Source organism: Psittacula echo, assembly GCF_963264785.1.
Source record: "Psittacula echo genome assembly, chromosome: 23".
NCBI lineage: Eukaryota > Metazoa > Chordata > Aves > Psittaciformes > Psittacidae > Psittacula > Psittacula echo.
In genome coordinates, this window is record NC_137748.1 from 604071 (window position 1) to 1155282 (window position 551212).

General features: G+C 53.7%; 28 protein-coding genes across 72 annotated transcripts; 18 read left to right on the top strand and 10 right to left on the bottom strand.

Moving 5' to 3' along the window:
* Positions 1-3616: 3616 nt before the first annotated feature.
* On the bottom strand, positions 3617-13377 carry LIMD2 (LIM domain containing 2). 4 transcript variants are annotated; one of them, XR_013958376.1, is made up of 7 exons: positions 10123-10240; positions 8587-8720; positions 7081-7217; positions 5552-5596; positions 4813-4952; positions 3782-4405; positions 3617-3653 (listed from the first exon to the last, which is right to left on the bottom strand). XR_013958376.1 is itself a non-coding variant. In XM_080633248.1 (6 exons), the coding sequence occupies exons 3-6, from the start codon at positions 7120-7122 to the stop codon at positions 4246-4248; spliced, it is 387 nt and encodes a 128-aa protein (XP_080489374.1). In that variant the 5' UTR covers positions 7123-7217; positions 8587-8720; positions 13250-13377; the 3' UTR covers positions 3729-4245. The 4 variants fall into 4 exon arrangements, 3 of the variants coding, with proteins under 3 accessions (XP_080489374.1, XP_080489375.1, XP_080489373.1); XM_080633248.1 differs by lacking the exons at positions 3617-3653; positions 10123-10240 and adding an exon at positions 13250-13377 and having other exon boundaries at positions 3729-4405; XM_080633249.1 differs by lacking the exons at positions 3617-3653; positions 10123-10240 and adding an exon at positions 13250-13341 and having other exon boundaries at positions 3729-4405; positions 8587-8715.
* Positions 13378-15121: 1744 nt separating this feature from the next.
* Positions 15122-30344, top strand: LOC308229293 (E3 ubiquitin-protein ligase RNF113A-like). Of its 6 annotated transcripts, none has more exons than XR_013958373.1 (12): positions 15122-15393; positions 15528-15604; positions 15688-15792; positions 17055-17162; positions 17389-17498; positions 17698-17804; positions 18301-18390; positions 19084-19177; positions 19683-19789; positions 19948-20022; positions 22773-22943; positions 28823-28954. XR_013958373.1 is itself a non-coding variant. In XM_080633245.1 (11 exons), exons 1-11 carry the CDS (start codon positions 15294-15296, stop codon positions 22862-22864), a joined length of 1065 nt encoding a protein of 354 aa, XP_080489371.1. In that variant the 5' UTR covers positions 15122-15293; the 3' UTR covers positions 22865-23554. The 6 variants fall into 6 exon arrangements, 3 of the variants coding, with proteins under 3 accessions (XP_080489371.1, XP_080489372.1, XP_080489370.1); XR_013958374.1 differs by lacking the exon at positions 28823-28954 and adding an exon at positions 27979-28801; XR_013958375.1 differs by lacking the exons at positions 22773-22943; positions 28823-28954 and adding exons at positions 20313-20383; positions 30175-30344 and having other exon boundaries at positions 15131-15393; positions 19948-20216.
* Positions 21167-35511, bottom strand: STRADA (STE20 related adaptor alpha). 8 transcript variants are annotated; one of them, XM_080633232.1, is made up of 14 exons: positions 35440-35511; positions 32818-33156; positions 32610-32671; positions 31350-31407; positions 30355-30383; positions 26390-26492; positions 25959-26080; positions 25727-25835; positions 25516-25639; positions 24509-24680; positions 23957-24061; positions 23571-23812; positions 22878-22920; positions 21167-22491 (listed from the first exon to the last, which is right to left on the bottom strand). In XM_080633232.1, exons 1-14 carry the CDS (start codon positions 35474-35476, stop codon positions 22339-22341), a joined length of 1698 nt encoding a protein of 565 aa, XP_080489358.1. In that variant the 5' UTR covers positions 35477-35511; the 3' UTR covers positions 21167-22338. The 8 variants fall into 8 exon arrangements, with proteins under 8 accessions (XP_080489358.1, XP_080489357.1, XP_080489360.1 ...); XM_080633231.1 differs by having other exon boundaries at positions 32586-32671; XM_080633234.1 differs by lacking the exon at positions 35440-35511 and having other exon boundaries at positions 32189-32671; positions 32818-32840.
* On the bottom strand, positions 35242-44452 carry CCDC47 (coiled-coil domain containing 47). Of its 4 annotated transcripts, none has more exons than XM_080633241.1 (13): positions 44314-44452; positions 42408-42673; positions 42171-42278; positions 41832-42006; positions 41422-41543; positions 40745-40810; positions 40205-40306; positions 39277-39387; positions 38562-38647; positions 37269-37327; positions 36198-36307; positions 35855-36022; positions 35242-35571 (listed from the first exon to the last, which is right to left on the bottom strand). In XM_080633241.1, exons 2-13 carry the CDS (start codon positions 42666-42668, stop codon positions 35491-35493), a joined length of 1449 nt encoding a protein of 482 aa, XP_080489367.1. In that variant the 5' UTR covers positions 42669-42673; positions 44314-44452; the 3' UTR covers positions 35242-35490. The 4 variants fall into 4 exon arrangements, with proteins under 4 accessions (XP_080489367.1, XP_080489368.1, XP_080489366.1 ...); XM_080633242.1 differs by lacking the exon at positions 44314-44452 and adding an exon at positions 43955-44253; XM_080633240.1 differs by lacking the exon at positions 44314-44452 and adding an exon at positions 42772-43922.
* Positions 44317-61359, top strand: DDX42 (DEAD-box helicase 42). Its single transcript, XM_080633227.1, has 18 exons — positions 44317-44741; positions 46291-46527; positions 47313-47463; positions 47993-48054; positions 49077-49113; positions 50501-50650; positions 50889-50993; positions 51546-51665; positions 52155-52331; positions 52996-53124; positions 53591-53690; positions 54021-54068; positions 54611-54708; positions 55974-56250; positions 56911-57137; positions 57725-57835; positions 58606-58707; positions 59360-61359. Exons 1-18 carry the CDS (start codon positions 44449-44451, stop codon positions 60059-60061), a joined length of 3126 nt encoding a protein of 1041 aa, XP_080489353.1. The 5' UTR covers positions 44317-44448; the 3' UTR covers positions 60062-61359.
* Positions 61360-63719: 2360 nt separating this feature from the next.
* On the bottom strand, positions 63720-69546 carry LOC308229297 (parathyroid hormone/parathyroid hormone-related peptide receptor-like; the record flags this gene model as incomplete). Its single annotated transcript, XM_080633252.1, has 12 exons — positions 63720-64082; positions 64371-64412; positions 64505-64831; positions 65116-65182; positions 65485-65545; positions 65703-65856; positions 66178-66364; positions 66652-66746; positions 66906-67030; positions 67144-67254; positions 67587-67692; positions 69463-69546. 12 exons carry the CDS (start codon positions 69544-69546, stop codon positions 63720-63722), a joined length of 1722 nt encoding a protein of 573 aa, XP_080489378.1.
* A 2477-nt stretch (positions 69547-72023) lies between these two features.
* On the top strand, positions 72024-76043 carry LOC308229278 (myosin light chain, embryonic; the record flags this gene model as incomplete). Its single annotated transcript, XM_080633217.1, has 6 exons — positions 72024-72122; positions 72676-72703; positions 74104-74253; positions 74776-74949; positions 75340-75417; positions 76015-76043. The coding sequence occupies 6 exons, from the start codon at positions 72024-72026 to the stop codon at positions 76041-76043; spliced, it is 558 nt and encodes a 185-aa protein (XP_080489343.1).
* Positions 76044-79729: 3686 nt separating this feature from the next.
* CDC27 (cell division cycle 27) lies at positions 79730-108242 on the top strand (the record flags this gene model as incomplete). Of its 7 annotated transcripts, none has more annotated exons than XM_080633414.1 (19): positions 79730-80040; positions 86000-86075; positions 88513-88660; positions 89720-89845; positions 90351-90448; positions 90956-91110; positions 91221-91435; positions 92087-92201; positions 95211-95344; positions 95502-95601; positions 96267-96474; positions 97267-97439; positions 98215-98367; positions 99291-99499; positions 100066-100183; positions 101123-101251; positions 102139-102213; positions 103967-104147; positions 105730-108242. In XM_080633414.1, the coding sequence occupies exons 1-19, from the start codon at positions 80014-80016 to the stop codon at positions 105810-105812; spliced, it is 2523 nt and encodes an 840-aa protein (XP_080489540.1). In that variant the 5' UTR covers positions 79730-80013. The 7 variants fall into 7 exon arrangements, with proteins under 7 accessions (XP_080489540.1, XP_080489541.1, XP_080489542.1 ...); XM_080633415.1 differs by having other exon boundaries at positions 97270-97439; XM_080633416.1 differs by having other exon boundaries at positions 95229-95344.
* A 3584-nt stretch (positions 108243-111826) lies between these two features.
* On the top strand, positions 111827-197771 carry KANSL1 (KAT8 regulatory NSL complex subunit 1). Of its 2 annotated transcripts, none has more exons than XM_080633665.1 (15): positions 111827-112064; positions 129315-130701; positions 173163-173304; positions 177742-177846; positions 182205-182320; positions 183741-183936; positions 186248-186413; positions 190993-191178; positions 191552-191713; positions 192045-192196; positions 193434-193552; positions 194522-194579; positions 195153-195265; positions 197040-197286; positions 197494-197771. In XM_080633665.1, the coding sequence occupies exons 2-15, from the start codon at positions 129398-129400 to the stop codon at positions 197755-197757; spliced, it is 3330 nt and encodes a 1109-aa protein (XP_080489791.1). In that variant the 5' UTR covers positions 111827-112064; positions 129315-129397; the 3' UTR covers positions 197758-197771. The 2 variants fall into 2 exon arrangements, with proteins under 2 accessions (XP_080489791.1, XP_080489790.1); XM_080633664.1 differs by lacking the exon at positions 111827-112064 and adding an exon at positions 119017-119539.
* Positions 197772-200112: 2341 nt separating this feature from the next.
* On the bottom strand, positions 200113-248814 carry MAPT (microtubule associated protein tau). 4 transcript variants are annotated; one of them, XM_080633210.1, is made up of 17 exons: positions 248767-248814; positions 245957-246055; positions 227069-227157; positions 225726-225812; positions 224295-224381; positions 222735-222804; positions 219089-219951; positions 215909-215964; positions 214596-214775; positions 213535-213668; positions 212891-212937; positions 212182-212453; positions 209078-209164; positions 208839-208931; positions 205291-205372; positions 204629-204741; positions 200113-202538 (listed from the first exon to the last, which is right to left on the bottom strand). In XM_080633210.1, the coding sequence occupies exons 3-17, from the start codon at positions 227139-227141 to the stop codon at positions 202323-202325; spliced, it is 2460 nt and encodes an 819-aa protein (XP_080489336.1). In that variant the 5' UTR covers positions 227142-227157; positions 245957-246055; positions 248767-248814; the 3' UTR covers positions 200113-202322. The 4 variants fall into 4 exon arrangements, with proteins under 4 accessions (XP_080489336.1, XP_080489337.1, XP_080489338.1 ...); XM_080633212.1 differs by lacking the exons at positions 208839-208931; positions 209078-209164; positions 219089-219951; positions 245957-246055; positions 248767-248814 and adding exons at positions 202936-203083; positions 244042-244119; positions 245115-245154 and having other exon boundaries at positions 202411-202538; positions 212188-212453; positions 212891-212941; positions 213539-213668; positions 222739-222804; XM_080633211.1 differs by lacking the exons at positions 208839-208931; positions 209078-209164; positions 219089-219951; positions 245957-246055; positions 248767-248814 and adding exons at positions 244042-244119; positions 245115-245154 and having other exon boundaries at positions 212188-212453; positions 212891-212941; positions 213539-213668; positions 222739-222804.
* A 719-nt stretch (positions 248815-249533) lies between these two features.
* SLC25A39 (solute carrier family 25 member 39) lies at positions 249534-255156 on the top strand. Of its 3 annotated transcripts, none has more exons than XM_080633214.1 (12): positions 249534-249856; positions 251165-251270; positions 251339-251398; positions 251896-251940; positions 252724-252833; positions 252925-252992; positions 253089-253213; positions 253358-253531; positions 253821-253930; positions 254064-254145; positions 254230-254310; positions 254416-255156. In XM_080633214.1, the coding sequence occupies exons 1-12, from the start codon at positions 249644-249646 to the stop codon at positions 254532-254534; spliced, it is 1293 nt and encodes a 430-aa protein (XP_080489340.1). In that variant the 5' UTR covers positions 249534-249643; the 3' UTR covers positions 254535-255156. The 3 variants fall into 3 exon arrangements, with proteins under 3 accessions (XP_080489340.1, XP_080489341.1, XP_080489342.1); XM_080633216.1 differs by lacking the exon at positions 249534-249856 and adding an exon at positions 249916-250498; XM_080633215.1 differs by lacking the exon at positions 251896-251940.
* Positions 255157-255412: 256 nt separating this feature from the next.
* On the bottom strand, positions 255413-261105 carry RUNDC3A (RUN domain containing 3A). Of its 2 annotated transcripts, XM_080633569.1 has the most exons (11): positions 260922-261105; positions 258703-258818; positions 258486-258619; positions 258024-258109; positions 257765-257854; positions 257589-257669; positions 257327-257492; positions 257011-257168; positions 256541-256678; positions 256249-256355; positions 255413-256053 (listed from the first exon to the last, which is right to left on the bottom strand). In XM_080633569.1, the coding sequence occupies exons 1-11, from the start codon at positions 261026-261028 to the stop codon at positions 255911-255913; spliced, it is 1326 nt and encodes a 441-aa protein (XP_080489695.1). In that variant the 5' UTR covers positions 261029-261105; the 3' UTR covers positions 255413-255910. The 2 variants fall into 2 exon arrangements, with proteins under 2 accessions (XP_080489695.1, XP_080489696.1); XM_080633570.1 differs by lacking the exon at positions 260922-261105 and having other exon boundaries at positions 258024-258191.
* A 1690-nt stretch (positions 261106-262795) lies between these two features.
* On the top strand, positions 262796-276294 carry SLC4A1 (solute carrier family 4 member 1 (Diego blood group)). Of its 3 annotated transcripts, none has more exons than XM_080633327.1 (22): positions 262796-262861; positions 266124-266215; positions 266325-266421; positions 267257-267320; positions 267430-267530; positions 268612-268685; positions 268871-269048; positions 269125-269260; positions 269454-269622; positions 269797-269872; positions 270363-270547; positions 271263-271473; positions 271562-271765; positions 271926-272074; positions 272406-272600; positions 273133-273300; positions 273493-273582; positions 273683-273849; positions 273959-274212; positions 274299-274468; positions 274606-274779; positions 275231-276294. In XM_080633327.1, the coding sequence occupies exons 2-22, from the start codon at positions 266198-266200 to the stop codon at positions 275309-275311; spliced, it is 2961 nt and encodes a 986-aa protein (XP_080489453.1). In that variant the 5' UTR covers positions 262796-262861; positions 266124-266197; the 3' UTR covers positions 275312-276294. The 3 variants fall into 3 exon arrangements, with proteins under 3 accessions (XP_080489453.1, XP_080489454.1, XP_080489455.1); XM_080633328.1 differs by having other exon boundaries at positions 269454-269592; XM_080633329.1 differs by lacking the exons at positions 267257-267320; positions 267430-267530.
* A 3068-nt stretch (positions 276295-279362) lies between these two features.
* UBTF (upstream binding transcription factor) lies at positions 279363-293420 on the top strand. 6 transcript variants are annotated; one of them, XM_080633698.1, is made up of 22 exons: positions 279363-279470; positions 282481-282576; positions 284685-284860; positions 285078-285161; positions 285608-285763; positions 286136-286200; positions 286711-286831; positions 287225-287335; positions 287602-287735; positions 288121-288262; positions 288556-288597; positions 289034-289147; positions 289247-289402; positions 289644-289799; positions 290003-290113; positions 290192-290280; positions 290712-290901; positions 291261-291308; positions 291490-291558; positions 291894-292040; positions 292335-292454; positions 292804-293420. In XM_080633698.1, the coding sequence occupies exons 2-22, from the start codon at positions 282519-282521 to the stop codon at positions 292915-292917; spliced, it is 2403 nt and encodes an 800-aa protein (XP_080489824.1). In that variant the 5' UTR covers positions 279363-279470; positions 282481-282518; the 3' UTR covers positions 292918-293420. The 6 variants fall into 6 exon arrangements, with proteins under 6 accessions (XP_080489824.1, XP_080489823.1, XP_080489822.1 ...); XM_080633697.1 differs by lacking the exon at positions 279363-279470 and adding an exon at positions 279756-279883; XM_080633696.1 differs by lacking the exon at positions 279363-279470 and adding an exon at positions 279897-280034.
* A 2547-nt stretch (positions 293421-295967) lies between these two features.
* Positions 295968-301257, top strand: ATXN7L3 (ataxin 7 like 3). Of its 4 annotated transcripts, XM_080633341.1 has the most exons (13): positions 295968-296108; positions 297028-297141; positions 297228-297360; positions 299022-299193; positions 299307-299404; positions 299540-299562; positions 299647-299692; positions 299803-299834; positions 299934-300002; positions 300151-300194; positions 300312-300383; positions 300609-300745; positions 300888-301257. In XM_080633341.1, the coding sequence occupies exons 2-13, from the start codon at positions 297091-297093 to the stop codon at positions 301034-301036; spliced, it is 1026 nt and encodes a 341-aa protein (XP_080489467.1). In that variant the 5' UTR covers positions 295968-296108; positions 297028-297090; the 3' UTR covers positions 301037-301257. The 4 variants fall into 4 exon arrangements, with proteins under 4 accessions (XP_080489467.1, XP_080489465.1, XP_080489466.1 ...); XM_080633339.1 differs by having other exon boundaries at positions 300151-300383; XM_080633340.1 differs by lacking the exon at positions 295968-296108 and adding an exon at positions 296358-296400 and having other exon boundaries at positions 300151-300383.
* A 1311-nt stretch (positions 301258-302568) lies between these two features.
* Positions 302569-304799, bottom strand: ASB16 (ankyrin repeat and SOCS box containing 16; the record flags this gene model as incomplete). The annotated part of the gene is made up of 5 exons (XM_080633382.1): positions 302569-302754; positions 302831-302944; positions 303014-303506; positions 303935-304202; positions 304514-304799. The coding sequence occupies 5 exons, from the start codon at positions 304797-304799 to the stop codon at positions 302569-302571; spliced, it is 1347 nt and encodes a 448-aa protein (XP_080489508.1).
* Positions 304800-305127: 328 nt separating this feature from the next.
* Positions 305128-308303, bottom strand: HROB (homologous recombination factor with OB-fold). 4 transcript variants are annotated; one of them, XM_080633394.1, is made up of 9 exons: positions 308266-308303; positions 307996-308046; positions 306894-307532; positions 306725-306808; positions 306271-306411; positions 306065-306173; positions 305901-305986; positions 305665-305787; positions 305128-305580 (listed from the first exon to the last, which is right to left on the bottom strand). In XM_080633394.1, exons 1-9 carry the CDS (start codon positions 308266-308268, stop codon positions 305200-305202), a joined length of 1617 nt encoding a protein of 538 aa, XP_080489520.1. In that variant the 5' UTR covers positions 308269-308303; the 3' UTR covers positions 305128-305199. The 4 variants fall into 4 exon arrangements, with proteins under 4 accessions (XP_080489520.1, XP_080489519.1, XP_080489518.1 ...); XM_080633393.1 differs by having other exon boundaries at positions 305128-305313; positions 305436-305580; positions 307996-308290; XM_080633392.1 differs by having other exon boundaries at positions 306089-306173; positions 307996-308290.
* A 5629-nt stretch (positions 308304-313932) lies between these two features.
* HDAC5 (histone deacetylase 5) lies at positions 313933-334064 on the top strand (the record flags this gene model as incomplete). The annotated part of the gene is made up of 27 exons (XM_080633253.1): positions 313933-314014; positions 314481-314570; positions 316590-316655; positions 321336-321514; positions 322403-322523; positions 322699-322813; positions 322921-323048; positions 323129-323260; positions 323750-323862; positions 325038-325157; positions 325659-325845; positions 325927-326117; positions 326282-326494; positions 326733-326883; positions 327481-327614; positions 327694-327814; positions 327897-327946; positions 328015-328122; positions 331215-331270; positions 331344-331431; positions 331502-331621; positions 331722-331819; positions 332163-332281; positions 332364-332497; positions 332747-332831; positions 332937-333072; positions 333933-334064. The coding sequence occupies 27 exons, from the start codon at positions 313933-313935 to the stop codon at positions 333970-333972; spliced, it is 3177 nt and encodes a 1058-aa protein (XP_080489379.1). The 3' UTR covers positions 333973-334064.
* Positions 334065-335090: 1026 nt separating this feature from the next.
* On the bottom strand, positions 335091-338331 carry G6PC3 (glucose-6-phosphatase catalytic subunit 3; the record flags this gene model as incomplete). The annotated part of the gene is made up of 8 exons (XM_080633254.1): positions 338309-338331; positions 337909-338128; positions 337720-337826; positions 337473-337551; positions 337279-337397; positions 335949-336084; positions 335808-335907; positions 335091-335453 (listed from the first exon to the last, which is right to left on the bottom strand). The coding sequence occupies exons 2-8, from the start codon at positions 338124-338126 to the stop codon at positions 335091-335093; spliced, it is 1122 nt and encodes a 373-aa protein (XP_080489380.1). The 5' UTR covers positions 338127-338128; positions 338309-338331.
* A 313-nt stretch (positions 338332-338644) lies between these two features.
* Positions 338645-343720, top strand: LSM12 (LSM12 homolog). The gene is made up of 5 exons (XM_080633523.1): positions 338645-338805; positions 340530-340663; positions 341733-341842; positions 341964-342090; positions 342437-343720. The coding sequence occupies exons 1-5, from the start codon at positions 338685-338687 to the stop codon at positions 342527-342529; spliced, it is 585 nt and encodes a 194-aa protein (XP_080489649.1). The 5' UTR covers positions 338645-338684; the 3' UTR covers positions 342530-343720.
* A 96-nt stretch (positions 343721-343816) lies between these two features.
* TMEM101 (transmembrane protein 101) lies at positions 343817-345697 on the top strand (the record flags this gene model as incomplete). The annotated part of the gene is made up of 4 exons (XM_080633539.1): positions 343817-343953; positions 344448-344628; positions 344705-344851; positions 345370-345697. 4 exons carry the CDS (start codon positions 343817-343819, stop codon positions 345676-345678), a joined length of 774 nt encoding a protein of 257 aa, XP_080489665.1. The 3' UTR covers positions 345679-345697.
* A 1889-nt stretch (positions 345698-347586) lies between these two features.
* On the top strand, positions 347587-347778 carry LOC308229502 (peptide YY-like; the record flags this gene model as incomplete). Its single annotated transcript, XM_080633555.1, has 1 exon — positions 347587-347778. One exon carries the CDS (start codon positions 347587-347589, stop codon positions 347776-347778), a length of 192 nt encoding a protein of 63 aa, XP_080489681.1.
* A 1460-nt stretch (positions 347779-349238) lies between these two features.
* On the top strand, positions 349239-350815 carry LOC308229569 (pancreatic polypeptide-like; the record flags this gene model as incomplete). The annotated part of the gene is made up of 2 exons (XM_080633629.1): positions 349239-349417; positions 350752-350815. 2 exons carry the CDS (start codon positions 349239-349241, stop codon positions 350813-350815), a joined length of 243 nt encoding a protein of 80 aa, XP_080489755.1.
* Positions 350816-351409: 594 nt separating this feature from the next.
* On the top strand, positions 351410-357785 carry MPP2 (MAGUK p55 scaffold protein 2; the record flags this gene model as incomplete). The annotated part of the gene is made up of 12 exons (XM_080633615.1): positions 351410-351440; positions 352523-352641; positions 353496-353648; positions 353744-353890; positions 354337-354564; positions 355545-355676; positions 356001-356106; positions 356328-356396; positions 356483-356644; positions 357112-357314; positions 357395-357523; positions 357609-357785. The coding sequence occupies 12 exons, from the start codon at positions 351410-351412 to the stop codon at positions 357783-357785; spliced, it is 1656 nt and encodes a 551-aa protein (XP_080489741.1).
* Positions 357786-360090: 2305 nt separating this feature from the next.
* Positions 360091-366458, top strand: LOC308229300 (all-trans-retinol 13,14-reductase-like; the record flags this gene model as incomplete). Its single annotated transcript, XM_080633255.1, has 11 exons — positions 360091-360241; positions 361242-361424; positions 361879-362108; positions 362554-362749; positions 364017-364214; positions 364288-364416; positions 364499-364637; positions 365284-365393; positions 365506-365672; positions 366060-366219; positions 366313-366458. 11 exons carry the CDS (start codon positions 360091-360093, stop codon positions 366456-366458), a joined length of 1809 nt encoding a protein of 602 aa, XP_080489381.1.
* Positions 366459-381974: 15516 nt separating this feature from the next.
* Positions 381975-395641, top strand: COL1A1 (collagen type I alpha 1 chain; the record flags this gene model as incomplete). Its single annotated transcript, XM_080633256.1, has 51 exons — positions 381975-382041; positions 382092-382286; positions 382415-382449; positions 382540-382575; positions 382661-382753; positions 382836-382904; positions 383872-383916; positions 384214-384267; positions 384453-384506; positions 384616-384669; positions 384816-384869; positions 384977-385030; positions 385138-385182; positions 385407-385460; positions 385561-385605; positions 385765-385818; positions 386133-386231; positions 386318-386362; positions 386440-386538; positions 386755-386808; positions 386894-387001; positions 387238-387291; positions 387436-387534; positions 387669-387722; positions 387809-387907; positions 388118-388171; positions 388436-388489; positions 388572-388625; positions 388751-388804; positions 389059-389103; positions 389204-389302; positions 389434-389541; positions 389847-389954; positions 390054-390107; positions 390208-390261; positions 390360-390467; positions 390555-390608; positions 390999-391052; positions 391204-391365; positions 391502-391609; positions 391720-391827; positions 392002-392055; positions 392151-392258; positions 392502-392555; positions 392662-392769; positions 392874-392927; positions 393049-393156; positions 393237-393519; positions 394104-394294; positions 394374-394616; positions 394714-395641. The coding sequence occupies 51 exons, from the start codon at positions 381975-381977 to the stop codon at positions 394858-394860; spliced, it is 4347 nt and encodes a 1448-aa protein (XP_080489382.1). The 3' UTR covers positions 394861-395641.
* Positions 395642-397889: 2248 nt separating this feature from the next.
* Positions 397890-400550, bottom strand: SGCA (sarcoglycan alpha; the record flags this gene model as incomplete). The annotated part of the gene is made up of 8 exons (XM_080633257.1): positions 397890-398073; positions 398537-398563; positions 398676-398881; positions 398956-399118; positions 399201-399399; positions 399477-399549; positions 399626-399768; positions 400400-400550. The coding sequence occupies 8 exons, from the start codon at positions 400548-400550 to the stop codon at positions 397890-397892; spliced, it is 1146 nt and encodes a 381-aa protein (XP_080489383.1).
* A 4078-nt stretch (positions 400551-404628) lies between these two features.
* Positions 404629-414354, top strand: PPP1R9B (protein phosphatase 1 regulatory subunit 9B). Its single transcript, XM_080633218.1, has 10 exons — positions 404629-406003; positions 408937-409069; positions 409192-409312; positions 409441-409545; positions 409955-410090; positions 410221-410373; positions 410505-410558; positions 411263-411492; positions 412076-412172; positions 413315-414354. The coding sequence occupies exons 1-10, from the start codon at positions 404747-404749 to the stop codon at positions 413366-413368; spliced, it is 2340 nt and encodes a 779-aa protein (XP_080489344.1). The 5' UTR covers positions 404629-404746; the 3' UTR covers positions 413369-414354.
* The last annotated feature ends 136858 nt before the right edge of the window (positions 414355-551212 follow it).

The window sequence follows — 551212 nt, forward strand, 5'->3', positions numbered from 1 at the left end:
TGACAGCTCTAGAGATGTACTAGTGTACTACTAGTTCTGACAGCTCTAGAGATGTGCTAGTGTACTACTAGTTCTGGCAGCTCTAGAGATGTGCTAGTGTACTACTAGTTCTGACAGCTCTAGAGATGTGCTAGTGTACTACTAGTTCTGACAGCTCTAGAGATGTGCTAGTGTACTACTAGTTCTGACAGCTCCAGAGATGTACTAGTGTACTACTAGTTCTGACAGCTCTAGAGATGTACTAGTGTACTACTAGTTCTGACAGCTCTAGAGATGTACTAGTGTACTACTAGTTCTGACAGCTCTAGAGATGTACTAGTGTACTACTAGTTCTGACAGCTCTAGAGATGTGCTAGTGTACTACTAGTTCTGACAGCTCTAGAGATGTACTAGTGTACTACTAGTTCTGACAGCTCTAGAGATGTACTAGTGTACTACTAGTTCTGACAGCTCCAGAGATGTACTAGTGTACTACTAGTTCTGACAGCTCTAGAGATGTTCTAGTGTACTACTAGTTCTGACAGCTCTAGAGATGTACTAGTGTACTACTAGTTCTGACAGCTCTAGAGATGTTCTAGTGTACTACTAGTTCTGACAGCTCTAGAGATGTACTAGTGTACTACTAGTTCTGACAGCTCCAGAGATGTACTAGTGTACTACTAGTTCTGACAGCTCTAGAGATGTTCTAGTGTACTACTAGTTCTGGCAGCTCTAGAGATGTTCTAGTGTACTACTAGTTCTGACAGCTCCAGAGATGTACTAGTGTACTACTAGTTCTGACAGCTCTAGAGATGTGCTAGTGTACTACTAGTTCTGACAGCTCTAGAGATGTTCTAGTGTACTACTAGTTCTAGCAGCTCTAGAGATGTGCTAGTGTACTACTAGTTCTGACAGCTCTAGAGATGTTCTAGTGTACTACTAGTTCTAGCAGCTCTAGAGATGTGCTAGTGTACTACTAGTTCTGACAGCTCTAGAGATGTTCTAGTGTACTACTAGTTCTAGCAGCTCTAGAGATGTGCTAGTGTACTACTAGTTCTGACAGCTCTAGAGATGTTCTAGTGTACTACTAGTTCTGACAGCTCTAGAGATGTTCTAGTGTACTACTAGTTCTGACAGCTCTAGAGATGTACTAGTGTACTACTAGTTCTGACAGCTCTAGAGATGTTCTAGTGTACTACTAGTTCTGACAGCTCTAGAGATGTGCTAGTGTACTACTAGTTCTGACAGCTCTAGAGATGTGCTAGTGTACTACTAGTTCTGACAGCTCTAGAGATGTGCTAGTGTACTACTAGTTCTGGCAGCTCTAGAGATGTGCTAGTGTACTACTAGTTCTGACAGCTCTAGAGATGTACTAGTGTACTACTAGTTCTGACAGCTCTAGAGATGTGCTAGTGTACTACTAGTTCTGACAGCTCTAGAGATGTGCTAGTGTACTACTAGTTCTGACAGCTCTAGAGATGTGCTAGTGTACTACTAGTTCTGGCAGCTCTAGAGATGTGCTAGTGTACTACTAGTTCTGACAGCTCTAGAGATGTTCTAGTGTACTACTAGTTCTGACAGCTCTAGAGATGTTCTAGTGTACTACTAGTTCTGACAGCTCCAGAGATGTTCTAGTGTACTACTAGTTCTGACAGCTCTAGAGATGTTCTAGTGTACTACTAGTTCTAGCAGCTCTAGAGATGTTCTAGTGTACTACTAGTTCTGACAGCTCTAGAGATGTTCTAGTGTACTACTAGTTCTGACAGCTCTAGAGATGTGCTAGTGTACTACTAGTTCTGACAGCTCTAGAGATGTACTAGTGTACTACTAGTTCTGACAGCTCTAGAGATGTGCTAGTGTACTACTAGTTCTAGCAGCTCTAGAGATGTTCTAGTGTACTACTAGTTCTGACAGCTCTAGAGATGTTCTAGTGTACTACTAGTTCTGACAGCTCTAGAGATGTGCTAGTGTACTACTAGTTCTGACAGCTCTAGAGATGTACTAGTGTACTACTAGTTCTGACAGCTCTAGAGATGTACTAGTGTACTACTAGTTCTGACAGCTCTAGATATGTTCTAGTGTACTACTAGTTCTGACAGCTCTAGAGATGTTCTAGTGTACTACTAGTTCTGACAGCTCTAGAGATGTGCTAGTGTACTACTAGTTCTGACAGCTCTAGAGATGTGCTAGTGTACTACTAGTTCTGACAGCTCCAGAGATGTTCTGGTGTACTACTAGTTCTGACAGCTCTAGAGATGTGCTAGTGTACTACTAGTTCTGACAGCTCTAGAGATGTTCTAGTGTACTACTAGTTCTGGCAGCTCTAGAGATGTTCTAGTGTACTACTAGTTCTGACAGCTCTAGAGATGTACTAGTGTACTACTAGTTCTGACAGCTCTAGAGATGTACTAGTGTACTACTAGCACTAATAGTAGTAGAGAGCGCTACTGTCTTTAGACGAAGTTCCAAATTCTGGGGAGGAAAGGGGAGAATTGGACCGTTGTTCTTCTTGCTTAAAGAAGGTTTTTCTCCCTACCCCAAAGTGCTCTGGTGTAGTTCAACCCGCTCTGGACCTGGTGACCCCACTCTGCAGGCAAGAGCAGCAGGCAGCCGAGGCGAGGGATGGGGAAGTGAGGCTAGCAAGGAACAGGAAGTGAAACACAGGGGCTTGCTTTCATTTTCTAAGCCAGCCTTCAGCAGGAAGAGGCCACAACGTGCCCAGCACCACAGAGCAGCGGGTCCTGGCTCAGCACAGCAGTGATGCCGTGATGGGCAGGAAGCAGCTTCTGTCACGGTGTCAGCTGCACCTTGATGTGAGGAGCCTGCAGCAGCACCTGCACCACGGGGACAGTGCAAGCCCTTGGTGAGGCTGGAGCTCAGGGAGCCCTGCCAGGGTCTCTGTTTGCAGTCCCTGCTGAGCTCACAGTCCTGGCCTTTTGAAGGAGAAGTAATTTATCCACCATCAGGGACATGGGGCTCCTGGGGTCACCCAACACGTCTCTGAGGTCAGTGCCCACCCAGAGCCCCAGGGGACTTGTGACCTGGGTTAAGAGTGTCTCTGTGTACCCTCTGCTCCTCCTGGGCTGCTCTGGACCATCCGTAGCCATCTGGTTCCCTCTTTGCTCCTGTTTTTGTGGCTGGTTCTGAATTCTCTCCTTCAGTGAGAGCTGACGTTGTCGGCTGGTGAAGGAAAAGGGGCTCTTGCTGTGATGCCAGAGGCTGCGTGGGCTCTGAAGAGCCGGGTTCTTGTAGCATATGAAAGACGCGGGGTTCCTTGAATGCCTGCTCCCCCAAGCAAGGCTTACACATCATGTGTGGAGGAAGGAGGTACAGACAGACCTGTTGGAGGGGGTCCAGAGCGATGGGCTTCATCCAGACCACAGCTCATCTTGCACCAGTCAGCCCAGAGGGAATGGAGGCAGCGTCTGCTTGCAGAGGCTGGGCCCATTGGTACTGATATGGGGAGAGAGCCACAAAGTGTGTGCAGGGCAAAGGGGTGGGTCTAATTCATGGGACGGAGAATTCCCTTTGGGAGGGGTCTGGGCTCCATGTGGAAGCTGCTGTGCAGGTTGAAATCCAGGCTTCAGGCCCCAAAGGACCGCTCTGCCTCCATCCTCGCACTGCACCCACAATACCTGTTGATGCTGCATGGACAGAGGCTCTTTCCACAGTCCCTGGGTGGTAAGAGGCAGCCCTCAGCACTATTCCCACCTCCCCAGCCCCTCGGGAACACAGGACAAGGCAGGGAAGGCTCAGAAACCTTGTATTACAAAAATAAGAGAGCGCCTGGCGCAGGACCTACCAAAGGCAGATAGAAAAGGACAGACACTGAGAAAGAGTCGCAGGGCAACATCCTTAAGGCTGAACATTCCCAGCTGAACTGAGCTGATGTAAACCAAGGACCCTCCTTAGCCAGAGCCCCAGGAAGGCAGGATTGGTGTGGCAGGAGCTGGGAGCTCCGCTCCGACTCAGAGGATGGGTGAAGCCCCCTCCAAGATCATGTCTTTATCCATGGTGGCAGACCTGAAATGCATGTACAGGGCTGAGCATCCGGTCCGGTCTCAGGAACTGGGGCTTGGAGGCTGTCCTCTGGTCACCTCTGCCCTTATGGCCCATAGGAACCCTCTATACATCCTCCAGAGAGGGCTGGGCTGCCTCCCACCCTCGCCCCCTGCAGCCCTTGGGTCCCCTTTGCTTTACATCAGCTCAGTTAGCGCCCGGCTCAGCACCATTCCGGTGCTCCAGGGAAGGCTGAGCCGGCCCCGCTCACGCCGACTTGGTCCCACTCTCCACCTCCTTGTGCACCCACAGCTCCTTGTGCTGCTTGCGCCCGAAGCCCTCGTCGTAGTTGCCTTTGCTCTTGAAGAGCTGCTGGAAGTGGGGCTTGCAGTAGAATTCCCCGTGGAGCGCCGCGTAGCTGCCCAGGCTGGGGAAGGAGAACAGGGTTAGCTGGGATCCAGGGAGACCTGAGAGCAGCTCCCAGTGCCTAAAGGGGCTGCAAAAACCCTGGAGAGAGGGGCTTTGGACAAGGGATGCAGGACTTGGAGCAAGCTGCTCTAGTGGAAGGTGTCCCTGCCTGTCAGGAGGCTGGAACTGGATGAGCTTTAAGGTCCCTTCCAACACAAACCATCCTGTGATCCTATGATCCAGCTGAGACTTGGGACCAGTCGAGCACATAAAAGCCCTGGTTTTTGCTGTGATGAATGCGCTGGGGGTCACATGAATGTGATGGGTGGACGGTTCAGAAAGGCCTCCCTTGTCCATGGGTACCACATTGCCATCCATCCCCGCCTCCAACAGCAAGCACCATGGCCGCATCCCGCTGAGGCTCACCTGAGCTTGGTGTGGCAGTGCTTGCAGCAGAAGCAGGCGTTGTGGAAGACAAACTTATCGGCCACGAGGCGCTCCATGGGGTACACGGTTTTCTGGCAGGCAGTGCACATCTCCTTCACTTGTGCCTTCAGGCTGAAGGACTGCGCGAGGGGAGAGAGGATGAGGAAGGAATTTGGGGTATCCGGTGCCTGGCTTCCCCCACAGCCTCTCCCTTGATATCCACACTGCCATTGGGTGAGGTATTGGGCTGGGGCAGCCTGGAGAAGAGAAGGCTCCTGAAGGGGAGACCTGAGAGCAGCTCCAGTGCCTAAAGGGGCTGCAGGAAACCTGGAGAGGGGCTTGGGACAAGGGCCTGTAGGGACAGGCCAAGGGGAATGGCTTGAACCTGCCAGAGGGGAGACTGAGCTGAGCTCTTAGGCAGAAGCTCTTCCCTGTGAGGGTGCTGAGGCGCTGGCACAGGGTGCCCAGAGAAGCTGTGGCTGCCCCATCCCTGGCAGTGTTCAAGGCCAGGTTGGACACAGGGGCTTGGAGCAAGCTGCTCCAGTGGAAGGGGTCCCTGCCTGTGGCAGGGGGTTGGAACTGGATGATCCTAAGGTCCCTTCCAACACAAACCATTCCATCGTTCTATCTGAGGCATCCCCATCTCCCCTCACCCTCCCTGTGCTGCACCACTGCCGAATGATAGGATGGGGTTTGGTCCTTCCCTCCTTGCCGGGAAGGACGCGGTAATCGCAGGTACCTTGGAGCGCTGCACGGTGCTGCCTCCGGAGCTGTTCTTTGCCTCCTGCCAAGGGAAGGAGAAGAGAAATCAGGATGAAAGCCTGGCGCTGAGCTGTGCTGGAGGAGGAGCAGCAGGGGATGGCAACGGGCAGGACCTCTGCCTGGCTGTCACTGCATGGTGGCCGTCTCTGAACTCAGCTGCCAAGGCCGTGCCCTCCTCATGCCCAGCTGGGCTGCCCTCGCTGGTGCTGGTTCCCCTCGGCAGCTGTGTTGTTTCTGGGCCCCGTTATCAGCCCATCCCTGCAGGAAAAGCCTCTGGAGTCCCTGCAGGCTCTTGCATCCATCTGTGTCCATGGCGGATGCAGGAGGGATGGGGGGCACGGACGGAGGAGCAGTAGGGCAGAGCTCCAAGTGCTGAGGTGCCCTCAGGGCCTCAGTGCACGCTCTCCTGTCTGCAGCAGCTCATCCCAAATCACCTCCTGCTCCTGCCCTTCGCTTTCCCCACACTCCTGCACCCTCCCAAGCTGTTTGCACGCTCACTGGGTCCCTACCAGCCATCTGCATGCATTGAAGCTGCCTTTGCGCTGCTGGAGATGCTCCCTTCTTTCAAACAGGAGCAAAGAGACAAACCCACTCCTAGCGAGGACCAGCCAGGAACCACTCTACCACATTGTGGCTCTGCGCTGTCTGTTCCCGAGGCGATCCCAGAGCATCACCCCACTGCCTCCTGCTCCTTCCTCTTGCTCTCCTTGGCCCCAGGCTGATTTTGCCTCCTGCTTTGTCCTTCCCCATTGTTTCTCCTCTGTATTTTCGGGAATAGCTGGTGAGGAGGCGCAGGAAGCTCTCACTTCACTGCGCTGCCTCCTCAGCCGCTTCCCAGCTGCTCTCATTGACTGAGGTCAGGGACACTGATTTCCCTCTCATTCCCTCAAGGAAGAAGGAGCCAAAGTCAACAATAGGGACACGGGCAGTGGGCAGGCTCAGGCCGTGTAAAACCGGTTGCATCCCTTGGCACTGGGAAAGCAACCGCAGGTGCTCTCCTGGGGTTAGGGCTTCACGCGCTGCTTCCAGAGCTAAGGAAAGCGCTGCCTCTTTGGAGCTGGATACATCCGTTCCCAAGGCTCCAGCCATCCACTGCTGCTCATCACTTCTCGGCAGCCTTCTGGCTCCGAGCAGGCAGCGCTATCTGCTTCATATCTGATCCATCCTCCCTCGGGGAAAGGGCCGTATCCTGTCCCAGCAGGACATGCTCTGGAGCCTTTTTGTTTTTCCATCTCCAAGCGCGAGCAGCTCCCGCTTGTGCTCGCGGAAAGCCATGGAAACACAAACAAACAGAGAGCGATGAGAGCCGGGTGAGCAGCTCCGTGTGGAGCCGTGCTCGGCAAACAGCACCTTCTGCTGGAACGTTGCTGGCCCCAGTCCTGGCGGGTGAGAAGCGAAGCAGCGCCCGTGCCTTGGGTCACCCTAAACCGTCTGGAATAGAGCTTCTATCCACAGCCCTCCCAGGGGCAAACCCGGGGGGAAAGGCCCATCCAAACCCCTACGTACATGAGCTGGGGGGGAGCTGGGGGGTCCCGTGGCCTGGAACATGGTTCCTTGCCCTCCTCTGTCTGTTCAATCCTGAGCTTGGTGTCCGTGGGGCGATGTTCCCTGCGGAGATGGCCGAGACAAGCCTCTTGCAACACCTGGAAAGGAAATGTCAAGAGGAGCAGGGCTGGTTTCATCACCCCCAGGGCCGGTGTGCAGTGGTGATGTGCTCGGTGCTTCCTCCATGGGCTCTTGGGTTGCTGGAGGGAGCCAGGAGTTTGAGGCACACGAGGCTGGGTGTGGGCAGGAGGTGCAGGTCTGGAACACAGCTCACAGCAAGCTGGAAGGTGATGTGGGCACCGGGCTCAGTAGCTCTGAGTCATAGAATGGTTTGGGATGGAAGGGACCTTCAAAGCTCATCCAGTCCTGCAATGAGCAGGGACACCTTTAACTGGGTCAGAGCCATGTGCAGCCCAGCCTTGGATGTCTCCACCACCTCTCTGGGCACCCTGTGCCGCTACCACCCTCACTGTGAAACGTTTCTTCCTCACACCCAGCCTGAACCTCCCTCGTTCAGTTTAAAACCATCACCGTCCTCTAGTCCCATACGAAGATACCGGGCAGGAGGGGGGTGATGGAAACACGAGCAGGAGGGGATGTGATGGCTTCTGCTCACATGTGGGAGGTGATTGGTTCTGGAGCAGCATTAACACAGCACAGGAAAGAGAAAAGGAAAACAAAACCCCAAGCAGCATCGCAAATAACCCCTTTTGGTGATAACTGCTTGAAAAGGCACCTCAGGGGTTTTCCCCCATTGCCCTCGCCTTCAAAACACCCAGAAGAGATGAGGCTTGGGGAGCCTTGGTTTGCACGCGCAGGAGCTGTGGGGCAGAGCGAACGATGCTGAGGGAGGAGCAGAGCAAAGGGAAGGTGAAGGCACGATGAGGACCGTGCTGGGGGCTGCACAACCCTCGTGCCATCCCCCAGCCCCCCCGAGAGCACAGCTCCTGCCTCCCCAAAGCAACCTCCCGTCACCGTCACCCTGCGGTCGCGTTGTTGTTTCCTGTGTGCTGCAGGGGGAGGCAGGCACAGGCAGCGGGCGCTGGGGCCCAGGGAGCAGAACCCCCATCCCATGGCCCTCGTGTCTCCATGCTCTCTCTGGTCCCCACAGCCCAACGCAGACCCCAAGGGGAGCTTGGTGCCCCCCCTCACACTGATGTGCATGCAGAACCCTCCCCCTTAGCCCCTGCCTTTGCCACAAGCACTTCTCCACCCCCAGCTTCCCTCCCTCTTCCCTTGCACCTCATCTCCCTCCCCTGTCCCAGCCCCTCAGTTTCCCCATCTCTCCATCAGCCCGTCCCCATCCGCTCACACAGGCTCCTTCCACCTCTTCATTCCTTTGCTCCTCTTGGCCCAAACCCTGTTGGGTTCCGTGCCGTCCCGCTCATCCGACCCCATGGCTTGACGTTCTCCACCCAGCCCCATCCTCCAGGTCTCCTTCCCCTTAACTCCCCGCTGTGCACGTACCCGCTGTGCTCTCCCAGCCTTCGTTTCGAGCTTCGAGAGGTCCCCTCCGTGTAGCTGCTTGTGAGTAGTTGCTAAATGTCCTTCCTGCCGCAGGGCACGAGGAAGGAGCAGAAATCTCAAGGGGGAAGGCTGTGCTGAAGCGATAAAGGGAAACAACAAGTTAGAAACCGCACGAGGAGGCTCTCATTGCTCTCCCAAGGAGGCGTTAGGGTGCCCGGGGTGGGATTTGAGCCCAAGGCAGTCACCATAAGGAGAGGAACCCCAGTGGCACAGCTCTGCTTAAGGACATGGTGCCACGTTGGTGGCACGAAGCCTTCACAAGTGCTAGGGCAGCCCCCAGGGCTGCAGAGAGCATCTGGGGCAAAGCAGGAAAGCCAGGTTCAGGTCTCCACAGTGGAGGCTGGCACCACAACTGCTACATCCGCCTTCTCCAAGGCTCTATTCCCTAAGGCTCTTGGCCACCTACACAGCCTGGGAAGCGCAGGACTGAGTGGCCTCTCCTGGTCCATTCCAGGGATATGGCTCAGGATGAGGCGAGATCCCCTTTGTTCTTCCTGCCCCTCCTGGGAGCATCTGGTGGCTTGTGCGGACCAAAATACCCCTTTCTCCAAAGGGAACTGGGCTTGGTCCAGTGGAAGGAGGTCGGAACGAGATGATCTTTAGATGGTCCCTTCCAACCCATTCTGTCTGTGATGATTCTGTGAGTCAGGACTTAGGGCTTGGAGCTTGCTGTGGGAGAGCAGCCACAGCTCCCCATTAGCACCCACTGGGGGGCAGTGGAAGGCGATGCTCATCCCAGGAGCTGCCGAGTCGCAGAGCTCCAGCCCCATGGCCCCTCAGAAAGCTGATGGGCTCCCGGCACAGGAAAGCAGCGCGGCTGCAGAGGGAGAGAGGCCCCTCGCTGCCATCTGGTTCCCATTAGCAGCCCTGTGAAGTGTGTGTTTACTGCCGGGATCACTGCACCACTGCAAGAGGCTTTCCCAAAGGCAAAGCGCAGTGGGGGCGGGATCTGGGCCCCTTCCTCCTCCCTCCTGGGAGCACGGAGAGGCTTCGAGCTGTGGGTTAAGCTGTGGGGACCCAGGGCAGGTCACAGTATCACAGTATCACAGTATGTTAGAGATTGGAAGGGACCTCAAAAGATCATCTAGTCCAATCCCCCTGCCAGAGCAGGAACACCTAGATAAGGTTACAACACCTAGATAAGGTTACAACACCTAGATAAGGTCCCTGTTGGGTTGACACAGGGGAAGAGCAGCTGGGCCGCTTCTGTGGACACCACTGCCCTGTTCATCAGGTTGCTGGAGAGCATCCCCAGCGGACAGAGATACCTTCCACCAGCCCGCTCCATCAGTCCTCTTTACATCCATGTCCTGTGCCTGTTGAAAGGCTGCCAATGGGCAGGAAATCTTCAGGAATAACTGTTCCTGAAGGAGTGGGGAAGAATAGGGATGCCTTTGGCAGGGCAACAATGGAAGTCCCACACAAGCAAAGAGGGAGCCTGGGGGAAGCCCCTTCTCACCCGCTCTGTTCTCCCACCTTCATCCCTGCCTTCTCTTGTCCCTCCTGAGGCAAACAAGCACGATAGGCAAATAGTTCATGCTCCTTCCCTTCTCTTTTCAGGTTTTCCATCTGGAAGCATCACCTTCTGGTTTCTAGCATCAATGTACTTCCATTGACCATGATACCGGCATTATGGTCCTGGTTCTTCTCCCACCATAATATTTGCCTCTCAGGGGGATTCCTACAGAGGAATCATTCGGTATCAGTCTCTTTCAGCAGGAGAAGCCAATTCCTTTGCATCTGTTCTTATAAGGTTCCTACAGCACCGCCTCGGTGGCCCATTGCACGGAGGTGAACTGGCCTGAATGCACCACACTGAAGGAGATCTCAGACCTTTGTGTTACGGTCTGAATAGCACATAACACATCTGAACACATCTGGCCTGATGTGCTCCTCCTTTATGACCTCTGCCAGAGCTCTTCACTCCTCTTCCTTCTTCAGTGCCCTCCCGTTGCTGAGCTCCCTCCAGGCTCCAGCAGCTCCCCATGTTCCTGCCCAACTCTTCTTCACCCTTTTCCCCCACCTTCCAAAGGGATTGGTACCAACTTCAGGCCATAAATCGCCACATGGGGAGGGATCCAAGTGTCCTCCTTCCGTTTTGCTGCCTCTTTCCTGTCTCCACCTGAAACAATCATCTCCATCAAGTGCTTGTCTTGAATCCAGATTCATGAGGCCCTCTTGTTTCAGAGGTCAGTTACCACACACAAGGAGCCAGCTTGGCATGATCCATGTTAAAGACTTCTGTTCTGCTTCCCAACACCATGCCTTTGATTACTCTTTCAAGTCCCATTCCAGAAGCTCACCTTTAATTGCACTCCAGTTAATGGACCTGTAATTGCCTACAAATCCCTCTTTTCCCAAGCGTAACCTGTCCATGTTCCGTTGGCTCATCTCCTCTCTTGGAATATCACCAGGCTTTGGGCTGGCGCTTCCCATGTGGATTAGCTCTGAGAGCTTCTGCTGCTTCACCATCAGCAGCCACAGCAGGAGCGATTCCTGTCCCGGGCACCCCAAAACACAGCACAACCACATCCCACGGTCCCTGCCTCTGTACCAGGGTGAAGCTGCTGGGTCCAAGTGTCCCCCAAAGCCACCAAAATCACGTTCTAGGTTAAATCTCTCAAGGGATCCCTCTTGTTGAGCTGCTCTGCCTGGTTTTCACATCCATCCTCCCTTTTAGGACCCATGATGCCCAGAATGGGATCTGGTGCTCTGTAAGGCCGTGGGATCTCAGTGGAGCAGTGGGAAACACAAGCCCTGGAGAAGCAACTGGAGGTTGCAGGGGCTCCTTGTGTCCAATACCTTGAGCTGGCCATTGGAGAGGGTTATGGGCGCACCAGGAGCAAGGGATGCGCATAAAGTGTGCTTCATCTTCACTTCAATCACCCCTTCGCCCAGATTCCACGTTTTCCACGCCAGAGCTCCTGCTGACAGCGGGGTGAGCTCTGCAACACCCCCACATGGCATTCCCCCATTGAGGAATGGCGCAAAGGGAAAGCAAAAGGCAGGCACCTCTGGGGGAACATCGCTGCCTGACAATGGACAACATCCCTCCCGAAGCTGAGGATGGGCCAAAGGAACAGGAGTAACTCCGACACCGTGTAGGAGCAGGGGGTAGGTTCATGGGACTGAAGGAAGCCAGAAGAGGAACTCCCTTCCCTAATGAGAAGCCTCGTGGGATCTTTGTTGACCAGAAAAGGTCAGGAACCTGGGTTTGAGCTGTATGAAGATGCACCCGGTCACTTGGCAAAGCTCCTTCTGACAGACCCTAACTGGGAACCGGCTTCCTGCAGGGCTCCCATTCAGACCGGAGCTGTTTCAGCCTAGGCTTGATGGGTTGCGCTGCAATGATGTTGTCATCTACGTGAACAATGCTGCAGATGTGCTCCTCCTGGCCTTAACTGCACATCTGGGGCGCCAGATGTCTTCGCTGTGCATCCCTCACACGATGCCTTGGGTGGACAAAGCCCAGTTGCCAGGGGATGATCCAGGCTGCTGAATGCGCACATTCTGGCAGAACTGATGCTCCCCCCGTGACCAAACCCAACAGAGAGGACCTGCAAGGTGGCTGAGCTGGTTTCGGGTGATCCAAAGGGATCACACAGATCAGAGTGGCTCAGAACAGGGTAGTGACAGCACCAGGATGGGACTTTGGGCTTGACTCCCAACTGTGCTGCTGCTGGCACGGAGCACTGATGAGCACGGAGCTGCTCTCCTTTGTGAGCCCTGGCTCTTAAGGGTTGTCAGGGCTCAGGGTGTTCGTGTTGTTATTAAACCTCACAGTCATGCAACAGCATCCCCAAGGGAAGCAGTGAAAGCCCTGGACCTGTCTCTGGCAAGATTTAAAGCCAGGGTGAGGCAGTGGGAGACTCAGCACTGAGAATGAGCAGGCAGGAACGAACGGGGATAAGGAAGTCAGGATCTAACAGGTTTTCTTCCGTCTCTGCTCTTTCTGATCAGCCTAATAACATGGACGTGTGCAGCCCCCCTCCAGCACGTACTGCAGCACACAACAAAGGGGTTTACAGCCCACAGGGGGGGCATGAGCCCCAAAACACCGCACCCCCGATGCCCGCAGCAGCAGATCCAGCAACCTCAAGGCCTCCTCTTGCTCTTGCCACCCCGATACCCTGCATGCGGACCTCTCACCCCCAGCTCACACAGGGCACGGGGTGCTCACCCCCCGTCAGCAGCATCACTCCTAGAGCTCAGACAGCATCTCCTTGCCCCCGCCTGACCCCAGCGAGGCCACCCAGGGCCCAGAACAGCCCCCTTTGTGTGTGTGTGCCCCCCCCCACCCCCGATCCCCTTCCCTCGATCACCTCTGCCGAGCCCCCTTTCCCAAGCCGAGAAGTTCCCGGTGCATCAGGGTGGGATGTGCAGGGGGTGAGCCCCCATCTGCTGGGTGGCTCCTGGCGGGGGGTGCCGCTGCCCAGGGCTCTCCTCCTGCCTCCTCTCCATCCCTTTCCCCCCGCTCTCTCTCGCTTTCCCCCCCCCCAGAGCAGAGCCGGGGGTGACGATCCCCTCGCTCCGCACCCCTCGGGGACCATCATTGTCTCCCGCCGCCTCCCAGCCCCGTTGTTCTCCGCGGGCGCAGCCTCACCGTAAGCGTGCGCTGCTCCCGGCGCTGCGGGAGGGCTTCGCCCCGGTCCGGGGTGGCTCTGTCGGGCTCCGGCTCTGTCCTGGTGGGGCCCGGTGTCCCCGCTGCCTTCCCCGCGCCTTGCAGAGGCCGGGTTACGGGAGCAGGAGCCGTTTCCTGCGGGCTTCCCCGGCTCCTCGCCACCCCTTTTATCGCGGGGCTGCCGCCGTGATTGGCTCTCGGCGTCGAACCGGCTTCCAGCCGCCCGCTCCTTTGTGTGAAGCCAACCTCTAACCCCAAACGTTCCCCAGCCCCTCTCGGCCCCGATCCCTGTCCCCGGACCCCCGCAGCCGTCCCGACCACCGAGCCCAAGAACCCATCCTCCGTGGAAGGGACCGTGTGTGCAGTTACCCCCCGGCTCTTGCCCAGCCTCCCCCCATGTCCTGTGTGTGCAGATGGGCTTTGCTCAACGCTTGGGACAGGGCCTTGTGCTCTCTCTGCGTGGCACTAACCCCCTTGTGTGAGGATTCCAGCAGCAGCCCGGAGGATCCAGCCTCCAAACTCACCCTCCCCAGCCCCAGGAGACTGCAGGGGAAGGCTGTTATCAGGCAGCAGCAGGAAAGCGGGATCCCCATTCCCGCAGGGGGAAAACCAGAGGGTTTGGGAAGCTGGATTTACTCCATGGGGACCACTCCATCAAGTGGTCCATAGATCTGCCAGGGCTGGTTCTCATGGGATGAGCAAAATCCCTGCTTGGATGGTAAAGGAGGCTCCTGGGGTTTGGGTCGCTGTGGCTGAGGTTTGGAGGGCTGGGATCACCCCAGGAATAGGGCACGATGTGAGGAATGGATAGGTTCAAACCTGAGGGGAGCTCAGAGGCTGTTTGGTACCAGCGAAGGGAGCAGCGTGGCCATGGGCAGCAGGATGGCAGAGGGACACGGGCTCTGAGGACTTCATCTTAACCTCCCAAACTCCTCCAGTGGGAGAGGAATGGAGGTAGAATGTGCAATGGAGAGATGGGAAGAGCTTTGATGGTGATGATGCAAGAAGAAACGGTCTTGTCTGGGCTCTTCTGCACATCGTGGCACCGCTGGGAAGAGCCAGACGACACTGGAGATGGCCCCAGGGGCAGAAGAATTACAGACAAATTCCTTGTGTGTGGAATTTGCCTGTAAGTCCCTGTGCAAAGCTACAAGTAAGGAATTTATGGCAGTGTTTACTGGACAAGGAGGTGGCGCGGGTAGGATTTATCACCTCTATCACTCCGCATTGCCCAAATAGCATCTGTGATGAAAAGGCTCTCTGCCACCCAGAGCAAATACAAGAGGAATTTGACTCGATAAAATTAGCTGTTGCCAAGCAGATCCATGCCTAGCGATGGGGATGGTCACACGTAGCACACAGCCGGAGACCAGAAGGGCTGCATAAGCCAGTGGCCATCTGGGCACAGGGAAGAGCATCCAAGGCATCACCACGGTGCCCTGAAATGAGGGCAGGGAAGAGGGAAGAGGGAAGAGGGAAGCTGCAGCAAGGCTCCGGGGAGACCTCGGAGCAGCTCCAGTGCCTAAAGGGGCTGCAGGAAACCTGGAGAGGGGCTTGGGACAAGGGCCTGTAGGGACAGGACAAGGGGAATGGCTTGAACCTGCCAGAGGGGAGACTGAGATGAGCTCTTAGGCAGAAGCTCTTCCCTGTGAGGGTGCTGAGGCGCTGGCCCAGGGTGCCCAGAGAAGCTGTGGCTGCCCCATCCCTGGCAGTGTTCAAGGCCAGGTTGGACACAGGGGCTTGGAGCAAGCTGCTCTAGTGGAAGGTGTCCCTGCCCGTGGCAGGGGTTGGAGCTGGAGGAGCTTCAAGGTCCCAGCAGGAGCGTGGCTGGAGCTCATCCCAGCACCCGCTTTGGGATGCAGGATGGGCGCGTTCAGAGCTGGGGCTCCCGTTGCCACGGCGACGCGGGAGACCCCCGGAGAAGGCGGAGGGGGAACGGGGATGGAGCCGCGGCTGCGGGAGCCCAGTCCTCCCCTCCCGCAGGGGGCGCTGTGGCGGGGTCCCGCGAAGCGGTCGGCGGCGCAAGATGGCGGACGAGGCGGTTGATTGCAGCTTCGTGTTCAAGAAGCGGGGCCTGGCGGCGGGCAGGGGCCGGCGCAAGCGGCCCAGCAGCGACCAGGAGCGGGGTGAGCGCGGCGGAGGGAGGGAGGAACCCCGGGAGGCGAAGCAGGGCCCGGTGCCACCGCAGAGTGCCGGTGTCCGGGGGGTGAAGGGCTCCTCCGAGGCCCGGGGGCAGCTCTAAGGCCGGCTCTGCCCGCAGAGAGCAGCGGCGAGGAGGGCAGCACGGTGGTGCGGAAGGAGCGGCGGCGGGAGCTCCCCAACCCCATGATCCAGAAGGTGAGGCGGCCGCGGCAGGGCTCCCGCCGGCCACAGCCGTGGGGCTGCCTGCCCTTCAGCCCCGCTGTCTTCTCGCCCCTCAGACCAGGAGGTGCACGAAGGAGAGGCCGGGGTATGCGCTGAGCAGCAGCGATGAGGAGGATGCCGCTAAGGAGATTGGAGTCACGTATAAATCCACCAGATCCGCGGTAAGAACGGGAGGAGTGGGATATCGCGCACTTGAATTGGGCTCTGCCAGTGTGGGAGCAGCCGCTCCTATAGATGCGCCTCCTTGTCCCTGCCCTCTTAGTAGAAGGTGTTGGGTTTACTCTCCCGTTGCCCCCTGCATCCTCAGGAGGCCATGGAAGTTGGCCTTCCTCTCTTAGAGATGGGAATTAAAGCCCCAAGGGGCCACTGGACACGGCACAGGAGGGGGAGCTCTTGAATCAGGTTTGCCTTAGTGCTGGGTTTATGGTTTCAGGTTTAGGCCATCTTCCTTCACAAAGGATTCAGGGTGACTTGGAGGGTGCACCCACCTTTATCCTTGTGAGCAGTGATGGGGTAAGAGCTACAGAGAGGTCGTTTCCTCGGGATCGATGGCTCTGGGTGTGCTGTTAACACCTGGAGTGCAGTCAGCTGTGCAGGGCTGGGCACAGCTCAAAGTGCTGTTCCCGCTGGATTTTCCTCCTGATCCAGTGAGGTTTTGCCCGTTAGCGTGAGCCTGCACAGGAGGTAAGCAGGATCAAAAGCAGGTACCCACACACATTCCCCTTCACACCTGTCTAAAGTGGCAATAATGCCTAACTGTCCCCAGTGAAAGGTGCAGGGTCAGACCAAGGTCTCCTTGTCACGTTAGAGGTGAATATGAACCAAACCTCGTGCTTTGACTGCTGCCAAGGGGGGCAATGTGTTCTTAGCCCTCCTTCCCATAGGGAATGAGGAGGTAGCAGCTTTTGGCCTCAGAAGCTTTTGGCACTGCGGATTTGGTTTTAGTTGAGGCTGGTTGTAACCGTGCTTCTGTTCCTGAACATAAAACCTGGGCTGGGTGTCTGTTTGCTCCATTAAAGAGGAATCTAAACCCGATTGAAACTGTATTAAAGCTGAGTGCAAGCCACCCACAGCTGGGTTAAAAGGTCCCACCACATCCTGTGTGTAGGTGGGGGGAGTCTCATGATGGAAGTGTTGGATATCAGAGGCCTGAGCCTCTGGCTGAGGGTGAAGGAATAAAGGACAAGTGTTTCCTGCCTCTGCAGGCTCAAACCTGGGAGCAGTGGGGAATTAGCACCTCAAGCACAAGGCTGGATCCAGCCCATGGGGGATTCTGTCTCTAAGGGACTGTAGAAACTGGTGAGAAGCGAGACAGGCCATGTGCAGTACTTGCGCTGGGACCAACCCTGCAGGCAGCCAAAGAGCTCTCTGCCTTGTACAGGTTTTCTCTTCACTCTTGTCACAAGTTCTTCTTGCTTTGCAGAAACCCGTTGGCCCAGAAGACATGGGAGCCACAGCAGTGTATGAGCTGGACACGGAGAAGGAGAAGGATGCTCAGGCCATCTTTGAGCGCAGCCAGAAAATCCAGGAGGTGGGTGAGCCCTTCCTCTGTGAAGAGCTGGTGCTCGGCAGCAGGAGTGCCTGTGCTTTACTCATCCCTCAGTTCCTCTCTGGAAATACGAGGAGCCAAGAGTGCAAAGAATTTGGCATTAAGGATGGCAGGGCTGGGAAGGGAGACCTGGTGTCAGAGCGGTGACAGCTAATCCATGTTATGAAGCTTTCCTGGTCTTTAATCACCTTTCTTTTTGCTTGCGTAGGAGCTGAGAGGAAAGGAAGATGATAAAATTTACCGTGGTATTAACAACTACCAGAAGTATGTGAAGCCCAAGGACACATCCATGGGAAATGCCTCTTCAGGAATGGTCAGGTAGGTCGGGATGAGCCTCAGAGGACTGGGACCACAGAGGAGCTCAGGCACCATCCCCAAAAGCACCTCTCTGGGGCCTGAACTTCACTGTTGCTGCCAGCTTCTCTCTAACAAGTTTGGTGTCTGGTTCTGACCAGGCCCCAGGGGCCTTCCCCACTGCAGCTGCAGAGCCGGCCTGAGCCTTCTCCCACCCTTTCAGAAAAGGACCCATCCGAGCTCCGGAGCACTTGAGGGCCACGGTGCGATGGGACTATCAGCCCGACATCTGCAAGGACTACAAAGAGACTGGCTTCTGTGGCTTCGGAGGTGAGCAGGAGCTGCTCCAGGCCTGCGAAGGCATGCATTCCAGCTTGGGCTCCATGTTTGTGTACTTGTTGATGTCCAGGCAGCTGTTTGCAGAGCTGGTGGCTGATGCCGTTGCAGAGTTGGTTTATGTGATGTTCTGGTCAGTTGTGGCCCTTCTGAAAGCTGCTGGCCTCTAATCAGGGGGTATACAAGTCCTGGGGGGGACCCCTGGGATGTGCCACATTCCCACAGGAATTCTGGGCACTGAGGCCACATGAGGGAATGGATTTCCTGTTCCTTCCACCACTTCCCATATGTGTCAATGCTGGAAGTGTCCCTGTGGCACTTCCACAACCCTGAAAGCGATCCTGCACCTGCTTCAAGAGCACAGACAAGCAGGAAGCAACCAAGTTTCCCCTTCTGCTGGGCAGAGCTCAGGCTGCTCCTGCAGGAGGTGTCCTGATACCACTGCCCTGCACAGCCTGGCTGCTCATTCCTCTTTCTTTGTGCTCCTCAGACAGCTGCAAGTTCCTCCATGACCGCTCGGACTACAAGCACGGATGGCAGATTGAGCGGGAGCTGGATGAGGGTCGTTATGGAGTCAATGGTAAGGCACCACCTCCCTGCTCACCTCATGGAGGAGGAGGTTCCCAGGTCCTGCCTTTCACGTGCCTTGGGGATACTGGATCACTAAGATCTAAGGCAGAAGCTCTTCCCTGTGAGGGTGCTGAGGCGCTGGCCCAGGGTGCCCAGAGAAGCTGTGGCTGCCCCATCCCTGGCAGTGTTCAAGGCCAGGTTGGACACAGGGGCTTGGAGCAAGCTGCTCCAGTGGAAGGTGTCCCTGGTTGACTTGATGATCTTAAAGGCCCTTTTCCAACCTGATTGATTCTGTGATTCACTCAGTGTCCAGAGCTGTGGCCCAGGGCTCATCACCCCCTGTGCAGGGGTGGAGGAAAGGGTGAAAGGGTGTTCTCTGCTCAGTTGGTGACAGCTGCTTTGGAAGAAAATCTTAAGTTCAGAAGGAGGGGGCTGGAGGATATTGCTCTTTATAGCAGTGAGTGGGTGAGGGAGAAAGAATTTGCTCCTGGGAGATGAGCAACAAGCAAGCTGGCTCATTAGACCCAATTATATCTCAGTCCCACGTGTGTTACTGACATCAGCAGCACCCAGATGCCAGAGCTCTGTTGTTTCCAGCACTGATTTAATCCCACCTGCTGCACTCCCTGGAGTTAATATTTCATGCCCCACGCATGGGCTGGTCTGGCTCTTGCTCCGATCTGCTTAACCCTGTCTTCTGCAGATGAGGAGAACTATGAGGTGAGCAGCGATGAGGAGGATATGCCTTTCAAATGCTTCATCTGCAGAAGTTCCTTCAAGAACCCCGTGGTCACCAAGTAAGTGGTGGGTTTGGCACGAGGAGCGGTGTGTCTGCCAGGCCGTTTGTCAGTCACTGTCCAGGGGAATACAAACAGTGCCACAGGCTGGTGGGTGGGACCTGCTGCTTGTCTGCCAGGGCTTTCTGTGCATGGGGAGATCCTCTGGTATCCAGGAAGCCTGCAACTGGAGCAGCTCCTTGGCAGGGACCTCAGGCTTTGTTGTGCAGGCACCAGATACTTCCATCTTTCTGCTTTTGTTTTCCTGCCTTCGTTCCTCGTGGGCACAACGGCACCCCGCATTGTGCGAGCAGAGGAACACCAGCATGGGGAGGCTGAGAGCTTGGCAGGATGAGGAGCAGGCTGCGCTGCCAGCCCTCTCCCGTGCTGCTGGGAACAGTGCTGCAGAGGGAGCTCTGCACGCAGCTGGCTTTGCATTCCCTGGCCTGTGGGGTCAACGGTATCTAACTCCTGGGCACAGTGATTGTCTCTGGTCACTGGCAGTGGTTTCTGTGTCTCCTCCCAGGTGTAGGCACTATTTCTGTGAGGGCTGTGCCCTCCAACACTACCGCAAATCCCAGCGCTGCTACGTGTGTGACAAGCAAACCAACGGCGTCTTCAATCCAGCAAAAGGTAACGGGCACCCACGGGGGAGAGTGGGAGCTTCCAGGGGGGCAGCCAGAGCAGCCCCAGCTCCCGATGGATCATTCTGGTGTTGGGCCAGAGCTCCCAGGCCTGTGCTGGGACAGGCCCTGCACCTGAGTCTCATCCTGCCCATTCCTGTTTTCCAGAGCTCATGGCAAAACTGGAAAAACACAAAGCAGAGGAGGAAGAGGAGGACGAAGAGCAGCAGCATTCAGAGCATGGTGAGGATCCTCAATAGCAGAGCCCCCTGTTTTGTATCTACCTGAATAAAGCTTTCATGGGACACAAAAACCAGCTCACAGCACTTGCCTTGGGGCCAGCAGCAGCCAGTGCTTGTGTATCAAGCAGCAGGTAGCTACTTAGAGTGACCTCACATCCCCACTGTGCTGGTCCATGAAGGCATGAGAAGGACCAGGTAAGGTCATGGTTTGAGTACCACTGCCTGTCTGCCCAGGGGTAGGAGGTGGTGAAGCAGCCTCCAGTCACTTCCTAACTTCCCTTTTTGACCCAGGTGCTGCTGGTTCACTCCTAACTTTGCCCTGATCCTGCTTGCTTCCTGCTGCTGTGTAAGCATCAGACTCTGTAAGCTTTGAGCATGGAGCAAGCTGAACACACGGAAAGGGATGAGAAATAGCAGCTTGTTCATCCTTCACCCTAAAAATGCAAACCTAGGGGAGAGTGGAGGGGTGCAGTTATTTGTGATTGACCACAGGCTGAGAAAATGGGGCTGGTTCAGCCTGGAGAAGGCACCAGAGCAGCTCCAGTGCCTAAAGGGGCTGCAGGAAACCTGGAGAGGGGCTTGGGACAAGGGCCTGTAGGGACAGGCCAAGGGGAATGGCTTGAACCTGCCAGAGGGGAGACTGAGCTGAGCTCTTAGGCAGAAGCTCTTCCCTGTGAGGGTGCTGAGGCGCTGGCACAGGGTGCCCAGAGAAGCTGTGGCTGCCCCATCCCTGGCAGTGTTCAAGGCCAGGTTGGACACAGGGGCTTGGAGCAAGCTGCTCCAGTGGAAGGTGTCCCTGCCCCTGGCAGGGGTTGGAGCTGGATGAGCTTTAAGGTCCCTTCCAACCCAAATGTGGTTTCAGCCAGTCAGCCACGCCGTTTCTACTCCCCAAACCAGGCTGGGATTCTGTGATTTACTCCAGCTCAGTGTTTTCCTTTCAATCTTTTATACCCACCTCTTGGTTCCTAAGAGAACTCAGGAGAGGCTTTGAACTCCAATGGGCAACACAGCTCTTCAGTCACAAGCCCTTATGAGCCACGAAAGCAACTGGAACTCACTGGGCTGAGCTGTATGAAACGAAGGACACGAGAAGAGCCTGTGCCATCCTTTGTGATCCCCTCCATCACCTTCCAGAGCCAGCAGGCTTAAAAAACAACTTCAGAAACAGTTTATTCGTTTTGGCAAAAAACTATAGTAACAAACTTCACCTGCGTTCAAGTACGGGTTCTAAACACAATGAGGACCTGCGGCCAGCACCACTGCTCCACCTCCAGCACCCATGGAGCAAAGGGCAAACTGAAACCTGTCACTACACATCCAAACACCAACCCCATGGGCAGGGGAGCGCTGCTGCAGGAGGGCAGTCACACAGCCATGAATCAAGGGGAGCCAAGCTTTTCCCTGTTGGTCAGTCAGGGAGGGCAGAACAGCAGTGGTAATGGGAGGCTGAACTCTGTACATGTTCTAAGAGGAGTCGTGCAGGAAAATCAGCTTCGTTTTCCTGTGTGCCAGGGGCAGGCACTGGGAACAAGCTGGTGTGAGGGGCTGGTGCTGTGAAACCAGCCCAGCTAAGGGGAGGCTCAACTGGATGTGCTGGGGGTTAAGAAAGCTGGTTTGTTGGAAAGGGGTACACTTGGGCTGGTGACCCAGGCAGCCCTGGGAGGAGAGGCTGGAACAACCCCATCTGGCACTCAGGAGGGCTTGGGATCAAGTAAGAGGAGCCTCAAAAGCTCACTCCAGAGCTGGAAAAGAAAGCAGTGCCGCAGAGAACACCCAGTGCAGTGGTGGTGCCTGGAATGGAATTGGGTCTCTGCCATCTCAAAGCAGGACCCAGATTTAAGATCATCCTCCCTTTTTTAACTCGCATTGTCAAAACTTACCCTGTGACAACTCTGAGGAGCTCAAAGAGAATGCCTCAAACCAAGAGCTGCCCACCTCCCCCTCACTCTAAGGCACCCTTCAAGGAGGAAGAATCAAAGAGGGGAGGGACGTGAAGCCTTCAACTGGGATACACAAGGAAGCCAGTGATTTTCAGGAACACAAACCAAGACCATAACTACACAGACTCACTCAACCCACTCAAGTGATCTACCAGTGTAGACCTGGGCACAGCACCCTCTGGAGGACTCCACAGTTCCCTTGGGGCTGATCCTTTCCAGCTTGGGTCTGTCCGTTTGTACGTAAACAGGCAGCTGCAGTTCCTTCCCAAGGACCTGTAAACTCCTCTATGTGTAACATTCATCACCTTTTACGAGCACAACCAATAAATTACAATGTCCAGGAAGCTCCTCCGGAACCAGGCACAGTCCCTGTTTCTCTAGAATTCCCAGTCGTCCACATCCAGCTGCTCCAGGTTGGATACCAGCCCAAAAATGCCACTGGGATCCTGCGGCCTCGTTCCTTCCAAGTTGATGATTGGGGTGACGGGGCGCAGAAGTTCAGGGAGTGCTTCAGAAGCGCGGCGCTTGATCTGCACAGAGGAGAGAACTGAGGTACTGAGCTGCCTCCCCACACACCCTAGCACCAACACGGGTATAAGCAGAAGCAAGGCCCAGGTCACCTCAGTCTGGTCTCATTAAGGACCAGGTTAGGACTGTCCTGACCCTGTGGGTGCCAAACTGTTCTGGTGTACAGGACAGGCAGGTTTCCATCCTTTGTTCAGGGAGCAGCCCATGCACCTCCCAGGAGAACGGGAGGATCAAACTGCACTACAATGAGTCACCAAACTAACTGAATCCTTTCAGATCACAGGAAATTCAGCAACTCGACTTCCCCCCCACCCCCTCCGCTTCAGTGACAGCAAAACAACTACAGAAAAGCCACTGTTCTATATCTGCCGTTAAAGGAGTTCCTTACCTGCTTGAAGAAGGGGTGGTTCAGCAGAGTGCCAGCGCTCGGCCTGTGGAAGGCAGTGAGGATCAAGTAAGTAACAAGTGTCAGTGTTTAAAGTTAAGGAGTGGGAGAAGAGAGCAGGGTCCTTCCTGCCTCTCCCATTTGTCAGCTATAGGAGGTTTCCCTTTTGAAACCAGGAGCACTGTTTGTGTTCACGTTTTATGCCAGCACCTGCCCAAGTCACTGACGTGCACACCCCAACCTTTGGTCAAGTTTCTGAGCAGGGAGGTGTGCTGGAGAGCTTTGTCATGGAGGAAGGCAACTTCATACCCATTACAGAGGAAAATACAGTTGTTGATCACCTCCCCTTGTCATCTCTGCTGGCTGAACAGCAGACATTGGCAGTGATGGAAACTGGCTAAACAGAGCCTCCCAGGGACCAGAAATTCAAGTTGTTCAGTTTATTTTCCTGCCATGCAGCACTGCTCTAACCCTCAAAGGTTGCAAAGTAGTTCTTCAGGTTCTCTTATAGAATCTTGAATCATGAGCACTGAAAGTGCTCGAAGTATTAACACTGCTCTTGTTTTACATGCTTGGACTGCTCCTCTCAATGTATGGAGCACATCCTCACGCCACTCCAACCACCTCAAACCACCTCTGCTGGCTCTCGTGGTTTAAGCAGCCCTGGAATAGTGCAGGTCTGTGAAGCTGCTTTACCTGAAGTCAGGATTCCGCTGGAGGCACTGCTCCACAAAGTTATGGAAGCAGGTGGAGAAGGTCCGAAGGTAAGGGTGCAGGGTTGGCTCCCCATTGGCTGCTCTCACGTTGCTGACAGCCATGTTCTCACCCATCCCATAATTTGCACTCGAACGGGAGGTCTTCATGGTCAGCTCATCAGCAGGAATTGTGGTGGTGTCGAGCAAGCAGGGAACAGTTCCATTCAGCTTCTCCAAGAGCATCTGGAATAGATGGGACAGAAGCAACATCATATGCAGTAGGATCTCCCATTCAGACAACACCCTTGTGTCTTCACATCCCAGTGCAGCAAAGCAGTTCCATGTGCCAGGAAGAAGGATGAGAAAGGAGCAGCTTTTAAACCTTACCTGAGTAGAAGGCATGTCTTTGAATGGTACGTGGCCGTTCGCCAGCTCACAGGCTGTTATCCCTATGCTGTAGATGTCAGATTTTGCATCGTACCCCTGGAGATTCTAGATGGAAAGGAAAAGAAAACTCAGCCTTGTGGACTTACATGTGATTGCACTGTGATTCCCATGGATAATGGGATTCCCACAGCTAATGGGAATAATCTGTAGAGGCACCTACAGGAAAACTCTTTGGTCAAACCCACTTGCCCTGTGCCCACCCCAAATCTGTTTCCTGCAGCCTCTCCCTTCTCCTTGCATTTGCACACCTTCCTCTGGAGGGAAAGGAAAGACAATGTTCTAACACGGATTTGTCAGCAACTGTCCCCCTTTTGACAGGAATACAGGTTTCCCCATGCTGGGGGTCACTGGTTTTAAGGTAAAAAGGGGGAGCTCATCACAAGTAAAAGGAGCTTTTGTCATATCCCCCCCTCCAAACATGCCACAAGCACTCAGGAAATCATTCAGGAATACCATGTACCACTAAAAAATAGTATTTTCTTTTCAACACACCTGCTGCAAGACTTCAGGGCTGAGCCAAGGCAAGACTTTGATGCTGTATTTGGGGAAGTCATGAACAACTTTGAGTCGCTGCCCATGGTTGATCATACTGAGATTACTGCGCAGGCCGGAGAGGTAAACCTTCCCATCCACAGAGATCAGGATATGGCTAGCTTTGACACTCCTGGAAAAGAGTAAAAGCAGTCAGCTCCTCTGGCTTCAGGAGTGGTGTTCCTTACAGGAATATCGTCCTTCCTTTCGAGGAAGGCTTAGTGCAGAAGGGCACGGCAGAGGATGTAAGATAGGCGTAGGTAAGCTGGATTTCTTTTACGGTACATAATAGAAGTAGTAAGCAGTAAAAACCTACAACTTTCAGCATCTGAAGTGTACAAAGTGTAAGAGGAGAACTATGCCAAGACAGTGATTTAGAAAGAGACTGTTTTAGTACTAAACAGAAACTCAACCTAGGTGAGCACCTAGGGAAAGGCTAAAAGCTTATTTCAGTGCATAGTACTTGGACTCCCTGAATGCTGCTCTAAACCACTTCTACAACCATTAACATGACTTTGTTCGCTCACCCTGCAGGACCCCAAAGAATGTTTCTGTGGCAAGGAGAAATGCAGGACTAAGGGTCACAGACCCAGGACCTTCCACAGTAACAGGGAAAATCCCTCCTACCACTGACAGTCTCAATTTGGAGACTATCAATAGTACCCAAACAGAGCCTTAACAAGTCAACCTGTCAACATGAGCTGCAGGGTGATTTTAGATACTCAGTTTATCATATAACAACCTTATCTTTGGGATAAGTTTGCTCTACAGTGACACTTTCATGCAGTTCAGTAAGATCCATGAAGTAATTTCCCACATCACTGACTTGTTCCAACAGCAAAGTAATACAGACTTGGTAATGCATCATCCCACATTTCTTAACTATTCACTCTGCTCTAACAATGAGCAGTGGTGCTTCTGAGAACTTCCAACAGAAGGAGAATGGATCCCCCCCTATTTTTAAATACCTATGTACATAGCCCATATGGTGGATGTAGTCAAGTGCTTTCAGTACGCCTTGGAGGATATATGCAATGGCCAGTTCACTCATCCCATCCATAAAATGGGTACAGATCAGATCTTTTGCAGAACCTAAAAAGAAACAAAACGCCTCTTCAACGGTCAGAAAAAAGCCCCAAGGATATGATGCACAAACAAAGGTAGTCCCTCTTCACCTACCATAGGCCATGAAAGATGTCACCACCCACAGCTCGTTGTCAGCTATGAAAGTTGCTTTGTATGGCACAATGTTGGGGTGGTTGAAGAGCTTGGAAACATGAAGTTCCCCCTATAATAAAGATATTTTAACTCCATTTAGTAAATGCAGAAGTAAATACAGCATTGACAAGCACTGCTCTTGCTGTCTGTTCTCTCCCAAACTTGCATTATGGTATTCGTGGATTCACGTTACCTGCAAGAATGTGACCATTTCATTTGTGCAGGCCTCCAAGTTCACTCTTCTGACTGTGACATACTCCCCTGTGGGTTTATACTTGGCCAGGTTCACAACCATCAAGTCTTCAAAGCCTCTGCCTGAAAGAGAAGGCATTAAAGCTTCAGCAATACTTCTGGAGAACTCCTCCAGTCCTTGACCCTTAAATAATCTTTACACTCATTTACTGAAACTATTTTTTGCCTTGTGAAAAGGAGTAATCATTCCAAAAGACACTACCTTCCTTGGCACGTATCCCAGCAAGGGAAATTGTCCTAACCTGTAATATTACCCTGTCTTTCAAGTTCAGATCTGAGGTGTAATGAAATGATGAGGCTACAGCTCCACCAAGGACAAGGACAGGTTTCAGGAGTTCTGATCCTCCAGCCCATGAATAGTAGCAGTATTACCTATGATAGTGAGCAACTCATAACAGCTGCTGTCTGGCTGGAAGTTGCTCATGGTGTCCCTTTTAGGGGAAGGAGCTATCGACTCGGAGCTCGCCTCATTTGTCTGGGGAAAGAAACAAAGTCAGGTCAAGAGAAGTGAAGATCACACAACGGAAAAGTCATCTGCTCCTTAGATTACCACACACCTCAAAAGAGTAAGACAGGACTGAATACAGAAGGAAATGTAACAGCTGTTCAAATCACTGTAAGCAGTTACTTATCCACTGCAATCCAGGAGATGCCTCATTTCAGAAGATCCAGACAGCTGTGTTTTAAAACAGGTCACCATACAATTTCTTTAGGAACATTTGGATAAAGCCAATTATCATTCCCCAAGACAGCTTACAGTAACCACCTGTCTGCCACCAATTACAAGTTTCTGTGCCACCCTCCTGCTGCCTGAGCAAAGGCCAAAGGAAAGCTTGTCTACAGCACTGCTCTGCACTGTGGCAGATGATTCCTGGCTGCAGGAACAGGCTTCTGCTGTCCAGCTGCTCACCGGTGGTAAGAGTAGAACAGTAGAAGGGATGAAGCAACTTAGCTCAAGAGATGAAGATCACAGATAAAGAAAGAAGCACCAAATCAAAGAAAAACCAGGTTAACTGCAAAGCATTAGTGCTTACAGGAGAAAAGAACAAAAGGAAAAGACCCCACACCACATGGGGAAGCAGCCTCCAAGCTGTCACCTTTCCCACTACAGCTGACATCAAGCTCCCTCCTTTATATGCATATAAATCTTTCCAAGCAGGATTCTGCAGAGGACAAACCTCAATGTTCTTGCAAGTTCCAGTATCACTTCTAACTCCCTCGAATTCCCAAAGTCACAGGAAGAGCATCCTAATGGAGATCCAAATTTATTCAGTGCCTAAGATCAGATTTAGTTCTCTCCAATTTCCAGCACATTAACTCCTCCTGACATTTGCAACTCCAGCTCATTTTTTCCACCTCAGTCTTCTTTAACTGCAGATGCCCTTTATCAGACCTTTTGTCATGGTACATGAAGCAGAAAAGGCTTGTGCATTTCCCTACAGTGACAGCCAATGCTCTTTTTTCCATCACTGAAAGATGAAAACAACACAGCTGAGAGACAAGGAACTTGCTGTTCTACACTTGGTTGAGGGTAAATGGAGTGTGATGAGCACAGACATCAATTTGCCATGCACTATCTTTGTGTCCCCAAGTATACTTTGGGAGTAAAGTAACAAATCACACCTCCCAAGTTCCACCCTTTCAACTGACCTTGAACAGCAACATTTTACCCCTTTCTGCCTACCTTTAAAACGGGTATGTTTCAGTTAAGGGATTTGTGAACAGTGCTATTGTGTCATTTCAGCTCACACAACTCCAGCACAGCAACTCAGTCCTGTTCCAGGGTAGTTAACCCCAGAGACCTCAGCAGTCCCAAGTCCTTTATCCTAGCTCTAATACTACACAAATGCTGTTCCTTGGCTGACAATAGGCAGCAGCAACTTTCCATTCAGGATCTCAAATGTGTGTTAAAGCAGCCTGTCAATTCTGATCTCAATTGTAGCATTCATTACTTCTTCCAGCAATTCCTGTCAACAGCAAGACTGCCAGGAGAGACACACAGGCAGATGGAAACCTCTGAAGCAGAAAGGCACCACCAAGGAAATGAAAGCAGGAGGCTTTGCTAAGCAGTGTTATGGAGCAGTGACAGCTGGTGAAACACGGAGCGGTATATAAGTGGCTTCCTTTAGTAAAGTCCACTCTAGATAGAGCATAAGCCAACAAAACAGATGCAAAATAACTTAAATTTAATATTATTAATGGTGCAATTTCAGCAGTAATGGAAAAATACCATAAACTTCCTTTTTAAGTGCCTTCCAGTACATCAGAGGTCATCACTCACCTCTCTTCATGCTAGCAGTGACCAAGAACTGAGAGTTAATGCAAAAGGAGCTCTACCAGCAATTTATCAACATCATTCAAGAGTTTAAAAACACACAAAATAAGTTAAACTGAAACGTCATTTATGAAATACTGCAACAAAGCTCTTCAGTGGTTTCACACAGGACAACTTTTGGTGTATGGTCACAAGCAAAAGCAGCTGCAAAATGAAGTCACGTATGAGTAGCTTTATGGCATGACCTTCATTAAGGGCTTTCCAGCTTGTTGATCTGATTTTAATTTGAGATAGATTGAAGGAAATTAATCTTTGAAAGACATCTCCTATTCTAAATGCCATAAGACAATCAATTAGGTGATGCTAGCAAGGATCTGCATTTGCCAAATGCCCTTCATCTGAGTTAGGAACAGAGAACGTTGGTTTTGTTCTGCTGCCTTCCTCCTTCCTCTCCATCTCCCTCATTCCCTCACTTCCAGCATAAAACTTTCTCCCACCCCTCTTCCCAAATGCTTTACCTTTTTCTCTAGGCCTGCTGGAAAAAATCAGCTTTTATTTAAAGTCAAATGAGAGTCAGCAATACCACTGCAAAAGTGTCCAAACCCCGAGTGAGTACCTGAACAAAAGCAGAACAGATGCTAATCAAACTTCGCTTCCAGCCCAACATATGTGTAATGCTCAGCAATTTGATACAAGATGTGAATTTACTTGACTTTACACAAAACATTCCATATCCATCTTGCATTTTCTGCTTTGTTTGTGCCAGCAAATGACAGCCAGTGGCACAAAGATCAATTATAAACAGCTTGAACTGACAGAATCAAATCCTACTTAATTTGTGTTTGCAATTAGCTTAAACTAGAGCAACACCTGCACACAGAAGTGTTTCAATATAGTGTGGGGAGGTGGGAAATCATTTAGACAAATCCATTCAATCAGAAGTTGTGTTATTCCATGAGCATTGCTCATTATGAACTAGACTGTGTGTGATCAGGGCCTGCGGAACACAAAGCATCCAGATGAAGTTTCCACCTGCCTTTTTGATCAAACGTTCCATGTTTGCCGGTGATTTTAGTTTTTAAGAGGCAAAACTCTCTCTGTGTGCACGGAACTGGCTCTGAAGATGAGCAGGTAACAGGAGGTAGAGTCACCTCAAACTTGCATGATGTTTGGTTTTGATGTCAGAGCCTGTTGTGGCTGCTCTGCAGGGAACAGAAAGGAAATTGGGATCAGTGTGTTCAGAAGGGAACACTGGGTTTGAATGACCAACCAACTTCCTTGGGCCTAGTTTTCAGAATCATAAAATCATGGAACTATACAATGGTTTGGGTTGGAGGGGATACCTTCCACTAGAGGAGGTTGCTCCAAGCCCCATCCAACCTGCCCTTGAACATGGCCAGGGATGGGGCAGCCACAGCTTCTCTGGGCACCCTGGGCCAGCGCCTCAGCACCCTCACAGGGAAGAGCTTCTGCCTAACAGCTCATCTCAGTCTCCCCTCTGGCAGGTTCAAGCCATTCCCCTTGGCCTGTCCCTACAGGCCCTTGTCCAAAGCCTCTCTCCAGGTTTCCTGGAGCCCCCTTAGGCACTGGAGCTGCTCTAAGGACTCTCCTTTAAGAAGCCTTCTCTTCTCCAGGCTGAACCAGCCCAGCTCTCTCAGCCTGGCTCCAGAGCAGAGCTGCTCCAGCCCTCACAGCATCTCTGTGGCTTCCTCTGGATTTACTCCAACATAGAAGTCTCATAAATTAACCTCTTCCTTTTATTCTAAAACAGATACGCTTTTCTGAAGAATCAGATATAAATAACCTCAGGGGGGTGAGGGGAGGGGGAACGGTGACACCAATACAAATCCAAGTGATTAAAGTTTTGACCTGTCACATACAGTTGGAAAACCACACACCAAAATCTCCACTCCAGGGTGAAACCTGTTTCCACACTTGTAGAACTAAATATAGAGATGAGATATTTAACTAAGAGAAAAAGAAAAGAACAAAACTCAAACTTCCACAAGGAATAATCTCCATGCAATGAACCACAGCACCACAACCTGCAAAAGTCACTTACTTTTCTCCGAGAGTCACCCGGAGGCTGCTCTGGAGTAAAGAAATCAATTGTTCACCATGTGTTCAACAGATACCCATTCAAAATATAGTTGGAAAAGTGAGTAAATAACCCTGCATGCTACTTGTTGATATCAAATATATTGGGGGGGGGGTGGTGTTTGAGGGGTGGTGGTGTTGGTCAGAGACATTTAATTCACACATAAGTCTGCAGCACTGAGAATCATACAATCATAGACTCAACTAGGTTGGAAAAGACCTTTAAGAATCAAATTATACTACACGTATGGGAATTAAAGTTATTCCAATACTGCTACTGTTCATATACCCAACATAAATGTGAATCTTTTTATTATACCTCTAAACACATTCAAAAATTACATATCTGCTTTCTTAAATACAGAAGAACTATCCAAAGTTTATTTAAAGTAGTGCAAATTCTTCCACTCCACCTGGAAGCTCAAGATCGAGACACCCTTCCTATGCTCTGACCTCCTTCCATGGCACCAATTCTGCAGCCTAGTGGGCAGTTTGGTTCCTTATGCACAAAGCAGAACAGGAACCTACCAACCACCTCTTCTATGGGCACACTGGGGAGTTGTCATAGAATCATAGAATAGTTGGGGTTGGAAAGGACCTTAAGAGCATCCGATTCCAACTCCCTGCCATGTCATCAGTTTCAAAATCAATTTTTACTCTGAAAATGATAATTAACCTTCCCAATCCCTGAATCTATCTTTTGCATAGGGAAAGGTTGTATTGGTTATGCTAAGAAACACAGAATGCAGGGTCTGAAAACAGTGCTGCCACCCCCGAAAAGCTGGATTTTGGACACTTCCATATTAACTTTACGTGCTTCCCCTGCTTGAATAAGCAGATCTGGTGCTACAAGGAGAGTTATTCATTATTCTACTGTTAAGATACATATTTACAATGAAATTAACAGACCTTGCAGCCAAAATACTTCTAACAATGTCATTTAATGAGAGGAAAACTTACCTCCAAACAGTTCAAACTCTCTTAAGCCCTCAACAATGAACTTTTCAGACACCCACCGCTGAAAGAAGAAAAGCCAAAGCAGTTCATCAGTTAATCCACAGAGAAACCAGTTTCTTTTCCACCTCCCCAACAAAAGAAAAGAGAATCATAACAATTCAAGGATTCTACTGTGGTCTCAAACCAACCAGCTGCAACATCAGAGTTCCAGCCTTATTTTAGTTAAGTGTATTCTCTTCTTGTCCCACTGCAATGGCATGCACCCAACAACTAACAACTACGGCTCTTCCTGACCAACATGCACTTGCAACAACAGGTAACATCATTTATAATGCTCAAACAAGAACCTTTATACATGCACACACAGCAAAAATAAGAAGCATGCTGCAACTCGCTTGTATAGCCAAATAGAAGCTGGTTGGTTTAAACAGATGTAAGAAATGCTTCAACTATTTACAAGGAGGTGATGTCTTAGAGAACTGAAGGGGTTTTTGGCTATATATCTATTGACCGAATGCAAAATTAGAAGAGAAATATGTTAGAGTTGTTTTTCTCCAGAATTCATGCTTTATTTGGCAGCAAGCATTAGGTCATGCAGAGGAATCTCTATTCACCTCTGTGATTCAAAGAGGAATAGACACACAAACATAACACACCAAAGGTACAATTTTAGGCTTGCACAGTGCTGATCATGTAGCATTAAATAAGCAAGTGCAAACACTGCCATGTTAGAGGTTGTCTAGCTGGTAACATAACTGAAGAAATATAGCTCATGCTGTTTAGTGCGAGGGAAGCCAGCCCTAGAAAGCACCACCAAGTCTTTAGGTGACAACGACCCAAACCTTGTTTCTAACACCGTCAGTTAACAGCATTTTCTCACATGAAACTTCCTCGCTTAAAAACGCAGAATTAAACGAAGCTGTTGTGTGTAGTTACGGGTTAAGTTCAGGGTGAAAAACACAAGCTGTCGGTGGGGGTCACAGCGAGGCGGTAACTTCTTAAAGCAAGGCAGGAAACAACCAGCACCACCGCACTTTCTCTTCATTACAGCGCCCGTTAAACCCCCTCGCACTGCATCCAGAGGAAATACACGTGTGGACGCACATGGGTTTAACCAGCCCCCCGCACGTTTTAACGCCGGTTTCAGGTGCTTTCCAGGAGGGCAGCTCCTCCGCACAAGCGCAAGGCTCTCCCGACACGCCGGCGCCAGAGGGAAGCTGGAAGAGGTTCAACACTCACCCTAATCCGTTCGGGTTTACTTACAAGAAAAGACATGGAATCCGCGTTACCGTTACCACACGCAGCTCGGGAAAGGACGGGCAAACCTGCGGGCACAAAGCGGGTCACCCCGGAGCGCAGCGCTCACCCACCCGCTTCCCGGCAGCCCCACAGAGCCGAGCGAGGCCCACCGCAGCGCGGACAAGGCCGGTAAGCACGGCCCGGGGCCCACAGCGGCCTCCCCACACCTCACCCGCGCCTCGAGCTGCGGCCGCCGCTCCACCGGCAGGGAGACGCCGAGCGTGTGACGCCAGCACGCCGCCGCGTGACGCGGCGCGAGCGTGACGTCGCCTCGCCGAGCCGGCGGGAAGAGGCCGGCGCCATGTTGGCTCCTTCAGGGGACGGCGGAGGCTGGGGTGACGGTGATGCGGCTGCAGCACCTTTAGCACAGGCGGTAAATCTTCCATGGCTGCCCATCCTGTGGTGTTTAATGGCTTCATTGGTGATGTTAATGAGGGGATCGAGGGCATCCACAGTAAATTTGGCTGGAGAGTTGATCTGCAGAGGGATCCAGACAGGCTGGACCGATGGCCTGTGGCAGTGATGTCAGATTCAACAAGGCAAAGGACCTGCACTCAGGCCACAACAACCCCCTGCAACGTTCGAGGCTTCGGGAGAGAATGGCTGGAAACTGCTCATGGAAAAGACCTGGGGGTACAGCCAAGAAGCCACCAGGATCCTGGCCTGTACCAGCACCAGTGTGGCAGCAGGACCAGGGCAGGGATTGTGCCCCTGCACTGGGCACTGGGGAGGCTGCACCTCGAATCCTGTGTTCAGCTCTGGGCCCCTCACTGCAAGAGAGACATCGAGGGGCTGGAGAGGGGCCAGAGAAGGGCAACGGGGCTGGTGCAGGGCCTGGAGCACAGTGTGATGGGGAAGGGCTGAGGGACCTGGGGGGTTCAGTCTGGAGAAGAGAAGGCTCAGGGGGGACCTGATCGCTCCCTGCAAGTGCCTGAGAGGAGGATGGAGCCAGGAGGGGCTGGGCTCTGCTCCCAAGGAACAAGGGATGGGACAAGAGGAACCGGCCTCAAGCTGCACCAGGGCAGGTTTAAATGGAGCTGAGGAACAATTCCTGCCCCAGAGGGTGCTCAGGCATTGGAACAGGCTGCCCAGGGCAGGGCTGCAGGCACCGTCCCTGCAAGGGTTCACACCCCGTGGAGACGAGGCCTCAGTGCCATGGGTTAGGGGTGGCCTTGGCAGTGCTGGGCAATGGTTGGACTGGATGTTAGTAAAAGGTCTTTTCCAACCTGGTGGATTCCATGATGTGGCCTCATGGGCTTCGTGCCCTTCCCCAGCACCCACACCACCCACACAGGGAGCAGCTCCCAGGTGGACCCAACCACCAGGCCTTGCGATCCTATGGGATGGAAGGAGCGCAGAGTCCAGCCAAGCAGAGCAGGCAGGGGGAGTGTTTCAGTTCTCTTTTTACTCTTCATTAGATTGTTCATTTGAATGTTCATAGTACAAAATTAGCTGCCACAGCCCACAGACATATGGGACTTCAGGAAAGCTGTCCACTTAGCACAAACCAGCATTACCTTTCCAAGACCGCTGTGGAACAATGCCATAGTCATCTTTAAAGCTAAATAGTGCTAAAATTTCACATCATCTACGTTAGTTTTAGCTTTAAATAATTTTACCAACCATTATAAAATTAATGTATTTGCATGTATCAGGTTACAGACATTTGCATTTAAATCAGTGTGAAGTAGCCCATGCTGGAAGTTTAAGCAGTTGCTGTTTCAACAGCAGCTCATTCTTATTGCCTCTGAACCAAATTTGCACACAGTATTCAACAAGAAAATGCAAGATCCTGTTTTCCCCACAAAACTGTTAAAAGTCTGTTACAAGCAACAATAAAATGCCTTCTAGACAGGAAGCATTTATAAAATGCAGGGCTCTCTCAGCAAAGTGCTTGCACTGGGGCATTCACACTCCCCATTTAGCTTCAAAACCTGAAGTGATCATTGAAGCGGATTCATGTACCCCCCAAAACATTTTTACTTGCTTGGGGAAATTGGCAGTTGCAGTTACTCACTGAATCTAGCTCTGGCTGAAGGGAACTAGGCAGCAGCTGCTGAAATCAGGCGGTTTTGAGGCAAACTTGTACAGTTAAAAATGCTCAAGGAAAATTTTGCTGAAGCTGCTAATTCACCACATGCTCCTGAAGAAACACCACGCTGACATTACACACTTCACATTGTACTTGTGGCCTTCAAAACCACAAGTAGGAAACTTCACATAGCCCCTTCCCTCCTCTCTAACCCATCTGGTTTACACATCATGCCCACAGGTGACCTAATACTGTTTCAGTCCCTTGGTTGTAAAAAAACAAAGAAAACAAAAAGCACTTCTATTCTACTGGGCTGAAATCCCTGAAGAATCCATACTGTGTATGGAAGGCTCTAAGTTTTGTGCCTTTACAAGCTTGATGCAAATAAATGCACAGTAAATGTTTCTTGTGCAGTTTTCCTCCCCTAAAGTTCCCCCCCTTACCTCCCAATAACTAAACCCGAAGTTTAAAACCAAAGCATGAGTATGTTACCAGCACATGTGGATAGGTAAAACCAGAGGACTTTACAGCCTTCTGATTTTAAAGAACAAATGACAAAGAGCATTCAAGACTACTGCAATTTTTTTTCTTAGACAAGTAGCAAATGTACCACCTGGAGTAAAACTGCCAAGACAAAGATCTCTACGTACACCTGCATGTTGCTGGAATACTTAAATAAGTAACACCAATGCAAGGAACATTTCTCTTAATGGCTATTAGTGTTCAAAGTGTAGGATTATGGAGTTAAGTAGATCTTTGTACCCTGTGGATTCCAATTCTGCAGGTGGCACTGAGACATTGCTCCCAATGGAGTCACATCGCTTTCACTTTGATTTGCTTCATTTTCATCTGCTTCTTCTCAAGCTTCTTCTGCTCACGCCGCAAAGCTGCTTCCTGCAGGTAAGGACAAAGAGAAGTGAATGAAGAGCAGCCATCCAAGAGCAGGCTGATCACTTCAGGAGAGCTGAACAGCACATGGGTTCACATCTCTAACCACGTGAGCTGGCTCCTCACCAGGAGCCTTTGCATGTTTCAGAAAGCACCAGCACATACCCTGGGAGTTCTCTGCCTTCCCACAAAGATCCAACAGGATCAGAGGTGGGTGTTGCTGCTGTACCTACAGGCAGCCCAGGATACAAGCTACAGGCTGACGTAACAACCTGAAAATCCACCTCACCTCCAGCCTCCGCTGCTTTTCGGGATCCTCTTCGTTCATGATTCTCTCCTTCTCTGCCCGTTTCTTCTCCTCTCGGCGGGACTGAGCAGCCTCCTGCCTTTGCACATGAGTCAGCTTAAGGAAGTTCTCTTCCACACGAGCCCTGTTCTTGTCAGCTTTTTGTTTACCCTTTTGACAGAGAGAAGGAAATGCAGTTCATATGGATTTCCCCATAAGCAGGATGCAGGATCTCTGGTAGTCACATTAGAGATAGAAAGCTCCCCATATTAAAGATTAGGGATCCAATGGTAATAGTGGCAATTTCATACAATATTCAGAAGACTGGAAAATAGATACCACTTACTTCTCTGTTCAGACGGAACTTCTTCGCTTTGTCAATAGAGTAGATAACCATGCTCATCAGAGGCAGCAAAGATTCCATGTCCTTTGGGGAAGTGTTGCCTGAACCAGGCACTGAAATAAAAGCGTTTCTTGTTAATTCAGAGAGATTGAAAGGATTTTTCTACTTGTTGTAATGCTCTTTCCTTATTGCTCACACCATTCAAAAAGATGTTCTTATACTACTCTTTAGGAAGGATAACAAGGCTCAGTGCTGGGTTCTGCGCTTAGGTCACAACAACCCCATGTAATACTACAGGCCTGGGGAATAGTGGCTGGGTTAATGGTTGGACTCCATCATAAAGGTCTCTTCCAACCTAAACAATTCTATGAAATAACAAAGAGTTTATTTTTAGACATCAAACTTAGATTCCTCACACAGTGACAGGCACGTTTACCCCACACAATCCTCCTTAGTCTTATTAGCATAGAATGCAAAATAAGAATTGAATTCAGACTCTGACATGAGCTTTGCCTTTGAGAACAGACTCCCACCAGGCTGGCTTTATTTCAAACTAGGGGCAATCAAGTAGCTCTGTGCAAGTTCAAACTGCAAGGTCCATGGCTTAAGAGCAATGATGACCTGATGCAACCACCACGGTATTAGGAACAATTTCTTCCCCAAAGGGTGGTAAGGCTTTGAAACAGGCTGCCCAGGGCAGTGCTGGAGTCACGGTCCCTGGAAGCATTCCCAAACCATGCAGATGAGGCCCTCAGTGCCATGAGTTAGTGGTGGCCTTGGCAGGGCTGGGGAACAGCTGGACTTGATGAGCTTAAAGGTCTTTTCTAACCTGGTTGATTCTAAGATCAATAATAGCAAGATTCAGTATCCTGTTATGACAATGTGCTGCTCGCTCCCAGTGTTATCATGGCCTTCTGTTTACTGGCTAATCAGTCAGTGATCCCGTTACATGCACTGAAGTCACAGGTCATATATGTTGTCTTCCATAGATGCCACAATCGAGCATATGACTTGCACAGATAAAGTGCAGCACCCTCCAGGTGCACATACACACTTGTACACCAGTTCTCTTACCATTAAATGTAAACAGAAGAGTCTTCTTGGTTTCAGGCAGTTTTGTAAGCTGCCCCTCCCTGGTAGGAAAGAAAAAAGTGGCAGAAATGAGTGAAGAAAATTAGGGGCATACAAAATAACCTGACACTGATAGGGAAAACCTTGACAGGAACCAAGGGAAACTTGCAAACTACTTGTTGGAGCAAGTCCAGAGGAGGCCACGAGGATGATCAGGGGCTGGAGCACCTCCCATATGAAGACAGCTGAGAACTTAAGGGCTGTTCAGCCTGGAGAAGAGAAGCTGCATGGAGACCTCAGAGCAGCTTCCAGTGTCTGAAGGGGGCTACAAGGATGCTGGAGGGGGACTCTTTATCAGGAATTGTAGTGATAGGACAAGGTGTGATGGGTTCAAACTGAAACAGGGGAAGTTCAGGGTAGATATAAGGCAGAAGTTCTTCCCTGTGAGGGTGGTGAGGCACTGGCACAGGTTGCCAAAAGAAATGGTAAATGCCAGCCCTGGCAGCGTTCAAGGCCAGGCTGGACAGAGCCTTGGGCAACATGGTCTACGGTGAGGCATCCCTGCCCATTGCATGGGGGTTGGAACTGGATGGTCTTAAGGTCCTTTTTAATTGTTCTATGATTCTATGAAATAAACAGGATTAAAAGCCTGTTGTAACCCAAATTTAAGTTGCAAACTTTAAGTGTTTTACTCAAAAGCAGTGAGAAGGCATTAACAAACAGCACCATCCAACCCAATGGTCAGAGCCCTACAAAGGTCTGTGTATTTTTAATGACATGCAATTTTGTATATGCTGCTCTGTTAATTTATATTCCTACAGACCTTCTAATAAATACCCGTTAGGGAAAAAAACCCATGTTGGGTTTTTTACACTGCAGACTTTGCTTACACCTAGTTCTCAATGCATTCAAATAGCATCTGAGGTAACATCTCAAGTTCTCCTCCTGCAGTGTTATTTCTTGGCCCCTAAACTATAACAGGCTGTGTATCTTTAGTGGGGTTACTCAGTCATTTTCCATGTGTACACTGGAGCTGCCAAGTGTTAGCTGGAATTTGTAGCTGCCTAAACTACAGCAGAACCAGCACATAAAAATCAGTATTAAGGCAATACAGCACCTTTATCTTCTAAACTAATGCAGCATTTGGAAGCATTGGGAGTGCTGTTTATTCACCTGTTTCACCTCTGCTCCCAATTTCTCTTTGTGTGCATTCCAGCAGGCTTCACAGTGCAAACAAGTCTGTCAGCCTCTATTTTGCTCAGTGCTACAGTAGCTACTGGGAGGAGAGATACGTACTCTTGCATAAGTTTTGGACCAGAGAACTGGTCCGAGAATTGGACGGACTCGATCTTGTCAGCATAGTGTGTGAGGAAATGTATCATCTGAAAGAGAAAGTGGGGTTAATTCCTCCCAACACCAATCCATCTGCCGCCTCCCCGCTCCATGTGGGTTTACCGAAGTGTCTATATAGCACTCAGAAAACTGCTGTGCTCAGCTTGCCACTATGACACTGAAATGTAAACTGTCATTTATTTATTTATAGCTTTTGCTACAATGGGCCCCAATGCGTGGAATTAATGTGAGCAAGTCAAATATTGGATATCTAACTCCTATTTGGGTTTTTCCAGTTCATTTGGTCATCAGGTCAGCTTTGAGGACCTGCAAACACACCATCAACACCCTCCTTCGAACAGGCTGTTGGAGCTGAGTTCCAGGCTTTGAAAAGCAGATTTAAGTCTGCAGTTCAGATTAGGCTAACAGTTGCTATGTAAAAGGGATAAAGACGTGACAATTACATCCCTCTTCCAGCCCTCAAGCTTCCTTAGGGTCTTGGTTTCTCTAGATCCCATGGGGGGAATTTGGATCTTTACAGGAGATTCTATAAAGATTAGAACTTTTTTGCATAGGCTTCCGAGGAAGGTTTGTACTAATTCAAGGGGTTGGAACTGGACGATCTTTAAGGTCCCTTCCAACCCAAACCATTCTGTGACTCTAATTCACTCAAGCTTACCTTGGCATCCATTATTCCCTCTGTGACCTCCCCCATCTCCGACAAGATGGCCAGTGAATCTGGAAGCCCGTATCTTGCACCAGACTTGGGTTTGTCACTGCAGAACTCGCTCTATTTCAAAGAAAACAAGGGCGAAGAAATAAACACAAGCTTGTATGTATCTTATCAGACTGATCTGTTCCAGCACAGTGGGGCAGTTTAGTGCACAAAGAATACGCTAACTCTGTCCCTCAGTCCTACTGGGGACATTTCAAACACGCAGCATCAATACTCTTTAAGTTAGTATTTCTCTTCAACAGTCACTACTTTAAAGAAAAAGATAAAACAATTTAATACTCAAAGCAAGACATTTTACTCGTGACATTTTGCTTTTTGCTTACCTTGTTTGATAACAAAACAAAACCCACTGGCATCCTACCAACCACACTTTACTGCTGTCCCTGAGTTACGAAGGAAGAGATTATTAGCAAACCACTGCTTGTTATCACTGGATTCATTGCAAGCTTCAGGGCTTGGACATATGGAAAGTTTTAATTTCAGATCACATAAAAGCAGATGACTCAGACCCAAACTTTCCACATCACATATCACCAATTAAGTCTGCTTTTCAAGCTTTGAAAAGCCATTTGTGCAAATTAAATGAAGTGACACTTGTGTAGATCCTGACAATATACTTCAGACTCCTCCTAAACAAGCACCAGAAGGGAGGTTTAAGCTGCTTTCAGTTGACTCTTTTCTTGCAGTTCTGACAGGATCTGGTGAGCACAGATATCTGGTGGCATTATTTTCACCCATTACATGAAAACATCTCTTCCCCACACACTAGATCCAACAGTTTTCAACTGTTTCCAAGAAAACACTTGACAACTTAGAGGTTCTTATATCCGATTATTTACCACGTGCATATTCCCAACAAGAACATACATACCAGGTCCTGCATTTCCTTCTGAAGTCGCACCAGCGCTTTTCTTGTCCCAACAGCAAACACATAAGTGTCCATATCTTCATCATTCATGGTTACTTTTATTTGCTGTGGGACAGAATGTGATTAGCCCTGAGCAGATTTATACCACTCACTCTGCCTTCAGGCTACTGCTCAAATGGAGACCTACATCTTCTGTGACTTCAGTGTCTGACACTTTGATTCATGACAGCAACGACTAAGTGAGGCTGATTTAAAGCTTCTCAGTATGTCTTACAATAAACTAGCTTTTTAATTATACTGAGTGCTCAAGTTTAGTGTTGTGGTATAATGCTACGGTGTAATGACAGTGACTAGAACAGCAGAGTTAAGACTCATTTGATGAATGATTCTTTTGGATTATTTCAACAGTTACCGAACTGGAAGATACGGAATTACCACAGAAAGATACCCAGCAGTTCACTTGTATGTCCCAGGAACAATCCAAAGCAGCAGCTCAGAGCCACAGGAATGCAATGCGTCACAGGTAAAGGTTTGAGCACGTACCACTTGGTCAGAAGCTGGCCTCATCATGCGTGCAAGAACGTTCAGGAGGTCTTGTCTCTTGAGGAACTGAAAGCACAAGTTGTAAACACAGAAGAAGATAGCTGAGTATACCTTGAGCGCAGCACTTCACTGGTAGAGAGCAGTGGGGCCTATCGAAAAATAGGACAGTTACAAATAGATGCTTTTCAGAGAATAATTTAGCTTTGAAGGGCTGTTTGGAAGTCAGTTCTCCTGCTCAGCAGGCCAATTCATGTATCAGACATGTTTCTCAGGGCCTTGCTCCCTCAAGTTAGGAGCTGAACCAGCATGTGGGGCTGTTTCATCCCAGATGGAGGACTTTGTCTTTGTTGTATCTCCTCAGAACTGCTGTTGGGTCATTCCTCCAACACACTCAAGTCTTTCTAAATGGCAGCTTCCCTCTGTTTTATGCTATAGTTCTGGTTTCTATACTCCTGTAAGAACTCACTCTTACCTGCTTTAGTGGGCAGAATACAGGCCTGTACAGCTCTTTAGTCTGACCAGTTCCCCCTTCATGTGTGCTCATTCAGAACCCTGTGTCTGAATGTGAGCCAAAGAGTCGAGTTGGGACTCCTCGTTGCTCACATTGGAATAGAAAAGCCTCTAGAGCCTGAAAACTGGTGACAGATAAACAGTACCACAAAGTCCCTTAGCCCTACCTTTAACTGGATAAGCATTCCTTCACAGCACACCCTTCCAGAGCACCACAAGTTATAGATGTGTTCATTTTCCTGATTTAGTTTCCCAGTGCTTGTAGCTTCTTTATTAGTGCCATCATCCCCTGAAGAAAACAGTGTAAGAGAACTGTAGTCTAAAAATCATATATTTCAACAGCAAAGCTCCTCAGCAAGCTCAGAGCTCAGTTGCTGCTGCATTATCACCATGGTGTTCCAGAATATACTACACCACCAGAACGCATTTCAGCACTGGAAGCGTGGCAGAGAGCTGTCATTAGTGCCAGCACACATCTGCACAGGAAAAGATGCTCTTCTCTGCAGCCTACATGCCCACCTAACCCCAGCTTTATTCACATAAACTAAAACCAGATCCTAGTCATTATGGAACTCACCAACAAGAGCAAAGTTACTTTCTAGCAGCTCCCTGTGAGTATTGAACCATGCATGAGCCAGACGGTTGTTTTTGTTCTTCCCAATGATGTAATTCATGATGTAGGCCAGAAGACCTGTTACCATCAGGATCTCCATGTAGTAACTCTCCCAGCTGTTCTGAAGGTGAGCAGGAACCTATAGTACACGAATGAAGATCACTTTTAAATAGTGAATACGCAGATTCCTTATACACACTCTCTCATGTGCCCATTTGTGCACCAGTGACATTACTGGCATACTGCCTTAGCACAGTAAGTGATACAACATCAAACAGAAAGTGGATCAACACTTATACCTACGTTAACTATTGTTATTGGGTCTTTATTTTTGCTATGGGATGCATCTGGTTTCTCTTCATAGCCTTCAAACTCCTCATCATCATATGGTTCGCTCTCGGTATCACCATCCTAATGGGCAAAATCACAACCAGCATGAAAATCCAAAGCCCAGTGAGTGAAACCCAAAAAGATAAGGTGAGAAAGAAAGGTGCAGAGATACCTTTAGGAAACATGTAGAAGGAGGAGATGAGGCATTACCTGTGCATCTGCATCATCAAAGTCTTCCTGATTCTCATCCTGACCTTCCAGCTCCACAGTGGCTTCTTCTTCATCATCTTCTGTAGTGATGATCCTCTGAGGAGACTCTGTGACTGCATCTTCATTAACATCTTCAAATTCAGCAAAGTCATTGTCATCATATTCCATTATGTCATCTCCATCCTCAAACTCATTGTATTTTGCCACAGAAAAACTCCACGGGATGAACAGGAGAGCAATAAAAATACAGAAATTCTTCATTTTCACTGGAAAATAAAGTAAAAAGAAATAAATCCTTTTTGCTAAATTGCTAAATTCCTAAATTGCTAAAAAGCAATAAATCCTTATTAATTCTACATCACACCTCCAGTAATGCTCAACTTCCCATCCATGACCATGCATCCCAGCATGACTTCTATTTAGAGACTGAGACCTTTTGTTTTCAGCTGTACCAAAAAACAGGAGGAAGAGGATGGATATTGCACTAGTCCCAAAAAAACACAGTAGAAACTGGGGCTCCCCAGAGCAGATCTGCCAGAAACCTGCAGAGTTTCTCAGCTCATCTTAGTTTTGCCCTCAGCTTTCTGGTTTTTCTGCTTGATCTCAAACCAGTCCTGGTCTCCTACTCAGACTGTGGGGACCGTCACCAAGGTCTAAACCAGAGCCTTAAAATCAAATAACCATGGAATAGTTTGTGTTGGAAGGGACCTTAAAGCTCATGCAGCTCCAACCCCTGCCACGGGCAGGGACCCCTTCCACTGGAGCAGCTTGCTCCAAGCCCCTGTGTCCAACCTGGCCTTGAACACGGCCAGGGATGGGGCAGCCACAGCTTCTCTGGGCACCCTGTGCCAGCGCCTCAGCACCCTCACAGGGAAGAGCTTCTGCCTAAGAGCTCAGCTCAGTCTCCCCTCTGGCAGGTTCAAGCCATTCCCCTTGGCCTGTCCCTACAGGCCCTTGTCCCAAGCCCCTCTCCAGGTTTCCTGCAGCCCCTTTAGGCACTGGAGCTGCTCTCAGGTCTCCCCTTCAGGAGCCTTCTCTTGTCCAGGCTGCCCCAGCCCAGCTCTCTCAGCCTGGCTCCAGAGCAGAGGGGCTGCTGAGGATCGGCTGTGTCAGAGCTGGCAGCAAGACTCATTTCACTCCCTCCCGCAACCAGGTCCGAGTGGGAACATGACTGTTAATGAGTTCGTTCTCTTAAAAAGCCCTTGAAATAGAAACGATTTGTTTCTAAGTCGGAGGAGCAGGGAACCCCCGCTCCACATGACAACGACACTTAAAATAAACGCCTTTGCTGAAGACTTCTAGCAAAAACCTGAGCAGAACACATCGACCAAGCTGGAAAACACCATGATAAATCACCGTAACAAACCGCCATAAGCAGGGGTTGGCACGTTGGCTGGGTAAGCCCCAATTTTACATGAATTTAAGCAGGAAAATCCCTATTCCCATACTTCAGAACTTGCACTTGGAGGTTAAAGCCCCCAGGACAACGGAGCCACCGGCTCAGGTGTTTCACAGGAGGGATTTCGAGCCCATCTGCACGCACCCACCTCCGGAAGACCCCACACCTCCATAAAGCCTTGTGCAAAAGAAGCTTCCACGACAGTCAGCACCGTGACACCCCGAACCCGCTCCCCAAGCACCACACGACAGCCCCCGGCCACCGGCCGGTCCGAAGCGGGACCCCCGTCGCTACCGCCGTGCCGAGGTTTCCGGTTCCCTCCAGGGACACAAGCCAAGGTAAGCGAGGCCGGAGTTCGCACCCCGGCGCCCCCAGGCCCCGCTCCCGCGCCTTCCGCCCCAGCAGGCACCGCACGACCGGAACCCTCATGGCCGAGCGCGGCCGGTAGCGAGGAGCGAGCGGCGGAGGCTGCCCCGGCCGCCCCATCCCCGCCGGGACCCGCGTTACCTGAGTCATGCGGCGCCGCCGCCGCTCGGGCCCGTCCCTCGCCTTACGCTCAGTACCCGCAAGCGGCGCAGCCTGCGCGCTTTGCGTAGCGCGAAGCATGCGCGCTGCGCTCCCTGCGCGCACGGCCGTGTGCGGATGCACACGTGTGGACAGCGCCGGGAACACCCTCAGCCCCGCAGCGGCGGCACAACCTGTTCCGCAGCACCCCCTGCGCGGCTCCGGGACTACTCCGCGGCGCGGCTCCGGGCGCTCCCGGTTCCTCCGCCCACCTCCCGCGGCTTCCTCCGCTGCCACCGCGCATGTTCCGTGGCGTGCGCGCTGACCTCAGCGCGCCACGCACGTACCGACGTTGTAACGTCGCGTCTCCCTCCCCCCCTTCTTCCCCCCGCCCCGGTAACCGGGGAAGCGGCGGCTGCGGTGCCCGAGGGGTGAGTGAGGGGCGCGGGGCCGGGTCGGGTCGGGTCGGGGGGTGCGGCCGCTTCTTCCTCGCCGGACACCGCCCCTTCCCATCCAGCTGGTGGGAGCGGGCGGGACTGCGGCCTAGTGCGGGCTCGGCCTGGCCCTCACAAAGGGCCCGCCCCCGTGCTGGGGCCCCGCGGGCGGGAAGGGCTGTGAGGGCCCGCGGTGTGAGGAGGGAGCTCCGTGGTGAGGGCGAGTTGCGGCCCCCGGGTCCCCAGCCCCTCCCCTGCTGTGTTCGGGGACGCGGGGGGGGTCCCTTCTCGGAGCAGCCGGGGCACCCTGCTGCGTGCCCGCGGAGCCAGGGGGTCTGGAGGAAGGGTTTGTGCCTTGAGCGGCGCTCGGCAGAGCCGGTGGTGCCTCCTTGTCCCGTAGGAGCCCGCTCCTGGGGCAAACAGAGCAAACTTTGTTGCTTGGCAGCTGTGTGACAGCGTGAAAGAATCGTTCTGTCTATTTTCTGGGGTAACGGCAGGACAAAAGTCGATAACAGTGAGGAAGAGTGCTTAAAAACAGATATCGGACCTTAAAAGCTTGTCTGATATGTTGCCAGCACCTCTTATCCGGTTGTTGTACGTTTTGATCTCTTACCTGCCACATCTGCAGGTGTGGGAGCTGTGAGGTGCAAGTGGGAGAGCAGGGCACCAGCACAAGCTGCTGCTGTGAGGAATTGAGCAGCAGCTTCCCCCAGAGCCTTCTGGTGAGCTCCAGTTTGGACTTGAGGTTCACTGAGCAAGTCCCAAGCTGGTGACTGCTCTGCACAGGGAGCAGGAGCAGTGTTTCTTCTCAGTTGCTTTGAAGTTGTTTCTCTTGCTGGTGGAGTCTGGTAGAATGTGAGAATCTGTTTAATAAGACTCATAGCCTTTGGCCCATCTAATTATAATGCACTCGAAAGCTTTGGGTGTCATAATCTCTTTGGCTGACTTGAAGGGATGACTGACTTGACCATGCAGGTGAGATAAATTACTTGCAACGGGAAGGGTACACCTTAGTCTATCAGTTCAGCCTTCTCTTCATCCAACTTGGAACATACGTGTGGCTAAAGGTGCTTTCTTGAGGAGAAGAAGCCGACTTTGGCAGAAGCATGCCTTGTCTCAGAGCAGAGGGCTACTGTTGGGTTGCGGTACTGTGGTGTTTATGAAGCCATGAAACACTTGAGGACGGGACTGTAAGGACATGCAGAGTATGTACTGAGCTGCCTTTTCATCTCTTGTCCCTCCTGATGTTCAAAGTTCTGGCCTTGGGTTGGTTTGGTTTAGGTTGCAAAACAGAGAAGATAGGCAACATCTTAAATATGCTGAAGTAATCGCTGAGGGACAGAATCTGTTTTGGAAGACAATTGTGGATACATCTATACCTACAAGGAGAGAACAAAGCTGAATGCTTTTTGGGAAAGAGATCAAACTCATCATTCATGTTTCCACAAGTGTCTGTCATGCCTGAAGTAATCCAAGAAAAATGGTGACAATTAGATCTAGAACTGCCTAAAGCGGAGCGTTAATTTGTCTTTTCTGGTTCTAACAGATACACTGGGGACATCATGAATTGGAACAAAGGTGGACCTGGAACTAAGAGAGGCTTTGGGTTTGGTGGCTTTGCCATAACACCTGGGAAGAAGGAGGAGCCGAAGCTCTCGCAGCAGTCTCACAGTGCTTTTGGAACAGCCGGTTCTTCTGCTGCATTTGCAAAATCAGGACCTCCTCAGCTGCCTTCTTTCTACAAAATTGGGTCAAAGCGAGCAAATTTTGATGAAGAGAATGCGTAAGTTCCGTTATTGCTGTGTTTATGCAGCTCGAGGTTGTGGTGTTTGGAAGTTTCCAAAGTCAGAGAATGTCTCTGGGACATTCATGAGGTTTATGGTGTTTTTAGAACACTGGTAGCTTTACAACAGCTGTGTCAAGAAAAGTGGAGCTGGTTGCCTGCAGGAGCCTAATCCCTGCTCTGCAGCAGACTTTTGGCATCACCCTGGGCCAATGACTTACCCTTTACATCATCTGTAAAATGAGAATAATAACACATCCTTGCCTCTAAATAGAATTAAAAGACTGCAGCAGCCCACAGAGAGCTGTGAGTGTGTTCTCTAAGAACATACTTCAGCTCAATCTTATTCACACTCTGGTATGTTCAGAATTGGAGCCTAGAGGGATAAATTTGGGTGTGTTTTGTACAGAGAAACATTCAGCTCCACAAGTCTTTACTGACCCTTCTGTTAGCTGCATAAAGTGTTGAATAGGAGGGAGATCAGAAAAACCTCCTGTGTTCACCAGCCTGGGAGAGCCACTCCAGAAGATAACTTTCATCATATTTCATTGCCCTGCCACCACTTTTAGCCTCCAACACGAATGATTGTAAATCTCAACATGTTTTCCTGTGTACCTACTGGCTGGTATGATCCATCTCTGTGTAGGAAACTTGACTTGAAAACTGTGAGAGGCACCACAGTGCTGTAGACCATGGAATCATAGACTAGTTTGGGTTTGGACCTTCAGAGGTCACCTGCTTTAACTCACCATGTGCTGACTGGGCCATTGTTTGTTTCTTTTCAGGTACTTTGAGGATGAAGAGGAAGATTCCAGCAATGTCGATTTGCCATACATTCCTGCAGAGAATTCCCCCACTCGCCAGCAGTTTCATTCCAAATCAGCAGATTCTGACAGCGATGATGATCCTCTGGAGGCATTCATGGCTGAAGTGGAGGCAAGACCTGGCTCCTGAAATGTTTATTCATTTATGTGGCCCTACTTCTCCCCAGTCAGGAGCAGCAAATGTCTCTCCTGCCTTTGGCAGCTGTGTTCAGGATGTCAATTACCTTTTGGTGCCATGTGAATTAGAGCATGTCCAAACAATACAGCAAAGAGCTTCGTGTGTCTCTGACTATGAAATGAAGGTTTCGTGCATTTTTCACTGCCTGAATTGAAGGGGTTTGTATTTCTCAGGAGCTGTTTCTAAGCCACAGTTCTGTTATTAGCTGGATTCGAGGACAGTGTTTTCAGGAGGAATGCAGAGAATGTATTTTTTCAACAGTAATGCCATGAAGTTACAAGTATAGAGATTTCAAAGGTATTAGTAGGAGGATTTATTTAGCATGACAGGCTATGGAACAAGAGAAAGTTGAGTCCAAAAAGTGTTGTCTCTGGCATGATGGTCTAGTTATATAGGAACATTTTTCCCTTGCAAGTTTCATCATCTTGTCTTTTTAACATGTTGTCATTTTATGGCCTGTTAGGATCAAGCTGCTCGAGACATGAAGAGACTCGAAGATAAAGACAAGGAAAAAAAGAATGCTAAGTAAGTTCTCTTTTATACTTCCCATGCCTGCCTGTGTCTTGTGTGGTGCTAAGAGAATTCCAATGCATTTTGTTGATGAGGATTGTTTTGTAGCCAGTATAATGTACACCAAGTAACCAGCATTAACCAGTGCATGATATCCCCCATTGGTAAAGTTCTGAACAGTAAAAATTGACTACCAGGAGAGAAGAATCCATAGTGGCATCCTACAGCAAAATGTAACAACACTGAGAGTTCTCTCACGTGAGAAGCTTTTCTAGGCCACCCAAAGTGGGGCAGCACGTTGTACAGCCTTCCAGAGCAGCCTGAAATAGGTTTTTATTCTTTCCATATCCTTGCAGTGATCAGCATGGTTTAGTTTAAATTTGCATGTCTGTGAACAAAATAACTCCGTGCTGCTGTACCTTTAGTACTGGAGATTCTCGTAAACTAGGTTTGAAGACATTCCCTGTAAAACAGAGGTACTGGGTAGCATATGGCAATTGGGAATAACTTAATTTGGACTTCAAAAGCAGTTTACGTTTTGGGAGCTTATTTTTGGCCAAGGAAAGTAATGATGCTGTTGATTCTTGATAGAAATGTCAGATACATTGGTAGAACTTGCATTGCATGGGGTTGATCGGATTATACATGGTCCTGAAACAGAACACCGGATCCAAATGACCACCTGGGGAAGTTCTGAACTGGATTGGCACTTCCTGGCTGATATTCCTCTTCAGTTATGGGACTTCCGTAGCATCAAGAGCTTAGACCAGGATGATCTTTGATGTGGCTTCTACTGGGAAGATGGAGTCCTAATCTTTCAGTCTCATTAATAGAAGTAAAAGAAGTCTTTGCAGGGTTGCTGTTCTGGTTGGCACCAAATATGCAAACTCCATGGGTTGGGATTATAAATGTTACTGAGTTGTTAGTGTTGTGTCTTCCACAAAGGATGGAGCTCAGCACTTAGCACATGAAAGTATGGAGCTGAGTCTGTGGAACACTTGCAGGGAAGTTTTTTTTTTCTCCGCTTGTTTTTCCAGGGGTATTCGAGATGACATTGAAGAAGAAGATGACCAAGTGAGTTCCTATGCAGTCTTTCTATCTTCTTCTTTGTTGCTTTGTTTTCTTTTTCCCTTCCCTCCCCAAATCTAGAACTACTAGGTACAAACACAACTCCAGTGTCATGTGCAGTGTCTGGACAATTCAGCAGGAAGCTGTAGTGCTTGCCCTGCTGTCTCTACCCTTCCAGGTGTTTCACTAAAAAAAGAAGAATATTAGGAGCTGATTTCATTCTTTTTTTTACTCTGTTTAAGAAGATTTTTTCCAGTCAATTTGAACTTCAACTTCCTGTACAGGTTTTTCAGTGTCTTGTCAAATTTGAGATTAGAATCCACTAACCTGGAGCACCAGTGAGAGGCTGTTAAACTGTGGAGACTATTTGCAGTGAAATTTCATGTCTGTTAAGGGCAAGGATCAAGTTTTTTGCTCTTTATTCAGTTTATTTTCCAGTTCTGGTTGAGGATTAAGAACATCACTGTAACAGAAGTAAACAAAGAGGAAAGACCTACTAAGTTGTAATGAACAGCTATTGTGTTACTTGCAGTAACACAGTGTGGAAGGGTTATCTGGCCTCTGGCCCTTTGCTTCCAATTTGGTGAGTGCTGAAGTTTGAGCAAGGGTGACTTACACCTGGAGGCTGTTGTTCAGGTATGTTGTATCTGTGGGACTGAGTGCTAATTGGCCATGCAAATTAAAACCCCCGAAGAGTATATCCATAGACCAGTAATTGATCCTTGCTGTAAAGATCTGATCTTTAATATTTGCTTGGCAGTCAAGTGAGTTATGTTTTCTCATTTTCTGAGAATGTCTTGGTGTGCCAGTGAGATTCAGTGTTTGTGAGCTGTCAGGATGGCGTGGGACAGTGGCGACAGTGACTTCTAACTTGGGCTGGTGTTGAAGGACTCTTGCCCATTTGCTGTTGACTCTCTCAATGCAAAATAGATACACTTTCATTTTTTAAAGTCTAATTAGGGGAAGCGGAGAAACTGTCTTTGGCATAGGAAAAAGAAGTGAATGTCATATGCTTAGTAACGTTGTGTTCTCTGTTTTAAAACCTGCGTGTTTGTACTATGTTCATGTGGAAAAAAGAATAGATTCTTCTGTTGTTAAAGTGTAACAAGTCTTTGTAGAAGGAGCTGTTAAGCAGACACATAAGAGAAGTTTGGTTTTTCAAAGCATTTTGTGGTCTGACACTGTAGTTATTTTCTTCATTGGTGATATTGTCCTTCTGGACATACTGTCCTTCTGGTATTTATGAGAAGAATCAGTTCTAGTAAACGTGGGTTTGTTTCCTCAATGGTGGGTGTGAAAGCAAACAGCCATTTAGTGTATACATCACTTAAACAAAGGTAGTAGTATTTCTGCATCCTATTGTATGTGATTTTACTGATCTGTTTTGCTGCAGGAAGCTTATTTTCGCTATATGGCTGAAAACCCCACTGCTGGTGTGGTCCAAGAAGAGGAAGAGGATAACCTGGAGTATGATAGTGATGGGAATCCAATTGCACCGTCCAAAAAAATCATTGACCCTCTTCCACCTATTGACCACTCAGAGGTAGGAGGGAAGTTTACTCCATTCTAGAAAGCAGGAGCTCAGAAGCAGATTGAAATATGCTTCCATCCTTCTCATAGTTCAGTGTCATGCCTCAGGTTACACTAAAGATCCTTGAAATGGCTTCAATGTTTTTGAAGACAGTTAAGAACTTTTGAGGGAAAGGATGCTTCCTCACCAAAACTAAGTGGAAAGAGGGAGAGTTTTGGGTCCTGGACTAACTGCCTAATTACTCTTGCAGATTGAATATCCACCATTTGAGAAGAATTTCTATGATGAGCATGAGGAGATCACAAGTCTCACGCCACAGCAAGTGATAGAGCTACGTCATAAGCTAAATCTCCGGGTATGCTGGTCACAAAACTGTCCTCCTGGGACCTTTTAACTCCTTGTTTTGGGCTGTCTTAATAGTTCTAATGAAGATTTTCCCAGGAAACTCGAGCCTCCCGGCCAACTTTGGTGGCTTTGATTTAAGGGAGCTTGATTTTCCTTAGCAGCTCTTGACAGTCTTCTCTGGATTTGTCAGAGTGGGTACTGCAGTTTGCCAGTTGCATGGTTACACTTGGACTAAAGAACTCCAAAGTTAGGAATGGAAACTGGGAATATTATGTGCCATTTGTAGCACATTGGTGTGGCGACTTTCTATGAAGGGAATTATCTGGGGAAGAACACTAGTTATACAAGGAGGTAGAAAGGATGTTAGTGACTTGTGTGGAATGACAATTTATCTCCATTTCTATACCTGAAAGTCCTATCTACACACATGGGGAATTTGGACCTACGTGAACTTACCTCTGTTCAAAAAGTAAAAAGTCATTTTAAGAGGCAGAGACACCTTTGTTCCTCATATTTTGTTTCTCTTGCTGTTCATGAACAATGATGTGTTTCTGTTCCTAAGGTCTCCGGTGCTGCTCCTCCGAGGCCTGGCAGTAGTTTTGCTCATTTTGGGTTTGATGAGCAGCTTATGCATCAAATTAGGAAATCTGAGTATACCCAGCCCACTCCTATACAATGTCAGGTGAGTGTTGTTGCTTCTCTAACATCTAAAGAGAACTAATAACAGGGCGCAAAGGTCCCGTGGTCCGTATGAGGATGTATGCAATTCTAGTTTCCTCTATAAAACTGTCACAAAGAATGATTTGTATTTTACTAGGGGTGAACTGAAGATTTCAGGACTACAGAAAGAATAGGCTCCGAGAGTTTGGTTTTAGCAGTGTTACATCTGTGCAAGCTGTGTTTGTGTACGTGTAAATGTATCCTTGGGATGTTGTACTGGGCCCAAACACTGATTTCATACAGGACCCTAACGGTGATAACATAATTGCTTCCAGCCCTTAAGCAGTCTAATTCAGATATAAACTTGGCAATGAAACTGTAAGCATTGATGGATGTTGCTATGACTCCTCTGCAGTGTGTTTTCCTCTTGTTATTTGAGTTTTCATGTGATACGTACACAAGAATATGCTATGGTTGGCATAATATGGGTTTAGAATCTCGTTATTTTTAGGGTGTTCCAGTTGCACTAAGTGGCAGAGATATGATTGGGATAGCTAAAACTGGAAGTGGAAAAACAGCAGCCTTCATCTGGCCAATGCTGATTCATATCATGGATCAAAAGGAGCTTGAGCCGGGGGATGGTCCCATTGCAGTCATTGTCTGCCCGACCAGAGAGCTTTGCCAACAGGTAGGTGTGTAGGAAAGTATATATGTGCCATACAGCCTAAGTATGAAGAATACTGTGGATTCGTTGCCACAAATTGTGTGTGTAAAAGGATAGAGCCTGCAAGTTAAGTTACAACTGGATCTAGAATCACAGAATGGTTTGTGTTGGAAGGGACCTTAGGATCATCCAGTTCCAACCCCTGCCACGGGCAGGGACCCCTTCCACTGGAGCAGCTTGCTCCAAGACCCTGTGTCCAACCTGGCCTTGAACACGGCCAGGGATGGGGCAGCCACAGCTTCTCTGGGCACCCTGGGCCAGCGCCTCAGCACCCTCACAGGGAAGAGCTTCTGCCTGAGAGCTCATCTCAGTCTCCCCTCTGGCAGGTTAAAGCCATTCCCCTTGGGCTATCCCTACAGGCTCTTGTCCAAAGCCACTCTCTGGGTTTCTTGTAGGCCCCCTTTAGGTACTGGGAGAGTGTTTTAAAGTCTCCCAATGGATGCCTAAATACGTTTCTCAAATTACTGGAAATTATTATTCAGCCCTGAGGATTTCTGAATAATTTCATTAAGTTATAATAAGTTATTAGGCTGCAAAGTGGATTTCAGGAGCTGGGCTGTATTTCCAGGGTAGGTTTTCTCAGATCCGTCTAACATGAGCTGTGATGTACTTTGTTTAAAATCCTCAGATCCACTCGGAATGTAAGCGCTTTGGTAAGGCGTATAATCTGCGCTCTGTAGCTGTGTATGGAGGAGGAAGCATGTGGGAGCAAGCCAAAGCCCTCCAGGAGGGGGCAGAGATAGTTGTCTGCACACCAGTAAGTACCTGTGTACACACAGGACCATTTTTTGTTGCTTAACTGAAGCTAAGATTGGTTTTTTTAATACCGTTGGTGATACAGAATTCATTCTCTGATCACTGAAATTTAGGTTCTTCACAGGCTATCAGATGTTGAGAGCAAGATCTGCTTGAATCAGTGTCAGTTGTGCATGATACCAGCTTCTGCTTCCTGAGCCTTAAATTCATGAAGAAAATACCCAGAATGTAATGAAATAGAGTGCCATCTTCCTGAATCAGTTTAAAGCCTGTGAAGGGCTGAAACACTGAATCAGAACGGGTGCGGATGCTGAACCAGGGATTTGAATGAGCGCAGTTGTCATCTGGCTTTACTTATTGCAAAAACTAGTTGTGAACTTGGACAAAACTGAGCAACTAATGGCTGAAGGAAAGGAAAGAGTTTGTTAAATATGCTTTAAAAACTTGTTTATTTTGTTTTTTCATAGGGTCGTCTGATTGATCATGTGAAAAAGAAAGCTACAAACCTTCAAAGAGTCACTTACCTTGTGTTTGATGAAGCTGACAGAATGTTTGATATGGGGTTTGGTATGTAATGAACAAAGGTCCCTGTTTTGGGAAACAGCAATGTCCAGTTCCCACCTTTGTAGGACTGTTTGTAACTCCTGTAGCTCCATATATCTGTAAATACATTAAGCAAATGCTTTATAGATAAAACTCATATTTAAAGGTCTAATATCTCTTGCTATTAAGAGATCAGCAAAGTCCTGTTGAACTTCAAAACCCTTGATTTTTATCGTAGAGTTGCTGAATAACTTTTGGGCTCTTCAAGTTGCATGAATGAAGTTGCATTTTGAGTTATTCTACTCATTAATGTGCACAAAATGTTGACCAGAGGGTTTTTCCTCTCCTTTCCAGAATATCAGGTCAGATCCATCGCAAACCATGTCCGTCCTGACAGACAGAGTAAGTAGAAGTATGTCTCAAAGTAAACTCCTGAGAGTCAAAGGAGGCTGGTGGCTGCCAGTTAGGACTGGAACAGAGCTGGGATTTCCTGTGCTAGACACAGCCACACAATGAGACTGTCTCAAAAGTCCACTGGTGTTATTCTCTGTGTGGGCTGTTGGGAGGGAGCACTTGTGAAGTGTGGGCACTGAACCACATGGTCCATCAGTCTGTAATCCCTCCACACACTTTACTCAGAGAAAAGGTGATCAGCTGAATGAATGTTCATATGCTTTGAGAGCCCGTGTTCTAAGCTGCTGTGAAAGCAAGTTCACAGCAGTGCCACATATTACTAACATCTTACTTCTGGTGCCATGAAATGTGTTTCCACTTTGAGGGATTCTAATAGTGGATAATTTTCATTAGAACTGGTAAAACAGACTGACAGCTTCAGATCCCTGACATCTGGTACGATCCTGCAGGTCCTCATTGACAGGATCTGTGCCCATAGTTCTGAAAGGAAGTTGTTTTTTCAAGGAGTTCAAATACTCTTTCTCTTTCAGCCCTCTTGTTCAGTGCCACTTTCCGTAAGAAGATTGAGAAATTGGCCCGGGATATTCTGATCGACCCCATCCGAGTTGTGCAGGGAGACATTGGAGAGGTAATTCCATGATACTTCTGAATCAACCAGAGAAATGAAGCCTTCTGCTCCTATTGTCTGAAACTGAAGTTAAACTGCAGTAGTCATTCTTAAGAGTAACTGCTTTGTGCTTAACGAATAATAGTAAAGATATGTGTTTGGTATTGACCTTTCTGACTCTTGTAGTGATGAGAGGTTTCATCAAGGAGTGAAACAACATTAATGCAGGGATTGATTTTATCGGGCTGGATCAATGGGCGTATCCTTTCCTTTTGTCTCAAAAGTATAAATCAAGCAATTGCAGCTTTTGCAGTGAAGGCTTTGGATCTCAGACTGTAATGTCTTTCAGTTGGTACACATGAGAATGTTGATTCTAGGCTTGCTTGACAGTAGCAGCTGATCTATTAGCAGGAGAGGGATTTGGTAGTAAGTTGATGAAGTAGCAGATGTATACTTGCTGTGAAGAAACTTTGCTTCTGATATATGAAAACTACTGAGAAACTTCACAAGGTGACCTTCAGAACACTTTTAACCATCTCTCTGCATTTTACTTTTTCTCAATCAGGAATGTTGACGTGTCCCTTCATTACCAACAAATTAATACTTACATGAAGGCTCTTCCTTCTGTGAAGCTGTTTTTCCTGCATTTTGCTTAAGAAAAGCAGCAGCTTTCCCAGCTCAATCACAGGGTTTCTATTCCCTGATCTAAATTATTACTCTGAGAGCATCATTCTTGAAATAATTCATATTTAAATGTGTAAAGATGAAATCTTTTAGAGAAACTTGGAGATGGTGCTATGAGCTCCACTGCACTTGTTACTTGAAGTAAGAGTGTATAGGGAGTCTGGTTATACTCTTCCTGATCCCAGGGCAAGTCATAGCTCACAGGAGTACTTTCTCTGATGGCCACATGAGTAACTCTTACTGATGAGCATCCTTTGCATCTCAGACCTGCTCTTGCTTAGTCTATTTCAGATGTTAATAGCATCTGTCTCAAGAGCATCTGAATTGCAAGTACCCACCTTTAGATCAGTAGGGTGCTAAACTACATCATGTCAAAGACCACACTTTGCCTCTCTCAGGCTTAACCTCTGCCTTATCTGAACTGTGAAAAAGAAGTGGTCAGAAGTTAGACAAGAGCTAAAATCTCTTCTGAAGAATTTTGTTCCCCTGTTTCTCCACTATTTATTCTCACACGTAGTTGAAATTCCTTGTTCCATTCTGCATTTGTTCGCCACACTGTCCTTCCTGTCCTGCATTACATCTTGTCTGATTTCCTCCCTTAGGCAAATGAAGATGTTACTCAAATTGTGGAGATTTTCCCCTCTGGCCCGAGCAAGTGGAACTGGCTGACTCGACGCCTCGTGGAGTTCACCTCTTCTGGCAGTGTTCTGCTGTTTGTCACCAAGAAAGCAAATGCAGAAGAGTTGGCCAATAACCTCAAGCAGGAGGATCATAATCTGGGGCTGCTTCATGGTGACATGGACCAGAGTGAGAGGAATAAAGTCATTTCAGAATTTAAGAAGAAGGGGATCCCGATACTGGTAGCTACTGATGTGGCAGGTAGGTGATGTTCTATGAAACAGTAGCTCCTACAAGTTGTGGATATGGGCAGCAAGGCCAACACATGTCAGTGAAAGCAACAAGGTTGGCTTCTGCACATGCTGGGCACTGTGTTCTTGATGGTTTTCAGGTGCACACAGTGTTAGCAGGGGGGGTTATTTTTAAAGTCTTCTGATGATGTTTCTGTTACAATCTGACAGTTTGTAATATATAGAAAGAAAAAAAAGCTGTTTCTTAAGGAAGTGGTTGCTCTTTGTTAACCAGCTGACACATTATGCATGCTTAAATGAAGAGGAGATGAACACGCTTGAAGCCTTCTCTCGAAGAGCTTTAGCTCCCAGATGCTTAGCTGACCAAGAGTGAATTTCAGTGTTCTTTAATAAATCCCTCTCTTTTCAGTGGAAAAATAGTCATATAAAGAGGTCTTTTCCATCCCTAACCCTGTGGACCTGGGGAATCAGTGTAACGTTTACTGCTGTTAGAGGAGATATTGCTACACTTAGGAGTTTTAGCCTGTGAAGAGTGTCTTACGTGAGGTGTGTTCCTGTGCAAGCCCTTTTGTATGCTGAAGCAGAACGAAGTGATATGCTGGTATGAATGGGATTGCTTTGAGTTAATTTGGGATCATCACACTTCCCGCTGTGTTGCTTTTTATTACAGCTCGTGGGTTAGATATTCCTTCCATTAAGACTGTCATCAACTACGACGTGGCTCGAGACATAGATACTCACACCCATCGGATCGGTCGTACCGGCAGAGCGGGCGAAAAGGGAGTTGCCTACACTCTTCTGACTCCCAAAGACAGTAACTTCGCTGGTGATCTTGTCAGGAACCTGGAAGGGGCTAATCAGCATGTTTCCAAAGAACTGCTGGATCTAGCAATGCAGGTATGAACAAGCAAGGCTTCTTGAGTAGAGCAAGGTTCCCTTCGTGATTAGCACATAATCAGGAGCTCAGAGACTTGTTTCTGTCTCCATCATGTGTTAGCAGTGACCTTTTGGTGGTAAGTAGGCTTTCTAGTGTTTTTAATGGCCTTTGAAAGACTCCATGAAGACATGAAGGTTTTGGAATGCAGTATGTAATCTATTCTGGGGTCTGGCACTGCCTGTGAAATTAGGAGCTGTGATGTGGCTGATGCCAGCAGAGCACTCCAGCCCCAGTATCTCATTACAGTTGGATTTTCAATATGGATTTATGGCAGGCACCTGGGCAATGCAGCTTAGTTGAAAGCTAAACTAGAACATAATTATGGGGACATTCGCTCTGTGAAATGGTTGTTGCTTGATCATTGTACCTGCTTGGCAGGGCTGCCTGGCAGGCTCACTATATATAGGTGTGACAGAAGCAATTGTGCTTGTGCCACTGTCAGCTCTCAGAGTTCTTGTCTTCTGGTGCCTTGTGGAGCTGCAAGACAGCAAAGGCATTTATGAAGCTTCTTATTCCTTGTGTTGAGATTTGTCCTTCTCTTGTACAGAATCCATGGTTCCGAAAATCACGTTTCAAAGGAGGAAAAGGCAAGAAGCTGAATATTGGTGGCGGTGGCTTAGGGTACCGTGAACGTCCTGGTCTGGGATCAGAAAACTCTGTAAGTAGAGACACTGAAGAAGTTGGTTGCAGATTCTTGGAACTTTTACACTTAGTATTGACTAGTCTTTAATGTAAAAAATCTTAGTACTGGAGTATAGCCTCTGCTTTCAAAGGTTTTCATAGCTCAGAGTCTTCCAGAGTTAGTATCGGAAACATCCCAAGGGAAACTGTCCCTGTGGTGTTACCCTCTTTTCAAGAGCTGCCATCTTTAGGGATAGAGCAATCCGGAAGGTTTGGAGATCCTTCCCAAAATAGACTGCCAGTGCAAAATAAATGCTAATAAATTACTTAAAAAACCATTTCCAGGCAGATTCTTGGCAGCAAAAGATCTTGCAGCATTGGGAACCTGTACCTAATGTATGTCTGTGGTAGGAAACCATCTTATTACCAATGTGTGTGGGGACAGAGTTTAACTGTAGACGTTGAAAATACATCATGTCCTACATCTCACCACAAGTCACAGCTTCTATGACTTCTTTTCCACCTTGTCTTGGCTATGAGCTCTCTGAAAATCTTTATTTGGTTGCATTTTGCTTTTGCTTGTACTGCAAGGAGCTGGGAAGTGAGGTTATATTGTTGTGTGGAGACCTTAGAGCAGCCGTTCATTGTCCTCCAGGTCATGGGGCAAACAGCTGAGCTGCTCCGTGCTCCCCAGAAGTTTGTCATCCATTTACTGAGTGCAGAGCCACCGTAGGTTCAGAGCATGATTGACCTGGAAGTGTGTGTTTTGGATAAACCTCTCCAGTTGCCCTTTGTCTTTATGCGTAGGACCGTGGAAACAACAACAGCGTGATGAGTAACTACGAGGCATACAAGCCATCCACTGGGGCAATGGGAGACAGGCTTACGGCAATGAAAGCAGCTTTTCAGGTTGGTTCCAGTACTTGTACTCCAAGTTCAAACTGAAGAGGATAGGACATAACATGGAAAAACTTTACTAATGATTTGAGACAACTACATTATTTGTCCCCTGTAAATGCAGAAACCCTGTTGATTTCAGGGCAGTGGAGTTTGGCAGTTGTAGCTGTGGCCACGTCTCCTCTGCTTGGAGCACGTGCTCAGCATTGCAGTCCAAAGTGGCAGAATGAGTCTGCAGGTTGGGCTGAACACATCTGCACAAAGTTCATTTGCCAGACTTTGTTTTCAGCGGCCTCTTTGCTGTCTTTCCCTTCTGGATTCTCCTAGGCTTGAGCCTGTTTAGGTTGCTTAGCAGCAATAGTGTAATTGCAATCAAAAGAAATGGGGAACAGAGAAACTTTTTCTCATCAGTGTAAAAATGAACCCCACAACATAGGAGTCCCCTTGTTTTTATGGTTTGGTAGCAGATGCCTGTTACTAATTCTGTGTTTTAAACACAGCAGGAGTGTAATCACTCCAAGACTGACTTTTTATAGGAACTCTTTCCTAGGGGTTCCCCAGAATTCAGGATGGGCTTGTGTGTGCATGACGACCGTGTGGTTTGTGCTGCAGTACCAAGGCAAACATGCTCTCTTGTTTCTTTCTCCGTGTCTCTTTCTCTCAGTCCCAGTACAAGAGCCACTTTGTTGCTGCAAGCTTAAACAATCAAAAGACTGGTAGCTCTGCTGCTGGGGCAAGTGGCTGGACCAGCGCCGGGAGCTTGAACTCGGTACCGACGAGTTCAGCCCAGCAAAACACTGCAAACCCTGAGAGCCCACTTGCAGCCACCGCAGCAGCAAAGGGTGTGCCAGGCTTCACCAGCACGGGGAGTTTGAGTACCGTTCCCACCTTCCCAAGTGTCGGAGGACAGGGCTTCAACAGCACAAGTGCCAGCACCAACAGTCGAGAGGGCGGCGGCGGCGGCGCCGGTGTTGCCGCCGCTGGTGGTGGTGGTGGCGGCGTGGTCAGGGAACGATACAACGACAGCCGGCCCGGTCGGCACAACGAGGCCCCGCGCCGTGGCGACGGAGGTGGTCGCTACAACGACGTGCAGCGCCACGGGGATGGAGGTGGTCGCCACAGTGACGTTTACCGCCACGGAGAGAGCCGCCACGGCGACAACCATCGCCACGGGGAGAGCCGGCACTTCACTGATGCGGGCGGTGGGAACCGCAATAACGGTGACAGCAGGAACAGCAGCGAAGGGAGGAGCAACGAGAGCAGGAATGGTGACAACAGGAAGGAGGCCACCAACCGAGACAACAAAACAGATGGGTTTGCTGTCCCAGAGCCCCCAAAGCGGAAGAAGAGCCGGTGGGACAGTTAAAAGCTGGTGTTGCCCCAGCCTGGGGTCTCTGCAGGTGGTGTTGCCTTTTGCCAGAGGATTTGGGGGGGTTTGGTAAGTGGTGGTTGAGCTGCTGGGGGAGGAGAAGGAAACCATACAAACTACACTCCCCATGCAAGTCTGGGCCGGTACATCTGCGAACAGCTTCTCTCTAATGATGTGCACACACAATGCTTTAGTCCGAGAGAAATCATTTTGATAAAGCTCCCTGGGTTCTGCTTTTAAACATTCAGTGCTCAAGTGACTCTGCTGGATTTAAACAGATCTTGCCAAGAAAGAAGCTGTTTCACGGCCTTGGGACATTAAGAAACTGTTGTCCATACCACTATAAAGTAGTCTTTTTCTTAACCAGCATTCACACTTAAAAAGTAACAGCTAGAGATGCTCAGGACCCACCTGGTAAACAGTGCTCTCTCAGCAGTGTGTTCAGTGCGGTGAGTTCTTCCCCAGACTCTTGTTTTCACGTATTATTCCCACACAATTTGGCCTCCAGGTTGCCCCTTACATCCCATCACGTAAGGATCCATCAATCTGCGTTGCTGAAGGTGGGATGAAGCTGATTTTTTTTCCTTGTGTGTTGGTTTTTTAAGAAGCTGTTCAAAGGCTCCTTCTGCAGCCCAGCACACCCCAAGTTCACCTCTCGTGCAGGCTGGACTCCCTGGCTTGGCTGTGGTCAGTACATCAATCCCGACCCCATTGCCCAGGTCTTTCGTTCTTCTAAAGAACCTCTTCTCTCCTGCTACCCTTCACGTTGATGGAAGCCTGCATAGCAAACTTGGCTCTCTGCTGTGCCTCTGCACCCTCTGTTATGAGAGGGTTGAGTGCTTTCTTCAAATTAAAGACAAAAAAGGGAATCCAATACAGCCACACTACTCCAAGGCTGGTGCCCCCCATGCAGTACAGCTCAATGAAGAGGCTTCCCTCAGTGATTCAGGGACCTGCTACTCTCAGAAGCCTTTAGGGAGAACCCGAAAAGCAGTTGATGAAGTGGAACAGCTCGGCTCTCACCCCATATTGGACACATGTAGTTAAAACTGTAAAATCCTGCTTGACAGTTTTTAACTCATTGTGTGTATTATCCCTTTTTTAACTCTTTTGTTGGCACCATAAAGGTAAGGCAGGAGATCTTCTGTTGGAACACGGCAGCGCCCACCCCTGTCTTGTTTCTGCTGAAAGAAGGGTCAGAATCTGTCAGGTTTTGGTGACATTGTGATGTTTTCTTTATCAGCTGTGCATTTACTTTCTGCTTGCTCTAGTAAATGTTTTATTACTGGTTCAAAGCTATTGAGCACCTGCTTTTTATTCTCCTCTGGCTGTAACGGTGTTTGGGTGGTGTCTGCATCTCCATTCACCCTGTCCCTTTCTTTCACCAGAATTGATGGATTGTGGTTGATAAAAGAATTCCTATGGGGTTTTTGCTGTATCTTTGACCCCAAACTTTTGCCAGCCCTATTTTAGCTTCAAAGCCTCCTGGGGGAAGAGATTTTTCCCCTTCATTTTACAAATGGGAAGGGCATGGTGCTCATCCCAGCCTTCCTTGGGGCTATGAGAGAACTTGGCAGCAGTTCTGTGATGTGACCTGCATGTGTACTGCTTCGTTTGGGCCTCCACACTAGCTCTAACCTGTTGTGGTTGTTTGAAACAGCTTCCACTTGAGTTCTCTCATTATGGTCTAGGCAGAAACCTCATTGCACTGGTTTGAGCCCTGCGTATTTAGTATTAAGACAAATGTGTTCCAGGGCAGATGTGGCAGGGGTTTAGATGCTGCTGCATCCATGCAGCCCCAGACTGGTTTGGGTTGGAAGGGACCTTCCAATGAGAGAACTTGTGCCTAAGAGCTCATCTCAATCTCCCCTCTGGCAGGTTAAAGCCATTCGCCTTGTCCTGTCCCTACAGACCCTGGTCCAAAGCCCCTCTCCATGTTTCTAGGCCATTCCCCTTTCTTTCTCACACTTGAGGTTTGTCGCTCTGCACAATTAAAGATCTGTTTCAAAACAAGATAGAAACAGCTCCATAGTTTAAAGCTTCCATCTGCTCCTGCCTTCCTGGATGGCTGCCCCTGGGAACAGGCCCTGGACATGGCATGTCCTTGGGTTTCTCCCTTCCTTTTTAACACGTCCCTCTGCTCTTCAATAGGATTATTGAAATTCCTCACCCCTTTCTCAGCTACCGGAGGCCTCCTGAGACTTGGGTGAGTAAATACTGATCACTGACCAAGAGCTATAAATGTCAGTTCTCAGGTCCCTGTCAGATACATCAGAGGGCTGATTCTGTCTCCACGGAACAAGGTAGCAGTGTGAGCAGCACGCCTGGAGGGAGAACCTTGCTTCTAAACGGACAAGAGCTGGGCAGACTGCAGGAAGCTCAGGCTGGGTTTCTGCTTCTGTGGCTGTGCGTCAGCCACCCCCTTTTGTCCCCTAGAGCAGGGCAAACGCTGCCACCAGCCAGCCCTGCCTCTGCCACACTGTAGGTGGTGTGGATGTGCCCGACTGGGCCCTGGAGCCCTTCCCTTCCTGGCTGCCTGTGTCCCTGCAGGGTTTGCCAATCCTGGGGTTCCCAAAAAATCCCAAAAATCCCTTTGCCTCGTAGCTTTCCACTGTGTGACTGCACAGAAGGATGCACACGTTCACTGTATCGCGAAGTTGCTGCCTTGAGGGACTGTCTCTCATTAGAGCAGGTAGGGAAGGAAACCCCGTGCTGCCAGCAACACACTTTAATGTTAACGGGTACACACGTGTCCATTTCCAACCATGGGGAAATCCTCCCCTCCCCTGTGATCCAGTGGAATTACCTGGGCTGGGCAGTGCAAGCCCCACTGGAATGTCTTTGCCCATCAGGTGAGGAGCTCTTCCAGCAGCACAGTGCAGCAGAGAGGGAGCCAGGGTCTGGCTGCTGCCACTGTGGATGTGCTTCCAGCCCTTGGCACCCTCTGCTGCCTTCCAGCAACCACCGAGTCCCTGATGGAGTTCAGGGACGGGAACAAGCCACACAGACCATGTCTTTGTTCACTTTCAATACCAGAGGACCGAGCCTCTCACATGCAGTAGCCCGTGTGTTCATGGATGATGGTGCTGGAAAGCTAAGGGGGGACCCAGCATTGCACTGCGCCCATCCCAGCCCATGCAGCTTGGCCTGGTGCCTGAGCCCATTGATCCCAGTGGATGCTGGGATCCACTGCAGCATCCTCATGCTCCCTGTTCCTGCTCTACCAGGGCTGCAAGCTGCACAAGGATGCAGTTAAGGGCAGGATGAGCTGCAGAACAGCTCTGCACAGCACCAGGCTGTACGATGTAGGTGCTACACTGCGGAGTCACGCTATGGGCTTGTTGAATCAGCTTTATACACACTGGAGCTGAAGTCACCTGGACCATTGAGGTGTTTCCTGGGGATGATTCAAGGCTTTGCATGCACAGACATCACGTACATCAATCACTGGTGTGTGGAAGGAAAGGTTTGGAACGGGCTGCTCCTTTATGGGCCAGGTAGGTAGAAAGAGCACATGGTCCCTTTGCACACTGCCTGTGAGGGAAGGGAACTGGATCGTTCCCTATCTCAGCTCTCCATGCAAGCATAAAAGTGTGAGGATCAGCATCTTCCCAGTCACAGCTGGATGCCCAGATGGGAAACCCCCCCATTCGCTTCACAGCATCGTCTCCAGCTCCTTGTTGAGGTTGGGGTGACCCCGATCCAGGTCTGTTGGATCCCCTGTGCTTTCCCCACCAGGTCTCTGGCTCATCTCCTGGGTCACACAGGGCACAAAGTTATCTGAGGCAAAGGAGCTGGGGATACAGCCCGGGAGGCTGGCCCGGGCCGGCAGCAGCAGCCCCCGCTGCTGGGTGCTCCCTGCTCCTCGCCCCACCAGGCTGGTGCTGAAGCTGGTGGCGGGGTGGGAGCTCAGCCCCCCATAGCAGTAGCTCCCCACCGCGCTGGTGGCACGAGCCTTCTGCTTGAAGTCCAGCGCCAGGCTCCTCCGAAAACGGGCTTTCTTGATCTCTGCCTGCACCTGAGGAGAGACCAGAGGTGCCTGCTGGTGTCCAGTCCTGTCCCCAGGGATCTCCCCCCTTCCAAATCCCAGCCTGGTTCAGGTTGGAAGGGACCTTAACGCTCCTCCAGCTCCAACCCCTGCCACAGGCAGGGACACCTTCCACTGGAGCAGCTTGCTCCATTAGGGAGCCGAAGATCCAATCCTACTGAGAGGGATGGATCCAAGTATTTTCCCAGCCTGGGGGTTCTGGGTTGACTTCCCCAGCCCCAAAGAGGCTGCGCCAAGGAGCTCACGCTTCCAACTCACCTCCCCATTGCAAAAGCAGTAGATAAAAGCCACAAAGAAACCCTGCCAAGAGAGACAGAGGTGAAGTTCGAGCTGGGCCACCCCACGTGTGCCTCCCTGCTGCTGGGATGAGCATTGCTGGGTGTTTGCAATACCTGAGAGGAGTTAAAGAGCATCTCGTAATGCATCTGGATCTGCCACAGGACCCCGGAGACTTCCGTGTAGGGCATGGCCATGAACACCACGTAATGGACTCCGAAAAGCGGCATCAGCACCAGCGTGGACTTGAGCAGCTTCCTGAGAGGAGAAAGGCTCCGAGCATCAGCTGGAGAGGCAGCGGCGGAGCCACAGCAGGGCCGGGGCAGGGTCTGCGGTTCCAGCGCTTGCCTGTACTGCTGCCGGGGGTCCAGCTTCCCCGCGTGCGTGCCCCAGAGCTTGGAGGCCAGAACCCGGACGATGTTGAGGAAGAGGAAGAAGTTCACCTGCCAACAACCCCCCGCTGCGGTTCTGTTGCCCACAGCGAGCGTGGGCCTGCCCCAGAGCCCCCCGGCATGAGGAGGGGCAGCCGGGGGTGAGCTGCAGGCAGGGACATGGAGGTGATGCTGCGGTCAGGGTGCGGAGGGACCAGTGTCCCTGCATCCCTCTGCATCGCCGCGGGCTGGAGGGGCTGCAGGCACAACCTCAGGGACCGCAAGCGAACAGCCCTGGGTCTCTGTCCAGCCCCTTTCCCAAAAGGGATTGGGGGATTCAGCCATGGGATTCTTACCACAATGGCGGCCAAGATGGGGACCTGATAAATCCACTTCATGTTTCCTGCGCTGAGATCCCAGCACCTGGACAAGACCCACAAAGAAACACCCTGGAGGAACCTGGGCAGGAACATCGCCAGCTGATGGCTCTCTTTACCCCGTAACCACCATCCCCGTCCTCCCTTCACTCCCTTTGTGTAAGTCTTGGCCCAACAGCAGCCACGCTACAACCATTCACAACCGCTGTCACTGTGGATCCCTGGCAGTTGGACGGACAAGCCTCAGTGTGTGCTCACTCCTCTTGCTCTTCATGCTCACTTCATTCTGCTGGTGTTTGCCACCAGCCTTTCCCTCCCCAAAGGGCTGTTGGAGGTGGGCCCACGTACTGTGTATCAGCCAGGGAGGCCCTGACGCTGGCCCAGATGGACACGAACACAGCAGGGAGACCTGGAGGGACAGGGACCATGGTGAGGAGCAGCGATGAAGCATCACCTTTGCAGACCAACGCAGGTCCGGTCTGCATCCCACTGCCCTGCCTTGGGTGTCCTGTGCCACTCTGATGCCACAGCTCCCAGCTGCTCTCAGCACTGGGGTCCATGCTTACCCCAGCCGATGATGATGAGGACCCACAGGTAGCTCTTGTTGGAGAGGAAGGCCATGAAGATCAGGCTATGCAGGTAGAGCCCTTCCACCAGGATCCAGTAGTGGTTGGTGGCCAGAAAATAGAGGAAGAGGGTCACCACCACCTTGCAGCCCACCTGTGGACACACAGTCAGGGAAGTGCCCCTATCAGCCTGTGCCCTGAAAGCAAAACCTGACCCGCAAACCCCAGGCTGTGCCCCATCTCCCCTGGGATACTGCAGCATTCCAGCACCGTGGCTCTACATCTCCCATAGGAAAGGTGCTTCCCATACCAGGCCACACTGAAGTCCTTTGCCTGCTGCGGCACCAGGGTGGGCAGAGCTGCTGGTTGCCCTTCATCCCTCCCCTGCGCAGCGCAGCTGGGAGCATCCCAACCACATCCCCTTGCACCAGGGCTCTTCCATCCCCTTTCCCCCTGATCCTGCCTCCACACTTGCCAGGTGGCTCCGATGTCCCGGCGAAGGAGCCATTTCTGCCCTGAAGTCCTCCTCCCGCATCTTCTCCACGTCCGTGGCCAGGGTGCCCGAGTAGAGCACCGTGTCCTTCACGAAGATGCTCACGGCGCGGCAGATGAAGGAGGTGAAGAGGTGGACGTGGATGTAGTTGCGTGTGCAGTGCAGGCGCCTATGGAGAAAGGATATAGCACGAGCCCAGCCTCAGCTGCCCAATGAGCTCATTGCACGTGGGACACGGTGAGCTCCAAGGTGTCAGCCCTCCCATGGGCACAGAAAACAGGCCTGGAGGCAAATGGGGCACCCACAGCCTCAAGAGCAGGGTGGAACTGGTCATACGGGGGGTGGTTTGGGCTGGGGTTTGGGGCCGGTTCCTGTTCCCATCAGAGCATCGTGTGTGCAGGTGATGGGGAGAGGAGGGTTCTCTCTCATGGGGATAAGGTTTTGGCTTCTCCTTACTTGAAGTACGAGAGGATGCAGACAGCAACAAGGAGGGAGGCCAGGGAGATGGAGTAGCCGATGGTGTACATCAGGTGCAGGCGCTCAAACACCTCCTGGAACCATAGAACCGTGGAATGGTTTGGGGTGGAAGGGACCCTAAAGCTCATCCGGTTCCATGGGCAGGGACACCTCACACTAGAGCAGCTTGCTCCGAGCCCCATCCAACCTGGCCTTGAACACTCTCAAGCCCTGTTCCCAGGGAGCGAAGTCACCTTCTCACGGCTCCGGCTCTCGGAGGAAAAGAGCAGAGCGCACTCGGTGTAGTTGGCCCAGGTCTTGTTGATGCTGAGAGCCATGGCCCAGGTCCCCGAGGAGCTGCAGTACCTGTAGGCATGACCTGCGAAGGGCAATGGGCGCTGTGGCCGCTGAAGGACCCGAGGGAAGCACAGGCACATCCCTGCTGCTGGGGGGTCACCGAGGGTCTCTCCCTGCTCAGGTCCAAGCTCTTACCTTGGTGGTTGAAGTCGTAGATGTAGTCAGGGCAGGGCACCGACACCTCCTGGCTGGGGGAGCCCTTTGGCCAGCAGATGATCCCATCCCACTCTGGAAGGCAGCTGGTGTCTGGTCAAAGAGCAAGGAGACAGCTCCCATCTCCGAACAGGGACACAGCTTCCTCCAGCTCCCCCAAGGAAAACGCGCTGCCAGCATCACCCCGGCCTGCAGGGCTTGGAGCAAGCTGCTCCAGTGGAAGGGGTCCCTGGCCACGGCAAGGGTTGGAGCTGGAGGAGCTTTAAGGTCCCTTCAACCCAAACCAGGCTGGGATTCTATGAGCAGCACCCAGGGTACCAGGATCTCCACAAGCCCTCAAGCTCCATCCTCTCCCATCAGAGGGAACGGCATCCCCCATGGTGCATGCTGGGGCTGGCTGACCCACGCGCAGGGATGGACACTACCTTGGATCATCTCCAGTTGGGCTTTTATGTGCCTCTGACATCTCTCCTTAGCTTCCACCAGGAGGTAGATCTGCTCCTCTTTTGTGAGGACATCATCGGGGTCCACCTGCCAGGACAAGGCTGATGTGATGGATGACACCTCCAGCAGCCTCGCAAGGGGCTCCAGGGATGCTACAGGAACCTCCTGACAAGGGGCTCATGCTTTGCTGATCTTTGCTGCTCTCAGCCACTGACTCAGAGCTTCGAGCAGGTCCGTGCTTGGGGTAAGAAATGAGGCGAAGACAGGCAGGGAAGCCAGGACACATGGGACATGAATGTGCTGGCAGGCAAAGCTGATGGATGCTCTCCCAACCCTCCCATGTTTGTGTGGCTTTGAGTAGGCTCGAACACGATGATGGGGAAGAGAAAAGCCTCCTGCTCTCGTTCTTCCCTCTTGCAAGGCTGAGGCTGACCATGAGCCCCCTTCACCCTGTCCATGGTCCCTTGAGAAACACATGGACATGGGTGGTGTGTTGGGCTTCTTGCCCACCCCACCGGTGGGGCTGGATGTGCCCATTGCCCACACAGGGCTGCAGCTTTGGAAGCACAGAGGAGTCGGGATGAGGGGCTTCACACTGGCTCCTGGACTGCCCATGGCCAAATCCTGCCCCAGAGAGGAGACCCTGAGCTCCCATCCATGCTCTTCAAGGCAGTGTCTGTTGCTGGTGGGGGGCACAGAGCAGGACTGGGGGTCCTGGGACCCATCAGCAGGAGCTGACTATAAATCACCCCCCCCTTCCGTTCCCCCAATGCCTTTGAGGCAGGGAACCCAGCCCTGGATGCATCCAAGCAATGGGAAAACCACTCCGTTTGGTGTCCCCATGGCTGTGGAAGCAGGAGCACAGATGCTCTCCCTCCCCTCCTGCCCAGCAGCTCTGTGGGGCGGGATGCACACTCAGCAGGGTTTCAAGCCAGGAGAGGACCAGAGGAGCCCATAGGACCATGCAGACTTACCAGAGCCCAGGCAGAGCTGAGCAGACAGCAGCAGAGAAGAGCTGTGATACCTCCCTTAGGAACGGACGTCTCCATGGTCCCACCGTGTCACTGGGATGCACCTCAGGGATGCTGAGCTGGAGAAGCGCTGCCAGCCCCAGGCTGTGGGGCAGCAGGACAGAGCATCTTCTGGGGCACCCCTGGGGTCCTGGCAGTGCTATAGGGATCTATCTGCCCACAGGCTCACCAGGTGAACGGGGTTCTCCCCCCATCATCCTTGCTGCTACTCACTCTCCATCTCCCGCCCGCTTTAAGCAGCTCCTGGAGCGTGTGCAAACAATTCCCACTCGGATGGGGACGGCAGAGGTTTATTGGCTCAGCCCTAGGTGCTAAAATCCTCTCCATTCAAGGCAGATTCCTCCTTTCAGAAACTCCTCTCGCTGCCTGGCGCTCATTTCTCAGCTGTCACAGCATCCCCTCGCTGTGCCCGTGCTGCTCAGTCCCCTCCTGCCCCACATTGGTCCCAAGGAGCTGGAGGACAGTGGGGAAAACCCCAGTGATGCGGCTGGAGGCAGGGGGGCAGCGGGTGCAAGCACGTGAGCATCACCTCGGCACTGATGCTCCTGAGGTGGGATGTCTTTCAGGCAGATGCCAGCTTAACCCTTTTCCTTCTCTAGGGATTGGGGTGTGCTTTGGGGATCAGACCCGCTCCCCCCCAGGACAAGCACCCTCCTGCCTTTGTGTGTTTGCTTTGCAGAAGGATCTCACTGTGCAACAGCTTTCAGCCTCCATGGATGAGGATCAATGGGTACCGCAGGCAGGAGCAGGCAGACGGGCAGTCCTGACAGCAGAGCTCCCACCCCGATGGGTGTCTCACACAGCCCATGAATGGGATGAGCCAAACCAGCAGGTCCTTGGGCGCCAGCTCAGAGCTGGTCTCGTTGCAGCTGACAACATCCCCATCAGAGCGGTCCCTTGGCACCTGCATCCCCTTGGGAACACCCCAGGGCTGTCCCTGGCCTTTCAGGATCATTCTGATGCCACCCTTCCGGGTGCCTTTTGGGATCATTTAGGGGCACGAGGATGCTCAGGGGCTGGAGCAGCTCCCGTATGGAGCCAGGCTGAGAACATTGGGGCTGCTCAGCCTGGAGAAGAGAAGCTGCGTGGAGACCTCAGAGCAGCTTCCAGTATCTGAAGGGGGCTACAAGGATGCTGGAGAGGGACTCTTCATCAGGGACTGGAGCGATAGGACAAGGGGTGATGAGCTCCTGTGGCAAGGGAAGGTGTTATCAGCTGGATGAGAAAGCAAAGCAAACCCCAATGACAGCGCTCAGGAGGTGCTGTGCTCCCTCTGGTTAAGTTAGACAGGAGAACAAGCCTGTTGGTGGCCTTCCCTGCCACAGCAGTAAATAAAGGAGGGATTAGGGGCATCCTCGGCAGCTGCCTCTCTCCTCATCCCAGTTTAGCCGTTACCATGGACCACTGGTGGATGCTGACACCAGCCCTGCATCACTCTGCTCATGAAGATGCTGCACGAAGGGCAAGAGATGGGAGAAGCACCTGAATTGCAGGATTAATGTGTTCTAAAGGCTCTTCTGGGTACTGATTCCTGACCCTGAAGCTGCAGGGAGCAGGGCTGGGGGTAAAGTGAGGTTGTTCTGGACTCGCGATGGATGGATGCTGGCTGAGGGGGAGGCAGCAGCACTCAGAGGCAATTTGATTCCCAGAACCTGACCCGGGATCCGGGTTTGCCGTTAGCAAAACGTTGGGGTTTTTCTTGCTAAATGACTTGCTTTATTATAGAGCGCTCTGGAAAGCAATCACTGCAAATGACTCCCATCCAGCCCCGAACCCACGCGAGCAACCCTCAGGTGATGGCAGACAGCAGTTTGCTGCTGCTCCCTCCTCCTGAAGGACCCCCATGACCCGGCTCGTGATGGCTCAAGCAGTTCCCTTCACTCCCAGCCCTGCAGCAGCTCCAAAAGAGCAGGATTAGACCCAGCCGGTCGTGCCAAGCCTGAGCTGCTGCGATACAACATGACCTGAACCAGCCTGACTCAACCACCTGAAAATGCAAATCTAAATGCATTTTTCTATATCCATCTATAAACTATATTTAAATACATACATATATGAAGTGTGTGTGTATATATACCCGTACGGAATGGCTCAAGCTCCAGCCAGCACCAAGACCTCGCAGCTCTCGCACCAGGACGGGCAGCATCTCGCAGGATCCTGGTCCACCCAGTGGCTTGTGACGGACCCTGCAGCCCAATTTAAGCCAACGCTGGCAGGAGCAACGAGGCTGCGGGTTTAGATGTCTTGGTGTAACCCTCAAGCCCCATTTTGGGGGATGCTGAACCTCAATGACCTCTTCTGCAGATCTTCAAGCAGTTGGGAGAGGAGGGTGAGAGCAGGAGCATCTCTCACTGGAGCCTGCACAGTGCCTGCAGAGGGGCTGAAAGGAGATGCTACGGCCCGTGCTGCCCTGCAGGTTTTGGGGGTGCATGGGATAACACAGCTACAGGTTGGGCAGAGAAGTGATCCAGAGCATCCCTGAGGAGAAGAACTTGGGCTGTTGGTTGATGAGAAACTGAATGTGAGCTGTCAGCGTGCACCTGAGCCCAGAAACCCTCCGTGTGCTGGGCTGCATCAAAAGGAGCGGGAGCAGCAGGTTTGGACCTGGATGATCCCAAGGTCCTTTCCAACCCAAAACCATTCCATGATTCTATGGTTCTATGATGCTGTGATGAGCAGCGCAGCGCTGTGAAAGGTCCTGAGCTGATGAATTAAATGCCTGGCTTTACCCTTCGTTTGCATTACCCTCCTTAGCTATCCTATGGAGGTGAGCACAGCTTCTCACCCGCACCTATTCCAAGGCACAAGCTCATCCCTGGGGAGCAATGGGGACAAACCAGCCCCTGAGCACGAGGCCAGCGGATCATGCAGAGAGGACTGAGCCCCTTTGCAGCAGCCCTTCATAAACCCGGGTGTCACAAAGGGCTCTGCAGCGCTTGCCCTTGAGGCCTGCCTAAAACCAGGCGTGCTTTTCCCATGGGTATCATGGCAGCTCCATCGGCCCCGCGTCGCTGCTTCCCTGCCAGGCTCCCGGGGCGGCTCGAGTTTAGGCTTTCAGTGCTCATTTAGCGAGCAGCCCCCGTGCAGCCCACCCGGTGCAGGTGCTGGAGGGGGCCATGTCCCCCCTGTTGTGGCTGGGGGGGTGTCTGGTGGCTTGGCTGTGCCGGGAGCTGATGACAATGGGCAATTGTCAAGTTGGGGCCCCTCTCGTTTGAGTTTTCTTCCTTTTATAGTAAGTAGCAGTTGCTCCAGCAGCTGGCCTGCCCCTGCGGGGTGAGCACGGGGCTTGTATATAAGGGAAGGAGCAGCCTTTGCCTTTCATCCTCGGTTCAGTGGCTTTGCTGGGCAGCAGGACCCATCCCTGCCCCTTTACACAGCCCCAGCACGATGCCAATCAAGAAACCTGACCCGAGGAAGGAAGCGGCCAAAGCAGCTCCGGCCCCGGAGCCCCCCCGAGAACCTGCCTTTGATCCCAAGAGCGTGAAGGTGAGTGAGGGATGGAGGCGTCACCGTCTCCCTTCGTGCCTGTCGTCTGCAGGCATGGGCGATGCGATGCGCCAGGCTGAGAGCCAGGGCTGGGAGGGGAGGATGAGCACATTGCATTGGAGCAGCGGGCTGGGAGGGCTGTGTTGATGCAGAGGGCTGGGAGGGATGCTCTCCTGGCTGTGGGGATGTTTCCGTCTTCCCCCCTGTGTCACGGTCCCAGCAGCCACCCACTGCCTCCATCCTGAAGTATTTGGCTGCCTGTGTTGTCTCCTCCACCTGAGAGCATCTTTTAGCCAAGTCACCACAATGGGAGCTTGGTTTTTCCATGATTCCCCAGGATTTAGCCACATATTTAAGCCAGAGGTGTGGCAGGGGCGTTATTTAGAGCAGGCTCAGCATGGAGGGTGTTCAATCACTTGAACTAAGGATCAAGCCTGAAAATAGCATCGTTTCCACCTGACTGTGGAGAGGTTCAAATGCAGGGGAGAGCCCCTCCGCTACCGCTGTCCGTAACATAACGCTGATGCCTGGCTCTGTTCGCTTTTCCCGACAGATCGAGTTCACTGCAGAGCAGATTGAAGGTAAGTGCAGACTTCACCTTTTCCCAGGGATGCCATTAGGAATGGGGAGTCCTTTTTCCAGGTAGTTTTTCACAGCAGACATAAGAGCCAAGGCCCCACGCGTCAAACCCCCAGCATCAGGATGGAAAGGAAATGGGGAAGGGCACTGGTAGGAAGAGGAGGCAGGACATGGAGACGGGAGCAATGCTGGGAGCCAGCACAGGGATTTAGCTAGGGCTGTTGGGAGCAATAAATGGACCCTGGCTCCTTGCTCTGCATGGGGGTGCCCCAGTTGCAGGGGATAATCCCTGCTTCAGGCAGGGAAAAGGTATTTTTCCATTCATGGTGAGAGATGGAGCCTGGTTCAAAGTCGGATTCGTGTGGGAGGAGCAGCCTCTGGCGATGCAGATGAGCTGGGATTGGGATTCCTCATCTCTTCATGCCTCTGTACTGAGTAGGGGAGGGACAAGATGTGAGGGCAGATCCTGGGGTGGATACTGGGAGGAGGAGGCACGGGATCCTGCAGGCTTGGCCCTGAACCAGCCTTTGAAAGGAGAACAGGGCCAGTGGAAACGTGAGCAAGTTAAAAGGTGAAGATGTTTGGATTCAACCTGCAACGATGTCCCCCAGTGTGTGATGTGCTCCCATGGCTCCAGGCAGTCAAGAGGGGACTGAGCACCCTCAAAGTGGTGCCTCTTGACCAGGGCCTCACAGTGGGTGATGTCCCTCCCTCTATATGCCATATGGAGGGATCCCATCTGCAGAGATGGAGCCATTGTGAGGACAAGCAGGATAACAGCAGCACCCTGAGGTGCCGGGGGGGGGACCATGGACAGGATTACAGGGACACGGACACGGGGACACGGTCCATGGGATGGTGAGGCTCAGCAGAAGATATAAAGATGCCAAGTAGAAAAGGAGCAAATCCAAGGCAAGGAGCAATCCCTGGGCCAGCATTCCCACCAAACACAAGGGGATGCCTACCTGACCGTGATGTCTCCATCACTCCATGGAGACTGTCATTACCTCATCCCACCCAACAGCAGGAGAAGCAATGGCTCTGTTTTGAGTGAACTATTGCTGGATGCTAAGAAGATGGGCCAGAACCTGGAATTCATTAGTGCCATGGACAAGAAACCCACAGCTCTGAGTGCTATGGGAACAAGCTTGGGAATGAATCTCCTGCATCCTTCCCGTGGTCTGCAAGGCTGGGGTGGACATGGTCTCCCCTGCCCAAACACAGCCAGCACTATGAGTGTCTGCCTGACTGGGGGTGCCAGCAGAGCCATGGGGTGTCATGGGGACCATGGGGGTGCAGCAGGAGGGCACCCAGCATGCATGTGTCCGTCTTTTCCTTGCTCCAGTGGAGCAGGGAATGGGCCCAGCATGGAAAAGGACATCTGGGCTCTTCTCATGCACAGAGTTCAAAGAAGCCTTCAGCCTGTTTGACCGGACGCCCGCCGGGGCCATGCAGATCTCCTATGCACAGTGTGGGGATGTTCTACGGGCGCTCGGCCACAACCCCACCAATGCAGAGGTCCTGAAGGTGCTGGGCAAGCCCAAAGCAGAAGGTGAGAGCAAAGTGGGGCAGTGGGGACATGGTGGGACAAGTAATCCCTGTGCTTCCTGGCAGTAAGTGAAGGAGTATGTCCCCTTTAGGAAGAACCCAGTGAGATGGAGGAAATGATGGAGAGAGGCTTCATTCCTTCACTATCCTTCCCTGTATTACGGGTGGCAGAAGGGGTAGTCTTAAGGGAGTAGACATAAGGGAGTGGTCCTCACCCAGGGATGGTGGCAATGGGTGCTTCGCAGGCCACATCCTGAGCTGGTGCCAACTTGACTGGTTCCAGTGCAGCTGCATGGCCTTGGTGACAGAGGACCTCCCTGCTGCTATCAGTGGTCTGTGTGCGGTCCCCAGATGTTAATACTTTATTCCTCATAGGGATCTTCCAATCTCAGGAACCAACAGTCCCATCACCTTGTAGTGCTTCTCTCCAGCACTCAGATACAAGACCAGGAAGGTTAAGTCCTCAGAGGCTGATTTCAGCCTAAGGAGGTTTCGTCTCTGACCCCATCTCCTCCTCCCCTTCCAGAAATGAACACGAAGCTGCTGGACTTTGAGACCTTCCTGCCCATCCTGCAGCACTTCACCCGCACCAAGGAGCAGGGCACCTTCGAGGACTTTGTGGAAGGGCTGCGGGTCTTTGACAAGGAGGGCAATGGCATGGTGATGGGCGCCGAGCTGCGCCATGTGCTGGTCACACTGGGTACGGGCTGGCTCCGGGCTGGGGAGCAGGACACAGGCCACCCCTGATGGCTTCGGTTAGTTGGGTGGCTTCATGCATCAGAGAGACCCTTTTGACTCTGCTACTCATAGGCTTTCACTAATGGCTCCTGATTATGTGGCCTTTTCCACCTTACCACTTCATGCATGATCCAGGTGAGATGGAGAGGCCGTAACATCCTCAGTTATCAGACAACCACCGCAGTTTGGTCCTCTCTCCACAGTCTCCCAGCAGCATTCCCCAACCTGTGGTGACACACAGCTCCTTTTAAATGCCTTTTTCCTTCCTCTGGTGATTTTGGCTCTCTGGGAAAAGGACAGGAAGGTCCTGGGGGGCTGAGAACCCTTCCCTCACCTCTCCATCATCCTCCAGGAGAGAAGATGACAGAAAGCGAGGTGGAGCAGCTCATGGCAGGGCAAGAAGATGCCAATGGCTGTATTAACTATGAAGGTAGGAGCAAGAGATTCCCATCGAGACCATTTCAGACACGGCTGTCTTGGCTCAGGGTGCAAAACGGGTCCTCTGGGAGGACATTGGTGATCCCTGAGAGGGAGGTATGGACCATCTTCCAAAGCTTCCCCAAGGAGAGCTGTGAGATGTGTCAGCTGGGCTGGGAACAAGGTGGCCGTGTCAGTGATTTCCAGCTGAAGAAGGCACGTTCCCAAGGGTTTATCCCCAGTTTTCCACTGGTTTGTTGTGAGCTACCAAACAAAGCCAGCACCTTTCACAGCAGAGGCGAGTCAGGAACATTTGGGAATGGCTTCAAGAGGGTGAAAATCTGGCATAGGCGATGGTTAAATCTGGGAACCCCTAAAACTGGGGAGCATTGAGGAAAAGGGGGAACCTATTTCCCTTGGTCTAAGCAAACTGAGGATATTGGCTCTGGCTCATCCCCAAGAGGGGTTTGGGAAGGTGGGAACAGAAGGTGAAATCTCAGCCCTGGCATTGCTCATCCCCTTTGTCCCTGGGGTGCCCCAGGCTCTGCCTGCCCCCTCACAGCTCACATCCTTTGACCTCCCATGCTCTCATTCCTCCTTTTCTCCCCAGCTTTCGTCAAGCACATCATGTCTGGCTGAAAGAAGAAACTTCAGGTGAGTTCATGGAGTCTGAAACTGGAACAATCCCAGCTCTGAAAGCACCAGAAGTTGTGTTCATGGTAACAAACCTCATGTGTAACTTGTGCCGTCTATCAAGGACAGCATCAACCCTGTGGCTGTCCTTCATGGCCTGGTTAATTGTGTTGATACCAAAGAGGTTGCTGTGCTTTATGGTCCTATGTTTTCTAAGCCACCAGGAGGTGGGCATCAGTGGGAAGCAGTATTGAAAAACCTGCGGCAGTGAATGAGTTGATGCTAAGGAAACACTGAAACAAGGGGATTTCTGACCTCAGAGGGATCAACATTCCCATTCCCATTAGAAAGAAGATGGGAAATGTGCCACTGACGCTTGTTAAGCTTTTTGTGTTCCTCAAAGTCTTGCCTCAGGAAAACAAAGGAACAGGGTGAACAATCCCTCTGAAATCTATGCAGTTTAAAGGAAATCCAGGTCACTAAGAGCTAGTCCCAGCCTCCCCTCCAGATACTGCTAAATATACAAATTAAACACTTAAACCCCTCTGTTTTCCTCTCTACAAACCTCTTTAGACATCAGAAGGTTAAAGCGGGGACAGAGAACTCTGAACTTTGAATGTTCAGCATCCTTTTCATCTTGGTTTGAATCCATTTCTCTCCAGTTCCTGTTCACCAGCTCCGCAACACAGGTGCTTGGGTGGCAAATGCTGCTGGAAAGATTAACTCTGCACAAGCCCATTTGCATGTAACTGGTGTGGAATTACAGCTACATTCACTCTCATCTCAAAGATTCCCTGTGCTAAGCCCCTTCCTGCTCTTGTCCCCCAGCTCTCAGCAATGTTGGAACCCACCCGAGCACCACAAGCAGCGAGATTCCTCCATCCGTGTCCCTTCCACCCTGGATGTCACACATCTGCAGATGTGCCACCATGAAGAGCTGGCCTCCATGAGCGTGTGCCTAAGCCTCGGTGTACAATGAGACCTCTGCAGCTTGGGTTTAACCCTTAAGTTATTCTGCTCAGACTTTCTTTCTGTGACATTTGGCTCATTAAATTCCATCCTTCTTCCCTTACGTGGTGTCTCTGCTTTGGTTTTACTGCTCATTGAAGTGGTAGACGGAAGAGACTTCTCGGTCTCCACCAGCTCCCTGAGACAGCAGGATGCTTCCACAGAGAGGGGAAAAGGGCAGGTTTACGACCATTAGATGTGAGGAAACAGTGAGGGTCTTTGCCTATCCGCACGTGGGACCGGGAGCTGGGCTGCAATCTGGCCACATCTTGCTGATGGAGCAAAAGAGAGCAAGAGGGACAAGTTGCACCCAACTGTTCTTCTCCCCTGTTCTTGGGATGCTCTTCACCTCCCCTCTGCCCTAAACCCAGCCCTTTTCCAACCCTTTAGCCCATCTACCCTACAACATGCTGCTCCAAGAGCATCCCCTCCAGGTCCAAAGGAGCAAAGGTGGAGTAAAGGGGGACCTGCTTAGCCCTGCCACTGTCCCGGACACAGGAGAGACCAGCAGGGACCTCTCCTTCATCAACATAAGGCCTGTCCCAGGCAGAAAAGGCCCCTTAGAAACAAAACCACCCAAAACCACCAGGGAAAACATGCAAAGCATTCCTTTTTGTATATCATCATCAGGCCCCAAAGCCTAGTTTTGAAGATTGGTTTCCAGGAAGCTGAGTCCTGATGAACCAGCGAGGGGGAAGGAAAACGGGGAAGCAACAGGTCCCTGTGGTGTGGGCAGTGTCCTGCCTCGGATGGAGCCCAGCCAGGACAGGGCCCCAGGATGGTTCCTCTCCAAGCAGACAGGCAGGAGCTGGATGGAGCTCTGGTGACTCTGTCTCTGTTCCTACCTGCAAAGAACCCATCAGAGCATCCTTCCAAGTGGTGAATAATTCATGGCAGGTAACTGAGATGCACACCTGGGAGCAGAAAACATCTTACTTTGATTTGGTTCTTATCCCAATGTCCTGGTTCCATGACTTTGATCAGAAACTGAAGGTGTTTTGCTCTGATGGAGCTGACTTCAGCTGCCACCTGTGTGTTTCTGTGCAATGATTGAGTAACAGCTGATTTCTATTCCCACTGTGATTCAAACGCTCACCAAAAGCAACACAAGCTGTTTAGAGATGCCAAGATTAGAATTTAGCCCCTGTCTGTGATTATTTCTGCAGCTTCCATTAGGGAGAATCTGGGTATCTCGCTTCTTTAATGTATTATTTCTGCTTCAACCTGGCAAAGGATCACCATGAAGGGTGAGAAAGGACATTGCTTTGTCTTTGAGCCTCCAGCTCCCGTGCAGGCAGAAGTGTTATTCACCCTGTAAATGAAAACCAAAGAGACAGAGTAAAAGAGAGCAGTGGCAAATGACAGAGAGCACTAGGGAAAATGGTGAGAGCTGTGAAATCCACCGTCCGAAGCACCCTTGGGGCAGCAGCCAGCCACGCTGGACTCTGGGGACCTGTTCTGTCTCTTTAGGGTAAAGCACAGCTGCTTTGCACTGAAGCAGGTTGGAATGATGCACTTGAACAGGCCCAGGATACACCTCTATACAGCTATATACCTCTGTACTCCATGCCCTATCTCCTGCTCTGGAAAAGCCAAGGATCCCAAGGAGCAAGTGGTTTTAGCCCCACAGACACCAGGGAGTGACTGACCCCATGAACAGGCCTGCACTGCAGGACTGGAGGAGTCTTATGTCCCAAGATAAGAGCCAGCACTGTGTCCTTTTATAGTTTGGATGCTTTGCTTGAAGTCCAGGAGGCTCTGAGGAGGGGTTAAAGGACCCCCCACTCTAAGGAGAGCCCATGGCTCTATCTCCTCAGGCTGCGATAAGACAGAGCCTCATACCAAAGATGGTCTGGGTGGCAGGAGGGTTAGCGCAGCGCCCTGTGAAATGGAAGAGACAAATGGAGCCAGCTTTCAGCCTGAGCAGATAGCAGCAGCGCGCAGCAGGGCAGCAAGATCAGAATGAGGATGAGGAACATGGTTTGTGCTCCTTGAAAGGCTCCCTGGGACCCCCAGACGCACGTAGACACATGCCTCCGTCATGACCATCAGAGTGTGAGCCTTCCCTTTAGGGAGGGCAGACATTTTCACTGTAGCGTGATGTTTGCACCCTTTGTGCTCAGTAGAATGAGTTGGGTCAATCTGATGGCAAACCAGATATCCATCCCAGGAGGAAAGCACTGCTCCATGGCCCTGTTTATTATGTGTTTCAGGCTTTGGCTTTCCACGCCAGCCTGCTCACACCCTGAAAGCAAACACCTGCAGACATAATAGAGCAATAACCAACTTGTAAATACCCTATCGGGAAACATGGAGAAGGACGTGTAAAAAGAGCACGGGAGCAGGCAAAGCAAGCCTCCCGCTCCACACCAACTGTCCAACATAAGCACCTCTCACCCATCTTCTCCCCTTACACGAAGATGCAGCCTCCAGCTCCCACGTGTGCTCTGCACCACATCAGGATGCAGCCCAGCACACGGGTGGCAACGTGCATTTAATAAACTGAACTTTACTTGTGCCATCTTGATCCCATCCTTTTGGGAACGGAACAGAGCTCCGAGACAGACGGGGCCCCTCGAACCCCTGGCTGTGCCCACGGCGCGGAGCTCGGCTATTTCCGTCCCCGCTCGGGCGGCTCCGGCAGCCGAAGCGCTTCCGCCTGGCTGACGGAGGGTTGGGGAGCTTTCCCAGCTGTTTTCCGTCGGCGTTCGGCTCTCTCCGCCTAAAGCTTCGGGTATTTCCGGCAGACGGTTCGGCTGTTTCCGCCGCTAGCTTCGGGCGGACTCGGCGCTTGGCCGGCCTCGTTCCTTCCCTCCCCGCCGCCTGCCCCGGTAACGGTCGCTGGGAGTTTAAATGAGCAGGGGCCGGGCCGCGCCGCGCCGCTGCCGGGACACGCACTGAGGCGGGGCCGGGGCTGCCCCGCTCCGGGCTCGGCGAGGAGGAGGCGGAGGAGGCCGGGGAGAGCAGGATGACGGTGCTGCAGGAACCCGTCCAGGTACCGACCCCTGGGCGGCTCGGGCTCGCCGCCGCGCTCAGGCCCCAGGGCCCGGCCCGGCCTGGCCTGGCAGGAGGGTGCTGGCCTTGCCGCGCCGCCCGCTCCCCGGGGAAGGCCTCCTCTCCGCCGGGCCCTCTCCTGGCGCTGGAGGCCCTGCTCCGCTTGGGCCGCTCCTGGGGCTGGGGGGCCTGCGGGCCCCGGGCCCCCCTCTCCGCCGGTGGGAGCGGGCCAGAGCCGCGGGGCGCTCTCCGCTGCCAGCCCCGGCTCCTCCGCCCCGCTGGCCGGGCTGCAGGAGGGCTGCAAGGCTTCCTTGCTCCTCCGTGCGCCCCCTCCCCATCCCCTGCGCCTCTGGGACGAGCAGCCCTCGCCCTTTCGCCCCTGCCGGGCCCCCGCCCGGGGCAGCTGGCCTCACCCCCGGGGCTGCCGGTGTCTCACGGCCTCCAGATAAAGGCCCTTTCGGCTCCCCCGATGGATCCCCTGGGAGACCTGTTGATACCTCTCTCCATCTCGCTTACCTTTCTGCGTTTGCTGCTGTTTCGTTTCTAAATGCTGGCAGCACTCTCGGCTCCGGACGTGTGATGCAGATGAAGGACGTTCCTTCTTCCCAAGGAGTTCGTTCCTTCACATGGATGGGAGACCTGGAAGAGAAAATGACATAGATTTTGATTTTCCTTCATATTTTAGTGTCACTGCAGTGACCCTGATGGGCTTCCTGCTCTTGTTCTCAGTCTTCCCATTTAAAAAGCATGATTCATTGAAATAAGAGTTGCTGCTTCTTTCCATCTTGTCTGTACACCCATTATTCTGCCTATTCTGTAATCTCCATTAATCAGTCTTCTTTTTGTGTGCACATTCTTGTTATTTGATTGGGTTTTAGCCTTTTAACAGGGTGGGTTTGTTTCTAGTTATGGTAGGAACATGTTGCTGTAAGTGTCTTGGTAGTACATGACTGTGTTCTGTAATGAACATCGTGACAATTCGTGCTTTTGGCTCTCCTCTCTCCTTTTAATGAAAGGGTAGGGGGGGAAGGAAGACTTCTCCCGTGGAAGACCACCCTGCTGACCTGGTCCTTTCCATGCATGGTGATGGTGCTCTTGTAGACCAGGGGTTTGTGTCCTTGATGCCAGTGTTCTGCTCATCCACTTGGAGAGCAAGGGTCAGTGTGGAGCTGGAAATGCCACCTGGTCCCTCTTTGCACTGGTCACACTTATGCCGTTGCTGTTACCCTTGGAGCTGGGCTGGCTGTTCTGTACCAGTTGGGTATTCTAGGAAAACATGGGGTTACAATAGAGAAGGAAGCAAGAATGCATTGCAGAGTGAATGCCCGGAAACAATATTTAGTGTTTCCAGCACTGTGCTAATTAGACAAACCAAGTGGAAAATATTTGCCATTCTGGGAGTTCCCTGGTAGAAATGTGCAGTCTTGTGCTCATTTTTCTGATAGTTGAAGACCTCTCTAATGTCATTCTCCATTCTTAAGCTCTCATCAGCTTGGCTGTTTCCATGAGGTTTTGCTATGTTGAATATATCTATTTAGATTCTGCCTGCTTTCAAATACCAAACACTTCCTTTATCAGTGATTCTGCTGCTCTTAGCTTTGCTGCTACTCCTTGCTTACAGCAACACTGGGAAGTTTAGGATTTGTTCCTTTTTGTGGCCTTGGTCATATCTTTGCTTTTAACGGTAAAGAAACCTCCAGTGCACCATCCAGTACAAGGTCAGGGTCTGAGTCCTGCCTGGCTCTGCTGTGGTTCCTGTAGTCCATAGTGCCATGGCTACGAGCAGCATTGTAGATGCTGGACAGCTTTACTGCAGCACCTTTTCCACCCAGCTCATGCTTGTTTTCTCACTGGTGTAACGTGTCCAGTGAGTGGTCTCCGTTTCGCTGTGCACATCTGGGTGCAGTTGATTGCATTTCTGAATCCCCATTTTAGCTGGAATCCACAAATTTAGCTCTGTTTTCCTGATATTTTTTTTTAAAAGTGCTCTGATTGGACAATTTGACACTACTTCTCATTTTTGTCATTGCAGAGATTTTTTCCTGTCTATTTGTCTGTTCTCTCTCAGCCTTTCAGATGTCTGCAGGGCTTAGCATTCCAGGAACAAACTGTCGTCTTTACAGTTGTGATAGGTAAAACATGATAAATAATTCCATCTCTCTGTGTGTTTTGCCTTGTGTTACATAAAATTAGTGTCCCAAAAGGCATCCTCTTCCCTAATTTGATTTTTACTAACTTCTTTTAATCCTTTAAGATGAACAAAAGTGCCACCAAGAAGAGTTTATGCAGACAGCAGACCTCTACTGTTCATCCTGATGTGGTCAGTTTAAAACTCTTCAGCTCAAAAGTAAAGCCTTGTATCCCATGTACTAAGAAGCAGACTGGATGCTTTCCAAGTGTTTCTGAAAAACAGCTTGGAAACAAAATGAATGCTTTCCTTGGGATTTAGCTATTCAAGGTGATCATCTGCTGTGACCCGCTTGAATGGTGCTTGAGCTCCAAGGCTGCTGTGATGGCTGAAACCACCCAGTACCACTCTCTGCTTGCTTGATGCATACCTGGTAAATGCAGCACAGCTTATCACAGAAAAGCCTCCTTCTCTCTGCCCACCCTGGAGAAGTCTTAAATTGTGATAGAAGCTGCTTAGCATGCCAAGAGGCTATAAAGCTTTTAAAATCACTTCCAAAGCTATAGGACTGTCAGAAGAGAACACCTATCTTTCAAGAGCTCTTTGGCTTATATATGAAGTGACATTTGGACAATGCACAGGATTTTCTAGGTGGAAGGTAGACCTGTCTGAATCTGCTTTTCTTTTCTTGCTCTCCTCTCTGAGGAGTCTTTGCTGCAGAGCTGTGGTTGGAATGGTAGTTTTGGAATTCCCTGTTCACTTTGCATTTTCAACTGAATGCATCTTTAATATGAGTGACTAAGGCCTGGAGGTTCATCTGGTCTGAAAGCATGCTTAAATAAAACTGTGAAACTCTTCAGGCTTCCTCCTGTCCATATTTGTAGCCCCAAGAACAAAAAGCACGACTGAAGTATCTCAAGTTCTTTGCATGTTCTTGAGGAGGCAACTGCTTTGGGATTCTGCTGACAGGTTCCATGTAAAACTTGATAACTGCCATAGGGAGGAAACTAAGGCTGCGTTTGGATTGTGTTTGTGCTTGTACTGTGGTGTCCTGCTCTGAAATCTTTTAGATTAAATAGTTTTTATTTCATAAGTGCTCTTAAAGTTCTTTGCTCCAGACCACTCTTCTGTGTAGTTTAGCAGTTATGTGCCACTAATGCTGTGTAGATGCATTGAACTCCTCCTAGAACAAACTAAATTACTAAAGAGATTGATTTTAAGATGCACAAGAAATCTTCTTTTTCAGTAGTCTGAGACACAGTCATACCTTAGACATCTGTTCTCATAGAAAATGGTTACTGTGTAGGTATGTGATTCCTTGCCACCTTCTTTTTCTCTTCTTGCTATTCTAGGAGAGTGTGTGCAAGCATCCTGCCTTCAGCATTCATCTGCTGAAGGCACGAATCTGACTTACACCTTTTGGGTTGCAAAATGACAGTTACTACAGGGATACTACCAGCTGACATCTTGCTTCCACTGGGACTCTGCTCAGCAACAATTGTTAGTTGAGCCAGTATGTAGTGTAACTTTTATAATGTGGCTGCAAAATCACTTGTGTCCTCTCTTAGCCTTTGGCAAGATAGTTTCTGGCAACTTGCTCCTGTTTGAGAAGTCAAATGACACTGATTTCACCACCGCCACCACCCCCATGTCTTTGTTTTGTAAGCATGCAGAGTTACAGCCCTGTAAAGACAGGACTTTTAACCTGAAGATGGCACAACTTGGATAGATTCAGCTAAATGTCACTCGTGACCTGGTAAAGGGAGAGCTGCTGCTGAGAGCAAGAGGAAGAAAAGGAGACTTTAGGCTGCTCTAAGTTGGGTACGGTGTGAAAGATTTTAACACTGTCCTTCTGTCTCATGCTTTCTGTGCCGTGCTGACCAGAACAACGTACAGCCTTGGAGCTTTTCAAGGTAAAAGGGAGTAATCACTTCAGGCAGACTCTGGCTGAAGTTATCTGAAGTGTGGAATACTGCCACAGAGAAAGAATAAGGGGTTTGCATTGTAATAATCAAAGTAAGAGAATTCACTTTCAAATACCTTCACACAAGCTTGAAAGTACCTGTTGACTTTTAAAGGATATTGTTGGGACCTACTGATAGAAGCAAAATAGTATCTCTGAGATTTTGTGTATGATATTCTGTATAGTAATTGAAGCCTCTGGGGTGTAGCGTTCATGAGGACTGTGTAGGCTTCCCGTGAAGAGAACTCGCACATTTTTCACACCCTGTGTTTGTCAAGTATGTGTTGGAAGTAGCAGCATATGGTACATGTAACTCTGTGATGTTTGAGTTTTTTCAGATGAAATTGGCATTTGCTTTTCCTACTGGGAATAGCATTGCAGGATGCTATTTCTTTAGCTCTGGAAGATCTGTTTTCGTTCTGGAGTGTCTGATAGGTATCAGTAGCTAATTCTGTTTTTCTTCAGTTCTGATGAATATTGAAGTTCTAAACCAAAGTGCCTTGAATTCCTGAGTTCAGATCTTGCTTGGATTGATAATAACAAAACTGCTGCAAAATGGCTGTTTGCTCCTTATAGAAAACAGCTTTGGAACCGGAGCAAGACTGATGGATAGGGAGGAACCACAGTCCTGGTACCAACCTGCTCACCTCAGAACACAAACATCTGCATATGATGCAGCATCCACACTGCTACTTGTAATGGACATATACTTGTAGTATAATCTTTACAGACTTGTAATGTATTCTTTCCAGATAACATAAGGCTTCTAATCTGATCTGAACTAAATGGGCAGAGTATCTGTTGTGCACCCTGCATGTCCCAGCCCTTCTGCTGGACAGCTCTTGCTCGTAGCTCAGGAATGGTGACAGCACTGCAATTGTGACAGCAACTTTAGTGGTATACACAGTTTGTACTCCTGTGTGTATGTTTGGTTTGCCTTTCACTGGAGTAGTGCCATGTTTTGAGTCTGCACAAATACTGACAGGTCAAGACTCTCCAGCTTGGTGTTCATGAACAAAGGTGATGGTACCCTTACTCAGGTAGCTGGTTCTGACCAAGGATGGATATAGGAGCAAAATGCAGAAGCAGGTTTGCCTTGACGTATGTCTGCATATATCGGTTTGTCCATCTCATTTGCATTGCATTCTCTGTGATCCTAATTAGTGGCAGGAGGGAGGTGGCTGATGAGCAAAGAGCACACAAAAAGCAGTGGATCATGTTGATTCTTAAGGGAACGCTGATATCCCTCCAAGGACAACGCTGCATACCTAAATACTTAATCAACAGGCTTGTATTGACAGCCTCAGACACTGGCGTGATTTCAGTCCTGTTGAGTTTTGGTTTAGCATGTCTCGAGAGGAGGTGGTTTACATGGATTTATGCATACCGCCAGTAAAATGGGCTGGGCATCCAGCTCTGTCCCACCCCTCTGCCCTTCCTAAGAGCAGAATAGAATAGTCCAGCAACCAGCTGGGGGGTGGATTTTGTTCTTTCCTTTAGTTTGTGGCCTTGTTTGGTGGGAGTTTGCAGTAATCCATGCTGGTACGCACTTGTAGCAACTGGAAGCTCTCACTGTTATTTCAGTGCATGCTGGCTGAGGTTTATAGACAGTTGCATGTAGTAACTAGTGAGCAACACTCTTAGATTAGTTCATGATTTCAGTGCTAAGATGGGTGTTTTGATTTTTGTCTTTTTAAGTCTCCTTACCAATAGCTGGAAAAACTAGAGCTTGGTCTGCAGGTTTATCCTTTTCTATTCCTATGCCTCAAAGTTCAGTTTTCAACTTTGCCTTTTTTACCAAGAAGGGCTAATGAGTTTTTGCATTTTTAAAGCTTCTCTCTAAACCTAGATTCTTTTCTTGTCTTGCAGGCTGCTATATGGCAAGCACTTAACCACTACGCTTACCGAGATGCCGTGTTCCTGGCAGAAAGATTATATGCAGAAGGTATGTACTGTGCAAATATAAAGCTTTCTCTCAGTTTTGATTTTGGGGTTGTTGAGCCTCTGCTCCTACTTTGTTTTACTCCTGTTGTTGTGATAATGAAGTTTAACTTGCTGCTTGGGGAAGGCAGAAGAATGCGTCGCAGTTAGGTTGGAAAATGAGATAATGGGAGAGCAGCAATGTTATTTTACAGTAGTATCTCTTTAAGAAAACACTGGAGTTGTGTGTCTGAGCACAGTGTTTACAGTGATCTGTTGTATGGTATCAAATGGGAGAGAGGGGTTTTAATAGGTTTTCCAGGCTGAACAGCCCCAGTTTTCTCAGGCTGTGTTCAAAGGGAGGTGCTTCAGTCCCTGTTCATCCTCATGGCCTCCTCTGGACTTGCTCCAACAGCTCCGTGTCCTTATGTTGAGGACTTCAGAACTGCACACAGTGCTGCAAGTGGGGTCTCACCAGAGCAGAGTAGAGGGGCAGGAGTTGCCTCCTTCAACACTGCTGGGAATGCAGCCCAGCACACAGATGGTTTCTGGGCTACCCGTGAAATCTGGGGTCTTCCATCTGGTGCTTAAATGACAAATGTTGTGTTGAATATTAAGGCACCTTATGATCTAGGTGTGCATAAAGGAAATGGTGCTTTAAGGATGATGTATTCTCTCCTCAATGCAGCACACTGTGAAATGCAGGGAAATGCTGGATTGAAGGTAATTGCAGCAGCCAAGAGAAAAATGAATGACTTGATCCTGACGTTATCTTTGCAGAATAATGCTCTGCAAGAGTACTTCAGAGTGCTTTTTCCGGTGACCAGCAGTGCTGTGAGAGAACAGCATGCATGCTGGCGCTTGGTTCAAGCAATTAACTGCTAACAAAACATCTGGCTCCTGCTTAAAATAAGTAGTTATACCACAGAGTAGAAGCTGCTGAACTTGAATACAGTGACTCCATATTGGCAGTAGAGATTTTACCTTGAGATTAACTTTCAAGTCCACGGGCAATTACTGCCCTTTTGGGGATGGCTGTGGCTTGGTATTTTCCCAGAACTTGGAAGTGTTGTTAAATTAATGGATAAAGGAATTGATTTAACTTTAATTTTCAAAACTCTCTTCTGGTGGTTTTAGGATAAGGCAAATAAAATGTCTTCTCTCTAGATCTTCAGTTTCCACTGTTCCTGTCTGTGTGATGACACAAACTAGTCCCTTTTCAGTGTAGCAAAAGGTTGGAGCAGGTTGCCCAAAGAGGTTTTTGTATGATGTTCGTACTGATTTTCTGAAGAGCTCCATGTAGGTAGATGAACAAACATCAGAACTGTTTCTTTAAATGCTGAATTCCATTTAATGGTAGCCTCTTCTGAAAAGTAGAAAGTAATGTTGGTTTCTGAGTTGTTTGGAGGTTTAAGTTGCTTGCCTTTATAGAAAGCCTTTCTTTGAGTTACAATACATCATTACACAAGTGATTTGACTGGAACATTTTGGGGGAGTACAAAGAATAGGGTAGGGACACCAGGGCTGTACATAATCCATGAGCGTACCTGGGTATCTCTTGTACTTAAAGCAGAAAACAGAGTTAAAATGGAGTGAAACAGATATTTCACATAATCATAGCTTAATGTTTGACTTGCACTGAGCATGGTAATGTTCTCCATTGCCTCACAAAAACACCTTTGGCATTTAAAGTTTCAGCTGAGATTTTCCCAGCAAGGTTTTAAAGGGGTTACCTCCCTGTCCTTTGTGTAATCATAAATAAAATCAGTGAGTCTGACCTCAGTCTTAAATCTGGATGCCAAGACAAGCTCTTTGAATAGAATGTTCTCAGTGTGGTACATAATTCATCTCTGCAATGGAAGAAGTCTTGAAGCAGACATCAAATCTAAATACTTCCAGTTTCTGCCATGCGGAAATGTTTGTGTCTTGATTACTCTTGTTTTCTGTTTAGATGGAGATGACTTTTGCTAAAGCTTTACTGCTTCCTTCAGAATGTAGAAACTTGGACTCAAGTTGGGAAGAGGATTTGTAGGAAAGCTTGTCTGTATTGCTGCATCTTAACATAAAATAAATAAAGCATCAAATGGTAACATTAAGCCATGTTCCTAATGAAATAATATAGGCAGCAAAAAGTAGCTGTTCTGCTAGGAGTAGCTGCTTTGCTTGGTTTGCTGTTACTTTAACAGCAAACTGGCTGATGGCTTAGTTGGATTGGGTAGCCAGAAGGATCAAAGTTCTCTTACTCACACGGGTACTTTTATAGTTGGTCTGACCATACAAGAAAATGGTATATGGAAGTTTGTTACATGGCCACAAATAAAGGAATGCACTTTGTGCAGTAATGAATGCTCTCAGTACTCTGTTTCTTGTGTCTTGTTCCTAGCTGGCTTTTACTCCCTGCCCCCAAACTCCTTGTATCAAAAGGGGAAACAACTAACTGATAATTTGGATTATGTTTTCAGTACATTCAGAAGAAGCACTATTTTTACTGGCAACGTGTTACTACCGCTCAGGAAAGGCCTATAAAGCATACAGGCTCCTAAAGGGACACAGCTGTACTACTCCGCAGTGTAAATACCTGCTTGCAAAATGTTGTGTTGACCTCAGCAAGTAAGTAAATCCTTCATGTTCTGTCCAGGATTACAAAAGCATTTGTTTGTTGTCTGAGTTTCTCTTTGAAAGCTGTCATATTGCATAAACTAGTAATACATTGGTCTTCCAGCTCTGAAGGCTATAAGTTCAGTTCATTTTGCTTTCAGACGTGAACCTAATGAACATTAGCCCATATTGCAGAAATCTCTAAAAGGTATTGAGTAACTAACAAAGGAGTTGTCAAGCTGTGTAGGGGGAGAAAGCATTGATTGCTGAGATGTCTCAAGGAGACCACTCTGGGAAGTGTTTGGTTTGGTTTTGTGTTTCTCCAATACTTTGCTTAGTAAGTGTTTCCAGTTGAATTTAATGGCTAGGCCACTTCCCTCAGGGAGTAAGCTTGTTCCTCTTCCCCTATTACTGTTAATGGGTAGGTAAGGGAGCAGATGGCAGACAGACATCCGGTTTTAAAAACGCACAACAAACCCATCTTGAAACCCTCTCCAAGAATGCTGTATTCAACATCAAAATTAACCTTGACAGGATCAGTGGCAAGGTATCTTGCTGCTTCTCTGCAGTCATCTTTAGAGTAGTGAAGATGTCTTGACTTGTGTTTCTTTTGACACTTTCAATGTTGTTGGAGCCTTACAGATTGTATTTGTTAGTTGGGAAACAAAGCCAAACTAAGCCTCGTCTTGGTACTAGGTAAAGTACCTTCAGAAATGGAGTGTCCAGAAGACTTTCTGGCCTTCTGTTTCGTATTCTACCTAAGATGAGTTGCTTCTGGAAAAGTCATGTTGTATTATGAGTCTGGTTTTGGAGTATTGTTTGGATTTTGGTGTTTGCTTTGGTTTCTTCTGTCCCAGTGGAGATGTTCAGCTTCAGAGTACTGCACACCTCTGTGTTGCTAGAAGAATTCGCCAGTTCTTAAAATCACTTTGCAGGAACTAGTTTCTGTGTGGTATGAAACTTGTGAACGCTGACAGTGGGTTCCTGTTTTTGTTTGCAGCAGGCTGAAAACACTGGACTTCCAATCCTGTGAGCCTTGTAACCCCTCTAAACCTCTTGTTTTTTGCAAAGGCTTGCAGAAGGAGAGCAGATCTTATCTGGTGGAGTGTTGAATAAACAGAAAAGCCATGATGACATTGTGATGGAGTTTGGTGACTCTGCATGCTTTACGCTGTCCTTACTGGGACATGTCTATTGGTAATGTTGCTTTTCTATTGTGTCTAATAAAGCTTGGGGAGAGGGGGCATTATTTGACCAAGCCCAGTTTTAGTCAGATACATTTTTTAGTATACCTGTTCTCCAGTTCACAAGAAGCCAGATACTTAGGTACGCAGTTTAACCCCAGATTTATATGTAAAAGCATCATCCATAGATACCTAAAATGGCTGGAAGGCAAGCAATGGGCTTGCTGTTAGTAAACAAGACAAAAAGCCATTGCAAAGAGCAGCATCTTCCTAAAATGAAAGCTCTCAAGCTCTACTAGTGCTTCTGTAACTTTTTGAGGACTCTAAGTAGCTTTCATCTGTGTCTGAATATGTCAAATAACTTCAAAAGAAGTCGGTATTGCTCTGTGGTTTGAAGCAGTGAGGAATGTTGCTGTGACTCTCAACGTGCTTTTGTTTTTCAACCGCTCTTCTAGAAAGCTATTTTGAACAAAAGTGCTGTTTCAGTTTCCCTATAAACTGTTACATTCTTTTTGCAGCAAGACAGACCGGCTTGCCAAAGGATCAGAATGTTACCAAAAGAGCCTTAGTTTAAATCCTTTCCTCTGGTCCCCTTTTGAGTCGCTATGTGAAATAGGTAAGTCAGCAGAACTGCATTCCCAGTGAAGATGTTCGCTGTGTTTCTGGTTATGTCAAGCTTTCCAATTTATAGTGGCAAGTTTTATCATACTCCGTTTACTCGTTGAATTAGCAAGAAAAATGCCAGCAGAATTCTCTGGGAGTGGTTTTGAGAGCAGCGATGCATTTAAAACACTTCGCCAGTGCTTAGAGCTTTTTGTCTTGGTTTCTTCCATTCTCGGTACTTTGGATTTAACAATACCACGTTTCCAGCCTATAGTTAATAGACCCTTAGAAACTGTGCTTCTGAGAATAAATAGCAAGTCTATTTTCTAATCAGACTGATTGTCCAGGGTTTTGTAGTGGAAGAACACTCCTGGTTTAGTGTAAGGGGTTTTAAACAATGAAGTAAGAACACACCCCTTCCTTCTAAAATCCTTTGTCCCCTGTCCTCCTTGTTTCAGATTGAATATTTGGGGTATGGACTCAGGAATAACCCTCTTTAAATCTCTTTCCATTCTTACAGGTGAAAAACCAGACCCTGACCAAACATTTAAGTTAACATCTCTACAGAACTTCAGCAGCTGCCTGCCGAATACTTGCACAACATTGGTATCTAATCACAACGTATCACACAGGCAGCCCGAGACTGTCCTGATGGAAACGCCTCAAGACACAATTGTGAGTTTTGCTGAAGTCGTTGTATTTAAAGTGGGGGTTTTTCCACCTTAACTGAAGGATGCTGAGTAGAAACTACACTGAGTATCTCACAGCTGCCTTCTGTTTTTCAGGAGTTGAACAGAATCAACCTCGAATCCTCCAATTCCAAATACTCCTCCTTGAACACGGATTCTTCTATGTCTTATATTGACTCAGCTGTAATTTCACCAGATGCTGTCCCTCTTGGGTCAGGAACTTCTATATTGTCTAAACAGGCTCAAAATAAACCAAAAACTGGCCGAAGTTTACTGGGAGGACCTGCAGCTTTGAGCCCATTAACTCCAAGGTAAGTCCTTGAGATTAGTTTCTGTCTGCAGCTGTGATTTTGAAACATGTGGGGTGGTGCACGATGTACCCGAACACTCATGTTGATAAGACATTGTAAAGCTGCAGAAGCAAAAGCTAAACAACCTCAATAACTGCTCTTGGGCCTGGTGTTCATCTCTTCTGTTTTCTAAACAAGCGGTTGGTGGTTTTGGTTAGAAGAGAGGAACTGTTGATTCAGTGTATTGCTTATGGTGATGTTCACACTGGAAAAATCTTTAAAGGAAAATGTTTCCTCTCTGGGATAAACTTCATGATGAAAAGCTATTCTTAAGAGCTTGAAGAATAGCTCTGTTCTAAGGATATGTAAATATATGCTCAGTCGTGTATTTAAACAACGTTATGTGAGAGCCTTTAGTGCTTGGATGGTCTGTCTATTGCATTATGTTATTATGCAGACAGGCAAAGGAAGTTCTGTCTTTTTGATTTCAGGAGTATTTTCTATTAAAAGCTATCTCAGATGAGGAGAGCAAGATATTAGAGGATTAACATCGATCGATGAAATAGTTCTAAAATAAAGTAGATTGTCTGGATATGTTTTAACCACAGGATCAGGCCAGCTCTTGTGCTCTAGCATCCAGACACTGAACCTTCCTCTTTGTTTTCTTCTCAGCTTTGGAATTTTGCCACTAGAAACCCCAAGCCCTGGAGATGGGTCCTATTTACAAAACTACACGAACTCTTCCTCTGTAATTGATGTGCCATCCACAGGAGCACCTTCAAAGAAGGTACCTTGCATTCTGGGTTGCCATTCTACAAGCTTGACGTTGCAGTGTGCTTTAAAGAAGAATCCATAATGCAGATAGGAAAACATTGCATGTAGGCTGAACTGTACCAACAGTGGGGAGAGCCCAACTTATCCAGTGCAAAATGAGTTTTGAAAGACAATTTGAGTGTGAAACTGATTGAAGCTTCCTTAAGTTGTGGAAATGTTTTGGGTTTATTAAGTGAGAATCTAATTTTTGTCTAATGTGTCTACAAAGTGTGTTTAGAAAAACCCATCCTCTGCTCTTACTAACAATCATTTAATACAGCAAAATAAAATGTAGTTCACCAGCTTATGTACATCTTCATCAGGGTCTGTAGGGACAGGCCAAGGGGAATGGCTTCAACCTGCCAGAGGGGAGACTGAGATGAGCTCTTAGGCAGAAGCTCTTCCCTGTGAGGGTGCTGAGGCGCTGGCACAGGGTGCCCAGAGAAGCTGTGGCTGCCCCATCCCTGGCAGTGTTCAAGGCCAGGTTGGACACAGGGGCTTGGAGCAAGCTGCTCCAGTGGAAGGTGCCCCTGCCCGTGGCAGGGGTTGGAACTGGATGAGCTTTGAGGTCCCTTCCAATGCAAACCTTTCTGGGATTCCATGCCCCCACAATACTGCAAGGAAAGATGTCTGTAGGCATTTTCAGTTTATTGTGACACTTCCTTTGGCTGGCAAACCAGATTTGTTTCCTCACCTTTTATAATGATAAGCAATAGTCTTCCATTTCTACTTAAAACAAGCCCTTTTTTCCACACCCAAAATACACAAGCATGTGCAGGCTGATCAGCTGGTGCTGCTAGAAACAGCCAGAGGAAGGTGCTGTGTTATATCTGTTGTCCACCTCCTGTCAGAGAGAGATGTCCCAATGCTGGTGATTCTAACCAGTGAAGGCTTCAGAACTTCTCGGGCTGCAAACTGGTGTCTGAAGACAGCCCAAAATTAGAACGAAAACTCCAGGTTTGTTTAATGAATGTATTTTCAGGGATGACTTCAAATCATCCAGAAATCCTCAACTGCGCTGAAGGTACTCATTTATTTGCCTGCAGTTCTTGAAGTCTTCTTTGCAGACCAGGGCAGTCCAAACAGTGCTGTGGTCTGTGGAGGGCTGAGTGCTTCACTCAATAACTCTTGTGTAGAAGACATGAAAAATTGTCTTTTTTACTCCCTAAGAAACAGCCTTAGTTGCCATAGTGATAAATGGGAGGTAGAATGCTGGTGACAGTTGAAGAACCATTTGTTCCTTTCTAAAAACAAAAAACCTGAGGATTTTTCCCTCTATTTTTAGCAAGTCTTGAAGTTGTGTGAGGGATGTTAGTGTGCAATAGGTGGCCAACTCTCACATAAAAACTCAGGGCAAGGAATAGTGTAGAATTCCTCAAGCAGAACTTGAATTTCCGTGCTTGATGCTCAGGACATGTCAGTTGGTTGCTGTGTCATTCTGTAAGTGAATTTCACTTCACATTACTGCAGCACTTTCCATCACTTCTTAGTTGTGCTTTTGGGGTTTTTTGCCTTTGTTCTCTTAAGGCTGGGCTGTGCTAAACCAGTCTGCTAGAAGGGTGTTTCATGTCTCTGATGCAGTTTCCATCCTGTAGTTGCTCAGGGCCAGCTAGGTTTCCCCAGTACAGTTGAAAACACTGGCTAGTGGTGGACTGTGCATGTGTAGGAAGGTAAATTTTCCTGAGTCTGAATAATAGAAGCATTTAGTGAAGTGCAGCTCTTCAGTGTAGCACTCGCCTGCATTTCATCTCAGTGTGTGCTACCTGTACTACAAAGCTTTGCATCTATCAAGTTGTATTTGTGGCTGTTCTGCTGCTTTGCTAGATATGGCACAGCAGCACCAAGGTGTGAATGTCACTAGTCCATGCATCTGCTTTCTGTCAACTGTGTAACGTGTCTTTTAATAAACAGCTTAGAATTCTGCTGCTTGCTTTGCCCAATGCAAATAATTACTTGGCCAATTTCACTTCTGCTCTTCAAGTGCCTGAGTTAGAAAAGGTTGAGTATAGCTGTGGCTTAAATGTGCATGACTTAACGGAGGCAGTTTCCTAGGAAACTCTTACGTAAATGAATGAAACATTAGGATGGATCCAAAGGCTTCCTATCTGAGTGGGCAAGCATGCTACTGGCTGCCTAAACTGGCCTCTGGTAACAAACTGAGAAGGGAAGGATAGAATGTTAGAAGTCAGATAATGAATAAACTGGTGTTGCCTGTGCCACCTCTGATCTCACTTTCTCATTCCTGGTGTGCGAAAGAACATCTCTTCCAAACAGCCATCACAGAGTTGAATGTAAGTGTCCCTGGAGGAAGCAGAAAGCTTGGGTTTAAGCTTTCTTTAAAAGGCAGGGAGGGCAGGACCTGTTGGGAAGCCGTTATAGGAAGTCTACACCTCAGACAATGACTTTCTGCCTGAACTTCCTCCTTAGGTCTCACATTCACAGTCAAGGTATCACGGCTCTAAGTTCCCACACCTCAGCTGTGCCAGGCTCGACAGCAGAGTGCACAGTTTAGCTCTATGAAGCTGTGTGAAGATATAAGACAATGTTTTGGTGCTAAGTCATATTACATGCTTGTGACTTGTGGCAAATAAAAGGTACAAAAGAGGAGTCAGTGTGCGCAGTATTGTTCAGCTGGCGTGCAGTAACTTGCTGCTCCATGTTAACTTCACTCCGAGTACCTGTAACTTTAAATATGACATCTTTTCATTCCCTTTTATTCTTGTACAAGCAACATACAGTTTCTTGCCACTAGGTGGAGATTTTGGATCTTTCAGCTGATGCGCATGAAGTTGGTAAACTTCCCGATGTTTTAACAGGTAGCATGAGGGATACTTCTGATGGTTGCTCCTGGGGATGAGGGGGACCCCTCATCCTTTACTGAAAGAATCTCTATTTATCCTCCTTTGTGCAGTGGTTGATAAGCAGAATAGATTGGGTAGAGCAGAAATTGAGCTTCCTTAGTGACATAATAACAAACCTGTAGAAACTTTGTGTTATGCAGGCTGTCAGCAGGATAAGCCAAGCTGGAACCAAGTCTGTCTTCTCGCAGAGCGGAAATAGCCGGGAAGTCACTCCAATTCTTGTTGCACAAACCCAGAGCTCTGGCCCACAGACAAGGTAAGGGAAGAAAAAAGAAGTCCTCTTGGAATTCAATTTTGGGAGTATCTGTCCTTAGAGCTCTTGAGTGTCTTTGTTTAAAACAAAGATAAAAGCTGGTTTTATGAAAAATGGAGCCAAGAACTTAATTTTTTCCCCGTGTGCTGCTTGTTTTCAGTACAACACCTCAGGTATTGAGCCCAACAATTGCTGCTCCACCAAACTCACTGCCTCGAAGAAGCTCTCGCCTCTTTACTAGTGATAGCTCTACTACAAAGGTAACCAGCTTCATGTGTTTTGCAGACTTGGGGGTTTTCTTAGACATGCCTCTGTGCTGACTAATGCTTTCCCCATCTGTACAGCAGCTGAAAAACAGATTCTGTGATGAGCAGCACTTGTATGAAGCATGTGGCTGTACAAAACATGTCATGATTCCATCATATGTTGGGTTTTAATCTGTCAAGTGCTCAACAAAAACAGTAGAAGGAAGAGTATTGTAATCAAATACAACAATAAATGCTTGTGGTGATACATGCTTGACACTACAAATGCAGGGGTGCTGCTAGCTGTCGGCCCATTAGAAAAGAGGTGGTGGTGTTCAGAGGTATTTATTGCAGAATTCATTTTGAGCAGATACTTTTCTTCCCCAAAACAAAGTTATTTTCATGTGTTCTGCTCCATTGTTTGAAGAGCAGAACAGCAAAGCACAAATGCTCATGGTCTGCAGTTAAGTGATGTGAATGTTTGCTGTTTAAAAAGGAACCACTAAATAGCCAATGTAGTTATTAGGTGCCTGTATACTTGAGTTTAAAAGTCAAATGGCTGGGCATGGTGGTTCCAGCTGCAGAGAGGCATACATGTAACTTTGCACAATTCCCATTCAAGTTGGATTTTCTGCATTTAAAAGACTTCTCTGTGTAACTCTGACTCTTCTTACTTGCAGGAAAATAGCAAAAAATTAAAAATGAAGTTTCCACCTAAGATTCCAAACAGAAAAACAAAAAGTAAAACAAATAAGGGAGGAATAACTCAACCAAACTTAAATGACAGCTTGGAAATTACCAAACTGGACTCTTCCATCATTTCAGAAGGGAAGATTTCCACTGTTGCACCACAGATCCAGGCTTTTACGCTACAGAAGGCAGCAGCAGGTCTGTTTGAACGATATTGGAGTGTATTAGAATAAAACTATGTTTTTAAGGTTGAATGGAAAGAAAAACCAGTGTTTGCTGCTTTGTTTCAGTAGGCCTGCACAGCTATCACCTTTGTATAAAATCTGGTTGAATTCAGTATCTTCTAGTTCCAAAGAACAAGTGAAGAAGTATTAAAAGTGGCTAATTGTAAGCAGCTACATCTTGCAAGCTTGGATCTTTATTAATGATTAAAACGCTTTTAGGCAAGATCCCTGGAAACTGACTCAGAGGAGCCCTGAGTAACCCAGTCATCTTCCCTCAAAATCAGGTTTATAGAATCAGTTCTCCCTTCATATTTCCCATTTGTTTAAAACCCAAGTCTTTATTCAGATTGTCAGAAAGTCCTAGACCAAGTGCTGAATTCGTCTCTTTTGCCTCATTAATATTTCCAGGCAGCAAGAAGATGTATCCAGGGATACCAGACGTGTGGAAACTGTATTCAGACCTAACAAAATGTTTGAATAGCTGCTGTAAATGCAAAGCTGCAGTTGCTCTGAACTCGAGCATTTCTGAGTGTTCTGTTGCTGGCTGAAGCAGTTGGTACTATGTGACTTCCATTACAAAGGTTGCTGTTTAGAATATTATTCCTAAATTGAGAGTGTAGAAGCCTGTGTGTGGGATCTCTGGGAAGATTGTCATAGGCAAAGTCAGGAGCAATGCCTGTCACAATGAAGAGCTGGTGGGATTATCAAGTAAATAAGGCTCAGTTGTCTGTCTTTTCCACTGGTATTTATTGTGGTTTTCTCCTAGAAGGTTTGATGAGCCTTCTTCGTGACATGGGGAAAGGTTACTTAGCCTTGTGCTCGTACAACTGCAAAGAAGCAATCAATATCTTAAGCCATTTACCATCCCACCACTACAACACTGGCTGGGTGCTGTGCCAAATTGGGAGAGCTTACTTCGAACTTGCAGAATATATGCAGGTAGGAACTTTGCCCTTTTGTTTTGCATAGCTTTCCACAACACCTGCAGCCTTCCTGCAAAAGCTATCGGAGGTTTACAGTTAAGATGATCTTAAAGGTCTTTTCCAACCCAGTTGATTCTATATTGTGTTTATTTTGCAAACTAAAGCTATGGACTATAATGGTTTCCTGAAGCTAGACTGCTTCTTCCTGTGTTGTGCTTCAAGTTAGGCTGGTTCTTCCTTTGTGCTTCAAGTGTAACCTGGAGCTGAAGTTTATGAAAGAGATACCTATGTCAGAAAGACTTCATTAGACAGCTGTTGATAAGAAGTGTAGCTGTCTCACATAGAAGTAAAGCATATGTATGTGTTGTCATATGTCCTCATCCCTGCATCATCCATGTTCACCACATGCTGCCTTTTCCCTTGTAATTATTATACACGATGTCTGGAGGGCTGGAGCACTCTATGAATGCAGTACCTGTCATCTGTCAGAAAAGCTCATGATCAGAACTGGACCATAAAAGTATGCCACGCTTTTTGTGGGTGCCTTTTTGCCTTGCTTGTGATTAAAAACAGCAACATAAGCTGAGTCAGCATAGGGAGGGTGGCTGCATTTCTGTTAGGGTGTCGTTGCTTCCTTCACTTGGAGGGGAAGTCACAGGACTTGTAGCTCTGTGTAGTAACTTGCAAAGCAAAGAGGATGCTCAGTCTGGACATGTGAAGCTTGTAACCTTGGCCTATGTGCTCTGCTTTGGCGGGTGGAATTTTGGTTTAAGTTTAATTTCTGTTCTTAGGCCGAGAGAATATTTTCAGAAGTAAGAAGGCTTGAAAACTACAGAGTGGAAGGCATGGAGATCTACTCGACTACGCTGTGGCATCTGCAGAAGGATGTTGCTCTTTCAGTTCTCTCAAAGGATTTGACAGACATGGATAAAAACTCACCAGAGGTATAAAATGCTGTGGTCTAGAATGAGAAGAGAGTAACTGTATGTGGCAGAATCGGTGGTTCAGAACAATGCTCTGATCTAGCTCAGGTGAATTCTCCTGTGAAAACTGCATGGCCAGACTGGTTTGTTGAACTGACAATGCCTGAAATGGCTTCCTTGAATTCCAGCTTAAGTGGAATAGGTTGAAACTTTTTATCTGTTAATGATTATTTAAATTTGCATTGGCACCATTCATCCAGGAAGATCATGGGTTACTGGCTCTTCCTGCTGCCAGTATGCAAAGATAAGGAATGTCTCTTTTGTGTACCACCTTTTAGTTGCTCTGTTTAACTCACTGGTACTTAAAACATGATGATGCAAATTTTTTTATGCCAAAGGCCATTAACCTGTGGAGTGTACAGTAACATAAAGTCGTGAGTAATATAAAGTCATGATGTGCAAAAACCAGCCATCTTTTAATAGGTGCCACAGTAAAGTAATAGAAGTGTATGTCTGTAAATGGGGAAAAGGGGAGGTTGTTGCTAAATTTGTGGCTCTGCAGATTTCCACATTAGTCAGGTGGAGTGACAGCAAATATACCATCTCCCCTTCGTAAGTTATTGTTGCACATCTCAGCTGTTTTATTTCTAACCTTTCCAACAGCTTCAGAAGCTTTAGTCATTAGTCAAAGGATCTAATTGGCACAAACGTGCTGGGTGTCCTCATGCTCATTTTCTCTATTTCAGCTTGTCTAGCTCTCAGGTGTATTTAGGCCCATAAGCCTCTTGGGAGTGAGACTTAACTGTTGTTTTACTATTATGTTTTAATCTAGGAGGAAGTTAGTACAATCACATAAAGCAGCATGGAAACAAATCTGTTCAGCTCAAACATAGTTACTGTGGGTTGTAAGAAGTGTGCTAATTTTGCAGTGCTGTTTTTACTAGGCATGGTGTGCTGCAGGAAACTGTTTCAGCTTGCAACGAGAGCATGACATTGCAATCAAGTTCTTCCAGAGAGCCATCCAAGTTGATCCAAACTATGCTTATGCCTACACCCTGCTGGGGCATGAATTTGTGTTAACAGAAGAACTAGACAAAGCATTAGCTTGTTTTAGAAATGCAATCAGAGTCAACCCTAGACACTATAATGCATGGTAAGTTTGGCTTCACCTCCCTCCTATAGCATGTGATGCAGAGTTCCTTTTGGAGAAATATCTGCGGGATGCTGAAGGATGTTTTCTTGTTTCCACAAATCTTGGCTGTATTACCCCAGCTGTTTTGTTCTGGGCAGCACTTCTCATTGTTCTACTTGATTGTTCCTCACTTGCAGCTGGAGAGATGAGAGATCTGTTGAGATCTGTTCCTTTGCACCTTAGGATACAGTTGGTTTCTTCCAGCTTTTTCTGTGTATGTATAAAGCAGTGAAAGTTAGATCTGCTGGTGTAAGTCACTTAGTCTTGAGAAACTTGTATGCTTTTCACTTTGTAGCTGTTGAGCCATTCTTCCTGTGTATCAAATACCAATTATGCACACTACCCAACTGAACAAAAAGACCCAAGATCATTTTAGTTGTACCTTTTTCTCCCCCACAAGAAATCATTTCCCACCCTGGATGGGGTTGGCAAATCTATAGAGCACTTCTGCCAGGCGATACTGACTGACAAAGCCTGGTTTGATTAGAATACAGCCTTACTGAACAGAGTTGTTTTTCTGCTTGCAGGTATGGGTTGGGGATGATTTATTACAAGCAGGAAAAATTCAGTCTAGCAGAAATGCATTTCCAGAAAGCACTTGATATCAATCCTCAGAGCTCAGTCTTACTGTGTCACATTGGAGTAGTAAGTAGCTTGCACTTAATTCTCTCCTTGTGTTTTAATCTGCTTCTGTTCTTTTTGTTTGAGTAAAGTCATTCTGAATGTTTTTAGCAAAATGCACCAGGTTCAGAGTACCTATGGGAGGATCTTAAGTGCTAAATGAATGAATAGCCATAGGATTAATGTGTCAGACACTCATCTTTTCAAACTCCTTTTAGCCAGTCATGAAATTATGTTATCAGGTCATGTTTGTGAGTCTGCCAAAGTAGTAGTGATACAAAAATCGGGACTGTGTGCAGATATTAATGTGAACAGACTATTTATAGGGGTTTTTTTATACTCAGTACGTAAGAAATCAAGTGGTTTGCACTTGGACCAGTGTTCCCAGTTCTACAAAATGCTAAGGCACCCATCTCACCTTTCACAGTGCAGTATTTTTGTCCTGGTTATGTGTCCACACTGCCCTCATTCGTGTCACTTTGTAGATGTGACAACTTCTTCCTTAGGCCACTTTATGCCAAGCAGACAGCTCCTTCAGCCCCCATCAGTGCCATTTCATTTATAGGGCTGCTTGAGAAGTTGGTCGTTTATCCATCTGCTGCTGCAGTCCTTGGGAAACGGTGGCCTCACCCTCACAAGTGGAGAAGTTCTCAGATACTTGTGATGGTGACTTGAGGCTGTGTGTGATGGATGGGTCCCTGCTGGCATTCATTTGCCTTCTGTGTGGCAGCAGAGCCGTGTCAGATAATGCAAGGACAGTACCTGCTTCTCACTTACATACAGAGAAAGGCATTGAGTCCACTCCTGGCCAAAGGTTCAGTGATTTCTGTGACTTGGTCTAGAATTGGACAAATCTTTATTAAAGCAGCAGATTGTAGGTACATGTAGTCCAATGGATTTGGTTTTGTCTGGCAGATGAGCTGTTGTTTTCCCTTTGAAACTTGTTCTCCCTTTGTGTAACAGGTCCAGCATGCACTGAAAAAATCTGACAAGGCTTTGGATACTTTAAACAAAGCTATTAACATTGACCCCAAGAACCCACTATGCAAATTCCATAGAGCTTCTGTATTATTTGCAAATGAGAAATACAAGGTAAGATTGCCTGTTGACAACTTTAAGTTATCTTTAAATCACTGTAGCTAAGAATGGGGATGCACTGGAAGCGGAATGCTTACACATTAACATCAGGGCTTGCAGGAAGCTAATGGGACATCAGCATGTCTTGCAGAGGCCAATGTGAAGCGTTTGCTTTGATGCCTGCCCTCTTCACCAAGGTAACTTGTTGACTGTGGTGAAGGGGTGTGTTAGGAAGTAAAACATTAGGACTCTCTTCTTTATCAGGCTGGGACTTGTAAGACTCAAATTACACTGTTCACATAAGCTACATAAAGCCTAATGAAACGTTTGGGGGATTAGCACTAAGAATTCTGATAGTGTGATAAATTTGGCCAGTGTTAGGTAAAGAAATGCAGGTTTATGCTTCTTGTTTCTGTAGCAAGCCTTAACTTGAAGTTATCTTCACATGAATAAGTTCTAGAGGGTTGAAAGCAACTTTTTATAACTAAAACCATTGTTCATTTCTAACTGCAGATTGAGCAGGTTCAACTTCTTAGGTTGAATTTCTTGATAATGCCAGATTACTGTCACAGCAGCAGAAATTGCTCCAGTATCAACAATTAAAGTAGAAGTTTTACTTAAATATTTTGGACAAATATTGTGTTGTAGGAGACCAAAGCCCAGTAAACTTGCTCTATTTTTTGAATAATAGGGCTATAATATGTTACAATCTTTAAATAAGAACCTAATGTAAAAGGACTTTAGATGCTTCTCGTGAGGCTGTACTGTTCTTGATGGAATATACTGTGTGGAAATGTAAAGATGATTTTTCCACGCTGGTGCTAAGTCCCAAGTGAGTGATGCTGTTACTGGCTGCAGACTGGTAGCTTGTTCTTCCTAAGTCCTTTTTGCTTCCTTTTCAGTCTGCTTTACAAGAACTTGAAGAACTGAAACAGATTGTTCCCAAAGAGTCTCTTGTTTACTTTTTAATAGGAAAGGTAAGGAAAACTTGACTGTGATCACAAGTGTGGTGGTTTCCTGTGTTGTAGAGATGTGTGCCTGATGAGAAAACATGATGCCTGTCACTAAGCGGCTTCCATTTGGAGCAGTGTTCTAAAAATTCCCAAAGCTTTAAATAAGGCTGATTGCTCACAGCTTTATTATGTAGCAGCTTTTAAATGGAGAAGCCAGTTATTACTGGAGCAGTCTTCAGCTCTATTTTAAACAAACAAAACAACCAGGCCAAGCCAATGTTATTCTTTACCTGCTTTGATTTCACCACTGTCAACTTGAAAGAGAATTGATTTTAAAAAGCAAGACTTGATCCTGATACAGGGACTTCAAGCAGCGGTTATGCACGCAGCCAGAATCTATCTGTCTCTGAAAGTGGGACTTTATTAGGACTTGATTCAATACAACAGCAACAATGTGATCAGTGGAAATCCTTAGAACATTGAGGGACAGTCCATCTGTCGGGCAGCAGTGTTGCTTATGTGTGTGTGTAGCTATTAAGATGTTGAATCACATTCCAGTGAGCAAGGAGGTATTGTGGCACAGTCCAGAGTCTCCACCAAGAGCCTCAGTGTCCTTTTCAGCTGATAACCTTTTACAGCTCTTTGGGGAGACTCTGTTTGGCAGGCAGAAGAGTCTTTGATGAAGCTAATGGAGTAGGCTAGCACAGGAAAAGATATTACCAGCTTGTCAGCTGTGTTTGCATTCCAACCTTTGTGTTTAATGCCAGGGAAAAGTAATCCGGGAATAGAAATCCTCCTTCCCCACAGTCTTCTCTGCTAATATGCTTTAAATACGGTCTGCACCTTTCTTCTGTGGGCTGTCTGCTCTCTAGGAAGCAACAGGACAAACTTGCCTTTAGCACAGGACTGGAGAACTCTTCATCTGCAGGATGGAGAGGTAAAAGGATTTGTGCTGAACTTTGTTGGCTGGTAACTGTCAGGAGTAGCTGGACCTCCACATTGCCATGACAGTTGCCGTGTCTTGACAAACTTAAGGACTTTCACTGTTAAAATGCTTACCGCAGATAAAGTACTTGCTCATCTGTCTTTTATGATAAGGAGAGCATCAGGGCAAGTTACAGCAAAATGTGGGCTGGAATCTGCAGTGCAGGGTTGTCTTGAAGAGCTGCTGTTCAGTTTAGCAGGACAGGCAAGGGGCCACTTTGTGTCCTGCTGTTTTCTCCACCTGCTGATGACAGTTAAAACTAGGATGTAAGAATGGCTGTGCCAAGTCAAACCATGGGTCCTGCCTTTGCCAGTGCTCAATGAGAGCTACAGGGGAGTGTGCAGGATTCATGTGTGCGCATGGTGATGCTTCCCCAGGCTCTCCTCTGGGCCTCTGGCATTAGAAGCCTCAGACTTTGGTCTTTTCCTGAGCCACAGGTAGATTTGGGGGTTACAATGACTCAAGAAACAAAGCGTGGTGAAGGGGCAAGACAAGACATGTGCAGCTTTAACCCCACCTTGCTGCAGCTTCATTTCTATTTCAAGATCCACCTCTTTATGGTTTTGAATGTCAGCTGCTAGTTTGAGTCTTAAATAGAAACGCTTGCTCTTTCTACACATACTTGCTGTTTCCCTTGGGACTTAATAAATCTTTCCTCTTTACCCTCTTAAAGATAACCGTAAACCTTATGGCTTTCATGAAGTATCAGTTACTTGTGGCATGTTATGTTCGTTGTCCAAAACCTCAAGTAGCAGCTTCATGTAAGTGTAGCCTTTTATGCTTTTATTTTAGGTTTATAAGAAACTGGGTCAAACGCATTTGGCCCTAATGAATTTCTCATGGGCAATGGACTTAGATCCCAAAGGAGCCAATAACCAGATTAAAGAGGCCATTGATAAGCGTTACCTTCCAGATGATGAGGAACCAATAACTCAAGAAGAGCAAATCAGTGAATGTTACCCCTATGAATCAGGTTTGTATTTCCAGCCCTTTCTCATTCAAGGAGTATTTCAAGCTTCATAGGATTCCAGGGTTAATAGGTGAAACACTGCTCCTGCTGCTGGGCAGGAACTCCAGAGGCTCTTCACTTGGAATTCATTCGTTCTTCCTACAGTAAGCATGAAATAAAGGATCTTTAGAATCTGTAGATGGAGTAGGACAGAGATAACAAATACAATGAATTCAGGGTTGGCTGACAGGATCCTAGGAGAGCAAAATGACCACAGAGCTGCACGTTCCCTCGTAGAAGCTTCAAATCATTTCAAGGTGACTGAATGGCAACTGAAATTGTAGAGGCTTTGTCCAAAGTAAACTGGGTGTTGGGTAAAAACATTTGGCCTGCTAAACATGAAAGGAAGCTCTTGACAAAAGTCATGGAAGTGGCTTTGTTTGAAGAGAGAGAAAATAAAACACTCCCAGTGTCCTACTTGGGAATAATCCATGAAGAGGAGTGGCCTGGGTTTCTCTCTTAACTTTTTATTATGAGCTCAGATTCCATGAAGCAAGGGTAGCTATGTGAAATGGGGATAGTAATAACTATTGACCTCTTCGATGCAGACTGAATTAGTAATAGAAAATAAATACTGAGAAGCACTTTAATACAGGAAAACTTGCCCTGCACTTCCTGAAGTGTCAGGAGGGTTTTCTCTCCCTGCTGTTGTAGTTGGGCTACTGAGAACACTGCTCACTGGGGCTGAACATGTTTCTGGCCAGGAGATGGAGACAGAGTACTCGAGCTGCCAAGGGACACCTAAACCAGGACTGAAAAAACCCAAACACACAAAAGCCAGAACAAGCAAACCCCAACTTCATCTGCCCAATAAGCAAAATGAAATGGGATTAGGCTGCTTGTAAGCACTTCAGTTTCCCCGTGTGGGAAACTGAGGGTGCTGAGGCGCTGGCACAGGGTGCCCAGAGAAGCTGTGGCTGCCCCATCCCTGGCAGTGTTCAAGGCCAGGTTGGACACAGGGGCTTGGAGCAAGCTGCTCCAGTGGAAGGTGTCCCTGCCCGTGGCAGGGGTTGGAACTGGCTGAGCTTTAAGGTCCCTTCCAGTGCAAACCAGGCTGGGATTCTATTCTATAAATTGCAGACAAGTTTCACAGACTGAGCTCAATAACTCTCTTAGGATACGTGAGGCAACCTAAAGTAAATTCAGGTAGTACTGGGGGTGGGAAGAAGAATTGTTTCTGATACATTGGCTGGTGTAAGTCAGTTTGTGCCTTCACTTCCTAGCATGGGGCTGGCTGCGTCCATGGTACAGAAACCTGTGAAGCATTTGCATCAAAGCCATAAAAGGCACCTGTGTTTGTCCATAAAACAGCTTCATATTGGGGATTTACAATGAGTTTTGTTAATATGGACTTTGTGTTAATTCCTTTCGAACAGCATTTAGACTTGGTCATGCTCTCAGGGGTTACTGTACGAGAAGGAAAAGGGGAAAAGCCACATGGCTTTAAAGCATTTGGAGGGGAAGCCCAGACCTTTGCTGGAGTGGGTCCTGAGGGAATCTGAGTGCAGCAGCCCCGTAACGTTTGACTGTTTCTTTCTCTCTCAAGCTGGCACAGACGAATCCCAAGAGAGCAGCATGACGGATGCAGATGACACACAGCTCCACGCAGTTGAAAGCGATGAATTTTAACCTCTAAAAGCCAGTATCTGGGCTTGAGTGTGTGACTGGTACTGTTGTGTTCTCCCCTTCCTTCGCATCCTGGGTCTTCACATCACTGAGCCAGCATTGTCATTATTCTCCCAACACCACGAGTACACCTCTCGGACTTCAGCTGTACACAGAGTTAATGGCAGTGCAATATTCAGCTGCTACTGAGTCTGACTTGTTGGCTCTTACTCATGTATGAAAGTGACTGAGGAGGAAATGCTATTTTTGGACTCCCCTTTGCTGGAAAAATATCATGGAAGAAAGACTTCTGGTTTGCTGTACCGAAGCCAGTAGATGCGGGGATAGTACTAATGGAGCAGTGTCTTGTTCTTTTCCCAGAGCTGTGTCTTAGTTTGGTTCTTTCTTGGTAAGCAGAGTGCTGAACCTCAATTCCAAGGACAGTGTTGACAAACGCAGGCGGTTAAAAGACTTTTGCATCTTGTAATTTAAATGCCAGGGGATGTAAATAACCTTAAAGCTGCGGTGGCTCCGGTGAGCAAACACAAAGCACGTGCTCAGGAGCGTGTCCCACCACGTGAAGCATCCCGTTGTCCCTGCTTAGAGTGGAAACGTAGCGGGAGGATCCCGATGGAGAATCAAAGCTTTGATGAAATGCTTTTGTGTTCTAACCAAGAGTTAATTTATTCACCTCCGTTCTGAAAGGGCAGGGTTTACTTTTTTACTTCCAAGCACTCAGTCCACACCATCGTGTTCATTTCTCATAGACCCCTTCGCTTGTTCTTCTCCTTTTAAGAGTAAAACTAAAGGGCAAAATCAAAGAGCAGCATAGCTCCACCTAATGAGAACCATCCACCCCTTAACCCAGTGTGACAGCGTGTTTCTGAGCAGAGACTGGGAAGACCATGGAAGCCTTAAGCAGATCAGAACCTTTGTCAAATCCATCACCTCATTGTTGAAGATGAGCATCACTCAAAAACCCTTTTGGGAAGTGTGGTCCAAGCCAAATGTGCAGTTTTCTGTCTTTCTCCTTTATTTTTAAGCTGTTCTTTCAGATCTCGCTCTAGAACCACTTTCCTCTTGGCCAGAGGCTGCTTCACCAAGTCCAAAATGATCTTTCTCCGCAGCAACAATCGGTGCCCTTCATGCAGTGATGATGCAGAGCGTGTATGATACGAGCAGTTTTAAAGAGCAACTTATGCCTAATAAATTGGGAATGATACAAATTTCATAGCAACATCTTGGTTGTGATCAGTCTTTATTTAATGGATTGATTTTTAGGGGTCTTTTAGCTTTAGAACTGGCCTTGTCTTGCATGAGGCATCTCTTTTTGTCACATCCTTTTTGGTCAGGAACCATAGGGACACTTCATGGTTTGGAAGATAAGCCTGAGGTGCTGGGCAAAAAGGGAATTCTCTGATTTATGTTTTGAAGAAGGAGGAGAAGCAGTGAAAAAGAGGCTTAAACCCCACTAAATAGCATGAAAAGGCATTCCGAAAACCTGAGGAATGGTGTTAAAGGAGCTTTGTGCCTCTGCCCCATCATTCTGGTCAGGCTGGGGCTGGAAGCTTTTGATGAACGTGAAAATCATGACAAGTTGCAATGGATTTTTGTGGCCATAGATCTTCCCTTGCCTTGGGGAAGGAACGGGCTTGGATGGCCCAAGAGCATCCCGTGTCTTTGCTGGCATGGTTTTCGCACCCAACCTCAGCGTGTCCACTGCACCCTTGGTGTCAGTGCTTGGCTGAGGGTCCCCAGTTCCCACCTTCATTGGCTTCCTTTTGGTCCCAAACATCCTTTAAAACCAAAAACTGGGAGTCAGTAGATGCTACTCTCAAGCCTTTCCTGTAACAACCACTTGTTGAAATGGAGCCCAGAGATCCAGGGAATGAGGTGGCTTTTCCCTTTTTCCCTTTGGTTCTCTACAAATCGTAGTAAAATTCCTCAGCACCCTCAAAACAGCTCCTCATTCCCTTGGGATGGTAAAGGGGAATTTGTGCTACCTGGTAGATGTACAACTGGAAAAGAGCCCTTGCTTCAGGCGTACATCGGACCTTAAAGTGGTTTTCCTTCACCCTCGGGTACCATCCAACCCATGCTTGATTTTCCCTTCTCAACAGATAAACTTGGGCTTCACTCAATAGAACTCGCTCTCTGTAGAGGGACAGGGATGAGCATGAAGGCAGCCAGGTTGGAGCAAGTGTGTTCACTGAAACAAATTAGGGAGCTATCATCTTCTTCGGCCACACCACTGGAGAGATGCAGAGTGTGGGTGCGGAGCGTCCTGTTTCCATTGGAGCAACGGCCGTTGTCCTTTTCTCCTTTTTTTTTTTTGGCTTTTCTTGACTTTTTATTTCAAAAATTGTATAATGTTAGGGAAAAAACCAAAATCTTTTCTGTTCATTTGTTTGCGACTCATTAAAGGATGTGGAAAATCCAAATAAACTACTTTTAAAAGCAGGTTATCCCCCGGTGCTTTGGGATTCAGCCTTCTGGAAGTGGGTGCTCCCTGGGGTATGTGGGGCTGGTTTGTGTCCTGTGGTTCTGGTGATCATAGAATCATCATGGAATGGGTTGGGTTGGAAGGGGCCTTAAAGCTCATCCAGTTCCAGCCCCCTACTATGGATAGGGCCACCTTCCACTAGAGCAGGTTGCTCAGTCTCATGCTCTGGGGATGCAGATGTATCCTCAGAGGAGGGGGGGGTTAGAATCCTGTTAGCACAGAGCACGACTTCCTCTGCTGTTGTCACCTCTGCTTTTTGCCTGATTTCTCAGTCACTTTGGGTCCAGCTCCTCTGTAACCCCTGGGAGCTGTTCCTTGCTCTGAAACCCCACAGCAGTGGCAGCCATGTAAGCAGGGACAGGAAGGGACCCAGTCCCTGCCTGCAGGTCACAGCACCAGACACTGAACACCCCTCCAGCTGCTGCGTCCTCCTATCCCGCTGGGCACAGTCATGGAGCAAAGGCGTGGAGCAGGAATGCTGGGCCCAGAGCAGCTCACGGGGTGGAAATGGGATGGATCAGGGTGAAGGAGGCTGAGGGTGTGCAGCAGAGATGTGAGACTGATGAGAACAGGGGGAGTGGGCACAATGGGGAACCGTCCCCTCTCCAATTGGACACTGATGGCTTCAGCATCCGCTGGTGCCCAGATGTCCCCTCTGAGGTTCTGGATGTGTTTCTGGTCCATCTGTTGGGGGTCCTGCTCACACAGCCTCATGTGATGCTCTCACCCGTTCTCATCTGGCCCAGACTATTTCACCCAGCCTCTGGAGGTGACAACACAAACCAGTCCGGGGTTCTATGATGGCATCAATATGGGAAGTATCAGAAACACCTCTGGCATCAGAGAACTCCACTTCCCATCAAAACACCCCAGAAAACCAGAGAGGAGCCAAAGGTTCCTTTCTGAGAATCTTTACATTCATCAGCGAAAAACCTCCTGTTCCAGTTCATACCCAAACTCTGTGTGCAGCAACAGGAGTTCTTTGCTGCTGGGACACTTGGAAAGGGAGCTTAGGAAGACAAGAGGATGAGTTTGCTTCTTTCTGCCTCTTGGTATCTCGCGTGTCTCAACAGTGTCAGTGGAAGCGCTTTCGGGCAGGGGTTTCTCCCAGCCCCACTGCACCCACTTCTAAGCACTTTGTTAAGGCAGAATAGAGCTGTATTCGGGATTTTCCTGGATAACCAGGAATAACAGCCTGTTTGCAACCACTGTACCAAACCCACCTTCCTTAGCAAGGAGAGGCAGAGGATGGTGTCTGCATGGGGGCCAGGGATGTGGCTGCTCTGGGTAGAGTGACCTTTAATGTAGATCTGGAGCAGTTTGGGTCAGAAGCTCCCCCTGTGTCCTCCCTGCACCAGAAGGGGTGGTGGAAAATCCATACCTGCAGGAGAGGAAAGGGCTGCCTGTATCCAGTAATGTGTGTGCTCATCCTCTGGCACAGCAGGAATCTCCTTCCTCCCCATGCTGATGAGTGACCCATGTTCAGCTGATCCCATGAAAGCCTTTGGGTGCAGCAGTGCCTCTCCCTCCACGAGGACCATCCGGTGAATGGAGCCACGTGGACAAGGAAATCAAAGCTAAAACCCAACCCAGGTCATCCATGGAGCCAGAAATGGGAATTTCCTCCTTTGATCCATCCTGTGGGACTCACCTTTGCTGGGATGCTGGGGATGTTTCATGATGGTACAAACCATCCCAGGCATTCCTGGGCACAGGAGGTCACCTGCGATGTGCATCTGGAGTATCTCAAGGGTCCTCTCCATGGCTCTGCTGTCTCAAAGGGTGAAATGGTGAAAACGGTGCCTCTTGTCACAGCAAAGGAGCATCACTGAAGGTGAAGGAGCCGGTTTCGTTCTCAGCCAGCAGGACGTGGACTTGTGCCTTGTGTTGGGATTAAACCCAGCCCATCACCGGGATAACGACCTGAGAGACACAGACGCAAAGGCACAGCTGAGGTGATGCCCGGGGAGCAGCACTGAGGGCTCCCCCCTGCCCGGTGAAGAGGGCGACGCTGACGGTGACCCCAACTTCTGTTGCGTGTGGCTCTTGAGGGACTGGTGGGGGGCCCATGGGAGCCCTGGGCCAGCCCTGCCATGGTCACAGGCTGGGGGACACAGGGCAGCGGTGCTGGCCCTCTGGCAGCCCCAGTGGCATCTGTAGGGCCCAGGCCTGTGTCACCCATGGGGCAGAGGCCCAGTGCCACCCATGGTGCATGGGCCCGGTGTCACCCATGGTGCATGGGCCTGGTGTCACCAGTGGGACATGGGCCTGGTGTCACCAGTGGGACATGGGCCTGGTGTCACCCATGGTGCATGGGCCCGGTGTCACCAGTGGGACACGGGCCTGGTGTCACCCATGGGGCAAGGGGCCTGGTGTCACCCGTGGGGCAGAGGCCCAGTGTCACCCGTGGCGCACGGGCCCGGTGTCACCACGGGACGGGCGCCCTGGGCCCCGCTCACAAGTGGCCTGGGGCCCGCAGGACACCCCGCGGCCGCCGCGGGTCACGATCCGGTGCCCCCCGCGGGCCGCCCGCTCCCCGCCGCCCGCCGGACACCCGCACTTCCCCCCCCATCCCCTGCTGAGGCGAGGCCGCCGCCGCCCCCCGCCCCCCGGTACCGCGGCCCGGGCGGACCCGCGGCTGCCCCGGGAGGCGGCCCCAGCGCCCGGGGCCTCCCTGCGGGCCGGGCCGGGGCTGGGGGGGGCAGTGCGGGGCCTGCGGGGCGCGGAGCGGGGGGCGCCGGGGGTCCTGGGGGGGGGTGCGGGGGGTGCCGGGCAGGGGGCGAGCCGCGGCACCGCATCAATCACCGCCCGCCCCGCCCCTCCCGCGCTGATGGACGCGGCGCTGGCCAATGGGGAGGGCCCATGCCCTGCGCGCAGCCAATGGGAGCGGGGGAGGGCGGAAGGTCCCCACTTCAAGGCTGGTTGAGCGGCGCAGGTAGGTGCGGGTGAGGTGCTGCCGGTGCGGGGCGGCCCTGGGGGGGAGCCCGGTTGAGGGGAGGGAGGAGCGGGGAGGGGGGGGCCGCACAGAGCGGAGCCCCCCGAGGGGCGGGCCCCGTCGCCCCCATCGCGCCCGCGGGCAGCGCCAGGCCAAGTCCCGCGGCCGCCCCCCCCCCCCATCTCCCCGCCGCTGTCCCGCAACTTGCGGGGCTGGAGGGGTGGGGGGGGCGCGGCTCCTCCCGCGGCCCACGGGGGAGTTGCGGGGGGCACGGGCCGGGCGCAGGGCCCGGGGCGCCGGGAGGGAGCTCCGCCCCGCCGCGCTGCCCGGGGGGGCCGGGCCGGGCCGGCTCCGAGCGGAGCGGGGACCCCCTCAGGCCCAGCGCCTCCATTTTAGCCCGGGGAAGCGAGGCCGGGCCTGGGGGGGCTTCCAGGAGGATGCGGGGGTTCCCCCGCACCCCTGTCCCGGCCTCTGGGCGCTGGTGGGGCCCGGCCCGGGGCGGGATGGGGGTGCGGGGGGTGTGGGAGCACCGGGGTCGTTGCGGTTGTGCCCCCCCCATGACAGCCTTTTCTGTCCGCAGGACCTGGATTTTGCCACCTCCTCAAGGAAATACACAAGGAACTCTCATCCCTCGCAGGCGGAGGCTGGGAGCATCCCGAGTCCCTCCCCGTGCCACCGGCCGAGTGCCTGGATCGCAGGTGGTGAGGATGGGCCTGGCCAAGATGCCCAATGGGGTTCGGGCTCCCCGCTTGCCATCGGGACAGCCCCGGCGCTGGGCTTGTGACCGGCCACACCGGGATGCGTTCGCAGGCAGCCTCTTCGTGTCCGATGGTGTGAGGTGAGTCTGGAGCCCTGCACGGAGCTTCTTCCTGCATGGGTAGCTTGGAAATGGAGGTTCAGGAATACAGCTGGGAATGGGGATTCATCCAGTGTTTCCCTCTCCAAAATCATTCCAATGCCTGTAGGGAGTGAAGAGATGTGTAGCCTCCTCTTGGGAGCGTGCATACGTGTGGCCTTGTATGCAACAGCATTAAGGGATGACTTGTCCAGAAGCAGCAACATCTCCTACTCTTCCCCCCCTATTACATGCATCCATAACCCCAGGTTTACATTGACCAGGTCCTTTTTACTTGCTGATGTAATCTGGTTTATCTCTGTGCTTACACCAGCAAGAGAGCTGTGTGTAACTGTCACAGTGATCTTGGCTTTGTCCCATGAAAACCAAAGGTCTAAACCAAGGTTTTCATGCTCATACTTCTGTGTCTGGGCTTCCCCATGGGTGAAGCGGCTTAACCTGTAATAGCATTGGCAAGGTAAGGCTTGTGTCCTGAACACTTCGGTACAGCAATCAAGTTGCGTGGAGCTGAATGAAACCTTAAAGGAAGCACTGAATGGAAGGATATTTCCCTCCTTTCATAAATCTACAAGCCAAGGCAGCCTGACTTTAGGCCAGTTATGGAGACTGAATTGAGACAAATTCTCTTGTAATGGGAAAACCCAAAGCTTTACTCAGGCCTTTCACACTGACCTCAGACAAATCTGCACTGATTGCTGATCTCCAGCTGGCTAACACAGCAGTAAGAGCTCGTACTCTTTGTACACGTAAGAACACTAAGTTGGTACTTGCTCTTCCCTGTTGCAGGTTTTGGAGGTTATCACTAGGTTCCTTGAAGTCCGTGGTCCTCCAGCTCCTGCTGGTAGGAAGTCAGCAGAGAGCTTCTCTGGAAACTGGTCCTTACTTCCAGAGTGTCACATGCAGATGTATTGGCTAAGTGGGGGTGTAGCATGTGGCTGTGTGGAGCAGGCCAGGGATGGGCCTGTGGGAGAAGAGCTCCAGGTCCTTCCAGCTTCCCTGGAGCTGAGGGATGAGGTGTGCTCATGACAGTGGGTCACACCTAAGTGTGCACTGAGGACATGCAGGCCATTGTCATGTCAGGCTGTCACCTCTGGCATTTCTGCTTAGAGGCATTTACTTCTGGTGAGCATCTAGTTGGTGCTTTGAGTGTATCTGTCCCTGTGACAACTGCTTGAAACCTGCATCCCTGACTTGTGCTCAAACCCTAGTGCCTGATGTCACTGTCACAGTTTGCAATGCTCGTTCCTCATAAAAGAAGTGTTATGAAGCTCTTTACCTGCAGCTCCTCAAAGGGAAGGGAAGGCTTCTGAGAGCAGGAAGGTCTGCGTGGTCCTTGACACCTAGCACGTAGAGGAAAAACCCTGCAGATGACACTGCTCCAAAGCTCTGTGCTGTGGTGGTGGCCACAGAACAGGGACTTGCTGCTGTCCTCCTCTTGCTGCCATTTCCCTGTGGTTGTCTGGGCACTGATTCTCCTGCACCAGACTTGTCAGAGGAAGTGTCATTAATAAGGAGAGCGTGTAGGGACTTCTTCCACCTGTGATCCCTGATGTCTGCCTGCGCTGCTGAGGGTTGGTTGGAAGGCAGGTGGATTTGGTCAGGACTGAGGAATTTGCATGACTCGGGGCTGAGAGTCTTCCAGGTTAGATTGTGTTATCTCTGGAACAGCAGCTCTCGGAGCACAGTGCTGATCTCGAGATGCTGGGTGGCTCTTGAGCATGACCAAAAGAGTAAGCGACCTGATATCCCAGTTATCAGCTGTGTTTCAGTCTGATTCAACTACTGCTTCAGTTTGGGATTAAACTGAATTAGAAGCAGCTGCCGGTAGAGCAGGCATTTTTACCCTGAGTCTGGAAATCCACACAGCGATAGAATTGTTCCAAGTGCCCTCTAGCAGAAATGGAAACGGATTCTGTTAGTGGATCTGAGAGAACCCATGTGAAAAAGACCATAACATGAATTAATGAACAGAGGCTCTTACAACTAGCGTTAATCTTGCCTGTGGCAGAGGGAGAGCTTCCACGTCGCGGTGTTGGAAGCGGTTGGATGGCCTTGGGTGGTCTCAGGTTTGCTGTTGACTCCCAAGGAGGAGTGTGAGGTGCAGGATTTGGTGCAGGTTGAATCTGTGAAGTTGTTCTTTGAGCCTTAGCCAAGGCTCGTGGATAAAGGGAAGTGCATCAAGGCTTTCCAACTGGAAGATGGAGGAAGGGTTGAGTTGTAAATCTGGACTCCCATACTGCTGGTAGTGTGCTCCTGCTTGTTACCAGTTGCTGGGTTCCTAATTCTTCTAACTTCTTGTTTATGTGAAAACTCCTTGATCCGTGTCTGTCACACAGTGGAACTGAACCTTACCCTAGCCCATGGCAACACAAGTGTCTCATCTGTGCTGTAACACCACAGAACCCATAGGCTATTTTTCAGCGTTGAGATTTGAGAGGGTTGTCCCCTGAAACGCAATGAGCTCATGTCTCATGCTTTTATAACACATGAGCTTTTATGTGGTTAATGCAGGATTACATTGCCTTCTACTCTCCTTTCCCTCTCCCACTCCTCCTCTCCCATGATATAACCACCTATAACCTGAAATGGAAGGGATGCAGCATTTACGTGTGCTGTCACCTTATTTATTCTGCTGTTCACTTCTGTTTCCTTTCACTGCTTGTATCATTAAGTGTCTGGGATCACACAGTCACTCTGCACAAAACATACTGATGTCCATAAAGAAGTATTGCCTCAATTACAGCCATTGTGGTGTTCCCTAAGCAAATACCCAAGCAGGCTGATGGGATCTGAGGCTTACTTCTGCACCTCTTGTGCAGCATCATCCATGTGTTTTGGATGCATCTAAGCCAACATGATGATATTGTTGGCAACTCTTGGGGACCTGCATGATCCAGGGTTACAACTCAATGTAGATTTGGATGTTTTACTCTCTGCAAGTTAATAAAACCTGGCTATAGGTCCCCAGCTTCACAATTCAGGGTGCTTTATTGTGAGTACTCAGCCCGATGTTCTTCCTTGGAAAGTACTTCACTGCATCCCTCAAGTTGATATGAATAGAAGTTCCCATGAGGACTTTAGGAAGTCAGGCTCTTCTGTACAACATGCATCGATCTGATGCAACATGTGGAGTATTAGAGTACTTTTTGGCAGGATGAGACCAATGTCTTTGGTAAGGACCCAAAAATACATCAGTGAAGTATGTTTGTTACCTTTGTTAAATAGTCCTGCGTTCCCAGCCCCTCATCCCAGTGGAAGCCATAGAAATACATTTTGCAGTTGAAACAATAACTGATTCAAAATAGCTTATTATTAGAACAAATTCCACTTAACTTCACAGCAGATGAAATTAATTTCCCCCTAGCCTGGGTGCCAATAGAGTTCTGACCTTGAGAGGAGCTGTGTAGAACTCTCCGGTATGCGAACATGCATGAAATGATGAATGTCTGTATCCAATGGCTTGATCTAAATCACCAAGGGGGTTTTCAAACAAGCTCTGTTGCTTATATGGATCACTCAGCTTCTTTTTAGTGAGTAGCATGTTCCTTTCCTGTTGATATCAAGTCCCTCAGCCCAGAAGTTGCCAGGGAAGATCCAGGTTTGGATGTTGACCATAGGATACGTTAGGAGATTCGGTACCTGCCTGATGAGGGGGGTGTCAGGGTTGCTGAGCTCTACCAGCATCGCACTATTTACCTTTCTGTGGCTCTACTTCTGGGCTTTAAAGGACTTTGCTATTTTTTTTCCTTTTCAGTGAGCATTTTGAGACTAGCTGACTGGGATGTGCTGTGTCTGCTCAGCTAAGGAATGCCTTTCTTGCCATGAACCAGGTTCTTTGATTCCTCTTCAACATGATCAGAAAAGCGACGATCATTGCAAAGGTCTCTTGTTGTTGCTATAGCTTCTCCATATTTAGCTTTAAACCAGATAAGTTTTGCATCTTCTGGAGGCCTCTGTGGCCACTGATGTTTGAGTTTGGTGCTTTTTGTTAGGGTATCTAATGAGGTTGTAAATGAAGATGCAAAAGTTGTGGTTGTATCTGAAGGGAGTCTCATTACTGTGTGCTTTGGTGGCCATTGCATTCTCTAGCTTCAGGATGGTTCTCAAACCAATCCAGGCTCAAAAGTCTCCCTTCATGTGTCCTACGTCCATGTTTGGTGATCTAACTATAGGTACTGCAATGCATATACTTATTGTGTAGAGACTGTTTCCAAGGCAGGTACAATCAAAGTAAATAATGAGGATTAATGGGTAGAAGCAACAAATGCATGTGGGAAAGTCAAGGTAACCATCAAGGATGAGTAGCTGGGTATGTAACACTTGCCATGTATTGAGCCCTGTGGTTTGTGTGTTCCTGATGCTTTGCAGAAGAAGGTGGCTTCAAAGAAGGATTTAAAGGATGGTGCTGTAGAAATGTGGATTCACTGGGGAGAGCTCGTCTTGTTCAAGAGTAGTAATGAAGCTGTGCAAGGGTAGCAGGTACAGGAGTAGCTGTGTGACCTGGAGGAGATGGTGTAGCACTACTCTGAATGGACAAAGGAGACTGGAAAGGTTGTGAAGAGAGGCCAAAGTTGTGTTATTTTAGGCTGTGCAGCAGTTTTTGCTACATCACGTCTAGGTCAGGCCGAATGATGAACGCTGGAGGATCCTGTGCTGCAGGAAGATCCAGATCTGTACTGGGCTGTCAAGCTAAAGATTGCAGCTCTTGGTTAGGCATGACTCGGTGAGCAGAAATCCCTGCAGTGCAGAATGGAACTTTATTGTAGGAGAATTTCTCTCAACTTCCGCCATACCAAATTGCCTTCCCAATTCTGTTCCAGTATGGAAAATGTGTTTGTTGCTACTTCTGCTCTTTAGCTGAACTGAATTTGAGGTAGATTTAGGGGGGAAAAAAGAATGAAAAGGAAAGGGATGTATGCTGTTGTAGGGTCGTTGTTCTGCCTAGAGAGTGTGGTGAGGAGAAATGGATCAGGAGAAAGCATGGAGCTGCTGAATTCATCATGCAACTGCCTTACAGAAACTTAATCCCTGTTACCCTTAAGAACAGGGAATGTTCTCCACGGGACCCAGTTCTGCGCTGGATTTGGGGTAGCTGGTAACAGACTGTCCCGATGTCCTCCTTGGCACTGTTTCATCGTTGACTTAAAGCCCAGTTCTAGGTCCTTAGACTCATTTTGGTTTCAAGGTACTGCATGAAACTGCTGAGATGGGGTAACTGCTGTGCTGTGATGGGGAGCGGCCATCTAGGAGGGGAGGAGTGTGACTGTGAGGGACAGCAGGAAGTGCCAGCAGCCTGGCATTGGGGTCTCTGCTCTCCTTAGTTGAATATTTTCCTTAATCACTTACAGATGAGCTTTGTTTTGCGCGTTTGTGGGTCAGCAGAACCATGGGATGTTGTGGGGTAGTTTTGGCAGTGAGTGTAGGGGGCCTTAGAAAAAATGATGCTGAAATGTGTTGCCCATGGATTCCCTGAACCCAGACCCCAGCTGTGATGACTGTTCCATGTGTGATTTGTTAAGCAGTATGTTGGATTTTAAAGAGCAATAGTAGTGTATGGATTCTCTATCTCCAAATGCTTTGTAAAGAAGGGGAGCGTTGCCTTTCCTCTCGTGTGGTGGTGGGATTTGATGCAAAAGGAGGAAAGAAATCTGTGTGCTGTATAATGCAGATCAGGATTGCCTGTGCTGGCTACAGAACCAGCATTCATAGCTCTTACCTAACTCTGCAGTCGAGATACAGTGCAACTCTCTTTGCTGTAAACCCAGGTCCCTAGGGCAGGCTCTCCTCGCTGTATAACAGCGTGCACTGCTGGTGCTTCTCCCCTTTGCAGGCATAGGACGGGCTGAAGCACTTTGTTATTGGCGTAGCTGCCTTCCTACTGTAGGGGCAGCACAGCTACAGCGCGGGGATGTAGTGCGCTGCCGGGCAGAGATAGCGAATCAGTCCGGGCACGTAGACCCGCGGGAGGGGGGAGAGCGGCTCTGCCTGGCAGCGATACGGAGCGGCGCCGCGGCACTGAGCGCTGCCCGCCTCGGCTCCAGCGGCACCGGGATGCCAGAGCGCTGTGTCCCCCCCCGCCGTGCACGTGGCGAAACTGAAGGTCAAAGCGGTGAAACTGGTTTCTGCAGCCCCGGAGCCGTGCTTTTCCTGCTCCGCTGCCCCTCTGCGTGTGCTGTGCATGGAGTGAGGTGGAGGTTGTTGAGGAGGGGGAGGAAGTATCGCTATGGTGGTGGGAGAAACTCCCGAGGTTTCCAACCTTGCCGTCGGGGGGCTGCGGATCTGGTGGTGCGGAGCTGCTGCCCATGTGAGCACGAGCGTGAGAGCAGGCAGGGCAGGAGGCCACAAGGCCTGGGATGTTTCCCCAGGGCGTGCAGCGGTTCGGGGGGCGCAGGGTTTAGGGGTTTTAATGCAATTCGGAGGCAGCTTTTTGGGAAATAAAGCTGAAGAGTGAAATGCGAGATGGGGCAGTAAAGAGCCCCCGGGGCTGCAGGTGCAGGAGTGGGTGGTGGTGTTTTGGGGGGAAATCACTTAAAACGGTCAACAGCTTTCCTGCGAGGATGGGACAAAGGCAAACGTTGTTCCGGGGTGAACGCTTAAAGCAGAGCCCGTTTCTGCACGTGGCGAGGGGTGCCGGACTACAACTCCCAGCATGCCCCGCGCCCCCCCTTCCGCAGCGGGGCCTGGCGCGCCTGCGCGCTGCGTGGCGGGCTCCCCCTGGCGGACGGCGGCAAGGACAGCAGCCGGACAATAGCGAGCGGGTCCGCCCCGCCCCGTTCCCCCCCCCGGCTCCCTCCCTCCCTGCCCCCGGTCCCTCCCCTCCCGGCAGCGGCGGGGCCCCTCCCGCACTGCAGCTCCTCGGCGCGGCGGCGGCGGCGGGCGCTCGGCGGGGCCCCCTGGCTGCGGGCGGGCGGCGGGCGCGGTGCTCTCGGCCGCCGGCGGGGGCGCTGCGGCGTTCCCCCCCCTTCCTCCTCCTCCTCCTCCTTTCCACCCCCCCCCGGTGCATTCTCCGGCTGACGGGAGGGGGAGGGCAGGGAAGGACCCAGCCGCCATTTTCCGAGCCGCGCCGCCGCCGCGCTCGCCCGGAGCGGGGGGGAAGCGGGGGGAGAAGAAAAGCGCCGCAGCGCCCGCTCCGCCGCGCCCCGCCGGGTCCGCCCCGCCGTCGCCGCCGCCCAGCAAGCACCGAGCCGGGGGTGGGGGGGCCGCTCCCCCCGCCCCCCCCCACCCTCCAGCTTCTCCGCCCGCCCGCCCCAACCCAGGACTGCGGCCGCCGCTCTGCGCCCGCCGAGGGACAACGGGCGAGCCCATCCCCCCTGCCGCCGGGGCGGGCCCGAGCGGGCGGGGGGGGCGCCGGGGCTGGCGCTGCCCGGCCCGGTTGCGGTGCCGGGGCTTGTTTGCAAACTGCGCCCATTTTGTGTGGGGCCGAGCCCGCCCGGACCGCGCTCGCCGCTCGTCACGTGGTAGGTGCCGCTTCGCCCCGCGCCCGCCGCCCCGCGCCTCCCCCGCCGCCCCTTTGTTAGCGCCGCCGCGCCCCGCCGGGCCCCGCTGCGGAGCGGCCGCCGCCGCGCCCCAACTTCTCCGCCCGGCGGGAGGCGCCCCCCCCCCCCCCCATCCCATCCCATCGCTCCCATCCCGGGAAAGTGCGGGGGGATCCGGAGGGACCCGCGGGAAGCGCTGACCTCGGGGCCGCCCCCCCCACCCCCCCGGTGCTGCGGTTCCCGCGGGCGGGGGGGGGGGCGGGTTGCGACTTTACACCGAAATCTCCGGGCCGGAGGCGCCCGCGGCGGGGCGGGGGGGGGGAGCGGCGGGGTCCCGCCGGGGCGGGCCGGGGCCCCTCACGTGGCCGGCGGCGGAGCCCGGCCCCGCTCCCCCCCCCCCCCCCTCCGGAGGAGGAAAAGGGGGGGCAGGGGCGATGGGCTCCCCGTGCCTTAACCTGCAATGGGGGGGGGGGGGGGCACGGGCGAAGTTTTCAAAGTAAACAGAGAAAAAAAGAATTTATTTAAATTGCATAACCTCCCCATTGCAAAACGTGCGGCCGGGGGGGGGCGGGGGGAGCAGCTCCGCCGGGCCCCGGGCCGTCCGGTAGCGGTGCCGGTAATCCCGGTGGGCTCCCGGCGCTGTCAGCGGTGGCTGCGGGCCGCGGCTGTGTCACGGAGCGCTCGGCGTATACAATAGCGTGTTTTTCGGGGGGGTTCTCGTCGCTGAGCCATTTCCCTGTATTTACGCCCCGGCTGCGTGTTTCTGGGGGGTTATTTATGGTTTTTCCGCCCCATCGGTCTCGAATTATTCTCCTCTAAACACGCCGGGCGAGCCCGGTTATCCTGAAATGCTTCCCGTGATCCATACGTGTGTTTACTTCCATCATGGGATTAGCATCTTCCAGTGCTTGATGCCAGAGAAATTTGGGTAGAAATACGGGGGGAGGGGGTCACATAAAAGGGGAAATGCAGCGGTGAGGTTTCTTGGGAAGTAGCTTTATTTCCTAGGGAAAAAGCAGCCCCTCGGTGTGATCTCTCCGCTGGTCGAATCCGTGCCCAGGTGGATCAGAACGCAGGCACGGTACAGATGATCTCGCCTGTTATGTAAAATGCACTTGAATGACAAACTGTAGTTTTCCATGAAGCCGGTCAGGATATGGGAGGAACTGCAGGGGTGGCTTGGTTGGGGTTTTTTTGTCCTTTCTGTATTTGTTTTGACTGACCATTCTGTTTTGAGGTGGTTTGGGCCATGCCCACCGTCCCGGTTACATCATGGCAGGGGTTGTGTACAGGGTACTTTGTGCCTCTAAAAATAAGGCGAGGTGAGAGCCCGTTTCTGGGAGGGGGGAGCAGGGTACTTGAGCTGTGGCACGGTCCCGCTGCCAGCGGGGTAGAAAACACTTCGGGGGGGGGCACTTATAAGGTGTCTCTGTGTGTGACTAAACCTCTGCCGTAGGTATGGATGCAGGGAGCTGTTTGGATGTGAGCGTTTTCCCTTTAAACCCTTCTTTTTCCTCTTTAAACCCGTGTTTGTCCTTTTTATAGCCTTTGTTTTCATGGAGGAACCTCTGGTGCTCTTCCCCCTGCTTTAGCGTAGTCCTCTTGGATTCTCCCGCTGGCACAGGAGCAGTGCGGGTAGTGACGCCGTTCAATCTGATATTACTCCTTTAATTGAGGAATCAGCAGCTTTTCAGATCAGGGAAGGGGGAAATTAAGCAGAGTCACCCCAAGGGTGTAGAGGCAAAGCTGGGGAGTCCCGCAGCCCTGCGATGGGACAGGGAGTTGGCTTTTCCTTCCCGAGGTGTCCGCTCTCGGCCACCATCGCAGCCGAGCTATGGGCAGCATGGGTTTTGGCGCGGGAGGGATGGGTCTGGTAGGGTTGGATCTATTTGTAGCTGCACTGCCAAGGTAGCGCAGCTGTGTAGGGCTTAATGGATTGATACGGTGCAGGAGCAGTTAATTGTGAAACTTGGTTGTGATACTGTTCTAGCTGATGGGTAATGATTTAGCAATGAGGGTGACTTGTGTTCCCCCCTCGGAGGTGATAAAGCAGCAGATGACCGGGCAGATGTGGCTGTGTTTCTCTTATCCCTCCTCCCCTCCCGCCTCCTTTTCCTTTTATTATTAGTTTGTTAATTCTGCATTCGAAGCTCATTTGCTCTCTGAGATCATCCGGTAAGCAGAGAACTGGTGACATTCTGACATCACGCGAGTGCGGGGTGAAAACTGAGCGGTTCTTTGACCAAAGTCACTTCCTTTTGCCCTGTTTATAACTGTGTTTTTGTGAACGCAACTGCCATTATCTCATGAGCCCTCGGAACAAAGCCTGTCTCGGGAGTTTCAGCACTCCACCCTTTCTGTGCTCAGGCAGCAAGTGGTGCGTGTCCTTAGGAACCTCCAAACGCTTTTCCAGGGGTGATAAGACTTCATGTATAGTGGAGTCAAGGTAAGGCCTGAGGGCTTTGTAGGCCCTACCAAGGCAGGGAAAGGGTAGAGCTTGGGGAGGGAGGAGAAGGGGAAGAAGCAGCGCCTGTTTTGATTTGTGTGCCTTCCCCAGGCCCCCTCTCCATATGATTTCCCTTTCCTGGAGCTGTTCTTTGAGAGAGGTCAGTGGTACCTCTGCCCGTTCCCACTGCACAACACCCCGTTCTGCTTCTTTAGTTTGGGGTTTTTCCTGGCCTGTGTGGGGAGCGGGTGGACCGCTTCTACCTACATGGGGATTTAATTGAGCAGAAAGAAATGTCTTGGGTGCCTCACCTACTGATCAGCCCAAGTAAGAAGCGAGTTCCGCCCTCGTGCCTCTCTCCAGGGCGTCCATCAGTTCATTAAGAAGAGCCTCTCAGCGTTTCAGCACTCAGGATGAGGTGATCCGAGAAGCACCGTTTCCGTTCCTGCGTTTTATAAATACCGTGTCCCTGCTCCTGACTTCCAGGAATACAATGCCTGCCCGGCCTGAAGCACAGCAAAGGCTGCAGCGTGCCGCTCGCCTCGAGAATCCGTGCACACCAGAGTTGAACTGCGTCCTCAAGGATGCAGGTTTAGCGCTTAAACTGGAATAAAGGCTTTCTGTTTTGTCTCAGCTGGGCAAGGAGTTGTCACGCTCGGATCAACGAGAGTCCTGGTGATGCAGGACTTGAGTAAACATAATTCCATTAAGCCCTGTGCGTGTCCTGAGCTCAGAGCCCTCTTTCTGGAAGAGGAGAGTTTGGAGAAGGTCCTGTTGGAGTTTCAAAGCAAGTTACAAAATAAGGACGTATTTCCCCGTGCCAAAGTATTGCTGGGTTTAGAGCGTGAGACAAACAGCGGCTGGGGTATGCTCGGTGCTGGGAAGCCTTAATTCCTTAGGACGGAGTTTTGACAGCACGGTGTGTGAGTGTTGTGATGGAACTGTGCTGTTGATCTCATAGAACAAGGAGGAAGGATGGCAAAATCTCATCTGAAGAGAGGAACTGGGAGTAGCTGTCAGCCTGGACAGGCCACAGCTTCATCTGTTCCTTAGTTCAGCACTTGCTGCAAACTTATTCTTGCAGATTCAGTGGAAGGACCAAAAGCGTAATTGAAATTGAAAAACACTTTTGTATCAGGAGCTGCTTTGGGCCTCAGAGACGTGAACGGAAGATGGACCTCAAGGATTTCTCAGTCTTGGCTCCACCAAACGTTAGGAGTTCTTTCTCTGAAGTCTTTATAACTTCCTGTTGAGGGCTGCAGCAGCAGGATGTGAAGGGAAGGGTTACTGTGAAGTTGCCTTACCACCAAGGGAGGATCAGCAGACCCAGTCCAGGCTGTAATTACAGCCTGTAAAAGGGGACCTGTGATGTGTGATTGAACATCACCTTCTGTTAAATGAGCATCTCTGTTCTGGAGTTTGTGTTGTCTTGGTTTTAGTTGCTGCCACGAGAGCCTTTGTGGGTTCTCTCTCCTCTGAGACTGGAGGAGCAGTAAAAGCTGAGGTCTGTGCTTAGTTGAGGCCCCGTGTGCTGAGGACTGTGCTGTGAGCTCCATTCAAAAGGAGGTGTTTAAACTCAGCTGGAGACAACCCCATCAGGTTGGGCGGTGACTGGAGACGCTTTATTCTGCTCCTCTCTGTTACTTCCTCTTGAGGATGTGGCTGGTGAACCCAAGGCACGAGAAGGCTTTTTGTAGTGACAGTCAATGCCTTGGTTGAAGCTGGGAAGTATTGAGGTGGTGCCATTTATTGGGGCTGGGTGAAAAGCTTTGGTACCAATCCTGTGCTGTTGAGCAAAGGTTGCTGTGACCGCACCGAGTGAAGGAAAACGTGGCTGTAAAATGGAAAGGCAATTCTGGTGGTTGCTCCCTGAGTCCCCAGTTCAGGTTTTCATATTTCCTGGGCACCTTGCCCACATTATGTGAACGAAAACAAAATCTCTCTGATACTGGACAGGGGAGACCCGGATTGCACAATAAAGCGCTTTTTTTTTCATTGCCCTGTCTCTGACATGCTGCTGCTCTCTGCAAATGTCCCATTATTGGGGTTTTTTAACCACGTTTCTATTTATGTGACTATAAACGGAAACTTTGTTCTGCACCGTAACTGAGCAGCAATGGGTGTTCTTATCTCATTGCCCAGGTGAAGGCATTCGTGCTTCTAATTATTCAACTCTCCAGGCTTCTGATGAAGGAGATGATGGTTAATCTTGCTTTGTGGCTTTTGTTTTCCTTTCTCACATGATAGTGATAAAACCTTCTCTGTCTCAGATCATGCACTTGATTTGGTTCGTTCATAGCCAGTGCGAATTCACAGGCAGGAGAGCAAATCTCTTCTTGACGAAGGAGGCCTCATGATGCTCCTTGGAATTGACCATGTCACCCAGCGAGTGGAAACAGCAGCTTTCAGTTGAATCTTGAGGGCTTCTGGTGGGCAACAAAGGTTGTAAAAGCAGAGCTCTGATTTGTTCCAGTGCAGAAGTACCATTCCCTGGGAAGTGTTTAATAGTAAAATCCTTACTTTTCCCAGAGAGATGAGGTGTGAGTCTGCAGCATTAATACATGTAGAAGGTACCTGTGCATCTGTTGTGAAAACTTGTGGGTTTTAGGTGTGTTCTTAACCCTTTTTCATTAAGATTAAAAATGCACATTTTTGATTTGGAAAGCATTTCGAGGGCTCAGGGTGTTAGCTTGTGTGTGGAGTACCTGCGTTTTGAGTGGTGCTGACTGCTGAGGTTGGAAGCAGAGATTTCAGTTGCAAAATGAGGTGTGTAGGGATTATTCTAGCAAGTTTGGGGTTTTTCTTGTATGTTTTGGGGTTCATTTCTCATCTGAAAGCTATTTGTAACCACAAACTCGAGAGCCGGCTGCACTCTCCGTTTGGGGCGGGGAAGGAGAGGGGAAGTGGGAATTGGTAGAGCATTCACTTCCTTCAGGGTGGCTTTGTCTTTGCTTCTGCTGCAACAGCACCTTTGTGTAGACATCCTCCCCAAGACCTGTGTGTTGGTAGGGCAGGAGGTAAAGGAGTTTGTAGGTGGTCCTGTAGTCCTTGCGCCCAACGCAGAGGATATTTGTCCTTTACGTGTGTGTTGAAGTCCTCGTGACCACCCATAGCCTCTTGGGTCTTCATTCCTTGTGCAAGGTGTAGGAAAAGGGGAATGTGCTCCGGTGGGTTTGGGCGAGTGCCTCGTGGGAGGAGAGCTGGGGAAGGAAGGAGGCCTCACAGCAGCTATAAAGAGCAGTCGCAGTGTGGTTTGGCACGGGATGAAACCAGGCAGTAGGTGCAGGAGTTTGGGTGTAATGTCAGGGGTTTAAGCTGTAATTCAGGGAACAGAAAGGTGCCAGGTAGGTAAATGTGTCACCAAGCGGTGCGGGGACGGGTGGAAGGCAGAGGTAAGGTAGCTGTTGGGTGCAGGGCTCAGTGGCGTGAGAAAGGTGGCCATGGAGGACTCATATCTGCAGGTATGGAGAGGCATTCAGGAGAGAAACGAGTGTGTATTTAGATGGGTGGGCAGAGAAGAGGATCTCCTCTGTTATCTCCTGTGTCCAGGATCCAGAACTCCCCTGATAGAATCATAGAACAGTTTGGGTTGGAAAGGACCTTAAGGTCATCCAGTTCCAACCCCCCTGCCATGGGCAGGGACAGCTCACACTAAACCATGGCACCCAAGGCCTCATCCAACCTGGCCTGGAGCACCGCCAAGGATGATCTTCTCATGAACCTCACTGGAAGCACAAATACCCAACTTCTCCCCAAGAAACTCTTTGTCAAGAGATTGCAGAGAGCAAAACCTTCCCCTCTTCATTTTGGGCTTATTTTGTGAGGTGTTGCACAAACTCACGTGCTTGGAAACGCAGTCCTGCTTTCAGTGGCTTGTTGTAAAATTGGGTTTGGAGAACAAACGGTCTTGAATAAGTCAGCACACTGAAGGATTGTTTTCAGAGCTGTTGTGACCCGATAGCTGCTCCGGGGTATAGTGTGACTGGGCGCCTTCCTCATGCCCCTGCTCACATCCCATCATTGCCTGGACCTTGTTCCCACTCTTCCCTCTGCTCTGTGTTTAAAAAGCAGTGGGAGGTTGGATATTGGTGTAGTTGACGTGGAGCTGTGGGTGAAGCCACTGAGTAGGCTGGTGGCTTCCCTGCCTTGAGTGGCCTCACATGCACTCCTTGGGAAGATGGGCGAGTTACGGTTACCCTGTTTTTACCTGCTCACTAGAGCCTTTCATCTTTCCTCTGTTAATTAATGCTAACTGCGCTGGCAGTGCTCTAGTTTTAAAGTGAAAATGAAGGAGATGCTTGTGGATTTTGAGTATTATCTCGAAACCTGTTGTAAACGCCATGTTAGCCCTCCAGGAGCAGCTCCTTTTGGCTCTTCCCAAGTGAAGTCCAGTACAAGGTGTGCTGTGGCTGCTGGAGCAGCAGGCAAGCGGTGGTGGGAGTGGTAATCCAGGTATTCTAACTCTTGGCTACCAGCAGGAGAAGCTGCTCGGTCATGTACGTGGTAGTTCAAGTGCTGGGAGGTGGAGGAGCACTGCAGAAAGGAACCCATGGGCTCTCACATCAATCGGATAGTTCTCCGGGTGATACCATTGGGTCAAGCTTGCCAGGATGGTTTGAGTCCCTAAATACTCAGCCTAATTCTTGGAATTCCCCTCAGTTTTCAGCAGGCTCTGAAGGCTGCTGGGGCCGGGTCCCTGTGAATGACCTTCCCATTCTTTTCCATGGCCTTTCCTTTTCCTTATTCCTCCTTTCTCTGGTCACCTCAGAAATGCCTTAACCACCTTCTCCGCTTGAATCCCCTCTTAGGAAGAAATGATCGGTAAGTGTAGGCTGGCTTTAATAACAACCCAAACTTCTAAACAGAGGGAGGGAACATGCTTACAAATGTTCCTTAATGCTTCTTCGAAGAGTTCTTTGGAAGAGCAGCGATCCAGTTCTCTAACACGAGAATTCGGTGCTGAGGAGCACACAGGCAGTTTCTAAGGACTTAAAAACCCTAAAATACCCCCAAGAACTTTTGGAGGTCATCTTTAAGCTACTCGAATGAAGCCTTGTTCTCAAGGGAGGCTTTCCAGGCTTCCAGAGTATTTTAGATGCTGTCCACCCAGCTAAAGGGGAAGCCAAGGAGGGCTGCAGTAGCTTAGGAGGTGGATTGTCTGTTTCCAGGGCGTTTGCTAACCCGGAGCAGAAGGCAGTGTGTGTAAGTTCTGCTTTGGTTTCTACTTCTGTTAATGCTGATGACCTACAAACTAACTCTCGGGTACTCCCCAGCCTAGGTAAGCTCCTGCGTGGGTGCAGTGCGGTGCGGATGCGTTCATGCAGAATCCCTGCATTCCGTGCCCGGTGTGGGTTTTCCTGGGTTTTCTGCTGTGAGGCATTCCCTAAGCTGCTCTGCCTACCCTGCAGTGGCACTGGGGGTGAAGAGCCTCCTGAGTGCTCCTTGGGAGACACAGCAGCCTGTGCCTGCAGCACTGAGAGTGCCCGTTAGGAACAGTCATTCAAGCACACGTGTCCCTAGTGAAGGGCTTGGTAGGAGCCTGGAGAGGGGGAAGTCCTTTATGCTGAGCCTTCCTCCCTCCTCTCCCAAGGGTGTCATAGCCACAAGTGGAAAGTTCCCTGCAAGTTCCTTTTTTTTCTCTCCTCCCTGAACAGTCACATTGGGGTTTTATTTTGAGGATCCAAATGGTGACTCGAAGCCATTTTCAGTCTGTGACAGTAAGTTTTTAGGCATGCAGCATCCTTTTTTGGGGGAGGATAAGGTACAGTTGGTTACAAAAGACACTCAAGTTGTGTGGAGACGGGGCTTCTGAGGTCTGGACCCACCTCTGTTGTGCCTCTTCTGGTACAATAGCTCCAGCTGGTAGTTTTGATTCAGTTCCTCTGTGAGTGTATCCTTTCTTCAGTGTCTTCCTCCTCTGTGTCATGTAACTGAGTAGTTGGGCAAGAGAGCTGGTTGGCAAGACCAGTTGTAGACCAATGTGCATAATCTTTGGGAACCAAAGAGAGCACCTAACCTTGAGCTTCTCCTGTGGCCTTCTCTTTGAGGGGAAGCCCTGATGTCTGTTTCTGGTCCCTGGTGTGGGGAAGCCCCTTGGTCTGACCCTGAATGATGCTGGAAAGTATGGCTGTGAAATGTTGCTCGTTTTGAGTGTATTCAAACTTAGTTTGTCCTCATTTTTCCTGTGAAGTGGTGTATTAATGTGGTCATTGGGGTGTGTTAACAGCTACAACAAGCTTATGCAAAGGTATGTGAAATGAGAAGATTGGCGTATCAGGCAAGAGATCAGGGTGACTTTTTATTATTAAATTGCCATTGGAATAGCTTATGAAGATGCTGGATAACTTCAGCAGCAAAAGGCAGAAAGCGACTGTTGCACGGGTAGCGCAGCCTGTGCTGTGGGCTGTGTGGGCGCACTTAAACAAAAAGTGCCCCTGTCTTTTCATGTCTTTTACCTATTTTCTTTACCACTAAATGACCAGAAAAAGGTGGGTGGGAAGTGGTTGCAGTGCAGATGAATGAAAGGTCGTCGGTTGCTTCTCTTGTTTGATGGAGTTGAGTTAAGCCATGGCTTTGCCGGTACAGTCAGAGCGTAGAACTGCTCTGTCACGGTCTGTGTGTGGGTTAATCTTTATCCATGCTCTTGAAAGAGAAATGGGAATTGCTAACGTTGGAAATCACCTGGCTTATTCCAAAATGCACTTCTGGGAAAGTAGGTTTCACGTACAGCAGGGAAACTGCTTTCTTCAAGTTCAAGGCTTCAGGGGAAGGAGTGGGGTTTTTCAGCCACTGGGAGTTTAAGCATATGGAGATTTGTTCCTCTCGAGCCCTGTCTCTGTTACATGATACAGTTCTAATTTCTCAGTTATAGCGCACCTGAGCTGGCAGTAGAAGCAGTGCAAAATGTTTTGTAGGCATAGCTCAAGGATCTTACAGGTGAAGTGAATGAGCTGCTGGCATTGAGGAGCAGGTCTCACCGGGGCCAGACCTCTCCTGCAGACCTGGGAGGCCGCTGCTGCGCTCGGTGGGTGGACTGGAGGATGAGGGCAGTAGCCAGAGGCAGGCACTGGCTCTGGGAGACCCCGAGGACCTGCTCATGTGTTGCTCCTGTTTTCAGCTGCCTGGTGCCCGGGTGGCTCTGCTGAGCACAGGGTGGTCACAGAGGGAGGGTGCTGTGCTGCACACGGAGCTTGTATGGCTTCACCAAGAGCGTGTTGTCGCCCCATCTCGTTGCGGTTGTCAGTCTTGTTTGGTTTATTTTCTGTAAGTGCAGTGCCTAACTGAGGTTCTCTTTTCCCTTCCCTTGTGCAGGCTGCCCTCGGGGGAGGCAGTGGGAGGCAGTGGAGCTGGCCTCGGCACCGGGAGAGGCTGGACTTCCCGTCTCTCTGTGCTGAATGGCTGCGATGGCGCCCGCTCTCACTGACGCAGCAGCTGAAGCTCACCACATCCGATTCAAGCTGGCTCCCCCGTCCTCCACCTTGTCGCCTGGCAGTGTAGAGAGCAACGGCAACGCCAACAACATCCTCCTGGCTGCCAACGGCACCAAAAGGAAAGCCATTGCTCCGGAGGATCCCAGTCTAGATTTCCGAAACAACCCTACCAAGGACGAGCTGGGCAAGCTGCAGCCACTGGTGGCCTCTTATCTCTGCTCGGATGTAACATCTGTTCCTTCAAAAGAGCCTCTGAAGCTGCAAGGAGTCTTCAACAAGCAGACAGTCCTTAAATCTCACTCTCTCTTATCTCAGTCCTTCTTAAAAACAAGTGATCTGTTGGGGAGGCAACCAGTGTTGGAATTCACTTTGGAGAATCTAAAAACAATGAGTACGAACAGCCAGCCACCTCTCCCGCAAGCGCCTGTCAATGGCTTGGCCAAGAAATTGGCCAAAAGTACCAATTCAGACCATGAAAACTCTAGTTCTTTGAATGGTGGGAAGTGTGCTCCTCCTCCTGCTGCCCTCCAGGGTGTTGACTATAACGCAGGAGGCTCTGAATTGGGGGACTTGAAGGCCGGGTTAACCAATTGCACTCTTCCACATAGAAGCCTTGATGCAGAGCACACGACTCCGTTTAGCAATAATAGCACTGCAAGCAAAGCTTCCCTCAATTCCACGGAGCATCAGTGGGTGCTCGAGGGTGGCAGTGGAGAGACGAGGTTGCCTGGGGTTGCTGGTCACTCGGACTTCGGGAGCATTAAGTTGGAGGAGCAGAAGCCGTCTCTGTTGGCCGGTCCCCACAGTGCTCTCGACTCGGAGATGAGGACGAGGGCATTGCTGCGGCGGCAGGCAGACATCGAGAGCCGTGCCCGCAGGCTGCAGAAGCGCTTGCAGGTCGTGCAGGCAAAGCAGGTTGAGAGACACATCCAGCAGCAGTTGGGTGGCTTCTTGGAGAAAACTCTGAGCAAGCTCCCTGCTTTGGATCCCCTGAGGCATCGGAGCCAGCTGATGTTGACCAGAAAAGCAGAAGCAGCCTTGAGGAAGGCTGCGAGCGAGACAGTTACTGCTGAAGGCCTCAGCAGCTTCTTGAAGAGCGATTCGATCTCGGAAGAACTGGAGCGATTCACGGCCAGTGGGATGGCCAACTTGAGATCCAGTGAGCAAGCGTTTGACTCGGATGTCACTGAGAGCAGCTCGGGAGGAGAGTCGGACGTTGAGGAAGAGGAACTGACCAAAGCAGACCCAGAACAACCCCACGTACCACTGTAAGTAGCAGTCGTGCCTTGCTTACCTCGGGTGGGGGGAGAGCGAGGTGAAAGGTGGCAGATGGAAGCCCTGGGGCTTATAGGAACGCTTCTGTTTTGATGGGCTTAGCTCAAAGAGGTGATGGTTGAAACTAGAGTGGTGTGATTTGCAGCCCGCTTCCTGGTTGGAGCAGCACGTGCAACGTTGAAGAAACAGCATCTTCATGCATAGTTACTGGTGTTCTTGTGGACCAGCAAGTCCTGGAAATCCTGGCTGTGGAGTGGTGCAAGCGTGCTGCGGATATGAACTGGAAATACTGCAGATGATTCTCTCTGGTGTGCTGGACCTGAAATGAAATGTTTGCCTTTTTACCATGAGAATCTTTGTTGTAAACCTGTTATGTAAAGTAGGGCCAGTCTGAATCCTTGTAGCTGACCCCATAGTCATGACTGGGGAATTACATTGTGGTGTTAAATGAAGTGCCTGAAAGGATTTGGTCCAAGCACCAGTGGAAGTGTGAAGTTGTTCTCTTCTTGAATGCGGGAAATTATTGTTGGGAATTTTCTCCTTGTCTTGAGTTGCATTAAACGATGACAACAGCCTCATAATTATGTCGTTAACTAGATGCTGTTTGCATAAGTATTAATTATTAGTTTGTGTGTGGAGGAGGAAGATCCTTGTCAAGGCAAAAGGTCTTGAGACAGGTCAAGGAAGAAGGGAAACTGTTCTTCCAAACCCGAGTATTTTCCTTAGGGGTGTACCTGACAGTGTTTTGCACAAATCTCTTAAAAGGCCATATTCCATGTGCAGTCTGTGTCATATCTTGCTTGCATCAGTAGACGAGCGCTTCTACCCTGATGGACCTATTGAATTTAAACCTCAGTCTGTGAAGTCTAGCTATGGTTGACAAAAAGCTGCCTGCAGTGGGCACAGGGGTCCTGTTTGGACCAGGGACAGCTTTCCAGTCACGTCTGGGAATATCACCAGGACTCTGGTGTACCTGCGCTGTTCCGGGTCTGTTTGGAGCTCTGGGGGGATAACTGGGTGTATTTTGAAGCCTGTTGTCCGAAGGAATGTTAAAGGCTGGTTGAGTGCTGGTCCACACAAATTACACTGAGCTAGGTAGGTGGAAGTGAGCAGGGTGGGTATTTGGTAACTTCAGCATCCCCCAAACCCACACTCGTGTGGACCAGTGCTAATAAACAGATGTCAGAGCTCCTGAGCAGTAAATTCCAGCTCCATGTTACGTGGTGTTTTGGGATGTCAGCATAGGAGGAATTTCTGTATGTGAAGTCTTAAACGTGGCACGAGCTCAGCTTTCTCCCAGTGCGAAGCTAGTAGCTGAGCACGTGATTCCTGCTGGCTGGACATCAAGGAGTTCTCGTGCTCTTGGAAAAGAGACTTTAGTAACTTTAGTCCCAGTTTACAATGTCCACAAACTTACTGCTGGGATTAGCAGTAAAATTGCATTTCTAGGTATTGTAATAGGTATGAGAGGAGACATTTGATTCAGAGTCTGTCCAAACTCATCTTACGTTTCCCATGTTGTGGGTTTCAGACGCTCACGTGTTGTCTAGCAAAGTGAAATTTCTTTGCCACTCATCTTAATCCCAGGAGGAAGCGTGGTATTCAGAGACGTGATGTGTGAAATTCTTTGCTGCCTTTCCTGCCCTTTTGTTAGTCATGCCTTTACATTCCCCAGCCTCTTCAACAGCCAAAGGTTTTAAAGCTCATAAAAAGCACGATTCTTCTATTGTCTGGAAGGCCAGAAGCTGGTGTGTATCCACACTGGCATCTAGGCCAGGCCCACCAAACCTCGTTCAAAGCTTGTGCCTGTGGGTATTTAGTGATTACCCTTTCCAGCATTGACTGTCCTGCTGGCATGAGTGCTTTGACATTGGGTCTCATGAGCTCTGGCATTGCTGAAGTTGAGGCTGAACGTGTATTTGTGCTTGTTAGTGCAACTCCTGAAGTCAGCCTGAAGAGCTGGGACAACATCTGAGCACATCTAAATACCAGCCTTTCCAAAGTCGTGCTAGGAGACAGGAAGGGGAAGAGCTGCCTTTTCCACTGGGGAGCTGCCTTGGGCCAGCTTATTGTACAGAACCATTGTTTGACATCGATATGTGTGTGGAACAGGGAAGGCTTTTTGCAGGGTTGCTCAAGTGTGGCTGGGTTCTTGAGTTCGTTTATTAGGAGGGAGACTTTTACCCTGATGGTTTTAGCTTTGGGAGTGAGATGGAATATCGTAATGAGTGTAAAAGCTTCTGTGTCATCCCTCAGTTGCCATCCCTTAACCGGGTATTGCTCCTGGGTGCCCCTGCCTTGCCCCGGGGAACTGCTTGCTGCTTCTAGATCTTTAGTGAGGGTTCTGCCACTAGAAGTGTGTCTTGTCACTTGCTTGCAGTAAGCAGCCACGTCACTGAGAGCCTCTGGGATTCAAGTAGAAACATGCAGAAGAAACAAAGATGTGTTTACATCATACATAGATAAGAGCTGACCTTTGAGTTTTTGGGCATGGTGGCATTCTCCAATCAGTATCTGCTCAAGGACAGACTTTGAAGCGTTTGTGCTGCTCTGGCCCTCCTGAGCTTGGCTATAGGGCAGCATCTCCCAGAGGACTTGTGTTTTCCAGTAGTGTTAGGGATCTCCCAGACCTTGGTGGGTCCTCGGCAGACCTGCTGCCCGGGAAGGTGCTGTCATTCAGGTGCATAACCAGGCTGTCAGGTCCTGCATAAACAAAGCAGAGAGGTATTTGTTACACCTCGGATGGGGAGCCCTGCCAGCTATGGGCTGGGTTTAACAGGGTGCTCTTGGTTCCCAGGCAGCTCATGGGGAAAGCAGACGTGTGTGCACACAGGGTGGTTCAGGAGGCATTCCTGGGTCAGGGACCATCGTGTTGCGTTTCCTTTGCTCGCAGGTGAATAACACAGCTCCTGGCTTCCCAGCAGAGATCTGCTTACGTGTCACTTCAAGAGCGTGTGCGGTGGCAGAGTGAGGATCAAGGGAAGCTTTGCCTCTGCTTGGTGGTGACGAAGGCAGGTTGGAGCCTCCCCTGTGGAGAGCTGAGCTGCTTTGCCTGGGTGTGACTGTAGGCAGCAGCCATCTGCAGCGGTGAGACCTGCGCTGCTTTGCAGGGCCCCACTGCTGCTGTCAGCGTGGCAGGAGCAGGAACTGCTGTTTGTGAAGGGTGATGCTGGGAGCAGGGCACATGGATTGCTCCCAGCGCTGCCTGGGCTCTGGCCTGTGTGCCCGAGTGATGGTTTAGTGAGTAACCAGAGTTCTGGTACTAATATGCGTAAGTAGCAAATACGTCCAGGTTGGACAGAGCCTTGGGTGCCATGGTTTAGTGTGCCCATGGCAGGGGGTTGGAACTGGATGATCTTAAGGTCCTTTCCAACCCTGACTATTCTATGATTCTATGTCGTGTGTATCTTTATAGCAGCTGCTTTTCCCAGAGTGGTGGGTTTCTTTGCTTGTCCTGCATTTGACTGTAGCCTGCTTCCATCAGGATTTGTCCATTAGTTTTGGCTGATTAGTTGCCTGTGTTGAGCAGCAAGGTAGTCATTAGCTGGTGAGTGGTATGTGGTTTAATCCCCAACCTCAGACTGTGTCCCATGCAAAAAACTTCTGAAGAGGGAGTGAAAATAAGTATTTAATTGCAATTTATCTTCTAGTTCAGGTTTCTTACCTGGAAAGTCATTGTTTCGATGGCATTCACATCAAGCAAGAGGGAGCTGGAGTTCCTAGTGCCTGACTTCTTCTTACACCACCTTTTACAAGGGTCAGACAGTACCTGCACTGTTCAGTTGTGGTTGTTGGGATGCCGATGGCCATGATGCTTAAACATGCTTTAATTATCCCATTTACTGGTGGGAAATCCGAGCGCCTTCTGCCCTTTGGTGTTGCAGTGAATCATTTGAGAGCCTCAGAGCCCTTGCGCTGACTCCTCCCTGTGCTGTGTCACGTTGGGCTGCCTGCATTTTGGGATTGCTGGACTTGGAGGGAGACTTCTCACAAAGAAGTGCTTATGGCAGCGCTGATTTTGGAGTCCTGTGGTGGCGAGCGGTGCGCGTGGCTCTTGGGTGGCTGGCTGTTCGAGGGGTAGTTGCAGTTGGCGCATCAGTTGGCTGAGGAATAGGATTGGGAAACTCTGATTTTTCTCCCTTGATGCTGTTTCTCAGGCAAGGATATAAGGAAGCCTGATCTCAAGGGCTGTTAAATAGCATTTTCTAATCCGGGACTGTAGTTCAGATGGCAAATCCCACACTGTGAAGACTAAGGAAGCTTTTCCTGCTTCACTAACTCTGATTTATGCAGAGCAGTCCTAAAAGGTGGGCTCTGCCCTTTCTGACCTTTTCAGTTACCTGCTTGGCTTTTTGAGGTGTTTCTCTTGTTGCCTTCTTGCTGTACAGGACTTAACCTTTTGGTTTTCAGCTTGCATGATACTGCTTGTAATCCACGTGCTGCTCAGCAGCAATGTTATAGTCAAGAGAGATGTCCCTCAAGCGTCGTTCAGCTGGGAGGAGAGAAAGAGAGCAAATCCTGAACATGTTCTCGCTTTGCATTTGAAAGCAGAATAGCAGAGAGCAGCTTGTTGTTCAGAAATGCTTAATCAGGTATCCAAAGTAGGACACTCGGCAAGTCCCGCTTGCTTTTAAGAAAAGAAGGCAAATGAGAACAGTGGGTAAGAAAGATCGGAAGGAAAACGGGTCAGTTATTTCTCCAAGACACGTTGGTCATTGTGCACCTTTATGGGTACAGTGGATGTCTTGTGAGTGGTTTGGTTTTCATCTGAGCCTTGATGCTCACACAGACCATACTGGAGCAGGGAGGGGAGGCGAGGTTGGTGCGGGCACTGCCATCCTCAGAACTTCAGGTAGTGTTGTTGGCTTCCATCCTAGAGGGAGTTCGATGCACTGATTTGCATTTCTCTTTCCAGGAGTCACAGTTGTTTCAGGGGGAGCAGAAGGGCCCCAGCACTTGGTGTTGGGTGCCTGTGTGAAGAGAAAAGGTTGAGTTGGGTACAGGGAAGCAATGAATTTGGTGTGGGGGGTGTTGAATGCAGGCAAAGCATCTTTCTGGTGCTTTTTCTCAGACGCTTTTTAGTGCTCTTGCAGAGTTTTGGGTTGTTCTCTTTGGGGCTGGCTCACTTCTGCCTGTTTCTTGGGCTGCTGTATGGAAGCTACTGCAGAGGGCTGGAAATGATGTGGTGCAGTAAACTGCACTTTGTCTCTATAGCCGGTACCCAGTGGGGCAGCGGGTAAGAATGGGCTCCAGCTCAGGGCTTTTAGGACTTGTGGGTGACTTTTTAGGTCGGGTTGCGTAAACGTTGACTTTACTTCTCGTTGGACAAAGCCTGTCACAGCATCTGAAGCAGCAGAAGAAAGTGTGTCTGAAGTTTATGAATGTGAAGTGGTGTTTAAAACCCAGTGGGGTGACTTGCGTGCTCCCCTGGAGTGTGGAACTGGAGCTTGAGCAGGGGCCCTGTTTGGAACGGATCTCTAGCAGTGGAGTCTAATGCACCTGTACGGGATGGGGAGAAGGCTTGCGCCGTACTCCATGAGCATCTGTAGACAGCTCCAGCTGAGAGCTGTGTTAATACCAACACAAGACAAAAAATGACTGTATGGCTACGATTAAAACCGAGCGGATGGCAAACATGGACTTCGTCACGAGGCTGTAAAGGTGCAGTGCACGATGTATTCTTCCTCCTGAAGGATTTTGGGTTTCATCCTGCAGTAACATGGGATTTTCATCCCCCTCCTTTGTTCTCTGCTCTAGCAGCTCCAGTGGGTTCAGCAGCAGCTCCAGTGGGTTCAGCAGCAGCTCCAGTGGGTTCAGCAGCAGCTCCAGTGGGTTCAGCAGCAGCACTGCACCAGGCTTCCAGCTGGAGGGAAATGTTTTCCTTCCCCAACCGGCACTACCCCAGCAGATTTTTCCAGGGAGTGTGTTTTGGGCACACCCTGGATATGGTGCAAAGTTCTGTAAGTGTCTCCTTTCAAAGGCTGAGGGAGCTGGAGGGCTCTGCCCGGCCAGCCTCAGCGCAAGCACTTTGGGTAGGAGAGAGCTTAACTCCTGCCTCTGTATTTGCACACTTGCTGCTGTACTTGTCCTTGCTGTAATGCAAGGGTTTGCTTCAGTACCACGCAGCTCCTTCCCCCACCCCTCTGACCTTCTCCGTGCTGAGGTTACTTTCCGGAATGCCTGCTCCAGCGTTGACCTCGCACTGAGCAAGCTCTTTATGGGAAGGGTACCTGGCACGGGCACGCCGGGGCAGGGATTTGCTGATGGTGCCTTGTGGAACATGCTTGTTCATTAAACTGCATCGCGTCAGCAGCGAGGGGGATCGTGCTTTGGTGGAAGAGAGCGTCTGAAGGGGACAGAGAGTCCAAGGGCTGGAGCAGCTCTGCCCTGGAGCCAGGCTGAGAGAGCTGGGCTGGGGTAGCCTGGAGAAGGCTCCTGAAGGGGAGACCTGAGAGCAGCTCCAGTGCCTAAAGGGGCTGCAGGGAACCTGGAGAGGTGGGGGTTGGAACTGGATGAGTTTTAAGGTCCCTTCCAACCCAGACCATTCTGTGATTCTATGATCTGTTCTGTCAAGACCTTAGAATCACTGGGTTTGTTCTGAGGGTGAGGTGTCTGATAATTCCTGCTGTCGCTTGGGTGTTTTGAAGGTGGCTCTGCTATTGCCTGCCCTTCCCCAAAAGCCAGCCTTCAGCTCTGTGCCAGACCCCCTTGTTGCAGCGGTTATCCGTGCCGGTTGTCGTGCCTGAGCAGGGAGGTCATCCCGGTGATGGGTTCCAAGCTCCTGTGTTAGTTGTGAGCTGTGGGGGTAGTGAAGGTGAAGCACTTGGCAGATGGCTGTTTTCTCCCTGGTTCTCATGTGCAACCATGATGTCTGAACTGCAAAACAAGATGTTCCCTGTGATAGTGGTGGCAGAGAGCGGCTGGCACATCTCGTGATGCTTTGGCTTCTGAAGCAGCTTAGTTTGTGCTGTCTTATGGATGAGCCTAAATATGCTTTTTCCAGAAGTGTTTAATTCTCCAAGGCACTTACCCTGTTTTAAAGGGTTATAGCATCTCTTATTTGGTTATATTTGTCTGTATGAGGGTTATATTCATCTGTTAAATACGTGCATCCTTACTGTGTAAAATACATCATTTGAGTTGTCTCTCATGTATGTAGCGGAACAGCCAGGGGAGTGGGACAAAGGTAGGTTTTGACCCAGATCTGGTTGCAGTTTCAGGTGTCTCTTTGCAGGCCCATACAGCACTGAGGATGTCATAGTGCCGAGTGTTGTTTCACTTCTTAAAGTGCCTCCTGATGGGCTGGATTTGTGCACAGGGGCTTGGTTTGGCTGCTTGCTTCACACAATACTCAGCAACTTAAAGCAGTGCAGAAAAAAACCCTATAAAATACACCCCCCCATACTGATGACTTGTGGGTTTTTGTATTAGGCTCACACCATTTGGTCGTCAGGTTACCGAAAGAGGGGGATGAGGAGGATATGGCTACTCCTGCTGCAGCAGAGCTTTAGGCTTTCCTATTGGTGACATTTTAGCAGTTTCCATAGTAACACGTAAGGATGTTGTAAGAAATGTTGCAGGGGTTTTATTTGTGTAAGGGAGGACTTTAAAATATTAATGGGAGGCAGTATGAATTGGAAGGCAGGCTAATTGTGTTCTCTGTTTAGAGCAGAGAAATTAGTGCCTGGTGTACAGGGAGGGGAGCAAGCAACTGGTTGTGGGTTGAACTTGCCTTGGCCAGAGAGCTTCAGTCATCTTGGGAATGTTTGCCAGGAAGTGTTTCCTCCCTGCTACTCCAGGTAAAGCTTGGGAATTATCCTGCTGTCACTCTTCAGGAGCAGGTGAAATAGATTTGATCTCAGAAGTACTTCTTATCCCAGCCTGTGTGCAGATGGAGCTCATCTTCCTCTGTGATACTCAGTGAAGTGCTTGGACCGCCTGTTTGTGTTTATGGGGGTCTCTGTAAGCTTGGTTGCGTTAAGAAGTGGATGTCTCCATGTAGAAGCTGTGATAGCAGAGCAGTTCATGGCTTCACAAGCAGTCTGCATTCAGTGAATTCCCTGGTGGCTCCTACTTAATGGCCAGTATTGATCTTTCATTGTTACAGGGTGGTGACGTTACACTGCGTTATCAAACCTAATCCACTCTTGAGTTAGAAGGAAAGGGGGTTTTATGTAGATGCAATAGGCAGAAATCACCAAAAAATGGTTTAGAGAGGGGTGTTTGTGTGCACACAATAGTTAAGTGTGTGTAAGTGTGAGTTGTGGGTCAGCAGCCATGCATGTAGCCTTAGATTGCCACCTGGTTAGGAGAACAGAGGCAGTGGAGGGCAGTGACAAAGGCCCTGTGGTTTAGCTGACTTTGCAATTAAATCCCATGTAGGAACCCAGCAGGGAATTCCTTAAATCACTGCCAGAATGGCTTAATTCCATGTATCTTATCTGTGGTTTCCTGTTATCAAGTCGGATATTTAATCTTTCTATTAAGTTTGGTAAGAAGTCTTCTGAGCTTCTATCCCTGCCCTGACAGCTTGTCACAGGGAAGCTGCCATGAGCTGGTCCTGGTGATGGTCAGTGCCCTCTGGATGCTGCCCGGAGGTTACAGATGGTTCCTTGATGGGCTGTGCATGGCCCTTTCTCATTTTAACATGTCATAATTGCAAAGGCTGGGCCCAGTGACAGCCACTTCTGCCCTGCCCTTGTTCCTTCTGCCCATTTAGCTCTTGAGAGGACACCTTTGAAGGCAGGAGCACACAGTCCTGATTCATTCCTGGGCCTCTGGATGCTGCAGCATCACTGCTTCTTCCTTCTCTGTTCACTGTGCCTGCAGGCACCGAGTGAGCATCACTTGTAGAGTGAAGCAGTGATTGAGCAGCTTCACTCCTGGGGGCTGTGTGTGGCTGTGGAAGTTGGTTCTCACTGTGTTATACCGAGTACACATTGCATTGCAGGAAGAGGTAGCAAATCGTCAGTGCACCCAGTGCTCTGGGGTTTATTTTTTAGCATAAATAAACCCAAACCAGTCTGGGATTCTGTGACTTTGTGTGGCTTTGGCAGCTGCTGACAAAACTGAACTCCCATGGCCCCAGTTTCTGGACTGGCTGGTTTGATGGGAAGAGGTGATGTCTCTCCTTGTTCTAGTGGCTCTTTTCTCTGCTGGAATCTCGTATCCCAGAGGCCACAGGGAGACTATTTCTGTCGAGCAGCCATTCCTATTCCTAGGCTGGGACAGAAGCATGAATAAAGTTGCAGCCGCTAAATCTGCCTATTTTTGTGTGAATTGGATCCCTTTTCCATGTGACTTCTGCTATTCCAGTGCTGGCTATTGGGAAAAAAAAGAGACAATTAGCCTTCTGTGGATGTGCATTTGGAATGCAGAACACTCACAGGGCTCCTGCTCCATGTGTGCAACATTCCGTGGTGTTGGCTTTTTACTGTCTCAGCCTGAAACAGGAGAAGTCTTCTCTCCCTGCTCCTGTTGTCTGCCTCTCTCCTGCCATTTGTAGAGATTCCTGAAAGTCAAAGGGAAGATACTGAGGCAGCAGCAAAGAATTTGAAGCAAGAACCGCATTAGTAAGCCTTTCAAGGCATTAACCACTTCTTCTGTGGCAAGGTGGATTAAATTGATTAATTCTGAAGCATTTTCCATCATAATCTACACACCTGAGTGTCATCCATCACTTCTCTGAGGTTTGTTGCTCACATCCTGGTCAAAACCTCGGTGTTTTAAGTGAAATCAATCTGCTGGAGTAGTACCCAGTAGAGAAAATCCTTCAGTGTGATGATTCACATTGTGCCTAAAGACAGCTTTCCATATTCAGCCCTTGCTCACTCCCCACCACTCTTCCCTTCTCCCTGCCTCTGAAAATGGGCGAGAAGCCCAAAACAACCTAACTCTTAGTTCTTAAACCTACTTTTAAGAAGTGGTACTTGTAGAAAAGTCTGACTGGATGCTTTGATTGACATTGTCTTGTGTATTAGATCTTTACCGTGGCTGATGAAGTGCGGAACTTTGCTGGTTGGGTTTCTTTCAGCTCTTTTTTTATGAGCATGAGCTGTTCTTTGCATTCCTCCTCAGAGGCTGAAATGACGTCTGGCTCCAGTTACAGCAGTTCTGAGCTTGTTTTGTGTGCATCTCGGACTTGTCGTTGTGCCCCACTGCCCCTCCTCTTGCTCCTGCATCACCTCTCCTCTTGTTTTTACCTCCAAGTCTCTTTAGTATAAGGAGTTCCAGTTATTTTACAGCCAGTTCTCCTCTGTGCAGGCTATTGAGGTAGTATTTATTTCCAAAATAGTAGGGGAAGCTTTCATAACCCGTCGCAGTTGTCATGGCACAGATCTTCCTGTTCCCCCCTCTCTGCTTTGCAGTGCTTTGGTTGTGTTAACCTCATGAAACCAAATGCCTCTCCAGGCTGGGTACAGGTAAGCCCTAATTGGATTAGCCACTCTGCAAATTGAGTTGCTTATTTGACTTGTTTTCTTGTGCACTGAATCTGTGTGCTAGGACAAGGCACTCTTCTATGGGAAATCAAACAAGTGACTTGCTTAAGCCTTTTGGTGGCTTTATGAAGAACCAGTGAAAATCATCAACTGTGTTTACTTGAAGTCTCTATGTGCGTATGCATTTTTGCCCTATATGTATATGAATTTCTTTCCCCTTTGCTCTTTCCCTCTCCCCCGTGGGCAGGTAGTTGCATGTTTGCCATCTTCTTTGGTAATGGCTGCAGCAGAGCTTCTTCTGGACCATGTTTTGGTCGGAGGTTGGGGTGCACAGGAGCTCGTTGTCTCGCGCCACTTTCCTCTTTGTTCCTTCCTTCTTCCATCCTTCCCACAACTTAAAAACCTCCACATTGCTCAGTGATGCAGCTCCAAGAGAGGGTAAGATCCATAGGAAACCTTGGGGATTTTTTTCCCTGTTGTCCCATCTGTGAAGTCTTTGGTTGTAAATTCCCAGCAGCATCGCTGTGATGCTTGGAGCAGGACTTCAGTGTTGGGGGGTAAACTCCACAGCCTCTCGTAGCAGTAAGGAAGAGATCCCTGCTGCTGAGAGTCTGGCTGTAGCTGAGCGTTCCTGGGTGAATCTGCCATAGGAATCCTCTCTTTATTTTGCCCTGATGTGGCATTCCTCAAAATTGCTTTTGCTTTCATCTAGTCCGTGTCTGCTTGTTAACAACCATCTGCATCCAGAGCACATGGCTGCTTTACATGTTTGCTTTTATAGAATTGAACTTCCCCCCCATCCTTTTGGTGCTTTCTAGTAGGGTTTTGGGCTTTTCTTTCCATCTCTCTGATGTGGGTGTTTGAATTTCTCAATTGGTCAAACTAGTACAGAAAATAACCTCCTGCTCTGGAAAAATCCTTGTTTTCACTTGAATTCATTAGGCCTGGGAGAGAACTGTGGCACCTTCCTTTGAGTTTGAGAGATGGAAAACCAGGTTTCCAAGAATACATAGCCACTGAAGCCAACTCCCCTTTCCCCCCCTCTGGTCCTATAGAGATTTACTGGAGTTGGATGCTCGTTGCCCAGTGCTTGGGGATTTGGCTCAGATGAGGAACACTGGGATGTGCGCCTGTCCTTGCTGCCTGCCCTTGGGAACTGCTGACCTTGTGTGCATGGGAGTATTGAAGTAATGGAGCTCTGCTGTGTTTCTCTTCATTTCTGAGAGTACTTGTCCAAAAGCATCTTGCTTTATTTATTGAGCTGATGCTTGGTGAGATAAAGTTGGTTCTGAGAATTTGTGATTATCTACTTAACTGTGGCTTATGCTGTCGGCTCTTACAGTGCAACGGAGCAAAGAGGTAGCACCCCTCCTCCTCCTCTCTACCACAAAGAACAGCAGGTGCCCGACTTCCTCAGGGATTACTCATCCCCGTCGTACCTCCCATCAGGTTTTGCATTAGGACAGAAAAGCGTTGTCTCTCCGAAAGCTTGGAGAATGTGAAGAAAGGTGACCCCCTCGCTTGGACACACTCCTTGTTTAATCATTGTAGTTGTCTGTTAGCTTAGCGCTGGCCAGTATCACTTTTATAGCCCTGGCATTTATTGCAAGAGATTGTATGATAATTCCAGGGGACGTTTTCCCTCTGTAGCAAGATCTGTCTTGGTTTTTTAGGTTAAAACATCCCACTCTCTTCAGCGCTTGTGAACTTCTTGCCCTTCGAGCGAGATGACAGCGCTGCACTGCAACACCTGCGTCATGGTTCTGGTTCTTCCGCAGCTCCTTCCAGCTATCCAAAGGAAGAAAGTGGTCCTATCGATTCCAAAGCTGGGAATCCTCTAGGTCTGGGGAAGTGCAGATGCATAATGCTTTGGCTGTTGAGCGCGCTTGGCCCTGTGGACCCTTTGAGGCTGTGTAGTAATCGACTTGCAAGGATGGCTCTTTGTTTCTGATACAATTACTTTTGTGTTGGCTTTTGTTGGGAAACGCTTGGCTTTAGAGTTGTCGAATGCAGTTGAAAATGGACCATGTGTTTTTATGCTTTCTTCTGACATGGGCAAATAACGTTGACATGAGTCAGGAGAGCTTTGTCCTAAAGCAGCAAAGGCTGGGGCTCAGCCCCATGCAGTTCGCTATGATCCTGCTCATAGTGTAAGCATGCCTCAGTCCTTGGGCTGCTGAGTCTGCTGCCAGCCTGAGAGCCGTGCTTGTGAGAGCCGTGCTTGCAGCCGGGTTTAGGGAGCTCGAGATTGAGAACTCTGTATTCTGCTCTTTGCTTTGTGGGGGCCTTTCGGAGTTTATCGCATACTAAAGTCTGGAAGATGATGGAGTTATTTCCATCATCTTCATAAGAGCTATTTCCATTTGCTGCCTTTGCTCAGGGACTCTAAGCGACCACAGCTCAGGGGGGAGGGTTTATTTGGGTTCTTGCCCTGGCTTCTTGGACACGTGAATCTCAGCATCCCAGCCTGCCTTGGGTTGGAAGGACCTTAAACTCATCCAGTCCCAGGTACACCTTCCACTAGACCAGGTTGCTCCAAGCCCCGGCCTGGCTGGACATGGGATGGGGCAGCCACAGCTTCCCTGGGCACCCTGTGTGACATGCTTTGCTTTTGGTTGTGAATAAGAAGTAAAACTTCTACTATTCACTCCTATAGCATAGCATAGCATAGCATAGCTGCTGGGGAGGAGTGAGTGCAGGGGGAGGAATGCCCCATTTCCTCCTTCTACTCTAAGAGAAGAAACCCCTCCCTAAGTAACCACATCTTTGATTAAAAACTCTCCCGGATGAGATTGATCTCATTGTGTTTTGAGGGACTGAGGAGGTTTGGGGTGGTGATGGAAGCTCTGCCTCTTGGATGAGATGTGTCAGTGCTGCCAATCACAACATCATCTAAAAATACCCCATCTTCTTGAAGAATCTCTTCTTGCAAATCGGAGCCCGATATTAAATCACACACTTGATTGCAAAGGATCCGAATTAAAGAAACAGCCCCCTATTCCTCTCTCTTTCCTCCCTTTCCATCCATTTGCTATGGAATCGCTGGATACTTGTTGCAGGCTTCACACAGGATGCGAATCAAATTAGGCTGAGCTTGAGATCCTTCCAAACCCGTGGTACTTCAGCTGCAGGGGAGGCTGCTCAGAAGGTGGGAACTGGCTTTTCCCTATAGCGAGTTTTTCCCCCGTTTCATGCCTGGTGTCTTGGCATGAAGTGAACAGTTACTGGTCCTTCTGGACAGCCCTGAGGCAGAGAGTGTGTCTTGGCTGAACCTGAGTGAAAGGGTTGGCGAAAATCTGTCCAAGAACAACAAATTTCTGGTGGAGCAGCCAACAGCATGTGTGACACGAACCAGTTCTGGAGGGATGGGCTTGGTACAAAGAGATTGGTTTGATTTGGCTCTGGGTAATATGGGTGCAGCGGAGGATAATGCTTCTTTTCCTTACCGTACAGTTAGGGTATAACCATCTCCCTTAACCTAAATCAATTGAGTGTATGGTGTTTTCTCACCAGTTCTTGTGGCATCTTTCCACCTTGTACTCTGTGTTATCTTGCGGAAGAGCATCTCTCTTTCCTCCTGCTCTGTCGACCGCAGCTGGGTCTGGCAACGGGGATCATTGGTAGATGATCACCCATAGAGGTCCCTGTCCATGAGGGATCCATGAGGGAAATGAATCCTATAGAGCTGCTGCTGTTGGTTTCCTGAGGCTGTAACACTTCATGGGGTTGCTGCTTTGCAGAGATCCAGTTCATAGGACCCTGTGGTTTTAGGGAGGGAGATGGAACACATGGCTGTGTGACAGGGCCTGGAGCAAGCTGCTCCAGTGGAAGGTGTCCCTGCCCGTGGCAGGGGTTGGAGCTGGGGGAGCTTTAGGGTCCCTTGAACCCAAACCAGTCTGGGTGATGATTCCCCTGAGCTGTGGGGTGGAGCTGGGATCATTCCCAGCTTGCCTCCCCATCCAGCCCCTTGCCCCCAGTGTTGTGATGTAGGAACTGCCCTGTTTGCATTCACAACAGGGAGGAGTTGTGTAGCAGTGGCAAACCTGCCATGTCTGCTTGCTGCAAACCCGCGTTGTCCTTGACAGGGAAAGAGCTTTCCAGTTGTTCACCTTGCCGGCAAGAAAGGGGATCTGGTTTTCCCCAGAGAAGCTGGGTTGTTTGCAATCAGTGGTGCTGAAGGAGAATATCCTTCTGTGGATAGGAGATGCTGCTTCATTGCCCAAGACAGCAGTTTATTCCTTGGGTTCATGGAATTTCAGTCTCTGAAAACCAGAAACGTGGCTCTGGACTCGTTAGTTTGATTCCTTGCTCGCTGCCTCGACATAGTGGAAAGTGTCTTGCACTTGCAGAAGGAAATGATGAATCTTTCTGTATCTGAATGAGATGAAATTAATACTGCATTCTGTGTAGCTCTCATACAGAATTGGAAGCATTCGGCTCTCTTGCAGGATTGTGTTTAGTCATTAGTGACTTGATGGCTTGAAATACTGCGGTCAGAGATGTGCAGACAGGCCAACAAAGAGCTGAGAGCTGCTGAGGAATAATGCAGGGAGCACTGGGATCAGGCACAGGGAAGGATAATGCAGGTAACACAGGGAAGGATAATGCAGGTAGCACTGGGATCAGGCACAGGGAAGGATGATGCAGGTAACATGGGGAAGGATGATACAGGTAGCACTGGGATCAGGCACAGGGAAGGATGATGCAGGTAACATGGGGAAGGATGATACAGGTAGCACTGGGATCAGGCACAGGGAAGGATGATGCAGGTAACACAGGGAAGGATGATACAGGTAGCACTGGGATCAGAAATAGGCTGTGAAAGCCCCAAGTCACAGACATAGCTGGAAGTGCTGGTAGGTTCACCAAACAGGAGCTAAATGTGCCTGTTTAAAGTGAAGCTGATCTTGTTTTCTCCCTCCCGTGTTGATGTTTGTTCCTGTTTCAGCAGTTTGTGTGTTTTAAACCACAGGGAATTGTGAATTATTTGTATGGATTTAGTGAGCTGGGAAAGCCTTGGAAGATGTTGAAGCGTTCTGGAGTGTGTGATAACGCACAATGTGTGCGTGGGGCACAAGGAACTTCTGAAAGGAGTCTCTTTTCTAGCCCAGCAGTTTGCTTTTGCGCCCCTTGCTCTGTTCCCCATAGCTGCAGACAGTGTTAACTCCATTGGCTGTGAGGAGGAAACCTGAAGCCTCTTCTTTGATATAATTCCATTAAAGCAGGGTTTTGGAGGAGCAGGGCAGTGAGGTGTGGGTTAGTGGGTAAAAGCAAGCGTGTTTGAGGAACCTGAATAGGAAATGATGGTGTGTGTACCCCAGACTCCCTGAGCCAGGGCGGCATCTGCACTGTGTGAGTCTGTTTCCTAACACCATTTTGCACGTAGGTCTAAAGCCTTTGTCTGAAAGATCCTCAGGAAGAAGCTCTTCCCTGTGAGGGTGGTGCGGCAAAATAGCAGCCTTTTTATAACTTGCTATGGCAAAAGCATCGAGCTGTTCTGGAAGTAGCTTTGGAAGATGTCAGTGAGAAGCAGACAGCCTGGAAGCTTTGCTTAGCAAGCCCTCAGATGGAATTAAGGGGTTGTAAATAAATTTGTTCTTACTAAACTCAGCTGCGTGCGGTGACCAGCCTGTCCAGGACTTCATTTATGAGCTACACCAGACTTCTTGCAGCTTGCTTTGGGAAGATCTGGGGGTATATCAGAGGATATAAATCCTGCGTTCTTTGCTGCCTCACGAAGGTCAAAGTCTGGATCCCTTTGTGTCAGTCTGGATGGTGACGCTGAGGAGGAGGAGGAAGGGTTTTCTGCCATCACTAACTGCTGCTTTTTAACTCCTATGGGCCTCATTTCCCACCCTGTTTCTTTTCTTCCTCCAAACTGGGGGCTATGAAGTCCCTTGCACTTTTAAATGGAAGAGCCGTTGCCTGTATGTCTCCTGTGTCTGAAGCTGCTGTTGTAACAAACGTGCCTGTTGCCCCAGCTCTTCAAGGATAAGGCTTTGGCACTCTGTGAGCAGGAATAATTGGCATAGCTTGCTTGCAGAGATTTCCTTTTGAAGCAGAGCAAGTATAGCTGTTCTTGGCCGGAGCCCAAGTGGGCTTTGCAACATTTTAGCTTTTTCCTCAAAGAAATAAGGGAAAAGTGCTACTTTATGCATAAAACGGGGTGAAACATCCTCCTGTAACTCTTACCTGGTGAACACGGAGCCTCTCTCCTCTCTGTGTCACCACTGACATGAGTGACGAAGAGCAGTCAGGGGCTTGGAGAGCCTCTGTCACGGCAGTGTCCTCTTCCCTTGGCCTTGTGAAGCTCTGGGCTTCCTTGGGTGACCGTGGCCACCTCCGCTGTTCCCAGCAGGAGCTTTCCTGCTCCTGCCAGGTGTCTCCCTGCAAATAGGTGCCGTATTTTCCATCTGCTGGCGGAGAACAGTGTTCCTTTGTTGCTGTTCGCAGGGAGGAGGGAAGCCAGCCAAGTGCGGTGCTGCTCATGGCAGAACGTATCTCAGGGCTTTGAAGTTATGCGCTTCTTAAAATTAGATCACCTAGCTCTGAAATTCCTTACTGCAGTGGCTGAAATGTGTTCCAGTTCATAACACGGCCTTCTGTTAAAAGTCTGTCCACTTCTTAACGCATTTTCTGTCACTGCTCTGATGTTTGGGCAAGAACTAGCTCTTTTGCACCCTTTTGGGAGACCCAAAAATTCACCTAGTCCATCCTCTTCCTGGTCTCAGATGCCAACAACCTGTGCTCTAACTTTGGGCAGAAAGACACCTAAAGACATCTCTTTGATTCCTAGGAGACCAAAGCAAAGGTCTTGATGCTGGCTTTCAAAATTGGAGTTAATGAAACCATTGCATAGGTGGCACTTCTTGGAGGGTGTTGAGCTGAAGCTGATGAGTGTGCGCTCGCAGCCCAGAAAGCAACCGTATCCTGGGCCGCATCAAGAGGAGCGTGACCAGCAGGTCATGGAGGTGATCCTGCCCCTCTGCTCTGCTCTCGGGAGACCTCACTTGGAGCATTGTGTGCAGTTCTGGTGTCCTCAACATAAAAAGGACCTGGAACTGTTGGAACAAGGCCAGAGGAGGCCACGAGGATGATCAGGGGCTGGAGCACCTCCTGTATGAAGAGAGGCTGAGAAAGTTGGGGCTGTTCAGCCTGGAGAAGAGAAGCTGCGTGGAGACCTCAGAGCAGCTTCCAGTATCTGAAGGGGGCTACAAGGATGCTGGGGATGGACTCTTCATCAGGGACTGCAGTGATAGGACAAGGGGTAACGGGTTCAAACTTAAACAGGGGAAGTTTAGATTGGATCTAAGGAAGAAATTCTTTACTGAGAGGGTGCTGAGGCACTGGAATGGGTTGCCCAGGGAAGTTGTGAATGCTCCATCCTTGGTGGTGTTCAAGGCCAGGTTGGATGAGGCCTTGGGTGGCATGGTTTAGTGTGGGGTGTCCCTGTCCATGGCAGGGGGGTTGGAACTGGATGATCTTAAGGTCCTTTCCAACCCAAACTATTCTATGATTCTATGACCGACCCATTCCTTTGCCTGGGAATCTCTGGGTCTGGATGCAGTCTGTAGCTGAGAAAGCAGAGTGTTCTGCATGTGGGGGTTGTGGGAGGAGGGCATCCGTGGGAGTCCTGTGGACATCCTGGTCCTGGGAGATGGAATTCTTGGAAGAGGTAACAAAACATCATCTCCCTCTATATGTCAGCGCGAGCTGACTGAAGTTGGGAAGCGCACAGTGTGTGGGGCTGCGGGAGTTCAACAGCAAGGAGTTTAGTTTAACAAACCCCTCCTCGAGGCCCAGACCTCCTAAGAATTCCCAGCATGGATTGAGCTCCTTTCCCTCCATTCTCCAGTTGTCTGCATCAGACTTGGGTCTGACTTTCCTTCTCCTGAAGGAAAAGGAACAGCACCTTGGGGAAGGGCCCCGAAGGCTCACAATGCTGGATTCCGCATAGCAGGGTACACAAGGTTCTCTGTTTGAACTCAGGTTTGCATTCTTGCTGTCTACATTCTCAGGCTGCTTCGTCATTGAAACAACTTTGGGACATTTATGACATTCTTGTCAGGTTTGAGCTTGTTTTGGAGTGTCCTTCCTTTGCAGCAGCGAGAGCTTTCTTGTGTGCTGCAGAACAGCACAGCTGAATGTGCCAAAAGACATCTCTTTGAGCCTGTGTTGGAAATAAAAGCCTTTGGAAGAGGGAAGGGGGTTAATACAGTGTTTGATCAGATGTTGGCTCCCTTCCCGACCTCGGGGCTGGGACCCTTTGGAGCCCTATTGCGTAAGAACAAGAGAGCAAGGCAGATCTGAACCAGCATCCCGGTGCCGCTCTGAGCCCGGCGTGGTCGCGCTGCACAGAGAACTTCAAACAGCTGCTGCTTGGTTCGGAGCATGTCACGAACTCCGTGGTTTGTGTTCTTTGAGCAGAGCCTCTTGACTGAGCCTGAAATCATGTGTATGTGGCTAATTTAAAACACCCCCGAACCTTGTAGCCTATCCTTTCGGTGTGGAGGAGCGTGCTTGTGCATACAGCACGAGTTTGTCTTCTGCAGGAAGCACCGACCACGTGGTTTGGATGCTGCTGTTAGGAGGATGATTTCTTAGGGCTGAAAGTGCTTGTGATCATTCTTGAAATGCTTTTGTTTCCTGCTTGCCTCTTGCCGAATATTCTAAAGCTGTATGTTCACCCGCTTTACCCCGCGGTATTGGGAGCTGCTGGGGAGAGCCGGTCCCCAGCTTCTGTCCCAGTTACTTCTGAAAGCAAAGGAGGAAAGCTGTAATGGGGACTTCTTAACTCTCCTATTAGTTGAGAACCCACGTGGGAGAGAGACTTGACAATATCTGCATTCTTACTGCGTGGGGATGATTTTACTTTGCAGCGCTTCCCCTCTCAAGCACTGAAGAGTCTGTAGTGAAGCTGGTTTGTAGGGAATTCTGCTTATATGGATGGCATCACGAGCACTTGGATGCTCAGACCATTAAGCCTGTCTCGGATAGTGGGGTGTGTGTATGTATAAAAGCTGTTCTGCTTTAACACACCCTTTCCTCCTGTTCAGGGAAGTCAGTGTTAATATCTTGGTACCCCTTGCAGCTGTGTTTTATGGCCTCAGCAACTGCTTATTTGTGTTGTGATTGCAAATACTTGAACGTCTTCTTGTTCTCATTAGGTTAAGGATGGCTCCCTCTGTCAGTAGTAAAGACTTGAATCATGAACTTGGGATTCAAAGATGTGAAACACTTGCGATGAGATAAACTGGAACAGAAGTTGGAGCCTGCCAGCTGCTTGGGGAGGGCTGTGCATCTTCTTGCCTTGGTGCGTTTCTCACGGAGGGATAAGCTCTTCCCATTGCTTTAGGATGGGAGAGCGCAAGAGGCAGGAGTGTGTCACCTGGACAAGTCACTGCTTTGCTTCGTCTGGGCTGAGCTGCTCAAGGGCATCCCCTCTGAGCGGTGGAATTCCAGAGGCTGGGAGCTGGCATGGGGATGTGCAGATATCGCTGGGTTCTAATATTAAATGTAATCCTTCTCCTGGCCAGATTAAGACATAAAAGCATCGGGCGGTTGCCCACAGCAGCCTCCTGTCCTCCTGGCACAGATAAACCCTCATGGTGGATTTTGACCTCATATTCGGAATCAACTGCTCAGCTTTTGCTGGTGTTTGAGTGCCCGGGGTGCACCTTCACACTGCTCGCTTCAGACTTGTGTTTTCTTGTGTTATGATACAGTTGAACCTTAGTTTTGTTCCTGGGCTGTTGTTATTGGAGGTATAATTAGAAGCTGCAGCAGAGCTGCTGTCTTTTTATAGCTATAGATCTATATATATCTCCCATACTCATTAAAAATACCTGAGAAGACTGTAGGAAAAGTCAAGCATGGGGGAGGTAATCGATGAATGTCCTTCCCTGTTGGAGCAGGTACATGAATGAAGGCAGACTCAAGGAGGAAGTTTCTTCTTTAAGGTCACTTTATTGTCTCCTGGGTTTTCTCTGGGCTTGTCTTTGGAGCGTGTTCCAGGATTTCCTTGTGTTCCCTCTCTGACCGTTGTCCTCTCAGACCAAGGTTAGTTGTGGGTTTGATCACACTGTTTGGTGGCTGTTGCAGGCTGTGTGTGGCTTGTCAGTGTGCAGAGGTGTAGAGGCGCTGCGGCTGGTCCCTGCTCCCGGTACCATGTTCCCAGCTGCAGCCCCAGCCTCTCTCCAAGCAGTGAAGCTGGGATTCCAGCTCATCCCAGCCGGCTGCCTGGCTTTCCCTGCTGGTCAGCATTAGTCAGCAGATGCTGTTTTCTCCTGGTGCCTCCGTTCTGTGCAGTGAGCTGCTCTGAGCTCTGCTGCTCGCAGTGGGAGTTCTCCCAGCGAGGCTGTGGGTGCAGGTAGGGCTCAGCTCAGCTCTGCTGGGGCAGTGATGGCCACACTGCACCTTTTGTCAGAGACATTCCTGTCCTGCCTTAGTGATTGAAAGAGGAAAGTGGAGGGGGGGGACAGATCTCTCCTCCTATAAAGCAGCAAAACTGCTGCTTCTTCTCTTTACCCCTGAAACTTGCAGTCCCCTCCTACCCCCTGCATTCATGTCAGAATCAACCTGTTTGCTCCACCTGATCAGTGCATCCCTCCTGATTGTCTGCGTTCTCTGTCAGTACTTTGGGATAATAGCGTTTTACTCCCCTGCACGCAACACAGGGGGTTAGAACTGAGCCTTAAGGTCCCTCCCTTCCAACACAGGGAGTGATGAGTTGCTGCTGCATGAGCGGCCTCAGCCCTGCCATGGTGCTCAGGATGCTCTCGAGCACCCTGGGTACCACTGCTGGGCCCGAAGAGCCACAGTCCGGGATCTGGAGATGATGGTTAAAAGGACAGCATTCACAGCTCTGGGCAGGCTGGTTTTTGTTAAGAGAAAGAGAAATGGGAAGTCCCTTTTCTAAAGGCTTACGTGAGCACTCAGTGATGTGCCACAGGAAAATAAACTTCAGATTAAAGAATACACTCAGCTCCAGAAACACTGTGCTTGGAGGCTTTCTCAGGTACACGGAACAAGAGCTGGGCTGGGGTATTGTGTCGAAGAAAGCCCTTGCTGAGGTTTCCATCAGGCTGCCGTGCTCTTTGGGTCAGTTTGTAAGCCGCTCAGCTTCTTGCCTGAACCCTCATTTTAGAACTTTCTATACTAAAGATTTCTATAAACATTTAATATTTCTTGTAATGTGTTAGTTAAACCTTTTAGAGCTTTTCTTTCACTGAAGTTTCTCACTGTGGAGGTCAGAACAACTTTATGGGCCAGAAAGTTGAGGCTTTCCAGGCTCTGCGGGTATCCTGTGACAAAAGTTAAGCTGTTTTTTCTTTGCTGATGTTAAGGATAATCTTCTGCCAGGCGGGAATGGCTTTTGATACGACTTCATTTCGGTTTGGGGTTGGACCTTGGACGTGTGGATTTCTGTACATGTCTACAGAAAGCAGACATTTGTGTAGCTGTGCACTGACAAGCAGAAAGACAAATTCGGAATGAGCTGCTCTGGAAAGGATCCAAATGTTTTAATTTGTGTGTATGTAATTCTAGGATCTCTGCTAGAGCCAAGTCTGCTCTCCTTAGACTTGCTGATAATGCTTCGCACATGTAGTGTTTTCATCTTAAAAGCACTACACAGACTCTAACTAACCTGGCAGTGGAGCTTTCAACTTCCTTCTGGCGAACATTTGCTGAGGTTGAAAGCTGGCTGCTCTCAGTGCAGCCCCTATAGCATTATATACATTGAGCCCATTGCAGGGTGGGCTGGCAAAGAGCTCAGAATAGCTGCTGATGGTTCCTCTGCATGGCAGAGGAAAACTCAGATCGCTTTTGGATATGAATGGTCACTGATGTGACCAGAAACCCAGCGCCCACATCCCAGCTCTGCTCCCAGCGCAGCACCGCATCTCATGTAGGTTGTAAATGGGCCGATGGAACTGGTGTCACTGCTGGTACAGTGATGAAGCAGCACTGAGCTCAGGTGCTGGATTGGACTGGTTCTCTGGGATAATCCACATCTCTGGTCAGGACGTGGGCCTGCCTGAGCGAGCCCAGAGGAGGCCATGGAGATGCTGCGAGGGCTGGAGCAGCTCTGCTCTGGAGCCAGGCTGAGAGAGCTGGGCTGGGGCAGCCTGGAGAAGAGAAGGCTCCTGAAGGGGAGACCTGAGAGCAGCTCCAGTGCCTAAAGGGGCTGCAGGAAACCTGTGGTTCTATGATGATACCGTGTTCCAGAAATGGTGAAGCTCTCCTACCTTTGTTGCCGTACCACTGGTGATTCCTGCGTCTCAGCCAGCCAAAGCACTGAAAAAGCAAAAGAGTTAAACACCAATTACTTTCCAAGTTCTTCTGTTGGGCCCTCTGGAGCACACAGTATTGTTATGTGGGGGGGGAGTGGGTTAGCTCAGATGCTTTCGTTCCCAGGGATGAGAGGACGCATTACAGGGTGTTAAGTCCTTGAGGACCATTCCTGGCTCGCTTGGTGTTGTGGTGAAGCTTTAAGAACCTTTATCTTTGTGCTTTGCTAGTGGGTTATTGTTGCTTCCTTTAGTTCACTTAGCAGAGCAGGTGGCCTTATTCTTCTTGTGTCTTGGCAGATTTTCTCTTAAGCTTTATTTTAGAGAGCTGAAAGAGGAAGAGGGCACAGGGTGCTGTTTGAAGCTGTATTCACCAAGAGCTCTATTCCCACCAGCCTTGCGAAGTCTGGATTCTTTGCTGGTTTGAAGCAGTTATGGTTTCTCCATGTTGAAGTGGGGGATGTTGTCCTAAAAAAGAAGAATATAACCAAGAGGAGCATCAAAACGTGGCACAAAGGATCATGGGGTTTTTTCACTGACCCAGGTTTTATCCACTTGGTCTCAAGACACGTAGAGGTTTTGCAGGAGCTTGTTGAGGACTTGGGAAGATGAAAAGAAGCATGGTCAGCACTCTTCCACTTTGAGTAGTAGGTGGTGGAACAGAATTGCTGCGTAATGAATTCTGACATTTATTAACCCATTCCTTCCCCTTTTGTCCTGTTCTCTGTAGCTTGGAGTTAAGTGTCTGGTGGGCAGATGTGGAGATGCTGCGCTGCTGCGGTTAGATAATGCTCTCTCTGGTTTTCCGTATGTTTTCTATAATAACAGTTGAAAATGGGCACAGTCTCTTATCTTCCTGCTCTAGGAAATCAAGAGAGAGCATTAATTTTTCTCTCACCCCCCCCCCCCCCGTTCTGTTATTACTAAATCCACGTTAAAAGGCTGTTGGTTTTGCCAACGCTCTGAGCAGCAGGAAGGGAGACAGATGCTTGTCATAGGTGGTTCTTCTGTGGGTGCTTGAGGAGAAACAGCGCTGATGTTGGAGGAGGAGGTCTGCGGAGCCTGGCTGTGTCACCTCTGTTACACCATGCCTGTGTTGCCATGAGCTGCAGGACAATCTGAGTAATCATTCTCCAGCGAATTGGAGCTGGGACACTTTCAGTTGTTTGCTCTGTTCTTTGGATGTGATTCATTCAGTTTTGACTGGGACGAAGGGAGGATGACTCCAGCTGGGGTGAAGCACGGGGATTGCGTATGAGCAAGAAGAGGTGCTTTTTCCAATGATGTACTTGGATTTCTTCCTGCTCAGATCACCTATAATAAATCAGACACCCACAGGTTGCATGACCCTGGTCTCTGTCTCTTCCCATAAAGGTCTTTAAATGCTATTTCCAGTGAGATTTTTGCCCATCAGCTGCTGAAGGATTGCTTTTAAGAACCTGGTTACATTTGAACTCAGTTGTGTTTCATGTCTAACCCAGTTCAGATATTTTAGGATGCCCCATGTGTGTGGCTGTGGGACTGTAACCATGACATGCAGCTTAGACCTGCTTGAAGCTGTGCTGATAACACCTTCACCAACATGCTATAAATAACCAGTGGCTTCCTGACCATAATTAGTCTCTTTATTGTCCTTTTAATAATGTGTGAAGCAGGATTATGCTCCATCCAGATGTGTCCCTTTCCAGCAGGATTTCCAGAGGTGGGTGTACCTGCTGTGCCAGAGCATCTCTTCCTGAAAGGGGGGGTGTTTCGGTAGCAAACCTTCCTTGCTGCCAAGTGTGCGGATGATGATGGATGCAGGGCTGAGCTGTGCTCTCCTCTACCTGCTGAAATGGATGATGGATTAGGATTTGAGACAAGTAGTAAATGTACGTAAGGGATGGAGTCTTGCTTGCCAGTTTTCTTCATTTCAGGCTTTCTTTGAAGAAAGTGACACGCATCAGATCTGATGTGAGTGCTTTCTGCTGGATCCTTGCCATCTGGGTAACTTTGATTTCCTATATGTGCCTTTAGGCAATCAGTGCTACGGGAAACTGGCTGCTCTTGATCCTTGTCCAGCCCTCTTTCAAATGCTCATTTTCCCGATGGGCACAACAGGGAGTTGAGGGCATCTCGATGCTCTCTGCCCCTTTTGCAGGAGGATTTAATGGAAGCGAGAATAAAATCCTTGGATGAAAGCCTCCACGATGGAGCCGATTCCATGAAGTGATCCAAACACTTGGCTCTGTCTCTCAAAAATACCACGTCAGCATTAGCACGGCTGAATGTTGTAATACTCTATGGGCTTGCTGGATACTGATGGTTGGGACACATTGCTAGGGCTGAAAGTATTCTGCCTGAAGGCTCCCAGGAGGAGCACACAGTGTGCATGGACAGTGCATCCCGGTCTTCCAGCTGCTGGCCGTGAAAGAGCAGAGCAAGAGCGAGATGGACGGAGCAGTGTGTTGGGCAACAGGACAGAAAAGCTGCTGGAAGGAGACAAAATGATGCTGAGAGAACTGGCAGGGAAAGAAAGAGCTTAGAGAAATGGTGTCAAGAATGCTATTCTTTTTCTTCTGTAGCCTTAGATCATAAGGCCAGATGAGATCATTTCTGTAAGAGGAGATCATCGTAAGGGCGCTGTGATTGAGCTGAGCAAATTCCTGTTTGCTTGAGCTGGAATGAGTTCTCAAACCCACTCTTGTGGCTTGAATTTGCTCGGTTTGATCTTTTTGCCATCAGTTCTTATTTCTTCCCTTGCCTGTCGGGGGGGAAGCCCTCTAGAAACACAAGTGCTTGTGGATGTGATGCTGTTGCCTCTCGCCATCTGAAGGGAGCTCCGGTTGGTGTTTGAGATGTAATGGCTTTTAAAGCCTGTTATTGTGGCTGTGCTAACATTGTCTGCCTTGTGGATGGATCATTCATCCCCCCACCTTATCTTTCTTACCACGGCTTCACAGTGGTGTTCTTATTCCAACAGTGGCTTTCCTCAATGATCTGAAAGATCTTTTTTCCCCCTCTTAAAAACTAAGACAATCCCAGCACTGCAGTTGTGGCCTATATTCTTTTGTGTCTGCTCAGTGTGGTCTGAGGTGTGAAGCGTGTTCTCATGCTTTTGTTTGCTGTCAGTACAAGTAAGGTATCTTGTCAGTGATGTGTCTTACTCCTTTCTGTTCCTTCAGTGAAGGTTTATTTAGATGTTTGTTTCTGCATAAAACTCCTCAAAGTGCCCCCTGTTCCTGGTTTTCCCTTACTGTGGCAGGGGGTTGGAACTGGATGAGCTTTAAGGCCCCTTCCAACCCGAACCAGTCTGGGATTCTATACTGACATGCAGTGAGGGCGATGCTCTGGGATTACGTCTGAAGATGAGATGAAGCACCAAGGCCTCCCTGACTCGTCTCTAAATACGCTGGTGTAATAATTTCCTTTAGTGCACACAGGAGATAGTTGTCTCGCAAAGCTTGCACAAAGGTTATATTGATGCCAGCAGGAGTTTTGCTGCAGATTGAAGGTAGTGTGCCCTAAATTCACGCTGTCCTTTAGACCGTAATTATAAGTGCACGTTGGCTGCATTCCCAGGAAGACATTGACACCTCTGAATCAGAGTTGCTGGGAGGTGAACAGCGTCTTATGCTCCAAGATGTGATTTCCACATCCAGGGCCCCAGCCCGCAGTATAAAGGTCTTTCCACTTCATATTTACTACTTGTCAACTTGAGCTGTGAAACCAAACTGGGATTTCATTGAAGAATTCCTTGGACGCCTCTTTCTTGGCTTAGATGCTTTTACCCCCTTCTTCCTCGTCTCCTTTCACTGTGCCATCTGTCTGTCACTTGCTTTCTCGTGTCTCTGACCTATTTATGAAACACGTTTGCACAACCCCTTATGCAGTGGTTGCAAGGGAGTGTTTGAATGGTGACCAGGCTTGTTGCCTCTTGCTTTCCATTGAATTTACCAGGTCCAAAGACAACCCATGCGATTCGGTGGTGTATCACCGGTCTTGGTGTTGGTTTCAAGCCAGGGCTGGGCAGAGAATATTCTGGTCATGGCAAAGCAGGACACGGCAGCAGAGGCTGGGGTTTGCCTGGGTCCTGGCAGGAGGTGGCTCAGGGTTGGGTTGCAGCGCTTGCTTGTTGGAGTTCAACTTTCACAAAGAGGAACTTGATTTACCAATGCTGGACAGTGATTTCATTGTCCCAGCACTGCCCGGCATGAAGGGGAGCATTGAGGCTCTGTCACAAGTCCAGGTTCCCCACTTCCACCTGTTGGAGGGCAGCAGCAGCCAGGCCCCCCCCCGCCTCGCCTCCATCTGGGTTCTCATGTCCAAGGATTAAGGCTGGGATGTGCTGCAGCTGGTCTCCAGCAGTGCGGCTGCGGGCTCTGCCAGCACCCAGCTCAGTGATGGGACAGGTTCCTGCAGCAGTGACCAGTGTCAGCCTGCCTCCTTTCTCGCTCATGGTCACAGGCTGGGTTGGGTTGGAAGGGACCTTAAAGCTCATCCGGTCCCACGGGCAGGGACCCCTTCCACTGGAGCAGCTTGCTCCAAGCCCCTGTGTCCAACCTGGCCTTGAACACTGCCAGGGATGGGGCAGCCACAGCTTCTCTGGGCACCCTGGGCCAGCGCCTCAGCACCCTCACAGTGCTTCAAGCCTATGTGAAAACCAAGTCAAAGCTGTCCCCAGAGCTCTTCAAGGGTATATTTTCACTTCCAGGGAACAGCACAGCCATGCCCTCCTCCCACAAGCGGGTTTTTACATACTAAGAGGAAATTCATGCTCCCGTTCAGTTTCCTGCCTGCATGGTGGGGAATAGCTCTGGCTCACCCATGATGGATTATAGAATCAAAGAACAGTTTGGGTTGGAAAGGACCTTAAGCTCATCCAGTTCCAACCCCCCTGCCATGGACAGGGACACCTCACACTAAACCATGGCACCCAAGGCCTCATCCAACCTGGCCTTGAACACTGCCAGGGATGCAGCACTCACAGCTTCCCTGGGCAGCCCATTGCAGTGCCTCAGCACCCTTACAGTAAAGAGCTTCCTCCTTATAGCCTTAGATTGAGCTTAAGGTTCCCCGTTCATGCATTTATGTGTGTTTGCTCCCTCATGATGTGCTGGTTTGTTTGTGTTTCCCATGGTTGGCTGGTGGCAGGATGCGGGGAGCTTGCTGGGCTCACCCTCCCGCTGCGCAGGGGCTTTCTCAGCAAATACCTCTAGGAAATCTGCCACTTCCTTTGGAACTCCTGATTGTCCAGGCTCTGGGGTGCACAACTGAGGGGGGCACTGTGGAATCAGAGCTCTGGGGAAAGGGTGGGCTTAGAAAAGGGGGAGGAACCCTTGATGTAGGCTGCTGCTCCTGTTTTCTGTTGTAGATCAGGCTTGCGCGTGTTCAACAGTGTTAAAGGGGAGGAGCTGCTGGAGCTTACAGCTCTCTGATTCCTTTTTCCTTGAGACATTGAGGAAAGAAAATGGAGCACAAGGGGACAGAAAGAGTTGCTGCACGAAGCGTGTCCTTTCCTCAGCTCTGTGCAACAGCAGAAGTGTCTCTGGGCAGAACTTGAGCTGCAGGGAGGCAACGAGAAAGCATCTGGGAGCATGTAACTGGTTGTGACATCCCAGTGGCTGCACATTCCTGCTCCCCAGGTTTGCACAGAAGATGCCTCCTGTGGCTGAACTAATAAAAAGCCCAAACAATTGCTCTCACCTGCAAGTTACTGCAAGGAGCGGATTCTTAACCTGCTGCTGACCCCCTTCCTCTTCCTTTAATCTCACAAACTGAAATCAAGGCCATGTAATCACTTCTGAACTTGTCTCTGTGTGTGTATAGGGACCTGCTTTGCTCCAGCCGAGGCTTGCAAGCTCTGGCTCTGCTTGCAGTGTGTGCTCTCTGCATCAGAGGGAACTCTGCTGGCCCGTGTGTGTTTAATTAAACTAAGGAAGGTCGTAGATTGATGGTTCCAGTGGAATTCCTTCTGTGATGCTGAATCCATCCCAGTCTAAAGCAGTCTCCTGCCTGGGACAGTAAATACAAGAGAGAGAACAGCTACTCTTGAAGGTGAGGCAGTCCCCTGGCTAGGTGATAGACGGGACAAACACATCAAGTAGCGTGTCCAGGATCTAAAGGCAGATCTGTGATGGAGCAGAGCATCGTCAGATTCAGGACTGCAGACCCAGCTTTGGGCCTGTTAAACCCTACCACACCTTCCTCCTCAGCACTGCTCCACCACGTTGTGAAGGATGGATGTTAGACATCAGTAGTGGTATGTATGTAGTGCCCTGCTCCCTAAGGGAAGGGTTTCCTGTGTGACATAGTAAATAAGTACAAGTATTAGAGTCCCACTGAGTTCACTGTGGATGTACAGACTGGCATCAAAGATAAGGTAGTAAATTGATGGTTACAGGGGAATGACTGCTGTTAACTTCTTGCCCTTCTTATTTGTCTGTTCGTTGCTGTTCCTCCTGGTCAGATGTGGATTTCCCCCTTGGAGCCTACCTGGAGTTAATTCCATCTCTCTGCTCTCAGTGGGAGTTCGTGTTCTACAGATCTTGTGGGCTGATGCCTTTTGACTCTGTAGAAGAAATGTGGCTGCACACTTGTGCCTTTACCTATTTGGACTCTGCATTATCCAGGGTTTGTCTCCACTGCCCAGAGCACGACTGGAGACCCAGTAACCCTTTGGTAACAGGGGAAAAGTATTTTGTTAAGAGATGTAAATGGCTCATGAGTTGAGGGGCTCTGAGGATCTTGGATCGGAATTGCACATCAGCAAGAGGTTGGTACCATGAACTGCATCACTGCGTGTGGTTGGCGTATCTGGGGTAAAGCAGAGTCTGGTTCAGCACTGTGAGATGGTGGTAACAAAAATATACATAGCGTTTTGTGGGATACACTGGGATGTTGATGTCTTACTGGGAGAACTGGAGAGAACACCGAGGAGTTGATTCTCCAGCCCATTATATTTAAGCCAGCGTTTGAAGCGCTCAGAAAGCACATCATTGACTTCTTTGCCCCTTTGAGCACTCCAGAGTGGAAGCGAGTTAAAGGTTTGTCTGTGCGGGTGTGTACTTGAACCAAAAGCTGTGTTTCACATGGAACTTTTGGTATATGCAAAGCTAAAACCTCAATGGGTTTGTTTTTTCGCTGTTCTCTCGCAGCTTTTAGCTCAGTGCTGCTTTTGAAGCTGCCGCCCCAGCCTGGTTGAAGAGCAGCCCGCTGCCCTGCCGTGTTTCTGGTCTGCCTGACCACATCCAGCCCAGCTGGCCAGAACGGGGACCACAGAGCGGTGGGAGCAGGTCCCTCCTCTGCAGGCTCTGGTGGCTCATTCAGCAAACAGCAGTTTGGATGTAGGAATGCCAGCGTTTGTGAACATCGCTGGCTCTGAGCGCTGCAGACTTACTCAGGTCCTGCTTCCTTCCCCCTCTAAGGCATCCCCCCTCTCTCAGGGCGTGAATTACCCATACTCTTTTCAGGAAAATAAATAGGGGATCTGTAAGTTTGAACATTAAGGCCTTTGTCAGCCCACAGCGAGTAGCAGAGGCCTCCTGTGGATAAAACTATGTCTGGGGGGAGGTCCTTGTTCTACAGTGCATTGAGGTCTGTTGAAGGATGGGGGCTCGGCAGCATTGAGGCTCAAGGCCTCTCTCCAGGGGACAGGTGGAGGTCCAGCAATGAGCTTTTTACTCCTTTTCACTCCCCAGTGCTTGTGCCGGGCACGTTTTCTCCTTGTACCAAAGGGCAGTGCATGCAGCCAGGGCGGAGGGGAGGATGTCGACCCGCATGAGTCAGTGGCAGCCCTCAGATGACTTGCCAAGTGGAGCCTTGGGTCCTTTTTGTCTTGATCGTTTCCTAGCAGATCATGCAGACTTTGCTTTCCAGCTGAAGCGTGTGCCACCTCCTGTCTGTGCTGTGCTGAGGGGTACAGGATAACCCTCGCCTCCCCTGCAGCCTCTCCATCCTGCACTCAGGTCTGTGTTTCAGTGAGGTACTTCTCCTCTCTGCTGTCCTGAGCAGCTTCGCAGGCCAAAATGAAGGCTTCTCCAGCAGAGTACATTGTTCCTGGTTAGGTGCAGGTACTCCTAGTGTGACCTGGGTTCACCTGCTCCTGCTGCAGCTGGTGATGAATCTGTTCTGGAGTTACTCAAACAGAAAAGATAAATCACAGCTCAGCAGTGACACTTCTCATGGTAGGGCACTGCATGGCCCTGGTGTCGATGCACAGAGCACTTACAAGGCACTGCCTGGCTCTGGACTGGCCTGAAGCAGGTTTCTGTAGTGGTTACATCAGCCACTGGTTATCACAGTAATTGCTGGGGTTTAATCGCTGCTGGCAGATGTGTTCAGGAGATGGTCAGGGCTCGGAGAGTGGTTCTTAAGCTGTGCTCTGTGGGGCCATGCAGAGGGAGTCGCAGATTCGTTAAATGAGCTTTTTGAGGGGAAAACTTGATAAAGCAGCCAGGAATGTCCAAGAAATTCATGGGTGTTGACAGACATCCATTGGTGCGAAAACTGTGGTGAGTGCCGTGTGGTGAGCGAAGTGTGGGGAAGTGACGTGATGGGTCCGTTTGCTGCATGCAGATGAGATGAGGAGTTCCCTGCAAACCCTTCATTAGTGACATTCATTAGTGGCCAGAGTTGCTCTTCTGGAAGGTTCGTTGACCTGGTCAGAGCTCGGTCCTTTCTTGGAAAGCAGAGATGCTCTTTTATGGCTCCAGGTTGATGTTCGAATCCTGTTTCTTCAGTCCTTTGTATGCCAGAGCATGTGCTGGGGAAGAGGTTTCATGTGGCTGAACAATGCACATTGTGCCTTTCTTCTCCTGGTGGAATTGAGGTTTATCAATTTTCACAGCTTCTGGGAATGCTGCATTTCATCCATCCTCAGCCACCCCTCCAGGACAGCTCTGCCCAAAGCCCCTTCCTCCTTGTGCCCATAATTGATCTACCCCAAACCCGGCATCTCCTCCTGCATCCATACTGGGACCCTTTCCGTGTCCTTTGCTGTGGAACCTAATTCCTTAATTTATACCTCCTGACCTTGTGTCTCTCGTGCTGCTTGTCCACAGTTAAGCAGCAGGAGCAGATGCCTCCTCCCTGCCCATGCCTCCCCAGTGCTCCAGTGTGGAGTTTCTCTGTGGCTCCAGGCAAAACTGAACATCGTGTGATTCACAGGAGTCTCCTGACATCCACCCTCTCTTTCCATTCCTCTCTGGGCTTTTTCACACTCATGTACTGTAGAGCAGTCCTTTAGCCAGGATTATTTTACCCCACTTCTTAGATAAAGGGCTTGGAGGCCAGAACTGTGTCATTTCTGTGTTAACTGGAGGGGCTCCTTGGGTTGAGAAAGGAAACTTCTCTTGAATCGAGGCCAGAAATGGTGTGCCTGCCCCTTCCCTTGACTGAATGACCTTCAGATTTAATACTGATGTGTAGCTTTATCCTCGCTCTATTTTAGCCAGAAGAGGTGATCTTTGTCTGCTGGGGCATGCAGGTGTAGGGCTGTGTCTTACTGCACGCTCCTCTGTGCGATGAGTGGAGCACTGCGACTACAGAGGGAATAGCAGCAGCTTTATTCAGTGGGTGTTCTCCTTTCCCAAAAGGTGCTTCAGTGACTTGGAGCAGGGATGATCTCCCTGCGCTTCAAGCCAGAAAAAACATCTTTCCACTTTTCTACAGCTCTGAAGCAACTTGGATTGCAGGCTTGGAAATGAGGGCAAGCCCGGGAGTGGGCATGAGATGCAATTGCACACGGGCACAGGGTGCTCCCTCTGCCTCCTGCAGCACGGTGGTCCCGGATGGCCTTGGGAAGCAGATTGCTTCTTGCTTCTCCCCTGGAAGGCCGGCAGCCTGGGGAGCCTTGGGACTGCACCTGATGGGTGAATTCAAACCACTGATGCTGTTACGCATCGAAGCTGCTTTTGTTTGCTGCTTCAACGTTCCCTAAAATCCATTAGTTCACCCTTGCCCACCCCAGCCCATCCATTTCAGCTGTGTCAGGCATTGATGATAACTTCTGCTTTGGCTGGAAATCCTTATCATAGAACCATGGAATGGTTTGGTTTGGAAGAGACCTTAAAGCTCATCCAGTTCCAACCCCTGCCACGAGCAAGGACTCCTTCCACTAGAGCAGGTTGCTCCAAGCCCCTGTGTCCAACCTGGCCTTGACCACTTCTTTCTACCTGTATTGTCCTAATGTCACTACATGGTTCAAACAGATGTGTTTTTTCTTGACTTCTGTGTGCTTAAATATGTGATTGCTCTAATGAGGGGTGAGGGAGACTGTGATCTATGACAGAATCCCCTTTGACCTCAGGTCTTAAAGCTGCATAATAAAGTGAAGGGATTGAAGCTGTGTTTTCATCCCTGGAAAGATGGGAGCGTCCAACACTACTCACCCCTCTGCGGTACTTACTGGATGCAGTGGAGGGGGGAAAGGAAGACTGTGTCTGCTGCAAGATGAACCAAGAGAAAAATGAAAGCTGGTTTTATTCCCATTTATTTCCATTAATCCTGCTCAGATTGATGGAAACAACAGTTGAAAACAGCTTGGGCAGATGTCTGCATCCCATGTTAGCCTGTCAGGAGTCCTCACCAGCTCCATTGCTGGGAAGCTGGGTGACTACTGAAGGACTTGTCATCTCGTGCAAGGAGAGCTGGGGATAGGGAGGCAAAAAGCTTTACCTTTGAGATGAACTACAGGTTTTTCTCGGCTACATCATGAGATTGTTCTGCTGGTGCTCCCTGAGTGGCAAACTCTACCACACTGAGTAGCTGCGCTTGTTCCCATTGAGTTGAGGGCAGCACCGTCAGGAAACTGCTGGTGCTGTTCTCTTGCATGGTGTGAGCAGGAAGGTTTGGACACCCTGGAGAACAGTTCCATAAATTCTGCCTTCACGAAACTCTTCTGAACAACGAAAAGCGTGTCCCAGATAAGTCCTGTTCTGACATGGTGCAGTATTGATGCTCTTCTCCAGCCGGAGCTCTCAGCTGCTGTCCTCGCGCTGGGCAATGGTTTTGCATAGTTCCTGCATTATGGAATATTGATTTACTGTGGAGCATAAAAATGTGCAGCACTCAGCAGAAGGGGCCTCCTCAATTGTTCTGCTCTAGGAACACTGCTGCTCAGGAATGTGACATAAATTTTTCCTTTGAACAATAGGCTCTGATTTGCATCGCCTCTGTTCTTGCTTCCCGAGGGAATCTGGCCTACAGCGAATGCTCCCCCACTTTGACACCGGACTTCTCCATTTCCACACATACAAAACAAGTGTAATCACTTTCCAAACAGTTTACTCAGTGCTGTAATTTTCCCCTCTCTGTTGTGGGCTTACTTTTGTCTGAAGAATACAAGACACTCAAGCATTCCGTCTTGGGCGATGTTGTTTGCCATTGCAAGCCCATGAGGTGGTTTTGGACTGACCGTGTCCCAGCAGCTTTTATTTAGTTTCCTGGAGAGGATGACGGTTTTCTCTAAGGATGCTTGCTTTGGGGTCTTTGCAATATATCCACCTGTGCGTGCTCCTCTTGGGCTTGCTGCTCTGCAAGCAGAGTTCTAGGATGGAGGTGCGATGTGTGCGGGTATTTCAGAACCTCTTATCTTAAAGAAAGTCAATGAAGTGCCTTCGTGTGATTGTTACTGCTTATATTCACCATGAAGCCTCTTAGTGAGCAGGAGTTGCTGGTGCTTGGCTATTGAGTTTGCCAAAGGAAGGTTGAAATCTGTTCATGAAATCTCAGCTTGAATGTGGAGGAGAAAAAATGAAGAGCAAAATTTCCATTGTCTTTGTGCTCCTGCCACTTCTTTCAGCTCATCCAGTCCAACCATTGCCCAGCACTGCCAAGGCCACCCCTAACCCATGGCACTGAGGCCTCGTCTCCACGGGGTGTGAACCCTTGCAGGGACGGTGCCTGCAGCCCTGCCCTGGGCAGCCTGTTCCAATGCCTGAGCACCCTCTGGGGCAGGAATTGTTCCTCAGCTCCATCTAAACCTGCCCTGGTGCAGCTTGAGGCCGGTTCCTCTTGTCCCATCCCTTGTTCCTTGGGAGCAGAGCCCAGCCCCTCCTGGCTCCATCCTCCTCTCAGGCACTTGTAGGGAGCGATCAGGTCCCCCCTGAGCCTTCTCTTCTCCAGACTGAACCCCCCAGGTCCCTCAGCCCTTCCCCATCACACTGTGCTCCAGGCCCTGCACCAGCTCTGTTCCCTTCTCTGGCCCCTCTCCAGCACCTCAGTGTCTCTCTTGTAGGGAGAAGTTGGTTGTGAGCTTGAGCAATCCTATTCTGGGGGGACGGGTGGGCACCTTGGTGCTTAGTTCGTATTGCCAAGAATGGTGTGCTAACCAGAGCTTCAGGGGAAGAATCCCCAATGAACTGAAAGTGCTCTGCAGTTGGAGCATGCTGTTGCTCAGTTACAGACACCTTTCGTGCATGGTGCAGTCTTCTGCCCTTGTTCCTGGATTTAGCCACAGGGTGTAACAACCTGCCCTGCACTTTCTGGCATCGCGATGATCAAGCAAATTCTACACCTTGGCAGTATTCGCTCTGCTGGTGGCTGCTGTGCAGAGCTGCTGGGAGCATGGGGAGACGGATAGTGAAGAAGTGGTCCAATAAATTCTCTTATAAAGGTGGTATTCTTCAGCTGGCTGCTCTGCTGTGTCTAAAGAGTCGGTTCTGCTGCTGTAACAGCAGCTCTTCGTGTCCACACTCTTGATTCCCACCTCCTGTCCCCACCTTGCTCCCTTCATAGACTCACAGAACCATCAGGGTTGGAAGGAACCCCTGGAGATCATCCAGTGCAGCCTGTCCCAGGGCTCTGCCCCCCTCAATGGAAAGAAGCTCTTCCTCGTGTTGAGGTGGAACTTGATGTGGTTTAGTTTATGGCCACTGCTCCTTGTCCTCTTGCTGGGCACCACTGAGAAGAGTCTGGCACCATCCTCCTGGTACCTCCTTTGCGCTGGTGATCTGCATTGATGGGATCCCCTCTCAGTCTGCTCTTCTCTAACCAGGCCCAGCTCCCGCAATCTCTGCTCCAGACTCCTGAGCATCCTTGTGGCCTCCACTGGACCCTCTCCAGCAGCTCCTTGTCTTCCTTGTGCTGAGGAGCCCAGAACTGGTCACAGGACTCCAGATGTGGCCTCACCAGGCTGAGTAGAAGGGAAGGAATCACCTCCCTCGACCTGCTGCCACGCTCCTGATGCACCCTCCTGGCTGCAGGGTCGTGGTTCTCTCCCCACACCTTGCTCCGTGGTTTGTGGATGCCAAAAGGGGATTCAGACGTGAGCCAAAGTACTCGCATTGGCATAGCTGGGAGAATAAAATCTGAAGTTCAGACTATTGTCACAGAACAATTGTTGCTGCTCAGGGCTGAAGAGCAGCTCAAGCTTGGAATGGCTGGTTTGCAGTGCGCTGAATAAGTGCTTGGGGCATTGCATAAATGTCACAGCGTAAAGATCTGGGGCACTTGGATTTGAAATATCCCAAAAGTTCAAAGCTGACCCTGGCAGCCAGCGTGAGGGAGCTCAGCAAAGGCCTGGAGAGCATTCAGGAACTGAAGAAAGCTGAGCTCCAGTGGAGCTGAATGCAAGCAGAGCCTTCTGACTGATCCATGGGTCATGAACGGAACAGAAAGTGAAGTCAGAAGGGTTTGATGGTCACATTGTTGAACTCTGTCTCCAGTTCATGGATAACTGTGTCATGAAGCCATGGGAATTAGGACTTCTTTCCTTCTTTTAAACAAGTGACACCTTGAGATGGCTGAAGAAGTCACCTGGGGGTAGTGATATGGCAGCGAAGGACAAGAGCTTCGCAGGAACCGGCTGAAGTGATTGGGAGCAGAGGGCTGGAGCTGCATCTATGGATGTGGATGCGTGTTGGCTTGGGGAGTTGCACGCTTTGGGAAGAGCCTCTCCACAATAGTCTTCAGGGATGAATGAGGTGGAGGGGCTAAGAGGAACACTAGGAAGGTGGCATAATGGTTTGTTTTAAAGCTTATGACAAACAGTAATGATCAGCACTGAGCCATCAGTGGCTTCTGCCTTGACTTCCTCACCCATAGGAGCTTTTGCTGCTGGCAGCTAAGGCAGGGGAAGGCAAGCTCTAATAAATGGTGAGAAGGTGCCAGTCCCAGGCAGCTGTGGCACAGCCCATGCCACTGTGGGGTCTGCTGTGTGAGGGACTGAGTGGAAACGGGAACCTCTTCCAGGAAGCATCACCCCATCAACTGCCTGTTGTCTTGGCGACTGGCTCTGATACCCATGTTTGGAAGGTGTCCTCATGTGTCACCGCATTGGGTCTTCCCTAAGCATGCTGTTGTGTTGGCACGGGACAGCAGTGTTTCTGTCCCTTGGGAACTTGGGATCCGTTCTCATCCCTGCTGGCACAGAGTTGATCCTGGCCATGGTTTGGTACCTGTTGGCTTGGCTGTAGGTGAGATGGGCAGAATGGGGGGAACTGTGGCAGAGCTGCTGCTGTGTGGACATTGACAGCTCGTGCAGACCCTGCCTGGGAGATGGTGTCTCAAATCCCACAGGTCTTCTGCTGGTGGCATAATGAGTGTTTTAGGGTCACCATCCAAACCATTGCATCCTTCCAGTTCTAAACCCAAAACCCATTAACCCATTTGGAGACACCATTCTCCAGGCTTTGGTGAAAGCTGCTGTGTGTTCCTCTCGAGGTTCATGGGTTTCCATTGGATTTGTGAATGGGACTGAGAAAGGGCCAGCACAGTCAAAGCAAGTGACTCAGCATCATCAGCACGGTGTGAGTCACACTGCTGAGCACCACCGCACTGCTGCAGCCCAACCAGGAGGTGGTGGGCTCCGAGTAGTTACGCGTGGGGATGAAATGCTGTGTTATCAGCACATGAGCTGATGTGCCTTGTGTCCTGCCCGGGGCAGGGGGGGTTTTCCCTTTGGATGGAGGTGTTCTTTCCAGAGATGCCAAACCAAACCTTTCATATCCTGACCCAGGTGCTGGTTGCTCTGCAGACACAGCAGCGCACGCTGTGGCCAATGCTTTGGCTGCTTCCTCAGCATCAAAAGGAGGGAGTTGAGATCTGCTGTAGCTGAATGCAGATTCCACATGGCCCCTGTGCTGGTGGCCACCGGCCAGTGCTGCCCTTGCTGCTGGGCACAGCATCCTTGCTGAGGATTTGTGCTCCCCAATTCCCCCCGAGCAGTGGGGGTTTGGCAGGCAGCAGCAGTGGTATTTAAGTCTTTAGTCCCAGCCTCTAGAGGTCTTTGGTTTTCCTCGGCAGAGGAATGAATGAGCAGGGTGGAGGTTTGAAGTAGATGGAGATGAGTGCTGAGCACATGCTGTGAACAGAAGAGCCCTTCAGGAGCTGCTGTTTCTGGCCACAGGGTGGGGGCGAGTGTTCAGCTGAACAAATTGTTCACTTTGGCTTCCTCGCAGGCAGCGATGTTGTGATCAGCTAATGAGATTGTTCTGCAGCGCTTGTGGGCTCTGCGCTTCCTCCCTGGCTGTTGTCATGCCAGTGCGTTTGGCAGAGATTAACTCTTGCTCCACCCATAGATCTGGTTTTGCACTTAACAAAAGCTCGGTGGTCCGAGGAGGCAGCTTGAAGACATGGGGCAAACTGGAAAAGAGCGGCTGAACTGGGTGCAGAGCTCTCTGTTAGTGAGGCACAACTGAGGGTCTTGAGGGCATTTGGAAAAGTTGTGTTTGCGTAGTGCTTGGGGATGGTGCTCGGGTGCCTGTTGTTGGAATTGGCTGTGTGAGCGGAGCACGTGGCTCCTTCACTTGGGTATGTCCTGGGTTTCCAGGCTGCAGGAGCATTGGTGATGCTGTCCCTAGCACAGACTCCAACAGCAAGTGTCCCCGTATTTTACTTTGTTTTCAGTACTGGCATTCAAGCCCCTCAAAAGATGAGCAGAGAAAGGGGATGGGAAGCTTTGTTCTAACCTGAATTGAATGCTGAATAGTTTTCCCTTTCTGGTGAATCAGCAGGAGTTGATTTATCCGTGAGGTTCCTCTTGGCATGCCACCATTGCTCAGGAGCAGGCACTGCACCAGTGTGGACATGAAGGATTGCGTTGCATTCGCACTGCTAAACTTTGCCCTGGGGCTGCACAAGGCAAGTGTGCAGAATTAACATGGGTGATTTGGCCGTTAATAGAGCCAACAGCTCAATGTCATAAACTATCCTGTTTGAAACCACTTTTGTGGTCTGTTGGCAGGTTTTGGCTCTGCTGGAGATCCCAGGTGGAAATACCTGAAGGGGGCTACAAGGATGCTGCAGAGGGACTCTTCATCAGGGACTGTAGTGATAGGTTCCCTCCATGCAAGGAGACGTAAGGCACCTAATTCTGCGTGCGTGCTCTACTTAGGATAAGCACCATCCATCTGCTTAAGTGGGCCAGACGCTGTCCTTGTCAGGCTGATGCCACCCTCCATAGCCTATTCTGTGTGAGCTCTCGCACTCAGAGCACGCCGGAGCAGCAGTGTGAATGGTTTCCCTTGGAGGATGCAGCTTTTAACTGCTTTGCTGCTGCTCCTGTTACTTCCTGCACCAGTTTTGCCTCTCAAAGCACAAGAATCCCAGACTGGTGTGGGTTGAAGGGACCTTAAAGCTCATCCAGCTTCCTCTAGAGCAGCTTGCTCCAAGCCCCTGTGTCCAACCTGGCCTTGAACACTGCCAGGGATGGGGCAGCCACAGCTTCTCTGGGCACCCTGGGCCAGCGCCTCAGCACCCTCACAGGGAAGAGCTTCTGCCTAAGAGCTCAGCTCAGTCTCCCCTCTGGCAGGTTCAAGCCATTCCCCTTGGCCTGTCCCTACAGGCCCTTGTCCCAAGCCCCTCTCCAGCTTTCCTGCAGCCCCTTTAGGCACTGGAGCTGCTCTCAGGTCTCCCCTTCAGGAGCCTTCTCTTGTCCAGGCTGCCCCAGCCCAGCTCTCTCAGCCTGGCTCCAGAGCAGAGCTGCTCCAGCCCTCACAGCATCTCCATGGCCTCCTCTGGCCTCGCTCCAGCAGCTCCATGTCCCCTCTCAGGACGAGCCGTGCAGTGACACCACTCTCAGCAGCCATCGTCCCATCAGTCATCTTGTTCAGCTGAATCCAAACCCCATTTTGGGCAAGTGCAATGAACTTTTAGTGGTTATCATGCTAAAACCCCTGATGTTTAGACAGAAAGGAAGCGGGTTTCCCTCCCTCTGGTTGAGGTTCCAGGTGACTGCTGGTGGTGGCAGCATCCCAAGTCACTGCAGTATCTTGTGTGTGGTTGGTACCTTCTAGTCCTGGTCGAGAAAGTGATCGTTCTTGTGATTTGTGCAGAGATTAAAGCTCAGGAATCTACCTCACTTGTTAGCCCAAAGCTGCTCTGCATCAGGAGGAGACATCTCTGCTGCTGGCAGCACATGGCAGCAAAGGGTGTAATAGAACAGGCACCGAAAAAAGCTTCATTCTAAATATAGAGAACCACACTACGCTCGGTGCTGTTTCGGAAAGTGTGGCTGAGCCATCGTTATGTCTCCTCCCCCCGTGCCGCAGGGTGGCAGGGCATGAAGCAGACGTTACCCTGCTTCGCTCCTTGGGTTAGTTGGGGGTTAAATCCAGTGGGTTTTCCGGGGGTAGGACGTGTCCTGGCTTTAAGGTGAAGAGCGGGTCCACTGCTGTGTATGCTGCCACGTCACCTACATGGGCATGAGGTGGCTTTGATGCTTCATTTCTGTGTAACGTGAGCAAAGAATGAGACGTCTTTACCGGAGGAGGCCGGTGGCGTTCCAGCAGGCATGGGTGCTGTGTAACACTGCAGAGGCAAGCAAGGGAGCCGGCAGCTTGGAAGCGCTCTCAGCAGCTTCTGAGTGTTCTAAAAACAATTCCCAGGGCCACATGGATCCAGCCTGCTGGGATCTGGCTTGGTCCTCAGCCTTCTAGGAGTGCAGATGATTACTGCGCACGCAGAACTGAGGATGCCGTGGAAGCTGACACAGCCATTGCAGGGGTCCGCCCGGGCTTTCAGCCATCAAAGAAGATGAGCTCTTCTCCAGTGACATTGTTTTTAGCTCCTGAAATGAGCCTGGTAAGAACTTCCCGGAGCCTTGGCTGGCAGGGCAGTGAAATGCTGGGGTTGGTCTCATGGGAAGCCACGTCAGGCAAACACTGTCAGTCTTGCAGGTGATGCAGTCAGAGGGAAATCAAGATCTGCTTCCTAAGCGCCGCTTTCCTACCCTCCATGGGGGGGATTCTGTGCCTTTTAGGCGCAAACTGGAGGTTCATTGTAGGGAGGAGGGACCGTACAGTTTGCAAGGCTTTATCCTGCTTGGAACACAGTAAAGCATGACTGTTCGGAGATCTGGATTAGAGCTGCGTGGTGCTGGGCTGGTGTTGGCAACTGCTCAGCCTGTTGTAAACCAGATTAACCCTGTGGTCGCTGCCTTGCTGGTAGGGTCTGTCAGCCCGTTACCCAGCTCTGGAGCTCAGCTGCCTTGGCTGGCTTTTGTCTAGCTCTGCTGACTGTATCCTCAGAGTAACTGATGGGGGAGTAAGATCTGGCCTTGCTGTGGCATCCATCTCCAACAAATACAGTTTCCACCAAACATAAGGTCAGCGTTGACCAAAATAGAGCAGGCACTTTACACAGGGAAATAATCCAAGAGAAGGACTTAAGCTCCTAGAATTGGTTTGCAGATGGGCTTTGTGAGGGCTGGAGGCAGTGGCTGTCATCCCTGTTTTGGTGGCAATCTGGCCCCATCTCCGTTAGCACTGAAGTGACAGTGCCCACACAGCCAGGAGGTGCAGCAGGGACGTTCCGCCCAGCAGTGCTCTGTGGACAGCTTTGACTTGGTCCTTACACAGAGGCTTGGTTTAAGCACTGTGAGGGTGCTGAGGCGCTGGCCCAGGGTGCCCAGAGAAGCTGTGGCTGCCCCATCCCTGGCAGTGTTCAAGGCCAGGTTGGACACAGGGGCTTGGAGCAAGCTGCTCCAGTGGAAGGGGTCCCTGCCCGTGGCAGGGGTTGGAGCTGGAGGAGCTTTAAGGTCCCTTCCAACACAAACCAGGCTGGGATTTTATGATTTCTTAATTGCCAAACATCCAGATGTGGCAAAGGCTTTGTGTGGGGGCACTGGATTTGTGCATGGACTTCCTGCTGATGCTTTGTTTCTGCACCATGGTGTGGTTTTCTTTCTTCCTGGGTAGCCTTCCTATTTGTCTACCAGACTCAGGGTGCTTAGGGTGTATTTTCATACTATTAGGGCATTTAATATGGGAGATCAGAGCTGTAGGTTTATACTTTCCTTCCCGTCTTTGTGTTCCTGTCTGCTCCGGATAGCGGGAGTTTTCTAACAGCTGACTGTGAGATGCAGTGTGTGTAGTCCACGCACTAGTCAAAGCATATTTGTGCCATGTAAAACGTGCTGGCGTTCAGACGTACTCCGTGACTTCAGGTGGCAGAAGTCTCTTTTTAAAGAGGTTATCTGCAGGAAGGGGGAGGACAGATGGGTTGTTTCCTCCAAGACTTGGCAAAGTGGGTCTGGCAGATGTGGCCAGGTAGGACTGGAGCTGCTGCTTCAGTTAAGCATGGAATACAGTCTTAACTCTTGCATAGACAGGGCTCCAATCACTGGGTGCTAACAGTTGTTTTAATACTGGCTTTTATAGATGTCTGCAGTTTGGTGGGGCACGGTTAGCGGTGGCTCCATGGTACCAGCCACAGCACTCAGGTGGGAGCTGTTGGTCTGCAAGGGCACTGTGGAATTAAAATCACACTCAGAATAATCCCCCCTTCCCTTCTGTGTTTCCCCAGGAGGCGAAGGGCGGAGTGGAGGTGGGCAGCAGACCGAGCAGCCATCGTCAGTCGCTGGAATTGGCTCCAAGCCCACGTCTCGGACCTGGAATACCGGATCCGGCAGCAAACGGACATTTACAAGCAGATCAGAGCCAGTAAGGTAAGCACCGGGGGTCCTGATTTGCCTGCCTCCTGATGGCTCTCTCTTGTGATGCAGTGAGGGCACGTATGCAGAGGCTGATCTTTCTCCCCTGCATCTCTCACGAAGCATGTTGCACAGTTGTGACTGATCGCAGTGCTGTTTGGTGCAGGCAGAGTGTGGTTCTTTTCCCTGGTTCAGTACAGTAACACGGAGAGCAATACCTCACTCTGAAGCCAGCCTTTAGGTGCTGAACAGAACTGTTGTTACATGCATGGTTTGAGCCTTTCTCTTTATTTGATTTCTTTTTAAAACTTTCCCATTCTTTCTTTTGGGGAGTAGCTGAAGATGGGGATAAGGAACAACTTAACAAGAGACTTACTGGGGAAGGGAGGGGACTGGGGGGGAAGTTAGTTTCAGATGTAATCACATAGCATAGGCTCAAAATTGAGTCTGGAGCATAAAAAAGACTGTTCCTAGGTGCTGACCTTTCTCTGTGGAAGGAATTATTCTTTTCAGACTTGGTCTCAGATGGCAGGAGAATGGGGGAGAGCAGAGAGGGGATGAGGAAGGAGTTGTTACCAAGACTAGTTCAGGCATGCACATCTAAATGTCAGGCCTTGGAGGGAGGAATGTCTGGAGTTTGTGGCAAGAAGGCTCATGGTATTGCATCAACTTAGGGATCCTCAGGAATTCAGAGCCTAGCAAATGCTCTTCCCAGGATGCCCTGGGGGCGGTGGGGAGGCTTCCGGAGGGCAGAGAGCGCAGGCAGGGCAAGGAGAGGGGACAGCTCTGTAGAAAACCAGGCTATTTGAGGGAGGGAGGGCTGTGAGTGACCAGGTGGAAGAGCTGAAGGCAACACAGAACCCAGATTAGAGCAGCAGGCCTCGGGGAGGCGGGCTGTGTGTCCAGTTAAGGAGCCAGTTTCAGAAAGGATCGTCTTCCTTCTGTCTGAAAAAGCTGATGGTGCAGGGTGGTTTCTGAGTACCAGATAGCTAAACATTTATATGCTGAAATCAAGCAATGAAAGAAATGAGGAAACTCATTTAATGAAGTGGAAGATTCAGCGCTTTCACCACATGGTGATAACTTGACAGGCTCATGAAAGGGCCTGATCATGACTACAAGCATCCCCTATGGTTTTGCCGGCCGTTGCAGGCTCTAGGTCTGAAAGGAGAACATCACGGTATGGTGTCAGGTGTGAAAAGTACATCTGAGGTTTCAGCAAACAGGATGTCACCTCTCTTGATTTGCTCAAACAAAACGCCTCGGCTGTGATAACCCATTCTATGAATGTAAGATAAAGCATTGCCACTTCCAGTAGCAGCCGAGTTCACATGGTGGAGATGTGGTAGTGGCTGTTCTGTCTGAGTAAGAAAGTGAGTATCAAATACCCCATCTCTCTGACAGGACCTTGTGGAGATCACTGCTTGCATGCAGCTGTTGTTGTCTTGGGGGTGGTGTAAAGCACCAGTTCTCATCGATAAAAACCTCAGAGGAAGAGTCGTAAGAGCAGCTTGGGACACATGTAGGACACCAGAGAAATGAGTAATACAGGAGCCTGGTTAGAATGGGTTTGGCTTCAAAATGTACAAGGATTTGGTGACACCTTGTTTGGGTCACCATAACTTAACTCCAGCTTGGCCGTGAGGAGGTTAAAGTGTAGCTGCTGCAGGATTTCAAAGCTGCTCTTCTGGTTTATTCCTTTTTTTAGGTTAGTTACCTTGATATCTGAAGGTTCACATCCCAGTGTAGCCTTCAAGATGCATTGCTGGGTAGCTCAAAGCAGGAGAAGGACCAGGCAGTCACAACCTCCTGTTTTGAAGGTACAAGCTGCTGCCTGGGTGTCTCGGCAGTAATTGTGTTTTCAGCACATTGGGATCGGCTCAGTTGGAGCCCGGTGAGATGCGAGGAAAACAACACCTCAGCGAGGCTGTGTTCAATGGTAGCTGTAATGTGCTGCTGTGCCTTTGGTTCTGTGTTGGTTGTGAAGAGCATCTGCAGTTAATTTAAGGGACTGAGTGTCCATGAAGGTAATAAAGTGGGTTTGTTTCTTTTCACAGCGAGGTGGGATGTGGCACGTGCCGGTCCCTGTCCCCCAAGCAGGGTCTCTGCACCCCTGCGTATGGGCAGCAGATGCTCTGGGTTTGGAAGGAGCAAAGAGCGTTTTTCCTCTCTTTCTGTGTCTCTTCCGAGTTCCACTCTTAGATGGAATAAGAGGTAAATCAAGATGGAGGGCTCCTTCAGGAATTGTGTGCTCGGTTATAATACAGTGACCAAAACCCTTTCAAGACGGGGTTGTTTTGCACATCATCTCCACAGACCCAGGGTCGGCTTTGTTCCCAGACCGGCTGAGATGGGTTCGCTGTGTTCCCTTAAGCTGCTGCTGTGATCCGTGTGTGGCCCGTCCCATGGGAAGGGCTGTGCTCCTGTTGGAGCTGCTGGGGCAAGCGAAACGTGCGATGGGAAGGGTGGGATAGGAGTTAGGAGGAGCCTCTTGCTGGAGGAATTTGCCGCTTTCACATGAGCTTCCTGTGTCTCCAAGGGTACGTCAGGCTTAGGGCATGATAAGAGATGCTGCTGTCCCTCTGCAGGGCTCTTTAGGACACTCAATCTCTTTCTGATGTGTCATTCCTCTTCCTCACCCATTAGTCCCTTGGCAGAAGCTGCTGACTGTTACAGGACTGAGACACCCGAGATCTGTCTCCATATCTGCCTCTGAGACCTGTACAATTGACTTGTCATTAATACTGTAATTGGTGATAAAAATGAAGCCACACACTTGCCCACATAGATTAGAGGAAGTCTCCCTTTTTCCTTTGTTTTGGACAATGCTGGTGAAAAGCAAGTACTGCGTGACCTTGGAATGATACAGATCCAGTGCTGCTCCTTTGCCCTTCCTGAAAGGGAGCTGGAAATTTGATGTTGCCCTTCGAATTCCTCTCTACTATTGAGAAGCATCTAAATAAGGGAGATTTAAAACTGGCTGGCACGGGAGGTTTGGGCAGGGCAGCTTCTGGATGGGAGCATGAGACCCAAACTTGTGTCCCAGGGAAGGCTGCATTAAGCCTCTGCTTCAAAGTCCCAGTAAAGGGACGTACTTTACAAATGCCATAGTATGCAGAATGAATCCCTGCTCCTTCCTGGGGCATGGAGCAGCTCCCTTCATACTGTTCCTTCAAACTGGGGGCAGAATTCCTTGTGGTTGTTTCTGATGGCAGAAAACTCTGATTTTCTAATCGTCATCTTTGTCCTAGGAGCTGGCTGCTCCCTCACTGCTGGTCAGAGGCCAGCAGTTGTATTTAGCTTGTGAACTGTTCTTAGATAGAGTATCCCTGATCTATGAGCTACCACTGTCCCTCTGGAAAGCCACCCATCTGTTGTATAGAAGATTGTGTCAAGGCATAAGATGAGCCTTATGAGGCACTTCCCACGTGCCATGGGATGGGGGATCTGTGGACTTTGTAGCTCTCTCCTCGCAGCGTGTCCAGGTTCCCTTCCAGGCTCGCTTTCTTGCCCACTCTGTGTAACCTCCAGGGTTGGTTTCGGATGACCGAGCTGCCTGTTCCGAGTTGGAGCAGCCCTGCCCGTGGTTTGACCAAACACACACTTGTTCTGGCTTGTCTTTGGCCTGGACTCTATTCCTGGCCTGTGGGTTCCACCATCCCTAATCCCTTGCACCTTTTACCCTGCTTTGTGATACTAGAGCTCAGAATATACATCATTACAGTGATTTTGGTTCACTTTGTGTCGTTCAGAGAGAAACCAGTCCTGCCTTTAGAGTAAGCTCCACTTCAAACACACAGGACAGCGTATGTTAAGCCTGATAAAGCAGTGCTCCTGCCACTGTGCTTTGTCCCACTTGGTTTATCGCAGGGGCTTGTTTAGCAGTGGTTTTCATTCCTTATTGAATTTTGGGAATATCACTTCTTTGAAAGAAATCTGCTCGCACCAATAAGTTTGTCTGATCATTTTTGGCACCCACTCAAACGCGTTTGCTTGGCTCTGGTGGTGAGTTCCACATTGTACTGTGAAAGCAGTCGCTTCCTGCTCGGCACTACAGCAGAATGCTCTCTGGAATGCTCTCCGGTTTTGCGGGCAGGCAGCATGCTGGAGCCCCTGCCATGCGGGAAGGGTGGGAAGCGGGATGGAAGTGGGACGGCAGCGGGATGGCAGCAGTTTTGCCCAAGAGGAAGCTAACTGTCTCCTGTTAGTGGGCTGAAGGCTTGCGATCTGGAGTCAGCCTCTGTCCTTCCCCCTCCGAGGTCAGTTCAGTTGTCAGGAAAATCCAGGCAGTCGGAGGCTGGTTTTGGCATCGTAGCTGATGAACACGGTGGGAATGGAGGCCTGGCTGGGCAGCGGTTGTAGTTCCTGAGGATGATGGATGATGGATGAGCAGTTTCCCTGCTGAGACCGAAGGACCTGCAGTTAATTCCTGTTCCCTTCCCTCTCTTCCAGGGGCTGATAGTTCTTGGTGAAGCATCACCCCCTGATCCTGCAGTAGATGATGCCTCCCGTCCTGTTAGTGCTGAAGTTAAGCTGGAGCCTGGGGCTGACCGGCTGGTAAGTGCCAGCACCAGAAATGGCTGAGTCTGGATACTTCACCTTCATGAATGTGGGGTAGCGAAGGTTCTACCTTTAAGCTGTGGTGGAGAATGATGCTCGAACTGTGTGTCCGGCGTGGGACTGGCCTCCTGCAGAAGTGCCTCTCTGTGGCACTGCTTGTGGGAATTGCTGATCTGCTGCTCTGTGGAGCTCACCCCCTCCCACATTATTTGGGGGTTAATAAACGATAGGATTTAAACCTTTTAGAGCAGAGTTCCTCGGGGTACGTTTGTAATAGGCATTAGCATTTGGTGAAGCTTAAAAATCTTGACTAAGCCTCTCCTTCTAGCAAAAAAGTACTTCAGACTGCGAGCAGCACAATTAGCAAAGGCTTCTGAAGATGTGGCTATTAATATCTGCCTGAGTGTCACCCCTTGGAAAGGGAACTAATGATTTCAGTGAGATGCACTGGAAGCTATGCGGAGTGCCAGGTATTTATTATTTAATGCAGAAATGTAGGCCACAGACTTAAGGCTTGATGGTGCTGTTCAGCCTGGCTGTGATTACTTTTGATCCTGTGGGACACATCGACGTATTCAAGCGGAGGATTTTGGGGTTGTGCTGTAGTACTAAGAGAAGGGTGGTCCCTGCGTGGCTTCAGCCCTGCCTGCCAAGCTGCGGAGCTCCTGCTTTTCCATCCTGATGGGAAGAAACAGCTTCACCGCAAGGGGCCTGCTTGAGTTTCATGGACCGATATTCAACGTAATTGATCCAGGTCCAGCACTGCCCCAGAAGTGACCCTGAAGCTGTCCTTGGAGTGTTTTCTGCCATCCATGGCAGGTCTGTGTCAGGGTTCTCCTCATCCTGAATGAGAATATGAAACGGTGTGAAATGTTTTAGTCACATCAGAGCGCAAAGGGGCTGTTACGAGTGATTGTAATCAGATGTCTCCTTGCTGGCACTGGCCCTCAGATGCCTGTTTGGAATGTAAGTCTGTAATTAGCTGAGCCCCAAACTCTGCTGTGTAACTGGGTACAAGGACCAGGTTTTGCTCACAGCTAACATAGTAGATGGTGCTCCAGGTGAAAACAGAGCCACACTGAAGGAGCAGCAGAGGCTGGAGAGCCGGGATGCCTGGGGATGCTGTGGATCAGGATTGACCCACTGACATGACACGGGGGCTGGTTTGGAGCAGTGATGTCCGTCTGTTGTGTGCCCTCCAACTTCTCATGCTTTAACCCCAAAAGCACTTGAAGTCCCTCCTGACTTCGTTAAAGACAATCCCATATACTTAAAAAATCATCTCTTTGTCCTGGTTGAGGTTGTTTTAGGCATGATCTCTATAGGTACGCTGCCTGCAGGCACCTCCTCCAGGCTTCTACAGCCGCTGCTGGAGGGCTTGTGTTTAATTAGACTTGCTGGGAAGGGTGGGGTGTTGAGTCAGAGCCTTGAGCTGCTCCAGGCCAGAGATTAGCCCAGAGACCATTCGTGCTGCGTCAGCACACTTACTGGAAGGGTGTCTCTTGGGCCTCTCCTGGAGAGGTGCTTATCATTGTGGCGTTCTTTGGGCTGCTCAGAATTAGACGGGCTTCCTTTGCCATTCCTCCTCCTCTTTCCCTCCCAGCTGGCAAAGTAAGAAACACATCTGCAGCGTGGGGTAAGGGGAGGAATCCATCCTGTCCCATCTCCAGCTCCTCTTTGGCTCTCATCCGCTCATGCATCCCTCCTTTGGCTGGCATGAATGCAGGATACGTGTCCTCAGGCATCGGCTTGATATGTGGGATGGGGCTGATAATCCCTCGAAGGAGCTAATCCTGTCATCAGTGGAGGGAAGGTCTTGCAGAGAAGACCTGGGAATGTCTCTTGGGAACTGGAAGCTCAGTATGTGAAGAAGTATTTTTGCCTGAAGACAAGGATAACGAAGCCCTGAAGAAAGAACTCTGCTGTTGATAGGGGTTCATCACTAGAGTAGCAAGGGGGGCACTTAACATTGAGTAGGAAATGAGAAAAGATAGGGATGGAGTATTTTTGTCAGGCTTTTCCCTGCGTTAGATGTTTGTATCTTGTCATAGGTGAAGGTCTGAAGCTGTTTGGGTTTTTGGGAACATGGGGGAGCACCGATGTGCTGGACGGCAGCTAACAGTGAGGCAGTTTAGTACTTGTCTAGTGGAAGGTGTCCATGGCAGGGGCTTGGAACTGGATGGGCTTTAGGGTCCCTTCCAGCCCAAACCATTCCATGATTGCTGGTGTTGGGCCATGATGACCTGCCAGCAGACAGCTTCTTTCCTGCCGTGAGAGCCCCTGGCAGTCTGTGGTTCCTGGTTTCATGTTCTACAAGCAGATATGCTAAAGCTGAGTCTTAGACACCCCCCCAAGAGTCCTAAGGATCCTAAAGACCTGCACTTCCAGACCTCCGCTGTTGTCAAAACACAAGAGAAGCGCTCAGTCTGGAGCATCGCTGTGGTCCTGGTGTGATGAACACTCCTTGGGTGCCAGCCTGGATGCAGGACCAGCCCTGGAGGAAGACACAGGGCTGGGATGTGTTTCCAGGAGGAGGTGGTGCAAGAGCTCTGGAGATGTCAGCTCTCGCAGTCCTGCTCCTTCCCGTTGCACGTGCCAGAGCAGTGTTAGGGAACACCCATCTTCAGCGTGATAAGGTGAGCCTGGGCTCCTTCTGATAAAGAGACTTGGGATTGATGCTGTCCAGGCCCTCCGCAGGAAGCAGAGGGGTCACCCTCTGCTGCTGCCTTGAACCACCATGGAGACAGCTCTTGGAGAAGAGGGAAGCTCCTCCTTAAAGACCCTTTCTGGAGGAGGAAGTAAATGCCCTGTTTCAGAAGAGCCGATGAGTCCTGTGCAGCCGCCCTCCTGCACCGGGGTGCCTCCGGCAGAGGCGTCGTGTGAAGGCTCAGCCTTGCCAAGCTTCTGGAAGCCAGCAGGAAAACCTTCAGCTCCTGCACTGGCTTCACCTCGCAGGGAGCTGCACTGGGCTCCCCTCATGCTCCTGGTGTGATCTGATTCCACCCCTGCCCTGACTGCGTGTCAGAGACGAGCCCATGGGTCTCACCCTGCACCGGGAGAGCTGCCTTCTGTAACAGCAGTGTAGAACCCAGCAAAGCTTCTGCAACAGGCAGCAGGCAGAAGTTGTCTGTGGTGGCAGAAATAGCTCTTCCCTGGGTGAATCAGGGCTCTGCTATGCTGGAAAGCGTTTGTCCAGCACCTGATTGTGGTTGTTCCTTGGGCTGGGGAGTGACTGCAGGGAAGATGTTAATCAGTGCAGCACCGATGCTTTGGAGATGGAGTATGTGGCAAGCAGGGGGCTGTGGAAACATCTCAGTGGAGAGACATCAGACCTTTCCTTCTGTCTTTTTCAGTCGTACTTGAACTGCACCATTGCCCTTGTGTGTGCACAGGGGAAACCCAGCTCGAGAGGCATTGGGAGGAAGCAGCACAAGAGAAGAAATGACTTTAACCCAGGGGAGGAGGAGAAAGAGCTCTCTGAAAACAGAAGGGGCTTCAAGGATGAGATAGAGGAAGGATGAGTGCCAGGGAACATGCTGGACCACACTGGCACGTGCTGGGGTGGAGAGCAGGAATGTCACTTGCAGGAGGTACAAAGCCTGCGTGTCCTTGGAAGCTGCACTGACAATTCCCATGTTGAGGCCAGTTGCAGTGGGAGATGTGCAGCCATTCAGTGCTGTGGCCATGCAGTAACTGCTGCTCACAGCAGAGTAAAGCAGGGAGCTCTGTCTTTAACTTAGTTTCCACTTCTTTCCTCTGTCAAAAAGGTGTTTATTGAGCAGTTTTAGCTTTATAAAGTTGGCCTCCTTATATCCCAAGGCCACAGCTTGGTGCATACTCATTTAGCACACTTTTTAAAGTGCTGTTTGGACCATGTTTGCACAGGTAAGTAGTTAAAATGCAAACTCAGGTTTGCAAGCCTGTTCCACTCTCCCTCCCCTCTTGTTTTCCCCCAGAGTGCTTAGACAGGAGCTTGCAGCCGGGGCTTAGAGCACAACATCAAGCTTTAGAAGCCGCCTGTGAGGTTTACGGGGTGCTTATAAACTTGTTTGCACTATTGAGACAAGATGCCAAAATCTCCTTAAAGACCTTGGCCTTTCGTACTCCTCAGTGGTTGCCTGCGCGGAATTGAAGCCCTTGAAAGCCCTGCCCTGTACCATCCTCTTGCAGAGCTGCTCCGAAAGAAGTCCTTACATCTCTGGTCTCCCGTTCACGTAGTGGCTTCTGAACCCTTGTTTTGAAGTCCTGTGTGGAAACCCAGTGCAGAATCCTCAACTACCAACTGGGAAGAAGAACGCTGTGGCAGTTTAAGAAGCTGCTTTTATTAATTCATGATCTTTCTCATCCTTCCCTAGGGTGTTTCTGGATCCCAGCCGCTGGAGAACTTGGGTATTTCTGCTGCAAATACTCCTGATTCCCACCCCGCCAAGCCCTGTGGAGCACCAAGACCCGTCAATGGAGTTATTAACACGTAAGTTAATGGAGCTACTGACATGTAAGCTCCTTGCATATTATGGGAAGAGTTTGATTGTTATGATCTTAACAAAGTCCCGTTGGAAACTGGCCTGTAACATGCTGGTTGATGGGTAATGGTACAAACGGTCTCTGGTATGGTGGTCAGTGATGCTCGGAAGCACTTTGGAGGACGTGACTTGCTTGAGGTTTTCTGCTGCATTGTTTTCCTGAAAATGGCATTAAACTGAGCTCTGTGTGTGACCCAGCCTGCAGGTTGATGCATGCTGGGGGAAGCCATGCAGTGAGCGTGTTCCAGGCTCTTCCTATATGGATATTTTCCGTACGCTTGCAAATAGTGTGATTCAAAGGTACTAGCAGCCTGCTTGCAGTTCTTTTGCACAAGAATCTGTAAGCCCTGGCCCACGTTCTGGAGGTCCTGAGGAGTCCAGATCCCGTTGATTTGGGAGTAAGACTTTCTGAATAATGTGTTTCTCCCAGCTGCTTTTGAGGAGCTACAAGATGATTTCAGGGCTGCAGCACTTCAAAACCCTTGAACACACGGTGCTTCAAAGTCCTCATAGTGGCTAGGGAAGCTTTGCCAGCACCACTGCACTTGCTGAGTACCTTAAGGTGGGAGGGATGCTGCAGTGGTGCAGTGTGCAAGTGTAGAAAGCACCGATCAACTCACTGCCTGCTACAGCTGAAACACTGCAGGCTGTAACAGAGCCCTTTGTATGCCTGTAGCCTTTGAACTGCAGAGCTTTAGACCACAGGGCTTTCATGTTCTGCATTTTTAGAAATGAAACACTTGTAAAATATACATGAAAAGGTTCTGCAGGTGAGGCACCGTGCTGGTGTCTGGGGGGTGGCCCCGCGTAGTGATGCCATGGTGCAGCAGGGTGACTGCGTGTGGACAGGGAAGGCCTTTGTAGGTAAAGCAGAAAGGTTAATGTTAACATTGCACTGCTGAGAGCTGATAGAGGGGTAGTTCTCAAATATTCATCAGAATCAAGTTTACAGCAAGGTTTAGTGTTCTAGAATATTGTATGTTCTTTGTCTTGTGTCTCTGGCATTAAACTCCTCAGGACCTGTTGTCTTAAGATGCCCTGAACTGTGATTCTAGGGGAGGCTGAGTTCTAGGATTAAAGCTGTTCAGGTCCTGAGTGGCTTTTGGTCTCACTCTGTGTCCGGCTTTAAATGCTGGCTTTTTGTTCAGAACTTCCCGAGGGATTTTGTCAAAGGTTCCATGTGGAAAGTGACCAAAGTCAAAGCAAAAAGGAGAGTTGGCTTAAGGAAAGCTGTAACCTGCAATGCTTTCAACTCAGCTTAGGGCGTTCGTTAAGATCTGAACTGTGAACCTGGCTGGTCCTGCTGGGTGACACGGGGTGGTTGAATGAATAACAGCATCTTTCTTGCTCTCTTCTCTTCTCGGGCAGTCTTCAGCCTGGCCTGGCAGAACATGCTCAGGGAGATGGCCAGGAAGCTGAGGAGCTCTTGCATAAAAAGCAACGACTCAACATGGTTTCTTCATCTTCGGATGGGACGTGTGTAGCAGCTCGCACTCGCCCAGTGCTGAGCTGTAAGAAGCGGCGGCTCGTTCGACCGAGCAGCATCATGCCCCTTTCCAAAAAGGTTAGTGCTGGTTGGGGTTTGGGTGCACACCAAAGAGCCTGGTGAGGTTCTGAGGCATTGGCCCAGCGTGCTTTTGCTCTTTGCATGAAGAGAACTCCCTGTTTTGGGAACTGAAACTCTGGTGTGGGTTTTCTTCTCTAAACCCAACCAGCCTGAGGTGAACTTCAGGCCGGATAGTTCAGTATGACCCAGTCTGAGCAGCTGAAATAAGTTCTGAAGGGTCAAGTATCAGGAAACCTTAACTCTGAGCACAGGAACGAACACAGCCCCAGGAACTTGCTGCTACTTGCTCAAAGGAAAACTGCAATTGTCTGCCCTGGAATATGTGGGATGTCTCGCAAGAGGCCTGCCAGGGTGATGATGTTCGCTTCTGCTGCTCAATGCTGTGATTGTTCCTGGTTTTGTTTTCATTCAGGTTTTTACTTTATACTCCTGTCCCTTATGCAGAATTCAGCGGCAGTGCAGTTTATTGCCTGTATGAGGAAGAGCCGTGCTTCATTCTTTTTAATTTCTCTTAGGAATGCCATAAGCTGTCAGTTGGAGGATAGAGAGTTAGAAATTGAAGCCATAAAGACCTTTTTGTGCATGCAGCTCTCATGACTGCAGAACCAGAAATGGCAAAAATCCACTTACCTTTGAGTCAGTGCGTTTCAAGTCAAACTTTACCACGAGGGTTTGAGGGTTTTCACTCTGCAGGTGTTGGGGTTATAAAGAGAAGCTCAAAAAGCAACGTTTTCTGAGCAAAATAGATTCCTGTTCAGCTGAGTTGGCTTTAACTGATGACTCGTTTGCAGCCTTACCTGGTAGAGCTCTGCACTGACTGCTGGCAAAGTCTTCAGTGATCTGGAAGTTTATGAACTATCACATAGGTGATGCTGACTCATGCACTCAGTGTTTGAAGAAGAGGCTGTTAATTCTGTGTTAGGTCTTGACTAGTCATCAGATACATTTGATAATTAGAGATGGTTCAGAAGAGCAGTTCCAAAGGGTCGCAGATGTGTCAGATAGCAGAGCATTTCTGTGGACTCCTCCAGTTATTTGGGAGTATCATGGAATCTCAGACTCGTTTGGGTTGGAAGGGACCTTAAAGCTCATCCAGTTCCAACCCCTGCCACGAGCAGGGACCCCTTCCACTGGAGCAGCTTGCTCCAAGCCCCTGTGTCCAACCTGGCCTTGAACACTGCCAGGGATGGGGCAGCCACAGCTTCTCTGGGCACCCTGGGCCAGCGCCTCAGCACCCTCACAGGGAAGAGCTTCTGCCTAAGAGCTCATCTCAGTCTCCCCTCTGGCAGGTTAAAGCCATTCCCCTTGGCCTGTCGCTAGAAGCCCTGATGGGCAGGGTTACCGCCTGTCTTGCACAGCATCCTGTTCATAAAGCCCTGCAGGGTGTTAATTCTTGGTGATGGTACGTACAACACTGCTGATTCATCCTCATGTCTAATCCAGAGCAACCACCAGATCCTTTGGGCACAACTGCTGTGTAGTTCCCTCTTCCTCCTCTTCACTGCGCACTGAAGTGCCCACTTGGGTTTACCCTCAGTGATACATGATTTTTGGTTTAGAGGATATTTGATTTATTTTGGATTGTTTCTCTTTAATTTGTAACCATGAGTGGGTATCCAGCTCTTTCCTTCAAGGTGCTTCCAGCCCTTCCCAGTGCTGGTGTTATTTGCTAAGGATCAAAGATACCTCTTCCATCATTGATGTCATGAATTGAAATTATTTGGGTATTGCTAGCCTCAGAACAGACTTCTGCAGGCTCCACTTTGATGCACCATAGGCTGCTGTCTCTGTATGGGATTTACATCCCATTGTGCATCTGCCTACACTGGTTTCATATAAATAATGTCTGTGTAAAGTCTGTAAATCTGTGAATTGAAGCTCAAAACCCACCCTTTTTCACTCCTTAAAGATGGGCCTGTAAGTGTCAGCAGATGGCCTGGCATACAGTGGTATCTCTCTGACCCATCTGAACTCAAAGGGCTTTGCTTTTATTCCCGCTGTCTGACAACTGAATTCTGCTGCCTCATGGTTTTTATAAATGAGGTTTCAACCTAGATAAAATCAAACACTTTTAGTCCAATTGAGTCGATGTGGAACTGCCTGTGCTGGTGAGTAGCAGTTTTCAGCTGCGTTTATGCGAAGTGAGTCCAGATTAAATGAACAGGTTTTATACCAAGTGTTTAAAGTAAACCCCGACAAAGAAAACCCAACAGCCTTCAGGATGCTTTTTGTGAGCTGTCAAATGGAACATGGGAAGAGAGCCCTTAGACCTCTGGTATGTTGACACTGTTCTCTGACCCCTGTTCAGGTCCATCGTAACAGCCTGGTGCGATGTAGCTGTGATGTGAACCCTTCATGTGCTCTGTGTGGCACTCGAAGTGCAACGACTCTGGAAATCCAGTATGATGCCCCCTTGCTGGAGCGCCTCTCCCAGCTGGACTCCTGTATTCATCCTGTCCTGTCATTCCCAGATGGTAAGAGCTCACCTCCATCTCTCCTCTTGGCAGGTTCAAGCCATTCCCCTTGGCCTGTCCTTACAGGCCCTTGTCCAAAGCCCCTCTCCAGGTTTCTTGCAAGCCCCCTTAAGGTACTGGAAGCTGCTTTAAGGTCTTCCTTGAGCCTTCATCTGCAGGTGTTTTTAGGCGTAGAGCCTTTACAGCAGATACTGGGAGGGGCAGGGCCTGGGAAAGCATTCCACCTGAAATCAGCTCTGTTATGGACACGTGTCATGGGAACCTGACATGGAGAAACCAAGCAGTGCCTGGGAGTCTGTTCCAGTACCTGCGTCTTTGTCGCTATAAACCCCTTGAGAAGTATTTGCTTCTGCAGAGTTTATTCATCTGTATACAATTATTTGTGGGTTGGTTTAAGTCACTTTTTGACCTCGTAAGGAGTTGTAAATGATCTTCCATGCTTCAGAGGGTACACTAAGAAGGGATGTTCCCTTTAAGACACTTGTTTCCCTCTGTTATGTATCAGGGTTAATCATCATTACAAGGAATAACTAACCGACCTTGACTGTGGGGCAGTCACACATTTCATGTCTGGGGACTTTTCCCAAGGGAAAATAAGTAGTTTCCAGAGTCTCCTGCTTCCTAAGCTGCCAAAGTAACTGCAAGCCTGTTGTTTGACTAAACACTATTGGCTTGCATGAGATTGGTGTCCATCTGTCATCTTTTTCCTCTGGTCACAAAACAAAGCACCACAAATGATGGGAGCCAGTGCTTTTGTTAGGAGAGTGAGTAAATCATAGCGGTTCCTTTCCTTGATAGGAGAATGTGGCTACTCAAGGTGTAGAACAGAGCTGGTGGTGCTGGGAGGAGGGTGTGCATCCCTGCTCCTCGTGGGGATGTGAAGTGGTTGGTCCAGGTTAAGATACAGGGTTAAGGGTGATGGGGGGGTTGTGTTAAAATCCAGCTTTGCACAGACTTGGTGTGACAGCAGGAAATGCACGGAGTGTCTGGGAACAATTAATCTGGCATCTCCCAGCAGCACTATATTTAAAACAGACTAAAATAGTCAATTTGTGCTATTTTTATTAACTAAATCCCTCCCCCCCTACCCCAAAGGCACATCTCTGTAAGGAACACTGCGGGAATTTAACACTCAGAACTCCCGAAGCAGGAATTTCTTTCCTGATTTCACAGCACTTGTAATTCCGTGTCCGTAGTGTTCAATCTGGTATCCTAGGAAGTGCTGAGAAAAGACTGTTGTGTGTATTGCAGCGTAGCCACCAGGCACATCAGAATCAAAGAGTCATGGAATGGAATGGGTTGGGTTGGGAGGGACCTTAAAGCTCATCCGGTTCCAACCCCCTGCCATAGGCAGGGACACCTTCCACTAGCCCAGGTTGAGTTCCCTCATCCCGTATTCACTTCCCCTTTTCCTGGGGTCAGCTGCAGGCAGCTCCTGCAGTGAAAGGTCCATTCTGGCTGCATGAGATGAAAAGCTTCGGGGTTTTGGGGACGGGGTTAATTCTGTCTCCATGCATCCACCCAGGCACTGTGCGCAGGGTTGGGAATTCCCCTGCCTGACCTTTCCAGGCAGCATGGAGGTGTCTCCATGCCTGTGAGTGTTCATCCAGGTTGCTGGTGGTGCTGCTCTGGGGACTGACCGTGGCAGTGAGCTGCTCCACGGGCAAAGGCTTGGATGAGGCTTCCCGGAGGAGCTGATGAGGTTTTCTGATGGAGCGGACCTGCGAGCAGGGAGCATGTGCGGACTTTCCCTTTGAGCCTGGCTCTCCGGGCTCCTCCAGTGCCAGCAGCCGGGATGCGTGGGGCAGGATTGCAGGCGCCACGGGAGGAGGGAAGATCATTCCTGCGCCTGGCATGGCAGCTTTTACCCCATCCCCTTCGCTGGCGCTTCGTGCCCTCCCTCGCACTTGTTCCGGGGGGTTCGTCTCGCTGGGAGGTTTCGGATGATGTAATAACCTTGGGAGCGTGGGGAGAGCCGGGCTCGCTGCGGTTGCCATCTGCTGGCCCCCGGGAGGCTGCACCACTCGGCCGGGGAGGAGGAGGAAGAGCAGTGAGGATGGTGTCGCTGCGCGGGCTCTGGTGCAGGCAGAGCTGGCAGAGGGCAGTGGCAAACGCTTTCTGCTGACAACATCTTGCCTTGCTTTTTTTGCCTTCCATTCAAGCCAGCCTTTCCTCCCGCAGTGGGGAGGGGTGCTGAGATGGAGTCAGTTCTGAGGGGAAAGGAAAAGATTGTCCAGGAGAAGAGGCCATTTTCCCAAAGCCAGGCCATTTCAGCACAGTGATGCTGCAGCCTTGATGGCAGCATCCGTAAAGGGCTGGCTTGGCCCCTTTCTCTTCTTTGGGACATAGGATCCCAGACTGGTTTGGGTTGGAAGACACCCTGTGCTGCACCCCCACAGAGAGGAACATGTCTCCACAAACCTGTAGTGGTGGCTGCAGCGCTGCTGTTGCTCTGTGATAGCCCTTCCTTAGCAAACGGATGGGGTTAAACCAGAGCTTTAACCCTTGAGGTACTTGAAATGCCGCTGGTCTGGCTTATTACTGAGAGATAAGTTCCCCCATTAATCACAGCCAACTCCAGCCTGTGCTCTGCCTGGGTCTGCTGGGGCTCTCCAGTCCCTGGAACTGGTGATACCCACCACTGAGGCTACCAGCAAGGCTTGAATCGTTGCCACTTGCCCTCTGAGATAATCTACATGCAGTTCTTGAATCCCACAGCAGCTCCCAATGGCCTCCACATCCCTTCTGCAGGCACAGAGCTGTGCATTCCTTGTGCAGGGCCTGGGAAGGTTCATCTCTGCTCAGGGTTGCTTCAGAGCCCCTGTGACAGTGTCGTAGCTTGAGAGATGAGGGGGAGGAATGTTTGTTCTGCTGATGCTCATCCTTGGTGCTTTTAACTCCTCACTGGGGCAGCGTGAGCTCGCATCGGGCTGCGTGTCCTGCTGGCAGCTGGATCTTACACGTGTAGTTGGAGAAGATGAATTCTCAGTAGTTCTCCTGTTAACCCGAAAGGTTTTAATGCTTTTCCCGTCTAGGATGTTGTCTTTCGAGCACACAAAAGAGAGCTGAGTCTTGGAAGAGACCCAGGCAGCAGTATTTGATGATGAAATCTGAAGTTTGAAGCTGTGACTATGAAAAGAAGCTTATTTGTGAGACTCCTGAGGCTGGAGTAGTTTGCTACCCCAGTTAGTGGGTTTTACATAGTCTGCCATAGCCTGTCTGTAGAAGGAATACGCTGAATGATCTCATTAGTGTTCTGTCTTTCAGCTGAGGTCAGGAGCACTCCTCTCTCTAGGATTTGGTTGAAATGGAGTTTGAGGAATGTGAACAAAAGCAAAGTCTGCTGAATTTCACAGCACTTCAGCGTATTTGTGCTCATTGTGAGACAGCATCATGAAAGAGGGGCAGGTTCTCTGGATTACCGTGGTCTGTGGTGTGCACAGAAACGTCAGGCTCGGAATGCATCACAAAATCACAGAATGAGTTCAGTGGGAAGGAACCTTAAAGCTCCTCCAGCTCCAACCCCTGCCACGGGCAGGGACCCCTTCCACTGGAGCAGCTTGCTCCAAGCCCCTGTGTCCAACCTGGCCTTGAACACTGCCAGGGATGGGGCAGCCACAGCTTCTCTGGGCACCCTGGGCCAGCGCCTCAGCACCCTCACAGGGAAGAGCTTCTGCCTAAGAGCTCATCTCAGTCTCCCCTCTGGCAGGTTCAAGCCATTCCCCTTGGCCTGTCCCTACAGGCCCTTGTCCCAAGCCCCTCTCCAGGTTTCCTGCAGCCCCTTTAGGCACTGGAGCTGCTCTCAGGTCTCCCCTTCAGGAGCCTTCTCTTCTCCAGGCTGCCCCAGCCCAGCTCTCTCAGCCTGGCTCCAGAGCAGAGCTGCTCCAGCCCTCACAGCATCTCCATGGCCTCCTCTGGCCTCACTCCAACAGCTCCACGTCCCTCCTGTGTTGGGCACCAGTTACCAAATCATTACCTGTGAGTTCTCCTGCTCCCCGGTGGCTGCTTGACCCAGCCCCTGCACGGGGAGCTCCAGCAGCACCTCTGCTCTTGGAGCCTCTCAGGTGCTCACTTACACAACCCTGGTTAGGTGATGGAGGTGCCACGTCAGGCAGATGAATGTCACAGTACTTGGTTGGCTTTTGGCTTGACCTGAATTTGAGGGTTTAAATTGGATTTCTCTCTTCCAAGCCTGCACCTCTGTAGATTTGATGTGCTGAGATAGCTCAGATTCTTGGAAGTCAGATCTGATACAGCAGAATTGAGCGTGGCAGTACACGAGGTACTGTCAGTGCTAGACACATGGTTTGCCTGGCAAAAGGCTTCATCCTCCTGCCAGGATATACTGGAATTGTGAATCCTGGAGGAATGTCCTTCTCTCAAAGAGCTTCAGATTAGAAACCTTGGGTCCTTACATTGCAGGTCCTCCTCAACTTGAGGAAGGTGTAGGCAAGCCTGGCTTTTCCTATTGATGCCTGTGTGTTTGTTGAGAGCTGTTCTGACGGGGATGATGATGGTTCCACGGCTCTCTGGTGCGTCCTGTAATGAACTTGAACGCTGTGGTTTGCACCCTCTGCAGATGTGCCCACGAGCCTGCACTTCCAGAGCATGCTGAAGTCTCAGTGGCAGAACAAACCCTACGAGAAGGTGAAACCACCCAAAAAGCTGTCACTGAAGCACAGAGCCCCTCTGCCTCCCAGCAGCCTGTCTGACCCTGCTCGCAAGGACCGCCACAAGCTGGTGAACTCCTTCTTCACTGCAGCCAGTAAGTGTCCTCCCTGCCTCCACCGTGCTTCTGCATCCAGCAGCCCTGGGTCTGAGTGGAGAGAGGAGGAGGAGGAGGATTCCCTTCAAAGTGAGCTCTCGCGGATGAGGCCGCGGTGTCCCAGGGCTGGAGGTGCCGTGTGTGCAGGTTTTGAAGCTCAGGCTGGTCTCGGTGGGTCGGGGCCTCCTCTTGGTCACTCTGAGGCTGTGCTCACGCTGGCACGGGCAGTTCTGCGGCTCGTCCTGCTCTGAGCACATCTCAGCGCCCCGACCTGGATTTGTGGAGCTGGTGAGCTCTGCCCGAGCGTCCTGCGCCAGCAGAAAGAGAGGTGAAAACAGGCGTTTCATAGCTCTTTCTCTGTTCCCCTCCTCAGAGCGCTCACATCAAAAAACCCAAGCAGACAAGGCACACAGGCCACCTTTAGACGATTTTACGGCCGTGTCCAAGGCCGAGAGAGCGCCAGAGCGCTCGCTTGTCCAGCCTGCTGCCCATGACAAAAAGCGATTGCGAGACTGCTCATCTGAGAGGAGTGAAGGTAGGCTCCCACAGCCAGGGCTCTCGGGGGGAGCTTGGGCTTTGCTGCATATCCAGCCCCTCTCTCCCCCTCCAGCCTTGGAGAGGGGGCAGCGCACTGCTTCTGGGCCTTGGCACCACTGCAGCATCGCCTCGTGGGCTCTAACTGCTTCTTCCCTCAGGGTCTGTCAGGCTGGCAGCCACCATCAGAAGGTGCTTCTCTTTCATGCAAGGTGCTCCTCAGCACTGGCCGTTTCTGGTGCACAGGGTCCTTTCCTCTCCACCACCTCCACTGCCCTTTGGGGTTGCTTTGCTAATGTCACTCTTGGTTTTCTCCCACCTTCCTTGTGTAGTGTTGAAGCATCACACGGACGTCGGTGGCCCAAGCTACTTGTCAGCAGCTGCGAGCCCCACACCTCACAGCCCTATAGCCCGGCAACTGTCCACCTCCTCAGAAGGCTCTGCTCCTGCCAGTGCGAGCTCACAGGGCACCTCCAGCACCGCTGTGAGTATCTGGTGCCTTTGAGGGGTTTCTGAGCTCAGCTCCATCACATCGTAGGCTTGAGAACGCTTGGTGTTTCTCTTGGCATGCTGAACCCACCGGGTCAGCTGGTGGTAGGGTTGCTGGTCCTCTTTTGCTCGGACTGTGGGTCTGCTGGGGTTCCTGGACTGATGTTGGCTGTGCAGAGCCAGTCAGCTGCAATTGCAGGTTCACTGTCAGCTGGTAAAGTGTTCCTGTTTTCAGTAGGCCCCTGGCTTTGTTCCATATCAGGGCTTTGGTTTCTGCTGCAGCAGTTGCTGAACTCACCCCGTCTTCCGAGACACGCTCAGCCTCCTGGAGTCATCAAATCCCAGACTGGTTTAGGTTGGAAGGGACCTTAAAGCTCGTCCAGTTCCAACCCCTGCCACGGGCAGGGACACCTTCCACTAGACCTGGATTGGAGCATCCCAGTTTAGTGCAGGTCTGCATCTCCTCCCTGGGGGCTCAGTCAAGGCTCGTTGTTGACAGTGCCATGGTGGGATTTCCGTGCTGCCATGGCAGTAGGTGCCCACCCACTGTCTCCTCATCCAGCTTAAGTCAGTGTTGGGGTTTGGCTGTGGCAGGTCCCCGGCAGGATAGCAGACAGCAGAGACCCTGGTAAATGGGAGGTGGCTCCATTAGGAAGAGGGACTGTTTGCATGCCCATCAAGCTGATCCATGAGCATTCGTGTCACTGCACTGTCAGCGCTGCTGTCACACGTTTGGGGGAGGTTTTTGGATAGACAGATGGTAGGAGAGCACCCAGTGTTCAACCAGGTTTAAATAGATACGTGTGGAGCTTATTTCTGTCTTAGGAGGACTATTCCAGTCCAAAGCAGGATTCAGATGGAAGCTATTGGGCTCTTAGTGCAGCTCTCAGAACATGAACTCCTCTGACTCCTTCCTCCTCTGCCACAGTGGCACCTATGGTGGGTGCAGGCCCCTGCAGGGCCGCGAGCGGGGCTGCTGTGTCCAAGCAGGATGGTTCTTCCCTGATGGTCTCCCCGCTTTCTTTAGATTGACAGGAGGGATTTCTGGTTGGGAAGAGCTCTTCCAGCAAGCAGTAGGGGAACTCCATTCTGATGCACATTGGTTCTGGAGTGTCCATAAGTCATAAAAGGCCATTTTATATGAGGCCACATCATTTTTCATGCGCCATTAAGGGCTTAATATGACAAAGCCTGCGACCCTTTCTCACCTGGGTCTTGTCTTCGTGTTACAGCAGCCAAGGAGGAGGAGAGGCGAAAGTTCATTTGATATTAACAACATTGTCATCCCAATGTCCGTTGCTGCAACGACTCGTGTGGAGAAACTGCAGTACAAAGAGATCCTCACACCCAGGTATGTGCCTCGTCCCAGCTCCTGCTGTTCTTCTTCCTTGGAAATAAGAGGAAGTTTGGAAAACATCTGATTGTACCATTGATGGACACTTGCTAAGTCAGGTCTCCTTGTGCACAGTCATCCTCTTGTCCTGTGTCCTGCTGCAATGCAAAGCACATTGAGCCAAAGTCCCTGGTGGTTCCCATCTGCACGTGTCCAGGCTGGGTGGTGGGTGCCTGGGCTGGGTGAACATTGGGGTGCAGGAGGAGGGCTTGGGTCTCACCACCAGGAGAAGCTCTCCCATCCTGGGCGGTGGGGGCTGGAAGTTTTCCCTGCCCAAGCGAAGTGCAAGAGGTGAGCCCTTGTTTGGATGTTCTTGGATTAACACTGGATGAGCCCTGAGTGCTCAGTGGAGCGTGCTGGCATGCTGCAGCACTGGCCCAAGCAGCCCCGTTCCCAGTCCTTCTTTTCCTTCCCCAGTTTTCCGTGTGTCTTTCCCAACTTACTTCCGTCTTTCCTCCTTACTTCCTTCATGCTCTTCCCAGGCCTGTTCCAGAGGGAGCAGGAAGGGAGCCTGTTGCTCAGCCAGAGGAAGAGGAGGAAATGCTGCAGCATCTGCTCTGCTTCCTCAGTCCTTGGCTGGCTCCAGCAGTACCAGGATCTGGGATGCAGTGGGAGGACACTGGTGGCCTCGCTCTCCATTCCTGACCCTCCCGATGGGGAAGGACGTCTCCTGCCTGTCCCCCAGCACCGCACTCAGCGGGTGCAAACCCAGTGCATAAAGATGAAGCAGGGGAGGGGGAGAAACCCTCCCCTGACAGCACAGGAGGGGCTTGGGCAGACAAATTCGGCCACTTGGCTTAAAACTGAGCCTAAGTTTGCTGCTCATGGTGGCAGGCTTGGTTTTCTCCTTCCCCAAAGGACAGCGTTGGTGCGTGCAGGGCACGTGCTGTGTCCATTGCTGAGCACCCTCTCCTCTGTGCCTTGCAGCTGGCGTGAAGTGGATATCAGCGCTCTGAAAGCAAACCCTGATGAAGACAATGAGGAGGTGAGAAGGATTTTATGACCAGTTTAATGTGGGATGGGGCTGGCAGCGGCTGAAGGGCGTCCACAAGGGATGCTGAAGGGAGTGGATGCAGGGGCCCTGTCCTTTCCTGCAGCACAATGGCCCCTTTGGCCTGGCAGAACCAGCCTGGTGGTGGTGGTTCCTTTGCAGGAAGGGTGTGATCAGGCAGAAGCTGGATTTACTGCCCGGGTACAGCTGAGTCTGGGCTCTAACGGCTGCCAGGAGACCTCTCTGGGCATCAGTCTTTTTATAGAACAGTCTAATCAAGGAATCATGAGCAGTCGTTGTTATTGTTCAGCTGAACTGATAATGATGGTATTTCCTTAAAGCCCTTTGAGTGCTTTCATCCTGGGATCAGTGGTTTTCCTTTGGATTCTGGTTCCCAGTCTCCTCCTGGAGACTCAGTTTAACAAGGTGCTGCTCACTGATGGCATCTGCCTCCCTCCGGAGCACATAAACTTGCATTTACACCGCAGCTAATGCTGGACAGACTGCACATGGGTGCGTGTTTAATAAACGAAAGCTCAGACCAGGGCCTGTCCCCTTCCCTTCCAGATCGAGGACTTGTCTGATGGAGCCTTCTCTGCTCGGCACAGCAAGTGTGAGGAGATGGAGCGGGCCCGGTGGCTCTGGAGCACGAGCGTGCCCCCGCAGCGGCGCGGCAGCAGGTACCTGCAGCACTCGAGTACACAGAGCGTGGTGCACTGGGCTCCTGGTGGCCCCTGTGCCATTCCCAGCAGTGGGATGCAGTCGTTAGCTTGGCTGATCCATACAAACGGTTCAAGTCCCGTGCTGTTGTTACGTGGTTTGGTCACCATCCACAAGAGCAGTCCTGCTGAGGTGGGAGCGAGGTTCCCCATCAGCAGCTCTTGCGCTGTCTGTTTGGGTTGGAAGCATGGAGGGATGCAGCAGTTGGGAGTACAGAGGGATAGGAAAGGGCGGAGCGCGGCATCCTTCCTGCGGGAGCACGGAGCAGTGGCTGTTTCCAGCGTGGTGCTGTTGCATCTCTCGGCTCAGTCACTTTGAGCAGTGCCTCCAGTCCCATGCGTGTCCTCACGTTCCTCTGCTCCCTTGACGCTCAGTTCCCTTCGTGCAGTGTCGGTCTGTGAGTGGGTGTCTGGGAGAGCTCGCGGCTTCCAACTGCTGAGCTCATCAGAAACCTGCACAAGGAGGGATCTGCTCTTCTCCGGTTGATTTCCGATGCTTTGAGCGGTGCTGAGCGCCCCTGAGCTGCAGCTGGGGCAGGCGCGCACCCGGTTCTCTTTGGCTGTGGTTTCAGTTCAGCCCTGCTGGGGGCTGTGGTCGTGCCAGGCTCACGCAGAGGCAGCCTCTGCCACGCTCCGTTTGTGCCTCGTGTCACCCGTTCCCCGGAGCAGAGCTTCCTCCCATGGCTTCAGGAAGGAATTCTGCTGGGAAGGGGCCTTCAGAGGCCTCTCTGGTCCTGCTGCCAGCAGCAGAGCAGCTTGGCCATGGCCAAGGAACGGGGATTCCCCCCGAGCTGGGGCCGGTGTTCCCGGTGCAGCTCCCCAGCAGGGAGAGACCAGGACATCGGTGTCCCTGCTCTGCTGGCCAGGATGTGGTGTCACCGGCGTGTTCCAGCCCACGTTTGCTCCTTGCTGTGGAGACCCTGGGCCGGGCAACACCTGGGGTGAACTCACTTGGTTCCCCTTCAGTGTCTGAGCTGCTCCAGCAGATCCTGCCTCGTGGATTGCGTTTGGCTTTTTCCCGGAGCAGCTTTTAAACAGCTCCTTGATTGAGCACATTGAGTCCCTGCCGCCGCTGTGGTGCAGCTCTTGTACAGGCCCGCTTGGGGCTGGGTCTGTGTGCTCTGGGGAACCTCTTGGCCCAGGTAGGTTTCGGAAGCTGATCCTTGGCAGCCTTTGGTTGCCTCTTGCTGATCGGGTTCACCTTGAGGAGCTGCACATGGATGTGGGGGCTCTGATTGGGTTTCTCTGTGGCTCTGCTGCCTGGGAATCTCTGTAGGTGCTTGAGCTTCCTTAAGGCTTGGTTTAAGTGTTCCGGAGTGCGGAGGTTTTGCAGCGCTCTTCCTGCGCCCAGCTCTTGGACTCCTCCATCACTGATTCACTGCTCTGTGGTCTTGAACCGCCCTGGCCTCACGTGGCACTGGGATGGTGGCAACACCCAGAGAAACCAGCTCTGATCTCCCGGGGTGACTTCTCATGGGGTGCTGCTGCAGCACTCGCAGCGTGGGAGATGTGTGGGACTCGGAACGCTGGGAGGGCAGCGTCGGTGTGGAAAAGCAGCATCGAGACTGGAGATGGGACAAAGCTGAGCCTGGAAGAGTTCGGCCTCTGGGCAGCAGCATCCCCTGCTCGTGTGCGCTGAGTCCCTGCGGTGTCCCCAGGAGGGGGTCCTGGGGTGGCATCAGAGCGCCGGTGCTGGTGGGACCAAGCCAGGCTCTGAGGCGTGTTCCTCCCTCAGGTCTTACAGATCGACGGACGGACGGACGACCCCTCAGCTGGGGAACCCCTCGACCCCGCAGCCGGCATCCCCCGACGTGGGCAGCTGCCTCTCGCACCCCGAGCTGCCCCACAGCCACTCTCCGCGCAGCCCCATCAGCCCCGAACTGCTCTCTGCCCCCCTGACCCCGCTCTGCCGGGACTCCATGCGGCTCCTCTCCAGCGAGGACACTCGGTGCTCCACGCCTGAGGCCGGCTTCGATGAGCAGGTGAGTCCTGGCTCCGGCTCTGGGCTTGTTCCTGGAGGCGATGGGATGGGGCGGTCCAGGTGATGCTCATCCCCTTCACTGTGGGATGCAGTTGGGAACCTGCACATGGGAAGTTCCATCGGACGTGGGGAATGGCAGCAGTGGGTTCGGTTTGGAGGAAGAGCGTTCCCGGAGGGTTTCCCATAGCCTGGTGTCTCTCCCCTTCAGGCCGTGCAGCCCTGGGAGCGCCGGACCTTCCCGCTCTCGTACGACCCCCGGACAGAGTGCGAGGACCAATGTGACCCCCAGGACCGGTTGTCGCGCTGCACCCGGCGCACATCGGGCAGCAAATCCGGCCGGGAGCCCGATGGCACTTCCGCTTTGCCCAACCCGGGCAGCCTCAAGAGCCGCCCCCCCCCAGCGACACCCTCCTCTTCCTCCTCCTCCTCCTCCTCTTCCTCCGCAGCAGTTCAGCGGCCAGCGCACAGATAGAGACACACGGGAAGACATGAGCAAAACCAACACAGAACTAACTCTTGGCATTAAAGCTTCCAAAATCTGCGTTTGATATTCAAACATCCTGCCGGGAATTTTCACAGTTTTTAGTGAATTTAAGGAATTTAGAAACTGGTTTCTTTTTTTCTTTTTTTTCTGTTTTCCTTTTTTTTTTTTTCCTGTTTTTGTTTTGTTTCGTTTTCTTTTTTTCTTTTTTTCTCTCCGTGTTTCCGCGTCCCACGAATGAGCCCCCCGAGCGCTCCCAGCGCAGCCAAGCCTGGGCAGGGGAGCAGCGCTCCAGCCCCCTCCCTTCTCGCTGCCCTCCCCTCTGAGCTGCGTGGGCTCGAGCCCAGGGCTGAGCAGTGGTCAGGGACGGTTCTCCAGCAGAAGCCTGGCTCCTCCGCACCCTCCCGGAGAGGTTTCAGTGGAGTCAGTGCTGAAAGGCGATGTCCTGGGCTCGCTGTCCTGCGCCCCCTCCTCCCCTCGGTGGAGCTCCAGGTATCCCAAAGGGAGGCTCTGCCCCTGGGCCACCTCCTCCTGCTTTCTCCCCTGGGCTGGGAGCTGCTCCCTTCCCACTGGGGAGGGAAGGACGGATCCTTTGTAGCCGCATTGGAGGAGCGGGATTTCGGGAGCGGCCCTCTTACACCTGGTGGGTTCCTCCGGGGTGGAAGGAGGGGAAAGGCCCCATCCCGGGCGCTTGGAGTGAGCACAGGATCCACTCCAGGGACAGCCTCTGGGGACCGGGCGGTTGCTGTTGGACAAACGGCAGCTTCCAGCTGGGAAAGGCGCGTCCGTGCCTGATGCTCGAGTCCCGGGATCCCCGATGGTGCTGGAAGCTGGGGTGAGGGCCCCGGGGCAGAGGGAGCGATCCCGGGGGTCCCCGATGGTTTGGTCTGAGAAAGGGGGAGATGGGGGAGAAGGGCGCAGGGGCTGGCGGGGGCTGCCCCAGCTCCGCAGGCCGAGCGCGGGCATCGAACCCGTTCACTTGAGGCGCTGCTCCTTTGGAAACCGAGCTCCGAGCTCCCGCAGCGGCTCCCGCGCACCGGTCCCATCTGTGCCGCTTGCCCGTGCCCGCGGTGTGGCTTTGGTCGCTGTCCTGTCGCTGGACTCGTGCCTGTCCTGTGTGCGCCCCCCTCACCCGCAGAAAAACAGGAAAAAAAGGAAAAAAAAAACAAAACCCCACAACCGAGGCCATTTCTGGGTTTTTTTTTTCTTCTTTTCTTTTGCCCTCATTTTGTAATGAAATCGTCGCTAAAACTGCTCAAGGGTCGGGGGTGTTCACAATTTTCAACACGAGCTCGTGGGTTTGGTTCTGTTCTGGTTGAAAGGATTCATCCTCGTTTCTTCATCACACGAAACCACCGCCCCACCCCCCAAACCGATGCTCCCATAGCCCCGCGCATAAAGTGCTTTTCTATTTATAAGGTTGAAAATTCTGAATAACCCTTTTAGCATTATAAAAACCACAAAAATGATGAAAAAAAAGAGAAAAAAAAATAACCCCCACCTTGTATTTTGTAAATATTTTCTTTTCCTGCTTTGAGCTGTGTAATGTCCTTGTTCTATAGAAACGCTTTTCTTCCGAGAAGCTGATCTTTGTTAATGTCTTGATTCTGTTGGCAAAGCACAAACGTGCTTATAAAAAACAAAAAAAATCAAAAAAAAAGGAGAAAAGATTAAAAAAAAAAAACCACCATTAAAACCAAGAGTTTTGGTGCCGTCTGTTTGTGAGCGGCGGGGGGGCGCGGGGCAGCATCCGCCGCTGCCGCCCGCGCTCCAGCGGCCCCGTCACGACCGGGGCTGGGGGGTTCGTTGGATGCTTTGGGGTCACTGCCCCTCGGGGTGGGTTTTGCTGTGGGCACTGCGGGGTTGCAGGGGTCAGACCCTGACCAGCCGAGAGCAGAGACCCTCAGCTTGTGCCGGGAGGAGCGGATGGGACGCGGGAAGGGGCCCGGGGTGGTGATGGGGATCCAAAGAGGCAGCAGCAGCCTGGGCAGCCCTGGCCTGGTCTCAGCGATCAATAGCGGGGGGAAAACCAAGCTCCAGAGAAACAGGAGCGGCTGCACCGGGCTGGAGCCGGTGCACGGGTGGGTCTGGTGCTGGTAAATGGGGGGATCATGGGCTGGAACTGGGGCAGCATCGCTGGGGCTCAGAGCAGCCTCGGGCTGTGGGGATGCAGCAGCTGAGGATACAGCCCCATTGCCCTCATCCCCCATCCTTCCCCTGTGCCCCATTGTGCCCCATTGCTCCCCACTGCTCCCCCGTGCAGACACGGCGCCGGTTCTCGTAGTAATGACTTTATTTCCAAATCCACTTTTACGGCAACAGTGTAAACCAGTTGTTAACGCACGACACACTATGGACAGGCACAGACAGAAGCTAAGCTAAATGATACACTGAGATCAAACCTTCCCTCCCCTCGCGGGGCTGCCGGCACCGACACCGGAAGGGCTTGACCAAGCATCAGGAATTCATCTTTTTGAGTGCAGAAAACACGGGTTTGGGACTCGGTGCCGGATTCCTCCCCTTTCAGACCAAGATGTGAGGAGGAAAGGAGCAGCCGGGGCCGGCTGCTCGCGGTCACCCTCGGGCCGGGGTCTGATGCGGGGTCGGGGCTGGGCCCGTGGCTCGGGCGCTGCGGTGGGTGGATGGGGCCGGGCTGGGGGGATGCTGTGGGGAGGAGGCTGCAGGATGGAGCTCAGCCGAGGGCCAGGATGGGGGGGCTCAGCCATGCGCCATCCCGCAGCCAAACAGGGTTTAAAGGGGGGGTCTCCCATTTGCTTTACAGAGGGCAGAAGCAGCGCAGCAGCTCCTCCATCCCGCACCCATACAGGTCACAGGCAGGAGCACAGCATCTTTACAATCAGAGAGGCAGCGGCCCGGGACCAGTTCGTGGTGGTGCTGGACCAGCCTCTCCCCAGCAGCAAAGCAGCTCCTGGGGCTGCCCTGTTCCCCCAGCGCAAGCAGCGTCCTCTGGTGCTGGGCAGGCTCTGGAGAGGAACGCGCTGGAGCCCAGAGGCTGCAGCAGTTGGGGAGCGGAATCGGCTCCTGCCTGGGCTGGGAGCAGGTCCTGGCGCCGAGGAACCCCTGCTCTGCCCAGTAGCAGCCAAGCAGTGCCCATGCCCTGGGGAGAGCAGGCTCCAGCCCCGCGCTGGGGGCTCCCTGGCAGGGGGGATGCACTGAGCACTTCTCAGCCTCTTTGGTTGTAGAAGGATGGGGCACACACACGCTGAGCCACAGGGGTGAGAGCAGCAGCAGGAGGGTTAAATGGACCAGCTCTGCTCCCTGTGTGGTGCTGGGTGAAGGATGTCGTGAGGGGCAACATGCTGCAAACTCAAGGCAGGATCAGGGCAGTGCCAGGAGCAGCCTCTGGCCCCCAAGTGCAGGATGGGACCAGAGGGAGCTGCCCGTAAGAACCCCCTTCACGTCCTCCCAGTTGTCTCCTACCGCTGCCAAAGGCACGAGACCAGCAGAGCCATGGAGCTGCCATTTCCGCCATCCCTTTAGCTGACCTTGCAGGGGAAACAAAAGAAAGAACAACCCCAAAATGTCACAACCTGCACCCAAATCCAGGGGCCACCCCAGCCTGGGAGCTGCGAGTGCCCCACATCCCCCAGCCCGGCCCTGGGGAGGTGCAGGGCCCCCCCGGGTGCCCAGCAGACATGCGGTGCCGGAGCTGGGGCTTCCCCCTCGCCAGGAGCAGCTCACAACCACTGACAGCATTTATTAGCATTATCTGAAACACATGCTCGTTCAGGAAAACAATCACCCTGCACGGTCCAAGCATCTACAGACAAATCTACTCTACGACACGAGGGGCTGCCAAAGGAATCGGGGGGGGGAAAGCCTCTACTCATCCACTCAGCAGTTCCAGCACAGCCACGGAGAGGGGAAGGGCCGACCGGGGCCGCTGCCGCAAGGGGCCACCCCGGTGCCAAGCAGGACTCCAGCTGCCGGAGCTGGGAGCGGGCCTGGGGGTACCTGGCATTATCTTCATCCACACCTCGGCTTGCAGGGGGAAAACCAAACGGGTTCTTCCAAATCAGCAGGCAAATTTAATGCAGGAGGGGAGGGCACCTCCCGGCTGCGGCACCCACAGCACTGCCTGTGCTGCCTGCAGGCCAGCCCTCCAGCCCGGGCAGCAGTGGGCAGGCAACGTCCCCCTCCCATGAGGGCCCCATTGCAGCACATTGCAGCGCTCCTGGGGTGGTGAACACGGTCCCTGGCAGGGCTGGGGCAGCAAGGGGCCTCACAGGGGGTCAGGGGAGCTTACAGGGGGGTGAGGGACCTCACAGGGGGGAGCAGGGAAGGGCAGGGGCTGTGTGCTCAGAGGAGCAGGGGGAGAGGAGGTTTTCTACCTCATAGTGTCATTGATTTTGAAGTCCTGGAGCTAGAGCTGAATGAACAGTAAAAGCAGGTTAAATCATTAACCAGTGGGGGATGGGGGGGAAGCAGCTGTAAAAGGAACAGAGGAAGAAGGCCAGATTATTATTTTTTGTTTTTCCTTTCTTATTTCTTTTCTCTCTCCTCGTCTCCCCTCCTCTCTGCCCGCCGGGCCGCGATCACAAGCCCTGCTTGGCCAGCGAAGCGGACACCTCGTCGGCTAACGTGGCGAGCTGCGGGGAGTCCACCAGGTTGATGCTGCCTGTGGAGGAGACGTTGCTAAGGCGGCGCGGGGAGGCATCTCCGGAGATGGTGGGGGACTTGTACACGATTTCGGCGCCGTGGTCAGTCTTGGCTTTGGCGTTCTCGCGGAAGGTCAGCTTGTGGGTCTCAATCTGCAATGAGAGCAGAGGGCGCTGAGCGGGGACAGGATGCAGACCGCACACGCGAGGCGGTTTGTACCTGCAAACGGCTTTATCACTGCTGCACAGCCAGGAGGAAAGCTCAGTTTGCTGGCGCAATGCCCCCAGTGCCCCCCAGTCCTCAGGCACAACAGGACGGGAGCATCCAGGGATGCTGCCAAATCCTCCCTGGTGTGGCGGTAGGTCCGAAGCACAGCCTGGGCTGCTCCCACTCCCCCAGCAAAGCTTTATGGAAAGGGTGGGACTCCCATATAGCACAGAAAGCTTCCCCTTACCCCACAGCCCAGCTGGGCACAAAGCGCTGCTCCCATGAGCCAAACCCCTCTTCTCCTGGTGAGCAGAGGTGCAGTGGATCAGGTTTGCTACTTACTGGTGCCCTCCCCAGCCAAGTGCAAGGCCGGGAGCTGGCTCTCCGGGGGGCTGAGTGGCTCCAGCACCAGGGCCTGGAACCCAGCAGGGTCTGGGCTTGGGGTCTGAGCAGCCTGGGGCCGGGTCTTGTCTTCCTTGCCTTTCTCTCTCTATAGGTGAAGAAACCCGCCCAGGGCAGTGGGGTGCAAAAAACGCATCAGCAACAAGACCCAAGATCCAATCAATGTCAACCAGCAGGAAAAAGGATAAAAAAAATAGAGAAAAGAAACAGAAAAATGGGCAGAAAAAGAGTTGAAAAACAGGGTCCTTCACTGGGCTCAGAAGAAGAACAGCAGCTGCCTTTGAAGAGAGGAGGAAAGCCTTCCATGTGCAGTCAAGGAGAGCTGCCGCTGTGGGCGTAGGTACGTGGCAGAAGCTCAGAGCACCCAGTTCCCCACAGGAGATCCAATGCAAGAGGAAGAAACACATGAACCAGGCTTCAGCCTGAACAGCTGTGGACTGTGTGGCCAATCCTGGATCTTCTGTGTCACAGAGCAAGGAGTGGACATGGGAAAGGCTGGGGAAGGAGCCGCGGAGCTGCTCTCAGCCGCCCTATGTGGAGGGTTAATGGGGCTCAACTGTGTCCTGTCCCCTCGCTGCGGGTAGAGCATCCCACCTCAGAGCAGCACTGCCCGAGGATGGTCCCTGGTGCCAAGGGAAAAATGGGCTGGACAAAGGAAGGCATCTGAGGCAGCATCTGAACTCATGTTGCACCTCCAGGATTTAGGCAGGGTATGGAAAGCTGCCACACGAAAGCTGAGGCAGGTGATGCCGCTGCTGAGTCACACGTTTACCCCTCCAAAAGGCAAGTTCCTCAAACTACAACCCAGTGAATGTGCCAGGATATGAAAGAATCATCACTGGAATAAAAATGATGGAAATGGGCTTAGTGAAGCACAGGGCAGTCTGATGTGTAGCAGCAGCAAGAGAAGGGTAAGGAAGTCAAGCGATCCCTCAGCCAGAGGCCAGTGAAGAGCTGGGAGTGCACAGAGCAAACGTGGCCAAGAACCAAGTGCCAGAACACAGGAACTGAAACAGAACTTCCCCTCCCATTGAGAAAAGAGTGTTTGAAGACCAAGCAAGATAAATCCCACTTTTCCCTACAGAAATCCACCCACATGTGCCACCAGGCTGGAGCCTCAACAATGTGCTCACCTGATCGCCCTGCTCCTGCCTGCAAGGGACGTGGCTGTCCTTGAAGAGAGGTTGTAGAGGTCCTTTACCGAGCTAAGACTTTCTGTGAAGTCACCACTGAAGCCCTGGCAGGAACGGCTCACCCCAGGTTTTCAGTATTTCACCTGACCTGGCTGCCTTCTGTCTTTCAATTTAACTCCCCCCAAGCATACACCGCTCCCTGCACAGCCCCCTGTCAGCCTCAGCTCAGAGCCTGAGACTTGAAGGAAGAAGAGATCTCCTTTCTTCTGAGGACAGCACAGACCACACCACACTAGAACATGGGCAGCAGATTGTTCCAAGCACCGGGAAAGAAGTGCTGCCTGGCAGGCAGAGAGGAGAGGCCGTGGGGTCTAAAGATGAGCTGGGTGAGCAGGACCTTCTAGTGGACCACTCTTTGCTCACATGCCTGCTCACAGGACAGACAGACCGACCCTTGCAGCAGAACAGCAACGCCTCTTCTCGACCCAGTGCCCCTTTACCTTTTTGTTTCCTCCTCCAGGGACGTGGCTGATGTTATCTAAGGACCCGATTTTCGATTGCACCTTATCTTTGAAGTCCAGTTTCTCAGATTTCACCTCCACCTGGCCACCACCTGCAAGAGAAGAGCACAGGCTGGGTTAGCTGCTGTGCCAGCCAACTGAGGTGGCTCAACCAGAGCACTCTGAGGCTGAGCAGAGGGTGAGGAGCAGGAAAACAGCAGCAAGAGGACCACAGGGTGATGTAGGAAACCCTGGAGCCAGGGCAAATGGGAACCAGATTTTCCAAAGGATGCTGTGCAGAGCTGACAGACATCCCAATTTTCTACAGAACCAAGGGCTGGGAGCTAACCTGACCCCACTGAACACCAACAGTCCCCTCTCTTTGTTCCTAAACACTTCCCTTTACAGGGATGTGTTGGCACCTTCACCCATCACACCAGGCCCCTCCTGTACAACTGAGCAGTCAGGGAGATTGGAGAGGATCTGACAGTCACTGAGCTGGGAACAGTGTCCAGCACCCCAGGGCTCACTCTGATGCTTGGGTCCATAGTGCAGGGAGTGAAGAGAAGCACTCCAACCCTCTCCCATCTCCCAGTGCACACCAGGAAGCAGTCTGTGAGCTCCCAAGGACCCGCACCCGGTGCTGCAGAGTCAAAGGGTACCTGGTTTGTGATGGATGTTGCCCAGGGAACCACATTTGGATGTCACGTGGCTCAGGTCGACTGGCTTGTAAACAATTTGAACCTGTCCGTACGAGAAAGGAGAAGGCAGTGAGGGGATGGCCACCACGGGCAAGTGGGGAGGGGGAGGCACAACACACACCGGCACCTGATCTGGAGTCAAGGGAAAGGACAGCTTAAACCCCAGGAAGATTAAAGATACAAAAAGAAATTGTCATCAGAAATGGGAGATCATTAATGCCTGTGTGCAGTAGCCTCTCTTTAACATGTCAGCATGCATGAGATCACCTCTCCACAGAGGGGGGAAGTAGAGGCAATTTTAAAGTGCTTAGAGTGAGAAAGAAAGTGGAGTGGTGATTAATTCAGATTTGCATACACATCATCCAAAAGAAGGAAATAATACCAGAGAGAAAAACGTAAAAAATAAATACCTTTTCTGGTGTAAAACATAAAGCTTATGTCCACAAAAACTGAAAGAACAGAAATGATCAATGTGCACAGAACTTTTAAAAAGAGTGACCAAAATATGCATTTCTGAAAGATGCTGTAATGGAAACCAGGGTTAAAAAAAAAAAAGGCAAGGCAAAGGTTAACTGTCAGGCAGGAGTTCCCACTACAGAAATTCAACTGGCAACGCCAGCTATCAATCCACAACAGCATTTCAGGATATTAAGCTCTGGTTTTCACTTGTTTTACCCATCCCATCTCCAGCAATCCCATGACACTGCCCCATCCCAGGCGGTGCCGTGCCCAGTGTGGGGCCAGGGCCTCTTGCACACAGACACCGGGTGACACGAGACGCACACACGAGGACATGAGGAACGGGTAACCGTTTAGTGGTAACGTTAGAGATTTAAACACCACACTGGAAAACACCAACCAAACCACTGCAGGGGTCTGTCAGGGACAGCAACCACAGCACAGACACACCAGCTACGTCAGGAGCAGGAGACAAGGGGTGAGAAAACATCCCCATAAGCCCAGAAGTGCCCTTGGACCCTGGTTTTGTGTGAATCAGCACACTACTTGCTGTACTAGTGAGGCTGTGCAGGAGAAATCAGATCAGCAGCACCTCAAGGTTGGTTCCTACTCACAGGGAAGAGTCTGGCTCTCAGCAACAGCCTGGACTTCAGGGGAAGCATATGCTGCTCTCTGTGCCTTCACTGTGTGCTGCACACAGTGCACAGGTCTCGGGAAGGATGTGCCACCACCAAAGGGACCTTTTCAGAGAAGCTCACCCCCCCAAGCAGCCAGGCAGCCTCCAGACCAAGAGCCAGCACACAGGATTCACCGTAGCAACTGCTCTCCATTGCATCCAAGCACTCTGTGCTGACTCAAAAGCCCCAGGGTGAAGGTGCATCCTTCACTTCTCCTGCTGGCCCCATCACTCTCAGAGCTAGGTGCTGGACCGTGGTTGTGCACAGCACTGAGAAACACTCTCCCTCCACCATGCAGCTAGGAAAAGAATGGGGGAAGAGAGGCTCAGTGCCACCATCCCATCCTACCCACACATGGAGCCAGGGGCCTACCTTGTCTCGATGCTCACGCATATCTAAAAGCACATTTGACAGAGAGCGGAGACAGAGAGAGGGGAGAAGAGCAATCCCTGGCTCTGGGAGCACAAGGCAGACACAGACATAGACAGTGCTGGGGAAAGATCACACGTTTGATGCACGGGGCAGGAGGAAAGCACAGGGAAGGCAGAAGGCAGGAAGCAGATCCCAAAAGGACAGCCGATGCCTTTCTAATCCCAGTGTGACCTAAGGGCCCATGAGGAATTCAGGCACCACTGAGACCTGGGACTGAAAGACCTCCCATTTCCAGAGCAAGCTACCAGCAATTGAAGTTCTCTCTTTTTACAGATGCCATTAACCCCTTACCATCCTGCTGGGGAGCAGAGAAGAGGCCTCCCCATTTTAGCAAGAAAGGAAAAGGGCCACAGAGTTGCTTGCCTGGGAAACAGAGACCTGGGAGTCCCACCCCTCCACATCAGCAATGCTTAGGTCAACTTTTGTCTACCACATCACTTTGCTGGAGCATCCACTGGCTTAAAAAACAGAGGTACTAATGCCAGGTCCCTGCAGCACCAGCTCATTCCTCCTGAAGCAGCAGAGGAGGGGTGAGGTGTGGTGGCCATCAAGCCCTGGTGCTCTCATTGCTCCTCTGTCCGAGTGCCCCAAGACACAGCTCTGGCCCAGGACAGCCACAGCAGCACATGGCTTTGGTCCGAGTACCCAGAGCTGAGCTGCTGCTCTCCATGTCACAGCAGCCAGGCAGCGATCCCACTATTTTCACTGCTGGCAGAGCCTGGGGAGGGATGACAACCTCCAGCCAAAAATCCAGATAATTCTTAACCCACTACAGTTGCAAATGCTTGCCTGTGGAGTGAGCTCTCAGTAGAGACAAGGATGAGCTCACCACACTGTGCTGAAGCTCATGACCAGCCACAGCACAGGTGATTCATGAGGAACACTAACTCCTGGTGTCACAAGTGGTCCACCAAGCACCAAGCAGTCCAAGCCAGAGCAGGACCCTGGGGTAAGAAAGAGCAGAACAAGCACAGAACCTGCTTCACAGAGGTGTGACCTCTGCAAAGCAGCTCCTCTGGCCTGTTAAATAAATGCAGAATGACATCAAATTTAAGTGGGAGGTTGCAAACCCAGTTATGTCCCAGTGCTTACATGCCAAGCCCTCTGCAGTGCTCAGTTTCTCAGGGAGGGCATCCATAGGGATCAAAAACAGCACAAAGAAAATCCATCAGGAACATCCGAGAGGCACCAGACAGCTTCCTCAGACCAGGCAACCACAGCCCCTGGGTCACACTGTTTGGGGTCTCAGTGATGCGCCCTCCTCAGCCCATCATCTTGCCCAGACCCACAATGTCTCCAGAGGGACTGGTGTAAATCCACCAACCTCTGTGGAGTTTCTCCAGGTTTCTGGCACAGTAACTGAAAGCTGAGTCCAGCTGTTTATCTGGCAATAGCTGGAAATGCCAGCGCTCCGATCAATACACTCAATATTATCTTAGGCTCAGCCTCCACGGCACTGCCGGACATAGCAAAGAGAAGCTTAATATTTGCATGGATCATACAGGCCTGATGGGAATGGGCAGGAACCTGCACGTTCACATGTTGTGCAGTCAAGTGCAATTTAGCAGTCTATTAAGCAACAAGGACTGTGCTTGCTTATAAATCTGTCTACTGCATCAGCAACTACGTCACTGTCTGCCAGAGGCCACCCATCCTGCAGACAATGAGGCATCGAGCCTTCCAGGTAGTGTTAAACCTTCCAGTTAATAGGATGTTTTGTTACAGACATGGTTTCTGCACAGGTCAGTTAGTTCTGTCCATGTCAGGCATGTACAGGACTTGTTAGGGCTCATCTCACCATGTCTTTTGGGTTAATGGGGTTAAAGGACAGCACGTCACCAATGGCTATCTGACGGCGGATAGCATCGGTGCTTTAGTGTACACAACATGCCACTGAGAGTCAGGATTATTACAGTGCATTGAAAGTGTGAAGGTACTCACACTGCCTCCTCCCGGGATGTGTTTGATATTATCCTTTGAGCCACACCTGGATTGAACGCTGCTAAAGTCCAACTTCTGATTAACAATCTGCACCTTTGGTAGCCAGAAAAGAGTCATTGCACGTCACCAATAGCTATCTGATGGCAGGTCACTGCAGATAGCATCGGCGCTTTAGTGTACACAACATGCCACTTAGAATCAGCAGTATTATAGTGCATTGAAAGTGTGAAGGTACTCACACTGCCTCCTCCCGGGATGTGTTTGATATTATCCTTTGAGCCACACTTGGATTGAACGCTGCTAAAGTCCAGCTTCTTATTAATAATCTGCACCTTTGGTAGCCAGAAAAGAGTGTGAGAAACAACATGACCATCTGCAGCTTGACCACGTGTCACATCCCTACAAGCAGGAACCTGCCTTCCATGCCAAGAGCTAAGGAGAATCTCTGGCTTGCTGCATAGACACGTCAACTCACGGGTTGGAAACTGAAGATGGAGGCGGTCAGGTTATAGCTAGAGATTGGATACATCAGGCTAGTGAGGCAGCCTGTGTTTCCAGGCCATAAACACTAGTGAGAAGAGCCACAGAACAGAAAAAAGCCAGATCACCCCATTTTCTTTCACTGAATGAAACAGGGAACTTGCTGGGCAGCAAACACCAGTGCACTGAGCTTCAGCTCAGTGGAAGGAGGAAAGATAGAGCAGAGAGAAAGCCCACCCCAAAGGCAGCAGATGCGACATGTCTATTGCCTATTCCTAACACACCTCCGCTGGGAGAGGGGCTGGAAATGGCTTGGTGCCATGGAGGAAGCACGTACCATGCTAATGTCACCCTCCAGTCCCCAGGCATGCCTGCCTTCCCCACCACACACACATTTCTGTGCTAATGAAGCTGTTTCAATTTAGTATGTACTAATTTTGCTGTTTCCCCTGTCTGGGTTTTAGAAGTGCAGCTATGCTGGAGTGACCCCACACACAGGAGCAGCTATTCCAGACAACACAAAGATGAAGATTGTCCCTGCTCCTTCCCCTACACGAACCGGAGAGGCTTTACAACCTGTGCAAGTATAAACCAGAGGTAAAACCCAGCAGGCACACAAGGCCTGTGATCCCTCAGGAGAAAGCCCACCTGAAGCACAACCCTCATGAGAGGCAGAGACAGAGCATCCTCCAAGAGAGCAGCACCACACCCCACTGCACGTGCAGTGCCTGGACAACAGTGTCCCCAAAGCTGGCTGAGCAGACAACTTCACCCTCCATCCCAGCACGTCAGCCTGCTCCCCACTACCCCCCTGGTGAAGCACCAAAGCTGGCTCGTGCCTCTAGCATCATTTTCCAAGTTGACACCAACTAATCCTGCAAATGAGCATGCGGTTCAGCTAGACCAGGCTTTGCCAGAGCCATATTCAGTGATCCAGCAACAACAAAAGTGCTCAGACAATGCAGAAACACTGGACGAGATGCGGCCTGGCTGATTTCTGGTGTGCGGGCCCCATGCCATTTGTTTCCCTAAGCTGGGGGTCTGCAATCTGCACTGGAAGCAGGCTTCAGACCCATCTTGCGGCCACTCTAAAATCAAACTTGTGGGATCAGCCCCTTCTGCTCCAGCTGCAACCATTCTGTTCAGAGCAGCCTTGTGTCCTACAAAATCCCCAGCAGAGCATCCTGCCATTCTCCCCTGCAAAGAGCAACAAATTGTCCCCAATTCAGTGACAACAATAAACATGTTGCCTGACAGAGATGCAGAGAAAAAAGACCCTCATAAAAGCTGGATTAAAAAGGACGAGCAAACAATTTAAGTGATGTACAGTGAATGTGAGGGGCCTTCAAGAGCACCATTTTCTGGGGACAGCAGTAAAAACTGAAGCAGGAAAACAAGGAGGGCCCCTGGACACAGGCAGCTGGATGGACACGTGCTGCTCTGCTCATGTCCAACAGCCAGGCCTGCAGCACAAAGCAAAACGTGCATTCTCCAGTAAATCACCAGCACGGAAGGAAATGGAAAAGCAGGCTGCTATTTAAGATGGGGAAGAGAAGCCATCTCAAAGCCTCCTCCCATGCCAAAGGTAAACATTCAGAGTTACCCGCTCACACAGCATGGCATGCACTGCATGAGCAGCCACAGAGCAAGGTCTGCAGGGCACAAGCAGAGGGGAACCCTCACTGCAGCAGCCATCAGACCTGCAGGTCTGTCACTGAACAGGTGTACAAGAGCCACCGGGCCTGCACCACTCAGAGAAAGCAGGTGCTGGCCTGTCTCTACCCATGCAGCAAGGACACAGCCACACAGTGCAAGGGAACAGTGCAGAGAGGGTCGGACAGGTGCTGAGGAAGTTCAAGCTGGATAGAGGGAAGAAGTTCTTCCCTGTGAGGATGCTGAGGCGCTGGCACAGGGTGCCCAGAGAAGCTGTGGCTGCCCCATCCCTGGGGGCCAGGTTGGACACAGGGGCTTGGAGCAAGCTGCTCTAGTGGAAGGGGTCCCTGCAGGGGGCTGTGACTTCCAACCCAAACCAGTCTGGGATTCTATGATTCTATGAGCAGCCACCACCTCAGCTGGAGCTGTGTGACCCCACACCGCTGCTCTTGGGGCTGCATGGATGGATCAGCTCACCCCACTCCCTCACCCGAATCCTCCTCTGCTGGGCTTGCAAAATATAACATGAGGCCCTCATTCCCAAACACTTGGAGCACGGAGTTCACTTTGCTGCTTGTGAAACAGCCTCTCTGGGAGTGAAAAGCACTAGTGGTTGAATGGATAGTAATGCCTCCAGTTCCGGCCATGCATCATGTAAGCAAGACAGTGCCTAATGGCAGAACATGATCTTGCCAACAGAGCTGGATCCAAAATCACAACGTTCTCAAAACAGTGCCCAGCCTGGGAGCCCCCCAGGGAGGAGACCATCCTGTGTGCTCCCTGACAGAGGAACGGAGGCAGTGTTGAAGGGACTGTTCCAGACCACAGTACAGGATTCAGAAACACAACCCTCACCCTGCTATTCTTTAGGGCTGCAGGTCTCAATGTGCTCTCCTTCACTGGACACCACGAGGGAATGGCAATCCCCTGGCAGCCAGTCCATGTGTTGATGTGCCACATCCCAAGCTCTCTGCAGGACAGCTCCACTGCACTAAGCCAGCGAGCAACTTCAGACAAGCCCCCAACCCAATGAACCCAACGGACTCGAAAAGCAGAAGCAGGCTGGAGATCACCTGCAGCCTGGCTGCCCACTGCTGCATGTCTGACCCCAGCCAGGCTGCTGCTGCTCCAGGCAGGGCTCTCCCCTCCCAGGCACAGCACCAAGCACCCGCTGTCCCTGCAGTCATGCCCCTGGGAAAGCAGAATCCACCTTTACCTTGCCACCTCCGGGCTGGTGCTTCAGGTTTTCAGTGGAGCCGATTTTGGACTTGACGTTTTTGAGGTCAGGCATAGGCGCAGCTGACGGCTGGATGCGGCTCTTGGCAGAGGCAGGAGATTTGGGTGGTGTGCGGACCACTGCCACCTTCTTGGGCTCCCTGGCTGGTGGGGTGGGCAGAGAGGGAGTGCGGGAACGGCTGCCTGGAGTCCCGGGGGAGCCGGGACTGCTGTAACCGCTTCTGTCTCCAGACTTTGGCTGCTCACCTGGAGTTTGCACACAGAGGGAAGCAAGCACAGGATAAGCAACGTAGGTACACAACCCTTTCCTCCCTCCCTGCCTGACTGTATGGGGTTGATGTGCCGCCTGGCCCCAGGGCCCACCTGCTGCTCCTACTGCAGCCCAGCAGCAGGGGGGAGATGGCTGCACCTTCTTCTACTTCATTTTGAGGTGAAAACTGTGACTAAAGGCAATTTCCTAGTTGCTTTCAGAAGGAAGATGGTCTTCACTCACTATCTCATTGGGGTAACACCCCCACCCAAGCATGAGTGACCAATGACAGGTAAAACCACTTCTCTGTTAGGAATGTGGAAGCATTTATACATAATACTTTTACGTCATTAAATACGGCTGACCATCGAGCAGCTCAGAACTGGCCCCAGTTTGAGAAGAAATGGAAGAAGAGAAAACTCTTAGACATCACCTTTCTCAGACTTTGCTGCTGCAGGAGGGGGTTTTTTCTGCTCCTTTCTGCCTGTTTAATGAATGAGAAAGATGTTTAAACATAATAAACCTGGAAATTTAATTGATTTAAGGTTTTATGCAGCTCTGGTTAAGCATGAGATATATACACACATATTCAGTGAAAAGCACCATTTATAATGGGAATTCAATGCCTGATGCTTTCTGGGGTTTTCTTCTCTGAGAAGAACGTGCTAATCTCCATTCCTGCACTCGAAGAACTGATCCTCTTGCCCCCGCTCTTGGTGAAATATTGTCAAGAGAAAAGGAAGAGATGGATTAAAAAATGGAGCTGCCTAAATCTTCCAAATTGAAGGAAATCCCAAAGGGATAAAGCAACTGCCCTCTCCTACACACTGAAAACTGTACGAACAGAGCAGGTAAAGCAGCATCCAGAGAGGCTCCCTTCAGAGGAATCATCCCTAGCTCTGCACACACAGCCTGGTGACAAGGCTGAGCAGCTCTCAGTCACCACAAAGGCCTCATCCTGCTGGCCATGCCCTGCCTTAGCACTGTGTGTGACCCCCACCTAACTGCATGGAGAGCCTGGGAGCACCCCCAAAGCAGACAAACATGGGAGGCAGCAGCACCCGTGCTCACCATCACCTACCGGAGCTGGGGGGTGTCTTAGGGGCCGTGGGGGTCTTTGCTGGGATGCGCGTGGCATTGGTGGAGTTCCTCTGAGCCTGCCCGGCTCCAGACCGCGGCGTGGCCTTCGTGCCACCTCTCATCTCCGAGCCCTGGGGACACAAAGGGGAAAGGTTGATGGAGGGGGGAATGCCCAGGGATCACCGTTCATGGATCAGAGCCACACAAGATACAACCCACAGGAGCTCCCATGGGTTTTCCCACACACAGGTACCTGCAATGTACCCATTTATAGCCCATCTCCCATCACGATGCTTATGACAACCACCACGCAGTCACTCCTGCCGCTTTCCTGCATGAGCCCTTAGCTTCAGCTACATAATCCACCTCACACTCAGGCCTTGTTAAAAGGTTTGTTTGATCCCTACTTGCCCTTGTAAAAAGTCCTTCACCAGATTTCTTGTAGGCCCAAATCCACTGACCAGACCAGAGGCTCCATTGAGGAGCACAGTGCCAGACTCCAAGCACCTCCTTTATCCCCACCTGCGATACACTCAAACCACATCTCACTGTCTGTGATCTGCAATCCCTGCTCTTTCCCTCACCACCAGTGTATTTGCATGACTAAACACCACAAAGGGAAACTCCAAGCTACTTCTTACACTGCAGAGCGAGACAGGGATGTGGGTGCATTCCCTAGGCTCTGTGTAGCACCTGGCAGATCTGGCTCTGGCACATTTCAAATACATCTGCTGTTTACAGCCAACGCACCCATAAAACATAGCATAAAGCTGCAAAACAAGAAAGGGACCTGGAAATGCCTCAGGAAGAGCAGGTACCACCCTGCAGCAGTGAGGTGTTTTTGCTGTAATGCAGCGCAGGGGGCCTGTGTGCTGGTGTGATGCACCCAGTTGCTTCAAATACCAAAACTGAGCACCAAAGCAGGGGTGAAGGGGAAGCACATCCCACCCTCTCCACTGAACGACTGCCCTGCCAAGCACTATCAGTCAGATCTGTCAGGAATGCCTTCAGGTATTCCCCAAGGCAGCTTTGCCTCTCTACCACCCCCACCTCCTTACCTTGGCTTTCCTTTCTTGTGTTCCTGTACTGGCAGGTCGGGATGTGACAGAAGAGGCTCGTTTAGAGGTGGAAGCAGGGCTGGAGGGTGTTTTCAAAGGGGTTGTGCTAGAGGAGGTGTGTCGCTGGGGGGGGATGCAGGGTCTATCCCCTGGGGGTTTGGCAGTGCAGGGTGAGCAGTTCTTAAACATGGAAACAAAATAAAAGTGGAACAGAACACAAATCAGTATGGGAGGGAAACAAAAGGGGTTCACCCACATCAAACGGGATTAGAAGGTGCAATGCAGAACTGGTGTGAGGTAGCTGATGGCTTGCACTGCCCTCTCCCTGCAGCACAGAGCTGCACAGGCCAGAGATATCTCAGCTCTACTCCTCCCATAGGCTGCAACACCCAGGCCCCTTCTGGGGAAGTGCCACCAGTGCCAGGCTGCCTATGCCACTACCCTCCACACCAATGGCACCTTTTATCCCCTGAACTGCTCTATTGCCTCCCAAACTCCCTGTGCTCCACTGGCAAAGATGCTGCAGACACAGCACTATCAACACCAGCACTGCTGGGAGCTGCAGATGGCTGCACTGAGGTCTTTCAGCCCCATCCCTCCTGCTCTGTCAATAAGGGATCTCTGCTTCTGTCTAGACTACTTCTTGGTACCACGTCAAATGGCTGGCACAGCCCTAGAGAAAGACCCAATTTCACATTGTTTGAAATGAGTATATCCCTTACCTTTAATTCTTCACCCACTGACCTGTCCATCAGCTTGTCGATCACCTCACCCACGTACTGGCCAGGTTAACGCTCACCTGAACTAAACCTCCTTCAAACGAGCAGTGGGACAGAGATCTTTTAACGTCTGGCACTTACCCACTATCAAACTCTGCTCCTCACCTGCAAGGCCTAGGTTATTTCATTTAAGTTTTAATTACGTGCCTTGCTCCTTTCGCTGTGACACTGCTTGACCCCACTCCAGCCCAACATAGACTTGAGTCTGCTCCCACACCAGTTTGCCCAGCAAAGCCAGCTGCCTGCTTTCCAGTCTTGGGCTGAGGAAACAGCTCTTTAACATCTACCCAACCCCATGAGCTACGGGTTTGGTTCCCTTCCTCACCCTCAAAGACCACCATGCATTGCACCCGCCAACCCAGGGTGAGGGAAGAAAACATAAAACACTCTTGAGAGGGAGATGAAAGAATGGAAAATAATGACAAGATTTCCTAAGAGGCACAGCTGTGGTCCAGGAGTGTGGGAGAGGGAGTCAGGAATGTGCTCAGCACTTCAGTGTGTTGGTGGCACCTCTGGTTTTAGTTTTTAGCTTACCTTCGGTTTCTTTTCCTCAGCTTCAGTCCCGTCTTTGTCTTTGCTGTCAATACGACCTGAGCAATGGAAACACACAGAGTTACACCCCTTGGGAATGGTCACTAAACCCCAGGGAGATGATAATGCCTGGTCTGCAGCCACATGCATGCTGGGTGGGTGCTCCAGGTTCCTGCTTCCCATTAGATGAAATGCTGTTCTTAGAAATAGTCACTCATTTCTTGCAGAAATACTTCCACAGCATAAACACGTTCTTTCTGGGTTACCAGATCACCCTGTGCACAGGTAACAGTGTGTTATCATCACTGGAGCATCAGACACACACACACAAAAGCTTTATGAAACCATTTTGCCCAGATTTGCACTCAGTTCCAGGAGCATCTGTTCAGTTCAGGACAGAGCAGTTCTCTTCGACCCTAACCATGAGTCTCCCTCCCTGAAACACCCATTGGTTCTAACAGTCATCTAAATGAAGGCTAACATCAAAGGATGCCCCAGTCCTAGCAGCACCTGGCAGTGTTCAAGGCCAGGCTGGAGGGGGCTTGGAGCAACCTGGGTTAGTGGAAGGTGCCCCTGCTCATGGCAGGGGGCTGGAACTCCCAACCCAAACCAGTGTGAGATTCTGTGATGAGTTTTGTTAAGCTCTGAAAGCATTTTTACCCCAGGCCATTGTTAACCCGATGTCTCCTGCCTTCTGCCTCCCCAGCAGCCTGTGCATCCGGGTCAGACCCTGCAGGGTATTAAGGTTTTAGCTCTTGCCCTACTTGATTTGTATCAAGCTTAGAGTGACTCTGACAGTATCGCAGTGTTTTGTCCCATTAGGCTATGAGCACACAGCCTGCAGTACTGCTGCTTAGGAGATCAGCAACAGGGAGGATGTTTGCATTATGACGCACTCATAACAAAGCCCCTTTTCCCTGTTTTCAGCTAATTCCTCCCTGTTCTGGAAGGAAAAGCTGCTGATATTCTCCCCAGTGGCTTGGAAACTTGTTCTGATGGGTCAGCCCTTTTCCAGTGACATGAACGACGTTGTGAATCCAGCACTGACCCATCGCAGCCACTCCCAGAGCTGCTGGATGCACCACCCTTCCCAAATCCAGTTACACTGCAGACGGAGCAAGGCTGCAGATGAACACAAAGGAAAAGAAGGAAAAGACCATAAAACCATTAAAGAAAATGACTGCTATGCCTCCTACTGAATCAGAAGCTGGTTGACTCTGGGCAAAGCATCCCCACCCCACCATGGTTTCCAGGCTCTGATGTGAGGGATCCCAAGCTATGCCAATGCCTGCAGCACGTGTGCGCAGCCTCACGATGGATTATTAGGGACTGAACAATGAGAAATATGAGTTTTAGTTCCAATGGATAAAGCTCTATCAACAATTTCTTCATGAACCCCACACAGCAAAGAACACACTCCCTCTGCTGCAAAGCAGAGCAGCAGTTCCAGGCTAATGGAAGCAGCCAAGCCAGCTTTTGGGATGTGGCACTGGGGAGAAGGGCAGAGCTTCCCCCAGGCTCTCAACAGCCAGAGCTGAGGTACAACGTGGTGAGACACCATCAGGTGTTAAAGTGGGAACCCATATCTTCACCCAGGACAGTGACTGCCCAGCCTAGAGACATCCACACTGAGAGATGCACCCAAGAGCCAGGCCTCACTCGCCCCAGAACATCCCAAACACAGCCCTGGACCACCAGGGGACACGCTCTCCACAACTGCCATCGCAGCAGGATGCTTTCTAGCTGCAGACTTCACCTCCAGCAGCAGTTAGTAGCAGGTATTGAAGGGTAAAGCACAAGGAACAGGATCAATGTGGGGTCAGACCTGATGTCTCACTTGCCTTTTTCCTCCTCCCTTCTCTTTAAGAAAGCAAATATAAAGAGTTATTGGACCAGAGAGCGGGCACATGTAAAATATGCCAGGTTGGTCAAGGCAGCTTTAAACTAGATGTATTGGAGGAGAGGGCATTGACCCATCCCAACACTCCCAGTCAGATGCCAGCACCTATAATAGATGCTTAGAGCCTGCAGTCGGCTTCATTTGGAGCTCGGCTCAGATGCCTCTATACAAATACCTGTAGTGTAGGGAATAAACGAGGAATTAGGGGTGTGTGCACGGCTAAGGGGATATGACATTGTTGGCATCACAGAAACATGGTGGGATGGCTCCTGTGACTGGAGTGTTGGGATGGAAGGTTATAGGCTGTTTAGGAGATAGGCCAGGCAGACTGGGAGGAGGTGAAGCTCTTTATGTTAGTGATAGGCTGAAGAACTGTGTGCAGTTCTGGTGAACTCAGAAAAAGAAGTACATGGAGCTGTTGGAGCAAGTCCAGAGGAGGCCACAAGGATGATCGGGGGCTAGAGCAGCTCCCGTATGGAGCCAGGCTGAGAACATTGGGGCTGTTCAGCCTGGAGAAGAGAAGCTGCGTGGAGACCTCAAAGCAGCTTCCAGTATCTGAAGGGGGCTACAAGGATGCTGGAGAGGGACTCTTCATCAGGGACTGTAGTGACAGGACAAGGGGTGATGGGTTCAAAGTGAAACAGGGGAAGTTCAGGTTAGATCTAAGGCAGAAGCTCTTCCCTGTGAGGGTGCTGAGGCGCTGGCACAGGGTGCCCAGAGAAGCTGTGGCTGCCCCATCCCTGGCAGTGTTCAAGGCCAGGTTAGGCAGAGCCTTGGGCAACATGATCTAGTGTGAGGCATCCCTGCCCGTGGCAGGGGGTTGGAAGTGGATGATCTTAAGGTCCTTTCCAACCCAAACCATTCTATGATTCTGTAATGGTATGTGTCTTGCTGGAACAAGCACTGGTTTAGCGCCACTCCAACACACCACAGCTGTGGCCATCCGGTTTTCATCGTCCCTGGGTGTGAGTTAAAGTGCCTACCCCACAGATCCAGGGAAACCAAAACAAAACCAGGTGAACAAAGCATGACTGGGGACACGCCAGCACCATGCAAGGGACGCAAACCAAGTGTGCCAGGACATCCAGGATGGAACTAAAGAGGGAAGGAGCAGGAGGGGGAAGCAGCGGCGTTTTGGAGATCAGTTCACAGCAAAGGTCCAGGCCATGTCCCAAGCAGCAGGATTCAAGAGGTAGCAGCAAGCTGAAGGGCTGGTTCAGGCAGCCTTGTCGTGAGCAAGCCCCCAGTAGTGTGAGCTCAGGGCAGGCAAATGGAGCACACACCTTTGAGGAGAGGCACACGACTGGTGGCTTTATCTGCAACATGGGCAGGAGGTTTCTTCTTGGGCGTTCGACGTTCTCCTGTACTTGGCACAACCTCTTCCAAAGGAGCATCTTTGTCTTGCACATCATCTTTTATCTCTGTGGGTCCAGAATCTTCTCCCTCCCTGGGCTCAGCTTCTGTCTGGGAGATGACTTCTGAAGGCTCTGATGGGGTGACATCTCTACCTTCTTCACCTCCCAGGGGCTGTCTCCTCTCCTCTTGGTCCTCTCCTGCTTTATGTGATTCAGATTCAACAAGAAGTGCCTCTCTTGGGATGTCTCTGAGGACATCCTTGGACTTGTTTTCTTCAAGAGCTTCCTTGGCTGCTGGACACAAGCTCATTTCACGCTGAGCCACCAGAGAAAGCAAACCCTGCTCAGACATTTCATCAATGTCACGGTCTTCATCTCTCTCTTGTCCACTGGCATCTTCTTTTAATGGGGCTCTGGTACATAAAGGAGATGGCCCATCTTTAATATGGGTCTCCTCTGTGCCACCAGCTCCTGCCAACCCCTCAGTGTGCACCTCAGGACCCAGCTCTGCTCGCAGGGCTGGATCTACACCAATGCCTTCTCTGCCTCGATGATCCCACAACTCACTCTTGTCTTCGGATGCTCTGGAGTCTTGGTACATATCCAGGGGTATTGGGATGGTGACCTCGATTCTGGTGGGAGCTGCTGTTGTAGCCTTTGTTTCAGGTGGCAGCAGAGGCTGCTGGAGAGCCCCAGCTGCCTGCTTTGTGGACTGGGTTTCTCCTTTCATCACACCTCCCACAGGCTCCTGGGGGCCAGGCTGTGGCTTTGCAGAGCTTGGCTCCCCTGGAGTTGAAGATGCAGGGTACGAAGCATGGGCAAACAATTAGCACAGGTACATCAAACAGCAGTCACATAATGCTGAAGAGAGACTGAGGATTTCTATTACCAGGATAAAAGCAAGTCCCACACTGTCCCATTGCACAGACAACTCACTTCTACAGTGGCTTTTGCCTCAAAGAAGCTCAGACCCCCCTGAGAATCAGGAACAGTGACAGCCACAGCACGTGGGAGATCAGACACCTCCATGGACCTGGTCCTGGAGGTGGCAACAGGATCTGACCACCACCATCTACACTCCATGACCTGCGTTAGCTACAGAGGTGTTCAGAAGCCAGGAACTCACCCATCTTCTAATCTACCACCACCACTGGACCATGCAGCCACACAGCCACAGCAGTTCTGGACTGTGCACCCACCCAGGCTCATTAGAGCTCCAATGCTGCTGCTGCTGCTGCCATGTGGGCAGAGTAGAAAGTGTTCCATTTCAAGCCCAAACCTAAGGTCACACAGACACAGACCTCTCTTTTTGGGGCTTGGAGGGGGCAAAAGAGAGAATTCTGTTCTACCGCTGATCTCACACGTGACACAGCCCTTCACAATTTCACTCAACAATTGCTGCATTAAGCCATATGTTCAAGCTGAGCTGGAGCTTTTATCTGTTAGAAAGTCATTCAACTGAAGCAAAGATGCTCTGAGCAATGGGAATTCACCCTGAACAGAGGTAAATTGCTTTAAAGTCAACTGCCTCAATAAGAATGTGCATCTAGTATTATGAGTCTATCCAGCTTCAAGTAGTGTTGAGTCTGTTTGAGCATTGATCAGGTAAACTCAAGAGCCTGGATCAGAGGCTGCAGCACTGAGATTCCAATTGTCACTTCCTTAAACCAACAAACAGGATTACAACAAGAGAAGGAGAAGTCAAGACTGACTCTTATCAATGTTCTCCCTGTTTTAAGACAATATAAGGGCAGCTCCCACACAAAGACCTGTGAAATGGTGGAGAAAGAAACCTTCAACTGGCACCTCTTGGCAGGTGATATTTGCAATATGGCATCAAAAAGCCCCAGGGACTCGGGGGGGGTTCATGCAGCAGCCAGCTGACCATCCCAGCCCACTTTGTGTCAGAGACATGGACGGTGGGTTCGTGAGGGTTCACTGCTCCAGGAGCTGCCAGGCAATCTGAGGGCAATGTGCAGCACAAGGTCAAGAGCAGGCAGAATGCCAGCAGGGCACAAAGTGTGAAGCAGGAAACGTTTCTCCACCTGAGACTCCACAAGCATTTTAACATGCTCCATCTTCACTGCAAAGATCAGTTTTTCTAATCCTACCATACAAGAAATGAAGGCAGGAACGAGATACCCAAGACTCTGTGTGTGTGTATCCATAATCACATTCTCTTCCCAATCCAAGAGAATGATTAAAAGGAAGCAGCACATCATTACAAGTCCACTTTCAGAGAAGTAACACAAGAACCTACAAGTGCCACACAGAGGTTACATCAGAGCTCCCATGAGCTGTATGCTCCCATACCTGCGAGATGAAAGATCCCAGGGCAGTACAGAAAGGCCTCTACTAAAACTCCGGTGAGAAACAGCAGTTTAGAACCAGACTGAACAGGGCAGGCAGAAGAGAGAACTTCACCCTCCTTCTGCCAACAGTCTTGATTTCTCTCTTGTAGTAGCAACGCTATTTTAAATACTGAAGAGTTGGAGGCAGAAAGGTTTAAATTTAACTGCAGGGAGCAGACTGCATAGAACTGTGCTCATCTGGGTGTGGAAAGCAAAGACAACCTGAATTCAGCCCCAAGGGGAGAAGGCAAAGACCTATTTACTTCTGTAAAATACATGATGTCTGCAAACGCACTGATGCAGCCATGAGGAGGAAAGATGCTGCCCAAGCAACTGGAGGAATTTGTGTCTCCTGCACACAAAACCACCTTACAAATGGGGTTTAACTAAGATTTTAAACAGAGCACCAAATCAGGGCGATGGTGTATCAGGGATACAAGAACGCGACATCAAAGTGAGTCCGAACCGTGTGTCTGCTCCATTGGGCACAGAATTAAGCCAGCACTGGGTGCTCTGGGAAAATCCCATCAAGTTTTCCTGTCTGAGCAGTCAAGAGAGGGTTTCCAGAGAGCCAAGAGGTCCCTGAATGGTTTCTTGGCTCACCTGAGCAGAAGCATAATTACTGCTCTAAAGATGCTCAGTGCCTGGCTTTGCCAGTCACATTCCCTAAGGCTGGGATGAGGAAAAGCCCACTGTTACAGTCAGGGCATCAGGGAGTACATTTCAGACATGGTTCACATTAGAAAGAGACACCATAATTCAACAATTCACTTATTTCATGTGTGATGTGTGGGGCCCAAAATTGCCTCTGTTCAGTGCTGAGCACTTCCAACTGGCTAACATCATCCCAGTGCTGTCCATTCCCTTTTTCAGCCTGGAGGACAAACAAGGATCAGGTCTTCAGCCATCTGAGAGAGAAATGTGGTGCATGGAAAGCTGTAGCTCCCTGCCCTGGGTCAGGGCAATCCCAGGCAGAGCTACAGGCTGGGCAGAGAAGAGATTCAGAGCAGCCTGAGAAGGACCTGATGACTGTAAGGTCCTTTCCAACCCTAATCATTCTGTGGTTCTATGAAATGAGGATGTTGGAGCATTCAAAGCAGGTATGACCCTCCCATGTCAGCAACAGGGAAAAGTGCACAACTGCTCATACAGTGCAGAGCATTTGCCTTCCAGTAGGGAATTCTCCAGCCCCACATGTAGGCAGCCCAGGGACCAATGATCACTAACCTTGAGCAGCATCTCCTGCAGCGTGGTCCTCCAGGTTGGGAGTGGCTCCTACACCCGCCTCTTCAGCTGCTCCCAGTTCAGAGAAAGAAGGGGAAAACCATTATAAAAACAAGGATTAAGTTTAAAGACTTTGTGTCTGGAGAATTTATTTACCTCCCTGCTGATCCTGCCCATCCATGCTATGAGCAGGCCAGGAGCAGAAAGGGAATCAAGCCACACCAATGGTGGCTCTTGGTAGATCTGTTCAGCCTGAACTGTTCCAGACTGGAGGAGCGTGTCACAGCTCACATATCCTGGGTGGCAGGTTAGTACAAGCTCCCTCAGGTGCAGAAACAGGCTGGTAAGGAGCAGGAAGGACGTGGATTTAAATCCTCCCTCCTACCCTGCCTAGCACTCACCTTAATACCTAACTCTTACCTGAGCTCGACCTTCTCGGCGTCTATCACCTACCTCCCTGTAATGAGCTTTGCCGAGGCTATCTGACACCAGTAAATCCCAGTCTGACACTTCAGGAATCCTGGTACATTAGAGAAGCACAATCTTCTTCCCAGCAATGATGATTTGTCCTTACCAAAATTGTTTCAACTATTTGACTCCTTTCAAACCAACTAAATCAATTCTATTTCTGTGTCACAGTTCTGCAGCCAAACTAGGACTTCCTCTGTTTTCCCCTTATTTTCAGGACACACTGCAGCTTCCTGGCTCCCAGGTCCAGTCAGTTCCTGAACCAGAGAACGCACATCCTTGCTAGTAGAAAAGCCACTCTGTGTTTTTCCACCAGCAGCCTGGTTTATCCCACTGGATGTGGGATAGACAATTTGGCTGCCCAAGGGAGAGTGCTGGGGGCTCCTTTCAGTGTTCAGGCACTGGCAGAAACCCATTTCTACCCATCACCTGTCTGATGCTTACAGGAAAAGCCAATGCTGACCACACAGAGGACACATACTCGTTTGTCACATAGAGACCTGACTCTCCCAGGAGCTGCAAGACCCTCATCCCTCCCTGGAAAACCAGGCCTAGGTGCAGTGATTCCACATAGAGCATTCAGGCCGAATTAGCCACTTCATTTCCTCTGTATTACCCTTCAAACGTGCTGGCAGGCACGGAACGGCTGCAGTGGCCTGGTTTTCACCTGCCACTTCCCAGACACTCGCATGGGCTGGGCTGAGCAAGAGCACCCACGAGACAAGCAGCGAGGTCCTACAGCAAGCACCTCGCCAGCAGAATGCTGGCAGAGGGATGACAGGATCTGCAGGTGAGCACTGAGCCTGGAGATGGGAGGTGAAGCCACCACAGAGACACCAGCAAGAAAGATTGGCAGATGAGGAGCTGAGGAAGAGAGAAGAAAAGGCTGCGAGTTTCCTCCAGGATGGGGAAGGCAAGAGGACAACTGTAAGCTAGGAATGATGTCTGCAGGCCGTGGAGAAGAAGGAGCAAAGCACCAGGAACAAAGCACGCCTGCAGGAGGTCTCGTAGTGTTATTTTTAAGCACACAGCAGTCCAGCTCTCTGCTCTGCCTGCATCAAGAGATGAAACTGCACCTCGGTCTCCCTCACCTGTGGTTCCTTCTGGGATCTCCCCGTGCTGTTCGACACCACCCTGATCCTCGTGGTCTCCTTCCTCCACTAAAGGTGCTGTGGCATCTGAAAAACAATGCAGCTTTCACACAGCCGTCAAGTGGCAAATCCCTGCGGAGGCCAGGACGTGCCTGAAGAACTCAGGAAAGCACCCAACTCCCTCCCTGGAGCCAGTGCTTGTGGAGGGAGACACCCGAGCAGGACATAGCCAAGCCAGTATCACAGGGACACCAGGAGCTGTCCCCTCTGCCACACAGCCCACACATCTCCAGCATACTCCTCACGCAGCTGAAGCCTTTACTATGAATGGACTGAAAATACACAGCTGAAGACAGTCACGGGTGCCTGATGTGTGTGCACGGTGATGCTGTGCATGGGGCATCCCTAGTCTGAAGCAGGAAAGAATATCCCATCAGATACCTCCACAAACCATCTGAGCACCATGGCTGGGCTGCACTCCAGGTAGATATCTGCTCCATCTACCAGAGGGATGTCTGCTCGTCATGACAGTCCTGATCCAACTGGAAAGAGGGACAATATCCCTTCTGCACCAGCCAGGTTCTATGTACTGATTCCTTGAGGCACACACACAGGAACAGAGCCCATACCTCTACGGGACAGGGCTGGAACTGGTCAGCATCTCCATTCACCTTTGTTTAGCTGCATTTTTAATGCCTTTACCTGAAGTCTCCAAGAGGCAGATACTCAGGGTTAAAGCAGCCAGAGGAACACAACAAGTGCACTTAATTAAAATAGTGAGTAAGTCTCTACAGCCCTTCAGAATCAAGTTTATTCTACAAAGCTGGCATCCAGAGAACACTCTGGAGCAGCACAGACATGCCCCGAGTCCTACAATGTGAGCTTTACATAAACAGTAAGTTTTGGTTTCTGTAAAGACTCTGCCCATCCCATCATTGCAGCATGAATCACACTGGACCAATGAACGTGTGAATAAAGGGGGCGAAAAAAGAGCTGTGAGGTCCAGCTGACTCTGAGAGGGAACACAGCGATCAGGACGTGCTGCCAGTATCCTGGGGGAGCACAAGGATGGAAACCTCTGGCCCTGGGAGCTCACAGCATGGGACTGCTCCCAGCTACACTGAGCCAACGGGACCTTCCAGCCACTGTGCGAAGAGTCTTCAGGAAGCAAACTGCAAAGAACCTCCTGACCTATAATAAACACTTCACCTTCCCTTGCCTTCCAACCCACTCTCCACCTTTAAAGCTCATTATTTCACTCTGCAGAGTGGCAAATGTTACTTGTGATGAGACTAAAGAAGAGCACTTGTCCAAGAGTGCAGACACTGCTCCTAAGGAACCCCACCAGAACACAGCACAGTGAGTCTTTCACAAGGTTCACCACGACCCCATCCATCATGGATTCAAAGCAGTAAGTCAAAGAGCTCCCACCTTCCGTAGTTGGGGTGCTCTTAGCGTCAGATGTTTCAGAAACAGGCTCATCTGATCCATCATCAACTGGTATCTGAAGGGGATAGCCTGGAAAACATTCACATACTTACAACAAGGCCTCAGCTATGAGTTACGGCCTGTGTGTCACAAATTCTGATTGCTCAGATCCACAGCAGCAAGAAACTGTAACTGGAGGGTATAAAAATCCTGGACTAATAAGCAAGCAAAGCGTGAAAATGCCAACCAAAAGCACCAGTGTCACCATCAAAAGGAACAAGCAGAACCCCATCAACAAAAGAAAGCCCAGTGAACCGGACAGCCAGAAACAGCAAAGCATGGCCCAAGCAGGAAAGGAGATCTGAGCAACGAAGCACAAAGGATGTACAACTTCTGAGGCCCTGTTGTCCCCTCAGCCATTTCTGGAGCCACCAGAGCAGGCTGCTGGACACTTCCATGACACATTAGGTCTAATCATTGCAAACCAGCAATTGTTTGTAAAGGGCTCAGTGCAAAGAGTCGGTTGCAAAAGTCAGTTGTTGGAAGAGCAGGGCAAGAGGCACAGGGCTCCTCTCTGCAAGGAGTCTGGGCAAACTAAATAATGAGAACTGGAGAAAATGACTTGGAAAAGAAGATTCAAGCTGGCATAAGCAAAACCCCCAGGACCTGTGATGTGCAGAGCTGAGGCTACAAGCAGAGAGGAGCCACCAGACTGAAATGAGTTACAGAACCCGGGATGAATGGATGCTATGGATTCTCTTCAGGACAATTCTGTCTGGTGTAAGGGGTGGCCAAAGTACCTCAAGAAAAGAAAATTAAGATGATGTCTCTATGGAGCATAGCTGGGAGTGAGTCCCACAGGGCTGCTGGTGTTACATGGGTTCCAAGCTCAGCTGTGGAGCATGATGGAATGAGAAAGGAAAAGCTGCTTGAGAAATGCAGGTCTGAAATCTGGGGCAAAAGCATCCTGCATGGCCCCTGCTCCCAGCGCTCTGTTCAGTTCTCCCCATGTCCCTGTGCAGGTGAGGAAAGCAGGCAGCAAGCAGCACCCTTGAGCTGTGTCTCCAAAGAAAAGCAGTGCTCGATTTTTACAGCAAACCAAGGAGTGACCACAGAAACACAATGTGCAAAGCTGCAGCAGTAAGGGCATCATTAGTCTGGGGACCACAGCTTGCTCTGCTCTTGCTGTGAACATGAGAGCATCCTGTGAGCTACCCACTGTCCCCTGGCTGCAGGGTGACCTGCACACATCTCAAAGGAGCCCTCACACCCCACGCTGGTCATTCTTCTCTCAGCAGTGGGCAAGGCTGCAAGGCTTTCCACCACCTCCTCCTGGAGCTGCTCACCTGATGGGATGTGCTTCTCCTGAGCAGCTGCGTGGTCCTCCATCATGGTGACGTCCTGACGGTGCTCCGCCATCTCTCAGCAAAGTTACCTGCAGAGGGGAGTAAAACCAAAGCCCGTTAGGCACAGCCTGATACAGCTCCCTTGCACCTCCAGCCCCGCTGGGGTGTTCCCATCTGCTGCTCCATGGTACAGGCTTGGTTTGTCAGCCTGTTTCCAGAAGCAGTAAACATTCTACTGCACAACATCAGCCGCCAATGGCCTTCGTAAGAACAGGGAGTCATGGAATGATTTGGGTTGGAAGGGAGGGACCTTAAAGCTCCTCCAGCTCCAACCCCTGCCACAGGCAGGGACCCCTTCCACTGGAGCAGCTTGCTCCAAGCCCCTGTGTCCAACCTGGCCTTGAACACTGCCAGGGATGGGGCAGCCACAGCTTCTCTGGGCACCCTGTGCCAGCGCCTCAGCACCCTCACAGGGAAGAGCTTCTGCCTAAGAGCTCAGCTCAGTCTCCCCTCTGGCAGGTTAAAGCCATTGTCCCTTTGTCCAAAGCCCCACTCCAGATTTCTTGTGGTACTCTAGTAGGCAACACCATGGTGCAGAGGAAAGCTCAGACAAGAGGCTGGACACTGGAGCGGTGCTAAAACACAGTTTCTAATGTGCATCTATCTGCAGAAGGAGATGGAAGTCACCAACAAACATCATCCACTTGCGTGAAGCAGGGACCGTGTTGCTCCTGAGTCTCCGTGCTGGTCAGACAGACATTGCTTGTAGTTGTTAATGTCCCAATAGCTGTTGTAATTACAGCAGTGATTAATAACCAGCTATTGTGTAATGACATGTGGGCTGCGACCCTCAGCAGTGGGTGAACCCATCAGTGCAGCTTAGGTTACCCACAGCAAGGGGGTAGCCTCAGCAAGACTACTGCAATTCAATTCCTGTCTTAGCTACAAAGCCATTTGAAAGGACGGTACTAAAGGAAGCTTGGGAACTTGCCTTGAAAGGAACTCACATGTAAAAATGGAAGTATAAATTAAGTACCTCATTTTTGCTCAGACGTGACACTGATTATACCCTGGTCTCATCTGGCCACTGCCTGACGTTATTTACAGGTCTACTTACCACTGAAATACTAAAATATGATGCTAACCTTTAGTGCACAGGCCACAGAAGCAACTTGGGCATGAGCATCAATGTGAAATGATACACAAATGTGCTGCTCTTGTGTGTGCATGTACGGAAGAGGGACCTCTCTGCCCCAAACACACAGAGGGTCTGGGTACAGCACCTTTCCCCACGCACTGACCTGTCTGTTAGTAGGAAAACATGGATACGAGCAGCAGTTCCCACCCCACTCACAAGTGGTGGTCCCCAACAATCCTTCCCAGCCCAGCTCAGTTCACTCAGCATCCGCAAACAGGAACATCTTTGCTTCCCAACCGCAGACCCAGAGGCAAACTGCTCCCATATCCACTGTGCTGGATTTAAATGAGGCTGTTTTCTCATTCTGCCTCTTTCTCTCTCTTCCTCCCACCCGATCATTTGGAGAAGAGCAATTAGTGTCTCCCACAACCTCCCTGGAAAGATGCAGCTTTGCCTCTGGACTAGAATTTCTTGGGGCACCATGCGGAGAGGATGCTGGCTTGAGAGCTGGTGAGCTTGTTCAGCCCACCAGAGGCTCTGCTGCTGCATGGGGACAGGGGACACAGCACAGGCCTTCCACTACTCCTCTGCAGAATATTTAGCATCTGAGCACCCCTGGCACAGCAGCAGTGAGCCATGAGTCAGCACAAGCCCTGCTCCCCACTGTCCTGCCAGGGCTTAGTTCAGCACTAAGCAAGGGCAGGGTGTTTGTGAGAGCTGCTGATCCTGCTCTGCCTGAGCTCTCTAACACTGCTCTGCACACAGGGACAGCCCTGTTCCCACTGAGCTCCACACATGGCAGGATTCAGCACCTCAGAGCTAAAGGACTGGAGGTGGGTTCAGGAAGATGCAGCCATTAATGTTTCAGAGGCAAGAGAGAAAGAGCTGCCAGGAAGAGCTGGCTTGTCCCAAGCCCCTCTCCAGGTTTCCTGCAGCCCCTTTAGGCACTGGAGCTGCTCTGAGGTCTCCCCTTCAGGAGCCTTCTCTTCTCCAGGCTGACCCAGCCCAGCTCTCTCAGCCTGGCTCCATAGGAGAGGTCTTGCTTTTATCTTGGTTTTAGCTGAAAAATCTTGCTTTCAGCTGAAGAGGTAACGCCTTTCTCACAAGCTGCCCCTCCCCATGGGCAGCATTTCCCACCGCTTTGCCCTGCAGGGCTGAGATTGAAAGCCGTTACAACAGTGCTGATGAAATTTCACCAGCACCAGATAAGCAAATAAATAACATTCAGCACACAAAGTGACCCAGTGGGTGAGGAGTGAGTCGCCAGCACCATTATCTCTGTGCTGCAAAGCTCTCCCAGCAGAATTTGAAGTACCAGCTAATCACACACAGTCCTCTTCAGCAGGAGCAGCATCTACAAAGACATTTTTATGCCTCTCCAATGGATGCTGAACTTCATTTTCTCTCCCTCTTTCTTTTCCATCCTTTGTAGATGTCAGCTAAGAGCATCACTCACTCCAAACCGTAGTGAAGATGCGGAGTTTTGGGACAGATCTGTCCTGCTGAAACTAAGAATTGCTTATATGCAAACCCCTTTGGGTTGTTACTCAGGTAACAAATTCATGTGACTCAAGAGAATTTAAGCCTTATTAAAGTGCATATTTTAGATTAGACTGCTTAAAGATGGTGTGAAAACATTGAAACAAGTCCATAATGCTAATCCTGGTTTTCCTTTTGAGTGGGGGAAGGGGAAATCCCTCTTAGGGAAAAACAAAACCATTAAGGGGAAAAATTATTCTAAAACAGTCTAAAAAGTGTAAAACCAGCCCCACCTTAAAGTGATGCTTCAGTAATGGACAATTGCAGCAAGCAGAGCTGCGCTGCGCTAACTTCAGCAGCACCCTCTGCTCGCCAGATAAAGCACAAACCCTCTGAAGAATCTTATCCTTTCCCAGCAGAACTCCTCTTGTTAAGCAGGAACACTATCTAGAAGGCAACAGCCTATCCCAAAACTAACAGCCTCCCCAAACCTGGCTCTTTGCAAACCTGCAGCCCTTTGGGCAGCAGTGAGCAGGGCCATTGAGCTGTGCTATGGGGTGCATGAGGAGGGGAACAGCAAAGTTTTTGCTGGGAGGAACAGGAGGAACGGGCTCAGCCCAGGAGCAACCCTCAATCACTTCAATAGCATTTCACAGCTGAACCTGGCCCCAGGACAGTCCCTGCAGGCCTGTGGTGTACAAAATGTTAGGGGCTAGAAGCCAAAATAGCAATTTACTCCCCAAAGCACACAGCACCACAAAGCCATAAGGAAAAGCCTTAAGTGAAATGATGTGACCCTTTAACAGCCATCGACAGCACTCAAGTTGAGGTGAGGAAATGAAAGCTATTAGTCAGCTCAAGGCCCACAAGGCATTTAAAGAGGAAAGAAGTATTTTCCTTGTGGAGTTTGGCAAGGATACTGAAAGCAACCACTGCTCTCACAGGGCTCTGAGAGTAGAGCCTTTCAGCTCGAGGTGATGGTCCCCACATTGCCTGCAAACCCACCACCACTGCTTGTCCAAACCCATGCCAGCCTGACCCAGCTTCCTCTCCTCCAGAGCCACATCCCTGCCACCATCCTGCACTCATGCCCAGAACTGAGCCAGAATTAAAGCACTGCTCTTCCCCTGCTGCCCATCCTGCAAATGTGTTTTCTAAATAGCCTGCTAGGCTTGAAGGCATCAGTAAAGTGGCTTGGTCTGGTCTGGCAACAGCAGCAAAAGCAGCACTGTTTGAGCAAAGCTTGGTGCATGGCAATCTCCTCTCCCAGCAAGCCCACACTGAACACTGCTGCAGCCTTCCTCCAAAAGGAACCATGATGACAGCTATACACACTGCTCCATAAAGAGGGAAGGAGAACAGGGAAGATCCAAACAAACCCAACTTATAAAAGAAAATTAAATCAATAAATGAACGAAATACATGAACACCCGTAAACCCTGTTTATAGGGCACAAACCAGTCCTGGGTGTTGGAAGTAAACTTCTCCCATAAAGCAGCATGTCCCTGCTGCCTGGTGACCCCTCTGCGTTGAAGACCATGAGCACCCACACAGCCCCAGGCCCTGTCTGCAGCAGCAATTCCAGCACAGGCAGCAAACAGGCATCCCGACATCTCTTTGGAGTGCAGCCAGGACCCGTCAGCATGCCTGCCAGCACAGCTACAGCAGAGCCCCCACCCCGCTGCCATCACCACAAACCACCTCCAGCACTCTCCGCCCAGCAGGACTGAGATGCCAAAGGAGGTCGGGCAGCGCTGAAGTCTTAAGCCCTTGGCAAAAGGTTTCTCTGCACTAAAAGGTAACTAAAAGCCAGGCTGAAAACAACGTACCCTATTGAGAGCAGCCCAGCGGGGGAGATGCTGGTACCCCACAGCTGGGGTTCCGTGGTGCTCAGCGCTGTGTCATCTGCGCCGCACAACATCAGCAGCACTGTCACAAAGGAGCACAAACAGGCATCCCCGCAACCATGCTGGTGCCAGGAGATGGGTGCTCCCACAATGCCCAGCCAAGGGAATGGGTCAGCAGCTGCACCCCACTCCAGCCACAGGCCCAGGATCAATGGGACACGATCCAACAGGCCCCAGATTATCCCGGTCACAGAGGCAGAGCCTGGGTGTGCAGCAATCCCAACTGCGCAGCCCCAGGGATCACGAGTGTGGGAATGGCTCCATTTACATACGCACAAACCCCAAAATAAAGGAGGCGTTGGCAGATCTTTTGCAGCACAGGGGGGTTACAGCCACACAGTGTAAGGAAACAGAGATTTCAGCAGCAGGCGAGTGCAATGAGAGATCCCGGCTGGATTTGCACACTCTGGTACTCACCAACGGGTCCAACCAGCTCTCACACCAGCCACAGAATGGCCAAGCATCATCCAGACAGAGTGAAGCCTCCTGGCCCCTATGCTGTGTGCTCAGGCACAGCCCTCCTCCTCCTCAGTACTAATGAGTGAGTGCTCGCTCTTCGAAAACAAACTCACCAAACATAAGCTATGTGAGTATTACCTCTGAAAGGTGATCAAACACAAACAGGCTTTCAAATAGAGCATCAGTCCGTCTGAATTACATCATTCAAATGGAGTGACAGCCCCATGAAGCAGCATCAGCCTGAAAGGCTGTTCATAATTCATAAGCAACTTCCTTTTCATCTTTGTGTACGTCTCCAAGCACTGCTTTTCCGAGAAGCTGACAGAGGCAGGAATATGGATAGTGATAGCATTAATCACAGCCACTAATATGCAGGGAGCTGAGAAATTCCTTGGAGTTGGAAAAAGCTAGAAAAACTTCCTCCAGGTTCAAAGACAGACAAATACCTCTTACAACAATAGGAGGGAAAAAGAAACAGTCTCAAAAATGTGTATTTTGTCATCTGTTTTTTGCTCTTTTTCCCCACATTTTCCCCATGTTATATCTCAAGTGACTCCTTGGAAGCCTGGAACTTTTGACTCCTTTCTTTGGGAGATGGACATCTCCGATGCAGACATGAGGTGGGTTTGGGTTCACAGCAGAACAGCTTTGAGGCCCAGGAACATCATCACAGCAAGGAGGGTCACGCTGGCTTCATGTACACCCACCTGGGACCCAAAGGTTACTGAAACTAGGCAAGAAGCAACTCCCACACCAGGTCATGGCATATTACCAGGTCTGGGAAGAAGACGGGGAAAGGTGAGGGTGGTAAGAGGGCACAGAAGCCCCATTCAACGAAATGCCACAATTCTGTACAAACAGCATCAAAAGGGAAGAGAAAAGCTGGGTTCAAAGACATAAGGACTTAGGAAGCTGTCAGTAAATAGCTCTTACAAAGCACAGCCAAGAGCCCTGGGAGCTGACTGCTGGGGTCACCAGCTGGCAAAGGTCTCCAGGGCATGCTAGAGAAAAGCCAAGGGATGCTCACGTGCTGACAAGTTCCTCAGAGCTGCTGAGAATTAAACTAACAGAATTTGCCATCCCAAAGCAGCTTAGGCCCAGTTCAGCAGCTGCCTCCAAGCAGGGTGGCAATTAGGAGACAGGATTATCCAAGGACACAACTCCAGCCTGAGCTGCAAGAGTAGCTCAACTCAGATGGGAAATGGTTTTATCTGCATGTCTCTGTTCAAATAAAAGGGCACCATGAAGGTGGCATCTTCCAAGAATAGGAATGTGCTGGGAATCACCTGACAAGTGTTCTGCAATGTAGGGATAGCAACCCTAAACTTGCATCAATCGCTAACGACAGAAGCACAAAGTGGTTACCAAAGCCATCATTATTCCCATATTCATAGAATCGCAGACTGGTTTTGATTGGAAGGGACCTTAAATCTCATCCAGCTCCAACCCCTGCCACGGGCAGGGACCCCTTCCACGGGCAGGGACCCCTTCCACGGGCAGGGACCCCTTCCACTGGAGCAGCTTGCTCCAAGCCCCTGTGTCCAACCTGGCCTTGAACACTGCCAGGGATGGGGCAGCCACAGCTTCTCTGGGCACCCTGGGCCAGCGCCTCAGCACCCTCACAGGGAAGAACTTCTCCTAAGATCTATCTCCATCTTCCCTGCAAGGGGAGCAGAGATGTAAAGCCTTGTCACGGAGCAGGCTGGGGATGGTGGGTGTCAGCTCTCTGCATCACCCTTCCCGTTCCATACTATGATGCAAAGATCAGGCTGTCTCTAAGGCCACTAACTTTAGTAGATTAAAGCTCTGATCAGAGGGGCTTACACAGCAGCAAAAGGAAGCCCCAGCAGTTTTAAAGCTTGCCCTGTCTGCTCAGCAGGCTCTCTGTGAACAGAAGAGAAGCCTCTTTGGCAGGATTTACCTTTGGATTTCCCCCCAGCCCCCTGCTAGAGTATCCTGCATTTCACAGAGCCATGACATACTCTGTGGATAAATTCTTCCTGCCTCAAAATCCTGCTTGCTTGGGAAGCCTTTAAGCAGTTGAAAATGCAGAGCGGATCAAAAAGAAGGCAGAAGATCTTATTTACCAGCTAATTCTCTTTGACTTTTCCTATCCCAGGCTCAGCCCAAGCCACTGGAAATCAGAGCATCCTCCTGCTGCTCACCAGCACTCAGGCTTGCACCAGGAATTATCTGATGAACAGAAAATGATGGAAAAGCCCAATATTTACCTAATGGGGTAACTGGTTTAAACTTAGAGGAAGATCAGGTTAGATATAAGGAAGAAGCCTTTTACTGGGAGGGTGGTGAGGCATCTGCAGGCAGCAGATCAGCTTCCTTCCCCTACCTCTCCCTGAGCAAAGGCAGACAATGCTGCTGTGGTTGGTGCTAGGCTGAAATGATGCCGGCACGGAGATCAACGAGCAACCAGAAGCTTCCTAAATTAAGAAAATATTAAGAGAAGAAAACTTCACTTACACCTGTGAATGGACCTGAAAATTTGGGCACTTCATATTGCCTTCCATCTTAACCGAGGCAACAATGCGTGCATGTGTGCAGCACCACAGGAAGGGCCTAAAATAGATACCTGGCCTCAGAGTAGCAATGTTTTAACTAGGGAAAGATGCAAAGAACGAAGCCCCTGCCTCAAAAGTGGGCAGAGCAAGGCTGCAATTCCACCAGCCAGGCTTGGTCCTTATTCCTTACACCCCCAGCACTACTCCAACACCCCACTGGGAGGTGGTTCAAGGCACTAAACCAGCAGAAACTGAATCCTTATCAGCCGAGTTGGCGTGTGATAGTGGTGCTATGGGGCACCTCACCTGGCTTTAGAGCACCAACACAGCAGAGGGTGAAGGTGTGGGACACCAGCACAAGCCTCCATCCAGGTTTTGCCTCCAGCCTGTGTCAAGACACAAGGTATGTGTTTATTGCTCTGATCTCTGCTGCTCCTCTTCCTTTGATTTCACAGTGCTGACAACATTTGCTGCACCCTGACAGAAGCTCTGTGAATATTCAATGGTGCCACAGTAATGAAGATATTAAATATAAAACCTTCTTCCTGCCACAGCTCCATCTTGCAAATGTGAGTGATCCTGCTCAGAGTGACTGAAGCAGGAAAGTGCTGCGGACATGAACCTTCTCAGGGCAAGGAAAACTATTCAAGGTATCTTCTCAGGTTGGCCTTCACTTCTTAGCCATTTTGAGCTGTTTCAACACATGGATCCACATTAGAACAATGACAACAGCACCATCTGCTCCAGCTACTGCAATACCACTGTGGATGGCATCACTCTTCCAGTGACAGAAAGCCTGTCCCAGGGAAGAAGCCAAGTCAGGTGAGTTTTCCCAGGGAGCACTGTTTCACTTCTGCAGAATCCAAGACTGCAGAGCTCCTGGCTGCAGAGATTGCAGATGCAGAGGGGAGACTGAGATGAGCTCTCAGGCAGAAGCTCTTCCCTGTGAGGGTGCTGAGGCGCTGGCCCAGGGTGCCCAGAGAAGCTGTGGCTGCCCCATCCCTGGCAGTGTTCAAGGCCAGGCTGGACAGGGCTTGGAGCAAGCTGCTCCAGTGGAAGGTGTCCCTGGCCATGGAACTGGATGAGCTTTAGGGTCGCTTCCAAACAAACCATTCCATGACTCTATGAAAAAGCACAGCTTACCACCGCAGCAAGAACACAGGTTCCTACACAACCTGTGACAAACCCTCACAACATGGCTTGTCCACAGTGCTTACTTCACCAAGCCATTACATTTAGCCATTTGATACCCAAACTGGGCACCAAGTAGCCTTTGGCTCCATAGTGTCCAGTTCCAGCATCCCAGGGATGACTGACAGCGCCAGAACGCAGCAGATGCCTTACCAGGACAGGCTCTCTATAAATACAGGGAACGAGTCACACACCTTTGACACAGTGGTTTCTTACCCTAGAAAGAAACAAACATGACAGATCTCACAAGTTTTCAGGGCTTTAGCAGGACCTGCCTCATTCCAGCAGTCACCATGCAACAAGACAGGGCTCAAAGGGGGAAATTTTAGCTTCTGTTTAGCTTTTCTGCATTACTTTTGCTTTTCGTGACAAAGAGACATCTCACATGAGGTCAAAAGTCAAGAGTGTATTTCCTGAATGCCTTTTTTTCTTGTTAAGGCCAAAAGACACAAACAATAGGACATTCATCAAGCATTTCTGCTGCTCTCACATCTCCCTTGTCATGTTATTGCATGGGAACTGGTGCCTGTTCCGGCCCTGGGTTTCATACAGCATGCATGAACAGTCAAGCAGTGCAGTGGGCAGCAGCAGCACCTCCCAATACCCAGCACAAGTTATCATGGCTTGAGAGGCAGAGCTCTTGCTTCAAAAAGAACAACCCAACAGAATCTTCATTTGTACCTTTATTTCTCAGTACAAAGAAGCAGTTTGCACCATGCTAAGACACAAGACAAGGAATTTCAAGTGAGGATGAACAGCAAATCAAAACCTCTGTACACAAAACACATCCCTGCTTAGCACTGGGATGTCTCTTTCCAGCTGGTCTTGGCCCAATTTGGGTCACTGGGGATAGCAATCAGGCTTGTCTTGATGCTAGTTTTACTGAGCTGACAAGCAGCTTTGCAACAAAAGCAGATGCAGGCAGTGTGAACAGTGACAACCCACAGGGGAACCCAGGCCATAAATTCAGCCAGAGTTGTAAAATCATTATCTCCCCTCCTCACCAAAGGCTAACGGAGGAGCAAGTTTAAAATAAATCAGAATCCATGGGCATTTCATCCTCCCCAGGAATTAGCAGGAAGGCTGGCTGCTGCCAATGGTCCTTTCCACAGGGATGAAAGGTGGAAACTGGCTGAATTTCAACCTGCCCCAAGTCAAGGAATTCAGGCTCAATCTTCCCCACTACATTTGTTAAAAGTAAATGAGGTGCAATCAGTCTCCTTGGGGATTTTATCCCCTTTCAGCTCTAAACGCAGCTCTGCTGTCACATGTGCTGCAGAGCCTTACTTCTTGCTTAAAATAATGTTGCTCCTGCTCTCAGGTTACAAGGGATCCATTCATGTCCATAAGGTCATGAGCTCTCTCTCAATCTGTAATACAAAGGCTGGAATAAACAGGGCTGCTGGTGTTTCAGTGCGTGAACAGAGCCGGTCCTTGCAGAGGCTCCGACCACACCTAGAGCCAGAGTGCTTTGTCACAGCCTTACCGAGGGAGGCAGCAGCACTCGCTGCCGCTGGAAGATCCCTGCATCATAGTATGGCCCGGGAAGGGTGATCCAGGGTAATGAACCATTCCATGGTTCCATGATCTGCACACAAACTCAGCTACAACTACAGTACAGGATTCCTCCATTTATGAACATAAGCACCAAGAGGCTCTTGGAGGTTGACAGAGCAAACAAGCCCATGGAATCAAAAGCTCCTCCGTAAGGGGAGTACACGAGCAACAATAACTCAGGAAATGTGCTCTGGAGCTGAACATGAACCTCAGACAGCCGTGACAATAAACCCTATTATTAGACACAGTAAAAGCAGTGCCATACTTGAGAGATTAAGCATTAATAAGTGCCTTCACATTCAACAGTATTCATGGCTCTGCCTCTCACCCAGAGGAACCTGGGGGAAGGGAGGAGCTGGTGGGGAAATTCAGCTAACAGTAAAGGCAAAGCTCATGCAAAGCAGGCTACAAAGCCATAGAATAAGAGGCAGTGATAGAGCTCACAGTGCTGCAGGTGAGACAGTCCCCATGCTGGAAGCCCAGAATACCCTGTTTCAGTCCCATCCTTTCTGAACCCATTCTCTTGCTTACTGATGGACAGTGACTCCAGGCAACACTCGAGCATATCTTTCAGCTGGACTTCTTTCCTGCTTTCCTTCCTGTTCCCAACAGCAGCACTTAATACTTCTGTAATACCTGCCTCCGGGGCCCTCCAGCACTGCACCAGAAGATGCCAAGGGAAAGGCACTTTGGTTTCTGTCCAATTTGGAGATGTCTCTTGTTAAAATCTACTTCCACAGGCCCCTGCAGCGAGCTCCAGGGCAGCACCGTCTGTCATGCTGATGAGGAAGCAGGTAAAACCGCATGTAAGGCAGTAACTTGCTTAGGGTAAAGTAAGTGGGAGCTGAAAACGAACCACAAAAGGCCATTCTGATCTTGGATTAAATCCCAGCTTTAGGCTCACTAATGCCTGATGTCTGACACCACAAAACACAGCTACCAGCAAAGAGCACATGAAGCTCCACTTCTGTGACACAGCCACATAAACCAGCACCATCGGAGATCTCACCTTAACACACAAAGGTAACTTAGTCCCAGCAACTCTTACCCCATCATATCCAGGATCTGCAGTGGGAGGGTAATAAAATCCTCAGCACTCGCAGGGAGCTGGTCAGCACTTCGTACAAGGTAGGTCAGCATTAGGGAAGGAACACAAGCTACAGCTACGAATCTTGGGTTACCTTTGCTCCTGACCATATGCACTCTCTCAGGTCTAAGTTGCATTTTGATGCAGAGGTTCCTCTTGCCAGCCTGCACTGACACACAGCCACCAGAGTTCACAGAAGGCCAGAGCTAGAAACCAACCTCCAGGAAGCTCATCCCACTGGACTATCCATTCTCTTGGGACAGGCCCTTCCAGCACACCCCTTCTGTATCGCTGTGTCCTCAAACTAAACACACAAGGAACACACTCACCTTGAGCCCTGCAAACCAACACAGGAATGTTTTGTCACCAGTGCAAGGAAGCTGTCAGCCTGGACACACAGCTCTAACACCACTGCGCAGACACGGTGCTGATGACCAGTCCCAGTCCTCCCATTCAGACTGGGACAGACCTCCTCTGCCCCCAGCTCCACTGAGCACATGCACAGCTGGCCAGATGAGGTCTCTGTACCAGGAAGCTCACATCAAGTGACATTTGGCAGAAAGGAGGCGCAGAGATGCCTGTGAGCGAGACATACACACGCTTCATGGCAAGACCAACGCACCCAGGATCTAAGTCAAGCTTTGATCAGGTAAGAGATTAAATGTTTCCTGCAAAGGGCAGAATTTCACCACTCTGACCAAACGTGCACGTTCTGAGCCAGACATGTTCAAGGATCAGGGTAGAGGCTTGTTTAGAAGCTTTTTTTTTTTTAGCCATTTACAAGCACCTCAAGGAATTTCATTCTGCAGCAAGTGACCTGATGAAATCCATCTGAAATTACATCAGGCACTTCCAGGCAGACAGTCTGGGACAGGAGCTGATGGGGAGCCATAAAGTGAAATGCTGACAAGTGGCAGAAGGTCCTGCAACTGCAGCCCATGGCAAAGTCACACACACAGTATTCAAAGCCATGAATACAGGAGAGGTGATGAAACCCCTTGAAGTGTTGAAGGTTTAATACAGTCCTTCTTCCTATGAACTAGTATAACCTGTCCCTTAGACATCATCCTGCAATAACCTCCATCAGGCTCCGTCCTCCCCATGTGCCTCAGAGCATCCTCAGCCAGCAGAGCTGCAGTCACCTGGAGTAACACACACTGACCAGCCAAACAGGACAGACCCACCTGATCCACCTTCCCCGAACACAGACGGTGCAACCCCACAACCACTCTGCAGCAAGGCAAGAAGAGCACGGAGGGAAGGCACAGAGGATGGACAAACAGCAGTACCTGGCCTAGGAAGAGAGGGCAGGGCAGTACAGTGGGGAGGTTGAAAAGATGGGAATAATTAGCCCAACTGCAGCAATAATTCCTTTAGCTTAACAGAAGGTATCCCCTGGTGCTGCCTTTGCTTGGGTATTTAAAGACAAGACATTGAAATTAGGAGCCACAGCACATGTAATGACTGCTCTTACTGATGGGACAGCTTGGAAGGGAAAGGAGAAAATCAGTGGATCGATCTCTGAAGAGCATGAAGGGCTCATTAGACTTGCAAAGAAATTCCACTCAAGTCTCAAGGCACAGATACTCCAGCCTCCAGATTCCAGTGTAAACTGCATATGCTTCCACAGGCACTTTAAATAACAGCCTACTACCAGCAGATTTCAGTGTGAAACAAAGCTCTAACTCGCAGATGGAGGATACTCATCCTGCTGCAAGAAGAGATTCAGGTCCCTCAGAGCAGAACTGTGTCCACCTTAAAAGCCACACAAGGGGTTACCTAAAGGGCCACAATTCTCTGCTCTCTCCACCACATCTTGAGGTCATCTGCCAAGACAGCTTGGGATTGAGGGCTGGTTGTGTTGAAAAGCCAGGTGCAAGCAATGCTGCACCCAGCAGACACTCCAAGAAGGAGCAGTGATCCAAGACAAGGGCTGCAGCCTTGGCATGACCAAGGGTGCCCTGCAAGGATTTGGCAGGGCTGCCTGACACCAAACAGCCCACTGACCTCTACCCAGGATCACTCCCTCTAAATCTCTTTCTAGAGTTCAAGACGAGTGGGAACATCTCTGCACTGCTCTGCTGGCAATCCATGCACTAGGGCACTGCCTGCTTCATTGATGAGCACCCCACCAGCAAGGCCACGGCCTTGGGGTGAGCCCCAGACACCACACCAGCCCACCACTGGGGTCTAAACCCTATGGTTAAGCAACCAAAGCTCCTGAGAGAGAAAGCAGAGATTTAGAGCAGCAGCAGATGGGCAGAAAAACCTAGAAAGCCAGCCCAGCTCCAATGCAGCACTAGTGAGAGACCTGAGAGCTTCTGTCCTCCTCCCAAGACATCAGCTGGAGCTTCTCTGAACAGAGGCTACGAATAGCCAGGATGCTGAGTCTGGGGCTCTCCCTCCACTTAGCTATGGGGCAGGAACACACCATCCTGGATTTAACAGCCTCAGCTGTCCTAATACAGCCAGAGGCACCCATTCTGCTTGGCAAGAAAGGGCTCACAGTGCCTTTCACAGACCTTAGAGAAAGCCATACACCCAGAAAGCACAACACAGACCCTGTTGTCCAGGGACTGGTTGCTCTACCTGTATGCAGAACCACAATCCTCCTAAACCTGTGCCATGTGCCAAACACACTGTACACACTCAGCATCACCCAGATGAAGGGCCCATGAGTCTACCACAAGTCCAGGGCACTTCAGCACAAGCTTCCACCTCTCAGACCAGCTCCACACCTATGACCAGCTAGCACATAGCCTAGGAAGGAATAAGCCAACCCTACTAGCCCACTGACCTCCCCAGCCAGCAGGCTAAGCAAAGTGGAAGATACTGGGAGCTGAGTGGAAGCCAGCGCCCTGATTTTTTCTTGCCTAATTCATCAAGTGTCAGAGCACTGCTACAGCCAGATTAGCAGCACCCTTTCCAAAGACACAACCACAACCAAGTCTCATCAGCACGCTGGGCTGGCAGTAGTTCATTCTGCTCAAGACAAACCTAACAGCTTTCTTCCAGCTTTTGAATAACATTCCTATTGGGGAAAAAAGGGGAACGACCACCCTCAGTCACTGCTTCATGATCCCATTTGGCATGCTCTGCAAGCCAAAAGGGATTTGTGTGGAAATCTGGACATGGGCACACCCAGCACCTGCACCTCAAACAGCAGCACTCAGACACCCCAACAGGCAAAGCAGTTTCACTGGATGTGTCAGGATGGTTTGTTCCTCCTGTGCTGATGGACACAGGCTTTCAGAGGAAGCAGCAGACACCCCCTCTTAAAAGCATTTTGAACATGGCTTTCCCCATCCATTTCTAACAGCCCCACAATGCTGCAAAGCCCAACTTCCAAATGAGGATATAAATGTCATCAAAGAGCAATTTGCTCTGCTCCCTGCTATTATTACACAGTGAGAACTGTTCAGCAAATACACAAGGTGGTACCCAAACACTTAGACAATGCTGCAACTCAGATCCACAAGCATGCAATGAAGAACAGGGTTCTTTCAAACGAAGCAGGAGGAACATGAAAGGCAGAAGATGAGGACACCCACCTTACCAGAATGCTCCAAGTGTCCCTGGCTAGATCCACCAGGCTCAGTTTCAGCATGGAAAGAGCATTTCCCTCATTTTTATCCTATGAGGACTGCTCTCCCGGCCAGGGAACAAACTTCCCCATGGCTTTTGGGAAGGAAATGAGAACACTGCAGCATCCTTGCTCAGGACAGATAAATATGTTTACTGGGTCTTGCTGGAAGTGCAGTTTATTAAGCACAGAGGGAATGGGACAGTTTGAATGAAATGCCTTGGGAAGAAAGAGGCTGGAAGGTGAGGCAGAGATGCAGGGTGAGAAAGACTAAGTTAGAAGCCTGATCTGTAAATATTTAACATAGAACTTCAAAAGGACAAGTAATGAGCGAGGGAGAGACACAAACCCCATGCTATCGCACTTGCGACCCGCACCTTGTCACCTGAAGGGACCAGACCCACCTTCTCCCCATGGGAGCTCCCCACAGGGCACACAGAGGTCCTATTGCTTCGTCCTCATCTTGGCTAATCCCAGCTGATGAAGGATAAAGGTCCACATCTTATCTGTGATGCCACCTGCCCCTTCCAGAGCAGCAAACAGCCTTGCTCTCCCAGGCAGACACCACAACACCTTGATCTGTCTCACATTCACATCAGATGGGACCTTTGCAACAAGCTCACTGAACACTGCAGATCAGCAGCAAGCTGCTCCCGAGCAGGGCTGACCATATGGGCCTCTCTAGCTTCCATTTAAAGGCTTCAAATGGTAACAGCCATGCTCTGCACTTTCACTCATTAACACAAGCAGAGCTGGTTTAGTTCAGGTTTCTCAAGGATCAGCTCCTGGCTGTGCACGATGAAGACAAGACCCACACTAATGGCCCAATAACCTTTTAAACCACCAGAGCTCATCAGGTGCTTCATTTCAAGCTCTATATGTTCAAGACCCAACTGTCCTAATATCCTCTGATGCTGCAGTCAAGCCTTATGGAGGATGGAGATCCAAGTACCCAGCCTGTGGGACAAGCATTCAGTTTCCCTGGAACACAAGAGCTGGGTCTCAAACAACAACCCCCACATGCATTGTAATTCCAAAGCCCTGAACACAAGCCTTCATTGCCAAGAGCATTCAGCATCATGAGATACCTCTGCTAATACTGGGGGGTGCACAGGAAAGCATGCCACAGCCACACACCCCTTTGCAAACACCATTCCTCTATCTAGAGCATGAATGAGACAATGCAATACTTGCATCAGGTGTGAATTATCTGCCTGGAAACCTCTGTGCACTGCAGGTAAGTCAGCCAGCGCCTTGCCTTCCTCCTTACATTATACATTTTGGGATAAACCTAAGCATTTTGCATATCAAGAGAGAACAAAGTGACTGCCCCATGCCTGGCAGTGTTCAAGGCCAGGTCAGAGCAAGCTGCTCTAGTGGAAGGTGTCCCTGCCTGTGGCAAGGGGTGGAACTGGATGAGCTTTAAGGTCCTTTCCAAATCATTCCATGATTCTATCTGGGTTTGGCTATTTCTCATTTATAGAGAGAATGAGATTTTCATTTTCCTTCCCTCAGGCTTAGCCTGTAAATGCCCAATTGAGACCTCTTGTGACTGAGCACCTTGAGAAAACAGGCAAAAAACCTGACCTGCGGAAGGAAAGCCATTATATCCTCCAAATGTGAGGTATTGGCAGCAAAGGTAAAACCCCTTCAGCAGCTGTAAGAGGGCAGCCATTGCTCAACACACCAGATTAATGCTTCTCAGTAGTGAATTCTGCTCCACTCATTCAGACACACGCTCGACATGTGCCCAGATCCACACGGATAAAGGCAAGGCAGCTCAGGAACACACCAAGAGCTGGAGTGACAGCTTAGCTCATCTCAGCAGCTCCTTCCAGCCACACCATTTCTAAGCAAGACCAGCCCCTCGCTGCAAATGGAGCTGCACCTCGCGTGGTGGTACCACCAGCAAATGGAAGGAGAAACTCCCTTTAAAGTGATGGCAGCTTCCCTCTGCGAACGAACAGGACTGCATCTCTAGGGCTTAAACCAACCTTCCCTGAGCAAATCCTCCCCTGGGCAGACAGGGATGCAGGCAGCAATCTCCATCCCTCACCTGGAATGAGCTCTTCCTGCTCCTCACGGCTTTAACTGCTCCAAGGCAAGGGATGCCACACAGCGTGCCTGGAAACACCTGGTGAGAAAACTTCCCTTTCCACATGGTGAAGTTAGATTTAAAACAAAGAAGCACCCAGCACCTGAAGGGAATAAGGGCACAGCCCAAACGGGGCCAGCCCCATGGCCCACCTGGGGTGATTTTAGGACAAGAATGAACAGCAGCGTGGAAAGAGGCTGATGACAGGGACAAGAGGGGCAATTTCATCATGACACGGGGATGCTGGTGAGGTATAAGGCACATCCAGGACCTGCCAACACCTCCATTTACACCGGGTACCAGCACCCCAGCGCCAATCCCATGGGGCACCGGCATCTCCAACCCCATGGGGAAAGAAAGGGAAAGACCCCGGGGTTCAGCAGGGCAGGAGCCCACCGTTAACGTTAAATACCAGCACCCCTTGCCCTGCGGATGCACAAAGCAGGGCAACACCGGGGTGCCGTAACCTCCATAACGCTTCCACCCCCAAAATGTGGGGCAGGGCGTGGACAGCTCCCGTTTTTAAGCCACCTTTTCCTCATGATTTCTTACTATTGATTAATTGATCGCTGTTAATTACAACCGCCCCGCGCCCCCCCTCCCTGAGGGCGGCTGCAGAAGATGGCACCGCGCCGGGGCGGGAAGGCGCTGCCCGCCCTCCTGCCGCAGCCCCCCGCAGCCCCAGCCCCGGCCGCGCCCGCCGCAGGCACCGGGGCAGGAAAACGGCGAAAACGGGCGAGGAACGCGAAAAAACGCCCTCATCCCCCCATCCCGCCCTCCGCGCACCTGCAGCCGCGGCCGCGCTGCCGCAGGGGCCGCCCCTCGCTCTGCTGCAGCAGCACCACCGGTGACACGCCCCTTCGCGGCGGCTTTGGGGCTGAAATAGCCACGTTTGGGGCGGTTTAGTGCGGTTTTTACCCCTTTTCACCCACTTCACGCTCTGGGCGCGTGGACAGCGGGACGCACCGGGTGTCCGTGCCCGCAGCACCCGCACACCCCCTCCAGCTCCGTTCCTCCCTCCGCCCAGCCCGTACCTGCCGCGCAGGGGGAGTCCGCACCGGAGCCGGGCGGCGGGTGACAGCGGCGGCGGCGCGGGCGGGGCGGGGGCGCGCGCGAGCTCCCGAACCTTCGCCGAGCCGGCGCGGGAGCGCGCATGCGCCGCGCGCATCGTAAACCCCCCCCCCCTTCACCACCACCACCACTATCAAGGAGCGGGCTCCCCCGCGCATGCGCAGATGCGCGCCGCGCAGGGAGGGCGGGGCCGGGGCCGCCGCCACCGCCTTTTGTCTGCGGGGCAGAGGGGGCGAGCCGCCCGCCCGGTAGGGGGCGCTCGAGCGCTGCCCCCCCGCCCGCACCAACAGAGAGCCCCCTCATCCCTCAGCGCCATTTTGTGCCCGGTGCTGACGGGACGGGACCTGGATCAGGATTGGGACCGGGATCGGGATGGGGTGTCCCGAAGTCCCGCAGCGCACACCACCGGTCACAGCCCAGGAGTGACGGGAAGCACGGCCCCTCCCGGTTAGCCCCACATCCCTCGCTGATTCAAGGTTGGGTTCACTGCAGCCCTCAGTATCCAAATGGATGAACACCGATGCTAACGGCATCCCCTCAGTATCCAGAGGGATGAGCACACAGATGCTAACGGCATCCCTTCACCTGGTAAGCTCCACACCACAAAGGGAAGGCAGCCTTGTGCACAGCTCCACTCCGTTATCTGCACAGGTTCCATGGAGGAGCAGCCGCCCATGGGATGATGTGTTACCACCTTATGGCACCCTGCATCCAGCACTGGGGTTCCTCAGCACCCTATGCAGCACCCGCAGCACTGGGGCTGAAGAAGCTCCCAGGAGAGCCCTCTCTCCATGGCCTGCTTTACCTGGAGATGCTCTGGAGCAGCTCAGGAGCCGTATGGACACAGTGGACATCCCTCAATGGAATCACCGCTCTGTGTTCCAGGGCCGCTGTCACCAGGAATCTGATTTAGTGGAGAAACCACAGGAGGGATCTTGTGTCAGGCAAATCAAGGGTAAATGTCCAGTCCAAGAACAGGCTCCAGGCAGAGGCTCCAAAGAGGAGGAAAGCTCAACAGAGACACAGATGTGAAACCTGCAGCACCAGGGGCTTTTAAAGCAGACTGGGTAAGGAATGGTCCATCTGGGTCTATGGAAAGTCAAAGCCCTTCTTTTCCTACACTATTAATAAGTACAAAGTACAATCAGATGATGGGAACAAATCTGGATTTGTGGACATGCAACACTATGAGATACGGGGGTTCAGGTCAATAGAAACAGGTGAAGCACCTAAAACCCATTATGGAACTGGCTAAAAGTAGCCACTATAAATCAGATCATCAGCAGACCCATCTCTCAAATAGCACTGCTGTTGGTATTGTAAAACAGGTCCTACAGTGCTCCAAAGGGATCCAGCCTTGTGAGACAACACAGAGCAAGCTGAATTTGAACTTTGATTGCAAGTGGCTTGAGTCCAGGTCTGGAACAGCAGCTCTTCCTGCAGACAGTACAGATACACCAGGAGCACAAGACTAGCTGTGAATCAGCTGAGCATCCTCTAGCAGGACGTGGGTTGGTTGGTTGAGAAGCTCCCCATGAGGGTTGGAAGTGGCTGAGCTTTAAGGTCCCTTCGAACCCAACCCATTCCACGGTTCTATGATTCCATGACCACAGCACTGCCCATGCACATCAGCAGGGATCCTCACAGCCTCCAGGGCTATGGTCACAGCATCGAGCACCTCCCTGTCCTGACCCAGAGCACAGCCACAGAAGCCTGGTAATGAACTGCAGGGAGTATCACAAACAGCCTTGTGTAGGAAAGGCACAATGCATTTGCTCAAGGCACAGCATCTCGCTGTTCAGTCCCGCCTGTATTCACAGGACTGGAAGCACATGGATATTCCTGGTAAACAAGAGATAATCAAATCTACACAGAGCTTCTCCCACACCCTGCAGGGCCAGAGCACAGGCTGGATGTCCCTGGGTGAGGTGCCCTCCCTCCCCACATCCCAACACACACCCTTGGGCTCGCTGCAGAGCCATCCCTCGTGCAGAGCCCCACTGTGCAGTACCACATCTCATGTTCCGCAGCCCACACCTCGCACCGGAGGGAGGCAGGATGCTGCTGCAGCAATCCCACGTGTTCCGGGAACCCCAAGGCCCTGGGTGCAGCAAAGTGCTCCAAGTCAAGTGGAAGGAGCTCACTCCCAGCAATCACCACATCTCACCCTGGCCAAGAGGAGCTGCAGAGGAGCTCTCCACAGGCACCTGCACACACAGCTGAGGTACACTTTAATTACTGCACAGCGCTGTCCCGGCTGCTCCACATTCATAGGGTGGCTGTGGTTATACAGCAAAAAGGATCTGGGAATCTATCCCACCAGTAACTCTTTCTTCCCCTCATTCCTTTTGCTGCTGGGTGTTTCTACATCAGATTATAAAGGAAGCCTTTAGGGAGGAAAGAGTTAAGCCATACCCATTCCTTCACCCCCAAGACAAGGCTCCTTTCCTCGCAGGTCAGTTCTGAAGCTGTTTCACAACTGCATCAGGGTTTCCCCTGGAGGGTGGTTGCTGCAGAAGGTGGGACACGGTTTCTGAGGGCTCACCTGCAGAGCTGGGTTAGAGTTTGGGTTACACTGGCTTTAAGCCTGATGTCCCCAGGGCCTCATCTGCCCACAAGCTGCTTCATTTCAGTCATTTAATTCAGATTAAGGATGGCTTTTGCAAAACCATCATGATCCTTGCTGAAATAAACACTCAGATTCTGCACTAGCGTAATTCCATTAGAGTTCTGCTCGGATCCCTCTTGCAGCTCACCTAAACCCAAGGAAATGGGCTAACGGATGGCTTTTCCAAGGGTTTCCAGCAAGAAGAGCTTTCTGAATCAACTCAAGAGCCATGAGAGACCACAGCGTGACCCCTTCCTACCTTGGGAGGCCCCAGGCAGGCACAGCCCCAGCCCTGCCTCCCAGCACACAGCTCTAATGCGGACATGGCACGGACCCAGGGGAGCTCGCCCTGCTTGGAAGCCTCTGTGCAGATCACAAGGGCATTACACAAGTGCTTTTCCCAGCCTGTGTTACAGGACAAGGGGCATTGCCTGCACTGATTCCAGACCTTCCCCAGGCTCCAGAGGGGATTAGAGCTCATCCGGCTCCTTCCCACTGTGGAAACCAAACACAGGTATTTACACCTCGCACGCAGCTCCGTGCAGCTGCAGTGCATGCACAATTCACTGTCACGGGCAGCTGGAGCAGGTTACACCCCTCCAGCACACACTGAGGCTGGCGGGACTGTGCCAACGTCAATCACAGACAGGAACCCGGCGGCGCTGGGCACGCAGCACCGGCCGTGACTCAGCACAAGGAGCCAGTCCTGCTTCTGCACAGTGGGAAAGCAGAGTCCCCACCTTCCCTGCTTGTGCAGAGCCCTGAAACCCAGGCTGAGGCACTCACACCTTACACAGACCAAGGGGAAAGAGAGTGTTCCTTCTCCTTTCCCTTGAGCAGCAGAGCACGACACCCTCAGGTAGAAGATACAAGACCCAATACCCCTAAGGTTAATTAATCTTTATTCCGTGTCTAAATTACCCACTACAAAAGAGGCTTTCCAGCTTGTTTAAACCCCATCAGAGGCAGAGCTGACTCATAAGGGAGTTCGGGATGCATTCACTTACATGACCCTGTGGGAATGACGGAGTTCCTGGCCTCACATCCCAAAGTCAAGACTCCCTTGGACCTCGTGTCATGGAAGGGCAGCATGGAGAGTTCAGAATCACTCTGTGCTCACACAGCCACCCCACAGCTCCTCTCCATGCACACAGAGCCACAGCCTCCAGCAGCACTTGTGGGGCTGAAGCCTGATCACTGTCCCGTTCACTGAAGGCAAGGGACCGCTTCCACTGGAGCAGCTTGCTCCAAGCCCCTGTGTCCAACCTGGCCTTGAACACTGCCAGGGATGGGGCAGCCACAGCTTCTCTGGGCACCCTGTGCCGGCGCCTGCTCTCGAAGCCTTCCCTGTTGTTGCCACAGGATGGCACTCACAGGGGCGCTCGGAGGGACCGCACCAGCCCAGTCTTCAGTCCTCAGATACGGCCAAGAGCACCCATGGAGGCTTCAGAGGGGCTTTGGGAGCCATCTGCTGTTGTTAATGCACATTACAGAGCGGCAGCAGCCCATTCTGAGGGGTACGCCTCTGATTTTAAGGGGAACAATGCGGTTTGAACTGTGTCCTTCTTCTCAGACCAGAGCAGGGAACAGCGTGAGAACCCTCTTCCCCATCCAGCCGCTCCCAAGTGTTGGGGCTGGAAACGCACAAACCAACCTGGAACCCTTGAAATAAGAGATGTCCAGGTAAACCCAGCCAAAACCACGCCTGATGGGGGAGTTTTCCCCTCCTTAGCCCCCATTCCCCCTCCCGCTGCCAGCCTCGCACAGTGCCCGGCCTCCTCTGCCTGTCTGGGGCTGCAGCCCGGAGCCCGCCTCACCCCTTGCCCCTCGGAGGGGACACCAGGCAATGGGGGAGCGTGCAAAGCGCGCCCCCGCGCCCGCGCCATGGGTGTGCAAAGCGCGCCCCCGAACGTCCGCCGGCCCGGCAGGGGGCGCAGTGGTGGGTGGGTGGCGCTGGTGGTGCGAGCGCGCGTGCGCGGGACGGAAGTGTCGCGCGCGTGTGTCGGGAGCCCATGGGGATCCTTAAAGGAGCCGCCGCTCCCGGTGCCGCTCCCTGTGCCGGTGGAGGGAAGCGCCCCACGGGGCTGGAATGAGCAGGTGGGGCATGATCCCCCTCCTCTGTGTTTCCCGATGCCCCCCCCCCCCAAACCCCGGGGAAATCCCTTCGTTTCCTGTACGCGCGGCCGCTGCCTCAGTTTCCCCGGTACCGGAGGTCGAGCGGCCGCGGGGCCAGAGCGGGCGGACGGACCGGGGTGGGGGTTCCGGTCTCGCTGGCCCCGATCGCGCTGGCGGCTGCACCGTGCGGGGTGGGGGGGGACTGGCGGGTCCCGTCCCGCATGGGGGGGTGCGGGTGCGAATGCTGAGTCCCCTCCCGGTTGCTCCCGTTCTCGTCCCAGCAGCGGTTTGCTTTATCCCCCTTTCCCCGTATCGAGCCCCGCGGCCCGCCCACAGCGGGAGTGGTGCGTGCCCCGGCTGGAGCAGGGAGCAGCTCCCGTCGGGATGGGGCCGGTGCACCCGGAGATAACGAGCGTTTGGCTCTGCTGGAGCCGGGTCGTCCCTCTGTATGTGTCGGGATGAGCGTGAGGAGCCGCCATCCCGGTGCAGTGCGGAACCATGCGGGCCCCGGCTCCCGCTGCGGTTGGCTCCGGGACAGAGCCGTCCCTGCTCCCAGCCTGGGGCACCGGACTGCGGGATTTGTGCCTGCGCCGACCTTGCCAAGTGCTGAGTCAGGAGGGGAAGGTGCTTTTGGGTGGTTTGGGCTGCATTCCCCTGGCTTTCAACCACCACCGCGCATTCCCGAAGCTTGGAAGCGCCGTGGCCCCATCTCAGCGTGCGGAGCAGCGCACTCGAGGTGCAATAGCCCCAGATCCCCCCTGACCCGCGGGGGGGTCGCAGTCTTGCCAAGCCTTGCAGGAGGGGCACACGGCAGGTTCTGGATGTGTGCACCCGTTGTGGGGTGCTTGTCACAAGCTTGCACCCCCTTTCCGAAGGGATCCCCGCGGTGTCCCCATGGCTGAGGGCTCGGGGCGGGGAGTGTTGCGGTGTGGTTGGGCTTTGCACTTTGTCCCTGCGCTCCCCTGCTCGCGGAGAGGGGACAGCGCTCCCCTCCAAGGACACGCGGGCTGGCCCCTGCCGTCCCCACCTCCAGCGGGGCTGGGCCGGCCGCCAGCGCCGGGCCCGGGGGTGTTATCGGGGCTGGTCCAGCCCCAGGCGCCGTCCCTGTCCCCCCCCTTCGGGGCAGCACCGATTACAGGAGGGGCCGCGCCTGCCCTGTGCCGGGCCGATAGCGGGGCCGGAGGTGGGACGCCTGCAGCGCAGCGGGAATGCCTGGGGGGCTCCTTGGGATCCATCGCTCATCCCTGGGCACCCTCGAGCATCCCCCCTTGTCCCTGCTGTGTGTTGCAGGGCGCTGCCATGGCTGAGCGGACGTCGCCGAGCACCGGCGGGAGCATCACACCTCTGCAGCAGATGTTGGCCTCGGGGACGGGCGCCATCCTCACCTCGCTCTTCGGTGGGTACCACGGGCACTGGGGGGGCACCGGGGCCGTGCCGTGGGGCTAAAGGATGGTGTTGTTTCAGTGACGCCGCTGGACGTGGTGAAGATCCGGCTGCAGGCTCAGAGGACCCCCTTCTCCAAAGGTAACCGTGCTTGGGGCTGGGGGGGGTCTCTAGACCCCATCCCAGGCAGCCCATGTGGATGTGCTGGTTGGCAGAGCCAGTGGCTGGGATTCCTCAGCTCCAGAGCACACGTTAGCCTGGGCCCCTTGTCCTCACAGGCTCTGGGGGCCCCACTGGGGGAGCTGGGCTGGTGCTTGGCTCTGTCCTTCCCCCTCACAGCCCCATTGCAATGCTGAGGGTGTCAATGCTGTGCCTCTGTGCTGCTCCCCACAGTTTCCATGGGGCAGGAGAGACCCCGTGGACTCTGTCCCCTTCCCTATGGGGTCAGGGGGCTGGGGCTGTTCCCAAGGGGCTGCTTCGGTGACAATAGGGACTGCTTGGGTTGTGGCTGTGAGGGCATCCAGCCCTGTCACCCATAGAGACCTCCCCACACTGCCTGGCTTGGTGCTGTGCCCCAGCCCAGGAGGGTAGCACGTCCCCTGTGTCATGTCTCAGCGTGTCCCTGTTGTGTGTTTCAGCATGTCCACCACAGTCTGTGCCCTGGGGTGCTCAGCAGACCACATGTGAGTACGCCATGGGGCAGCTCCTGCCACCAGCAGCTTTGCTTTCCCAAGCCTTGATCCTGCTTGGCTTCCCTGCTGGTGGTGGCTTGGGCTCCTCCGGCCGAGGGGACAGCCCTCTGCAGTGTGGGGCAGCACCACAGCTGCTTCTGCAGCCCCACTTTGGGGCTGGTCCCTGCCTGGGGGTCTGCTGTGCACCAGGCCTGGCTGCCTGCGGTCCTGGCTCATCACTGTCCTGTCACAACTGATTCTGCCACATCCCTGTCCCTTTGGTGGGTCTGGATCTGTGGTCAGACCCTTGCTGGAGATTTATCCCTCTTCTGGCCTTGCTCTGGGGCTGGTCCCCACCAGTCTCAAACATCACAGAATCAACCAGGTTGGAAAGGACCCTTAAGATGATCAAATCCAACCATTCCCCAGCGCTGCCAAGGCCACCCCTAACCCATGGCACTGAGGCCTCGTCTCCACGGGGTGTGAACCCTTGCAGGGACGGTGCCTGCAGCCCTGCCCTGGGCAGCCTGTTCCAATGCCTGAGCACCCTTTGGGGCAGGAATTGTTCCTCAGCTCCATCTAAACCTGCCCTGGTGCAGCTTGAGGCCGGTTCCTCTTGTCCCATCCCTTGTTCCTTGGGAGCAGAGGCTGATCCCCACCTCTCTCCATCCTGCTTTCAGGACTGAGGGTTTGGCTCTTCCCTGGAGGAGGCGATGGTTTTGGGGGTTGAATGGGCTGTGCACAGGGCAGAGGGGAAGGGGTCTCCCATCTAATAGCGATGCTGTTGCCTCCCAGGGAAGTGTTTCCTCTACTGCAACGGGCTCATGGACCATCTGTACGTCTGCCAGAACGGCAACGGCTGCACCGCCTGGTACAAGGCCCCCACACGCTTCACTGGGACACTGGTAGGGCTGCAGCACACAAGGGTGGGATGAGGGCTCTCTGTTCTTGAGGGGGTGTTTCCTATCTAATCCTTCTCCCCGGTGATCCCCCCAGGATGCCTTTGTGAAGATCACACGCTACGAGGGCATCAGGTCCCTGTGGAGCGGCTTGCCCCCCACCCTGTGAGTGTGCCTGGGGGGGACCCTGGGTGCTAGTGCCTGCCTGGGCACCCCCCTGAGCCCCCTGCCAGTGCCCTCACACCCCCCCCTCCTCGCCAGGGTCATGGCTGTGCCTGCCACCGTCATCTATTTCACCACGTATGACCAGCTCCGGGACTACCTGCAGGCTCGCACAGGAAGCCGGGGGCACCACATCCCCTTGCTGGCCGGGGCCTTTGCCAGGCGTGAGTACCCACCATGCCCACCCCATATTCTCCCTCTCCTGTGGGTCTCTTGGAGCCCACGCTCAGCGCTTGGCTCTCCCAGCACGATGCTCTGGGAGCCATGGAAGTGGCTGGAGCTGGTAATGGATACCGCCTCCATTGCAGTGGGTGCTGTGACGGTCATCAGCCCCCTGGAGCTCATCCGCACCAAAATGCAGTCGCGGCAGCTCAGCTACCGGGAACTGCGGGTCTGCATCCAGTCAGCGGTGGCTCAGGATGGGTGGTTGTCCCTCTGGAGGGGCTGGGGACCCACTGTGCTGCGGGATGTCCCCTTCTCAGGTACGGCACTGGGGGCGGGCTGTGTGGTGGCACTTGGGTTGGGTTGGAAGGGAAGGACCTTAAAGCTCATCCAGCTCCAACCCCTTCCACGGGCAGGGACCCCTTCCACTGGAGCAGCTTGCTCCAAGCCCCTGTGTCCAACCTGGCCTTGAACACTGCCAGGGATGGGGCAGCCACAGCTTGAGGTGGGGGGCTCAAGCATGGCCCAGAGCACCCCTGCACGTGAGGAAGGCAGAGGTTGGGGTGTCTGTGGTGCCTCATCTTAGCGCTGGTGTTTCTCCTCTCCCAGCTCTGTACTGGTTTAACTATGAGCTGGTGAGAGACTGGCTCTGCAGGAAGGCCCGGCTGGATGAGGCCACGTTCATGATCAGCTTCACATCTGGGGCCATCTCCGGAACGGTGAGTTTGGAGGCCTCTGCATGAGAGACCAAGAGAGACCATGGCCTCTGCACTGCACTGGGCCTCCATGGGGAACAAAGGAAGGGGTTGGTGATGCAGGAGCAGAGCCCATGGGTGATTGCTGTCCCCGCAGGTGGCCGCGGTGCTGACACTGCCCTTTGATGTGGTGAAGACCCAGCGGCAGATCGAGCTGGGGCACAACGAGGTGCACCCAGGTAAGGAGCGGGGCTGTGGGCAACCAGCACCCCTGGTGCATATGGGACAGCCCCAGACCCTCTCCCGCTCCCCTCACCCCACAGTCACAGCCTCCAAACCTTCCTCCACGTGGCTCCTCATGCAGCGCATCCACGCCGAGTCTGGCACCCGGGGGCTGTTTGCAGGTAAGGACATGGCCCCAGGCTGGGGTTTACTGGTGCCAGCGGGGGGCTGATGGGGTTTACTGGTGCCCTGGTGTCACCGGGGGGCTGTTGGTGTTGTCCCCGCAGGTTTCCTGCCCCGTGTCATCAAGGTGGCCCCCGCCTGCGCCATCATGATCAGCACCTATGAGTTTGGCAAGACTTTCTTCCAGAAGCTAAATCAGGAGCGGCGGCTGCGCGGGCTCTGAGTGGGGCCAGTGATCCACGGGGATGCTCCAGCTCTGCTCCGGTGTCCCAGGAGCAGCAACAGCAGCAGCTCTGCAAAGCCCAAGTGCCTTCGTGCTGCTCCCCACCTCCTGCTGCCCATGCACGGGGACAGACCCGGACTTGCTCCCCATCCCCAGTGCACTGAGGGACACCTGTGCCTGCTGCTGTGACACTGGGCGAATGTGGAGCCCCCCGAGCTCATCCCTGAGCCTGGATGGGTGCTGCTGGATCATGGATTCATGGATGCTCAGGCGAGGACGAGGTGCAGGGCAGGAGAAGGAAACTAGGGCTCTGTTGAGGACCAAACCCTCAGCGTTTCCCTGCCTGCCCGGGCCCCTCCAGCCCCTTGCTGTCGGTAACGCACAGCCCTGCGTGGTGTGGGGACACGCTCTGGACCTCTCCTCCCCCTTGGGGTGTCCCTGTCCCCTGCCAGCCCCTGGGCTCGGAGCCGGTGTGGGGACAGACCTCGCTGCTGCTCTCAGGGGCCAGTGGGTGTTGTGCGCCCATCCCCTGTCACCTTACCCCGAGGTTCTGCCCCCGCTCATCCTGGGGCTCCAGGGAGGGATTTACCTTATTTTCTTAAATAAAAGACCGTCATCCTTGTTCCTTGGCACAGGGATTTCTCTTCCTGTGCTCGGCCTGGGGAAGGTACCCCTAGAGGTGACAGCCATGTCCCTGTGCCATGGCCACCGTCATCCTCTGCCATCCTCATGGATGCTCCCAGGACCTCTGCTACCCACTGTTGCCTGGGTACGGGGGGGCCCATCGCTGGTGACCTGCTGTGCCCCAAGGCCGCCCTCCCTACCCTGAGGGGTTCCTCAAGGGCTCTTTCCCTCTCCAGACTGGGGGCTCGCGGATGCCGGCTCAGTTGCTGCATTTATTGATTCCTTTTGCTCCAACGAGGCGGATGGGGCTGCATTAAAAACCAAACTCATCCAACCCAAACCCCAGGGAGGATGGGAAGGGGCTGAGGAGGGGAGGCCATCCCTGTGGTGGGGATGTTGCTGCAAGGGGAGAGAACTGGACCTCAAAGAGGGGCACAGGCCAAGCCCTTGCAGTGTCTGAGGGAGCCCAGACTGAGCAAGGGTTTAGCCCTGATCCTCCTCCAGTGCTCCCCATCAGTGCTTGCTCCCCACATTCCCCCCACACATTCACTCCCATTCCCATCCCCAGCTCGCATCAGTCCTGGTCCAGCATCCCCCATCCCGACAGGTCCATGTCTCCAGCCAGGGACCGTGCCGAGGCGCAGCTGGGGTTGGGGTGTGAAGACAGAGCAGGGGGTTCCCGGTCCCGGCGGGTCCCTGGCGGGTGCTGGGGGGCCCAGGTCAGTCGCTGTGGGGCGGCAGGGCCGGGGGTCTCAGCTGGGGCTGCGGCTCGGGCTGGCTTCCGTGCTGTCGCTCACCAGGCACTCGTTGGACTTGAGGCTGGCCAAGGACTTGCAGCTGGGCAGCGAGGCCAGGGAGCCGCAGAGCCCCAGCATGGATGGGGTCGGATCCTTCCCTGCGGACACAGAGCGGGTGTCGCGGGGGGCTGCGGCCTCGCACCCCAGCCCTGCGCATCAGGGGAGATGGGGACGGGGCGTCCCTCGCTGCCCGGCATGGGAAGGGGGCTGCTGATGGGGTCAGATGCCTGGGTGCATGTTACAGGGCACAATGAGCCCCATGGGGCACCCTATGGTGATGGGGGGGCTCTTACCCAAGGGCCCCCAGGGCTCGCCTTCGCGCTTGCCCTCGCCCAGGCGCTGGGAGTCGGAGCTGAGGCTGTTCTCGGCCGAGAGCTGGTCGGTGCTCACGAAGCTGTGCCTGCGGAGGGACGCGCTGGGACAGCCCCGCCACAAGGGACAGAACCCCCCGGGATGCTCCTGCATCTCCCCACTGCATCCCCGCTCCTGCAGCCTAAGTGGTACCCGCTGCGGCAGTGCCGCAGCCCTGGGGAGGTGAGGTTCTGGCTGTGGGTCAGGGCAGCTCTGCCCCACCGCGGGCATTACCTCCGGTACAGTTTGCTGTCCGAGCCGCTCTCGTTGCCGTTGAGGGTCCCCAGCGATGGCCACTGGTTCACCAGGGGCGTCACCATCTCCTTGGAGAGCTGCGCCAGCTGCGGGTTCTCGCAGGGGATCAGCCCCGTCCTGCGGCAAAGGGGGATGCTCAGCAGCCAGCACTCCCACGGGTGCCGGGGAACGCGGCATGTATGGGGCGTCAGGGATCCACTACATCCCATAGGACATTTGGGACCCTCCATGTCCAAGTGGTGGCCTTGGGCAGTGCTGGGGTGAGGACTGGACTTGATCTTAAAGGTCTTTTCCCACCCAGCTGATTCTATGGTTCTATGTCCCACAGGGGACAGGGAACCTACAACCCATCGCATCCCATGAGGCATATGGGGCAGTGGGGACCTACTGTATCCTATGGGGAACCTGCCACCCATCACACCCCACCATCACCACAGGTCCCCACTCACAGCTGCTCCTGCAGCTCCAGGATGACGCCCTCCAGCTCCCTCTTCTCCAGCTGGTTCTGCACCATCACCTCCTCCAGCCGCAGCTTCAGCCGCTTGTTCTCTGCCTCCAGGTCCTTCAGCTGCGACTCCCGCAGCCGCACGAGCTCTTCCAGGTACCCCTGCGTGAGGCCACCGTCAGCGTCCCACCAGGGCCACCACCCCAAGGACAGCACTGGGTCACCGCGGCTGCGGGTACCACACGGATGCAGGAGTGGGGATGCTGGAGCATCCCAGGGTACGGTTGGTACCCGAACAGCCCCATCCCAGCTCCCAGTACCTTTTGGGCATAAACAATGCGGAACTTCTGCTCCATCTTACGCCACTTGTTGTACCAACTGTCCTCGTCGGTGACCAGGGGCAGGTAGGGGTGCTCGGGGGAGCTGTCCTCGCTCGTGCTGCTCTCCACGCTGCCCCGCTCCTCCTCCTCGCTCAGGTAGTCATAACTGGGGGATAGGGGATCAGTGGTGCTTAGCACGGCAGCAAGGGGGTGGCGCAGAGACAGCAGAGTCCCCACCGTGGGGAGGGCCCCTGGCTCTTACCTCTGTGTGAACTTCAGGTAGGGTGTGTAGTCAATGACCACGGGCGTTTTGCCATCCATCACCTCGCCCTTCAGGCAGAAGCTGAGGGGCAGGAGGAGAAGCACATGGTGAGGGCAGCCCCATGGGGTTGCAGCCAGGACAGGGTGCCCCTGTTCCACCTCGCCGCCCGCCCTGACCTGAAGTCAATGGCGCTGAGCCCGATGAGCATCCCGGTGAGCACCGTGGACTCCTCCCGCAGCATGATGGCCCCGTCATCATAGAACCGCCTGCAGAGAGACGAGGCTGTGTTGTGTGCACCCACCAGCACCCAAACCACCAACACTGGTACCCGACCCTGGTACCCAGCTACCCTCGCACACAAGTACCCTGGTACCCGGCACTGGTACCCAAGTACCCGGGTACCCAGCCCTGGTACCCCTGACCCATGCTGCTCACCTCGTGGTCCGCGTGTCCCGCAGCGCTGTGGAGATGTACTCGGACATGCGCTTCTCCATCAGCGCCACACGGATCCAGGCCCGGCCCTGCAAGGCAGCACCCACGGGAGCTCTGAGCATGGAGACACCACCCAGTGCCACCCAGTGCCACCAGCAGCTGCCCCCGGGGCTGCAGGAGGGGATGCGGATGGGATGAAATGCAAATACAAAGATGATGCAGTGGGGATGGGATGGGGATGTGGGATGGGATGAGGATGGGGATAGGGATGGGAACAGAAGGGGAATGTGAGATGGGATAGGATGCAACAGAGATGCAATGGGGACGGAATGGGATGTGGGATGAGATGGAACGAGGATGGGGATCAGGGTGAGGCTGGCTCCATGTGCCCTGTATGTGTGAATGGAGACAGAGGCAGGAAGAGGAGCATGGATGGGGCCAAGCTTGGGGCTGGCGCCTCCTGACCTTGGCCCGGGAGGTGCTGATGTTCTCCATGCTCTCAATGCTGCTGACGCAGTTGTTGGGCACCTTGCTGCAGGCCAGGCGGATGTAATCCCAGAACCCGCGCTGCCCATCCGAGCTGAACCAGCTGACGGGGCCTGCGGGCACCGGCACCGCCTCAGGGGCTGTCCCCGCACAGAGCCCCCGCGCCGGGCACAGGGACATGGGGGGGCCCCGGTACCTTTGAAGCGGTGGCTGAGGATCTGCTCGAGGATGGCGGCGAAGTTCACGAACTCCTCGGAGGAGTCGTCGATGGGCTCCGCCGTGTACTTCTCCAGCAGCGTCTTCACCGAGAACCTGCAGGGGAGCAGCACGGGTGGAGGGGACAGGCACCGCGCGCCCAGAGCCCAGCACCAGCACCTAGAGCTGAGCACCCGACACCCAGAGTCCAACACCCAGCACCCAGCACTCAACACCAGCACCTAGAGCTGAACACCCAGCACCCAACAGCCGGAGTCCAATACTCAACACCAGCACCCAACACCATCACCCAGAGGCCAGCACCAGCACTCATCACCCAACACCAGCACTTAGAGCTGAACGCCCAGAAGCCAGATTCCAACACTCAACTTCCAGCACCCAATACCAGCATCAGCACCAACACCAGCACCAACACCAATACCAACACCAACACCAAGCACCAACACCAATACCAACACCAACACCAATACCAACACCAACACCAGCACCAACACCAATACCAACACCAAGCACCAGCACCAACACCAGCACCAACACCAAGCACCAACACCAGCACCAACACAAATACCAGCACCAGCACCAATACCAACACCAAGCACCAACACCAGCACCAGCACCAACACCAGCACCAACACAAACACCAACACCAGCACCAACACAAACACCAACACCAGTACCAACACCAAAACCAGCGCCAGCACCAATACCAGCACCAGTACCAACACCAACACCAGCACCAACACCAGCACCAGTACCAACACCAAAACCAGTGCCAGCACCAATACCAGCACCAATACCAACACCAACACCAGCACCAACACCAGCACCAGCACCAACACCAACACCAGCACCAACACCAACACCAGCACCAACACCAGCACCAATACCAGCACCAGCACCAACACCAACACCAGCACCAACACCAACCACCAGCACCAACACCAACACCAGCACCAACACCGACACCAGCACCAACACCGACACCAGCACCAACACCAGCACCAGTACCAACACCAGCACCAGTACCAACACCAAAACCAGCGCCAGCACCAATACCAGCACCAACACCAGCACCAACACCAGCACCAACACCAGCACCAGCACCAGCACCAACACCAACACCAGCACACGCGCACGCGCACACATTCAGCGCTCACCACAGCACAAAGCGCTTTTGCAGCCACGGCTTTGGGCTGAGCCTCGCTGACCCCCGTGTCCCCACGTCCCCGGGGACCCCCCCGGGCGGCCACTGCCCCCCCGCCGTGCGAGTGGCCAGGAAGGGCGAACAAAGGCCCCCTTCCTCCCGGCCGCGCGCGGCGGTGATGGCTTCCCCTTCCGCACCGCTCCCGCTCGGCACAGAGGTGCCCGGACACCAGCCCATGGAGCGCCGGGCGGGGGGAGCCTTGCCCAGTCTGTGCCATGTCGTGACAGCGGGGTCTGGAGGCGCCCCGTGCCGTGGGTATGAGGCCCATGTCGTGACAGTGGGGTCTGGAGCTGCCCATGCAATGGCAGAGAGACCCAGGGGTCCCGCAGACCCCAGCAGCAGGACCTGGGGGTCCCTGTCATGGTGACCCCAAGCCTCCGTACCCCCACACCACCCCCATTGCAGCCCCCAACCAGGGGCTGAGGTGGGGGGGTTCACCCCATCCCCACACTTGGGGGCTGGGGCAGGCAGGGACCCCCCAACACCCTAGGGGTCCCCTTATCCCTCCCCCTCCGCCGCGGTCCATCCCGGCGTCTCCATGACAACCCGCATCCTCCATCCGCAGCCTTCATCCCTCCATCCCCGCCGCCTGGAGCGGGCCCTGACGTCACTTCCTTGGACCCCCACCCGCGGGGGGAGGGGGTCCCCGGACCCAATTCTCCCCCCCCAAATCCCCCTTATCCCCCCCGTACCCCCCTCTCCAGCTGCCCCCAGCCCCAGCACCCTCCCTGTTGCCGTTGTACCCCCCCCACCATCACACCCCCTGCACCCCCCTTCCCACATCCCCATTCTCCTCCTCGTCCCCCCCCCCAATTCTGAATCTCCCCCCAAAACGCGACTGCAGCAACAACAAACACACCCCCCCCACGATGCAGAGAGGGGGGATGAAGATGAACCCCGCATCCGTCTTCCCCATCCATCCCCCACCTCCCATCTCCTCCATCCCCCCCCAAGCGTACAGGGGGTGTCCCCCCCCCATTGCGGTGTCCCCGCACCTGCAGACCGTGATGAGGTTCTTCCTCTCCACGGCGATGTTCCTGGAGGAAGCTTTCTTGGAGGAGAGCCCCAGCGCCATGGCAGCCTGCACGCAGCCCGCTGCCATCCAGCGCCGGCCGCCGCAAGGCCACGGCCGCGGGCGATGCCCCTTCCCCGTGGGCCACCCCCCCGGCACCGCGCAGGCTTTGCTCCGCCACCCCCCCCCCACCTCCCCGGTGCCCACGGCAACCGCCGCCCGCCCCCCCCCCCCCAAAAAAAAAAAGCAGGATGCGGGGCCTGATGCTCTCCCCGCCTCCGGTCCCCCAAATCTCGGCTCTGGGGAGGGACGGATGGGGAGGGATGGGGGGGGCAGCAATCCCGGGGGATGGGATGTGGGGAATAAGAGGGGGGGCGGCGATCCCGGGTGATAGGATGGGATGGGGGGAGTAATGGGGGGGCAGCGATCCGAAGAGATGGGATGGGGGCAGTAAGAGGGGTGGGCAGCAATTCCGGAGGATGGGATGGGATGGGGTGGGATGGGGGGAGTAACGGGGAGGGCAGCGATCCTGGGGAACGGTGGGGGCTCCTCTCTGCAGGGCTCAGCCCCACATCGTGATGGGGCTTTGACCCATGGGGACAAAGGCACAGTGGGGGGGGAGACAGTGGGCAGCCTGGGCTGAGCTCGTGTCCCCCCCCCTCCCCGGTTTGGGGCCTGTGGGGTTCAGGGGGAGTCCGGGGGTGCTGGGGGGGACACCCCACAATGCTCCCAGCACCCGGCTTTTGCATCGTGCCTCAGTTTCTCTATGAATGCACAAGGGAATCGGGGCAGGGGGGCACCCACATCTCCCCCCATAGCACCCAGATAAATCAGAGACACCCTGAGACACGGCCACGGTCCATGGGGACACGTCCTCCCTCTCTGTGCCCCCCCCGGGGTGCCCCACACCCCCGTCTACCTCTGCAAGGGGCACCCAGCCCATAGCACCCAGCCGAGCACCCCCAAAATCCCCAGGGCTGCTGCAGGGAGGGGAGCCCTTGGCAGCACCCAGATAACACCGGGGCTGTTATCGGGGCTCCCAGCCCGCAGCTATTGCACCCCCCCCGTCCCCAATGCGAGCAATGGACACAGAGCCTGGGGCCACCAGCATGGACCCCCCCAGCGGGGCTGGCAGAGGGTGACAGGAGCCATGGGCACCCGGGGTGTCCCCATGGGTGTCCCCAAGCACAGGGGTGGCTGGCGTGTGCTTGTGCCTGTGTGTTCATGGGTGTGCATGTGTGTGTGCCCTCGTCACCCTTGCCCCTGTCCCTGCATCCTGGGGTTTGTAGGTGGGGGCCCTATGGGAAGGTTGCAGATGTAGGGACACACACGTGTCTGCGGACATGGATGCAGACACACGCCGCACAGCTGAGGATGCACACCCATGCAGGGACGCACATGTGCACTCATACACGCACACACATACATACACGCACATACATGCACAGACACGCACACACGTGCGCGCACTGGCGCAGCGCTGCGGGACACCCCGCGCACAGCGCTGCCAGGGGACAGGCGGACACCGGCCCCGTCCCTCCCCCCAGGACGGGGGGATCCCCCCGGGAACCCCTTCTTCCCCATCCAGAGGGAAACCCCGGCCCCGGGAAGGAGCGGGGCAGCGGAGCTTCCCGGGGCTTCCCCGCAGGGAATCCCGGAGCCTCACAAGCGAGATAGCGGGGCAGGGGTGCGGGACACGGGTGCGGGACACGGGTGCGGGACACGGGAGCGGGGCAGGGCCGTAGGGAGCGGGCAGGGCGCACAAGATGTTGCACCCCGATAACGTTGTTTACGGGGGCCCCGGGGGGGGCGCGGGTGATCCCGGGGGGCAGATTAGGGAGGTGAGCGTGACTCAGGGCATTCGGGCACGGCTCTCCCGGCGGCGCGGTGCGGGCAGGGGCTGGCGGCGAGGGCACCCCAGGGGTAGGTGCGGGGTCACTTGGGGTGTCCCTGGGTGCTGGGGGGGGGAGATGGGGACGGGGGTGGGGATGGGGGAGCGCCCCCGGTGTGGTGGGGGCTGTAGGGCCGCTGTGGGGCGGGAGATGCTGCGGGCAGGGGGGTAAGGGCTCCACACTGAGCCGCGGTGGGTGCCTGCTGCGGGAAGGATCCCAGCCGTGGGGCATGGATGGTGTGGGGTGTATGGGGTCCATACTGGGCTTGGGATGTATGGGCTCCATGCTGGGCACCTGCTGCAGGAAGGATCCCAGCCGTGGTGCATGGATGGTGTGGGGTGTATGGGCTCCATACCGCACCATGATGGGTTCCTGCTGCGGGAGGGACTCCAGCCACAATGCATGCATGGCTTGGGATGTATAGGGTCCATACTGGGCCATATCGGGTATCTGCGGCAGGAAGGATCCCGCCCACGGTGCATGGATGGTGTGGGATGTATAGGGTCTATACTGAGCCTCATCGGGTGTCTGTGGCAGGAAGGATCCCAGCCATGGTGCACGGATGGTTTGGGATGTATGGTGTCCATAGTGAGCCCCTGCCATGGGAGGGAGGTCCTGCACCAAGACCCACTGTGTGGATGGTGTGGAATGTCTGGGCTCCACACTGAGGGCATGCAATGTGTCCTTTGGGTGGTATGGGCTCCATACAGAGCTGTGTTGGATATATGGTGCAGGGGGCATGAGTCAAGTCCATATCAGCTGCGTGGCTGGGCAGTATGGGCTCCATCCTGAGCACACTACAGTGGTGTAGGAGATACAGAGTCTGGAGCATGCAGTGAGATGTATGACACAGGAGGTATGGGCTCCATACTGTGCACAGTTTTACCATACAGGAGGTATGGGCTCCATACCGTGCACACAGTTGTACCATACAGGAGGTATGGGCTCCATACCGTGCACACGGATGTACCATGTAGGGGGTATGGGCTCCATTCCGTGCACATGGATGTACCATGTAGGGGGTATGGGCTCCATACCGTGCACACGGATGTACCATGTAGGGGGTACGGGCTCCATACCGTGCACACGGATGTACCATGTAGGGGGTATGGGCTCCATACCGTGCACACGGATGTACCATGTAGGGGGTATGGGCTCCATACCGTGCACACGGATGTACCATGTAGGGGGTACGGGCTCCATACCGTGCACACGGATGTACCATGTAGGGGGTACGGGCTCCATACCGTGCACACGGATGTACCATGTAGGGGGTATGGGCTCCATACCGTGCACACGGATGTACCATGTAGGGGGTATGGGCTCCATACCGTGCACACGGATGTACCATGTAGGGGGTATGGGCTCCATACCGTGCACACGGATGTACCATGTAGGGGGTATGGGCTCCATTCCGTGCACACGGATGTACCATGTAGGGGGTATGGGCTCCATTCCGTGCACACGGATGTACCATGTAGGGTGTATGGGCTCCATACCGTGCACACGGATGTACCATGTAGGGTGTATGGGCTCCATACCGTGCACACGGATGTACCATGTAGGGTGTATGGGCTCCATACCGTGCACACGGGGTGTCCGGGGTTCAGGTGTGGGCTATAGAGGCCCTACAGAGGTCTCTATGGGTGCGATGTGGCACGGGGTGCTCTGGGCAGGTTGGGGTGCCCCAGCTCCCCTCACCCTGGCTCGGGGCAGCGCAGGGGGCAGCAGGCGGGGGCTGACGCCGGCCGCCCGTTATCAGCGGGGCGCAGCCCGGTGCATGGAGCTGATGCAAGAGCCGGGGGGGGCCCGGGAGCCCCGGGCCGGGCCGGGCCGGGGGGGGCCAGGCGGGGCAGGAAGGAGGAGGCTGGTCCGGAGCCGGCCCTTGGCTCCGTGGCCCCGCTGCCGCTCTCGCTCCCCGGCGGGGATCCCGCGGCCCCGGCGGGGTCTCTGGGACACCCCCCCCCCGCCGGCCCCCGCGGACCCCGCCGGGAGCGAGCTCCTGCATCACCCTGGTGAGATCGGGGGGGGCTGCTCCCCCCAAACCCCCCCACGCGCTGGCATTGCTGCTCCCCCCCTGTGCCCCCCCCCGCGTCGGGGCCGTGGGTCGGTGTTGTGGGGCGCAGCCTGGGCCCCCGGACCCCAAGCATGGGGGAGCGGGTCCCTCTGGGGAGTAAAGGGGGGGTCTGGGTGTCCTGGGAGGACGTGACCCCCCCGGGGGGCTCTGTGCTGGGGGCAGATGTGGGGGCATAGGGGGGGTGTTTGGGGGTGATGGGGGGGGCCCGGGGTTACCGGGGGTGCCCCGGTGCGGGGGGCACTGGGGGTGAGCGGGCTGCGTGGGAACGGCGCCCCCTGGCGGTTGTCCCCCGGCCGCGGGGCAGCTGCGGGGGGGGCGCGGGGGGGGCGGGACGCGCTCGCACCTTCCCGCTTTGGGACGTCCCAGTGAGCCCAATTGTGCCTCAGTTTCCCCTTTCTTCCCCCCCCCCCCAGTGCTCTGCCAGAGGCTGCGGGGGTTTGGTGGGGGCCCTGGGTATGGCAGTGCGGGACCTCCCCTTTTATGTTCATGGATCTATATGGGACTCCTCCGTATGCGTGCGTTTGTAAGGGTTTTCCCTATGTGCGTGGGTCTATGTGGACCCCCCGTTTATGTGCATGGATCTGTATGGGACCCCCCATATGTGTGGGTCTATCAGGGTTCTCCCTATGTATGTCTATATGGGCCCCCCATGTATGTCTATATGGGCCCCTCCTTTGTGTGCATGGATCTGTATGGGACCCCCCCATATGTGTGGGTCTATCAGGGTTCTCCCTATGTATGTCTATATGGGCCCCCCCTTTATGTGCATGGATCTATATGGGACCCCCCATATACATGAGTCTATCAGGGCTCTCCCTACGTGTGTGGGTCTATAGGGGACCCCACCTGCATACAAGAGATCCTGTGGGTCCCCAGCCCGTGGGTCCATAGGGGACACCCCCCTGGGCGCATGTGGTCCCGGCTGGGCCATGCTCTCCCACGTCCCCGGTGGGACGGTGCCGGGGCTCTGCCGCCGCCTGACGTCGGTTCCCATCCCCATGGCACCGGGCAGGGCACCGCTTCCCGGGGGACCCCTGGGCTCCGCGACCTCTCCTCCCGGGGGGAGCAGGTTACGCAGGCGGGGGCTGCGGGAACGACCCCGCGTCCGGCCCGGGCCCCATCCCGTGGGACAAACCCAGCGTCCCCGGGGGGCACCAGCGCTGCCCCGGCCTCTCCTGACCCGTTTTCTCTCCCCGCGCCCGCCCCGTCGCCGCAGAGCACCGGGTTATGGTGCCACCGGGCTGACTGCCGGCACGCAGCGAGGCGGCAGCGGGGGCCGAGCCCGGAGCCATGGAGGGGCCCGGCCAGGTAGGGAGACCCGGCCCCAAAACCTGGCTCTGCCGCTGCGCCCCGTCACAGCCCCGGCGAGGCGCTGGGGGAGCCGGTCCCCGCTGAGCCCCTTCTCTCTGTCCCGCAGGAGGCCTACGAGGAGAGGATGAGGAGGAGCCTGGACCCCGAGGGCTACGAGGACCCCGGCATCAAGAGCTCGCAGATCTCACTGGGGGAGATGAGCAGTGAGTGGCTCCTTTGGGTGCTGGGCACACGTGGGAGCCAGCATTGCATGGGGGATGGCAACGCATGGGCGACAGCACTGCATGGGTGACAGCACTGCATGGGTGACAGCACTGCATGGGTGATGGCACTGCATGGGTGACAGCACTGCATGGTGATGGCACTGCACGGGCACTGGCATTGCGCATGAACTGGCACCAGGTGGGTGCCCACATTGCATGGGCACCAGAGCTCCACAGGTGTCACTTATGCATCTGTATGAGCATGGCACAGGCACGTTGCACGGGCACCAGTGGTGTTGTATAGGGGCCAGCATGGCACAGGCACAAGTAGCATGTGTGCAAGTGTTGCACGAGCACCCGTGTTGCATCAGTACAGTGCTGCATGAGTGCCAGCATGGCACAGATGTGCTGCATGAGCGCCAGCGTTGCACAGATGTGTTGCATGGGTGCAGTGTTGCATGAGCATTAGCACTGCACGGGCACCGGTGTTGCACACGTGTTGCATGGGCAGCAGCATTGTGCAGGCAGCAGGGCTATCGCACGGGGGTCAGGCAGGGATGTGCAGCCCTCTGGGGTCACATCACCCACAGGTTGGTGCCACCTCCAGCACAAGGGCTGGGGGTGCCCAAGATGGGGGCACCGGGGTCCTTGAGGCCGTGGTTGAGAGCCCCCAGGGAGGGAGATGATGGGATTTGGGGGGGTCTCTGTGCCCCAGAGCCTCCCATTGCCCACAGCTCTGCTGACTGGGAGCTGCCACCCATGTCCCAGCACCCAGCCCCTCGGTCCCCATTGGGGTGACACAGGTCAGGGTAACGCTGCCGCCTGTTCTGCGCAGGGGCCGGCACCGCGTCCCCTTTGCACGCGTGGAGGGCCAGAGCCGAGGAGCTGTCACCCCTGCGGTGAGTGCCCCACATCAGGGACGGGACCAGACGCTGCCCCCCCAGGAGGCTGCCAGCACCCATGGGTGCCCGGCGCTGACCCCCCCGCCCGGCGGGGTGTGTTTTGCAGCCAGTATCTGCCCAGCCACCGGGGATGTTATGACCTGGATGGGAGGAGGCGCGCGGCCGGGGCCCCCCCGGCACAGGCAAGCGGCCGTGGCGGCGGGCAGCGTGAGTGACCCCGGGGGGGGGAACAAAGCCCAGTCTCGGCATTCCCATTGCCCACCATTTCCCAACCGCAAGCCCTGCATCGTGCCATGCACCCTGGTTCTCCCATCCCCGTTGCCGCCCTGTGCAGGTGGGTGACCGTCACCCGGGCGTCAGGGCTCGCCGCGCAGGGTGACCGCTGCCGCTTGCCCGGAATCGCCCGCTGATTGAGGATAAATAAAGTCTTTGTTTGGGGTGAGGACAAGAACCACTTGGGGCTGAGCGTTGGCCGGTGCCGGGCGGCTCGAGTCCACGTGCCGCAGCCAGCGCTGTCGTGACACCGGGACGGGCCGTGCTGCATCCCCGTTCCCAAGGGCCCCGCATCCTGCACCCGACAGAGCGGGATGCGGCTCTTGCGGCATCACCCCCGCGGGGGACCCGGCCGTGGGGCAGCGAGGGGACCGCGCTGGTCCCCGTCGGGGATGAAGGGGACGGGGTGAGCCGGTTCCCCAGTGCCCCGGTGGCCGCGGCGGGCGGGAGCCACGCTGGTGTTTACTGTCAGCAAAGGCAAAGTGCTGCGGGATTTATGGTGCACACAGGGCGGCCGCCGGGCGGGCGGCTCGGCCCCACTTTATAGGGACGGAGCCTGCAGGGCCATGGGGAACGCAGGGGGGGCTGCAGGTAGGCAGGGGGCAGGGATGGGGACACCTCGGCCGTGCTGTCCGGCCGGGAATGTGCTGTCCCTGTGCCGGGCTCAGGGCTGTGCCGGTGGCAGGGCCGCGGGGCAGAGCGCGGCCGCCAGCCCTGCTCTCAGCAGAACCCGGCACGTCCCCAGGCTGTCACCCTGCCCCAGGATGCGAGGGGCTGGAGGCGGGCACGGGCAGGGCTGGCGGTGATGGAGGGGCACAGGCTGGGACGGGGCAATGGGGGGATACTTCCAGCGAGCCCCAGCCAGGGCTGGGATGGGGGTGATGGGGCAGGGGCACATCCAGACAGCCCCAACCGGGTCTGGGTGGGGGTTCATGGGGGGAGATGCCTCCAACAGACCCCAGGGGGTCTGGGCTGGGACAGGGACCTGCTAATGCATTGGTGACTCCGCTTGCAGCTGTATCGGTGACTGATGTGGACCTGGAGGTGGGAGGGAGAAGGAGGCCCTTGTTCCGGCGGGAGACCCATGAGGTGGGTGCTGCCCTGGGACCCCCGTTCCTGGGGGTGAACAGAGCTGTGGCCACCCGGGACCAACCTCACCCCAAACCATGGGGACACCAGGGCATGGGGAGATGCTGGCACCGGAGCCACAGCTCTGGGTCTCTTTGGGGTTCTTGGTGTGGCTGCGGGGACACTGACACCCCCTCTGGCTGCAGGGCTACGTGGAGCTGCACGAGCTGGTCATGGACAGCACAAAGGACCTGTGCTGGATGGAAGCCGGACACTGGCTCAAGCTGGAGGAGGACTTCAAGGAAGCCGGGCACTGGGGCCAGCCCCATCTCTCCTTCCTCACCTACCGCAGCCTCCTGGAGGTCCGACGGGCTTTGGCCAAAGGTGGGGACACCGGATGGGGCTGGGGCAGTGAAGGGGTCCTGGTGCTGTCCGGCCGGTGACGGTGCTGTCCCTGCAGGTGCTGTGCTCCTCGACGTGGAGGCCAACTCTCTGCCGGCCATCGCCCATGTCCTCATCGACCAGATGATCTATGAGGGGCAGATCAAGCCGCAGGACAGAGATGACATCCTGAGGACGCTGCTGCTGCAGCACAAGTACGGCCACGGCTGATGGCCCCATTGGGGGGTCCCCGGTGTCTGGGCTGGATCCGGCCCCAGCGCTTCCCCCTGGAGCCTGGCACGGGGTGGCAAAGCCTCTCTGTGCCTGAGCTCTGCCCCCGCAGCCACCCCTGGGGCTGTCTCATGGGGCTCTGGGGGTCCCTCTGACACCGCCTCCCCGCTGCTCCAGGCACCCCAGCGAGGCGGAATCGACGGGGACGCTGCCGCCGGCGCAGCTGCAGCGCTCGGGCACGGGGCGGTCGGACACGGAGCAGCCACTGCTGCGGGAGCAGCAGCCCCTGGAGATGCGCAGGCTGGGGGGCGAGCAGGCGAGCGGGGACAGGGGCATGGGCGCAGAGGTGCGGGATGCGGGGTCGGGGTGCAGTGGTGCGGGATGCGGGGTGGGGACATGCAGGACATGGATGGGGACATGCAGGGGATGGATGGGCACACACAAGGGATGAGGGGGACCATGCAGGGGACAGTCCCCAAAGCTGCCTTGCTGATCCCTGCCATTCCTCTGCCTGCAACAGAGCCTGAGTGGGGCCAGCAGACCTCAGCTCCATGAGAAGATCCCTGAGGATGCAGAGGCCACACTGGTCCTCGTGGGTGAGTGCTCAGCGGGCAGTGGGGGTCAGGGGAGTGGGTGAGGATGGTGGCTGTGGGTCAGGGCTGTGGCTGTGGGTCAGGGTGCTGGGTGCAGGTTTGGGGTGCACAGGGTGGGTTTGGTGTCTGCCCCTCGTTCCTGTTTGCTCACTTGCTTGCGCCTCTTTTGCCTCTCCATGCGCAGCTCTCGCCGCTGCCTGCTCAGCGCTGCTGGTCTGCACCCGTCCCATGTCGCTTGTCCTCATGTCCCATCTCAACACCCTCCTGTGCTCCCGTGTCCCCCCTGCCCCACGTCCCTGTGCTCCCATGTGCCTGTGTCCCTGTGCCTTGATGTCCTCACATCTTCTGCCCCTATCCAATCCCCATCATCCCCTTACATCCCCATGCCTGTCACCCTGTCTCTATCCCCTGCTGTCCCCATGTCTCTGTGCTCATGTGTCCCCACATCCCTGTGCTGGACCCCCCCGTGACCCCCATCCCATCCTCCCCCCAGGCTGTGCAGCCTTTCTGGAGCAGCCCACGCTGGCCTTTGTGCGCCTCAAGGCCGCGGTGACGCTGGACGGTGTCCTCGATGTGTCCCTTCCCGTCCGCTTCCTCTTCGTGGTCCTGGGCCCCGACAGCCCCCACATCAGCTACCACGAGATCGGCCGTGCCATGGCCACCATGATGTCCGAGAGGGTACGGCTCAGCCAGCACCACCACCGGCATCGGCACCGTCCATGGTGCCAACCTCCCTGAGCATCCCCACATCCCCACCCCTGGGGCTGCATCCTCTCACAGGGCTCGTCCCCTCTGTGCCATGTCCCTCTCTGTGCCCATGTCCCTGCTGTCCCCATGCCACTGTGTCCCTTTGTCCCTATCTTTCAGGGTCTCCATGTCCTCAGGCACCCCTGTTCCCATGTCCCCATCTCCACATGCACCCTTGTCTCTGTGTCCATACGCATTCCTATCTCCACACGTTTGTGTCCCTGTAGCCCCATGCTCTCATGTGGAGCCCATGCCCCTTGAGGTCCCCTTGTCCCCATGTGTCCCCACATGTCCAAGCCATCACCTCCTGTGATCCCATGCTTCCGTTCCCATTCCCCTGTGATCCCATGCTCACTGTCCCCATTCCACTGTGATCCCATGCCCTCATCCCCATTCCCTGGTGGTCCCATGCTCCCCATCCCCGTTCCCTGGTGGTCCCTTGCTCCCCATCTCCATTCCCCTGTGATCCCATGACCCCATCCCCGTTCCCTGGTGGTCCCTTGCTCCCCATCTCCATTCCCCTGTGATCCCATGACCCCATCCCCATTCCCTGTTGCCCCCTTGCTCCCCATCTCCATTCCCCTGTGATCCCATGCCCCCATCCCCATTCCCCGGTGGTCCCACGCCTGTCCCTGCCGCCCCACAGGTCTTTCGCCGCGATGCCTACCTTGCCGATGGCCGCCAGGACCTGGTGCGCGGCGTCGAGGACTTCCTGGAGGCCAGCATCGTGCTGCCCCCCACCGAGACCCCCTGCGAGCAGCTGCTCCGCAGCCTGGTCCCGCTGCAGCAGGAGCTGCTCCGCCGCCGCTACTGGCCCCCCGACACGGCGCTGGTGGAGGACCCCCTCAAAGACCTGCGTATGGACCCCCCCATCACCTCCTCAGCCCCATGGGACCCCCCCCCATTGCACCAGGGTGTCCCCATGGCCACCTCCTGTGTCCCCAGGGCTGAACGGGTTGGAGCCGGAGGACGATGACCCCCTGCGCAGGACGGGGCGGCCCTTCGGGGGGCTGGTGCGCGACATCCGCCGCCGGTACCCCAAGTACCTCAGCGACATCAAGGACTTCCTCAGCCCCCAGTGCTTGGCCGCTGTCATCTTCATCTACTTCGCAGCGCTGTCACCCGCTGTCACCTTCGGAGGCCTGCTCAGTAATGATGGGGATGGGCTGGGGATGCAGGGAGGGACAGGGATGCCCCCCCCCGGGTTGGGGTGCCCCCGCCTGCAGCAGCATCTCCTGTCCCATGGGGATGCTCTTTAGGGGGTTATCGCACCCCCTAACCCAGCACCTCCTGGCTCTGCTCCCCCCAGATGAGAAGACCAAGGGCATGATGGGGGTGTCGGAGCTGCTCATCTCCACCTGCGTGCAGTGTGTGCTCTTCAGCATCCTCAGCGCCCAGCCCCTGCTCGTCATTGGCTTCTCGGGGCCCCTCCTGGTCTTTGAGGAAGCCTTCTACTCGGTGGGTGCCATCCTGCGCCCCTGGGTGCCCCCCACCTGCTGCTGGTGGTCCCCAGGGTGGGCATGGGGTGATGGACCATGGTGGGTGGCACGGGGGTGATGCTACACAGGCGATGGCATAGGGGTGATGTGGGGTGTGTGATGCCATGTGGGCAATGCCAGATAGCTGATGGGTGATGCCAGGCAGGAGCTGCCATAGGGGTGCATGATCCCATAGGGATCCTGCTGCTCCAAGGTACCACAATCCAGGTACCCAGGGAGGAGCTGGGACCCTGAACCCACAGTGGAGGCTATGGGGGGGCTGATGGGGCCATGTCCTCTTGTCTGCCCAGTTCTGCAGTGCCAGTGACTTGGAGTACATCGTGGGCCGGGTCTGGATTGGCTTCTGGCTCATCCTGCTGGTGCTGGTGGTGGTGGCCTGCGAGGGCAGCTTCCTGGTGCGTTACCTGTCCCGCTACACCCAGGAGATCTTCTCCTTCCTCATCTCCCTCATCTTCATCTTCGAGACCTTCTCCAAGCTCGTCACGGTGCGTGAGGGGTGCAGGGGGGGGTGTGCACATTGTGGTCATCACCCAGGTCTCCATAGGAACGGCAGGAGGGATGCGGGTGAGGGATGGAGCCCCTCTCCCAAGGGTTTCTCCCAGGGGTTTCTCCCCATTCCCAGATGTTTCCCAGTGAGGTTTGGGCGCAGGGAGGTGAAGCCCAGGCTGATGTCCCAGGAACTGCCCAGATCCCTTCTCCATCCTCTCGCTGAGCCCCTTCCCTGCTGGGAACGGTGTCACCCCACAGGGACATCTCTGGTGCTGGAGCGGTGACAAGCAGGACACGGGCTCCATCCCACCCTGAACCCCATCACACCCTCACTGTCCCCATCGTGCCCTGTTTCTGAAGGACCATGGGGGAAAGGTGACAAGGGAACCATGAGGGTGCCCATGCAGCCAGGAGGGTCAATAGCATCTTGGGGTGCATCAGGAGCGCACCCACCACCAGCATCACCAGAGGGATGCAGGGGACCCCCCCGCAGGGATCCCACCCTGACCCTCTCCTTCCCCTCCGCAGATCTTCAAGGACCACCCTCTGACGCGGCGGTACAACGTGCAGGACACGGTGCAGCCCAACGTGCCGGAGCCCAACACGGCGCTGCTGTCCCTCGTCCTCATGGCCGGAACCTTCTTCCTGGCCTTCTTCCTCCGCAAGTTCAAGAACAGCGCCTTCCTGCCTGGCAGGGTGAGGATGGAGGGGGGGGGCACATGGGGGTGTCCCCATATCCCACGCAGGGTGTGCGGTTCCCTGGCTGAGACCCCGCAAACTCATTGCAGAGCTCTTTGCTTGAGGCTGCTGGTGGTGGGGACGTGATGGGGGGGACATGGGGGGGGACACGGGCGGGTTTAACGTGGTCACGGTGTCCCCCCCGCACAGGTGCGGCGCTTGATCGGGGACTTTGGGGTGCCCATTTCCATCTTCATCATGGCGCTGGCCGACTTCTTCATCAAGGACACGTACACACAGGTCTGGGAGCAGCGGGAGGTTTTGGGGTGTCCCCAGCGAGGGCACACGGAGCGGGGTGCTCATCCCTGTCCCTCACTGCCCCATCTCCGCTCCCATCCAGAAACTCAAAGTCCCCCGAGGGCTGGAGGTCACCAACTCGTCCGCCCGGGGCTGGTTCATCAACCCCATGGGCGAGAAGAAGACCTTCCCCATCTGGATGATGTTCGCTTCCGTGGTGCCCGCGCTCCTCGTCTTCATCCTCATCTTCCTCGAGACGCAGATCACCACGTGAGCACCGGGAATGGGGTTGGAAGGGGATGGAGGATCCAATGGGATGGGGATGGAGGGGACCTCCCCAGGGCGCTTGTCACCACCTCGTGCCCTCCATTCCCAACAGCCTCATCGTGAGCAAGCCCGAGAGGAAGCTGGTGAAGGGCTCTGGCTTCCACTTGGACCTGCTGCTGATCGTGGCCATGGGGGGCCTGGCCGCGCTCTTCGGCATGCCCTGGCTCAGCGCCACCACGGTGCGCACCATCACCCACGCCAACGCCCTCACCGTCATGAGCAAAGCCACTGCTCCCGGCGAGAAATCCCAGATCCTGGAGGTCAAGGAGCAGCGCATCAGCGGCCTCTTGGTGGCCGTGCTCATCGGTGAGCAGGGGACGGGCCCCCCAACCCGGGCAAAGCAGGGCTGGGTGCCCCCAGGGCCCCCCCCAGCCTCTCCTTCTCTTCCGCAGGCGTCTCCATCCTCATGGAGCCCATCCTGAAGTACATCCCGCTGGCCGTGCTCTTCGGCATCTTCCTCTACATGGGCGTCACCTCCCTCTTCGGCATCCAGCTCTTTGACCGCATCCTGCTCCTGCTGATGCCACCCAAGTACCACCCCGACGAGCCCTACGTCACCCGGGTGAGTGGGGCTGCCCTGGGCTGTGGCACCCCAAACCTGGGGCTCCCCAGAGACCCTCCTCCGTGGATGCTGACCCCGCTGGGCTCTCTGGGGTGCTGGACCCTCCCTTTGACCCCGCTGGGCTCTTTGTCCCGCAGGTGAAGACGTGGCGGATGCACCTCTTCACCTTCACACAGATCATCGTGCTGGTGCTGCTGTGGGTGGTGAAGTCCACCCCGGCCTCACTGGCGCTGCCCTTCGTGCTGATCCTCACCGTGCCCCTCAGGCGCTTCCTGCTGCCCAGGATCTTCCGGGACATCGAGCTCAAATGTGTACGTAGCCCTGGCACGGGCTGGGGGCCGCCGCGGTGCTGTCCCAATCCCTGTCCCCATCCCCCTGCCCATCCCCATCCCTGTCCCCATCCTCATCCCCATCCCAGTCCACAGCCCATTCCTGTCTCCGTCCTCATTCCCATCCCTGTCCCCATCCCTCTGCCCATTCTTCTGCCCATCCCCATCCCTGTCCCCATCCTCATCCCCAGCCCTCTCCACAGCTGCGTTCTTTCCCCTGCCCCATTCCCATCCTTATCCCCATCTCTGTCCCCAGCCTCATCCCTGCCTCTATGCCCATATCTATTCCAGCCCCACCTCAGTCTCCATCCCTGTCACTGCCCCTGCCCTCAATCCTGCCCCTATTCCTGACCCCTCCCCATCCCCTCCTTGTCCCCATCTCCATCCTCATCCCCATCCATGTCCCCATCCCAATGCCCTCTCCTGTCTCCAGCTGGATGCAGACGATGCTGTGGTGACCTTCGAGGAGGTGGAGGGCACAGATGTGTACAACGAGGTGCAGATGCCCAGCTAAGGGCTCGCTGCCCCCCGGCCCTGCATCCCCACTGCTGCCACCCTGGGCGCTGGGGGACCTGGGGACCCACATTCCCGCTGTGAATGGAGCCTTTGGAGAGATTCCCCCCTTTTTTGCCTGTTTTTGATACATTTTGGATGGTGTGAGCTTGCCCGCCCTTTGCTCCCCGCGGGGGAACAGGCTGGTCCCATGGGCCACCCCAACCCCATGGCACGGGTGCCCCATCCCGGCCCCAAGGCCACGCTGGGGCTGTGACCGGGCACCAAGCACAGGAAAAGGAGCCGGAGGAAGATGCTGGAGCCCGGAGGGATGGGGCAACACAGCGGGGATGGGTCCGCAATGGGATCCCCCCATTCCCTTCCCTGGGGACCCCCTGCCCTGGCCCCTCTTCCCCTATGAACTTCCAGTGCTAATGAGCATGGGACAGGCCCCACAGAGCCCTTTTCCCCTGTTTATCCCATCACTTGCTCCAGTGAGAGCATGCGGCTGCCCCGCTGCGCTCCCGGCATCTCCAGGGTTGGGATGTACATAGTCCAGCCAGAGGGTTTATATATGTAATGAAAAGAACCACGCTAAAATCACCCCAAAACCATCCCATGATGCTTCTGCAGGAAAATTCCCCCAAACCAAACATAAATCCAGCAAAAGCACCTTAAAAAGGGATATAAAAAGGAGGAAAACCCCAAATCCACGTGCGCTGCGAGGGGGGATTCTGTATATTTGATGCTGGTTTTGGGGGGAGGCTGTAATTTATTGCTGATTGTGCCCCCGCGTGCGTGTGTGTGTGTATATACCAGAGAGAATCCATAGGGAATGTTAGTATCTTCCAGAAGAGTTGATTTAAAGGATCCTGGTCAGGGCCTAAACTCTATGGACCAGGCCGGCAGCGTCGTTTCACTCATGACTTAGTGGTAGCACCATTCCTTTTTATTTGATAGCATTCCATATATATAGCTCAATCATGTAGTTTTCCTTGATTTTTTCCTTCCTTGCTGCCTGCCTCTTGCCCTGTTCCCGCTGGGATTGCTCCCAAACAGGCCAAGCATCCCCCTGCTCCTGCATCCTGCCAAAGGATGCTCCTGCCCTGGGCAGACCCAAGGGCTGGATCCAGGGACCGGTCAGGCTGTGAATTGACTCCTTTAGGTATAAATCGGGGGGGGACACCCCAAAATCGGGGGGGGGGTGGTGGGAAGGGGGAGCACTGCCTCATGTTTGGGTTGGTTTAGTTTTATTATGTGTCTGAAATCACTCCTGTTGTGACCTTTGGGGGTTATTTCTCCCCCCACACCTCTGTATTAGGCTTTAATAAAGAAATTAATAAAATCCAAGGGGAATTGGAGTTGTTTTCCACTGGGGGGGGTCCCTCATTTAATTGCTCCCCCAAAAGAGCACCCTTTGGGGGGGGGGTGTCCCCGCACCGGGATGCTCAGTGCAGCTGCACCAAGATGCTTGCCATGGCATCCCGGGATGCTTGCTGCATCCTGGCTCCCTGTGGGATCACTGCAGCCATCCCGGGACTCTCCCCACGGCCATCTCGGGATGCTTCCCATAGTCATCCCAGATACTTGCTGCATCCTGGCATCCCCAGCTGCTCTATGTGGCCATCCTGGGATGCTCTCTGCAGCCATCCTGGATACCCGATGCATCTTGCCATGCTAGGACGCTCCCAGTGATGCTCTCAGGATGCTCCCCACAGCCATCCCAGGATACTTGCTGCACCCCCGGATGCCTGCTGCCGCCATCCCTGCAGTCCTCCCAGGATGCTCCCCACAACCATCACAACTATCCCCGAATGCGGGAGCTCCCCAAAGTCATCCTGGGATGCTCTCCACAGCTGCATCCTGGCATCCCCGGGATGCTCGGCCCCTCTCATCCCATGGCACTGCCCCATTCCTCCCAGACCCATGGCTGTGCCTGTGTCCATGTTGGGGGGAACACACTGAGCTGCCTACCAGTGACATTGTTGTAACCCCCCCCCAAACCCCTCCACCCCCCCAGGCTCTACATTAACCCCAATTACCCGTAATCTCATTAATGGGAGCAGCCGATGGTGCTTCCTCATGGAATACATTGGCCCAGGGCCGTGGGAAGGGATGTTCCTGTGTGCCATAGGGCAGGCATCGGGGTCAGTGCCTGTGGCTGCCCCTAACCATGCCCCCAGTCTCTCCATGGGGCTGGGATACATCCCACTGGATGTTACAAGCCCGGCACCGCAGCCAGCTCTTGTTTTCTGGGAACAGCAGCACATGGCTGCAGTTTTCAAGCCCAAGGCCCCGTCCTCCCTCCTGCCACACCGGGAAGAGGGATTTATCCCCTGGGAGAACAGCGAGGTCACTGCCACGAGATCCAGCCTGGGTTGGGGTGGGGGGGGTGGAATTTAGGTCAAGCTCTCTCGTATTTCTGCCCTGCTGCCTGCACCCCTATGGCTGCCTGCACCTCTCTGTGCTGCCTGCACATCGGGTGAGTGCTGGGGAGGGCGCAGAGCAGCGCGGGTGTGTTTGGGGTGCACATTGGAGGGGTCCACAATGCTGGGGGGTGATTTCCAGGTCTCTGGGGTCCCACCTTGGTGGCAAAACCCCCATAACCACATTGCAAGGGTTGGGGAGGGGGGAGCTGTGCTGCCCTGGGGCTGCAGCACACTGGCACCTCTCTCCCCCCAAAAACCTGGCTTTTTGGTTCCAAATCCAGGTTAAAAGTTAAAAACTGACGATTTTCATGTGATGGATGTGAAATATTTGGTGCTCTGCCTGTTCGACCATCTGACCCTTCTCTTGGGGACAACCCCCTTGCACAGCTGGGGTCACTCCATCACCACCCCTGCACCCCCAAATCAGTACAGGGGAGTCCATTGCACCCACATTTATTACTGTTTTACATAGAATCAGGGGTGAAAACCTCCTGGGTTTTGGCCATTCCTGCAGCCCCCATTCCTGTGTTCCCAGGCCTCATTCCCCATTCCTGGGGGGTCTTCACTGCTTCCCCCTCCCCATCCCTTTGCTGCGGGTGCCTGTGGAGCTGCCTGCTCCGGCCTGGCCGGTAGCACGTGGAGGGCTGGAGCTCACTGATGGTGCAAGCACCCGGCACCACACCAATGCCAAGCTTCGGTAGCGTGCAGGCAGCCGGTGGCACAGCCACGGCCGCAGCTCAGCGGCAACACACGGGCAGCCATAGCCCATTGCAGCCGGTAGCACCCAGGGACCAAGCTCCGGCAGCGCGCAGGGAGCCAGCAGCACAGGGTGGCATGGCCGCAGCTCGCAGGCAGGACGCGGGCAGCGATAGCGCATTGCATCCGGCAGCAGGCAGATGCCAAGCACCGGTGATTGGTAGGGAACCGGTAGCACAGACGTGGCCGGAGCTCGCTGGCAGCACACGGGCAGTGTTAGCACTCAGATACCAAGCTCCGGCAGCGCGCAGGGAGCCAGGAGCACAGGGTGGCATGGCCGCAGCTCGCAGGCAGCACGCGGGCAGCTGCCAGGCTCCGGCAGTGCGCAGGCAGCGGCAGTGCAGACATGGCCGCAGCTCGCCGGCAGCACGCGGGCAGGCGGCAGCTTGCAGATACCCGGAGCTCGCTGGCAGCAGCGGGCAGGCAGCAGCAGGCAGCGGCGCGCAGGCAGCACCACGCAAGCAGCCGGAGCTCGGCGGCGGCGGCGGCAGCGCAGCCATGGCCGGAGCTCGGCGGCAGCGCGCAGGGTGCCGGGAGCGCGCCGCGGCCTGGAGCAGCCGGGCCCGGGCGGGCGGTATCGGAGCGGCCGGCGCGGCGCAGGCAGCGCGGTGTGGCCGGTAGCAGCGTGCAGGCAGCCGGGGGTAGCCCGCAATGTGCAGGCAGCTCGGGATGGCCGGTAATGTGCAGGCAGCTGCCCGGCCGGGATTGGCTGCGGGGAATGACGCCCAACACAACAAAGGTGGAGTTGGAGAAATTGCATTAAAAAAAATTAAGAGCGAGAGGAGAGGAGAGAACGGGAGCGCAGGGAGGGAAGGAGGAAACTGCCCCTCGCCCGCCCCGCCGGGGGATCCCCGCCGCCGTGTCCCGGGGCCGCGGGGCGGGCAGGGACCCACCGAAGGGACCCACCGGGTCCCGTTCCCCCCCCCCCGGCTCCCTCCCCTTCGTCTTTTTATCTCCTTTTTCTCATGCAAACGCCGGGCGAGGATTGTTGCACATGTAAGGAGATTTTTTTTTCTTCCTCCCTTCTCTCCCCTTCCTCCCCCCCCTTTCCCTCCTCTGCTCCTTCCTCCTCCTCCTCCTCCTCTTTTTCTTCTCGCCACAGTGTTGCAAAAGCAAAGAGCAATAAAATAGGCGGCGGAGGCGGCGGGAGCGCGGGGCGGCGGCGCTCGGGGAGCGGCGGAGGCTGGCGGCGGACCCCGGCGCGCAGAGCCCGGCTGATTGGAAGAGCGAACGCAGCGCCATGGAGGCGGGGGAAAGCGCGATCGTCTCTGCGGGGACTGGAGCGCGTCCACGCCCGGGGCCAGCGCTGCAGAGCTGGCCGCCGTTCAACCGCCGCTTCCCCGCCCCGGCCCCGCCGAGCGAGCCCCGGCCCCGCCGAGCCGCGGCCCCCCAAAGCCGCGGGCCCGCAGGTACGTGCCTGCGCCGGGGGAGCGGAACGGAGCCGAGCTCAGCCCTGCCTGCGCCGCCCGGGCTCGCCATTCGCCGCCGCTCCGCTCCGCCGGCGGGGCTGGAGGAGGCGCTTTGTTCCTGCCCGGGTCCCGCCGCCGCGCACCGGGCTCGGTAAGGGGCCGCAGCCGCCGCTCCGCGGGTAGGGGGCACTCAGGCCGCCGGACGGGGGGGGTCCAGGGGGTATTTTCTGGGGGGAAAAGCCGCATTTTTACACCGAATCCAGGGCACAAAAGGCGCCGTTTTCGCGCAGGCCCCGCGGGCAGGAAGCCGCCGCCGCTCGCTCCGCGGGGGCACCGCGCTGGGGCTCGGGGCGGGGGAGAGCGCCCGGCTCGGCGGCCTCGGTGTGCCCCCCCCTCCCTCCTTCCCTTCCCTTCCCTCTCCTCCTCCTCGCTCCCTCCCTCCTTCCCGCTCGCCCTCCCTCCCTCCCGGCTGCCGCAGCTGGATTTCGGGGGCAGGCTTCCAGCGCTCCGCGCTTGTTTTTCCCCAGCCCGGGTGAGTCCCGCGCCGCGGCGGGGAGCTCGGCGCCGGTGCGTGCCCGGGCTCGTCCGCTCCCCCCCCCCGCCCCGCACCTCCCTTACCTCGATTTTCACCCTTTTATCCCCTTTTTCCCTATACCCCCCTCCTTTTTTTTCCCCCTTCCTTTTTTTTTGTGTTTTTTTCCCGTTTTCCTTTTTTCCGCTCCCGCCCCCCCCCTCGCTTCTTTCTCTTCCTTTCTTCCCCCCGGACCGGGAGCGGGGCTGCAGCCCCCCGCTGGGTGTGGGTGGGTGCTTCTGGGCTCGAGGAGGGGTCGCGGAGCGGGGGGGAGAGGAGGAGGGGGCGGCGGTGGTGGGGAGCGGGGGGGAGGATTGGGCAGGAGCCGCTCCCCGGGGGTCGGTGCGGGGAGGTCGCGCTGCCCTCGCCCGGCTCCTGCAGCTGCCCGGCCGCCCCCAGCCGGGCATCCCCGCCCCCCCTTCTCCCTCCTCCTCCTCCTCCTTCTCCTTCTTCTTCTTCTCCTTCCCCCAGCGGCTCCGGCGCGGGGCTGGGGCTGCGGCGGCTCGGCTCGAGCTCCCCCCCTCCTCCTCCTCCTCCTTCCACCTCCTCCTCCTCCTTCTCTCCTCTCCTCCTCCTCCCCCTTGCAGCCCGGAGAGGTGGGTTTGTCTCGGCTTTATAACCGCGCCGGCTGCACGGGTGGAGGGGAAGGAGCGGCGGGCGGAGGCGGGCGCAGCCCGGCCATTGTGTGCCGCGGCGGAGAGCGCCGGCCGGTAACCACGGGGAGCGGAAAGGGGGGGGAGAGGAGCCGGGGACGGCGGATGGGGAAGCCGCGGGGATGGGGGGGGTGCGGGACCCGCCGCGCACCGCATCGCTCCGGGGGGCCGGGGGAGCGCGCCCCCCCCATCCGCTGCCCCGGCGCCCCGCACTCGCCTCCATTGTGTTCCCGTGCGCTGCGGGGGGAGCGGGGGGGGCGGCGGAGCGCGGTTCGCTGGCGCCCGGGAGGGCACCGGGTGCGGGAGGGGGCCGGGGAGGCGCCGCCGGGGCCGCCCGCGCTCGGTCCCACCCGGTTCCTGCTGCCTGGCGGAGGAGGAGACTGGCGCTGGCCGGCGGCGCAGGGCATGTGCGGGCTCCCCGCCTCCGCCCGCGGCCCGGCCCCTTCCTCCCCCGCCTCCTCCTCCTCCTCCTCCTGCCCCCCCCTCCAGGCGCGGGATCCGGTCCCGTCCTTCCCCCCCCCCCTCCACCCCCGGGGGGGATCCCGCACCTCCCCCCCCCCGGGGATCCCTGTGCGCGCGCAGCGCCATGGCCCCCGCCCCGCCCCGCCCCGATGGATCCGGTGGATCCCTCCCCTCCCGCCACGATCCCGCCTCTCCCCTCACCTCTTCCCCCGGGATCCCCGGGGCTCCCGCACCCACCCCCCCCCTCACCGAGCCTGGCTCCCGGTGGGTCCCGCACCCCCCCCCTCCGGTGCCCGGGTGCTCCCCTGGGCCCGGTGCCCCCTGCCCAGGCCTGGGCCCTGCTCCCAGGCCCGGCTCCGTGGGTGATGCCCGGAGGCCTCAGCTCTGTGACCCCCTCCGTGGGCCCCCCATAGGGGACCCCCACGTCCTGCTCCCCCCCATAAGTTATGGGGTGCCCCCCTTAAGGCCTCTCGCTTGCTCCGCCCCCCCCCGTGATCCTGCCCCATGGAGCCATGAGGTGCTCCTGCTGGGATCTGTTGGAATATCCCCCTTCGCTTGTGGCCCCAGCCATGGGAGAGCCCTGACTCCCCCCGGGCTCCCCCAGAGCCCCCCAAATGGGCACAAATGGATCTGGGGATCCCTCTCTCCTCCAAGCAGGATCTCTGTGGATCCCTGGTGTCCCCCCCTCGCAGCTCTGTTGGCTCAGATCCCTCTCAAACCCTTCTCCCCTTGGATCCCATCACCCTGAGCCCCTTTCCCTTGCCCCACTTTTCTCCCCACAGCAGGGGGGGGTCCTGCCACCATTCAGGACCCCACCTCCTGCACCCCAAACCCCCCAGGGCTGGATGTGGGGTGGATCCCGGTCGGGTCCCGCCGCGGGGGGTGTCATCAGGGCTCTCCTTTGCCCGCAGAGCCGAGCGGGAGTGATCTCCGGTAGCGAGCGAGGAGGATGAACGGCGAAGCCGAGTGCCCTGCGGACCTGGAAATGACAGCTCCCAAAAACCAAGGTGAGCCCCGCATGCCATGGGCATGCCGTGGGGTTCACAGAGAGACCCCCATCAATCAGTGCAGCTGAGTGAGGGATGGAGCATCCCAAGGTGGGGGGGGGGTGTTGATCCCGATCCCGCACACGGATGCGGAGATTGGGAATGCTGTGGCTTGGGGGGTGTTTAGGAAGGGGGGGCCGGCACAAAGAGGTGCTGCCTTCCCCTGCTCACATCTGGGCTGCATTAGGAGCCGTTACCTTGGGCCTCTCCGGCTTCCAGCCCTGGGGATGACATCAGAGCCTCAGCTCTGATTGGAAGAGGGGCAGGAAAACAAGAAGACACAGGAGCTAAAGGGACCTTTCCTATAGGGCACCCCCTGGGCTCCCCCAGCACCCCAAAACCAGCCCGTGTCCTCCCATGCCCCGGTGGACCCGGCCGGAGCACGTGTCCTTCACCGGAGCTTGAGCGGGATCTAATTACACCGGGAAAGCTTTCCTAATATAGAGCCGGCCCCGGCGCTGCCCGGGATAAATCGGGCTCAGGGCGCCCCCGGCACCGCGGCGCTGGGCGCTCCACAGAGGCAGGGATGGGGATGTTGGGGTGCAGAGCACGGGGCCCCCGATGCCCCCATCCTGCTCCTGGGGAGGGGTCCTGGGAGGTTTCTGCAGTTCCCGTGGGATTCCTGGGTTGTTTTGGCCAGGGTCACCCGGGGGTGAAGGTCCCCGGGGGTTCCTGCTTTGGAGAGGGGGAAACTGAGGCATGGGGCAGGTTAGGGGGGGCTCAGCCCCTTTTCCCTCCCCACTTGAGCTTCATGGTCCAGCTGCTGTTACTGCTTCTGCTTTCTGCACATGAAGGGAGCACCAACTCCACGGCTCCATTCTATCTCCTTGCAGTTGGGAAGTGGATGGGAAAATAGGGAGGCAGAATGTGGGGTTTGGTGCTCAGCTCCAGTCCCCCTCCCTGTAGCAGGGAATTCCCGTCTCTTTTCCCCCTTTCTGAGGTTTTGGGGCTCTGAAGGAGCGTGCAGGCACGTTCTGAGCCACTGGGCTCCCTTTATGGGGGACTCTTTCCATTCCCCCCAATTGAATCCCTCACAGAGAACCTCCAACGTGAGAGGCCCAGGAGGTGAAATCAGTGCTGGGGGTGGAGGGAGGAGTGGGGAGTTGGGATTGGAGGCGGAGGGTCCGGAGAAGGGCAGCGGAGCTGGTGCAGGGCCTGGAGCACAGTGTGATGGGGAAGGGCTGAGGGACCTGGGGGGTTCAGTCTGGAGAAGAGAAGGCTCAGGGGGGACCTGATCGCTCCCTACAAGTGCCTGAGAGGAGGATGGAGCCAGGAGGGGTCTGGGCTCTGCTCCCAAGGAACAAGGGATGGGACAAGAGGAACCGGCCTCAAGCTGCACCAGGGCAGGTTTAGATGGAGCTGAGGAACAATTCCTGCCCCAAAGGGTGCTCAGGCATTGGAACAGGCTGCCCAGGGCAGGGCTGCAGGCACCGTCCCTGCAAGGGTTCACACCCCGTGGAGACGAGGCCTCAGTGCCATGGGTTAGGGGTGGCCTTGGCAGCGCTGGGTAAGGGTTGGACTGGATGTTAGTAAAAGGTCTTTTCCAACCTGGTCGATTCCATGATTCTGTGTTCCCCTCAATCCATGCCCGGTTGTGCTGTCCCCATCTGAGGGCTCCGCTTTGAGGGCTCTGAGCTTTGACCTTGGCAGAGGTCACCATGGAGCTCCATCCCATGGGATGCTGAGGCTCTCCCACATGAAGGAAAGGCAGCGCTGGGGCTTTCCCATTGCTCTGGATGCACGTTTAACACTTGGAAAGTGGGGTGCCCTGTTTCCTCCTTGGCCGCAGAGCTCTGCCGTGCGGAGGGAATGACCCCTCTGCTCCCAGCATCCCCGTATCTGATGGAGCGCCGGGATGAGCTCCCTGCCTCCTCCCAAGTGCGTTTTCAGCTTTGCCCAGATTGTTTTGGCCTGTAGAGAGTTGCTCCAGGGTGATGGAAGCAGCCCCATCCCTTTAATCCCGAGAGGCAGCATTACACGTCCCGGGCCGGAGCCGCACGCCGGGAGCTGTCGTCCCTGTATCCCGCCGGGAATGGTGCCTGGTCCTAAGCCTGCTGCTTTGCTTTCAGAGCGCTGGTCTCAGGAGGACATGCTGACCCTGCTGGAGTGCATGAAGAACAACCTGCCCTCCAACGACGGGAGCAAGTTCAAAACCACCGAGTCCCACCTGGACTGGGAGAAGGTGGCTTTCAAGGACTTCTCGGGGGAGATGTGCAAGATGAAGTGGATGGAGATTTCCAATGAGGTACCTGACGGATGGGGGCGGTCTGTGAGGGGGACCAGGTATCCCAGTGGCATTCCAGGGCTGTTGGAGTCAGTGCCCCCTTAGTGCTGCTGCCGTCCCACTGCTGTTGGCATTGGGAGCCCCTCAGTGGCGTTGGGATGGTGCTCTTAGGGAATACCATGGGATGATGCCAAGCGGGAATCTGCCTGTTCACACTTGTGTCCTCCGTTACCCATAGGTGAGGAAGTTCCGGACCCTCACGGAGCTCATCATGGATGCTGAAGAGCACGTGAAGAATCCTTACAAGGGCAAAAAGCTCAAGGTATCCGGCAGGGATTGGGGTCGGACACTGGAGGGGGTTCCCCTGGATAGGGGCTGTCACCAGGGCCCCTGCAGGCACCTCCCTGCTGTAATCCCTGCGCCACTGCCCCGGCTCCCGAGGCCGCAGGCTCTGGGTCCTGGCCAAGTGCAGGGAACGTGGAACACAGTCACTGCTGCTGCATCCAAGTTTAGCTCCGGGGGGAGCCAGGAAACTGCCGGCCTATTCCTGGCTGCCGGGCACCCGATGCTCTGCCCCGTCCCCTTCCCGCTGCCTCAGTTTCCCCTCTTGCAGCACAACCGCTCTGTGCCGGCTGGAGGCTGCTCCCGGGATTCCCAGCGCTGGGATGGCGCGGTTCCCGGGGCAGGGAGCCGGAGCACGGCAGCGCTGGGTGGGCTCTGGCTGTGCCGGCTCCACGCTCAGCGCGTGCTGCTCCGATGTCTCCCCAGAAACACCCCGACTTCCCCAAGAAGCCCCTGACTCCCTATTTCCGCTTCTTCATGGAGAAGCGGGCTAAATACGCGAAGCTGCACCCCGAAATGAGCAACCTGGATCTCACCAAGATCCTCTCCAAGAAATACAAGGAGCTTCCCGAGAAGAAAAAGGTACAGGGGGGCAGTCTGAGCCCCTTCCCGTTGTGTTCCTCCTCGTGCCGGGCTCTGCCTTCCCAGTGAAACCAGCAGAGCCCAGGCTCCGAATGGGAGAACCTCAGGTGCTTGCTCAGGCCCGTCAGACCAGTAGGACCTCCTCTGCTTCTCCTGCCCTGCTTCCCAGCATCCGTGGGGTGGAGGCTGGTCCCTTGGTCCGTCTCTTCCAGACGGACCTGGCTGGTGGCTTGGCTGCTGGGTGGATCCGTGTTTAGCGCTGGGGTTCAGTCGCGCTGCGGGAGGGATGCAGGGGCAGGATCTGCCCCGAGCTATGGGAGATGCTGGAGGAGACGTCCCCATCTCACCTCCCTGGTGGCTTTGTGTCCCCAGATGAAATACATCCAGGACTTCCAGCGGGAGAAGCAGGAGTTTGAGAGGAACCTGGCGAGGTTCAGGTGAGTGGGGCAGCCCCAGGCCCCTCCAGGCAGACCCGGTCTCCTCTGCTGTGTGCAGCTCAGGGAGGAAGCCCCAGTGGGCACCGTGAGGGCAGAAGGGAAGGGGAGATGCTGGAAAGAAAGAGCAAGGAGAAGGCACCTGAGGGCAGCCCCAAAGCAAAAGGGATCAGCCCTGCTCTGGGGGCTGCAAGGGGAGGACGGGAGCTCTGCCCCCAGCCCTGCTCAGAGCTGAAGTGACCCATTCCCCCCAGACCTTCCCTTTGAAGGTGGTCGCTGTGACCAAGATGGATCCCAGCATTCCCAATGCCCTGCGGCTGCTCCAGGGATGCATTAAAGGGGCTGCTCAAAGCTGATGCTGTTCCCGGAGGGGGCAGACTCCTAAACCCCTCCTGGACGGCGCAGTCCCTGAGGCTCAGCCCTGCAGTGATGGTTGCCCCTCACTGGGGAGGCTTAGGGGGTGTTCCTCCTCCTGCACCCTCCGTAACGCTCTCCCTTCCCTGCCGGGCAAAGGGAGGATCACCCGGATCTCATCCAGAACGCCAAGAAGTCGGACGTGCCCGAGAAGCCCAAGACCCCGCAGCAGCTGTGGTACAACCACGAGAAGAAGATCTACCTGAAAGTGCGTCCAGATGTGAGTAGGGTGGGAGGGAGCGAGCGTGAGCCTGCAGGGCGCTGGCCCCGCCGCTGGCGCACAGGAGGGGGAAACGAGAAGCATCCTGGGGGGGGGACGGGCTGGAAGACAGCGCTGGGAGCTCCCCACAGCTGGATGGAGGTAAGGAGGGGCTCTGCACAGCTGGAAGAGGCTCAGGGGGTACAGACCCCAGTGCTTTTTGCCTGCAGTTTGACCGCAGGCTGAGGCAGGCAGGCAGGATTCCCAGCACAGACTTCACACCTCTGGCCATGGCCCTCACTCGCACACAGCCCCGGCCCCGGCCCGGCTCGGCTCCGCTGTTTTTGGACCTTTTTATCCCCCCTTTTTGTGGGTTTTACCCCTCTGCCCTCACCTCTGGCTTTGGGTTTTCAGGCCACCACGAAGGAGGTGAAAGAGTCGCTGGGCAAGCAGTGGTCTCAACTCTCGGATAAAAAGAGGCTGAAATGGATTCATAAGGCCCTGGAACAGCGGAAGGAGTACGAGGTAGGGAGCAGCCTCACCCGTCCCCCTCCACACTCATCCCTGTGTTCACTCCGAGGCCATCCAGCCTCACCCCATAGCCAGGGCTTCAGGCAGGTCCCTGCAGGTCACTGGTGAGTCTGAGCCCTGCCTCCTCCAGCCGTGCGTGGGGAAGGGCAAAGCATCCCTTGGGAGCTGTTAGGGCAGTGGTTGGCTTCTCTTTCCTCCTCCTCCGGCCCCAGCCAGGCGGGGATGGAGCCGCTCTGCTGACCTGTGCCCGTCCTTTGCAGGAGATCATGCGGGATTACATCCAGAAGCACCCAGAGCTGAACATCAGCGAGGAGGGCATCACCCGCTCCACCCTCACCAAGGCCGAGCGCCAGCTCAAGGACAAGTTTGATGGGCGACCCACAAAGCCCCCTCCGTGAGTCCTGTCGTTCCCTGTCTGCATGAGGGGGATCCGTCCCTCTCCCGGTGACCACTTGGCAGATGCTGGTTCTTGCTGATGCGGAAACTGAGGCTCTGTCTGGCTTTGAGAGCCCAAATCATTCCCGGGACCATGTTCGTGAGCCCATCTAACTGGTCCTTAAATACACTGGTCCTTAATAGACATTAAATGCGTGTTTGCAGAGGATCTGAGCGAGGTTTATGGGGATGCTGCATGTGCCGGGTTAAGGGGTCCAGCCCAGAGCTCCCTCAAAACTTCAGGCACCTTGGGCACAGCAGCCCTGGGGGGGTCTCGTGGGGCTCTTAGCACCCAGAGCTCCGTGCAGGTTGTCCCTAACGCTGGGTCTCCCCGTTGGTTGCAGGAACAGCTACTCCCTGTACTGTGCAGAGCTGATGGCCAACATGAAGGACGTGCCCAGCACGGAGCGGATGGTGCTGTGCAGCCAGCAGTGGAAGCTGCTCTCGCAGAAGGAAAAGGACGCCTACCACAAAAAGTGTGATCAGGTGAGTGAGGATGGGCAGGCGGGAGGACAGCAGTGCTGCGGGGAGGGAGGGGAGGGGAGGGAGAGCTCGGGCTGTGGGTCAGCCTCGTCCTTCCTCAGTGCCTCTTCTTGTCATCCTCACCATCAGTTTCTTGGTGGTCTCCTCTTGTGGTCCTGTGTCCCCGCGCGTGTCTGGGACCAGGTGATGGTCAGGATGAAGGATGCTGTTGGGGGGGGCTGATGCTGGGTCAGGGACCGCACAAGGCAGGGATGGGGCAGGGGGTCTGTGTGTAACCACATCTCCATCCCCTCCAGAAAAAGAAAGACTACGAGATCGAGCTGCTCCGCTTCCTGGAGGTGAGTGATGGGGGCTCAGCCACGGGGTGCTGGAGACCCCGAATGAGGGGAGGGAGCCCTGGCTGGGGACTGAGATCACAGAATCCCTTAAAGCTCCTCCAGTCCCAACCCCTGCCACGGGCAGGGACACCTTCCACTGGAGCAGCTTGCTCCAAGCCCCTGTGTCCAACCTGGCCTTGAGCACTGCCAGGGATGGATAACCCAGGGGTGCACCTGGATCCGGGCACCTTCCCTTTGCTAAGAGGAAGGAGCTGAGTCTGCAGCAGGGAGGGACATTGCCCAGCAAGGGGGTGACACAGGCAGGGTGACCCAGCCTTGCAGTGCCCAGTGCTGGGGTGGCTTTTGAAGTGCATTAAGTTCCCCCTGCTCCCTTATGGCACCCAAGCCCTGTCAGCGCGGGGCCGTCTCACCGTGTCCCCTGTCCCGTGCCACCCAGAGCCTGCCCGAGGAGGAGCAGCAGCGGGTGCTGGGCGAGGAGAAGATGCTGGGCAGCAACCGGAAAGGGGCGACGAGTCCTGCATCCAAGAAATCCTCCCCGGAGACGGGCAAGGTGAGAGCAGCGGCCGCAGCGATGGGGCCGGGCGTGGGGAGAGGCTGCGGGTCCCTCCGTGGGCTCACCCCGGCCGTGACCGCCTGTTCCCCCCCGCAGGCCAGCTCGGAGAAGCCCAAGCGGCCCATCTCTGCCATGTTCATCTTCTCGGAGGAGAAGCGGAAGCAGCTGCAGGAGGAGCGGCCGGAGCTGTCGGAGAGCGAGCTCACCCGGCTGCTGGCCCGCATGTGGAACGACCTCTCCGAGAAGAAAAAGGTGGGTGCCGTCCCCATCCTGCTCCTGCATCCCTGCCTCCATCGGGCATCTCCCAGTGAGGAGCGCTGCTCTGTGCTGGTCCTGCTGCGGGGTCTCCCCAGCACCGATGGGTGCCACCGGCTCTGCCCAGGGTGGGCAAAACCCACCTTAAAGGAAGCTCAGAGGGGTCCTTGAGCCTCCATTGTGGGGCTGAGGGGGTGGGGGGGTCCCTTCATTCACCCCCTCCCTGCACCCGGCGCAGGCCAAGTACAAGGCGCGGGAGGCGGCGATGAAGGCGCAGTCGGAGAAGAAGCACGGCTCGGACAAGGAGGAGCGCGGGAAGCTGCCCGAGTCCCCCAAAACAGCCGAGGAGATCTGGCAGCAGAGCGTCATCGGGGACTACCTGGCGCGCTTCAAGGTGAGGGGCAGGCCGGGAATGCAGCTGGAGCCGGGAGCAGCGCCGGGATTGCCTCGTGCTTCCCTGCCTGGGTTCATACCTGCGGCAGCAGCTTGGGGCTGGGGGGGGGAGAAGGGTCCCTCACTGGAGCGGGTGCCTTGGGATGGAGCTGGGGGTGGCAGCTTGGGCGCATCTAATGTGACGGGGGGGGGTCTGCGCCATAGAATGACCGGGGAAAGGCACTGAAGGCCATGGAGGCCACTTGGAACAACATGGAGAAGAAGGAGAAGCTGATGTGGATCAAGAAGGCAGCGGAGGACCAGAAGCGATACGAGGTGGGTCCCTGCTCCCCCCTGCCGCTGGCCCTGGGCGCAGCCTGCGTGCCCCTGACCCCGCTCTGTCCTGTGCCTCAGAGGGAGCTGAGCGAGATGCGGGCTCCGCCGTGCTCCACCAACTCTGCCAAGAAAATGAAGTTCCAGGGAGAGCCGAAGAAACCCCCCATGTGAGTACCTGGGCCTGGAATGTTGGGATCCTGTGCTCAGCTCTGGGCTCCTCACTATGAGAGACATTGAGGGGCTGGAGCGGGGCCAGAGGAGGGCAGCGGAGCTGGTGCAGGGCCTGGAGCACAGTGTGATGGGGAAGGGCTGAGGGACCTGGGGGGTTCAGTCTGGAGAAGAGAAGGCTCAGGGGGGACCTGATCGCTCCCTGCAAGTGCCTGAGAGGAGGATGGAGCCAGGAGGGGCTGGGCTCTGCTCCCAAGGAACAAGGGATGGGACAAGGGGAATGGCTGGACTTGATCTTAAAGCTGTTTTCCAGCCTGGTTGATGCTGTGATTCTCTATGGCTGGAGCTGGACCACGCTGGGGATGGAGGGGGTTGGTGCCCAGGGACACCTCAGTTCTATCCAGCACGTCCTGTGTGCTCCCCCCTGCAGGAACGGTTACCAGAAGTTCTCCCAGGAGCTGCTGTCCAACGGGGAGCTGAACCACCTCCCGCTGAAGGAGCGCATGGTGGAGATCGGCAGCCGCTGGCAGCGCATCTCCCAGGGCCAGAAGGACCACTACAAGAAGCTGGCGGAGGAGCAGCAGAAGCAGTACAAGGTGCACCTCGACATCTGGCTCAAGGTGAGCACCCAGCCCTGCGCTCAGTTCTTGGGGACCATTGGCGTGGTCTCTGCTCCATCCCTGCTCCCATCCCTGCTCCCATCCCTGCTCCCATCCCTGCTTCATGCCTCGCTTCATCCCCGCTCCATTCCCGCTACCATCCTTGCTACCATCCCCGCTCCGTCCCCCGCTCCGTCCCCCGCTCCGTCCCCCGCTCCGTCCCCTCTCCATCCCCTCTCCATCCCCTCTCCGTCCCCTCTCCGTCCCCGCTCCATCCCCGCTCCATCCCCTCTCCATCCCCTCTCCATGCCCCTCTCCATCCCCTCTCCATCCCCTCTCCACCCCCACTCCATCCCCTCACCATCCCCCTGTCTCCGCAGAGCCTCTCGCCCCAGGAGCGCGCTGCCTACAAGGAGCACACTTCCAACGTGAGTACCCACCCAATGGGGGGGATGTGGGGGGCTTGGGGCTGGGTTGGCTGGGGGGTGAATGAGCCAAGCTTAGGGGAGCCCCGCACTGTTTGGCAGCGGGGTTATCTCCAGGCTGGGCACGGGGAAGGAGCCGAGCTCTGCAGCTCTGAAAGGTTTGGGTTTGTTCTCCCCCCTGCAGAAGCGCAAGAGCATAGGAAAGATCCGGGGCCCCAACCCCAAGATGAAGCCAACGATGCAGTCCAAGTCGGTGAGTGCGCGATGCCTGTGCTGGGCACCCAGCACCCTCTTCCCTGCTTCAGGGCATCCCTGCTGCTTCCTGCTGCCCTTTCCGTGAGGCAATAATGCAGAGGCTATCCCCAGATCCATCCTCCGAACCTCGTGGATCATTTCCCCACACACACACTCGTTCCAGGAGGCTGTTTGGAGCATAGACAGGGGGAACCCCTGGATGAGCTGTGGGGCAGGAGCTCCCCTGAGCCTGCTCCATGGCTGGAGGACCCCAAAAGCTGATGGCTGGCTGAGGATGGGGTGATGCACCCATGGGTGCTGCTGCCCCATAACCACCCTCCTCTCGCCCCTCAGGAATCCGAAGATGACGATGAGGAGGAAGAGGAGGAGGAAGACGACGATGAAGACGAGGACGATGACGACGACAACGGGGACTCATCGGAGGAAGGCGGCGACTCCTCTGAGTCCAGCAGCGAGGAGGAGAGCGACGACGGGGACGAGGTGAGGCTGCGGCGGGTGCCGGGGCCGCCCCATACCCACTGCTCTGCCCCACATCCCCCTCCTCCGGGGGGGGGGGGGTGAAGCCGCCGGGCTCCGATCGCAGCGCGGCAGAGAGGGGGGGGAGGCAAAGGGGACCGGGGTGAGCCCCCCCCCCAAGCCCCATAGCCCCGGGGAGGGCGCGAGGAGCAGCCGCGGAGCCGGGAGCAGCCGTAGAGGTGCGGGTGGGGCCCAGGAACGTTCCTGTCTCTTTCCCGCTGGAGATTCTGAGCGCGGTCTCGGCTCCGTTTGCGCCAGTGGGGAAGCCGCGTAAGTCACCGCAGTGAAGGGCGCGCACCGGTGCGAGTGCGGCCAGAGCCCGCTGGATGGCGCTGGGGGCAGACACCGTGTCCCTGCCTTGTGCTCGGCCCCGGACAGGTACGGTGCCCCCCCCGCGCTGCCCGCACGCAGCTCAGCCTCCTCCTCCCCTTGCCTTTAGAGGGGGGAAACTGAGGCCCGAGGCGGGTCGGGTGCCCCCCCCCAGGGGCGTGGAGCCAGGCAGAGGTGAGGGTAGGGCCCCCGCGTGCTGCTCCGCTGTGCCCCCCCCGCACCCCAAGCTGAGCCCTGGCAAACTCATTCCTGCCCCACACATCCCTGCTCTGGGTGCTCTGTGATGGGAGGGATGGGGCTGGACACCCCCCCCCCCCCAGGGGGTGAATGGGGAAAGGATGGGCCCCCCCTGCTCCCTGCTGCTAACCCCCCCCCAATGTCCTCTCTGCCCCCCCAGAACGACGATGACGATGAGGATGAGGATGATGAGGATGAGGATGACAACGACTCCGAGGGCAGCAGCAGCTCCTCCTCCTCCTCGGGGGACTCCTCCGACTCCGACTCCAACTGAGCCCGGCTCTTCGGAACGTCCTTGGGATTCTCGGTTCTGGTCCCAAATTCCCCTCCCCACCTCCCCAAACCTCTTCCTCCCGCAGCCCCCCCCCCTTGGGACCCCCAGCCCGGGGCATGGGGGCCGGAGGGACCCCTCCACCATCACTGTGGGGGGGGATGAACCGGGGCAGGGGTAGAAGGGGTGACCCCCCCATCCCTGCACCCCCTTTAGCAAGGGGGGGGGCGATTGTTGTTACTTTTGGGGGTGTTTCATTGTTTTTGGGGGGTCGCCCTGTCCCCCCCCACTGCCAGCTCTGGACTTCACAGAAAGAAAAGGAGAAACAGGAAAAAAATCCCCCCCCCCCCCTTTTTTTTTTATATTAAAACTCTCAGAAATGGATAAACCCCCCCCCCCCCCCCGAGCATGAGCCGAGCTGCTCAGGACTCAGCCATTGGGATGATGGCTCCTCCTCCTCCCCCCTTTGTGCACCCCCCCAGTGTTTCGGGGTGTCCCCCCCCATTCAACCCCCATTGTCGGGGTGTCCCCCCCCATACACCCCCATTGTACAGCCTGGAAGCCGCACTGGGACCTCGCATCCACTTGGGATCCACAGCCACGGACCGGGACCCGCTGGGGGGGTGGGATGGGTTTGGGGGGGGGGGGGGTGCGTGTGTGTGTGTGTGAATGGGGGAGTGACCCCCCACAATGCCATGGTCCGGGGGTCACTGCTCAGTGTGACCAAGGGGGGGGTTTTCGGGTGTCCCCCCCCCGTTGTGTTTTATTTTACACTTTATTTTTTTCCTCCTTTTCATCAAATCACAAAATTCCTTCTTTTTTCCTGCCCCCCCCCCTTTCCCTCCATCCCTGGTGAAGCTGCTCCTCTCCCTTCACCCCAAATTGGGGGGGGGATGACCCCCCCCGCAGCGCTCCCCTTGTCCCCGTACCCCCATTTTGCCCCCCCATCCATGCTGTAAATATATCTTGGGTTGATGGGGGGGTTGATGCCCCCCCCCGGGATGGGGCTGTGGGGACAGGGTGGGTGCAGGGGTGGGGGTCCTGCTCTGGGCCCCCCCTTTTTAAGCAGACACAAGCACCAGCAATCCCACGGCCCCCCCGAAGCACCCAGTGCAATGGGGGACCCCCCCCCGGGGCCCCTGCTGTATGAGGGGGAGCACAGAGTGTGTCCCCCCCCATCCTGTCCCTGGAGAGGAGCTGGGATTGGGGGACAGGATCCGGGGGTCACAGGGACATGGAGGGGGGACTTTAACCATTTTCCTCTTCTTTCTCCTCAAATCTCAGCTCAGAGTGGGGAAGGGGGGGGGAGCTCCAGGTTTAGGGGGGGCCACCCCCGCTTTGCTGCTCTCAAAGCCCCCATTTGAGTCACCCCAACCCCCCCCCATGGACCCCTCAGTGCTGGGGGGGAGGATGGGGGGGGGGGGCACCCTCTTCCCAGCCTCAAATTGGGCTGAAACCTCACCATTTGGGGGCAGTTGAACCCAAACCTGTTGGGGGGGGGGGGGTACCATATGGACAATCCCCCTGGGCCAGTGTGTGTGTGTGTGTGTCCGTGTGTCCATCCCTCATCCCCTTCCCATTCCCTTGGCTTCCAGTTTGGAATTTCATCATCCCCCCCCCCTCTATTTTTAATGCCACCCCCCCATTGAGGGCCCTCGATCCCGCTGAGTGTTCCCACCGCCGCCGTCGTGTTTTAGTGGATGTTTTTAGTACAAGGAAAAAAGGAAAAAAAAAACCCATAAAAAAAAACACACAAAAAAAATTTTCCCCAAATCCCTTTTTTTTTTCCGTTTTTTTTTTGTTTTTTTTTCTGTTAAAAAACTTCAAAAAAAAAAAAGACAAAAAAATGACGAATAAAAATCTTACAGCGCCGACAATTGGGGGCTAAAGGCGTTTGCGCTGCGAGAGGATTGAACCTGTGAGTGCATTTTGGCACTGCCGCAAAATCCCGGGATCCTTTAGAGGGAAATTTCTTGTGAATTCCACAAAAAAAAAAAAAAAGAGAAAAAAAAAAACCAAAAAAAAAAAAAAAAAAGGAAAAAAGTTAAAAAAAAACCCAAAAAAAAATTATTTTTTTTTCTAATATTTAAAAAGTGTTTTTGTAGGTTTAAAAAAAACGTTAAAAAGGCAAAAAAAATAAGGAATAATAAAGAATAATCCCAACTTGGAATTTCTACGGCGTCGCTCGGCTCCGGCTTCACTTCCTTCCTTTCCTTTCTTCGGTTGTTGTATTATTTGGAGGTTTTTGGTTTTTTTTTTTTTGTTTTCTTTGGAATTTTCGTTGGGTTTTTGTATAATAAAGTGACAAATCCCGGCTCTGCTCTCGTGTCCTTGCTCTAGGAAATAAACCTTCCGGCAAAAACCAGCCACTCCAGCGAGTGTCGGGAGTGTTCTTCCCTCCTCCCTGGGGAGGAATCCATAGGGATTCGTTGGGATTTGCTCCATGGGGGACCTGAGGGCACAGGGATGTGGTGGGAGCACTGGGGGGAAGAAGAGAGGGATCAGTGGGGTTGTTTGTAAGGGGAGGAGGGAGCCATGGGGAGCCCTAAGGGGGGATCCATAGGGATGGGGCTCCCTGGAGACGGGGGTCCCTAAGAGTGGGGGGATCCATAGGGATCCGTACAGATGGGGCTCAATGGGGGTGGGGGATCCATAGAGATGGAGATCCCTGGAGGAGGGGATCCCTAAGATTGGGGGGATCCATATGGATGGGGGTCCCTAAGGGTGGGGGGATCCATAGGGAACCATGGTGGGGGGAAGCCACGGGAAACAAGAAGGGAGGGCCCCAAGCCCCGCCCCCTCCAGACCACGCCCTCCCCTTTAACCCCGCCCCCACACGGCCCTCCCCTCCAGTGCCCCGCCCCTTCCCTCTGCCTCACTCCCATTGGCCGCGCCCCGCACGGGGCCTCTCCATTGGACGCTGGCGCCGGGGGCGGGACGTGCGCGCGCCGGGTGCGGCGCCACGCCCCTTTTCTCCCCCCCCACCGCCCCCCGCTCCCCCCCCCCCGCTCCGGGAGGAGGGAGCCAAAGCCCGGCCCGGCCGCGGAGCCCCGCGGATCGGAGCGCACCGGCGCGGCCCGGGCCCTGCCCCGGAAGGGCGGGCGGCGCTGCCGCCGAGCATGGGGAGCCGCGGCCGGGCCCCGCCGAGCCGCGCCGGGGGGCGCTGACCCGGCCCCGCCGGGCCCTGCGCGCCGGTGAGTGCCCCCCGACCCCCCCGGGCCCGCCCTGCGGGACCGGGCCCCGAACCGGGCCCTGCCTGCTCCCCCCCCCGCCCCGGCGCTGGCATCGTCCCCCCCCATGGGTGGTACGTCCCGGCCCCCCCCTTTGTTCGCGTCCCCCAGGCCCTGCCCGCACCACATCGCCCGCCCCGGGGGGGCCGCAGGGTCCCGATGCGGGGGGGTCGGGCCGGGGCCGATCCCGATCCCGCCGCTGTTTCCTCTTCCCAGAGCGGAGGGAAGCGATTCCGCTGCTCCCGCCCGGAAGCGGGTACCGGGGGGGGGGGCACACAACGGGATCCCCCCTCGGTTTGCTCCCTCCCCTCCGGTGCAGTGGTTGGGTCGGGGAAGCGGTGCCGTTGGCACCGTTGTTGGCTGGGGGAGCTGTGGGGGGGTGAGTTGGAGGTCCCCTCTCTTTAACCCCTGCGGGGCGGGACACACGGTGGTCCCGTCCGCCCCCCCCCATCAGCATCAATGGAGGGTGATGCAGCAAAACCCATCGCTGGGGGGGCAGCATTGGGGTGCGTGGGGGGGGGGGTGTCCAGAGACAGTGGGGGGCTGATGCCACGGTGATGGGCAGCAGTGTCCATGGGGGGGGCAGCAGTGGGGCACAGGGGGTGTCCATGTCCCCCCCCCCATACTGGCTCCTTATCCCAGAGATCCCTTCTGGAACAGGGCAGTGGAGCCAGGCCCATTCCCACCTCCCTTTGCCATTGAGGGTGGTTGATGCCCTTGTGCCCCCCCATTCCTTGGGGGGGGGGATTTAACCCAGGACTCAGCCTCTTGGTGTCACCCCAGAGCTCCTGGGGGGGTCTGACCGTGGGGAGGGGCTCTTGGGATGGGTTTCGGCTGGGGGGGGCGCTGGCCATGGTGAGGTGCCAGCGTGGCCCCCCCGCAGCCTGCCCCCCCCCGGTGCCCCGTGCTATGAGCGTTGGCCGTGCCGTCCCCGCGAGCATTGCAAATGAAAATGGAGGAAATGTCTTTGTCTGGCCTGGATAACAGCAAACTGGAGGTGAGCACCGGGGCTGCCCCCCCCGCGCCCCCCCGGGCCCCCATCTCTGAAATCAACCCCCCCCCGGCTCCCCTCCCTCCTCCCAGGCCATCGCGCACGAGATCTACACGGAGCTGGTGGACGATGCCTGCCTGGGGCTGTGCTTCGAGGTGCATCGCGCCGTCAAGTGCGGGTACTTCTTCCTGGACGACACCGACCCCGACAGCACAAAGGACTTTGGTGAGCCCGGGGGGGACATCGCGGTCCTGGTGCCTCTGGGAGAGCCTTGGAGGTGCTGGGATGGGGATTGGTCATCCCCGTGTGCAGGTGGGTGGGGATGAGAGGGGATGAGGTGGGTTGGACGTGGCCAAGGTGGGTAGAACATGGCCAAGGAGGGTTGGATATGACCAAGGTGGGTTGGATATGACCAAGGTGGGTTGGACATGGCCAAGGTGGGTTGGATATGACCAAGGTGGGTTGGACATGGCCAAGGTGGGTAGAACATGGCCAAGGAGGGTTGGATATGACCAAGGTGGGTTGGACATGACCAAGGTGGGTTGGACATGGCCAAGGTGGGTAGAACATGGCCAAGGTGGGTTGGACATGACCAAAGTGGGTTGGACATGACCAAGGTGGGTTGGACATGGCCAAGGTGGGTTGGACATGACCAAGGTGGGTTGGACATGACCAAGGTGGGTTGGACATGGCCAAGGTGGGTAGAACATGGCCAAGGTGGGTAGAACATGGCCAAGGTGGGTTGGACATGACCAAGGTGGGTTGGACATGACCAAGGTGGGTTGGATATGACCAAGGTGGGTTGGACATGACCAAGGTGGGTTGGACATGACCAAGGTGGGTTGGACATGACCAAGGTGGGTTGGACGTGGCCAAGGTGGGTTGGACATGACCAAGGTGGGTAGAACATGGCCAAGGAGGGTTGGATATGACCAAGGTGGGTTGGACATGACCAAGGTGGGTTGGACATGACCAAGGTGGGTTGGACATGGCCAAGGTGGGTTGGACATGGCCAAGGTGGGTAGAACATGGCCAAGGTGGGTTGGATATGACCAAGGTGGGTTGAACATGACCAAGGTGGGTTGGACATGACCAAGGTGGGTTGGACATGACCAAGGTGGGTTGGACATGGCCAAGGTGGGTTGGACATGACCAAGGTGGGTTGGACATGACCAAGGTGGGTTGGACATGGCCAAGGTGGGTAGAACATGGCCAAGGTGGGTAGAACATGGCCAAGGTGGGTTGGACATGACCAAGGTGGGTTGGACATGACCAAGGTGGGTTGGACATGGCCAAGGTGGGTTGGACATGACCAAGGTGGGTTGGACATGACCAAGGTGGGTTGGACATGGTCAAGGTGGGTTGGACATGACCAAGGTGGGTTGGACATGACCAAGGTGGGTTGGATATGACCAAGGTGGGTTGGACATGACCAAGGTGGGTTGGACATGACCAAGGTGGGTTGGACATGGTCAAGGTGGGTTGGACATGACCAAGGTGGGTTGGACATGACCAAGGTGGGTTGGACATGACCAAGGTGGGTTGGACATGACCAAGGTGGGTTGGACATGACCAAGGTGGGTTGGATATGACCAAGGTGGGTTGGACATGGTCAAGGTGGGTTGGACATGGCCAATATGGGTTAAACACAAGCACCCTGTCACAGAACCACTTTGGCCTGGCCTGGGGTGCCCTGATGTATTTGGGGATGTCCCTGCTCAGTGCAGGTGACCGCACAGAACCTTAGGAGGTCCCTTCTGTCCCAAACCATTCTGCGATCCCATGGACATTGCCCCAGGGTTGAGGCTCTGCTCTGGGGAGCACCATTGAGGGTCGAAGGGACCGCGCTGGGTGCGCAGGGGGCTCTGACGCGTGTCCCCGTGCAGAGATCGTGGACCAGCCCGGCGTGGACATCTTCGGGCAGGTCTACAACCAGTGGAAGAACAAGGAGTGCGTGTGCCCCAACTGCAGCCGCAGCATCGCCGCCTCCCGCTTCGCCCCCCACCTGGAGAAGTGCCTGGGCATGGGGCGCAACAGCAGCCGCATCGCCAACCGCAGGTGGGCTCAGGATGGGTCCTGGGGTGCTCGGGGGGATGTGGGATGGATCCCGGGGTGCTGAAGGGCTCAGGATGGATCCCGCTGTGTCCTGAGCTCCCTCCCCTCCGGCGCAGGATCGCCAGCAGCAACAACATGAACAAGTCAGAGAGTGACCAGGAGGACAACGACGACATCAACGACAACGACTGGTCCTATGGCTCCGAGAAGAAAGGTTGGGGGGGGGGCGTGGGGGTCCCTGTGCCCAAATGTGGGGCTCCCCATCCGGGGGCGGGGGGGGGCAGCTGCAGCGTTTGGGACTAAACCCCCCCGAAAAGGTAAAATTCATCTTTTCTGTCTCTCCCCATAGCAAAGAAGAGGAAATCGGACAAGGTGAGGCGGGGGGGAGGTGGGGGGAGGCTGAAGGGCACAGGGGGGGCCCCATCGCACCCCCTAATGCCCCCCGCTTTGTTGCAGAACCCCAACTCGCCCCGCAGGTCCAAGTCCCTGAAACACAAAAACGGTGAGGGGGGGGCAGCAGGGGGGGTCCGTGGGGGGGGTTATGGGGGATCCATTGTGGGGGTTTATGGGGGGCCAGCCCCCCTGCACCCCCTCACCCCTCCTCTCTTCCAGGTGAGATTGGAGGGAACCCCGATCCCTTCAAGGTGAGCCCATGACAGGGGCGATCTCTGTCCCCCCCTTACCTCCCCTGGGGTGTCCCTGCCCCATCCTGCCCCTGACCCCCCCCCTCTGCCCCCCCACAGTACAGCAACTCCACCGGGATCAACTACGAGACGCTGGGCCCCGAGGAGCTGCGGACGCTGCTCACCACGGTGCGTGGTCCATGGCAACGCCGGGCATGGGGACCTGGGGGATGCGCATCCCCCCTGGAGCGGGGCCTCATCCTGCTGGATGCAGCTGCTCCATGGGGGGCACTGGGACTGGGGCTCCTCCGCCTTAACCCGTCCCCTCTGTCCCCAGCAATGCGGCGTCATCTCAGAGCACACCAAGAAGATGTGCACCAGGTCAGAGCATCCTGGGGGTGCTCTGTGGGTCAGAGCATCCTGTGGGGCCACGGGGGCGCTGGGGGGCTCAGGTCCCCACGGGGGACACAGAGGCTCAGCCCCCCGTGTGCCCCCCAGGTCCCTGCGGTGTCCGCAGCACACGGATGAGCAGCGGAGATCGGTCCGGGTTTATCTGCTCGGCCCCTCCGCGTAAGTGAGCACGGGTGTGGGGTCCTGGTGCATGCGTTTGGGCTCCCATTGCACACGTGGGGTCCCGGTGCCACTGTTCTGATGTCTCTGCCCCATGGTGACGGGGGGAGGCTCATGGGGACACCTTGGGGGGGGGCTGAAGCGCTGGGGTGTGGGTCCAAGCACCCCCATTGCACTGGGGGGCACAGCGGCACCGTGAGCCCCCCCCACAACGGCTGTGCCCAGGTCCCTGCCCGAGGCCGAGGGCACCGTGGACACCGAGAGCTTCGAGGTGGCCGAGAGCCAGAGCCAGGCCCTGATGAGCCGCCTGCAGTGGGACGGCTCCGACATCTCCCCCTCGGACTCAGCCTCCTCCAAAGCCAGTGAGTGGGGGGGGGGCACAGCGGGGGTCCGGGTGCAGCAGGGCCGCGGTACCCAGAGCAGGGGTGGATGCTGTGCTCTGGGGGGGCTCTTTCTGCTCTATCTCCCCCCTGACCCCCCCCCATCTCCCTCTTCCGCCCCCAGGTACCAATAACTCCGAGTCCCGCAAGACCAAGAAGAAGAAGCCGCACCTGGGGCTGGGGAGCGGAGCCCCGGGGCTGGGCTCCAGCAAGAAGAAGAAGCCCAAACCCCCCCACACGCACCCCCCCAGCATCTACGATGACATCAACTGAGCAGCGGGGCTGGGGGGACACGGACCCATGGACCAGTCACACACAGCGCGGGTACCAGGGGGAGGATGGATTCGGGGGGGCTGAATTTGGGAGCCCCCCCCCCCCCCCAGTGCCTCTATTTATTGATGTCCATGCGGCTTGGAGATGGGGGCACAGCCCCCCCTTCCCACCCAGCCCCAGTGGGGGGGGCACGTGCAGAACCAGGCCTGACCCCCCCCCATGCCCTGGTTCAGGGTGGCGGGAGGATGGAGGGGACCCCCCCACATCTGCAGCTGGATTTGACTGTGGGGGGGGGCACTGGGGCCTGCAGGGGTTGGGGGGGACTGCATGCTGCATCCTTTATGCTTGGGGCTGGTTGTGGGGGGACCCCCATGGGGGGTAACAGCACCCCCCAGTGCCACTGTACCCCCCCAGTGCTTTTGTACCCCCATTGCCATAGAGCAAACGGGGGGGGGGGGGGGCACAGCTGAGCTTTGTGGCAGAGCCCCCCCATCCCATGTGCCCGGGGACCTGCTGCTGCCATCGGGTGGGGGGGCCTTGGGGCTGGTGTTTAGGGCCCTCCCCAGCACCCAGCTCTGGGTGTTCTCCATGAAGGGGCTGTGCTGGGGACCTGCTCGTTGCCCCCCCCACAATGGGTCTCTGCCCCCCACGTCCATCTGTGTCCCTGTGGGGGTGCTCCTGTGGCCCCCCCCCGCTGCCGTGGGTCTCAACTTATGGTGCTCTTGGATTCACTATGGTCAAACTGCTGCTAAAGGCTCGTGCTGGGGGGGCCCGCGGGGGGCACGGGCGCGCGCTGAGCTGGCCTTGGCGTGCCCTGGGGCTGAGGAGGGGGGGGTCCGGCCCCCAGACCCACAGGGACCACCCTGGCCCCCCCCCAGTGGGACAATGTCCAGGGATGGGAGGGGGGGGGACCCAGCCTGAGCCCCTCTGCTGTGGGAGAGGAGCCGCTATTCGGGGTCCAAGGGGTGCTATGGGGTTGGGGGGGGTGGGTGTGGGGCCCCCCCATGTCCCTGCTCTCTGTGCGTGGTCTGTGTCCCCCCGAGCACGTTGTGGCTGCCCCTGTAAATAAAACTGCATCTTGACTTGGTACCCGGGGCCACGGACCCCCCTTTGATCAAAACCCCCTTGTTTTGCCCCAAACCCCCGCGGTGTCACCGGAGCCTGCTTCAAACGGGATGGAAGCGGAGCCGGGGCCGGCTCCTGCCCCCGGTGCTCCCCGAGCGGCACCTCCTGGGCGGGGCCGGGCGCGAGCGGATGGCGCGAAACGGGGAGGGCGGGAGGGGGAGGGGGCGTGGCTTCGCTGTGGTGGGCGGGGTCACACGCATGGGGGCGTGGTTTATGGCTTGGCCTCGGGCCCCTGCGGCTGGAGCCCCCCCGGGACCGGGCTGTGACCGCGCTCCGGGACCGGCCCCCCCCCATCCCCGTGTCCCAACCGCTCCCCACGGTGAAGCCACGTCCTTTATTCCCCCCCAGGACCCCGCTGATGGGGGAGCCCCGGGGGAGTCACCCCTGGCTCCCGGCGCTGGGGGCCCTCAGGAGATGAACCCCTGCAGGGGCAGCCGGAGGTAGCGGCGCAGGGCAGGCGGCAGCGCCAGCGCGGAGACGGCGTCGTGGCAGCGGGGGCCCAGGCTGCGGCGCAGGGCGCAGCGGGCGAGGTGCTGCAGGCGCCGCGGTTCCCCCGCCATGCGCACGGCCGAGGTGTAGAACTCCCGGTGCTCCTGGAGAGGGGACACGGGGGCAGTGAGGTTGGGGGGTGTCAGCGACATCCAGGACCCCCCCATGTCCCTCTCTCACCTCCCACAGCTCCGGGGGCACAGCGCTCACCCAGCCCTCGGCCGGGGGGATGCGGTCGTAGGCGTTGAGCACAACCTCCAGCGCTGGCGGGTGCCGGCAGCAGAACTTGAGCATCTGTGACACAGAACGTGAGGGACGCGGCCCCGCCGCCACCGTCACCCCCAGCACCTCTCAGTCACCCACCTTGGGGTGGACAGGGCCGGCGCCGTGGTCGAGGAGGAGCGCGATGGTGTCCTCAGGGCACTGGTCCTGATACTCCTCGATGGCGCGGAGGGCACAGTCCATTGGGGTGTCCCCGGCGCAGTTGGTGGCGGTGGGGTCGGCGCCGTGGCGCAGCAGCAGCCGCACGAGCCAGGCCTGCCCGTTGGCGCAGGCGTTGTGCAGCGGCGCGTGGTGCTTGCGGCCCGCGGCGCTGGGGTCGGCACCGGCCGCCAGCAGCCGCTCGCAGACGGGGCCGTAGCGCTCGGCGGCATCGCGGTGCTCGGCCGCGGCACAGGCGGCGTTCAGCGGGGTCTCTCCCTGGCGGCTGCGGCACGAGGGGTCGGCGCCGTGGTGCAGGTACAGCTCCACGTGCGCAGCCAGCCCCTGCCGCGCCGCCACGTGCAGAGGCGTCAACCGGCGCTCCCGCGTCTCCAGCCCCACGCGTGCCCCGTGCGCCAGCAGCAGCTCCGCGCACCTGCGGGGGGGGGCACGGGTCAGGGGTTGCGGGGACACCCGGGCCTTCCTGGCAGCCCCTGTAGCCCCATGGATGGGGGGTTCGATGTGGGGCGACCGAGGGGCACCCCCCGGGAGCAGTGGGGCAGGACTTGGATGGGGGCGTGGCCTGAACGTAGAGGGGCGGGGCTTGGCTTTGTGGGACAGAGCTTGTTATGGGCGTGGCTCCTCGTATAGGGGCGGGGCTTTATTGGGGGGACGGAGTCACTCTGGGAGGCGGGGCTTGCTGTGAGTAGCGTTTTGATTGGGCGGGACTGCTGTTGGGGCGGGGCTTGCCCCCGGGTGAGCGCCTGCCATGCAAATAAGGCTGCGTTGTGGTGGGCGGGGCTTGTCATGCAGATGAGCCCGGCCCTGGTCCCGGATTGGCTGGCGGGCAGGGGCGGGGCTCACCGCAGGCTGTGGGGCGCGGTGCAGAGGTGCAGCGGGGCGCAGCCGTCCGCGCTGAGCACGTTGGGGTTGGCGCCGAAGTCCAGGAGCAGGCGGACGCAGTCGGGGTCGGGGGCGGCCGCGCTGTCGTGCAATGGGGCCCGGCCCCCCACCACCGCGTCCACCGCGGCCCCGCGCAGCAGCAGCAGCCGGGCGCAGGCCACGAAGCCGCGGGCGCACACGATGCGCAGCGCCGAGGTCTGCTGGCGCCGGGGGCTCAGCACCCACAGCCCTGCGGGGGGAACGGGTCAGACCCACACACCCGCATAGCCCAGCCGGGGGGGGGCCCAACAGCCTCCAGCCCCAGCCTGGGGGAAGCAGAACTGGGGTCCCAGGGCACCCAGCACCCCACATTAGAGCAGCCAGTGCTCCTGGAGGAAGGGAGAAGAAGAAGGGAAGGGAGGAGAAGGCGGGAGAAGGAGCGAGGGAGAAGGAGCGAGGGAGAAGGAGCGAGGGAGAAGGAGCGAGGGAGAAGGAGCGAGGGAGAAGGAGCGAGGGAGAAGGAGCGAGGGAGAAGGGCACCCATAGCCCCCAGCCCCGTACCCTGCTCCGGTGCCCACACCAGCTCCTCGCTGCCCATCTCCATGACCATGTTGGCGCTGCTCTCGTCCCTGAAGATGCTCTTGACGCGCTGCAGGTCCCCGCTGTACAGGGCATTGTGCACGGCGGGGTCCCGGCAGCACCGTGGCCGCGGGGGCTCGGGCAGGACGCGGCGGGAGGTCCGGTCCCGAAGCAGTGCCCGGCGCCGCTCCTCCTGCTCCAGCAGCTCCCGCTGCAGCCGCAGCGACCGCAGGGCCGAAGAGCTGAAGGCGAAGGTGTCCTGGGCCATGGGGCAGGCCTGGGGGCACTGAGCTGCCTCTGGCCGGGGGGGGGGGGGGAGGAGGGGTATAAATAGGGCCGTGCCCCACAGCAACGCTGAACTCAGGGCCTGAGCCAGCCCTATAAATAACTGCCCGGGTGGTAAACAGGGGCACGCTGCCAGAGCCTGGAGCCTGCTGGGGGGGGCAGAGCCAGGTACCCCCAACATCCTGGGGCTGCAGGAGCCATGGGGGGGCAGAGGGACTCCCCAGGGTGTGGGTTTGGGGGGCTGCAGCGCAGCAGGAAGGGGGGACACAGACACAGGAGCAGACGGGCCAATGCAGGGATAGAACAGCCCTTTAATGTGGGGTTAGGCTCCATAGAGAACACACAGGGAAAGGAGCAGCCGGGGCAGCGCCTGCTCAGCATCCTCAGCACGGCCCAGCCCAGGCCATGGCGCAGCCCCTGGGGTCAGCAGCAGTCAGCTTGGGCTGGGGGGGAGAAGAAATCCTCTGGGAGCTCCCCCAGGAGCCCGTCCAGGTCATCTGCATGGGCACAGGATGGAGCATGCTGGCTGGCACGCACACAGGGCAGGGATCGCTCCCTGTCCATGCACACGGGAGGAGAGACGCTGCCCAAGCCCAGGAGCTGCTCGGATCCAACTCACCCACATCATAGCCTCCAGCTCCCTCTGGCTCCTCCTGCCTGGGTGCCTGCTCTGTGCTGTGGGGCCTCGAGTGTCCCTCCCAGTGCCCAGGGGCAGGGACACCCCGGGGGGGCTCTGTGGGGCACGCTGGGGCCTGAGCAGGGACCTGCAAAACCCAATGGAGAGGAAAAGCATAGGGGACCCACGGGGCGGGTCACAGCACCCCAATGAGCACCGGGCCCTCCCTCACCTCCTGCTGTGCTGGTGATGGCTGCGAGAAGCTGCCCTCAGGCTCTGCTGGGTAGATCTTGAGCAGGTTGTTGGGGGTGACGTTGAGGTAGTGGTTGCGGTGGGATGGGGAGAAGACACCCACCTGTGAGGAGAGAGCCGTGGGGCAGAGCCGGGGCTCCGGCATCCCCTTCCCTTGGGATGTGCTCAGGGTCAGGAACAGCCCCAAGCCCTCGCTGCTGCTCTGCTGTCTCCTACCTGCCTCAGGAGCAGCACGGAGCCGGGACGCAGCTCGCTCTGTCTCTCCTCCAGCAGCAGGCGATGCACCGTGCCCTGCATCTCCCCTGTGAGCAGGAAGGGACCCATCAGCCATAGGGAGCAATGGGCAGGAGGAGCCTCAGCCCAGGCACATCCACACGAACCGGTTGGGTCCCGGAATACAGCACCAGCATCAACGTTGGTCCTGGTCAGGGTCTTGATCATCACGGCCATGCTGGGGACCTTGTTCCTGGGGAGCTGCTTCAAGGCTGCCTGCAGAGACCCTCGTGTCGCACCAATGTCCCCATAGGGCCGCAGGACCAGCCCAGCACCTCCCCACAGCTCCTGGGGGGAGCCGGGGGCTCCTCACCTTCCGCAGCACCATGACCACGCTGTAGGTGCAGAGGAAGCAGCCGGGGTCCCTCTCATCCAGCTCCAGCTCCGTTTTCATGGCGAGCCAGGGCCCCTTCCCGAAATCCTCCTCTGTAGGCAGCGAGGAGCTGGGCGCGCCCTGGAGTCACAGCACAACCGCTCACAGCAGGGGGGAGCGCTGGGGACCCCCCCCATCACCCATGGGAACACAGTGCTGGGATTCAGATATGGATCTGCACTGGAGCTATGGAGCAGGGGAATGGCCCAGGGTGCCCAGAGAAGCTGTGGCTGCCCCATCCCTGGCAGTGTTCAAGGCCAGGTTGGACACAGGGGCTTGGAGCAAGCTGCTCCAGTGGAAGGGGTCCCTGCCCGTGGCAGGGGTTGGAGCTGGAGGAGCTTTAAGGTCCCTTCCAACCCAAACCATTCCATGACTGTATGGAGCAGGGAATTACCTCTGTCCGTGGCTTCGCCATGGCCCCATGACATGGAGTTTGGGGAGCAGAAATGAGGATCTCCTCCAGCAGCTTCCCGGTGTGCTTATGGGAGAGACGGGAAGAGGCAGATGGAGCTTTGCACCTCTTCACCACCTCCTCCCATCCCACCCCCTGTCCCTGCACCCACCTGCTGGGGCAGGATCCCAGCAGGCCCTGGGAACCGCCGGGTCTTGCCCCGCGCTGGGGGCCGGGGGGCAGCCCCCGGTGCTTTGTTGGCCGCTGTCACCAACTGCACGAGGTGATTGGTGACCACCGGGGTCTGCAGCGCCGAGGGGCAGGGGGGGGCCCGGGGGGGCTGCGGCCCCCGTGGCTCCATGGAGGGGCTCCCGGCTCCCGCCTGGCGCAGGGGTGCTTGGAAAGGCCTCAGGGATGGAGCCCTGGGAGCGGGGATGCAGCTCCAGGGCTTTCCCATTGGGATGGGGGGCGCGGGGGGGCAGGCCCCGGCCGCGCTGGGCCGCAGCCCCAGCCTGGGCGCTGCCTGGGGGGCAGGGGGAGGCCCCGGCCCCGCTTCCTGCCGCGGCCTCTTGAGGGTCCCCGGTTCCCGGGGGGGCCGCTCCCCGCGCTCGGGGCCCTCCAGCTCCAGGAGGAGGCCGGTGCCCGGCGCATCCCGGGGGGCCGGGGGGCTCCGGCAGCCCCCGGCCAGGGGCCGCAGCGCGGGGCCGGGGCGGTGCTGCAGGGGCTGAGCTCCGGGAGCGCCGTGGCTCAGGGACGGGGCTCCAGGAGCCAGGAACCGGTTCTCGGCGTCCTCCACGGCCGAGAGGAAATCCTGCGGGAGGAGAGGGCTCCGGCACCCAACACTCAACAGCACAGAACACCCGGGGCCAGGCCGGTGCTGCCCACCCTGAGCACCACGTCCCACATCCTGCATCCCACATCGCATGTGTCAGGTCCCATTCCACATATCCCATAGCCAGTGCCCCACACCCCACATTGCAAGTCCCATGTCCAAAGTCCCATGTCCCATATCCTACATCCCATGTCCCATATCCTACGTCCCATGTCCCATATCCTACGTCCCATGTCCCATATCCTACGTCCCATGTCCCATATCCTACGTCCCATGTCATACCTCTCACATCCCATATTCCACATTCCATGTCTCATGTCCCATGCCCCACCTCCCATATCCAATGTCCCATGCCCCACATCCCATATCCCATGCCCCACATCCCATATCTAACGCCCCATAACCCATGTCCTCCATCCCATGTCCCACGTCCCCCCCTCACCTCATCCTCCAGGTCCCCCTCGGCCCCGAACAGCCTCTGGAGCCGGCAGGCCTGCGGGAGGGGAGAACCGGGCCCTGAGGGACGCACGGAGAGCCCGGCCCCAGGGCCAGGCCCGGCGGGGCCCTGCTCCCGGCCCGCCCCGCGGCGGCCGCAGCCCCCGGGGCCCCTCGGCGGAGCCCAGATCCACCGCGGGGCCGAGCGCACCCCACGGGGACCCCAAAGCTTTCCCCCCCCGCCATCAGCCGCCCACCCGGGCCCCGCTCCTGTTACCATGGCAGCGGCGAGGGAGGCGGAAGTGACCGGGACGGGACGCGAACCCGCGGCCCTGGGGCACGGGGAGCGGCAGGAACGGCCCCTTTAAGGACCAGCGGCCCCTGCCGGCGGGAGGAGCGCGGCCGGGCCTCTTAAAGGGCCAGAGCCCCGCGTCCGGCCCGAGCGTGTGGGGGAGCGGGACTGTGAGTGTGTGAGTGTGAGCGACAGTGAATGTGTGTGAGTGTGTGAGTGTGAGCGACAGTGAATGTGTGTGAGTGTGAGAGTGTGAGCGACAGTGAATGTGTGTGAGTGTGAGAGTGTGAGCGACAGTGAATGTGTGTGAGTGTGAGAGTGTGAGCGACAGTGAATGTGTGTGAGTGTGAGAGTGTGAGCGACAGTGAATGTGTGTGAGTGTGAGAGTGTGAGCGACAGTGAATGTGTGTGAGTGTGAGAGTGTGAGCGACAGTGAATGTGTGTGAGTGTGAGAGTGTGAGCGACAGTGAATGTGTGTGAGTGTGAGAGTGTGAGCGACAGTGAATGTGTGTGAGTGTGAGAGTGTGAGCGACAGTGAATGTGTGTGAGTGTGAGAGTGAGAGTGTGAGCGACAGTGAATGTGTGTGAGTGTGAGAGTGAGTGTGTGAGCGACAGTGAATGTGTGTGAGTGTGAGAGTGTGAGAGTGTGAGCGACAGTGAATGTGTGTGAGTGTGAGAGTGTGAGAGTGTGAGCGACAGTGAATGTGTGTGAGTGTGAGAGTGTGAGCGACAGTGAATGTGTGTGAGTGTGAGAGTGTGAGCGACAGTGAATGTGTGTGAGTGTGAGAGTGAGAGTGTGAGCGACAGTGAATGTGTGTGAGTGTGAGAGTGAGTGTGTGAGCGACAGTGAATGTGTGTGAGTGTGTGAGTGAGAGTGTGAGCGACAGTGAATGTGTGTGAGTGTGAGTGTGAGAGTGTGAGCGACAGTGAATGTGTGTGAGTGTGAGTGTGAGAGTGTGAGCGACAGTGAATGTGTGTGAGTGTGAGAGTGTGAGCGACAGTGAATGTGTGTGAGTGTGAGTGTGAGCGACAGTGAATGTGTGTGAGTGTGAGAGTGTGAGCGACAGTGAATGTGTGTGAGTGTGAGAGTGAGAGTGTGAGCGACAGTGAATGTGTGTGAGTGTGAGAGTGTGAGCGACAGTGAATGTGTGTGAGTGTGAGAGTGTGAGCGACAGTGAATGTGTGTGAGTGTGAGAGTGTGAGCGACAGTGAATGTGTGTGAGTGTGAGTGTGAGCGACAGTGAATGTGTGTGAGTGTGAGAGTGTGAGCGACAGTGAATGTGTGTGAGTGTGAGAGTGTGAGAGTGTGAGCGACAGTGAATGTGTGTGAGTGTGAGAGTGTGAGCGACAGTGAATGTGTGTGAGTGTGAGTGTGAGCGACAGTGAATGTGTGTGAGTGTGTGAGTGTGAGCGACAGTGAATGTGTGTGAGTGTGAGTGTGAGCGACAGTGAATGTGTGTGAGTGTGAGAGTGTGAGCGACAGTGAATGTGTGTGAGTGTGAGAGTGAGAGTGTGAGCGACAGTGAATGTGTGTGAGTGTGAGAGTGTGAGCGACAGTGAATGTGTGTGAGTGTGAGAGTGAGAGTGTGAGCGACAGTGAATGTGTGTGAGTGTGAGAGTGTGAGAGTGTGAGCGACAGTGAATGTGTGTGAGTGTGAGTGTGAGTGTGAGCGACAGTGAATGTGTGTGAGTGTGAGTGTGAGAGTGTGAGCGACAGTGAATGTGTGTGAGTGTGTGAGTGTGAGCGACAGTGAATGTGTGTGAGTGTGAGTGTGAGAGTGTGAGCGACAGTGAATGTGTGTGAGTGTGTGAGTGTGAGCGACAGTGAATGTGTGTGAGTGTGAGTGTGAGAGTGTGAGCGACAGTGAATGTGTGTGAGTGTGTGAGTGTGAGCGACAGTGAATGTGTGTGAGTGTGAGCGACAGTGAATGTGTGTGAGTGTGAGTGTGTGAGTGTGAGCGACAGTGAATGTGTGTGAGTGTGAGCGACAGTGAATGTGTGTGAGTGTGAGAGTGAGAGTGTGAGTGACAGTGAATGTGTGTGAGTGTGAGTGTGAGAGTGTGAGTGACAGTGAATGTGTGTGAGTGTGAGTGTGAGAGTGTGAGCGACAGTGAATGTGTGTGAGTGTGTGAGTGTGAGCGACAGTGAATGTGTGTGAGTGTGAGAGTGAGAGTGTGAGCGACAGTGAATGTGTGTGAGTGTGTGAGTGTGAGCGACAGTGAATGTGTGTGAGTGTGAGAGTGTGAGCGACAGTGAATGTGTGTGAGTGTGAGAGTGAGAGTGTGAGCGACAGTGAATGTGTGTGAGTGTGAGAGTGTGAGCGACAGTGAATGTGTGTGAGTGTGTGAGTGTGAGCGACAGTGAATGTGTGTGAGTGTGAGAGTGTGAGCGACAGTGAATGTGTGTGAGTGTGAGAGTGAGAGTGTGAGCGACAGTGAATGTGTGTGAGTGTGTGAGTGTGAGCGACAGTGAATGTGTGTGAGTGTGTGAGTGTGAGCGACAGTGAATGTGTGTGAGTGTGAGTGTGAGAGTGTGAGCGACAGTGAATGTGTGAGAGTGTGAGTGTGAGCGACAGTGAATGTGTGTGAGTGTGAGTGTGAGAGTGTGAGCGACAGTGAATGTGTGTGAGTGTGAGAGTGTGAGCGACAGTGAATGTGTGTGAGTGTGAGAGTGAGAGTGTGAGCGACAGTGAATGTGTGTGAGTGTGTGAGTGTGAGCGACAGTGAATGTGTGTGAGTGTGAGAGTGTGAGTGTGAGCGACAGTGAATGTGTGTGAGTGTGAGAGTGAGAGTGTGAGCGACAGTGAATGTGTGTGAGTGTGAGAGTGAGAGTGTGAGCGACAGTGAATGTGTGTGAGTGTGTGAGTGTGAGCGACAGTGAATGTGTGTGAGTGTGAGAGTGTGAGTGTGAGCGACAGTGAATGTGTGTGAGTGTGAGAGTGTGAGTGTGAGCGACAGTGAATGTGTGTGAGTGTGAGTGTGTGAGTGTGAGCGACAGTGAATGTGTGTGAGTGTGTGAGTGTGAGCGACAGTGAATGTGTGTGAGTGTGAGAGTGTGAGCGACAGTGAATGTGTGTGAGTGTGAGAGTGTGAGTGTGAGCGACAGTGAATGTGTGTGAGTGTGAGAGTGTGAGCGACAGTGAATGTGTGTGAGTGTGAGAGTGTGAGTGTGAGCGACAGTGAATGTGTGTGAGTGTGAGAGTGTGAGTGTGAGAGTGTGAGTGTGAGAGTGTGAGCGACAGTGAATGTGTGTGAGTGTGAGAGTGTGAGTGTGAGCGACAGTGAATGTGTGTGAGTGTGTGAGTGTGAGCGACAGTGAATGTGTGTGAGTGTGAGAGTGTGAGCGACAGTGAATGTGTGTGAGTGTGTGAGTGTGAGCGACAGTGAATGTGTGTGAGTGTGAGAGTGTGAGCGACAGTGAATGTGTGTGAGTGTGAGAGTGAGAGTGTGAGCGACAGTGAATGTGTGTGAGTGTGAGAGTGTGAGCGACAGTGAATGTGTGTGAGTGTGTGAGTGTGAGCGACAGTGAATGTGTGTGAGTGTGAGAGTGTGAGTGTGAGCGACAGTGAATGTGTGTGAGTGTGAGAGTGAGTGTGTGAGCGACAGTGAATGTGTGTGAGTGTGAGTGTGAAAGTGTGAGCGACAGTGAATGTGTGTGAGTGTGAGAGTGAGAGTGTGAGCGACAGTGAATGTGTGTGAGTGTGAGAATGAGAGTGTGAGTATGAGCGAGAGTGAGTGTGTGAGTGTGACTGTGAGTGTGACTGAATGTGAGTGAGTGTGACTATGAGCGTGACTGTGTGAGTATTGAGTGAGAGTGAGTGAGTGAGTGTGTATGTGACTGTGACTGAGCGTGACTGTGACTGTGTATGAGTGTGTGAGCATGACTGTGTGACTGTGAGTACGAGTGAGACTGTGTGAGTGTGACTGTGTGAGTGACTGTGTATGAGTGAGAGTGTGTGAGTGTGACTGTGTGAGTGAGCATGACTGTGTGACTGTGAGTGTGGTTGTGTGAGTATGAGCGAGTGAGTGTGACTGTGAGTGTGACTGTGACTGTGTGAGCATGACTGTGATTGTGTGTGTGTGTGAGCGTGGCTGTAAGTGTGAGTGTGACTGTATGAGTGTGAGTGTGTGTGACTGTGAGTGTGACTGTATATGTGTGTGACTGTGTGAGTGTGACTGTGTGACTGTGTGACTGTGTGAGTGTGACTGTATGTGTGTGAGTGTGACTGTGTGAGTGTGAGTGTGACTGTGTGACTCTGTGTGTGTGACTGTATGAGTGTGAGTGTGACTGTGAGTGCACACGCATGTGCAGCTGCACACCAACCCGGCACACGTGCACACACCCATGGTGCACACACACACGTGCATTAATGCACAGGAGCACACAGGGTACACTAGCACGTGCTCTCACATGTGCACCGGTGCACAGCAGCACTTAGTGCACACTCACACGCGTGTCATTGCACACAGCACTTCCTGCACACATGCACGTGCCATTGCACACCAGTCCTTGAGACGCACTCACACGCGCTCTCACATGTGTACGGTACACACTCCAATGTGCATTAGTTCACAGCAGCACACAGGGCACACTCACACACGTGTCAGTGCACACTCACACACGTGTCAGTGCACACACACACACATGTCAGTGCACACTCACACACGTGTCAGTGCACACACACACACGTGTCAGTGCACACACACGTGTCAGTGCACACACACACGTGTCAGTGCACACTCACACACGTGTCAGTGCACACACACGTGTCAGTGCACACACACACGTGTCAGTGCACACACACGTGTCAGTGCACACACACACGTGTCAGTGCACACACACGTGTCAGTGCACACTCACACACGTGTCAGTGCACACACACACGTGTCAGTGCACACACACACGTGTCAGTGCACACTCACACACGTGTCAGTGCACACACACACGTGTCAGTGCACACTCACACACGTGTCAGTGCACACTCACACACGTGTCAGTGCACACACACACGTGTCAGTGCACACTCACACACGTGTCAGTGCACACACACACGTGTCAGTGCACACACACACACGTGTCAGTGCACACACACGTGTCAGTGCACACACACACGTGTCAGTGCACACTCACACACGTGTCAGTGCACACTCACACACGTGTCAGTGCACACACACACGTGTCAGTGCACACTCACACACGTGTCAGTGCACACACACGTGTCAGTGCACACACACACGTGTCAGTGCACACTCACACACGTGTCAGTGCACACACACATGTCAGTGCACACTCACACACGTGTCAGTGCACACACACACGTGTCAGTGCACACTCACACACGTGTCAGTGCACACACACACGTGTCAGTGCACACTCACACACGTGTCAGTGCACACTCACACACGTGTCAGTGCACACACACACGTGTCAGTGCACACTCACACACGTGTCAGTGCACACCAGCACTCAGTGCAGACGCACACACTGTCACTCCTGTGCTGTTGTACACTCACACCTGGTCACGTGCCGTTGCACACTCGGTCACGTGCCGTTGCACGCCCGGGGCTGTGTTTTCGCAGGGGGGGCTCTTGTGCGCGCGGGTCTATTTTTAGCGCGCGGGCCCCGTCACGTGACGGCGAGTGACGTCACCGAATGTTGTTGTCGGGGCGGGCGGGGCCGCGCGGCAAAGATGGAGGAGGGGCGGCGGCGTGCGCGCGGGGCGGGCAGCGGCCAGGTACGGGGGGGGGGGGCTGTGGGGAGGCTGTGCCATGGGGGGGCCGGGGGGGGCCTGTGGGGGGCAGCGCTGTGGGGGGTCCGTGCGGTTGGGGGGGGCTTTGCAATGGGAGATTTTGCAGTTGGGGGTGCGGGGGGGTCACTGCAGCGCCGGGACCCATCGTGTGTGCCCCCCCCTTCCCCGCGGGTCTGTGCGTGCGTGACCCCCCGTGGGGCTGGGTCCGGGCCCGCTGCGGTGCGGGGGGGGTCACCCGTGTCCCTATGGGCTGTGCGTGCCCCCCCCCCCAGTTCCAATGCGGAGCCTTGTGTAATCCCCCCGTGCCCCCCATCCCCTGCGGGCACCCCTCGGACCCGCACCCCCTTCCCGGGGGCCGCATCCTGCCCGTCCTCGACGCCGGGACCCCAGTGCTGGGCTTGGGGGGGGCCGGTCTCGGGGGGGGCCGCGGTGCTGACGCCGGGTCCCGCAGGGCTCTCGTTCCCCGCGGGCGCAGCCCTGGCGCTGACGGCACCACCGGAGCGCGGCCCCCCCGGCACCATGGAGCCCCCGAGTGATGCAGGTGAGAGCCGCGGGGGGGCCGCAGCGGTGCAGCCCCGTCCATCCCCGGTGCAGCCCCATCCATCCCGGTGCAGCCCCATCCATCCCGGTGCAGCCCCATCCATCCCGGTGCAGCCCCTTCCATCCCGGTGCAGCCCCATCCATCCCGGTGCAGCCCCTTCCATCCCGGTGCAGCCCCGTCCATCCCCGGTGCAGCCCCATCCATCCCGGTGCAGCCCCTTCCATCCCGGTGCAGCCCCATCCGTCCCGGTGCAGCCCCATCCGTCCCGGTGCAGCCCCGTCCATCCCGGTGCAGCCCCATCCATCCCGGTGCAGCCCCTTCCATCCCGGTGCAGCCCCGTCCATCCCGGTGCAGCCCCTTCCATCCCGGTGCAGCCCCGTCCATCCCGGTGCAGCCCCATCCATCCCGGTGCAGCCCCATCCATCCCGGTGCAGCCCCGTCCATCCCGGTGCAGCCCCGTCCATCCCGTTGTGTGTGTGGGGTCGTGGTCCCGGCCCCCCCCGTGCTGTCGGGATGTCGGACCCGTCGCCGTTGCCATGCGCCGTTGGTGCCGCTGCCGGTGTCACGGTGCGAGACAGGCGCTGGGCACAGCACCGGAGCCCCCATCCCGGGGATCCCGGAGCTCCGGCATCCATAGGGGGAAGCTGAGGCAGGGGCCGGTCACAGCATCCTGAATCCGGTTGGATGTGGGGGTGTCGGGACACGGGGTGACCCCCCCCGGTGACACCCGCCACGTGGACCGGCTGCCACCAGCTCCTTCTCGAAGCCACCCTGTCATTATCCCGATGGGAATGCCGGTGGCATCCGGACACGTGGGACCCTGCGCATTGTGGTGCATGGGGCAGCTGGAGCCTGGGGCTCCCTGGTGAATGGGATGGGATGGGGGGGGTGTCCCCGTGTCCCCAGACTCCCACCTTATCCACCCACTGCTGTTGCTGGAGCATTGCCCGGCACGGGGCTGGCGCGTGGAGCGGTGGCACTGGGCCGTGGGGACGCAGCCCGGCCATCCCGCTCCATCCCCGGCCAGGTCCGGGGGCTGCTCCCATGGGATGAGGTTGGGCCGGTCTCTGGGGCACACAACAGAGGGGTCCCCAGTTGCTCTTTGGGGGTCCCTTTGGGTGCTCCATGCCCCATAGCGCTCTCCTCCGAGCTCGGCTGCACCAGGATGTTCCATGGGACCGAGCACCCCCCCCCAAGCTCCTCCACCCCTGTTGGGGTCCCCGTTGTCCCCCTCATCCCAGCGCACAGCTGTGCACCACATCTGGATGGGGCTGCACATCCCGGCCCCTGCCTGCTCCCATCTCCCTGCCCATTCCCTGCCCGCCGGGGTCCGGCACCGGCGGGGCCCATCCCGGTGGCCTCCTGCCCGCAGCAGCACCAGGAATAGCCGGGCTGACGTCAACCCCCAGCGCCGGGGGGGCCCAGGCCAGAAATATCCCGGTTATTAAAAGCCTTGGCTTGGGATGAGCATCCCGGTAAATAAACGTGGCTCCTGTCCATGGGGGGGTCCCCACCTCACCCCCCCATCACCCCCCCCACTGTGGGTCACTGATGTCAGTGCTGAGCCCATATCTGTGCCCCCCCCCCATGCTGAGACCCCCCCATCCTTGCTTGGGGGTTGCATTGGGAAGGGGGGGGCATTGCCTATCCCAGGGTTCATTCCCAGCAGCGCTGATTGGGGTTGACATCCCCAGCAATGAGGAGCTGGGGGGGACAGGATGGGGCGGGGGGGTTATGGGGCTGTGTGCTATGGGGGGGTCATGGTGCTCCCCATCCCACGGGAGACATCCTGGTCCCCCCCGAGCCCTGTTTGTAACCGGTTATTGCCAGGCACTGGGGCGATGAGCCTGGCTTGGGGGGGCCAGGATCGCTCTGCCCGGGATGGACCCCCCCTCGCCTGGGGGATGCTCAGTGGCTCCTGGCTGCCCTGTGGAGGGGGGTGGCTGGTTTGGGGGGGGTTGAGGCTGGTTTGGGGCCCCCCATGATGTCTATGGGGCCCATGGGGCTGTTTCTCTGCAGAGGGGGGGTCTGGCCGTGAGCCCTCCCTGGAGCTCCTGCCCCACACCCAGCTCCTGCCCGGCCCAGGTGAGTGTGGGGGGGGGTGTCCTCCCTCCCCCCCGCCCCCCCAAACCCGGCCTGGCTCCCACTGTTGGTGAATGGGAGTGTGCAAGGGGGCGGGTGCCCCATGGCAGGGACCCAGGGGGGGCCTGGAGGGGGCACAAGGAGGGTCCCAGTTCCCGCTTCCTGCATCCCCATGACCCACAGGACCCCCAGCCCTAGGGCTGGGTTAGACTGGGAGCGGCTGGTTGCTCTATGAGTGCTGGTTGGTCTATGGGTGCTGGTTGTTCTATGGGTGCTGGTTGCTCTATGGGTGCTGGTTGGTCTATGGGTGCTGGTTGTTCTATGGGTGCTGGTGGGTCTATGGGTGCTGGTTGTTCTATGGGTGCTGGTTGCTCTATGGGTGCTGGTTGGTCTATGGGTGCTGGTTGCTCTATGAGTGCTGGTTGGTCTATGGGTGCTGGTTGTTCTATGGGTGCTGGTTGCTCTATGGGTGCTGGTTGGTCTATGGGTGCTGGTTGTTCTATGGGTGCTGGTGGGTCTATGGGTGCTGGTTGCTCTATGGGTGCTGGTTGGTCTATGGGTGCTGGTTGTTCTATGGGTGCTGGTTGCTCTATGGGTGCTGGTTGTTCTGTGGGTGCTGGTTGTTCTGTGGGTGCTGGTTGTCCTATGGGGTGCTGGTTGCTCTATGGGTGTTGGTTGCTCTATGGGTGCTGGTTGCTCTATGGGTGCTGGTTGCTCTATGAGTGCTGGTTGTTCTATGGGTGTTGGTTGCTCTATGGGTGCTGGTTGCTCTATGGGTGCTGGTTGCTCTATGGGTGCTGGTTGCTCTATGGGTGCTGGTTGCTCTATGAGTGCTGGTTGGTCTATGGGGTGCTGGTTGCTCTATGGGTGCTGGTTGTTCTATGGGTGCTGGTTGCTCTATGGGGTGCTGGTTGCTCTATGGGTGCTGGTTGTTCTATGGGTGTTGGTTGCTCTATGGGTGCTGGTTGCTCTATGGGTGCTGGTTGCTCTATGAGTGCTGGTTGGTCTATGGGGTGCTGGTTGCTCTATGGGTGCTGGTTGCTCTATGGGTGCTGGTTGCTCTATGGGTGCTGGTTGTTCTATGGGGTGCTGGTTGCTCTATGGGTGCTGGTTGCTCTATGGGTGCTGGTTGCTCTATGAGTGCTGGTTGGTCTATGGGGTGCTGGTTGCTCTATGGGTGCTGGTTGCTCTATGGGTGCTGGTTGTTCTATGGGTGCTAGTTGCTCTATGGGTGCTGGTTGCTCTATGGGTGCTGGTTGTTCTATGGGTGCTGGTTGCTCTATGAGTGCTGGTTGCTCTATGGGTGCTGGTTGCTCTATGGGTGCTGGTTGTTCTATGGGTGCTGGTTGTTCTATGGGGTGCTGGTTGCTCTATGGGTGCTGGTTGTTCTATGAGTGCTGGTTGTTCTATGGGTACTGGTTGTTCTATGGGTTCTGGTTGCTCTATGGGTGCTGGTTGTTCTATGGGGTGCTGGTTGCTCTATGGATGCTGGTTGGTCTATGGATGCTGCTTGCTCTATGGGTGCTGGTTGTTCTATGGGTGCTGGTTGTTCTATGGGTGCTGGTTGTTCTATGGGTGCTGGTTGCTCTATGGGTGCTGGTTGCTCTATGGGTGCTGGTTGCTCTATGGGTGCTGGTTGCTCTATGGGTGCTGGTTGGTCTATGGGTGCTGGTTGCTCTGTGAGTGCTGGTTGGTCTATGGGTGCTGGTTGCTCTGTGGGTGCTGGTTGGTCTATGGGTGCTGGTTGTTCTATGGGTGCTGGTTGCTCTATGGGTGCTGGTTGGTCTATGGGTGCTGGTTGGTCTGTGAGTGCTGGTTGGTCTATGGGTGCTGGTTGTTCTATGGGTGCTGGTTGTTCTATGGGGTGCTGGTTGTTCTATGGGTGCTGGTTGTTCTATGGGTGCTGGTTGCTCTATGGGTGCTGGTTGGTCTATGGGTGCTGGTTGCTCTGTGAGTGCTGGTTGGTCTATGGGTGCTGGTTGTTCTATGGGAGCTGGTTGTTCTATGGGTGCTGGTTGTTCTATGGGTGCTGGTTGCTCTATGGGTGCTGGTTGGTCTATGGGTGCTGGTTGCTCTATGGGTGCTGGTTGTTCTATGGGTGCTGGTTGCTCTATGAGTACTGGTTGTTCTACAAGTGCTGGTTGCCCTATGGGTGCTGGTTGGTTTATGGGGGTGCTGGTTGCTCTATGGGTGCTGGTTGCTCTATGGGGGTGCTGGTTGCTCTATGGGGGTGCTGGTTGCTCTATGGGTGCTGGTTGCTCTATGGGTGCTGGTTGTTCTATGGATGCTGGTTGGTCTGTGGGTGCTGGTTGGTCTGTGGGTGCTGATTGCTCTATGGGTGCTGGTTGTTCTATGAGTACTGGTTGCTCTATGGGTGCTGGTTGTTCTATGGGGTGCTGGTTGCTCTGTGGGGTGCTGGTTGCTCTGTGGGGTGCTGGTTGCTCTATGGGTGCTGGTTGGTCTATGGGGTGCTGGTTGTTCTATGGGTGCTGGTTGCTGTATGGGTGCTGGTTGCTGTATGGGTGCTGGTTGATCTGTGGGGGTGCTGGTTGCTCTATGAGTGCTGGTTGGTTTATGGGGTGCTGGTTGGTTTATGGGGTGCTGGTTGGTTTATGGGGTGCTGGTTGCTCTATGGGTGCTGGTTGGTTTATGGGGTGCTGGTTGGTTTATGGGGTGCTGGTTGCTCGATGGGTGCTGGTTGTTCTATGGGTGCTGGTTGCTCTATGGGTGCTGGTTGCTCTATGGGTGCTGGTTGGTTTATGGGGGTGCTGGTTGTTCTATGGGTGCTGGTTGGTCTGTGGGTGCTGGTTGGTCTGTGGGTGCTGGTTGTTCTATGGGTGCTGGTTGTTCTACGAGTGCTGGTTGCTCTATGGGTGCTGGTTGCTCTATGGGTGCTGGTTGCTCTATGGGTGCTGGTTGGTTTATGGGGGTGCTGGTTGCTCTAAGGGTGCTGGTTGCTCTAAGGGTGCTGGTTGCTCTAAGGGTGCTGGTTGTTCTATGGGTGCTGGTTGCTCTATGAGTACTGGTTGCTCTATGGGTGCTGGTTGCTCTATGGGTGCTGGTTGCTCTAAGGGTGTTGGTTGCTCTATGGGTGCTGGTTGCTCTATGGGTGCTGGTTGCTCTATGGGTGCTGGTTGCTCTATGAGTACTGGTTGCTCTATGGGTGCTGGTTGCTCTATGGGTGCTGGTTGCTCTAAGGGTGCTGGTTGCTCTGTGGGTGCTGGTTGCTCTATGGGTGCTGGTTGCTCTATGGGTGCTGGTTGTTCTATGGGTGCTGGTTGGTCTGTGGGGTGCTGGTTGTTCTATGGGTGCTGGTTGGTCTGTGGGGGTGCTGGTTGCTCTATGGGTGCTGGTTGGTTTATGGGGTGCTGGTTGGTCTGTGGGGTGCTGGTTGTTCTATGGGTGCTGGTTGGTCTATGGGTGCTGGTTGTTCTATGGGTGCTGGTTGCTCTATGGGGTGCTGGTTGTTCTATGGGTGCTGGTTGCTCTATGGGTGCTGGTTGTTCTATGGGTGCTGGTTGCTCTATGGGGTGCTGGTTGCTCTATGGGTGCTGGTTGCTCTATGGGTGCTGGTTGTTCTATGGGTGCTGGTTGGTCTGTGGGGGTGCTGGTTGCTCTATGGGTGCTGGTTGGTTTATGGGGTGCTGGTTGGTCTGTGGGGTGCTGGTTGTTCTATGGGTGCTGGTTGGTCTATGGGTGCTGGTTGTTCTATGGGTGCTGGTTGCTCTATGGGGTGCTGGTTGTTCTATGGGTGCTGGTTGCTCTATGGGTGCTGGTTGGTCTGTGGGGTGCTGGTTGGTCTATGGGTGCTGGTTGGTTTATGGGGGTGCTGGTTGCTCTATGGGTGCTGGTTGTTCTATGGGTGCTGGTTGGTCTGTGGGTGCTGGTTGGTCTGTGGGTGCTGGTTGCTCTATGGGTGCTGGTTGCTCTATGGGTGCTGGTTGTTCTATGGGTGCTGGTTGGTCTATGGGTGCTGGTTGGTTTATGGGGGTGCTGGTTGCTCTATGGGTGCTGGTTGTTCTATGGGTGCTGGTTGGTCTGTGGGTGCTGGTTGGTCTGTGGGTGCTGGTTGTTCTATGGGTGCTGGTTGCTCTATGGGTGCTGGTTGGTCTATGGGTGCTGGTTGGTTTATGGGGGTGCTGGTTGCTCTATGGGTGCTGGTTGGTCTGTGGGTGCTGGTTGGTCTGTGGGTGCTGGTTGCTCTATAGGTGCTGGTTGTTCTATGGGTGCTGGTTGCTCTATGGGTGCTGGTTGCTCTATGGGTGCTGGTTGCTCTATGGGTGCTGGTTGTTCTATGGGTGCTGGTTGTTCTATGGGTGCTGGTTGCTCTATGGGTGCTGGTTGGTCTGTGGGGTGCTGGTTGCTCTATGAGTGCTGGTTGCTCTATGGGTGCTGGTTGCTCTATGGGTGCTGGTTGCTCTATGGGTGCTGGTTGTTCTATGGGTGCTGGTTGCTCCTTTGTGATCGGCCCCCCCCTTCCCCCTGGGTGTTGGTGGCGTCCGTGTTTGGGGGGGCTCAATCTCCCCCCCATTGGTGCGTGTTGTAAATGGGGCTGAGCTCAGGGTGACCCCTGTTTGGGGGTGCGGGGCTCTGATAGGAGGGGGCTGATCCCTGACACCGCAACCCCCCCATGGCCCCCCCCAACGGCCCCTGAGCCCCCTCAGACCCCGCTGGGTGCGGCAGGGCCGGAGGCGCCGGGGCCGGTGCTGGCTGCGGTGGCGCGGGAGCGGCAGCTGCAGCGGGAGCTGGAGGCCCTGAGGCAGCAGCAGCAGCTCCAGAAGCAGCTCCTGTTCGCCGAGTTCCAGAAGCAGCACGAGCACCTCACGCGCCAGCACGAGGCGCAGCTCCAGAACCACCTCAAGGTGCCTGCCGGGGGGATGGAGCCGTTGGGGGGATGGAGCCGTTGGGGGGATGGAGCCATTGGGGGGATGGAGATGTGGGGTATTGCCTGTCTGGGGGGATGGAGCCATTGGGGGGATGGAGATGTGGGGTATTGCCTGTCTGGGGTGATGGAGCCATTGGGGGGATGGAGCCATTGGGGAATGGAGCCGTTGGGGGGATGGAGCCATTGGGGGGATGGAGCCATTGGGGGGATGGAGATGTGGGGTATTGCCTGTCTGGGGTGATGGAGCCATTGGGGGGATGGAGATGTGGGGTATTGCCTGTCTGGGGGGATGGAGCCATTGGGGGGATGGAGCCATTGGGGGGATGGAGATGTGGGGTATTGCCTGTCTGGGGTGATGGAGCCATTGGGGGGATGGAGCCGTTGGGGTGGTGGAGATGTGGGGCATTACGAGTCTGTGGTGATGGAGTTGTTGTGGTGATGGAGATGTGGGGTGTCGTGTCTGGGGTGATGGAGCCATTGGAGGAGATGGAGATGTGGGCTATTGGCTGGGGTGCTGGTGGAATTGGGGGTGATGGAGCTGAAGGGCGTCACCTGTCTGGGGGAGTGGAGCATCTGGGGGGAGATTGGGGGTGATGGAGCTGGAGAGCATCACCTGGCCATGGTGATGGAGCCATTGGAGGAAGATCAGGGGTTAATTGGGATAGGGGACATCACCCATCTGGGGTGGTGGAGCTATTGGGGAGATTAGGAGGGTGATGGAGATGCGGGGCACTGGTTGGGGTGATGGAGCCATTGGATGGAGTTTGGTGGCGATGGAGCCATGGGGTGGGATCGGGGGTGCTGGAGCCGTGGGGCCGCAGCGGTGGCTCCGGCGCGGTGCTGAGGTCCCGCTGCGGGGCAGCAGCAGCAGCAGGAGGCTCTGGCCGCGCGCCGGCAGCAGGAGCTGGAGCAGCAGCGGCAGCGGCAGCGGGAGGAGCTGGAGCAGCAGCGCCTGGAGCAGCTGCGCAAGGAGCGCGGCCGGGACAGTGAGCGGGGGGGGGGGGCCCAAGGGGTCCTGCTGGGTCCTATGGGAGGATCCTTGGGGGGGTTCCGGGGGGCTGGGAGCAGAGGTGGGGGCTGTTCTGGAGGTGGGGGGGGGTTGGGGTGCAGTGGGGCTGGGGGGGTCTGTGCTGTGTGCCCCCAACCCCAGTGTCCCCCCAGGCGCCATCGCCAGCACGGAGGTGAAGCTGAAGCTCCAGGAGTTCCTGCTCAGCAAAACGAAGGAGCCGGGCACGGCCCCCCCCAACCATTCCCTCCCCCAGCACCCCACTTGTTGGTGGGTGCCCCCCTGGCCCTCCCCAGGCCCCTCTTGTTGGGGGGACCCCCTGCTCCCAATGGGGGCAGGTATCAGAGCGATGGGCTCTGTATCACCCCTCACCCCAGGGCCCATCACACGTCGTTGGACCAGAGCTCCCCTCCCCAGGCGGGCAGCCCCGGGACCCCCCCGTCCTATCGCCCCCCCCTGCTCGGGACCTACGATTCCCGGGATGATTTCCCGCTCCGCAAGACCGGTGGGTGCTGGGACAGGGATGGATGGGGGGATGCAGGGTACAGAGACCCCCCCCGGCTGACGTGTGCCCCCCCCCCCCAGCGTCGGAGCCCAACCTGAAGGTCCGCTCCCGGCTGAAGCAGAAGGTGGCCGAGCGCCGGAGCAGCCCCTTGCTGCGCAGGAAGGACGGAGCCGTGCTCAGCGCCTGCAGGAAGAGAGCCGTGGAGATCACGGGTGAGCGGGAACGGGAGCATGGGAGCCATGGAAATGATGGGAGCAGCGGGTGTGATGGGAATGATGGGAGCCCATGGAAGCCATGGGAGTGATGGGAGCTGTTGGAGTGATGGGAGCCATGGGAATGGTGAGAGCCATGGGAGTGATGGGAGCCGTTGGAGTGGTCATAGCCATGGGAGCTGTGGGAGCAATGGGAATGATGGGATCATGGGTGCCAGTGTCCCCTTCCTGCTCCCAGCTCCTGCGACACGTGTGCACATGAGTGCTTGTGCACATTCATGCTTGCTCAGCACATCTGCACATGTGTGATTGCATGTGCTTGAGCGACAGACGCACTTGTGCACACGTGTGTAACATGCACACATGCTGTGTGCTCTGTGTGTGCACATGTGCTCTGTGTGCACACGTGTGCTGTGTGTGCTCTGTGTGTGCTCTGTGTGCTGCGTGTGCACACGTAACACGTGTGTAACATACGTGTTCCCCCTGCAGTGTGCTCCGTGAGCAGCAGCAGCAGCGCCCCCGGCTCTGGGCCCAGCTCCCCCAACAGCTCCCCCAGCGCCGAGAATGGGCTCACGGGCTCCGTGCCCAACATCCCCGCGCAGGTACGGCCACACGCGTGAGCGACACGTACACGCGTGCGTCATGTGAGCGACACGTACACGCATGCGTCATGTGAGCGACACGTACACGCGTGCGTCATGTGAGCGACACGTACACGTGTGCGTCATGTGAGCGACGTGCACATGTGTGTCATGTGAGTGAGGGTGTGCACGTGTGTCCTGTGAGCAACATGTACATGTGTGTGTCATGTGAGTGACATGTACACGTGTGTGCCGTGTGAGTGACCATGTGCACGTGTGTGCTGTTAGCGTGCTCAGGGTGTCCACGTGTTCAGATGCGTCCAGCCATTGATGTGCTGTGTGCATGCATGTATCACGTTCCATATATGCATTTGGTGTGTGCACACAGGTGTTTGGGTGTGTGCGTGTTCTGGGTGCACGCGTGTGCTCAGGCACGTGCATCTGTAAGAACTGCAGCTCGCAGGTGTGCATGCCAGTGGTGTGTCGGTAATGTGTTAATGACATGTTGCTCACCTGTCACTGGAGCGTCAATGGCATGCTACTGGTATGTTCACACCTTGCCAATGGCATGTCCATGGTGTGTCAATGGCATGTTGATGGAGTGTCATTGGCGTGTCAATGGCGTGTCCATGGCATGTTACTGGTATGTCACTAGCACGTACATTGTATGTCCATGGTGTGTCACTGGCATGTCCATGGTGTGTCACTGGCATGTTGATGGCGTGTCACTGGTACGTCAATGGCATGTCCATGGTGTGTCACTGGCATGTTGATGGCGTGTCACTGGTACGTCAATGGCATGTCCATGGTGTGTCACTGGCATGTTGATGGCGTGTCACTGGTACATCAATGGCATGTCCATGGTGTGTCGCTGGCATGTTGATGGCGTGTCACTGGTATGTCAATGGCATGTCCATGGTGTGTCGCTGGCATGTTGATGGTGTGTCACTGGTACGTCAATGGCATGTCCATGGTGTGTCGCTGGCATGTTGATGGCGTGTCACTGGTATGTCAATGGCATGTCCATGGTGTGTCGCTGGCATGTTGATGGCGTGTCACTGGTACGTCAACGGCATGTCCATGGTGTGTCGCTGGCATGTTGATGGCGTGTCACTGGTACGTCAACGGCATGTCCATGGTGTGTCGCTGGCATGTTGATGGCGTGTCCATGGCACGTCCCTCGCGTGTTCCTGCAGCAGCTCCTGCCGCAGCCCCGGGCGCTGCCCCTCGATGCCGTGCCCCAGCTCAGCCTCTACACGTCCCCGTCGCTGCCCAACATCTCCCTGGGGCTGCCAGGGCCCGGCCCCCCCCTCCCCGTGAGCAGCACCGGGGGGGCCATAGCGTCAATAGGGGACCCTATGGGAGGGTGGCAGGGACCTGATTGGGTTGCTATGGGGACCCACAGGGGACATGGGACATCGGGGCGGGGGGGGGTAGGGATCCCATTGGGTGGGACCTGGGGCCCCATAGGGTTGGTATGGGGAACCCCTCGGTGGTGGCAGGGAGACCTGGGACCCATAGGGTTGCTATGGGGAGTCAGGGGAACTTGGGACACCATAAGGGGTAGGAACCCCATTGGGCTGTTGTGGGAACCCATAGTGGGGCATGGGGACTTGGGACCCCATAGGGTTGGATGGGGACCCATGGCAGAGGCACAGGGGCTATGGCAGGGGGGGACACCCAGGGGGGTGGCGCAGGGACCTGGAACCCTCTAGGGTCAATGTGGGGGCCTGGAACCCGTGGGGGGGGGGGGGGTGGTGGTGACCCCCTGGGGTTGGATGGGGACCCGCGGGGGGGGCCCTGACTCTGTCCCGCAGGTGGAGCCCGAGCGCGCCCCCCCCGCGCTGCGCCCCGCGGCCGCGCTGCCCGCGCAGCTCCTGAGCGCCCCCTCGCTGCTGGCGGGGGCAGCGGCGCTGGACGGGGACCCCGCGGCCGGCCCCGGGTCGCTGCTGCAGCGCGTGCTGCTGCTGGAACAGGCGCGGCAGCAGAGCGGGCTCCTGGCGGGTGAGGCGCGGACCGGGACCCCCGGAGCCCTCCCCGTGCCCTCCCCCCCCCCCCCGGGCCTCAGCGTCCCCTTTCCCGCAGTCCCGCTCCACGCCCGCCCCGCGCTGGCCCCCGGTGACCGCGCGGGCTCCGTGCGGGCGGTGCCGAAGCTGCCGCGGCACCGGCCCCTGAGCCGCACGCAGTCGTCCCCGTTGCCCCAGAGCCCGCAGGCGCTGCCCCACGGCGCCCTCCAGCACCACTTCCTCGACAAGCAGCAGGTCCCGCTCGGCAAGGTGGGGCTGTGGGGTAGATATGGGGTGTTGTGGAGCGCTGTGGGGTGTTGTGGAGCGCTGTGGGGTGCTTAAGGGGTGCTATGGGGTGTTTATGGAGCGCTGTGGCATGCTATGGGGCGCTATGGGGTACTACGGGTGCTATGGGTCACTGTGCCCCCCCCCAGCTGCTGCCCAAGGCCGGGGAGCTCCCGCGGGCCCCCCCCACGCACCGCGAGGAGACAGAGGAGGAGCTGACGGAGCAGCAGTCGCCCCCCCCGCAGGACCAGGAGGCCCCCCCTGTGCCCTTGGACCCCCCCCGGGACCCCGAGGAGCCGGGAGGCAGCGGGGATGAGCCCGAGGGCCCCGACGGCCCCGAGCTGGGGGGCCCCTTTCAGCAGGTGAGAGCCGGGGGGGGCCCGGTGCTGATGGGGGGGTCTCATGGATGTCCCGGTGCTGATGGGGGGCTCCTGGTGCTGATGAGGGGGGTCTCATGGATGTCCCGGTGCTGATGGGGGGGGTCTCATGGATGTCCTGGTGCTGATGGGGGGGTCTCATGGATGTCCCGGTGCTGATGGGGGGGTCTCATGGATGTCCCGGTGCTGATGGGGGGGGCTCTAACGGGGATCCCCTCCCCAGGCGCTTCCCGAGGCGCCGCTGCCGCTGTTCCCAGGCCCCCCCCCGGCACTGCTGGCGCTGCCGCACCCGGCGCTCGCTCGCGCGCACTCGTCCCCCCCCAGCACCCGCCCCCCCCCTCCTGACGGGGGCCCCCAGCTCCGCTTCAGCACAGGTACGGGGGGGCCCGGCCCTTGGGGTGCCCATTGCCAGGGATCCCCCTCTCCCATAGGAAGCACAGAGGTCCATAGGATCCCTCTGTCCCCGGGTGCTCCCATCCCTTGGGGTGCCTGGGGACCCCCCTATCCCATGGGATCCCCGTGTCCCACGAGGGTCTTCAGGGTGCCCTGGAGTGCCCATGTCCCACTGGGTCCTCCTCTCCCATAGATTTCCCCATCCTTTGGGGTGCCCGGGGTTCCCCATGTTCCATTGGATCCCCATGCATGGCTTCCCTGTGTCCCATGGAATCCCTGCATCATACGGGGTTTTCCGTCCCTTGGGGTGCCCAGGATTCCTTGTGTCCCATTGGATCCCCATGTCCATTGGATCTCTGTGTTATATGGGGTTTTCCACCTCTTGCGGTGTCCAGGGTTCCTCATGTCCCAGTGAATCCCCATATCGTATTGGATCCCTGTGTTCTATGGGGTTCCCCATCCCTTGGGGTGCCCAGGTTCCCATTGCCTCCCCCTGTCCCGTCGGATCCCTGTGTTCTGTGGGGTTCTCCATCCCTTGTTGTGCCTGGGCAATCCCATTGGATCCCGCTGCCCTGCAGGGCTGGTGTACGACACCTTCATGCTGAAGCACCAGTGCACGTGCGGGAACACCAACATCCACCCGGAGCACGCCGGCCGCATCCAGAGCATCTGGTCCCGGCTGCAGGAAACGGGGCTGCTGGGCAAGTGCGAGGTGAGGACGGCGGAGGGGGCCCTCCCTTGTCATCCCCTTTATGTGGGGGGGGTCACCCCATTCGCTGCGTCCCTCCCAGCGCATCCGGGGCAGGAAGGCGACGCTGGAGGAGATCCAGACGGTGCACTCAGAGCACCACGCGCTGCTCTACGGCACCAGCCCCCTCAACCGCCAGAAGCTCGACAGCAAGAAGCTGCTGGGTAGGAGCTGGGGGGTCCCCAGTTTGGGGGGGGGGCACCTGCGCTGTCCCCATCGCGCCCATCGCCGCGCTCCGTCCCGCAGGTCCCATCACCCAGAAGACGTACGCGGTGCTGCCGTGCGGCGGCATCGGGGTGAGTCCCTGCAGCAGGGGGGTCCGGGTGTCCCCGTGTCCTGGTGTGACCCCCCCGTGCCCCCGCAGGTGGACAGCGACACGGTGTGGAACGAGCTGCACTCACCCAGCGCCGTGCGCACGGCCGTGGGCTGCCTGCTTGAGCTCGCCTTCAAGGTGGCGGCTGGGGAGATCCGGGTGAGAGCAGGGGAGTGAGTGAGACAGCGTGCAGTGTGTGCGTGCATTGTGTGTGTGCAGTGTGTGCGTGCAGTGTGTGTGTGCAGTGTGTGCGTGCAGTGTGTGCGTGCAGTGTGTGCGTGCAGTGTGTGCGTGCAGTGTGTGTGTGCAGTGTGTGTGTGCAGTGTGTGCGTGCAGTGTGTGCGTGCAGTGTGTGTGTGCGTGCAGTGTGTGCGTGCAGTGTGTGTGTGCAGTGTGTGTGCAGTGTGTGTGTGTGTGCAGTGTGTGCGTGCAGTGTGTGCGTGCAGTGTGTGCGTGCAGTGTGTGTGTGCAGTGTGTGTGTGCAGTGTGTGCGTGCAGTGTGTGCGTGCAGTGTGTGCGTGCAGTGTGTGTGTGCAGTGTGTGTGCAGTGTGTGTGTGCGTGCAGTGTGTGTGTGTGCGTGCAGTGTGTGTGTGTGCGTGCAGTGTGTGTGTGTGCGTGCAGTGTGTGTGTGCAGTGTGTGTGTGCGTGCAGTGTGTGCGTGCAGTGTGTGTGTGCAGTGTGTGTGCAGTGTGTGTGTGCGTGCAGTGTGTGTGTGTGCATGCAGTGTGTGTGTGCAGTGTGTGTGTGCAGTGTGTGTGTGCAGTGTGTGTGCAGTGTGTGTGTGTGTGTGTGTGCAGTGTGTGTGCAGTGTGTGTGTGTGTGCAGTGTGTGTGCAGTGTGTGTGTGCAGTGTGTGTGCAGTGTGTGTGCAGTGTGTGTGTGTGTGTGTGCAGTGTGTGTGCAGTGTGTGTGTGCGTGCAGTGTGTGCGTGCAGTGTGTGCGTGCAGTGTGTGTGTGCAGTGTGTGTGCAGTGTGTGTGTGCAGTGTGTGTGCAGTGTGTGTGTGTGTGTGCAGTGTGTGTGCAGTGTGTGTGTGTGCAGTGTGTGTGCAGTGTGTGTGCAGTGTGTGTGTGTGTGCAGTGTGTGTGCAGAGTGTGTGCAGTGTGTGTGTGTGTGTACAGTGTGTGTGCAGTGTGTGTGCAGTGTGTGTGTGCAGTGTGTGTGTGTGTGCAGTGTGTGTGCAGAGTGTGTGCAGGGTGTGTGCAGTGTGTGTTTGTACAGTGTGTGTACAGTGTGTGTGTGCAGTGTGTGTGCAGTGTGTGTGTGTGCAGTGTGTGTGCAGTGTGTGTGCAGTGTGTGTGCAGTGTGTGTGCAGAGTGTGTGCAGAGTGTGTGCAGTGTGTGTGTGCAGTGTGTGTGTGCAGTGTGTGTGTGCAGTGTGTGTGCAGAGTGTGTGTGTGTGTGTGCAGTGTGTGTGTGTGTGCAGTGTGTGTGCAGAGTGTGTGCAGTGTGTGTGCAGTGTGTGTGCAGAGTGTGTGTGCAGTGTGTGTGTGTGCGCAGAGTGTGTGCAGTGTGTGTGTGCAGTGTGTGTGCAGAGTGTGTGTGTGTGCAGTGTGTGTGTGTGTGCGCGTGTGCAGTGTGTGTGCAGAGTGTGTGCAGTGTGTGTGCAGTGTATGTGCAGTGTGTGTGTGCAGTGTGTGTATGTGTGTGCAGAGTGTGTGCAGTGTGTGTGTGTGTGTGCAGTGTGTGTGCAGTGTGTGTGCATTGTGTGTGTGTGTGCAGTGTGTGTGCCGTGTGTGTGTGTGCAGTGTGTGTGTGTGTGCAGTGTGTGTGCAGTGTGTGTGTGCAGTGTGTGTGTGTGCAGTGTGTGTGTGTGCAGTGTGTGTGTGCAGTGTGTGTGTGTGCAGTGTGTGTGTGTGCAGTGTGTGTGCAGTGTGTGTGTGCAGTGTGTGTGTGTGCAGTGTGTGTGCATTGTGTGTGTGTGCAGTGTGTGTGTGCAGTGTGTGTGCAGTGTGTGCAGTGTGTGTGCAGTGTGTGTGCAGTGTGTGTGTGTGCAGTGTGTGTGCATTGTGTGTGTGCAGTGTGTGTGTGCAGTGTGTGTGTGCAGTGTGTGCAGTGTGTGTGCGTGCAGTGTGTGCGTGCAGTGTGTGTGCAGTGTGTGTGCAGTGTGTGTGTTCAGTGTGTGTGTGCAGTGTGTATGTGTGCAGTGTGTGTGTGCAGTGTGTGTGTGTGCGTGTGTATGTGCAGTGTGTGTGCAGTGTGCGTGCGTGCAGTGTGCGTGCGTGCATGCAGTGTGTGTGTGTGCGTCCAGTGTGTGTGCGCAGTGCGTGTGCAGTGTGTGTGTGTGCAGTGTGTGTGTGTGCGCAGTGTGTGTGCAGTGTGTGTGTGTGTAGTGTGTGTGTGCGTCCAGTGTGTGTGCGCAGTGTGTGTGCAGTGTGTGTGCGCAGTGTGTGTGCAGTGTGTGTGTGTGTGCAGTGTGTGTGTGTGCGCAGTGTGTGTGTGTGCGCAGTGTGTGTGCGCAGTGTGTGCGCAGTGTGTGTGCAGTATGTGTGTGTGCATTGTGTGTTCAGTGTGTGTGCATCTTCCACGTGAGTGTGTGGATCGTGTGTGTGTGTGTGTACCATCCTTGTGTGCATCATCCGTGTGTGTATTATCCATGTGCATCATCCATGTGTGCGCCATTCATGTGCGCATCATCAGTGTGTGCATCGTGTACATTGTGTGCACCGTACGTGTGCAACATGTGCATCATCCATGTGTGCATCATATGCACCATCCGTGTTCACCATCCATGTGCACCATGTGTTGTATTGTGTGCATCATCCGTGTTCACCATCCGTGTGCACCACGCTTGTGCGTGGTCCTTGCGCACGCTCCTGTGTGCATGGAGCTCACTTGTGCGCTTACCTGCACGTGTGATGGTCCTCATGTGCTCTTGCACTGCTCTTGTGCACGCTTGCCCGGGGGTGCGACAGCCCCCGTGCAGGCTCACACTCACTTGTGTCTGTAATGGGTCTCAAGCACGTGTGTATGGCAGCAAGCGTGTGCGCCCTGTACATCCATACATCACGCATGTGCACATGTGACAGCACGTCCATACCTCACACGTGTACACACGTGGCAGCACATCCATACATCACACATGTACAAACACGACAGCACGTCCATACCTCACACGTGCGCACACTCACAGCAGCCCTCATGCACACCCTCGCACAGATGGGTGGTGCTGCACACGTGTGTCGCGTGTCACACGCACCACACACCTGTCACGCACCGCATGTGTCACACGCGTGTCCCTGTGTCCCCGCAGAACGGCTTCGCTGTCATCCGCCCGCCGGGGCACCACGCTGAGGAGTCCGCGGCCATGTGAGTGCAGGGACACGGGGGGGGGGGTGGAGACATCGGGGATCCCCCCCAGCACTGACCATGCCCCCCCCAGGGGCTTCTGCTTCTTCAACTCGGTGGCCATCTCGGCCAAGCTGCTGCAGCAGAAGCTCAGCGTGAGCAGGATCCTCATCGTGGACTGGGTAAGGCTGCCCCATGGCGAGGGGTCCCGGCGGTGCCGGGGGGGTCCCTGACGCGCTGTCCCCCCCCCAGGACATCCACCACGGCAATGGCACCCAGCAGGCGTTCTACAGCGACCCGGCCGTGCTCTACATCTCCCTGCACCGCTACGACGACGGCAACTTCTTCCCTGGCAGCGGCGCCCCGGAGGAGGTACCGGGATGGGGGGAGGATCCCTATGGATGGGGGGGGTCACCCTGTGTTGTGCCCCCCCCCCCCCCCCCGGGCAGGGGGTGACCCGCGCTGTGCTTAGGTGGGCAGCGGATTGGGGGTGGGCTTCAACATCAACATCGCCTGGACCGGGGGGGTGGACCCCCCCATTGGGGATGTGGAGTATCTGACTGCCTTCAGGTGAGCAGGGGGCCGGGCCCTTGGGGGGGTCCCTGTGCCCTTGGGGGGGTCCCCATGTCCTTGGCAGATCCTTGTGTCCTAGGAGGGATCTCTGCACCTGGGGGGGTCCCTTCCATGTCCTGGGGGGGTCCCCACACCCTTAAGGGGGTCTCTGTATCCTCAGCAGTTCCTTAGGTGCTAGGAGGGGTCCCTGCACCCTGGGGGGGTTCCCTGTGCCCTTGGGGGGTCCCTTTTGTGTCCTGGGTGAGGTCCCTCCATCACTGGGGGGGGGTCCCTGCTCCCTGGGAGGATCCCCACGTCCTGGGGGGGTCCCTGCGCCCCGGGTGTCCCCCTGTGCCCCCAGGACCGTGGTGATGCCGGTGGCCAGTGAGTTCTGCCCTGAGCTGGTGCTGGTCTCGGCCGGGTTCGACGCCGTCGAGGGGCACCTCTCGCCCCTGGGGGGCTACTCCGTGAGCGCCAAGTGTGAGCGGGGCGGGGGGGGCACGGGGGGGCTATGGGGGGGGTTCTCAGGGCTCGGTGTCACCCCCCTGTGCCCCCCCCCCAGGCTTCGGGCACCTCACGAAGCAGCTGATGATGCTGGCGGGGGGGCGCGTGGTGCTGGCGCTCGAGGGGGGGCACGACCTCACTGCCATTTGTGACGCCTCCGAGGCCTGCGTGAGCGCCCTGCTGGGCTTGGAGGTACCCGGGCACCCCCGTGGGACACCCCCCCGTGACCCCCACCGATGGGGACCCCCCCATGAAACCAATGGGGACATCCCCCACCCATCCGTGGGACCCCCACCACCCCCTGGGGGACCCCCTGCATGAACCCCCCCCCCCCCATGGGACCCACAGACACCCCCGAGGGGGCACCCTCCCGCAGGACACCCGGTTGCTGGGTTTGGGGCTGCTGGGGGGTGCTGGGGTCCTCACGTGGTGCCCCCCCAGCTGGAGCCGCTGGACCCGTCCCTGCTGCAGCAGAAACCGAACGTGAACGCGGCGGCCGCGCTGGAGAAAGTCATCGAGATCCAGAGTGAGCCCGGGGGGGGCACGGGGGGTGTCGCTGCTGGCCGTGCCCCACGGGTGCCCCATGGGAGCTGTCTGTGGGGGTGCCCCACGGGCGCTGTCTCTGTCGCAGGCCGGCACTGGGGCTCTCTGAAGCGCGGGGGGGCCCCGTGGCTCAGCGCTGGGGGGGACGCGGAGGCAGAGGCGCTCTCGGCCATGGCCCAGCTCTCGGTGGGGGCAGAGCAGGGGAGCAGCAACGCCCGGCCCAGGTACGGCCCCGAAACGCAGGCGATGGCGTGCGCAGGGACACACGTGTGTGATAGCGTGCGCAGGGACACACGTGTGTGATAGCGTGCGCAGGGACACACGTGTGTGATAGCGTGCGCAGGGACACACGTGTGTGATAGCATGCGCAGGGACACACGTGTGTGATAGCGTGCGCAGGGACACACGTGTGTGATAGCGTGTGCATGGATACAGGGGATAGCGTGTGCAGGGACACACGTGTGTGATAGCGTGTGCATGGATACAGGGGATAGCGTGTGCAGGGACACACGTGTGTGATAGCGTGTGCATGGATACAGGGGATAGCGTGTGCAGGGACACACGTGTGTGATAGCGTGTGCATGGATACAGGGGATAGCGTGTGCAGGGACACACGTGTGTGATAGCGTGTGTGTGGAGATATGTGTGATAGCGTGTGCATGTACATATGTGTGATAGCATGTGCATGGACATATGTGCAATAGCATGTGTATGGACATGCTTTTGATAGCGTGTGCATGGGCATACGTGCGATAGCGTGTGCATGGTCATACGTGCGATAGCATGTGCATGGACACGTGTGCATGGAGACACTCGTGTGCAGAGACACGTGTGTGATGGTGTGTGCCAGGACACACATGTGTTGGCATGTGCAGAGACACGTGTGCTGTGTGCGCACAGACACGTGTGTGATGGGCTGTGCATGGAGCCCCCCTGGCCTTGGTGGGATGCGTGCTCCTGGCGGTGCTCGGACCCATACCTGTGCATCCTCATGGATCCACACGTGCGGCTCCTCCCCCTGCTGGGCCCCATGGCGGGAGCCGAGGGGGTGCAGCCGGATCTCGGTGCGTTCCCGCCCTCCCAGGCCAGCGGAGGAGCCGATGGAGGCAGAGCCCGCGCTGTGACCGAGCCGGGAAAACCCGGGAATCCCCAAAACCACCTGGAAAACCGCAGGAAAAGAGACAAAAAGAGCAGGAATTGGGCAGAAAAGTGGGGAAAAGAGGAAACTATTTTCTTTTTCTATTAAAAAAGGCCGAAAAAGACAAAAAAATCCCCCCCCCCCCCGCGCGTTCAGATCTCCCCCCCAGTGTGTCCCATTGGATCCCATTGTGTCCCGTTGGATCCCATTGTGTCCCGCTGGATCCCATTGTGTCCATCAGGTCCCATCACCCCCTGGCCCGCTCTGAGGGTCTTTCCCTTGTTTTCTCCCTCGTTCTCCCCCATCCCGGGAGGAGCCGATGGGAATTTTGTGCCTTTCATTCGCTCCGGTGGGTTTTGGTTTCATGCCTTAAATTTCCTGGGATTTGGGGCGGTTTCTCCATCTGTTTCCTTTAGTTTTCCTTCCCCACCCTTGTCCGTGCCCCTCAGTCACCCCCGGAGGTGATGGATCCATCGGGATGGGCGAAGGATCCCGGGCATGGTGGGGGATGGCTCCATGGGGATGGGGATGGATCCCGGCACCTTCCTTGGGATGAGCCTTTGTTCTTCACGGAGGAAAGCAGGGAACCCCCCCAGCCGAGGATGATTCCGCTCGCTTTCCCCATCACTTCCCGCCCCCCATCAAAGGAGATAATTTTATTACAGATGTATTATTTAAGAGTATTTTTTTATCGGGGGGGGGTGGAGATGGGGGTCACGGTGTCCCCCCCCCCTTCCCCCCCCCATGGGAGGGGCCCTGGGCCTGTCCCCATTCAATGGGGGGCTCCCAGCGCCCCGCAGCTCCGTTGGGGGGGTGTTGGGGGGCCCCCCCTCGCTTGGCTCCGGGTCCCTGTTTTGTACCGCGTCCCCGTGTTCGTCCTTGGAGAAATAAACTGGTTCTGGCAATAGAACTGCGGGGGGGGGGGGCAGCGCCTTGGTGCCCCCCGTGCCTCGGCTTCGCCATCGCACCCCGGGGGGGCTCTGCCCCATGGCCCCCACTGAAGGACGCGGCGGGCGGTCGGTAACTGCCTTTATTTGGTTACAAACGGCTGGCACCGGATGGGGAGCGCGGGGGGGGGGGCCCCTGCCCCACACTTGGGGGTCGCTACTCGCGGTGGGGGGCGCCCGGCGCGCGGCTGAGCCCCGCCAGGAGCCGCGGCAGCGCCGAGCCCACGAGCCAGGGCCCCGCGGCGGCGCGGAGCGCGCTGCTCCCGTAGCGGAGCGCGGGGCCCTGCGGCTGCCGCAGCCAATGCAGCCCCTGCAGCGCGGCCAGCGCGGCCCCGGCCCCGGCCAAGCGCTGCCACGGGCCCAGGCGCGGAGCGGGAGCCGCGGCCGCCAGCGCCAGCCCCAGCGCGGAGCCCGCGTCCCGCCACAGCGACGCCAGCGGCCGCGTGTCCGGGCGGAGCCAGGCGGGGTTGGAGCAGCAGCGCGTGGCGAGGCGGATGGACCTGGGGGGGACACAGAGCGGCTGGGGCGGGACCCAGAGGTGTGGGGCGGGGACACTGCCGTGGGGCTGGGGCAGCACTGCGTGGCGAGGGAGATGGGCCTGAGCAGGGAGTGTGGCTATGGGGCGGGGACCCACATCTGTGGGGCTGGGATACAGGTGGCATGGTCTGGTGAATGGACCTGTGGCAGGGAGACTCTGAGGTACCATGTGGCTGGGAACCCCATCTATGGCTGAAACTACCATCTTTGGGGCCAGGACCCACATCTATGGGGCTGGAACGCCCCTCTATGGGGCAGGTCCCATCTATGGGACATGGGACCCACATTTATGTGTGAACGCCCCATCTGGAACCCCTGTCCATGGGGCAGGACTTACCTGGCCGGGGCTGCAGCCCTCACAGCAGTGGAAGCTGCCCTTAGGGGCACCGAACTTGGGGGAGTCCCCCAAGCCCCCTACAACAAGCACTGGGGGGTGGCTGTGGGGCAGGAGGTGGGGCTCACCCCACACATCACTCACCAGTCGATGTCGAGCCCGGCGCTGCTCAGGACCCAGCGCAGGATGAGGGCGCTGAGTGGCAGCACCAGCGCGGCGCAGGCAAAGGCGCGGGGAGAACTCGGAGTGCGGCCCTGCAGCCCCCAGCCCAGCACCGCCCCTGCAGCACCCGTGGGTCAGGGGTGAGCTGCCCCATAGATGGGGGTCAGCCCCACCGACCCACCCCATAGATGGGGGCCAGCCCCACTGACCCACCCCATAGATGGGGGCCAGCCCCACCGACCCACCCCATAGATGGGGGCCAGCCCCCACCGACCCACCCCATAGATGGGGGTCAGCCCCACTGACCCACCCCATAGATGAGGGTCAGCCCCCACCGACCCAGCCCATAGATGGGGGTCAGCCCCCACCGACCCACCCCATAGATGGGGGTCAGCCCCACTGACCCACCCCATAGATGAGGGTCAGCCCCCACCGACCCAGCCCATAGATGGGGGTCAGCCCCCACCGACCCACCCCATAGATGGGGGTCAGCCCCACTGACCCACCCCATAGATGAGGGTCAGCCCCCACTGACCCAGCCCATAGATGGGGGTCAGCCCCCACCGACCCACCCCATAGATGGGGGTCAGCCCCCACCGACCCACCCCATAGATGGGGGTCAGCCCCACTGACCCAGCCCATAGATGGGGGTCAGCCCCCACCGACCCACCCCATAGATGGGGGTCAGCCCCACTGACCCAGCCCATAGATGGGGGTCAGCCCCCACCGACCCACCCCATAGATGGGGGTGAGCCCCACTGACCCAGCCCATAGATGGGGGTCAGCCCCCACCGACCCACCCCATAGATGGGGGTCAGCCCCACTGACCCGCCCCATAGATGGGGGTCAGCCCCACTGACCCAGCCCATAGATGGGGGTCAGCCCCCACCGACCCACCCCATAGATGGGGGTCAGCCCCACTGACCCAGCCCATAGATGGGGGTCAGCCCCCACCGACCCACCCCATAGATGGGGGTCAGCCCCACTGACCCGCCCCATAGATGGGGGTCAGCCCCACTGACCCAGCCCATAGATGGGGGTCAGCCCCCACCGACCCACCCCATAGATGGGGGTCAGCCCCACTGACCCAGCCCATAGATGGGGGTCAGCCCCCACCGACCCACCCCATAGATGGGGGTCAGCCCCACTGACCCGCCCCATAGATGGGGGTCAGCCCCACTGACCCAGCCCATAGATGAGGGTCAGCCCCACTGACCCACCCCATAGATGAGGGTCAGCCCCACTGACCCACCCCATAGATGGGGGTCAGCCCCACTGACCCAGCCCATAGATGAGGGTCAGCCCCACTGACCTGCCATGGTGCCGGTCACCACCTGGTGGGGGAAGTGGGCCAGGACGAAGACCCTCGAGAGCCCCACGGCCGCCAGCAGCAGGACGTAGGCAGCGAAGGGCAGGATCCTCAGCACGGGGCTGGCGGCAGGAGGTGGTTTTCCAAGTGGGAATTCCTGGCCTCCTGCTTCCCAGAGGCCATTCCCAAGGACTCACCTCGTGGAGCGGGCGCTCAGCGCGGCCACAAGCGGCCACAGCGCTGCCCCCGTGACCATGCAGTGCCCTGAGGGGCTCCCTGCGGAGGGAGCATAGGGAATGGTCCATAGGGATGCAGGAGCCTGAGGCCATCGGGATGAGGATGGAGCTGAGCGGTGATGGATGATGGGTCTCCCACTCGGCACATCCCGTTCCCATCCTGGGTCCAGCCCTTCCCTATGGATCCAGGGCTCTGGATCCCACTCACCGGGTCCAGTCTCGCAGGACACAGGGAATTGCCGCAGCACCAGCGGCTCCCGCGCCGCCATTCCCGACTCCTGGACCCACCAGAAGGGCCGCTCTCCAAAGAGGAGCCTGGTGGGGAGAGGCAGCACATCCCAATGGATGCGGGGCTGCTTCCCGCTGGGAATAGCGGGAAGCCTGTCCCCCTGCTCACCACTTGAGCACCACGTTGAGCCACTCGGCCAGCAGCGCGCCCCACAGCAGCGCCGTCCCCACGGCCGGATCCACGGAATAGCAGAGTGGGAAGTAGACGGTGAAGAGATGCTTGGGATCAGCCATGGAGGTCAGCGGGATCAGGATCTGCTCCAGCCAGGACGGCCCCGCCTGCAGCAACGCCGCAAAGCGGATCCCGGCCTCATGCAGCGCGTCCATGGCTGCGGACACCGGGAATGACGGGCTGGCAATGGGGCTCTAGGGGTCCCTTAGGCCCGGCTTGGGGTCCCTATGGGTCCCTGGGGTCTCCTATGGGCCCAGCAGGCCAGGCTTGGGGTCTCTATAGGTCCCTATGGGTCTCTATAGGTCCCTATGGCTCCCTAGGCTGGGCCGGGCCTCACAGGATCCCGCAGGCTGGAGCCCTCTCGAGGTCCCTCAGGCCAGGCCGGGCCTCTGGTGCCTCTCCGGTGCTCTCCGGTGCTCGGGGCTGCTCGGGGCTCCCCGGGACCGCGCTCGGGGCTCTCCGCGAACCCCTCCAGCGCCGCTCCCGCCGCCTCCCTCCGCTTTATCCGGTCCCTCCCGTTCTCCCCCCACTATTGCCCCATCGTTACCATAGCAACGCCCGTCACCTCCTTCCGCCTACATCCCCCGTCACCCCCCGCGGCAACTACGGCGTGCGGCGAGGGCCACGCCCCGCCCCGCGGCGTGCGCGGTGACGTCAGGCGGCCCCGCCCCGCCGCGCCTGGCCGAGGGGAGCCCGGTGCGGGCCGAGACAAGATGGCGGCGCCGGGCGAGTACTTCAGCGTGGGCAGCCTGGTGTCGTGCCGGACCTGCCAGGAGCAGCGCCTCCAGGGCGAGGTCGTGGCCTTCGACTACCCCAGCAAGATGCTGGCGCTCAGTATCCGGCACCCCCGGAGCACCGGCCCCGAGCGGCCCCGGCCCGGCACAGGCAGCGGGGGGGGGGTGTGGGGCCTGTGGGGGTGATGGGCCCATGGGAGGCCCGGGGGATGGAGGAGGGTTGGGGGGTGTGGGGGGGAGTGAGGCGCTGGATAGGGGGGTTGGGGGGGGCTGGAGTGGGGTGACCATAGCACTCCGTGAGGGGGGGTTGGAGGGGGTGTGATGAGCCCGGATTTGGGGTTATGGGGGGCAGTGGGGAGCTGAATAGGGAGGCTTGGGGGGGGTATTGGGGAGCCCTGTGTGGGGTTATGGGGGGCAGTGGGGAGCTCTGTAGGCAGGTTTTGGGGTCCTGTGGGGAAAGCAGTGGGGTGCTGGATAGGCGAGTTTGGGGGGCTCAGTGGGGGGCTGGACTAGGGTTATGGGGTAGAGACACTCTATAAAGAGGGTTTGTGGTGGCAGTGAGGAGCCCTGTGTGGGGTTATGGGGGGGCAGGGGGGTACTGGATAGGCAGGTTTGGGGGGATCAGTGGGGAGCCCTGTGTAGGGTTATGGGGAGGGAATGGGGTGCTGGATAGGAGGGTTTTAGGGGGGCAGTGGAGGGTCCCGTAGTGGGTGTATGGGGGGCATGTGGGGCATTATATAGGCAGGTTTTTGGGGAGCCCTGTCTGGGGCTATGAGGAGGCAGCGGGGCACTGGATAGGCAGGATTTGGGGGGGCAGTGGGGAGCCCTGTGTGGGGCTATGGGGGGGGCAGCGGGGCACTGGATAGGCAGGATTTGGGGGGGCAGTGGGGAGCCCTGTGTGGGGCTATGGGGGGTGCAGTGGGGCACTGGATAGGCAGGATTTGGGGGGGCAGTGGGGAGCCCTGTGTGGGGCTATGGGGGGGGCAGCGGGGCACTGGATAGGCAGGATTTGGGGGGGCAGTGGGGAGCCCTGTGTGGGGCTATGGGGGGGGCAGTGGGGCACTGGATAGGCAGGATTTGGGGGGGCAATGGGGAGCCCTGTGTGGGGCTGTGGGGGAACTCTGGGGTGCCTTATAGGGAGGGAAGGAGGAGCCCTGTGGTGAGGTGGGGGCCGTGTGTGTGGGGCACCCCGTAGGGACGCTGTAGTGCCTGTGATAGCATTAATGGAGGGGAGTGGGGTCCCCTATAGCAAGGGTGTGGGGCACCGTGTAGGCTGGATTGGGGGGAGCCCCGTGGTGGGCTTATGGGGGTGGGTGCCGTATAGAAAGGGTTTGAGGGGAGCCCTGTAGGAGACCAGGCCGGACCCGTGGGCAATGGGGTGAGGCTGCCTCTGGGGTCCTGCTCTGGGATTCACTGGAAGGGGCTGGATCTGCTCCCAGGGGATGGGACAAGAGGAACGTGCTCTAGGGAAGGTCCTTTAAGGTCCTTTCCATCCCTGAACCATTCCATGGGGTTTTGCATGCTCTTGGCTCCCTCCATCCCTGGATCAGAAAGTGCAGGTTGAGGTGTGCTGGTTGGGTTCCCCACTGAGCACTTGGAGCTAAGTGGCTTTTTGAGATGCTGTTCCCGGCATTCCAGGCTGGGATAACTCCTGGTGTAGCCAGGAAAACTGAACCAGCAATGAGTGGATCCCAGAGGAGACCCAGGGGGGTGTTGGGGTCTCCCATGTGTTTTGGGTGATCCCATTTGCTCCTGGACCACTCTGCCTTCAGGCCTGCGGCTGTGTCCATGTGGATTTGTATTCCTTAACCTCCCCCCCCCCAGAATGCCCCTCATCCAGCGGGAAGCCCAACCACGCGGACATCCTGCTCGTCAACCTCCAGTACGTGTCAGAAGTGGAGATAATCAATGACCGCACGGAAACCCCCCCTCCCTTGGCTTCCCTCAATGTCAGCAAGGTAAAAGCTGCATTCCCAAGGCCAGGAATGCCCTGTTCCTGCTTAGGATCTTGGGCTGGATCCTCTGCTTCAGCAGAGAGGAGGGAGGATGGAGCTGGAGCAAGGAGCAGCGCTGGGATGCTCAAAGGAGGGAGCACTCCTTGTGTAGGGAATGAGCGCATCCGGAGCTGTGGGCAATGGCTCCATATCCCAAATGGAGATCAGTGACGGGCAGTGTTCCTCAGGGATCGGTGTTGGGATCGGTCAGTGACAGGGACAGTGGGATCCAGCACCCTCAGGAGCTGGTGCTGAGCTCTGGGGCCAGGCACTTGGATACTGAGGAGCTGCTTCCCCTCCTCCCTCTGGAAGGGGATCCCTTCCCATTCCCAGTGCTGGTGTTGGGAGCACTGAAGGTGTGAGGCCTGGCTCTGGGGTCTCCTCTCTCATGGGGTGGAGCCAGGCTGGGATTGCTGGTGCTGCAGTGCTGGGATGCAGGCTCTGACACCGGCCTGGAGCTGGGAATGGAGCTGTTGGCACATGGGAATGCTCAGCCCTGCCTGGTCCTCTGGATGTGCTGGGCTGGGACACAACAGGATCCATCTATAGGGATCTGTGGAAGGGGCAGGAATGCTGCTGCTGCAGGAAGGATGCTCAGTGCCTTTCACCAGAAGGGAATGATGCCTTTCCCATCCTTCCATTGATGGGGATCTAATCCATGCTGCTGGCACACAAGGGCTCCTCACTGGCACCGGTGCCTTCGAGTGCTCACTGCAGGGGGTGAAGCCGTGGATCCTTGAATTGGGAATGCTGGAAGTTGGAGGCTTGGTGTGTCTGCTGTGGAGCTGTTGGTGATGGATCGGGAGAGCACATCCCATTGACAGACCCAATCCCGGGATGCAGGAGCACTTGATGGAGGCAGCACATGGAGGCGCTGCTCCTTGTCCCACTGCTCCCAGGGCTGTCCCCACCACTGCTGGAGGGGACACAAGGGAGAGGGGCCTGAGGGTGTGGATGGAAAGGGTGGAGTTTCCCATGGGAATACCGTGCCCATGGTGATGCTGAGGCCCCTCTCCCGCTGTGTCCCCCCCAGCTCGCCACCAAAGCGCGGACGGAGAAGGAGGAGAAGCTGAGCCAGGCCTATGCCATCAGCGCCGGTGTCTCCCTGGAGGGGCAGCAGCTCTTCCAGACCATCCACAAGACGTGAGTCCCTGCCCAGAGCCACTGAATTCCCTGTATCCCAGAGCGCGACCCTTGGGCTGGGGGGCACACAGAGCTCGGAGCTCCCTGGGGATTGTCTCTGATCCCTGTTCCATTCCCACAGCATTAAGGACTGTAAATGGCAGGAGAAGAACATTGTGGTGATGGAGGAAGTCGTCATTGCCCCCCCCTACCAGGTGGAGAACTGCAAAGGCAAAGAGGGCAGCGCCCTGAGCCACGTGCGCAAGATCGTGAGTATGGGGGGGGCGTGGCCAGGGGGGAGCAGGGGATGGCCCCCATCCCCTCCACCCCTAACCCCTCCACCCCATCCATCCCTAACCACCTCTTCCCATCCACCCCTAACCCCCTCTTCCCATCCACCCCTAACCCCCTCTTCCCATCCACCCCTAACCCCCTCTTCCCATCCACCCCTAACCCCCTCTTCCCATCCACCCCTAACCCCCTCTTCCCATCCACCCCTAACCCCCTCTTCCCATCCACCCCTAACCCCCTCTTCCCATCCACCCCTAACCCCCTCTTCCCATCCACCCCTAACCCCCTCTCCCCATCCCCTCCATCCCGTTGTTCCCGCTGCAGGTGGAGAAGCACTTCCGAGACGTGGAGAGCCAGAAGGTGATGCAGCGTTCCCAAGCACAGCAGCCACAGAAGGAGACCCCTTTGTCCTCCTGAGACCCCCGGGAGCACCGCTCAGCTCCGGTGGCCGCGGTGCCAATGAAGGGGGGGGGCTGGGGAGGCATCGATCCCACTTGGATTTCCCGTTTTGTTTCCCGGGGGAGCTCATCCCATTCCCAACCGTAGCCTTGAAGCCACCTGAGACCAGAGCAACCTCTGCCCCCCCCACTAACAGCTCCTTCTCCCATTGCCTTTCCCACCCTTTTCCTTCTGATATTCCCAGTCCCCCCTTTGCTTTTCTAAAGGGGGGTCCCCCTTTAGCCTATTCCCCCCCCCTCCAAAAAGTGACGCCCCGGCCCCCCCAGACCAGCGCTGTCTGGTTGGAATCCAGTTTGCACAGGGCAGGGCTTGAATTCCCGGAGGGAATTCTTCCCTTTAAAGCTATATATGAAGATATATTAAACTGATCCCAAAATCTCTTCTCCCTCAGGATCATGGCAGAAAATCCCCCCCTTTCTTCCCCCCTTGGGGGGATTTCTCTTTATTTTCCTGATTTTTCCCAGTTTTTTGGGTTTTGCCATGATTCCCACCCCCGTTTTGGGTTGATTTTGGGGTGTTCAGGTTCAATCCCTCCCCCTCCCCTCCCCCCCAGTTCAAGCCCTGCCTGGGGACGAGTGAAAAGTGAACAAAAAAGAGTAAAAAAAAAAAAAAAGAAAAAACAAAAGAAAAAAAAAAGAAAAAAGGAGAAAAACAAAAAAAAAAAAAAAAAGGAAAATTTTTTAGTCTTGTTTAGAAGAAAAAAACCGACCAAAACGGACAAAATAAACCCGAACGTTTTTTAACCATCACCGTGTGTGGGGCGAGGGGCGGGGCCTGCGGGGAGGGGGCGGGGCTTCCCGCTGCGAGCAGGTGCAGGGCTCGGGGAGCGGGCGGGGCTTCGCGGAGGGGTGTGGCCTGCGGGAGGGGCGGGGCTTCCCGCTGATAGGTGTAGGGTTACGGAAGGGGGCGTGGCTTCCTGCTGGCAGGACGAAGGGCATTGAATGAGGGCGTGGTTTCCGCGGAGGGGCGGAGCCTGCGTGGAGGGGCGGGGCTTCCCTTGGGATCACAGCGCGGGGTCCAGGAGGGGGCGTGGCTTCCTGCGTTGCGAAGGGAAGCGATGAGGGCGGGGCTTCCGCAGAGGGGCGGGCCAAGAGGGCCACAGGGGGCGTGGCTTCAGTAACAGGGCGGGGGCGTGGCCATGGCGCGGGCCGGCCCCGCCGCCGCGGCTCGGAGCGCGCTGGTTCCGGGTCCCGGGGCGGGGTTTCCGGGTCCCGGGGCGGGGCTCCCGTTCCCGCGGCGCGCGCCATGGCGCCGGTGCGCGGGTGGCGGCGGCGCGCGCTGCGGCTGCTGACGGCGGGGGGCGCGGTGCTGCTGACGCGGTTCCCGTTCTGGCACTGCTTCAGCGGGCTCCTGCTGTGCGCCGAGCGCGCCGACGGGCGGAGGTGCGGGGCCGTGAGGGCCTCAGGGGGGTCCGGGGCTGGTGTGGGGCTGGAGCGTGGTGTCGGGCTCTGGGAGCCTTATGGGAGCCCAGGGCTAACGTGGGGCTGTGGGAATGGCCAGGACTGAGTCAGCCAAGTGGGGGCCTGTGCTGGGTGTGGGGCAGGCAAAGGGGCCCGTTGGGTGTTTGGGGAAGGGCTGAGGGGCAGTCGGGGGGATGGAGCCTGTCAATGGGGTGAGGGTGGGCTGCAGGGGGTGATGGCTGTGGGGCACTGGGGGGTGATGGCTGTGGGGCACTGGGAGGTGATGGCTGTGGGGCACTGGGGGGTGATGGCTGTGGGGCACTGGGGGGTGATGGCTGTGGGGCACTGGGGGGTGGTGTCTGTGGGGCACTGGGGGGTGATGGCTGTGGGGCACTGGGGGGTGATGGCTGTGGGGCACTGGGAGGTGATGGCTGTGGGGCACTGGGGGGTGATGTCTTTACCCGCTGTGTCCCCAGGAAACCGGACATCCCAGTCCCGTACCTGTACGTGGACATGGGGGTGGCCGTGCTCTGCGCCAGTTTCATGTCCTTCGGGGTGAAGCGCCGCTGGTTCGCGCTCGGCGCCGCGCTGCAGCTTGCGGTGGCCACGTACGCGGCGCACGTCGGCGGCCACGGCCACTACGGGGACTGGTTAAAGGTAAACCCCCCCCCCCCCATCCTATCCCCGTAACCCCCCCATAGCCCGGCCCCGCGGTGACGGTGTCCCCGTGCAGGTCCGGATGTACTCCCGCACCATCGCCATCATCGGCGGGTTCCTCATCCTGGCCAGCGGCGCGGGGGAGCTGTACCGGCAGCGGCCACGCAGCCGCTCGCTGCAGTCCACGGGGCAGGTTTTCCTCGGCATCTACCTCATCTGCCAGGTACGGGGGGGCACAGGGCATGGCGGGGGGGGCACAGCCCCGTTCTGACCCATAACGCAGTGGGTTTGGGTCCTTTAGGGGTCTGCTCCCAGCACCGGTGTCCAACTGCCCTGGAGCACTGCCAGGGATGGGGCAACCCCGTTCCCAGGGGAGCTCATCCCATTCCCAACCGCAGGCTTGAAACCACTTGGGATGAGCAACCTCCAGGTCCCCCATCACCAACAGCTCCTCCTCCCGCTGGATCCAACCTGAATGCCCCGTTTCAGTTAGAACCCATCAATCCTTGTCCTGTCGCTGACGGAGGGGCCTCTGCAGCGTCCTTGTAGCCCCTTTGGAAGCTGCTCTGAGGTCCCCACGCAGCTTCTGTTGTCCAGGCTGAGCCGAACCCATCCGTGGCAGTGCTCAGGGCCGGGCTGGAGCATCCTTCCCTGTGGAACCAGTGGCAGGGGGTTGGAACTGGATGAGCTTTAGGGTCACCGTCCCCATCCCAGCTCCCGCCCGTGCTGTCCCGTCCGCAGGCGTACTCCCTGCAGCACAGCAAGGAGGACCGCCTGGCTTACCTGAACCACCTGCTGGGCGGGGAGCTGGCGCTCCAGCTCCTCTTCATCCTGTACGGGCTGCTGGCGCTGGCCTTCCTGTCGGGATGCTACGTGCGGGCCGCGGCGCAGGTCCTGGCGGTGCTGCTGCCTCCCGCCATCCTCCTCATCGACGGCAACCTCGGCTACTGGCACCACTCGCGCCGCGTCGAGTTCTGGAACCAGATGAAGCTCATCGGCCAGAACGTCGGCATCTTCGGCGCCGTCGTCATCCTGGCCACCGATGGCTGAGGGGGGGGGTCCCGGGGGGGTTGAACCCCATCACCCCCCTCAGCGGGGTTTATCCTCTTTGTAAATACTTGGTTCCTGCCCGTGGATGGGGCAGGAGCTGCCCTGGGGGCGAGGGGGGACCCCGGGGGGGCGCTGGCCACTGTGTGGCTGGGCCCCCCCCCCCCCGGGGGGGGTTTTACCGATGAACAAGCAGCTTTTCTGCCGCCTGAGGTGGTTCTGGTTGTTGGGGGGTGTCTGGGGCCTGGGGGTGTGATTTGGGGGCCCGGGGGCAGCCCATGTGCCATGGGGTGCAGGCAGTGACGGGTGTTCCCTTCCTGCAGAGGGGAAACTGAGGCAGGGGTAGCGTGGGGGGTCCTGGGCTGGGTTTTGCTGCCTGTTCGCTGCCTGCTGCAGGGCTTTATGGCAGAGAACATTCCGGAATGGGGGGGTTGGTGTCGGGTCGTCCTTGTGCCCCCCCGGAGCAGTGGAAAATCAAACAGGGCCGATAAGAACCTTCCTGCGGGGAGGCGGGGGGGCCCCGAAGCACCTCCGGATCTGGGGCCATAAAGTGCGGGGAAGCGGCAGGATCCTGTTTGCTCTGTGGGCAAGAGGGGGCCATGGGGGCTGCGCCCCCCCAACCCCTCCAACTGCTCCCTCCAGCCCCAGCCCCTTCTTAGGGTGTGAGGGGGGGGCAGGCCCCTTGTGTCCCCTATGGGGGGGGCACATCCAGACCCCCCCGCATCCCGTCCCCGGGCTGAGCCATCCGGTGACCTTTGGAAGCGGCTGTTTGCTGTTCCCGGCAGGAATGGGGCAGGAAGCACTCGGCTATGGGGGGGCACCGCAGCCCCATCCACCCCCTCCCCCCGATTTGGGGCCATCTGTGCCGTGGCACCGAGGGGTTGGTGCCAGGTCACAGTGATGGGATGTGGGGCTGGTGTGTGCCCCCCCCCCGGGTCACAGCACAGGGACCAGTGTCCGTGTGTCCTGCGCCATTGCCATGTGCCATGGTTGCGTGCTGCTGTATCCCATGTGCCATGCGTGCATCCCATACCTGTGCACCATGCCCATGTGCCATGGTTGCGTGCTGCTGTATCCCATGTGCCATGCGTGCATCCCGTACCTGTGCACCATGCCCATGTGCCATGGTTGCGTGCTGCTGTATCCCATGTGCCATGCGTGCATCCCGTACCTGTGCACCATGCCCATGTGCCATGGTTGTGTGCTGCTGTATCCCATGTGCCATGCGTGCATCCCATACCTGTGCACCATGCCCATGTGCCATGGTTGCGTGCCATGGCTGTGTCACATCCATACCCGTGTGTCGCTGTTCCTGCTGTCACATCCGTGCCCTCTGTGCCCCATGCGGTGCCCGTGTCCCCACTGTGCTCCTTGCCCTGCGCCTGTCCCCAGCCCCCGGGGCTCCCGCTGTGGGGCTGTGACGTGTGCGGGGGGGTGCGGGGGGGTCCGGCCGTGCCCCTGGGTCGGTGTCGGGGCGGGGGAGGAGGCGGTGCCCCCCCCTTGAGGCCATAAAATGGGGCCGGGGCAGGAGCCGCCGCATCCCGGCGCTGTCACCTCCTGCCACCGTGAGTGTGGGGACGGGGCTCGGTGGGGTCTGTGACATGTGGGGTCCTTTGGGGGGTCCTATGCGGCGGGAGATCTCCATTGGTGACACTGGGGGGGCTCGGGGAGGGAGGTGTTCGGTGGGGTGGGGATGTCACTTGAGGTCCATGGGATGTGACTTTGGAATGGGGGGGTGGGAGGGGTGATGGGCTTGGGGGGTGATGGGGATGATGTGGGTACCTGGGGGTGATGGGATGATGGAGTGACAGGGGTACAGGGGGGTGACGGGGGTCATGTGGGTACCTGGGGGTGATGGGATGATGGGGGTCCATGGAGGTGATGTGGGTACCAGTGTCCGGTCCCTCTCAGATGGCGATGTCCCCGCGGTGGTGGCGCTGCCTGGGGGCCCTGGCACTCTGTGTCCTGCTGGGCCTGGCTCCGCTGGCGGGCGCGTACCCCCCCAAGCCCCCGAGCCCCGGGGACGACGCGTCCCCCGAGGAGGTGGCCAGGTACTTCTCTGCGCTGCGGCACTACATCAACCTGGTGACGCGGCAGAGGTGAGCGCTGGCACGCGTGGACACGCGTGAACGTGCGTGTGCTCTGCGCGAGGACCCCCGTGCTCACGAGGACCCCCGTGCCCGCAGGTACGGGAAGCGCGCGGAGGCCCCGCTGTTGGGGCTGCTCCGGGACGCCAGCAGTGACAGATCGTGGTGAGTGCCCCCATGGCCCCCCCCCTGCAGTGGGGCCGGGCGGCTCCTTTGGGGCCCCCGGGGGGGGGGGTTTGGGGGTCCCGCCCCCCCCTCACACCAGCGCTTCCCACAGGTACGAGGATGACTCCTCCTGGTGACCCCCCCGGCCCCCCAAATCCTCCCCGTGTCTCCCATGGGGCTCTGCCATGGGGGGGGGGGCCGGAGACCCCCAGATACTGAGCCGGGCGGTCCCGCTGTGGGGGGGCCCTACCCTGACCCCATTCTCCCCATCCCGTTGTTGGGGGGGTCCCACACGGCCCTGCAATGGCAATAAAGAAACGATCGTGAGCAGGGGCTGGGTTGTGAGTGCGGGGGGGCGTGGGAAAGGATGGAGGAAGGGATGCAGGGGGAATCCAGGGATGGAGGGGATGATGCAGGGGGATGGAGGGAGGGAGGGAGGGATGACGGGGGGGGGTGCAGGGGAGGGATGCGGGCGGGTGAAGAGGTGCAGAGGAGGGAGGAATGAAAGGGAGGATGCAGGAGGGATGGAAGGGATGAGGGAGGGATTGAGGGAGGGATGCAGGGGCTGCCCTGGGGGGGGCACAAGTTACCGGGTGCACTGGTGGGGGTGCCTGGGCAGTGGGTGCTGCCACCCCCGGGGATCCCTGTGGGAGCTGCAGCCATCAGGGGCTGTGTCAGGGCTGGAGGTCCCCAATCCCGACCCCGCCACCCGGCCCATGGTCATGGCTGCAGTGGGGGCTGCAGCTGACCCCCACCCCACTGCTGCAGCCCCATGTCCCCCTGTCCCCCCTTTCCTCCATCCCACCCTCACCCCACATCACCCCTTCCCCTGCCCAGCCCCACTCTGTCCACCCGTGGGGCCCAGATGCTCTGGGCACAGACACCAGCTCCCCCCATCCATGTCCTCACCCCGGGACCCCCCCCAGCCCTGGTCACACATTAACCAGGGCAGCGCCAGGGGCCCCCAACAAGTGGCCACCGGTGCCACGCATCCGGGTGAAATCGGGGGGGGCACATGGGATATAAGGGACGGCACCGAAGCGGCACCAGGGAGCCCACGGCCACGGCCCTCGTGTCAGCGCGTCCTTGTGCCACCACTTGTGCAAGCAGGTGAGTGGGGCCGGGGCCTCATCCTGTGGGGTGGCAGGGACAGGGGGGGTGTGTACACATACGTGTGCTGGTGTGTGTTGACACGTGTGCTGGTGTGCACTCACATGTGTGCTGGTGTGTGCTCATACGTGTATGGGTCTGTGCTCACACACGTACTGGTCTGTGCTCACACGTGTGCACACACGTGTGCCAGGCACAGCCATGGTTCCCCGCTGCTGTGCGCTGCTGCTGCTGGTGTGGGCACTGGTGCTGCTGGGGGGGAATCCTGGCGCCGCCGGCCCTGCACAACCCAGGTACCCTGGGGACGACGCGACCCTCGAGGAGCTCGAGCGCTTCTACCAGGACCTGCAGCAGTACCTGAACGTGGTGACGCGGCACCGGTGAGAGCAGGGCAGCCACAGAGCCCCATCGCGACACGATCCCCATCGCGACACGATCCCCACCGCGACACGATCCCCATCGCGACACGATCCCCACCGCGACACGATCCCCACCGCGACACGATCCCCATCGCGACACGATCCCCACCGCGACACGATCCCCACTGCGACACGATCCCCATCGCGACACGATCCCCACCGCGACACGATCCCCACCGCGACACGATCCCCATCGCGACACGATCCCCTCTGTGACACGATCCCCATCGCGACACGATCCCCATCGCGACACGATCCCCACCGCGACACGATCCCCACCGCGACACGATCCCCATCGCGACACGATCCCCACCATGACATGATCCCCATTGCGACACGATCCCCATCGCGACACGATCCCCTCTGTGACACGATCCCCATTGCGACACAATCCCCACCGCGACATGATCCCCACCGTGACACGATCCCCATTGCGACACGATCCCCATCGCGACACGATCCCCTCTGTGACACGATCCCCATTGCAACACAATCCCCACCGCGACACGATCCCCATTGCGACACAATCCCCACCGCGACACGATCCCCATTGCGACACAATCCCCACCGCGACACGATCCCCACTGTGACACGATCCCCATTGCGACACAATCCCCACCGCGACATGATCCCCACTGTGACACGATCCCCACTGTGACACGATCCCCGTTGCGACACGATCCCCACCGTGATACGATCCCCACTGTGACACGATCCCCATCGCGACACTATCCCCATCATGACACTATCCCCATCGCAACACGATCCTCATTGTGACACGATCCCCATCGTGACATGATCCCCATCGCAACACAGCCCCATTGCGACATGGCCCCATCATGACTTGATCTCCATCTAGGCATGGCCCCATTGAAATGTGTCCCCATAGTGACCTGCTCCCCACTGTGACCTGCCTCCCATTGTGACCTGTTTCCCATCACGTTCCCATTGCAACATGCTTCCCATAGTGACCTGCTCCCCATTGCAATGTGCTCTCCATCATGCTGTGCTCCCCATTGTGTCCTGCCCCCCGCTGTGATCTGCTCCCTATCATGACCTGCTCCCCGTTGCAACGTGCATCGTGACATGTTCCCATTGTGATGTGTTCTCCATTGTGACCTGCTCCCTTTTGCACATTGCTCCCCGCTGCCCCATTCTCCCTGTTGCACACTGCGCCCCGTTGCACACTGCTCCCCATTACACGTTGCTCCCCGTTGCACACTGCTCCCCATTACACGTTGCTCCCCGTTGCACGCTGCTCCCGTGGCTGCTCCCCGGTAACGTGCTCCCTGCAGGTACGGGAAGCGCTCCGGTGGGCGGGCGCTGTACGAGGAGCCCTTCGGCACCGCGGGGTGCTGAGCGCCAGGTGAGGAGGGGCCGGGGCTGGGTCATCCCGGGCATCACCTGCGTGTGCCGGGGGCGCTGTGGGTGCTGACCCCTCTCCTTGCAGGGATGCTGCGGGGCCGGCGGGTGAAGAGGAGCCTCCCAAAAGCAGCACCACCACCCACCTACAGCACCCACCCACGGCACCCACTGCACCCACCTACAGCACCCACCACGCTGCATCCATCACCCCTGGACCATCCTGTCCCCCCCAGCAATAAACCCCCTGCAGCCACCTCCTGCCTCTGCCTGCTTGGGAAGACGGGGAACTGGGGACGCTGAGGCCAGTGGGGGTGCTGGGTCCGTGGGGACCCTGATGTTGGTTGTGTTGGGCACTGCAGTCACTGGTGCAGGAGGCACTGGGGATGCTGGTGCTGGGACACGTGGGGGGGTCCCCACTGTGCGGGTGCCCCCGTTCTGTGCCTCGGTGTCCCCGCGAGCGCCCGTGGTGCCCTCGGACACGCGTGTGCCAGCACGAGCCCGTGTGCCCGGGGCTGCCCGGTCCCCGCACGCCTGCGCGGTGGCCCCGTCCCGGCCGTGCCAGGCCCCGTGGCCCCGTGCCCCGCAGCGATGCCCGCGGCTGCCCCTGGCTCCGTCGCGGGTGAGCGCTCCCCGGGGCCTTGCACACGCGTGTACAAGGGGCAGCCCCAGCCCTGCTGCAACGAGTGTGCAAGGGGGGTGCGGGGGGGGTCGTTCCTGCGCGGGCGGGCGCTGCGGGGGGGGGGGGGGGGGGGGCACATGCGTGTGCGCGTTTGTGCATACGCGTGTGCAGAGGAGCGGGCCGCTGTCCCTTTAAATCCGCCCCCCCCCCGCTGCCATGGCAACAGCGCCCCCCCCTCCTCCCCGTTAAAGGGGCCGAGCACCCCCGTTCCCCCTCCCCACGCTGCGGGGGGGTCCCGGGCTGTGTGCGCGTGCAAGCGCGGGTAAGTGCAAGCGCGGGGGGGGGGGGGAGCACACGAGCGTGCCCGCGTGTGCAAGGCGGGGGGGGGGGGGGGGATGTGGACCGGGGGGGGCCGCGGTACCCGGATGATGGGGGGGGGTCCCCGGCGCTGCCACCCGCAGCCATGAGCGGCCCCGGCCGAGGGTTCCCGGCCCCTAAGAGCCCCCCCCGGCACCCCCCAGGTATGGGGGGGGAATAGGGGGTCCGGGGGCTGATGGGGGGATGGCCCTGGGGAGGATGAGGGGATGGAAGGAGATGGCGGCAGGGAAGGGGGTGGGTGGGTGGTGTTTGGGGGGGCTCTTGGGTGATGCTGTGACCTCCCCTGATATGGGGGTGTCTGGATTAACCTCCCCCTGCATCCCGAGCATCTCCTGCCATTACAGTGCTGCCTCTTGCAGCCCCTCATTGCATCGCACCCCCCGTGCATTGAACCCCCTCGTTGAATCGCACCCCCCATTGCATCAAACCTCATTGACTGCACTGAACTCCCCCACATCACCCCCTCCGCTTGCATTGCCCCCACCCCAATTGCATAGAACCCCCCCAGCTGCATTTTGGCCCTTATCACTCAGCGCACCTCCAAGTGCTACTTTGGGGGGGCTCCCTGTGGTCCCTGGTGCAGGGGCAGCGTAATGGGGGGGGGAAACAACACATTGACACCCCGATTACACGCAACAGTCACCCCTATTGCTGCTCCCTCCTCATGTCCCAACGTCTCCATGTTCCCCCCATCTTCCCCCCAGCCATGCAGCAGGTCTTGGACAACCTGATGGGGGTCCCGGGCCCCCCCGGGGCTGCGGACCTCGACCTCATCTTCCTGCGCGGCATCATGGAGAGCCCCATCGTGCGGTCCCTGGCCAAGGTGAGGGGACACCGTGGGGACACCGTGACCACCGCGGGCACGTGGCAGCGCATGGGGCATGTGTGTGCACGTGTGTTGAGGGCAAGCGTGTGTTTGTGCACACACGTGTGTCCCCCTGAGGTGTGCAGGAAGATGTGCGTGCATATGGATGTGTGTGCATGCGTACATGTGTGTACGTGTGTGCATGTGCATGGATGTGTACTCACACGTGTGTACATGCAGGAGGTCCCTGTGTGTGTTCGCACATACCTGCGTGTACACACATGTACCTATGCATGTACACGTGCATCCATGTGTCTTTACACGTGTGCGTGTGCATACATGGATATATGCTCGTGTGCATGTGGGGAGGTGTCTGCTCATGTTTGCACACACCTGTGCGTTCATGTACATGTATGTATGCATCTACATGTACATGGATGCATGTGCATGCATGGATGCGCACCTGCACGTGTGTGTACATGCAGGGAGGTGTGTGCACATGCTTGCTCATACCTGTGTGTGCATGCACAAGAGTGTGCACCTTTGCACATGTGTGTGCGCACGTGTGTGCATCACTCTCTGCCCCTGTTGCTGGGGGGCACATGGCTGCCCCACATCCTGTGTGTTTACCATTACACGTGTGTGGGTAGTTACACATGCACATGGTTGTGCAATGGCACGCGCATGTTCACACATCAGTGTGGTGATAGGTGCGCACACGTGCACACACGTACACCTGAAAGCCTGTATTTGATGCTGTGCACGTGTGTGCATGCAAGAGGGCAGGTTTGTGCAGGTGCGCGTGGGGTGCTGCGTGTGTGCAAAGGCCAAGGTGCGCTCACGTGTTCTTGCTCACACGCGTGTGCCCACAGGCACACGAGCGGCTGGAGGAGCGGCGCTTGGAGGCGGTGCAGGACAACAACGTGGCGCTGGTGCAGGAGATCCTGCGGGACATCGGGCCCCTGGCGCCGCGGGACAGCGCGGCCGCGGAGCTGAGCCGCATCCTGCGCCAGCCACACTTCCAGGTGCGGGGACGCGCGTGCGGGGACGCGCGTGCGGGGACGCGCGTGCGGGGTCGCGCGTGCGAGGTGCGTGCCAGCCTCATGCCGTGTCCTCGCAGTCGCTGCTGGAGACGCACGACTCGGTGGCCACCAAGAGCTACGATACCCCCCCAGGGAGCCCGGTCCCGCCCCCCGGCAGCCACCACCCACTGCCCCCCGATGCCGTGCGCATGGTGGGCATCCGCCGTGCGCCTGGCCAGAGCCTGGTGAGCGCCAGCTGGGCCATGGGTGCTGCGGGAGATGGGGATGGTGCTGTGGGCATTGAGGTGCTTGGAGGCATTGCTGGGTGCTGGGAGCATTGGGAGCATGGCAGGGTGCTGGGGTGATGTTGGTGCTGGTGCAAGTGCTGCGGGGTGCTAGAGGGCATTGCAGGGTGCTGGGAGCATTGGGGGGTGCTGTGGGTGATGGTGATGGTGCGGGTGCTGTGAGCATTGGGGTGCTGTGTGGTGATGGTGATGGTGCAGGATGCTGTGGACATCGGGAGTGTTGCTGTTGACACCACAGGGTGCTGGGGGGGTATTATTGCGGGTGATGGGGGCATTCCGGGGTGCTGGAGCATTGCTGGTGTGACTGGAGGGCAATGGATGATGCTGAGGTGACAGGATGTGACCGTCAGCGCTGGTGCCGGCGCTGACTGGGGCTGTGTGCACAGGGGGTGACGTTCCGGGTGGAGCGGGGGGAGCTGGTGGTCGCCCGCATCCTGCACGGGGGGATGGTGGCACAGCAGGGGCTGCTGCACGTGGGGGACGTCATCCGCGAGGTGAACGGGCGCGAGGTGGGCAGCGACCCGCGGGCGCTGCAGGAGTCACTGCGCCAGGCCAGCGGCAGCGTCGTGCTCAAGGTGCTGCCCAGCTACCAGGAGCCGCACCCGCCCCGGCAGGTACCGCACCCCCAGCGCCTGCAGCTGCGCACAGCTGCATCTACGTATCTACCTGTACCTACCTCTGCATCCCGCCCTGCATCTACCTCTGCATCCACATCTGTATCCTCCCCTGCATGCACATCTGCACCTGCTTCCTGGCCTGCATCCACATCTGCATCCGCATCTGAACCGACATCTGCATTCCATCTTACAACCTGCCCTGAATCCACAGCTGCACCCACATCTGCATCCCACCCTGCATCCATCTTTGCACCTGCAATCTGCATCCAACACCCAGCACCCTACCCATGGCTACGCCATGTCTGTGTCCCCATGCCCACGTTGTCCCCATGCTCACATGGGCACCCATGCCCATGCGCCCCGTGTCCCCTCTTCACGTGCCTCATCTCCCCGTATATCCCTTGAGCCACACGACCCCCTGTCCCCGCTGCCCCCTTGCAGAGACGTGCCCCATGGCCAGTGGGACCCCGGTGTCCCCCGTGCCCCATGCACTGCTGAGGGCTGCAGTGGATTTGGCTTTGTCCCCATCCCCACAGCCGGACCCGGGTGTCAGAGGGTGCCCCATGTCCCCAGTGCCAGCCCGGCCCAGGCTCCGTGGGGACAAAGCCGCTCTTGTCTCCGCGTCCCCTGGCGCCGCGCATCCCCAGGGCGGGCGCTGCGCAGGTTCCGTGTGCTCGCACACGCGTGTGCGGCGGCCTCCGCGCGCTCCCGCACACATGTGCGCCATCACCGGCTGGCTGCTGGCGGCGCTGGGTGCGTGCGTGTGCCTGTGCGTGGCCGCGGGGCTCTGCGTGGGGGCCGCTCTGGGCGCGCTGTGGGGAGCGGCGGCGGCCGCCGGAGCCGCCTGCTTGTGCGCGGGGGCCGTGCGCGCCTGGCTGCGGCGGGCGGGGGGGGGCACCTAGTGCGGGGCACCCGCGTGTGCGTGCGTGTCCGTGGCACCGATCCCGGCAGCATCCCGGTGCCCCCCCGGCCCCCAGGTCTATGTCAAGTGTCACTTCGACTACGACCCGGCCACGGACACCCTCATCCCGTGCCGCGAGGCCGGGCTCAAGTTCATGGCCGGGGACCTGCTGCAGATCGTCAACCAGGATGACCCCAACTGGTGGCAGGTCAGGGGCGGATAAGGGGGGGACGTGGGGCTGGATTGCCGGCAGCTGGGTACACGGTGGGTTGGGGGGGGTCTTGGGGATAGGGGGTACCTGGGAGCTCAAGGGGTCTCTAGAAACTGGGGGGTCCTTGTGGGGCTTGGGGGGTACCTAAAGCTGGGGGGTGGTCCCTGGGAGCTGGGGGGTTCATTTGGGGCTTGGGGGGTTCCTGGAAACTGGGGGGTGGGGCCGGAATTGGGGTTTCTTTGGCGTCTCGGGGGTCCCTGTGAATTGGGGTGTCCCCATGGTTGGGTGCCCGTGGTGCCGGTACCAGCGCACTGTCCCCAGGCGTGCCACGTGGCGGGGGGCAGCGCGGGGCTGGTGCCCAGTCAGCTGCTGGAGGAGAAGCGCAAAGCCTTCGTGCGGAGGGACGGGGACACGGCCCCCACTGCCGGTACGGAGCCAGGGGGGCACAGCAGGTCCCCATCGCCCCATGGCAGGGTCCCCATGCCCCACAGTGATGGCCCCGTGGGGATGTACCCATGGCTGCAGCGGGTCCCCAGTTCCCAGGATCATGTCCTCATGACCCCGGCCCTGGTCCCAGTCCCATGGCTCTGTCCCGTGTAGCCCCATCCCTGTCCCTGTCTCTAGCTCAGCCCCTCTTGCCCTCAGCAGGGTCCCTGTGTGGCAGCCTCAGCGGGAAGAGGAAGAAGAGGATGATGTACCTGACCACCAAGAACGCTGGTGAGCCGCCCCGGTGGCGGGTGGTGGCACCCATGGGCTGGGGTGCCCCAGAGTCCCCTGTGGGTGACAGCCCCGTCCCACCCCAGAGTTCGACCGTCATGAGCTGCTCATCTACGAGGAGGTCGCGCGAATGCCGCCGTTCCGCAGGAAAACGCTGGTGCTCATCGGGGCGCAGGGCGTCGGGCGCCGCAGCCTCAAGAACAAGCTCATCATGTCCGACCAGGCGCGCTACGGCACCACCATCCCCTGTGAGCGTCCCCAGCGCCCTCAGCATCCCCGTCCCCTGCCAGCTTCATCATCCCCAAGAGCATCCCTGTCCCCTGCCAGCTTCATTATCCACAGGAGCATTCTTGTCCCCTCTGAACGTCCCTGTCCCCTGCCACACTTGTTATTCCCACAGGCATCCCTGTCCCCTCTGAGCATCCCTGTCCCCTCTGAGCATCCCTGTCCTCTGCCAGCTTCATCATCCCCATGAGTACTGTCCCTCCTGAGCATCCCTGTCCCTCCTGAGCATCTCTGTCCCTTCTGAGCATCCCTGTCCCTTCTGAGCATCCCTGTCCCCACTGAGCACCCGTCCCCTGCCAGCTTCATCGTTTCCATGAGCATCCCTGTCCCCTGTGAGCATTCCTGTCCCCCCCAGTGCCACCATCCCCACCTGTGTGGGTGCAGCCCATGCCTGGGGGTGCTGTGGGTGTGAGTGGTCCGTGCCCCACAGACACATCGCGGAAGCCAAAGGACAGCGAGCGAGATGGGCTCGGGTACCGCTTCGTGTCGCGGGGGGAGATGGAGGCTGACATCAAAGCCGGGCGATACCTGGAGCACGGCGAGTACGAGGGCAACCTCTATGGCACCAAGATTGACTCCATCCGCGCCGTGGTGGAGGCGGGCAAGATGTGCATCCTGGATGTCAACCCGCAGGTGTGGGACCCCCGCAGCCTGCCAAGGGGGCGATGGGGCTGCCTGCACCATGGGGCTCAGCTCTGTCCTGTCTCCCCCAGGCAGTGAAGGTGCTGAGAACGGCTGAGTTCGTGCCATACGTGGTGTTCATCGAAGCCCCCAGCCCCGAGATGCTGCGGGCCATGAACCGGGCAGCACTGGAGAGCGGGGTGGCCACGAAGCAGCTCACGGTGGGTCCCCCCCCCCGGGGTTATGTGTGCATATGGGGGGCACAAGGGGAGCGATGGGGAGACTGAGGCAGGTCCATGTGGACAGGAGGCTGATGCCAGGCGCACGGTGGAGGAGAGCGGCCGCATCCAGCGCGGGTACGGGCACTACTTCGACCTCAGCCTCACCAACGATGACCTGGAGCGCACCTTCGGGCGGCTGCGCGAGGCCATGGAGCGCCTGCGGGTGCAGCCCCAGTGGGTGCCTGTCAGTTGGGTCTATTAGAGCCCCCCCGGGCCCCCAGTGTCACCCATTGGAGTGAGGGGCTTGCACCAGCACAGGGGGAGTAAGGGGGACCCTTGCCCAAGCCTCTGGACCCCTCTTTCCCCCCCTGATCCCAGCCCCAGAGGTGGGGGGAGTGGGGGGAGAAGCCAGTGGGGTCCCATTATAGGGGGCAGCTCCCCCCACCGTGCCCAGCACCCCACAGCTGATTCACTGCCAAACCTGCCCCCCCAGTGTCACCCCCCACCCTGTGGGGCACCCCATAGCCCCTGCCTCAGTTTCCCCATGGGGAAGCCCAAGCTTTGGGGATGGGGGGGGGTCGCACCCCACTGCAGCCCCATAAGCTGCCGTGGGCCCAGGCGTCCCAGCTCCCCCTCCCAGGAGCCCCATTTCACCCTTACCAGGGTGGGGGGTCCCCCTCTGTCCCTGGTGCCGCCCATTGCCCCTCCCAGGTAGCAATAACCCCCCCCCCAGACTCCCATTAACCCTGGATTAACCCTGGAGCTGCCATGGGGTGCCATGGGGAGCGCAGGGCTCACACACGCAGGTGTGTGCACATACGTGTGCCTCTCCCCCCACCCCCCAAGGCCACCCCCATCCTTGTCCCCATCCCTGTCCCGTTCCCAGGGGCTCCTTTTGGGATTTGCTGTGACTTTTATTAAAGGAGGGAGAAGCTGCGGTTGTTCCCATCCGGCTGGATCCATGTGGGGCTTGGGCAGCATGGGGAGCACACACAGTGTCACGCGTGTCACAGCCGTCACCTCTGCCCACCCTCACCCTCTCCCGTGTGTGTACATACATGTACATGCGTGTACATGTGTGTCATTGCACGCGTGGGCTCTTCCTTGGTGCTGCCAGGAGGGGTCAGCAGAGTTCAGACACCAGCGCGGGGGGGGGGGTGGGAAGTATCTATGGGTGTGCAAAGGTGTGTGCACAATGGGTGCTTATGGAGGTGGGTGCACAATGGGTGCTTATGGAGGTGGGTGCACAATGGGTGCTTATGGAGGTGTGTGCACAATGGGTGCTTATGGAGGTGGGTGCACAATGGGTGCTTATGGAGGTGTGTGCACAATGGGTGCCTATGGGGGTGTGTGCGCAATGGGTGCTTATGGAGGTGGGTGCACAATGGGTGCTTATGGAGGTGGGTGCACAATGGGTGCTTATGGAGGTGGGTGCACAATGGGTGCTTATGGAGGTGTGTGCACAATGGGTGCTTATGGAGGTGGGTGCACAATGGGTGCTTATGGAGGTGTGTGCACAATGGGTGCCTATGGGGGTGTGTGCGCAATGGGTGCCTATGGGGGTGTGTGCTCAGTGGGTGCCTATGGGGGTGTGCGCACAATGGGTGAATGGGTGCCTATGGAGGTGTGTTCACAATGGGTGCCTATGGAGGTGGGTGCACAATGGGTGCCTATGGGGGTGTGTGCACAGTGGGTGCCTATGGAGGTGTGTGCACAATGGGTGCCTATGGGGGTGTATGCACAATGGGTGCTTATGGGGGTGTGTGCTCAGTGGGTGCCTATGGGGGTGTGTGCACAATGGGTGCCTATGGGGGTGTGTTCACAATGGGTGCCTATGGGGGTGTGTGCACAGTGGGTGCCTATGGGGGTGTGTGCACAATGGGTGCCTATGGGGGTGTGTGCACAACGGGTGAATGGGTGTCTATGGGTGTGTGTTCACAATGGGTGCCTATGGGGGTGTGTGTACAGATGTGTGTATGTCTATGGGTGTGCATGCTGTTTGCTTGCACAAGTGCCTGTGTGCTTGTGCTCCCTTGCACACTTGTGGCTGTGCACAGGCTTGCCCACCACCACCCCACAGCCTTCCACCTCACACACGCGTGTGCAGCAGCACCACACACCCATGTGTGTGCATACATACATGTATGTGTATATACATACATGTGCCCACACTGTGCCACCCTGCGGCCTGGCACCAACACCAAGATATTAAGGAGGATCTCGTGTCCGTGGGACCCTGATCTGTACACGAGAAATGCCATAGCTGTAGGCTACCATGGTGATAGGGTGCTGCACCCATGGGGTACCACAGCCATAGGGTACCACGACCATAGGTGCGATGGCCATAGATTGCACTGGCCATAGGATGCTGTGGCTGCAGGGTCCCATGACCATGGGTTCCCCTCGCCATAGGGAGCTGTGTCTGTAAGCTCCTGTGGCTTTAAGCCGCAGTGCTCTGAGGTCGCGTGTCGTAATCGTGTCTATAAACCTCTGTGCCCCCGCCATGCGCTGCCGGTGACTCGGTGTCACCTCGGGGCTGGTGCTGCGGTGGGAGCAGGATGTGGCCCATGCTGCTGCTGCTGCTGGTGTTGGGTGCGCTGGCATTGGTGGCCCATCGGCTGCTGGCCACCTCCAGCAACCCCTTTGCACGGCCCCCCCTGGAACCCCCCCGGCCACTGGTGACGGACCTGGGCGCCCGGGACAAGGTGCTGAAGCAGGGTGAGTGCTGGGCACACACTCTGTGTGTCTATCCATGCGCTCATGTGTGTGTCCGTGTGCCCATGTGTGTGTCCGTGTGCCCATGTGTGTGTCCGCGTGCCCGTGTGTGTCCGCGTGCCCGTGTGTGTCCGCGTGCCCGTGTGTGTCCGTGTGCCCATGTGTGTGTCCGTGTGCCCATGTGTGTGTCCGCGTGCCCGTGTGTGTCCGCGTGCCCGTGTGTGTCCGCGTGCCCGTGTGTGTCCGTGTGCCCATGTGTGTGTCCGTGTGCCCATGTGTGTGTCCGCGTGCCCGTGTGTGTCCGCGTGCCCGTGTGTGTCCGTGTGCCCATGTGTGTGTCCGTGTGCCCATGTGTGTGTCCGCGTGCCCGTGTGTGTCCGCGTGCCCGTGTGTGTCCGTGTGCCCATGTGTGTGTCCGTGTGCCCATGTGTGTGTCTGTGTGCCCATGTGTGTGTCCGTGTGCCCACGTGTGTGTCTGTGTGCCCATGTGTGTGTCCGCGTGCCCGTGTGTTTCCGCGTGCCCATGTGTGTGTCCGTGTGCTCATGTGTGTGTCCGCGTGCCCATGTGTGTGTCTGTGTGCCCATGTGTGTGTCTGTGTGCCCATGTGTGTGTCCGCGTGCCCGTGTGTTTCCGCGTGCCCATGTGTGTGTCCGCGTGCCCATGTGTGTGTCTGTGTGCCCATGTGTGTGTCCGTGTGCCCATGTGTGTGTCCGTGTACCCATGTGTGTGTCCGTGTGCCCATGTGTGTGTCCGCGTGCCCATGTGTGTGTCCGTGTGCCCATGTGTGTGTCCGTGTGCCCATGTGTGTGTCCGTGTGCCCGTGTTTGTCCGTGTGCCCATGTGTGTGTCCGTGTGCCCATGTGTGTGTCCGCGTGCCCATGTGTGTGTCCGCGTGCCCATGTGTGTGTCCGTGTGCCCACGTGTGTGTCCGCGTGCCCATGTGTGTGTCCGTGTACTCACGTGTGTGTGTCCGTGTGCCCACGTGTGTGTCTGTGTGTGCAGGGTTCAGCACCCGGCGGGTGCCACCGGTGCTGGATGCTGTGGTCATCGGCAGTGGCATCGGGGGCCTGGCTGCTGCGGGCACCTTGGCCAAGGTGGGCAAGAGGGTGCTGGTGCTGGAGCAGCATGACCAGGCTGGCGGGTGCTGCCACAGCTTCCAGGAGCAGGGCTGTGAGTTCGATGTAGGTGAGGATCCCCCCAGGTACCCCCAAACCCTGTTATCATCGACCCCGGTACCCCTGAACCCGGCTGCCACCAGCCAGTGCTCACTGCCTGCGTGTGCCCATCTGTGCAGTGTGTGTCCGTGTGTGCAGGTAGATTCGGTGTGTACAGGTAGCGTGTGTCTGTGTGCAGGCAGTGTGTGTCTGTGTGTGTAGATGGCGTGCGCGGGTGAGTGGGCAGCGTGTGCCCATGGCTTATTGGTGGCTTTGGCACTTTACCGGAGTAAAGGTTGGCCTTGATGATCTTAAAGGTCTTTTCCAGCCTGGTTGATGTGTGCAGGCAACATGTCTGTGTGCAACGTGTCTGCATGAAATATGCATGCACACAGTCTGCATGCAGCACGGGGGCTCTGGCTGCGTGTCCCCACATACCCATGCACCTGATGTCCCCACGTCCCCACGTCCCCATGTCCCCACAGGCATCCACTACGTGGGGCAGATGCACGCGGGCAGCATGCTGCGCGTGGCGCTGGACCAGCTCACGGACGGGCAGCTCTGCTGGCAGCGCCTGCCTGACCCTTATGATGAGGTGACCCTGGGCCCGCGGTGCTACCAGCTCCGTGCTGGCAAAACCGCCTTTGCTGCTGCGCTGGAGGAGCAGTTCCCAGAGGAGAAGGCGGCCATCAGGGAGTTCATGAGGCTCTCCAAGGTGGGGGGACCTGGGAACGCCGCCCCATGGTGGTGGCGTTGTCCCAGGGGTGTGGGGCTGGGAATGTCAGCTTGGGATGTGGGTGTGGGGCTGGTGATGGGGATCATGTGGTAGGGAGGAGGGTGGTGGGTGGGCATGGTGGGGAAGGGGCAGTGAGAGTGCTGGGGACAAGGGTGATGGGCATGGAGGGGACAAAGTGATGGGGTGGTGGAGACATGGGTGATAGTCACGATATGGGACAGAAGTGATGGGAAAGGTGGGGACGCAGGTGGCAGTCATACTGGGAACAAAATGATGGTCCTGGTGGTGAAGGGATATTGGCAACGTTGTGGACACTGGTGGTGGTCGCGGTGTGGAAGGGGCATTGGGAGCACTGGGGCCGTGGTGACAGCATGGTGGTGACACGGGTGGCGCTGGGTGCTGGGGGCGGGCTGTCCCGGTGCAGGTGGCCTCGCGGCACGTGGCGCTGCTGGCGGTGCTGAAGATGGTGCCACGGTGCTTGGCCACGCTCCTGGTCCGCACCGGCCTCATCTACTGGATCTCGCCTGTGTTCCGCATGGCGGCCACCAGCCACAGCGAGGCCGTGGCGCGGCTGACGGACAACCGCGACCTGCGCGCCCTGCTCTGCTACTTCTTCTATGGTCAGCGGCCATCACGATACGGAGGGCACTGTCACGATAGGGAGGGGCCGTTGGGATAGGGAGGGGCTGTTGCAATAGAGAGGAGGCCTCATGACAGGGAGGAGGTCGTGATGGGGAGGAGGTCATCGAGATAAGGAGGGCACCATGGTGATGGAGCAGGGGTGTATTGCAATAGGGGATGTTGCATCGTTGGTAGAGGAGGGCCAAGTGATAAGGGAGGGCCATGTCACGGCAGGGAATGGCAGCAGCATGATAGGGAAGGGCTCTGTTGCAATGGGGCAGGCTGTGTCATGATATGGGGAGGGCCATGTTGCAGTAGGAAGGGCTGTGTCATGATAGAAGGTTTGTCATGACAGCAGAAGGATGAGTTGTGACAGGAGAAGGCAGCCTCATGATAGGGGAGGGCTGTATCTCAATAGAGGGTGGCTGTATCACAGTGGGGGACGGCTGTATCACAGTAAGGGAGGGCTGTATCATGACAGTGAGGGCTGTATCACAATAGGGGAGGGCTGTGTCACAATAGGGGAGGGCTGTATCACAATAGTGGAGGGCTGTATTACGATAGGGAAGGGCTGTATCGCAATGGGAGAGGGCTGTATCATAATAGGGGAGGGCTGTATCACAGTAGGGAGGGCTGTATCACGATAGGGAGGGCTGTATCGCAATGGAGGGGGACTGTATCACCATGAGGGGGGCTGTATCACAGTAGGGAGGGCTGTATCACGATAGGGAGGGCTGTATCGCAATGGAGGGGGACTGTATCATGATGAGGAGGGCTGTATCACAGTAGGGGGGGCTGTATCACAATAGAGAGTGCTGTATCACAATGGGGGGGGCTGTATCGCAATAGAGAGAGCTGTATCACAATGGGGGGGCTGTATCACAATACAGAGAGCTGCATCGCAATGGGGAGGGCTGTATTGCAATGGGGGGGCTGTATCGCAATGGGGGGGCTGTATCACAATACAGAGAGCTGTATTGCAATGGGGGGGCTGTATCGCAATGGGGGGGCTGTATCGCAATGGGGGGGCTGTATCACAATACAGAGAGCTGTATTGCAATGGGGGGGGCTGTATCGCAATGGGGGGGCTGTATCACAATGGGGGGGCTGTATCACAATACAGAGAGCTGTATTGCAATGGGGGGGGCTGTATCGCAATGGGGGGGCTGTATCACAATACAGAGAGCTGTATTGCAATGGGGGGGGCTGTATCACAATGGGGGGGGCTGTATCACAATGGGGGGGGCTGTATCGTGATGTCCGCAGGCACGGCCCCACAGGACTCCAGCTTCCTGGTGAATGTGCTCATGGTTCACCACTACCAGCGCGGTGCCTGGTACCCGCGGGGGGGGGCCAGCGAGGTCGCTTTTCACGCCGTGCCCCTCATCGAGCGCGCGGGGGGGGCCGTGCTCGTGCGTGCCCCCGTCAGCCGCATCCTCGTGTCCCCCGACGGCGCCGCCGTGGGTGAGCCCTGATCCCTCCCTCCGCCGTGCGGGCACGGTGGGTCCTGAGCCCCCCTGACCCCTCCCGCCCCCAGGGGTGGCGGTGCAGAAGGGGCCCAGCGAGGAGGAGGAGGTGGAGATCTTCGCCCCCATCGTCATCTCCGACGCTGGCGTCTTCAACACCTTCGGCAAGCTGCTGCCCCCCCGGCTCCGCAGCCACCCGGGTACCGTGTCCCCAGCATCCCCGTGTCCCCGCCGCTCCCGGCGTCCCCTCGCAGCCGGGGTGCCACCGCTGTGTCCCTGCAGAGGTGAGCTCCCGCCTGGCCATGGTGCGGCACGGAATGGGCTCCTTCCTGGTGTTCGTGGGGCTGCGGGGCAGCGCGGCCGAGCTGCGCCTGCCCCCCACCAACTTCTGGATCTACCCCCACAACGACCTGGATACCATGTACGGGCCCCCAGTGAGCTGGGGTGGGCATGGGGAGGGGGGCGGGCAGGGGCTGGGTGGGATGTACAGTGGTTGGGTGCAGGGTGGTTGGGTGTGCAGTGAGTGGCTGGGTTGTACAGTGGTTGAGAGCATGGTGGACAGGTTGGAGGTACAGGGGTTGGGTGCGTGCCGGGTGCACAGTAATGGATTGGGTGCATGGTCATTGAGTGTATGGTGGTTGCGTTGGGTGCATGGTGGGTGCAGGGTGGTTGGGTTGGGTGCATGGTGGGTGCAGGGTGGTTGGGTTGGGTGCATGGTGGGTGCAGGGTGGTTGGGTTGGGTGCATGGCGGGTGCAGGGTGGTTGGGTTGGGTGCATGGTAGGTGCAGGGTGGTTGGGTTGGGTTGGGTGCATGGCGGGTGCAGGGTTGTTGGATTGGGTGCATGGTGGGTGGATTGGTTGTACAGTGGTGGGTGCACAGTGTTTGGGTCGGGTCTATGGCAGGTTGGATGCATGGTGGGTGGATTGGTTGTACATTGGTGGGTGCCGGGTGGACAGATCGGGTGTACAGTGGTGTTTGGGTGGCTGGGTTGGGTGTATGGCAGGTTGGGTGCACGCTGGGTGCATGGGGGGTGGTGGGTGCACGGCGCTGCCTGCTCTGCCCGCAGGATGACCCAGTACGCTGCTCTGAGTCGTGACGACGTCCCCGAGAACCTGGCCATGATGTTCATCACCTTCCCTGCCGCCAAGGACCCCACCTATGAGCAGCGGCACCCAGGTAAGGAAGGGGGGGTCCCCCAGCCGGGACTATGGCGCAGGCACCACCACCAGTGCCACATCCCGGGCTGATACCGGCACTGGTGGGCTTGTCACTGGTATCCCCCCTGTAGGCCGGTCCTGCATGACCATCCTGACCATGGCACGGTACGAGTGGTTCGAGGAGTGGGCTGGGACCCGAGCTAAGCACCGCGGTGCCCAGTACCAGCAGTACAAGATGAGCATTGCCCAGCGGCTGCTGGAGCGGGCACTGCAGCGCTTCCCTCACCTCCGTGACAAGGTGATGGCCTCTGCTGCATCCCCTGGAACCCTCGTGGGGACCAAGGGGGGCTGCAGGGATGGGGCGTCCTGTGGGGCTGGGTGCCTTGTGGGATGGGACGCCCCATGGGCATGAATGTAGAGTGGGGATTGTGTGCCCTATGGGTTGGGGTGCCCTATGGAATGTGCTTGGTGGGGTTGGGGTACCCTTGGGCTTGGGGTACCCAATGGGTATCCACCCAACAGAATGGGTGCCCAGTGGGGACCCCACAGAGCCATGGGGCAGCCCAGCCCCCAGCACCTTTGCACCAACCAGGCAGGCTTGGAGCTGTTGTGGCGGGACCTGCTGTTTGGTGGGAAGGGTGCCCCTGTGTCCCCTGTGCCCTGAGCCCCCCTTGTGCCCGTGCAGGTATTGTTCGTGGATGCAGCGTCCCCACTCACCAACCAGCACTACCTGGCAGCTCCCCGTGGGGAGATGTATGGGGCCGAGCACGACGTCGCCCGCTTCAGCCCGGCTGTGGTGGCCGCCATGAGAGCCGAGACACCCGTGAAGAACCTCTACCTGACGGGTAAGGGACCTGCATCCCCGCTGCCCCCGTGTCCCCCCTGCACAGGGGATGCCCTCCCGTGGTGGTGGCCGTGTCCCACGGCGCTGTCCCCAGGGCAGGACGTGTTCAGCTGTGGGCTGGCGGGGGCCCTGCACGGGGGGCTCATCTGCGCCTCCGCCGTCCTGGGCCGCCTGCTCTACGTGGACCTGCTGCTCCTCAAGAGGAGGATCAAGAGGCGCCAGGGCCGGCAAACGGCGTGACAGGGACAGCGCCTGGCTCAATGAACCCCTGTGTCCTGCTGGGCTGGGGACAGGGATGAGGTGGGATGGACATGGAGAGAGGGGCTGGGATGAAATGGGATGGAGATGGAGATGGGGATGGGAATAGATATGGACATAGGAATAGGGGTGAGGATGGGGATGAAATAGAATGGGGATGGGGATGAGATGAGATGGGATGGAGATAGGGGTGGTGATGGATTGGGATGGGGATGGGAATGGATAGGGACATAGGGATAGGAATGGGGATGAAATAGAATGGAGATGGGGATGAGATGGGATGGAGATAGGGGTGGGGATGGGTTGGAGTGGGGATGGGAATGGATAGGGACATAGGGATAGGGATGGGGATGAAATAGATGGAATGGGGATGGAGATGAAGAAGGGAATGGGAACAGAGATAGGGGCAGGGGCAGGGTGTCAGGGCCCCACCCGGCAAAGTCCAGGCTGCACCCACAAACACTGCCCCCCGGAACCTTCTCCCTTGCTCCCTGGTCCCCTCCGACCCCCCCCCATCCCAGGAAGCAGCGCAGCAGAGAGCTTTGGCACTTTAAACACAATAAATAGAGACCTCCATGGCCCCATGTCCTGCCCTGGTCCTCAAGGACCCATGGAGGGGGGATTGGCGGCATGGGCCCGGGTATCTGGGGCGCATTGACCTGGGCATTGCAGGGGGGCATCTGGGTGACCAGGAGCTGGGGTCTGTGCCCCCCCTGGGAAGGGCAGCGCTGTCCTCAGGGGGTGACTCCTAGAAGCTGGTCTGGGGGGGCTGAGCCCCAGGGCCTCGGCCGCACTCGGGGCACAGCCCCTGCAGTGGGGGGTACAGGAAGGGCTTCGCTGTCACCTGCGGGGGTCAGTGGGAGAGGCATGTGGCACCCATAGTCCCTCATGCCCTGATGAGCCCCATAGCCCTAGCACCACCACCCCACGCCCACGGCACCCATCACACCATAGCCCCAGCCCCCATCACACTGTACCATCACCACCCACCACCCCACATCCCCATCGCCCAATGCCCTCAGTACCCGCTGCCCGCGGGACCCACCTCGCTGTATGGGAGGGGCTCGATTCCCGCGGACAGCGCGGGCAGAGCGGGCAGCGGCGCCAGCGGGGGGGGCGCGGGGCCGCGGCGGTCCCCGTGGGGCGGGGGGGGCGCGGGGTCGCGGCAGACGTAGATGATCACGATGAGGAAGACGATGGCCATGAGGGTGACGATGATGATGATGAAGAACATGGTCCTGGGGACACCGCGAGGCATGTGCTGGGGAATGGAGGATCCCCCGTTCACAGGCACCTCTATGGGGTGCCCCTGCCCGCCCCCCCCGGAACCCAGGCTTCCTGGCACCCTCATTGCCAGAGCCGGACTCCGGACTCTGGTGCCCCGGGGGCACCCCACTCCCTGTGCCCAGCACTCGGCACCGGGCGCCCTTTGCACCCTCCCTGCCCCACTGTGCACTTTGCCCTGGGTGCGGGCTCGGGGGGGACCCTGGGCACTCTGGGGCCATAGGGCTGGCACCCTGTGGTGGGAGGGGGGCTCTGTCCTCTGGTGCTGCAAAGGGAGGGGGTGTCCCACACTGAGGGGGTGCAATGGGGTCCCCAAGGACTGGGTGCTCCTGGTGCCTCCCTGGGGACGGGGACCTGGCATCTGCCCCCAGCCCTGCTGCACCCATCGCCCTCCTTGGGGTGTCCCTCATCCCTCCCTCCTCCTTCCCCATCTCGGGAAGCTTGGGGGGCCCTGCTCAGCTCCGTGTCCCCGTGTGCACCCCACCCCCCGGCCTGGAGACACCTCGGGGCTTGCCCCCACCTCTGTCCTTCCCCACCACATCTGGCTCCCAGCTGTGGGATGGGGCCCTTCCCCATGCTGCTGATGTGGTGGCCAGCATGGCTTGTGTCCTGTGTCCCCATGTTCCCATGTCCCCATATCTCCATATCTCCAGCGGCCCCATGTCCCCCTAACCCCATATCCCCCATGTCTGTGTATGTGCAGTGTCCACATGCGTGTACACATGCATGTGCAGCGCACACTTGGTGTGCAGGGAGCCAGCATAACGAGGGGTGCCTGGGGAGGTTTATGGGGTGCAGAGGCTGGCGCATGGGGTGCCCAGATTGACACAAGGAGCCCATGGGGTTTATGGGGTGCAGGGGGTGACATGGGATGCTCAGGTGGCTCCCGGGGTGTACAAGGTGGCACAGGGGCTGCCCAGCGCTGCGCATGGGGTGAGCATGGGGTGCACATGGGGCACGCAAGGGGTGCACAGGGTGGCACAGGGGGTGCACAGGGACCATCCTCACACAGGTCGTGCCAGAGCAGAGCGGGCAGCGATGCCGAAGGATCCGGCTCATCCCGATCCCGCAGGTGTGAGGAGGAGCCGGCTCAGGACCGTAAGCTCCCCAAAGCCGATCAGAGCCCTGAGCCCTGGGCGGGGGGGTGCCCGCGCCGTGCCCCCCGTGCCGAGGTGAGCGCAGGAGCTGCGCAGGGGCTGGCGCCAGTGGCAGAGGGGACCCTGGGTGGGGACACACAAAGGGGCGGTTTGGGCGCAGGGGGCTGGGGCTGCTCTAACCTGGATCATCCCCCCGAGGGGTTCCTGCTGCCCGGGCACGGGTCACGAGAGGCTCCAGTGGCGTAATTGGCTCAAGGGCTTAAGGAGGGATTTGCCTCCACACGACCTCCTGTGCCCCCGGCAGGTCCCACATGGGCCCCCCCCGTACATCCCATCCCTCCCTGTGCACTGAGTGTGCCGGGTCTCAGCCGTGGCTGTGGGCACAGAGCCGTGGCCATGGGGCAGGACGGTGCCGGGGTTTTATTTTGGCTCCTAATTACAGGGTGGGATTAAATCCGGGCTGGAGGCAGAAATAGCCCTGAAGGCAGGTGGGTGCCGGCGGCCAAACCCGGCCGGACACGTGGGCATCCAACCGCAGGGTGCACATGCTGCGCACACATACACACACATGCACACACACGTACACATGCATGTACACACACATGTACACACACACATACACACACACGTACACACATGTACATATGCATGTACACACACACGTACACACACGTACACACATGTACACACGTACACACACATACACACACATACACACATGCACATGCATGTACACACACACGTACACACACGTACACACATGTACACACGTACACACACGTACACACATATACACACATGTACACACACACATACACACACGTACACACATGTACACACATGCACACACACATGTACACACATGCACATGCATCCCGCAGCGCATGGAGCCTCCCCAGCCCCATGGATGTCTCTGTGTGCTTCTCTGCCACAGCGCCACCAGCTCCATTGGGCACTGTCCCCAAGTGACCCTGTCCCATCACTGCCCGGTTCCCAGCCCAGAACGGCGCTGGAAGGGACACATGGGGCAGCCGGGCACTGGTGCCACCCCAGCACGGCCACGCCAGGGTGGGACACGCTCTTGTCCCCACCAAACCCCGGTGTTGGCACAAGCGGGGCACCCCCGGCGTGCCTCAGTTTCCCCGTCAGGGTGCGGGGCTGGGGGCTGAGATGCTTCTGTGCAGACGGGTGTGCACAGCCGGGTGTCCCTGTCCCCTCCCGGCCGCTGCTCCCTGGGGACAGGGGCGCCGCAGTGGGGACCGTGTGTGCCTCCATCCCCATCCCCATGCCCTGACCTGCTCCTGCCCCGCTCTAGCCCCGCACCTCCTGCCTCGCCGCGGCCCCTCTCCCCTCCCTCGGCCCGGCCGATCCCGCTCCGGCTCCTCTGCTTGGAGCCAGTTTTTCCATAGCTCCTTCCAAGAGCCGCTAATGAGAAACAAACGGGATCGGCCGGCCGCTGCCGTTACGGCTCACACACCGCCGGCGGCGTCCCCGGGCATCCCCATCCTGCCCATCCTGCACTGTTCCTGTGCATCCCAATCCTGTCTATTCTGCACCATCCCCAGGCATCCCCATCCTGCCCATCCTGCACTATTCCTGGGCATCCGCATCCTGCCCACCCAGCACCATCCTGGTCATCCCCATCCTGCCCATTCTGCATCATCCCCAGGCATCCCCATCCTGCCCACCCAGCGCTATTCCTGGGCATCCCCATCCTGCCCACCCAGCACCATCTTGGCCATCCCTATCCTGCTCATCCAGCACCATCTCGGGCATCCTCATCCTGCTTATGCACTGCTGCCCCTCGGCACCTCCATCCTTTCCACATGCCACAGTTCCCAGGCATCTCCATCCTGTCCATCCAGCCATCAACCCTGGGAATCCCTGTCCTGCCCATCTAGGACATCTAGGAATTTCCATGCTGTCTTTGTGCCACCACCCCAGGTCACCTTCAACCTGCTCATCCCAGGTCATCTTCATCCTTCCCATCCAGCACCATCCCAACACGTTTTCATCCAGTTTATCCAGCACCAGACCTGGCCATTTCCATCCTGCCAATCCAGCACCATTCCTACATCTCCATCCTGCCCATGCACCACTGCTACGGGCTCGTCCAGGCATTTTCATCCTGCCCATGGGCATCTCTCCTGGGCATTTCCATTCTTCTCATGCACCTCAGGGCACGTCTCTCCCACCACAGAGCAGTGCTAGGGCAGGGTCCCACCGTTCCCCTCAGCAGCCTCCTCCGTGTGTGTGTCCCAGCAGGGACGTGGCCGTGGCCAGGGCCAGGCACAGGAGGTGTGAGGGAGTCCCAAGCTGTCCCCCCCGCCGTGTCCCCCCCGGCTGCCGTGGCTCAGCTGGGGCCGCAGCCAAGCCCAAGCTCTTCCAGTTGGCCTCAGTTATCTGCAGCTCCGGAGCCAGTCACATTTTCCACTGAGCCTGTTTGTGTTTGAAAGCAGCCGGGAGGAGGGGAGAGGAAGGAGCGCGGGAGAAGGGCAGAGACCCCCTGGGATCCGGGTTCACACCATGGAAAGTGGGACGGTGCCTTTGTGGAGGCAGGGATGGGAGCAAGATTGTTGTCCAGCAGCAACTGGAGGTGGGAGTGGGATGAAGGAATGGGATCGGTAGCAACGATGGGAGCAGTACCTGGGATGGGAGCGTGGCTGCAGATTGAGCATCACCTGGAGATGGTACCCAAGAATGGAGCCATGACCCATGATGGAAGCATGGCCTGAGGGTGGGAGGGCAGTTTGGGTGTGGAAGCAGCACCCACGGATGGAGCAGCACCCATGCATGGATCAGCACCTGTGGGTGGAGGAGCACCCAGGGATGGTGCAGTGTCCATGGATGGGGCAGCACCCGCGAATGGAGCAGCACCCAGGGATGGAACAGCACCCAGGGATGGAGCAGCACCCAAGGATGGCACAGTGCCCATGGAGGAGTGGTGCCCATAGACGGAGCAGCACCCATGGATAGAGCAGCACTCGGGGATGGAGTGGTGTCCATGACTGGCGCAGTGCCCATGGAAGGAGCAGCACACAGCTGGCGCAGATGGTGGATGAGCCGAGCCCTTCTGCTCCCCATTGTCACAGGCTTGATGCTCGCGGCTCCCTCCTCATCCTCAAGCTGCGGGCCCGGGGCAGTGCAATCCCCGCAGGGGCTGCGGGGCAGGGCCGGTTCCTCGAGCGCAGGAGCAGGGGCCAGGAGCGGGCTCGGCCGGAGGGGACGTCACCGGGGCCGGATCCTCGCCCGCTTCCTCGAAGGAGCCGCCGCTGCGTGCCAGGGTGACGCTGGCGGCTCGGGCCTGACCTGGTTTCTCTCCTCCAGCCCTTCCCTGCTCCGGCTTCCCTCCGGCACGGCCTGGCCGCGGCCAGAGCGAGCGCCGAGCGCGCCGCCGGCTTCCTGTGGGCGGCGGGAATTTGGCCCCGTCCGGAGGGGCTGGAGCCGGACACGGAGAAGCGCGCCCAGCCCCGACACCGGCACCGGCAGCCCCGACAGCGGCACCGGCAGCACCGGCAGCGGCACCGGCAGCGGCACCGGCAGCGCCGCAGTTCCATCGGGAACCGGCCCGGCTGCGGGGATGTGGGAGCACGGAGGGAAGTGGCAAAGGGGTGGCCTATGTGGGTCTTGTGTGGGCACAGCTTTGAGCAGGCAATGCATGGCACAGGCATGTGAACCCAGCTGGTGCTGCCCAGCACACACAGGAGCATGAGCAGGGGTTGCACATGTGTTACACACCCATGGATTATAGGTGCTTGCATTGCACACTCAGATGCACACGTGCAGGGCTTGCACACACGGGGTTGCACACACGTTGCATACACACGGGTTATAGGTGCATGTGTTGCACACACAGATGCATGTGTGCAGTGCTTGTACATGCAGCCCCACAGCCCATCTCCGTCCTCTTCCCCTGGGAGGTGGCTCCAGCTGCTCGTCGTCTCTGCCTGGGAGAGGAAACACCGAGATTCCCAGTCTGACATGCTCTGTGGCCCACAGGAGACCAGGTTTAGGGACATAGGGCTGGTGGCTGGCGGCTGGCGGGTGCTCAAGCCTATATTAGACATCAGAGAATCCCCAAAGGCCTGGCTGTGCAGCCAGAGTAGGACTGCTCAGGGAGCTCAGATCAGCCGGCTCCTGGCAGCTTGCTGGGGCTGGGAGCTGGGAGCTGCTCCAGTGGGAAGCATCCCAGGATGCTGCTGTGGGCAGGGTGATGGGGTCCTGGGGGATCTGTGAGTGTGGGGGAGCTGGATGGGGGGAGAGGGGAACGGACAGAGCCGATGGAGGAGAGGGGATGGATAGAGCAGGGAGAGGGAGGGAGGATTTGGGGGCATGGAAAAGGAGGGAGGGAGGAAGGGGTGGAGGCAATAAAGGAATGTAAAGTAGGAGGGTGGATGGCTGGATGGATGAGTGGGTGGAAGGATGAGTGGATGTATGTATGTATGGATGGATGGATGGATGGACGGATGGACGGATGGATGGATGGTGAGGGACAGACAGCTGTGTCATGTCCAAGAGGGACACTTAGCGTGGTGTCATCACACCCTAAAAGCCAAAAGCCCCCCTTGGTGTCACCTCCTATTCCCTCTTTGCCTCAGGCCCTCTCCATCCTGCAGCGCAGCACCACCCCGCTGGTGCCCATGGTGTGTCCCCATTGCTGCTCACGGCACCGTGTGGATATCCCACCCTTTCCCATGCCCCCCGCAGCGCTGCGCAGCTCCCGCAGCCCACCCGGGCTGGGCAGGCTGGGGATGACCCCGCACATCAAGGGGGTCCCTCCCGCACCTCCCGCTCCCTCCCCGGCCCTGGCCCGGCACCGCTGCCGACGTGGAGGCTGCGCTGGGACGTGTCCGCGGCGGCGGGAGCCAAGGGCATCGCCTGGCCCGGGCTGGGGGTCTGCGCCCGCCCCTCCGACGGGAGGCACCGCCCGCGGCAGCACCGGGCCCGGGCCCGCAGGGAGGCGGCTGCTCCCGGCCGGGGCGCACGGACGGGGCCGAGGGGACCCCGCTGCTGCCCCTCGCAGGGGGCTCTGTGCGCACCAAGGGGGTGCCCATGGGGACCCCGTGCGTGCCTCAGTTTCCCTCCGGCTCAAGCTGTGCTCGGGCAGGGACCGGAACGGGGCTTTTTTGGGGGAGAAAATGACTTTTCTTGGCTTTTCCCCGATTTCATCCCTTTGAAATCCTTTTGTTGAAGGGCCCCGCCCCCTCCGCACATGTCCCGCCCTTCCCCTCTCCCATCCCCCCCCCCCCATTCTTTCCCAACCCCCCCCTCTATATTTCCACGATGGCCGGATCCTGCTGCCAAAGCGGCTGGGACGGGACGTGGCAGGGACGGATGGATGGGGGATGCCGTGGAAATGGGGGACATGGAAGGGATGTGGGAGATCCCCATGGGAATGGGAAACACCATGGTAATGCGGGGACATGGTGGGAGTGTGGGACCCTGTGGTAATGCAGGTACACCATGGGGATAGGGAGGACATCCTGTGAGTATGGAGAACCCCATGGGTATGTGGGTCATGGAAGGGATGGAGGGAACCCCATGGGAATGGGGGAGACCATGGGGGTGGTGGGGGAACATTGTGGGGATGGGAGACATGGAAGGGGTGAGGGGTCCCCATAGGGTTGGGGGACACGGAAGGGATGGGGGGTCCTGATGGGGAGCAGCAGCCTGCAAGGGAAGAGTTAACCCCCCTTTGTCCATGCTGATCCCCTGGGCAGGGAACTGGGATGAACTGGGGTGGGGGGAGCCGGGAGGAAGGTGCTGACGTGGGGCTGGGAAGTGGCTGGGGGAGGAGGAGGAGGAGGAAGAGCTGAGGCTGGGCTGGAGCATTGCTGCTGCTTGGGCTCAGATCCAGCTGGAGGGACCCCTCATCGGGGGTAGTGGAGATGGAGGGGCCGGGCTGGGGGGGCCGGGCTGGGGGGCACAGACTCAGCTCCCCTGCCCGGCCCCACCCAGCTCTGCTTTCCTTGGGGTGGACGGATTCTGCCCCACAACTGAGCCAGGCCTCCCAGCCCCATGGGCCCTGGGACCCCCAGCTTTGGGGATCCCCTTCCCCATGGACCCGGCAACTCTCTGGAGCAAGAGGTGGGGGTAGCTAGGTGTGGAGGTTGGAGGACCCCCATGGATGTGGGACTTTGGAGCACCGGTGCCCCTGCACCTCTCAGGAGGCATCCACCTCATCCACACCTTGTCTGTCCATCTGTCCATCCTGCACCATACACCCCCCCCCTCCTGCCTGTGTCTGGATGACCCCTGCCCCCAAATCTGAACCAAATCATTCCCAATGTGATAAACCACAGGCCAAGACCCCCCCAGCCCAACCATCCAGCAATGTCAACCCCAACACAACCACCACCAACCCAAACACCCCAACCACCCACCCAGCAGCTCCAACCCAACAACCCAAAAATCCCAACGCAACATCAGCAAACCACCAACCTCAACCTGACAACACAGAGATGCCAATCACCCCCAACAACCCAACAACCCCAACTACCACTCACCAATAACCCCAACCACCCCTAACAACCCCAACCACCACCCTCCAATCCCAACCACCCCCAACAACCCCAACCACCACCCAACAACCCCAACCACCCCTAACAACCCCAACCACCACCCTCCAATCCCAATCACCACCACGAACCCCAACCACCACCCAACAACCCCAACCACCACCGAACAACCCCAACCACCTCCCAACAACCCCAACCACCTCCCAACAACCCCAACCACCCCAAACAACTCACCAATCCCAACCACCCCCAACAGCCCCAACTACCACCCAACAACCCCAACCACCTCCCACCAATCCCAGCCACCCCCAACAACCCAACAGCCCCAACTACCACCCACCAATAACCCCAACCACCCCTAACAACCTCAACCACCACCCAACAACCCCAACCACCACCCAACAACCCCAACCACCACCCAACAACCTCAACCACCCCCAACAACCCATCAACCCCAACCACCACCCAACAACCCCAACCACCACCCAACAACCCCAACCACCCCCAACAACCCCAACCACCACCCAACAACCTCAACCACCCCAAACAACCCACCAATCCCAACCACCCCCAACAGCCCCAACCACCACCCAACAACCCCAACCACCTCCCACCAATCCCAGCCACCCCCAACAACCCAACAACCCCAACTACCACCCACCAATAACCCCAACCACCCCTAACAACCCCAACCCGACCTCCCCATCCAGTGCCCAACTCCCCTCTGGGAGTGAGACACCCCCCCAGAACCAGCACTGGGGAGGTTGGTGCTGGATGTGCCCAATGTCCTTTGGGAAGCAGGGGCCTATTGCTGACAGGGGAGTCCTGGATCCCCAGGGTGTCCCCCACAGCCGGGGTCCCACTGGCCGGGGCAGTGGAGGGTGCGAGGCTGTGCTGGGAGCCCCATCCATGGCCACGTGGCACCGGAGCCATGGTCCCCGCCAGGCCCCGGGCTCCCGGCCAGCCCGTGGCGGATGAGGTCACCCGGCGCTGTGCCGGCAGGAATCCCAGCCAGGCTGCAGTGCCGGCAGCAGCCTGGGAGCCCTCATGTCCCCATCCCCGTCACATCCCCATCCCCTTCCTCATTCCCATCCCCATTACAATCCCATCCCCATCCCCATCATATCCTCATCCCCACCCTCATCCCCATCCATACCCCATCCCCATCCCCCAAAGATGCTTTTCCTGTGGGTGGAATGATGAGGGTGAGGGGGACCCTGTCCAAAAGTCCTGGGGGCTGTGGAGAGATTGAGGGGACCCCCACATCCCTCCCCATCCCATGGTCCAGCTGGGATGGAGCTGGGAGCATTGCCCATTCCCCAGGATGCCCCGGCGGAGGGTGGGGGGGAGGGGGGAGCAGCAAATTCTTCAATGAAACTGAAAAGGACGAAAAAAGGGAAAGGTTGGGGGGGGAGGAGGAGGGAAATTAGGAGCGAGTCGGGAACTGCAACGGAAAATGTTCGGCGTGGACTCGGCCCTCAGAGTTTCCATCCCAGCTCCCTGAGCCCAGACAGCGGGGCCCGGGCTGGGCTAGGGCTCCCAGCCCCCCCCCAAACCCCTGTGGTGACCCCCGGGGTCCCCCTCAGCTCCCCTGCTTTGTGGGGTGCAGATGGGTGGGATGAGCCCGCCAGGAGGGACCCAGTCCCGGGATGCGGGGTTCAGAGGGGTGGGATGAGGTTCCCAGCCCCGAGAAGGGGGCAAAGCCCAAACCCCCTCCTTGCTGGTTCCATCCCAGCAGAGGGACCCTCGTGCTGCGGTTGTCACCTCCATGTCCCCCGTTCAAGCCGGGCTCCCCGGACACCCCGCTGGGGACAGGATCACCCCATTGCGGCCCCCCCGGCAGCGGTACCCGCGCCGGGCAGCGGCGTGGCGCTGGCAGCCCCATTAGAGCCGTTTGCCCGTCCCGGTTGGAGAGGCTGGAAATAGCCGGGAGTCGCGGCCCGTGATTACCGGGTTTTGCCCTGCCCGCCACAATTGACGGTGCCGAGGGCAGGAATAGCCCGGGCGGAGCCGGGTTGCGGGCTGCGGGCGGGCTGGGACGGGGAAACTGAGGCACCGAGTTCCCCACCACATCCCCATGGGGAGTGAGGTGGGGATTGAGGTGGTGTGGGGGGAAATACCCCCCCCTCCCCAAAGGGTTTCATAGGGCTGGTGCTGTGGGTCCTTTGGGAGTGTGTGTGGGTTCCTCAAGTGAGGACCTCAATGGGGTCAAACCTCCCTGATGGGGTCAAGCACCTGCGTGTCACCACCTCGCTGTCACTCACTGCCATTGGGTGGGACATGGTGGGGACCGATGGGATGGATGCGGGACAAGGGGCGGGATGATAGGATGGGGGAGATGGACACGGTGCGGGGCCAGCTCCCGGGGCTGCCGAGTGGGGAACAGGGAAAGGAGGGGGGAGAAAAAGGGAGTTAATGGGATCCATGTGTCTGCGTTAACTCACACCAGATGCTGGCGTCTGCTCCAGGCAAACCCACCCCAGACCCCCCCCAGCCCCGGCCCCATAGGCCTGGGTCTCGGTACCCTTCCCAAAGGGGGTTGGCAGGACCTCCCCACCCCACCCTCACCCCACATCCATGGGGCAACCACTGCCCTGGGTGTGCTCACTGGCTTTTCAGAGCATCCAAAGCATTTTTGATGTGAGCACTGAATTTTTGCCATGGCAATGGACTTTTTGGGGTGACCACCAGCTTTTTGGGGTAACCACCGGCTTTTTGAGGTGTCCAACCCGACCAGCTGCAGGTCCAGTTTGCATCAGTAAAACCAGTTTGGGTTGTGCGGGAAAGGGTCTCGGATCCCTCCAAAAGCTGGAGGTGGCTGCGGGTGACAGCCCCTTGTCTCAGTGTCTCCGAGGTATCAGGGATGGCCCCAGAAGGTGAGTGCAGGTCCCAGCACCTCGGGGCATCCCCATCCTGCACCCCTGGTGCACAGGAGCCGGCGCAGGCCTACACTTGGCGTCTCCCATTCTGCTTCCTTGCATCCTAATGGCTTTTCCAGGCTCTTTGCATTTTATTATTACCCTCATTATTTTATTTTCCTTTTTTTTTTGATCGGGATTTCTTCTCTTTTCCCTCCCAGCCCTCAAACCCTGCACAGAACCCTCCTGCATTCCTGGGGCGGATGGCCGGGGGGGCTGATGAGGTGGCATCGTCCTGTCCCATCCCATCCCGTCCCATCCCGTCTCCCCCCCTTTTCCCTCCCTCCCTCCCTCTCCATGCATATAAGAACTTAAAAAACATTATAAAAACCCCGATGACATTCTTTTCTTTTCTGTCATGCTGCAAAAATTAAAGACACATCTTCAGGCTGGAGCCCGGCCAGGGGCTTGCGAGTCGCCGAGGCAGGATTGGAGGAGGCTTCTCCCTGCAACGTGTCTCGGATGCATGGATACAGGGCCAGCTGCTCCCGGCGCGCGCACGCGTGTCCCTGTCTGCATGCGTGTGCATGCGTGTCTGTGTGTGCGCACAGAACTCCTCCTTGGGTGGGTTTTCTGCTTCTCCTCTCTGCATTGAATTGCAGCTGGAAGGAAACAGCTGGGGAGGTCACTGGGGGTTGGGGGGGTTTGGAGCAAGTTTTGGGTGGATTTTTGCTATTTCAATGCTCTTCCTCCCCCCCTCCATTATTTCATTGTTCAATGGCAGTGATTTATAACTATTAAAGATGATAAATAATAAATATATTAATGAAAAAACCCTGCTTGGAGGGGGTTTCCCGTCTGTGTTGAGCCCAGTGCTCCCAGTGCCCTGGGCACCACAGAGCTGGGGGGCAAACAGAGGCGCAAGAGCCAGACCCAGCTCTTCGCTCTCTCTCTCAGCAAGACCCCAGCCCCATTTCCCACCTTTTTCCCCTAAAAATCACCCCTTATGTAGGTGTCCCCCTGTTGCCCAGGTGCCACATCCCCTTTGCAGGGCTCCTTCCTCCCCCCCCATGCCCCAGCCCTGGTAAATACGTATATTTTTTGGCGTGTAATTACAGCCTCTCAAATTGCATGGTCGATTGCGGATTATTGTCAAGGAGCTTTTGCTTTTTCCAACCAACGTGGCTCCTTCAAATGTGGAAACGGCCGTGGAAGTGTGCCAGGAGGGGGGAGAGGGGAGCGGGATGGAGAGGAGGGAGACGGCTGGGGACGAGAAAGAGGAAAAGATGGATAGAAAGAGAAAAGAGACTGAAAAAGAGTGTTCCTTTAGGGGTGTTTTGGAGTGTCTGAAGATTTGGGGGGTCCCACATGGGGATTGTGGCCCAAGACATACTCCAGGTGCCTGGTGCTCATGTCCTTGGCCTTTGCACTGTGCTGGGGCATTAGGGTGCTCGTGAATGATGGGGAGCCCCCGGGGGGGGGGGGAGTGAGTGACAGAGAGGGGGTGTTTGCAGTCCCCTGACCCCCCAGTGTTGCGTGGCACTGGGGTCCTCCAGGGGTCACATGCCACATTGCCTGTCCCCACCCTGCGCGGCCACATCCACCCCCACAACACCTCGGGATGGGGAACCCCCCCGAAACCCATCCTCGCACCCCCTTCCCACCCACCCCACAACCACCGCTCCCAGCCCTGCGTGTGCATGGCTGTGCATGCGTGTGCAAGGATGGATGGACGGACAGACGTGGGGGGGGGAGGCTGAGGGGTGCCCCCCGACTCGCTGAGTGCCGCTGATTGGCCAAGGGGCTGTCCAAAATTCCCTGGTTGCGATGGGTCCCACCTCTCCCCGCCGGCACATCGTATATAAAGGGAGGTGAAGGAGTGGGCAAGGGCAGTAGGAAGTTTCTGCTGGGGTCTGGATTTGGAGCTCCAGAGTTGGATCGGCCCCGTATGACCCCAACCTAAGAACAAAAGAGACCCCAAAGAGTCTACATGTCTAATATTTAGACATGTTCAGCTTTGTGGATTCTCGGTTACTGCTGTTGATAGCAGCGACTGTACTACTCACCCGCGGGCAAGGAGAAGAAGACAGTAAGTAGTTTGGCATCCGCGACGGTCCTCAGTGCCGCTGGGATGCGGGGTGGTGGTGGGATGAGGTTGGGTGGCATCGTCGACGCTTGGTCCGGCTGCCATGGCCTGGGGACGGGTCAAGGGGTGGTTGGCATCTGGAGCAGAAAACCCACCCCAAACCCGGGGGGGAAAGACGAGAGGAGAAGGAGGATCGGGGGGACTCGGGCGTGAAGGGGTTCGGGGGGTGCCTGAGCCGGCGCCGAGAGCCGGGGCGCCCTGCCAAGAGCGGGGCGGGAGGGAAGGGTGGAGAGGAGCCGGAGGGAAGGAGGGAGCTGGGGAAGAAGGGAAGGAGGAGGAGCAGGGAGGGAAAGGGGGGAAAGAGCGCGGGAGCGAGGGGGAAGAGGCGCGGGGGGGGAGCGGGGGGTGGGCCCGGCCCGGGGAGCTGCAAAACCCATCAGGAAAGAATTAGACAAGTCCTGGATGATTCATACGCGAAACGTCCCGGGCTGGCCCGGCGGGACCGGGCTGCCCCACTGCGCCCCACCGCGGCTGCCCCCTGCACCGTGGGCATGGGGCACCGGGACGGAGCCGGGCCGGGGGCACCCGCGGGTCTGACCCAGCTCGGCATCGCAGGGAGATTTTGTGCCTTTTTTGATTTATTTTTACTTTTTTGGGGGACATTTTGCACTTGAACGTCTACGATCCGCAGTTTGCAGTGGCCACTCTGCAGTTTGCAGTTGCTATTCTGCAGTTTCCAATGGCCATTTGCAGTCTCCAGTTGCCATTTGCATTGGCCACTCTGCAGTTTGCAGTGGCCGTTTGCAGTGGTCATTCGGCAGTTTGCAGTTACCATTCGCAGTTTCCAGTTACCAGTCACGGTTTCCAGTGGCCATTCTGCAGTTTCCAACGGCCGTTCTGCTGTTTGCAGTGGCCGTTCTGCATTTTGCAGTTACCATTTACAGTTTCCAGTGGCCATCCTGCAGTGGTCATTCGGCAGTTTGCAGTTACCATTCGCAGTTTCCAGTTACCAGTCACGGTTTCCAGTGGCCATTCTGCAGTTTCCAATGGCCGTTCTGCTGTTTGCAGTGGCCGTTCTGCAGTTCCCCTCCTGCCTCTGGCCTCTTGCAGCGAGTGTTCAGCCTTTTCCCTTTCGCCTCTTTGCAAGAGCCGCTTTTCCCTTTGCCTTTTGCAATGGGTGTTTTGCAGTTCCCAGTTTGATTTTCGCCTCCTTTTGCTCTCACCGAGCCGGGGCCCACTGGCAGGGCCACCGCCACACCCGATCTCCAGGCCCCTTCTCCGCCATGGGGCAGCCCCATGGCTGTGGCTCGCTGCCCCATGCCCGCTTCCAGTCTCAGAACTTTTCTTCCCCAAGCCATCCGGCCTGATCCAGCCCTATCCCGCAGCCGCCTGGATATAATTTCAGCCGAGACATTGGGGCCAACCCACTGGATCCCTCTCATCCCGTCCCATTCCCATCCCATCCCCATCCCATCCCTGTCCCCCGTGGACAAGGGGACCCCAGCGCTGACCCCCTGCCCGCCGTGGGGGTATTTGCCTTGGCGGGATAAGGAAGCTGGAGCTGGCTGGAAGGGTTTGTTTAAATTCCAGCGTATGTGGGAAGAGTTTATTGTGGTGCTTTTCCTGTGTCACCGCGATGGGATGATGAGAACCAGATGAAGGGAGAGAAGCTGCAGGAGCGAGATGAGGGGGATGGAGGGGAGGGAGAGGAAGAGCAGAGCTGTGTGTGGGGCCGTGCCCCCCTCCCTCACGTCTCCCCCTGCCCTCCACAGTCCAAACTGGAAGCTGCATACAGGATGGTCTAACATACAACGACAAGGATGTGTGGAAACCAGAACCCTGCCAGATCTGCGTCTGCGACAGCGGCAACATCCTCTGCGACGAGGTGATCTGTGAGGACACCTCCGACTGCCCCAACGCTGAGATCCCCTTCGGAGAATGCTGCCCCATCTGTCCCGACACCGACGGTACCGCCCCGTTCCCCCCTCAACCCCCGGCGGCATGGTCCCCATGGCTCAGTGCCCGTCCCCGTGGTGTCTGGGCTGCGGGGGGCGTCACAGCGGGCTCCTCCAAACCCCCCTCCTTTCTCCCACAGCCTCCCCTGTCTACCCAGAAAGCGCTGGAGTAGAGGTAAGGGCTCCTTGCCCCCCTAAACCCCGTGGCACCTCCGGTTGTTTGTGAACCTTTTGCTAACCAAGGCTTCGTCTCTCTCCTCACCAGGGTCCTAAGGGAGACACCGGCCCCAAAGGAGACAGGGTGGGTATCACCCCACAGACCCCCCCGGGCCGCCGGGACCCCGGTCCCGCTGGGCTCACCCTGCTCTTCTCTTCCCCCACCCCAGGGACTCCCCGGCCCCCCTGGCAGAGATGGCATCCCCGGACAGCCCGGCCTCCCGGGGCCCCCCGGCCCCCCCGGCCCTCCAGGCCTCGGCGGAGTGAGTATGGGGGGATCCCCCTGGGGTGAAGCCCCCCGAGGGGGTGCCTGTGCCCTGCTCACCCCCTCCCTCCTGCCCGCAGAACTTCGCTCCTCAAATGTCTTATGGCTACGACGAGAAAGCTGGAGGCATGGCTGTGCCTGGCCCCATGGTGAGCGCTGGGGAAGTGCCGGGGGGGGCATAAGGGGGCTGTGAAAACAGTGAGATGCCCCGAGCGCTGCTTGTGCTGGTGGTGCTGAGGATACTGAGTGGTGGGAAGTGGGAGGCGTGGGGACGGATGTTGGTCCTGGAGGGGATGGGGACAGGGATGGGGACAGAGAAGGGGACAGGGATGGGGTGGCAGTGGGAATAGGATATGGTTGGTGACGTGGACAAGGATGGGGTGGTAATGGGTTGACAATAGGGATAGGAATGGGATGGCAATGAGAACAGGGAATGATTGGTGATGGGGACAGAGATGGGGTAGGGATGGGATGTGGATGGGGTGGCAATGGGAACAGGAATGGTGTGGCAATGAGGACAGGGACGGCACGGTGATGGGGACAGTGATTGGGTTCACTGGGGACAGCAATGGGGTGGTGATTGGGACTGGGGATGGCTGATGATGGATACAGGGTTGAGAACAGGGATGGGTGGTAATGGGGCATGTGGCAATGGGGACAGGAATGGGATGGCAATGGGGATACAGAATGAATGGTAAGAGGGACAAGGAATGAGTGGTGACAGGGACAGGGATGGGGTGGCAATGAGGATAGGGATGGATGGTGATGGGAACAGGGATGGGGGTGGTGATGGAGACAGGGATGGGATGGTGGGGAGGTGATGGGGTTCAATGGGGACAGCAATATAGTGGCAATGGGAACAGGGATGGGGGTGGTGATGGGAACAGGGGTGGGGGTGGTGATGGGAACAGGGGTGGGGGTGGTGATGGGGACAAGGATGGAGTGGCAATGAGGATAGGGATGGAATGGCGATGGGAAGAAGTATGGGGGTGGTGATGGGAACAGGGATGGTATGGTGGAGGGATGATGGGGTTCAGTGGGGGCAGCCATAGAGTGGCAATGGGGACAGGGATGGTGCCAAGCTGATGATCAGCCACTTCCCATTCTCCTTCCCAGGGTCCCGCTGGCCCTCGTGGTCTCCCCGGCCCTCCTGGTGCTCCTGTGAGTATCTTTCTCTTCCTCTTCCTCATCCTCATCCTCCCCTCTTGTTTTGGGGATGAGCAGCTCCAGGGTCCCCTTTGGGTGGGATGGGATGGACAAAGGAGGGACAGGGCATCGGACCATTCCCAATGGCTATGGAAAGAGGTGGGGGCATGCCACAGGGACAACCACAACCACAACCACAAGCACACACACACACACACACACACACAGTGTGTCATTGCCACTGGGGTCTTCAGGCCCAATCTTCTCATTTTCTAACCCATTTTTCCTTTTTCCCTCCTTTTTCTCCTGCAGGGTCCTCAAGGTTTCCAAGGTCCCCCCGGTGAACCTGGAGAGCCCGGTGCTTCTGTGGGTCCTTCCACCTCCTCCTCCAGCCTCATCCTGCAGGGATGGGGATGAGGCTTCCTATTCCCAGCCCTGGCCATGGCCACCCTGTCCCTGCTCCAGGGCATCACAGCCTTGGGAATGGGGCAGGGTGACAGGGGCCAGCCATCAAACACAGCACCCTCACCCCTGCCCCACATCTCTCCTAGGGTCCCATGGGTCCCCGTGGTCCCGCTGGCCCCCCTGGCAAGAATGGAGATGATGTAAGCGGCCTGTGAATGGTGTCCCTCTCCTCGTTTGGGCTTGGTGGCCCTGCCAGCCCCCCTCAGGCGGGCAGGGGACGTGCCACCAACTCAGTGTCCTTGTCCTTAGGGTGAAGCTGGGAAGCCCGGCCGCCCTGGAGAGCGTGGCCCCCCCGGCCCCCAGGTGAGATGTCCTCCCCATGGGGACACCCCACCATGGCGAGGTGCAAGGATGTGACACCAGCTGCCTGTTTCCCTTGAGGACGCGGGTAACAGGGTGTGGGACACCCCACCTTAGGCACCTCCATCACCGTGTCCCCTTTCCTCTAGGGCGCACGTGGTCTCCCAGGAACTGCCGGTCTGCCGGGCATGAAGGGTCACAGAGTGAGTCCTTCCTCCCTCCCATGTCTGCAGGGTTTAGGGGAGGGGGAGCCCAACCTCACTGGGGTGCCTCTCCTGACCCCCACACTCTTCTCTCTCCTGCTCCTCAGGGCTTCAGTGGTCTGGATGGTGCTAAGGGTGAGCCCGGTCCTGCTGGCCCCAAGGTGAGGAGCGGTGGCAGCATCACCCTTGCCATCCCGGTACAAAGCCATTGCTGCTCCCTCCCTCTGGAGCAGGGGAGCAGGTCCTTTAATGTTGTCCTTTCTCCTAGGGTGAGCCTGGCAGCCCAGGGGAGAATGGAGCTCCTGGGCAGATGGTGAGTGCTGGGGACCATGGGGACCGTGGTGGGGAGGGGATTGGAGGCCAGATGTGATGGGGATCCAGCTCATCATCAGGGATGCTTCCCCAGGGATACCCAGAGAATGGGGTGGGAGGGGGTTTAACCCTGCAGGCAGGACCAGGGGATGCAGGGATGGGAGGAGGCCTGGGAAGTGGAAAGCATCTCCCCTGGTCACCAAACGTGTCCTCTCCCCCCGACAGGGTCCTCGTGGTCTTCCCGGTGAGAGAGGCCGTCCCGGTCCCTCTGGCCCTGCTGTGAGTATCCTGGGACAGGGCTGACCCCCCCCGTGCCCGGGGGGGCCGTGGGCGCCACTCCTGCCACTGGGCATCACTAACGGGGCCTCCTCTGCCACAGGGTGCTCGTGGTAACGATGGTGCTCCCGGTGCTGCCGGTCCTCCCGTAAGTAACCCCCGAGCCCAGCAGTGGAAGTGGCTCTGGCTGCTCCAGAGGGAGATCCCATTCCAGCTCTGCCGTGGCCAGAGCCAGACCTCTCCTGCCTGGAAAACCAGATGTGGAGGTGGAATCTCTGCTCTGACTCCTGCCCTCTCTCCTGTGTAGGGTCCAACTGGCCCCGCTGGTCCCCCTGGCTTCCCTGGTGCTGCTGGTGCTAAGGTAGGACCTGCCTGAGCATCTCCTCCCAGGTGGCATCTCCTGGGCTGGGAATAACTGGTGGAAACTGGGAGCTAAGGAATGGGGAGAAGGACCAAGCACCACATGAGTTCCTCAGGCTGCCCAAAACCAAGAAAGCTCAAAGTGCTGTGAGCTGCCTGGGTCACTGGATGGAGATGTCCCCAGCCAAGCCCCATGGGCACCTCTCCTGGCTTTGCCTCCATTGGAAAGGAGATGATGAGGGGGAGCTCAGAGGTGTCAGAGTCTCATGGCAGCCCTTGTGCTCATGCTTCTTCCTTCCTCCTCTTCCTCCCCAGGGTGAAACCGGTCCCCAGGGTGCTCGTGGCAGTGAAGGTCCCCAAGGTGTCCGTGGTGAGCCCGGTCCCCCAGGCCCTGCTGGCGCTGCTGGTCCTGCTGTGAGTCACATCCAACAGCTCCCTGTCCTTTGCCTCATGTCCTGCCAGCCCCAGTGTAACCCTGCTCCTCCTCCTCCTCTCCACAGGGCAACCCTGGTGCTGATGGTCAACCTGGTGCCAAGGGCGCAACCGTGAGTGTCCATCGCCTCTGACCCGGCCCCGGGCTGAGGGGCTGAGCTGCTCCCTCACCACCATCTGCCTCTTCCAGGGTGCTCCGGGCATTGCAGGCGCTCCTGGCTTCCCCGGTGCGCGCGGTCCCTCTGGACCCCAGGGTCCCAGCGGTGCCCCCGGCCCCAAGGGTAACAGCGTGAGTATCCCCAGACACCTCCATCTGCCTCCTGCTGTGGGCTGATCCCTGCTCCAGCGAGCTGCTGCCATACCCAGAGGTGTCTGCTCCAGCATCCCCAGCCCTGCAAGTGCAGGATGGTGCTGGGGTGGACAGATGTGGAGTAGGATGCGGCTCAGGGTTCCCTTTGATCTTCAATCTGGTGTTCAATGGCTTTTCCCTCTTCTCCTCCTCCAGGGTGAACCCGGTGCTCCAGGCAGCAAGGGAGACACTGGTGCCAAAGGCGAACCCGTAAGTGAGCACCCCCATCTCCTGGGGATTTCAGCCCCTCCTGGATCCCTGCACTGGGTGCTCATCCCTTCACCTTCTTCCCCAGGGCCCTGCTGGCGTCCAAGGTCCCCCTGGCCCAGCTGGCGAGGAAGGCAAGAGAGGAGCTCGTGGTGAGCCCGGCCCTGCTGGGCTTCCCGGCCCCGCTGGTGAACGTGTGAGTAGGAACAGCCTTGTCCCATCCCCACCAGGTCCCTGTCCCCATCCCCATCCTCCTCCCATCTCCTGATGTCCAGCAGCTGAGCCTTGTCGGTGCCTGGGGACAGACACACACGTGGGGACATCCCCAGCCTCTTCCAACACAGGACACCAGATCCCACATCCCTGCATCACTCCCCTGCACTCCCGAGGTCACCCCCTGTCTCCACACTGATCCCCCTGTGTCCCTCACAGGGTGCTCCCGGCAGCCGTGGTTTCCCTGGTGGTGATGGCATCGCTGGCCCCAAGGTAGGTGCCCACATCTCCGTCCTGTCTGGCTGAGAACGTCCTCAGTGGGGACACCGGGCATCTGTCACCTGTCCCCATGCAGTGGCCTAGTGCCACTGCTACCCCTGATGGGGTAACTCTGTCCCCTCTCCCACCTGTCCCCAGGGTCCCCCTGGCGAGCGCGGCTCCCCTGGCCCCGTTGGCCCCAAAGGATCTCCCGGTGAAGCTGGACGCCCCGGGGAGCCCGGCCTGCCCGGTGCCAAGGTGAGTGCTGCCGGGTGGGCACGGGGGTCTGCGCTCTCCATGCCGGCAGAGAAGCCGCTTTCCGGGATGCTCACATCTGCTGAAGCATCCCTTGGGATTCCTGAGCTCCTCATGAACCTCGCACTGTCCTGCAGGGTCTGACTGGAAGCCCTGGGAGCCCCGGTCCCGATGGCAAGACTGGCCCCCCCGTAAGTTGTTCCCCCTGTGCCCTGCTCCTGCCTTGGCTCACCCCGGCCTCTGCTAACAGGGGGCTCGCTTACTCCCCCCATAACAGGGTCCCGCTGGTCAAGACGGACGCCCTGGTCCCCCCGGCCCCCCTGGAGCCAGAGGCCAAGCTGGTGTGATGGGTTTCCCTGGTCCCAAAGGTGCTGCGGTGAGTGAATGGGAGCTGCTGGAGGGGATGCATCCCCATGGATGCAGGAGCTCTAGTCCATGAGGCATCCCACTGCCACCACCTGGTGGTGGGGTGGCTCTGGGGATGTGTCCCCCTCGGGGACGGCCTCCATCCTGCCCAAGCCTGCAGGCTCCCGCCCCTTGCCATGGTGGTGCCGTCATGGGTCTCATCCTGCTCTTTTCCTTCCAGGGTGAGCCCGGCAAACCTGGTGAGAGGGGTGCCCCCGGCCCCCCCGGCGCTGTGGTACGTATGCACCAGAGCTCAGCCCAGTGAGAGCTTGCCTGGGAGCTTCCCCCTGGTGTGGGGGGGCCAGGATGGGTCTGGGAAGGCTCCAGGGGTGAGGGATAAAGGAGGCCATGAGTCGGGGTGGGAGGTGATGTGGCTCAGCTGAGCTGCTCCCGGCCCTCGCAGGATGCAATGGCCACATCCAGCCCCATGCCCCCCTCCTGGGGGTGCACAGTCCCGTTGGGGCCATGCTCCGATCTCTCTCCTCTTCCTCTTCCACAGGGTGCTGCTGGCAAAGACGGTGAAGCTGGTGCCCAAGGTCCGCCTGGCCCTACTGTGAGTATCAGTGAGCCCCTGGCCACCCTTGGTCACTGGAGCTGACTGAGCACCCCCTTTATGCTTGTCCTGTCCCCTCTAGGGTCCCGCTGGAGAAAGAGGTGAACAAGGTCCCGCTGGTGCTCCTGGCTTCCAGGTGAGAGGTGTCCCCATTCCTTGTGCAGGCACCAGCCATCCACGGTGGGGGTGATGCTGCCCCTTGACTTATCCCCTGTGGTCACCACCTCTGTGGTGTCTCATCGCTCCTCTTCTTCCCCCCAGGGTCTGCCGGGCCCCGCTGGCCCCCCCGGTGAGGCTGGCAAGCCTGGTGAGCAGGTGAGTGTGGCTGAGCACGGCCATGGCACAGGACGGCCCCTGTGCCCTCCCCACCGCAGGGCTGGGGGCTGCTGAAGGGTGCCCCCAGTGCACCCTAAGGCCACGTGCTCCATGCAGCCTCTGGAGGTCCCTGGGAGCAGCGGGGAACCCAGCCCCGTGCTGTGCCCCCAGGACTGCGAGACCCTCCCCATCCTTGGGGGCATCCGGGGGTCCCCTGCTCCCATCCTGACCCTGACCCTCTCCCTCCCTCACAGGGTGTCCCCGGAGATGCCGGTGCCCCCGGTCCCGCCGGTGCCAGGGTAGGTTGAACCCCACTCACTGCCCAGCTGGGTCTTGGCACCCTCCAGCACCCACCGTGCCCCTCATGGCCTTGGCCCCTCTCCTGCCTCCCCCCTCCAGGGCGAGAGAGGATTCCCTGGAGAACGTGGTGTCCAAGGCCCCCCCGGTCCCCAAGGTCCTCGTGGTGCTAACGGTGCTCCCGGTAACGATGGTGCTAAGGTAGGAGCGAGGTCCTGGCTCTCAGGGTGCAGATGTAAAGGGGGGTGGAGGGTTTGGCTTTGCCCCCTTTGCTGGGGCTGGTGTTGAGGCCGGGTTCTCGCTAACACCCATTTCCTGTCTCTCCATCCCAGGGTGATGCTGGTGCTCCCGGTGCCCCAGGGAACCAAGGGCCCCCTGGTCTGCAGGGTATGCCTGGAGAGCGTGGTGCTGCCGGCCTGCCAGGCGCCAAGGGTGACAGAGTACGTTTTGTCCCCAAATCCTGCTGTCCCCTGCTTCCATGCCCTGCTGCCGACCATCTCTGCTTCCCCCTCATTGCGGCTGGATACACTCCCCAAAGCCAGGGCTCGTGGGATTAGCACCCTGCGGAGGGGATGCTCAGTGCTACCAATGTCCCCACCAGAGCGTGGTCCTTGGGGACAGCCCCTCGCTGAGCTCAGCTCTTCCCTGGGAGGAGGGGGATGCTCCCAGCCTCCCGCATGGAGGATGAAGGTCCAGGGTGCCACGGTGCTGCTGTGCTTAACCTGCCATCATCTTCCTCTACCAGGGTGACCCCGGCCCCAAAGGTGCTGATGGCGCTCCTGGTAAAGACGGTCTCCGAGGTCTGACCGGTCCCATCGGCCCTCCCGGCCCCGCTGGTGCTCCCGGTGACAAGGTAGGGCCACTGCACAAGGATGGACGTGTCCTGGTACCTGCTGCCACCTCCTTGACATAACCCTGACCTCCCTGTTTTGGATTTTCTCCCCTTTTCCAGGGTGAAGCCGGTCCCCCGGGTCCTGCTGGTCCCACTGGTGCCCGTGGTGCTCCCGTAAGTGTTCCCCTGCCCCAGCCGTGGTGCCCACCCACTGGTGGCCATGGGTGCCTGTCTCTTTCTTGGGGTCACACCTCTGTCTTGCTGTCCCTCACAGGGTGATCGCGGCGAGCCCGGCCCTCCCGGTCCTGCTGGATTTGCTGGCCCTCCCGTAAGTGATGTCCTCATTCCCCTCTTCCCCAGAGGCCTGATCCTGCCCCACCGGGGCGATGCTGAGACCCCTGACTCACTCCTCTCTGCTCCCCACAGGGTGCCGATGGCCAGCCTGGTGCTAAAGGTGAAACTGGTGATGCTGGAGCCAAGGGTGATGCCGGTCCTCCCGGCCCTGCTGGCCCCACTGGTGCTCCTGGCCCTGCCGTAAGTAACTCCCCCCACCCCAAACCCCCTAGGGGTGCAGCCCACGGCACAGCTCACCCCTCTCCTCCTCTTCCTCCTCCTCCACAGGGTGCTGTTGGTGCTCCTGGTCCCAAAGGTGCTCGCGGTAGTGCTGGACCCCCTGTAAGTACCAGCCTTGGGGGGGGGGGGGGCTGTTTTTGGGACCTCCCCCAGGCACAAACACCCCTGAGGTGGTTTAACACCCCCCAGTGCCTCACTCCACCCCCCAATGCATGGGGCAGAGGGGAGCTTCACCCCAAACCTGGTGCCACCCCAAACATTGACCTGGGGTGGCTTCATCCCTGGAGGGATGGAGCAGAGGCAAAGGCGGGAGTTTCCCTTCATCCCTTTATCCCCCTCACCCCCAAATAAGCCCCAGCCCCCCCGGATGAATGCTTCCCTCCAGGCCACCAGCCCCAGGGCTCCCTGTGGTGTCCCCTGGCACTGCTCTCCTGGTGGGCCAGGCGATGCCTGGACCAGGACCCTCCTAACTCCATCTTTTCCCCCTTTCAGGGTGCTACTGGTTTTCCTGGTGCTGCTGGAAGAGTCGGTCCCCCCGGCCCCTCTGTGAGTACCGCAGTGGGGTGAGAACTGGGTGCAGGGAGGGTGCTGGTGCTGGGCACACATCCCTGCCATGTCCCAGTCGGTGCTGGGACACCCCTGGCCGTGCTTCAGCTGGGTCTGACGGCATCGCCTCCGTGTCCCCGCCTCTGCCCAGGGGAACATCGGCCTCCCCGGCCCCCCCGGCCCCAGCGGGAAGGAAGGTGGCAAAGGACCCCGCGGTGAAACCGGCCCCGCTGGCCGCCCCGGTGAGCCTGGCCCTGCCGGCCCCCCCGGCCCCCCTGGTGAGAAGGGCTCCCCCGGCGCTGATGGACCCATTGTAAGTAACCCTCGACGTGGAGCCAGGGATGCGGGCATCACCCATCCCACGGGGCACCAACCACTCGGCAATGCTCTCCACCGAGAGGGTGTCCCCCGCCGCTGCAGCACCCTGAGGTACTGTTTGTCCCCCCCAGGGCGCTCCTGGCACCCCCGGACCCCAAGGTATCGCTGGTCAGCGCGGTGTCGTTGGTCTCCCTGGACAGAGAGGCGAGAGAGGCTTCCCCGGGCTGCCCGGCCCCTCGGTGAGTACCTGGGGGGCTCCCTAATGCTGGAACCGCCGCGGGATGGTACCAACCCATGGAAGATGCTTGACGCTGTCTGACTCCGCCCCCGTCCTCTCTCCCCTCCGCAGGGTGAACCTGGCAAACAAGGTCCCTCCGGTTCTCCCGGTGAGCGCGGTCCTCCCGGCCCCATGGGCCCCCCCGGCCTGGCTGGGCCCCCCGGTGAAGCTGGACGTGAGGTGAGTGGCTGTGGGCAGCCATCGGTGTTGGGGGGCATGGACATGCCCCCCATCAGCATTGGGCTTGCTGCGCTCACTGAGGACTTGCCAACTCGTGGCACTCATGAAAGTGGTGAAACTCAGGCCCCTGTTAGCCCTGTCCTGCCCTCATGAGGGGTCTCTGCTCCTCTGTAGGGTGCTCCCGGTGCTGAAGGTGCCCCTGGTCGTGATGGTGCTGCTGGTCCCAAGGTGAGTGGGCAGCCATGGGAATGGGTGATGGGGCTGTGCTGGCTCACACTGACCTCTCCTCTTCTTCCTCTTCCTCCTCATCCTCCTCCTCACAGGGTGACCGTGGTGAGACCGGCCCTGCCGGCCCCCCTGGTGCTCCCGGTGCCCCTGGTGCCCCTGGCCCCGTCGGTCCTGCTGGCAAGAGTGGAGATCGTGGTGAGACCGTAAGTGATGCTCTGCCCTGAGCCCCCCTTGCCTGTTCCCAGCCCAGGGGTCACCCCGGGCTTGGGCTCTGGAGCAAGAGCTGACCCTGCAGACCCACTGCGGGCTCAGGCCTGGCCCTGGGATCTGCTCCCGGTGCTGGAGGGAGCTTCCTGGGAATGCAGTGTCCCACCACCCTGCTCGGGGTGGTGCCACCAGCAGAAGGTGGAGGGTGCTCTAACCTGCTCCCTTCTCTCCTGTTCCAGGGTCCTCAAGGTCCCGCTGGCCCCCCTGGTCCTGCTGGTGCTCGTGGTCCTGCTGTAAGTTGGTGTTCGCCTCCGTCCTCCTAGGTGCTTCTGTGTCCCTGTGTGCACGGGGGCAGTAGGTGTCCTGGACCCTGCTCAACACATCTTGCTCCTCCTCCAGGGTCCACAAGGTCCCCGTGGTGACAAAGGTGAAACCGGTGAACAGGGTGACAGAGGCATGAAGGGTCATAGAGGCTTCTCTGGTCTCCAGGGCCCACCTGGTCCTCCCGTAAGTGCCATGCGGTGGGTGATGGTGGCCCTGGGTGCTGCCGCATGTCCTGGAACCAAAGCAAGATTCTCATGACACCTCTTCTTGTTCCTTGCTTTGCACAGGGCTCTCCTGGTGAACAAGGTCCTTCTGGTGCTTCTGGTCCAGCTGGTCCAAGAGTAAGTCCTCAGCTAAGTCAGTCTCTAGTCTCCACTGGAGCACCCCAGGGAGAAGGTCCCCACTGTCACCAGGTTCCTCATGGGGATGATGGCCACGCTCACCCCTTCTCCTCTCTCACAGGGTCCTCCTGGCTCTGCTGGTGCTGCTGGCAAAGATGGTCTCAACGGGCTGCCCGGTCCCATTGGTCCCCCTGGCCCCCGTGGTCGCACCGGCGACGTCGGCCCCGTCGTATGTATTGGCCCCTGTGCTGCTGCCTGCCCGAAGCCACCAGCCTTCATCTCCTGCTCACCATTATCCTCCTCCTGTAGGGTCCCCCTGGCCCTCCTGGCCCCCCTGGTCCTCCCGGCCCCCCCAGCGGTGGCTTCGACTTCAGCTTCCTGCCCCAGCCACCCCAGGAGAAGGCTCATGATGGTGGGCGCTACTACAGAGCTGATGATGCCAACGTGATGCGTGACCGGGACCTGGAGGTTGACACCACCCTCAAGAGCCTGAGCCAACAGATCGAGAACATCCGCAGCCCTGAGGGCACCCGCAAGAACCCTGCCCGTACCTGCCGCGATCTCAAGATGTGCCACGGCGACTGGAAGAGCGGTCAGTGTCCCTGCTGGTGCCCGCTGAGGTGCTCACACTTCCATCCCTCTGTCCTGTTTGCCTACTCCTCACTTCCATCCTTCTTCCACCACCTCTGGTTGCGCCTCACCTTCATTCCTCTATCCTATCTCTTATGGCTGCTCTCACCTCCACCCTCTACCTCTTGTGGCTGCTCCTCACCTCCATCCTCCATCCCTTCACTCTCCATTGCTTGTGGCTGCTCCTCACCTCCTTCCTCTGTTCCTCATAGCTGTTGTTCAACCTCATGCTCCACCCCTAAATCCCTCCTACCTGCTCCTCACCTCCCTCTTCCATCTCTCATGGCTGCTCCTCACTTCCACCCTCCATCTCTTCATCCTCCATCTCTCACAGCTACCCTTCACCTACCCCTCCATCCTCCGACCCTCTCTCTTCTCCTCACCTCCATCTTCCATGGCTACTTCTCACCTTTGTCCTCCATCCCTTATGGCTGCTCTTCACCTCCATCCTTTATCCCTTACGGCTGCTCTTCACCTCCACCCTCTATCCATCATGGCCACCTGCCTTGCTTCCCACTCCCTCACCCTCCTCCCTCTACCCCACAGGTGAATACTGGATTGACCCCAACCAAGGCTGCAACCTGGATGCCATCAAGGTCTACTGTAACATGGAGACAGGCGAGACATGCGTCTACCCAACCCAGGCCACCATTGCCCAGAAGAACTGGTACCTCAGCAAGAACCCCAAGGAGAAGAAGCACATCTGGTTTGGCGAGACAATGAGCGACGGCTTCCAGGTTAGCATGGGGATGATGAGGGGCGGACAACCGGGACAGACAACCAGCTCCATGATGCCTAATGCCTCTTCTCCGGCAGTTCGAGTATGGTGGTGAGGGCTCCAACCCTGCCGACGTCGCCATCCAGCTGACCTTCATCCGCCTGATGTCCACCGAGGCCTCCCAGAACATCACCTACCACTGCAAGAACAGCGTTGCCTACATGGACCAGGACACCGGCAACCTGAAGAAGGCCCTTCTCCTCCAAGGCGCCAACGAGATTGAGATCAGGGCTGAAGGCAACAGCCGCTTCACCTACGGCGTCACCGAGGACGGCTGCACGGTGAGTGGGGCTGGGGATGGTCCCGGTGCTGGTGGTGGGGACGGTGCTGGTGGTGGGGACGTGCAGTAGGGACAGGGCTGATCCTGAGCTCCCACAGAGTCACACCGGCGCCTGGGGCAAGACAGTCATCGAGTACAAGACAACAAAGACCTCTCGCCTGCCCATCATCGATTTGGCTCCCATGGACGTTGGCGCTCCAGACCAGGAATTCGGCATTGACATTGGCCCCGTCTGCTTCTTGTAAACCGGACACCCCACACGTGACAGGAGAGAGTAATAATAATGATAATAATAATAAAAACAGACAAAAAAAAAAACAACCAGCCAAAAAAAAAGGAGAAAATTTCACATGGACTCGAATTTGTGTCGGTTTCTATCCAGCGTCTCTAAAACTATACCAGAAAAACCTAAAAAAACCCCAAAAAGCATTAAACCCCCAAAAAAAGAATAAAAAATAAATGACTTTTCAAACCAAATCACCAGGACGTGGGTTCGCTTTGCTTGCCCCCCCCTCCCCGGCGTTGGGTTCAACTCACCCAGCCGAGCCTCATCTGGATCTCCGGGACCCCTGAACCCCTCATTCCCCCCCAAACCCTCTTTGCTTCTCGCATCTCATCAGCCTGTTCATGTTTTCGCTGCAAGGAAGATGCTCAACCCTTGGTTCCGATTCGCTGCTTGGGTTTGGGGGTTGCCCCTCTCCCCCTTCCCTTTGGTTTGGTTCTTTTGTTTTTGGGTCCTTTTCTTTCTTTTTGCTTTCTTTTCTTCCCATTCAGGCAGCCACAACAGCCCATTCCCAAGCACTCCAGGGGAGCAGACGCTGCCCCGGCGCCGCAGACCCGAACCCTCGCTCCGCACTCTCCTTTTCCGGAAGGCTACCTCACCGGGGTTAAAGATTTGTCTCATTTTGGGGGTATTTTTGTTTCACTTTCATGTAGTTTTAGCTTCGTTTGTATTTTTTTTTTTCAGCTGTGCCGGGACTTTCCTGCCAGGTTCAGAGCAAAGGTGCTAATTTTTCGTCTAATGTTCCCACTTTTCCCCTTGTTTTGTTGCTCTGTTGCTCTTTGATGTTCATTTTCCTTCATTCAAGGTCTCTCAGGAGTCATTGAGGTTTCTCACCCCCAGGATTTTTAGCCTGGTTTTTGGTTAATTCTCTTTCATTCCGGTCCCGAAACACCCGAGCCTGGGGCCGCCTGGTGCTACCGCCTCCAAAGACTCACCTTGATTTATCTTCATTTCCCTCTGTTTGATTCTTTCCTCCCTTTCTTTGCTGTCCAGCTCCACTGGTGAGTTTTCTAAAGGTGCTATTCAACCCCCAGCCCATCCCACAAGCAAATCCCGGAGCAAAAGCAAAGTAGAGCCAGCGCAATTCAAAGCCTTGAAAGGGAATAAGGAAAACTGCACTTTCCAGGTTAAGCATGTGGATCTTCAGCTCTGCTCTCATCTTCCAGCAGCTTTCTCCCCATCCCTTCATCCATCCATCCATCCCTGCATCCATCCCTGCATCCATCCATCCATCCATCCATCCATCCATCCATCCATCCATCCATCTCTGCATCCCCTATGGGGCACGAACCCACTCCATTTGCCGGCTCATCTCCCGGCGGATGCTCGGGGCTCTCCCGGCTCTGTACCGTGTTTGTTTAATGTATAATAATTTGAAATTGTTCTTTTTTTTTAATTATCTATTATTTTTCTTTTTTTGACTGCTGAAATAAAGCATGTGAAATGATCCGACCAACCTGCTCTGCTCTTCGCTCTCGGGGATCGCCGTGGGGATCCTGGGGGGGTGCATGGGCTTGGGAGCCCCTCGTCCTCCATCCCGGCTGCTCCCGCTCTGCTCCTGCGCTCCTGCGCTTCTGTGCTCTCGCCCTCCCGTCCTCCCACCCCAGCACAGCCCCCGGCCTCCTCCTCCTCGCTCAGCCCCCGCTGCCCTGGGGCGGGGGAGAGGAAGGAAGGGGGAATTCACCCCCCCCCCCCCCCAGCAAGGAGGGTTGGGCTGTATGTAGGGGGGGAGGGAACTTTGGGGTTGTCCCCTCTCCAAATGGGGGGAGAAGTGGAGACATGGGGGGACAAATGGGGACACAGAGGGTGGCTGGAGGTGCCACGGTGCATGGGTGCTATGGTACATGGGTGCTACACTGCACGGGTGCCGTGGTGCGTGGGTGCTACAGTGCATGGGTCCCATGGTGCATGAGTGCCATGGTGCGTGGGTGCTACAGTGCATGGGTGCCATGGTGCGTGGGTGCCACAGTGCAAGCCCCCTGCACCCACCGCAGGTCCCCCCCATGCCAGCACCATCCAGCCTCAGCTCACGCTGCGCATACTCCCTGGTGCAAGGGCAGCCGGGCAGCACCAGCAGCTCACTCGTATGCCCCCAGGTGCCACCCTCGGCTCCCCCAGGTCTCCCCCACGGTGGGCGCGGGGCTGCGCAGGCACCAGGACAAGACCTCAATGGCTCCTTTCTCCTCGCCTGCCCCAGCCCATCAATGGTTCCCCTTGTTCCTGCCTGGGCCCCCCCCCTGTTTTCTTAACCCCCACCCTGGCGCCTGCCCCGTGCGGAGGGGGCCGCTCTGAAAGAGGCTCTTTTCTTACAAGTGAGGGGCTGGGCTGGGGGGACCCCCGGGGGGCCGGGGAGGGGTTTGGGGGTGCTGAGCGGGATGCCTGGGTCTGCGCGGTGGAAGGGGCGAGCTCCAGGCACCATCCTGCAGGGCACAAGGACCCAGGTGAGCCGGGAGATATTGAGGTGCTGCGGGTGCCATTGTGGGTCCCTGGGACTGCGTTCTGCCTCTTGTCCCTTGTCCCTATCCCCATCCCTACTCTCCACGAGCCCCTTTCCCTCCGCAGGGCTTGGGGGGGTCATGAATGAAACAGGGTGGGAGGAGGGCACCCGGACAGAGTGAAGCAGCTGAAAAGGGAGGCAGAGGCTGCAGAACCCACACCAACAGGGAGGGTAGACCAGGACCCCTGCCCCACAGCACCTGGGGCTGGCTGGGGTAAAGAACTGGCCGACTCAATGCAGTTTGCAGCCAGAGGAGCCCAGAAGCAGGCTGCACCCCAAAACCTCCCTCTTCATACCCCACCCCCCCAGCAAACAGCCAAAAATAAAGCAGAAAAGCCACATCCATCACTCAATGGCCACTTTTATCAGCTGAAACCCATCCCCCAGCAGGCACACCCCCAGGGAGGTGACAAAAACTGCGAGGTCCCCACAAAAGTATCCTGACACCCCTTCATCCATCCCTGTCCCTGGGGTTGTGTCCCCTCACCCTGGCATCACTGCGGGAGGAGCGGGACACGGGCTCCATCCGCGGCTCCGGGCAGGGGATTGATGCGCTGCCCCGTGCGGACGTTGAACATGGGAAGGGTGGACAGCGGCCGCGGGACGTCCCTGCTGCCGGCCATGTGCCTCAGCTCCTGCGTGTCACCGTGGATCGTGGTGTGGTGGAAGAGCTGGATGCTGTGGGGGAAGGACAGGTGGGTGCTGCGCCCCCTCCTTCCTACCCACAGCCTTCTGGGGAAGGGGCTTGGTGAGGTCTGTCACTCCATTATGAGCTGTTTGCTCCCCATCAATGGGGTATGGCCACCCAGCCTTGGGGTCTGCACCCCATCACTGGGGTTGGTCCCTCATCATCAAGGTCTACCCTTCTGTCTGTGGAGTCCTCCTCACTGCTGTTGAGTACTGCAAGGCTATTGGAGAAGTAAAACGGCTCTTGTGCTCCAGCCCGTGTCTGTGGGGGTTACTGGGGACACCAACATTTGGGGAGGGGAGGAGGGGGCCTGGGGGGTACCCTTTGGAATGGGGAAACCTTTATGCTCCAACAGAGAGATAACTGTTCCCATCCCTGTCCCCAGTCCTGCTGGCCTTCCCCATGCTTGGCCATGACAAAGCCCCCCCAGCCATCCTGGGTGCAGGGACTTACTCAGATGTCTCCAAGTCCCGTTTTTGCCTACAAAACAGAGGAAAACATGACAATGGTGCGAAGGGCGCTGCCCTGCCCAGGTTGTCCTGGTTGTCATGGCCGGGAGTTGGGCATGCAGGTGGGGGGACCCCCGACTCACACTCCCTCCCTGCGGCAGCACATGAGGTGTCCCAGGAGCAGGCAGAGCAGCACGGCCACTGCCAGCGGCACCAGCAGCGTCACCAGGAACCCGGGCAGCAGGTCCTGGGGGGGCACCTCGGTGGGGGGCTGGAAATCCCCACCCTCCTCCAGCACCCCAGAACCCCACACAGGCCCCGGCTCTGTGGGGCTGGGCCAGACCTGCAGCTGCAGTGGGGTGATGGTTACTGGTGGGGTCCCCACGGGTGCCATCGTGCAGGGGGGGGACACGTGGGTCTCACCAGGGTGAGGTTGCACCAGCGGATGGAGAAGTGGGGGGCGAATGTGTCGTAGCAGGAGGCGAGGGGCTGCTGGCCCAGGCTGCAGAGGAAGCGGCTCTGCGCTGAGGCAGCCGATGTCAGGCACCCCGAGAAGGGTCCGCGGGACCCCACCGACACATAGACCCTGTGGGGTGGCTGCAGGTCACCCCCAGACCCACACATGGAGGCTGGGGTCTTCTGGGGAGCACCCCTAGTGCTGCTCATACCCCTCCTTGAGCCCCTCAATGGGCAGTGGGACACGGCCGCCGCGGTCCAGGGCTGAGGTGATGTTGATGACTTGGAGATCATCCTGCTCCCAAACGCCTGCCGTGGCCTGCAGGAAGATGTCCCGAGCGGCCGCGGGCAGCAGCTCCTCCACGTTCCTGTTCCCCACCAGGAACTCGCCTTGGAATGGTGGCTCCCCCCCTGCGGGGACACACGACACCCATGGGGACACTGCACGCAGGGGCATCCCAATGCAGTTCGGGGCGCGCAGCCCTTACGTGGAGCAGGGATGACGGTGATGATGAGGCGCTGAGCCACCGTCTCGTAGGTGAGCCGGTTGTAGGCCAGGACCTGCCAACAGAGGAAACACCCCCAAAGATGCCAACCCCGCTCTCCCTGGCACACGGCCGGGAGGGGGGACACCTACCTCGATGGTGTGGGTGCCGACCTCAGCGGCCGTGGGGCAACCATAGAGGTATCCTGGCTGGTGGGGGTCGCGCTGGATGTATCTCAGCCACCGTGGCAGGTCTGGGTGGTCCTGGAGGTGGGCATGGAAGGTGACGGCGGTGGCTGTGGGTACCAGGACACAGACACTGGGATTCATGTGGCACACAAGGGCTGTGCCACAGCCCTACAAGCCCTTCCCCATCCAACTGATCCCCACCAGTCCCTTTTGGGGACTGGTCCTGCACCAGCTGGGTCCTGGGGAGGTCCCTCTCCCAATTTGGGGGTGAATTACTCCAACGGAGATGACCCTCAGAGTCTAAATAGGGGGGATAAAGGCATGCTGCTCCTGAGTGACTTCAACAGTGCGATGGGGCAATGCTTGGGAGGCCCGAAATGGGTGGAGGGGTGGGGTGGGATGGAGGGATGGATGGAGGATAGCATGGATGGGGGGTGGGGTGGATGGAGAGATGAATGTGGGGTGGGATGGATGGAGGATGGGGTGGATGGAGGATAGCATGGATGGGGGTGGGATGGATGGGGGCTGGGATGGATAGGGGGTGGGATGGATGGAGGATAGGATGGAGGGGAGGCGGGATGGATGGAGGCTTACAGGACTGTGTAGATGGAGACATGGCCCAGCTGGTGTCGTGGCTGGTGGGGAGCAGGCTTAGCCAGGGCTCACCATTAACAGTCCCAGCCCCCACAGGCCCTGCAGGACCCCCCCTCATCCCCACTGCACTCTCCAGGCCCTCACCACCATCATCCTCGCTCCTGGGGAAGAAGGCATCCAGGAATAGCTCCCGCTTCAGCTCATGGACAAAGACAGCTCCGGTCTCGGAAGAGACGCGGTGGTCAGAGAGGACATGGTGGTTGGGGAGGGTGGCCTGGGACGCCCCTGGGACCATGGCTGTGACCAGGGACAGCACTAGAGCCAGGGCTGGGCACCGTGCCTCCTCCCTGCCTCAGTTTCCCCATTGCCCAGAGCCCCCAGGAGCACAGGACAGGGCCAGGAATGTTCCCAGCAGCCGAGTGCCCCAGGATAGCGCGTGGGATATATTTAGGAAGGGGTGGGAATGGGGACAGGGACGGGGACAGGGATGGGGACAGCACCCCCCCACTTGCCGTGGATCCCCAGAGAGGTCCCACTCACCCCCCCCCAACCCATCTGGCAGCAGGGCCAGGACGGTTCCATCGAGCTCTGTCCCATCCCACCAGCACCCCCCCCCCACCCCGCTTTGGGGGTGCCCCCCTCCGCTCCCCACTGGGGTCTCTCCAGCCTGGCCGTGCCCCCCCGGTGGGTGACGGGGCCTCCACTCGCCTGCCAGCACCCAGACCAGGAGCAGCGCCGGGGCCTCCATGTTCCAGCACCTGGGAATGGGGCCAGGGCTGATTGACAGAGGCAGCAGGGCCGAGGGCCGACCTGGAAGGGGGGCCCCATGGGGGGGTCCCACCGGAGACAAGGAGCGGGGACATCCCACCACGGCCACCTCCTGCCACCAAGGCCCCGAGGGGCTCCTGTGTCCCCTTGGTGGGGTGTCCTCTGGGGGGGACATGTCCTGGCACCCCCACTCATGGGCAATGAGGTGGCAGCGGGGGCACAGGATGGGGTCAGAGTGAGGTGTGGGACACTTGGGGACACGCTGCCAGCAGCACGTGTGTGCCCTTCTGTGGCAACAAGATGGGAGCATGTGTGCACACACGTGTGTGAGCTCACGTGTGTGTGTGCACATGTACGTGTGTGTGCGCACATGTGTGTGCACAGGTGTCTGCGAACACGTGTATGCGTGTGTGCACATGTGTGCGCCTGTGTGTGCACGTGTGTGCATGTGTGCATGTATGTGCATGCACATGTATGTGTGTACACATGTATGTGTCTGCCCATGTATGTGTATGTGCACATGTATGTGTGTGTACATGTGTGTGCGCACATGTATATGTGTGTGCACATGTATGTGTGTGTGCACATGTATGTGTATGTGCACATGTATGCATGTGTGCACATGTATGTGTGTGCACATGTATGTATGTGTGCACATGTATGTGTGTGCACATGTGTGTGTGCACATGTACGTGTGTGTGCACATGTATGTGTGTGTGCACGTGTGTGTGTGCACATGTATGTGTGTGCAAATGTATGTATATGTGCACATGTATGTATGTGTGCACATGTATGTGTGTGTGCACATGTATGTGTGCACATGTATGTGTGTGCACATGTATGTGTGTGTGCGCATGTATGTATGTGTGCACATGTATGTGTGTGCACATGTATGTATATGTGCACATGTATGTATATGTGCACATGTATGTGTGTGTGCACATGTATGTATATGTGCACATGTATGTATATGTGCACATGTATGTGTGTGTGCACATGTATGTATGTGTGCACATGTATGTGTGTGTGCACATGTATGTGTGTGTGCACATGTATGTGTGTGTGCACATGTATGTATGTGTGCACATGTATGTGTGTGTGCACATGTATGTGTGTGTGCACATGTATGTGTGTGTGCACATGTATGTATGTGTGCACATGTATGTGTGTGTGCACATGTATGTATGTGTGCACATGTATGTGTGTGTGCACATGTATGTGTGTGTGCACATGTATGTATGTGTGCACATGTATGTATGTGTGCACATGTATGTGTGTGTGCACATGTATGTATGTGTGCACATGTGTGTGTGCACATGTATGTGTGTGTGCACATGTATGTGTGCACATGTATGTGTGTGTGCACATGTATGTATGTGTGCACATGTATGTATGTGTGCACATGTATGTGTGTGTGCACATGTATGTATGTGTGCACATGTATGTATGTGTGCACATGTATGTGTGTGTGCACATGTATGTATGTGTGCACATGTATGTGTGTGTGCACATGTGTGTGTGTGCACATGTATGTATGTGTGCACGTGTGTGTGTGCACATGTATGTATGTGTGCACATGTATGTGTGTGTGCACATGTATGTATGTGTGCACATGTATGTGTGTGTGCACATGTGTGTGTGTGCACATGTATGTGTGTGTGCACATGTATGTATGTGTGCACATGTATGTGTGTGTGCACATGTGTGTGTGCACATGTATGTATGTGTGCACATGTGTGTGTGTGCACATGTATGTATGTGTGCACATGTATGTGTGTGTGCACATGTATGTATGTGTGCACATGTATGTATGTGTGCACATGTATGTGTGTGTGCACATGTATGTGTGTGTGCACATGTATGTATGTGTGCACATGTATGTATGTGTGCACATGTATGTGTGTGTGCACATGTATGTATGTGTGCACATGTATGTATGTGTGCACATGTATGTGTGTGTGCACACGTGCGTGCGGGGCGTGGCGCGGGCCCTGCGGGGGTGCTCAGGCTGTGGGGCGGTGGCAGCAGCACAGCGTTGTCGGGGGGGGGGGGGGGGGGAGTCGCCCTTGTGACGTCACGCCCCGTCAGGACGCGTCACGTCAGAGGGCTGTGAGCCTGCGCCGGGTGTCGTGGGGCGGGTGCAGGGTCCTGGTGCCTGCCCGTTCCCAGCCTCGGGGTGCAGAGGTCACCCCCACATCCCCCCCCACATCCGGGATCCCAGCACGGCCCCACTCTGCCCCCTCCGCCCCCCCAGTGCCTGCTGGAAAGCAGCGAACAACCCCGGGCAACCCCAACAAAGGTCACTTTTGGGGTGCAGGGATGCTGGGGGGCAGCACCGCGGCCCCACCCGGCCCAGAGCCCTACCCTGCCCCGCTGCAGTTTCCCCTCCTGCCACCCCTGCGTGGAGTTGCCTGGAGGGGACGTGTTGCACCTCAGGGATGGGTTCATGGGGCCAGGAAGTGAATGGGGGCCCTGTGGGGACGCCAGGAGGCGCCCTTTGGGTGTGGGGTGGGAGCAAGGGGGACGTGCCGAAAAATGGGGGGACAGGGGGAGAGGAGCAGGGGGACACGGGAGGGGCACAGGGTGGGGGAACGTGCGGGTACAGGGATAGGATGGGGTGGATGTAGTTACAAACATGGGGGGCATATAGGGACAGGACGGGGGATATGGGGATAGCATAGGGGGATATGGGGACAGATTGGGATGTGGGTACAAACTCGGGGTGATATAGGGATGGGAGGGGGGGACATGGGGACAAAATGATGAGGATATGGGGGAGATGTAGGTGCAGATGTGGGTACAAAAATGAGTATGGAGATGGGACTCAGGGGACACAGGGACCAGCCTGGGGGCCACGGGGACAAAACTGGCAGGGTGCAAGGGCAGACAGGCATGGTGAGGGACAGAAATGGGGGGACACAGGGACAGAGATGGGGAGAAGACATGAGGACAGAGATGGGGGGACACGGGGACAGACCTGGGGGGAAGACATGAGGACAGAGATGGGGGGACACGGGGACAGACCTGGGAGGAAGACATGAGGACAGAGATGGAGGGACACGGGGACAGACCTGGGGAGAAGACATGAGGACAGAGATGGGGGGACATGGGGGGAACTTGGGAACAGAGATGAGAGAAGGTGGGGGCAGAGCTGGGGGTGTCAGCACCGGACGAGCCGGGGGTACCCGGGTGCTGGGGGTGTAGGGACACGCCACGGGGCGGGCACCCCAGTGCGGGTGCGGGAGGGGTCCGCAGGGCATGCGGAGACGAGGGGGGTGTTGCGTGGGGGTCCCCGTGCCCGCGCCCAGGCGGCGGCGGTGAGGAAGAGGAAGAGCGAGCGCCGCTAAGACCCAGCGGGCTCTGCGGGCAGCGGGGCGGGCGGATCGCAGGCAGCGGCTCCATCACCAGCACAGAGAAAGGGGAAGAGGAGGCGGAGAAGGGAGGGAGGAAGGAAGCAGGGCCGGGCCCCCCCTCCCCGGGATGGACATGGCCTGACCGGGCCCCGCAGCCCCCCGCGGCCCGGCGCAGGTTTGCGGGCGGCGCCTGCCCCCCCCCTTCCCCGGGCCGCATCCCCCTCCCCATGGCGCTGTAACCGGCGAGGGGCCGCGGCGAGCGGCGGCGGTGCGGGTGCCGGCGGTGCCGGCGGTGCTGGTCGCAGCGGTGGTGGTTCCGGTGGTGCCGGTGGCCGCGGCGGGCGATGCGCGGCACAGCCCCGGTGCCGGCATGCTGAGGACAGAGGCAGGCGGTGGGGGGTCCCCGTCCGGGGCAGCTCCGGGCGGTGGGGGTCTTCGGAGCGCGTCCCCACACCGGAATGCCTACGAGGCCACCATCCAGGCCCTGGCGCCCACAAAGGAGGCCGATGGTGAAGATGGCAAGAAAAGCCGGGGCAAGAAGTATGGCTCCAACGTTCATCGCATCAAGAACATGTTCCTGCAGATGGGGACGGCGCCCGGCCCCGAGGGCGCCTGCGACCTGGCCAAGGCCAAGGAGAAGCCGGTCCGTCTGTCCTTGCCCCGGGCTGGCAGCCTCAGCGAGAGCATGGACCAGGGCAACCTCCTCAAGCTGGGCACCAGCGTCTCCGAGAGGGTCAGCCGCTTCGACTCCAAACCCGACAAACCCTTCTCCAAGCTGCAGGAGACCCGCAAGATCTTTGAGAGGAGCTCGCAGGAGAAAGCCACCACCACCAAGCTCTTGCTACGTAAGGAACGAGCTGGTTTCCAGGACCGTAAGCTGGACGTGGTGGTGCGGTTCAATGGCAGCACCGAGTCCCTGGACAAGCTGGACACCGAAGCCGTCTCGCCCACGGTCAGCCAGCTCAGCGCTGTCTTCGAGAAGGCCGACCTTCGGAACAACCTGCACAAGGCGCAGGGGCGCGTGGTTGGACCACTCGGCACCAAGGTGATGGGCAAGCGGCCCCGGGTCTTCCTGCCGGGCACGGAGGCTGCTCGGGGGGGCAATGGCCACACTGCCCAGCCCCGCGCCCGGCCGCCGGAGGAGGAGAAGGCAGCGGGGAAGAGCGCCCGGCCGGCGGAGAAGGAGCTGCCCGCCCCACGGGTGCAGGAGGTCTGCAAGATCAAGCCGGTGGAGGTGGAGGAGAGCGGTGAGGCCGAGGAGGAGGAGGCACCGGCGGTGCCTGTGCCCCAGACGGCCAAGGGGTCCGAGGACCTGGCACCCACCACCCCCCGGCTGGACAGGGGCTCCGGTGTGGCCGCGGGTGAGGAGGGCGTCAAGGGAGAGCAGGCAGAGGAAGGCGATGCCTACGAGGAGGCCAAGAAGGAGGACTTCTCCGAGGCGGACCTGGTGGACATAAGTGCCTACAGCGGGCTCGGGGAGGACTCGGGGGGCAGCGGGCTGGAGGAGGAGGAGGAGGCCGAAGGTCTCTATGATCCCGAGTCAGGTTGTGTGGAGATCCCAGGGCTGTCCGAGGAAGAGGAGCCTGTCCCCAACCGCAAGATCCAGTTCAGCACGGCCCCCATCCAGGTGAGACCTCCTGGAGATGGGGGGGCAGCAGCTGGGGATAAGGGGGTACCCCATGGTCAGGGTACCCCAGGGTGAGGGGCTCCCAAGGATAAGGAGCACCTAAGGGTGAGGGTACCCTAGGATGAGGGTACCCCAGGCTGGGATTTATGAACCCCCACCCCTTTGGGGGGGGCTGGTGCTGGGGATAGGGAGGTGTGGGGAGGTCTGTGTGCCCCCAGCCCCCTGCCATGGGGCACAGCATCCCACTTGGTGCTGGGGGAAGGAGGATCGCCACCCAGGCCTGGCTAACAGGCCACCTAACCAAGATCCTGGTGTGGCCTGAGGCAGCCCCCCAGCCATAGAGGGGCCACCCTGAGGCTGGTGTGACAGGGGTGGGGGTGGCCCTGGGCCCCCCGGGGTGGCCGATGCACAGCACCCAGAGCCAACCCACCGCTACGTCCAAGCCCCACCACGTGTTCTGGGTGGGATGCCCGCTGTGTCCAGCTGCGGGTGCTGGCTCCTCTGCCCTTGGTCCCTAGTGGTCTCTCGCTGCCGGGGCTCCCCCCGCACTGGGGGTCCCAGGCATGGGACCAGGGGTTGGGGGTTCTTCTCCCCACCATAGGCCCAGCCAGCACCCAGCAGCGTTCCGGGAAGTGGAGGAAGGGGAAGTGGCGGCACGGCCGGGTGGGACGCAGCATTTCCCGTCCCCTCCATCCTTCCCCGGCTGGGTTTGGGGGCTCCATAGGGGATGCTCCCCCAGCAGCGGGGCTGGGGGGGGAGGGAGAAGAGGCCGTGCCGCTATTTGGGGTGTTCTCTCCCACTGGAATCCCCCCGGCCGGGGGAGCCGCGGTCGCTTTGTGCTGGAGCTGGGTTATTTTTAGAGCCCGGCCTATATTCTGGCTCTGAGTCAGAGCGGGTGGGTGGCCCCACCGGGGACAGGGACCACCATGCCCAGGGCAGGACACAGTGGTGGCCGTGTGCTGGGTGGTTGCACACTGCGGGGTGGGGGGAATTGGTCCTGTGGGAACCAGCCAGGCAGGCCTTGAGAAGATGCCCCCCCCGCCATGGATGGGCAGGCAGGGTTTTGGGGTGCTCTGCTCCCCCCGGTACAGCCTTTAACCTCTTGCTTTTACCCATCTCCCACCCCAGGGTGATGGTAGGGGTCCTGGGTGTACTGGTGGGGAGGAGACCCACATGTCTGAGCTCCCGAGTGCATCGGTGATGCTGAGCCACCCAAACAGGAGGGGTTGGAGCCAGGAGCACTGGCTCCCAGCAGCGCCAGCATGGGATGGGGGCAGTCACCACCAGCCTCCTCCCCTGGGCATTTGCTGGCTCTGGCTGCTTCTCCCTGGGAACCCACTCCAGGCCCCTGGCGCATCCCAAGATCCCCAGGACCTCGTGACACGGGTGGGGGCACTGCAGGGTGAGCCTGCAGCCCTACAGCACCATGTATGGACGGGGGGGATAGAGGCATGTCCCATGGCTTGTTCATCCCCAGCACCCCTGGGTGCCACCCGGGTGGGTCCTACCCATTGGTGTGTCTCAAGAGCTTTGTTCCTTGACACTTGTCCCTAATGCCCTTGTTGCAAGCCTTTAGTCTGTGATATGATCCCTAATCCGTTCGCCCCTCCAGGGACATCTGCCAGGCTCAGCTCCAGGAGAGGGGTGCTGGCACCTCCTGGGATGCAGGGATATGGTACCCCACTGCCTCTGGCTCCTGGTGGCACATCTGACCTTGGCCAGGAACACCCCGGTGCCCAGCATGAGGGCACCCAGCGCGGGGTGAACCAGGGCCTGCCCCCAGGCCTCCCTGAGCTGCCAGGTGGAGACCCAGGGGATGAGGCAACCCCCAGCTTAGGGTGGGCTTCACCTCTGCGGGCAGCATGGTGGGTTTGGGTTCCTGGGCTTGCATGGAGGTGCCCAGGAAGGCTGAGGGGCAGGGAAGACTGAGGTGAGGCTGCCCCAAAAGATGAGACCTTCCTTGTCCCATGGGGCAGTTGGAGCCATGAGAAGGTGGGGACAGGTGAGGGGAGAAGGGGCAACAGGCCCAGTGTGGCTGCCCCAAACTGTGTGACTGAGAGCAGCCAGTGCTTGCACACCCCATCCATCCATCCATCCTTCCATCCATCCATCCATCCATCCATCCTTCCTTCCATCCATCCATCCATCCATCCATCCATCCTTCCATCCATCCATCCATCCATCCATCCTTCCTTCCATCCATCCATCCATCCATCCATCCATCCATCCTTCCATCCATCCATCCATCCATCCATCCATCCATCCATCCATCCATCCTTCCTTCCATCCATCCATCCATCCATCCATCCATCCATCCATCCATCCATCCTTCCATCCATCCATCCATCCATCCATCCATCCATCCATCCATCCATCCATCCATCCATCCTTCCTTCCATCCATCCATCCATCCATCCATCCATCCATCCATCCATCCATCCATCCATCCATCCTTCCTTCCATCCATCCATCCATCCATCCATCCATCCATATCTCTGTCTGTCCATCCATCCGTCCATCTATCCATCCATCTGTCCATCTCTCCCTCCCTCCCTCCATCCCTCCATCCATTCCTCCATCCCTCTGTCTGTCTGTCTGTCCATCCATCCATCTGTCCATTCGTCCGTCCATTTGTCCGTCCGTCCACCCATCCCTCCGTCCATCCGTCCATCCATCCATCCATTCTTCCATCCCTCCCTCCCTCCCTCCCTCCATCCATCCATCCCTCCATCCGTCCACCCATCTGTCCCCCCTAACTCCGTGACATGACTTGGGGAGGGGAGGGATTCTCCAGTGTCTTATAGGCTCAGTAACATCCCCATGCCCCTGCCCTGGGCTCCCCCTGCCCCAGGATGCATGGCCATGGGTGGATGGCTGCCGTGTTGCCCCATCCCATCCTGCTGCCTCACTGAGCAGCTCCGTGCACCCCTCAGGTCTTCAGCACTTACTCCAATGAAGACTATGACCGCCGCAATGAAGATGTTGACCCCATGGCTGCATCGGCTGAGTATGAGCTGGAGAAGAGGGTGGAGCGACTCGACCTCTTCCCTGTGGAGCTGGAGAAAGGTGGGTCCTCATCCCATTGTGTGCCCCAGGGCCCTGTGGCACCTTGGGGATGGGCTGGAGGTGGCTGCATTGGTGTAGGGTGGCCGGTGCCACCCCATCAGGACACTGCTCTGTCTCTGCAGACTCGGAAGGGCTGGGGATCAGCATCATCGGCATGGGCGCGGGGGCCGACATGGGCCTGGAGAAGCTGGGCATCTTTGTCAAGACGGTGACGGAGGGGGGGGCTGCCCACCGGGATGGCAGGTAAAGGGCTCCCCAGCCCAAAGCCACTCCAGGTCCCCATAGGCTTGGGTGGTGATGGAGGAGCTGGTGTGGGAGCGGGCAGAGGTGGCCAAGGGGTGGCCCTGCTGTGACGGTCTCTGTGTCCCCAGGATCCAGGTAAACGATCTCATCGTGGAGGTGGATGGCACCAGCCTGGTTGGGGTGACGCAGAGCTTCGCCGCCTCCGTTCTCAGGAACACGAAGGGCCGTGTCCGGTAGGGCCTGGGACTGGGGACCTGGCGGGGCTGGGAGACCCCTACACCCATGCTGGGCCCCCTGCAGCACCCTGCCCCATAGCCTGTACCCAGAGCACCTCAAACCCCAGCCTGGGCTGTCCCCCTGCCCCAAAATACCTCCATCCCCACCAGTCCCATGCCCACTGCCTGCCCTGTGCCACCCTAGTGCCCCCCAAAATATCCTCACATCAGTCCAGGATCTCCCCCAGGCCCAACTCATCCACCCATAGCATCTCCACCAGGAGAACTGCCTGTCCCTCAGCGACGTCCCTGGCTGTGCCACTGGCACGTCCCCCACTACAGACCCCCATGGTCGCAGCTCCCCACCCCCACTGAGCCCCCATCCCCATTGAGCCCCCATCCCCATTGAGCCCCCCATCCTGTGCAGGTTCCTCATTGGGCGGGAGAAGCCCGGGGAGCAGAGCGAGGTGGCGCAGCTGATCCAGCAGACGCTGGAGCAGGAGCGGTGGCAGAGGGAGATGATGGAGCAGCGCTACACCCAGTACACTGAGGATGACGAGGAGGTGAGGGGGACAGCACCCACCCAGGGGGGCACGGACCTGGTTCCCCACAAGGTGCCTCAGTTTCCCCAGGCTGAGGGTGCCAGGCTGGGGACCACCACCACAAGCAAACACTGGCCCATGCCCTCCACAGACGGGCGAGTACGCGACAGATGAGGAGGAGGAGATGAGCCCCATGTTCCCCGGCGGCGAGATGGCCATCGAGGTGTTCGAGCTGGCCGAGAATGAGGACACGCTGTCACCTGTGGAGATGGACCCCGAAAAGCTGGTGCACAAGTTCAAGGAGGTGCAGAGGGACTGCAGTGTGCTGGGGGGTGCTGGGGGGTGCTGGGGGTGCTGGGGGGTGCAGGGGTACAAGGTGGTGCTGGGGCATTGTGCCCACCATGGGGATGTGTGACGGGCTGGTTCCTCTCGCAGCTCCAGATCAAACACGCTGTCACTGAGGCTGAGATCCAGCAGCTGAAGAGGAAGGTGAGTGGGTGTCCTGGCTCCCCTTGGGCAGGAAGGACCCTCCTCATTCTGCCCTGTGCCCCCTCCTCTGTCTCCATCTACCCCATCCCCTCCTAGCTCCCCACATCTACCCCAGACCCCTCACCATGCTGTGCTGTGCTGTGCCTGTTCCTGGCCATGCCATGCTGTGCTGTGCCGTGCCATGCTGTGTCATGTCATGTCATGTCACACGTCACATTTTAGACCTCGTATCATCCTTCCAGTATCTGAAGGGGATCTGCAAGGGTGCTGGAGAGGGACGCTTCATCAGGGACTGTAGTGATAGGACAAGGGGTGATGGGTTCAGACTGAAACAGGGGATATTTAGGTTGGGTATAAGGAAGCTCTTCCCTGTGAGGGTGCTGAGGCGCTGGCACAGGGTGCCCAGAGAAGCTGTGGCTGCCCCATCCCTGGCAGTGTTCAAGGCCAGGTTGGACACAGGGGCTTGGAGCAAGCTGCTCCAGTGGAAGGGGTCCCTGCCTGTGGCAGGGGTTGGAGCTGGAGGAGCTTTAAGGTCCCTTCAACCCAAACCCCTCTATGATTCTGTCGTGTCATGCCTGCTCCTTGCCTGTGCTGTATCATGCCATGGTGTGCCGTGTCATGCCCATTCCCTGGCTCTGCTGTGCTGTTCTGTGCCATGTCATGCCTGTCCCTGGCCGTCCATGTCCTGACCCTGCTGTCCTCAGCTGCAGAGCCTGGAGCAGGAGAAGGCACGCTGGAGGGCCGAGAAGGCCCAGCTGGAGCAGAGCGTGGAGGAGAACAAGGAGCGGATGGAGAAGCTGGAGGGGTACTGGATGGAGGCGCAGAACCTCTGCCAGGCCGTGGACGAGCACCTCAAGGAGACTCAGGCGCAGTACCAGACCCTGGAGCGCAAGTACAGCAAGGCCAAGAGGCTCATCAAGGAGTACCAGCAAAAGTGAGGGCAGCATCGGGCTCTGGGCACCCTTCCATCCCCATGGGCACCCCTCCATCCCCATGGGCACCCCTCCATCCCCATGGGCATGATCCATCCTGAGGGCACACATCCATCCCCATGGGCACCAAGATCCCTGTGGCACCATCCCCTTCCCGGGCACTCCTTGCCCCTGGGAAGACCATTGGGCATGAGCCATCCCATGGGCATGGATCATGCCCTTGGCATGGACCCACCTGTGGGGCGCTGACACCTTCATGGGCGCCCATTGTCCTTGGGCATAGACCATCCGCTGGGCATGAACCTTTCCCCAGGGCAGCAGCTCCTTCCTGGGCATCCCTCATCCCCTGGGCAGGGACCTTCCCCTCTGGGCAGAAACCCATCCATGTGGCACCAAATCCCTCCTGGGCACCCTTCACCCCCCGAGCAGGGATATTCCCTTGGGCAGGGGCCTTGCCCTTGGTGTGGAACCATCCCCTGGGCACCAACTCCTTCCCCCTCCATCCCAACCCTGCCCCAGCTCCATGGGGTGTCCCCAGTGCTGGGAGGGGATGAGGGGACAGGCACCCACACACTGGTCCCACAGGGAGATCGAGTTCCTCAAGAAGGAGACGGCGCAGCGGCGGGTGCTGGAGGAGTCGGAGCTGGCGCACAAGGAGGAGATGGAGAAACTGCAGGAGAAGGTGGGCACCGGGCGCCGGGACGGGGGCTGCCCCTGAGCCCCGCCACCGTCACGCCGCTCCCGCCACGGCCCATGGCTTCCCATGGCTTCCCATGGCTTCCTGTCGCCGCTGGATCCCAGGATGGGTAGCAGCAGATCTGCTCGGGCGCTGGCTCGCGCCAAGCTGCTGGATCCCGCCGCCGGGCGGTAGCGGAGCTGCGTGAGGCGCTGGCTCCCCTCCGGACTGAGCTCCGGCCACGGGATCCCAACGCCGGATCGCGGTGGATCTGCTTTGGGCACCGGGATCCCACCGGATTTGTGCTCCGGATCACAGTGGATCTGCTCAGGCGCTGGCGCACGCCCGATCCTCCTCCTGGCACTGGATCCCACACTGGATTGCAGTGGATCTGCCGAGGGTTTCAGTCTCAGTGGATCCTGCCTCAGGGTCTGACATCCCATAATGGATCAAAAGGGATTTTTCTTGGGCACTGGATCCCAGGCTGCTTGTGTGGGATCCCGCAGTGGTTCCCTGTCGATGGGCACAAGGCATGGGGCCGCACTGGATCCTCTGTTGCGAGCTGGATCCCATGCTGGTCATGCTGGATCCCGTAACAGATCGCCCTGGATTCTGCGCCAGTGGCTCCCCTGCAGCAGGCAGGGATCACCGGATCCCCCGGGATCCTGCAGCGCTGCTGTGGGTTGCGGTGGGGGGCTCAGGGGCACCAGGGTGCAGGGGAGCACGGGGAGGTCCCCCGGCTCCCAGCAGAGCCCCCACATGACCCCTCCTCCCGTCACCTCCAAAATGTCCCCCTGACCCCCCCAGAGACTCACCCCTCGCTGCCTGCAGCCCCATGGCCCAGCCGTGTGTCCCCTATCCCTGGCCCCCACCACCCTGACCCTTGTCCCTGTGTCCCCATCCCGGTGCCCCCCTCCCTGTGTCTCCCACCACCCCAGCACCCCCTTGTCTTGCCCCCCTTGTCCTGCCCTCCCCATCCCTGTATCCCCTCACTTTGTCTGCCACAGCCCTGTCCCCCCCGCTACACGTTCGCGTCCCTGTCCCTGTGTGTGTCCATGTCCCCTGTCCCCGTGTGTCCCCCCCGTCCCTGTGCCCCCCCGTGCCCCCCCCCCCCCCCGGCTGAGACCTGTCCCTTTGCTGTTTTTCAGATCTCTGAACTGGAGGCCAAGCTGCAGACTTTGAAAAATTCCAACCCGACTTAAGTCACCCTCAAACCGCAGCGATATTGGGGGGGTCCCTCCCCCCCAAGTCCTGTCTCTCCCCCCCCCAAAACCTCTTCCCCACGCGGGAGGAGGTGAGACCCCGCCAAAGCCTCCTGGTGCCCCCACCTCCCCCCTGGGGGCACAGACATGGGGGGAGGCAAGCTGCATCTCGGGGGGGGGAGAGGGAAATTGGGGGGGGCACACCCCACCTTAGTGTCTGTGTCCAGTGTGAGTCTCGTGGTAACGTGATGGACCGATTGGGGGGGGAACGGCAACCCCCACAGGCTCCCCCCTTCCCTTGACGTGACGCCCCCGCCCCCCCCCCCCGACACAGAGCTGGCACCTGGTTGGACGCTGGGGGGGGGGGGGGCGGAAGAAATGTGTCCCCCCCCCAAATGTGAACTATATTGGGGAGCAAAGAGGGGCTACGCTGGAAGCCCCCCACATCCCCAGCTCCTCGTGGGACTCACCTGAAGCACTGGTTGGGGGGGGCGGTTGCCTTCGGGTCCTTCTCGTGTCCTCGATCCCGGCCCCACAGTGGGATGCTCCCCCACCACGGTTGGGTGTGGAGGGGGGACTTCAAGTGCCCTCCCCCCGCTTGGACAGGAGGGACCCTCTCAGCCTTTGCCAACCCCTGCAGTGGGCATGGGGAGGGCCCGGGCGCCCACTTGTAGGGGGGCACAGCTGGGGGCTGCCTCCCAGCACCCGCTGCCCCCCCCCGAGCCCAGGGCTTTCACCTTCCTTGGGCGGGGGGGGACAGACACGGGCGTCCCCCTCCAGGGTGAGGGCGATGCTCTCACCCCCCCCAACTGTAAATACCCCCCTGTTCCCTAATAAATCACAGTATTTCTAGGGGCTGGGACGCCCCCACCACTGGCCACCCGCAGCCGGGTCGGGGGGTCCCGGACCCTCGGCCCGGGGGGGGGGAACTCCTTTATTTTTTGTTTCTACTTTGGCCCCCTCCCTGCTGTCCTCCCCCGTCCCCCCCCACCGAAGTCTCCGACAGTAACTGGATGTGGGGGTAACTGGGAGCCAGAGCTGGTTATACTGGGAGGGGGAGGAGGGAGGCACGCGGGGGTGAGGGGGGGTCCGACTGGATTGGAGCCACTTGGGGGGGGGAAGTATTTAAGGGGAGGGACGAGCCCCGGAAGGGTGCTGGGTTATTTAAGCTCACAGTGTACCGTGTATATACTATATATATCTGTACAATGGATGCACTGGCCCTCGTTTGTTACGGCCCCGGGCACCGGTCTGCGGGCACTGGGAGCACTGCGGAGGATGGGGGGCACTGAGGGGAGTGGGAAGAACTGGAAGACTACAGGGGGCGCTGGGGAGACTGGGCAAGTGGAGGGATTGGGGGAGCCTGGGGACTGGAAGCGCTGGGAACACTGGGAAGGATGTGGGACAGTGGGGAGAACTGGGTGCATGGGGAGCACTGGGAAGGGTGGGGAGAGCACTGGGTGAAAACTGGGAGGGCACTGGGAAGATCTGGGAGACCGCCGGAAGGACTGGCAGTACGGGGAAGGAAGGGGTGAGCGGGAGCAGTGGGGGGTCTGGAACAATGGGAAGGATGGGGGCACTGGGGTGACTCGGGACGCTGGGGGGACTGGGAAGCATGGGGGGCACTGAGTGGACTGGGAAGAACTGGAGGGGCTGCGGACACTGGCAGTGACTGCGCGTCCCGCCCGCGCCCCCGTGCCGAGCTCAGGGCGCCCCCAGGCGCTGTCCGTTCAGTACCGCCGGGCAGAGCCGGGTAGAGCCGGGCCCAGCAGAGCCGGGAGGGGCGGCTCGTCCCGGCCCCTGCAGCGATCCTGCCCCACGGTGCCCAGCGCTGCCCCGGCGCCATCGGCCGGGCGGCGGGAGGGGATCAGGATGTCCAAGGAGCGCGGGTGAATAGGAGGTGGGGGGGCCAGAACACGGACGCGCAAAGCCGGGATGGGCCATCCACCGGAGAGCGGCAGGGCACAGCCCCAGCCCCAGCGCATCCCCCTTCCTCCGGCGCCCCCTCCCGGCCACCCTGCAGCACAGCGGCAGAGCAAGAACGTCCGGTCCCTGCTCCCGCTGCCGCAGAGCCAGGATGGCAAAGCTGCTGCTGCGCCCCGCCTGCACACGATGAGCTCCGCAAGGGTGCCACTGAACGCTGCCATAGACATGCTGGACCAGGGCAGCCAAGTGGGGTGGCACAATTGATACCTGCAATGCATTGTCTCAATCCCGGCTGGCAGCGTGAATCAGAAGCAGGATCCAGCTGGTGGCAGTCCCTGGCCCCGACCCTGCCCAGGCCTGGGGGATCCCTCACTCCTCACTCTGCAGTGGCTGCCCCAGGCACACCTGGGCTGGCTCCAGCACAGAGCCGCTCTCCTGGGGAGCCCCCACCTCCTCCCAGGCCACCCTGGGGCAGCTGTGGGGTCTCTCTGCCCCCCTGCCTCATCTGCCATGGCCCTCAGTGGGGAACAGGGGCACTTGCTGGATTTGCTGCTGCACACCTGAAAGGGACTTCGAGCTGTGACTTGTGCTTCACAGGCGAATGGTTCCGAGAAGTCATCTTTGTGGGGATAACTGAAAGGGCCTTATTAGTGACCAATGGTAATTAATCAGGGACTGAATTAAAATCAAAGGGTAATCCAATGGTGATTTAGCAATAACTGAATTTTAATTCAACTGTGAATTCACAATGATTTGAAGATGATGTAAATGCTAATTTAGATGATGACTTAGACAACGATTTTGCCTTCCAGTATCTGATTGATGTTTACAAGAAAGCTGGAGGGGAATTCTTTAGAAGGGCATGTAGTGAGCAGACAAGTGGGAATGGCTTTAAGTTGACAGAGGGGAGTGAATAAGATGAGACCTTAGGAGGAAGTTCTTCCCTGCAAGGGTGGTGGGACACTGTCACAGGTTGCTCAGGACAATATCCATTTGGCAGCGGGTGTATTCCTGATTCAAGGCATGCAGAGAGGCAGCTCTGCAAGGATTTACCAGACATTTAGCATAGACCTGACGGGAAGGAGGGAAATTATATTTAATAAGGGTCAGGATTGAGAAAATGCTCCCTGCTCGCGGCAAGATTGGAGTAAAAAAACCCCAATAAACCCCCAGTTTGCCAGATTTGGGTGGGATTTGGGCTGCTTTGACCCCTAAAGCACCTCCAGTGTATCCTCAGCACTGACACAGCATCCCAGGGATACCCCTAAAGAATCCCAGAGGATGCCTGGAGCACCTCCAGAGCATCCCATGGACCCAACCATCACAGTGACCATGGACATGGGGACCACAGGGGTGGCTGATTCTGGAACTCCCCGTGTTCATGTGTGCGAGGCCATGGAACCCCACAGAACCCTTCACCAGAGGCACTGGGAGACGACAGCTGCCCCACAGAACACAAGTTACCAGTGGAGGAGGCAACAGTAGCTCCTCTGGTGGCTCCCATCGTGGTGTCTTGGTGCCAGCGATGCCTGTGGACACACAAGCATGGAAAGAGGCGGGCGGCGATGGCGATCTTGGGGTGCTTTAGGAATTCCCAAGAGCACTTCATGTGACTTCCTCAGAGTGGCTGCTTTGGACTCGGTCTGCGAGTTGTGCTGGCTGAGCCGGCAGCGGAGCGCTCCGGCTGCCTTAAATCATGAGATCTCCCCTCATTTCTGAGGGGCCTGTGGGGTTGGGACAAGGGGGAACAGCTTTAACCTGCCAGAGGGGAGACTGAGATGAGCTCTTAGGCAGAAGCTCTTCCCTGTGAGGGTGCTGCGGCGCTGGCCCAGGGTGCACAGAGAAGCTGTGGCTGCCCCATCCCTGGCAGTGCTCAAGGCCAGGTTGGACACAGGAGCTTGGAGCAAGCTGCTCCAGTGGAAGGGGTCCCTGCCCGTGGCAGGGGTTGGAGCTGGAGGAGCTTTAAGATCCCTCCTAACCCAAACCATTCCGTATTTCTGTGACATCCTCAAGTCCCCAGTGCTGCTGGGTGGTAGGAGCTGCCCCCCTGGGGAGCTGTGCACTAACATGTCCTTTCTCCTGCAGGCTGCACGCTGCTCCGCTGACCTCAGGCTGGCATCAGGGAGACTCGTCTTGGCCACGGGCTGCACTGTGAGTCTGACATCTTTCTGACTATTCATTTTAAACTATGGTACGGTCCCCTCAGGAGATCCAGCATCAATACCTCCAGGTGTTTGTATAAAGTAGTGCCAGTTTGCTTAGTCACTGCACTCACACAAAACAGCAAGTCCAGTGTCTGCAAGGAAAATGATTCTTATCGCCCTGAGGGTGCCCAAGCACAGTCACTATTAACAAGCTAGGTTCCACCAGAGCTGAGAATAATGACTCTGCTGTTTTGATGGTTGTCACCAAATAGTTCAGGACTGCCTTTGCACCTGCATCAGGACTGCCAGAAAACACCCAATTTGTGGCAGCATCTATAGTTTACCAGCTGTGGACATGCAGTACCAGTTTGCTCCTTCTCACACCCTTTGCCTGATCAGAGGGGTTGAGGATGGCCCCTACCTGGGTCCCCATACCCTTGAGTAGGGAGTATTCTGGAGGGTAGATTTTGTCTACTAAGGCCACCAGCACTTTTGGATCACTGACTAATGCTGCGCTTGAGCATTCTGGGCATCTCCCCACTGCCCCAGTCCTGCCAACCCATCTATGCTAAGCACTTACAATCAACTGAGGGAAGCAGAGTAATGAGGACAGACGTAATAAACTTCAAATGCTCACTAATACTAAGGCAATAATGATAGAATCACAGAAGCTCTCCCTACTGAACACAAGCCCATGTTTCCCGTCTTACACACTGCTACCTCCTGTGCTCTTCAAGATGCACTCCTGAGCTTAGGTGGTTTACTTGTAAATGCCTATTTCTGTTGAAGGTGGTTTGGATCCTGCTAACCCTTAAAGCTGTCATAATGGAATCTGAGAAACCCAAGCTGGATCAACCTATTTTTAATGCAGTCATCTGAGAGAACAATGCATGCCAGGAGGTAAACTGCTCTTTTGCTAGATTTATTCTCAATTACCTTTATGCAGATGTTGGTTTGGGGCTGCAGCTGTGGAGCTACTGGTGACTCACGTCCAGTGCAAGTGGGTGTATTCACTGGCAGGAGATGTTGGCATTCAAGACGTGTTGCCATCTGAAGAAAAAGCCACATCACGTAACGTCATTAAGGCTATCAAGAGGTTTTCAGTATTTTCCTGGTTAGAGTCTGCAGCAGCAAAGTCACTAGAAACAGAGCAACTGAGAGCCACAGCTGCTGGTTCGGATCATCACATAGCAAAGGCTATTGAGAAAATATGGAGACAACTGCAAAGAGTGACTTTACTGACAACTAAAACTAGGCCAGAAAGGTACTAAGTTAGTTTCCACTAAAATTAAAAGCTGCTGTCAATTGTAGGAGTCGAAATCCTCCCAATTATGAACCTAATCTAAAGAGGTGGTGAATATTCTCAGTCATCACTCAAAACTACAACATTGCCCTGGACAACACATCTTTCTGATGAGATGGGGGAAAAATTACACCACTGACTTGTTAGATCAGGTTATTATCTCCTGGGAAGAGCTGAGGCAAGACAGTTACAGATATCACTGTAAAAACTTGGTGCTCTTACAGATATGCCCACATCTGCCACCATTCAAGGTTTCAGGCATTTCAGGTTTTCATCTTTTACAGCTGTAACACAAGCAGTAGTTCCTAGCTAACTGAACTAGTTAGCACTGAAACAAGATGCATATGCAGGACCTGAAGATGCGGTGGTTGTTGTTTCAGCATGAAGAGGACCCTGAATTTGGTCATGTTTCCTGACACTGGTGAATAAAACACAGTTTACTTTTCCAGTCTTACCCTTACTAACGTATCTGGCACTTGAAGGAATCCATGGTTCATTTTGCCCATCATTTAAGAATTACATCCAGTGCTAAAGCTATTGAACAAAATCACAGAATCATAGAATCCCAGCCTGGTTTGTGTTGGACGGGACCCTAAAGCTCATCCAGCTCCAACCCCCTGCCACGAGCAGGGACCCCTTCCACTGGAGCAGCTTGCTCCAAGCCCCTGTGTCCAACCTGGCCTTGAACACTGCCAGGGATGGGGCAGCCACAGCTTTTCTGGGCAACCTGTGCCAGTGTCCCTCTACCCTCACAGGGAAGAACTCCTTTTTAATATCTAATCTCAGCCTCCCCTCTGGCAGCTTAAAGCCATTCCCCCTTGTCCTGCCCCTACCTCCCTTCTCCAAAGCCCCTCTCCAGGTTTCTTCCAGCCCCTTTAAGCCCCAGAGCTGCTCTAAGGTCTCCCCTTAAGGAACCTTCTCTTTTGCAGGCTGAACAAGCCCAGCTCTCTCAGCCTCCAATGTTTATCTCCTGGGCTCTGGGTGAAGGCCAATGATCCACAGAGGACGTGGATGAGAAATTAATCAAATAGACTATACTTTCACACACTGTTTTCTGCAGTCAAGCCAAAATGCAACAGTTGAAGAGCTTGATCTAGGAAACAATCAAGACTGCTACCATGTATGAAATAACTCATAGGTCAGCAATACTGCTTGAATGCATCAAATTAAGTGCAAGTAGAGTTGGTGCATCAAAACACCTTGGTTAAGTTTCTAAGTTCCTTAACAAAATGCGTTCTCATCAAAATCATCACGAAACGCAAACAAAAGTCTCAAGGCTCAAAGTTTTACGTGGACACCTAAGGGAAGTTTTTACCTGGAATCAAAGCTTTTACTCAGACCTGATTTCATTTCTAGGAGAGAATTTGTGTCTACTTCATCTTTAGCCTTCCCTGGAACAGGGATTCCAAGGGGGACCACCTGAGGAACTGGGACACAGCCAGCCATCAGTTTCTCCATAGTGCTCTGGAAAGAAGAAAAACAAAAAGGCAGACAAGAATGTTTCTGAACAGAAGAATGCATTGAGAGATACGGTCTCTGAATGGGCTTCCTGCCTTCATTTGTTTCTCTTAAAAGAGAGAACACCAGATTCTTTAAAGTTTTATTCCTCATGGCATGATTTTCACATTGGAAAGGAGCAAGGTCCTAACAACCATCCCAATTCCAACTTACTCTCCTCTTGCAGAATGGTGAACAAAGCTTGAGATGAGAACTCTTGCTTTCATTTCACTTGGAGCTTCCTTGCTCAAGTCTGCTTCCCATGTGTTCCACGGAAACAGCTTTAGCTTCGTACATCAGTGATACATGACAGGAGTGAGTAACAGGGAAGTCTCTCCACCCTAATGGCACCTTGGAGCCAGCCTCTTGTTTCATTGCAGCCACCTGAATAGATACAAGACGTCCTGCAAAGGGCTAAAGCAAGACAGCCATTGCTTAAGCTTATCTCAGCTTCTGTACGCATTATGAATATACCTATAAACAGGTGCCAGGCATGATTTATCATAATTTACATAGTCATTATCATCTCACACAATTCAAGACTGACAAACTGCATTTGCATACAAAAACATTTTGCAATACAAGACGATGTGCTCCAGATCTTGGGAACCGATCCTCAGGGCCAGGAAACACGCCTGCACTGCAAGTGTTCCCTTCTGTAAGCAACCCTTGAAAGCTCCAGACACATCTCTTACACTGGTCAGCAATGCAGACAGCACTGATTCAGCACGGGAGGGGTTCCTTAGTCCGTGCTCTGGCTGGGGCGATGCTGAGATAAGCCACAGCAGTGTCTGCAGGTGCCCATCTCCTTGGCTGGGTTGCCCCAAAACAGTGGTTCAGGACTGGGGCAGTTCCCAGCCAAGCTCTCTTGGGCTGCACACACACGGTGTGCACGGGACACACACGCTGGGTGGCTCAGATCTTGACCTGATGCCAAGGGGCAGCGAGCAGCTTTCCTCGAGGAGCCGCCTGCTCTTGGCACCCCTGCACCAAAAGCACAGGAGCTCGGTTCAGGCTCCGGAGAGCTCAGCCCTGCTGGGACACAATGGTCCTGCCGCCATGCCCAGCCCCTGCCCCAGCGTGGGCTCCATCCCCGCCTGCACTTCCCCTGCTGGCTCACATCCCGCTTCCCGTCCCCTCCCGGCACAGCCAGGCCCACCTCACCCCACTGCATCCCCGCTGTGCCCCCTGCCCACCCCGCTCCATCCCATCCCACAGCCCTCATCCCCCCCGCCCCGCATCCCTCCTGCCAATCCCCTGCCCCCCGCCTCCATCCCAACCTTTCCCACTCAAGCCCTGCCACAGCCCCGCTCGCCCCGCTCCTGCCCGCTTCCAGCCCGGCCTCTCCCCTCCGCACCCGCCCCGCTCTCCCGTCCCTCACGCCGCGCGCCCGGCCCCTTCCCGCCCTGCCCTCCGTGGCGCCGGCTCTGACGTCATCCCCCCGCGCCGCCCGCTCTCATGGCGGCGCTGCACGCGGAGGAGAGGCCGGAGCCGAAGGTTCCTGCCGAGAAACACCAAGTGCTGGAACTCACCCGCGTCTGCCCCGGGAGCAGGGTCGGGCCCCGCAGCTCTGCTCCTGCCAGCGCTGCCGAGCCCTGTAGGCACTCGATGGGGCCATCCGAGCGCTCCACGCAGCGCAGCACGGGCTGGGCCATTGCTGTGGCTCCGGCAGAGGCACAGCTGCCTTGGGAAGCTGCCGGCGAACAACAGGAGCTGAGGAGCGGCTGCAGAAGGGCTCTGCTGTGGGGCTGAAAGCCAAGGGTGGTGCAGGGGAAAGGAGAGAGTGCAGAGCCTCAGGCCTGGGGCTTCTTTCCGAGGAGGTGGAGCCACACTTAGCACGATTCTTAAAGCCAGCTCCCATCTGGCCTGAGGTGGGGGGTTTGGTTTGTGGGTTTTTCTAATACACCTATTTCTGGATGGGTTTCAGAGCAGAGCCTGGATCTGAGTGTGCTGGGAGTAAATCCCTGGAAAGCTTGCCAATTATTGCTGTACAGTTGTCCTGGGTTCAGCTCTAACAGTTCTTTTTCTCCTTAGCCGCCAGCTTAAAATGAGTTCAGATTTTTTTATAAAGGATGCAAAAAAGCTCTGTTTATTTCTTCATTGTCTCACATTTTGGTGTCTGAGGGTTTGTTGGTTTGTTGTTTTGGGTTGTTTTGTTTGTATTTTCCCAATTCTTGTGCAGTTTTATCTCAGGGTTGTATGAAGCCTCATGGAGATCCTGCTGCTCTGACAGCGCAGTATCCGGAGGTGAACTCACCCCCAGCCAGCAGCGCGGATCATGGGGGCCCAGGGTCTGGGGAGACGCTGGCTCAGGCAGTCGGCTGTGTCCCATCTGCCTTCACAAACTGCCACCACAACCAGCAAGTGGCCCGTGCCCGCTGTGCCCAGAGGCTGGGATGCAAAGCTGAGAATTACAAGGGTGTCCCAGTCACACTGCAGAACCCCAAATGTGGTTTTACACAGGGATCTCACACCCTTCAAACGGTCACGTACCACACTTGGACTGAGCACTAGCACCCTCACTACCAATTGCTAGTCCTAGTCAAACTCTGCCAGGCGCTCATGCTACTTCTGCTGCAGTCCTGCTCTTGTCTATTGAGGCAGATGTCCCTGGAGCCAGTCCTGCAAGAGACACTTGATTCATAGTGTGCGGGACAGCGGGAGGGTTTCAAAGACATGCTGGAGGGGCTGGGATTCTGCCATTATTTCTGCTGTGCTGCAATACCCCTTCTCCTTCACAGACAGCTCTAAGATACCCTAAAGAAAAGTCCTAGTTCCAGGGCTGGGATGAAGCTTCCAGTAAAAATCCACTACCTCATCACATTACAGTGTACATATAAATATATAGACACATATATAAATAAAAGACTTATTTATTAATACTTTAAAGACTGGTTGATCTAGGAGGTAGGAGAAAGAGAATTTTCATCATATGCCTTGTGGGTCCCACCAACCAGGGTCCCAAATGCCAGTGACAGGGTGACGAGAGGCAGCAAAGATGCCATCCCAGGGGGATCAGTATCCTGAGAGGGGGGAGGAAAAACAACCCAAAAGGGCCACAAGGCCCCTTCCCACTTCCACCACTGGGGAAGATTGGGAAACAGGCACATCAGCATCCCAGGGCCAGGGGTGCTGGCCCCATCCCTTCCCCTTGGACATGAAATTCACCTCCCCAAACCCCACAGCTGGGATGGGAAACCCTCGTTTAGGACAGGAGATCAGCGGCAGGGCAGGAAAGCATTGCGGGGGGCAGCTGCTGTGTCTGACAAACCAAAGCCCCGCGAGGTTGCTGAAGCAGCCAGGGCCGGTGGAACTGGGGCGGGACCCGAGGGAGGGGGCAGTTGGCCCCCGCCCAACCGACACTGACCAACTGCCGTGGCAGGTACAGCCGCAGCTCCCGCTCCTCCTGCCCTCCAGGTAACCCCCAGCCGGCTCTGCCGGCCGAACTCTCAACCCAGCACCTCTCTGCTTCTCCCAACAGAGAGGCTCCCTCTCCAGCTGTCCATGGCATCGGAGGTACCCGGCGTGAGCTTCACCGCTCCGGCCATGCCGCCTCCCGTGCGTGCCTGTGTGCTGCCCTCCGTCCCGGGGATGCCGGTCTCTGCTGAGCCTGCCCAAGTCCAGCAGCTCCCCAAGGAGCCAGCAGCAGCGGCGGCGCTGGAGAACAGCAAGGACAATGTCCCTGACGTGTATGATTTGACTGACTTACTCAGTGCACTGCCTGACCTGACTGAGAACGCACTGCAGGGCAGCTGCCGCAAGGAACCAGCAGCGGTGGCAGGGCTGGCAGACAGTGATGACACCAACCCTGGTGTCTATGATTTGTCTGCCTTGTTCTGTGCTCTCCCTGACCTGACTGAGAAAGCAGCGGAGAGCGGCTGCCCCAAGGAGCCAGCAGCGGTGTCAGGGCATGCAGACAATGAGGACACCGTCCCTGGGGTCTATGATTTGTCTGCCTTGCTCAGTGCTCTCCCTGACCTGACTGAGAACACGGTGGACGGCACCTGCCCCAAGGAGCCAGCAGCGGTGGCAGGGCTGGGCAACAGTCAGAACAGCATCCCCAACACCCATGGTATGAGTGCTTTGCTCAGTGCTCCCCCTGATGTGCCTGAGAAAGTGGTGAAGGGTGGCAGCTCCACAGAGCCAGCAGCCGTGGCAAGGCTGGGGAACCATGAGGACACCATCCCCAATACCCATGATAGGAGTGTCTTGCTCAGCTCTCTCTCCAGTGTGTCTGAGAACATGGTGGAAGGCGGCTGCCACAAGGAGCCAGCAGCGGTGGCAGGGCATGCAGACAATGACGACACCGTCCCTGGGGTCTATGATTTGTCTGCCTTGTTCTGTGCTCTCCCTGATCTGCCTGAGAACACAGTGGAGGGCAGCTGCCAAAAGGAGCCCACAGCTGTGGCAGGGCTGGGGAACAGTCAGAACAGCATCCCCAACACCCATGGTATGAGTGCCTTGCTCAGTGCACTCCCTGATGTGTCTGAGAAAGTGGTGAAGGGTGGCAGCTCCAAAGAGCCAGCAGCCGTGGCAGGGCCAGGGAACAACGAGGACACCATCCATAGTGTCTACGATTTGTCTGCCTTGCTCAGTGCTCTCCCCGATGTGTCTGACAAGGTGGTGGAAGGCGGCTGCCGCAAGGAACCAGCAGCAGTTGCAGGGCTGGCAGACAATGGGGACATCGTCCCTGGGGTCTATGATTTGTCTGCCTTGCTCAGTGCTCTCCCTGATCTGTCTGAGAACACGGTGGAGGGCAGCTGCCAAAAGGAGCCCACAGCTGTGGCAGGGCTGGGGAACAGTCAGAACAGCATCCCCAACACCCATGGTATGAGTGCCTTGCTCAGTGCTCCCCCTGATGTGTCTGAGAAAGTAGTGAAGGGTGGCAGCTCCAAGGAGCCAACAGTGGTGGCAAGGCTGGGGAACAACAAGGACACCATCCCCAACACCCATGGTATGAGTGTCCTGCTCAGTGCTCCCCCTGATGTGTCTGAGAACCTGGTGGACAGCAGTTGCCACAAGGAGCCAGCAGCAATGGCAGGGCTGCGGAACAATGAGGACACCATCCATAGTGTCTATGATTTGTCTGCCTTGCTCTATGCTCTCCCTGACCTGTCCAAGTCTGTGGTGGAGGGTGGCTGCCCCAGGCAGCCAGCAGTGGTAGTGGGGAACAATGAGGACACCATCCATAGTGTCTATGATTTGTCTGCCTTGCTCTATGCTCTCCCTGACCTGTCCAAGTCTGTGGTGGAGGGTGGCTGCCCCAGGCAGCCAGCAGTGGTAGTGGGGAACAATGAGGACACTGTCCCCAACATCTATGATATGAGTGCTTTGCTCAATGCACTTCCTGACTTGTCTGAGAACATCGTGGAGGGTGGCTGCCCCCAAGCAGACAGCAGCAGTGGCAGGCCTGGCAGACAGTGAGGACACCATCCCCAACATCTATGACAGGAGTGCACTCACAGACACTGAAAAGGAACTAGTACTTAAAGCCGCCAGAACCCATGTTCAGGCATTAATCGCTGCACAAACATTGCAGGGAAAGGCAGACGATTATGTCCCTGCAGCTAAACCACAATGGGATTAGAATAACCCCAACCATTATCAACTTCTCAAAAGATATCAAACACGGATTGCATTTAGATTGGAGCAAGCAATTCCCAAGTCCGTGAATTGGGGAGCTTTCTATGCTGTCAAACAAAGCACAGGTGAAACTCCTACGGAATTTTTGGCTAGATTACAGGAGGCAATGCAACAATGAACTACCATGGACCCCCCTGGAGACCAGGGAAGGCAGCAGCTGACACCCGTCTTTCTAGGACAATCCTCAGATGATATTAGAAAGAAACTACAAAACCTTAGAGCAGAGGACCAGAGAGACATTGAAAAGCTTACTGAGGAAGCATGGAGGGTGTACCGCAACCGAGACAGTAATGAAAGGAAAAAGCTACATCAAACAATTACTCATGCGACCACTGCAGCCTTAAGGAAAAGAAACTACCAGGGAAATAGAAAAACTCAAGGCACATGGGAAGATTGCTTTTGGGGTCATAGAATGAGGGCCCCTAATAACAGGGTAGGGCCTAATCAATGTGCTTTGTGTGAACAGGCAGGGCATTGGAAAAGCCCATGTCTCAGGCTGAGAAGGGAGGAGGGACACCTCCCACACCTTGCTGAATCAGAAATAGAATAGGGGGGACCAGAGGGTCGAACCCCGGCCAACTCCCTCATTATAATGAAGCTGGGGAAAGGAGACACTAATGCAGCATTTCTAGTAGACACTGGAGCTACGTTTGCTGTGTTAAATCAACAATTAGCTTTGATTGATAATGAATCTTTAAATGGGATTGGGGTGACAGGCCTGCGACAGAAGGTACCATGCATGCGACCTCTCCGATATAAAATGGGTAAAATGATAGGAACGCATGCGTTTTTATATATGCCAAATGCGCCAAAATCATTATTAGGAAGGGATCTATTAGAAAAACTTGGCAGCAGAGATCAAGTTTAAAAATGGTGAAATACAAATTAAAGTTAGAGACGATCACTTAATCGAAATATTAAGTTTAGCTCTAATCCAGCCACAGGCAACAAAACAGGCCCCCTTGGACATCCTGGATCAAGTCTATCCAGGAGTACAGGCCAATGGAATACCAGGTAAGGCAAAGCATGCCAAACCGGTCCAAGTAAGGCTGAAGCCCCCAGCACAACCGGTAAGAATCAAACAATACCCCCTCAAGCTAGAAGACAGGAAAGCAATTAAACCTGTAATAGATTCCTTTCTCAAATTTGGCCTTTTAGTAGAATGTGAATCTGAATACAACACGCCCATTTTGCCAATCCGCAAACCGGATGAGAAAAGTTATCGATTAGGACAAGGCCTAAGAGCTTCCAATTAAATAACAGAAGACCTTTATCCTGGAGTGGCCAACCCTTACACTTTGTTAACAAAACTAAGAGAGAATCTTGTCTGGTTTACTGTTTTAGACTTAAAAGATACCTTCTTCTGCCTGCCCTTGGAGCCAGAGAGCCAAAAATTGTTTGCTTTTGAATGGGAAAATCCAGAGCCAGGTCGGAAATCCCAACTCACCTGGACCGTGTTACCCCAAGGCTTCAAAAATAGCCCAACCTTATTTGGAAACGAATGGGCAAAAGATCTTGAGGACTGGACGGCACCCGCTGGGGAAGGAGTTTTGCTCCAATATGTGGATGAGCTGTTGATAGCCACCGAAACCTGAAACAGCTGTAAGGAATGGATGGTGAGCCTGCTGAATTTTCTGGGACTTAAAGGACTTCTCAGCAGAAGGCACGAATAATGAAGCAAGAAGTCACCTGCCTGGGGTATGAGGTCTCAGGGGGGCAGTGGAAATTAGGACAAGAACGCAAAGAAACGATCTGCCAAACCCCTCAGCCCAAGACACCCAAGGAACTTGGGACATTTCTCAGGATGACACGTTAGTGTCGACTCTGGATCTAGAATTCTGGTGTATTAGTAAAACCCCTATACCAATTGCTGCAAACAGAAATGAGGGAATTAGGGTGGACCGGGGAAGCGAAACAGGCATTTAACGAATTAAAGAAGGAATTAATGAGGGCCCCAGCCCTCGGACTGCCATATGTCACCAAGCCCTTTTGGTTATTTTCACACAAGAGACAAGGCATAGCCCTCACGGTCCTAGCTCAAAATGCAGGACCCTATAAAAGGGCTCTAGCTTACTTCTCAAAGCAACCAGATGAAGTACGCAAAGGATGGCCTAGATGCTTACGGGCTGTAGCAGTCGTAGTCCTAAACATCCAGGAAGCTCAAAAATTTACTATGGGCCAAAAGATGGCTGTCCTGGTATCACATCCCGTATCTGTGCTACTGGAACAAAAAGGGGGCACTGGCTGTCTCCCTCTTGGTTCCTTAAGTACCAAGCGGTATTGCTAGAACCAGATGACGCAGATACAGTCACTACTAATACTGTCAACCCAGCCTCCTTTCTCAGCAATGCCTCAGCAACCAGGGAACTGGTAACTCATGACTGCCTAGAAACCATCGAAGCCACTTACTCAAGCTGGCCTGATTTAAAAGAAGAACCCTTGCCGAGAACAGAAGCTTGGTTCACTGACAGAAGCAGCCTTGTTAAAAAGGGACTTCAGAAAGCAGGAGATGCTCTAACCACTGCTCAGAGAATCACTGAAGCCTGAGCCTTTCCAGCGGGAACATCAGCATAAAAAGCTGAAATGATTGCTCTAACAAGAGCACTAGAATTAGCCAAGGGAAGAGACATTAGTATTTGGACAGACTCAAAAGATGCGTTTGGAGTAGTTCACACCATGGGGCTGTGTGGAAAGTGATTCGGAGGAAACTCCAGGAACAAACTTGCCAACAAAGTTTTCAAGCTGACAAGCAGGTATTACAGTATCACAGTATGTTAGAGATTGGAAGGGACCTCAAAAGATCATCTAGTCCAATCCCCCTGCCAGAGCAGGAACACCTAAATAAGGTTACATAGGAATGTGTCCAGGCGGGTTTTGAATGTCTCCAGAGAAGGAGACTCCACAACCTCCCTGGGCAGCCTGTTCCAGTGTTCCGTCACTCTCACTGAGAAGAAGTTTCTTCTCAAGTTTAAGTGGAACCTCTTGTGTTCCAGTTTATACCCATTACCCCTTGTCCTATCATTGTTTGCCACTGAGAAGAGCCTGGCTCCATCCTCGTGACACTCCCCCTTTATATATTTATATACACTAATAAGGTCCCCCCGCAGTCTCCTCTTCTCCAAACTATAGAGACCCAGCTCCCTCAGCCTTTCCTCATAAGGGAGATGCTCCACTCCCTTAATCATCTTTGTCGCCCTGCGCTGGACTCTCTCCAGCAGGTCCCTGTCCTTCTTGAACTGAGGGGCCCAGAACTGGACACAATATTCCAGATGCGGTCTCACCAGGGCAGAGTAGAGGGGAAGGAGGACCTCTCTCGACCTACTGACCACCCCCCTTCTAATACACCCCAGGATGCCATTGGCCTTCTTGGCCACAAGGGCACAGTGTTGGCTCATGGTCATCCTGCCATCCACTAGGACCCCCAGGTCCCTCTCCCCTACACTACTCTCTAACAGGTCGTTCCCCAACCTATATTGGAACCTGGGGTTGTTCCTGCCCAGATGCAGGACTCTACACTTTCCCTTGTTATATTTCATCAAGTTTCTCCCTGCCCAACTCTCCAGCCTGTCCAGGTCCCGCTGGATGGCAGCACAGCCTTCTGGCGTGTCAGCCACTCCTCCCAGCTTAGTGTCATCAGCAAACTTGCTGACAGTACACTCAATTCCCTCATCTAAATCATTGATGAATATATTAAATAATACTGGTCCCAATACTGACCCTTGAGGCACTCCACTAGATACAGGCCTCCAATTGGACTCCGCCCCATAGACTACAACTCTCTGGCTTCTCTCCTTCAGCCAGTTCGCAGTCCACCTCACTACCTGATCATCCAGGCCACACTTCCTCAATTTAGCTATGAGGATGCTGTGGGAGACTGTGTCAAATGCTTTGCTGAAGTCAAGGTAGACCACATCCACCGCTCTGCCATCATCCATCCACAATGTTATTTCCTCATAAAAGGCTATGAGGTTGGTCAAGCATGACTTCCCCTTGGTAAAGCCATGTTGACTGCCCCTCATAACCCTCTTATCCTTGACATGCCTTAAGATGGCATCAAGGATAAGGTGCTCCATCACTTTCCCAGGGATGGAGGTGAGGCTGACCGGTCTATAGTTACCCGGGTCCTCTTTCTTGCCCTTTTTGAAGACTGGAGTGACATTTGCTTTCCTCCAGTCCTCAGGCACCTCTCCCGTTTCCCAAGACTTGGTAAAGATGATGGAGAGTGGTCTAGCAATGACTTCCGCCAGTTCCCTCAGCACCCGCGGGTGCATCCCATCTGGACCCATGGATTTATGGATGTCCAGATTGCTCAACTGGTCTCTAACCCATTCCTCGTCGACTAAGGCAAACCGCTCCAGTGACCTGACTTCACCTGAGGTCTCAGGAGTACAGGGCTCTTCAGGACTGCCTCCGGCAGAGTAAACAGAGACAAAGAAGGCATTCAATAACTCTGCCATCTCAGTATCTTCTGTCACCAGGGCACCCATCCCGTTCACCAGTGGGCCAACCTTGCCTCTGGTGTTAGTTTTATCTGCCATGTATTTGAAAAAGCTCTTTCTGTTGTCCTTGACCCCTCTCGCCAGATTTAATTCTAAGGAGGCCTTAGCCATCCTAGCTGCCTTCCTACATCCTCTAGCAGCAGCCTTATATTCCTCCCGAGTGGCCAGCCCCTCCTTCCATGACCTGTAAACTCTCCTCTTCCACTTGAGCATACCCAGCAGTTCCTTATTTAGCCACGCAGGTCTCCTGGCCCTCTTCCTTGACTTCCTACGTGTCGGGATGCTCTTGAGCTTGGAATAAGCAATTCTTGAATGTCAACCAACTATCTTGGGCCCCTTTACCTTCAAGCAGCCTTGCCCATGGGATTTCCCCTAGCAATTGCTTGAAAAGGCCAAAGTTTGCCCTGCTAAAGTCCAGGGTTGCAATTCTACTTGCTGTTGTACTGGCCCTACCACACAAGATCCTGAATTCCACCATCTCGTGGTCGCTGCAACCAAGGCAGCCCTCAACCTTTACTGCTTCGACCAGACCCTCCTTGTTAGCGAGGATGAGATCCAGCAGCGCTCCTCTCCTGGTTGGCTCATCCACCATTTGGATGAGGAAGTTATCATCCATACACTGGAGGAACCTCCTGGACTGTGGCTGGGTTGCTGAGTAGTCCTTCCAGCAAACATCAGGGAAGTTAAAATCCCCCACGACAACCACGGCCTGTGACTGTGGGGCCGCTCTCAGCTGCCTGTAGAAGGCCTCGTCAACTTCCTCACCCTGATCTGGTGGCCTGTAACAGACACCCACAACAGTATCACCCCTGCCAGCCTGCCCCTTAATTCTCACCCACAGACTCTCAACTCGCTCGTCCTCTGCCCCTGGACAGAACTCAGTACATTCAGCTGCTCTCGCACATAAAGAGCAACCCCACCACCCCGCCTGGCTGGCCTGTCTTTCCTGAAAAGGACATAGCCCTCCATGAGTATATTCCAGTCATGTGAGCTGTCCCACCACGTCTCTGTAATTGCCACCAGATCATAATCTCCTGACTTAACACAGGTCTCCAACTCCTCCTGCTTATTTCCCATGCTGCACGCATTGGTGTACAGGCATTTCAAGGAGGGAGCTGAGCTCACCAATTTCACCCTAGGATTATAGGAGGCCTCCCAGTCTTCATCAATTCTAGAGTGCTGCCCCACTGGGGCAAGCCCAGTTACAACCCCATCCCCCTTCGAATCTAGTTTAAAGCTCTTCAAATGAGCCCTGCTAATTCATGCCCCAGCAATATTCTTTATTGCGGCGCTGGGAGACACGGGGGATAGCTCCTCCTAACGTGTGTCTCCCCTATTGCTCCATACACTGCCTTATATAGATGTTGGGCATACATACATATTCATGAGGTTACGTATGGATTACATAATTTTCCAGAAAGTTCCCCGCATGCGTACAAAACTGTAGTAGGGGTCTGTGAGGGTCCTTTACTTCTTCCAGCAATCTTCATCACTTCTGGCTGCCTTTGACACATGCGCAGTAGATGCTCGTACCAGCTTAATTGGATCGTTAACACCAAAGACATAATCATCCTTCTAGCTTCCTACTTATCAGTTAGTTTAACTGTAGCCCATGCTGGACACCTGCCATTCCCGGATACTCCTTATCCCTGTGTCTCGTTATTTTAGACTATTTTTCTTAAAACTATGTCAACTATAATGACTTATCTTGCACAAGAATTCTCAGTGTTTTCTCTAGCTGTACTCTACTTTTCCCTCTACATATCATGCCCCTCAGTAATTTTCCACTGCTACTGTTACAAAGCCATTACACTTAGCATTACTTAAAACTAATTCTAAAAGTTTATATATTCTATTTTATGATTTTATGGCCCCCTTTGTTTCAATCCTCCCTTTTTCTAATCTCTTGCAAATTCTTTTGCAACACTTTACATATTATTATTATCATCAAAAGTTCTTTTGAAGTAACTTCCCGTTTCTACTTGGTGCTTAATTTCATTCCTTTTCCAATCTTCATAATTTATCATAGATTGCTTACAACACCAGAAGGAACATTGTATCATACCACAAGTAGTCAATATTAAAACAATTAATATCAATATTCCTGCAACCAGTTGCCTCAACCAGGAGAGATTAGGTAACCATGAAACAAATTTTCCCCATATTTCTTCAAAACCCCAGGAGGTATCATCCTTGGCCATTTCATGAAGTATCTTAGTTTGTTTCCAAATTTCCTCCAGATCTGTTTCAATTCTGCCACTTTGATCTATATATGAACAACAACTTTCATTGATTACAGAGCAAACCCCTCCTTGTGCTGCTAGTAACATATCTAGAGCCATTTGGTTTTGTAATACCACTTTAGATAGGCTGGTTATTTCCTGTTGCTCTGCTCTAACTATATCAACATTTTTATTTTCCATTTCTTCTATGATTGCTGAAATATTCACAATTGCCTTTTCTAACTCGCTCACTCCTAAAGATGGAATTAGCCCTCTTACAAAACTATGAAATGCGGTGTGTCGTTCAATAATAGGGTTATACCCTCGCTTAATTTTTCTAACAAAGCTTTTAATCCAGGTTCTGGGAGAATACTTATCAATAATAGTAATATTAGGTATTACAACACCTAAGTGCATGTTCCCTTCCAATTGGGGGGTAGAGCCTTATAAGCATTTTCCCCACATAACCAATACCATCCTTTTCCTTTAGGAACAGGCCACCACTGAACTACGATAGCATCTATATTAGAAGTGTGATTACAATTGGAATGGTGACCTACATCTGTAGTATTTAAACAAATGTGATCTTTTGCCCTGTTCCCTGATGTAATACATCTCTGTGCACAAGTATAATATTTATTACTTAGATTAGGATTAGCTATTTCAAATTTTAATTTTTCCCTCAGATATAGATTGCTGGTGTTCACCCACAAATTTGTCCATGAAATAGCATTAGGAATTGGAACCCCAATTAATGGAAGATTTAAACTTTCTCCTGATTTAGGCAACTGTGCGCATATCCAACAGTCATTACGATTAAGAACATTAGTAACATTCTGCACTAATTTCAGATATAAGTTCTGGTCCCAAGCTTGTGTGTCAGTTATCATGTAAGTCCAAATTATGACCGACGCAATTTCATACGTAAGGGTCCTGAAGATTCGATCTGCCATGCTTTCTCTGGCTCTGATGCTTTCTTTATTCTGGAATAATGTATCCAAGCAGGTTGTTCCTTTATCTTCACTGCCGTAAAGGTGGTCAATAATATCTGGTACGGTCCACTCCACTTCTCCTGCAGAGGATCTCCCGAAAAATTCTTAACATAAACCCAGTCTCCAGGTCTGAAAGGATGGATCGGATAATCTAAACCTCTAGCTCTTCTCCCTATTATTCTCTGATTTATCTCCTCCAATTGTTTTCCTAGATTGATCAGAAACTGTCGGAGATAGCCTTCCCCCACTTCCTGAAGACTTTCTCCTTTAAACTGGGACTGATATGGCCTCCCATACAGAATTTCAAATGGGCTAATCTCCTCTTTCGACCGAGGTTTAGTTCGAATTCTCAATAGAGCCAGTGGTAAGGCTTGATACCAATATAAATTTGTTTCTTGACATATTTTACTAAGCTGCTGTTTGATCAGATGATTCATCTTTTCTACTTGCCCACTGGCCTGAGGCCTGTATGGAACATGTAGTTGCCAATCAATTTCTAATTTCTTGCTAATTTCTTGCAATAATTTTGCACTGAAGTGTGAACCTTGGTCGGAAGAGATTGCCGCTGGTACTCCAAAACGAGGTATTATCTCATTTAACAGTATTTTGATCACTTGTCTTGCATTGTTTATCCTACAAGGGAATGCTTCTGGCCAGCCTGAAAAAGTATCTGTTAACACCAACAAATATCGATAACCCCCTTTCCTTGGTAACTCAGAAAAATCTATTTGCCACTGTTGTCCCGGATAATTTCCTCTCCCAATTATCCCAGTTTGATTTCTATTTTCAGTTTTAGGATTATTCTTGAGACATAGCTGACATTGTTTTGTTATTAATTGAACTATAGTGTACAGATTCCTTCCTACAATTCGCCTGTCTAAATATTTATACAGAGAGCTGCTACCCCAATGAGTTTTGTTATGCTCTTCCTGAGCTAACTTCCAGAGCTGGTTGTAAGGGATTACAATTTGCCCATCAGGTATCCGAACCCAACCCTCTTTATTTTCCTGTCCTTTTAGATCTTCAATCAATTTTCTATCCTCCTTTGAATACCTAGGTTTAGCTTCTTCAATTACTAGTTTGCCATCAGGGATTAAGGACATGATTTGAGATTGCTCAGCTGCTCGTTTGGCTTCAAAATTGGCCAAATTATTTCCAATTTCCTGATCAGAATTGCCTTGCTGATGTCCCTTGCAATACATAATAGCCACTTCTTTAGGTAGCTGAACAGCTTCTAGTAGTTGTAGAATTTCTGTAGCATGTTTAATCTGTTTCCCCTGTGTGTTCAAAAGCCCTCACTCTTTCCAGATAGCACCATGTGCGTGTACCACACCAAATGCGTATTTAGAATCAGTCCAGATATTTATCCTTTTGTCTTTAGCCAATTCCAAGGCCCTTGTTAACGCTCTTATTTCTGCCTTCTGAGCGGAGGTGTTTGCAGGTAGGGGCTGTGCTTCTATTACCTGTGAGGTGGTGGTAATGGCATATCCTGACTTACGTTCACTATTTTTCACGAAGCTGCTACCGTCAGTAAACCAGGAATCAGCATCTTCCAGAGGTTTTTCTTTCAAGTCTGGTCGGCTTGAATATACAGTCTCTGTGGTGGCCAGGCAGTAGTGGTTCTGTTGATTGTTCCTGCAAAAACGATGCTGGATTCACAACATTAGTGACCACAATGTCTATATCATCCTGTTCCACAAGGCTGGCCTGGTATTTCAAAAAGCGTGAAGGAGATAACCAGTGAGCTCCTTTCTGCTCCAGAACTGCTGATACAACATGGGACACCGGTACAGTGATCTTTTGTCCCAGGGTGAATTTGCGAGCCTCTTCGATATTCATAACAACTGCTGCCACAGCCCTCAGGCATCCGGGCCATCCTTTGCTCGCCTCATTTAGCTGTTTTGAAAAATATACCACTGCCCTTCTGTAGGGTCCTAGTTTCTGAGCAAGGACCCCCAAAGCTATTCCTTGTTTTTCATAGGAATATAGCCAAAAGGGTTTAGTCACATCCGGCAGTCCTAGAGCTGGAGCTCTCATTAATTCTCTCTTTAGGTTCCTAAAAGCTTCCTCTGCTGAATCAGTCCAATCCAAGCAGAGAGGGTTTCCCTTCAACAGTTCATATAGTGGTCTTACCAGAACACCATAGTTATGGATCCATAGTCTGCACCATCCAGTCATGCACGGGAATGTCCAGAGCTCCTTCACGGTCGATGGTCGTGGAGTCTGACAAATGACTTCTTTTCTAGCAGCTCCAAGTTCTCTCTGTCCTCCTGTTATTTCATATCCTAGGTAGGAAACTTGGGTTTGGATTAGTTGGGCCCGATAACCACTCAGTTCCAGAAAATTTAATAATTCCACTGTCCACTGGATACATTCTTCCTTTGTTTCTGTGGCAATTAATAGGTCATCCACATATTGTAACAGAGTCCCCGTCTGAGTAGGTGGTTTCCACAATTCTAGTTCTCGTGCTAACTGGTTTCCAAAAATTGTTGGACTGTTTTCAAACCCCTGTGGTAATACCGTCCAAGTTAATTGAGTTTCCCTTCCTGTGTCAGGATTTTCCCATTCGAAAGCAAATAAATTTTGGCTTTCTTTGGCTAATGGTAAGCAAAAGAAAGTGTCCTTTAAATCCAGGATGGCAAACCATTTCTGATTATTATTCAATTTAGTCAATAAGCCATATGAATTAGCTACTACTGAACGAATATCCTCTACAATTTTGTTGATTGCTCTGAGATCTTGAACCAATCTGCAACTTCTCCCACCGTATTTCTTTACTGTCCAGATAGGAGTATTATATTGCAATTCACATTCAATTAATAATCTATATTTTAAAATTTATCAATGATTTTTTGATTCCCTTTGATCTTTTAATTTTGTTTTATTCTAATTGGGCAGGCTGTTGCCTTCGCGTAGGCGTAGCGACCTGGTTCAGGAACGACACGGTGACCAACCCCGGGCCGCTCGGGCCATAAGCTCACTGACACCAATGTGGTGGACGGCAAATGGCGTTTATTGCTTAATGGCACGGTGTTATATAGCTTTGGTTTACAACGTCACATCCGTCTGCTTACATCATAAACTAAGTGTTATTGGCTATTGGGAGAGGGGCCCTATCTTTCCGTACAACACGATATCTTCCGACCGTCAGACCCTGGCTACCCACAGCAGGCCCTCCCACCTTTTTATTTCCACTTTAACAGACAAAGCATTTTTCACCTTACCTGAAACTTCAGATGCCCATACTCCCAGATATACCTGATTAAGGTTTTCTTCTATTTCAGGGAGGTTCTCCTGTTCGCTTTTCTGTTGAATTAACGATAAACTCAAAACTGCAATTAATTGATCGTTTTTAACTCTTAATTCCATTTTGCCTTCTTTAAATGTTGCTTCTCACCCTAATAAAGCTTTTAGAGAATTTGGCATGCATAAAAATTTATGCATTCCTATTTGTTTTCCCAGTTTGTACTTTAAGGGTTTCAGAAAGAATGCCTTTTTTTTTTTTTTTTTTTTTCTTCTCTTTTCTAATCTTTTTCCTTTTTTTTTTTTTGGTGGCCAGTAGCTCCCACCTCTGTAACAAATTCTTTTCTCTCTGATTTAACACTGAATACATTGCTCCTGTATCCACTAAAATTCCACTTTCTTTCCTCTAGTCCCTAGTTTTAATTTAAGCAGCGGATCTGCTAGAGGAGATTCCCCAGGTCCCTGTCAGTCTGGTTCCAATTCAGTCACCGGAGCCACCCCATGGCGCTCCCCCCACCAGGGCAGTCTCACTTCCAACGCGCAAACTCCCCATAGCACGCACACCGATCCGGTTCCACTCCCCCACCTCTGTCCGACATCCCTCATCCCACGCTCAAACGCAGGAGCCGCGCCGCTCCTTTCCCCCCTGGGTTTTTGGTTTGTTTTGTTTTCCTCACACCCTGCTCTGCAGGGGCTGCAGATGCCTGCCTCTGCAACAGCGCTTCTGGTTTAACCCCTTCGTAACTCTGAATGTGAATCTGCTGCTTGTTGCCAGCGACAGCAATCTCTTCCTCCTTATCAATATCTGACAGGACAGATGCAGAGGGTGCTCCTCTCGGAGGTACTTGTGATACAGAATTTTCCAACCTATCTTCCTAATGACAGTTTTTTAACTTTAACCATCTTTCCCCAATATCACAAGCTGAACAACATCTCTCCATCTTAACTTTCAGTTTTTCCCTGCCCTTTTCCAAAGACAAAAGTAAGGGGTCTGGCAGAGCTATATTAATTTTGCATTCAGTCTGTCACTCCGGATGGTTCCTTAAAGTGGAAAACATACCTGCATACATTACTTCATCCCATTTTCCTTGCCACCTCAAAACAACATTAATTGTAACAACATATCATAGTTCAGAGTTCCAATTTTAGGCCATTTTTCCTGATCTTCCAAAGTATACAAAGGCCACCATTGGTTACAGTATTTTACTACCGAGCCGCCAGGAGACCCTCCCAGTTATTTCCAATGTGCCAAAATGCACCCTAAAGGACATTTCAAGAGTGATTTCAAGATCACTCCATCCACTCTGCTGATTTTCCATTATCAACCTCACATTCACACACACACGGGATCCCACAGGCTCACTCCACACAGTTAACACCACTTGAGACAGAGACAGAAACTAAAATTCAATCAAACACAAACAACAATTAATAACACAGTTATGACATCCTGTCACCGATACCAAAATCACGAGACCAAAATCATTACTGTAACAAGCCACACAATAAGTCGAATACCAACAGAATCAAAAGCAATACTTCCTAACCCCTGTGGCTCAGACCATACTCTAACATTATAAGGGAGGTTTCCTTGAACACTTTAGATTTGACCAGCCTGTCAGTGTCCCAAGAAGGATGAGACCCTTGTGTCCGACCAGCCTGTCAGTGTCCCACTGTGGGAACCGTACTGGACAGCCCACTGTATCGGAGGGTGATTCGACTGACCCGTACAGGGACCCACGCTGACAGCATCACTGAATTAAATCCCTTATGTGCTGTTGATGACCATTTCCACAAGGCACCCCCTGCGTCTTGTAGGACCCAAACCACAAGATGCCCCCTGCTTCTTGTGGGTGTATACCGAACGGACGCTAGCAGCCGGGTATACGCCTTTACCTACGAGATTTTCTCTCTCGATTGACGGAAGGCTTCCAAACCTTACGTACGCTTACCAAACCAACCCAATTACCAATTTGTTCTTTAGAGAATACCTTTTTCGAAGAGATGGTCCTTGTCTGCTCCCGCAGCGATCCGAATGAGTTGAGGGGTCCCCTGCGGGAAAAATTCCCGAGGGCGCCCTAGGGAGCCCTGTCCTCAGCGGGTCCTGCAGCCGAGCAGAGAGGGTCCCATCTGGGGTGCCAAATTGATTCGGAGGAAACTCCAGGAACAAACTTGCCAACAAAGTTTTCAAGCTGACAAGCAGGTATTCTTTATTGCAGCGCCGGGAGACACGGGGGATAGCTCCTCCTAACGTGTGTCTCCCCTATTGCTCCATACACTGCCTTATATAGATGTTGGGCATACATACATATTCATGAGGTTACGTATGGATTACAGAATTTTCCAGAAAGTTCCCCGCATGCGTACAAAATTGTGGCAGGGGTCTGTGAGGGTCCTTTACTTCTTCCAGCAATCTTCATCACTTCTGGCTGCCTTTGGCGCACGCGCAGTAGATGCTCGTACCAGCTTAATTGGATCGTTAACACCAAAGACATAATCATCCTTCTAGCTTCCTACTTATCAGTAAGTTGAACTGTAGCCCATCCTGGACACCTGCCATTCCCGGATACTCCTTATCCCTATGTCTCGTTATTCTAGACTATTTTTCTTAAAACTATGTCAACTATAATGACTTATCTTGCACAAGAATTCTCAGTGTTTTCTCTAGCTGTACTCTATTTTTCCCTCTACATATCATGCCCCTCAGTAATTTTCCACTGCTACTGTTACAAAGCCATTACACTTAGCATTACTTAAAACTAATTCTAAAAGTTTATATATTCTATTTTATGATTTTATGGTCCCCTTTGTTTCAAAAGAGCACGGGCTTTTGATGTCCCATGGAAAACAAATCAAGCACTCTGTGGAGATGCTGAGGGTTCTTGAAGCTGTAAGATTGCCGAATCGAGTGGCAGTGATGCACTGCAGAGGACACCAAAGGGGTGACACAGATCAGGAAAAAGGGAACTGACTGGCAGGTTTAGAGGCAGAAAGAGCGGCAGAAGAAGGAGAGGTAAAACCTATCGGCCATCAGAGCAGACGGAAAGATAGAAAGTATTAATTCTGAAATTTCTTATTCAAAGGAAGATTTAAAACTAGCTCAGGATTTAAAGGCACAGCTTCAAGATAAAATGCATGGGAATCTCAAGTGGGAATCTAGAGTGGGAATCTTCAGTAAGACTCATCTTAATTCTTGCTTCCTTAAACACTGATAGGAAAATACTGTAATTTCTCAGCACTGGTGGAAAGACAACTGCAAGTTATCTTACATCTGTGTAAATTGAGAGTGAACATTTTACAGCGCCTAATCTCGTTGCCTCGTTGAGTTTGGCTTTGAGCCTTACAGTAAATAATTCAATACCTGGAAAAAGTTACTTGACACGTGCTAGTGAAGGGATTGTCAAAATATTCACTGCTGTGAAGCAGGATTCTTTTTTCTCCCATTATGTTTTTGAGGCTTTGGATACTTTTTTCCAGTTCTTGGGCTGTGAGGGGCATGGGAACTGAAGTTCACTGAAGCTGATTCAATAAAAAGCTGAAGCAGATACTCGTAGAACAGCTTAGGTTTAAGAGTCCTGTGCTGAGATTCTTGATCCTAATTATGGATTGAGTTGTTCAGTTCTGTGGAAGGCCACCTAATGTGTGGTATTAAAGTTTTTATGCTTTGTAGAAAGAAAAGGAACAGCTGTTTGCTCCATCCAGTCCCTTATTATCAGTCACTGGCCTATAGGGTATGACTTTGTTTCTCCCTCTTAAATCTTTCCTCATACTTCTGTTTCACTGTTTGTAAACTAAATGTGGTGTTGTAAGACTGCAGGAGGACTGACTCCAGCTCAGTTGTTAAATCAGTCTTCTATACATTGCTAACTTGGACCGGCACACTAATTGTGAGGTTGTTGGCAGTCTAGAAGGTGCAGGACTCTTGGTTTCCCCCTGCCTCCCCAGAGAACTTACTGTGGTCCTTTTGTTGCAGTGCTAAGCATATAGGTGTTACAGACTCCAACTTGCTTGTTCTGTGCTGGAAACTGCAATTCTGTTAGGGGAAGAGGAGGAGAATGGTCAATACTTTGTTCCTCCCAGTGCTTGCATTTAACTTCCAGCTCTGCCTTTTAACCTTCAGTTTCACTCTACAGTTACATTCAACCTACTTCTTCAGTGGGTTTAACTACATGGTTCTGCCCTTGAATTTGCAGAGGACTTTGTCTGTTGCAGGCTTATGTAGGAGTTTGTTGGGGTTTTTTTACTGCCTGAATTTATTTTTCCTTTTAAATAACGATTCAAACTCCTCCTTGTATTTTACCATTTTTCTGTTATGAAGAAGTAATTTTCCCTCCCCCATGAGTTTGAGGTGAGACCTGTGAAAGACCCACATAAACTGCTGAAAAGCACTCTTGCCATGGGCAAAAACCCCACCTTTATCTGGAAGAGAGCGAATAAGCAATAAAGAAAAAAGAAGGCATTTCTCTCCAGTCTCCCAGCAGATACTGGAACAGTATTTTTAAATGACCCAATAGCTGTGTGACATTATCCCATTAAATTAGGAAAGCAAATTCCCTTGTGTATCTTGGTGATCTTAATTAAGCCTTTAAAGGTATATTTAATCCCTGTCAAACACTGGTACACTTTGATTAATAGCTAGAGAATTTAGGTTCTTTGGACACTAAAAAAAAATCCCATGTTTTCTTAATATAATTAAACGGTAACTCTTAAAACCTTTGCATGTGGCTTGCACATGGATAACATGGAGTGAATCAGAGAACCTATTGGGTGGATGGAATTATCTGTCAAACAGTAGTAACTGCTTGGGTTTAAAATTCAAGGGGTTTTATTTTGAAAATATACTGATTGTAATAAATGGCATTTACCATGTCATTTCACTCCGTGCTGAAAGCACTTATAACACAATACATCATTACTGCTAAATGGGGGATTTGAAGGTATTTGCAGTAAGCATAGGGTGGCAGTCCCCCAGGCTGCCTCTCAGGCACTCATTTTGAACAATCCAGCCTAGACTCGGAGATGATACAGCAAATTTTCCTTAGAGAGCTCCTCAGGCCTTCAAAAGTGGAAGTATGGGAAAGAATACTCAACTGTTGATCTAACAGTGTAGTCGTGTAAAGCAGCAGTGTGCTGTAAATTGGTAGGCTGCAGTAAGATTGCAGGGTCTAGCCCTTAGATATTTTGCTTTCTTAACCTGAAAATAAAGGTACATGTATCCAGTAGCCCTGTTTAATAGCTGAAGTCCGGTTGCCTTAGGACCTAATGATCCGGAAGGGTCTTACCGATGTCCAGTGGACAGATGATAAAAGATGTTCGTACACTGCCATGCAGGCACGTCTCATCTCTGCCATGACAGATGCTGCTGATGCGCACAAACAGCAATGTCTGATACTTGATCTTTTGGAAAACAACAGCAGATACGACCAAATGTTCCCTGTTGCCCTGCTGAAGCGATTCCTCACGTTAAATAAAACAAGATGCACTGTGTTTAACAGAACGGCATTAGCCACAAAGTTGTGTGTGTATATATGTGTGTGTACACGCATGGAGTCATATCTATTAAATATATATTTTTGGGGTGAAAATATCATTGTTCATATTCTCCGACTTTTAAATGCAGAAGATGGAACCAGGTTTTCTAATATTTTTGAAACTGATAATAGAAGTCCACTAAGACAAAGAAGCTCTATCCTAAGACAAAGAAACTTGAAGAAAAAGTTCGCATAAAAATTGTAAGGTCAGTTAGTCAATTAAGCAACTTGTTACTGCTTCTCTAGCCCAAACCCAATAGCGACTGTGTGCCAAAGATAAAGACTGCCATGGAAGTACTGCACATACTCCAAGAGAAAGAGTAAAAACGTTCAACCTGGAGGAAGACTTTGAGCCTTCATCCTCATGGCCACCATCGACCACCACCAGGGGACAGTGCGCATGCTCAAGGAGGAGTGGCAGAGCTCCAAGGACCCCTCCTCTTCTCAGGAACCTCATGAACACATCTATCTACTAACATGAATCTGTGACAAGCTGGGCAGTGAGTGCGCGTGTTAGGAGCAGCGATCCCCCACGCGCCCAGCCTGAATAAATGAATACCTACTTAACAGTTACATTGACTATCGAGTTTCTTTAGGATGCTTTTCTCGGCATCACTTGGCAAGAACCATTAAGGTGTCCCAAAGTGAACTGCTTTCATTGTAACATTAAGAATCACAGCCACCGGTCAAAAAGACCAACAACTTGCCTTGGGTTGGGTGCTCACATGTTTTGGAAGGCACAGTTTGTGCTGTAAAGCATTTCTTAGCAGTGATAATTCAAGAGCAAGAAAGAGCTCAGCCTGACCCGATGGCACTCTAGAAAAAATAGTGATAAATCTTTATACTTTCAAACTGTTTAAAACTCAATAGATGCCACTGCCACAGCTCCTCGTGATCTTGCCACAAAACACTTTTCAGACTGGAGTTGGGCTTTCGTGTGAACGCTTACAGTCTGCTAAGAGGTGTGTAAGAAACAGAAGCACTCACAAGGCCTGCTTGGAATGATCATCAAAGGACAATCTTCATTGCGTAGGACTCCAGCAACAGGTTAAAAAGGGGAAAGACAGGAATGCTGAATACACAGCAGAATAACTACGTGGGTTTTCTCACCCACTCTGAGAAAATGCACCAATCTGGACTCTGTAGCCTCCTCCTCAAACTCGACTGGTGGAGCTCCAAGACGCATTCATGATGTGAGAACCCAGCCTCTCAATGTGATCTGGGAAAAGACTATTCTTTACTTTTCTAGTGACAAAAAAGAAAAGACCTGTTCACTTTGGACCAGCAGGTAAGGCAGCAATGACTGGGCGATCGCTCCTTGCCTCCCCCTTACTTTTCTCTTAAAGAAGAGTAAGAATTTAACACAACTAACACAGCTGAACTGCTAGGTGGTTTAGAGATGGGAGAAATAACACAGTACATTTGAGTCCAAAATCGGTTCCATGAAAGACAGACTTCTTTTCCTAGCTAAATTACTGAGGAGCTCTAGATAACTCAGGAGCCTTAAGAGAACCGGTTTGAGACACTCTGCTCTACTGCTGTGGAGTATTTAAGTACTAAAGGATACCTTGCCACAGTACCGCAACCACATGGGTAGCTGCAGACACTCTTTAAGCAAACAGGAATCACTTCAAGAGTTAGGGATTTGATGCGCGTACAAGACCTTCATCCCTGACCAAATCACTGTCAAAGCATATGTATGGGATAACTCCTTATATGGTGAAATCAGAATAATTCAAAGCTTTGCTGTAGCTCAGTAAAATCATGGGTATTACACATTGCTTGAAGAAAAAAAAAAGTATTCCATCACCTCCTGACCCATACAGACCTTGCAAGGACTCTTAAAACAGGTTTGCAGAACTGCTCGAAGTAATTCCACTGACCAGGTTTGTATCTGTAGGAAGCCTGAACATCAATGCAGGTCACAAACCTGCCTGGGCACCTTGGGACACAAAGCTGCAAGAAAAGAAGACACACTGGGGGTAGAGAAGGGTAAGGAAAGTCAAAAAGTGCAATCAAAAAGCAAGAAAAAAGGCCACCTGTAAAAGTGCCCTGTTTTATGGAATTGCCTTCAGTAATGTTTACTGCAACGTTTGGAAAGGGACACAACACACTCCTCATTTCCTAGGTGAGTACTCCTCAAATTCTTTGGTAAACCCTTTCAAAGTCTCTCCCCTTACCTGGCACATCGAGCACCGCCTGCATCTCCGTCGGCTCCACACATCCCGGTGGATCTGCAGAGCTTCCAGTCTGCTGCGGAAAAGCAAATCACAACTCTTTTTTAACAGCAGGAAAAAACCCATCTGCAGGGTCCTCCTCTGCTCCCCTCGGCAGCCGTGCCCTGAGTGAGGCGGTGCAGTCACTGCTTCCACAGTTCGCACCTCATGTCCTTCTATTGCATTTTTAAGGGAAACTTTCTTGAGAAAAGGTCTTGTGCAGCTAAAGTTGTTGAACCCTTCTACGCAGTCTCTTCAGTCAAATACAGCTCCATGGTTTTGTGTCAGTCACTCAGAAGCCACTTTACTAATGATGAATCTCCCCCAGTCACAAAGCAGGAAGGGTGCACGTGCCACGAATGAAATTCTCAGCACTTGAGGTACAGCCATGATAAACCAGATTTATGTGAGAAATTGGGCAAGGACTGGGGTTTGATGGAAGCATCCACTCAGAAGGTAATGGAGAAGCAGTCGCTCCATTGCCCCTGAAGTCTCTGCTGCGCTCTGGAACCATGCAAGTGTACAGCTGGTCTGACTCCTTAGTGCTCCTAAACACTCCCAGGGAGTTGCAAGTCCATCTGTTTAGCAAGTTTCAGCCTTTTCCAGAAGGCTGTTCAGTTTCCAGAGCTGTGCTAACCAAACACCCTTTGCAAAGCTCTGCTATCCAAGTACCAGAGGACATCACGCACGAAGCTGTGCTTCAACCTCAACGGATTCTGTCAGACATGATTCACCTAAAGGACTTTTGCAAAACAGATCAGGTACTAATCCTCAGAACAGGGCGGACGCTGCAAGAGGGTCTTTCTACACGAGTGCTACAGTCCTGCGCACTACCCACAGGCCAAGGAACAAAGAAGAGTTTTGTCTTGCTGGGACAACAGGTAACTAACAAGTATACACTTTACTCTAACCTCAGCTTTTCGCAGATGAAACAGCCAACGAAACACGCTGTCTATGGATCCAGTGAACTGCAGTAACAGTTTGCAAATCCAATGTCTTACTCAAGAACTGAAGCTCTCTGCACATCAGTTCTTGTTTTTTTTCCTCCTGCTGTTTGATATGAACAGGACAGGAATGAAAGACCTTGTTTGCAGTTCAAAAGAGGAATTATCAAATGAGTGTTTTCACAAGAGACCGGAGAATTAAGCATCTGCAGGAGCAAACAACCAAAACCATTCTCTGCTTTGGAGACATTGTACGTCTGGAAATAAACAAAATAACTACTCTGCTCCCCCAAACTCTCCTTCAACAAGTATTTCACCTTACTCAATTCATGACCACTGCCAACTTGCCCACAGCCCCAGTCAAATCCCACACAATGACCTCGGGAGTTCTGAACAGGCTGGATTGTTCCAGTAACAGAGTCTGAAGACTGCAGGGTAACAGTGTCAGTGTCTGCATGTGAACAGACAGGCATTCCTGGAGCAAACCTGCTGCTGACAGAGAAAGCTTCCACTCCAACAGCAGCTGGTCAGTGTTAAGAGGGCTCTTGCTCTTCCTTGCTGGAGATTTGCATCTCTTCAGCTGTGTCAAACAGTCCATACAGTCACACTAACTGATAGGCCAGAAACATCCAACAAGGACAGGGATCAGGAGTCAGGGCATGCTGGAATGGGAAGCATTTGTAAATGACAGTCACGTAAAGACAATTAACAGCTGGAATCAGTAAATTGGTGACCATGAAACAACCCTCATCCAAATTAATACCGGACCTCACTGAATAATGTCAAGATGGCCAAGACCATACTCGGTCACCTGCAGTTTAGTTAACACAGTACTGTTACTTTGGCAGCAAAGTTGGATCAGAGCAGCCCTTCACCTAAGCCCTCTGACCTACCCCATGCCATAAGTTGCTGCCTTAGAAGATGGAATATACGAGCATAACTGCCTGTGCAATCGTTCAACAAAGCAGGTCAGTGAAATGGTCTCATGGAAAAAACATGAAGAAGATGATGTTAACCCACACGAGCTCCGTCACTGGGTTTATTTCACAGCTTCACAAGATGCTGCAGCTCAGCCAAGGGAATAGGAACTGTGGCACAAGGCAAGAACAAGCTTTCAAGATCTTCATTTTTCAAAGTGCCGCAGGCTCTAACCATACCCAGATACTCCTGTCACTGGGGATATGCACATCTTCTTCAACCCGGTCACTTTGGAAAACCCTAGATGTCAATCACAAGTATTTTCTGCATGCACTGATTACTACTCAACATCTGCTTGTGATGAATGCCTAAGTTACAAATTGCTGCACTCAGCTAAACAGACCTTTTTCTTTTTTTTGTCAGCTCTTATCCAAAATACTCAATCTTGAGCATTTCTGTTTGTTTTTTCTGACCACCACAGGCTACAGAAACCGTGTGCTACAGCTCATCTATAAAGCAACCATGTTTCATTTTGAAGGATAAGAATTTTTAAATCAAACAAATGTTTGTCTAGCTCTTAAGCACTATGACTAAGAGGCAGGGGAAATACATTATCTCGGTATTTCACTCACCTGTGCTGTAGGGCACTGTAGGTTTATTAACACTACGGGGCTGGCACATTTCAGAATGGTGAAGTGAAACAGAATGATCTTGCTCCTGTGGAAGGGAACATGAGATAAGTAATGTTATAATTATGGCTGCTTGTACATCCTACCATTCAAAACCTGACAGCATATGCGGATATTTAAATTCCATTAAATATCAATAATATAATAATAACATAAATATCAATAATAATTCAAAATCAAATAAATTGGGATTATTAAATCCCAAGCAGACCCTGGGTGTTTCATGTCAAGATAGCTCTGAAACCAGAACCATTTGGTCTAAAGAACTATGCAAGCTAAAGAACATTAACTTTTGAGAAGGCTTTTTCACAGCACGGTTTTCAGCCGAAACAACCCAGGCACTGTTACAGGCATCTCTAGTCCTGCCTCTGAGAAGCGAGGTCTGTCAAATACCCCTGCAAAAACTCTGTGGTCCCTCTGCTTGCACTGAACATACTGTGTGCGCACTGCGTGCCAAACCACTATTGGCAAACGGTACACTGGGAAAGCTGCCTATTTCTGCCTGATCAGAAGGTGGCACCAAAAGCAATCAAAAGCTTTTTATGGTTGAAACCCGAAAGCAGCTGGCCAGGAAGCAGAAGAACAACAGCACCTGCTCGTAACCCTGAGAAACCTCCTGTGATGTAAAGAAGGGACAGTCTGAGGACTTTGCACCCCAGATCTTCACACTTGACAGCTTCTGGAATTTCACTGCACGTTCAAGCTCCCTATAAAAACGGGATTAGCTCAACTGCCTGACATTTTACAAAGTTAAACTGTTGTCACCAAAGTATGTTCTACGGTGCACTGGTAGCAAACCACGCATCCTGGCAAAACCAGTTTCACTAACATTAGCTGTGATTTCTTCAAATCCACAGAGTAAACTTTTGGACTGAAATGTCATTGCTCTTCAACAGCTTCTTGACAGTGCTCGTGATCTCTGAGCTGCTCAAAGCCATTCATGAAATCATTTCTCTTCCTTAGGACTTAGCCCACTTGCTGATTTTAACAGCAGCAGAGAAAGTTTAAATATGTGTGTGACATAAGAAAACAGCCACCGAGAACTAGGTCTATGCTCTTTATAATGAAATTGTGCTGTATCCTGTGAGCACACTGTGCTCTGCAGGAGGCAAAACAAGCTTACAGATTACATGGAGATTAATGGATGGATGACAGGTAGACACAAAGAGGCCTAAGAAAGACTCGCGTGACAGCACAAGGTAGAATTAACTTGAGTGCACGGAATTCACTGGAGGCCAAGTGGGTTTTTGCATGAGCTGTCAGTGCTGGCTTGGTTTTTAGCTTCTCTTTTCTACTCCTCAGTGAGATTGCTGTGAATGCTTGTTCCAAGCACAAGACTCAAAACACAGAGACTGTGATCACTTTCCAAGGATAACTTCTCAGACTAAGGCCTTAGGGACTTAGGAAAACCATAGTCCTGGGTTAGCCCTTCACAGTGCTTACTTTCAGGACATCAGGAAACCCTGACAACGGCAGCAGTGAAGGCATGCTGAGCACATCCCACATCTCCACTTCTAGGGACTAGCGGGACTTATTCAGAGGGGCCTCCTGGCCTACTGCCATGAACACTCTTGCTTTCCCAGTAGGTTGTGTTGTGTGTCTCTTTTGGCTTCTATTTTTATAAGAAACTCCCCAATGTAGCCAGTAAGTGCCAAAATGCAGTCTCAGCAGCTGTACTGTTCTCCAGCAATCGTATAGATGGAGGGACACTTGTGGACAGGAACTAGAAATCACATTGTAAAAAATAACAAAAGGAAAGACTTGATTAACAAAGAGAAAGAAGGAATGGGAGTGTAACAAAGGAGAAGGAAAGGGAGTGGGTGATAACAGAGATGCACATCTGGCTACGCACCACGCAGTTGCACGAACGCTGTGTGTCTGAGGCTCCCAAACTCTCAAACAAGAGGCATTTGCCCACTGCTTCATACTGGCCTCAGAGAGCACAAGGGCCAATTGAGGCTGAGAAGGGGAACAGAGAAGGGGTGCAGTGAGGGGAACACACAACACAACAACTTTTGCTCCTAGTTTTTCCTCTTCAGCAAGTTGGCCTCTCCAAAAGCTGCCCTGAAGAACCTTAGTGGGTGGAACAGGCCTTCTTACACTATTTACTCTGTTTCCTCTGTAACAAAAACTTGGGAGGATATGAAGTCCTAGCTCTGCCTCTGTTCCACCTCCTGCTCCTTCCCTTCTGAATGCCCTTTGGACAGCGGCTTCCCCATGTTTCTTCCCCATTAGAAAACTAAATGGGAAAATAAAGAAGAAGCAAAGAGCTGTTACCAAACACTAGCTTCTGGTTTGCTTCCTGCAGAGCCTCTAGCTTCTTGACAGTGTCAAGGGCATAAAGGGTGCCTAATACTTACTTTTTAAAACGGAGAAGGTGAGGGGAAAAAACCAAACTGTTTCACAAAGCACCAAAGATTTTTTAGAGGAAACACTGATGTGACATCTTTCCTTCCTGAGCAGCTATTTCCATGCAGAAGTGCTCTGTTGAGGTCAACGGATTCATTTAACTCTCACAATTCAGGATTTAAAACCACTGGGACACAGAGACAAGCACAGCAAGCCGTTTGGCAGGTATCCCAAACCTTATGGTCTTTTCTGTTATTTGGTGCATGCTGAGAAAAACTAAGAACCAGGCAACAATGCTTTAGGGCTACTCTTGCTCCAAGGTGGATCAAAGAATTCACTATCCAAACCTGGGTAGTCACAAGCTGTGCCAGCTACTCACATGCTATGAAGTTAGTGATGCCATCTTTAAGCTATGTTGATACTTTACCACAAATATTCTCTGAATGATGAAAACAACTGCATTCCAGTATTTGGATCTACACATGCACCCAGCAACTCATCTATTTATGACCTTTAGGTGGTAGAAAAATACAGTAAAAGTGTCACTGTTTCTTCAGCTTCCCAAGAGAACCCCCAGTAGACAGAGAAACTTGAAACCTCACACCTTGTTCACGCCGCATGAGTAAAAGAGATATGCAATATACAAACCTCCTTACAAGCATTTTCTGCTAGAAATGCACATAGATGAATGGTTAATAACATCTCTAACCTATCACTCAAATTCATTGCTGTACACAGTGCATACAAAGTCTCACTGACTATCATAAGGATGCTCTCTTAACAAACATTTTAATTTGTTTCTAAAACTATTACCTTTCAGAAAGGAAAAGAAATGCATGTTGCATAAACAAGAACAGTGTGCGTGTGTTCAAATGAGGGGACCACAAGGCTGCAGTTCTCTCATACAAGACAGAGAAAGGTGCTGAGAAAGATGAAATTAATAAATAATTGGTGGCTCTCTAATTCATTCTTCTCACTATTCTTTATGCTTCCCTAGATACTCCTGTTGCCATTGAGGCTACACGCTTGCTGCCAGAATTTTAGTAGGGCAGTGGATGTTGGTTTGTCTTTCCATCCAGTTTCCAGATGAATTACTGCCCCAAAAATGTATTGTGGGGATTTGTTTGGTTTGTTTTAAAGACAATCAATACACGCTCCCCTAAAACAATTCTTCTCTCTTACTCAGACTCTGATATGCCAGAATTTGATTTCTATCTCCAAAACACACGTGTTCAATCTCTATTCAAATACTGTTTCAATTAGAACTACAACATTCCAGTCAATCCACCTGATTGTATCTGGAAGTGACACTTCATTAAGTAAGAATTACTAATCAAAAAGCCCAACATTTTTTTGGTTAATATTTATATGAGATAAGGGTACACGTGCATCCAGGGCACAGATCAAGTAAGCCACAGGCTGCAATAGACCCTGCAAATATATACAGCTAATAGTAAAAGGACAGGATCTCAGACGTTAATAAACGTTAGCATTAATGTTACTTTTCAGGCCTGATCCAACCTCTTCTTTGTGTAAGCGAAGCTGGGTCTCTTAGTAGATACGCCATGATATTCACATTCCATCCACTGTAACATTTCTTCTCTTATGTATGGCCTCATTCACTATGGCATTTAAACATGGCCTTAATTTTAAGTATATACTTTCCTTTCAGCATACAGTTGTGATTTGAAATTCAGGGCTTGGCACCTAAACCTCATTTGCCACATGGTGTCTTAAATGCGCACTGGCTGTCAAATTCCCAAATCTCCACGCTGCCGAGAGTCCAGCGAGGGGCCACCGATGTGCTGCAGGACCTGGAACATCTCTGCTACAAGGAGGGGCCCGGGGAGCTGGGGCTGCTCAGCTGGAGCAGAGCAGGCCCAGGGGGATGGAATTCACATCCAAATCCCTGCAGGGAGGGAATGAGGAGGATTCCAGAGGCGCTTCCAGAGGTGCACAGGGACAGGACCAAAGGCACACGCTGATGTGCAGGAGGGTCCCTCTGGACATCAGGAGACACTTTGTCACTGCAAGAGTGACCAAGTACAAGCAGGGGGGTGCTAAAGACGTCCCTGCCTACTGATGCAGACACTGTGACCAGCAGGAGCTCTTTGTGTCACGTTGAGAAAGGATGAGTTCAGCTGCATTCCCAACACACTGGAGAGCTGAAACGTGTCACCTCCAGCAATGTATTTGTACTCCCTTGCTCCACAGATAAGAGGCCCAGAATCAGCTTTGCCATTTAAGCCTCTCTTCCCTCTCATGCTCTTCCTCATTCCAGGCAGCTCACTGACAGCAGCTTCTTTGCTCAAGTGTAGCCCACAACAGCCAGCATGGAAATCCTGCTCCAAGACAAGAAAAACACTCCTTAGGGCAATATCAATCACAAACAGCTGATGGCAAATAGGGCTACTGCCAAGCTGATCCGATGCTCTTTGGATTTCAGTTGCAATAGAAAGCTAAAAGCCTCTGGGAGACAAAGCAGGGATGCGGCTCTAACTAAAACCTAGCAAGCCACAACTGCTTCAGATGTAAGTAGATTTCAACTGCAAACTGAAAGGCAGTGCTCTTTTGTTAACTGCTTTCTCCACTTTCATTCACAATTCTGAAGCAAAGGCAACTTCCTGAACAACCTGAAGCAACGGGAACAGAGCACAGCAGCACAGTCAGGATACAGAGCTGAGATGCACTTTGAGAATCTTCACACCAAATCATTTTATACTGAAGAAAAATTACTCAGAACTTTCCTGGCAAATTCCATGGATAACTCCAAGCTGAGAAAGAGTGGGAGACATTGCCAGGCACACTCCTCACCTGGGGCCCTCACTGACTTTACTGCACCTCCAGAACAAGAACCTTGTTCTGCACTTCTTGCTGGGACTGAAATTGCCATCCCTAAGGAGGAACTCAAGGGCAGGGCTTACAAATGAAGAAGCAAACAAAGCGTGCCACCAGTTGCACCACGTGTCCGCTCCTGGCCTGAAGTTCTCTACCATTTCACATCACACCTCCCTGCAAACAGGCCCATCCCCAAGCAATAGGGAGGACCAGCACAGGGCTACTTGCTGTCACTAATGGGATACTGTCACTGAAGCCAATACTGTCACTTGTGCTTCTCTCACAAACATATCATAGAACCACAAGGAAAGCTTCTTCAAAGCCCTGTCTGACACTGGCCTTGAACACTGCCAGGGATGGGGCAGCCACAGCTTTTCTGGGCACCCTGTGCCAGTGTCTCAGGTACTCCATTACATTGTGCTCAGTTACTCCTGACAGCAGATGACAATGCTCATGACTAAGTAAACATACGGCTTTAGTAATAGGAGCAATAGGAGAACCTTTTAAGGTACCCACTATTAAAAATGTAGAAATTGAATCTGAAAAGAAATTTTAAGAAGCAGAGAATAACTTATTAGGACGAGACCTAATCATTAAGTAGGGAATAAATTCAGAGGTAAAAAAAAAAAAAAAGGTGAAATTATGATAAACTTGTATCAGTTAACAGAAAAAGATGAAAAACATAAATCCGGCAATTTGGCATAATAAAGGAGAGGTAGGTAAACTAGACATTAAACCATTAGAAGTAGAAATAACTAATCCAAAGGAACCGATCAGAAGGAAAAATTGTGTGTGGACGGATCCTCACGAGTAATTGAAGGGAAAAGAAAATCAGGGTATGCAATTGTAGATGGAATAAAATGGGAAATAATAGAATCAGGTCCATTAAGCCCTAGTTGGTCGGCACAGGCCTGTGAATTATATGTCCTGTTAAGAGCATTAAAGAGATTACGGAACAAAAAGGGGACCATCTTTACAGACTCTAAATATGCTTTTGGAATTGTGCATACATTTGGCAAAATATGGGAAGAAAGAGGCTTGATAAATACCCAGGGAAAAGGATTAGTGCATGAAGAATTAATAAAACAAATATTACAAGCTATAAGGGAACCTGAAGCAATAGCCATAACTCATGTTAGGGGACATCAAAAGGGATTACAATTTAGAACCAGAGGGAATAACCTAGCAGATGAAGAAGCAAAACGAGCAGCTCTATTGACTTTGACAACTAGTGAATATATGGGAGAAAAGGAAAAATGGATAGATGAACAAAAGACGTATTCTCAAAATGAGATAAAAGAATATGAAAGACTGGGAGCTGAATTAAGGGATAATAAATGGATATTACCCGATGGGAGAGAAATGTTACCTAAAAGCTACGCTAGAAGAATATTACATAGACTACATCAACAAACACACTGGGGGACAAGAGCACTTACTGATCAATTTTTAAAATTTTATGGCTGTATAGAGATTTTTGAAATAGCCAAACAAGAAACACAAGGATGTCTAACTTGCCAGAAAGTTAACAAAAAACAAATGAGACAAGCTCCGAAAGGGGGAAGACTTTTGGCCCACCAACCCTTTGAAAGGGTACAGGTTGATTTTACTGAACTACCAAAATTAGGACGATATAAATATCTTCTAGTAAAGATAGATCAATTAACAAATTAGGTTGAGGCCGTACCCACTGCTAGAGCAACGGCTCAGGTAGTGGCAAAACAATTACTTGAAAATATCATTCCCAGATACGGAATGATTGGGGTAATAGATTCGGATAAGGGATCTCATTTCACTTCTAAAGTTCTTAGAAGTGTTATAACGGCTTTGAGAATTCAATGGGAGTACCATACCCCTTGGCATCCCCAAAGTTCTGGGAGAGTAGAGAGGATGAATCAAACCTTAAAACATCAATTATCAAAATTAATGATTGAGACTAAACTGTCATGGATCAAATGTCTTCCTCTGGCCTTATTAAATATCAGAACTATGCCAAATTCGATTACTGGAATCTCACCTTTTGAAATGCTATATGGGATGCCCTATACTCAGGGATTACCAATAGATCATCCCAAGTTAGAGGATCGCTACTATCCAAAGTTATATCACCATTTTGAATCAGAATATGCAAGAACTCAGGGCCAGAGGAATGCTAGCACAAAGCACCCTCTTGGAATTTTCAATACATAAAATTCAACCCAGGGACAAAGTATTAATTAAAAGCTGGAAGGAAGAAAATTTGTCCTCTCATTGGGAAGGACCATTTCTTGTTCTTTTAACCACAGAAACGGCTGTGCAGACCGCCGAAAAAGGCTGGACTCATGTGGACCGAGTCAAGGGACCAGTAAATCCGTCACCCATGGAGTGGACCATCTCTTCCGAACCCGGAAATCTTCGATTAAAGCTAAGAAAACAGACTGTATAGATGAATGAACCAGAGAGCGAAATAAGAAGTAGTCTATATCAGTGGTTCCAGATACCACCAGGGTATACTTTGCAAAAAGTACACTTTATACATTGGAGGGAGGAAAGGATACCTAATCAGACAGGAGGGGCTGGACTTTTACAAGATAACAGGAATTTCCCAGATTTTTCCATTAAGCTGTGAAATAGAGAGATACCAGAATCTCCTGAGTCAGAAACTATACTCAAAATACCTTGTATCAAACATCCTAACTCGGGACATTTGTGCTGGGTTACCTGCCGGTGTTTAAGTTGTAATCAGGATTGGTCTTGTGTTTCATTCCACTGATACCCCTATTGTAGAAGATGTCGTAACAATTTTGAATATACCAGGGAACAAAAAGGACAAGTAGAAATCCGTAAATTGTTTTGTGGATGGGAATTATTAATACCAGAAACGCGGGAAGTGTTCAAAACTGACTGGTACAAAGTCTTAGGAGAATGTGCTAAAAGATTCGCCTGGAAAAAGGCTCAACGAAAGATTAAATATTTAAAACTCTTATACTAATATCAAAGCTAGGACATAGTGAGGCAAAGAAAACTGGGAGGAAGTAGAAGTAAAGTGAATGAACCCGGGGACCCAAACAACCTTCCTTGGCAATATCTTATAAGGCACAGTGAATTGATACTAGGGTAACAGAGAACCAGATTCTCCTGAAGAATATTACTGCTGCCAAGAAGAGACTATACCTCGTTGCTCCCTGCAAAGGAGTAGACGCAGGAGGCAGAGTAATGAAGTGTGGAGAGCTTACATACTGGCTCTGATCTGTTGAACCCTAAAACAACTGAAGTTTGTCCTAGGTATTAGCCAAGCAAAGTAAAAGTGACCCCTGAAATCTACCATGAAGGAAATTGAGACCAGTAAAATATGGATACTGTTAAATTTAACATGGATAAATTACATATATGGAGAAAATCCTCACCAACCTTATGAATGGATTCTCGCAAGATGGGAAGATACGGTAGTCATTCAGAAAGTCATTACAGCTGGCTCTCCCAGCTTCACTGTGTTTGTTAGCACCTATAACCCCATGTTTAGATTTGAAGGCATATTATTTCTGTCCCAGCTCTAACCCAGGAAAGGGTTATTGTAACTCACCCAACCAATATTATTGCGCTTACTGGGACTGTGTAACAGTTGCTGCGGCATGGCAATCTGGGATTCTGGATAAATTCCTAAAGGTGGGGTGGGGACCTTATGGTTGTCGACCACCCAAATACGACTCAAGTGGAGGAATAGTGAATGGCGGCAATTGTAGCCACCTAATTCTTAATATCACCAACCCACAAGATCCAGGATGGGTATTGGGAAAAACTTGGGGAGTCAGATACTGGGAACCCGGAACAGATAGGGGAGGATTAATTCTTATTCAGAAAGGAGAGATTCAAAACCCTAAAGCAGTTGGCCCGAATAAGGCCCTGAAGAAACAAGTTAAAAAGAGTAAGGATACCCAAACTAACCTTACAACTTCAGAAACTATCAAAACTAATTAGTGCAGGCAGCTTATCAAGCTCTTAATCATACAAACCCGAATGCTACTTTAGGCTGTTGGTTATGCTATGATGTGAAACCACCTTTATATGAAGCAATAGGACTTAACATCACTTATAATTTAACGAAAGAAAAAAATCCTCCGCAATGTAAAAGGAAAGAAAAGAAAATTGGACTCACTTTACAATTGGTTAGAGGGCAGGGAATATGTATAGGAAAGGTACCCGCTGGTAAAAAGGTACTATGTAGTTCCCAGATAAACAGAGTAAGTGACACTGAAGTTGATTGGGTTCTACCCGGTAAAGGGGGATGGTGGATTAGCTCAAAAACCAGGTTAACCCCCTGTTTGGCCTTAAAGGTTTTTAAAAGCAGTAATGAGTTCTGTGTTCAAGTTACAATTATACCTCGAGTTTTATACCATCCAGAAGAAACTATGTATATGCACTGGAACACTGTTGAACATAAAATAGTAAAAAGAGAACCTGTTACAGCGATAACCCCGGCCACCCTCATTGGCTTGGGAGTAACTGGGGCGGCAATGGGAATTACTTCCCTTATTCAACAAGATAGGCGATTGTCATCCTTGAGAGCAGCAGTAGATGAAGACCTTGAAAGAATTGAAAAATCGATATAATTTCTAGAAAAGTCTCTCACTTCCTTATCTGAAGTAGTTTTGCAAAATAGAAGAGGATTAGATTTACTATTTTTGCAACAAGGAGGGCTATGTGCTGCCTTAGGGGAAGAATATTGTTTTTATGCAGATCATTCAGGAGTAGTTCGAGATTCTATGGCAAAACTACGAGAAGGAATCGCTCAAAGAAAAAGAGAAAGAGAAGCTCAGCAAGGATGGTTTGAATCACTATTTAACCAATCACCTTGGATAACAACCTTAGTGTCAACTATAATCGGACCCTTAATTATAGTACTGTTGATCCTTACCTTTGAACCGTGTATTTTTAATAAAATTGTAACACTCATGAAAAATAGAGTAGAAACAATCCAACTTATGGTATTAAGGCAACAGTATATTGATTTCACCAAGCAAGAATTGAACCCATCAGAAATTGAATTAGAAAATTTAGCAATTTTAGGAGCAGCTAGAAAAGCAGTATCAAGATTTAACAAGCAAATTAAGGAATAAAAAAGAAAAGTGGGGAATTGTAATGAACTTAAATGTTTAATTTGCTGATCAAGTAAAGTTTGTGTATTATATGGCTATAGGTTTTGTAATGTTGATATTGAGTGAATGAATTTCAGTTTTGTGTAAGTGTCAAACTGATACAGAGGGCTTGATATAAGAAACACTAGTGCCTGGGAAATATAGAGTTAAAGTACTTTAAGTCTGTGGAATTTAGGGGCCCCACTAAACATGAGTTAATTGTTTTACACTAGCCTTCTAAAGTATAACACTTCACACCATCCTTTCTACTTATTAGACAGAGCCTTCCAAACATTTGCTAGCTTGAGATACTCCTTGCCTGCCCTTTCCTGCAATAAGTTTTGCAGGAAGATCACCCTGTTCTAAATCTTTGCTAGTTAACAGAAGAATTATAGATACGGCTGGTTTCAGCTAATTGTATAACCACTGGGGCGTCCAACTGTGCCACAGGTGAAAAGTTTAAGAAGAGGAAGACTCGTTTACTTCATCTTGAAGACCCCTACTCACAAGAGGAAGGCTCATTTACTTCATCCTGAGACCCTCGCCCATGACCACGGGGAGGCACTGCGCATGTGCAAAGGACCTTTTAGCTCATTATAATACGAAGCGGGGATAGATCATGAATACGTATAGGTGTGTAACTTTAGAGGATAAATGTAGCGGGAAAAGACACTGAGGTGTGCATCGTTGGTGGAGTGGAGACTCCTCTGCGCATCCAGCGCTGCTTGCTTATTGCCTCTTACCCTTAAACAATCTGAATAAAATATTTGGAATCAGTCATGGCTAAGACTGAATTTTTATAACAATGGGCAACTGAAGAATGGTATGTAGAAGGCAACTCATGTTTAGTGGGGCCCCTAAATTCCACAGACTTCCAGGCACTAGTGTTTCTTATATCAAGCCCCCAGTATCAATCTGACTGAGAACGCAGTGGAGGGCAGCTGCCAAAAGGAGCCCACAGCTGTGGCAGGGCTAGGGAACAGTCAGAACAGCATCCCCAACACCCATGGTATGAGTGCCTTGCTCAGTGCACTCCCTGATGTGTCTGAGAAAGTGGTGAAGGGTGGCAGCTCCAAAGAGCCAGCAGCCGTGGCAGGGCCAAGGAACAACGAGGACACCATCCATAGTGTCTATGATTTGTTTGCCTTGCTCAGTGCTCTCCCTGACCTGTCTGAGAACATGGTGGAGGGCAGCTGCCCAAAGGAGCCAGCAGCCATGGCAGGGCCGAAGAACAGTCAGAACAGCATCCCCAACACCCATGGTATGAGTGCCTTGCTCCGTGCTCTCCCTGATGTGCCTAAGAAAGCGGTGGAAGGCAGCTGCCACAAGGAGCCAGCAGCGGTGTCAGGGCATGCAGACAATGAGGACACCATCCATAGTGTCTATGATTTGTCTGCCTTGCTCTATGCTCTCCCTGACCTGTCCAAGTCTGTGGTGGAGGGTGGCTGCCCCAGGCAGCCAGCAGTGGTAGTGGGGAACAATGAGGACACCATCCATAGTGTCTATGATTTGTCTGCCTTGCTCTATGCTCTCCCTGACCTGTCCAAGTCTGTGGTGGAGGGTGGCTGCCCCAGGCAGCCAGCGGTGGTAGTGGGGAACAATGAGGACACTGTCCCCAACATCTATGATATGAGTGCTTTGCTCAATGCACTTCCTGACTTGTCTGAGAACATCGTGGAGGGTGGCTGCCCCCAAGCAGACAGCAGCAGTGGCAGGCCTGGCAGACAGTGAGGACACCATCCCCAACATCTATGACAGGAGTGCACTCACAGACACTGAAAAGGAACTAGTACTTAAAGCCGCCAGAACCCATGTTCAGGCATTAATCGCTGCACAAACATTGCAGGGAAAGGCAGACGATTATGTCCCTGCAGCTAAACCACAATGGGATTAGAATAACCCCAACCATTATCAACTTCTCAAAAGATATCAAACACGGATTGCATTTAGATTGGAGCAAGCAATTCCCAAGTCCGTGAATTGGGGAGCTTTCTATGCTGTCAAACAAAGCACAGGTGAAACTCCTACGGAATTTTTGGCTAGATTACAGGAGGCAATGCAACAATGAACTACCATGGACCCCCCTGGAGACCAGGGAAGGCAGCAGCTGACACCCGTCTTTCTAGGACAATCCTCAGATGATATTAGAAAGAAACTACAAAACCTTAGAGCAGAGGACCAGAGAGACATTGAAAAGCTTACTGAGGAAGCATGGGGGGTGTACCGCAACCGAGACAGTAATGAAAGGAAAAAGCTATGTCAAACAATTACTCATGCGACCACTGCAGCCTTAAGGAAAAGAAACTACCAGGGAAATAGAAAAACTCAAGGCACATGGGAAGATTGCTTTTGGGGTCATAGAATGAGGGCCCCTAATAACAGGGTAGGGCCTAATCAGTGTGCTTTGTGTGAACAGGCAGGGCACTGGAAAAGCAGGGACAAGGGGTGCTTGCACAACAGCTTTCTGAGTTGAGATACATATTTCTGAAAAAAAATCATTCTAGTGAGAATTCCAAAGCTTTTAGCTCTTGTTCTTCCATGCTCCTGATAATTTCATTAGCAACCTAAATAATCCTCATAATATTTTAAAATCCAAACAAATCCTTTCATTGAAGAATCAAGGCAGGGCAGTAGTAGAGCTGCAGGGAGGGAAGAGCCAAAGACTCTTAAAGTTTCTGTTCTGCTAAGCACTGAACTCAGAGAACTGCATATTCCTGCTGAGAGTATTCATTTCGAAAGAAACACTTGAGGATGTTGGCTTTAAGCCAGTAAAATATTCAGTGATCTGGAATCTCACAGGATAGACCTACCAAACTGATCTCGCAACTGCCAGTGAAGGAAAAGGCAGCAACAAGTACTGAACTCAGTTGCAGCTTCTTGTAACGGAACCAAACTTTAGTAGATTTTCTGTATTATCACTACTGACACTTCGCTTTCATGCCACTTAATTCCTTTCTGGATCTCAAAAGAGCCTTACTACTTATTAGAGCCATCAGAAAATCTGGAGATCAGATTGGAAAAGGGCTGTTAACGCTGAGTAACATATTTTGCTGCTGATACAGCTGTTTATAATCAGCTTTCATTTTTCCCTTTCTTGAAAAGCAGAAGGATGTCACAACCTTAAATGTCAGGGAGGTAAGAAGGAGAAGTAAATGTAAGCAGCACACACTAACGTACATAGAAAAAATTAATTACATCCACCTATTGATGAGATTTACATTAGCTTTAATACTTTAGAAAGATCTTGGAATCACTGTAGGCGTTCTTTCAGAATGCCAACTCAATAACCAGCACAATTAAAAACATTAAAGCTTAGTAGAGAAATCAAGCACAAAGCCAAAAATAGCATTCTTTGATGCATTCACACCTTGAATATACCATGAAGTTTCATTCAATCCATCTCAGAAAGGAAACAGTTATCATGAAGGCAGCACAAAGAAGGTTGACAAAGGACAACCAGAGGGACAGCTTTGATTCTTTGATTATTTAAAAGCAGAAGCTAACTAGAATAGAACTTCTCAGAGTAGCTGGGGAACAAAACCTGCAAGGAAGAAAGAAAAGGGTCTTTAAAAGAAAAAAGAAAAAAAAAAAAGAAAAAGGGAAATACAACCCCACATGAATAGGACAAGCAATGCACACAGGTACACAGGCAACAGTTACTACTTCTTATAAAACAAAACCTGCCATCATCAGATAAAATAACGAAGCAGCAGGCATTCCACAAAGGTGAACCGCGCACACTTAAATTGTGAACCTCTCTGCTTGCTATCACAGTCTGCTGTGGAGCCCAACAGGCCACCTGGATTCAAACCCAGGTCAGATAAAGCCATTTCTGAAAACGGGTTATTTGTGGACACTTGGGGGAACTTCAGCAGAAGGCTACCACAATTTAGAGGTTCTCCTCGTCTGACGTATTTTAGAAGCTAGGTACCTCTGTGTGTCACCAACTGGTCAGTTTTATTCTATTTTTGTCTGAAGGCAAAGTGCATGGCTCTACTAAGACTGCAGTACTTGTATTCCAATAATATTAGAACTTAATTATTAAACTGCATTAATTTGATTCACAGGGAAACAATCAGGTTTTGCAGAAATAAAAAGGCTGTTGATTCGTATCACTTTAAAGTTTTCTTTTTACAAAAAAAAAAAAAACCAACAAAAAACCCCCCAAAAAACAAACCAACAGGGAAAAACATCAACTTTCCATATAGTTGACATTGGTTTAGAAACAGAAACTAGCTCGTGGAGAGACCAAATTTCACATAGTGGCTGTGGATCTCTCAAATAGTAAAACCACAATAAATCCCTCCTCCGAGATTTCTCAGTAAGGCACAAATACAATCCTTACATCGGAATGAATAAGAACAACATACTTGTAATGAAGTTTAACAAAACAGTATGATAGAATTTCTGTTAGACAGCATGACATACAGCAGTATGACAAGTTCCACTGCCATGATAAGCCTTATCTGACTAACCTGTTAAAAGAAAAAAGATGCTGAGTTCCTGTGCTATTCTATTAAAAAAGTACTATCTCTCTCCTACACTAAAAAAATATGCCTTTTGTGAAGTACCCAAATCAAACAATTTCAAACTTGATAAAAAAAGTATTTAACACATTCATAGATAATAATATTTCCTTATTTTAAACTAAAGCCATACACAGAAACTGAGAGGGAAGTAGTATTTCCCATTGTACGTAACTGCTGCATAAATCACTCAACACCTGCACAGGTACAGTAAAGGACAGGGCATACAAAAGAACTATCTTTACAAAGATGGGCAGAAGCTAAAGAAGATAAATGCCCCAAAATCACAGGCTTTATTTTACTGTGGAACAACTAAGACCAAAGGAAAGCAGGAATTGAGCGTTCAACTGGTCTAATCTTCATATCTGCCAAGAATCCAGGCGTGGATTTGACATGTAGAAACTCAAACTGCCACTGGTACAGAATCTCATAGTCCTGTCCCTGTTCAACTGCACTCAGCCCCTCCTGCATACCCCACAAAGGAGAATAATGAAAAAATAAATTAAAAAAAGATGTGTCACTTAACATGTTTAAAAATAAGAAAAAAAAAAAAAAACAACAAACTTGTAAAACCTACCACCATCGAGCCACTAAAGCACTGACCTCAATCCGCCAGTGCACACTTGTAAAAGTAATATCGCTGTCTTGTGTTTCATTCCGTTTGTACAAATATTTCACTGTTTAAGTGTCATTTCAATTTACAAAGGGACAAGAGAAGTGTTTCTCAAAATATTATGAAATTCCTTTGGGTGCATTAAACCTTCAAGAAAACACTGCAAGATAGATGCTTCATCCAGCAACACAGTACTCAGCGCTTCATAATGACTCCTTAAGACAAGTGACAAAAGTAGGCATGAATGCGAGTTTTTATTGTAAAACAGTCTTAAAGTCTCAAGGTGTATTTAAAACTGTAGCTTCTCACAGAAGACAAATCAAAGAGGCTCTGGAGTGCCAATGACAAAAGGAATTGTGACAGTTAGCATAATGCGCATTTTACTGACAAATGACTTGAAAACTGTCAGAAAACCGGTGTAAAAAAGATGTGATTCGCAACATTATTTTTGTAAATTTAAGATGATTACCACTGCCAGGGAGATTTGGGATATGGTGCATTAGGAGACAATAGTAAAAAAAGAACTGAATCAACAAAACAAGGAATTCCATCATTGCTGTGCTGTGACAATGTAAGTAAGAATAATCACATTTTTAACCTGCTGTATTTTAACCTCATAGAGAAGGCACTAAACAGAAAAAGCAGTATTATGTGCAGTTATCAATGTTGTACAAGAATATAAATCCCAGAAGTTCCTCAGTTTGTATGGAAACAAAGGAATTGAGTGGATCCTGTGAATTTGTATGTTGAGTTTACTCCCTTGGAGTATGGGGGGAGGGGGAAGAATGACAAACTTGTACCTGACCTGTCAGAAAATTTGTATGGTTTTCACTTCACAATGGAACTTGAGCAAAGAAATGCTAAACTAACGGATTAAACATGGCCTTAACACCTGTGGCTTCAATCCTGCAACCTGAGGATGAACAAAAGGTGGCAAGACTTAGATGAACATCCTCTCAGCTTCCTTCTCCACAGGAAATGACTTGTGTCATACAGGTGAGGGTACAGATGATGGCATCTTCAACAAGCTAAGCAGCAGAAGTTACAGCTTTAAGTGCAAACTCAGAAGTCCTGCACGAGTGTATCCAGAAATCTCTCAGCATACAAAGAAGATTTGGCTATGTAAACAGGAAATGTGCTGATGCGCCTACACCTCTCTTCATGAAAGGAAATCTTTTGGATTTCTCATTTGACCTTGGGCTCCCAAAAGAGCGTGAAGACGCAGCAGCTCTGAGCTCACACAGCAAAAAACCAACCACACTGACTGTATTTGTGAGAAAACTTCAGTAAGTCTATTGCCAAGCTCTACATCTATGACTACAAGAATTTGCTTGGAGACACACTTCTTTGTTTTTACATCAGTTTATCTATTTTCCAGTAAAACCAGTCATGGTAGTAGATGACAAAGCAACAGAAATACAAGAACTATGAGAATTCAAAGATGTTTGAAGTACTTCAGACGATCTATTTCTCAACAGGCTAACAAAGACAAGCTTGTAACCACACTTTCCGAATATTAAAGATCTTTCAAAAATGTTAGGTTTGCTGTCTTTACATACCTGTAGCACAGCAGCTCAAACTGAACATATTTATTTAGTGTCTGTACATATAGAAATAAAGGTAGTATTACCATCCTCAACTGTTTAGTTTTGTTTCAGTGTACATTTGTACATGCATGTGGCTAAAAAGCCATCCAGTCTAGCATTCAAAACTAATATAGGGAAAAGAACAGAACAGGGGAAAAAACAAAGACCAAAAGCAGGGGGAAACAAACAAAACAAAACACAACACACAACACCAAAAATCACACACCAAAACCACCCCCTCAAGATGGCTATTACAGCATAAAACCTCAATTTCAAATCACAATCACAACACCAAAGGAGAGCAGCAGAAAGAACTGAGGCATCAATTGAAAGAATTTTAAAACATGACAAACATTAAACCATAAAATGTCTTTAGGATGTATTCTTCCCAGATTTCAAAGCTCCACATACATATGTATGTTCTGTCTACAAAGGGCCAGAGGACCTCATCTACTCCATCTTCCTGGTTGGGTGTCCTGTAGCAGACCCCCACTATAACGTCACCTGTCCTTGCCCTCCCTTTAATCCTGACCCATACAGTCAGAATCAACTATTTTTCCAATCCTAGGCAGAGTTCCATGCACTCCAGCTGGTTACAGACATAAAGGGCAACACCCCCTCCTCATTTCCCTGCCTGTCCTCCCTGAACATCCTGTATCCTTCCATGCCAACACTCCAGTCATAGAAGCCATTCCATCATATCTCCGAGATGACAATAAGATCATAGCCCTACAGGTGTGCTCATGTCTCTAACTCCTCTTGTTTATACACCATGATATGCGAGTTTGTGTAGAGGCAAGGAAGTTGGCCCCAGATGAAGCCAACTTACTGGCTGAAGTAGTTGGAAATCATTTGTGCTGCTCTTCCCTGCTGACCTATGATTCCTCTTAATAGTCAGGGCATCTCTTGCTGCCACAGGCATCAAACTGGTGAGAATGAGAGGGATTGAGGTTCCCCTCATAACTTTTAATTTTCTCTTTGGATTAAGCAATTGCAAAAAACATATGTTTTATGGTGTCTGTGGTTTCCAAGGAGCTTGAGCATTTTCATATGTTCTTCATATGTTCAAAGAGTCATCTCCAGCCCTTCACTATTTTCCAGCATTCTCCTGAAAACAAGTAACAGGGTCAGACTCAACACCCATAAATCCAACAAATGCAATATCCATAAAAACCTTCAACTTATATTTGCAGAGATCATACATTCCTGGCATCTGTCAGTCTGCAAGCCCATGTTCAATTTATGAAATGTACTCATCTGCCTCCTCCACCAACCTCCTCCTTTCACAGTGTTAACTGGCCTGTAGGCACGACACATTCATTATTTCTAACTTGTTGAAAATGTCCCTGAACAGATTATGCAAGGACAACAAAAAGGGACATTTGCTGTGATTCTAACAACGTTATTTTCAACTCTCAAGAAAGAAAATCACATTTTCCAGCACAGAAGTCTCATCCTACTTTTTTAAAAAAAGAAGCAGCAGCAAGAGAATTCCCTCTAAAAACTAGAGGAAAGCACTGGCATTTGTCGAGGAGAAACTGTCGTGAAAAACTGAAGCACATTCACTCTGTTGTACTGAATTACATCAACAATTCATGAAATAAAGGTGACATTCCCTAATATCTAATCTGTACAATAAACCCAGTTAGTATCTCATAGATGGAGACTCATGAATCAGAACACCTCTCTTCAGGCATTCATGATGCTTACGGAACTGCACTATTTTGTGCTAGGTTTTACCAGCAGGCTTGGACAATAGTGTGCTGAAACTGGAAGGGGAAAAGATAAAAAACGACGGGGGAAGGGGAGAGTGTCCAGCTGGAGACCGGTAACGAGTGGTGTCCCTCAGGGATCGGTGTTGGGACCGGTCTTGTTCAACAGCTTGGTTGGTGGCATGGACAGTGGGATTGAGTGCGCCTTCAGCAAGTTTGCCGATGACACCAAGCTGTGTGGTTCGGTTGATACGCCAGAGGGAAGGGATGCCATCCAGAGGGACCTCAACACGCTTGTGAGGTGGGCTGATGCCAACCTTACGAAGTTTAACCATGCCAAGTGCAAGGTCCTACAGCTGGGTTGGAGCAATCCCAGGCACAGCTACAGGTTGGGCAGAGAAGAGATTCAGAGCAGCCCTGCAGAGAAGGACTTGGAGGTGTTGGTCGATGAGAAAATGAACATCAGCCGGCTGCAGTGTGTGCTCGCAGCCCAGAAAGCCAACCGTATCCTGGGCTGCATCAAGAGGAGCATGACCAGCAGGTCGAAGGAGGTGATCCTGCCCCTCTACTCTGCTCTCGTGAGACCCCACTTGGAGCATTGTGTGCAGTTCTGGTGTCCTCAACATAAAAAGGACCTGGAAATGTTGGAACAAGTCCAGAGGAGGCCACGAGGATGATCAGGGGCTGGAGCACCTCCTGTATGGAGACAGGCTGAGAAAGTTGGGGCTGTTCAGCCTGGAGAAGAGAAGCTGCGTGGAGACCTCAGAGCAGCTTCCAGTATCTGAAGGGGGCCTACAAGGATGCTGGGGACGGACTATTCATCAGGGACTGCAGTGACAGGACAAGGGGTAACGGGTTCAAACTTAAACAGGGGAAGTTTAGATTGGATCTAAGGAAAAAATTCTTTACTGAGAGGGTGGTGAGGCACTGGAATGGGTTGCCCAGGGAGGTTGTGAATGCTCCATCCGTGGCGGTGTTCAAGGCCAGGTTGAATGTGGCCTTGGGTGCCATGGTTTAGTGTGAGGTGTCCCTGCCCATGGCAGGGGGGTTGGAACTAGATGATCTTAAGGTCCTTTCCAACTTTAACTATTCTATGATTCTATGATTGTAACTATATTTTTATTGAGGAGCAAGTAGATCATTTTTGTCTATGCTAAAACACTTTCTGCATAAGAACGAATATATAATACTTAAGAATGAAGGCACGCATTTTTACACATACATGTTGGTTTTAGTTGTAGTAGTCTCTCAAATGTTCTTACAATTTCTGCTTTTCCCCAGAATAAGGGGACTTCACCTCTCTGAAAGTAAAGCTCAAGTCTTCTATTCCAAAGTCTCCCAGAAGATAAGCTCCATAGGTCTCTAGCTTCCCTGTGTACGTAGGTTAACTAGTCCCTCATAAGAGGGACAAGGAAGGGTATTTCAATTTTTCCTTCAAGTATCAGTATACAGCTTGTTTTAATGCTAGCGGTAGCTTTAGACATGAAAAGGTTCAAAACCGGAACTTTTCTTTCCAATGGATAACCTCAGACTCAGAGCAATCTTTTTCAAAGCTGCAAGTTCCTCCTATGTGCTTCCTGCAACTTATAAATCATTTTAGCCTTAGAGTGAAAATAACCACCCCTCTACAATGGTAATGGATTTAAAGTAACAGTTTATACAAATCGTGCATCCCAAGGAAGCTGAGTACTTGCCTCCTCCCTCCACCCTTCCTTGTCATTTGTAAACAAAAGGTTAAAGGCAAATAAGGTAGGATAGAAAAAGGTCAAAAGACGCAAGGAATGGACTTAAAGTGAATTGTAAACCTTCTGAACTGCACAGCTGCAGTGCTCCTATGGCCTTGATTGCATCTAGGTAATTTAGGAAGGCTGCTCAACACCAACACACACTACCATAACACTGTAAATCTGTCTGCTCTTCATTTAAATATGACCTGCACTTCTAAGAACTGCAGCTTTAAAGAACTGATCCACACATTTACACTAACATTCAGCCACCTCTTGAAATGAATCAAATGGCAGGAAAAAAATCTTCACATTCATCCAGTTACCCCTTCTTCTACACTTCAGTCAGCAATCAGAAGACTCAGTTGACTCAGAAAGAAAATGTCTTTACCACGAAACCCTACCCTATGTATCAGTTGTTATACGAAGAACTTCTGCTCTTTTTGCATGTCAGTGAGACAGGAGCAAGGGTGAGAACTTGAGGAAGATGAGTGAAGACTATTTTTCTGTCTGGTAATTTTCTAGAAGCAACCAGGTTCTTGCCTTGGTATTTTCTGCCAAAAGCAGGACAAGGTCATCATAACAAATTATATCCTTAATAGAAGAGTAAACAGGTCAGCTGAGTGCTCACCTCATCTAAGATTATAAACGAGTTATAAGCCTTAGGAACTCTAAATAACTCATTCTCCTGTTCCTTTCCTTTCATAAATCCACTTCTCCCCGTCAACAACAAAACAATTCTCCAACAGTCATCAAATTGCCTGGATGGCAGCTGCTAGTTAGAAGAGAAAGCAAAAAGTGTCTCTTCCAAAGACAGAAATACCAGCAGTACTTGGAGAACAGCTGGATTGGGTTTACATGGCAAGGTTTTGGTAGTGAGGGGGTAAGGGCTGAGAAGACACCAGGAGCTGCCCACATGTCCAACACAGATCGCTCCAGCAAGCTCCAAGTAAGATCTGCTGCTACTCAAAGCTAAGCCGATCACTGAATCTGGTGGCACCTCTGTGATAGCACATTCAAGAAAGGTTAAAAACCACTGTGCAGCAGCTGGGAGAGAGGAGTGAGAAAATAGTAGAGCAGTGCAGACACCAAGACCCAAGGAGGAGGGAAGTAGGTGCTCCAGACACCGGAGCAGAGATGCTCGAGTAAGCCTGTGGACAAGACAATAGTTGTCTACCTGCAGACTGTGAAGGACTATGCTGGAGCAGACATCCACACTGCAGCTCAACACAGCATGTGGATGTGCCCTCAAGGGAGCTGCAGCCTGTAGAAAGCCCATGCAGGAGCAGGCTACAGGCAGGATCTGAGGCCTAAGGAGAAAAACATGCACAGGAACAGGTTTACTGGCAGGGGCTGCGGCATATGGGGAGCCCAGACTGGAGCAGTATGTTCCTTAAGGACTGTACCCTATGGAAATGACCCAGGCTGAATCATTCAGTGAAGGACTGTACCAAGTGTGAAGGGCCTAATGCTGGAGCAGTGGAAGAGAATGAAGAGGAGGAGCAGCAGAGACAAAGTGTTATGGACTGACTGCAACCCCCATTTCCCATCCCCCTGCACTGCTCAAGAGGAGGAGGTAGAAGACTTAAGAGCTAAGCCTGGGAAGAAGGGGTGGTGAAAGGTGGTTTCAGTTGTGTTTTCACTTCTCATTATTCTACCGTGTTATTAATTGGCAGTAAATTACATAAATTTCTCCAATCTAGCCTGTTCTGCCCACAATGGTAATTGGGAAGCAACATCCCTGTCCTTATCTCAACTCACAAGCTTTTCATCTTATTTTCTCCCATGTGGTTCTGAGGAGTGTCAGTGTGAGAGTGGCTGGGTGGGCACCTGACAGCCAGCCAAGGTCAACCCAGCACAAGAGAACCCCTCAGAAGTCACCTCTCTGGTTCCCAAACAATAAGACTACTACAGAAGAAAAATGCAACTTGACTCACTGGAAACTTGTACATTAACATCGGCCACAGTTTGATGTGTTAAGCTGCAACTGCCATCAAACAACAGTTTAATGTCCTGTCCCTATTCATTCTCCTATTGACCAACTTCTACAGTCACTTCCATTCCCAGGTTCCCCTGTGCTCTGTTCAGGAAGAGCACTTCCACAACCGTAGAACAAACCAAATCAGGAAATGGGGACACACAGAAAATTACTCAGCGAGTATTTGCGGTTAGTTTAGCTTCCTGATCCAGTAGAGTATACAGCTGAGCAAACAGCAATGCTAATACCACTTACACGACAGAAAGAGGTGGAAAAAAGGAAGGGGCAGGCTCTGACGGTTTTTTCTTTGTTTAGCAACACAGCTGGCTTAAAACTACAGCAAAATGCTGTGTCAGATTGATGCTTTCCAGTAACCTCCTTTGGTCAGAAATTCTGGGAGAACTACTGGACAGCTCAACCACTCTTCACAGAAAGGACAAAGGTGCTAGAACAGGAGATACAAGAATTCAAGATTACTGCACAATTAGCGTGACATCCAGTAGACAATACCGATGTCCACAGTTCTCAAACAGAAGAGTGAAAAGGCAAATTCACATTCCAATTTGCCGGACACACTGTAAGCCTTGCTTTCTACATGGGCTTGTTTAAGTGAGGGACTGGCCTAGACCATGGTACGTTTCATGAACAGGTAACTTGACAAAATCCTGTCTGACAAATTAACTGAAGTAATCATATGCTCATTCAGTTTAAAATCAAACAGAAGAATAACAGAAAGAAAGAAACCTGTAACAAGAGTTCCACAGTTCAGGAAAGTGATTAAGGGAACCTGAATTTACATGTGACTGTATACAGAGAAACTGCCAAGGTACAAGGTGTGTTGCACAAACAACACACACACAAACACAACAACATAGGGGTTGACTGAAATGACACAGAGATGCAAGCAGGTGATCGTGGACTAGAGGTGGGGAGGGTGGAGAGAAGATGATGGAGAATGGAATCAGTATTCAACTATACCTGCATATTGACGGATTTTAAGCAGTTAAGGTAACCAGGTTTGGCACCAGAAACTAGTGGAGCTCCAACAGCACAAGAGCTAAGTCAGCTACTAATATGGTGCTGTGGCACTCCTGCAGCTATCAGTTTGTGCAGTCAAAGCCAAACCAAAGTAGAATTTAGAGAGTACGGAGAAATAGCTTTTTGAACCATAAAAGCCAAAAGGAAACACATTGGCTATGAAGGCCAATGCATGGTAAAGATGACTCGGACACAGCATAAGATTAAAGTGTGATCCCAACTCAATTCAATATTGAACCTCAAATTTCAACAATGCTACCAGTGTGAGAACAGCAGGAGAAATTCATATGAATGAGTACATTAAAAATGTAACATTCTCTGTTACACAAATAATAAGAAAAAAAGAGCTTCATAAACCCAAACAGGGGTTAGGACAGATGCAATTTAACACTAAAACTGAAACACATGAAAACACATGACTTGGTGTCCAGGATTTTTAAATTGATCAAACCAAGCAGTCTGCTCTCATAACACAGCAAATATATGCCTATATTTAAGAAACAAAGACACTGACCTGAAACAAATGCTCCATTAGGTTGACCTCAAAATCAAGCAATTATTTAGAACACCTAAACATAAACCCACAACAGAGCTAATCAACCAGTCACCAGTAAAGCACATGATACCAAGCTACAGTGGCAGTTTTATTACTGACACAGAACACTGGACTCTCACCTATGAAAAGGAGGGGAAGAGTGAAAAGAAAAAACGCAAGGGGTAAACATGTTTGAGGTGTCCTCCCCTACAGGAAAACAAAGGAAGAAAAAAATGTTTTCTTAAAGGACAAAAGGCAGAGAATAATTAAAATAAGAGACTTATTAGTCCTTGTAATTCTACAGGATCAAATCACAGAATCATAGTATACCAGCTTGGAAGGAACCTCAAGGAACTTTCTTGGCGAAAGAAATAGGGTCTTCTTCTTATTACCTGGTTTATTTTTCATTATCTTAATTTGACTTAAAGTCTCTTTACGAAAGAAAAATAATCTCATTGCTGATACCTGCTTTCATTAACATACTATCTTTCAGTGACCAAGAGTACGTCTGCAAACAGACACTACAATGTGCGTCTGATATGCAAACCTCTCTTCTTTAAGCAACCTGCAAAATATCAAATAACATCAATAGCAAAACCAACTATGGGACCTAGGCATTGCAGTACCTTGTATCCTGCTTTGAATATTAAGCTAAAAGAAGGTAAGATTTCTGAAGGCATATAGAAGATCCATACTATTTTCCCATGCCTGAATTATGCCAAGCAAAACACCAGTGTATCAACATTTTGTTTAAGCTTTTGTTCTTCCATGAAATACAAGTTTGCACAATTCAGGACAGAGAATTGATTTAAATTTTAACTTCCAACTGATTTGAAAAAACTATACTGTAACATAGCCCAGAGTTCATAATGTGCTGTGAAATATATCATCTTTCCAAGAAAAGTAATTTGCACTTCACAGGGTGCCAATGAGAGGTTAGATTACTGCCCAACAGTACTTCAATCTCATATTAACATGGAGAAAGGTCAAGCTATTCTTCTTCAGTTTAATATTTACTTCACTGCTACTGCTTATAACATGCCAAGACTTTTTCACCTCTAATCACAAACTTGTAGAATCCATAGCAACACATAGTCAGAAGACGATCATACACACTGATTTTCTTTAATGATTGACGTTCTCACAGAATATGATACGTAAAGATCAAACTCTTGAATGTTGTTATACTACTTCTGTTTCCTTCACTTTTACTTCTGATCTCCTAAACACTTAAAAGCAAATTCAAAACAGCTTAGAAAAGAGCTAGAAAGAAACCAGAGAAGCACTTGAGAGTATGAGAACAGCTTGTTCAGTCTAGCAAAGGGCATGATTATTCTCCAAGCAAATCCAAGTCAACAACAGTACAGAAATGTTGAGCGAAAGGAAAATGAGCATAAACAAGTTTTAATTTCCAGATTGAATTTATTTTTAATGACTTACTCAACCCTCAAAGTAACAAGGTTCTAGAACGGCCTTCTAGCTGAAACAGGATAAAAGCTGAAAAGGATAAAGACTTTTTTAAATAGAGTTTGACAAGTAGGGATCACATAATGTAACGTTAGCAGGAGATTGAATTTAACACAGGAAATTCATGATACCCTATTCTCCTATATCCCAAATTTATTTCTAATTACCATTGTGAGACAATAGGAAAAATAGGAAGGCAAAGACGTAGAACTACTTTACATATCATTCAGTAGAAAGGACTGTATTGTCCTCTGGATTTTTCACAGAGGACAAAATTATTTACCATTACAGGAAACTGCAAACTGCTGTAGCACTTCTGCCCACAAAAACCCAAGAGATCAGTACAAGTTCAGTGACTACAGCATCCTATTTTCCATTGTAGTGAAGACAATATTCATGAAGCAGCTGGTCTTTTAGTAATAGAATTCATTTATCTTATTCATAATAAATGAAGCACATAGAAGACAACAAGCCAACTGGCCCAGTAAGGAACAGATTAAATTTGACCTTTTCAGAAATCAGCTTAAGAGTTTGAAAATCCTAATTTTAAAAATCGCACATTTTCAAAGCAGAGACATCATTTCATATGGCATTTGAAACTCAAACCCACCCCACTGGTAACCTGACATAATCCAATTACAAAGCTTCTTTAAAGAACACCTGCTTAAATACTAAGGCACAAGAACACCCATGTTGAGCCACCCAAGGACTTTGTTAACAAAACAGTAATACAGAATCATAGAATCATAGAATAGTTAGGGTTGGAAAGGACCATACCATCATCTAGTTCCAACCCCCCCTGCCATGGGCAGGGACACCTCACACTAAACCATGGCACCCAAGGCCTCATCCAACCTGGCCTTCAACACCGCCACGGATGGAGCATTCGCAGCTTCCCTGGGCAACCCATTCCAGTGCCTCACCACCCTCTCAGTAATGAATTTCTTCCTTAGATCCAATCTAAACTTCCGCTGTGTAAGTTTTAACCCGTTATTCCTTGTCCTGTCACTACAGTCCCTGATGAAGAGTCCATCCCCAGCATCCCTATAGCCCCCCTTCAGATACTGGAAGGCTGCTCTGAGGTCTCCACGCAGCTTCTCTTCTCCAGGCTGAACAGCCCCAACTTTCTCAGCCTGTCTCCATACAGGAGGTGCTCCAGCCCCTGATCATCCTCGTGGCCTCCTCTGGACTTGTTCCAACAGTTCCATGTCCTTTTTATGTTGAGGACACCAGAACTGCACACAATGCTCCAAGTGGGGTCTCACGAGAGCAGAGTAGAGGGGAGGATCATCTCCTTCGACCTGCTGGTCATGCTCCTCTTGATGCAGCCCAGGATACGGTTGCTTTCTGGGCTGTGAGCCCACTGACAGCATGGGAATTCTCTTGCAGGGATTCTTGGTTCAAAACAAAACATCACATGATGGACAGAAAATAGTCCACTCTCTAACAGTCCACTACATACTACTATTTGTTTTCTCCATATTTGTTCGGCTAAAGATAATATGTTACCGTCTGCAGCTGCTTTAAATACTAGAGGAAGCAATTAAGCTCCTTCTCTGGACAAGAACCAGCTTATTGTTGGTATCTTTGCGTGAAAGGCTTAACCCTGTTGAATTGTTTTTAAAAGTTACATCCACAATCCATAGATAATTCAGACATGAGCAGAAGCTGAGCAGGAGAGCGCAAATGCCTATCAGAAGTAACAGAACTACAAGGAAGCAGATGACTTCAAAACATTAAGGCAAATTACTAGGTTTCAACTTCCTTTTAGTGGAAAACTTTTTTTCCATTTGGTAATAGAATCACAGATTTTAGAGACTAAGAAATGTAACATGTTGTAGTGTCCTGCCTCTCACTCAATCCTAACATGAAAGGTAAGTTACGCATTTTTGTATTTTATGACTAAAAAGACTCTAAAGTAATAAATTTTCAAAGGCAATATGAGTTATTTCTGAAATTCCCACTAGTAAGCTATACTTCTATAATTCCATGTTTGCCATCATAGTATCACATGAGGAACATGAAGAATCAGTTGTTTTACTCAGAATCTGTATTAATAAAAGAGAATGACTGCTATCAAACTTTGGTGGTTATTATTCAAAGAACTCAGTCCTGCTCCAGTCAGAATCTGGAAAAGACATTGTAAAGATATCAGCTCATGAAAATAATGTGAAGCCAAGATATCTGGGAAAATGCATGTCTCTGGAAAGATACAAGGAGGACAGGGTACATAGAAAAAAGATTCCCAAGAGAGGTAACAAGATCCTAGGTTCTTTTGCAGGTTGTTTTGTTTCCAGCCAGCTAGCCACCCGGGATTTCCATGCACATAGGCAGGTTCATCACTGTCCCATTAGAACTAGGTTTATGAGACAAGAAAGTTATCCTTGAAAACTATATGCCAAAACAGTTTCAAGATAATCTTTTCTGTATGGAATTTCTATAAAACCCTGGTAAAAAACACCCCCTCAGACCCTCCCCTCACAAAAGACGGCATTTCCATCTTGTGCCTGTTTCTCCATGCATTTAAGTTGTAAAATAAAACTAATAATGACTGCTACTAAATAAAAATCCCTAAAGATATTTGTTAAATCTTATATTACACTACAGCTTTGCATTACTGTTTGCATCATATTAAAACACCTTAAAAGGTACAGCATTAAAACAGCTGCAAATCCACTGAATTTTGAACCATTTAAACCAAAATTTACATAGTTCCCATCTTTGAATACACAAACTTGTTGCTAAAATAGGACTTAGATGGAGTGAGAAGGCCTCAGAAATTGGAGGGGAAGACTGAAGCGGTTTGCACAGCAATAAGCCACGAGATCACCTGTAGAAGATGCATGTTACTTTTTGGGATCGTTTAATACAATATTCATTCACGGGCAGAACAGTAGGTCTATTATGGAAATCAAAAGCTTGTAAGTAATTCTATAATGAAATTTCCTATATAATGTATATAACAATGCCCTAGACTAGGTTGAGTTTTAACAAGGCAACTACAAAGAAATTACAAAGTACACTACTGGCAAAAAGTACAACAGACTTGATGTTTTAATTGAAAAGAAGCTGGAATCAATGAGAAGAAAAAATTCCAGTCTCAATATCCAGCTACAGATGGATCTCACTACATGAAGCATTTAAGCATATGCATTTCAAACATGCATCTCAAAGAGCTATTAAATTAGGTGCCTGAAAAAGTTATCCAATCAACAGCTACCTAATAATCAAGAAGGCCACTTGCAACAGGAGATAATTTTTTCTAAAAAGTTCAGTTTGGTTCTTTTTTTCTAATTCGTAAGTTAACAACAAAGGAATCCTCCCCTCCAGCTGCATCAGAGAAAACTATGTGCCACTATTTAATTGTGGCTACACAGAGAGTTAAATCTCTGCTGAAAAATAACTTTTTTAATGTAACAGGAACAACCATTATATGCATAAGCTTAAGCCTTTCAAGAGTTAGTAAAGTATTTAGTACCTCAGTTAATTTCAAACCAAAAATGTAGTCTCTCAGTGCAAATACTAATTGCAAGACAAGGCTGAAGTTGGCACAATAGCCATGCAAATGTAATGCTAACACTTGACTACACTAGACCATATAACCTGCCCTTTTCTGATGTACTCCCAGAGTCTTACATATTTAAAAGGCGAAGGAAAATGTCAACTACTGGTTCATGGAACACAGTATTACAGCTCTGGAAACACTCTGGAAAGCAGCACTCTTCAGAATGAACCACATTAAAATAGTATACAAACTCATCTTGTGATCACTCCAATTAAAATGCAAAATGTTTGTATACTAAATTAATTGTATTTGCTCTACTCTCAATTTATGTGGAATCTCATCAGGTGTTTATAAACACTGCATTTTTACAGTAACTTACATACTGGATTATGCAAGTAAGTATTTTGTAACTTCTGTAATACAGAAGTTTAATTCCATCTGAAAAAAAAACAGGCGCTGTAGTCCCATATCATATGTTATACGAGATACTAAATTTATGTAACTTTTAAAGATTATAGTATTTTCTAACTGTGTTAAATCAGCTTCACTGCCTCTTCTCTAAACATGGTCAGGAAGGACATGTCCAAAACTCATTTCCACTGAAGCTCTGCAGCACAGCCCGGATTTTTCACTCGCAACAGAACTGATCCTCCAAAGCGATGTGTAAATGAAAAACCCTAGATCATTTAAAGAGATAAAACATGGTAAATAATGCCTGCTGCTCTTCAGAGCTCGTAGGCTATTAAATATTCAAAGATCAAATCATAAGAGTTCATCACTATAATCAACTACTCACGCCACTGTTTGATTAGATTTTTCATTGACAATTTAAAAGATTAAAGAAAAAAAAAAAAAAAAAGCCTTGCACAAGTGTTTTACACTCCACTGATTTTAAAGCTGAGTAGGAGTAGCCGGTGTGCTTTAACAAGTCAGAAGGTCTCTACTTTAAGAAATACACGATAGTGCTACCTGCCATAACAAGTACACTGTCCTTGCAGCATCTACACCAGTCTGGACAGTATACATCCAGGATTTCTATTTAGTTTAGAAAAAAACAGACATTTTCCTAGTTGTCCTAACACAGGAACTAAGGCAGTATTTCTGTGAAAGGTACGGTCAAGAAACTAAGGGATCTGAAATGAATAAAAGGAGAAATATTTCTTACTACACCAAATCAGACCTTATTTTCCTAAAGCTAAAATACACTATAGCACACAGCGTTTTAATTCAATCAGCATTGTGTCAAACATTTGACTAAAAAGTTTGAAAAATCAGGAAAACTTGCAAGTTAAGTAGTCATTACTTAAGACAGAAATAGCGCTGCTCCTTGAAGAGGGAGAGAATTATTAAACACAGATACAGGGTCTAAAACTAGCAAGAACTCACAAGCATTCTTCATGAAAATAACGTGATCACTCCAGAATCAATTTCTAAATGACTTCTCGAGAACGACACTCCTTCTACAGCAGTCTTTAACAGCTTATGAAGAAAGTTGTATTTGTTCATTATTTGATCAGGAACAAAAACGAATCAATTTCCAGTGCTAGTCCAGGCCAACAAAGCATCTAAGCAGTATCCTAAACCTGTCATTCCTATTTGTGTACACCATCTTACAGCACCAGTTTGTAATAGTAAAGTTTTATTAACTTCCTGTTCTATGGAGAAAGCTTTTTAGTAAAGAGAAAACAAAGCAAAACTAAAAACAAACTAATTTGCTTTGGAAAGAAAAACGCACCATTGAGGTTTTAGCCATATACACACACACATTTTCTATGTATTCTATTGTCACATATTCTGTGGGCATGAATACAGGAATTTATTGAATTTAATACAAATTCATAGAAGATGCTAGATTTGTATCCATCTACTCACTAAACCTGAGATGAGTCCAGAAAAACACACACTTATATCAAAAAAGTCTCAAGAAAGCCAAAAGCTGCTTTATGTAAATACAATGCTGTAAATAAACCCTCTACAGCTGATGCATGAACACGCACAATTAATGTTATATTCTACTGCTGGACAAACAAAACCTTCACATATTGACCTCTTGTCCCAGGTAAAGAGACAAACTTTGGGTTTAGACTCCCAGTTAGCATCAGCTCGGTTTCTTACGAGCTAATGAGCTCACAGCAACACCTGTTCCCTGTGCACATAGAGCAATGCTTGCTACCCTTCATCCTGCAAAAAGCAGCACACCTTGTCAATGTGGCTGATACTCTTCAGCATTAGAGTGATTCTTTTCCTTGAACATCTCATGTTGCAGCACAAGAAGCTGTTAAGTTACTCCTCTGCTCTACTTGAAGGAAAGCTCTGACTGGCCCAACAAGTAAGAGAGCTCCCAAGTGACTTAAAGACAAGCAGTAGGCAAGGAGTTACAGAACAGGAGGGCAAGCCGAGACTAGTAATGCTCATGGCAATTCCTAGTTTTCGCTTTATGCTCTTCAAAGCATGAGGGCCGTTTTCACACCCCGGGAAGCTGTCAGTGCTCAACTCACAGAGCTTTAAAGGCACGAGCTGTTCACCCTTATCTCTTCTTTCAGAACCTTTTAAAATACATAGAAGCTACTTTACTACATGAAGATGAGGGAGGGGAGGATGCGAGGCGTGCGTGAGATATAAACTCTGTTCATATAAATTCACTTCAGTGTCTTGCTTAGCCCATTTATACAGTCACCTTCATTATCTGAAGGTACCCAATTAGCAGCCAACCTCCCAGAACGAGTCCCCAAGGCCACTTCCAGCCCTCAACGCTGAAGCTGGGCTCTTGCCCGCTCCCCACTGTCCCCGTCGGGGCGGGCGCGGCCGGTCCCGCCGGCCGGGATAGGGCCCCGCTCCCCCGGGAACCCCCCCCAGCCCCGCCGCAGGCCAGGCCAGGCCAGGTGAGGCAAAGCGGCGGGGAAAGTGTGCGAGGCGCTTCGCAGCGGCGGCCGGTAGGGGAGGGAGCCCGCCCGCTCCCGGCGCCCATTCAAACAGAAGAAGCCCCTTCTCCTGCCCGCCGCACCCGGCCCCGCCGCCCGACTCACTTCGCAGGGCTCCGATGAGGAGGCTGCCGTCCTTAACCAGCTCCTTGATGAACTTGTTCGTTCTCTCCAGCTCGATCTCGTGACGCTTCAGGCGCTCCCTGAAATCCGGGCTGTTCAAGTAGGAGTCGCTGAACTCCAACGGGGGCAGCCCCATGGCAGCAGCCGCAGCCCCCCGGCCGGCGGTGAAGGGGCGGCCGGCTGAGGGAGAACGGCGCCGAGGACAGAGGGGAAAGCGGGGAAGAGCAGAGACGAGGCGCGGCTGCCGCTCCCCACTCCGCCTCCCAGAACCTCTCCCGGCCCGGCCGAGCAAGGGCTCCTCCCGGGCCCCCATGCTCACCCGCCAAGGGCCGCGTCCCCGGCAGTGCCCAGCCCTCGATCGCCACCGCCCCCATCCGCCCTCCGCCCTGCAGCGGCTGCGCAGCTGTGTTCTTGCGGCCGGGCTCGGGGTGAAGCGAGGGGCCTGCAGGTCTGTGTTAGGGCTAGCGCTCGCCTCCTCCGTTGCACGGGGCTTTGCGAGACCCCGAGGAAGGCAGGGAAGGAAGTTCCACCTCAGGGGTGTCGTAGACCGGGTGCTTGGAGCTGGTTTATGCCAGAGGCCGATGTGGAGGAGAGCAGCCTGCCTTTGCCGGCTGTCTCCTGCCACAGCCGGAGCAGCAGCGGGTGCGTGGGGTTGGGGCAGCCAGCCGGAGCGTGCCTGCGCTGCCAGGGGATCCTCCGGGACACCCCGGCACGGCTGCGGTCGCTGCCCGGTGTGCGAGTACCGGGCTGTGGCAGGTTAGGGAGCCCCTAACGGGAGAGCCAGAACAGAAAGCACTTAACACCCTTGTGAAGGTTGTATTCGTCTGTTTCAGGGCAAACTTATTCTGTGGCTTCGCTAAGCCACTCAGATATTTTTTTCCTCTGTTTTCAACCAGCAGATTCCAAAGTTAGAGGAGAAATATTCATTGGTCCCAAACCCATGTACTTAGCATCTTAGTTCAGGACAATTATTCTGGTAATAATAATGACTGCTCATTTCATAAACTATATGTTCTCATCTTCAGAAATTCCATAACCACATCACTGCTTTTGGTATCGGGATCATGAATGGAAAGTTAATGAAATCAATACTAGTAGTATACTCAGCCACATTTACTAAGAACTTACCTCCAGCCTGACATCCTCTCTACAAATAACTTACCATTATACATTAGCTAGCTCTCTATGTTTTTCAGAATAATCCAGTCTTTTTTAGATGAACTGAGAATTGCCCAGCATACAGTATATCAAATATGTGAAAATCTGACTAGTTCACATGTACTGCTATTCCCTTCTCTCAGAAAAAGCTTTCGTTTTTAAGGAAATAGTTTTGTTAACAATGATCTTTGTCTCATAAGCAATATGTGAGCAGATGTACACCCAACCCTGCATTATCTTCCACTGTTGGAGAAAAGGTTTAGAGTTAACCTATGAGCTTATGGCTGCGTCTGGAGGAGGGTCTGGTAAATAAGTGATTTGGCACACCCACAGAGAGGTCAACAAAATCGACATGAAAAGATAAGTTTTAGTATGTGTTTTGTGTTTCTTGAAAACCGATGGTGTGCTGGAAGATGGTGAACTATACTGAATACTCATTCAGACAGCTAGGTTTGTGGAAGGCTCTAGTAAAAGAGTTAGCCTGATGTGACCACTGGCTGTGAAGAGATGAATGAAAAATTAGATGCTCTGGTTTTTTTCTGAACCCTGGGGAGCTTTGACCTGTTTCATCCATCTCTATGCTTATTATTCTAAACTTATCCTAAAATCTTACATGTTAATGAGGTCAGTCAGATTTCTCCTTCATCTTAAATGTAAACCCTGAACTATAATTTCCAATCAATAGCCCAACTCTGACTCTGGAGGGGTGCCTGGGGAATATTCTTATCACAGTCCTGCTAGCTAGATTGCCTGGGAAGAGGAAAGGCGAGGTGTGTGACGGTCCTGCTTACTACAGTGCATGTCCCCTACTCTTACAGTGGAAAAATGGCTACACGTGCAGTTCTTCAACATTATGGCTCTACCTCGCTCTGTTAGATGCTGTTAATTTAGCAGTTCAACAGAGACAAGGATCCTGAGTGTCTGTTACCCAGAGGGAAATATTTTACAGCGAGACTCTGCCAACTTCCTTGTTGTTTCTTCTGCTTCAATGTATACAATTACAGGAAAATTGCTTCAAGAGCTGTGAGGCATTGCTCTGAAAAATGCTTCTTTCCCTTGGGAGAGTGGGATTATTGGCAAAAAGAATGCAAGGACACTGATGCTTGCATCCACTTGAACTGCTCAAGGGTACAAGATTAGCTCTGTATCTGTATCGCACAGAATAGATTAAAATCATAGAAAACCCCACTCAAAGAGTTATTTACAGAGTATTTTAATTTGTTTTAGCTTCCCCAAAGATCTTGGTTTATCTCAGTTTCCCACAGGTTTCTTGCTGGGAATTTGCAATATTTGCAGTAACTTGCTAGGATAAATGCTATTAAAAGTTTTAAGATTCTCCTTGTTACATTAGGATTCTAGATGCTAAGTTTAAATTGGCTAGCAGTGATAAATTAAATAATAATAATAAAAAAGAAAATAAATAGAAATGAACCGAGGAAGTAAGTCTAAGTTTCATAATTCCTTGTATGTATAAACTGAAAGTGATACTACTCTCTGTTTGAATGCAATCTCCATTTTGTAAACCAATTGTTAAATGATGTAGCTGCCAGTGGGTTCTGTTTGTTTTGTTGTTTGGGGTTTTTTTACAGCAAGTTAACATTGTCAGAGGAGGAAAGTAGCTAGCCAAAATCATAGTTTAGAAGCCAAGCCATGTAATTTAGTGTGTAATTTAGTATGTACGGATCACATTATCCTAAGGTATCTGTGCACAAAGGTCTACTCACATGTGCATTGCTGTCAGTGTTTCATATTGTAATCAATAATTACAGATCAATAATATTTTTTAAAAATGTGTTGTCTTTTTAATACGTGAGCAAGCTCTAAGGGGTTTGGAGAAGCTTCAAACAGCAAAGTTCAAAGCTGAAATTAAAAATCATGTTTAGTGACTGTCATGCTGTGTTTGCTTCAGCCTTCTGGGTACTTCTTTGTTGAATCTGAATATTCCCCAACTGGCTCTGGTTCTACCTTCTGGTATGCTCAAAAATTTACCTAAGGAAATAAGTGCCTAAAACCACATGATAACGTTATGCTTAGACAAGCAGCTCCCAAATCCCAGATGGGATGGATACAGTACAAGTAACTGAAGATGAAGGCTACTCAGTATTCTACAGGAAGCAGTAGATGCGGCAGCTTAAAAATCACAGCAAGATAATGACAACTGCCAGTTTCATTTATATATCTTAGTAGCTAAAACATTTGCCTATGGAGTGGGACAGCTGGATGTTAGGTACCTGCAGACCTAATTCACGTTGTCCACCTCTAGAAGGGTGAAACTTCAGGCAACACCTTGCCTCACATTTCTTCTTGACAGCATTAGGGAGTTCCAGTCAGCATGAGACGTCTTAGGATCAATCTCCATGACTGTATACTACAAAGAAGTATTTTCATGCTTTAGTTCTCACTCCGGAAGCAAAGCATCTGAGAGGTAGTTGTAACATCTTAACTGAAATTTGATTCACATGTTTGCTTGGATTCTGTTGTAGCTTCTTGGCTATGTTATCCTGTAAGTAACTTAGATACTTTTATTTGATGTAGTTTAGTGGACATAAGTAAGTAAACAGTGGGACTCTAAAAATCATCATCAAGGTGAAAAGCAAGAAACTCAGTTTTAACATTGGTATCCAAAATTATTCTTTCACATCTAGAATCCATAAGTGGATGCCATCCTTACTAACCTTATCACTTGTGTCACTTTGAACATGAAAGAAGAAACAGGCTATAGGCAGATGGAAGCAAAATTTGATCCTGTCTTTAGTCAACTAGCTGCAGGTTTGCACCAGATACAAACTGGGTGATTACATGGTGCTAGATAAGCTAAAAGTTAAGGTATATTCAGCTCAGCCCTGTGCTAGAACTTTACATGATGTTTGCATCAAAGTGGCTGTCTCTGGTTCCTGCAGACTGTATAGATATTGAGAGACAGGAATAACGGAAGATATTTGAAGGAAGCTCATTCACTTTAGAAGGTCATGGTAGAAGGGATGCCATGTGAAGCTTAGCAAGAGAGGGAAAGCGGACATCTCTGCTGTCTTCTTTATCATGTTTCCCTCCACTGTATGGAAACTAGATAGCAATTGCAGCTGTACTGTGTAGTAACAGATATTGGGAGATGGCAGCTGGTAGAGGGTCACACATAAAGTCTTTGCAATGCTGCTTGGTTTTTAGGAGCAGAACCAGATCTACAAATACAGGGCAGTGAGGTGGCATAATTTTCTCCAGCTAGTAGTTTCATGGTATGATTTGCAGGTGTGCAAGATCTTTGAAGGAAAGGATGTTATTAATCACTAACTAATCTTCATACCTCACTATTTGCCAATTTGAAGTAGAAATTGTAACCTCACTGTTTAACTCAGTGGGAAAGGAGACTAGGCTATTCTTGCTATGTCTGTCAGTAAGATATAACACAAAAGTCAGTAGGGCCAAGAGCTCCTGGATGTATCACATTGGTTGCTGGAAGACTTACGTCCTCAGCATTCAGTACTCTGTAGCACGTAATCTGCATTTAGACTGGCTCAGCAGATAACTGGGAAAAAAGATCTGAAAGTCTTTTATGATACAGCATCATCTATTTTTTTCTGGAGCGCTGGGATCTTCTAGGTCCACTCTAGGAGGGCAAGTGAGAAATGAGCTGAGTACAGTAACTACTCTGGATAGTGGGCTCTGGTAGCAACCAGGGTAGGCCCATCACTAATACATCCCTGTGTGGACAGAACACAGCTAAAATGCGCATCCGAAGGACAAGTCTTACAAGCCTTTTGACAGTCCTAAAGCAGAGAAAGCATTTTACCATGTAAAAGGCTGGATTCAGTTCCGAAAGATAAATCTGGACTTGGCCAAGTTAAACACTGCGATAGAGATGTTGGATGATACATGAACTGGTTTACCAAAAGTGATCTCTCCTCTGAAAACTAATTACAGAAAAATTTAATTAGAAAGTAGTGCAATTCAAGATTGAGAAAATACCTAACAAATGCTATTTTGAAGTAATTGTTATTTTTTTATTTATCTAAATATGTGTTTATGGAGGTCGGTAAACCAGAAACTAAATAATTTTTTCTGCTGAATGCCTTTGTAACTCTGTTACCTAAAGCTCTGCTTTTGTGCATGTGGGGAAGTGCCTAGGTCTTGATAGGACCAAGTAGTTTTGAGTTTATGAGTTCTGCTTGAATCCAGGAAAAATGTATTCTTTATGGCACATGCGGGCAGAATAATTTCTGTGCCTGGTGATGCAAGTTTACAGGGACATGTTCTAGTCTCATTCGTCTGTAAAACCAGTCAAACAATTCATGTGAAAGCCATTGAGTAGCAGCCCTAGGGTGAAAGACACAGGCTATGACTGTGAGTGTCTAGGGTTGGGTTTAGAACAAAATGCATGCAATGAAGTATATTTTTCTTCTTACAGGGAAACTTGGACAGATTAATGGGCCAGAGGCAAGTTACTTCCATAAACTTGTCTACAATTGGGAGTTTACTGAAATACCTGTCATAGAATAACAGTGGCCCCTTGAGGATTTATAGCAAAATGATCACACTAATATAAATTAGGGATACCTGTTTCAGTAAATCTTAAAATGCATAAAAGATATAAAGTGCAAAATTAAACTCCCCAAGAATATTTTAGCTGAATATATTCTTATTCATTCTTTATATGGGAACTCTTTTTTTAGCATTTTTTTCCATTTACTGTATAATTGATAACTGCTATGACATGGATTTTTCCTTTCTTCCTCTGAAATATATGGAAATTATAAATTTATATATATAATTATATAAAAATTAATATATATAATATATATTCTTTTATATATTTTATATATATTATAAATATATAATATATTTTATATATTATTTAGATATATTAATTTATATAATATATATAATATATAAATATATAATTATAATTGTAATATATAATATATATTATATATATTATTATATAATATATATGTAGATAGTGGAATAGCTATGTTTCCTTGTACTGTAATCTACAGGGTAACTTATTTTGTTTGAGTTTAAGTCCTGCTAGTTTTGCATTTCTTAAAAAAACCTCACACACGTTGTTGTAGCTGCTTTTTCTTACTAGCAGTTTAATGGAGTGTATAACCAGAAGTGTGTTGATAGACATGTCAAGTATATCACAAATATGTTAAAAAATAAGCACATCTAAAAACTATTAAAGTAGGCTATTCTAGCTAACCTGGGGAATTTTTCATTTAGCGGATAAAGGCTCAGAATGGAAAGTATTGTGGAAGCACTGAAATTAAGTTTCCTATGATGTAAACCAATCCAGATTTCATTTTTCATATCAGTAACTTAAAATTAAGCATTACACAATGATGAACCCATATTTGGGAGAAGAGAGAGAGAAGATACTGTTTAAATGTCCTCAACTTATTACACACATGGCCCACAAAACTATCTGATGTTGCCCAGAGCCATGGGAAATTAAGTTGTGATTGAAGTTGCTGCTGATCTATTTTTTCTATTTAATGTAGAGTCGCTCACACGTGGTCCTTGTCTTGCATTGTAATTATTAAATTATACTGGCTGAAGACAACTACCTTAGGGAGCAGATGCTCCTTATCTGGAATTCTAAAATTAAATTAGACATTGATGAAGGTTATGCATTTTGTTGCTTTCTCTTCCTAGTATTGAAAAGAATAATTGTGTTATTTTTTCATTGTAATGACTGTCCCTTCCTCCTTTTCCCCATGTTTTTAATACATAAAAGTATAGAAATTTAATGCTAGAGAGGCTCAAGGTGAACATACAGTATAAATTTCTGACCCTAAACTACCCTGAGAAAGAACTCAACTGCCTGTTAATGTTCTTAATAAGGATATTTTCTTGGTTTCTTCAGATAGTACCTTCTGGAGTTTTACCACCCTGCTGAAAAGCTTCTCCAGCGTTAATCTTTGCTGTCAATAGTGTGTCTTCTTTTTCTTCTCCCTTGGACATGAAGAACATCGATTATGGTCCTTCTTCCAGACATTTTTAACATGTCTCCTCCATCTTCCTTTAGGAGCCAAACAACTCACTGCCTTTTGTTCTTTTTTTTTTTTCTCAAAAACTCACCCTCTTTTTAAAAACTCTTGCTCTTTTTTCAAAATCAGAAATATTTCTAGATTTTTCCTACACATGGCAGTTCCTAAACTAAACACAGTTTCCTATGCAAACTCACCAAATCTGAATTTGTAGTATGGGTTGTCATTTTCATTATTGCATCCTAGAATGAGATAGCTCTTTTGAAGAGCATCACTGTGATTCGGAGAAAACTCCAGGAACTCGCCAACAAAGTTTTAAGTTGATAAGCAGGTATTTTTTATTGCGGCACTGGGAGACACGGGGGATAGCTCCTCCAAGCCTGTCTCTGTCAGGCACCAACCAGTCTGTATTTATATTGTCCTTGAATGTACATATTTTTTAGATTACATACATTACATCATAGTTCTTATAAAATGCCTCCTGCATGCACACTAAAATGTGGTAGTGGGCTTTTGGACCCCTGGTGGTTATTTCTTCATCACTTTGTTTTAGGATCGTTGTCATATCAGTAACCACGAGGTGGTTCTGGCAAAGCTTATCTTAGTAATTTGCTTTTCTCTCTAGTGGCTAAAAAAGCCTAACATTCTTGAGGTTACTTATTTACAGCCCTATTCTTCAATCAGCCCCATTCTTCACTATTGATCCAGAAAAGGAGCCTGATTTATATCCCCCAGATTCTCGTGATAAATGGGCAGCTGTAAAGAGAGAAGCGAGACGGGTGGGGGATGCAGACGTATTGTGTGCTTTCCCGGTGGTGTATGTGCTGGATCAAGACTCGCGGTGGGAAGGTCTCTTATATGCTCTTATCGGGGATATTGGGTGGACTGTGGCGAACGGTGGACTTGGGACCCCATATACAACTCATTTGATACAGTCTCTCTGATACTAATGTACCAGAAGTTGGCAAATATAAGTATGTCCATGTTTCTATCAACCCTTAGAGACCTTTATAGATATTGCTGGCCACTTCTTCCAATGTAGCTGGCCACGTGCGTCGGAATGAGTGTGCATTTTGGTCAGTATAAAAGCCCAAGCCTCATGCAATGTAGGGGAGGCAGAGCCTCTGTGGGGATGCCCACTCAAGTTGAGCTTCCACCTTGCACTGCAATGATGCTTCTCCGAGCTGGTTTCCTGGTAGTCTTCACAGGGTCTTTGTGCCACATTCTGTACGTGGGACCGTGTAGTGGGAGTAATGATTGTCTGGATTTTGTGTTTCAAATATTGTAGTTGTGTGGAGTGTGCTTGTGGGATCCCCTGTGTGTGTGTGTGTGTTGAGGGCAGACGGTGTTCTGTGTATTTTTCATTGTTGGGTTCGCATAAAAGTTTTTAATGGGTTGCAGATTAACATTTCGGGCCAAAAAGGGTTAATGCAAAAGTGCGGTTGCCGGCAGGTATTTATGGCTGCTGCCGAGCAGGCAGGCACTCGTAGCGGCTGCCGAGCAGGCTGGCGTTTGTAGCCGCGCAAAGCAGGGTGAGCGACTTTGAAAAAAAAAAAGAATTTATTTGATAAGAGTTTGGTGCCCGTGTTCAGAAGAAGCTGCCTCTGATTCGGAGCCCAGTGCTCCACCGGTGGAACGGTGAGGATGGACATCGCAGCCGAGGAGTGGAGAAAGAAAACCAACAAAAAACCACCCCAAAACCCCAAACCTCTTGATCTGCTGGAGTATTGGGGCAGTTTGCAGAGACACCACAAACAAAGCCTAAAGAGCGCCTGCAACATGCTGGGCTCATGGTAGGAGCCCTGCTTAGTGTGTTTAAAGTAACCTGGGGGTGAATTCAAGACTTGGATCAGTTGAAACAAGAACTGCTACCTGAAAAAGTGAGAGGGGTAGCACAGCCACAAGCTTCATGAGCCGTCACCCAAGCAGCATCAGGGTGGCAGAGAAAGAAGGAAAAAAAGTGGGTAATGACCCAGCGAACTCCTTGACTGTTAACACTGTGCAGTTTGCTTCTGCAGCTGCTTCACATTCCTTTTCCATCAGAATGCTTCTGCTTTAAGGAATCACTTTAACCTGTCTCCTCCTCAAGAACTGATAACCTGGGGAGGGGGTGTATTTGTGTCCTCCTACCTACAGGTCCATGGCGGCTGCCTGCAAAGTTTGTCAAGCCTTGCCATGAGCTGGACAGAAGAGCGGAGGAACCCGATGCCTCTGCTACAGGAACTGACAGTGAATACCCCGAGCAGAATGAGATAGAGGAAGAGAAAAATAAATTATTACAGGACATCACTTGGGGGCAACTGAAAAGTAATAACTTGAATATGTGTGCTTGTAACGTAGCTATTATTAGAGGCTGTGGTTTTGTGTATAAAACCACCTGTATTTACTAGCCAGTTGCTAATGAGAAACTATACCTTGTATTGTGTGGATTTGTCACTTGTAAAAGAGATGTTAGAGCATGCAAATTTGCAGCAGCTGCTAGAAAATGCTGAGGCAAAAGCCAGAAAGATTCTAATACGATGGTAGTGTTATAAAGCAGGTAATGGAACAAATTAGGAGGGTGGGAGAACTCCACTGGTAAGAAATTTCTTTGGCTGGTTTCTCGCTGCCATCAGCATCTTCAACATGCTGCTGCAACCTGTAACAGTTACTCTGGTAATGTAAATCTGTATGTGCTTTGCCACAGTAGCAACTTGTTACTGGATGAAGCCTATTACGTGTGACCACAGGTAATGGACAAGTATACTGGGCACATTTGTTAAGTCCCCCATTATTCTGACCTGTTACATGGTGTGTAGGATTCACTGGTATGCCACATGTTATAAAGGTTCAAGTGACTTCAAATCAGACTAATCTTACTGAAATAATGCTGCCTGCAGTAGTGTGTGGTTATGTTAATTACACAGGTCAAGCGGTGATAGAGTGAACACACCAAATTGTAAAAAAACATGCTAGCAAAACAAAAAGGGGGAATGATAGGAGAGACCCCAAATGCATGAATCAATAAAGCATTGTTTGTCCTAAATTTTCTAACATTATCCAGTTCTGATTTACACACGGGCACAAATGTCCCCCCCAGTGATTAGGCATTTTTCTGCACTAACCCATGTAGGCTCAGACCGGATACCAGGGAAAGAACCTGTTATGGTAATGGTAAAGTCTTTTGAAAATCATAACTGGGAAGGTCCTTTTAGGTTAATAACTTGGGGAAGAAGGCTATGCTTGTGTCTCCACAGAACAAGGACCCCAATGGATCCCCGCATGATGTACCCGTCTGTTTATACAAGCAATGGCTGCCGATGAAGATTGATCCCGATTCATCGCTGGTTTGAAGTTAACCCGTAGGAACTGTACAAAGTCACCTGCTCTCTTTTTGGAGAACCAGTCAACAGAGAGCATATCCATGCGGAAGGGTATTGCAACTGGACTTTCCAGCCACTAGTAACAGACTGGGAACATTTAAGCCTGGAAAGGGTACCACTGGACAACAGGGTTGCTTTTAGACCTTGATTCTAAAGGTCTAGAATCTTAGAACCTTAGGACGCATCTAAGACCTTGATGCGTTCGACACTGTCCCACATGACATCCTTGTCTCTAAATTGGAGAGACATCAATTTGATGGGTGGACCACTCGGTGGATAAAGAACTGGCTGGATGGCCGCACACAAAGAGTTGTGGTCAATGGCTCGATGTCCGGCTGGAGACCGGTAACGAGTGGTGTCCCTCAGGGATCGGTGTTGGGACCGGTCTTGTTCAACAGCTTGGTCGGTGGCATGGACAGGGGGATTGAGTGCGCCCTCAGCAAGTTTGCCGACGACACCAAGCTGTGTGGTTCGGTTGATACGCCGGACGGAAGGGATGCCATCCAGAGGGACCTCAACACGCTTGTGAGGTGGGCTGATGCCAACCTTATGAAGTTTAACCATGCCAAGTGCAAGGTCCTACAGCTGGGTTGGAGCAATCCCAGGCACAGCTACAGGTTGGGCAGAGAACAGATTCAGAGCAGCCCTGCAGAGAAGGACTTGGGGGTGTTGGTCAATGAGAAACTGAACATCAGCCGGCTGCAGTGTGCGCTCGCAGCCCAGAAAGCCAACCGTATCCTGGGCTGCATCAAGAGGAACGTGACCAGCAGGTCGAAGGAGGTGATCCTGCCCCTCTACTCCGCTCTCGTGAGACCTCACTTGGAGTATTGTGTGTAGTTCTGGTGTCCTCAACATAAAAAGGACATGGAACTGTTGGAACAAGTCCAGAGGAGGCCACGAGGATGATCAGGGGACTGGAGCACCTCCTGTATGAAGAGAGGCTGAGAAAGTTGGGGCTGTTCAGCCTGGAGAAGAGAAGGCTGCATGGAGACCTCATAGCAGCCTTCCAGTATCTGAAGGGGGGCTGTAGGGATGCTGGGGATGGACTCTTCATTAGGGACTGTAGTGACAGGACAAGGGGTAACGGGTTAAAACTTAAACAGGGAAAGTTTAGATTGGATCTAAGGAAGAAATTCTTTACTGAGAGGGTGGTGAGGCACTGGAATGGGTTGCCCAGGGAAGTTGTGAATGCTCCATCCGTGGCGGTGTTCAAGGCCAGGTTGGATGAGGCCTTGGGTGACATGGTTTAGTGAGAGGTGTCCCAGCCCATGGCGGGGGGGGGTTGGAACTAGATGGTCTTAAGGTCCTTTCCAACCCTAACTATTCTATGATTCTATGACTGTAGTGATAGGACAAGGGGTAATGGGTTAAAACTTAAACAGCAGAAGTTTAGATTGGATGTAAGGGTGGTGAGGCACTGGAATGGGTTGCCCAAGGAAGAGGTAAATGCTCTATCTCTGGTGGTGTTCAAGGCCAGGTTGCACACAGCCTTGGGAGACATGGTTTAGTGTGAGGTGTCCCTGCCCATGGCAGAGGGATTGGAACTAACTGATCTTAAGGTACTTTCTAACCCTAACTATTCTATGATTCTATGAACTGAATTTGCTGGTGGAGGGCAACCTCAATCCATCCCGCTCCTACCAGTCTGATGCTGGTGTCAGTAGGAGATGCCCAGAAACTGGGCAGGGATCACAGGTCAGCAAGGTTGTAACTAGATGATCTTTCAGGTGCATTCCTACCATAACTATTCTATGATTCTGTTTTCAGTAGACTGCATTGCCCTACTGGGACAAAGCTATTAAAATTTTAATTTAAAAAAGCTACCTAAGTTAGAATGAAAGCCATACAAATACACTTTTTCTAACCAAATCCAATATATAAAATCATTATTAGCATACAGTAGAGTAGCATATCTTCCTATTAAAACAGAAATAACTTCCTTTTGGAAAGATAAGCTCCAGGCTTTACATGCATTTTGTGAATTACTGTTTGTTGTTTTTTGTATTTGGGTTTTTTTTTCTGCATTGTGACTCACAGTTAGGATAAATATATGTTTTGCATGCTGTGTTCTTGATTGCACACTTAGCTTCCTAATAATAGACAATACACCAGGATAATAATGCTAATGTACCAACACTAACACATTCTGTGTAGGTGCAATTAACCATCTACGCAGATGGGCTATCAAACTGCTGTTTGCATGACTGTTGTGTAATCAGATATCTTATAGGCTAACAACCTTAGCTGAGGTTAACAGTGACAAAGTAATCTTCTTAGCCATTTGTCTCATAAAAGTGTTTGGGCACGTGGAGCAAACACTAAAATGAGTTGTGTTATTAAGGGCTGGGACAGCATGAAAGGAAGAATATAGTGGGTTTCAGGGAATTGTAGGACAAATGCTGAGCAATTCTTGTGTACATCCAACACTTAGGATACCTCCAGGAGGTCACAAGATAGACAAAGGATAGTAGGATGCGTAAGAGCATAGAAGAGAAACATGCCTTTGTCTTTGCTGCTGCTATTAGTGTTCCCAGTAACTAACGTATCTCGTTTTTCATAGGATGAAATAGATGATGAAATTGCTTGAAATTTCCCATAACGTAGGTTCAAACAGACACTCAAATAAAGAAATTATGCCATTTCTATATGGTGCTTGTGTTTATGTTGTTGGCTGTGCAAGTTTCTGTGCTGTATTTTTGATGCCTGTTTTTGAAAGCTAATGCACGATCTGTCATGATCCGTCTGTTAAACTGTATTTCATAGAATAATTGAATAGTTAGAGATGGAAAGGACCTAAAGATCATCAAGTTCCAATGACCCTGCAATGAGCAGGGACACCTCACACTAGACCACCAACCTTGTTCTCAGGTGGAGCGTCTGCCCAAGGCTCTGCCAGGCTCAATGCCGTAACTTTGTGTCAGTGTCCTCCGTAGAAGGAAGTGACTGTCTGGCTGTGTGGATGGGGACAGGCGTGCACCATGGTCTGGTCCATTCCCTGTCGGGTTTGCAGATTGTAAAGACAGGATAAGAATGTAGAGAGCAGACAGCCTGGCTCACCATGGGCAGCCCTGCCCAAGTCTCTGCCGGAGTGAATGACTTCTCTTTGGTCTTTGTCCTTGTGGAAGGCATTTCATGTCTGGCAGCGTGGTGGAGGAGAAGAGTGCGCCATTGTCTGGTGCTGTCCTGGTCTGGGTGCAATTGTAAGAAGTAGGACAAGAAACTAAGTAGCAGCAACAGTCTCTCACGTGGGTAACTTGTGCTCAGTGCTCTGCAGGTCTCGGTGACTTAACTTTTTTTCAGTGTCCTCTGTAGAATGAAGTGACTGGCTGGCTGTGTGGATGAGGACAGGAATGCACCATGGTCTGGTCCATTCCCTTTCTGGTTTGCAGCTGTTAGAGACAGGATAAGAACATAGAGAGCAGACACCCTGACTCACCATGGGCAGCCCTGCCCCGGTATCCCCGGTATCTTCCAGACTCGTTGACTTAACTTTGTGTCAGTGTGGTTGTAGAAGAGATTTTATATGTGTTATTTGGCTGAGGATAGGAGTGCACCATGGCTGATCCATTCTATGTCAGTGCTTTCACCTGAAATGGCAGGACAGGAAATGGCATCATCCAGCCTTCTTCACTTGGGCCACCTCTGCTCAGGTCTCTGCCAGGTTCAATGACTTGACTTTGTGTTATTGTCCTTTGTAGAAGTAATCAAATCTCTATCGGTGTGGCTGCGGTCCAGAGTGCCCCATGGTGTTTCCTTTTGATTGTCTGGGCCTGCATCTGCAAAAGTCAGATGAAAAAGCTATGTGTTACCCTCAGAGTTTGCCATGAAGAAGCCATGCCCAGGTCTGTTTATGTGTTTAAAGGATTGCTCCGTGTTTGGTCTATTCCATGTCAGGGCTTGCAGCTGCAATGGCAGGTGTGCAAGCCACGGCATCAGCCACCCTTGATCACATGGGGAACCCCTGCCCAGGGCTCTGCCAGACTGCGTCACTTAACTTTGGGTCAGCGTCCTTATGGAAGGCGGCATATCTCTGTGCACGAGTGGCTGGGGACTGGAGCACAGCAAGGCCTGATCCTGTCCCATTATGTGCCTGTGGCCGCAAAAGAGAAGATAACTGCAGAGCAGCCCCCACTGCTCAGCACGCGCAACCGCTGCGCAGGGCCCTGCCAGGCTCGAAGACTTCACTTTGTGTCCTTGCAGCAGGAGGCAGTGCCTGGCTGTGTGGCCGGGGTCAGGATTGCGCCGTGTTCCGGTCCTGTCCTTGCCTGAGCTTCTGGCTCTGGCAGTGAAAGGAGGAGCAGCCATCCTCTGCAGTGCATGGGGCAGCCGCTGCCTCCCTGCCTGGGCCCAGCAGCCCGGCCCTCCCCTCCCTGCCTTCCTCCTGCCCTCTCACCTCAGCCCGGGCTCACGTGACTGCTCGCCTCCAGGCTGGTCTGGCCCTTGTCACCGCACAGCCCTTTCCATTCCTGTCCTGGAACCTGGGCTGCTCACCCCTGTGCGATGGAATGGCCACACCAACATTGCATCCGCTGTGACACAGGCACCACCAACATTCTATCGGTTACCATGGCCACCCCATCACTGGGGCCCTCTGCTGCCAGGGGGAAAAGACTATCACTCTTTGGCCTTGTTATACTGAGTGGGATGGAGAAACCCCACAACTCAGGCCCATCAGAAAACAGCCAACAGAGAGCCGACTGTCACTCCTCTCTGTGCTGGAACACAGCCTATTGATCTGGGCTCTCACTGTCCTGTTCCCCCTCAGTTCCCCTGCTGTCAGGGCTGGGGCAGAGCAAAATGGAGCTCAGCATGAGCGTGCAGACAAATTAATGTGATGTCTAAACACCAGGAAGCAATTCAAGTGTTTGCCATACTGAACGAGTCATTTGTCACATCAGGGGCTGCGAGGAGACTCACATGGGCTGTAGCCACTACACCAGGACAGGTCAGGGCTGGTGGGAACATGGCTCCGCACTGGTCGGCTCTGCTTGGGGTCTCAGACAGAGTGGAGACCTCCTAGTGACAGTGAGGATTTATCTGTTTGTTAGGAACACTACAGATTAATGAATGTGCTCCAAGTTCGGTCTCCAGTGCACTTCAGATATCCTGAAATGTCTGTCCTGATCGTAAGAGGCCACTTCAGAGACCTCTCATACACAGATCCTGTGTCAGACATGGCAGCTCTATGGCTGGGAGGAAGCAAAGTGGATGAGGGAAGTTAAGTCTGGAAAAGGCGGTAAAGGGGTGGCTTTAGTTTTGTCTTTTGTCTATTTAAACTGGAAATAAGTTTTCCCAAGTGAAGCCTGTTTTGCCCATGACAGCGACTTGTAAGGGATCTCCCTCTATTTATCTCTACGCAGGAGCTTTTTCATCCTGTTTCTGTCCTGGAGGAGTGATTGAGTGGCTGGTGGGTAACTGGCAGCCACCCAAGGTTAACATACCTCAGTAGGTTATGGACTGCAGTAATGCAGTTTGGAGTGTTGTCGTGGTTTAAGCCCAAGCTGTAAATCAGAACCATGCAGTCTACTGCCCCCCCCCCCACCTTTCTTCCCTCCGCTTCTGGAGGGACGGGGAGGAGAATCAAAAGAATGCAGCTCCCACGGGTTGAGATAAAGACAGTCCAGTAACTAAGGTATAACACAAATCACCACTGCCGCCACCAACAATAACAACGACAAGAGAAATAACAAGGGAAAAGAATACGATACCGCCCGCCGGAAAAGACAGCCCGACCGAAAAGAGGACGTGCCCTTCCGGGTAGCTCCCAGTTACATCCCCTGGCATGACGTGCTGTGGTATGGAACACTTCCTTGGCCAGTCTGGGTCAGGCGTCCTGTCCCTGCTTCCTCCCGGCCCCTCCTCCTCCCTGGCAGAGCATGAGACTCACAAAGTCCTTGGTCAGTCTAAACATCACTGTTATCAGTTTTTTGTTCCCAGGCCAAAAGTCAAAAACAGAGTGCTGCAACAGCTACTAAGAAGGAGAAAAAAACTGACTGCCACTGCTGAACCCAGGACAGTATCCGCCCCTTGTTCCATACCATTCACGTCATGCTCAGATCCCACATTTTCCATATACCCTCACTCTCATCTCGATGCACTGTTAGCTTAGTGCACGGACCAATTCCTATAAAGCTACTGAGTCCATTCGGTTCATGATGTTGGGCTCCATCTCTTGGAACAGTCTTTCAGGGCAGAAGAAGCTGTGTGCAGTGTTGGATCGTTGCCTGCTGATGCTGATCATTCCTTTACTGTAGAACTCGTCCGGTTCTATCAAAGTTCATTCTCTGCTGGGATGATGGTCGGAGGGAAGTCAGAGCCAGTCGCTGGTGCCCTGCAGACTTCTAGTTGATGGGCTATAGCAGGCAACAGCGTACAATTGAGTTCATTGTCTGTTTTCCCCTAAAATCAAATCCCCTTGAGGTACGCATCGGACTTCCCCATCTTCCCGCATTACCCACCAAGTATATCCAGGTCCCTGAGCAAAAGCAATCCCACGAGTGGGTTTGCCTTTACCTGAAGCAGGAATAACCCAGACTGTCTTCCCCAGCAAATTCTTCATGTGCACCACAGGAACTTTGTCCCCCTCTACAATATGTAAAAGTTCTGACTGTGCTGGGCCAGCCCTGTTGGCAGATCCTCTGGTGTTGACCAACCAGGTGGCCTTTGGTAAGTGTGTATCCCAATGCTTGAAAGTTCCCCCACCCATTGCTCTCAGTGTAGTTTTTAACAGCCCATTGTACCGTTCGATTTTCCCAGAGGCTGGTGCATGGTAGGGGATGTGATATACCCACTCAATGCCATGCTCTTTGGCCCAAGTGTCTATAAGGTTATTCCGGAAATGAGTCCCATTGTCTGATTCAATTCTTTCTGGGGTGCCATGTCGACACAAAATCTGGTTCTCAAGGCCCAGGATAGTGTTCCGGGCAGTGGCGTGGGGCACAGCGTATGTTTCCAGCCATCCGGTGGTTGCTTCCACCATGGTAAGCACATGGCGCTTGCCGTGGCGGGTTGGTGGGAGTGTGATATAGTCAATTTGCCAGGCCTCCCCATATTTATACTTCAGCCATCATCCTCCATACCAAAGAGGCTTTAACCGTTTGGCTTGTTTAATTGCAGCACATGTTTCACACTCATGAATAACCTGGGCAATAGTGTCCATTGTTAAGTCCACCCCTCGATCACGGGCCCATCTGTATGTTGCATCTCTGCCCTGATGACCTGAAGTGTCATGGGCCCACCGGGCCAAAAATAATTCACCTTTATGTTGCCAATCTAAGTCCATCTGAGCCACTTCAATCTTAGCAGCTTTGTCCACTTGTTGGTTGTTCTGGTGTTCCTCAGTGGCCCGACTCTTGGGTACATGGGCGTCTACATGGCGTACCTTCACCACCAGGTTCTGCACCCGGGCAGCCATATCTTGCCACAGTGCAGCAGCCCAGATGGGTTTACCTCTGCGTTGCCAGTTGCTCTGCTTCCATTGCTGCAACCACCCCCACAGGGCATTTGCCACCATCCATGAGTCAGTATAGAGATAAAGTACTGGCCACTTTTCTCGTTCAGCAATGTCCAGGGCCAGCTGGATGGCTTTCACCTCAGCAAACTGACTCGATTCACCCTCTCCTTCAGCAGTTTCTGCAACTTGTCGTTGAGGACTCCATACGGCTGCCTTCCATCTCCGATGCTTTCCCACAATACGGCAGGACCCATCAGTAAACAAGGCATACTGCTTTTCACTTTCTGATAGCTTATTATATGGTGGGGCCTCTTCAGCATGCATCACCTCCTCCTCTGGTGACATTCCAAGATCTTTGCCCTCTGGCCAGTCCATGATGACTTCTAGAATGCCTAGACGACTGGGATTTCCTATTCGAGCTCGTTGTGTAATTAGTGCAGCCCATTTACTCCATGTCGCATCGGTTGCATGATGTGTAGAGGAGACCCTGCCTTTGAACATCCAGCCCAGAACCGGCAACCTGGGTGCCAGGAGGAGCTGTGCTTCAGTGCCAATCACCTCTGAAGCAGCTCGAACCCCTTCATAGGCTGCCAGTATCTCTTTCTCAGTTGGGGTATAGCTGGCCTCAGATCCTTTGTATCCCCGACTCCAAAAGCCGAGGGGTCGACCTCGAGTCTCCCCTGGAGCATTCTGCCAGAGGCTCCAGCTAGGACCATTCTCCCCGGCTGCGGTGTACAGTACATTTTTTACATCTGGCCCATTCCGGACTGGACCAAGGGCTACTGCATGAACTATCTCACGTTTAATTTGCTCAAAGGCTTGTTGTTGCTCAGGGCCCCATTTAAAATCATTCTTCTTCCGGGTCACATGATAGAGAGGGCTTACAATCGAACTGTAATTTGGGATGTGCATTCTCCAGAACCCCACAGCACCCAAGAAAGCTTGTGTTTCTTTCTTATTAGTTGGTGGAGACATTGCTATTATTTTGTTGATCACATCTGTAGGGATCTGGCGACGTCCATCTTGCCATTTTATTCCCAAAAATTGAATCTCCTGTGCAGGTCCCTTGACCTTACTCCGTTTTATGGCAAAACCAGCTTTCAGCAGGATTTGGATTATTTTCCTCCCTTTCTCAAAGACTTCTTCTGCTGTATCACCCCACACAATAATGTCATCAATGTACTGCAGGTGTTCTGGAGCTTGCCTCTGTTCCAGTGCATTTTGGATCAGTCCATGGCAGATGGTAGGGCTGTGTTTCCATCCCTGGGGCAGTCGGTTCCAAGTGTACTGGACGCCCCTCCAAGTAAAAGCAAACTGTGGCCTGCACTCTGCTGCCAAAGGAATTGAGAAGAATGCATTGGCAATATCAATCGTGGCATACCACTTGGCTGCCTTTGACTCCAGTTCATACTGAAGTTCTAGCATGTCCGGTACGGCAGCACTCAATGGTGGTGTGACTTCATTCAGGCCACGATAGTCTACTGTTAGTCTCCACTCTCCATTAGACTTTCGCACTGGCCATATGGGGCTATTAAAGGGTGAGCGGGTCCTGCTGATCACTCCCTGACTCTCCAGACTACGGATCAGCTTATGGATGGGAATCAGGGAGTCTCGGTTGGTGCGATACTGCCGCCGGTGCACTGTTGTGGTTGCGATTGGCACTTGTTGTTCTTCGACCTTCAGCAACCCCACAACAGAGGGATCCTCTGAGAGACCAGGCAAGGTGGACAGCTGCTCAATTTCCTCAGTCTCCAAAGCAGCAATACCAAAAGCCCATCGGTACCCTTTTGGGTCTTTGAAGTACCCTCTCCTGAGGTAATCTATGCCGAGGATGCATGGAGCCTCTGGACCAGTCACAATGGGGTGCTTTTGCCATTTCCTTCCAGTCAGGCTGATCTCAGCCTCCAGTACAGTCAACTCTTGGGATCCTCCTGTCACTCCAGAGATATAGATGGGTTCCACCCCTTGACAGCTTGACGGCATCAGGGTACACTGTGCACCGGTATCTACGAGAGCTTTATACTTCTGCGGGACTGATGTGCCAGGCCATCTGACCCACACAGTCCAGTAAATCCGATTGTCCCCTACCTCCACCTGGCTGGAGGCAGGGTCCCTCTAACAGTCATCACAATGTTGGACACCTAAGTCGTGTTGAAAGGGATAATTCTTCGTTATCACAGGAGCTGGAGTAAAATCAGCTCTTCCGCTCCATCTGGGAACCTGCTCACCAGAGACTGAAGCCGCAGCTCTCATGGGATGATTAGTCTTGACCCTTGTTCCTATTTTCAATTCATGCACCCGTTCCTCCAAAGCTGAAGTAGGTTTTCCATCCCACTTCGTCATGTCTTCTCCATGATCCCGCAGGTAAAACCATAGGGTGGCCCGTGGTGTTTGCCTTCTATATCTTCTGTCTTGAACAATAGGACGTCTTTTGTTAACAGCTGAGACGTATGTTGGTACACGTGAGGAGCTGGATAAATCAGATAGATCGTCCCTCAATTGTTTGACATCCTGGGACAGTTTTTCCACAGCTGAGATGATGGAAGGGGTGAGATTGTCTTCGAACTCTCGGAGTTTGTGAATCATTTCATCCACTGTTGGTGTTACTATGTCACCCCAGGTTACTGTTGCCAATGAATAGGCATATGATGACGGTGCATTCCGTGTAAGTTTTCACCACATGGGTCGTGTACATTCGACTTCATCTGGGTCTATGGGTATATCTCCGTTATTCGGTTTGGTGTGATAGATCATCTCTACGATGGCTGATTCCCTCAGAGACTGGATGCCTTTGTCTAAAGTAGTCCACTTGGCCGAACGACTCGTAACATCATCCTTGTATGGAAACCTTTCTTTCACAGCTGCCAAGAGCCGCCTCCAAAGACTGAGGGACTTTTTCTCTTGCAATTGCTTTGTCAATTCCCCCTTCTCTAGCAAGTGATCCCAGCTGCTTGGCTTCCATACCTCCTAGTTTGTGACCATCGGCCCCATTGTCCCAGCATCGTAGCAACCAGGTGATGATGTGCTCCCCTGGTTGACGGGTAAAATCTTTTCGCATATTCCGTAGCTCGGTTGAGGTCCGAGGTCGAGAAGTCACCTCTTCTTCTTCTTCTTCGTCATGTGATGATGACTCCTGATCAGATGGTGGCCCAGGTGGTGAATACATTGTTTCTTCATCTTGCTTCACCCTTCTTGCCTCTTTTTTGCTTTTTCTCTTGCGTATGGGGGCAATCGATATTGGTACGAATTGGTCCTCTGGTTTAGCTGCAGTCATTATCACTGTGCTTTGAGTAGCAACTGTACTTGTCGCGGAGGGTGGTGTAGCTGCTGTGGTTGGGGCTGGGGTAGCTTCGCTATCTGTTGCAGTTGAAGTTTGAGTAGTGGCTGTACTTGTCGCTGGGGTAGCTGCACTGTCTGTTGCAGTCGAAGTTTGAGTAGTGGCTGTACTTGTCGCTAGGGGTGGTGTAGCTGCTGTGCTCGGAGCTGGAGTAGCTGCGCTGTCTGTTGCTTCGCTCTCAGATCCAGGGACATTTCTTTCCTTTTGAAGGTGCTGGATAGTGTTGAACAAGGCCCGGTAAGCATAGGCCAAGCCCCAGCACATTGACATGATTTGTCCCTCTCTGGTATGACCAGGATGACAGCACACCTCATTTAAGTGTTTTACTAATTCTTCTGGATTTTGCACTTGTTCGGTGGTGAAGTTCCAAAACACTGGAGGGGCCCACCGACCTAGATACTTGCCCGTACTATCCCACACACCCTGCCACTCATGGCTGTCCAGCCTCGGGGAAAATCTCTCGGTCCCCCTATTTTGTCGTCTAACCCCAGACAAGGCCCAAACCTGACTCTGCTTAACTCTTGAGATCAGACGTAATGGTTGTGGACAAAACACACTCTGTATGCGTGCCAACATGGTGACCCCCATCACAATCAGCAAACAGGTCTCAACAATATTAAAAGGCCACTCAAAAACTTCAAAACTCTCAAACGATGCTGTAAACGGTCTGGAAGGGGCACTGGGAGGGTAAAAGAATGTCTCCTTCATAGGTTGACCACCCAGGAAGGAGAAAAAAGATGTATAGTTGCTAAGCATTTGTATTATATACCTCCCAAAGTATAAAGGTGGTGACCACACTGGGAACATAAGCCAGACCAGTTTCATGATCAATTTTTCTATTGTATTACAAGTCATTACCATAAAATACAATGAGACAATAACCTTAGCCCAAGCCCCACACTTGAAAAACACTAACACAGCAAATACCGGCTCTAAGTAACCTACGGCATATTGAGACTGTGAGATCAAAAACAACAACTTTGAGAGCCAATAAATCAGCATTGTGACAAGTGACTATCAATCCAAAACACTGAATGCTTATCACAAATACGATTAGACACACTCCGGTCAGATCTGTCGTTATCTCAACCCTTCGTGCCCCACGTTGGGCGCCAAAAATAGAACTGTCGTGGTTTAAGCCCAAGCTGTAAATCAGAACCACGCAGTCTACTCCCCCCCCCCCCCCCCCCCCCTTCCTTCCCTCCGCTTCTGGAGGGACGGGGAGGAGAATCAAAAGAATGCAGCTCCCACGGGTTGAGATAAAGACAGTCCAGTAACTAAGGTATAACACAAATCACCACTGCCGCCACCAACAATAACAACGACAAGAGAAATAACAAGGGAAGAGAATACGATACCGCCCGCCGGAAAAGACAGCCCGACCGAAAAGAGGACGTGCCCTTCCGGGTAGCTCCCAGTTACATCCCCTGGCATGACGTGCTGTGGTATGGAACACTTCCTTGGCCAGTCTGGGTCAGGTGTCCTGTCCCCGCTTCCTCCCGGCCCCTCCTCCTCCCTGGCAGAGCATGAGACTCACAAAGTCCTTGGTCAGTCTAAACATCACTGTTATCAGTTTTTTGTTCCCAGGCCAAAAGTCAAAAACAGAGTGCTGCAACAGCTACTAAGAAGGAGAAAAAAACTGACTGCCACTGCTGAACCCAGGACAAGTGTGTACTGCAGATAAAAGGGGTGAGTGGTGGTCATTTTAGCTTATGAAATCTTCTGGTCTGTGGTTCTCAGATGATTAGTGTTTCTAAGCCTCTAGAAATTTTAACACGTATATAAGCCTGTTTGCTTCCATAGAATAGCTCATGTGTATAGAGCTGCTCAAGAGGACTTTATAATCATGCACCTTTTATTTTTTTCCTTGGCAATCATCCTTATCTACTGTCATCTAAAGATCTAACTCTCACCTTGCTTACTTGTGAGACTAGGATAAGATCTCAACGAAAACACTGCTACAACTGTTCATGGTCAAACTGGTAAGACCCAGAGATCAATTTTTCCACGAAAACTTTCATCAGAAGGAGCAGACTGATGCACTTGATTAGACCTGGGACTAATAACCAGAGCTGACATTAGCTTTCCTGAACCTAACTGAGCAGTCCTTCAGCCTAGTTTGTAAAAGGACACATAAACTATTTCTGTAAATATTACTCAATGTGCAGTTATACTGTACGCTGAAGAAATGGTATCTAGGTGTTTTTTGTTTGTGTTTTTCTTTTGGTCACTGTGCGTTTAATAAGTGATGCAATATTCTTAAAAGACAGATTAAGAAATTCCTGGTTGTAATCAGGTGAAATTCATGTGGTTGCCCACTTCAGACAGGAAATCGTCAAGCAGAATGGTATCAAGCTCTCCTAAGCATTTGCTGCTGTTATTAATGTAGATATAGCTTGGAGTTCCTGAATCAGGTAGCATATCAAACTTGGCAAGGACACCAAAGTTACTGAAAAGTGAACTGCTAACCCATGTCTACTTTTCAGTTGCCACCTTCTTAAAATCTCCAGTCCCTAAAAGCAGTGACAGACGCGAGTCACCTGTTCTTCAGAAGAATGATTAAATCCCATACTGATCATTAAACACATTTTCCCCAAGCACTTCAGATTTTAGTCTGCACATTATTCTCTCAGGGAGCATCTCTACCTTATAAACAATACAGGAAGTGTAAAGGGTAAAGAAGACATGGTGTTACTGAAGAATCAAAATTAAACAGTATTGGCAAATTGAAAATTGTGAAGCAGCAACAATATTTACAGGTGTCCTGGGTTCAGCAGCAGCAGTCAGTTTTTCTCCTTCTTAGTAGCTGGTGCAGCGCTGTGGTTTTGACTTTCAGCCTGGGAATAATACTGATAAAGCTGATGTTTTCAGTTGCTGGTCAGAATGTTTACCCTGACCAAGGACTTTGTGAGTCTCATGCTCTGCCAGGGAGGAGGGGAAGCCGGGAGGAAGCAGAGACAGGACACCTGACCCAAACTAGCCAAAGAGGTATTCTGTACCACAGCGCGTCATGCCCGGGGATGTAACTGGGAGTTTCCCAGAAGGGCACGTTCTCCGCTCTGTCGGGCTCGTTTTTGGCAGGTCGTATTGTACTCTCTTCCCTTGTTATTTCTTTTATCATGATTATTATTGGTGTCAGCAGTAGTGATTTGTGTTATACCTTAGTTACTGGACTGTTTTTATCTCAACCCGTGGGAGTTACATTCCTTTGATTCTCCTCCCCATCCCTCGGGGGATGGGGGGGGAGTAGAAACTGCGTGGCTGACTTGCCGACAGCTTAAACCACGACAAGGTCTCGGTGACTTAACTTTGTTTTAGTGTCCTCCGTAGAAGGAAGTGGCTCTCCAGCTGTGTGGATGAGGACAGGAGTGCACCATGGTCTAGTCCATTCCCTGTCGGGGTTGCAGCTGTTAAAGACGGATAAGAATGTAGACAGCAGACACCCTGACTAACCATGGGCAGCACTGACCAGGACTCTGCCAGCCTCAGTGACTTAACTTTGTGTCAGTGTCTTTATAGAAGAGATTTATTATGTGGTGCCCTGCTGAGGATAGCAGTGCACCATGGTTGGTCTGTTCTATGTCAGGGCTTTCACCTGAAATGGCAGAAGGACCAGAAATGGCATCAGCCACCCTTGTTCACATGGGCAACCCCTGCCCAGAATTCTGCCAGGCCCAATGCCTTGACTTTGTGTCAGTGTCCTTTGTAGAAGGCATTTAAACTCTGTTGGTGTAGCTGCGTAGAGGGGTGCAGGATGGCTGGTCCATTCCCTATCTGGACTTGCAGCTGAAATGGCAGAAGAAAGACAAGAAATGGCATCAGCCAGCCTTGTTCACATGTGGAACATCTGCCCAAGTCTCTGCCAGGCTCAATGCCATAACTTTGTGTCAGTGTCCTCCATAGAAGGAAGTGACTCTCTGGCTGAGCTGAGGAGGACAGGAGTGCACCATTTTCAAGTCCATTCCCTGTCGGGGTGTCAGCTGTTAAAGACAGGATAAGAACATACACAGCAGACACTCTGACTCTTTGGTATGAGCGACAGCAATGCGGGCGGCACCGTTGTGAAGCTCACTGTCAGCAGAAGAGGCCCATCACCAGCTTTGTGTCCTGACTCTTCAGCTGTGGGAGCAGAGGCCAAACATTCGTGCTCTACTCACTCTGCTGCAGGTTGGACAACAGAGTGCACCAGAGAAGATGCACACAATTGGGCTTTTAGGTGGGGAAGCAAGGAGCGGCAGCAATGCAGGTGGCACCGTTGCAAAGCTGACTGTCTGCAGAAGAGGCCCAGCACCAGCTTTCCGTCCTGGCTCTTCGGCTGTGGGAGAAGGGGCCAAACGTTCCTTTTCTACTCACTGTGCTGCAGAACATCCAGGAGAGGGCACCAGAGAAGTTACACACAATTGCACATTTAGGTGGGAAGGCGAGGAGTGACAGCAATGCGGGTGGCGCCGTTGCAAAGCACACTGCTTAAGAGGTCCAGCTCCAGTTTTCTGTCCTGGCTCTTCAGCTGTGGGAGCAGAGGACAAATATTCGTGCTCTACTCACTCTGCTGTAGGACAGCCGAGAGCTGGTGCCAGAGAGCTTCAAGTCAAATGGACTCTTAGGTGGGAAAAAAAGGAGCGACAGCAATGTGAGTGGCACCGTTGCAAAGCTGACTTTCTGCAGAAGAGGCACAGATCAAGCTTTTTGTCCTGCCTCTTCGGCTGTGGGAACAGAGGCCAAACATTCATTCTCTAATCACTGGGATGCTGGACAGTCGAGAGCGGGAGCCGCGGCTCCTTGGATTCAAACGGACTTTGAGCTGGGAAATGGAGGAGCGACAGCAATGCGGATGGCACCGTTGCAAAGCTGACTGTCTGCAGAAGAGGCACAGGTCAAGTTTTTTGTCGTGGCTCTTCGGCTGTGGGAGCAGAGGCCAAGGATTCGTGCTCTACTCACTGGGATGCTGGTCAGCGGAGAGGGGGATCCATGGATGTTTGGATACCAATGGACTTTTAGTTGGGAAATCGAGGAGCGACAGCAACACAAATCGGACTGTTGCAAATTTGACTTTCTGCAGCAGAGGCACTGTCGCGGAAATGGACTTAGTCGGAGGTCAATGTGATCAGACAAAGCCATTTATTCTAGAAAACTAACTCTTTATGTACTATTTCTTAAAGTTGTTTTCACTACCTTGGCACATTGTGATTGGATGCATATCTGTGAGGCCCTTAACAACTAACATATAATTGGTTAAGCACAGGTGTGAGAACCTGACCTTCAAATTATTCCAACAGTGCTCAATTTAGGAACTCAGTAAATTCCAGGTCCTTCTTATCTTGCTGGGATTCTCACTCCCAGTGCCTTGCTCCCATCCTCCTTCACCTTTTGTTGTTCCTTGGTTCATGTCGAACTCCACGTAGGCACTTGCTGATCTGGACACATGGCCGTCCTTTGCCAGAAAATCATCCACAAGGCACAGCTCAAGTTCTTTGTCCTGTGTCATCATTTGTGGGAGTAGAGGCCAAACATTCGTGCTCTACTCACGCGGATGCTGGCCAGCCGAGAGGGGGAGCCGTGGATGTTTGGATTCAAATGGACTTTGAGTTGGGAAATCGAGGAGCGACAGCAACACGGATGGCACCGTTGCAAAGCTGACTGTCTGCAGAAGAGGCACAGTTCAAGTTTTTTGTCCTGCCTCTTTGGCTGTGGGAGCAGAGGCCAAACATTTGAGCTCTACTCCCTGGGATGCTGGGCAGACGAGAGGGGAAGCTGTGGATGTTTGGATTCAAATGGACTTTTAGTTGGGAAAGCGAGGAGTGAGAGCAACGCAAAGGGCACCGTTGCAAAGCTGACTGTCTGCAGAAGAGGCACAGATCAAGTTTTTTGTCCTGGCTCTTCGTCTGTGGGAGCAGAGGCCAAACATTCATGCTCTACTCACTGGGATGATGGTCAGACGAGAGGGGGAGCTGCAGGTGTTTGGATTCAAATGGACTTTGAGTTGTGAAATCGAGGAGCAACAGCAATGTGGATGGCAGTGTTGCTAAGATATCTGTCTGCAGATGAGGCACAGCTCAAGTTTTATGTCCTGTTTCTTTGGCTGTGGGAGCAGAGGCCAAACATTCATTCTCTTCTCACTGGGATGCTGGTCACTCGAGAGGGGGAGCCGTGGATGTTTGGATTCAAATGTAGTGTTAGTTGTGAAATCGAGGAGGAATAGCAATGCAAATCGCACCGTTGCCAAGCTGACTGTCTGCAGAAGAGGCACAGCTCAAGTTTTTTGTCCTGGCTCTTCGGCTGTGGGAGCAGAGGCCAAACATTCTTGCTCTACTCACTGGGATGCTGGTCAGCCGAGAGGGGAAGCCGTGGATGTTTGGATTCCAATGGACTTTGAGTTGGGAAATGGAGGAGAGACAGCAATGCGGATGGCACCGTTGCAAAGCTGACTGTCTGCAGAAGAGGCAGAGGTCAAGTATTTTGTCGTGGCTCTTCGGCTGTGGGAGCAGAGGCCAAAGATTCATGCTCTACTCACTGGGATGCTGGTCAGCCGAGAGGGGGAGCCGTGGATGTTTGGATTCAAATGGACTTTTAGTTGGGAAAGCGAGGAGTGAGAGCAACGCAAAGGGCACCGTTGCAAAGCTGACTGTCTGCAGAAGAGGCACAGATCAAGTTTTTTGTCCTGGCTCTTCGTTTGTGGGAGCAGAGGCCAAACATTCGTGCTCTACTCCCTGCGATACTGGTCAGTCAAGAGGGGGAGTCGTGGATGTTTGGATTCCAATGGACTTTGAGTTGGGAAATCGAGGAGCGATAGCAATGTGGATGGCACAGTTGTATAGCTGACTTTCTGCAGAAGAGGCAGAGCTGCAGTTTTCTGTCGTAGCTCTTCCGCTGTGGGAGTAGAGGCCAAACATTAGTGCTCTACTCACTCGGATGTTGGACAGCCAAAAGCGGGCGCAACTCTAATGGAATTTAGTTGGGAAATCGAGCGACAGCAATGTGGCTGGCACCGTTGCAAAGCTGACTTTCTGCAGAAGAGGCAGAGGTCAAGTTTTTTGTCCTTGCTCTTCGGCTGTGGGGGCAGAGGCCAAACATTCGTGCTCTACTCACTGCGATGCTGGACAGCCGAGAATAGGTGCCAAAGTCGTTCAATTCTAATCGACTTTGCGTTTGAAAAACAAGGAGCGACAGCAATGCGGGTGGCACCGTTGCAAAGCTGACTTTCTGCAGAAGAGGCAGAGGTCAAGTTTTTTGTCCTGTCTCTTCAGCTGTGAGAGCAGAGGCCAAGGATTCGTGCTCTACTCACTGGGATGCTGGTCAGCCGAGCGGGGAAGCCGCGGATGTTTGGATTCCAATGGACTTTTAGTTGGGAAATCGAGGAGCGACAGCAACACAAATCGGACTGTTGCAAATCTGACTTTCTGCAGCAGAGGCACTGTCGCGGAAATGGACTCAGTCGGAGATCAATGTGATCAGACAAAGCCATTTATTCTAGAAAACTAACTCTTTATGTACTATTTCTTAAAGTTGTTTTCACTACCTTGGCACATTGTGATTGGATACATATCTGTGAGGCCCTTAACAACTAACATATAAATGGTTAAGCACAGGTGTGAGAACCTGACCTTCAAATTATTCCAACAGTGCTCAATTTAGCAACTCAGTAAATTCCAGGTCCTTCTTATCTTGCTGGGATTCTCACTCCCAGTGCCTTACTCCCATCCTCCTTCACCTTTTGTTGTTCCTTGGTTCATGTCGAACTCCACGTAGGCACTTGCTGATCTGGACACATGGCCGTTCTTTGCCAGAAAATCATCCACAAGGCACAGCTCAAGTTCTTTGTCCTGTGTCTTCATTTGTGGGAGAAGAGGCCAAACATTCGTGCTCTACTCACTGGGATGCTGGGCAGCCGAGCACGGGTGCCAAAGAGGTTCCATTGAAATGGACTTTGGGTTGGGAAATGGAGGAACGACAGCAATGCGGATGGCACCGTTGCAAAGCTGACTTTCTGCAGAAGAGGCACAGCTCCAGTTTTTTGTCCTGGCTCTTCGGCTGTGGGAGCAGAGTCCAAACATTTGTGCTCTACTCCCTGGGATGCTGGGCAGCCGTGCACGGGTGCCAAAGAAGTTCCATTGTAATGGACTTTGAGTTGGGAAATGGAGGAGCGACAGCAATGCGGATGGCACCGTTGCAAAGCTGACTTTCTGCAGAAGAGGCACAGCTCAAGTTTTTTGCCCTGGCTCTTCGGCTGTGGGAGCAGATGCCAACCGCTCGTGCTCTACTCCCTGGGATGCTGGGCAGCCGAGCACGGGTGCCAAAGAGGTTCCATTGAAATGGACTTTGAGTTGGGAAATGGAGGAGCGACAGCAATGCGGATGGCACCGTTGCAAAGCTGACTTTCTGCAGAAGAGGCACAGCTCAAGTTTTTTGCCCTGGCTCTTCGGCTGTGGGAGCAGAGGCCAACCGTTCGTGCTCTACTCCCTGGGATGCTGGGCAGCCGAGCACGGGTTGCCAAAGAGGTTCCATTGTAATGGACTTTGAGTTGGGAAATCGAGGAGTGACAGAAATGCGGATGGCACCGTTGCAAAGCTGACTTTCTGCAGAAGAGGCACAGCTCAAGTTTTTTGCCCTGGCTCTTCGGCTGTGTCAGCAGAGGCCAACCGCTTGTGCTCTACTGCCTGGGATGCTGGGCAGCCGAGCACGGGTGCCAAAGAGGTTCCATTGTAATGGACTTTGAGTTGGGAAATGGAGGAGCGACAGCAATGCGGATGGCACCGTTGCAAAGCTGACTTTCTGCAGAATAAGCAGAGCTCCAATTTTTCGTGCCCTGGCTCTTCTGCTTTGGGAGCAGAGGCCAAACATTTGTGCTCTACTCCCTGGGATGCTGGGCAGCCGAGCACGGGTGCCAAAGAGGTTCCATTGTAATGGACTTTGAGTTGGGAAATGGAGGAGCGACAGCAATGCGGATGGCAGCGTTGCAAAGCTGACTTTCTGCAGAAGAGGCACAGCTCAAGTTTTTTGCCCTGGCTCTTTGGCTGTGGGAGCAGACGCCAACCGTTCGTGCTCTACTCCCTGGGATGCTGGGCAGCCGAGCACAGGTGCCAAAGAAGTTCAATTCTAATGAACTTTGAGCTGGGAAATGGAGGAGCGACAGCAATGCGGATGGCACCGTTGCAAAGCTGACTTTCTGCAGAAGAGGCACAGATCAAGCTTTTTGTCCTGCCTCTTCGGCTGTGGGAGCAGAGGCCCAACATTCTTGCTCTACTCACTGGGATGCTGGTCAGCCGAGAGGGGAAGCCGTGGATGTTTGGATTCCAATAGACTTTGAGTTGGGAAATGGAGGAGAGACAGCAATGCGGATGGCACCGTTGCAAAGCTGACTGTCTGCAGAAGAGGCAGAGGTCAAGTATTTTGTCGTGGCTCTTCGGCTGTGGGAGCAGAGGCCAAAGATTCATGCTCTACTCACTGGGATGCTGGTCAGCCGAGAGGGGGAGCCGTGGATGTTTGGATTCAAATGGACTTTTAGTTGGGAAAGCGAGGAGTGAGAGCAACTCAAAGGGCACCGTTGCAAAGCTGACTTTCTGCAGAAGAGGCACAGCTCAAGCTTTTGCCCTGGCTCTTCGGCTGTGGGAGCAGAGGCCAACCGTTCGTGCTCTACTCCCTGGGATGCTGGGCAGCCGAGCACGGGTTGCCAAAGAGGTTCCATTGTAATGGACTTTGAGTTGGGAAATCGAGGAGTGGCAGAAATGCGGATGGCACCGTTGCAAAGCTGACTTTCTGCAGAAGAGGCACAGCTCAAGTGTTTTTTGCCCTGGCTCTTCCACTGTGGGAGCAGACGCCAAACGCTTGTGCTCTACTCTCTGGGATGCTGGGCAGCCGAGCACGGGTGCCAAAGAGGTTTCATTGTAATGGACTTGGAGTTGGGATATCGAGGAACGACGGCAATGCGGATGGCACCGTTGCAAAGCTGACTGTCTCCAGAAGAGGCACAGGAAAATTTTTTTGTGCCCCGGCTCTTCGGCTGTGGTAGCAGAGGCCAACCGCTTGTGCTCTACTCCCTGGGATGCTGGGCAGCCGAGCACGGGTGCCAAAGAAGTTCAATTCTAATGGACTTTGAGTTGGGAAATGGAGGAGCGACAGCAATGCGGATGGCACCGTTGCAAAGCTGACTTTCTGCAGAAGAGGCACAGCTCAAGCTTTTGCCCTGGCTCTTCGGCTGTGGGAGCAGAGGCCAACCGTTCGTGCTCTACTCCCTGGGATGCTGGGCAGCCGAGCACGGGTTGCCAAAGAGGTTCCATTGTAATGGACTTTGAGTTGGGAAATCGAGGAGTGGCAGAAATGCGGATGGCACCGTTGCAAAGCTGACTTTCTGCAGAAGAGGCACAGCTCAAGTGTTTTTTGCCCTGGCTCTTCCACTGTGGGAGCAGACGCCAAACGCTTGTGCTCTACTCTCTGGGATGCTGGGCAGCCGAGCACGGGTGCCAAAGAGGTTTCATTGTAATGGACTTGGAGTTGGGATATCGAGGAACGACGGCAATGCGGATGGCACCGTTGCAAAGCTGACTGTCTCCAGAAGAGGCACAGGAAAATTTTTTTGTGCCCCGGCTCTTCGGCTGTGGTAGCAGAGGCCAACCGCTTGTGCTCTACTCCCTGGGATGCTGGGCAGCCGAGCACGGGTGCCAGAGAGCTTCAAGTCAAATGGACTCTTAGGTGGGAAAAAAAGGAGCGACAGCAATGTGAGTGGCACCGTTGCAAAGCTGACTTTCTGCAGAAGAGGCACAGATCAAGCTTTTTGTCCTGCCTCTTCGGCTGTGGGAACAGAGGCCAAACATTCATTCTCTAATCACTGGGATGCTGGACAGTCGAGAGCGGGAGCCGCGGCTCCTTGGATTCAAACGGACTTTGAGCTGGGAAATGGAGGAGCGACAGCAATGCGGATGGCACCGTTGCAAAGCTGACTGTCTGCAGAAGAGGCACAGGTCAAGTTTTTTGTCGTGGCTCTTCGGCTGTGGGAGCAGAGGCCAAGGATTCGTGCTCTACTCACTGGGATGCTGGTCAGCGGAGAGGGGGATCCATGGATGTTTGGATACCAATGGACTTTTAGTTGGGAAATCGAGGAGCGACAGCAACACAAATCGGACTGTTGCAAATTTGACTTTCTGCAGCAGAGGCACTGTCGCGGAAATGGACTTAGTCGGAGGTCAATGTGATCAGACAAAGCCATTTATTCTAGAAAACTAACTCTTTATGTACTATTTCTTAAAGTTGTTTTCACTACCTTGGCACATTGTGATTGGATGCATATCTGTGAGGCCCTTAACAACTAACATATAATTGGTTAAGCACAGGTGTGAGAACCTGACCTTCAAATTATTCCAACAGTGCTCAATTTAGGAACTCAGTAAATTCCAGGTCCTTCTTATCTTGCTGGGATTCTCACTCCCAGTGCCTTGCTCCCATCCTCCTTCACCTTTTGTTGTTCCTTGGTTCATGTCGAACTCCACGTAGGCACTTGCTGATCTGGACACATGGCCGTCCTTTGCCAGAAAATCATCCACAAGGCACAGCTCAAGTTCTTTGTCCTGTGTCATCATTTGTGGGAGTAGAGGCCAAACATTCGTGCTCTACTCACGCGGATGCTGGCCAGCCGAGAGGGGGAGCCGTGGATGTTTGGATTCAAATGGACTTTGAGTTGGGAAATCGAGGAGCGACAGCAACACGGATGGCACCGTTGCAAAGCTGACTGTCTGCAGAAGAGGCACAGTTCAAGTTTTTTGTCCTGCCTCTTTGGCTGTGGGAGCAGAGGCCAAACATTTGAGCTCTACTCCCTGGGATGCTGGGCAGACGAGAGGGGAAGCTGTGGATGTTTGGATTCAAATGGACTTTTAGTTGGGAAAGCGAGGAGTGAGAGCAACGCAAAGGGCACCGTTGCAAAGCTGACTGTCTGCAGAAGAGGCACAGATCAAGTTTTTTGTCCTGGCTCTTCGTCTGTGGGAGCAGAGGCCAAACATTCATGCTCTACTCACTGGGATGATGGTCAGACGAGAGGGGGAGCTGCAGGTGTTTGGATTCAAATGGACTTTGAGTTGTGAAATCGAGGAGCAACAGCAATGTGGATGGCAGTGTTGCTAAGATATCTGTCTGCAGATGAGGCACAGCTCAAGTTTTATGTCCTGTTTCTTTGGCTGTGGGAGCAGAGGCCAAACATTCATTCTCTTCTCACTGGGATGCTGGTCACTCGAGAGGGGGAGCCGTGGATGTTTGGATTCAAATGTAGTGTTAGTTGTGAAATCGAGGAGGAATAGCAATGCAAATCGCACCGTTGCCAAGCTGACTGTCTGCAGAAGAGGCACAGCTCAAGTTTTTTGTCCTGGCTCTTCGGCTGTGGGAGCAGAGGCCAAACATTCTTGCTCTACTCACTGGGATGCTGGTCAGCCGAGAGGGGAAGCCGTGGATGTTTGGATTCCAATGGACTTTGAGTTGGGAAATGGAGGAGAGACAGCAATGCGGATGGCACCGTTGCAAAGCTGACTGTCTGCAGAAGAGGCAGAGGTCAAGTATTTTGTCGTGGCTCTTCGGCTGTGGGAGCAGAGGCCAAAGATTCATGCTCTACTCACTGGGATGCTGGTCAGCCGAGAGGGGGAGCCGTGGATGTTTGGATTCAAATGGACTTTTAGTTGGGAAAGCGAGGAGTGAGAGCAACGCAAAGGGCACCGTTGCAAAGCTGACTGTCTGCAGAAGAGGCACAGATCAAGTTTTTTGTCCTGGCTCTTCGTTTGTGGGAGCAGAGGCCAAACATTCGTGCTCTACTCCCTGCGATACTGGTCAGTCAAGAGGGGGAGTCGTGGATGTTTGGATTCCAATGGACTTTGAGTTGGGAAATCGAGGAGCGATAGCAATGTGGATGGCACAGTTGTATAGCTGACTTTCTGCAGAAGAGGCAGAGCTGCAGTTTTCTGTCGTAGCTCTTCCGCTGTGGGAGTAGAGGCCAAACATTAGTGCTCTACTCACTCGGATGTTGGACAGCCAAAAGCGGGCGCAACTCTAATGGAATTTAGTTGGGAAATCGAGCGACAGCAATGTGGCTGGCACCGTTGCAAAGCTGACTTTCTGCAGAAGAGGCAGAGGTCAAGTTTTTTGTCCTTGCTCTTCGGCTGTGGGGGCAGAGGCCAAACATTCGTGCTCTACTCACTGCGATGCTGGACAGCCGAGAATAGGTGCCAAAGTCGTTCAATTCTAATCGACTTTGCGTTTGAAAAACAAGGAGCGACAGCAATGCGGGTGGCACCGTTGCAAAGCTGACTTTCTGCAGAAGAGGCAGAGGTCAAGTTTTTTGTCCTGTCTCTTCAGCTGTGAGAGCAGAGGCCAAGGATTCGTGCTCTACTCACTGGGATGCTGGTCAGCCGAGCGGGGAAGCCGCGGATGTTTGGATTCCAATGGACTTTTAGTTGGGAAATCGAGGAGCGACAGCAACACAAATCGGACTGTTGCAAATCTGACTTTCTGCAGCAGAGGCACTGTCGCGGAAATGGACTCAGTCGGAGATCAATGTGATCAGACAAAGCCATTTATTCTAGAAAACTAACTCTTTATGTACTATTTCTTCAAGTTGTTTTCACTACCTTGGCACATTGTGATTGGATACATATCTGTGAGGCCCTTAACAACTAACATATAAATGGTTAAGCACAGGTGTGAGAACCTGACCTTCAAATTATTCCAACAGTGCTCAATTTAGGAACTCAGTAAATTCCAGGTCCTTCTTATCTTGCTGGGATTCTCACTCCCAGTGCCTTACTCCCATCCTCCTTCACCTTTTGTTGTTCCTTGGTTCATGTCGAACTCCACGTAGGCACTTGCTGATCTGGACACATGGCCGTTCTTTGCCAGAAAATCATCCACAAGGCACAGCTCAAGTTCTTTGTCCTGTGTCTTCATTTGTGGGAGAAGAGGCCAAACATTCGTGCTCTACTCACTGGGATGCTGGGCAGCCGAGCACGGGTGCCAAAGAGGTTCCATTGAAATGGACTTTGGGTTGGGAAATGGAGGAACGACAGCAATGCGGATGGCACCGTTGCAAAGCTGACTTTCTGCAGAAGAGGCACAGCTCCAGTTTTTTGTCCTGGCTCTTCGGCTGTGGGAGCAGAGTCCAAACATTTGTGCTCTACTCCCTGGGATGCTGGGCAGCCGTGCACGGGTGCCAAAGAAGTTCCATTGTAATGGACTTTGAGTTGGGAAATGGAGGAGCGACAGCAATGCGGATGGCACCGTTGCAAAGCTGACTTTCTGCAGAAGAGGCACAGCTCAAGTTTTTTGCCCTGGCTCTTCGGCTGTGGGAGCAGATGCCAACCGCTCGTGCTCTACTCCCTGGGATGCTGGGCAGCCGAGCACGGGTGCCAAAGAGGTTCCATTGAAATGGACTTTGAGTTGGGAAATGGAGGAGCGACAGCAATGCGGATGGCACCGTTGCAAAGCTGACTTTCTGCAGAAGAGGCACAGCTCAAGTTTTTTGCCCTGGCTCTTCGGCTGTGGGAGCAGAGGCCAACCGTTCGTGCTCTACTCCCTGGGATGCTGGGCAGCCGAGCACGGGTTGCCAAAGAGGTTCCATTGTAATGGACTTTGAGTTGGGAAATCGAGGAGTGACAGAAATGCGGATGGCACCGTTGCAAAGCTGACTTTCTGCAGAAGAGGCACAGCTCAAGTTTTTTGCCCTGGCTCTTCGGCTGTGTCAGCAGAGGCCAACCGCTTGTGCTCTACTGCCTGGGATGCTGGGCAGCCGAGCACGGGTGCCAAAGAGGTTCCATTGTAATGGACTTTGAGTTGGGAAATGGAGGAGCGACAGCAATGCGGATGGCACCGTTGCAAAGCTGACTTTCTGCAGAATAAGCAGAGCTCCAATTTTTCGTGCCCTGGCTCTTCTGCTTTGGGAGCAGAGGCCAAACATTTGTGCTCTACTCCCTGGGATGCTGGGCAGCCGAGCACGGGTGCCAAAGAGGTTCCATTGTAATGGACTTTGAGTTGGGAAATGGAGGAGCGACAGCAATGCGGATGGCAGCGTTGCAAAGCTGACTTTCTGCAGAAGAGGCACAGCTCAAGTTTTTTGCCCTGGCTCTTTGGCTGTGGGAGCAGACGCCAACCGTTCGTGCTCTACTCCCTGGGATGCTGGGCAGCCGAGCACAGGTGCCAAAGAAGTTCAATTCTAATGAACTTTGAGCTGGGAAATGGAGGAGCGACAGCAATGCGGATGGCACCGTTGCAAAGCTGACTTTCTGCAGAAGAGGCACAGATCAAGCTTTTTGTCCTGCCTCTTCGGCTGTGGGAGCAGAGGCCCAACATTCTTGCTCTACTCACTGGGATGCTGGTCAGCCGAGAGGGGAAGCCGTGGATGTTTGGATTCCAATAGACTTTGAGTTGGGAAATGGAGGAGAGACAGCAATGCGGATGGCACCGTTGCAAAGCTGACTGTCTGCAGAAGAGGCAGAGGTCAAGTATTTTGTCGTGGCTCTTCGGCTGTGGGAGCAGAGGCCAAAGATTCATGCTCTACTCACTGGGATGCTGGTCAGCCGAGAGGGGGAGCCGTGGATGTTTGGATTCAAATGGACTTTTAGTTGGGAAAGCGAGGAGTGAGAGCAACTCAAAGGGCACCGTTGCAAAGCTGACTTTCTGCAGAAGAGGCACAGCTCAAGCTTTTGCCCTGGCTCTTCGGCTGTGGGAGCAGAGGCCAACCGTTCGTGCTCTACTCCCTGGGATGCTGGGCAGCCGAGCACGGGTTGCCAAAGAGGTTCCATTGTAATGGACTTTGAGTTGGGAAATCGAGGAGTGGCAGAAATGCGGATGGCACCGTTGCAAAGCTGACTTTCTGCAGAAGAGGCACAGCTCAAGTGTTTTTTGCCCTGGCTCTTCCACTGTGGGAGCAGACGCCAAACGCTTGTGCTCTACTCTCTGGGATGCTGGGCAGCCGAGCACGGGTGCCAAAGAGGTTTCATTGTAATGGACTTGGAGTTGGGATATCGAGGAACGACGGCAATGCGGATGGCACCGTTGCAAAGCTGACTGTCTCCAGAAGAGGCACAGGAAAATTTTTTTGTGCCCCGGCTCTTCGGCTGTGGTAGCAGAGGCCAACCGCTTGTGCTCTACTCCCTGGGATGCTGGGCAGCCGAGCACGGGTGCCAAAGAAGTTCAATTCTAATGGACTTTGAGTTGGGAAATGGAGGAGCGACAGCAATGCGGATGGCACCGTTGCAAAGCTGACTTTCTGCAGAAGAGGCACAGCTCAAGCTTTTGCCCTGGCTCTTCGGCTGTGGGAGCAGAGGCCAACCGTTCGTGCTCTACTCCCTGGGATGCTGGGCAGCCGAGCACGGGTTGCCAAAGAGGTTCCATTGTAATGGACTTTGAGTTGGGAAATCGAGGAGTGGCAGAAATGCGGATGGCACCGTTGCAAAGCTGACTTTCTGCAGAAGAGGCACAGCTCAAGTGTTTTTTGCCCTGGCTCTTCCACTGTGGGAGCAGACGCCAAACGCTTGTGCTCTTCTCCCTGGGATGCTGGGCAGCCGAGCACGGGTGCCAAAGAGGTTTCATTGTAATGGACTTGGAGTTGGGATATCGAGGAACGACGGCAATGCGGATGGCACCGTTGCAAAGCTGACTGTCTCCAGAAGAGGCACAGGAAAATTTTTTTGTGCCCCGGCTCTTCGGCTGTGGTAGCAGAGGCCAACCGCTCGTGCTCTACTCCCTGGGATGCTGGGCAGCCGAGCACGGGTGCCAAAGAAGTTCAATTCTAATGGACTTTGAGTTGGGAAATGGAGGAGCGACAGCAATGCGGATGGCACCGTTGCAAAGCTGACTTTCTGCAGAAGAGGCACAGCTCAAGTTTTTTGCCCTGGCTCTTCGGCTGTGGTAGCAGAGGCCAACCGTTCGTGCTCTACTCCCTGGGATGCTGGGCAGCCGAGCACGGGTTGCCAAAGAGGTTCCATTGTAATGGACTTTGAGTTGGGAAATGGAGGAGCGACAGCAATACGGATGGCACCGTTGCAAAGCTGACTTTCTGCAGAAGAGGCACAGCTCAAGTCTTTTGCCCTGGCTCTTGGCTGTGGGAGCAGACGCCAAACGCTCGTGCTGTACTCCCTGGGATGCTGGGCAGCCGAGCACGGGTGCCAAAGAGGTTCCATTGTAATGGACTTTGAGTTGGGAAATCGAGGAACCTCAGCAATGCGGATGGCACCGTTGCAAAGCTGACTTTCTGCAGAAGAGGCACAGGAAAAGTTTTTTGCCCTGGCTCTTCGGCTGTGTCAGCAGAGGCCAACCGCTTGTGCTCTACTGCCTGGGATGCTGGGCAGCCGAGCACGGGTGCCAAAGAGGTTCCATTGTAATGGACTTTGAGTTGGGAAATGGAGGAGCGACAGCAATGTGGATGGCACCGTTGCAAAGCTGACTTTCTGCAGAATAAGCAGAGCTCCAATTTTTCGTGCCCTGGCTCTTCTGCTTTGGGAGCAGACGCCAAACATTTGTGCTCTACTCCCTGGGATGCTGGGCAGCCGAGCACGGGTGCCAAAGAGGTTCCATTGTAATGGACTTTGAGTTGGGAAATGGAGGAGCGACAGCAATGCGGATGGCACCGTTGCAAAGCTGACTTTCTGCAGAAGAGGCACAGCTCCAGTTTTTTGTCCTGGCTCTTCTGCTTTGGGAGCAGAGGCCAAACATTTGAGCTCTACTCCCTGGGATGCTGGGCAGGCGAGATCCCGTGCCAAATAAGTTCCAGTGTAATGGACATTGAGTTGGGAAATGGAGGAGCGACAGCAATGCGGATGGCACCGTTGCAAAGCTGACTTTCTGCAGAAGAGGCACAGCTCAAGATTTTTGCCCTGGCTCTTCGGCTGTGGGAGCAGAGGCCAACCGCTCGTGCTCTCCTCCCTGGGATGCTGGGCAGCCGAGCACGGGTGCCAAAGAGGTTCCATTGTAATGGACTTTGAGTTGGGAAATCGAGGAGCGACAGCAATGCGGATGGCAGCGTTGCAAAGCTGACTTTCTGCAGAAGAGGCACAGCTCAAGTTTTTTGCCCTGGCTCTTCGGCTGTGGGAGCAGAGGCCAACCGTTCGTGCTCTACTCCCTGGGATGCTGGGCAGCCGAGCACGGGTGCCAAAGAAGTTCAATTCTAATGAACTTTGAGTTGGGAAATGGAGGAGCGACAGCAATGCGGATGGCACCGTTGCAAAGCTGACTTTCTGCAGAAGAGGCACAGCTCAAGTTTTTTGCCCTGGCTCTTCGGCTGTGGGAGCAGAGGCCAACCGTTCGTGCTCTACTGCCTGGGATGCTGGGCAGCCGAGCACGGGTGCCAAAGAGGTTCCATTGTAATGGACTTTGAGTTGGGAAATGGAGGAGCGACAGCAATGCGGATGGCACCGTTGCAAAGCTGACTTTCTGCAGAAGAGGCAGAGCTCAAGTTTTTTGCCCTGGCTCTTCGGCTGTGGGAGCAGAGGCCAACCGTTCGTGCTCTACTCCCTGGGATGCTGGGCAGCCGTGCACGGGTGCCAAAGAGGTTCCATTGTAATGGACTTTGAGTTGGGAAATGGAGGAGCGACAGCAATGCGGATGGCAGCGTTGCAAAGCTGACTTTCTGCAGAAGAGGCACAGCTCAAGTTTTTTGTCCTGGCTATTCGGCTGTGGTATCAGATGCCAACCGTTCGTGCTCTACTCCCTGGGATGCTGGGCAGCCGAGCACGGGTTGCCAAAGAGGTTCCATTGTAATGGACTTTGAGTTGGGAAATGGAGGAGCGACAGCAATGCGGATGGCACCGTTGCAAAGCTGACTTTCTGCAGAAGAGGCAGAGGTCAAGTTTTTTGCCCTGGCTCTTCGGCTGTGGGAGCAGAGGCCAACCGTTCGTGCTCTACTCCCTGGGATGCTGGGCAGCCGAGCACGGGTGCCAAAGAGGTTCCATTGTAATGGACTTCCAGTTAGGAAATGGAGGAGCGACAGCAATGCGGATGGCACCGTTGCAAACCTGACTTTCTGCAGAAGAGGCACAGCTCAAGTTTTTTGCCCTGGCTCTTCTGCTTTGGGACCAGAGGCCATACATTTTTGCTCTACTCCCTGGGATGCTGGGCAGCCGAGAACCCGTTCCAAAGAAGTTCAATTCTAATGGACTTTGAGTTGGGAAATGGAGGAGCGACAGCAATGCGGATGGCACCGTTGCAAAGCTGACTTTCTGCAGAAGAGGCACAGGTCAGGTTTTGTGCCCTGGCTCTTAGGCTGTGGGAGCAGAGGTCAACCGCTCGTGCTCTACTCCCTGGATTGCTGGGCAGCCGAGAAGGGGTGCCAAAGAGGTTCCATTGTAATGGACTTTGAGTTGGGAAATGGAGGAGCGACAGCAATGCGGATGGCACCGTTGCAAAGCTGACTTTCTGCAGAAGAGGCACAGCTCAAGTTTTTTGCCCTGGCTCTTCGGCTGTGGGAGCAGAGGCCAACCGTTCGTGCTCTACTCCCTGGGGTGCTGGGCAGCCGAGGACGGGTGCCAAAGAGGTTCCATTGTAATGGACTTTGAGTTGGGAAATGGAGGAGCGACAGCAATGCGGATGGCACCGTTGCAAAGCTGACTTTCTGCAGAAGAGGCACAGCTCAAGTTTTTTGCCCTGGCTCTTCGGCTGTGGGAGCAGAGGCCAACCGTTCGTGCTCTACTCCCTTGTATGCTGGGCAGCCGAGCACGGGTGCCAAAGAGGTTCCATTGTAATGGACTTTGAGTTGGGAAATGGAGGAGCGACAGCAATGCGGATGGCACCGTTGCAAAGCTGACTTTCTGCAGAAGAGGCACAGCTCAAGTTTTTTGCCCTGGCTCTTCGGCTGTGGGAGCAGACGCCCAACGCTCGTGCTCTACTCCCTGGGATGCTGGGCAGCCGAGCACGGGTGCCAAAGAGGTTCCATTGTAATGGACTTTGAGTTGGGAAATGGAGGAGCGACAGCAATGCGGATGGCACCGTTGCAAAGCTGACTTTCTGCAGAAGAGGCACAGGTCAGGTTTTGTGCCCTGGGTATTCGGCTGTGGGAGCAGAGGCCAACCGTTCGTGCTCTACTCCCTGGATTGCTGGGCAGCCGAGCACGGGTGCCAAAGAGGTTCCATTGTAATGGACTTTGAGTTGGGAAATGGAGGAGCGACAGCAATGCGGATGGCACCGTTGCAAAGCTGACTTTCTGCAGAAGAGGCACAGGTCAGGTTTTGTGCCCTGGGTTTTCGGCTGTGGGAGCAGAGGTCAACCCCTCGTGCTCTACTCCCTGGATTGCTGGGCAGCCGAGCACGGGTGCCAAAGAGGTTCCATTGTAATGGACTTTGAGTTGGGAAATGGAGGAGCGACAGCAATGCGGATGGCACCGTTGCAAAGCTGACTTTCTGCAGAAGAGGCAGAGGTCAAGTTTTTTGCCCTGGCTCTTCGGCTGTGGGAGCAGAGGCCAACCGTTCGTGCTCTACTCCCTGGGATGCTGGGCAGCCGAGCACGGGTGCCAAAGAAGTTCAATTCTAATGGACTTTGAGTTGGGAAATGGAGGAGCGACAGCAATGCGGATGGCACCGTTGCAAAGCTGACTTTCTGCAGAAGAGGCACAGCTCCAGTTTTTTGCCCTGGCTCTTCGGCTGTGGTAGCAGAGGCCAACCGTTCGTGCTCTACTCCCTGGGATGCTGGGCAGCCGAGCACGGGTGCCAAAGAGGTTCCATTGTAATGGACTTCCAGTTAGGAAATGGAGGAGCGACAGCAATGCGGATGGCACCGTTGCAAATCTGACTTTCTGCAGAAGAGGCAGAGCTCAAGTTTTTTGCCCTGGCTCTTCGGCTGTGGGAGCAGAGGCCAACCGTTCGTGCTCTACTCCCTGGATTGCTGGGCAGCCGAGCACGGGTGCCAAAGAGGTTCCATTGTAATGGACTTTGAGTTGGGAAATGGAGGAGCGATAGCAATGCGGATGGCACCGTTGCAAAGCTGACTTTCTGCAGAAGAGGCACAGCTCAAGTTTTTTGCCCTGGCTCTTCGGCTGTGGGAGCAGAGGCCAACCGTTCGTGCTCTACTCCCTGGGATGCTGGGCAGCCGAGCATGGGTGCCAAAGAGGTTCCATTGTAATGGACTTTGAGTTGGGAAATGGAGGAGCGACAGCAATGCGGATGGCAGCGTTGCAAACCTGACTTTCTGCAGAAGAGGCAGAGCTCAAGTTTTTTGCCCTGGCTCTTCGGCTGTGGGAGCAGAGGCCAAATGTTCGTGCTCTACTCCCTGGGATGCTGAGCAGCCGAGAACGGGTGCCAAAGAGGTTCCATTGTAATGGACTTCCAGTTAGGAAATGGAGGAGCGACAGCAATGCGGATGGCACCGTTGCAAAGCTGACTTTCTGCAGAAGAGGCACAGCTCAAGTTTTTTGCCCTGGCTCTTCTGCTTTGGGACCAGAGGCCATACATTTTTGCTCTACTCCCTGGGATGCTGGGCAGCCGAGAACCCGTTCCAAAGAAGTTCAATTCTAATGGACTTTGAATTGCGAAATCGAGGAGCGACAGCAATGCGGATGGCACCGTTGCAAAGCTGACTTTCTGTAGAAGAGGCACAGGTCAGGTTTTGTGCCCTGGCTCTTAGGCTGTGGGAGCAGAGGTCAACCGCTCGTGCTCTACTCCCTGGATTGCTGGGCAGCCGAGCACGGGTGCCAAAGAGGTTCCATTGTAATGGACTTTGAGTTGGGAAATGGAGGAGCGACAGCAATGCGGATGGCACCGTTGCAAAGCTGACTTTCTGCAGAAGAGGCACAGCTCAAGTTTTTTGCCCTGGCTCTTCGGCTGTGGGAGCAGAGGCCAACCGTTCGTGCTCTACTCCCTGGGATGCTGGGCAGCCGAGCACGGGTGCCAAAGAGGTTCCATTGTAATGGACTTTGAGTTGGGAAATGGAGGAGCGACAGCAATGCGGATGGCACCGTTGCAAAGCTGACTTTCTGCAGAAGAGGCACAGCTCCAGTTTTTTGCCCTGGCTCTTCGGCTGTGGTAGCAGAGGCCAACCGTTCGTGCTCTACTCCCTGGGATGCTGGGCAGCCGAGCACGGGTGCCAAAGAGGTTCCATTGTAATGGACTTTGAGTTGGGAAATGGAGGAGCGACAGCAATGCGGATGGCAGCGTTGCAAAGCTGACTTTCTGCAGAAGAAGCACAGCTCCAGTTTTTTGCCCTGGCTCTTCGGCTGTGTGAGCAGAGGCCAAACGTTCGTGCTCTACTCCCTGGGATGCTGGGCAGCCGAGAACAGGTGCCAAAGAGGTTCCATTGTAATGGACTTCCAGTTAGGAAATGGAGGAGCGACAGCAATGCGGATGGCACCGTTGCAAAGCTGACTTTCTGCAGAAGAGGCACAGCTCAAGTTTTTTGCCCTGGCTCTTCTGCTTTGGGACCAGAGGCCATACATTTTTGCTCTACTCTCTGGGATGCTGGGCAGCCGAGAACCCGTTCCAAAGAAGTTCAATTCTAATGGACTTTGAATTGCGAAATCGAGGAGCGACAGCAATGCGGATGGCACCGTTGCAAAGCTGACTTTCTGCAGAAGAGGCACAGGTCAGGTTTTGTGCCCTGGCTCTTAGGCTGTGGGAGCAGAGGTCAACCGCTCGTGCTCTACTCCCTGGATTGCTGGGCAGCCGAGCACGGGTGCCAAAGAGGTTCCATTGTAATGGACTTTGAGTTGGGAAATGGAGGAGCGACAGCAATGCGGATGGCACCGTTGCAAAGCTGACTTTCTGCAGAAGAGGCAGAGCTCAAGTTTTTTGCCCTGGCTCTTCGGCTGTGGGAGCAGAGGCCAACCGTTCATGCTCTACTCCCTGAGATGCTGGGCAGCCGAGCACGGGTGCCAAAGAGGTTCCATTTTAATGGACTTCCAGTTAGGAAATGGAGGAGCGACAGCAATGCGGATGGCACCGTTGCAAAGCTGACTTTCTGCAGAAGAGGCACAGCTCAAGTTTTTTGCCCTGGCTCTTCGGCTGTGGGAGCAGATGCCAAACGTTCGTTCTCTACTCCCTGGGATGCTGGGCAGCCGAGAACGGGTGCCGAAGAGGTTCCATTGTAATCGACTTCCAGTTAGGAAATGGAGGAGCGACAGCAATGCGGATGGCACCGTTGCAAAGCTGACTTTCTGCAGAAGAGGCACAGCTCAAGTTTTTTGCCCTGGCTCTTCTGCTTTGGCACCAGAGGCCATACATTTTTGCTCTACTCCCTGGGATGCTGGGCAGCCGAGAACCCGTTCCAAAGAAGTTCAATTCTAATGGACTTTGAGTTGGGAAATGGAGGAGCGACAGCAATGCGGATGGCACCGTTGCAAAGCTGACTTTCTGCAGAAGAGGCACAGGTCAGGTTTTGTGCCCTGGCTCTTAGGCTGTGGGAGCAGAGGTCAACCGCTCGTGCTCTACTCCCTGGATTGCTGGGCAGCCGAGAAGGGGTGCCAAAGAGGTTCCATTGTAATGGACTTTGAGTTGGGAAATGGAGGAGCGACAGCAATGCGGATGGCACCGTTGCAAAGGTGACTTTCTGCAGAAGAGGCACAGCTCAAGTTTTTTGCCCTGGCTCTTCGGCTGTGGGAGCAGACGCCCAACGCTCGTGCTCTACTCCCTGGGATGCTGGGCAGCCGAGAAGGGGTGCCAAAGAGGTTTCATTGTAATGGACTTTGAGTTGGGAAATGGAGGAGCGACAGCAATGCGGATGGCACCGTTGCAAAGCTGACTTTCTGCAGAAGAGGCACAGGTCAGGTTTTGTGCCCTGGGTATTCGGCTGTGGGAGTAGAGGCCAACCGTTCGTGCTCTACTCCCTGGATTGCTGGGCAGCCGAGCACGGGTGCCAAAGAGGTTCCATTGTAATGGACTTTGAGTTGGGAAATGGAGGAGCGACAGCAATGCGGATGGCACCGTTGCAAAGCTGACTTTCTGCAGAAGAGGCACAGGTCAGGTTTTGTGCCCTGGGTTTTCGGCTGTGGGAGCAGAGGTCAACCCCTCGTGCTCTACTCCCTGGATTGCTGGGCAGCCGAGCACGGGTGCCAAAGAGGTTCCATTGTAATGGACTTTGAGTTGGGAAATGGAGGAGCGACAGCAATGCGGATGGCACCGTTGCAAAGCTGACTTTCTGCAGAAGAGGCAGAGGTCAAGTTTTTTGCCCTGGCTCTTCGGCTGTGGAAGCAGAGGCCAACCGTTCGTGCTCTACTCCCTGGGATGCTGGGCAGCCGAGCACGGGTGCCAAAGAAGTTCAATTCTAATGGACTTTGAGTTGGGAAATGGAGGAGCGACAGCAATGCGGATGGCACCGTTGCAAAGCTGACTTTCTGCAGAAGCGGCACAGCTCCAGTTTTTTGTCCTGGCTCTTCGGCTGTGGTAGCAGAGGCCAACCGTTCGTGCTCTACTCCCTGGGATGCTGGGCAGCCGAGCACGGGTGCCAAAGAGGTTCCATTGTAATGGACTTCCAGTTAGGAAATGGAGGAGCGACAGCAATGCGGATGGCACCGTTGCAAATCTGACTTTCTGCAGAAGAGGCAGAGCTCAAGTTTTTTGCCCTGGCTCTTCGGCTGCTGGAGCAGAGGCCAACCGTTCGTGCTCTACTCCCTGGATTGCTGGGCAGCCGAGCACGGGTGCCAAAGAGGTTCCATTGTAATGGACTTTGAGTTGGGAAATGGAGGAGCGATAGCAATGCGGATGGCACCGTTGCAAAGCTGACTTTCTGCAGAAGAGGCACAGCTCAAGTTTTTTGCCCTGGCTCTTCGGCTGTGGGAGCAGAGGCCAACCGTTCGTGCTCTACTCCCTGGGATGCTGGGCAGCCGAGCACGGGTGCCAAAGAGGTTCCATTGTAATGGACTTTGAGTTGGGAAATGGAGGAGCGACAGCAATGCGGATGGCACCGTTGCAAAGCTGACTTTCTGCAGAAGAGGCACAGCTCAAGTTTTTTGCCCTGGCTCTTCGGCTGTGGGAGCAGAGGCCAAATGTTCGTGCTCTACTCCCTGGGATGCTGAGCAGCCGAGAACGGGTGCCAAAGAGGTTCCATTGTAATGGACTTCCAGTTAGGAAATGGAGGAGCGACAGCAATGCGGATGGCACCGTTGCAAGCCTGACTTTCTGCAGAAGAGGCACAGCTCAAGTTTTTTGCCCTGGCTCTTCTGCTTTGGGACCAGAGGCCATACATTTTTGCTCTACTCCCTGGGATGCTGGGCAGCCGAGAACCCGTTCCAAAGAAGTTCAATTCTAATGGACTTTGAATTGCGAAATCGAGGAGCGACAGCAATGCGGATGGCACCGTTGCAAAGCTGACTTTCTGCAGAAGAGGCACAGGTCAGGTTTTGTGCCCTGGCTCTTAGGCTGTGGGAGCAGAGGTCAACCGCTCGTGCTCTACTCCCTGGATTGCTGGGCAGCCGAGCACGGGTGCCAAAGAGGTTCCATTGTAATGGACTTTGAGTTGGGAAATGGAGGAGCGAAAGCAATGCGGATGGCACCGTTGCAAAGCTGACTTTCTGCAGAAGAGGCACAGCTCAAGTTTTTTGCCCTGGCTCTTCGGCTGTGGGAGCAGACGCCAAACGCTCGTGCTCTACTCCCTGAGATGCTGGGCAGCCGGGCACGGGTGCCAAAGAGGTTCCATTGTAATGGACTTTGAGTTGGGAAATGGAGGAGCGACAGCAATGCGGATGGCACCGTTGCAAAGCTGACTTTCTGCAGAAGAGGCACAGCTCAAGTTTTTTGCCCTGGCTCTTCTGCTTTGGGACCAGAGGCCATACATTTTTGCTCTACTCCCTGGGATGCTGGGCAGCCGAGAACCCTTTCCAAAGAAGTTCAATTCTAATGGACTTTGAATTGCGAAATCGAGGAGCGACAGCAATGCGGATGGCACCGTTGCAAAGCTGACTTTCTGCAGAAGAGGCACAGGTCAGGTTTTGTGCCCTGGCTCTTAGGCTGTGGGAGCAGAGGTCAACCGCTCGTGCTCTACTCCCTGGATTGCTGGGCAGCCGAGCACGGGTGCCAAAGAGGTTCCATTGTAATGGACTTTGAGTTGGGAAATGGAGGAGCGACAGCAATGCGGATGGCACCGTTGCAAAGCTGACTTTCTGCAGAAGAGGCACAGCTCAAGTTTTTTGCCCTGGCTCTTCGGCTGTGGGAGCAGAGGCCAACCGTTCGTGCTCTACTCCCTGAGATGCTGGGCAGCCGAGCACGGGTGCCAAAGAGGTTCCATTTTAATGGACTTCCAGTTAGGAAATGGAGGAGCGACAGCAATGCGGATGGCACCGTTGCAAAGCTGACTTTCTGCAGAAGAGGCACAGCTCAAGTTTTTTGCCCTGGCTCTTCGGCTGTGGTAGCAGAGGCCAACCGTTCGTGCTCTACTCCCTGGGATGCTGGGCAGCCGAGTACGGGTGCCAAAGAGGTTCCATTGTAATGGACTTCCAGTTAGGAAATGGAGGAGCGACAGCAATGCGGATGGCACCGTTGCAAAGCTGACTTTCTGCAGAAGAGGCAGAGCTCAAGTTTTTTGCCCTGGCTCTTCGGCTGTGGGAGCAGAGGCCAACCGTTCGTGCTCTACTCCCTTGTATGCTGGGCAGCCGAGCACGGGTGCCAAAGATGTTCCATTGTAATGGACTTTGAGTTGGGAAATGGAGGAGCGACAGCAATGCGGATGGCACCGTTGCAAAGCTGACTTTCTGCAGAAGAGGCACAGCTCCAGTTTTTTGCCCTGGCTCTTCGGCTGTGGGAGCAGACGCCCAACGCTCGTGCTCTACTCCCTGGGATGCTGGGCAGCCGAGCACGGGTGCCAAAGAGGTTTCATTGTAATGGACTTTGAGTTGGGAAATGGAGGAGCGACAGCAATGCGGATGGCAGCGTTGCAAAGCTGACTTTCTGCAGAAGAGGCACAGCTCAAGTTTTTTGCCCTGGCTCTTCGGCTGTGGGAGCAGAGGCCAACCGCTCGTGCTCTACTCCCTGGGATGCTGGGCAGCCGTGCACGGGTGCCAAAGAGGTTTCATTGTAATGGACTTTGAGTTGGGAAATGGAGGAGCGACAGCAATGCGGATGGCACCGTTGCAAACCTGACTTTCTGCAGAAGAGGCACAGCTCAAGTTTTTTGCCCTGGCTCTTCTGCTTTGGGACCAGAGGCCATACATTTGTGCTGTACTCACTGGGATGCTGGGCAGCCGAGAACACGTTCCAAAGAAGTTGTATTCTAATGGACTTTGAGTTGGGAAATGGAGGAGTGACAGCAATGCGGATGGCACCGTTGCAAAGCTGACTTTCTGCAGAAGAGGCACAGCTCAAGTTTTTTGCCCTGGCTCTTCGGCTGTGGGAGCAGACGCCAAACGCTCGTGCTCTACTCCCTGGGATGCTGGGCAGCCGAGAACGGGTGCCAAAGAGGTTTCATTGTAATGGACTTTGAGTTGGGAAATGGAGGAGCGACAGCAATGTGGATGGCACCGTTGCAAAGCTGACTTTCTGCAGAAGAGGCACAGGTCAGGTTTTGTGCCCTGGGTTTTCGGCTGTGGGAGCAGAGGTCAATCCCTCGTGCTCTACTCCCTGGATTGCTGGGCAGCCGAGCACGGGTGCCAAAGAGGTTTCATTGTAATGGACATTGAATTGGGAAATGGAGGAGCGACAGCAATGCGGATGGCACCGTTGCAAAGCTGACTTTCTGCAGAAGAGGCACAGCTCAAGTTTTTTGCCCTGGCTCTTCGGCTGTGGGAGCAGAGGCCAACCGTTCGTGCTCTACTCCCTGGGATGCTGGGCAGCTGAGCACGGGTGCCAAAGAGGTTCCATTGTAATGGACTTTGAGTTGGGAAATGGAGGAGCGACAGCAATGTGGATGGCACCGTTGCAAAGCTGACTTTCTGCAGAAGAGGCACAGCTCAAGTATTTTGCCCTGGCTCTTCAGCTGTGGTAGCAGACGCCAAACGCTCGTGCTCTACTCCCTGGGATGCTGGGCAGCCGAGCACGGGTGCCAAAGAGGTTCCATTGTAATGGACTTTGAGTTGGGAAATGGAGGAGCGACAGCAATGCGGATGGCACCGTTGCAAAGCTGACTTTCTGCAGAAGAGGCACAGCTCAAGTTTTTTGACCTGGCTCTTCGGCTGTGGGAGCAGACGCCCAACGCTCGTGCTCTACTCCCTGGGATGCTGGGCAGCCGAGAAGGGGTGCCAAAGAGGTTTCATTGTAATGGACTTTGAGTTGGGAAATGGAGGAGCGACAGCAATGCGGATGGCACCGTTGCAAAGCTGACTTTCTGCAGAAGAGGCACAGGTCAGGTTTTGTGCCCTGGGTTTTCGGCTGTGGGAGCAGAGGGCAACCGTTCGTGCTCTACTCCCTTGTATGCTGGGCAGCCGAGCATGGGTGCCAAAGGGGTTCCATTGTAATGGACTTTGAGTTGGGAAATGGAGGAGCGACAGCAATGCGGATGGCACCGTTGCAAAGCTGACTTTCTGCAGAAGAGGCACAGCTCAAGTTTTTTGCCCTGGGTTTTCGGCTGTGGGAGCAGAGGTCAACCCCTCGTGCTCTACTCCCTGGATTGCTGGGCAGCCGAGCACGGGTGCCAAAGAGGTTCCATTGTAATGGACCTTGAGTTGGGAAATGGAGGAGCGACAGCAATGCGGATGGCACCGTTGCAAAGCTGACTTTCTGCAGAAGAGGCACAGCTCAAGTTTTTTGCCCTGGCTCTTCGGCTGTGGTAGCAGAGGCCAACCGTTAGTGCTCTACTGCCTGGGATGCTGGGCAGCCGAGCACGGGTGCCAAAGAGGTTCCATTGTAATGGACTTCCAGTTAGGAAATCGAGGAGCGACAGCAATGCGGATGGCACCGTTGCAAAGCTGACTTTCTGCAGAAGAGGCACAGCTCCAGTTTTTTGCCCTGGCTCTTCGGCTGTGGGAGCAGAGGCCAACCGTTCGTGCTCTACTCCCTGGATTTCTGGGCAGCCGAGCACGGGTGCCAAAGATGTTCCATTGTAATGGACTTTGAGTTGGGAAATGGAGGAGCGACAGCAATGCGGATGGCACCGTTGCAAAGCTGACTTTCTGCAGAAGAGGCACAGCTCAAGTTTTTTGCCCTGGCTCTTCGGCTGTGGGAGCAGAGGCCAACCGTTCGTGCTCTACTCCCTGGGATGCTGGGCAGCCCAGCACGGGTGCCAAAGAGGTTCCATTGTAATGGACTTCCAGTTAGGAAATGGAGGAGCGACAGCAATGCGGATGGCACCGTTGCAAAGCTGACTTTCTGCAGAAGAGGCACAGCTCAAGTTTTTTGCCCTGGCTCTTCGGCTGTGGGAGCAGAGGCCAACCGTTCGTGCTCTACTCCCTGGATTGCTGGGCAGCCGAGCACGGGTGCCAAAGAGGTTCCATTGTAATGGACTTTGAGTTGGGAAATGGAGGAGCGACAGCAATGCGGATGGCACCGTTGCAAAGCTGACTTTCTGCAGAAGAGGCACAGCTCAAGTTTTTTGCCCTGGCTCTTCGGCTGTGTGAGCAGAGGCCAACCGTTCGTGCTCTACTCCCTGGGATGCTGGGCAGCCGAGCACGGGTGCCAAAGAGGTTCCATTGTAATGGACTTTGAGTTGGGAAATGGAGGAGCGACAGCAATGCGGATGGCACCGTTGCAAAGCTGACTTTCTGCAGAAGAGGCAGAGCTCAAGTTTTTTGCCCTGGCTCTTCGGCTGTGGGAGCAGAGGCCAACCGTTCGTGCTCTACTCCCTGTGATGCTGGGCAGCCGAGAACGGGTGCCAAAGAGGTTCCATTGTAATGGACTTTGAGTTGGGAAATGGAGGAGCGACAGCAATGCGGATGGCACCGTTGCAAAGCTGACTTTCTGCAGAAGAGGCACAGCTCAAGTTTTTTGCCCTGGCTCTTCGGCTGTGGGAGCAGAGGCCAACCGTTCGTGCTCTACTCCCTGGGATGCTGGGCAGCCGAGAACCCGTTCCAAAGAAGTTCAATTCTAATGGACTTTGAGTTGGGAAATGGAGGAGCGACAGCAATGCGGATGGCACCGTTGCAAAGCTGACTTTCTGCAGAAGAGGCACAGGTCAGGTTTTGTGCCCTGGCTCTTAGGCTGTGGGAGCAGAGGTCAACCGCTCGTGCTCTACTCCCTGGGATGCTGGGCAGCCGAGCACGGGTGCCAAAGAGGTTCCATTGTAATGGACTTTGAGTTGGGAAATGGAGGAGCGACAGCAATGCGGATGGCACCGTTGCAAAGCTGACTTTCTGCAGAAGAGGCAGAGCTCAAGTTTTTTGCCCTGGCTCTTCGGCTGTGGGAGCAGAGGCCAACCGTTCGTGCTCTTCTCCCTGGGATGCTGGGCAGCCCAGCACGGGTGCCAAAGAGGTTCCATTGTAATGGACTTTGAGTTGGGAAATGGAGGAGCGACAGCAATGCGGATGGCACCGTTGCAAAGCTGACTTTCTGCAGAAGAGGCAGAGGTCAAGTTTTTTGCCCTGGCTCTTCGGCTGCTGGAGCAGACGCCAAGTGTTTGTGCTCTACTAACTGAGATGCTGGGCAGCCCTGCACGGGTGCCAAAGAGGTTCCATTGTAATGGACTTCCAGTTAGGAAATGGAGGAGCGACAGCAATGCGGATGGCACCGTTGCAAAGCTGACTTTCTGCAGAAGAGGCACAGCTCAAGTTTTTTGCCCTGGCTCTTCGGCTGTGGGAGCAGAGGCCAACCGTTCGTGCTCTACTCCCTGGGGTGCTGGGCAGCCGAGCACGGGTGCCAAAGAGGTTCCATTGTAATGGACTTTGAGTTGGGAAATGGAGGAGCGACAGCAATGCGGATGGCACCGTTGCAAAGCTGACTTTCTGCAGAAGAGGCACAGGTCAGGTTTTGTGCCCTGGGTTTTCGGCTGTGGGAGCAGAGGTCAACACCTCGTGCTCTACTCCCTGGATTGCTGGGCAGCCGAGCACGGGTGCCAAAGAGGTTCCATTGTAATGGACTTTGAGTTGGGAAATGGAGGAGCGACAGCAATGCGGATGGCACCGTTGCAAAGCTGACTTTCTGCAGAAGAGGCACAGCTCAAGTTTTTTGCCCTGGCTCTTCGGCTGTGGTAGCAGAGGCCAACCGTTCGTGCTCTACTCCCTGGGATGCTGGGCAGCCGAGCACGGGTGCCAAAGAAGTTCAATTCTAATGGACTTTGAGTTGGGAAATGGAGGAGCGACAGCAATGCGGATGGCACCGTTGCAAATCTGACTTTCTGCAGAAGAGGCACAGCTCAAGTTTTTTGCCCTGGCTCTTCGGCTGTGGGAGCAGAGGCCAACCGTTCGTGCTCTACTCCCTGGGATGCTGGGCAGCCCAGCACGGGTGCCAAAGAGGTTCCATTGTAATGGACTTCCAGTTAGGAAATGGAGGAGCGACAGCAATGCGGATGGCACCGTTGCAAAGCTGACTTTCTGCAGAAGAGGCACAGCTCAAGTTTTTTGCCCTGGCTCTTCGGCTGTGGTAGCAGAGGCCAACCGTTCGTGCTCTACTCCCTGGGATGCTGGGCAGCCGAGCACGGGTGCCAAAGAGGTTCCATTGTAATGGACTTCCAGTTAGGAAATGGAGGAGCGACAGCAATGCGGATGGCACCGTTGCAAAGCTGACTTTCTGCAGAAGAGGCAGAGCTCAAGTTTTTTGCCCTGGCTCTTCGGCTGTGGGAGCAGAGGCCAACCGTTCGTGCTCTACTCCCTGGATTGCTGGGCAGCCGAGCACGGGTGCCAAAGAGGTTCCATTATAATGGACTTTGAGTTGGGAAATGGAGGAGCGACAGCAATGCGGATGGCACCGTTGCAAAGCTGACTTTCTGCAGAAGAGGCACAGGTCAGGTTTTGTGCCCTGGGTTTTCGGCTGTGGGAGCAGAGGTCAACCCCTCGTGCTCTATTCCCTGGATTGCTGGGCAGCCGAGCACGGGTGCCAAAGAGGTTCCATTGTAATGGACTTTGAGTTGGGAAATGGAGGAGCGACAGCAATGCGGATGGCACCGTTGCAAAGCTGACTTTCTGCAGAAGAGGCACAGCTCAAGTTTTTTGCCCTGGCTCTTCGGCTGTGGGAGCAGAGGCCAACCGTTCGTGCTCTACTCCCTGGGATGCTGGGCAGCCGAGCACGGGTGCCAAAGAGGTTCCATTGTAATGGACTTTGAGTTGGGAAATGGAGGAGCGACAGCAATGCGGATGGCACCGTTGCAAAGCTGACTTTCTGCAGAAGAGGCACAGCTCAAGTTTTTTGCCCTGGCTCTTCGGCTGTGGGAGCAGAGGCCAACCGTTCGTGCTCTACTCCCTGGGATGCTGGGCAGCCGAGCACGGGTGCCAAAGAGGTTCCATTGTAATGGACTTCCAGTTAGGAAATGGAGGAGCGACAGCAATGCGGATGGCACCGTTGCAAAGCTGACTTTCTGCAGAAGAGGCAGAGCTCAAGTTTTTTGCCCTGGCTCTTCGGCTGTGGGAGCAGAGGCCAACCGTTCGTGCTCTACTCCCTGGATTGCTGGGCAGCCGAGCACGGGTGCCAAAGAGGTTCCATTATAATGGACTTTGAGTTGGGAAATGGAGGAGCGACAGCAATGCGGATGGCACCGTTGCAAAGCTGACTTTCTGCAGAAGAGGCACAGGTCAGGTTTTGTGCCCTGGGTTTTCGGCTGTGGGAGCAGAGGTCAACCCCTCGTGCTCTATTCCCTGGATTGCTGGGCAGCCGAGCACGGGTGCCAAAGGGGTTCCATTGTAATGGACTTTGAGTTGGGAAATGGAGGAGCGACAGCAATGCGGATGGCACCGTTGCAAAGCTGACTTTCTGCAGAAGAGGCACAGCTCAAGTTTTTTGCCCTGGCTCTTCGGCTGTGGGAGCAGAGGCCAACCGTTCGTGCTCTACTCCCTGGGATGCTGGGCAGCCCAGCACGGGTGCCAAAGAGGTTCCATTGTAATGGACTTTGAGTTGGGAAATGGAGGAGCGACAGCAATGCGGATGGCACCGTTGCAAAGCTGACTTTCTGCAGAAGAGGCAGAGGTCAAGTTTTTTGCCCTGGCTCTTCGGCTGTGGGAGCAGAGGCCAACCGTTCGTGCTCTACTCCCTGGGATGCTGGGCAGCCGAGCACGGGTGCCAAAGAGGTTCCATTGTAATGGACTTTGAGTTGGGAAATGGAGGAGCGACAGCAATGCGGATGGCACCGTTGCAAAGCTGACTTTCTGCAGAAGAGGCACAGCTCAAGTTTTTTGCCCTGGCTCTTCGGCTGTGGGAGCAGAGGCCAACCGTTCGTGCTCTACTCCCTGGGATGCTGGGCAGCCGAGCAGGGGTGCCAAAGAGGTTCCATTGTAATGGACTTTGAGTTGGGAAATGGAGGAGCGACAGCAATGCGGATGGCAGCGTTGCAAAGCTGACTTTCTGCAGAAGAGGCACAGCTCCAGTTTTTTGCCCTGGCTCTTCGGCTGTGGGAGCAGAGGCCAAACGTTCGTGCTCTACTCCCTGGGATGCTGGGCAGCCGAGAACGGGTGCCAAAGAGGTTCCATTGTAATGGACTTCCAGTTAGGAAATGGAGGAGCGACAGCAATGCGGATGGCACCGTTGCAAACCTGACTTTCTGCAGAAGAGGCACAGCTCAAGTTTTTTGCCCTGGCTCTTCTGCTTTGGGACCAGAGGCCATACATTTTTGCTCTACTCCCTGGGATGCTGGGCAGCCGAGAACCCGTTCCAAAGAAGTTCAATTCTAATGGACTTTGAATTGCGAAATCGAGGAGCGACAGCAATGCGGATGGCACCGTTGCAAAGCTGACTTTCTGCAGAAGAGACACAGGTCAGGTTTTGTGCCCTGGCTCTTAGGCTGTGGGAGCAGAGGTCAACCGCTCGTGCTCTACTCCCTGGATTGCTGGGAAGCCGAGCACGGGTGCCAAAGAGGTTCCATTGTAATGGACTTTGAGTTGGGAAATGGAGGAGCGACAGCAATGCGGATGGCACCGTTGCAAAGCTGACTTTCTGCAGAAGAGGCACAGCTCAAGTTTTTTGCCCTGGCTCTTCGGCTGTGGGAGCAGAGGCCAACCGTTCGTGCTCTACTCGCTGGGATGCTGGGCAGCCGAGCACGGGTGCCAAAGAGGTTCCATTGTAATGGACTTTGAGTTGGGAAATGGAGGAGCGACAGCAATGCGGATGGCACCGTTGCAAAGCTGACTTTCTGCAGAAGAGGCACAGGTCAGGTTTTGTGCCCTGGGTTTTCGGCTGTGGGAGCAGAGGTCAACCCCTCGTGCTCTACTCCCTGGGATTGCTGGGCAGCCGAGCACGGGTGCCAAAGAGGTTCCATTGTAATGGACTTTGAGTTGGGAAATGGAGGAGCGACAGCAATGCGGATGGCACCGTTGCAAAGCTGACTTTCTGCAGAAGAGGCACAGCTCAAGTTTTTTGCCCTGGCTCTTCGGCTGTGGGAGCAGAGGCCAACCGTTCGTGCTCTACTCCCTGGGATGCTGGGCAGCCGAGCACGGGTGCCAAAGAAGTTCCATTGTAATGGACTTTGAGTTGGGAAATGGAGGAGCGACAGCAATGTGGATGGCACCGTTGCAAAGCTGACTTTCTGCAGAAGAGGCACAGCTCAAGTTTTTTGCCCTGGCTCTTCGGCTGTGGGAGCAGAGGCCAACCGTTCGTGCTCTACTCCCTGGGATGCTGGGCAGCCGAGCACGGGTGCCAAAGAGGTTCCATTGTAATGGACTTCCAGTTAGGAAATGGAGGAGCGACAGCAATGCGGATGGCACCGTTGCAAAGCTGACTTTCTGCAGAAGAGGCACAGCTCAAGTTTTTTGCCCTGGCTCTTCGGCTGTGGGAGCAGAGGCCAACCGTTCGTGCTCTACTCCCTGGATTGCTGGGCAGCCGAGCACGGGTGCCAAAGAGGTTCCATTGTAATGGACTTTGAGTTGGGAAATGGAGGAGCGACAGCAATGCGGATGGCACCGTTGCAAAGCTGACTTTCTGCAGAAGAGGCACAGCTCAAGTTTTTTGCCCTGGCTCTTCGGCTGTGGGAGCAGAGGCCAACCGTTCGTGCTTTACTCCGTGGGATGCTGGGCAGCCGAGCACGGGTGCCAAAGAGGTTCCATTGTAATAGACTTTGAGTTGGGAAATGGAGGAGCGACAGCAATGCGGATGGCACCGTTGCAAAGCTGACTTTCTGCAGAAGAGGCACAGGTCAGGTTTTGTGCCCTGGGTTTTCGGCTGTGGGAGCAGAGGTCAACCCCTCGTGCTCTACTCCCTGGATTGCTGGGCAGCCGAGCACGGGTGCCAAAGAGGTTCCATTGTAATGGACTTTGAGTTGGGAAATGGAGGAGCAACAGCAATGCGGATGGCACCGTTGCAAAGCTGACTTTCTGCAGAAGAGGCACAGCTCAAGTTTTTTGCCCTGGCTCTTCGGCTGTGGTTGCAGAGGCCAACCGTTCGTGCTCTACTCCCTGGGATGCTGGGCAGCCGAGCACGGGTGCCAAAGAAGTTCAATTCTAATGGACTTTGAGTTGGGAAATGGAGGAGCGACAGCAATGCGGATGGCACCGTTGCAAAGCTGACTTTCTGCAGAAGAGGCACAGCTCAAGTTTTTTGCCCTGGCTCTTCGGCTGTGGGAGCAGAGGCCAACCGTTCGTGCTCTACTCCCTGGGATGCTGGGCAGCCGAGCACGGGTGCCAAAGAGGTTCCATTGTAATGGACTTCCAGTTAGGAAATGGAGGAGCGACAGCAATGCGGATGGCACCGTTGCAAAGCTGACTTTCTGCAGAAGAGGCACAGCTCCAGTTTTTTGCCCTGGCTCTTCGGCTGTGGGAGCAGAGGCCAACCGTTCGTGCTCTACTCCCTGGGATGCTGGGCAGCCGAGCACGGGTGCCAAAGAGGTTCCATTGTAATGGACTTTGAGTTGGGAAATGGAGGAGCGACAGCAATGCGGATGGCACCGTTGCAAAGCTGACTTTCTGCAGAAGAGGCACAGCTCAAGTTTTTTGCCCTGGCTCTTCGGCTGTGGGAGCAGAGGCCAACCATTCGTGCTTTACTCCGTGGGATGCTGGGCAGCCGAGCACGGGTGCCAAAGAGGTTCCATTGTAATGGACTTTGAGTTGGGAAATGGAGGAGCGACAGCAATGCGGATGGCACCGTTGCAAAGCTGACTTTCTGCAGAAGAGGCAGAGGTCAAGTTTTTTGCCCTGGCTCTTCGGCTGTGGGAGCAGAGGCCAACCGTTCGTGCTCTACTCCCTGGGATGCTGGGCAGCCCAGCACGGGTGCCAAAGAGGTTCCATTGTAATGGACTTCCAGTTAGGAAATGGAGGAGCGACAGCAATGCGGATGGCACCGTTGCAAAGGTGACTTTCTGCAGAAGAGGCACAGCTCAAGTTTTTTGCCCTGGCTCTTCGGCTGTGGGAGCAGAGGCCAAACGCTCGTGCTCTACTCCCTGGGATGCTGGGCAGCCGAGCACGGGTGCCAAAGAGGTTCCATTGTAATGGACTTTGAGTTGGGAAATGGAGGAGCGACAGCAATGTGGATGGCACCGTTGCAAAGCTGACTTTCTGCAGAAGAGGCACAGCTCAGGTTTTGTGCCCTGGCTCTTCGGCTGCTGGAGCAGACGCCAAGTGTTTGTGCTCTACTAACTGAGATGCTGGGCAGCCCTGCACGGGTGCCAAAGAGGTTCCATTTTAATGGACTTCCAGTTAGGAAATGGAGGAGCGACAGCAATGCGGATGGCACCGTTGCAAAGCTGACTTTCTGCAGAAGAGGCACAGCTCAAGTTTTTTGCCCTGGCTATTCGGCTGTGGTAGCAGAGGCCAACCGTTCGTGCTCTACTCCCTGGGATGCTGGGCAGCCGAGCACGGGTGCCAAAGATGTTCCATTGTAATGGACTTCCAGTTAGGAAATGGAGGAGCGACAGCAATGCGGATGGCACCGTTGCAAAGCTGACTTTCTGCAGAAGAGGCACAGCTCAAGTTTTTTGCCCTGGCTCTTCGGCTGCTGGAGCAGAGGCCAACCGTTCGTGCTCTGCTCACTGGGATGCTGGGCAGCCGAGCACGGGTGCCAAAGAGGTTCCATTGTAATGGACTTTGAGTTGGGAAATGGAGGAGCGACAGCAATGCGGATGGCACCGTTGCAAAGCTGTCTTTCTGCAGAAGAGGCACAGCTCAAGTTTTTTGCCCTGGCTCTTCGGCTGTGGGAGCAGACGCCCAACGCTCGTGCTCTACTCCCTGGGATGCTGGGCAGCCGAGAAGGGGCGCCAAAGAGGTTTCATTGTAATGGACTTTGAGTTGGGAAATGGAGGAGCGACAGCAATGCGGATGGCACCGTTGCAAAGCTGACTTTCTGCAGAAGAGGCACAGCTCAAGCTTTTTGCCCTGAGTTTTCGGCTGTGGGAGCAGAGGTCAACCCCTCGTGCTCTACTCCCTGGATTGCTGGGCAGCCGAGCACGGGTGCCAAAGAGGTTCCATTGTAATGGACTTTGAGTTGGGAAATGGAGGAGCGACAGCAATGCGGATGGCACCGTTGCAAAGCTGACTTTCTGCAGAAGAGGCAGAGGTCAAGTTTTTTGCCCTGGCTCTTCGGCTGTGGGAGCAGAGGTCAACTGTTCATGCTCTACTCCCTGGGATGCTGGGCAGCCCAGCACGGGTGCCAAAGAAGTTCAATTCTAATGGACTTTGAGTTGGGAAATGGAGGAGCGACAGCAATGCGGATGGCACCGTTGCAAAGGTGACTTTCTGCAGAAGAGGCACAGCTCAAGTTTTTTGCCCTGGCTCTTCTGCTTTGGGACCAGAGGCCATACATTTTTGCTCTACTCCCTGGGATGCTGGGCAGCCGAGCACGGGTGCCAAAGAGGTTCCATTGTAATGGACTTTGAGTTGGGAAATGGAGGAGCGACAGCAATGCGGATGGCACCGTTGCAAAGCTGACTTTCTGCAGAAGAGGCAGAGCTCAAGTTTTTTGCCCTGGCTCTTCGGCTGTGGGAGCAGAGGCCAAACGCTCGTGCTCTACTCCCTGGGATGCTGGGCAGCCGAGCACGGGTGCCAAAGAAGTTCAATTCTAATGGACTTTGAGTTGGGAAATGGAGGAGCGACAGCAATGCGGATGGCACCGTTGCAAAGCTGACTTTCTGCAGAAGAGGCACAGCTCAAGTTTTTTGCCCTGGCTCTTCGGCTGTGGGAGCAGAGGCCAACCGTTCGTGCTCTACTCCGTGGGATGCTGGGCAGCCGAGCACGGGTGCCAAAGAGGTTCCATTGTAATGGACTTCCAGTTAGGAAATGGAGGAGCGACAGCAATGCGGATGGCACCGTTGCAAAGCTGACTTTCTGCAGAAGAGGCACAGCTCAAGTTTTTTGCCCTGGCTCTTCGGCTGTGGGAGCAGAGGCCAACCGTTCGTGCTCTACTCCCTGGGATGCTGGGCAGCCGAGCACGGGTGCCAAAGAGGTTCCATTGTAATGGACTTTGAGTTGGGAAATGGAGGAGCGACAGCAATGCGGATGGCACCGTTGCAAAGCTGACTTTCTGCAGAAGAGGCACAGCTCAAGTTTTTTGCCCTGGCTCTTCGGCTGTGGGAGCAGAGGCCAACCATTCGTGCTTTACTCCGTGGGATGCTGGGCAGCCGAGCACGGGTGCCAAAGAGGTTCCATTGTAATGGACTTTGAGTTGGGAAATGGAGGAGCGACAGCAATGCGGATGGCACCGTTGCAAAGCTGACTTTCTGCAGAAGAGGCAGAGGTCAAGTTTTTTGCCCTGGCTCTTCGGCTGTGGGAGCAGAGGCCAACCGTTCGTGCTCTACTCCCTGGGATGCTGGGCAGCCCAGCACGGGTGCCAAAGAGGTTCCATTGTAATGGACTTCCAGTTAGGAAATGGAGGAGCGACAGCAATGCGGATGGCACCGTTGCAAAGGTGACTTTCTGCAGAAGAGGCACAGCTCAAGTTTTTTGCCCTGGCTCTTCGGCTGTGGGAGCAGAGGCCAAACGCTCGTGCTCTACTCCCTGGGATGCTGGGCAGCCGAGCACGGGTGCCAAAGAGGTTCCATTGTAATGGACTTTGAGTTGGGAAATGGAGGAGCGACAGCAATGTGGATGGCACCGTTGCAAAGCTGACTTTCTGCAGAAGAGGCACAGCTCAGGTTTTGTGCCCTGGCTCTTCGGCTGCTGGAGCAGACGCCAAGTGTTTGTGCTCTACTAACTGAGATGCTGGGCAGCCCTGCACGGGTGCCAAAGAGGTTCCATTTTAATGGACTTCCAGTTAGGAAATGGAGGAGCGACAGCAATGCGGATGGCACCGTTGCAAAGCTGACTTTCTGCAGAAGAGGCACAGCTCAAGTTTTTTGCCCTGGCTCTTCGGCTGTGGTAGCAGAGGCCAACCGTTCGTGCTCTACTCCCTGGGATGCTGGGCAGCCGAGCACGGGTGCCAAAGATGTTCCATTGTAATGGACTTCCAGTTAGGAAATGGAGGAGCGACAGCAATGCGGATGGCACCGTTGCAAAGCTGACTTTCTGCAGAAGAGGCACAGCTCAAGTTTTTTGCCCTGGCTCTTCGGCTGCTGGAGCAGAGGCCAACCGTTCGTGCTCTGCTCACTGGGATGCTGGGCAGCCGAGCACGGGTGCCAAAGAGGTTCCATTGTAATGGACTTTGAGTTGGGAAATGGAGGAGCGACAGCAATGCGGATGGCACCGTTGCAAAGCTGTCTTTCTGCAGAAGAGGCACAGCTCAAGTTTTTTGCCCTGGCTCTTCGGCTGTGGGAGCAGACGCCCAACGCTCGTGCTCTACTCCCTGGGATGCTGGGCAGCCGAGCACGGGCGCCAAAGAGGTTTCATTGTAATGGACTTTGAGTTGGGAAATGGAGGAGCGACAGCAATGCGGATGGCACCGTTGCAAAGCTGACTTTCTGCAGAAGAGGCACAGCTCAAGCTTTTTGCCCTGAGTTTTCGGCTGTGGGAGCAGAGGTCAACCCCTCGTGCTCTACTCCCTGGATTGCTGGGCAGCCGAGCACGGGTGCCAAAGAGGTTCCATTGTAATGGACTTTGAGTTGGGAAATGGAGGAGCGACAGCAATGCGGATGGCACCGTTGCAAAGCTGACTTTCTGCAGAAGAGGCAGAGGTCAAGTTTTTTGCCCTGGCTCTTCGGCTGTGGGAGCAGAGGTCAACTGTTCATGCTCTACTCCCTGGGATGCTGGGCAGCCCAGCACGGGTGCCAAAGAAGTTCAATTCTAATGGACTTTGAGTTGGGAAATGGAGGAGCGACAGCAATGCGGATGGCACCGTTGCAAAGCTGACTTTCTGCAGAAGAGGCAGAGGTCAAGTTTTTTGCCCTGGCTCTTCGGCTGTGGGAGCAGAGGCCAACCGTTCGTGCTCTACTCCCTGGGATGCTGGGCAGCCCAGCACGGGTGCCAAAGAGGTTCCATTGTAATGGACTTCCAGTTAGGAAATGGAGGAGCGACAGCAATGCGGATGGCACCGTTGCAAAGGTGACTTTCTGCAGAAGAGGCACAGCTCAAGTTTTTTGCCCTGGCTCTTCGGCTGTGGGAGCAGAGGCCAAACGCTCGTGCTCTACTCCCTGGGATGCTGGGCAGCCGAGCACGGGTGCCAAAGAGGTTCCATTGTAATGGACTTTGAGTTGGGAAATGGAGGAGCGACAGCAATGTGGATGGCACCGTTGCAAAGCTGACTTTCTGCAGAAGAGGCACAGCTCAGGTTTTGTGCCCTGGCTCTTCGGCTGCTGGAGCAGACGCCAAGTGTTTGTGCTCTACTAACTGAGATGCTGGGCAGCCCTGCACGGGTGCCAAAGAGGTTCCATTTTAATGGACTTCCAGTTAGGAAATGGAGGAGCGACAGCAATGCGGATGGCACCGTTGCAAAGCTGACTTTCTGCAGAAGAGGCACAGCTCAAGTTTTTTGCCCTGGCTCTTCGGCTGTGGTAGCAGAGGCCAACCGTTCGTGCTCTACTCCCTGGGATGCTGGGCAGCCGAGCACGGGTGCCAAAGATGTTCCATTGTAATGGACTTCCAGTTAGGAAATGGAGGAGCGACAGCAATGCGGATGGCACCGTTGCAAAGCTGACTTTCTGCAGAAGAGGCACAGCTCAAGTTTTTTGCCCTGGCTCTTCGGCTGCTGGAGCAGAGGCCAACCGTTCGTGCTCTGCTCACTGGGATGCTGGGCAGCCGAGCACGGGTGCCAAAGAGGTTCCATTGTAATGGACTTTGAGTTGGGAAATGGAGGAGCGACAGCAATGCGGATGGCACCGTTGCAAAGCTGTCTTTCTGCAGAAGAGGCACAGCTCAAGTTTTTTGCCCTGGCTCTTCGGCTGTGGGAGCAGACGCCCAACGCTCGTGCTCTACTCCCTGGGATGCTGGGCAGCCGAGAAGGGGCGCCAAAGAGGTTTCATTGTAATGGACTTTGAGTTGGGAAATGGAGGAGCGACAGCAATGCGGATGGCACCGTTGCAAAGCTGACTTTCTGCAGAAGAGGCACAGCTCAAGCTTTTTGCCCTGAGTTTTCGGCTGTGGGAGCAGAGGTCAACCCCTCGTGCTCTACTCCCTGGATTGCTGGGCAGCCGAGCACGGGTGCCAAAGAGGTTCCATTGTAATGGACTTTGAGTTGGGAAATGGAGGAGCGACAGCAATGCGGATGGCACCGTTGCAAAGCTGACTTTCTGCAGAAGAGGCAGAGGTCAAGTTTTTTGCCCTGGCTCTTCGGCTGTGGGAGCAGAGGTCAACTGTTCATGCTCTACTCCCTGGGATGCTGGGCAGCCCAGCACGGGTGCCAAAGAAGTTCAATTCTAATGGACTTTGAGTTGGGAAATGGAGGAGCGACAGCAATGCGGATGGCACCGTTGCAAAGCTGACTTTCTGCAGAAGAGGCAGAGGTCAAGTTTTTTGCCCTGGCTCTTCGGCTGTGGGAGCAGAGGCCAACCGTTCGTGCTCTACTCCCTGGGATGCTGGGCAGCCCAGCACGGGTGCCAAAGAGGTTCCATTGTAATGGACTTCCAGTTAGGAAATGGAGGAGCGACAGCAATGCGGATGGCACCGTTGCAAAGGTGACTTTCTGCAGAAGAGGCACAGCTCAAGTTTTTTGCCCTGGCTCTTCGGCTGTGGGAGCAGAGGCCAAACGCTCGTGCTCTACTCCCTGGGATGCTGGGCAGCCGAGCACGGGTGCCAAAGAGGTTCCATTGTAATGGACTTTGAGTTGGGAAATGGAGGAGCGACAGCAATGTGGATGGCACCGTTGCAAAGCTGACTTTCTGCAGAAGAGGCACAGCTCAGGTTTTGTGCCCTGGCTCTTCGGCTGCTGGAGCAGACGCCAAGTGTTTGTGCTCTACTAACTGAGATGCTGGGCAGCCCTGCACGGGTGCCAAAGAGGTTCCATTTTAATGGACTTCCAGTTAGGAAATGGAGGAGCGACAGCAATGCGGATGGCACCGTTGCAAAGCTGACTTTCTGCAGAAGAGGCACAGCTCAAGTTTTTTGCCCTGGCTATTCGGCTGTGGTAGCAGAGGCCAACCGTTCGTGCTCTACTCCCTGGGATGCTGGGCAGCCGAGCACGGGTGCCAAAGATGTTCCATTGTAATGGACTTCCAGTTAGGAAATGGAGGAGCGACAGCAATGCGGATGGCACCGTTGCAAAGCTGACTTTCTGCAGAAGAGGCACAGCTCAAGTTTTTTGCCCTGGCTCTTCGGCTGCTGGAGCAGAGGCCAACCGTTCGTGCTCTGCTCACTGGGATGCTGGGCAGCCGAGCACGGGTGCCAAAGAGGTTCCATTGTAATGGACTTTGAGTTGGGAAATGGAGGAGCGACAGCAATGCGGATGGCACCGTTGCAAAGCTGTCTTTCTGCAGAAGAGGCACAGCTCAAGTTTTTTGCCCTGGCTCTTCGGCTGTGGGAGCAGACGCCCAACGCTCGTGCTCTACTCCCTGGGATGCTGGGCAGCCGAGAAGGGGCGCCAAAGAGGTTTCATTGTAATGGACTTTGAGTTGGGAAATGGAGGAGCGACAGCAATGCGGATGGCACCGTTGCAAAGCTGACTTTCTGCAGAAGAGGCACAGCTCAAGCTTTTTGCCCTGAGTTTTCGGCTGTGGGAGCAGAGGTCAACCCCTCGTGCTCTACTCCCTGGATTGCTGGGCAGCCGAGCACGGGTGCCAAAGAGGTTCCATTGTAATGGACTTTGAGTTGGGAAATGGAGGAGCGACAGCAATGCGGATGGCACCGTTGCAAAGCTGACTTTCTGCAGAAGAGGCAGAGGTCAAGTTTTTTGCCCTGGCTCTTCGGCTGTGGGAGCAGAGGTCAACTGTTCATGCTCTACTCCCTGGGATGCTGGGCAGCCCAGCACGGGTGCCAAAGAAGTTCAATTCTAATGGACTTTGAGTTGGGAAATGGAGGAGCGACAGCAATGCGGATGGCACCGTTGCAAAGGTGACTTTCTGCAGAAGAGGCACAGCTCAAGTTTTTTGCCCTGGCTCTTCTGCTTTGGGACCAGAGGCCATACATTTTTGCTCTACTCCCTGGGATGCTGGGCAGCCGAGCACGGGTGCCAAAGAGGTTCCATTGTAATGGACTTTGAGTTGGGAAATGGAGGAGCGACAGCAATGCGGATGGCACCGTTGCAAAGCTGACTTTCTGCAGAAGAGGCAGAGCTCAAGTTTTTTGCCCTGGCTCTTCGGCTGTGGGAGCAGAGGCCAAACGCTCGTGCTCTACTCCCTGGGATGCTGGGCAGCCGAGCACGGGTGCCAAAGAAGTTCAATTCTAATGGACTTTGAGTTGGGAAATGGAGGAGCGACAGCAATGCGGATGGCACCGTTGCAAAGCTGACTTTCTGCAGAAGAGGCACAGCTCAAGTTTTTTGCCCTGGCTCTTCGGCTGTGGGAGCAGAGGCCAACCGTTCGTGCTCTACTCCCTGGGATGCTGGGCAGCCGAGCACGGGTGCCAAAGAGGTTCCATTGTAATGGACTTCCAGTTAGGAAATGGAGGAGCGACAGCAATGCGGATGGCACCGTTGCAAAGCTGACTTTCTGCAGAAGAGGCACAGCTCAAGTTTTTTGCCCTGGCTCTTCGGCTGTGGGAGCAGAGGCCAACCGTTCGTGCTCTACTCGCTGGGATGCTGGGCAGCCGAGCACGGGTGCCAAAGAGGTTCCATTGTAATGGACTTTGAGTTGGGAAATGGAGGAGCGACAGCAATGCGGATGGCACCGTTGCAAAGCTGACTTTCTGCAGAAGAGGCACAGCTCAAGTTTTTTGCCCTGGCTCTTCGGCTGTGGGAGCAGAGGCCAACCATTCGTGCTTTACTCCGTGGGATGCTGGGCAGCCGAGCACGGGTGCCAAAGAGGTTCCATTGTAATGGACTTTGAGTTGGGAAATGGAGGAGCGACAGCAATGCGGATGGCACCGTTGCAAAGCTGACTTTCTGCAGAAGAGGCAGAGGTCAAGTTTTTTGCCCTGGCTCTTCGGCTGTGGGAGCAGAGGCCAACCGTTCGTGCTCTACTCCCTGGGATGCTGGGCAGCCCAGCACGGGTGCCAAAGAGGTTCCATTGTAATGGACTTCCAGTTAGGAAATGGAGGAGCGACAGCAATGCGGATGGCACCGTTGCAAAGGTGACTTTCTGCAGAAGAGGCACAGCTCAAGTTTTTTGCCCTGGCTCTTCGGCTGTGGGAGCAGAGGCCAAACGCTCGTGCTCTACTCCCTGGGATGCTGGGCAGCCGAGCACGGGTGCCAAAGAGGTTCCATTGTAATGGACTTTGAGTTGGGAAATGGAGGAGCGACAGCAATGTGGATGGCACCGTTGCAAAGCTGACTTTCTGCAGAAGAGGCACAGCTCAGGTTTTGTGCCCTGGCTCTTCGGCTGCTGGAGCAGACGCCAAGTGTTTGTGCTCTACTAACTGAGATGCTGGGCAGCCCTGCACGGGTGCCAAAGAGGTTCCATTTTAATGGACTTCCAGTTAGGAAATGGAGGAGCGACAGCAATGCGGATGGCACCGTTGCAAAGCTGACTTTCTGCAGAAGAGGCACAGCTCAAGTTTTTTGCCCTGGCTCTTCGGCTGTGGTAGCAGAGGCCAACCGTTCGTGCTCTACTCCCTGGGATGCTGGGCAGCCGAGCACGGGTGCCAAAGATGTTCCATTGTAATGGACTTCCAGTTAGGAAATGGAGGAGCGACAGCAATGCGGATGGCACCGTTGCAAAGCTGACTTTCTGCAGAAGAGGCACAGCTCAAGTTTTTTGCCCTGGCTCTTCGGCTGCTGGAGCAGAGGCCAACCGTTCGTGCTCTGCTCACTGGGATGCTGGGCAGCCGAGCACGGGTGCCAAAGAGGTTCCATTGTAATGGACTTTGAGTTGGGAAATGGAGGAGCGACAGCAATGCGGATGGCACCGTTGCAAAGCTGTCTTTCTGCAGAAGAGGCACAGCTCAAGTTTTTTGCCCTGGCTCTTCGGCTGTGGGAGCAGACGCCCAACGCTCGTGCTCTACTCCCTGGGATGCTGGGCAGCCGAGAAGGGGCGCCAAAGAGGTTTCATTGTAATGGACTTTGAGTTGGGAAATGGAGGAGCGACAGCAATGCGGATGGCACCGTTGCAAAGCTGACTTTCTGCAGAAGAGGCACAGCTCAAGCTTTTTGCCCTGAGTTTTCGGCTGTGGGAGCAGAGGTCAACCCCTCGTGCTCTACTCCCTGGATTGCTGGGCAGCCGAGCACGGGTGCCAAAGAGGTTCCATTGTAATGGACTTTGAGTTGGGAAATGGAGGAGCGACAGCAATGCGGATGGCACCGTTGCAAAGCTGACTTTCTGCAGAAGAGGCAGAGGTCAAGTTTTTTGCCCTGGCTCTTCGGCTGTGGGAGCAGAGGTCAACTGTTCATGCTCTACTCCCTGGGATGCTGGGCAGCCCAGCACGGGTGCCAAAGAAGTTCAATTCTAATGGACTTTGAGTTGGGAAATGGAGGAGCGACAGCAATGCGGATGGCACCGTTGCAAAGGTGACTTTCTGCAGAAGAGGCACAGCTCAAGTTTTTTGCCCTGGCTCTTCTGCTTTGGGACCAGAGGCCATACATTTTTGCTCTACTCCCTGGGATGCTGGGCAGCCGAGCACGGGTGCCAAAGAGGTTCCATTGTAATGGACTTTGAGTTGGGAAATGGAGGAGCGACAGCAATGCGGATGGCACCGTTGCAAAGCTGACTTTCTGCAGAAGAGGCAGAGCTCAAGTTTTTTGCCCTGGCTCTTCGGCTGTGGGAGCAGAGGCCAAACGCTCGTGCTCTACTCCCTGGGATGCTGGGCAGCCGAGCACGGGTGCCAAAGAGGTTCCATTGTAATGGACTTTGAGTTGGGAAATGGAGGAGCGACAGCAATGCGGATGGCACCGTTGCAAAGCTGACTTTCTGCAGAAGAGGAACAGCTCAAGTTTTTTGCCCTGGCTCTTCGGCTGTGGGAGCAGAGGCCAACCGTTCGTGCTCTACTCCCTGGGATGCTGGGCAGCCGAGAACTGATGCCAAAGAGGTTCCATTGTAATGGACTTTGAGTTGGGAAATGGAGGAGCGACAGCAATGCGGATGGCACCGTTGCAAAGCTGACTTTCTGCAGAAGAGGCACAGCTCAAGTTTTTTGCCCTGGCTCTTCGGCTGCTGGAGCAGAGTCCAACCGTTCGTGCTCTACTCCCTGGGATGCTGGGCAGCCGAGCACGGGTGCCAAAGAGGCTCCCTTTTAATGGACTTCCAGTTAGGAAGTGGAGGAGCGACAGCAATGCGGATGGCACCGTTGCAAAGCTGACTTTCTGCAGAAGAGGCACAGGTCAAGTTTTTTGCCCTGGCTCTTCGGCTGTGATAGCAGAGGCCAAACGCTCGTGCTCTACTCCCTGGATTGCTGGGCAGCCGAGCACGGGTGCCAAAGAGGTTCCATTGTAATGGACTTTGAGTTGGGAAATGGAGGAGCGACAGCAATGCGGATGGCACCGTTGCAAAGCTGACTTTCTGCAGAAGAGGCACAGCTCAGGTTTTGTGACCTGGCTCTTCGGGTGCTGGAGCAGACGCCAAGTGTTTGTGCTCTACTAACTGAGATGCTGGGCAGCCGAGCACGGGTGCCAAAGAAGTTCAATTGTAATGGACTTTGAGTTGGGAAATGGAGGAGCGACAGCAATGCGGATGGCACCGTTGCAAAGCTGACTTTCTGCAGAAGAGGCAGAGGTCAAGTTTTTTGCCCTGGCTCTTCGGCTGTGGGAGCAGAGGCCAACCGTTCGTGCTCTACTCCCTGGGATGCTGGGCATCCGAGCACGGGTGCCAAAGAGGTTCCATTGTAATGGACTTTGAGTTGGGAAATGGAGGAGCGACAGCAATGCGGATGGCACCGTTGCAAAGCTGACTTTCTGCAGAAGAGGCACAGCTCAAGTTTTTTGTCCTGGCTCTTCGGCTGTGGGAGCAGAGGCCAACCGTTCGTGCTCTATTCCCTTGTATGCTGGGCAGCCGAGCACGGGTGCCAAAGAGGTTCCATTGTAATGGACTTTGAGTTGGGAAATGGAGGAGCGAAAGCAATGCGGATGGCACCGTTGCAAAGCTGACTTTCTGCAGAAGAGGCACAGATAAGGTTTTGTGCCCTGGGTTTTCGGCTGTGGGAGCAGAGGTCAACCCCTCGTGCTCTACTCCCTGGATTGCTGGGCAGCCGAGAAGGGGTGCCAAAGAGGTTCCATTGTAATGGACTTTGAGTTGGGAAATGGAGGAGCGACAGCAATGCGGATGGCACCGTTGCAAAGCTGACTTTCTGCAGAAGAGGCACAGCTCAAGTTTTTTGCCCTGGCTCTTCGGCTGTGGTAGCAGAGGCCAACCGTTCGTGCTCTACTCCCTGGGATGCTGGGCAGCCCAGCACGGGTGCCAAAGAAGTTCAATTCTAATGGACTTTGAGTTGGGAAATGGAGGAGCGACAGCAATGCGGATGGCACCGTTGCAAAGCTGACTTTCTGCAGAAGAGGCACAGCTCAAGTTTTTTGTCCTGGCTCTTCGGCTGTGGGAGCAGAGGCCAACCGTTCGTGCTCTACTCCCTGGGATGCTGGGCAGCCGAGCACGGGTGCCAAAGAGGTTCCATTGTAATGGACTTTGAGTTGGGAAATGGAGGAGCGACAGCAATGCGGATGGCACCGTTGCAAAGCTGACTTTCTGCAGAAGAGGCAGAGCTCAAGTTTTTTGCCCTGGCTCTTCGGCTGTGGGAGCAGAGGCCAACCGTTCGTGCTCTACTCCCTGGATTGCTGTGCAGCCGAGCACGGGTGCCGAAGAGGTTCCATTGTAATGGACTTTGAGTTGGGAAATGGAGGAGTGACAGCAATGCGGATGGCACCGTTGCAAAGCTGACTTTCTGCAGAAGAGGCAGAGGTCAAGTTTTTTGCCCTGGCTCTTCGGCTGTGGGAGCAGAGGCCAACCGTTCGTGCTCTACTCGCTGGGATGCTGGGCAGCCGAGCACGGGTGCCAAAGAGGTTCCATTGTAATGGACTTTGAGTTGGGAAATGGAGGAGCGACAGCAATGCGGATGGCACCGTTGCAAAGCTGACTTTCTGCAGAAGAGGCACAGCTCAAGTTTTTTGCCCTGGCTCTTCGGCTGCGGGAGCAGAGGCCAACCGTTCGTGCTCTACTGCCTGGGATGCTGGGCAGCCCAGCACGGGTGCCAAAGAGGTTCCATTGTAATGGACTTTGAGTTGGGAAATGGAGGAGCGACAGCAATGCGGATGGCACCGTTGCAAAGGTGACTTTCTGCAGAAGAGGCACAGCTCAAGTTTTTTGCCCTGGCTCTTCGGCTGTGGGAGCAGACGCCAGACGCTCGTGCTCTACTCCCTGGGATGCTGGGCAGCCGAGAAGGGGTGCCAAAGAGGTTTCATTGTAATGGACTTTGAGTTGGGAAATGGAGGAGCGACAGCAATGCGGATGGCACCGTTGCAAAGCTGACTTTCTGCAGAAGAGGCACAGCTCAAGTTTTTTGCCCTGGCTCTTCGGCTGTGGGAGCAGAGGCCAACCGTTCGTGCTTTACTCCGTGGGATGCTGGGCAGCCGAGCACGGGTGCCAAAGAGGTTCCATTGTAATGGACTTTGAGTTGGGAAATGGAGGAGCGACAGCAATGCGGATGGCACCGTTGCAAAGCTGACTTTCTGCAGAAGAGGCAGAGGTCAAGTTTTTTGCCCTGGCTCTTCGGCTGTGGGAGCAGAGGCCAACCGTTTGTGCTCTACTCCCTGGGATGCTGGGCAGCCGAGCACGGGTGCCAAAGAGGTTCCATTGTAATGGACTTTGAGTTGGGAAATGGAGGAGCGACAGCAATGCGGATGGCACCGTTGCAAAGCTGACTTTCTGCAGAAGAGGCACAGCTCAAGTTTTTTGCCCTGGCTCTTCGGCTGTGGGAGCAGAGGCCAAACGCTCGTGCTCTACTCCCTGGGATGCTGGGCATCCGAGCACGGGTGCCAAAGAGGTTCCATTGTAATGGACTTTGAGTTGGGAAATGGAGGAGCGACAGCAATGTGGATGGCAGCGTTGCAAAGCTGACTTTCTGCAGAAGAGGCACAGGTCAGGTTTTGTGCCCTGGCTCTTCGGCTGTGGGAGCAGACGCCAAGTGTTTGTGCTCTACTAACTGAGATGCTGTGCAGCCGAGAAGGGGTGCCAAAGAAGTTCAATTCTAATGAACTTTGAGCTGGGAAATGGAGGAGCGACAGCAATGCGGATGGCACCGTTGCAAAGCTGACTTTCTGCAGAAGAGGCACAGCTCAAGTTTTTTGCCCTGGCTCTTCGGCTGTGGGAGCAGAGTCCAACCGCTCGTGCTCTACTGCCTGGGATGCTGGGCAGCCGTGCACGGGTGCCAAAGAGGTTCCATTGTAATGGACTTTGAGTTGGGAAATGGAGGAGCGACAGCAATGCGGATGGCACCGTTGCAAAGCTGACTTTCTGCAGAAGAGGCACAGCTCAAGTTTTTTGCCCTGGCTCTTCTGCTTTGGGACCAGAGGCCATACATTTGTGCTCTACTCACTGGGATGCTGGGAAGCCGAGAACCCGTTCCAAAGAAGTTGTGTTCTAATGGACATTGAGTTGGGAAATGGAGGAGCGACAGCAATGCGGATGGCACCGTTGCAAAGCTGACTTTCTGCAGAAGAGGCACAGCTCAAGTTTTTTGCCCTGGCTCTTCGGCTGTGGGAGCAGACGCCAAACGCTCGTGCTCTACTCCCTGGGATGCTGGGCAGCCGAGAAGGGGTGCCAAAGAGGTTTCATTGTAATGGACTTTGAGTTGGGAAATGGAGGAGCGACAGCAATGTGGATGGCACCGTTGCAAAGCTGACTTTCTGCAGAAGAGGCACAGGTCAGGTTTTGTGCCCTGGGTTTTCGGCTGTGGGAGCAGAGGTCAATCCCTCGTGCTCTACTCCCTGGGATGCTGGGCAGCCGAGCACGGGTGCCAAAGAGGTTCCATTGTAATGGACATTAAATTGGGAAATGGAGGAGCGACAGCAATGCGGATGGCACCGTTGCAAAGCTGACTTTCTGCAGAAGAGGCAGAGGTCAAGTTTTTTGCCCTGGCTCTTCGGCTGTGGGAGCAGAGGCCAACCGTTCGTGCTCTACTCCCTGGGATGCTGGGCATCCGAGCACGGGTGCCAAAGAGGTTCCATTGTAATGGACTTTGAGTTGGGAAATGGAGGAGCGACAGCAATGCGGATGGCACCGTTGCAAAGCTGACTTTCTGCAGAAGAGGCACAGCTCAAGTGTTTTGCCCTGGCTCTTCGGCTGTGGGAGCAAAGGCCAACCGTTCGTGCTCTACTCCCTGGGATGCTGGGCAGCCGGGCACGGGTGCCAAAGAGGTTCCATTGTAATGGACTTTGAGTTGGGAAATGGAGGAGCGACAGCAATGTGGATGGCACCGTTGCAAAGCTGACTTTCTGCAGAAGAGGCACAGGT

What these genes read in the sequence shown, in the direction of transcription:
- LIMD2 (XM_080633248.1), bottom strand. Translation starts at nt 7,122, where the DNA reads ATGTTCCAGGCCACGGGACCCCCCAGCTCCCCCCCAGCTCAT. An exon ending in CCAGCTCCCCCCCAGCTCAT is followed by an intron (nt 5,597 to 7,080) that starts GTACGTAGGGGT and finishes TTCCCTTGGCAG; the next exon opens with GAGGCAAAGAACAGCTCCGG. An exon ending in GCACCGTGCAGCGCTCCAAG is followed by an intron (nt 4,953 to 5,551) that starts GTACCTGCGATT and finishes CCCCTCGCGCAG; the next exon opens with TCCTTCAGCCTGAAGGCACA.
- LOC308229293 (XM_080633244.1), top strand. Translation starts at nt 15,294, where the DNA reads ATGGCGGACGAGGCGGTTGATTGCAGCTTCGTGTTCAAGAAGCGGGGC. An exon ending in GCCTCTTCAGGAATGGTCAG is followed by an intron (nt 17,499 to 17,697) that starts GTAGGTCGGGAT and finishes CCACCCTTTCAG; the next exon opens with AAAAGGACCCATCCGAGCTC. An exon ending in TGGCTTCTGTGGCTTCGGAG is followed by an intron (nt 17,805 to 18,300) that starts GTGAGCAGGAGC and finishes TGTGCTCCTCAG; the next exon opens with ACAGCTGCAAGTTCCTCCAT.
- STRADA (XM_080633231.1), bottom strand. Translation starts at nt 35,476, where the DNA reads ATGTCTCAGTGCCACCTGCAGAATTGGAATCCACAGG. An exon ending in AGAGTTTGAACTGTTTGGAG is followed by an intron (nt 30,384 to 31,349) that starts GTAAGTTTTCCT and finishes TCTTTACTCCAG; the next exon opens with AGCAGCCTCCGGGTGACTCT. An exon ending in AAATGGTCACATTCTTGCAG is followed by an intron (nt 25,836 to 25,958) that starts GTAACGTGAATC and finishes TCTTTATTATAG; the next exon opens with GGGGAACTTCATGTTTCCAA.
- CCDC47 (XM_080633240.1), bottom strand. Translation starts at nt 42,817, where the DNA reads ATGCTGGGATGCATGGTCATGGATGGGAAGTTGAGCATTACTGGAG. An exon ending in GGCCAGCTTCTGACCAAGTG is followed by an intron (nt 40,307 to 40,744) that starts GTACGTGCTCAA and finishes TCTGTCCCACAG; the next exon opens with CAAATAAAAGTAACCATGAA. An exon ending in AGTTCCGTCTGAACAGAGAA is followed by an intron (nt 36,023 to 36,197) that starts GTAAGTGGTATC and finishes CTCTGTCAAAAG; the next exon opens with GGTAAACAAAAAGCTGACAA.
- DDX42 (XM_080633227.1), top strand. Translation starts at nt 44,449, where the DNA reads ATGCACACGTGTGGACAGCGCCGGGAACACCCTCAGCCCCGCAGCGGC. An exon ending in CCAGAGAGCTTTGCCAACAG is followed by an intron (nt 52,332 to 52,995) that starts GTAGGTGTGTAG and finishes TAAAATCCTCAG; the next exon opens with ATCCACTCGGAATGTAAGCG. An exon ending in CAATGAAAGCAGCTTTTCAG is followed by an intron (nt 58,708 to 59,359) that starts GTTGGTTCCAGT and finishes TCTTTCTCTCAG; the next exon opens with TCCCAGTACAAGAGCCACTT.
- KANSL1 (XM_080633665.1), top strand. Translation starts at nt 129,398, where the DNA reads ATGGCTGCGATGGCGCCCGCTCTCACTGACGCAGCAGCTGAAGCTCAC. An exon ending in TGTCCTGTCATTCCCAGATG is followed by an intron (nt 186,414 to 190,992) that starts GTAAGAGCTCAC and finishes CACCCTCTGCAG; the next exon opens with ATGTGCCCACGAGCCTGCAC. An exon ending in CTCCTTCTTCACTGCAGCCA is followed by an intron (nt 191,179 to 191,551) that starts GTAAGTGTCCTC and finishes TCCCCTCCTCAG; the next exon opens with AGCGCTCACATCAAAAAACC.
- MAPT (XM_080633210.1), bottom strand. Translation starts at nt 227,141, where the DNA reads ATGGCGGAGCACCGTCAGGACGTCACCATGATGGAGGACCACGCAGCT. An exon ending in TCGTGTGCCTCTCCTCAAAG is followed by an intron (nt 215,965 to 219,088) that starts GTGTGTGCTCCA and finishes TCCATTGCTCAG; the next exon opens with GTCGTATTGACAGCAAAGAC. An exon ending in CTGGAGGAGGAAACAAAAAG is followed by an intron (nt 202,539 to 204,628) that starts GTAAAGGGGCAC and finishes CTCTCATTGCAG; the next exon opens with ATTGAGACCCACAAGCTGAC.
- SLC25A39 (XM_080633214.1), top strand. Translation starts at nt 249,644, where the DNA reads ATGGGTGTGCAAAGCGCGCCCCCGAACGTCCGCCGGCCCGGCAGGGGG. An exon ending in GGGTGCTCAGCAGACCACAT is followed by an intron (nt 251,941 to 252,723) that starts GTGAGTACGCCA and finishes GTTGCCTCCCAG; the next exon opens with GGAAGTGTTTCCTCTACTGC. An exon ending in GCGGGATGTCCCCTTCTCAG is followed by an intron (nt 253,532 to 253,820) that starts GTACGGCACTGG and finishes CTCCTCTCCCAG; the next exon opens with CTCTGTACTGGTTTAACTAT.
- RUNDC3A (XM_080633569.1), bottom strand. Translation starts at nt 261,028, where the DNA reads ATGGCAGCGGGCTGCGTGCAGGCTGCCATGGCGCTGGGGCTCTCCTCC. An exon ending in CTGGAGCTGCAGGAGCAGCT is followed by an intron (nt 256,679 to 257,010) that starts GTGAGTGGGGAC and finishes CCTTTGCCGCAG; the next exon opens with GACGGGGCTGATCCCCTGCG. An exon ending in CGAGCCCTGGGGGCCCTTGG is followed by an intron (nt 256,054 to 256,248) that starts GTAAGAGCCCCC and finishes CTGTGTCCGCAG; the next exon opens with GGAAGGATCCGACCCCATCC.
- SLC4A1 (XM_080633327.1), top strand. An exon ending in CCGACGGGCTTTGGCCAAAG is followed by an intron (nt 269,049 to 269,124) that starts GTGGGGACACCG and finishes CTGTCCCTGCAG; the next exon opens with GTGCTGTGCTCCTCGACGTG. An exon ending in GGGACATCGAGCTCAAATGT is followed by an intron (nt 274,780 to 275,230) that starts GTACGTAGCCCT and finishes TCCTGTCTCCAG; the next exon opens with CTGGATGCAGACGATGCTGT.
- UBTF (XM_080633698.1), top strand. Translation starts at nt 282,519, where the DNA reads ATGAACGGCGAAGCCGAGTGCCCTGCGGACCTGGAAATGACAGCTCCC. An exon ending in GGATGGAGATTTCCAATGAG is followed by an intron (nt 284,861 to 285,077) that starts GTACCTGACGGA and finishes CGTTACCCATAG; the next exon opens with GTGAGGAAGTTCCGGACCCT. An exon ending in ACTACCTGGCGCGCTTCAAG is followed by an intron (nt 289,800 to 290,002) that starts GTGAGGGGCAGG and finishes TCTGCGCCATAG; the next exon opens with AATGACCGGGGAAAGGCACT.
- ATXN7L3 (XM_080633339.1), top strand. Translation starts at nt 297,091, where the DNA reads ATGAAAATGGAGGAAATGTCTTTGTCTGGCCTGGATAACAGCAAACTG. An exon ending in AGAAGAGGAAATCGGACAAG is followed by an intron (nt 299,563 to 299,646) that starts GTGAGGCGGGGG and finishes GCTTTGTTGCAG; the next exon opens with AACCCCAACTCGCCCCGCAG. An exon ending in GGAACCCCGATCCCTTCAAG is followed by an intron (nt 299,835 to 299,933) that starts GTGAGCCCATGA and finishes GCCCCCCCACAG; the next exon opens with TACAGCAACTCCACCGGGAT.
- HROB (XM_080633391.1), bottom strand. Translation starts at nt 308,268, where the DNA reads ATGGTAACAGGAGCGGGGCCCGGGTGGGCGGCTGATGGCGGGGGGGGA. An exon ending in AGGGGGACCTGGAGGATGAG is followed by an intron (nt 307,533 to 307,995) that starts GTGAGGGGGGGA and finishes CTCCTCCCGCAG; the next exon opens with GATTTCCTCTCGGCCGTGGA. An exon ending in CCGTGCTGCTCCTGAGGCAG is followed by an intron (nt 305,788 to 305,900) that starts GTAGGAGACAGC and finishes CTCTCCTCACAG; the next exon opens with GTGGGTGTCTTCTCCCCATC.
- LSM12 (XM_080633523.1), top strand. Translation starts at nt 338,685, where the DNA reads ATGGCGGCGCCGGGCGAGTACTTCAGCGTGGGCAGCCTGGTGTCGTGC. An exon ending in CAGCAAGATGCTGGCGCTCA is followed by an intron (nt 338,806 to 340,529) that starts GTATCCGGCACC and finishes CCCCCCCCCCAG; the next exon opens with AATGCCCCTCATCCAGCGGG. An exon ending in TTCCAGACCATCCACAAGAC is followed by an intron (nt 341,843 to 341,963) that starts GTGAGTCCCTGC and finishes CCATTCCCACAG; the next exon opens with CATTAAGGACTGTAAATGGC.
- PPP1R9B (XM_080633218.1), top strand. Translation starts at nt 404,747, where the DNA reads ATGCTGAGGACAGAGGCAGGCGGTGGGGGGTCCCCGTCCGGGGCAGCT. An exon ending in TCAGCACGGCCCCCATCCAG is followed by an intron (nt 406,004 to 408,936) that starts GTGAGACCTCCT and finishes TGCACCCCTCAG; the next exon opens with GTCTTCAGCACTTACTCCAA. An exon ending in ATCAAGGAGTACCAGCAAAA is followed by an intron (nt 411,493 to 412,075) that starts GTGAGGGCAGCA and finishes CTGGTCCCACAG; the next exon opens with GGAGATCGAGTTCCTCAAGA.